Source organism: Cloeon dipterum, chromosome 1 (assembly GCF_949628265.1).
Source record: "Cloeon dipterum chromosome 1, ieCloDipt1.1, whole genome shotgun sequence".
NCBI classification, from domain to species: Eukaryota; Metazoa; Arthropoda; class Insecta; order Ephemeroptera; family Baetidae; genus Cloeon; species Cloeon dipterum.
In genome coordinates this window covers 1,628,043-2,157,923 of record NC_088786.1, presented here as the reverse complement: position 1 = coordinate 2,157,923, position 529,881 = coordinate 1,628,043, and the positions used below count along the sequence as shown (strand labels likewise).

Genomic DNA, 529,881 nt, shown 5'->3' with positions numbered 1-529,881 from the left:
TTCCGTGAAGTTTTATAAAAGAACTATTTATGGTTCGTTTGTTGAATTAAGAACACTGGTGGGAAGTTAATCCAGCTAGTTTATTCAAATTTCATCCTGTGAAATGTACCCGTCGAGCGTTCGTTTTGTGTATCCATGGATGGAATTACGTCTGAGAATAATACTAATTGCCGCGCTTCGTGGAATCAGTCAATTGGAGAATATATTTATATTTTAAACGACTGCGTCGCGTGTATAGAAGCAAATAGCTTTTTCAGTCTTTCAAAAGATTCATTAACAAGCTATAAAGTCTGATACAAATAGTCGCATTTAGACATGAAATGAAGGAGAGTAGCATCAACTGGTCATTCAATGCAAAAGTCGAATGAATCGCTATAAAAACTGCTATGATTTTTTGCTTGTTAAATGTTCTTTAATCTGCACTTAACAATTAATAACGCAGTCTCAGGAAAAAAGATTTGCTTGCATAAACTCAATCGCGATTGAATTTACTTCATGGGCACTCAGAGAAGAGAGTTCTTCATTGAAACCACCGCTTTTCAATGACGCATGCATTTATAAAACACAGAAGTAGCGTGTGCTTGGCTCTGATTACTGCGAAAAGGCTGACTGCAGCATGCTGCAAAATCGAGCATCGTAGGCGCACTATGTAGGCCAGTCGCTTGGAAGATGCAAATGATTAATTATTGCAGGTGCGTTGCACGTCTGACGCAGCAAATGCCGAGAAGAAAAATAAATTGCGCTGTACGACTTATGCGATTTTAAGTTCAAATACAATTATTTGATTTTGTTTACCTTACAAAATGGCACTTTCAGTAGATCAGTGTTCAAAGGGCAATATGAGAAATATCGACCAGTCTGACGCCTTAAATCTAGACGAGAGCGCGTTTTTGACGCCGACACAATGGCTCGCTCTTCAAACTACACAGCGTGGGTATATATACTTTTATTGCGAGAAATAAAAGGGTGGCTCATAAATATACCTGATTGAAAAGCAGGTCGGTTTTCTCTTTTCTTTCAGGCAACAAAAGCTCGAATCCAATTAAAAGTAACAATGAATTTTCGCACCCATTGTGCCTCTTTCGCAGCGGCAGAAAGATCTATCAAAAAGCGGCACCTTTTCTGCCTCCGCGAAGGAGAGAGTCGCGATTATTAATCAATTCCGCCTTTTCGCGCCGTTTCCCGTCTTTCCCGCTTCTCGGTGTCAGTGTGTAACAAAAAGAGAGTAAGTACAATGCAATCGATTTTGTTTTCACCCGATTTCTTTGACGCCGCGTGTGGTAATTCAATATTCGTGTGTGCTGTGTGTACATAACCGAGCGAGTGTGCCACACACTGCAAATAATGGCCTCTCTATTGGGAGGCTCGGTTTGATTAATTCTGCGTACTCGAGCGAATTTTGCTGGCAGCGGCGGATTTTCGCGTGTTCTCTGCGTCCCCCGGGACAGTGCGGGCCAATATAAATTATCGCTTTCGACTAATCGTCCGCCGCCGCCGCGAGTTCAAAGGTGCAACGCAGCGTAGATGAGTGTTTAACTGTTTAAGCGCGGCACCCACCGGAAGAAGGCCAAACTTTTGAAACCTTTGCGTGCATTATCCGCTGTTCTGCGGCTATATCTGGAGGTGCGACGAGCCTGCTCATTTATTTATCATCACTTGGAGCTGCGAGAGAGCAGCTAATTAAGTGCTCTTTACACGAACAAAACGGCGCAGCTCCAAGAGCCGCTTTCGTCCCTTTCGCCTCACCTGACACGTACAAGAGCTGGTTATTGTGTACATAACGCCTGCCGTGATTCGCCCGCCGTTGTTTGCTTCCTCCGCAATTGCCAAACGAGGTTGCGCAAATAAATGTTTGAGATCTGTTCAAAGTAATCAGGTGGCAAGATGATAATTAGATTGTTTTTGCACGTTTTTTTGGTCAAATTGGTGGCTTGGTTCAAATTCAGTTTGTGAGAGATAGAGCCTCATTCACTATCAGTTTGAATGAAATTTTTGGAAAGAGCCAATCGATTCCTAAGGGTCGAATTAGCCAAATTAATATCTCGATCGACAATTCAACACAATCGTACCGAAAATAGGTTGAAACAAAAAAAACCGTTACCTTGGCGGGTTTTGGTCTGAAAAAGAACGATAATCAGAGGAAGGAAGTGGTTCTCTCTGATTTGTCAGATCGAGACAGCAGCGACACAGCGACAGGCAAGCCTTGTCGCACTTGACTCACTTCCGCTGGCTGCCGCTGTAGCTCTGCCGTCGTTACATCAAAACGCCAATCAGAGAACTGCTGCCTTCTCTGACGGTGTGATTTTATGCCTAACATAATTAAAACCCCCACTATCAAAAATAAAATTCTAGTGCTGCTTTAAGCTCGGAGATCAAAACTGTCTGGAAATATTAACTGCTGGAGAAAATATTTTAGCCTGAAAAATATTGATGGTGTGGTCAGACTCAGCCGAATAATAATTAAAAAAATAGATATATATGATAGATTTTAGCTTTTATTCAAACCAGTTTTGATCGACTAAAACCCCCAAGCCTTCCAATTAAGCGATTCACCCTTACAAAGAGGCTCCGAATCATTGCCTCTGGAGTCGATTGTGGGGATGCCGGCTCGTTTGTTACTTTTCACGGTAGCCATTCGTCCATAATAAACCAACTCAACTTCATTCAGTCAGCATTCGAATGATGAGCCGGCCAGCTGCTTCGTTTTCCTACCTTCTGCGAGCGATGAAATGCTAAAAACGTACAATGCCCAGCGCAGCCTCCTTTTCATACCTTTTTTATGCTCACTCTTTTCGCCGGCAAGGATATATTAGGCCTTTTTTGCGCCAGCCTAGTTGAAGAGCTGCCTGAGCTCTAAATAATTTATGTACAAAAATTACGTTGAGCAGAGGTAGGATCAGGTTTGCGCGCAAGCAAGACGCGCGGCTAATTAGAGTGAAGCTATAAAAGTAGCCTTTTTATAAAATTTTTATTTGTGTCGGCCAAATATAACGGGCTGTTTTCCCATGCAAACGTTGGTTGGTAAAATTTATACCCAATCCACAAAAAGTTTATTTTATTAAATCCGTCGGGACTTTGTAGCAAATTTAATGAGATCATGCTCGTTTTTAGCGGATACCTTGTCTGACTTTGTAAGTAATAAAAAAATTAATCCGATCTGATTGCGCCAACAATCCAGGTAAATGCTCGTTAAATGTCAACAAAAATAAAACGTGACTTGAAAATTCGCTTTCCTTCGTATTTAAACTAACTTGCCTCGTAATTTTGAAACATTTTATATTTTAACTAGAGAAGAAAATTATCAGATGATTAAATAAAAAAGCTGTCTTACAATATCGACAGAGTCGATTAAAATTTGGCCTGATTGTGGTGTGCTCCCACTCCTGGCGTGCGGAGATTTAAGTGCACGCGGGGTTAAATGGGGTGATGCTGAGTGGATTTGGGGGGCGATTAATCGGAAGAGCCGGCCCTAATTCTGCGAGACGAAGCGGCACACACCTCTTTAACTCTGCTAATATAATCCTCTCGCGCTCATCAGACGCGTCGACTGCTGATGCACGTTGCGCCGTGAAATTGATTTGCTCACCCAGGCCCAACTTTACGGCCGCGAAAATGGAATAATTTATTCCACCCACCAGCTTAAAACACGAGACGCTCTTCAAGATGATCCCGGGCCTGTTTATTCGTGTCTGTGCTGTGTGCTTAATAACCAGACGCAGGATTTTGGGGTTGTCCGCTTCTGCTGCAACCCCCTCTTGGTATAGACACTAAGTAATTCGATCAATGCACGCGCGTATTACGCAAATTTCACATAACTTGGGGGTGAAGGCTCGCTTTGTATGCTGATTAAATTATTCCACCGTGTACATGATTGGAGATGTTGCGAATCGCACGCGAGTCGGAAGCGACTCAATCTCGTCGATATCCGCAGTGCATGCATCCACCCCTTCCAAGCGAACGCGGATTTATCATGCTGAAGAATTTGTTGGATTTTCAAATTATTGTAAATATTTATGACACGCTAATAATGGAGTTTTTATGTTACCATCAGAAATCTAATACAGTATAAGAGCTATAAGGGATTTACAGCAGGAAAATAAACAGCTCACCTTACGCTGATGTAGTTGTGTTAAATTTCAAATGGAAGCATCTCCTCGTGTGCATCAACCTATTTACACAACTTACATTTTTTTTTAAAAAAATCCTTTACAAGAGAATTATTAAACATATTTTTCCCATAAATGTTAAAAGTAGAACTTATTTTATTTCAATGCAGGCTGAGATTGTAGATATGAAACACCACAAAGTTAAAGGATTTTTTGAATTTGATTTAGGGCACTTGCAAAGCAATCTTATAGAAGGGGTTGGCACCATTTGACTGATTCAAAACCCATCGGCTATCATGATTTGTCGAACAATTTGCCGTTTTTGCAAATCAAAATTATTTGGTGAAAACGTGTTTGCTTTTGGAAACCGGGATATAATAAAAAAAGAGTGAGTATAATCAATCTCGAGTTCCTAGACGGGCATACAAAAACTGCTTACTGCTCGACTAGCGTATTCATGATTATTTCATGTTTTGTTTGAAAAATTATGAAGTTGAAGAGTTGGCACCTTTAGACTACTTCGGCTATTTGAGACGAGTCTAGTGGTGTGCGGTTTATGAAAATATGACATTTTTTGAAAACCTGAAAAAGCACCAATCTTTTTAGTTTCCATTTTTTTAAATTAAAAATCAGCGGGGGCCAGATTCGTGCGACGCGCAGATATGGTGTCCAGTGGAGTATGGCGCGAAAAAAACGGTAACGTGAAAATGCGCGAGAAGAACCAAGTTTTCGTCAATATTGTGACATAATTTGCATTACTTGTACTAATTGTGTCTCTTGGATCGTAAAAACAAACTCTTGACACTGGTACGGGAATCCAAGGAGAGCTTTTTGCTTTCTACATTCAGACGCCATCTTGGATCTGCGCATTGGGAACCAATTTTATCGCACATCTCGACCCCGCTGTTAAAAATGAGATACACTAGAGTCCAGATTTTAACTTACCTGATCTATTTTTTATGCTCTACAAGACGGCAATATCAAAATTAAAGAATTAAACCACGTTTCATTTTCAAATTTGAGTTCTTTTTCGAAAATTCAATTTTAGTGACCTACCACTTTATGATCGACAGGAAATTGATGAGACATGTTCAACGGCAACCAAATTTTTGCTCTACGATACGACGAATTGCAGGAAACCCAAAAGTCCAAAATTCTGTATTCAAGTGCCGTAAACCTGCAAATGTGGCAAAGTCGAGGTTTTCTCAATGTCATTTTCGAAAAAAAGAGGCATTTTTTAAAAATTAAACCAAGATCCACATCAGACTACGTTGTATGATGTACCTTTCCTGGATCATTTCCAGCGTTGTTCTTTAGAGTTTCAAAAGAGAAGCAAATTAAACATCGGCAACTCCGAAGACAATATAAAACGCAAGTCCCAGTTTATTGTATCCTGAGGCGGGCGAAGAGAGAAACAAGAACCTGCTATTGTCTATTTAAATAGGCTGATGGTACAAATGCACTCTCGTTATTTTAGATCTACGCACTTGCCCAGAATACGCCTGAGGAGCATAACACCCGATCCGCGGCGCCTACACAGCACTGTTCATTTCCTGCGCGCTGGATATCAATTGTGTTTGCCTCCTATATAATATACACCGCTTGTTACATATTACACACACACACACGCGTGTAAATATATGCATAAATACCATGCATAGCCATGAAACGCGAGTGCATATTGAATTTATCCAAACACGACTTGCTGCTGAACACATCGGATTAAGCCGCGGCCGCCAGCACTGCCATTGCGTCGAGTCCCTGGAGGCGTTCGCGGCTCCTCGTCGTACTCGCGGCTTGCTGCAACGGCCGGTGAAATCGCAAAACACACAGATCAGGGTATTATTCTGGTAGCCATGCAGTTAGGATTATTCCTGCAATCATTTTGAATGAAGATCATATCTATGCCATCCAATGGGAGGGAACAATTCAATTAATCACAAACGATGAGCAAAAGAAACTGATTGAATCAATGTTCGTAATGGAGTTCAAAAAGGGGCAAAAAAGAACGCGATGCAATTCAAACAACGAGTGGCGTTCGCAGATGTCACAACTGCACAAACGGGCTACATTGACAAACGTACTGCGGTGCCGCTGCTGGAAAACCGTATACGTATGTACGGACGTTCAGAAACCGACGCCCAGCAGAGCGTTTCCATTCGGTCGTGGTTTTGTTGATATTTGCTTGCGGTTACGTTTGCTATCGGTGAGTCCGTGCCTAGTGCATGTGCATAAAATTAATTGAGCTGCTGAGTCGCAAGCGGATCATGAACGGTCAAATCGATTTGTGTCAGCGTCTGTGTGACGCTGGCTTTGTATATAGAATCAAAGACTCCCTCAAATTTCATGAGCTGATCGCAACAAAATTTTAGGTGCACATCCTCAATTATTCCAATTCCATCATGCAGTTTGAGAATAGAAAACCAGCTCAAATCTTTGCTGGGAAAAAAACCCGATACCAGGGTCAATATAGCTTCAACGCAATCCCAGAAATTTCTTTCTGAAATAAGTTTTTTTTAGGATTTGTTTATTGTTAACTGTTGTTTGCATTCATTTAATAATCAAATACAAACTCCTGCGAGTCAAAGAACTGGTCGCGCTCATGTTTTAGTTAAAGAGGAATAGTTTTTTACTGCATTAATTTTCTTTTTAATATTTTAAGACATCATGGTAATCTGTCTAAACGTGATTTATTCGCGTAAAAGTTTTAATTTTCCTTATATAGGGCTTTGGGCAGGAGAAAAACGTTAAAAGTTGGCGTTTGGTTGCTTCCGGAAATTCGATCCTGAAAAAGCCTACTTGACCAAGCGTTTAAAAAGCCCAAATTTAAAATAACTGATGTAAAACACATGACTTCCGGTTACGTGTGAAACACATGTAGTTAATCCCACTCAGATTTGCCCCACTTATTGTCGGTCGTTGAGCACTTTGCAACTCATTATTTCCACGGTGTCTTGGCACAAACTTTGATGGAGTAAGTTGCAAATTGCATTGTGCGATTCGGTTTGCTGCTGCGAAATGCATTGTTCGCAGTCTGTGGGTGGGCATTATTATTAAGGTCACACGCTGCTCTCGCTGTAGCTGGCTGGCCAGTCTAGACGTCGGCTGCATAGCGTAGCATCGGGCATGAAGACTAGCTCAGCAGCCAATTCGAGCCAAAGATATTATGTGCGGGAAATATCGCACAGCACAGCGCTTTGCCAAGTCGCAGTGTGCTCCACTTATGCTCAAGCCAATATTGTGCCCAACTGCCGCGAGATAACAAACACCTTTTGTTTTTAAATAAGCAAGAATCGAGTCTCTCGCACATAGCGTTTTCTTCCCTTCGCATATATATACACAAACACGTTTAAAACGTGCGCGGATTTGACTTCTGGGAAATTTCCTAGAGAAGAGAGAGTGAGAGTAATTCGAGTAATTCTACAAATGTGCCGCTTAGCATATTCCGTGACGATAAAATATTGTGCCATGCAAATTGCAGCGCCGATTAATTGGCTCGATAAGACGCGTCTGTGTGCGCGAGTTTGGGCGGTGCGAAGATGTCTTGACGAGAAATGTTATTTCACACTTTCGCAGTTGCTCTCGCACGAACGGATGAAACTTTTCGTGCTGCTGCCGCCGACGCGATAAATTGTGTTTGCTCAACTTCGGCTCTGCGCGCACAACTCGAATTATTTTGATATGTTGTGCAGCCAAAATTATCTCCCATTCGCTCATCGCACTGGGCCAATTTCAGTCAAGTTCTTCCACGAGTTGCAATATTCTCAGAATGATATTAAACCTACGAAAATTGAATTTCAGATTTTCGCTAAGACAGAGAGAAATGACAAATGCTGTTTATCCATCGAAGAGGATTGACTTGTGGGTGGAGAAATAAATCCATTCTATTTAGAAGCAAGGAATCATAGGACCGGGATACTCAGTTCGAGAAAACGTGGTTAGTTGGGAAGGTCTAATTTCTTCAATTCTTTTTTATATACATGATTTTTGTTCACAAGCATAACCTTTTTTGTAAGAAATCCATCCGCAACATAATTAACCTTTTTGATTAATCAAGTTTCACAAGAAAAAAATAACATTCGATACAGTATTTTAATCTGGGGTAAAAAAATAAGTGTCCACTTCTACTTTGACAAGTTTCCCGGTTGTTTTTATCTCGGTTAATTGAAGCAGAAACTGGATTTGATTTGTATTGCAAATAAATATGAGCCTTCGTCACAAAGTTTCACAAAGCAAACTGGTTTCAATAACGATATTTCTCGTAATTGATGTTTTTAGGCTGAAAAAATGGGAAGCTTTTCTTACGCAAGCAAAATATTTGTCCTTGTTACGCTTGTTACGGATTTTTATCTGTATTAAAACGGGTTTGGCAGTTTAGGACTCCTATAATTCAACAAATTTCAGAAAAACTCACAAAAATTATGCTTGGGTAAAAAGAGTACTTGTAGCATAACCAAAAAATAGTTCGTATTTTATTTTTCGCGAGTAGATGAGAGCGCTATATTCCATTAAAAGCTTTTATTGAATTGTTCTGTCGTCAGGCATGTGGGTCAGATTGTCGTTATTGCGCAGATATTCGCTTTGGCGACAGCGAAATTAAGTTAATAACGGGACGTTCCGCGACGAGATGAAGGAGAAAAATGGTAAAAATTGCTTTGGTAAGGGGGATTCCTCTGGTTGCTGGCTGACGCTCATTTGTTCTCTTTTCTTGTTTTTGTTCTGCAAGCTGGATTTCGGACACAATGTATGACAGCTGGCTGCAGTGCCGTCGAGAGGACGAACACTTGCTGACATCGACTTTCACAATCTGAAAAGCCGTCGACCCGCCCGCTCTTTGCCACTTTTCCGTGCCAGTTTTTCTATCAAGAGCATGCAAAAAAGCGAGCGTGGAAGAGACGCGGGCCAAAATTTGGGCCAAACTTTAAATTATTGCCTCCTTTTGTGCGTTGCCAGCTTGCTCCTTTTCCAGATTTATATATACACCAGCCAAATTTGTTACACCATAAGCACTTGGCCATTAATTTCACCACAGCCACGAACGATACAGCTAGCTACTTAATCCACGCGAGTATCTATTATTTTAAAAAGCGTTTTATTCAAAATATTGATTCTCGATTTAGTGGGATTAAACGAGAGATGATGAGATTTGTTTAGCTGACCTACATACGTATAAATTCGATTACTTATTTCTGTAAATCCCATCTCGGAATTAGATTACAGTTGACTGATTTTTTGCCGTCGTTTTCCATCAAATTTTATAGAGGTCACAGTTACTTCAATTCATTCTTGCAATGCATATTGAACACCCGTATTACTCCGAGTGGCAACTTAAAATATTATTATCAAAGGATATTCCAGATCAAAATTGTAATAGAAAAATTAAAATAAAAAAATCACCAGGACTTATTTTATAATCTGCAGGGTTTGAAACGGGAATATGAGGCTCTAGCAGCAGGTGAGGATCCAATCAAAATCATAATTATTTCCATCAGTGCATTTATAAATACGCACCCATCCTGTGGGTGCTGCGCCGGCAAAGCTGCTTAGAAGGAATTATGTAATCAGAAGTAATCTCCTATCAAAGTGGCGGCCTGGCGCGCTGATTAATTTTCTCTACACACACAACGCATCGGCAGCATGAAAATAACAGCGTTTCCTTTTAAAGAGGTCATTTGCATTTGAACGCAGCGGCCGTTTTATGCATTTGTTGACGCCGTCGCATGCAACTAGAGGGGTGTTAAACTCGTTTTTATGCACCGTAAAAATGCCGTAAAAGCGTGCGAATTTTTCAAAGCCATCAAAATGATGACTAGAGATTGAATTTAAGTGTGTGTGCGATATATCCCACGCAAGGCTGGCTCTCGATGCGGCGTGCCAAAAGCGTCCGCTTGAGTGGCACCGACGACTTCTTGCAAGCCCCTGCACAAGTTGGCAATATGTTGCACCTCAATTAGAAAGCACACTCATCTGGTGGAGTCCGGTGTGTCTCGAAACGCCCACGTGTCCGCAATTACACGGCGCATGGTATAATAATATATATGGTATGATCCGTCGGCAATAATTATCGAGTGCGCGGCCAGCGCGACACGCGCGCCTTCGTCCTCTCCACCCTTACCGCGCGCGGTCGCTCATTAGCCGGAGAGCTGGGACGTCGCTAAAAATATGGTTCAGCAGCTGAATATTATTCCAGATAATTATCACGCACTCGACAGAGTGGGCACATTCAGCGAAAGGATACCGGGGTGAGCGCAGGCAAGCCAGCGTCTTTTTTCAGACTCACTCGCAGCCGCAGCGGTCGCCATGGCGGACGCGGAACAGGAGCAGCAGCCACCGCAGCCCAAGGAGAAGGAAAAGGTCAGCAAATCTGGCACGAATCTAAACTTTATACATAATTTTACACCCCATCAAACTAGTGATTTACTTAGAAGTACGTCGCGTTTATTTATAGGCAAAATTATTCATCAGATGCAAAGTAGAAAAAGTCTGGAATAGACAGAGGAAGCTGCATTTCATTTTAACTGAAAGTATGTTGAATGTTCTGAACAGTCTGCTGCCAATGTAACCTTTAGTGAAATTAATATTAAGGAGAATTTCATATCAGAACAGAAACAATTTGCACCACACAAAATCCAAATAACACTTAAATTTGAATTTAGGACTTGTTCACGGTATATTTTTTTGTGTAAGACCGTGATTTTTTAACCAGATAAGCATTTTTAGCGCAACGTCAGCCTCCACATTTCTCGTTTCTTTTACAAAGAAAAATGTTACGATTGATTTGTAACAGTAGAAGTCCGCTCAATTTACAATCCTCGCATAGGATATACAATTAGGATGCGAAGTTACACTATAAATTCGAGCTGCAACTCCCTTGAAGGTAGCAGGCAGCTCAAATGACTTGAATTATTAAGGAAACGAGTTCAATATGCATATCATGGTGGCTAGTGTTGCAAAGTTGTAACGTTTTTCTCATTCGAGTTGAGCATATAAATAAATAATTTTATAGAAATTGCATTTTCATTTTGAGGACTAATAATGCCGGCATTGTTCAGAAAAAGAGGAAGAGCAGCAGCGTTAAGAGCAACAAGTCTGCGAGTGAAGAGGCTCCTCAATTAAACGGCGAAGCAGCCCCCGACGTTGCTGTGACTACGAGCGAGGCACCCCAAGAACCTCAGGAAGAGCCAGCGACGGTGGGCGAGGAGAAAATCGCTGCCCCGCCGGAGAAGCCCGCCGAGCCCACCAGCGGCGAGGAAATCGCGCCTCAGGTTGGTCCATCACATGCTTTTGAAAAATGCAAATCGCTCTTACTCACAAAGAAGTAATTCCCGATTTGGTAAAAGTACAGTCGAAAGCGGCAGTTAATCACCGCCTCAGCGCCGGAGGCAAACTTGGCTATGGTTATTACTCAAAACTTTTGCTCCTGAAGGAAAACGGAGTCGCGCAGGATGGGGAGGCGGACGTGGCCGTGCAGGAGGAAGCAGAGAGCGCCGCGGCCGTTGCCGAGAGGAAAAAGTCGTTGAAGAAGAAGGAGAAATCCGCGGCGAAACAAAAGGCCGAGGAAGAGGCCGCGCTCGCTCAGGAGAACAAGATGCGGGAGTTTGCCGAGGTGCGTTGCGTATAGCTATTACACGCGTCGTGTACGCGCTTTCTTTGAATCGGAACCGAGAGAGATGCGGGAGTGGCTAAATTTAGCACGACTCATAATCCAATTGGCCTGCAGGGCTTCTTTCTGCTGGACTGGAATAAAGATGGGCAGATCGACAAGACCGATTTGCAGATGACATTCGCCTCGCTCGGCTTTCCAAACGTCAGCGACGAGGAGATACAAGGAATGCTCAGCGAGGTGAGCTGCCAGCCGTGTACTAATCAAAACCGCTTAACTCATCACCATGCGCTGACGACCGAGCGTTAATTAAAAGCAGCTTTACAAAAATTTGCCGCGGTTTAAATTTGGAGCACGGTGAAATAATAACAAGCGAGAATTCACTTTTGCAGGCGTCCTCTCCGCTCGACATCGACTCGTTTATCGAACTGATGGGCAAAAAAGTGGAGACGATGGATGCAGAAGAGTTGCTGGTTAAGGCCCTGTCGTGCTGGGATGAAGACTCTTCAGGTTTCATTTCGGAAGAGCGGTGAGTATACGACACGCGATTGTCCGGCTTCCTAACAAACCTCATTAACGCCGTCTTCTCCAGTATCAGACACGATCTCATGAAATGGGGCGACACGTTCACCGAGCAGGAGGTAAGCTCACCCGCCCGCCCCCGTTTGCGCACCCCCTTCGTCACTCACTGGCGCCCACGCCGCAATTTGATCAGCTGTGTATGTCTATATTAACGCTCTGATTCAAAGGTGAACTACGCACTTGAGGACGCGCCTCTCTACGAGGAGCCTGAGGGCTTGATGATCAACTACATCGAATTTTGCAAAATATTGTGTGGATCCGCAGCCAAGAACTAATTGTCGAACCAGTTGATTTATTGTGAATAAAAGCATCATATTCGGATAAAGGTTGTTTGCGTTTATTTTAATCATTTCACCAGTTTAGTGTTTGAATCCGCCAATAGAGGGCACCAGCAGTTACCTTCGATTTGAATGCACTCCCGCCGCGATTGAGAAACGTCGAGAAAGATTTTTTTTCCTTAAAAAATTGTGTTTCACGTTTCTGTGGTGATTGACTGAATTGATTTTTATTTTAAACACGCCAAATAAAATAATTTTAACGGTTAAGTGCCTCAAAACCGGCAGAATCCGGTGGTGCCATCTGTTGGCGGCTTCAAACACTCCGGGCTTTCGTAATGAATTTCAAACTATCCGATTTTCTGGCGTCAGAAGTCATCAGTCGCTTTGTACGGTGCTCATTGGTTGTTTAATTACGTTAATCTGAAGCAAAACGCTGGTCACTTCAAAGGAAAACGCATTCAGAGTGTTAAATCATGAAAAACCATGCGGCAAACCTTATTTTTTTCCGGTGGTTGGCTAAATCGGCGTCCAGATAAAATTCCGCAAATATACGCACATTTGGAAAGCACTTGTGGTGCAAAAAGCAGTCACAGCAGCAGCTTCCGAGCCACCGCGAATTATGGTGCGTGAATGAAAATCGTTTAAAAAATAATTATCCGCTGGCTTGTCGTGCGCCGGGCTTTTCGAGTCGTTAAACACGCTTTTGGCTCATCATAATACCATTTCGGCCGTGCTCGCTCGCTTGCCAATTTATTTGCACAGCCGTTCGCAAAAATGAGAAATGCGGACGAGCCAACAAGCACTCAAAGTGGCTGCCGCTGTGGCTACTCAGCGGAGGGCGGGCGGGGGTGTTTTTGCTGGAAATCGAGCCTGATCATCTGCGCGTTTAATTAACGACTGCTAACAATTGATGCCGTTTGACGGCTGGAAAAAACTATTTGCATGATGGTGTCGGATCTCTAATTGATTGTGTTTAGTGATAAATGCCTTTCGTCAATCGGTTCATTTCCGATTGAATGGAACCGGCAACCATTGTAATTTATTCATTCTGCTGGAAGTGTAAGTGCGTCCACGTTTTGTGTATATGTGCTATTATTCCGCTCTGCGATATATTAAACGGTATATGTGGTGTTGCTTTCAACTGTTTCGACATGATAAGGCATCGAGTAAAAATTTCAACCAACGCAATTGAGGGGCAAGGAGAGTGGAATTAATTCGATCAATTTTGTTCAAATCCGACAAAATTCACTCGAGATTTTTCTATCGCAGGGAGATTCGAGTTGCGGGGTTGTCAATTTCGTTTCTTTTCGTTCGCACTCAGTGTAGGTGGACTGATTATAAATTCTCCGTAGCTAACATTGGGGCTATGATTTTATGTTTGAAATATACATATGTATTCGATTGGTAATTTACTGAGCCCAGTTTCTTGCACTGATATCATGCCATGTTGTGACAGCTGTTTTATTTTATTCAACAGGCGTGATAGAAAAAGTATTAGGCGCCTTTTTGACAGGGAAGCCACACACGGTATTAGCTGCTCATGGTGATTTATCTCCTGCTGTGAAACGTACTGCGCTAAAACAGACAATTCTATCATTTCACAATAATTGTGTCAAAGAGGATTGAAGCAACAAATTATAATCTAGATTTTCTAATTTAATACATATTCATTTAGAGCAATTTTTCCTGTTACTGCATACTGTACTCTAAATAGATCGTTAATATTTATAGCTCTATTCAAGCACAAACAATAATCCTTTGATGCGTGTCTCTGCTACCTTGTCGCAGGGATTTGCATATATAAATATCATCCCGAGTGACATTTGACATGCTGTCTACGCGCGAGTGGGCGATGGAGTGGATAGAAAGCACGACACAGAAAACGCACACATTTTGCTCTCTGCGCCGATTGATTGTTGAGTGTCAAGCAGGAAAAAGCTGTGCGGCGGAAAAGCTGCTCCTCCACGTCGACAGGAGCAGAAAGAGAGGGATATACAAAATATCATTATAAAACCCCTCTGCAATATTTATACGAATCAATTTTCCTTTTGGAAAATATACACGCGTCTGCAGCGTGGGCCAGCCAGAGGGAATTTATCATTGTCGGTCGCACTAGAGTGAATATCTGATGGCAACAACAATTCGGTGCTGCCTTTTCTGCTCAATGGAAACAAAGTCGATGGAAAAGCGCGTATGTGAAAATAAGCCATTGTTGAAAACATAACATGCAGGAGAGCGGTGCGCTTGCTTGATTACTTCTCGCAGTCAGTGCTTTTTCTGTTGGAGAATCATGTCATGCAGTTTTTGTAGCAGCTTTTTTTCCATTCGGAGAGCGGTTAGAAAACAAAAGAATTCGCAATGAATCTGAATTCATATCAGTAGCAGTCGATCAAACGGAAAATTCCAGACAAATGCGCCTTTTTGGAATGCGTACGGGGCGAAGGGTTGCTAATTTGGCATTCCCGGAACAAGTTATCGAAATGCGAGCGAGTGAGCGTGGAAATGTCGGCTGGACGCGGCGGCGGCGGCGCAGCGCAAAAGTTTTCCAATCAAACGAGCGCCGTGCCGCACGCACCTGCTTGACGCGTCGCAATTTTACGAGGGGGGCACTTGTAAATGTGCCAATTGGCGGTGTCATAATTCCGCCCCAACATATTGGCCACCGGAATTTTTTCACTTCAACTTGTTTTGCCTGGCACCGCGTGAGGGCTGGCAAACCTGCGGAATAAATTCGCCCGCAGCAAATCTTAAATATTAAATCCGCAGCCGCAAACTTGGGCAAGTTATTACCTGCCCTCGGCTGGCCCGCTCCATTTGCCTGCCTGCCTGCACCTGAGATGTTTTACGTCGCTCGCTGGCACGGGCCCGCGCCAAAATTTTATCATCAGCACCCTTTCGCTTGGGGCCTGGCGAATTATTATTTGCCAGGCCCTGGCAAAAAGCATGGGGTCCGATTCGGAAATACATATTTTCTACTCGATTGCCGCAGATCAAAGGGTTGTTTCCGTCCTTTCGCCACACCGAAACCGAATGTTTGATAATTGTTATTTGCACAACTTGCTGAAGCAAACAGGAGGTATGAATTCATTGAAGCGGGGCATCTGACGTTATGAAAATTCTAGGTTCGCAGCATAAGTGTGGTGAACGCGGCTTAAAAGTTAATCCGGCCCGGCCGTGAAAGTAGTGCTATATGAGCATAAAATACATAAACCCAGAGCGCGTAGGCTCGTGTGCGCAGTAAAATACACTCTCTCCTCTCGACAAATCCGGGCAGGAGTCGTAAAAGAAGAGCGGAAAGCGGCACCTAAATCCCAATAAATAAGCAGAGGCGCGTTTTGAAAATTCCTGCACACAAGAAATTCAAAATTACCACGCTGGCCCATTTTGCGCGCGTTTAAGATTTTTACGGCTTTTTGGTCCAGCAACGCGGTGTGTATCTAACATAACATTCATCTCTATAAACCTGCTGAGTTATGAGTGTGCGCGAGTTTTTTCTGAACTCAAAATGCACGTTCGCCGACGTGCAAAGATAAATATTGGTTATTTTGCGCAGGAAAGTAGACCAAAAAAGACAATCGGTAAGAAATAAAAATTTATCGTGCTCGCATCCTCTGCAAATCAGTTCTCTTTATTTTTGTCTGACGAAAAAGTTTGGCAAGCCATGCTGCTGTACAATTTACGTGAATATGTTTCTTGCTGGTCGGCACATTAATTTTCGCGCACTGAGTGTATACTACCTCGTTACTATGACTTGCAGCAATTCATGTGCCATGTAAAAACTTGCAAACAACATTAACCCTGTCCTGCAATACTAAACAAAAGAGCGCGTGGAAAGATAAAAAATAGCACTGACCACGATGCGATGACTGCGTTGGTCAGTTTTTTCAAACCATGGAGCTCTGTAAACGACACAACATTTTTTTGCGTTGGGGCTTGAATCTAAATTATATAAGAAAAATGTCTAGATTTTGAATATTTTTGTGCAGTACGAATTCATTTATTTATTGAATCCTGCCAGGATCCACTGCACTGTTGTTATGGCTTTATCATTTTTGTCAGACGTGATCAGACCAAGACTGACAATGAATCTGGTCTCTGACCTGTGCCCTTAAAATCAGGGTTTGCTGATTTTACAATGCACCGGTGGTTTATTTCGTAAAAAACAGATTAAAAATACACCAGTTCTGGGGTTTTTGGCATTTTTCCGAATTAAACACCGAAAGGGTCACATTTCGCGCCAAAAAATCAAAAGTTTTTGGACAATTACGAAGAGTTTTAAAATTGTCAGTCTTTTGGTGGGTTTCATTATACTCATTTAAAAAAATCCCTATTTTTGGTCATCCATTACGAGTATTTTTTTATCTTCAATTAAAATACATGTGTTTGAAAATGCGCAAAAGTGCAGAAAACCGCGCAAATAAACAGTTTTTTGCAATGTAGTGAGTTTCCCGGTTAAATGCGGCTTTTTGCGAACCCTGCTTAAAATAAGAGTTGCCCCGATGCGCTTTTGACATGAAAAGTTTGAAAGAGAAAAGATCCTTGGGGAGGTAAAACGGGCAAAACCAACACTTCTCTTCTTTTCGAGTAAAAGAAATTCATCGCCTTTTGGTTTCCCCGCCTCTTGACAGCGGAGGGGTGAGAATTTGATTGTGATGCGGCGTTCTTGGCCCTACAGAATTATCGGCATCTGGTGCGTTTTCCCACAGCAATAATGCCGACGCAGCAGGTAAATTTTCTCAATTTAGGCAGCGAGTTTTCCGGCGGCAGCAGCACGAAGAGGCTCATGCAGCGGAGGACGCTTTTGAAACATTAATTGCGTCCATCTGAAAGCGACGCCGCCGGTCTATTAAAATGAAACACGCACTGCCTGCCTTTTGATGCGTCCAAATTTATAATAAGACCTCGTACGGGGCTGCTCTTTCGGGTATTAAAAATTTGCAGCAGACGTCAGCGCTTTATAATTAAGTCATGCCGTGCGCCCACCCGCACCCCCACCCGCACAGGCGAAGATTCCAAACTAACGAGGCTTTCCAAAGCGAATGCAAAACGCCACACGATTTGTAATCCAGCGAGTCGAGTGAGTCAGCCGCAGCACTTGGCGAGAGCGAGAGTGTTTTGCGATTTTCTCCCAGCACTTATTGGCCAACTCGGTGCAAGCATTTCGGTGTCGCAGCTTTCGGTCGGTCGGGGGTGGCTTTTTTGCCTTTCACCGCGTGATATATCGTCGGCAGCTCGAACGTGATTTCTGCCTGCCTGCCTGCATGCGTGCGTGTACATTCTCATTCACGGCCTGCGAAGGACGCCAGCCGCTTTTTGACGCAAAATTGACGAGAAGTTTGTCTCGGCCTTTTTCTCTTCGGATGCGGATACATTTTTTCGCGCGCCCGCAGACGCCTCGCGATGAATTTTGATGTGGCGCACTATCCCAAAAACGATCCGCCGCTGCCTAATGGCTTTTTCCACCCAAATCTAGTTAAAAATAAAACGGCCCGCAAGAAAAATATGTGCGATTTGGCTGGCTGTGGCGTGTTTACTCCATTCTGTTGCTTTTCTTGTTGTGAGTGCGGAGCATTATTACGTCTCGCTGGCTGGCTGGTGCGCGCAGCTCTCTTCGTCTACGCTCTTGTCAGCCCGTCGGCACGTTCTATTATCATTTTTCTCTCTCGCCATCCCATCAGAGAGTGCAGCAATTTCGTATTATACCGCCGGAATACCAAAATGTTTTATAATTGACTCCGGCTCGAAATAGGGTTTCCAGCTGCTGCAGAAAATTAGCAGTTTCGAAGCGACGCTTCTAAAACAATCAGCGCCTAAAGTGGATGTCGTTGCAAGCCGATCGGTTTAACAAATAAAAACAGAATTTGTAATGAATGAGGACATGAGCGGCTGAATCCTGTCAGTGGCACAAATGTTCCCCGAGGTCGTGGTGCTAAAAGCAAAAAAGTCCCGATGCTACTGCACTAAATTGGAATGTAAATGAAGGCATCACATATTTTCCGGGTGAGCGGTAAACAAAGCATTAGTCGGGAGGCAGGTTAAAAATGCAAATGCGCCGCGCTTGCATTTTGCTGATGGAAAGAGCGTGGCTGGGCTGTTTGCACACACGGAGCGAGAGTGGAGCGCGCAAAAACAAATGCGCCGGCATTTTTCACCGCCTGTATTAACCCATTACTCGAGAGCGGTCTAGTGTTTTTATTCATTCCGGGGCGCAATAAATTATTTTTGGAAATTACGCCGTCGCCTGCGCGCACGTCCGTCGGGAAAGAAAGCCGGATTCGCGAGTGTGTGTGTGTGAATAAGCTTGCCCGCTCGCTGCATTTCAGGAGAAGAAGAGCGTCTTTTCTTCCGCCGCGCAGCACTGCATTTGGAGCAAAGTGATGGTGGCCATTTTTTCTGCTCCCTCGCAGACGACAGCCCGGCATACTTTGGGGGGTGCAATCCGGCCGCCCTTGAGGGGCTGCCCGCGCTTTTTGCGAGACGAGAAAACAGCCCTTCTTGTTTGCTTGCTAGCTTCTCGCTCTCTTCTTTAAATATGAGACGCAATTTGTAACATTCTCATCGAGCTCGATCAATCTCGCCAATCACGCTGCTATCCCTTTCCAGGAATCCTCCTCTCCTTTCCTTCCTCGCAAACGTCGGTGGAATGAAACGCGACTGAACATTGTCACACACAAAAGGCACCGCTCATTAAATTAATAATTTCTCCAAGAACAAGGAATCTCGCAGTCTTGCAAATAGAGAGACATTCAAGACCATAAATTAATGAGAAAAGCTTCCATGGAAGCTCCAGTTTTTTGTTGTCCGGTACGTAAACAGATTTGTTAAGCACAAAGAAAAAAATAGGAAGGAAAAGTTCTTCCTTTGTTGGGCACTGAAGCAAAAATCGAGGCTCTTGATTATCTCGTTTCCCAGAAAGTTGTCACGATTTGATTGCAGTTGTTGTTGTGTTGTTGTTCGCAAGCGCCTCTCGGTTTGATTTGCCCCTTTTCTCGGTGTCGCTGATTGATCTGAGCAGAGCAGCCAGCGCATCGGATAATTCCTACGAGATGACATCAGCGACTTTTTGCCCTGGTCGTTTGCCGCGAGTTATTTTTCCGCTCGGCCTTCCCCTCTGCCCTCTCGGCTGGCTGCAGTCATAAATTCACAGAATTTGTAGGCAAAGTTATCGCGACGCGAAAGATGTGCTCACTTGCTCTCGCACTTGCATTATTTTGCGGCGATATATTTCAATTCTGTCGAGGGGGATTCTTCCTCCTTTCTCCCGCGCGCTCACTCAAATTCCGTCCCTTTGACCGAAACTTTGCCGCTGGAATTGGGGGATCTCCCGTCTTTTAAGTTTTGCTATTGTTCTCTCCGTTATTTTGATATTTATTCGAGATATGGAAGTTCCTCCATTTTACAGCAAACAAGCCGGCTGTGCTTCGGCGAAAGTACTCTCAGTGTTTTCTTGAAAACCAGGAACAAAAACAATCGGGCATAAAACGCATAAATTGCAGCGACTGAATTAGTATGCGTGGGAAATGCAGCAGCAGCAGCAGCAGTAGCGTGGGCTTTTTGCAAAGCGGAGTGGTTTCCTGCTAGTCAGCCGAAGCAGCAAAAACGGCCTTCCTCGCTGCACACGGCTGCCAAATGCGAACAATATGCACAAAATAATTGTCGGTTAATCCCGAAATGTGGCGAGTCATTCGGAAAGAGCTCTCATTCCGTTCAATAAACAAATAGAAACAAGGGTATTCGCGGCGGGGCTTAAAATTAATTACGGGCTATGATGAATGAGCACAAGCGGCGCCCCCCATTGTTCGCCCGCTCGCACGCATATTAAAACAAGGCGCATTTTTCGGCCGGACAAAGGACGCCGGCTCGTTATATTCGCAAACAAATTATTACATAACTGTGAATTATATGTGTCGTGTGGTTTGCTAAATGAACAAAATTTTTCCTGCGTGTGCGGTTTTACATTAAAAAGTATAAGCGGATTATCAATCGGCACGACAAAAGCTTTGGACTCTCCGCACCATACACTGCGGGAAATGTTCGCGTTTGATGTCGAATAATTGTGCCACCACAAAAACAGGAAAGTACGTAAAATCATGTCGGACCCAACTTGTGGCCACTTTTTGTTGGCGGAGTCAAAAATTTGTGTGAAAAACACAGTTTGCATACTCGAATAACAAGATTGCAAAAAAGATAGCTCGCTGTAAATTGATATTTCATGTACGCATGAACGATCTTATTAATGTCAACAGAAAATCTTTCTAAAGAAAATAAATCCTGTGCAGTCACGACAAATTAACGTGGTACTAATATGAAACGATTAAAAATTCCGGACCATGAAATAACATCCTTAAAGGAAATCGTGATGTATTTCCCAATTAAGGGATTTTTTCCTCAAATTTCACACGCCATTGGATCAATTGCACCAAGAGGGATCGAAATCAAGCTAAAAATCATAATTATTTTCGAGAAAATTGGTAATATCTGAAATTTAACTGTTCCTCGGTCCTGATTTTAGAGATAATCTATTGCTTAATTTCACTTGTTATAGTCAGCAATGCAATTTTTTTTAATTGTTGGCCTGTAGTGCTCAATTCTTGAAAATTAGGTTTTTATTAAAAGCAATTATGTAATGAATCCACATTTTTTGTATTGTATACATATATAATGAATGAAAAATTGGGTCTCGACTGATTACCTTATAACTGATCTGAAAATTAATCAATTCTCAACCAGAAACCCTTTTATATTTATTTAAAAATACGCTGAGTAAAAAACAAAATGTAAATGTTGAATTTTTTAATGTTTTAAAAAATTTAAAATGTTTTCCATCCAGCAAAGCACAAACTCATTCGTGATGGGGTCAAATAAAAATTTTACCGCTGTAATATTTTTCTAAAAAGAAAAATCCTTCCCCGGCATTTGAGAAGTTGTGATACAGACTGAAAATTTCCCAGCCAGCGCACACTCATTTCCCCGTAATATATTAATACGAGTCTGGAGAAGTTTGCGTATTATTCCGCCGCGATTGGAAGAAGCCGGTCATCAATCGGAATTATGGCCGTCACAATAAAAGGGAGGAAAACACGAAAGGGAGCGAGTACAAGTTGGTTCGGCGCGGGAGCACCAAAGTGAGCATTGCCAGGGATGCAGCGCCGGGGCGGGGGATGCAAAGGGGTGCCACTGACGCCACCAAGTCGCGCTCCAGCCATCGTCTGGCGTCAGCCCCTGTGTGTTATGCTTCCACCCCTGAGAGAAAGAGAGAGAGAGAGCCGAGGATCTATGTGCAAACACGCACCTACCGACCGCCAGTGACGTCACCTCATCCGCCTTTTTTATCTCTCGTCGCCGCTCACTGAGATATAAAATAAGCGGCGCGCTTGTGCTGATGCCGCGGGAATCCCTTCCTTACCGGAGCACTGCAGCCGGCCTGAATCCATTATATATAAGTAAATTGGATTTCGACTCACTCGTCGGTTAGTCGGTGTGTTTCGGACCGGCTTTTTCACAAAATTTCAAGACGATCGCTGTCCCCCATCCCCCTAGGACCAAATTTGGATATTCGCGAGGAGATCCGAGAGTCGGAAAAATGAAATCCGCGTGCGGTTTGATTTATGACTCTTTTTAGTAATCTCGGTGGTCGGTCTTTGAAGATGGATGTAGTAGATGGGAAGAACTTTATCAATTTTTCTATCCGACGAGACACCTCAAGCCCGGCGAAAGATTTATGTGTCCAAGTCATGTCCTCTTTGTTGGGGATTTGTGCGAGTTGAACAAGAGATTCCGTCGTCGAGCACGAAAGCGAGCGAGCAGAATTTGCGGTGCAAGAAAGAAAAGAGGCTTCACTGCCAAGAGTGGACCGTCCGACGCAAATTGTTTATCGGAAAAGCGGAGAGAAAAGTGACAAGATGTGCTGATTTCTATTCTTCGCCAGCACCTACTGACGCTTATCTTTCTCCTTTTTTTTTCTTTTGCTGGAAAACCACGACGTAAGCTCGAGCGAAGAAAACAATCGACTTTTATCTGTATCAGAAATACACGACTGTAGGTAAAGTGAAAAAATAGGCTTCCTGCTCGATATGAAAGACGGGCAGGTTGCATACATTCGTTTTACTTGCGAGAAATTTTTTATATAATATTATGTTGGTTGCAACTCTGAGAGAAACAGGAACGGTCCAAGACTGACGGAGAAAGCCATCTGTGGACCGAACTGGAAATTTCAACCCCATTTCCCTCTGCGACCGGGGTGGTGGAGCCACCGCGAGGGACATCAAGTTTGAACTTGCACCAACTCGAACCAGAGGGTGTTTCGGTCTACAATTGGAGCATTATTTCGCTCCTGCCGTTTCTTGTTCATGCCAATAGGTGTGCAAACCCATCCAGCATTTATTTTAGTTACAAAATGTATTTATTAAAAAAAGTTTTTATTCATCCTGCATGTGTTCAAAGCAGAGAAAGTCAAATTTTCGACTTGGGGGATGGTATTATTGCCAGTAGAGGTTGGGGTGAGGGTTGAGCACAATAAAAACACTATTCAGCTCATCAGGGGAAGTCAAGCCAAGTCGAATGATGTGCTGTTTTTGCATTCCTGACCATTAGAACCCCAGATTTGGCGATCAAAACATTTGCAAAAATTGAAAAATGTGTTTTTTTAGAGATTCAAAATTTAATTTCTTGAAAAATAAGCCGAAAGCCACCTTGAAACTTTCACATTGGTTCACACGTAACCTGAGATCAGTTTTGAGGGAAGTTTCAGAATTTTAAAGAATAGAGCTGGTTTTAAAAATCCTAAAAATATCTGTAAATTTACGAAAATGGGCATTGGTGACCTTTGACCTTGACCTATGACCTCAAATTTGGTTTTCAATCGCACACTCAAACTTCAAAATTACACAAAATCAAAGTGTAGCGGTGCAGGAGCGCGGTCCTCCTTTTTGTTGGAAGCCAACAACTGCCGGCGGTTTGAATTATTGTAATTTTGCATTATTGTTTAAAGTGGAATGATACTGGGCAACAATTGAAAATTATTTAAATTGTTGGATGCCTTAAACAATGACCGATAAACAATTTGTTCAACGATTTGCAAAAAAATGACCTTCCTACAATAAAAATTCAAATTTTGCCAATTTTCTCCAAAATTTACAGTGCTTGAACATATTTTCTTGGAATATTTTGATTCCTCTCGTCGAGATCTGTCCAACGGTGTATGCCAATTATTGGGGAAACTCTTGGTTTTGAAATTAAATCGGATTTCAAGTAAGGAGACATCCCTTACCATTTGAAAATCACGGTAACTTTCCAGCCAATTTTCTCAAAAAATTACAGCGCTCCTTAGGTCAATTTAGGCTTTATCTGAATCCTAAGGGACGAGTTTATGCATTGGAAACAAGCATTTTCCAGGCTTTTCCAGTATAATTCCTCTTTAACAGCGGAAAGATGATTTTAAAATAAGACCTAATACACCAACAAAATTCGTCAATCTGAATTCATCGGTCTTCATCATTTCAACCCTCTTCATTCCCCAAAAAAGTAATTGTTTTTAGTTCTAAACAAAAATACGATATTTAAATCTGATAGCTACAGTACGTGGAAACAATATACCTAAATAGATTTTTGAATTTATTATTGGGGCTGTTCCCAGAATATATTTTTTGGTATGCGCCCTATTTGGCTATAATATTATGGTTAAAATTGTTTTCATATATATTTTTTTTATTTTTTCTGTACGCGAATTCACATCAACGCACATGTTGTAAAATTGATATAACAACTTACCGGAGGTATTTTATAGATGTTTATAGCATTGTTGAAATTGGGAACTCAGACCAAACGGAGAGAAATTCATTTGGGAGGTTTCCCCCTTACGTTTTCACGCATCCTGACTATTCACAAATCCTTGATCAGAATGAGGCAGCCACTTTGATCGAGCAGTTGGTAGAGCCCGGCCGCTCTTGCTCTGTCAGGCATAATAGGTTGCCGCACAAAGTGGCCGCGCGGCACCAGATAGCGTCCTCGCTTTGTTGATTCGCTGCGGCGACTTTTGCAGGGGCGCATATAGGCCGACCGGCTGCGGACTGACCGGCAGCATCCTTTCTTCGGAATGAAATTAGTATGGCAGCGGGTCGTAATATCATTGCTATTTCTCCACTACGTGGTCCAATTTACAAGGCAGCCCGAGCTACATTAGCTGCCGGCTCACAAGATTACTTTTGTCACAAAAGTTTCCTCCCACTTTGTCTCTTCCTTTCCTGTCTCATTTTTTTCTTGCTCTGCGCGTGTGTATCTATATGTGGCCGGCCGCTCTCTCTGCTCGGAGAGACATCAAATCAAGAAAATGGAAGCAGCAGGTAAAAAGGCAGCTCGCAATTTAATTACATTTTTCCAGCAAAGATGATGAAACATGAGACCACAGGCTAACTCACCGCAAACACAACACGGCATTAATTTAATCAAGAGATGCAGCTCGCTGCCCTCATCTGGCCAGGCAACGCTTTCATTACTTGATCAGCTAGAAAATTGTTTTTCAAAGGGCTTCACGGCAAGGCGAAAGAGAAAATTCTTTTGTCTTTCAACACCTCTAAGGGAACATTAGAATTAGGAATGAAATTCTGCTGCGTCAGTGAAGACATCTGAACACGTTGTAAATGAATTACAGAATATCTGTGCAAAATTATGATTACCTTTACCTAAAGCACTATCTAAAAATTAGGGAAGAGCTAAAATTTTCCTAAAAAATCCTTTAAATTTACATACAATCTGTCTGAAAGCTTGCACGATTTATTTCACAATTTAGGGAGTTTTTTTCCTAAAATTCGTACACCATTGGATAGATTGCGACGAGAGAGATCGAAATCAAGCGAAAATATCATTTTAATTTTTGGCAAAATCTGAATTTTATCTGTTCTTTGGTCCTGATTTTAGAGATAAACTTTTGCTAAATATTTCAAAAACAATAAACTAATTTTTAATATAGTCAGCAATGCAAGAAGCTCTTAATCCTTGGCCTATAAAGCTCCACTTTTGCAGAAGAAACTGTTACTCCAGTGAAATAACATGAAAAGCAGTATAGCAGCTAAGAAATTCGCCGCAGCTGCACATTTTTCACGAGCAGAGTTGCAAGACAAATTAACGTCTCAAATTTCGGCATTTAGACTGCGATTCGTGAAGGAGGGAAGGAGGGAAAGAAAGGGGCTTAAGTGGCGGCGGAAAGGCGTTTGCCAGCAGAGATTTATGAACGTTGCGCCCCGGCGAGACAGTTTCAGAGGTGCATCCCGCTCTGGCCGGGCTTACGACACGGCAGTCCAGGCCTTAATGTTAAGTAATTACGTGCCTGATTAAATGCGGTTTGTATCGACTGAGACAGCAAAGCGTCTCGCGCTGTTTGCCCGATTAAATATTCCTCGCTTGCTCGCTCACTCGCTGGCTCGCTTCTTTCCCACTCGCGAGCGCGCGTTTAATCGCTCGGCCTGAAATTAATCTCACCGCCGCCGGCGTTATTTGCATTCACATGTTCTCTTTGCTCTGCTGATGAAAAATTGCTTGCACTGACCCAAATTGAGCACTCCTCCCGCTGTGAGCAGTTAGTCGACGGCTGCGGTTGTATCATAGCGCGCACAGATGCAAAAATACACGCCAGCCAGACGCTTTTCAGGTTTCATTCAATCCGGCGCCAGCTGTGCATTTCGCGGTCAGAAATCATCAGCGCCGTACAACGTGCACATTAACCGAGCAACTCGCTGAAATCACAACTATTTTATGCCGTGCTCTCTCCGAATACGTCTGTCATTAAAGTCTGAACAACACGACTCGGTGCATTTCAGCACCGCCAACGGAAACTTTTCCCCAGAAAGAATTCTGCGCGATCATTTCCGCCTGGCTGAACCGTCCAGTCGCAGAGAGAGAGAGAGAGAGTTTTGACATTATGCATGCCTCCTTGTGAGACGGTACCATCTGCTGATATCACGAAAAATTCTCTTTCGCTTTCGCAGCCCCACTGTCTCTGTCGTATATTGCGGCCCCTTCGTGTGTGTATCAAAAGATGAGAAATCTGCACTTTTTCCGCCTCGTTATCCGACAGTATGAGCATTTTTGGGGCCCTTCTCACCTTCCATTGTCGACCGACACAACCATGCCTTCACTTTTTATATTATTCTATAGCTAATATTAGCCAGACGCCGCCTTGGAAAATTCCAATCAACAATAATTAATTTTTCGTCAAATAGACTGGATTTTTTTCAATAAACAGAAATATGAAACATATGGCTGAGATTGTTACGATTACTCCCATTAGCGATATGACTTTTCCCTTTTATTTTGAAAGACATTTTCATCCTGTGGGAACAGCCATTGTTGACACAGCACTTTGCGCGACCGGACATGACGGAATGACGCTATCGCTTTCTCGTTTTTTTTTACATATATGTACCGTACATTTTTGTTCAGTGACACGTTTGAGGTGGGTGCACGTATACGTTAGGCAACATGTCAATCATATTGATTGGTGCTGATGCGACACACACATATTTAAAATCGGTGTCAAGTGATTGTGACTGAATTGAGCTATGTTGGCATGTTTCGAGCTTAACAACGAGTGCACTTCTCAGGCATTCGACTTTCCTGCTGACTTCTCCACGAGAAAATCTCAAGAGACGGATTTTCATTGTTTACCAACGTAACAAAAGAAAAAATGTGTTGGATATGGATTTAATTTTTTCCAACAACTTTTATTGAGAAATGAATTTTTTCGTTTAGACTAGGAATGAGCTCTAATAAGATGCGGATTATTATTCTCTTGAAATGGAGTGACGAGAAATTCGAATATTTAAAAATCTGTTTGAAAAAACATACAATAAATGTCATTCTCATTATTTTTCTAAAACGAATTTATTAAACCTTGTAAATAGAGATTAAATGTTTTTCGCAACAGTCATATGAAAGCACGTTAATTCCAACAAAAATGCGGCGAGTGCTCAAATGGACATGATTTTCAGTCCATTCTTGTGTAAAATATGGAAAATAGAATGGAGAGAAAAATGCGGGCATGACACTACCGCACGAAAAAAACACAATGTGTTTTAATATAAAAATGCGCGGCCGAGTGACGGCGCGAGTGCTTTCAAACAAATCCAATTGTGTTCAGCGCCAAGGGGCCGAGCCCTGTGTTAATATAATTACTTTTTGCAGAGGCGAAAAGCAGACATGAAAAAATCATGTTCTCTCCCGCTTGCACCCGCAGCACCAACACGAACCTCTCCACTCGGCTTTAATTTGCTTATTTATATTAAAATGAGAGTTATGGTTCGGCGTCGAAGATGTGGGAAAATTGGCGCCGCGCGATGGGACGCACCCGGGAAGGGTTGCGTGCGTTTGAGCGAAATTGCGGAAAGATGGGCATGGGGAGCACAGGAGTTGTAAATCAAATCGAAGCTCGAAATTTCTCTGAACAGCTGCATCGAATTTTCTTACAATTACATTCGACCCCGCAAAATAAATTTAAAAAAGCAATAAGAATATTATCAATTAGTAAGAAGAGTGTGTCTTCACGGTTCGAAGTGGACTCAGCGCTGGAAAAAGCCGATTTAATCCAACTTTGGCAGACACACACACATATGCACCGAGCAACACACAAATGCCTATATACATAGGCACTATGCGCCGCAGCTGTTGCTGTAATTACACTTCACATATACCAATGGCAACGCCACTTAGACAGTCCAGCAGCAGCAGCGAGAGAGAGAGAGAGAGAGAGAGAGAGAGAGAGAGAGAGAGAGAGAGAGAGAGAGAGAGAGAGAGAGAGAGAGTCTGCTCCCCGCGCATTCCTGGTGCCAGAGGTCAGAGATGTTTTTCGTGCAGCCGCCGCTCGCAGTTCTCGAGATCAATATGGTGTGAAAATGCGCGTTCCTGAAATAAAAATGCATTATGTATGTAACTCCCTCGAACGGAAAGAAAAGTGCCATTTCTTGAGTCTGAGGCTGTTTCTTGTATTTTACGACTAGTTCTCCTTCCCCGAAAGGCTTCAAAAATTACAATATTCACAATCTTGGCTTGAAACTGCTTTTTAGACTTAAAAATGAGACAGTTTGCCCAACTAACCGATCGATTGCAATAATTTCCTTGTCTGCCACCACCATATTCCGATCAAGATTATTGGCAAGTAGGTGGCAAATTGTGATCTGCCGGCTGCATACTTGCTGCAAGAGAGCAAGATGATGCGGCCCGTTATTCGCTGCTTGCCAGACAAAAGCATTGAGAGCGCTCTTTAATATTCGCCACTAGCTCGCAGGCAAACTTTCTTTATGGCGCAATTTTTAAAGGGGCGCTGGGCAATTTCTCGCTCGCAATAAATCAAAGCCGGCAATGAGGAAGAAAAAGACTCTCCAGCATATTATATTAAATTTCTGCACCCAAGGATTTAGATTGAATGATTTATGGCCGCAAACATGAGTTATTATTTCAATTTGAGAAGTTTCTCCCGTGCTTTTTCCCGCTGCTTGTCCTTGCAACTCGAGTTTCGCTCTGTGCGCGATTAATCCATCTTGCATGCCAAAAGTCTTTTGCTAAAGCTAAACAAGTATCGATTCAAAAGGGAAATGCGCTCGAGGGGCAGTGCGTTACAAATTGCGCCCCTGATTTGGGCCACCCTGCATGCGGACGAGAGCGAGAGAGCGTGTCACAAAAACAATTTTCCCCAGGCGCATTCATTGGGCCGACCCGACGCACACGCTCTCTGGCCAAATATTTTTCGCAGGCGCAAACACAAAACACCGCCGTCGAGCCGGATAATTGAATTAATAATTAAATTGGGTGCTTTGCTGCAAAATATAATAAGCGGTGCGCAAAGGCTACACACACACACAGCAGGGCGAAATCACGGCCGCTTGTATTTCAGTCACGTCAGCCGAAACGGCGTTCCGCCAGAAATGAGCGAGAGGCATGCTTTTCGGTGTTAAAGAGCCTCTTTGCCTTAATACTCGGCTGGGGAGCACTATTTGTCTGCGAATGCGTGTTTCAACTTATTGCCACGCAAAGCCAATAACATCCGGTGGCTCTCCACCGCAGAAGAACTCTTGAGTGTTTTGCCGAAAGGATGTTTCTTGCGGAACGAGCTTTTTTTTAATTAAACCCGGAGGGTCACAAATTAAATAGAATGTACGTATATCGTTGGTTTTATTGGGTGAACGTAAATCAAAGTAACAGAAATAAACGTGAGTTTATACTTTCAAACTTTTGTTGTGTCGGTTGCACGAATATTAAAAAATGTAGGATCATAATTAGCAAAATGGCTGGCAATGTAATATATATGTTTCATAGAACCTGCGCCAAAATTGTTTCCTTTGATCGTGCTACACATGAAACAAAATGGGAAAAAACATTATTTTTTCTACTCCTCTTCCGTTCATTTTACGTATAGCGTGATATGCAAAATTTAAATTCTAGTTTTGCAATGAGGAAAATCCAGACTATCTTTAAATTGTATTCAAATATGGCAGGACAAAACATAAAGAAAAATACAGTTGAAAAAATGCTAAAAGCACGTTCTGGCAGTACAAGCTTAATCTATAAAACATTTTCCGATAGGCCAGCCTCGCGGCAAGCATTTCCATTTTGCTCTGCAGACTCTCACGTTTTGGCGAAAAATTCAATAGCTGCATAGCGGCAGTTTTCCTCGGCACACACTGAGACGTTTGAGCACAAACAAGAGCTATATCAAAGCACGCAGTTTTAGTATTTGCATAGATAAATTTCATCCGCTTTTGTAACTTTTTCAGCAAAGCATAGCGTCACAAATTGATATTTTGCGTCTGCACTGCAGCAAAACAAAATCTAAAAGCTGCTTCTTTTGTAGCAAAAACGTTAACCCTTCAAAGCAAAACTTTGCGCTTAGAAAATCAAAGAGTCAAGTTAATGTATGTGTTTGCTTTGAATTGTTAAGAGGCATGTGTGGTCTCTAGAAAGCTTGGAAAGCTAACAAAATTAAGCACGATACACAAGGCTGTCGTCTGATTAAACCGAAATTTAATGAGAAATGTCAAGCAGAGCCAAACAAGCTTCACATGCCGTAAAAACAATTTGTGTTTGATAAGATGATGACATAGAACCGTAATAATTTTATTTCAGCGCGCCTATCTTGACGTGTCGCCGCAGTTGAAAAATGAAAATTAATCACGCAATGAGCGTTGGCCGCGGCCGACGAGCAAATTGCCCGAGTGAATTGAGAAAGATTGTCGTGCCAAGAAATTCCGCAGCTTTCCACGGAAACCTGGATTTTCCCTAAGGAAAAAGTTACTCGCAATCAGTTTTAAAAGTCTAGAGAGTGATTTCTAGTTTGCCACTTTGCTCGTCAGCCCAACAAATGAACAAATTTTTACTCTGCTTGATTTTGCTCACGAGAGGGTAGAAACGTCGCGTTTATATAATTGGAAAGGTGATAGGGCAGTAAAAAGTTTTCACAGGGCACAAATAACGGCGAATTAAGTTGTAATAAAAGTCGTCGGTGGGAGTTCGCCCCAGATTGCCCGCAACCACGGGTCGAATGGCCTTATTGTATGTGTTTCCCACTTTTTAATTTCTTTACCTGCTCCGACGAGTGTACATAAAAGTTTTCACCTGTGATGCAGAGTTACTTAGCGTTGCAGCAGCCGAGTAGTGCAGTTGTCCTACAAGAGGCGAATTTCAAGCACATGGTACGGAACACACACGACATTATGCAGTCGGCAAACTGGCGCAAACTTTCCGTACCTGAGAGCTCATAACGCCGAGAGACACGCTGCGCTGCGGAGACTTTTCCTTTTTGCATCAGAGTCGAAAGTTAGTCTTCTCGGGCCGTTTATCTTTGCTGCAAGCGCTATGCGTCCATTTAATTAACTCGAGCGGCCGATTTGAGCCGAACTTTTTTGCACAATGCGTTTCATTTTTTTTGCAAAAGCCATCAGGGGATTGCTCGGTGCACGTTAAGATTGTTAAGCCAGCGTGAGGAGAGAAGCGAGAGAGTCTGCTCTTTCTGTCACCCTTGTAATGTTGGCTGACGAGGCGTCAGGGGTGGCAGAAGGGTTGTTGGTCCGCCCGCCCGTCCGTCTGCCTGTCCATCTCGACGCAACTTTCTGCCTCCGCGCGCTGACCCTCTTGGCCTTTTTGAGTGCCGTCATTTTGCGGCCGCACAATATTGATTTTCACCCCGGCCGCACGGAAACTGTAAAAAAGAAAACATGCAACTGGTTCGTTAGCCACGTCGTCGTGCAATAAGACGACGGGTCCAGCGCTGTAAATTCGCGGGAAATTCACCTCTGACCCGTCTCTTCCGGAATCGACGCCAATTTGAACGGCCGCAAAGGGGAAACACACACACGTCAAAAGTGAACGGCAGTGGCAGGCAGGTAAATGAGCCGTCTTGGGAGAGAGACGCACTTGCATTGAAATGTCCCAAAGGGTTTTTGCCGGCCCGAGTCCATTCAGCGCGCGATCATTGCCGAGGTTAAGCCAGATGGAGCAGACGAGAGAGTCAACTTTTTGCGCCACGAATCACGGGCAAAAGCGGCCCTCGGCGGAGCCACGCCACTCGCTCGGCGGGTGACAGCTGCCAGCGAAAAATGCTTGGCCAAATGGGCTGCGCACACAACTTAATGGTTGGTCACAGGAAAAGGGCTAATTAGAGCACTCGTTTTGTGTCAAAGCATCACTCGGCCAATCGGCTGGCAAATGAAACGCTCTCTGATGACTGCAACTTTCATTTCACTGTTTTCTAGTTGTTGCAGGTTAATTACCAATCGGTCACAAGCCATCGCACATCGAATTCCCTCACGTGTTGAATGGTAAAGTACCAACTCAATTTGGTTTTAATGAGTTTAAGCAATAAAATCAATCAAAGAGGGAAATGTGTTTAAAATTTATTTTCTTCCTAAAACATTCTAAATTTGAATTGAGCACAGTAACACAGTAACGATTCGATCCAACTTCATCACACCCGCTTGGAATTTAATTTTTTTGTTGAAAAAAGATTTTCTGGCCCTCGCAATCCCCTTTGGAACCATTGTTATCCGGCTGATGTAAATGAACAAGAACTTATTACTTTCTTACATTCTATAAAAGAAGATTTCTAGCAAATTTCAAAATACCTTTATCATGAATTTATTCAATTCAATTCAATTCTGTTTATTTCTCCATAACAAGTCAAACATTTAAAATATTAATTAATTAATGGTTTATTAAACGCAAAATATGCGTGCAACACTCTACATCTAAAGGTTAATCAATTTTTACACATTTTCGCTGCTTCTCTCAAAGTAAGATTTAAAATATGATATCACCAAAAATCACATTATTGGAGAAATTTATGCATTATTTGTAGTATTAGCGATCAACTCGCTGAACCTCATGATTAAAATAAAAGCAAAAGTTACTTTTACCTCAATCACTTGCCATACTAATTTATTTATTTATTACATGCTGACATCTGCTTGAGTCCAGCAAACATGAAGGCTTGAGAAGTGCATTGAAAGTCTTTGCCGATTCAGCGTTAGAAAAAGATTAATATAGTGATTTGAATTGAGTTGGAATTGCATCCCTTTTTCAGCTAGTGCTCCCAACTGAAGCAAACCGGTGCAGTGAGGAGTAAGTTGGGATTACACACGACCCCTTGTGTAATCCCTGCAATGTGGTACCAAGTTGGGAGGGTTGTGCATGCGCCCTTACTCTCGCAACAGCAAATACGTCGCTCTCAAAAATAGAATTTGAAGCTAAAAGAGGCCGCAAGACTATTGGAGTAATAAATCAAAAGTACAGTAGCAGCTCAAGTGCAGCGATAATGTGCACAAAAGGAAAGGGTGGCACGTGCGCTAGATGGCGCGCCGGGGGCAGATTTAATTTTGACGTGTGTCCGCACAGGTTGATTGATGACAACAAATTAGAGCTTGCAGTACTATAAATCCTCTCAGCAGTCCGATTTTTATTGTAATTTGAGCTGAGAATGAATCACGTTTGCAATATTGGTTTTCAAGAATCGTATCCAGACAGATAATTTTTACGAAATAAGCTCAACAACTTCTCAGAATTCTTATAACAACGAGGATCAAAAGAATCGAGACATATATGGTATTTCTTTTCCGTGAATCATGCGCTGAGAGCAATGGCTCGACACTTTCCATCAATTCACGTTATTGCCTTTATAGCAAGAAAAGTTGACGGATTTTCTGCGTCTGATCACATGTTGTTTTGCACGCACGGTCGTTTATTTCCACCTCTAAAGAGAAGTAGTAGTTGTTACCTTTTATAACATTGCATGCACCGTGAACATTATCAAACGACCCAACGTTGCTTTGAGTTGTTAATTAGTTATTACTCCAAAAATGGATTATTCACTGTGTGGTTAGATTAAGTAATTGAACCACAATTGTGACTGATATTCACCGCCCCAATTCATCTGTTGTTGCCACAAAACATCTGCCTATAGAAATTCACATCAAAAAATCCAATTTGCAAGGAGGCCTGTTCCGTTATCAGTGCGTTATCGCACGAGAAGTAATAAAACACGCGTCTCCATTTAATAAGGCGAGCGAGTTAATAGTCCTACTGCCGCCGCTGACTATTAGCGATAAAGGGATGACTCAGAGACGGTCGGGGTGTGAGCGAGGGGGTGGCCGCCCCCCAGTGACCACTGCACTCTGACTGACTGCTCAATCACTGACTCAGCCAACACGCGGATAAAAGAGACACGAAGCCGTGGCAGTGTCGATGAATGAATGGATTTGTTCGAGAGCCGATGTCTGCTCGCGTTTATCGCGCCTGTTTTGCGCCGGCTTTATCCTGATAAGAGCTGTCCGCCCGCGCCACGCACAGAATTTGTGGGATTTCCCAGCAAGCCAGATTATTTTCATGGGCCATCTGTCTCCATTTTTTTAGTTTTATTCTTTGTCATTGGTTCGCCGGTCGATCATCGCTGCAAATCTTGTGAATATTGCGGAGAAGCAACTCTGATTTAATGAAAAATTGAATACAGATTTCGTTTCTAAAATAACCTGAATTATGCTTATAATATGATTTAATTTAATCATTTAAAATAATTATGGTTTTCCGACTTATGAGGGAAATAAGGGCCACCAAGGTGCAGCAGTGGTTCTCGCCCCCCCCCCCTCCACCCTTTTAAAATATCTGCTGAGTGCCGAGTCATCTATCTCCCACTTCCGTATTTGACGGGTCAGTGGGTGAACTGTCAGGTAAGATTCAAAGCCAGGTTTGCTGATGAGGTCTGGGATTAGCCGAAATAGTATTACATCTTGAGATTTATCTTTTCCTACCGACGTACTCTTAAAAATGGTTAAAGATCGTCTTTGACGAAGTTTCTGAGCTCACCAATCGATTCTTGAGAGTCAGATTAGGTAAAGTTGATATTTTTTCCGACCAAAAAGTAGAGCGAGACGTGCGAAGCACAAGTAGAACTTTTTTCCCGCCAAAACAAGATGAATGCGAGAAGTGCGCATGCGTCAGAGCTGGTTTGAGCACTTGCAGAGAGACCACCTGTACGAATGACTTCTTTGTCAGAACCAGCCAGCTCTGACGCATGCGCAGTTCTCGCATTCATATTGTTTTGGCGGGAAATAAGCTTTACATGTGCTACGCACGTTGCGCTTCACTTTTTGTTCGGAAAAAATATCCACTTTACCTAATTCGTCCCTTAAAAATCGATTGGTGTGCTCAGAAACTTTGTCAAAGACGGTCTTTAAATCTTTCTGAAGAATTATTCTTCTTTCGAGATTGCATGTGTTGAATACAAAAATCAGACTTGTCATCATGTTTTCAAAGAGACTCGACCATGTTTTGGTCAAAAAACGAGGACAAGTCTGATTTTTCAGGCTAAATCTTGATGGAAGGAATGAAATATGAATGCTAGCTTGTTCATTAAATATTTATTCCTGTCCTGCGTCAATGCGAAGACGGTTTCAAGGGTTTCTCGTTCTTGACTGATTTTAAGGAGCTGTCATAGTGCATTTTTCTGTTACTATGACAATGAATACGGTGGGTGACCGTCGGATGAGAAGGAGGTTGAAGCGGTGACGAAGGAAAAGAGCGCGGAGGATTTCGTCAAATTGATTTTACTGCAAAAAACAGCAGACGCGGCAACAGCGATGGAGCGAATCGAGTGATATATGATGTCGAACGTGGATCACAGAAAAGAACATCACACGGAATTTTGAATGGCACGCACCGAGCAGGTGCGATTCAAAATTTGCCGCCTTTCATCTGCAGACGCCTTTCAACCGCCAAACAAAGGCCGACCGGCAATTTTTTACCCCTTTAAACAGCAGCTGTCAGCTCGCGAGTGATCGATTTCAGGGAAAGCGAGCTGTGGATATTATAAAAATACTGGGATTATATAAAACTCATCAAATGAGAGCGAAGGAAGCCAATTTTTAATCAAGCAGCAACATGAATTTTTCGGCCAACATCCGCAATGGGTGTCTGGCAAAAATTGAGAGCGGCAGCAGCAACGAGAGGGTGTCGCGCACCAGCAAATGCAATAAATTGCCTTGTTTTGTTATTTTTGGCTGCACCAACTAATGTGGCGTGCGCGTATGGCTTTGGCTGGCTGCGCCGCACGCTCCTGTAATAAATGTTTTTGCGGATCTCATAAATGTCATGGGGAAACAGCCAACAGTGCATCATTTATTTAATTTTTTGCCCGCGCGCGCCACCCCAAACGTGATGTATGTTCTGCAAATGAAAAAGGTGCGCGGCGCTAATTTTGCCGCCCACGCGCGTAGCCCGCTCGCGTCCCGAAAAAAGGCGCGCGAACTATACTGCAGAGCTGGTTCTATATCGGATTTGACGGGCAATTCTCTTTTAGTGTAACTCCGCAGTGCTCAAAGCCACCAGCGGATGGCTCTACTGACTTTCCTCTATGGCAAGAGTTTGTGTTCTAGTCGTAAAACCTTTTTTGTTTTATGCCCTGAATCTAAAAAAACGGATTCAAAGTACATAGGAAATCCTCAAAATCCACAGATCTATTTTGAATCGAGGAGATTCATTTGCGTGTGCAAACGAAGTGGAATTCCCTGCGACAAACGCAGCCACATTCAAATTCACCAATTTCAGGGAATTTCTAAAATGACAATTTTTAAGAGAGTCAGCCCGTTTAGGAATTCCCAGGATTGTCATAACAATTGGAGATAATCGAGCATTTCTGGGATCTAATCCAATGTCAGTGACTAGAAAAGCTCACATCGCTCAACGGGCTGGTAGGAGGCGCCACTGACTGGTTTTGCATTTTTTCAGTGGCTTTCTGGCGTTTTAATGAAAGATCTCAGTGCGCGGGGTGGCGAAAACGATGGCCACGATTGGGCCCAAGCTCCTCTGCGACCACTCGGACCCCACGGGACCCGGTGAGCTCATAGCAGAGGTTCAAAAAATGTAAGCTTCACCCAACACCAACTTCACGATGTGGATCCCTAAGTTTGAACAGTACTGTAGGTTAATTACCTACGTATAATTTGTTAGAATTTGTGCTGTTCAAAGTACGCAACAACAGCTCTCAAAGCTACACGCGATTTGACTGAAATGTCAAGCAATTTGATAAAATAATCTTTGTTCTTGTTAAACACGGAAGCAAAAACCTACGAAAATGCATTTCACCCCCATTAAATCAGACGCGCGAGTCGAGAATGTTTCACAACGTATATTATAAGACGATTGTGGCCGTACTGTTTGTCTCCAAGTCTGTCGCTTATTTGAAATCCATTCGCACTCTCTGCACCTGTTCCGTCAGTGTATTTTTAATACCATTTTCTGCTGCACGTGTACGTGGAATAAAGCTTTCGCCGCCGGTGAAATGTTGGAATTGCATGATATCTGCGGTAAAGCAGCACCATCCCGGGCTGACTGTTGCAGAACAAGGTCTAGCCGAGCTATGCAACCCTCACCACACTGTCAACACAGCTTTGCAAACTGCCAACAGGGCAAACTGGCCTACTTTAGTCCAGGTGTTAACTTAATAAGCACAATTGCATTAGACGCAAATAATTTCTTTGAACAGTATCGATCCAAAAATGAACACAACACAAGTCGAACTAACAGTTCAAACGGAGGATTCGCCAAAGTAAACGAGCGGCAAGAGGAGAATCAAATAAACTCTTGACACTCGAACGCACACGTCAAAAACATGCAGCCCTGGGGTTTCGAACCCTATCTGTGCTAATTGCGGGGAAATTAGTTGGAAAATTCATCATTTCAAAAGCAAGAGGGGGTGGATCTGCTTCTCCGTCCAGGAAGAGCAATCATGATAATTAGACCTCGACGCTTGCGGCTCCTTGCTCCGCAGCGAACCAAGCAGCCGCAGAATGGGACACACAGCGAGTGCATTATTCATCGTGAAATCTCTACCGGGCCGCCACCGCAGCGCACGATCCTCTGCTCTGCTCTGCTCTGCCAATTGCTCTTTTAATTAAATTGAATTCTGTGTTGTTCCGACTTGAAAGCCGCTCCTCGCTTTCTGTACTCTATTTATAGCATATCGCAGTTGCTACTCCTGCTGATTTGAAAAAAAGTTTTCGTCTTACTTTTTATAGGAGAAAATCCGAGCACAAATCTCGGTTCGTGGCTGGAAATAATTTTGAGCTAAAATCCTATCGCACCCCTCGCCTGCAGCATGCACCGCAGTCCGTAAGCTCAGAGGGAGCGTTCGCTGTGTGTACATACACTCACGGCCGAGCTGAGTTACTTTTCGCGTGTGCAAAAGAAAAAGGTTATCTCGAGCTAACACACCGCAAAGAAAATATTATGGCGCAAAGCGTTCGCTGCGAGACACCCATCTTTCGGTTGATTCAACCGCTCTCGAGGTGAACAAACAACTTTGCATCTCATATATGGCCCGTGTGTGTGCACATAACGCCCAAGGTGCAAGGCAAGAAACGCCGCCGCCGCCACAGCAGCAGCAGCCCACCCGCCCATCGTGAAATACAACTCTAGAAACCGAGAGAGCTCGTTCGAACACTTCAAAATTATGTGCGTGGCACAGTTTGTTCTCTTACGTTAGACGATTGCACATTTTATTGGCCTGTAAAGCTGAATGCATAATCGTATTGGCTGTATGAACATATACTAATTGTAAGAAATTCCACGAGGCACAATATAAACTAAAATACATATATATGTTACGATTCTATGTTTATGGTATTTTTCTTCTTCACTGTTTAGATTTTAATAATAAATTTTACAAGAACTGCTACCAAAAACACTCTGACTACCAATTTTCATGTTAATTAATTAAAATCGTTAATTTTTTTAACGTTACGACCAAATTAAAGTTAAGCATTACAGACAATTTGTGATAAATCCTTTTTGATGAAATTCTATCTCTTAAAATTAGGAAAAAAGCTAAAAATTCCCAGCTTTACTATTATTAAATAAATTTTGGAGAAAATCGGCTAATCAAGCGGCGAAGCACTGTCTCCCTACTGTAAAAACACGATTTTATTCACAATTTAGGGAGTTTTCCCTCAAAATTCACAAACTGTCATATTCAAAATCAAGCGAAAAACCATTTAATTTTTCGAGAAATTTGGCAAAACCTGAAATTTAACTGTTAACAAACAAATAATTCAGTGATGAACCACTTGCTAACAATGCAAAATGTTCTTAAATTGTTGGCCTGCAAAGCTATTCTTTAAGCCGAAATTTTCTCATCCAAAAAAGGAAGAAAAATGCTTCTCTTGATCAGACAGGTCTGAAAAATAAACCGAGCTATTCATAAACATAGCGCGGTGGCGGAGTTAAGCCGTTCGCGAGTGTTTCACCTGGAGGTGTTGTGCGCGGTGAATATTAATTATTCTAACACGCGGTTTTAAGTCGCGGGCGGACTCAATTTGTATAAGTGCTTGAAATGAATTGTCGCTACTGCGGATTTCGTCGTCTCGGCCGTAATAATTCCACGCGCGCGCGGCAGCAATTTATTATTTTATTACAGCAAAGTGCTCTGGCGGAGAGCGCAAAATAAATTTCCACTGGCGGGCATAGACACACTCCCTGCGCTCACCTGAAAATAATGTTTCGCGCGGCAAGGCTCACAAAGTCACCTCCGGTGCTTTTAATTAAAATCAACGTGTTTCCTCGCTGCACGCACTTGCAGCGATTATTTTTCATTTCAATCTAGTTCTCGCAGTTAGAACCGAAGAGAAACAGCGGCGAGCTGCTATAGCAGAGCGGATTGCATACGCTGTCGTTTCCGCAGGCTGAATCTCTCATCTCTGCTTGTTTCTCGGCTTTTATTAACGCATCGACTGCTTCCCTCTTTGAGCGAACGCGAGCGAATGCAACGTCTTGAGTAATATGTAAAAATCGATCCGTTCTCTTCGCAGCAGGACACGAAATTACAAAAGAACAGTGGCGGGCCGGATTTTTGTTTCAGCCCCTTTTTGCCGAGATCCTTCTCTTAACATTGAAGTGCCTCGATTCTTTGCTTGGATTGCAGAATGCGTTATGAACACGAAATTGGAGGAGTTATTAGTTGAAAGTAATATTGCTGCTGGGCTGGGAGCGTCACTCGAGTTATCCAAAACGCCACTGGCTTGCTTGCGACCTCGAGTATCGCGAAGTGCATCAAAGAGGTGATTGAGTAATACTTGGCCGAGTCGGAGGTTAATGATTACTCGGAGTAGAAAGATGGCCGCTGGGCTGACAGTGTGCGGTCACGAGGCAGCGCCGTGCTAATCCCTCGATCTGCTGCCAAGATTAACTCGCGCACGCGTCACCACACGGCTGCTGGTAATAACTTATTCTCTCTTTCTCCTAACCGACTTAGTCCTCTTTATTAAAATTTCCGCCTCGCGCCTTAATAATTCAGCGTTAAACAAAAGCCCAATGAAAGAGAATTTGTTAAATAAAAGCGGTGCCAGTGACACGTCCAGGAACGGACTGCGACAAAAAAGAGAATCGGCGCTTTTGCACCTGAAAAAAGGACTGTGAATTTGGAAGATTTTGGTGATAAATTGATTCCAGAAAAATGGATTTGTTTGCAAAGGTTTGCATCCAGACTTATCCAAGTGCCAATCCGTGCCTAGCGAAATAATAGGATTATCGTAGCAGCACCCAATTTAATTTTGGTTGAATTAAAAAGACAGCGCCAAGGCACCCTGCTGTAGGCAGCGGGCTCGTGGGGTGCCGGCTAGCTATCCGGGCAAGGGTCCTCTTTCCTTATATTCCGTGTGACACAACACCCAAGTGACCCGCCAGCGTAGCCCCGTGAAATTAAAAAGCCTCGTCACAAAAGAGAACCAACAGCAGCAGCAGCAGCAGGAGTGAACACGCGCACACATACATTTATTTTTTCCTAAGGACGCACTCGGCGTTCTCGCAATTTTGCTCACAAAGTGCTCCGTCCAAGCGCAGAGAGAGAGAGAGAGAGAGAGAGCTTGCTAGCTGCAAAATGTATTTTTCCTTTGAAATCGCGCAGCTTTTTTACTATTTCAACGTGATCTGTATATGCCGGCGAGAGAGGCAATTCCACCTTGTTTGATGCCTGACAAATAGAAAAGAGTGATTGTGTGGGTGCATCAGTCCATATGTGACGCATCAACTTGATTCACTATGTACACACGTGCATATATAGCTTCAAATTTGGCTTCAATACAGATTAAAATTGCGTTCAGATTTTCCTGAATGTCTTGATCTTTTTTATATGAGCAGTATTTTATTTTCTTGACTGCCTTTAAAATGCTGCTAAAATTGAATTTGCTTCTTTTCAATGGATCGCACATTTAAATGAACGTGGATGTGCCTTGATCGTCCTTCATACCTCGATTTTTTGCATATTTAAATCAAAACTTGTGCGTAGCACTTGTATTGTAGCGATTGTCTTCACGGGTGCTAATAATGTAATTGGTTCCTTTTTTATAGATCACCGAGAAAATGAATTATTCAGTGCTGTTCGTGATTCAAAAAAACATTCTTCGCAATAAAATTCCAATCTTTCGTATCGTTTTTGGTGATTAATTAAAAAATTGAAAGAAATACATGGCATGTGAATGGGCAACCAGAATCTGCAAAACGACCAATATTAACAGTGCAAAGAAAATATTTCATTTCAATAGATTACTAAAATTACATTTAGTTCCTGACTAAATATTTTTGTAGAAACAAAACGGCCTTTGAATGTTGCTGAAATGCAAATTACTTTTTTCTAATAGATCTCACTGTGGATATGTGAATTGAAATGGCAGTTCTTGGCTCCAAACATTTTTATAAACGCTGGAAAATCAATCTGCGTGTGATTCTGAAAGAGCGATTTAAATTGGAAATGGTGGCTGCAAATGACTGGACAGCATTTAAAAAGAGTGTAAAATAAACACGCTGAAAGAGGTCGAGCTGGTTGTCACTAGTTGGGACACATGTGCATAATAAATGGAGAAATAGAGTGTATTTGAGCTCATCAGCGCGCAGCAAAAAGGACTTTTACACTTTGCGGCGGCGCATGCACGGGCGGGCGGGCGGACGACGGCGTCGTGTAATGTTATTTCTGGCCAACTTCATTTGTTATTCATTGAATGCAAGCAGCTTTATAAGGGTCTTAATCCTATCAAAACCGCTAGCTTCTCACCCAGGCAAGATAGATACACACGTACCCTTTTGCAGCGCACGCTCGCCGTGCTGAATACAACCGCATTCGCAGAACGCAGATCGGGATTGATTCAAACAGTCGGGCGGCGCAATCTTGGTGCAAATTCGGCTTGACACACGGCTCGCTCAGCAGGCTTAGCTCAAATTAGATTCTAGACTTGATTAAGCACACTGTGAGTGAGCCAGTAAACACTGCGCATAAGAACATTTGCGATGATTTAGCACAAAATTGTGAGCAAGATTTTTATTTTTTATCTGTTCCCTTTTTTCGAGTTAGGAAACTCGTCATTAAAATACCACGGGCCTCATTGGATGAAAACCAGTCCAGAAAAGGACTTTACTTGAAACGCCAGACATTTGTCTCGTGAAATTAAATCACGCGTGCTTGAAAGGTGCAAACTAGCAAATAGAAAGTTGAGCTTCTTTCGCAATTCTCCCAAATCCGAATAGAATCGTCTTTGAAATGCAAGAGAGTGGACCCCAAACGCTTAGATTACCACAATTACTTGTATGTTTCAAATTTGTATAATCTCACCTATCTTTTTTAATTTTGTTTTTGCAATTGGATGTATGTGACTCAGTGTATTCATTATATTGATGTATGTGCATGCCAAAAACGCATTTAATGAGAAATTAAATTGCTTTTCTCGAATTATAAATCCAAAGTTCAGTTTCCCGTTGGCAAAAAGAATTGGTTCGGTATGTATCTAAATTTCTTTTTTGTTAGAAGAAGCATCGCAACAAAAGCGTTGCACAACATGCAAAACACATACTCGAGCCATCCGTAATATATGAACTCTCTCTCTCTCTCTCTCTCTCTCACGTGAACCGGCTTTGTTCAAAAAGCAGCAGCGCAACAAGGAAAAAGCTTTTGTGTGTGATATATCGCCAGCCAGCAGAGGTTGGAATGACTAACTTGCCATTGTTAATACCCGCCGGAGTTTTCTATGTTGCGCTCTGCTTTCGGATTGATTTATTTGCCGCTATGCACATTTCTCGCGGTAATATATTCTCTCTTCTCGAGCTTTTCATTAATCTTTACATCATTTTGAAAATAGAACAACTCATGCCCTTTCCGCATCCTCGTGCGCGCGACCGAGTTTATTGTGATGGGCGTGCGCACCGAAGGATAAATCCAGCTTCCAGCTGGGGAACGCGCTCCACAACAGGTACGCGCCGCATGATATAATATATGTATATAATATTGCTCGAAAAAAGCCCGCTTTTGGAGTATCAAGTGCTCTTCCTCTGCACCGCACGAGCTGACTCCTGAATAATGTCTATTCATATCTCGCACCCGTGTTTTGCCCTTTTGTGTTCGCTAGAGCGAATTCCCTTTGAGACAGACGAGCTCTGCCAAATTACTTGCGCGCACAAACACTTGCCGCCGGATGAAGTGCTCGCGCAAAATGCCCGATTTGAATCTGTCAGGAGGAAACGATCAATGAGTAAAATGGCCAAAAAGGGAATGATATCAAAAAATGGTATATTTAAGGTCCCGTGACACATTTCTCAGTTTCGAGTTAATTACGCGAGTCTGCTCGCTGATAATGGTGGCGACGAAGCGCCCCTTTGAAACCTAAAACGGCTCTTTTCGGATCGAGAGCATCCAATTGTTGATCATTCGCAACCAGAAAATTTGTAGCGAAATCCCGAATTTACACTCACATGCAATGCGAACTGAGAAATGAACAATTTGTGTAAGAATTAATTAACGCCCGAGCCAGGTTAATATTTTACGGTAAAGGAGTTTTGTGGAAAATTATCAAAGGCCCCTCTAATCCCTTTGGCAACGTGAACCGTCAATGCGGGCGCTTAATCATGGCTGAAATTTGAATTTTTGCATTTTAATTTACCGCGCGTTCTTCAAGCAGACTCGTTATCTCAAATTGGGCCGTCAAAGCAATCATCCCGAAAAATAATTTGAATTTCAAGGAGCTATTAACTCGATGACGGAAAAAATTATTGCAGAGCAGCGAGTTGAGTTAAGAGAACAATTTATTTTTAGCGATAAAAATCGACGAGGGAAATTTCGCAGCTTTATTAAAAGCGTTGGTGGCGTGTGCGCCTTATTAATGACGCTTAGGCATTATCATTATTTTTAATAACTCCTTGAGCCCCGCCGCCTTTTAATAAGTCGAGCTTGATATTGTTATTTCACCGCGCGGTGAGCGGTTTAGCAGCCAAGGAAACAACCCGTGGAACCCCCATATCAGGGAACGGGGTCGTTATGGAAACTCAATGGTTCTCGTTGCTCTAAATGAGAGACTCACTTTTCGCAAGAGTGCATAAACAAAAGTGAACTTAGAAATCACAGGGAAACGTTTGCGAAATTTTCCCTAATTATAAAGCGAACTCGGGACGACGCTCTTGATTTTCCAATTAATAATTGAAGCTAGAGGAGACGAGTCAGCGGATATAAGATGCAAAGTTCCTTACTTAGCCATCAAAGACGCCGACATTAACTCGGCTAATGTGATTACAAGAAAGTTGATAATGCAAAATGTGTCTTGATAAAAGTCCGCGGCGAAAACTTTTTGCACGGCTTAAGATATATTTTTCCGCTTCACTCGGTCCGATGTAAATAAATTCGATCAGAGCAAGCGCACTCTTGGCTCACATCTCAACTTTTTCCACTACATTTAAATTGTTCAACGACTGATTCTCCGCATTTATCAGATTGGGCGCGCCGCAGAAAAGTTAGCCGCGCTCGCAGCAATTTCTACCGGATAATTAATAGAGAGCGGAGAATTTTCGGTATCTTTTGTGACACGCCAGTGGAACGAAGCACGTCCTCTCGCCGCCTTTTGCCATTTTCATCATCGGCCACGTGGAAGAATCGCGGTTTCGCGGACCACAGTCTCCCGCTCGACGAGGAATCGGCGCAATTTTTCAGTCTGCCTGAGCGCCCCGACCTCTTCGCCCGAACAAAGGAAGTTAATTACACGCGTGATTACGGAGATTTCATCAATTGGACCTGCACCAAAAAGAAGCAGAGAGGAAATCACATTGCCCAGAACTCGGAGCTACTTCCAGCCTAATACATATAGAACTTTGAGAAGACCTTATGATCACTGCAAATTGATTATATTTATGTGTCAGGGTTTTACCTGACGATATTAAGAAATGTAATTGTTGCGCACCGATATGTATTGACGTGAACTTTTGGGCGCCCACAGGGGAGAGTGGAGGGAGAAACTCAGGTATTAATAAAGGCAACGCCAGAGCCTCCCTCTCGCGAGCACACGACCTGCTCGCACCCACACATTCGCTCTCCTGACGGCACGCGAGCAAGAGCACTCTCTCGCTCCCCCGCTCGTCCCTCTGGGTAGCCACGCTGTACTGTCGCCGCTATCAACAATAAACTGGTATCAACAATAAACTGGTATGGTATAGTAACTGGGCATTTTCCCTTCTTGTCCACCCTGCACCCTTTAAAGTCTACCATGGCCACAGAAGAACAGACTCCGACCTCGTGATAGGGAGAAGGCGCGCCGGCAGGGCCGACTGCACCTATTCGGCGGCCCTGCCCCGCGTCGCTGACATTATGTTATTGAATTTAATGAATTCCAGCTACATCATTATCGAGTACATGCATGCGCATGCTTCAATTCTTTATATTGCTCACACAACTTTCATAAGGCCAGCAAAATCAAATTCCAAAATTCGAAACGGGCAACATCCACGAAAAAAGACGTGATTTACATCAAAATAACTTGAACCAGCCGGTTGACTCGCATTGTTGAGTCATTTCATAGCAATCAATGAGCTATTCCGTGATCTGAAATGGCTTCCCAATGTCAGAGGTGGCATGAAGTGGTTAGTAGAAATGCTCAAATAGCTCAACGGGCTGGTAGGAGGCGCCACTATCTAACTTTCGGACCTTTCCAGCAGCTTTAAGGACAAATTTCTGGCGTTTCAATAAAAGACCTCAGTACGAGAAGGCGAAAAGATGGCCACATTGGGTCCAAGCTCCTCTGCGGCCGCTCGGGCCAAGTGTTATCTGCTCAGCGATGCCATTGGGACCAAGAGATGTGCTTAGCAGAGGCTCTATACATTAAAATGCTACGATAAATTTATTTAAGTGTTTCCAAGGTAAAAGTCTGCTCCAGAAGATCAAATTTTGGTGGAATTTTGCTGCTGAAATTAGTCGAGGCATTACAATAATTAGGACTTCAGTCTTTTTTGCTTTTTCTTGCGAAATAATTCAATTCATCTTCATTTGACTTATGGCATTATGTCACTACAAAATAGATCAGGTGCAAATATGTACTTACGTCTTAAAATTTCTGTCAAACTCCAAAGAAAACGCATAATATTTTCCTCTGAAGGAAGCTAACGTTTCATACTTAACCCGGTGCATAGTCAGGTAGGTTAAAAAGGGCTTCAGAAGCGTGCCGACACAATTTCCACCAAGTGCACCGCGTATTCCCTGTTGGAATTCCACTTTCGAGCCTTAGTTGACTGCACCGCGCCGCATAATAGCTCTCCAAAGGCGCGTAGAAAGAGGCACAGAAAACATCTGTGCTGAGTACGGAAATTGCCTGCGTAATTTTTGAATCGGTTCGCTGGGGGAAAGGCTTATTTGCCGGGCTCCCAGGGAACGAGCAGCGTGACACTCGAGCTGGCTGCTTTGCTGCAATAATATTTCAGGCGCAACATTACCAGATGATTTATAATATCTCCTGTTGCCTGCGCGCGCGACCCATAAACTTTTTTAAAACTCGCTCTCACGCGCAATTCCGCGTTTTCGCAGTAAAAGATTCCATAAAGCAGGCGAGCAGCGAATCCTCCGAGGAGAAAAATAGCGGTAAAAATTTACAAGACTTATCTTTCGCGGCAAAATTATTGTTGCGCGCCTTGCCGCAGAAGCCTTTTGGCTTTTTAATTTTTAACAATTTGCACCGTACCCCGGCGGAACTTTTCTTTGTGGTGGAGTTTATTTATCTGGCGGTCGCGTGATTTAAGGCCGGCGCGAGGAAGTGGAAGCGATAAGTCAAGAGATTTAGCCAGACCTGCAATTTGGCCTCTTCATTCACTTCTCATTAAGCCGGTGAAAGAGATGCTTTGGTGAATCGCATGTGCACCGATCGTTACCAGCCGCCCATTAATCACCCGCCACCTCCCAACATTTTTTTAATATTTCCTGCGCGCCGCGTATTGATTCGATCCTTTTCTCCTCCTGATTTGCATTCCTCACGATTCGATATTTCCTCTCCAAATCCTGTTGGCCGGTATGAAGTTGAAGCCACTTATATTCCAAAATGTGTGTCAAATAATCTGATTTTGGCAACTGTCTGACAAAAAGTCTAGTCCTTTACTTCAAAAATACAAGTCTGTTAAAACGACCGATTTACTCAAAGATTTATTTTATTTGCAATCTCGCAACAGGAATTTAAAGAATTTATATACAGCCCTTTTGTTTTGAAAACTCCATCAAAACTTGTTCAAGTTTTATTTTTAATCCGTGGTGTCAATTTATTGCTTGCGTACATATTTTAACTCTTTCTGGGTTTTTTTAAACTGTTCGTTAGCTTTGCAGAGGCGCAGTAAAAAAAAAGAAGTAGAACAAGTTGTGAAATTTTCGGAATAGTGTTTTTTTCCGGGAAACTTGTCTTTTAATGTTTGATATCTTAAGAGAAAAAATACAAGTGGCTGACTTATCTTCTCTGCACGTAATTAAGGATGGGTGGTAATGAGAGGGACTGTATTTGTCTTTACCAAATAAATTTCTGATCATTGCAAAAAAATGTTGACTATTTTATAATAATTGATTACGTATTCGTTGTTTTGGCAAAAACAAATAATTTCCAATTTAAATCATAAAATAATAATCCATTGTTGTTTATATCATCCCCTTTCAACTCTACATATTACGTCGCTTTCCCGTTGCTAAATGTACATTTGGTAGATTGCTGTTTGTTTAAACAGAATTGGAAATTGCATTTGACGAGCGCTAAATTCGTGTTCAAAACGCCATTTAACGATTGTATATATATGCATGCATGTATTTTGTTAGAGACTCGCGCGGGAGAAAGAGCCCCGAAGGACAGTTAAAACATTTCCAGCGCTCGGTGTACAATAACACTCGCAAAGTCAGCAGAGATGACACTTCACCTGTCCAGCTGACTCTTTCGCGTACCTGTTGGAAGCTAATTAAATTCTTGCCGAGTGAAACGTGTGGGCGGCGAGGCTGGAAAATGCTGTTTGCTCAACTTGCTAAGCGAAAATATCTTTGATGGCTCTCGAAATAGGAGGCCTCGCCCTCGGCTGGCTTCTGTCCGCGGCACACACATATTCCGAAACAATGGGCTCAAATTCGGTGGGTGCTGCGCCTCGAAAATTTGGCGTGCCCTGCACCAGGCCTCAGGGTGCTTTTCAGATAAAGCCGAATTATTAAGCCGGCGTGTTGTGTACTCGGCAAAAGGGACGCACATGCGACAACCTCGCTCGCACGCTCTCTCTCTCTCTCTCTCTCTCTCTCTCGTGCGCAAAATGATCGAATTATCAAGCGATAAGTCCACAGAGGCCGAAAGACAATGAGCCCCTGGACGGATCAGTGTTGTTGGCTTGGAATCGACGTGTAAAGCGGAGCTGCATTTTACTGAAATCAAGTTTAGGCAATTCCTCGACGCAGATGCTACGCAGGTTGCATAGCCACACGACGCCTCCGGTGCAGCCTTGGTGCGATGAAAATAATTCGAATTTCACTGAGAGAGAGCCGGAAAAGCGCCTGATTTGGTGCGCTGCTTGCGGCGGCAGTTAAATATGCGTGGGCCGGCCGAATATCGAACGCGTAGTCCGCGGTGAAAGTGCACAGAGGGCTCCGTTTTGAGGCTTTATTGCTCTTTGGGGGTCAGTCAGCATGCATTAAAAATCAGCAGCAGCGCTTTGTAATCAGTTGGCCATAACAGGCTCGGCAAACAATGCAGACGGCGATGATACGGCAGGTTAATCATCATTAAGCGCCGCTGACTTCATTATTCATGGCGACTGCAAGGGTCGGCCTGCTCTCGGACACGCCGTGTTCCGTGTGTGTGACATGCTAAGGCCATTACCTGGATTACCTGTAGGCTGGCCTGATTATCAGCCCGTAACCAAGGAACCGGCGCGCGAGTCGAGATGCATAGTAATTTCGGATTGCAACCCTCTATCAGCTCTATCTCTCTCTCTCTCTCTCTCTCTCTCTCTCTCTCTCTCTCTCTCTCTCTCTCTCTCTCTCTCTCTCTCTCTCTCTCTCTCTCTCTCTCTCTCTCTCTCTCTCTCTCTCTCTCTCTCTCTCTCTCTCTCTCTCGGCCTGCTGTCACGCTCTGCGTATTGCCTCTTGATTGCCAAAATGACACATGGCTAACCGAGTGTCAATAATTTACCTTTTATGCTAGAGGCTTACAAGCTTCGCTAAAACAACGGATTCAAAATGATTTTGACTGTGAATCCATGCCAACAACAAGAAAGAGAAAGCTTAAATTATCTTCTGATCGCTTCTGATCCTGAAATTCTTGGTTTATAGGCTTGATTTATAGTTAAAAAGTAGTTTTTCAGGTTCGAGGAAGAGTTAAATTTCAGATTTTACCGAATTTCTCGATATTTTTTGCTTGATTTCGATCCCTTTCGTCGCGATCTATCCAATGGTGTGCGAATTATGATCTAAATTTCCCTTCTGACGAAATCATCATGAGATGATTTCAATTTTACAGCTCACAATATTTTTCCAAAACGAAGGAAGCATGCACACGTAAATTACAGAAAAGTACTAATTGCAGCACCTATCTCACTTAACCTAGTTCGAGTTTTTCAGTAGAGAAGTCTGGATGAGCCTCAACTCCTCATTTTAAAGAAATTGTATGCTTTTACGTTATGCTATATTTTGCAATCGCACTCTGGAAATGCACAATCCTTTTATTTTTAGCTTTCTTATGCAAATAAAAAGGCGCGCGTCTTGTTTCTTTGTTTCTGGACCTGAGCAATCTACTCTCGCACATGCAATGCACGACGACGACGACGCTCATTTACTGGCACTGCGCTTTCGACGGGAGAGCTGCACTTGTCATGCACATATTTTAATTTGCACGGTCTGCAGCTGAAGAGACGGTGGAGTGCATTTTATTCACTCGGCCGAGTTCGCCGAAGAGTTGCTGGCGCATTTCCAGCACATTAGCTTTGGTGTGTATATATGCACACTACATATCCGGGTGTGTTTCTGCATGCAGAAATGCGAATAAAGGTCCAGCGTGCAGGCAAGAGAGAATTTATTTTCTTCTTAGCAGAGGTGCTTCAAAATGCTCGCCATCAATTTAGTTGGTTTCGTCTAGAAATGCCGATGTTCCACGAACGCATACGTCTGTGCCTGCTTGCGTTGTGACCATTGTGACACATTTGCGAAATAGGATTGGAGCGCGCACGCTGTCACACACAGGATTGCCGCGCAACAAGAAAAATCATGGTAAAATTGCTCGACATGATAATATGCTCGCGTGACAGATACACAGATAACAATTTTGCCGTCACGCATGTATAAAAGTATGCATGCATGTGTGCGAGAGCAAGTTTGATTCGTCTCGATTCTGCTGCGCCTTGTCAATCCCTTGCAAAATGCCAGGGGAGCCGCTTCTTGACAACTTTTGCTCCAACACTCGCAGCTAGCCTACTGCTGCAGATGAGATTCCTTTTGTGACGCTGCCTGTGACCTTTCAAAGTGGCTTATTGTGTCGCGCACAGGGAAATGCATAGCCGACGATCATCCACCTGGGAGGGCCGCTGTCAAAGCGAGAGGCGGTGTTGCATTTTCAGCAGAATTGATTAAAATTACACCGCACTTGATGGTGTTCAATATATGATGCTATGATTTATCCTCGTTAAATATTTTTTATTCGACTTGTGGTTTTGTTTGTTAACGTTCTGGATAGGAAAAATCAGCCACGCGCGTTGAAAAAAGGCCGAGCGGAAAAAAGTGGCTCCGACCGCACGTCAATATCCGTTAATGGGTTCGATCAGTGCGGCTCGCTTTTGCCAAACGGTGCTGCAAATAGAGCGCGAGAGAGGAAAGGCATTAAATAAAACCTAATTGGATGCGATCATTATTTAATTTATCGCTATATTTTCGCCGAGCGCCATGGTTAATTTTCTGCGAGTTCTTTTTGAAAGCTGGATGGAAATTCTCGGATCAATTCCTCCACTGGTGCGGAATTAAGGACCCCAATCATTTTGCTGATTAGCAATTTTGCCGCCTCGCCCTCTGCCCTCCTATCTCTTTAAAAACCGGCAAAAACCGAGAGAGGTCTCTGCTTTTGTCTTTCAATCACCGTCTGTGTGGAAATCCATCAATTATAGACACAGGCTATATTCACGAATTGATTGATTCGTTTTTTTTTTGCTAGTTGAGGAAAGCTGGGTGCCATGAAAATATGGCGGTTGCAGCCATTAGAGGGGAGCACATTAGAGTGTGTTTGCTCTCTCGATATCAGAAAAAGGCTATCGAAATAACAAGGCGCGGCATTTTATATTTGTACTTGTTGGGGAGAGCATTTCGGCAACATTATTGCAGCGTTGGGGTCTGTCTCTTACTCGGATTTTCCCCGCCAGCTTATTATAATATCACCCACAAAGTGATTTCTATCTTCTGGCTGACAATATTACTTTCGCTCCCCTAAGAAGCAGTCGGACGCACCCTGACAGAATGCCAAACAACCCCTAATAAACATGTTGTATATGCGAGCGCGTCCCTGCTTTCTTTATTTATGTTTGGTATCATTGCTCATGTGTGTTCGTGCGAGAGTGAAAGAGAAATGAGTTTCTGAATCGGCTGAAATTGCATAATATAATATACTCTAAATTAGAGAGCGCGCGTCATTAAAAGAAACGTCAAAGAGTTTCAAAGATGGAATCTTCGAGGCATGCTGCTCATCATATTATGCAAATTTGCTAAAATCAGCCCAGGCAGGCAGCTCGCATGCAATCCACGAGTGCGGGAGAGAGCAGGGACTTGTTTCGCTTTGCACCGCAGCCGAGCTAGTGTGTGACAGCAGAGCGGATAAAATTTATTAAGACGCGTAGATCCCCAGCGACACATTGGAAAGCGACGCTGATTCACGCTTGAATTGTCCCCGATTTGCATGCAGATGTGATAACTTAAAAGCTAGCAAACCACTCAGGGGATCGACCAGTAAAGTTAGCGGAAGCCGGAAAACCGCGGAATTTTGTCACTTTGATTAATTCTGACAACTATTTTGATCGCAAATCCTCTTACAGCAAAGGCTGCCCACGAATAGAACACACACTTTAATTGCATTTGCCCTTTCGCTTCTCTCGTATGACACTCGCTAATTTTATTTTTGAGCCTCGCTGCAGGGGTGGTTCGCGCACTCGAGGGGGTTGCGGGGTGGCGAGAGGATCAGCTGGCGGCCATCTCGAGGAATCAGAGATTATTTTTCGGCTCGCTGCCTCCCTTCAACGTCAGCGCAGGGGTTGCGATTTTTGATACACCCGAGGGGGTGCGAATGCAGCTCAAGATGCTGCTGTTTTGGTATTAAAAACCAGCGCTGATTTATATCGCACGCCGGACAAATTGTGCCCGCCCGCCCGCCCCCCGTGACAAGTGAGTCATGTACTCCTTCCAGGGAAAAAATCACATGTGAAAACAATTGCACTGCGGAGGGGGCCAATTTTCGGTGCCGATATGGCTTATGAGAGGGTCGTGAAATATAATTGGTACACGATTTGGCAGCCTTTCGAGCCGTTATGAAATTGTCAGCTTTACGGCCCATTATCACAAAAAGCGTGTTTCGATCAGCAGCGCTCATTATTGACAATCGTTTCGTATGCTAATTTCCTGGCAGTGTTTTTAGACAGAATCAGCGATAGAAATGAATTGATTCTCTTGCAGCATTTCAAGTTTAACTAACTGTAGTGACAAGTTAAATCAATTCGCTTTTAAACATATTGCTGAGGATTTAAGTTCAACTTTAAAAATACGTCTACAGCCTTCTTACACAATACAAACAACCATATCAACATCCAACTAAATTGTAAATGTAAACTTGGACCGAGCTGCAACTTTTGTCTTCTCAAATTAAGTCAATTAAAAGAAAACCAGTTCCAATATCATTGCTCTGCATGCGCCTTTCAAATTTGAATGAATAAAACTATTACATATTCCTATTATTCATTCAATTTTTTATTTTAATTATTCAGGCCAGCCAGTAAATATCTGCTGGTCGCTGAAACTGATATTCACGTCACTCTTTAAACGTCGGAGCATTTTTTATGCGTTTGCAGGCGGGCGGATACCCGAGCGCGAGAGTTGGGAATAAAAAGATGATTTACCGGTGCGATGACACATCCCTCCCATCCTGTCGTATAACAAGGTGTGTCCGAACGGCTGACCAAACGAGTAATGATGCGTGCCATAAATAAACAAATTAACGCGTTGCGCGCTAGTAAAAATAATAAAAAAGCAGCGGTGGTGCTTCTACTCCACACGCATTAAAAGCCGTTTTACGCGTTTGATTAAAATTCAGCAGCCCGTTCGCATTTATTCAAATTTCGTTCTCCTTGGTCGTGTTTATTTAATAAATTATTTTGCGCGGCGCTCTCTTCTTAATATTCAGCAGCCGAGCCTTGCAGCATATCATTAGAAGCACAACGAGTGCATGGTAATGAGAGTTTGCTGCTGGAGCCGCGCCGCGCCGCGCGCCTGGCCACATATGCAGCACGCCACATCCGCGCCACCTTAACAAGCACACATCATTTTCCCCTTTTGTTCCCTGGCGCGCAATTGTGCTAAAAATAAATTAATGAAAAGGCTCTTCACCTCTCTGCAAGCGTAAATACACCAACAACACCACTCCGCAGCAGCCGCGCCAATTACTCGCCACGCAATGAATGTATAGGAGAAAATAGAGCAGTCAAGCCGATAATATTGAATGACTCTTCGTGTTCAAACATGATGTAGTCATAGGCAGTATTTCCAACTGACATTATACTAATTCAATGAGGATCAACGTTATTATTCAGACTCGCCAATTTTATGAATTAGAAAAAATATCGGAGCCAAAGTCTCCCAAAGCAGGAGAAAGTTAGTTGTCCTAGGATCCGCCGATTTTGATGATTTCTTCCCCGTAAATTTCGTTGGGAAACCCCCAGAGCTACCTATTTTGGTGGATTTTACACGTATTCAAAGATCAAAATTACCCGAAATTCAGTTATTGTTTTCGACGAAAAAATCTACGATTTAAATAAAATCTTGGTTTCTAAACATAAGATTTACGAAACCTGCAAACCGTTCCATTCATCATGACCACCCCTAGATAGAGGGTGGTGTAAAACCCCTTCAACCCTATCTAAAATGATAAATGATGCATGTTTCGCAGGTTGGAAGTAAGAAACGCTACTAATAATTGTAAACAAGTCAAATCGCTGAAATTAATTTATATTTTTATTAATCTGATTCACGTGAATTAATTTCCAAGTGGCTCCCCTTTTAGGAGAAGCAATACGAGCTGAATGTCGTGCAAGAAACAGTGCCATTAAGCAAACGAAGCCTCGACTCGGCCAAGTCGACAGCATGAGGACAACTTTGCGGATTGCAGCGGCCGGCACTTCTTCTGTGCGATGCAAATGGCTCCATTATGCACTGGCAACCCTCAGCCAGGCAGCCAGGCAACCAGGGTGGCCTCAATCCCCTAATTGTGTATCAAATGCAATGGTATTAGTTGCAGTTAGCATATTCAAAAAGGTGAAATTTCGCTGCGATGAATATAACAGCTGTTAAGGATGTTACTTGTTGAGCCAGGTTGGCGCTGCGTCAAGGCACTCTCATTGTCTGCATGGTGGGCGGGTGAGAGGGTGGGCGCCGAGCGCACAGCCAGACCGAGCAGCGCTGAATTACAAAGTTTGCATAAAACGCGCATTGACAGCGGCTCGGCGAGCAGGTGAGCCAGGTGCTCCGCCTGGGCTTTGCTTCATCACTTTTGTGCCGCACTTATCCCGAGAAGATGATACTTTCCGTGTTTAGTTTCTCGTGAGCTCGTGCGCGTGCCAGCTTAATAATCAGAGGCTCAACAATTATTAAAACCCATTAAGCCTTGCCGCAGCAGATAAAAGTTTGTGCGCTCCGCCCGAATACAAGGCAACCGACTCTCTTTCCGCCCTGTGTGTGCGGCCTCTCACCTGCAAAGCCTCTCGCAATTGAGTTATTTTCACCTTTGCTGCCGGCTTTGTCATCCCGGAGAAGTGAACCGTGTATAAATATCACATAATCTTCGGGTTTAGACAATTGAGGTTATCCCTCAAACTCTGAACCAATCACAGCACGTCTCTCTTACAGTTGATTTTATCTCGTGGAATGCATTATATAATTTTTGCCGCAATAAATCTATTTACTGGGGTTTATTTCTAAATTATTATTTTATTCAGCACTAAAATTGCACAAAAATAAAACACTGAAAGTATCGATAAACAATATGGCATAATCAAAAAAGGACCTTGCTACAGTAATATTCAAATTTTTCAAATTTTCACCAATATTTCCAGCGCTTGACCACATTTTCTTGGCAGATTTCGATTCCTCTCGTCGAGATCTGTCCTACAGCGCATGAAACCTTTTGGGGAAACTCTTTCTTGAGAAATAAAATCAGATTTCAAATAAGGAGACAGTTCTCACCATTTAGCAGCCACTATTTAAAAAAATTTACATTGCTGCTTGGTCAAATTTTACTTAAACTGAATCCTAAGAGATGAGTTCATGTATTGGCAACAAGAATTTTCCAGGGCTTTGCAGTATCAATCCTCTTTAAGATTGTATATGATAGATCATCTGAGGGAGAGAATCGAGTTTGGAGACGGAAAGTATATATATAGCTGCTCAGGAAAAGAGAAGCCTGATCATTCGAATGAGACGCCTGAGTAGGTTCTGTAATGAAATCAATTACCTCGTATTCTCACTACTAATTCCCTTTTCCCTTGTTCCTTTCCCTAAAATTGCTATGCCGATCGAATGCGAATTGCATGGATCATTCTTCAGTTTATAACACGTGCAAATTAAATCGTTGACACTCTGATTAAAGCTGAAAGCAGAGTGATTTGCCTGAGAGCTAGCGGTCGATCATTTCGCAGTGCAGCAGACACGGTTGTACAGCGGGTATTGATTATGGAAGGTGAGGAAAACGCGACAAGCACTAATGCCCGCGTAATGGCACTCGTGCTGAGAGTAATGTCTATTGGCATTAGCGCTTCACCATCACGTTGACATTCCAAATGTACCTGGACGGATAAATCTGCGCCAGCTAACACTTACCTGCACTGCTATCATTCCAGCACACTCGTAACCCTGATTGAAGCTTGCAAAGGATTCCATTTTTTCTTTCATTGGAAAAGCACGTCACTCGTTTAAAGCTCCTTTGTGCTCTTTGAGCAACGAGGAATTAGCGAATATATATGCGCGCACAAAGGCTGCAATTTCCGATGCATTGCAGATGCGTCGAGTACGTCAATATTAAGATCAGTCTTCTCCATATATATGTGTATCCAGCTTCGCCTGTCAGGTGCACACGCAAGCAAGATTACTGTAAAAAGCAGTTTGAATTACGTCAGATGGTTGTGTAATGTGTGCAGACTGTACGTATTTCCCAGTGCTCGCCCGCCCGTGGCCCATTTCAGGTGCAGCAAGCACAAAGTTGGGAATGCAAGGAGTTCGGACACGGCGGAATGAGAGCTAGTTCCCGTGTAATTTTCCACTCACGTGCTGTTTAGCCGCGGAATTAATTTCGCTTGAGCGGGCTCTCAGGTGTGCAAAGGAAAAAGTTTGATTAACTCGCGCTGGCTGCTCCGCCGACGAGCATGAACAACCCTTTGAGTTGCCCGCCAGGCACTTTTGCCAAGAGAAAGAATTCTCTTTCCTCGGCGTACACACAAAACGGGAGACGGAATAGTGTTGTCTGGCCGTCGCCATTGATTAATTCCAGCGCCGCCGACGCCACCGCCGCCGCTATCATCCAATTTGCATTTTAATTGTGCTTAATTATACACATAACAATTAGTTCTTGAATTCGTCTCTCGCGTCGTGTGCGTCTTTCACTTTTAATTAAGGGGGGTGCCTGCCAAGCTGAAATTCGGTTTTGACAAAGTGTGCTCGTGCTGCGGGGGTGATATTTATTTTTCGGCCACCTTTCTTCTTAGGGTCACCGGCAGTAGATAAGAATTATTGTTATGTGCAGGAGGAGGTAGGCGCCTTTTTTTGGTTTTTGCACAGTAAAGCGTGCAATTAGAGATTCCGTTGTCTCCTTCGGAGAAAATTTTGTCAGCTGCTTCCTGTAGGGAGAAAGAGCGAATGTGCCGCACGCAACACCACTTACTGCCGTCGAATTGACTCGTTTTATGGGCTCTTTCACCTTACAGAGGCGCCGGACAAACGCCATAGCCTCGAAATTGACCCTTAACTGCTGCAAGCACTTTTCCTCCTCATGCAAAACTCAATCAAAGTTGGGCCAAATTGCGTCAATGAATCCCTTTAATGCCAAAGGGCCAAGACTCTACCTGCGGACGTCCTGAACCAAAGCGATTGGTTTGCCAGCCTCGATAACGCGCAATCAAGATTTTCCCGCTTTTGGCGAGCCGGGTACGATCGTGTCGCGGCAGATTGCTCGTGCAATTTATCAGCCGACTGCGTCTGGCAATGAATAAAAGCAATACATGGCGCGAGGTGAAATTCGCCGATGGCCCAAAAGGAAGCACACACACACACACAGAAGAAACAAAAAAAGCACGCGGCGGCAGCGGCCATAAAACACTCAACAAATTGCTCTCGCTCCTCCGACGCGCAGCCAGCAGCTATTTACGGTCTGACCGAAAATTTCGCACCCATGCTAAAAGTTTTGGACAACAAGTTGTGCGCACAGTCTGGCACCGATATTTTACCGAAAAAGCTGAGGTGGACACAATAAATTTTTCTGCTTTATTATAGAGAAGGAAAATTTGAGCCTCGACTAGCAGAAAACTCCTTCGTCCCAATGCAGACGAAAATTTCAATCGATTCTCTTTCAATTACGATCATTAATTAACTGTGGCAACTCCAAGTAATAAAAGTGCATACCATCAGCACAATTTTTCCAATATCAAAATAAAGAACAATGGATATCATGACGTCGAGGAGGTGGAACACTATATTCTACAATAGGAAGTTCAAGCGAGTAAAACGACAGCAACAAATAATAGCAAAATAGGCATGGCTTTCTGGTGTGGCTCGCATTGTTAAGTACTGGCAGCCCAATGTCAGAGATGGCAAAAAGTGGTTAATTAAATAACTTCTCAAATAGCCCAAAGGGCTGGTAGGAGGCGCCACTGGCTGGTTTTCGAAACTTTCCAGTGGCCTTAGGGACGAATTTCTGGCGTTTAATTCAATAGAAAGATTTCGGTGCGGATTAGGTCCAAGCTCCTCTGCGGCCACTCGGGCCCCAAGCGGGACCCGTTGAGCTCATAGCCTACAGGTTGAGCTGAGCAGAGGCTCTTAAAAAAATTCATTTTAATGGAAATGAAATAAAAAATTTAAAAAATATCTGGTCATCAAACTTCCGAGTTGGGCTGGAAAAGTTACTGATAAAACCATTTGCATACAGACGTGGCATTTAGCCCATATTCATCATATTTGTCGCAGCTCGAGGCACGTTTCAAAAGGTAGCTTATTTTATTAGTTTAAATGGAATTGCTGCTCTGGATTAATATGCACTAACGCAAAGCTCATTTAATTAAAATGCTGCATTGAAATGCAGCATGCATTATACTTATCCAATTCAACTTATTCAACGCAAGTCTCATGTTCGTCTAATAAGCTAAATAAAAACGGCAAGATGCAGAAGGAGCTTTGCGAGCAGAAGGGAAAACTTTAGCGAATCCACTCTCAACGGCAGTGCATCCAACATGCATGGCAAAGCTCGCTCAGAGAAAGTTGTTGTGTTTATACCAACCACTGAGTGAGTTTGCTTATGTTAGTTACTCAATAAGTAAATATAACATCCGACCGCGTAATAAATGCTGGCTTCTATCCTGCTGCCCAATAACGCAGAGCAGTCGTAAAAGCAACAGCAGTCGAAAATCGAAAATTGCGAACACACATCTGTTGAGCGGGGAGAATATTTTGCTGCACGCACCACGTGAAGCAACGTATACTTTGCCCATAGAGAGTGCGGTAGGTACACACATGGTGTACATACACGAGAAGAGCTTTTCATATAGGTCTGCTGCGGCCGCCGTGGATTTTATCTCAATTGTCATCATGCGACAGTTCTGGCGCACGGCACAGCTAGTGGTCATATTTTCACCTCTCTTCTTTTACAAGTAATGATAATTGTACAACTCGTTATTTCGCAGCTAATTGCACCTGACAAAAGCGGGAAAAATTGCTTTTCAAGCAGGCTGACGGCTGCATGCTCGTGTAATGAAAAGCTAGAGGCCTTTTGGGTTGATGCATGTCGCTTTTTGTTCGCTAATAATCATAACGGTTTCTGCGCTCTGCACAGCTCTTCGCCCATTTTCCACGAATATTAATAAAACGAAAAACACGACCAACAGTGTCAACATATTTTTAATAACTCCATCGTGTTTTGAATTTATCTCGTCCATTTATAAGAGCTCTTGAAAAAATAATTTGCTTTTAAATTAAGCACTTCTAGAGGGTCGGCGAAGGAGGCAATTATTGTTGCTCTCAATCAGACCTTTCAATGAAATTACCAAGTTTCATAGTGTCTAAAGACAACATGTTCATTATTGAATATAACAAGAGTTTGGGAGAGACAGGTAAATTGAAGCAACCGTAGCGCATTCTATGAAACTATTTAATTGGTTGCCATAAAAACATGCTGGTATTTAAATTCTCGACTCTCTGGGTAAACTCGTCTTTAAACTCTCTGGTTTTCACACGCATTTGCAACGCAAAGTGAAATTCATACCCGTAATTAGCCTGACTGAAACCTCAGTGCCTTTAACGGTACCGTTTTTCTGGTAGCTTACCGCAGCAGTCAATAAATAGCGATCGGATCGAAACCAGTCTGTTAACTGACCGCCGTCAAAACAGCTTCGCAGACTGAAGCTTGTTCATTATTGATTTTAAGTAGAGGAGACGAGACTCGACGGAATGTGCAATTATTCATTCCCCCATAGTTCCAAACTTTGCACATTCGTTTTCTCTTTGTTTGCGCCGCGGCAGAAAGGCAAATTTATTCTGAGGTCCAACGCAATAATGAGAGAATTCGGAGGCAGTCACGAAACGAGAGCGTGTTTACCCTGCTCCCCCGAGAGACAAGTCTAAACACTTCACGAACGCACTTTTTGTCAAGTGCTGTGCGTATTATTTTTGTTACTGCTGATCGCATCTCGTGCGCACACTTCTCTCTATTTGTTTATGAATAGCGTGCTGAGTGCAAGTGCATGTGTGCACCGAAAAAGCGCTTTTCCTACTGCAACCCTACACGCCCCAGCATTCTCTCAAAACGCGCCGCCACCGCATTTGTTTTGAGAAGATCGCGTTGCACACTGTGAGAGAGAAATGTGGGGTTTGTATTAGAATACACACGTGGTGCCCTTCGCTCTAAATCTGTGGAGTTCCGAAATAACGATCAATCCCGATGAATTTCATGTGCAAAGCCAGTATCCATAAATCAAGTCTAGTTCAGAGGGGAGCGACATGTACACTCTTCCAAACACTAAATCATCCGCCAAGAAAGTAAAATTTCACCCTTAATTGCTTTTCTCGTTAAAAAAGCACGTGGAAGCAGTATCTGTACATGCGAATAAGAAAACATTGACAAATTCCCCGGCGCACTAAAGCCGCCTTGAATAATTTTAAGCCGATCTTGAGGGTGAAATTTAGAGCCTGCTCGTCGGTGGTTAATTGCGCGAGGGCGGCACGGCGTATGTTTTATTTGGCTCAAATTCCCAGGCACATTACACGCCTCTCTATAATTAACATAAATATTTCACGCCGCACAACATTCCATTAGGGCGGCCGGTTGCGGCGCAGCGCCGGCGACTGTGTGAGCCGGGCCTAAAATGTAAGCAGGCGGCCAACCCTTCTTTTCATACGCTCATTACACACCCCTACGGCCTAAGTGGTGCAATAATAAATCAATTAGTGCCTGACACGCGTGCTAGATTTCTCCTACCTGAACCTCACTCCCACGCAGACGCATTGAATTGCAATAAAACAGCAATAATACTCACGACCGCAGCTCTAAAAATCAGTAAGTGAGATAAATGTGACGATATAAAATTCCAATTATTTCGAGCCTGCTGCTTGCATTGCTCTGCACCGAGAATAAACTCAAGGAGTGCACCCTGTGCAAAAAAGCACTAAACTTGCGGCAAGTTTACAGTGACCATATACTGATTAAATTGTTTGTATTCTTTGCGGTGGGAGGGTTTCCGTGATTTATCGTTTTTGTAGCTTTTCTGCTTGTTCTCCTGGCTTTGTTCTTCCATTTTTGCTTTGCATTTCATTACTATTTTTTTTAAATTTAGGTGGCTTCTTTTGATTATGTAGTTTTGTTAATGTTCAGATAACCTCTCCGAAATCTATTACAAACTGAAAAATCAGCTTTAAATGCACGTGAGCTTATTTGGCTCTATTTTAATTTTTCTGCCCTGGCTGGTATTCTCCCCTTGTAAGCCGCGTTCACAGAGAGCGCGCGCAAACACGTAAAAAAGCGTCGATTTTTGCGCCAGACTGTATTCTCCGGACCGAACCATAAAAAGTCCATTTACGTATTTATTTGGGTGTGCGCGCCGCGTCGAGGGGGATTTTTTGGATTTGAACCGCTGGGGTGAATTAAAGAGAACATTTGTCGACGTGGGGCTCGGGTCTGCTGCTCGCGTTCACTTGCCACCCCCGCGCCACTCGCTGGCTAGAGTTGCTGCCGATGCTGTTTAAACGCTCCTTTTGTTTCGACGGGCCGCCAGCGCCGCCGATTACAAAAACAGAACGCTGCTTGCCCTTTGCGATAATAGCTGGCGGCTTCAAACTTTAGTATATGGATCTACAAAGCGTCGAGTATGTAATTGATTACGCACAATGTTGATGACGGCACAACTACTGATTTTGAGCAAATGTTTGACTAGTTCTGCATGTGTACAACATTTCTCGGAATTCCAATTGAAATTAATTATTCAAACGGTGGCATATGTAATTGAGAACAACCAAAACTCGATCTAAAATCATTGAACAATTTGATGCATAATATTATTTGATGTTGATACACTCTCAAGTCTGTAAACAATTTATTAGTATAAAGTTTAAAATTTGTGAAAATTCCTTTTTACTTGAATTACTAGCTAAAAATGAAGAAAAAGGAAAAAATTCAAAGGTTGCTGTTTATTGGGAGAAAATCGGATGACTAATTCTGTAAAATCATGATTTATTTCGCAATTTCGATGATTTTCCCTCATAATTCGCACACCATTGGATAGATCGTGACGAGAGGGACCAAAATCAAGCATAAAATCATAAAATCTAGAAATTGGCAAAATCATAAACTTAACTGTTCCTTGGTATGTACTGATTTTTTAGAGATACACTGTCGCTAAATTTCACAAGCAATGAACTTTTCCATAGTCAACGATGTAAAATATTCTCAATTAATGGCCTGAAAAGTTCTACTTAAAAGAAAACCTGGTTATAATCTTTCTGCCTAATGACTCCATCAGTTGTCATCGAATTCTTCTATCTCAAGTTTGTTGTTGTCATTACTCTTCCACGAATCGAATAAAACAAACAATTCTTTTTCTTGCATTGGTATACATACAACATATCTTTAGATTGAATAGTCTGCACTAAGAGGATGGAGAGGGCATTATAACAAAAGGCCTCTTATCGATTTTTTGCTCTTTCAGTACTTTGCTCTTTAAACTTCTGGTGGAGTTGAGCAGTAAGCGCATTTGTCGTCAGCATTTTTGCCGGGTAAAAGTCTTGAATTTATCCCTTCGCGCAACGCCTCTCCCTTTTTAAGTTATGCAAAACGCGTAATAGTTTCTCAGAGTTGCGCACATTAAAGGGCGGAAAGCGGCGGCAAAGGGTTGTCAATCCCACCGTGGCGGCAATTATTGTTGTTTGCTCCCCGCTGCGAATGCAAATTTCCGAAAAGCAGCAGCAGCAGCGCAATTGTGCATTTGCCGCACGCGCTGAGCTTTGATAATCTTTGCATACATAATTACCCAATTCCTGGAAAGAAACCCGCCGAGCCTTTTAATACGAACACCATGCACTCAGGCAAAATTTTTAATAGGGTTTCGCCCCCATTCCCTTGCGAGATGTAATCTGAGAGGGCCGCTCTGCCCTCAGGAAGCTGTGATACATATTTTAAAATTCGGGTTAATTTAATTTCCGCTTCTCCGACGACCGCTTCTTTTTCACCAAAAGGGCGCGTTTGCAGAAGGCGGATTGAAAAGTAAGAAGGCGAGAACGTGCGTTCCGCAGACGCCTAATGAGTTCGAGCAAATCCATCGCAAACTCATTAGCAAAGCGGCACTTGCAACTTTACGAGTCGTGAAACAGCAAAGCTCTTTCGGCAAAGCGTGCATTTCCACTGACTTTTTAAAAAAGAGAGCTCTCGCACGCGCGCAGGTAAAAACGCTTCTGCTGAGAGATAAATGTTTGAAACACACAGAGCAGCAGGGGGAAGTGTTTTTATTAAAAATAAAAAGGGCCCGCCGCCACTGAAAGACATTGAGTGAGCACTTTTTTGACTTCGCTCTCTGTTAGTCTGAGTAATAAAAGGTGAAATGTTAAACCCCCGCTGCACACGTAAAATAATCAAAGAGGGGGGTTTGCTTTCCACCCCGGCTTGCCATAGTGACAGCGAAATTTTGGACATTTAGTTAACGCGTGAGCAGAGAGAGCCGCTTTTTTAACTTGAACGCGCAAAGAGAAAAGAAGCAGCCGAAAAACACTTTGAGCGCCGCAAGATTGGTTTCCTTTTCGGCACAAATTGCGCGCGCAGAGCGGAATTTAATTAAGTGTAGCCAAACTAGAAATTACGCTCCCCGGACTTCTTCGTAGAGAGGTAATAAATTAAGCCAATTAGAGGGCGCAAAATTTTGCCGGGAATTAATTTTCATTACATTCTCTCCGGAGCAGCAGACAACCACGGGTGAATACCTAAAGTACTCTCAGGTTCAGATACACGCCAAGTTTTTGTGCGAAGCCGCCAGGGCAGAGGGGAAATGCGCTAATTTTGACTAATTGGCATAGCAGAAAATTGTGCTACCAAAGCAATCAGACATACGCGCGACAAAACACTCTCAGTCGGGGCATTGTATCTCAGTCGGGGTGGAAAAGGAAATTCGTTTTTCAGAAAAGCTAATGATATTCATTAGCAAGCACCCTACTTGCAATAACTCGGAGAATGGGAGCAAAGGGAGTTAAGAATCAGAATTTTAATCAAGATCTATCTCAGGGGTAATATATTGCTTTGATAGTACATCCCTCTACCTGAAAATTCTGTTTTTATGCGTATTCTTCAGATAGAAATAAAAATATCCTAATTCTAATTAATTTTATATTGTGCCGTTCATAGAGGTCATATAATTCAATTCAATTCCTTACACTGTCAAATCGATGCTTAAAATTAATTTTGTTTGTAAGCCAAGGACACTTAGTACATATTAAGGGAAAGTAAACTCTCTGAGAATGGACAGTAGAGTTGCGTATAAGTCTTACAAGATCGTATTCCAGTGCCTTAAATCCCTGAATGGAGATAGCCAAAAACCGAACAACGTGGTCTCATAATTTCTTGGTAGTCCTTGTAGCAACCTCTGAAAAATTTTAATGAGCTGCAATGCAAGGCTATCAAAAGCTTGCTCCAAGCAAAATAAATAAATATAAACTTTTTTTAAATGCATAGTGATTTGTCTTAACTATTGTCATTCCACTCGATTCCAAACTATGTTTAAAAATTATTTTCTATTGAAAGAAACAACAAAATCCTTGGATGGATTAAAAATTTTGTCTATATGGCTACCAATAATTAATCTATGGAAATTCACTAATACAAACATTCAACACAATTTCTTCACCCTTTTTACTGTCAAGTCTTCCTCTATGTTGTATGTATTCCCTTTAATTCATTTGACAATATTATTCTTAGTGTCATATCTTAATTTAGCTTCAAACACCTCAGTTTTTTCTATTATATATTTGTTACAATTAACTGCAAATTGGTTTAAATTTTTTGTTTGAAATTTTGCATTTCATTATTTTGTTGCTCGTCGTGTTCTCTTTTAGTTTGCACTCTGAAATGAGTGTAGGCGGATGTTTTCAACGATCGCTGATGCAAAATTCTCTGCAACTAAAACTCATGTGGCTACGCAATTTGTTTTGGAGGTAAATTACTTCTGACCTGAGGCCTGTGGAGCCAAAACAACTGCTGTTCAGTACACAACAATTCAATATATGTTCAAGTCTCGCATGCCTGATTGTGCCATGTTTTTTTATATTATTTTAATTTTAAATAATTCAATTTTGCTGAAACAGCAAGCTGATCATTTCTAACTGCCATCTGAGAGTGACAGCACGGCAAGGCTCGATGACCGAGTCGAATGCACGCGGAGGTCTCATTAATTAATTTTACGGTGCTGCGTTCCGTGTGCGCGCACCTCGGCGAGCAGTTGGTGCGGGCGGCGCGGGGGGCGCTGCCGGGCGAGTCGGCGCCGCGCACGTCCCCTCGCTCTCTCGCACGGCCGGCTGGCTCTGGCTGCCTGCTGACTTGCACTCGGCTCCGTTTGTTATTGTGGGCGGCAGAGACTGCAGGCGCTGCTCCCGCGACGGACACGGCTTGTCCTGCGCTCCGCTCGTCTCCTGTGCCCGCGTATACAAGCGTTGACGCTCTTAGTGATTGTTGCCTGTGCGGCGATTGTTGCGGTTTGTGGCGTGCGATGCGGAACATCAAGAGTGTCGTCGGCATGCAGTTCTTTGGATACTTCCTCGCCCTGCTTTGCCTATGCGAAATTCAAGGTGAGACTTTTACACTGGACAACTCGAGTGAAAATTTTTTTTCTTGTAATGGTAACAGTAGGTTGAAATATGAACAAATAGCATTTAATCTTTTTAACACGTTATTGCTGTTCAATTCAAGTAATTTAATTTATATTTAAAAAATCTCACGATCTAAATTTTATTATCTTGACATTTGAATAGTTTATTTCAACATTAGATAAATGGTCTGAAATTTTAAAAGCTTATAATCAATTGCGGTATTACTCTCGAATTCAAACTACTCATATTTTTTCTTTAAATAAACGTTTTAATGACTTAATTTTATCAAAAGCTAATCAACACTTGGAATTAACTCCAACTTGGAGTCAGTTCTCAGAATATGTTTTTCAATTCAACATGAATAAAAGCTTTTGAGTGCTTTTTTCTCCTCAATGGGAGGGATTTCAAAATCCATAAAATATTTTTTCCTTTCAAATCTCTGGCGGCCTAAAACCTGTCTCTTCACATGAGATGAGAAACACGTTGAAACTATAACGAAACGGCTTTTATAACATTTTATATGTGTTTCGTTTCAGCTTGAAATAGTGATCATATATAAAAATATTAAAGTTCAGCTCTGTAAAGACAACAAATATGTTAACTGTCAGTTATATGTGCCAATGAAGTATAATCTTACTTAAGCTATTTTAAGTATAATATGTTATATCGTTTACTGTTTACTTGCCTTACAAATGTGAATCTGGACATATTTATCGAAACTCAAATGATTTAATGTGAACCTAATAAAGCAGAAAACCAAACATATATTTAATAAGTTTATAATCCTATGCCGCAGTATCAGTTTTTAATACCAGTTCCCACTTTTAAAAGTATTTACCCTGCAAAATCTTAATTTTTAGCAGCGTAAACTGGAGAAACTCTTCCTATGTAGTAAAAGACATTGAATTTGGAAAAATCTTGCAAACGAATCAAACAACATCAAGTAGGTCTTCAATTTTTTACCCCCTTTGAATTTAGCAGTTAGAGTTGAAGAAAAAATCGGCTAAAATCTCCCTACAGTAAAACCACAATTTATTTCACAATTTAGGGATTTTTTCTCAAAATTTGCACACCGTTGGATAGATCGCGACAAGAGGAATGGAAATCGATAAATTTGGCAAAATCTGCGATCTGTTCTATGGTCCTCATTTTAGAGATTAACTTTTGCCAAATATCACAAGCAATAAACTACTAATTATTATGTGTGTAAGTCAACAAATAATGCTATATGCTCTTAATTGTTAGCCTATAAAGCTCTACCTTAAAAAAATTAGTTCATTAAAATTTGATAATAACATTCAAGAGCATTTCCGTCACTCGTTAAAAAAAGAGAAATATATTTTTGGGGCCGTGGTGGAGGTACACGCGAGCGTTAGCTTGTTCTGCTGGCTGCTGCGGTAATAGGGGCTGAGGTGTAAGCCGGGCGGGTTGCCTAACGTCGCCCTCGACGGGATGCAGACTGCATTAATCCCTATCCCGTATTAATTAGGCTCTCCTGGCGTCGCCGTGTAGCATTATAAAGTATCGGGAGGCAGAAATTTGTCCGCGCGGCGCTCTGCGCGAAAGGGACAATTCGCCCCGAGAGGCATTAGTGCGGATTCGTGGCCTCTGCCGTAACAAATTACCCTGATGTGTGACTCATGCCCTAACGCAAACCGATATTGCAGCATGCAACCCGCACTTTCTATTCTATTTCCCGTCCGACCGCCCTTTCCCGCCCCCGCTGCTTTTTTCGATAGATACTCTTCACGTCGCTCCGATCTCTTTGCCCTAATGATATATACTTTTGGCGGAAAAGAAAAAGAGAGCAGCGCGAGCTCAAAGAATGCGTGCGTGATTACCTTTTCGGGGGAAAAGGATTCGCTAGTCTTTTTGCCGTTTCGCTGCACGCTCCCGGGCTTTAAAGACGCGCAGCTTGCAGTGCATCATTTGAACCAAATATCTTAAAACAGATTGGCTTAATAAAAAGAGCTGCAAACAACAACGCTCACAAAGTTATATAACTCATGCAAAAATAATAAATCTGATTTTTTTTTCTAAGAAACAAAATATTAGTCTCCACACAGTCATCATTTTGAACTGATTTTTTATTTGATTTGTGCTTTTTATGCCTTGATTTAATGCCTAATTGTTAATACTTGGTTTGCTTGGGACATTTATTCAGCTTTGTTTGCATTGGCATTATTTAATTTAGATCTGTAGGAAACGACACCACTTTTATTTCCAAAAGATATTTCACGAACTTTTCCAATACTGGTGCGAAAACTCTGAAAGAGGTCTTACAATAAATTCCAATTATTGCTCTTAAAAACGATGAATTCCAAGAAGCCTCTTTTCATCCTTCTTGAAAAATGAGTGAGAAAAGAATCGAGTCATATTTAAAAAGTCCAGCTCTGCATTATATCTACACTCTCTTTGAATTCCATGCAAGGCTGTCGTTATTTTGTTTATTGCCTGAGCTAAAAATATCAATAGAGCGATCTGCAACAGCTCCAAGAGGGAATTAATTTTTTATTTATATTTTCAGCGTAGTGAAAAATTGAAAACCATATCCGAACTGTTGTCTTTGCCTAGGAAGTCGTGTTGTGTGTGTCATTAATTGATTTTATCGCGGCTCAGCCGCAGTAGCGCGCACATTCACAAAAAGAGGTAATAATTATCCCCCAGCGCACAGCACAGCACACTCATTTTCCAGTGAGATATAACGAAACGCGCGCGTGATATACGTGTCGGCCCTTTTACACACACACACACACACACACACATGCTGGAGTCGAGTTGTTGTTTTATAAACCCAAATTGCCCTGCGAGGCTGACCGGGCCTTATTATAGACTGCCAAGGCGTAAAATATGCCGCACACTGCCATAACTAACCGAGAAAGTATCGACTTTCTCATCTGTACACGGAAATTTTGTGCCCGCAGAGATAGCACGTAGAGCAACAAATTGGATGGAATTTCCAAAATCAATCTCGGCGGTAAATATTTTTTTATTCCCAGTAAGAATCCACGCAATTAGAAGCAACTTGTCTGCTGTATTTAACTTTGTCACGTGGTGCGTAGATGCTGAGACCGAGTTAGTTGGAAACTCTACGCGTGGAAAATCGGCCTTGGGCGTGCGTGAAACGAGATGTGAATTTTGAAAACGGAGCTTTATTTGAAACAGTACTCCGCGGATCAGGTGTCGTTTATAAAGATGCTGTAATCGCCTGCAAAAATCACTGAAAACAAAATTTCCTTTGAAACTCCTTTTTGTTTGTTTATAGTTAATGTGAAAACCGCAGAGTGATGACAGATGTTCAATATTTGTCGCCGGCTGGCTGAATCACAGCCCTAAAACCAAACACGGCTGTATATCAGATAAATTTCTAGCTTCGCCGCGAAGCAAAAGAGCAGACGAGAAACGCTCCAGATAGTTTGTTTGTTTGTGGATCAGCGCTTGTAAAAGGCTTCGAATTGCTTCGGTGTCACTGTCAACTTCGCGAGAAGATGAAAATCCTCTTGAAAACATAATTTATCCTCCGATTATGAAAATGTGTTGACATAAATGATTTACTGTGCTATGATTGCTTAATTATTAATGTGCTTCCCAAATTGCACGATGCTATCATTTCATCGTGTGAAAAAGTCCCGAATATTTTGGATGGAAGCGTTTGTCTCTGGCGCATCGACTGCGGCGAAAAGCGCTTCCGCTCCTAATTTTGAATGTTGACTTATTGTTTTGTCAGAGCCATCGCACCGTTACACGCACGCTCTCACCCGGCCAAAGAGCATCCATCTCTCGAGCGTCGAGTGCGTTAACCCTTTTGCCACACACATGCACTCGCGTTGCTGAATAATTCAGAGTATACCGAGACCAGCTGCCAGGCTGATCATTTCTCTGACTGACCCCTCGTTGATTCGAGAAAACAAAGATTTGCAGCCCTACTCATGGTATGTTTCGTGGCTTGTCTTTTAAATGTTAAACATAGACCTTTTACAGCTCAGCCAAGGAGGATAAATAAAATTTGTAAAAGGTCAACAATTTAATTTTAAGAGCATTTTGATAGTGAATATATTACCTAGATTTCTTTTCTTAATTATTTAAGAAGACATACTATTTTCTGTTCTGCCAAAAATAGAATAATATTTTGAGCATAATGTAACTATTAAAACCAATTTGAATACATATTACATTTTTATTATTATGAAAACCAGCCCGTTGGCTCGCATTGTTAAAGCACTCTCAGGAGTGTCAAAGCAATGGGAGGTATTTGAGCAGTTAGGAGATCTAATACTGGCTACCCAATGTCAGAGATGGCAAAAAGTGGTTAGTTTAGAGACTCGAAATGCTGAAATTGCTCGACGGGCTGGGTGGCGCACCGGCGCCGACTCGCTACTTGCTGGTTTGCACCTTTCCAGCATGCGTGATTTGGCTTCACGGGACGAATGTCTAGCGTTTCAAAAAAAGTCCTCGGTGCGGAGGCAAGTGGCCCTTGAGTGGGCTGGGTCCCTGTGCGGCCTGGTGCGCCCATGTTATCCGTTCGCGGTGTTATTGGGACCCGGGTTTCAGCATTCGTGCTAGTGCAGTGCGCGCCCTTCCCGGTCCGAGAGGACAGGGATAAAAAGAGCAAAAAATATTTAAGGGATGTGAATTAAATCATGAAGAAAATAGCTATCAAGCATTACTTCTTCTTTGCAGATTTTTCAACAGTACCATAATGAATATATCTTACATTATCCACATTTCTGCAGCGAAAATTTTATTTTTCTCAGTATCAATTTGCAGTTATTTTACTACATCTTCAACATTTATTTTTTTATGTCCGTCCTGAGATATAACTTTTACTATATATGCGCGAATCATTGCAGTTTTTGGTCTGACAATGAGGAGACCAATTTTAAATCTTCAACCCTTATTTAAAATCTATTTCCAGCACAACTTAACGAAATCTAGGAATTCCAAATCCATATTCATTCTTTTTTAACGAGCCGCCGAACTAAAATAAAATTGGGTGTTTAACAATGGAACGACCCAGACAATCAGGGATTATTTTTTCTGCTGTGTGCAAGGGTTGTGCGAGTACTATTTCGAGCTCGGAAAAAGCACGCGTCCACCGCTGAAAAGATCAAGTAGCGCGGGCGTGGACAAAAAAGCAAGCAGCTCAAGAAAGTGGCGGGCGGAGAGCCTAATGGCATGAGAAATTATCGCGTTGTTGACATTTGGACGGGCTGTGCATCAATTTCAGCGCGCCAACAAGAGACATTGAAATATCGATTTTTGTTAAAAGCACGCGCTGCCTACCAAGGGGAAAAACACAATACGTACACGCACCTTGGCAAGCGCCTATAATTAAACTGGCGGTTCGGATTTCAGTAGACAAGAGAGCGAGCTGCCATTCTCATATAATTATGACGGTGGCGCGCACACACACTGCTGCACCGCTTTTTTGCCTGTGCGCGGACGGCAGTGATACAATGTCTCGAGGGCTGGCAGGCCCGAGTGCTCTCTCGCTGTCTTTCTTTCCCGATCGCGCTTTGTCTCAGCGCAGCCTCTATTATGCCGTCGCCATTCTTCTTCCGATTTCGAATATGCAATTTCGATGACGCTCGAGCGAACGCCCACTATCAGTCCGATCTGCGTCACGGGGGTCGAGGGAGCCAGCAGCCAACAACCCCCCGCGTGTGTTTTCGTTTTTGCTTTGTTTCCCGTTCAGGCCGCGTTTGCTTAATTTTTACCTGCTCAGCAATTAATCAAATTTGCCGCTGGTTTGTTTGCTTTGCAAAATCGGCAGATCGAAATTGCAGAGTGAGCTGGCAAATAAATCGTCCGCAGCAAATAGCCGAAATCTAGGATCCGCTGAGGCACTTTATCCATATATATACATACCAACTGGTTTGCCCTCCATTTCCTGGGCACGCACTTTCAGGTTGCAGCGGCCAACCCTTCCGCTCTCGCTTTTCTTTGACTGCTCATCCCGAACAAAAGCGGAAAGAGAAAGTTAAGGAGCGGTGGGGCCGCGCTGATTGGCCTGGACATGCTCACTTTGCTCATAATGCTTCGGCCCTTGGCTTACACACACACACACGCGGACAATTAGTCAGAGGGAGCAGAACAAGGGCCTAACGATTCATTAAAAGTTGGCTCTTTCCACCCAGAGAGCAAAGCCTATTAATTAAACGCGCGCGCACAAGAGTATACACAGCCTTTTGGTCGTGTTGCGTAACAACCAAAAAAGTGGCGGCCGAGCGTCCCTTTGTTTGCCGATCCATACGTCGTCGTCGTCGTCGTCGTCGTCGGCAGCGCGGTGGCGGTGGCGGAACATCTTCATTCGTGAAAACACACGTGCACGTCAGCGCGCTTTATCACCGCGCGCGAGCGCAAAAAGCGGGCAGACGTGAGGGCGTCATGCGACGTCAATCATGCCACTTTTCAACTCTTCTGCTCTCTTGACAGCCGCCCGGCCGACCGGCGATCAGATGCGCCGCGTTGCATATGTAAATAAGCACGCGGAAAAATTGCTGCAGGGGCGGAAGGGGCGTCGGCCAGGGGACGCCTGTGGTTGCATAAATTGCGACCTTGCTGGACAAAAATGGGGGACGACCCGAGCATTCTGAACGGTTAACAGCTGCACAAATGTGATTCTGGCTGCCGAGAGAGGTTGACGGGTCTCGGCGCAGTGCGGTTCAAGCCTTTTCATTTGCAAAATGCGGCAGGAATGTTCGTCACACTGTGGATGATCTGGCTGATATTAAAATCTAAAAAAATGATTAGAATTCTGAATCGCTTAATTTAAATTAAATAGAGGTTAATGCTATGATTTTTAGGCTTCTCCCACATTTCATAAAGTAGAGAAGTAAGTTGAGTAAACATGCAATCAAGCCAGTCAAAGAAATGACACAGCAGGCAATGCGCAATGTGATAGCGTGTGGAAAAATACAGCTGGAGAATCCGGAAAATTTTGTTAATAAATGGTGCAAGTTAGTGTTTGGAGTTCACTAATGAACAATGATATTGTTGAAGGGATTACTTGAGACTTGGATATTGGCAGTACTCCTGTGTTCACCCCTTTTAATTAACATAGTTTCACAATATGCAAAAATGCTGAGTGAAAAACGATTAAAATGCAAATTTAATTCAATAACAGACTCGTCGGTTAATTAGGTGCGAGGCTGCGAACAATGCACGCGTCGCTGCCTTTCATTTCAGAGATAGCCGAGTTCACGTCGTCGTCATCATCGCCATTTTAATTAAAAATCACAGCTGAGCTGCCGTGCGAAAGCAGCCCTCTTCATTTTTCGAAGGGAGGCGCGAGTCTCTCGTCTCGTGAGCGCTGCTGAAAGCGGTGCAGTGATGCAGCAGCTGTAATTGAAGTTTAATTGCGCTACACGCGTCAACATTTGTGCATCGCCGCCCTAATTGTTATCGAATTATGGCTCCTTGGTGCGGCCACGTCATTAATTAATTGATTGATGACGCAGGGATAGAGCGTTCGGAAAGGGGTGCCGGGCTAAAGATAACAAATGCTTGCACCTGCCTCAAAAATCACACGACGACGATGGCGGCGGCAGTGGTGGCGCGGCTGCGGAGGTGCCAGCCTTGGCGAAAAGCGATTGCCACCCTTCTTATATATAGATTTGGGAGGGTGAAACCATTAAAAGTTGCTCCTTGAAGAAATCGGCCGCTCGATAAGCCCCGGAGATATTTCCTAACTCTCGAGCCGCATGTAAAAATTAATTAAAATGCACGCTCCATTTAGCATCCAAGCATCAACCGATCGATAATTTTGGTTTATTATGCTTCAGTGCGGCCGATAGATAGATAGATAGATAGACAGAGGGGGCTTCTCCGGGGGATGACTAGTGTGGAGGCGGACGGGGCAGTGAAAAATATATGGCCCATTTCGGCCCGCTGGAATAGACTCGGTGTGACCACACAAACTTTATTGCCATCTCAGCTTTATCAAGAGAGCGCGTTTCTGCTTGCGTTTTCCCTAAAAAAACTTGAGTCATTAAAACGTGATCCTGCAAATTTAAGTCATCATATAGGAACAAGATTAATAATAATGGGAACAGTGCTAGCGTATTTTTTATTTTCTGTCTAGGACTTCGTGTTCACAAGTTGGAATTTTCATTAACAGCTTCACGATAAAAACACGTTGTGACTGTACACACAGTCCAGACCACTCAAAGGGCATACTAATTGTTTCCACACGACTCAACGGTGTGTTCTATAGTAATGCGGTGTACTTCTTTCCTTCTAAAATACACGTTCTTTGAAAGTATTGAAAGCCGGCACCGCTTGAATAGAATGAGTCAGAGTGAGTTGCACCCACCAGAAAAAATGTTCTTATTTAAAAAGGCTTTTTCAAAAAAGATTATTTTTTACTGTGTGTGTTTTTTTTCCAACTCCTCTGAGAGGAAAATATTGATTTATTTAAGTGTCCAGATGAGGGTTCTGATAAATTTCTAAAAAATGAGCTTTGCTTCAAAGTTGTTCATAATCGGCTTTTGAGAGTTTTTCTCAGAGGAAAAGTTGCAACAAGAAAAAGAACAATTAATTAGGCGATTTTCTCCAGCACTTGCAAGGTTTCGCAGGCTGGCTCGCATTACACGATTTCCCCCTTTCTGCGAGAGATATATCCTCCTCTGACGCAGTATAATTCCAGAAGAGCGAATCTGAATAAATATCGCCGGTTCCATCTCATCCGGTGGCGGCAAGTTGTAAAACTTTTTTAACATTTACAATCAGCGCAGAGTCATTGGCCGTCGCAACGGGCGGCGCGGAGAGTGGCTTTTAAAAGTGGCTCGTCGTTTTTCATTTCCCGGCAGCAGCAAAACGGCCGAGAGATCAAATCCCATGCAGACTTGGTCTTTTGAGCGTGTCGCACGCCCGCCATGCGATTTTCCAAACTCGCTCCGGCTCTTTTGGAAGTCTAATGTAGCAGGGATTTTGACTCGATGGTGCAAGTAAAAGTTTTTGACTCAATTTGCATTCTTGTGTGTCTCTTAAAAGGGAAAAAGCAGCACCAGGCTGCTCCAGAGCCGCTCTCTTTTCCTCCTTTTTGTTGATCTCCGTATAAATAGTACAAGAGAGAGTGAGAGCGGAGAGAACGTCGTCATCCCCCTTCTTCTTCCTCCTCGCTCTCGGGCTCATGCTAAGTGAAATAGCAAACTACTTGTGATGCGCCCTTTTATCAATTGTCAATTTGGTCCGAATCAGTGTCACTTTGGGCGGCAATCAATAAAAGCCGCCTCCTGTTTGCATGCATGATTTGGCACAATTTGTACGTCTCCAGAGGATACGTAAAACGTAATATCTATTCATGGCTGCTGCGAATTTCGACCGGATTTTTTCCCCATAGAAGCTAAAACTGCGAATGGTGTCCTATTGAGCTTTAAAGTGACGCAAATCAGTATCAATCCTAATTAATTAAAGCCATTAACTAATGAATTTGAAATTAGCTTTTCGAGTGTTTTTATTGCATTATTTTTTAATATCTCTGTTCAGCTGATCCCACCAGGTTCCTGTAAAACATAAAACAGCGCCAAGCGGATATATTATGGGCCCGAGTGGCCGCAGAGGGGCTTGGGCCCAATCGTGACCTCCCCCGCACCGAAATTTTTTTATCGAAACGCCAGACATTCGTCCCTAGAGACGCTAAAAAGGTGCGAAAACCAGCAAGTGGCTCCCCTACCAGCCAGTTGAGCTATTAGAGCATTTCGAGGTGAAATTGTTTTGATTTTTTGCATATTTTGTTTGTGCATTGCAATTGGGGGGCATTTATTTAGAAATTTAACCATATATCTGATGTATGGCCTCGCCAAAAGAAAATAAAGATAATGTTATGATTGCTACAGAGAAAATGTCAAAACAGAAAGCCATGCCTATTTTTCTATTATTTGTTACTGTCGTTTTGCTCGCTTGAGCCTCCTAGAAAGGAAATAGTGTCGAATATAGTGTTCCACCTTGTCGACGTCATGATCTCCATTGTGATGTGTAGTTCAAACAAAAGTGGAGCACTTGTTTGGCTTTGATAAAAGGTTTATTTGGAAGTAAAAGAAAACACCTGCTCAGGTCGCAACGCCCTGAAGCAAGACATCCTCCAGTTTCGCGCGCGCGAGCACTATTTTCGGCACTTGATCAAATTTCTCTCGGCGGAGAATATCGCACCTTCAGCCGGAGGGTGGGACCACTTTAGCATTCAACAGCAGAAAGATATCCTGGCGCCGGTCGGTGCGTCCCACCCTCATCGACCTCTCTGGCCAAAAATATAAATTCGCATGGTGTCGAGTGACTGACTGACTGATAGAATCGACGAAAAAAGCATTCGATGCGATACCTTACATCCTCCTGAATTCAAATGAGACGCGCGGCTGTTCCTCCGCGACGCACGAGCCGTGACCGACCGCGGCCGACTTCCGGCCCCCCGAAATTACAATGTTAATAATGCGCAGCGCCAGCCGGCACGGCCACGGCACCCCTGTCCACAATGTATCATTTCGCAGCAGCCGGTTGTAAAGAGCCGATTACAAATTTACGACCTGAGAAAACACAAATTCCGGCTCGTAAATCTCTGGTGCTTATCTGCGCATGTTGGCTAATCGTTTTTTATGTGTTCGCAGGTACGTGGTTTCTGCGGAAACTGGCTGTGGTTGCTATTTTAGAGGAGAGGTGAGTTTTTAATTTTGGAAAAGCGTGCGACATAAAATCTCTCGGCGTACCAAAAGAGAAACCATGAAAATAAATAAAGAGAGTAAATTTAAATTGTTAGAATAAGATTTAATTTAGATTCCGCGCTAGTTGCTCCACAAATAAATTACGATTTCCGCAGAACAATTATGTCCCATCATGCGGTCGAATCTGCCCGCAGGCAATTTTGCAGCGCGATTGTTTCACTTATCGGTAATGACATTGAGTCGCCGTTTGATTATATTCGCTATTGTGAATACAAAGAAGGTGTTAACGTGTGCGGATTGCTATTATGAATGCGCGGCAATTGCGCATATTATGTGTGTCTTGGCACGGAAACTACTAGATCTCGTTTGCGATAAAAAAATGAATAAGCTGGTCAAGCGGTAGTTTTTGGCGTGGCCGGCGCCGCCGCCGCCAAGCGAGACCACGCAAATGGCGAGAAAGGCGAAACCACGCCGAGGCGAATTCCAATTTCATGCCACTTCTTTTTTGACAATGGACTTGCCTGCCGCGCGTTCAAATGCCATATCAATGGAAAAAGATCGTGTTGTTATAATAACACGGCCACCTTCTCTGGGCGTATGCCTCCTCTGCTCTCTGTCTATAAAATGATTTTTTCAATTAGACAGTGCAGTGAAAATAAAAGACAATTCTCTGAAAAAATACAAACAATAAGTGGATGAAAAAATGAAAGGGGACCAGCTTTAAAATTAAAGTTTTAAGTAACTCCAAAGATATAAAATTAAATCCCACAGCCAAGTGCAGAAAAAAACTTATATTAATAGCATCCCTTAGCAGCCCCAGATCATACAATAAGGGATGAAAGAAAAAGGGATCCCGCTCGAAAATGCAGCAAGGAGGAGGCGTGTCTAACGCGAATATGAATTTAAAAGCACGTCGTGTAACAGCAATTAGTTTTAAATCCCATTAAAACTTGAGAAAGAAATTTGCTTAAGCCGAAAGTTGGCTGCAGCCGCGAGAAACGTGTCCCGCGAGGATTCCGGCATGTACTATACTTTTTTCCATTTCCAGCACATTTAATTTAATTTGGTACTGGAGCTAAGGAAGTTTCTGCCTCGTAGTTTGCAAGGCCGACAAATTAATTAATTGGGCGCTCGCGCGCGCGTGTTTGTAATAATGAAAAATAATGCGCGTAGGCGAAAAGGGTCCCGGGGAAGAGCAATCAACTTATTGTAGCCAATGTCAAATATGTCATATGAATTTATATAGGGGCTCTGCTGCGGCGGTCGCCGCTGATCATATTTCAAATGGAGGAGACGAAAAAAATAAGAGCAGCAGCTGCTGATGTGTCTTTCTGCCAAACCGCAAAACACAAAAGGCCGCTCGCTCGCTCTCTGTTGAATTATGGCGAACGCGCGCGCCAGAAGAAACGCAGAAAACAAATCTCCGCTGTTAGGTGTTTTCCCTTTGCAGACCGCAGAGTGTGAAGGATGCAAAATAGATCGGGTGACTTCTGCTTTTCCATTCAGATTGCGGCGATTTTTATAATGGATTAGCTCTTGGCAGGTGAAACGGAGAACCTGCGAAGTCATTAGCCTTTGCTTATAAATTGCCGAATCTTCTCATCTATGCGCAAGCACAGGGACTACTTTGACCAAACTCATCAGCTTATACACTTATTTGTTAAGTAACGATCGTTGCTGAAAGCATTTTGATCGGCCCATTACAATGTAGCATTATTGCCAAAAATTACAGCGCGGCAATAAAGGAAATACTCTCTGCCCGATCAATGTCCATTAAACTCTCGAGGGAAGGGTATCACTTAAGCCACCGCCGGCAACAAATAAATGACTCCGATTTGTGAAAAGTCGTCTCATCCGTTCGAACGCGGAAATATGGCAAGCTGGAAGATTTTGCTCATTACTAACAACCCTTGACGCTCTGAAACTTTGCTCTTTATTTCAAAATTACTCCACGGAGAGCGATCGGCACGTGTTGAGTTCGCTTCTTGCCAGTTAGATCCTCTTTTGATCAGAATCTCTTCATGAATTTGTGTTAAACTTCGAGTTTATGGTATGAGTAATTTGACAGATGGGTGATATCACTAAAAAAGGGAACACGCCACTTTAAAAGGCACGTCAGTGAAAAATTATGACACCCCCTTTTTCTATCAATTATTGCCGCAATTAAAGCGTGGAAACGCAATTCATATAGTCCCACGCGATCCGTCCAAATTGATATTTCGAGTTCATACGGATATTTTCTCACGACCAAGCAAGCACGTGGCCATATTAGAAAATCGTAATAATAGCTTTCGAATCGGAACTCTATTTGGAGTTGAAATTGTGCAATTTCGACCTCCACATCCACAGAGACTTAATCAATAAAGCGGAGAGACTTTTGCATAAAAACCAAAGTGGGTAAGCAGAATTAGCCTTCGAACGTGGCACGCCTTATCTGGTCAATTTATCAAAGATTTGCTCACTTTTCACACACACGCAGGGGGCAGACAGACCAACTGCTCCGTTCCATATCATTCTATTCCGACGAGATACGAAAGAGCATCCGGCGGCGGCGGCACGCGTCAGCTGTCTACACAAATGCATTTAATGCCAGCCACCCCCACGGCTGTGGAATAATACTGCCTCTTAAATATCCACCTTTGCCGATGCACGGCTAGATATCATTAGTCTATACAGAACACACACACACGCCTTGCCACGGACACCTTGCCTCCACGCGCTTTTATTTATAATTCTCCAGAGTAGCGGTACAATAGGGGAGGCGAAATAATGAGCGCGCGTGCATGGCTCTCTGTTTTCCGTTGGAGAAAGAGAGAGAGAGAAAGGTTCAGACAAAGTTTGTCTTCTTCACAAAAGTTTGACGAACTCGCTAAAATAATAAATCCATCTGATAACAACATAAAACAAACGAGACGCTTCCTGCTCGAGATTTGGAATGGATTAAAATTCCTGCATTTTTCGCAGTAGGCTCGGACGCGTCTGCGAAACAATTCCCAGCAATAAGTAAAATAATCCTTTGGAAACAATGCAGCTCTTTTTGCTCAGCGCCGCGTGGAAAAGCAAAGTGTGGCGCGCATTAATTTCGTCCGTGCGGCGCGTCTATGTACGCAGCAAACCCATTCATTTCTGTGGCTGCGAGACTCGAGCTGCCTGGGAAACGAGACGGCGTTATTTACAATTCAGCAGCCGCGTGCGAATTAACGCTAATGAATTTAAAGTCGTCGCCGCCGCGGCGAAACAGAAAAAGGGGCCAAATATCGCGCGCTCGCGCGGCAGTTGCCGGAATTCGCGTGTTGGCACGCCAGCTTTGCGCCGCATATGTGCAGCTTTTGAATAGGTGTACGTACATACAAATGCACGAGTTTGCGGTCAGCACACCAACCAGACACACAAAAAAGCACATTGAGAGTGAGGCAGGTGAGGAGGCTCAAAAATTCGAGTGGACGGACAGCTAAAATGAGCCAAACGTACAGCAGTTTAGGGACGTGAAAAACAACAGAGTATTTTACAAAAGCCATTAGAGGTAACGTGGTTAATTCTGTTGCTATTTAAGGAATGCATTTTTATTCTTTTTACCAGTTTACTGATAAAAATAATACGACCCCCTGGTGAATTAATAAGTAAATTGATTTGCGGGGGATTCCATACGTAAAGATTTGTGATAAAAATACAGTAACAGGTTTGCCAGTGATTTGAGAAATTTTAGGAGGTGATGTGAGATTGAAATAAAATGAAATCAACTGTCCATGTCATTATTAAATTTAAACTGCGCCCTGACCATTTTTCACTTCCCCGCGAATCGTGCCAACTGACGTATCCTCTTGGTGGTAATAATAAAAATTCAAGAGGGAGTGAGTAATTAAATCGAGAGCGCGTGTGTCACAGAAAAAAAACAAATTCCGGCGGCGATGTATAATATTTCAGACAGGCTGCGAGGCATGAATTTAAAATGGAAAATATTGTGTTTCCCCTGTGTCAGTGGTTCGAGCAGAGCATATTTACATTCTCGGAGCAAGCACCACCTGGCGTGCCTCACGGCGCTCCCTGTGTCCTTAATTAATTATAATTGACCACCCCGCGGAGGGCATGTGCGATACACGGCCGCCGCACGTCCTGCATTATGCATCGAGCTGATATCCAGGGTTTACCGTTGTTGTTGCCGCCTTCTGTATTAACTTTTTGCAATATGTACGCTGGAATTATGCATAGCCACTGAACTATTCAGATCCAGTGTGCTGGAAATTTAGCCAGTTTTTAGCTTTATGAGAGAAATTTACATCTAAAATTATATCAAATTTCATTCATTATAATATCGTAGGCACGTTTGTGTCGTTAGACACGTTTCCGATCGAAGCTGCTCACAAATCACTGATTTATGCTTAATGCGGCTTCTCTGTTGAAATATTAGTTGCAAATAATATTCCACTGTGTTCTATTCTATTTCACATAATTATCCCGGATTTGAACCATTATGCGCTCGCCCAGATCGTTTGGCTGCGAGCCCGGGTCTCGCCTAGTTCGCGCACAGGACAATATTATCATTATTGCAGCGCGTAGATCAATGCTGCTAATTAATTCAATCGGGCCCCTTTGTGCCAAGTGGCGGTAGAGGAGTTGATTTAATTACCCGTCGATCGGCAGCCACGACAATAACACACACACACACACACACACAGGGCCCGATTGAAATAAGCACGCACTCGACGCTGAATAAAAGCGGTATTACACGGTTTGCTAGTCCGAATATAATACATAAATGATGCCTTAATACTGCGCGCGCGAATGTACAATTTCGCCGGTTTGTATTAATTCACCATCTAGAGTCTTCATTAATATGCGCAGCGGTGAATTCACTCCGCTGACACGAAACACAACGCCGACTTTAATGCTCTCAATTATACAGATGACTATTCGCCACTCGTGCTTGATCTTTGCTTTTTATAACACTATTTGCATCGCAAAATAAGAAAAACTTATAAAAGAATGAAGCTTGATCGAATTGATGGGCAGCATTAATTAAAAATCACTAAAATTCTCTGTCGCAATAAAGAAAATTACACTATAATTTTAACCAAATACGTTTCGTCAGTATTCTCCCGCAAACACAACCAAACATTTAGAAATCATAAAATCTGGAAGTCCGTTAATCCAGATGGAAAGAAAGACATCGTAATTTTTTTCTTAGTAATTTCCGCTCTCGCGGGAAATTTTGAGTTAATTGTCAGTATTTTTGTGCCATTAATTCTCAGTCAGAACGGGTTGTATCTTGTAAAGTAGCGCTTTACAGGACAATAATTAAGAATAATTCACATTGTGGTAGTTCATTGTGAAATTTAGCAAGAATAATGAAATCAGGACCAAGGATTAGTTAAATATTAGATTTTGCTTTATCAAAAAATTAATTCAGAATTTTTCGTTGATTTCGATTACTCTTGACGCGATGATCTATATCCAACGGTGCGCGAATTTTGAGGATAAATATTCCCTAATTTTTTAAATAAATCGTGGTTTTACAGTAGGGAGACAAAGCTTGGTTAGCATGCACACGTTTGAGCCAATTTTCCCGCAAATTTAAACAGCAATCTGGGAAATTTTAAGCTTTTTCCCATTTTTTTAGAAGGTAAATAGGATTTTTCACTCTTTTCTCTTATTGAAAATGATTTTCCTAGCATGTGCCAGTGTGTAAAATTACAAATAATAGCCTTAATGCAATTTATCCAGAAACTTTCGCAATATATTGTGTCCAATTTGGAATAATAAATTGTGTTTCAAAAGTTGGTAGATGTGTTCTGCGCTTAAAATAAAATTCTGAAACATTTAAGGAAAAGTCTCTTGGCTATAGACCAGTTTTGCGACTCTATTTCGCTTCATAATCCTCGGTTATGAGAGTCGACTCGCGCCTCTGATAAAGTTGTGAAATTTCTGCTGAAGCAGCGTCAAAGGCGTTATTGGACGCGGATTCTGCCTCGCCAGCATTTTCCAGTTTTTAATTCGCTCAACACGAGGATCGCGGATTGAAAATAATCGTGTGTGGATGGGCGTGAAGAGGGAAAGATAGCACGTTGCGGCTGGCACTCGTGAATGCGGCGCGTTATTTAAACAAAATGTATGGAGTGCTTTTGGTGCGAGCCATTAACACTTATGAGAAATTAAACCAGAACGTTTTATGATAATCACCGCTCTCGCGCGCGCCAGAGAGCACTCGTAGTGTTATTTTTCACAGCCGCGAGCAGAGCTATGGGAACCATAAATATAATATTCAAGGCATGGAAAACTTTTTACGATTTTATTGTTATTATTTAGCTGTGCGCAACGACGTCGTTTACTAGCGAGCAAAAACTCCCAAGTCTTTCAACCCTTCACGGGGCCCTTCGAGCAAGTTTATCATGTAGACCATCGAGCTGCCTCTGTTGCTGCTATTTGCATAACTGTAATGTACTTTTCTGAAAGGGGTCTAAATTTTTATTCGCCGCGTATTTGCAACAGTCCACAGGTATAAAGAGAGGCATGCCTGGGATTAAATAAAATTTAAGAGCATAATAACCTTAGCGAATCAGATTTTTAACGAAAAACTTAGTGGAAAAAATAAGTTAAATTCACTAGAAGAAGTAGATGTCTGTGGTAATTCAATTTTCTTATTCATCCACTGCGTATTTGTGTCTGGAAATGAAATGCAACGAAGGGCCAGCGACTCTAGATTTGGCACACGATAAGCGATTTGCATGCAGCGTTGCGAGTGCCGGCCACCTCTATGGGACTGGCTGTAAAAGGATGTTTCACGCCAATTTGCCGAGTTTGGCGTCGGCCTGCTCTAAACGTGTTGGATTCGGCAAGTGTGAGGTCTGGCGCGCAAGTCTTTAAAAGGCGAGGAAACGCGCGTGTCGCCGGAGCTGGCTTATTAATGAGGAGGATGCGTGTGAAAAGAAGAGCTTGGCCAACCACGAATTTCGTGTAGTGCCGCGTGTCACCGACGCAACCCACACACCACGCGCATTCTAATCGAAACGTGTCCGAAATTGATAATTAATTACGGTATGCACTCACTTCCTTTCCCAGGAGTTCTTCGCCTTCTGTTTTCGTTTCGTTCCCAGAAAAAAATAATTAATTTGGCACCTTGCCGCTTTAATTGGTCATCAATCCAAGGCAACTCTCTTCTCCGAAACTGATTATGAAATATTCATGTCAAGCAGAGCAAACTTCAACTTGGAGTGTCCCTTCATTGCCACACTAGTATACTGCTCGAGGATTTAAATGGAAATCGCTCGATGTTTTCAACTCACGCCGTCTTGCACAGCCAGCATCTCTTGATAAATAAATTACGAGTTTCTCTAGGAATTCTAAAATAGAAAAATATGTATGCACCAAGCTGAACTGAACTTCTACGTTGAAAGCAAATGGCCAATTAGACTCTTGAAACTAGAGTACAAGACTTTAGCTGGCTGCACGGGCGTCTTTGAGTGCCAGTTGCATGTTGTACAAGAGCTTTTCCTGTAAAACTGCACTTGCACAAAAGACTACTCCTATTTCTAATTAGGGCTTCTCGAGTGGCCCGGCTTAGAGACTATGAGTAATCCGCAAAAACGAACATGAGTGCAGCCAGCATTCTCATACTTATCCCCGCGGGCATTGGTCTAGCCTAGAAAGGAAAATAATAGCGTTCGGGCTGGGCCGGAAAATTCTTGCTTTCTCAGGCGTCTTGCCGTGTTTGCGCTCTGCAAAAGTAACGCTTTCGATATCTACGTAACAATAATAATAATAAAAGGGGCCGGCGTGTTGGGAAAGGAGTGTACTTTTTGTGCTGACTGTTATATAGGCAATCAATGAAAACGCAACTCCAGCAAAAAGTGGCCGAGCGGGCTGAGTGAGCGTGGCAAATTTCTTCTCGCCGCCCCTATCTGCTCCGTCGCCCACACGTCGATTGATAAAGAGGCGCACTCACACATACACACACACACACAGACAGCCAGCCGCGCGCGTTGTTGCGCTCTCTATCGAGCTGATAATCCACTCGGAGCCTGCGGGTTGCATACGTTGGCAGACACACACACACGTTGATTATATCGCGTCAAAGTTCCAAAGAGGCGCGCGTTTACTTTGCTGAAATAAAGCATTCGGTCCAGCGACGGATGGAAACTACCTTTTCCTCATTTCAGTGAGTTTGCCTCACGTTTTATTCGAGCGGAAGAGATATTCCCGAAAGCCGAATTTCGTCCTTTATCCATTGCAATACAGTGCTTATGTCTGCATACGTGGACGGCTTGGTCTCGTCGCAGTTGTTCTTTTTGTTCAACAGCGTTTGGCTCACCACTCCTCGGAGGTACCAAAGCCCGCCGTTGGCTTTGATGTAGAGGCCGCCTCCACTGTCTCCATAGCACGGGCTCCCACCGGTTCGACCTGACATCACATTTTTTTTAAAGATAATATCGTGCAACACGAAAGCTCTCATACTTTGAACTGAAATTGCACACAATGTGTGGTTTGACAGTATAGTTTCAACACCTTCGTATTTTTCACATGCATTGCTGTCAATCACATTCACTTCTGCTTCTTTAGGCCGTTTGGAAACTGGTCCATAATCGTGAGATCCCCAGCCGACGATCTATAAATTTCAATAATCGATTTTATTATGTTATTTTGCATGAAAATACATACATTCGTACCTTTCCTGTGCTTGGGAATGACTTTTGCGGATTCCACAAGCAGATCGGCTTAACAAACGGCCCAAAAGTCACCTTGTGCTTGAATCTAATTATTGCTAAATCAGCGACTGGGGCTTGAGCTTGCATATCGTAATATGGGTGAGTCGTTATTTTCGAAATCTGTTGATATTAAACAGAACAATTATTGATGTTTCACGACGTCAAATAATATATGTACCTCTGGAGCTATTGCTTCGTCGTGGAAGTCAAATAATTGGTACCTATTAAGGAAAACGAATACATCCTGAGCGCCTTTGACGCCATCCTTGTATTCGTTGATAACGCAATGTCCCGCTGAAGGGAGAATATACTTTTCTTAACCAACAGTTAATCAATTCTTACCTGTCACAACATGAATTTCTGAAATTAGAGTTCCTGAACATTTGAACTCTATTCCCATCTGGCTCGTATGGAAAATTGCAGCTACCCACGGATACTGGCCTTTTGCTACTTCTTTGCCGCCGTGTATCAAGTTCGTAACTAGCCTTGAGGGAGAAACACCGCATCTTTTAAATTTATCTGGAAATTAAAATATTGTAAGTGAAAATATGGATTTTAGAATGAATAATGCTAATTCAAATTAATAATAATACTCTTGTGTAAATAATACAAAAACCACGCACCGTCATTTTCGATTTTAGTGAGAGTTGTTCCACTGGCTTGGCACTTTTGCGGTTGAGGGCAGCTGGTAGGGGCGGGACAGCTACATCTTGGAGGAGGTGCTGGTGCTGGACAAAGACGAGCTGGAGGACATTGTACTTCGGGACACTTTTGTGGTCGTGGACACACGATTGGAGCAGGGCAGCTGCATCTCGGAGGCGGAGGACATGCTGCTTCTGTTCGAACTGGCTGCACTGCTGGAGGAGTGTAGGGATTTTGGTACTGTTGAGGCCCGTTTTCATACAGATTGTCCAATACTAGCTGCAAAGAAGTAAACCACTCGTGACGCAGATTAAAACGCGAGTAAGGTCGGAGTGCTGAAAAAGAGAAATTTTTGTTTTATTTTTTCATTGATGTCAACACCGTTCTTACCTTGTTGCCGCACTTCGCACAGGGTTTTGTCGTTCACAATCAACTTGTTGAGGTACGGAGCCTTTGATATTTCCGGGAATTCAACTTGGTATACGATGTCCCTGAAATCGTTGCTTCGCAATCTACTTGCAAGTCCGTTGTCATTCTCCGCCAATTTCATGAGCCCGTAATAATTCTAAATTGAAGCGGTAATTAATTCTGAAACTATTGGTAAATATTGGATTGCAATTACCGTTTGAATCACTTCATTGACGATGAATTCCGCATCAACATTAATTACGGTGCTGTTGTAAGGTGGTCTGATCTTAATCAGTCCTGTCAATCTGCCGGTCTGGGTGAAGAAACTATTGCACTGGAGGAGAGCTTGTGCGCTCGTCAAGAAGTTGATTAAACAAATGAGCAGAATCCATCCTCCTTTCCGCGCCTGCATCCTGGGGCCAGCCATTTTTTGACTTGACCGCATAGACGCGCAACACATGGCAGCCTCGACCTTACTGAAAAAAAATAATATTTGGTATCCCAAACCAAGCACACCTCGCGGAGCAAAGGTTAACCACTGTTTTTTGTTGTCATTATTCTTTCGTCCGCAGCCGAGAGGAGCCATAATTGCTGAATCGTGAAACCGGTTTTCTGGAAATCCCAACACATTTTGTCAGGTTGTTCAATATCGCACTGCGGTCTAGCAAGCATTTTCACAAGGTCATGGGAATCATTTAGCGTTGAATGCTAAATCTCGCTTCCTAGATTGGCCTGGCCCCTAGCCAGGTGTGAAATGCCTTGCTCCAGGTTGTGGCTCTGACGTTCGAAAGCATGCTGAATAATCCTGGTGGGTGGAATTGATATTGCTGTATTTTTAGCTGATCAAAGTTCAAGAAAAAATAATAAATTTATTTGTTGCTAAAGCTAGAAAACAATTAAATTTGTGCTTTTCATTTGCAAAAATTTGTAAATGTTCAAACCTCGTGTTCCGTGTACATCAATAAAAGCTTACGATGTTTTAAATTTTTAATTTTTTCATCACAACATACTCTCATATTTAACTCAAAACACGAAGCTGAGTAGTTTGGAATTTTATCGTGCGCAATCACAATATATGTTCCCTGAAAAAGGTGTGTTCGCTGGGTGCGCACGCACTAGCCGCGTGGTTAGCGTAACACGGGACAAGGAGGATAGTTTCGTTGGCGACGAACGTGACAGATAGGTGAGCTCACATTCGCTGCGAGAGCTCCTCAAGCATGAATATCATCATCGTCATCAGGCAATAACAAGCAACACGCTAATAACGTGTACGCCTCGTCGTCTGTGTGTGTGTTTGTGTGAGTCATATTATATAACTATATACATGGGCTCCACCCGAGCCGAGCGGCCAACTGCAACGCGGCGTCTAATGCACATCTCTGTGTGTCCGTAAATTTATATTTGCCCCTGACGCCGTGTGCTTTACTGGGTCATTAGGCTGAGAGTAATTTCTGAGCGCACGCTGTCTCTCTACAATGCGCTTGATTCAAAACTTTATACTAGCAGTGAAATGATGCCCTGCTTTGTTAAGTTCTGAAATTAAGTCGAGTCTCGATTGTTTAGCGAGCCTTGCAAACAGAATCAAATTTGCGTGCAAGTTTAACACGATAAATATTTCAATGCGCTCGAGAGGCAGCACGACGCTCTTTGACAAACAAGATAAATTGTACAACCAACTGGGGCAAATGTTTGACTTTGATAGTTTAATGTTCAAACAAGCGCACAAAGCAATCTCACATTTTCATTATAAAAGTCGTATCTTGCTTGCATCCGAAAAAAAACGAGCCGGCAGTTCAGACACACATACTCGTCGGTTGCAGAGCTTTTTTAACCGCTGGACAGTGAAGTATCGATTAATACAGCGAGAGATGTTAACGATATGAAAATTACACTGACCTCGTTTCGTAGCCAAGAGGCTTAGATGAAAATTCTCTTCATTAACATTTCTCCTGATGTTGTGCAACATTTCTTACATTTTCCATTCAGTCAGAAACTTTTCAAAAAATAAATTAAACTTGTGGTGCTACCGGTGCCGTGGTAATGTAAACAAATTCTAGAATTATAATTAATTTAGATTTGAAAAAAAGCAAGCGCAGACGGGAAGAAAACGAGGCGGTGATTAAAAATTCTGCCAGCGCGTCGTGCGGATAACAAAGCTTGGCGGTGGCGCGTTATTATTATTATTATTTTAAGCCTGCGAGATGAATGCGCGGCCATAAATTAGTGTCTAATAACGCGTGTACGCTCACTCCCTCCCGCCAAGTATCTCTCGGCGTCGGCAGTTATGAATTCATAACTCCTAATTAAGACGATAATGTTTTAATCAAACGACAAGGAAGAGATAGGGTTGCAGGAATGCAATTGTTAAGCGTCGCTCGAGCTAATAACGCGTACGAATAAAAGATGCCGGCAACTACACCACCAACCCTCTCCTGCGCCCCTCTGTTTCTTGCACTCCAAAAGCCAGACATTCCAGCGAGGGTGCTCAGCTTCAGCGATATTACAATAAGCAGACAAGAATTGTTCTTCATAATTCACTGAAAAATTAATTAAACTCTTTTCTCCAGCTCTGTCAGCGGCCGTTGAACCTGAAAAGTGGGGGAAAAAATCCTCGATCGATGTAGTTTGCTCATCCCCCAGTGTTTTTATAATCAATGACAAAGTGCCAATCGCAACTCTTTCATTTCCCCAGGATATTAATAAAGTTGTAGGTCTTTTAAACATTAGATTAAATTGCGGCCTCGTTCACTCCGACAATTATGTGCTCTTGGGTGTACACAGAGTTTCTCTCAAAAATGCAGCAGCCGACGTGATTGTAATAAGAAAAGCGCCGGCCGCGTGCTCAGACTGCATAATCGGCCAGTCTTAAAACTACGCCCCACCATCGCGTACTGTGTGTGTGTGTTGGGAAGAAAGATGAGCCGCATGGTTAATCAATTTCGGCTTCCGATTTTCCATCGACGGGCGAGATTGAAAAAACGATCAGCACGAGGGCGGAAGTTAGACTTTTTACTGCCACCAGACGACAGATGAGAATTTCAAATGAGATTTGCTAAAGGCGCGGTGGCGGCAACCGTCTCAGTTCAAATATACATCGATCGAATATAAATTAAAAATAGTCTGTCATTCACCTTCGATCAGTTGAAACCTTTTGTCTGCTAAAACTGGAAAATATCAAACCGAAAAGTGCTCTTTACTTGGAAAAAAGGCATTTATCTGGGCCATTGTTTGCAACCCTCGAAGCACGCATCGTCGCAACTGGGAGAAGAGTAAATTCCGCTGGTAATCCCATTCTTCTTCCTGCGCCGAGAGCACCTCTCTGTTTTATTCGAGCAATGTCTGGGTCTGAAAAACGCTGCTACAAAGAGATGAATATTTTATGGCACAAAAGTGCTCATTTGTCTAGATTATTACATGGAAATCCTATTATACACGTGCCGGGCGGATCGTATCAAAAGCGCGCTCTGCAATATTGGCAATCGAACTGCTGCCGCCGTGCAAAGAGAGAAGTAATGCTCTTAAAGAGGATGCTCCTTTCATTTCAGCACCAATATTTACCTCTTTTCGCTTTGCAAACACAGAATTTCCCATTGATTGCTACTTTGATGTGCAGGAAAACTGTCAAGTGGGAGCGAAATGGTGATATTTTAGTGTTTTGCTTCCTGTAAGCCGAATATTTCACAAAACACGAGAATTGCTTGATGGGCCTGAATTTTACAGATTCTTAGTATTTTGCGTATTTCGATATGATCCAAAAGATCATGTTTCGACGCTTAAAATGGCGGAGGGAACATTTTCAAATGAAATAATCCCCATCAAATAGCCTGTAAAGAGTCCACAGTTGCGAGCTCGTAAAATCAAAATAGTCTTTTTCAATATTATTTCCTATTTAAAAATAAAATATTAACCTCGTTCCTTTGAAATATAAATTTTGTCAAGACCAAATTTTGGATCAATTGAACAGCCAGAACCATATTTTTTGTCATCCTTTTTTTAAATTCATACGAATCCCAATAATTTATCATTGGCTTAAATACTCCAAAAAACAGTATACAATATTTGACTCTTTTGGTGAATAAAACTGTAAAAAATTAACAGCCCTACTCAAAATTCACAGACATGTATGTTTATCTCAAATTGATTAATGCACACGTGATAGAGGCATTAAAAACGTAGAATTGTGATTAAATTTTTCAGAGAGCAGAATAGTTGTTGGATATTATTGTTTCCCTATTGAGGGCTTTGCTGCACCTGTCATTGCAATTTTGCGCCCTCTGTTCTGTAATGACCCGTGCGATCACGTGCACGTCGAAAAACTTCATCTACACGTGCGTTTTGCAACCGGCGACGCGGGTCCACTCTGCGTGCTTGTCTGCACTCGTATGTAGGCGTGCATTTGTACAACCTGTGACTGCGATCGCGGCCACAACAGAAAAAAGCCGAAAGCCGCATATTCGCACGTTCTCGAGGTGGAGCACGTGCTGCTGGTTGCTGCTAATCCTAGGCGAGTATAAATAAAGCCGTAAACATCGGCCGGCCAGCCGGCTGGCATCGTTCTTGTGCATTCTACTGTAGTGGGTCCCATGATTCATGGTTCAGCAGTTTGCTGCTGCGAAGGGCGTGCGTGTGAGCAAATCCTAAACACAAATATCTCATTTGCCGCGGCGTAGGTGCACTTGCGAGCCGAGGACGGAGGATCGGCCCGCCGCCGCCGCAATTTTCGCACGCCTCCGACTGTTACAAATTACGGCTAGGATAATCGTCTGTGCGTGTAATCTTGATGGAGGACCGCGCAGATCATATGCCAGCGGTGCTAAATTACCTCTTTCCTCGTGAATAATGCTGTGCAAACTGCCGCCGAATACGCACCTTTGCCGCTACCGCCGCCGCCGCCGACGGCAACTACCCCCATCATTCCGTCGCCGTTTATTTTTCATAAGCTCTGCAGCACAATTTCGCGTACGGCTTGACCTCGCGCGTATTTCCAAAATTTATTATTCACGTGCGCAACGCCGACTCCCTTTTTAAATCTCGCATTTGAATTGTGCCACGCACTCTAGCCGCTTGCTTTTCGTTCGCATTGTTGTGCATACAGTAAATGCTGCTCTCCACATTCTCTTATTATTCTCTGTCGTGCATTTTATGCAGCGCCGCGCTGCTTAAATAATATAATTTCTCCTTGTACTCTAGCGCGAAAATCGATTTAACGTTTCATAGAACTCCTGCAAATATGATATACAATAGAACGTCCCAACAGTTGTTTAAATTCAAGTTTTCCGTTCAATTCAATTCATTTATTTGACTTTTAGCATCGTAATACATTCAGGTGAAGATCTTCTCACAACATATTCCATCTAATTGCAAATTACAAACACAATACACAATAGAAAAAGAATAACCCGACAACAACATCATAAGTTTTTGACAAAAGAGAAATACTCTTGGGAAGTGTAAAATTTGTGTTTACAAAGGATATCTTTCAAAGCCGTAGTAAATTCTTTGACTCGGGGCTCAATAATGCCATGTTAAACAAAATTAAATCGAAGCAATATGAGTTAGATTAATGTTTGTTATTAATTATGGTATTATTGTTTTAAATTACGGAAAAGCTATTCCACAGGACATGAACTTACAGAAAAATATAAGTGTATGGGCTGTACCAAACAAAATCGATCGCAAATATCTGGTGAGTCACATTTATAAAATGAATTTGACTCTCACTGACGCCTACGTGACACACATCAGGCCTCCGAGCACGCAAACTCTTTTGTTAACTCATTCACTTTTGGCTGAACCCACCTCTTCCGCACATGCTCTAATTAAAAATCGCTTCGGACGAGGAAGATCAATTCCACAAGCACCCTATTCATTCCTTATATACCCACTAATTCTTGAAAAGACTGATATTTCCGTCTCCGAGTTTAAACAGCTCGGAGCAGATTGGTGCAGTTCCTTTTTTGTCCCAAACATTTCTTACAATTAGCCCGACACTCTTGTAACGCTCACGCTGTACATCCACATGTAAATATTTGAAATCAGCCTTGAGCACCGGAGTGCGGCACGGTCAAAAAGAAGTGTGTAATTAAGTTGCTATGTTCTCTAGCAGAGCGGGCAGCCGATTTGCATGCCAGTGCAGACCCAACTTGGTCGTACTAAATTCAAAATGATGCAGAAATCCAGTCAAGTGTGCAGCACGAATTGCATAGCTCAGTGGCAAACAAACAAACAAACAGAGCGCGAGAGCTGCAGAATCCGCAATATCACCGTCTATTTGCAGATTTTCCACACGTATCCGACATTCCTCGAGCTGAACGGCGGCGAGCCTTGATTAAACCATCGCAATTAGTAAGCAAATATCTGCGCGCGCCCATTTAGCAGTGCAGCCGCAAAACGCAACTTCAGAGCTGCACTCTCGGCGCGGCGGAAGGTGCTCACTGCAGAAGCAGAATGCGCGATTCGATAATAAATGCCGAGAACATGCAGAGTGGCTCTTTGAAGTGCGCGATCGGGAAATTAATTACTCTTTGCGGCTGGCCATAGCGCATTAATTATTTCGTCGCACTTGAAATGTTGATTTGCATGCGCGCAAACTCTTTCTGCGAATAATTGCGTCGGTTGTGCAGGATCATTAATAACTGACTGCTTTTTGCCAAAGTGGTGCTGACCGCGAAAAGCTGCCAACCAGCAAGCATGCTCTTGTTGTTATCAGTTCAGTCCAATATCTACTACTAGGCACGTTCGTTCAGGACAGAGCAAGGTGTAAAAACGTTGAGCCAAAGATAAAAAATCATTAATTAATATTATAGTCAACTTAATTACTGTTTATTCTCACATTTTGTCAAATACTATAGCAATTCATTAAAAAATCACGTGAGAAAAGGCTGCGCTCTCCTGGCAAACATCCTAAGAAAACTGAGCATAGACTAGAACCGTTTTTCTAGCAATTTTGGTCGAAAACTTAGACTTGTTTCTCCATATTAATGTCATGAGACTGTTGTTCTGCGTGGGAATGGTATTTCGAGTTGTATAATCCGAATTTCACAGCTTTTATTCATGCGGTGAGAGTTAGCAAGAATTTGCAGAAGTGAATTTAGAAAGCACTACAAAAACAAATGGAGATGATACACTGGCACCGAGTTTAGTATTGGATGCCTAAAAGTTTTACGAGCGGCTGGTAGATAGATAGCCAGACAAAGGAAAAGGGCCGGTCGCCAGCCACACACAGTGCGCACGGCTCGCATGACTTTTGCAATGAAATTCCTCCAAATAAACACAAAGCGACCAACCGAGCGAGCGAGCGAGCGACCAACAACTTATTCAGCGCAGTACGAGAGCTTGTTTCAGAATTATCTGGCTCGCGCGCGATTTTGTATGTACGTACTCGGGGCATCTTGCGGCGGCTCCAGAGTTAATGTTTGTTTGGCCAGTATCTATGGGCCGTAATTCAGTCCGTGAGCGGGCTTAATTTCTTACGGCACTCTATTTACCTCGTTAGCAGCATGCAATTTGCATATTTCGGGTCTAGCTTCCGACCGCTTAGCCTTCGTTTCGCACCAGACCGACTCTTTGCATATCTGCACCCTCCAAACGGTTGCAAAACGCTCTCGTTCCTCGCAGCCAACACAACTAATTGGTGCCGTTAAAATATTAAACAGTTTGATTTCAATTAGTTTCAGTTCCTTTTAAAATCTGCACAAATTTTCAAGTGGTGCGTTCAGTTAGGATGCACTGGAATGACCTGGGTAACAATTTACCGTCAAAAACTTAAGTTGCTCTGGTTCCAAGCAAAATTTTATTCCTCCTCTGTTATCATTTGACTGATTCGGAATGGTGTATGAAATGAATCCATCTGCTATATAGCATCTAAATTAATCAATTTGATTGCCAAATTCAATTACTTCAATTTGTTTAAATGAACAACCTACCAATTAGTAGAAACATTTGCAGCGAAAAAAATACCCTCTCTCTGGTTCGTCCGTGTCCGCTGAAGTAAAAATTGTTAATTAACTGTTGTTTGGATAATTTGAACACTGCTCACATCATTATTTGCAAACATCGGTCAGGCAGAATTAGGAAATTGAAACAAAAGCAAAATTGGAGAGTGACGCCCTTTGGCGCGCGCTTACATATTATTGACCGCAAAATAACGAGCTGCAAGTGCCATTTGGTGTTGGTGGGTGATGATCGGGCTCGATTTATTAAACGAGTGTTGTCTGATTATTAAATTTGGTAGAGGGCTTTCAACGGCCCAGCCGCACCACGCTGCTCTAATTAAAACCCGCGCCGAATTGTTAATTATTAACAAATTCGCCGCCACCGCCGGGACGAGCAGCAAATAAATTCAAGCGCGCCATTGCGCTAATGGGGGCATTTCGCCTTCATTCCGCAAATGGTCTCTCTCTCTCTCTCTCTCTCGCAGCTTCGCGCTGAGTGCAAAATTAAAATCCAGCCGCTGCTGCTCTCCCTCGATTCCGCAGCACACGGATTATGCTAAACAGGTTTGATTTGCAGCATGTCACTTTGCCCTGTCGCCACCACAAATTCCAAATTCTAAATTAGGACCCGTAGTGGGGATGGAAATGAAATTCGCACATTTTAGTTTAAAGAAATGGATCAAATAAATTTTACCTTTAAATTAACTCGCATCCCTTTCAGTGCCGCTACGTTATTATGTCAATTCTCGTTGATGGCAAGCGTCTTCTCCCTGCTGTCAGACTCTCTCTAGTATTATTTTAACTTTATTAAATGGATCTGCCATTCGCTTTTCCGCTCCCTTTTCCTCTTTCATTCGTCGAGCTGTCGCTCCCTTCACCTGCTCTGCTCTTCCCGCGCCACGTTTTAATTGATTTTCTCATGAGATTCATCGTGTGTTCCAGGTACGTTGAGCAAAGAAATTTGCGCTTCAGAGCTCCTGAAGCGACGTGTGGATGATTCAGGTGAGGAGTGACTGCAAATAAACACAGCGGTGTCTGGGGCACTCGCACCAGCCAGTTGCGCCTCCTTTCGAATCATAATTTTGAACAATGCGTTTGGAAAATTCCACAATCTGCGCGACCAAAATGTTGTTGTTGGAATCGGCTTAAGCCCGGAGAGAATGTAGATTTACACGCACACATAAATTTGTGTAATACACGCGCGCAGCATCGAAAAAATATCCGCATTCGGTGTGCATATTCATTCGCTCCTATGCCATCCGGTGGCACAAAAGCCAGCGACAAAATATGCGCATATTTTTTGCTCACCCGCATATTTTCTGGCATGCAAAGAGAGAAAAAAAATTAAAAACACAACGAGAGTAGTAGCAGCAGCAGCAATAATATTCGAGCGAGATGAAAAGTCGCGTGCGAGCGCGACGCGAACCTTTGCAGCGTGCGGATTTTAATCCGCGCTGCCAGATTAAAAAGCTCTATGTGTGTCTCTCTCGCTGCTTTTGTGCCGCGCCCGTTCGTTTAATCACATCAAAAGTGCATCAATAACCTGGCTGATTATCACACGTCCACTTTGTGCGATTTATGCAATCAAAGTGCAGCGGCCTTATCGCTGGCCCGCCGCTCACTCGCTCGCGTGGATTTTCCGCTTTTACGACGCCCGCAGTTTAAAAATCCTGGCAGCGCGTGCATATTAAAAAAGTTGAAAGCTTGTATACCTACACCAAAGCTGGCATGCATTCCACCTCACTCACCCCGCGCATATGATTTATATGACGCATGTTTAGTCCCTTGCGAAACTCGCAGAATCGAATTCGGTCCAGCAGGTTCAAAAAACGCATAAGCTTAAAGGATGCTAATTTAAATAAACCTTTGCCTAGCGTAATGAGAATTTTCTACGCAAGTGATTTTTATTTCCAACCTTGTGAACTCGCTCGGCGTGTTTTTGCGTCCAGGGAACTCGTGTGTGGGCACCGCATTTTTACGTAATGCAACAATGAAGCTCGAGGCCGTGCTTACAAGCTCTTAACTTGCTTGGAAATCACAGGAAAATGCTGTTGTTTTGAGTTGAATTAACTGCAGCTACCTCCGTGTAAGTAAACCCGTTTATTTTTCGGTGAAATTGCAATGGTCTCTAAAAAAAGAGATTATTATTATTACTCAAAGTAAATCAGCCTTCATTTCACAATGAAAAACAGAGGATTTGTTTTAAGCCTAAATACAAAATATCAAAGCAGACTTTGACTAACCTGAATTGTCACTCAATGCTCAATTGAAATACAAAATGACGTACTTTTCATGCAAAACGAACAATTGGTAAGATTTTTCCCTCAATGACGTTTTTCAAACGTGGAAAAGTTCCAAACTATATCATGCTATATTTCTATAAACATGCAAATCTCGGATCGGCATCACCGAAACTCAATTTTCTTGGGCGGGATTTTGGAGGAAAATGTAGCACGCACGTCACTCATCGCCAGATGTGGTGTTGAATATAATAAAGCATAAAAAATGGCGTCGTTAAATTGTGTTTGTGTGCACCTTTTTATTTATGTGCATACGTAGTGCGCTTTGCTTGGTGTGTTTTGGTCGTAAAAATTATAGTTCTCCGACGCTGTTTATATTTTACGAGGCCTTTCTGTGTGTTGCGGCCGCCATTACCGTCGTTATGAGCTGGAAAATGTGCTTAAGCCTATTTTGCCGGCTGCACACATGAGTCTTAGCCGTTTCAAATGCGAAACACCCCGCCAGTGTGTGCATGCATAGTGTGTCAATCAGCTGTGTTGGTCCGAATCGATTTCGTCTGCCGCTCTCGCAAATGTTTAGTGCACTCGTTGGAATTAATGTGCTCGATGAATCGGATTTGGTTTGTGTACACATGCTGGTTAATGCTTCCGTTGCTCAAACCGAGGGTGCGATTCTAATGCCTTTTCAATCCGTTCAATGTGTCCATTTTAATTAGGCTAATTAGCATTTCACCGATATTTTTGGATCCAGTGAGAAGTGGAGCTAAAAAATAGCTATATTCTTGCATGGCCATGAAACATCCTCAAAGAGAATTTCAGAATCCTTTGTTGAACAACTTCTTTGTCTCATGTTAGTCCATCTGTTTTTAACTGGTGAATAAACACTTTGTTTTAATGCACGTAATGCACGTATTTTTCATACGATTCGTTCACGTTGAAATTGACAGCCAGCTTTTTTTAATTTAATTTGGACTCGATCATGATGTTTGCGGAACGGATGGACACCGCATTTTCAATTTAGGTTTCGACTCGAAATTGAGTCACGCAAAATTTATCTGTCGATTGGATACAAACCGTGTTTGCGTTTGAGCGGGGATCCGAACCTCACGCCACTGGCAATTACGTTTTTAATTAAACCGTGCGTCGCAGTACTGTGTGAAAATTTTTGAATCTCTCCATTGCGTGCGCCTGCCAACGATAACCATTTTCACAAACGCAAATGCATTGGTTCTCGGGTTTCGCGGAGTCCTATTGGGCGCGCGAGCGTTTGTTATTTGCGTCGTTTAGCAGCAGTGACCATAAATATTCATGGGCCAAGTGCTCACCCTCGATCATTATTGCCTCGTTGGACTCGCTAATGTCGCAGACAAACAATTCACTTGGACGGCCCCGTTTGCTTTTTCCTGCGCTGATTGTTTCATTGTTAATGTGAGCGCGAAAAAGCATTATGGCGGTGGCAAAGCATAGAGAATTTATTTCACGCTGCCAAAGCTAACGATACGAGACTTGTTGCATTTTTTTCATTAAATTTGCCATGCAGCTCTAATTTGCTTAATTATGCAGTTTTTTAATTCTTCAGGTAAACAGTTTTTTAACCTTTTCAGTTTAAATAAAGTTCATGCTCCGAATAGGGAACAGCTAAGAATGTAAAATATACTTGTCTTGGGTTGCATCTTTTTAAATAATTAACTTCCTTCTTAAACATCTCGAGGAACCCTTTTTCTGCAGAGCAGTTTTTCTCTCCAGCCGACAAGACACAAAATTTCTAATTTCCTCCGGCTGCACTCTAGAGCGCTTCGCATTTTAATTAATTATAACTGCATCTACAGAGCGGCGCGGAAGGGGCTGCACGAGAGAAATTAATGTGCGCCCGCCCGCTCCTAATTTCTCAACTCTTTCTTTTTTGCATGTCAAAGTGCACGCGGGGTGTAATTTTGTTTCCGCCGACTAAATGCTTAAAAGGGGCCGACTAAATTAGCCTTTTTCGCGCACACAGACAAACTTGCACGATATGCCAGCCGACTGCTCTCGTTTATCAAAACCTCCACCGCAAACTACCGCAAGACCGTTTTGTCCCTTTTGTCATATCTATGCAAGAAGGAAAACAATTAGTTTCGTTTCCTTTCTTTTTTAAAGAACCACTGCTCAGCACATCCCGTTGGATATGAGCTCACAAGGTCCCAAGTGGCCCTGTTAGGGGCTCAATGTGTGCTTCTTTTCGCCTCCCCGCACCGAAGTCTTTCATTGAAACGCCAGAAAACCGCTAAAAAGGTGCGAAAACCAGCTGGTGGCGCCTCCTACCTGCCCGCTGAGCTTTTTGAGCATTACAAATCTCCAAATCAAACACCTTTTGTCATCTCTGACATTGGGCAGCCAGTTTAGATGCCCGAAATGCTCAAACATCTCCTGGTTTCGCAACCAGCTGAAGCAGGACTCCTTTTTTATGTTTGCCCACAACTCCGAAGCTGTCAAGACCTCTTAAGCTATTCCGCATTTTCACCGCTATTTCGCACAAACACCCAGTCTCATTTCTGTTCTCTGGAAATTCGTGCGTGCGGCTACATACTGTAGTAGATTTTTTACGCAGAACCGGTGGGCCCGGTGGAATTTGTGTTGGCGCTGTTTAAAAAGTGTCCTCCGAGGGCAAATTAGTTCCACGGAAGAAAGGGTGTCGTGCAGGGGGTGCCGCACGGAAACGGCAGAGGGCACTTTGCGTTTTCTTGCCCGACGGCAGGCAGCCCTGCTCGTTCGTGTGTATGTGTGTGTGTGTGCACGCGCGGCACTATCGCAAACTCAAATCTCGTGTTTTATAAAGCGTGCACTTACGGGAGAAACTTTGAGGAAAAAGACTCTGCGAGAAGAGTTTGAAATCATTATTATTTGTGTGTCGCTTTTGAAACCACAGAAGAATGAAAAATGACACTTTTCCAGTACAAACAAACAGCTCTTGTGTGTCGCGTGTTATATTTTCAATAAAAACATATCAAGTATGATTTCGGTCGCGCATATAGAATGAAAGTTGTGATAAAACCGCTACGGGATATTTTTATATCCACCACGAAATATTCAAAGCCGGGATTTGATGATTTTTCAGATGCAATCAGCGCTAAATTGCTCTTTGTTTTGTTGGCCGGGCGCATAATTTAGTGTCAAGAGTGACCTGAATTTACGGTGGCAGCTCGGTAATTACAGATTTTCCCGTTTTCACTCGCGCTTTCCTCCTTTTATAAACTGTCGTAATCACGCCATCGAATTATTTTTCATGGCAAGTGGCTCAATTACGATACAGTGCATCAACGGAAATATAGACATTATCTTGCGCTCACCGAAAAGGACGAATGAACATGAGCCTTATCTGATATTCAAATTTTATTACCTTTTTAAATTGCTTGATTTATATTTTCAATAAAGCTGGCCCAAACTGGAAACACTGCCGCACCGAGGAAATGGGCTTTTGTGTGCCAAGACAAAATTTCCCTGTACCTGCCTCTTGACACTTTAATTTGGATATTTATCTTTCTTTCTCTCTCCCCGCTTGTTCGCCAGTTGTAAAATGAATAAGAGGGCGGCGGCCGTTTCTCCCTCGACGTCTCCATCGCGCCTGTATTTCATACTTTTCAACGTACACTACACCAAAGAGGCTTATTTGCAGTCACAAGTGGGCAACAACTGTTATCAATAATTGTTTTTCGGAGATGATAAGATGCACTAAAACAAGAAAGTGCCAAATTTTCATGTGGTAACATGCTGCTTTGGCTTTTTCGTCGAGAATTAGCATTTCCTCCAAACGAGAAGTGCAATTCACCCCATGTGGAATTTTCCTTTTTAAATAAGTTTGAGCATTATTACTGTTAGCTAACACTCCACTTGTAATTATTTCATATCAATACATACGTACCTAGGGGCAATCATAGAGGCCGTCAAGATTAATCCAAAGTGAATGTCAACTTCAAATCCCTAGTTATATTCAAACTAGAGAATTAATTATTCCATTCGAAGCCATTCGGCATGACAGGAATGATAAAATGGAGAATTCAGAACAGGCAAACACGGCACGGAAAGCAAGCAAAGTAAAGGCCGAGCGCAGAAAAGCGATAAAAATGCGCGCGGCTGGCGCAACCAGCGGCGGTCTTTAATATTACATCATTGCTCGTGGCGTGGCGAAAAGTTTGCCAGGGCCGGAAAACGCATGTGCGGTTGGAAATATGTAGCACGCGAACTGTTTTCGCCGAGACGAATTAATATATTGCCCCTTAAATAGAGCGGTTAAATAATATTAGGCACATTCTTCACCCCGCTTGCAGCGAGAAGCGGCACCATACTTTATTTTTATTAAAAATTTGACATGGAAATATGAGTAGGTTCATGTTTGCGGGTGCGTGCTTCTTCTTTTTCCTCTCTGCTCTTTCCGGCGAGAAGATGAATAAAGGAGTGAGTGCAAGAAAGAGGTAATTTATATTTTTGTTTTTTCCTTTGACGGACTGCCGGGTTATTCATAATTTCTCATGGGAGATGGCTGCCGCCGTGTGGCGGAAGAAGAAACGCGCGCGCGGCACAAGTTTAAAACACACGCGCGCACAAAAGATATACATTTCCCATTTGCAAGTGGAGAAATATATGGCGCGCATGTGTTCGTTCTCGTGCATAAATTATATCTGTCAAAATTTGTTTATTTTATGCGCAGTGTCATGAAATTTTTCACTCGCTCTCGCAACATCAAAGCGAGAGAAATGAAGCAATCAAGAATGCGCGGCGCAGTTTGTTTCCTCCAGCAGCTCAACTTTCTTGATTTCTTCCTCGCCGCCGACGGATTGCTAGCCTTTTCTTCAGTTTAATACGTTAAAAGTTGTTGTGCGAGAAATCAATACCTTCTGAATAATGTGCATGAAAAAGGACTGCTCGTGACAGTTGTTTTTGCGACCCTGTAATGAAAACGAGAGGCTGAATCAAATCTGAATTCAACACAATCAGTATGCAGACTTGTTTCTATTATATTCTTTTGAGTCGCTCCGATGAATAAATGAATCACTCTGCAACACAACCAGCGGGCGCATCTTGAGTTAACAGAAAGAAAAGGGAGGAAATGCTCTCGACGGCTGCACTAGCTAATCATCAAAAATATCTACTACTGCGCTAGCATTGTAATTGGATTTCCTCGTTTCTATCTTGCCGTCTGGTCGATAATGAAACTCGATTTGTGTCACGTGACCAGTCAGAGATCAATCACTCTGCGCGGCCCGAGGAATTATTACTCGTACTCACACAGTGCTCCTGTTTCAACGATCAGTTTCACTTGGATGCACACAGACACGCTATGCATAGAATTATTCTGCTGTCGCTTACAACTGCAATTTTTCCTCTCAATCGCAGCTATGCGTTCTTGAAAGTTTTATTCCTGTGCTTAATAATCATTTTGTTGGGGAGCGAGATGCGTTCAGAGCCTTGTAAGCATGTGCTTTTGCTGTAATGAACAGTTTTTCTTCTTTGCGTCTCTTTTTACTAATTTCTAAAATACATCCGCTCCCTGTACATTTCTCGAAAGAGTGATAAAATATTATCTACAGCAAATTCACATCTACGCCGAAGTATTAGAGAAATTAGCAAGGCTTTTTTAGGACTTAGAGAAGGACGTGATTTAATTTCGGATGCAAGAAGATGAAATTTAAGCCGCAATAATTTTCCACGAGGAATTCGCATATGAAGCGAAGTTGTGTGCTCATTTGGCACTCTCCCGTTTTTGCGGAGCGGAACCGAGATTCCTGGGCTAGCTGGAAAGGCCACAGGACGAGCGGGCGTGCAGCTCTCATGTGTTATTCTATAAATATTGGATGCGGAGAGCAAAGAGTTGCCGCCTCGGCGCTGACTGAGGCGCGCGCGATGGCTCACTGAATTTCAGACTCGGCGCGTGCAGATTAATGTAAATAAAATATCGCTTGTTTGCCTTTTTCCAGCACCCACTCCCTCGCTCGCCAAAAGACATTCTGTGCCGGTGAAACTTTCATCCGCACCTTCACGTTCTCGTTCGCCCTCGAGCTGGGCAGAAAATTTCGCACTGTTTTTAGTTGCGAAACAGACCCAGTTCTCTTTCTCTCTGTCCGAAATCACGTTCCCATTCATGTACTGCGTATAATTGTTTCCGTGTAATGGCGGTGTCACATTCAAATCGATTTTCCGCAGGTTTGGCGCTCAGCCAGGCGGAAATAAAGTTTGCTCTCTGCAGAAAATGCACACACAAAACGCACTCGATCAAGAATGGAGGCCAGAGGGTGTTGGAATAAGTGGCGAATTGCTTATTTGATCAAACTGAATGCAGCAAACAGCATGTTTTATGCAACACGTCGCTCGGTGAGAAAAAGTAAAATATGGCACCGGTCGCTCTTCACCTCGCGCGCAGCATTTCCATACTCACACACGCGCGCGCTCGCTCCAGCAGAGTGCAAATAAATAAATAAATAAATAAAAAATTCGCAGCAGCCGATCGGCTCTACTGAATTGAATGACTCGGTCTTCCCGAAGGTGCACCGGCAGCGCGCTAGAGCGAGTTTATTGTGTAAAATATGGGATGGCGCCGGCTTTTGAATATGAGATGGCTTGCCTGCAACGAGATATCGGCGAAAGCCGTACACACGCGCGTATGCGGGGAAAATGTAAACGAATTTAGCAGGTGTTGTGCATGTTATTATTGAAAACCCATATTTCACTGTCAGCCTGAGATAATATTGAATGCGGCTGCTGCCTGCCTGCCTTTGGGCTTTCCGACCGACGAAACGAAAGAGCTGGCTTCAGGATGTGAAAAATTGAGACTCGCGCGGACGTCTAATTTCAAGAAAAATGAACGGAAAACAGCAAAGAATCCTGAATTTGCTTTCAATGGAGCCTGCAGGATGACTTGCAATAACGAATGAAGTTCAGGATATGAACACTCGATAGAATGGAATTTGCTATGAGTGTAGGAAAATATGGACGTTATTGGATTGCGGCTGCAACTGGTGTCACACAAAAATTAGACATTTTAACTTTTTAGTAGAGCTATACAGCCCAACTATCAAGAACATTTTGACCACAGCAAGAAGTTCATTGAGTTTATTGTTTGTGAAATTTAGCAACAGGATCGAGGAACAGATAAATTTCAAAATTTTCGCTTGATTTCCATTCCTCTCGGCGCGATCTATCAAAATTTGTTCGAATTTCGTTGAAAAATTCCTCTAAATTCCAGCTAAATTCTGAAACAAATCATGGAAGCATAAAAAATATGTAAAAATTGACGGATTGTGTAAATTTAAAAGTGTTGCACGCATATCTGCGTTTAATAAAATCATTAATTAATTAAATCAAGGTTTCACAGAAGGGTAACAATTCTTGATTAGTATGCAAAATGTTGAGCCGATTTTCTCAAAAATTCAATTGCTCCCTTGGGAAATTTATAGTTTTTTCCGCTTTCTCCTAATTTTTTGGATACTGCAGTTCAGGTTAATGTAAAAAGGCTTTTCGCAAATTTTCTGTAAAGCTTTTCTAAGACTCTTGAAAAATCTAACCTAATCATTCAGATGTTGCGGTATACTTTCAACTGGTTTACATTTGAACATACTTACTGGCAACAGTTTTTTTTGGTTTTGACCATTTGCATGTGGATCGTTCTTTGAACAAGACCCAGATTGAAGCAAATTATTTTACACATCTAGTGCCTTCCTGGCGGTAATGCCTTTCCCGCGTGACCCTTTCATTTTGAGCTTCTGTAAACGGGCTAAGCCAATATCCACGGAGCACCAGCAATTTCAGTTTATTTCCGTGGCAACAAGCGTAGCGAAATAATCAAGACACATTGCACAAACTTTGGCCGAAACCACTGTGCGTGCTCCCTGTGCTCGTTTAACTGCTTCATTAAGCCAAATTTTCCAATAAAAGAGCGCGCGCTCTCGACCCACCAGGGGGTAAGGGCTGTGAATGTTAATTTAATTTTTACGCATGCAGTTTTTTGCGGTGCTATTTATCGTGGAGAAGACAGCGAGGAAAGTTTCGGAGGAGGGTGGTTGCCGTCGGCCGCAGCAACCGGGGGCTGACGTAGCCTCGATCTCCTCGCCAAGTTTATTGCCACTCGCAAAGCAAGGTTAGTTTTTAGCGGCGAGCTCCGCCATAAAGCAAGTACCTGCAAAGGTGAATGTAGTGCCGTTCGAGAGGCTGAAACTTTTACTCGCAAATCTTCGCAAATTCAGTGCTAAGTTGACTACGCAAGCTCAAATTTTTACCCGGAGAGGGACCGTTTCAAGCGTAAATACGTAATTTTACACTCTGTGTCGTGTGTGTTCCCCCCTATGGAAAGAGCCGGGTCGGCGAAAAAATTGAGGAAGAATATTGCGAGAGTGGTGTGGAGCAGGCTGCACACATAATTCATCGATCGCGAGCGCGAGCCTTGATTTACGGTGCTGAAATATTCATCTTGCGCCGAGCTGATTTGTCTCCGGTGCGCCACGCTGCCTCTTTTTCTGCATTGCAAATGAATTATTAATAATTTTAATGCTACGGCAGCAGAAAGAAGCGAGTCTTTGGCGGAGAGAAAGAAGAAAAGCTGAGCGAGATCAAAAGGAAAGCAGGCGACCAATTTTCACTTTTTCTGTTGCCGCGGCAGACATCCTTCGCAAAAAGCAGCTCATCCTGCTGGCTACTCTTTCTCGGATATTTTTACCTTTTTCTAATAACGCAATTTTATACACCTTTTTCAAAAGACGCACTTCCACTCTCATGATCAAAATTTGCACGGCGAAAAGAGGAAATATTTTCTTGCAGCATTCATTTCAAGCAATTTCAGAAAATTCATACAGCACAGTATCATTTTCATAAAAATTCTTCTCTTCAACTCCATCCTAGCATAAACCTTGCAACAATTTTAAGCGCCATCAGGCTAATTGCAGCTCAGGGTGCAAGGGGAACGGATGATGCCTGTCCGTTGCGGCATTCATCCTCGTTAACGTACTCTAACAAGAGCAAATTGCCGTGCACAGCACAGCCTGGAGAAATAATTTGGCCGAGTGGCATCTTGTGCACAATTTTGTGTGCCTTTTGTTTTTATTGTAAAGCTGTCGCAGTGGCGGCGGTGGCGGCGCAGCCGAGATTTTGCCGCCGCCGCCGTCTGTTTTGTTTGTCTTTTAATAATGGCACGCATAATTCAGAGACTGCTCGCGCTGTCTGTGTTTTGAGTGAATGGCCACCAATTGTTCGCCGCGCGCTCGCCTTTGTGCCCTTGCTGACAATGGGGCCCTCTGAAACTCGCTCGACTGCTGCTCATTTGCCCGCTAAGTTAATTGAGGACAGCGGCCAAAAGAGCACTTTTCGCGCTGTGTCCTAATTCGTAATTTGCCAGTCCGCGTCCAGAAAAGTTTCACAACAACGGCAAGAGTGTGCGACCTTTTAAATCTTCACTGTCCAGCTGTCACAAAGTCAAATGTCGTCAGTTGAACGTCACCTTTTGTTTAATTTTTTTTTAAATGCCATTAAGGCAGTCTTTTTTAGCATGATTTTTTCATCGCTATACGCTGAAAAGCAGCTTAGCTCGCCAGTTTTTTTTTATTTCCCAAAATTTCCAACCTCATTATTTGGATGAGTGCGAATCAGCTAATTAAAAGCGGCGCACGATAAATACAATTGCAAAACTCTGCAGAAACGAGTCATACAACCGTTGTTAATTACAAAGAACAACACATGCAACGGCGAAATTAACGCTCGGGCGAAAGTAACTGGCCGTGCGCACGGAAAACAGCCAAATTATTTTCATTTTAACGCAACGTGTTTGGACACGCACTGAGCGTAATTAATGCGCCGTCAAAAGTGCGGTTTGGCCAATTTAAAAGCACGCGAAAAAGAAGGGTGCTGATGGAAAAATTGGCTTAACCCGAAATTGATGAAAAGGCACTTGAGTGACAAGTTAATGATTGGGTGAGCGCAACCGACGGCGGGACGAGCGGACGGACACACAATCATCGCCGCGATTAGCGCACACCCTGATTGGCGTCGGATAAGTGAACAAGAGCCGAAGCAGCACTCTTCACTACTGCTGCTGCTGCTGCTGCTGCAAATATACACGGATAGCGGCCGCGGGCTGTGTGCAGGCCGAGTGAGAGCCCCGTCGGCCACATGCCCATGCACTCTCTGCTCACTTATTCACTCTATATTACATTCCCTGATGGCAAGCACTGCGCATACATCGCACGGAAAATTTGCATGATCAGCTATCGGGACAGTACAACACGGACAAACTGCCTGAATGTAAAGCTTACAAAAAAATTGTGAAAAATCCTAATTACCTTTACTTGCAATACTATCTATTAATTACAAAGAACCTAAAAAGTTTCTAAAATGTAGTTTAAATTTGGGAGAAAATCGGCTCAAAAGTTTGAATGTTAATCAAGCATTGTCTCCCTACTCTAAAATCACGATTTATTTCAAAATTTAGGGAATTTTTCCTCGACATTCGCACACCATTAGATAGATCGCGACGAGAGGGATCCAAATGAAGCGAAAAATCAATAAATTTAACCAAATCTGGAATATTACTGTTCCTCAGTCCTGATTTTAGAGATAAACTGTTGCTAAATTTCACAAATAAATAATCCAATCAATATATTATTCTACTTTTAATAAAATTAAATTATTTGAAAAATGCGGAAACACGCTTATTACGAAAAACAAGTTTGCAAACAGAAAAAGAGGTATATTTTTGGAGCATTTCACAAGAAGCCGGCCATCTTTAGTCAGTTCTCTTGATTGCATGAGTTTCTCATCCAATGTACATTCATGATAAATTGTTTGAGTTAAACTTTTGCAAGATTCCACGAACAATCATTTGCTAGAGCAAATGATGTTAAATGGAGTCGATTAATATTTGTTGCCTGTTTGCGAAGCCTTGAACACTACCCCTTTTGCGGCCTGTCGCTTCGACGCCGCGCTAGGCTTTGATTTGACTTAATAATCCACATCGCCTGACCAGGCTGAATAATAAAGAGTACAACTCAATTAACGCCCTACCTGCATCCTCCGAGAGGAAAGCAGTGCGCGCCGCGCTAGCTAGCCGCGCGCTAATTACGATTTGTTGTCCGCTCTATCTCGTCGGCCTTGCGCAATGTGGACGCACTCTCGGTGTTTATGCAACACTCGCAGTGCTCTGTTCGCGGAATGTGTTTGCACAGCCCCTAATGGAGCTCTCAGTTTATTCGCCGAACACAATTTTCTGTTCGCGATGCATTAGCTTTGTATGCAGCTTGCTCCATAAATTGAATCGCGAATGTCTCCGCAAACAATCAAGTTATTTGAATTTCATTCGATCCGCTGCAATCTCAAGGAGCTTGCTTGCGACACACAGGCTAACTCATCTCTCGACGGCATCTTGACACCATTTTTGCAGTTTTCTACGTCTCTGACGTGCCGTGCAATTACTACACTCTGCAGCTCGGGCACGTCAGAGTAATCCGCCGCCGCCACCGCGGCTGCAGCCAGCGAGCCAGCAGGGGGCTGTTGAATCTGCGCCCTCGGAGAAACAAACCGACTGACCACTTTAATTAAGGACACGGTGTCAACGGCAGCGAAGGGGCTCTCACGCCGAGATGCTTGTTTACAAAATATCTTGATTTCATTTCGGCTAAGCCGCGCTGTCCGCCGGGGAGTGCGGTGAGTCGGTTTTGGCGCAATCTTGCGAGATGAGTTTCACACCCCTTGCCAGGCGCGCGCGCCGGCAAGTGTGAAGTTGCCTCCGGCCAAACTTTGCCCGGATTATTCATTGCGCCCCGAGACAGCGCGCTTTTGCCCAGCAAGCCGTGACAGTTATTAGACATTAATTGTTACTTTATCATCTGCGCTGCGGCGGTGGCGGCGGCGGCGGCGGGAACTGCTTGTTTGCTGATGATGCGCCTTCGTTGCTCCTTTTGTTAATGAGAATTCAATTGGATAATTGCTCGGTGCGAATTCGGGCCGCCCGTTGCCACTGCTGCCTAATGAGCTGTGCCAAATTGCTTCACGAGATGCATCTTGCCCGACAAAATTGCTTCGTAGTTTTTTCCCAATAGGATTAGAACAAAATCAACTTGAAGAGCACACAAAATCATTTTATATTTTCATGCCCAAATTTCAGCTTTTAGTGGTCTGATTTGCAAAAATCGCACACCACTTGACTATATTCTAAACTTTCCCTAGGCAGCAGTCTAAGGGTGCCATCCCTCGAACCTTCTTTTTACAGCCTTGCTATTTTTTATGGTTTGCACCTCACTGCACACGGGAGTTGAGTGTTTAACGCCCTGAAACCATTTTAGCGCATCATAAGATGTAATTACGAGTCGAACGGTATGCATTTTTTTCTATTTGTGTCTTTTAAATTTAGTCAAAACATTGTTTTTATTTCGTCAGCCTCCAAATCTCGGCTTGTAAGCAGTAGATTGGCAAAAACTGCCCACCATTTGACTTTTCACACCCTCTCCTAGATAGCCGAAGGAGTCAAAGGGTGTCCACCCCTTTTCAACTCCATCAAAAATGTAAAAATTCATTTTTTTCAAAGGTTGAAAGCAAACAATATCACAATATTTGAGCATGCAAAGAGAAAAAATGGCTGAAATAGAATCTAAATCATGCCTCTTTCTCACCCGTAGAACAATTTTCTCAACCATCTTAAATTAATTTTATTCCCTTCTACTTCATTATGCATTATTTTACAATAGTAGCAAATCTCGGTTGACTGTGCTTTTGCTTTACCGTCCTATCCTTTCTGTTTTTCCATTCTTCAGTTACTGAGAACAAGCCTTCTATATTTCAGCCCTCAATCACGATTCATTAGAGCACAACTATCTGAGCCGAATCAATAAGATATGCGCGCACCATATTTCAGCGCAGTGACATCCATTTTTCTCGCGCGCATTCATATTAAAACACACACAAAGGCAATCTCAATATCCGCGCGGCAGCGTTATTTGACGCGGCGCGCGGGGGCAATTTGACGTTTCCCATTATAAATGATGCCTGCCGACTAACTGCATTATTATTTAGGTCAGAGGTGTACGGGCAGACGATAATTTATCAAAAGTCGCGTAGCACACAGGCGGCGAATGCCACCACCGCTGTGTTGGCCACTTTTTTGCCGGCAAATAACGGCGGCGGCGCGCACCAAACAGCTCCCCGGAGCTATTTTTCTTGCTAAACCGTTTGAGTGACTATAAAATTTTATTTGTTCCTCCGCCTCCGCCGCCACCGCCGCGGCGGCAGCTTGCTTTGAGGGTTGCCCGCCGTTTGGACGCAAGCAGCAGGCCGGCGGAGCAACAAACGCCGCCGAGGAGATTTTCTCACCTGTGCTTTATGTTGTTGTTTGCTGCCGCTCTCCGACCGGGGGTGAGAAAATGGCAAACTGCACACAAGTGATTTGGCCACCTAGGGGGCAGAATAATTTACCGGCAGAATCAACGATTGATCTTTTGGCGCCTATCGCACGAATGGTTCATTAGAAATTTGTCAACGCCGCGTTAGCGAGTATGGAAAAAATGCGATCGGCCGCGGTTTGAATGAGCTTTGTTCTCGCGTCGTGTCACGCACAGGCCGAAGGGCGTGACGGATCGCGAGCGAGCCACGGCAACCCTTCCCGCGTTCGCTCAAAATTGAATTCCTTCCTTCTCGCTTTCCTCGTTTCCGAGCGCAACGCGTTTAGCCTTCGTTTTCCTTATCTCGCGAGGCTGCTCATTTCATCTGCGCAAATACACGCTGCCCTAATATTAAAGCTCAAGTAGTGCTTCTGTTGTACTCATAAAATTTGTTACAGAGTACTCTAAAATGCACGGTCCAACGCTATAATTGCTCATTTCATTCTTTTTGCGTGTTTGCTGCTTTCAATTTGAAATGGCAGTTTTCCCAGTATTCAGAATTGTTTTATTTTTTATTTTTGTCTGTAGGGGAAGCCAATTACTTCACTTTTTCTTCCACTCTCGTCAGAATTTCAAAGTCGGCCTTTGCTAATGGGATGTACGAAGATAATCCGCTTATTAGCAATGTTGGCCATTAATCCAGCGGAAACCGTTGCTGCCGGGACTCGGCGTTTCGTCCTGTTTTTGCCCCCGTCGTCACTTATCTCGCGTCTCGACAAAAAGACACTTGACGTATTACCAGCACACAGGACTTATGCAACAAAGCTCTCTTCTAGGGATTTTCGCCTTGAGACGTGTGTTTGTGTTCATTTGTCTATTCTCCCTCTCTGTGAATTATTTATAAGCTCTCGCATGCCGTAATTTATGTGTTGTGTGCGCACATTCCGCATTTCGCGTCTAGTGTTACTCCCACCGGACTCAACAAGGGCAACACTTCATTATGCAATGCGTCGTGCACTAGTTAAAAATTATAATCAGCTTCCAGCATCGTAATCTGCATCGCTGAATGGAAATTAGTTTCAATTTATTCATTTTACTTTCCATGATGAGATTTTTAATTCGCTGGCTGCAATTACTTTGCAAAAAATAACAGAGATGTAAATGAGTTGGTATATCAGATGTCGACTGGTAAAAAAGTAACGGTGATATGTTGAGATTATTGTTCCATATCTTTTATACAAAATGCCATTATTTCAATTTGATCCTTAAAAATATTGGAAAACAGAAAAATCCTCGATCTATGTGAAGTTAATTATCCTCTATCGGATGTTTTGTCATAAAAAATAGTTATTTGACTCTTTTACTCTTTTACATTTCGTGTTTGTACTGATAAAATTTATTATTTGAGGTGTGCGAGACGCAAAAATTAACCAGCCCCGCCTCGGTAAATTCCGACAGTATAATTGTAATTGCAGCAGCCACAGATAAAAGACATTAAGATGTTGCTTTGAGATTGGCGAGTCCATTGCTGACGCGAAGGCGGATTCTTTGATTACATCAAGTGTACACACATTTTTACAGAGTGTAATTCTACACATGGCGAGAACAATGGTGCTGGCGCGATAGGATCTGAGAGTGAAACGGTGGAAAACTCCGGCGCCGCCGGCTGAAGGGGTTGTTGGAAAAAGTTGCGCACCGAGATTGAGATACGACACACGGGAGGTGCTCGTGATATTATTTTGTCTCTTGCTGGCACATCAAAGGGCTGTGCATGCCGAGTGTCTCGTCGCCTCCTTTGCTTCTGCTGCACTCTGTCGCGCTCTTCAAAGCGAGGCAAAATAGATAATTGACTAAACAACCAAGTAAAATGCCCGGAAAAACACACAGAGCGCCCTGCAGTCGAGGCTGCGTGTGTCTCCAACGGCGTTTTAATAAAGTAGAGTGTCGCTCTATGCAACAATTGAATTTTTAAGCAACACAGCTAGTTTGCATTTTTCTAATTAACTACGAGCAATAGAGAGTACCATAATTAGCATTTCACAGTTTGCATGACGGCTATTTGTAGGAAGAGTGTTGCAAAAAGGCGTCACAGTGTCGATCCCATAGTGTGTGGGCAGCTGCGCGTTGCTTTTTAATGAAGAGCCGAGTCAATAGGAGTTAATTGGCTCGGATGCAGAGCAAGTGCAGCACAAACACAAACACACACACACACACACACACACACACACACACACACACACTTTTCTTGCCGCTCGCCGCAACTCTTCAGCACGCCACTCGACGACACAGTTTGATTGAACCAGGTCAAAAGATCAATGTAACACGAGCGGGACGCCGAGAGCGGAGAAAGATGAATGAATGAAGCAAAAAAAGAGAGTGCGGCAGAATAGCCACTCGACCCCGGCACCGCAAACGCTCTATGTTTATCCTTTCGGAATTGGCCAACAGCAGCTCGGGCAGGACCTCCGATAACACAACCGCGCTTGTTCGATGGACGGCAATTATTTTTGGAAATACAGTTTGTTCTCCAATGTTTATTGAGAAAGGTTCTACAATTTCACGGAATATTGCTCTAAAGAGTAGGAACGGTAAGTGCAAAATTATAACAAACTGTTTCACGGTCATTAGGGATTAAAATGTAATTTTCACCTTTGCATGCACGGTTTCTTTCTGCTTTCCTTCCCCACGAAGGAAATTAAAAGCGCAGAAAAGTTAAGCTCACGACATGCAGGTCAGAAAAGAAACCTAATTTACACGGAAGGTATATTATTTATAGGAGTCGTCGTAAAACATACACAAATGAAATGAAGCGAAATTTGTTTAATTCCGTGCCAGGAGCGTGCTGGAGCCATAAAATTCCTAGTTAGTTTTTGATTAATTACAGCGCGCGGGAATGCAAATTAGTCGCTTTCCAGCACCTTTTATTTTCCGTCTTTGAGCGTGCGCGCGCGTGTAATGCGGGTTGCGTACTCTCCCGCCCGCCCGCACACACACGTGAGAGTGGTGGAATTGCAAGTCCTGATTCAGCACGGACCCACCCGTATTTGGAATTGTTGCCGAGTCGCAATTTGCTGATTGGGATCACGCACCGGATTCTGGCAGAAGTTATCGCACCGCTTCTGCCTATTGGGGCGAACACGTGAAAATATGCGCCGCGCTGACCCAAATTACTAAACAACCAGCTCGATAAAAGCGTCACATATATATACAAACAGAGAACAAGGGGCGGCGCATACAAAGTGTGCGGCAGAAAACTCAATCAGAAAGAGCGAAAGGACCCTCGCCCGCACACGGCGAATTCTGGGAAGCGGTGAACACATAGCTCCACTTTTCTCTCGCATATATAATAAAACAATAAAGCGCCGCGAACAATAGGGTCACGCATCCCTGCTGCCTCTGTTCTGTGCGCGGCAGATGCGCCAAAAAATAATCCACCTTGGTCGATTTGATTTCTCGTGTGTCAGCCAGCAGCCAGAAATAATAGCCGGGTGGGCGTTTGCTCCTCCAATGCTCCGTTTAAGCCGCGAGAATCGACGTGCATCCATATCCGCCGGAAGCAGAGTGATTAGTGGGTCACTCGAGCTTGACACTACACCAGAGCGACGCAGTCGATTTTTGTTTCTCGCGGTGTAATTACTCATGAACGATTCTCGCAAAGAAGACAGACTGAGTCACGTAGGGCAATGCCTCACGATTTCAATTAATTAGACCGACATGCGTGGTGCTCTTCGAAATATAGCACAGGCTTCGTTTTTTATAATATTCAAAAGGCCGAGCTGGCGTGGTTTTATCAAAACGCAGTCGGAACAAGTTTAATCAAGAGCCGGGGCAAATTATCACTTTGCCAGGCACATCAAAATCCAAATTCCGACCCGCTAAAAGGTTCATATGCGCGCAGCAAAAAAATATGAAATAATCGTAAAAGCAGGGAGGAAAATGAAGCGGCGACCACTTTTTGCGTTCTGGTCACGTTGGCCGGCATCATCCCCTGGCTGCCCTCATTCGCACCCCACAAGCCGACCAGCCAGACCATTTTTCCCGCAAGAGCTAGCGACGGCTGCCGCGCTCAATTTTATCATCGGGGCGGAAAAAGGAATTTTTGCACACACAACTCCTGGCCTTCGATATAAGACATCTCCATCACCCGCCGAATAGCGCTCGACCCGATGTGTGTTCTTTATTCATGCATGGAATGTCTGGAAATTGGTGCACGCGTGAAATTGCTAACGGCCCCTTTATCCGCTGGCTATTGATTTTCCAGCCCGAAATATGTATTTCTTACACGGACTCATTTTTGTTGCAGGTAAACGGAATTGCGGAAACGGCTCGAAGCTGCCAGCCTCTCCTCAATAAGTACTTGGGAATGGGAAGCTTATCCGGATTTCTAAGATCTTGATTTTTTTTGTTATTTAAAAAAATGACACATTATTATTGGCAGATAGGACACCAGAACTTGGATAAAAATAACCTATCACCTATAGCCAATTCAGTTTTATTTTCCTTCTTGAAATACGTCAAACAAGGACGGTTAATATCAGGTGAAAGATGAACTTACTTAGAAACCGAGACTTACTAATGCGAAGTTCATCACGCGGATGAGTTCTTCGCGCGCTGTGAATAGTTTCAAGGGCCAGTTGGAACGCGCGGAGGGCCTAATTAAAAGCTGATAATCCCTCACAGATTAGGGCAATTAGTTTAACGAGAGTCGAGTGAGTAATTACCACCGAATTGTGCTGCTGCCAGCCGATGCTCACTTCCATTGATCAGCTGGCTCGAATTAATTGAGGCATTCCATGTTTCTATGTGTTCAGTTGGTAATTAACAATTAACAGCGGCCGCAGGGAGCTTAAACGCTCGATTCTAGTGGCTCAGAAGATTCTGTATCTGCACAATTACGGACCTAAAGTTTTTCCCAACAGCACGGACGAAGTAAACGCAACCTGCTTGACACCAGTGAGAGCCACGTTGCATACCGAACTCAAAGTTTCGAGCCTGCCAACCCTGGCTCGTCTTGAAATTAACAATTTGCCGCAGCAGGGAAGCCGTGAAGCGACTAGCTGTGTTACCTCTTAACAAATGCCTTCTGCTTTTGACACATTTTACGTTCGCAGAGCGACTAGCTATCGCAACAAATCCGTGCTGCTGCGTTGAGCAGAACCGCGGAATTAGAACTCGAAGATTTCGTCTCGAAAAGGAAAAGGGCTTTCTTTTTCTGACGTTGATGACCACCTTAACGGGTTATTTGGCGACGGCCGGGAGGAGTGAGAGAGTGCACCATTAGGGGCGGAAAATAATCACAAGGCCGTCGTCTGCATCTGCATGTCGCGAAATGACAAAATAACTATCGCCGCACCGAGAGAACGAGACACAAAGCCTAGAGGCTGACGAGCCAGAAATAATGTGGCGTATGCAAAATGCTTTTTAGTGCTCGTTATTCTCCGCGACTCCCTCTCCTCTTCCTTTCTTGCCCGCCCACCCGCCCGCCTGCATGTGTGTGCGTGTTGGGACTTCTTGGAAAGCAACACGGCCGTAAACGACACGACGGCGAAAGTCTTTTTCAAATCTAGGAAACGCCGTCATTTTTAATGAGCGACGCAGATTAAAAAAGTGCTGATCCAGGCTGCGAATGACATCGCGTCGCCTTTCAACAAGTATTTTGCACCCGCCTTGCAGAAAAGTCGCTTTCACGGGCCTCGTTAATTGCGCCCCAGGCTTACAGATTTAAAGTTCTGGCAGCCGAAAAGCGCCTTTCACTTGTGAAGTTGCGGCTCACAGCATAATTATGTCCGTCTTCAGCGCAGCAATAATGAGGTAGAGATTTCTGTTTATTTGAAGCAAGTTTTTTTTCGTGTGGCTACACGAAGCAATTATTTCGCACAGAGAACGGCGTTTAAGTGCAGAGCGTCAAATTTGTGTGTGTGTGTGTGTGTGTGTGTGTGTGTGTGTGTGTGTGTGTGTGTGTGTGTGTGTGTGTGTGTGTGTGTGTGTGTGTGTGTGTGTGTGTGTGTGAGAGAGAGAGAGAGAGAGGGAGAGAGAGAGAGAGAAAAAAAGTAATTAAATAGCTCCGGTCGGCTTTGAAAGAAGAAGTTGGCGAGGGAAATAAGAAATGAGTGCCGCACTATTCTCGCCAAGTTTCATGAGGTCGGGAGAGATTCTTTCTACGACTCTTACTACGGCTCAGAGGAAAGGAAAACGATGAGTCGAGACGGTGCAGCTCAAATCATATTGAAACACTTATCATTTCCAGCTCCGCTGGCTGCCTGGCTTCTGCGGCGGAAAAGGAGAAAAAGCAGCTCATCGCCTCGCTCCGCTCGTTCGTTCATTCGTTCGGTTCGTTCGTTCGTTCGTTCGTTCGCTCGCTCGCTCGCGAGGAAATTTAGTTTGACGTAATCCCGGAGAGCAACAAAACCGCCGATAATTTTAACCCCGCCACTTCATTCCCCCTGCGCTGCAACCACTGAGCACGCGGGCACCATAAATGGTTTCTTTTTAGAGTGCTGGTTGATGGCAGTTTTGCTCATTTTACGACGCACTTTAAAAGCAGCCTCGGTTTCCAGTTCGGGCAGCAGTACGTTTTAAGGACAGTGCTAAATCTTGTCACTAATGAGATGATACACTTCCGACTAGCCGGGACAAACAAGTCTTTTTACCCGCAGGCAGGCTGGCCGATTGCAAAGGCTTCAATCGCATCAACTTTCATCCTTTCTCCGGTCAAATCTCATTTCCATCGATCGGCGCTGAACGTTGCCTCACTGCCCCAGTTAATGGCGATCATTTGCCGTTGGTCGGCGAATTAATGTCCCCTGAAAAAGTTGGCGGCTGGGCGAATTTATGCTGGATCCGTGCCGATGCGACAGGTTCATTATCGCTATGCATGATTGCATGCAAATAAACACAATTATTATCAAAGCAAACACAAATTCGTGCTCCGTCGTTTCGTTATCCGCGCCGTGTGCGCAGATACGCATCGTCGAATCGCAATGGTCGTCTACCTCGCTTGATCCCGCACTGCTAATTCGGGGTTGCTCATTGCAGTCGCTTATCACAAAGAAAGCCCCAGCTCGCCGATGGCAAAAGACCCGAAAGAAAAGTATCCAAGCGTGCAAGAGACTTTCTTTTGATTACTTCCCTGAATGAAACCCTGCCGTAGCCTAAAAAGCGGACGCCCGACTAAAATCCGCGGCCCGAAACTAATAAAGTGTGTAGCTCGGCCGGTGCTTTTGCTCGCAGCTGTGTGCTGCACACCGCGCCTAGGTTCCTGTTACTACTTTTGTTGCGCCCCGCCATCACTGCACGTGTGGCTAGGCACACTCGGCTGTCCGCAGTGTAATTAATAGCTGCAATAATTAGCATTCAATAAATAAATAAATGTGTGCAGGTGATCGATTCCGCACTGGTTAGTTTGCAGCCAATCGAGCGGAATGATCTGCTCATATTTCACCATATTTTGTTTATCACTGTGCGTGTGATGCGAGCACGCAGTAGCGGTGAAATTCAATAATCAGCGCTGTCCCATGCTATATCAAAACCGGCAACAAAAGCGAGATAACAGTGATGAACTGATGAGGCAAACATTTCAATTGAGTAATTCACAAAGTTGAAATCACGAATGTTTTCCAGCCGTAACAACAAGTCAACGAGACAACTGGGTGTGAAAAGAAACGCACCATATATATATAACATCTAAAAGCGTTTATAACTAGAAGTCACCTGTGCCTCAGCAGCTGTCGCAATTGCTCGTCCTTGAGAAATAAAAAAGGCAGGAATAGCTCGTGTGTGACGTGCGATTTCCCAACAGAGTGCAAATATTGCAGCAGCCCCGACTTGAGTGGTTGAATGTCTGACACACAATGACACAATAAACGTCACCGTACAAAGGGTTGCACTTTGATTGTCTCGAAATTGAATTGTGCAAAACACATCTTGCGGGGGCCGAAAGAGAACGAGTAAACAACCTGTTTTCCAGACTAGCAGAAAAGATATGTGAAGGAAAATGGCCGTTTTTCAATTGCCGCAAGCATGACTTGTCTCTATTTATTCTTGGACACGGAGGTAGGAAAAAAGGGCATTGAAAGTCGCCATGTGTCGTGACCGGTTGTAATTTGCTCTTGAATTATTGCACCGTGGAAAAATACAGCATTTTAAGCTTCATTTCGTAATAAAGCTGATAAAAGATCGGCTGCTCTTCTCCTTTTTCTCTCTCTCTCTTCCTCTCACACACTTATTCTAGCAGTCGTTAAATTTAACGAGGCCCCTCTGTAATTAAACTGTAATTACACCCACATAATGCTCTCGCTTTCACGAACAAATTGCTGGAGATTTACTGCGCGGATAAATGAATTGTGAGATAGCTATTAAAACGGTCTTCTCCGTTTATGCATCAAAGGCAACTCTGGCATCGGTTTTTAGGCGAAATCGATTTTAAAGTGGATCGCCAAACATTTACTCGAGCCGACGTGGAAATAAATTGATTTCTAAATAACCGGGCACTGAAGATAAAATCAACTATGAATATTTCTCCGGGACGGTTCTTTTAGTATTCCATTTTTTATTGACTCAAGTAAAAATGAATATTTTTAACGCTTATTCTCTTAAATTCTCCTAACTTGCTTGTCATCCGTTGGTAGATTCGGTTCAAAATGAATCCCCCAACAATTGGGGTTTTCACGGACATTCGTAATATTGAAATGACAAGCTGGTAATTGAACAAAAGTGCGGAGCACACGCGCGCTGTTGAAAAATCAGTGCGAGGGCAAATTTGGGCAAGTGCAAAAAATTAGCAGGTCGGCGCGGAGCGAGCAGCTGCTGAAGCTAAATGAGATGGATGGTGCGGCGTGGCGAAAGGGCAGTCTGCTGCTGGTAATTCTCTAATATGATTCACTGCATGAACAACACGCTGTTGAGCCGGCGTAATGCGGCGCCCGCCTGTTCACTTGGCAAAGCCCGGGCTTATATGGGGCCGTTTGCGCAGAAAAAGTTGCCATTCATTCATACGAGAGAGAGCGTGTCGCCGCGCCGCGCTGTGCCGCGCCGCGAGCTGCTGGAAAAAATAGAGATGTGTGTACTGCGTTTCAGCCATCTGGCGACTTTTCATGAGCTGAAGAGTAATTTTTCACTTTTCACCGAGCCGACAGAGGCCGCTTTGCTTGGGGTGATTAATTATTGCGTCGCCCGAAACAATAACACACTTGTGTCAGCGATAGTTTATTTTGGCGATTCGATCATTTCTCATCGTGCGCGAAAAAGGACCGAGTGACTTGGCTGGAAAACCGCTGGAGGCGCGACCGCACTGTTTTCGCGGCCGAGAGCGAAATGAAAATGGAAATTGCGCTGGCGTCTCACATCACATATATATAAATGTTTGCTGCCGCGAGAGCTCTCTCTTGTCATTTCGGTGATTGCTCTCCTGTTTTGCATTAGGTAGAGCAACAGCCCTCAGCCCCGAGCCACACGTACTGGAATAATGGGTTTTGTTTTTGGCCATCGATTTTGCAATCATTCGACTGATGAGACGCGCGCGTATGTGGCGGTCGCTTTTATGAAATGAATACATTATTTTTATTGGGCTTTCGTGCCGTGTGTTTTGTGTGGCAGTGCACATTCCGAAAAAGGAGGCATTAAGACGGCAGAAAAAGGATCGCCAAGGCAACGGTGCGCGCCACGGTAAACACGGAATAAAATGTTTTATTTATATTAATAATTTAGCATGTCTTGTCAGCTTCTTGTCACACACACACACACACACACACACACACACACACACACACACACACACACACACACACACACACACACACACACACACACAAAATAAATCGCTTGAAGGCGCACAAATTGCATTGGCCGCCGGAAAATCCATGCGCGCGCGGACACAATGGCGACTTTTGTGAGCTTGTCGTCCGCAAAGCCTTTGACGAAACTTAATACTGCCACACGCGCGCACGCTGGGTCAAGAAATCAATTTTAATCAGCCAAATCCGCAGGTTTACAAGATTATTTGCTTTGCGCCGATTGAAGCCGGCTTCCGCACGGATCGGGACACTGACACACGCAACCGACAAGTTTTTTTACAACTTTAAGCCGCAATTTTCGCTTAATCTCTCCCTCGGCACAATTCGCTGCATCTCGCTACCACTCCCGCAATCTTGCTAATCGCTTTTGACGGGGTCCCCTGGATGAATCGGGAAACTGGATTTGCCTGCTTCTATTTTCCGGCTTGCTCGGATTTAACCTGTAACAAAATTGGCTTTGCTCTTGCGACTGAGTGAGGGTTCTTTACGTCCTTTCACCCTTTGCTTTCGAGTCCAACTTACTTATGACGAATCTACCGTAAGCACCGTCAAGTTGAAATGAGTTTTTGACTTTTTTAGGGACAGAACAAGTTAATCGGATGTTTGATAAATATTTGAAGCATAGAAATACAGGCCAAAAATAAAGAGCATTTTGCTTTTTAGTTCATTGATTTTATTGTTAGTGAAATTTAGCAGCAACTTTCAATCTAAAATCAGGTATAGGGAACAGTTAAATTTCAACTTTTGTCAAATTTATTGATTTTTGCGCTTGACGTCGATTTCTCTTGTCGTGATTTATCCAATGGTGTGCGAATTTTTGAGGAAAGATTCTCTAACTCGTAAAATTCATCGTCATTTTACAATAGGAAGACAATGCATATGTATACTTATAAGCCGATATTATCAAAATTTTAAACAATTCAGGACAATTTTAGCATTTTCCTCACTTTTAAGTAAATAATAAGGTAAATATGATTTTTCACCAACTTTTTGTAAAGCTGTACTTTCAATGAATAAAGGAGCTAATTGTACACAGCAATGAGGCGACCGTGAAAATCAATGGGGCCGATAGAAGCTTGTTTACAAAGAAATTGGGGCTCGATGCATATTTCAGCACGTGCCTCGGGGCCTCGCCGCTTTTCAGGGTTCGGCATCTCCACCTTATCTGCGAGGACAAGCTTGTTTCCGCGGAGGGCGAACAAACAGCGACCGCAAACATCATAGGGTGTGCGGTTGCTAAGAATCACCATCTCTCTCACACACACACACACACACACACACATACACATCGGAATCCAATAGAATGCGTCCTGAGGCAAAAACAAGCAGAGCCCCGTCCCGTCCGCCTGCCCCCGTAGTGGCAAAGCGGCATCCAATTTTATGGCTTACAAAATTCATCGAGTGCGTGGCGCATTGTGTGCCGTCGAATTTGACGACCGCCTCATTGAATGTGCTCGCTGCATTGTGCCATGCCCAAACGCCTGCCTGTTTGCATATTAAACGGCTGGTTAGCTGCCACGCGACACTGTATTTCGCCTTTAATTGCCCTTGCTAATTGGCGTACACAGCGCCGTAATGGATCGTTTCGAATTTCGTGCGCGTAGAGCTGCGATTTTTTTTGCAAGCCGAATTTATCGTGAGCATCGCAGTCCGATCGAGGGCCAAAGTTTTGATGCTTAATATTTGATGCGTGTGTCTCTCGGCCGAGATGGCAAAGTTTGAGACGACGTTTATTAACGTCCTCGACGGTCGATAATCGACGTCGCTATGAATGGCCCACTACGAAAGCATCGCAGATTAGAGCGAATCTCGTGCACACGCCGCATTGATTTTTCATTAATCAAAAGCGGCACGTTATTGTGGGCCGGAATCAAATTTGCAGAGAGCACCCCTGAGCAAACACACAGTTTGGCAAAGCACTTTGGGTGAGAAAACACATCGTCACCATTTAAAAAGCGCACAAACCAGGGGAGCGAGACAACGCGCGCGCGTGCGGTCCGATTATTTGCTCAAGCGCTCGTCAAGGGCTGTAACAACATTCAACTCTGCAAATTGAAAATTACAACCGGTTTCCCATTATCTTGATTAAATTGCCGCGTGGCGTGCGACCGACGGCTTTCCACTCTGCCAGCCAAATTCAGCTTGGCAAGATGCAAATTGTTTCGGAGAGGGCGGCGCACTCCCACACTCGGGTCAGGTGAAAGATGAAAATACAAATGATCGCGCGGAACTATTTTTGGACCGCGTAGGCAAATTGCCGGTCGGAAGAGTGGAGCGGGTTGCATAAACTCGACTCGGCCTAGAGCGACGGGCGGCGGCGGCGGCGGCGGCATGGAAACTTACGCTGACAAATTGGCAACTGCCTCTGACTGAGAGTAAGCCTGCGAATTGCTTTTGCCAGCAGCTAATGTCAATTACCTGAGAAACTTTTGCGAACGAACGAACCAAAATGCTTTCACATTGGGAGTGGCTGTGTTTTCCCAGTGCAGCGTGACCAGCAGCAAGAAGTGTTTGCACTTTTTGACGGATAAACAACGTTGTCCCTGTTTTTGCTGTTTTTGCGTTGAAACGCGCGCGTTGGCAAAGCCTGAGTTGGATCTTTGCTTATCCGCCTTGCCGGCGACGTTCAATATTTCAAGCTGGCGCGCGTGTGACACTGAATCAACAGTAAGAGCAGACGCGCCCGGCCTGAGCAAATATAGCATACCTTCTGTGTCTGTCAAGAGGTCTCAAACAAATGCGACAGACCCGCTTTAATAAATATTGATCACGCTCAGGCGGACGCGTTTGTCTTTTGCCGAGTGGCGGGCCGCGGATTGCGGATCGTAGGCGTGTTTACGTAAAACTAGCGCATAAACAAGTCCGGTTCACGGCAAAAAGCAGCGTCAGCTTTTTTGCCACGCTTTTGGCACCGCCCCGGTGCGTGCAACCGGCTTAATTTTACAGGATCCACAAATTCCTAAGATATCTCTCAAATTTCACCTCGGCAGCCTCGCAATCCCTCGCGTGCTCAAAGTTGCGTGACGATACACAACTGTAAATTGTCAAACTCTGTCACGAACTGGACGCAGTTCTCCGCTTGATTAAAATCCACCAGCCAGCAGAAGGTTAGCAAGGGCGATTTACAAGCTCTCTCTCCCATCTTTGTCCTTTCGCCTTTCTGTGTAATTAATCAGAGACTGTGCAAGCGAGATTCACATGCCCATATTTGCTCTCTGGCCAAACGGTATTTATTTTCCAACTCGGGAGCAAGTCAAATGAGGGAGCGCGGTGCTCCATAAAATTTCCGCAATAAATCAGCTTTATTGTTTTCTTCGCGGTAGCCCCAGCGCGTTCTTTCTCAAAAAATAATAAATAAAGTAACGAATCGATTTTCACCAGGGAGTTTACTCTCTCGAGTGCGCTCGTTTCTCGCGCTGATTCCGAATGATTTACGACTTTTTATTTATTGTTGGCGCGAATGAATCAGGTCGGGCAACCTGACGCCGCTCGTGGATCGATCCAGGGCCGGCACATTTTCACCCCCTGTGCTGCCCAAATTTATTCGCCCATGAATATAATCGTTATAAAACCGACCGTGCTCGGAATACGAGAGAGCGCCCTTCAAGCAGCATCTGAAATAGGAGCCAAACAAAGCATAATTTCTGACCCGAGGAGCATCTCTGGTGGAAAATTGAGTGCGGTCGAACGTTGAAATCGGACACGCCTCTCACACTTTCTCAGGGAGCCTGTGTATAGCTCACTAAAACTGCATCTTGCTCTGTAGGATGATGCGGCAAATAATTAATTAGGAAATTAATGTTGTGCGCTCACCTTTAGTGCAGTAGAGAGTTGGTGAGTTTTATTAAACGCGAAAGAGAGCTGTAAAAACATTACGCGAGCGGCGAGCTTGTAAAAGTGCAATAAAAATATCTAGAGCTATAAAGCCATGCAAGGCAGCGACGGATAATTTCCGCTCGCCGCCGCCGCCGGTGAGCTGCAACATTAACTTTTTTTAATGCTGTGCGTCCTAAAATGCAAATTTATTCTGTCACTCATTAAAAACGGGGGCGAGAACGAGCCATCAAGAGTCGGATTTCAATCTGCCGTTGGAAATCAAATCACTCTCGAGATCGTTCACTCTCTGCGGGGGTGAGTGAAGTTGTAACTCTAGTGTAGCGAGTGTCAAGGCGAGAGAGAGAGAGACAGAGACAGAGAAAGCGCGCGCGCGAGTCGTTTAATTAATTCGAGTTAAGATGTGCCTGCTTCGGGCCGACCATTTCTCAAACCATTTCCCCAGCAATTACGACTGCCACATTGTGCCTCCGGCGAGAAAGACCTTTTGTGTTGGAAGCAATTGGAATTGCGTGACCTGAATAATCTGTCAGCCCGGCGCTTTCGCGATTTTCCTATTATTCGTGTGAGCGGCTGTTTAATATGGACAGCGGTGCTGGAAAAGCGTCAAAAATTATTCCACTCTTATCGCCTAATGAAATAAATCTCGAGCTTTTCCAGCTCTGCCGCTGCTGTGGCCACCCTTTTCCCACCGACTCGCTGCTGTCTAGACCATTGCAAATCGATGGAAAAAAAGCACCGCTCTTCAATCAACGCCGCTCTGACAAGGTGCAATATATTCGATTTGTTGATAAAAACTGGACGTGTTCAAAGGCCATTGAAACATATCGATTCAATCCTTTGCGCACTAAAATGTGCCATATTTGTTTGTCTCGTTTTAGGCCAATGACGAACCGAGCTGAAAATTTATGTTTTGATTCGTCCAACATCAAAGCCCAGCATTCCAGCTTTTAAAATTGCATCCTTTCGATCGCAATAGCAATTAAAGGGCAATGACAAATTCCAAATTGAATTGTTTTTTTTATAAAGGCGCAGTACAGAATGACTTATCATACAGACGCTTCTTTCAACAATCTTAACTCACAAAAGAATACTTTTATGAGCTCTTGCCTCTTGAAATGCCGAGTGATTAACCCTCTGGCTTGCATGGGAAATAATGAAATGCGAAATTTATTCGAGTCACGGCGGCGGTCGGACTGGTTTATAATTGCTTGGAGACGAGTTGCTGGCTTTTGTTAAGTATTCCTTTTGCATAGCACACGAGTTGCAGCGGCCCCAGGAGCTAGCTGCCCTGCTCTGCCCCGCCTCGCTCATCCCTGCTGCCCATTTTGCTACTCAGCCCCCTCACGGCCAACACACACACATAAGAAAATGAGATAAGGAAGATCACACGTGCGTGCGGAGAAGAAACAGGCCCGAGAGATAAGAACGGACAGCCATCTTGCCTGCCGCTCTCTGCTCATTGGGATAATTCGTGCGTGTGGATTAATTGGCCAATAAATTCGGGCCATGTGCTCCTTCCTGAGTGTTTGCCAACGTGGAAACCCTAATTAGACCGAATCGTCCTGCGACGGTTGCAATTCGCTCGGCACGCACGGTTTGCGCAACAAGCTATGGCCTCAACTTCATTTTTTGAAAATAACTGCGGTTTCAAATAAATCAAACGAGTCATGATGAAATTCTTTGTAACTCAATTCACACAATGATGTTTTGCTTTTCCTTTCTCGTAGTGTCATTAATCTTTAAGATTTTTCACCGACTTGGTGGTAGATTTTCTTTTTAAAAAAATAAACAGTAAATATATCCCCCATTTTAAAGAAAAACTGCTGTTGGGTGAGTTTTGAAAAAACCCTTACTGTCTAAGGAATTAAATGCAGTTCCCGGCGACTAGTGGAAGACGCCCAATCAGAGAGTGGAATACTTTTATACAAGAACTTTTTATTTCTTACCAAACCATAGTACATGTCAGAAAAGTTGGTTTTGCTGGCAGAAAAGCCGCTGCTTGTCGTGCGCCGCAAAAATGTTTGCCTAGCAGCTTTAAAGGAGAGCGAGGAAAAATCCGGCCTTGAGGTGGTTGTGTCTCGTGTTGCGCGCGCGGTAAAGAATTTTCACTCCATTTCTTCGTTGCGTGGGGCGAACTTATCCTCTTGTGTTGTGCTACATTTTTCACGCAAACACCCTGAGGCGGGCTTTTTGATGAAAATCCCTACGCTGCTTCCTTGTGAATAATTTTTACCGCTAAAATGAAGTGCGTCCGTGCCTGTGCGGCTGGATTGCGGCGGCGGATTCATTAGGGAGAAGCTCGCGCTCCATCTGCCAAATGAGTTGGCATCGTGTTGCACGCCCTCAAACCACTCATTTTCGACCTAGTTTTCCTCTGTAAAACCAGTTTTTCGACGCTAAAATGGTGGACAAAAAATACAAGAGAGCTCAGATGAAAGATTGTGCCTGGTTCGCGCACTTTCCTTAATATGAAACACGAGAGCCTATATTTAATTACATTATTCCACACTGACTTATTTCATTAATTTAAGAAAATTTTATCTTGTGATTTTTTTCTCTTTGTTTCCTATTTTCTAAATTTTTTGCTTGGAAAATTAGAGTGCTCTTTTAAAATGTTTTAAAAGATTTTGTGTGTGCATAGACATGGAAAATTTGAGCCAACTTAACAAAATCCAATTTGCGCACGGCTCTTATCTCCAGTTTGGCTGAGTAGTAGGGCGCAAAGCTTGCAAGTGAAGAGCCACGGGACGCTCTTGAGAATATCGCGGCCGGGCATTTGGAGTGCGAGCGCTGGCTGGACTCGAAAGACTGCTAAATGAATTTGGCCTCCGCCTGCAATTTCATGAGACCAACTGCGGGCAGCCTTCTCTCTCGCTCTCTCTCTCTCTTTCATCAGGATTTATTTGTCGGTCGGTTTGTGGATACCCTGTTAGTTCTGGGCACGCAAAAAGCGAGAGGCAAAATATTTACCTGGCTGGGTCGGTCTTTGGGGCGACCCTCTCAGGCCAATCTGGCCGCTCTCGTCGTCGTTCGTTGTCGTCGTCGTCGCACACACACACACACACGCACACGCCACTTTTTGCAAATAAGGCAGCGGAGGCGAATTGCGGGACCAGATTTGAATACCAATTGGCGATCGTCTCAAAAGGCCGCCGACAAAGCCGCAGTCCAGACGCAATTTGTGCGCTGATATTTCGGCCGCCGCTGCAACAATGCTGTTTGCGCTTGGTATTCAGTGCGCATTGATTGAGCAGACGGACCGGAGCGGCGGCTCTGCGAAATGCATGCTGATTTTCATCCTCTGTCTCCAGCCTCGGCATATACGCCTGTTCCCGCGTTTGACACGCCTAATGCGAAATTAACCTTCGTCACTCACAGGGCTTTTAACGTGATTTCCGCATTATGTGACACGAGTATTTTTCTTCGCAACCATTAGTGCATTAGATTACAGAGACCGCAGCAGTGTAAATTTTGTAAAAACACGAAAAATAAACGCAAAATCACAGCTGACTTTTTTACATTAAATTTTGTTTGATTTCTGGGCTGAATTTATTCGAGAATTATCCTGTCTACCTCTTCACAGTCAGGTGCGTTGGCTGTCAGAACGTCTAATGTATTTTAAACTTTCTAAAATGTGTTAAATCATCAACCCTCCAGTTTCAAATTTTCAAATTCCAGTCTTAAAGAACAATAAATCACGATCGTTTAAAATATATTCACTTTTCTACTCAGGGGATGAATAAATAATGGCCAATAAAGGTTGAGGGGTGAGCACCCCAAGAACAATTCAGCAGCTCACCAGGGGAAGTCAAGCCAAGTAGAACGGTGTGCAGTTTTTGCATTTCTGACTCTTGGAACTTTGCGATCACAACATTTGAAAAATTTGATTTTTTTTCGAAAATCAAACAATTTTCACACAAGCTCACTCTTACCCTGAGACCACTATTGAGGGGCGTTTCAGACTTTTCGGGCTTTGAAATTCCCAAAAAAATGCCGAGAAAGTTCCAAAAATGAACCTTGGTGCCCTTTGACCCCTTACCGATGACCTCAAATTTGGTGTTCATTCGAGAGGAGTTAAACTCACACCTTAACCAACTCTAAATTTGCTTAAAATATCCTGCAACGCTCGCAAAATTGGACATTTTGGTTACTCTTTGAGTTAAGACTGGTTGAAGGCGTTGATTTCGTCAGAATATCTTTACACCGCCAAAACCTTCCTGTTTACTCAATGATATTTAGTAATTCTGAAGCTTTAACGTTTTTGAAATTTTTTCGTACGTTCCATTCCATGATTTTGCGTGAAATATCGGCTGGAAACCGTGTACTAATCGAAATTGGTTGGTTATTATTATTATCAAAAACATGTTTGTTTTCACCTATATTCTCCAAACAGAGGCAGAGGCAGCAACTTAATTAGAGGCGACGCCAAGCAAATATTTCGCAAGTTTCGATGAGCGTCAACTGTAGCAGCGGACGTATTTTTACGATATCGCCGGCGTGTTTATGCAAACACGAGCATTTTAATTACGCGCGCGCGCGCGCGCGTCACGCCTGGTAATATTGTTATCATAATAGGCTGCTTGCGCGTAATAAATTGGCGAGGGCATAAAACACGCCGCACCGACGCGCGCCTTTTTATTTTCTATGGCGTCTATTTTTTATTTTACGACTCGACCCCTGGGTTATTTGATTATTCGACCAAATTATGGATGCGTTGAATTGTTATTTACCGTCCTGCGGGAAGCTTTAACTTCCATAAAAATTCAAACTTTTTACGACCTCTACCCAGTGAATATGCTATTCTCTGGTGTGATTTTGTGTGGTTCTCTTTTATAGCCGCCGCGAGAACTTTATAATTTCAGAATTTGAACAACAAAGTTGAGTTTATGAAAACATTATGCGATAAATAGTTGAGATTTAACGCAAGTCTAAGCAATTTTCGTTTGGTAAGAAGTTTGTACAAAGTTTTGGGTTCGAAATTGAGATGCTATAGATCGGCTCGCGTGCTCTTGTCTGCCGGGGAAAACGGAAGGAAAGAGTGCAATTTTAATTAAAAATTCTCGTCGCGTCGTGTGCAAGTCCAAAAGAGCGATGTTGCGAATGCGAGCGTGTGGCGTCATTACGCGCGCGTGACTTGACGAGGCGAAGAATGCAGGAAAGGTAGACGTCTGGCCGTCGGGCAGGTATGCGTGCATTTGCGGCCGTTTGTCGGCAGCCGTCGGTCCAGCAGGCAGCGCGCGCACAACACAACCCCCGGCGTTGTTAATGTCTTTTTTATTATTCAAAATAAAATATGGCCCGCGCGGCACGGCGCATTTTCTAAAGAGAGAAACACGGTAATAGAGGCGGTATGCAAATTCCAGCGCTTGTGCATTACACGCGGGCGCCGCAGGTCGGAATTAGAAAATGCGGGAGCAACGCAGCGCCAGCGACAACAGCTACCAGAGAGAATAATAACGCCCTCTAACTGAGCCTATTTGAGACACATACACACGCTCTCGCCCTCGTAGCGCACAGGGATATTTATATTTAATTTGGCCCAGAAGTACAGTGTGCGCCGTCATATCCAACGCAACCCTCCTTCGTTCGCCCGCCCGCCCGCCCGCTCTCTCGGCTCGGGCTCATCACTTAATTTGCACCGCGCTGGGCCACTCGAGTTGAACACACACTGCACCTTCTCAATTGAATTAGGTAAATGTACTCGGAGCTACATTACAATTCAACGAGAACATTTGTGCAAATTCATCGTTCGTTCGAGAGAGGGATTGAAAGCATAAACTAGTCGAAATTAGTGCTGCTTTAGGTGCACGTTCTAAATTACGGGCACGCAACCTCGAAAAGCTGAATCGAGGCTCATGTAAAGCGCATTCCTGTGCACAGATATACTTAAAATTTTAGAAGAAAACTGAAATGGCTTTACTCTGTGTGGAAAATTAACTAATGGGAAGATATTGCTGCCACTTATAATTGCCTGAAATCCTTTTTTAAAATGTTCACAGTTGCAGTAAGTTCTCGATGTTAGAAAAAGTAGAATTTCTCTTTCTTTGAAATTAACTTTGCATTACAATGAATGGTGTTTTTGAGCTGATGAATTTTTGTGAGGGAGGGCGAGTGGCGGGGCTAAAGCTGATTTGGAAAGATTTTAATTTTATTGGGGGTCTATTTAGTATTAAAACTGTGTGATGTGTGCGGTCATCTTGTACCAAAAAATAAATCAAATATATGTATTTACACATTCATTGACATAGTAAAAAATAGATTGCCTTAATCTTATAGATTAATATAAGAGGGAAGGCGAGTCGCATAAATTGCTAAATTTATCAAATTAAAAGAATTACATATATGACTGCTCCATTAGGCAAACCACACGCTCGCCGCCCCCATGTATGGTACCTTTCCTTCTTTCATTTCAGTAAAAGATTTTACCAAATCTCCCAATTGTTGTGGTGCTAAAAATACATATTATTTTTGGCATGCCGCAGTCACTTGATCCCTTACTAATGAGCTCTAATCCCGGTATTAAGTCTGTTTAAACACCATTACAAAAGCTATTTTCCCGTTACACGATTTTTTATATTTTAGATGATGTGTTTTTCAACGAATTTTCTTCAAAATAAAATGGCGTATGTACCCTTTACCGATAAAAGCGTTCTATTTGCAAAAATGCAAATATACACAGTGTGGCACAAAGGCGTTTCTTTTCACGAAGATTCCATCTCGATCCGCATGTATTATGTAGCGTGTTCGCCGCAACAAGCAGCGGCGGCGGCAGCGGGTATATCGCAAATTCCGTTTCACCTGTTCGCGGCTAGGGAAAGGAGGAAGAAATGATCAGTGTTACGCTGATATTGCGAATTTCGCCAGAGCGAGACGAAGGAAGCCGTTCTTCCTCTCGCTTTGGCGCCGCGAGAATGGGGCCTTGAGCATTTTTTTAATACCACTGAGAGGCAAATATTTTCTGCACCTGGATGACATAAAATATACAAGACCAATATCAGGCAAATGGCAAAAACATATAGGCCGGCCTGGCACTCGGAATATTAAAGCTGTATATCACAGGGGCGAACGGCGTCGGGGGTGCCAACCGAGCCCTTTACTTTTTCGCTAAAGACGCCCACAATTTTCGTCGGCGGGCGTCGGCACGACAAAAACAGGCATCGCTTTTCCGGGCCAGTAAGAGCTGCGACGCAATTAAATTGGAAATTACGCGCCACAGCTGCTAGTAGTGCTTGAATTTCAGCTTTTATTGCGCAGTGCTGAGAGCTCCAGAATTTGATATCCCGTGACGCACACGAATTCCATTTCCGATTGAGATTCGCGTACCTGTTTGTCTTCTTCATAGGCACACAAAGACAAATTCATGGATTGAAGCTAGAACTGACAAGATTTTTTTTATTTTATAACCTCTGCACAGCATACCCCGTGGGTTATGAGCTCACCGCAGGTCCCGAGTGGCCGCAGAGGAGCTTGGGCCCAATCGTGACCATCGTTTTTGCCTCCCTGCGCTGAGGTCTTTCATTGAAACGACAGAAAGCCGCTGGAAAAGGTGCGAAAATCAGCAAGTGGCGCCTCCTACCAGCCCATTGAGCAAATTGAGCATATCGGCTTATGATGGGATAATTAAAATGTATGTCGAAATCACCTAGCTTAGTTCGTGCGAGAGTCAGAACCGGCATCATGCAGATATCCCAATAATATAACAGATCAATCTGCATGGAAGCCGAGCTGCCACAACATTTCAACCTTGGGCTAGGGGGAAAGAGGATCGTTCGGCTCGGATATTTCCAACTGTCAATGTCGACTCTTTCCCGCAGCCACAAAAAGACACAAAGCTGACTTTCAGCGAAATCAATTTGGTCATTTTGCATGCAGTCTTTGTGCGCGTTTCTGAGGTCGAGAGCTACAGCAGCAGCAGCAGGGTTCACTTGAAAATCAGATTTCCTCGCCAGTGTGGGGTTCAAAAGCGTGCCCGGCCTACGAAATATGAAACACACACACCACGAGAAAGCTGCTTTATTTGCGTGCCATTCTCGTCGACAGTTGACAGCCAAACGAACATTTAGATTTCTCACGAGCCTTTCTTATTCATAACACCGACCCCTGACCCTTTCCTGCGCTGCCAGAGTGTTTTTTGCGGTCGTGTGATATATTGAAAATTCTTAATCAGCCCCTTCAATGCACACAGCCCACTTTCCAGAGGGCCGGCGAATGAAACGTGTCCAGAGAGCACAAATAGAATTTCGCTTGCGAGCTGCCGAACAAACGGCCCGACCGCGGCTCGCCTCCATTGAACTGGACCGGCCTTTTTTGCTGCTCGTCCTTGTTCGCATAAATATCTTGCGGCCGGCCAAGAGACTATTTGGGAGGGATATCTCAATTGAAAGTGCATCTGCAAAGGGGAAAAGAAAACCGCACCGAATGGTCAAGTTCCAAAAAGCGACTCTCCTATACCCACCTACTCCATTTTTTCTTCAGAGCTATATGTACAATATGTGCATTCTATGAAATCAATCGAGTTCGTCTGAATCTACCTGGTGATGTAAAATTCTATTAAAATGAGACTAGTTTTTAGATTATCTTTTTGCCACTTTAGCTTACTGTTCGCGGTATTTTAATGAAACTCCCGCTGTTCGATATATTTCTATCCATCGACATGAATTTTTGCAGTCGCCACTATAGAAAATCGTTCAATATATAAACTAGGATTTTATTTTATGAAGCAGTATTCTTTTAGCTGCAACCCGCCACTCAATATTTCATCACGTGTAAATGAAGTGCCCGACTGAACACTGCACGCCATGCAAGCAGAATTATTTACAAGCTTTATAAATAAGTTCACGCATGATCGAACTCACTAATCCTAAAAAAGCACAAATTCAGCATTGATAAAGTTTCAGAGCATTTGAATTAAAAAAACTGGCACACAAAAATGGACTTGCCATCAGGTCGCTCAGATTTATACAATCTGTTTGATTTAGAGTTTAGTTTTTCAGCCGCAGAAGAGCATTCTAATCAGCTTAGTCGCGCCGTGGAGAAAATCCGCCGGGCGCATCCTCCCATGCAGTATTTCCGCGAGCGATTCTCCTCGTTTTGCGTGTGCGGTGAGCACGCCCAGTAATTTGAAACCAATTACCCGCATGCGGAGGCAACCAGCCTTTTTATACTCTTCGACAAGATCTGCGCGCGCGGTCCCATTATTTCCCGACTTCTCTCTTCTGCCGTTTTCCATTACTTTTGCCGTTGAGAGAGAGAGAGAGGAGAGACGGGATGAATTTTGTTTACACAAACATACACACGCGAATTCCGAAATGGGCGTGCCACCGCTCGCGGCTGTCGGCTTTCGCCGACTCGCCCGAAACCATTATATTGCGTGTTCCCGAACATATGCCAACGCGCCTTGTGATCTGGAAAGCGACGCCAATTTTTCGTACAAATGTCAGATTTATCATGCTCTTTTGTTTTAATGCTGCGTGCTATTTTAACAATCGATTTGCTTTGTTTGTTTTAGGTAAGGTGCTGGCGTGACGTCAAACGCGGGTGGGTTCATGTGACCAAATTTTGTGTGCCAAAAACAATGCCTGTGAGTAGTTGTCTCGCCCAAAAGAGTTAAATTTTTTACCATTCCGTGTAAAAATTGAAGGAGCTGAATCCAAGCCTCGAGGAAAGAACTGTTCGCATGAGAGCAGCGGCATAAATTCAAGCCCAAGCTCGCAGACCTTGTGATCAGCACATGGTGCAGGATATTTCGCAAATATCGTGCTGAGAGCCGAGCGATAAGGGCAGCTTTTCCTTTTGGAAATTTATGAGGCGGAGTGAGTGTTTGTTGCCGGGGCGCGCGCAGTTGTTTTATAATGCGAGAAGAATCACCAGGCTCCACTACATTGAGCCGACGCGCACCCGGTGTGTATGTGTGTGTGGGTGCAATTCCTCCGGCAAACGGCCAAAGAAAAGAAAATATATATAAAGACGACGTATGCGGGGTGATTTCTGACCTAGAGGGGCGCCTTTCGCCACCCCCAGAAACAACAACACGAGCGCGCACGAAGGTCGATCTCAATGATCCTGCTGCTCCTCCAGACGCGAAATTGATTATCAGTGTCATAAAATTTACAAGGGTTGCTCCCAGGGAACGGAAAAAGGTTTCTACAGAGTGCTTTCGTGAAAAATTAAAGGGCCGAAATAGATAAAGAGAAATGGGAAGAAGTGAACGTTTGGCAGCAAAATCAACTAGTGTAAAAAGTTGTGGCTAATATTTTTTCTCGCTGGTCGATAAACAATTTGTTCTACAATTTGCAATGACCAAAAGAGGATTTTTTTAATTTTCTCCAAAATTTCCAGCGTTTGACCTCATTTTCCTGTCAGATTTCGATTCCTCTCGTCGAGATCTGTCCAACAGCGTTAGGGAAACTGTTTCTTTTGAAATAAAATAGGATTTCTAGTGAGAAGACAGTCCTCACCATTTGAGAATCATGCTAACTTTGCAGCTATTTTTCTCAAAAAATTATGTCAATTTTGGCTTCAACAGAATCCTTAGGGATGATTTTATGCATTGGTAACAAGCATTTTCAACGATTTTGCTGTGTTAATCCTCTTAAAATATTGTTGATTTTCAGAATGTTCCTAAACAGCAGCGATCAGTAAAAACACAAAATTGAAAAGAGAAAGAAATACACACGCAGGTAATTTTACCAATCATAAAATTATCGAATGGCCCAGCTCTGGAATGATTTAACTTTTCCCTCTAAAATAAAATTATTTTCACGAATCCCTCTCTATCCTGAACAAATTCCACAAAGTTGAGCCATTCGAAAATTTCAAATTTCAAAATAAATATAATATTTCCCTTTTCAAAAGACACATTCTTGTTGAGTTTGTAAAATATCCAGCATGAAAGAGTTCATTTTTCCTGCACCAAACCAGATATTCGAGCAAACATTTTTTTGCTCTATAATACTTTCCTCTCCCCGGCTGCGGCCTAAAAGCGAACGGTTTGCCGCGGTCTCCGTGACCAGATTACCTGCTCTTGCGACGATGACCTCTCTCTCTCTCTCTCTCTCTCTCTCTCTCTCTCTCTCTCTCTCTCTCTCTCTCTCTCTCTCTCTCTCTCCTTTGGTCCACCCTCCCGGCTTTTCTCCGAGAGTGAGCGAGCGAGTGAGTGACCCACCTGAGCGCGGTGGATTCCCTTTCGTCCCACTTGAGCTCCTCTTTTGCCTCTTAAATGAATTGATTGCAAACCTGCTGCTCTGCTGCTTGAAAGCTGGGCTCAAAATAAACCCGGCACTGGAGCGGAGTACTTGATTTCGCAAACGTATCCCGCTGACATTTCCTGAGACGCGAAGAAACTTTATTGCATCAGATTTTCCACATATCCAGGAAAAGGTCAACTTTTTTGAAACTCCACTCAAAAAATCCGTTTTAATTGCATCTCAACCAGTCTGTTTTGTTCGTAATTGGAAGGAGGCAAAGATCACAAAGAGTAAAAACTGGCGGTGGGAATATCGTAGATAGGCTTAGAGTAGAGCATTTAGAACATATTGATAAATTAAATGGTTTTTCGCTTGAATTTGATCCCTCTCGTCACGATCTATCCAATGATGTGCAAATTTCCCTTCTAACGAAATAAATAATGATTTCCACTGATTATTTTTGTTCACCGGGAACTTTTAAGCCGATTTTCTGAAAAATTTAAACTGCAACCTGGCAGAATTTTAGCACGTTTCCATTTTAAATTAAAGGTAAAACGGATTAGTCTCAAATTTTCTGTAAAGCTTGATTTCAAAAATTCGAGCAGTTCATTTAATTAATGTGCTTCGATTAGTTGTTAAATTATACAATTCTAGCTTGTTTTTTCTCCATGATCGCATAGTTTTTTTTATGAAACATCAATACAAATAGCATAGCTGCTATGAATGAATTTTTTCCAAGATGAGAAGATCAGATCGCTCCATATTTTGAGTGGGAATTGCTTGGCTGCTATTATGCTCTTGTATTTTGCACGCAGGATGTTAAATACTGATTGAGTTTGAACGAGCAGGTCGATACAGCGCCTCGCAGGAATAAATCAAAGAGCCGGCTCGGTGGCAGGTGGCAAACACACCTTCGGCCCCGTGCACGTATGTTTTGGGGTGTGTTTCCAGATACATATTACACATGGAGCAAATAGCTTTCTGCGGCGACGCTGGGCCATAACTCAGGCCTCGAATAATATCGCCAGCTTTCGCCGATAAATAAAACATTCGTTGCCGCGTCTTTATACCGCCTTATTTCTCCTCTATAATAATTTCGCCGCCTGTTTACGGCGTCGATCGTAAATTATCTCGAAAACACACACACCATTTCACGCGCGCGCGGCGGAAATTTATGCTCGGGCGCAATTAATAAAGACGAGAGAGCCAGCGTGCCAGCCAAGAGCAGATAATAAAGCGTGAAAACAAGTGGTTTCCGGCTTCTTTGTTGTTGTGTGCGAATCGGAACAATCGGCACAGCCGCGAACGTCCCTTCAGTCTGTCTTTTTGGCACGAGCCACGCTGCGCCCGCCCGGCCAATAAAGCAAACACGAGCCCTCATCTAATGTGCACGCCGGATCCACGCCTTTTCGCTGCTCCGCGCTGCCCGATTTTCCCACTTTGCGATCTCGGGCATTAAAGAAGAGCGCATTTTCCTAACCGGTATGCGCCAATTGGTCCAAATCATTCCTGGCCAGATCTTGATAAAGCGGCCAGCGATCAAGAATAAAAGGAACGTGCGCGTTTGGCGTTTCATCATTTCGAACTGCGTGTGCCTCATTTCGGGCGGCCAAAATTCACTTAGGAACGATAAGAAGAGAAAGAGAGAGAGATTCCGAGCGCACTTTTGCTTTCTTGCTTCCCCATTTATCCAGAGAGCGAGAGAGAAAACGTGTAGCCATCTGCAATGCGGCCTCTCTCGCGTCCTCTCTCTCTCTCTCTCTCTCTCTCTCTCTATCGAGCCGCACAGCAGCCAGGACTACACCTTATTTCTTTCCGGCCACTTGATGATACTTCTATAATTGCAATTTCAGCAGTTTATTTTTTACTGGCAACTGTTTCCTTTCCGCCAGCAAATTAAATTTTCACTCTGACCGCGGAAACAAATTAAGCTTTTGTTCGTTTTCAACAGAAAATTTACTTCCAGGATATTGCAGCAATGTTGCTATTTTGAAACACCTTGTTACCAGAGCATTCAAATTAGATCCACTCGGCCTTTGTGCGTCTGTATAATTATCCAGTAATGAGATGCGCTTGTTAATTTTTGTTGCTTGGTCGTCACATTTCGCAGAAATATGGGTCGAGCACTATTTCTCATTTATGATGGAAAACAATGGGAAACGGGACTACACTATTGCAAAATATTTTAGTGTAACTCCCAGCGACGAAAAACATTCATTTTTGCCCTTTACCAGCTCTACGAGCACCATTACAGATTTCGTTTCGAGATTCCAAATTACTGTATAATATTGTTAGTCACCAAGATAAGCAGTCCTAATTCAATTCTCTGCTAGTTTTTCAATCAACATAAAATCAAAATGATCCGTTCATTCCCACTTGCAAATCGATATAACCATAAAAGCTAGGAGGAGAGAGACGAGGATTGTTGCAAAAGCCATTTGAAAGAGTTTGCTGCAAAAATGGCGTGAATTGGACTAAGGCTTAAGCTTGCTAGTGCAAAACGTATCGCGTTCGATAACCTAACGCCATTAAAATACGTATTCTTTTGAACGAGCGCGTTCATTTCAAGTAATACATCGATGCTGTGGATAATACCCGTGCGGCATCCGTCATCGTGTCCTTTTCCGCTCCGGTTGGATTTTGCGAGTTTGAAAAATGTTGCCTATTATCAGCTTTTTGCACGTTGAACCAGAGCTTTGAAGGCACAATCCTTTTTCCTGTAATCGTTTTTCTACTTTATTTTTACAATCGATGCGATTTTGTTCCACGGTTGAAAGAATTTTTGTCAAACCCGCCACCGCGTGTGAATGAATGTGAAAGTTATATATTTTTGAAAATAAAAGCGTTCCGGTCTAATGAGTCGGTATTATTTTGACCATCAGTGTACACGTTTAAATTGGATTCGCCACTGCAGTCGGTATTTAAAAAGCAGCTATAACGCGCCCGTGTTTTTTGTTTGCTTGTTATTAAAGCGGCCGGGCGTCCTTTTAATAACCCCCGGCGCATTCATTCCAGCAGGCGGCGGTTATTCCGATCTCCTCCATGCGCAAAGAGTCAGCTAGCTAATTCGGCGAAATTGCCCGAGAGTAAGAAAAGCCCAGCTCCGCGTTAAGCCAACTCGACCGTGTAGTCGGGAATTGAAACTTAAAAGAAAGTCAGAAGTTTAGAAAGTGAAAGAGATTCGCTGTTGCTCTTGTTGAATCTCCTCTGCCAAGGTCAAAATGCGGAGAGATCAACGCCGAAGAGTGTGTTAAGCATCGGAATCGGAGGATGTCTTGAATTTAGAAAAGAAACTCAATCCTGTTTGCCGCAAAAATCGCGTCCAATAATCCTATGGAATGCGGCAAATTAGGAGGCAGAGCCCTTCGCTCTCTCGCTCTCGATTTCTGCCCTGGCGAAAATTCCTCCGGCGGCAGAAGAGAAAGATATTGTTTGGGAAAGTGGAAGCTAATCGAGCCATAGTTTCCAAAGTTTAATGCGCCGGCAAGGGAGGAAAGAAGAGGAGGATGAGCTGCTGTATTATTCCGGCGGAGCTCGCAAAAGGGAGCCAGGCAACAATTAAATGACGCGGAAATACGTGAGAGCTGATAACAAGAGCACCAAAAAGAATACCAACCAACCGAGCGAGCAGAAGCGAACCGAAATCGGCTCTTCGCTTTTAGATGGTTTTTAACGTTTTGTTTTTGTTCGTTCGTTCGTTCGTTCGTTCAGCCTCAGAAGGAGAGAAAATGAGATTTTTCACCGTCGCCAAGGTTGCGAGAGGAGAAAATCAGCTGAGGGGGACGAATCATTCGCCCTCTTATTTATGATTTCCGAAACGGGTTTAATGAGTCGAGATAAATTTAATTGACTATTAAATGCGTTCATCGGGGGTGGAATGGCTGGAGATGACTTTTAATGAATGCACCAAATTCAAGAGGCAAAAATATTCGGCCATTTGATTAACGCATTATTGAATCTCTCGCGAACATAAATAATAATATGGCTTTGAACTTGACCATGTCGAGCGTCTCTTTTGAGGCTTCGTTTGTGATGGGATGGAAATTCAAGCCATGCAGATAGTCGTTTAATAATCCGCTTTCGAGCGCTCGAATTACTTTCATCTCGCCAGGGCTTCAAAAAGAAAAAGACAAATTCCTCTCTCTCCCTCGGCAGTCTCAGCACGCCAGCGAGTGTGTGCAGTTTTGTTAAAATTTTCACCCTGTCGGGGGCGGCGAAATCGCTTAGCCGCCTTGGGGGGTCGGCGCTGAATTTGCTCCACCGAGCGATATCCGATCCATCACATTTCCCCGCCGCCCTTTCTCTCAATAATGCAAGCTGAAACTTCTATCACGGAGCGACGGCAAGCGGATTCTAGTTTCTCGTCAAACTTTGCCGCAGTTTGCTTTTCAGTTGCGTGTAGATTGTAGAGTGTCCGTTGAATACCTCGGGAGGAAATTGACCCGATTTCTCGTTAAGTTAATCTTATTCGTGAACCGATTGCACGAGTAAAACTAGGACTAAATTCCACCAACCGAATAGAGAACATAGATCTCCCCACTGTCCAGGAGTTATCGAAATATTTCCTTACTCTTCGATTCATTCAAGTTCTGGGGAATGCAGAGCCGAATTCCGGATCGATTTTCCGCAAGGGAGAATAATTTTTAGCTCCAGATTTCCCTCTTCAGACCTCGTTTTAATGACATGCGCCCGCTTTTCCTCCAAATAGAAGCTTCTTTTTAATCACTCGCTGCGAAGGTCGGGAGGTCGTTCTTTAAAAAAAAAAAAACTCAAACGCTTGCAAAGCATCTTATATGCTTTTACCAACAAAAAGAAAGGTTAAAAGTTCTCAGCAATGATCTCGTTGGCAGCCGGTGCAATTCCATCGCTCACTCAGTTAAGGTCGGAAATTTAAATTCCTCTTCTGACTGAGGGGGAGGGGAAAGTGCGCGTGGCCTATCTCTTTGACAAGTAACCCGATCCGGCCGATTGGAGTGGCTCTTGAAAGAAGCCCTTTGCCTTGTTAACCATAATTTCCTGCCGTGTCCGAATATTTCTCGCTCGTTTACCGAGCTTGTCGGGCTGGCCGCAAAAGTCGCTAGTTACCTTTGCAGCCACGCTGCGGTCTCTCGCAGCCAGTTCAAACAAAGTCGCTTAAGAGGGGACCGTAATGGCACCCGCGCGCGCGGATCTCCTTTTTATTGCTGCGCCTAATCTAAACCGTATTACGCGCGCGCTCCGAATCTATCCGCTTTAACGAGCCAATTACAATTATTGCACTTGCATGCAGAGGCTTAAGTTTTATTAATTTGCTCTACGTTATTGAATTCTGGCGCTAAGCTTTGTCACATAAATTCGCAATTTACTGCTGCGTGTGCATGCCTATTCCGGTCGACTTTGCCTACTTTTCCAGGACTAAATGTTTTGAAGGCCGCTGCTTGTTTATCCAGATAGGTCTCTCTTCGTGGATAGCGTGTGTTTAAGCAAATACGTCGGCGGGCTGGATTAAATTTATACAAAGACGAGGCAAATGCAAACACGGAGATAAAGTTTCATTTTGAAAGGCAACAAGCCACTAGGTGCTTCCATAATAGGGAGACGAGAAAGGCGCTCCGACATTTCCATGTAAATCAGCGTTATTATATTAAAAGTTGGTCGCCGAGCGCGCGCGTTTAATCCCTCATAATCCATCTGATAAATACCGCTCGGCGACGTCGGCGACGCTGATTTCGGCCCTCTCTGGTGCGCCGCGCTTTGCTGGAATTTCACTCTGGTGCTGATTAATGAAAAGTAAACGCCCATTTTGCTTCTTTCTCGGGGGCCCTCCAACTTTCTTTTCACGCACGTAAACTCCATTAAAGCAACCACCCCGAGCCTCATTCGCCGTCTTCTATTCATCGTCTGATGAAAACTTTCAGCACCTTTAAAAACACGTCCTGTTAGGTAAATAAACCTTACGTAATACGAGTGGATCGGCATTTTTTCTAAACAGATCAAATGGCGATTCAATTCACGCAAAAGCGGCTCATATGATTGATTTAAAGTTTGGTAAGGCATTTTGGACTGCGAAGCAAAATAATTAAAAAATCAGAATTCACAACCAACACGTCATGCAACTTTTAACTTTTTTAACTACACGGTTCTCAATATGATTCTTTTTCACCGTTTTTCACAGTTCTCATTTAACTTTAAGTTTATAAATTGAGAACATATAGTACTTGCTTTGCTGAGCAAGCAAAAAGTAAACAGTCTTGAGTCGTGCGCTTCGCAAGGCGTTTCATTTCCGCTTCAGTTCCGAGTAGCGAATTTTCTTCCCTTCGCACGTGCTTTAGTACGGTAATATAAAATTGAAATAACAACAAGAAGTCGGCTGCTGCCAGGCAGTAAGTTAAAACGAAGTTGTCTCGAAATAAGCAGCGCAGAGAGAGAGAGAGAGAGAGAGAGAGAGAGAGAGAGAGAGAGAGAGAGAGAGAGAGAGAGAGAGAGAGAGAGAGAGAGAGAGAGAGAGAGAGAGAGAGAGAGAGAGAGAGAGAGTGTGTGAATGTGAATGGCTTGACGTTGGGACAAAAGCTCACACCTCCGTCAAGTGCCTTTTGTGTCCCTCCTTCCTCAGTCAAACTTGCGCGATTAAATAAAACTCGCATTTTTTATTTTCTTTTGAAATAATTATAGAATGCCGCTAACACCCAATTTCTATGGTATAATCGGCCGTTGAAAGTGCTAATTTTCCATGGCATGCTCTAGAAAATTTTCCGCGGCTAATCAAGCTTGAAGATCAACACTGAACCAACAAAGCACGCGTTGATGCTTGTTCAGGGGCACAAAAGCTGTATAATTAGACATAAACGCTGAGATTGAACAATCTACGATTATGTGCATGCAAACCGTAACGTACAATTTGCGTAAAACATTGAGTTTTCAACATTATTTATTTTTTTCAAAATGGGAGCGGTTAGAGCAGCGTTATTGAAACGCTCGAGAATTTGATTAACCAGCGTGTCCCATTTGACGCCCGTCTGTCGAGGAAATTGCAAAACAAACAGGCGGAAAGTGGCCTCTCGCCTGCGTGAATTAGTAATTATGCATCAGTGTCAGCACGGCCGTCGGGCAGGTTGCATAAATTCTCGCTGCTGCCTTTCACGGCGGGCGAAAAATGAATGAGCGGGGGCTGCCGCTCCTCTCGCGGCGGCTCGTCTGCCATTGTTGAGCTTGGCACAAAAAGATGCATGATTAAAAATTTAAATTGCAAATTCTGCAGAGCAAATAGACCGCGAGAGGCAGCTAGTGTGAGCGCAGTGACCTGTCGACCCTGGTAATTACAATTTGCCATTTGCAGGCGCCCGATGGAAATGATCCACGTTGATAATTTAGAGCATCGGTCCGGTCCGTCCGACGAAGAATCCCTCGTGAACGCCACTTTTCTGCTGCTGGATGGAATTTTCGCGAAGGCGGGCCGCGTGAAAAGGGTCTAACTCATCAGGCCTGGCTTACAGTAGATTCGCAACAGTGCGCGCGTGTTGTAATTAATTCATGCCCGCTGACTTGGCGGTTTCGTGTGCCAAATTACGCTCACCCGAAATCCCCTAGCCTCTGACACAATTCCGCTGCAGTCGAAATGCTTTATACATAAACATTCATTCTGAGGATTACGAATTTCCATCAGGCATTCATACGAAATTGAATAATGACTCAATGTATTTCTTCAGATTCACGGTAATGCTATTCAGTCTGGCAGCGATACATTCGAAATGTGAAACCGTGTGCGTTGCCGATGAAGAAATTATTAAATCAATAATCCTGTGGAGCGAACAGCCTATACATAGTAATTTGTTTCACGCAGTAGCATGGCCAACGACCTCTGCACTTTGCGGAATGGCACTTTTTACTCTGGAAGCGGACTAAAAAAAAGCAGGAAACGACGCCGACCTGCGGCACAAAACACCGAGATACTGCAGCACCCACTGTAATAATAACGCGCGCGCGCGCGTGTGTGTGTGTGTGTGGAGCAAAATATCGCGTCATTTCCCTTTAAGCGCCGTCAAGCATAATGCCCGTGCAGCTCAGCTACGCACAAAACGTGTGCAGATCTATTTTTGTTTTTTCACCTTGCTGGGCCTCCTCGCATAACGGTCAGTATATCCACCAAATTTGTTTTTCGCTGGGTGCATTACAACCAATGTGTTTACATTCTTATTTTCAAACTAACCTATTCAAGCGAGAAATGAAAAAATGAGCTACAAAAATGCTCTCTACTCTTGTCTTTTGATTATTGTAACCTCTGCTCAGCACTTCCCGTATGGGCTCTGAACTCACTCAATAACACAGCTTGGGCCCAATCGTGGCCATCCCGCACCGAGGTCCTTTATTGAAACTCCAGACATTTTGCCCATAAAGCCGCTGGAAAGGCGAACAAACCAGCTAGTGGCGCCTCCTACCAGTCCGTTGAGCTAATTGACTAAAACAGTCTCTTATTTGCAATCTCTGACATTGGGCAGCCAGTATTTGATCCTAGAAATGCTCAAAATTTTCTCACTGCTTTGACAAGCCTGAGAATGCCTTAACAATGAGTGAATTTAACATTTTATTTTGACCGATAAAAAAACTATCCAACCTGCATTGCCAAAAATTTGAATTTATATTACAGGCTCCTGGAGACCCCCTACACGTTTCAAAAGTAAATGTGTCAAAGGAAAATAAACATGAAATAAATTGGTATTGGGTAACATTAAGAGGAAGATAAAAATCCAATTCCATACGATACCATAGCCAAGGTCACGTCCCGTTTCGATAGGGAATCTTCTCAGCTTTCACCATCAAGTTGGTCTCTGGCCTTTATTTCGGAAAACGAGCGAGGCAGCCCTTTTTGAGTTATTATCGAGTCGTGGCGGTCGGGAAGTCAAATATTTGCGTCTCGAAATAAGGAAGAATGGCAGAAAATGCAATCTAGCCGAGGAGCCGCTCTATTACGGCTCCTTGATGCTATTACCCGGGAAGAAAGAAGAGGGGATGTTCAACTACAAAAGCCGACTGCAATCTCGTGTGTGTATGTGGCTTGATTAAGCTCTGTTTGTTTACCTTGCTTGCTGTGAGCAAGAATTGACTTTTCCTACCGAAAACATCAAGGTGATTAGTTTGCAGAGCCCAGTTCGCTGTGAGCCTCATGAAAAATTCAACAGGCGGCAAACGAGACTCGCTCCGCAAATCGCTGCGCGGCTCATAATTAATTGCAAAGTCATAAAATGAAATTTAAGCGGCGTAGGAGCTCAACAAGCACCTGCAGTCGTCAGTCGTTCATCTAGCTTCCTTGGAATTCACCCAGTTTTTGCCTTGTTTGTTCCAGGTATGCAAAGCACAGACCGAGACGGACCTTTTCCTCTTGATATTTCCGGGTCTGTAGTAAGTAGAACGAACCGCGTTTCTCGTCGGAACAACGGCTGGCGCTCTGCGTAATGGCAAATTACATTTTCATTCACGTGCACGGCGCACATCCCGCGGCGGCAGGCAAAACCTGTAGACGCCTCTCTCGCAGTCAGTTAATCAACAATGGCGCTGCTGGGGTGTGTATGTGCAAAACAAGAGCCAGAGGGCCGCCAGCAGGTTTTTTCCAATACAGGGTTTGCGGAGACAAATTGCCTTTGGTGGGCAGCGATTCACAACATGCATGAGTAATGAACGCAGCAACAATGCGCACGCCTCCTTTTGTCTACCATCATATGGTTTTGCTGCGGTAATTAAACAAAGGCAGCAACCGTGCGGTTTGATTGCAAATTTGAATTAGTACCGCCGCTCATGCTTGCATAATTTTACACATTCTCTTCATAAATTTGCATTTTTTTGCACCACGGGATAAACTTATTTGGGCCAGTCATAATTTTATGCATGTGCCGGAAAGAACTGTAAGCTGTGTGAAAATCGAGTGCTTTATTTCTTCATTTTTGCCTCTCCATGAAGGCTGGGTAAAATCGATTTAATAGATCAGTAGAGTTTTTAGACACACATCTGAAATGCAAATATATTAGTATGAAAAAGAAGACGCCACTTCACCATATGCGGAAACCGCCAACAGATGGCGCCACTGTATAATTCCAATTTCAAGTCATTTCTGCTTTTATTTAAGACTCAATCCTGCTGCAGAGCATTCTGCTATTAAAACTATTTCTTTCGTTGTACTGGAAGCCAAAATCAGTTCAGCCAATCGCCTTAGAATCGTGAAAAACAATTTATTGCAATAAAAAAGATTTGCTGACGTTTGGTAGGACTGATTTTTGCTTCAGCTGAACCAAAGAATTAATTTTAAGGGTTGAATGCACAGCAGCAGAAATTAGTCTGGAATTGTAGCGGGAGTGCATTCATGTCAAAGGTAACCGCTGGTACCATCTGTTTGTGGCTTTGGCAACTGGTGAATTTAACGTTTGTAATACACATTTTAATACATATATATCAGCTTTGTATTTTCTTTTGTAACAGTAGGCTCTCACAGTGGAGGAAAAAAAATCGTCGGTCCCATACCAGCCACAATATTTTCCGATCTGTTGCATTACAGCCTGTTTACGTTGGAGCCCCGCGGGAGGCACGAGTTTTAATTTCTTGCTGGACAAATTGCTTTTCCAAATCAAAGCAAGTATTGCGGGAAAAATACTGTTTTTTTTGGTCCCACGCCGCCAGCGGCCACCATTTCACAATTAAGCGCGCGATGCAGTTGGTGCAAAACAAACAAACAAGCCCATCAGTCTAGTCCCAACAGACAATTTCGTTAAATTAGCCGCAATCAGGCTGACGCGCCCGTATTGTATGTACGAACACACAACGTGTGCTATTGTTGCGCATCAGGCCAAAAGATAGATGCCTTTATCCCAACGTCGGTCGGTCGGACCTTCTTTACATTATCTTCTCGTGATAAATGATTCAATTGAGTTAAATGCACGACTCTATCTCGTAATTGGTGCTGTTCAGCCTGTGATTTAGACATTTGACGACTTGATTTATTTGATTCAAGAAACACATGCTGCAAATCCAGCGCTCATTGTGAATTCTGAGCTTGTGTCGAAATCAGTTTGCATATTTCATTGTAATCATAGAGCGCTTGCAGCGCAATATTGACTGGATTAATTATTTAGTTGCAAGCAATGCCTGTTGTAATCAACATTCAAAACCAAATGTACACTCCATGTGTAATTATACATATATAAATGACCCCTTGGCTGTGAAACGCGCTGACAAGAAGGTGAAAAATGTTGCTGCCCTAGGCGAAGGGAAGTTTTGTCGTGGCTTGTAAAAGATTTGTGACACGTGTCACTGATAACACACACACACGTGTTGTGACTCGGTAAACATCAATAATCGATGAAATGTGTCAGCACTTCTCGGGGCATGTATTTTTTCCGAGGAGAAAGGAGCAGAGCAGAAGCGTCCCCGGGCCAGCAAAGTGTACAAAAATGTCACGGGTGGTGCATTCAGCTAGCAGAGAAAATCCTTTTTCTGTTGTGCTTGGTCATCAGGCACATTTGCGTTCACTTGAGCGGACACATTGCGAAGCAGCAAAATGTGCATCGGGAGAAGAATAAAAGAGTGCCGTACAATTTGCTTTTGGTCGTTTGTGCCTTCTGGCAGTGAAAAGGAAAAATTCTCTCGATTCATTTCTATCGCTCCACTCCGGTGCATTGAAGCGTTGCATAATTGTGTAAGGGCCAAAATCCAAGCGTTCTCGTGCGTATTTTGAAAAGTGAAAAAATTATGGCATTCACAAAGAATAAAGAGTATCGTCTTCATTCAAAGAAAAAATTCGTCGATAGAGCCACCAAGGCCGCGCGTGTGTGGTTCAAAAGGAAAAAAACGAATCCCTGGTGACATTGTCTCCCACGATGTGACAAGTAATTTCGCCGCGTGTATGTTTGGGTGGAAATGTATCAGCGGCAGGCTACGGCCCTCTTGTTTGTGTGCGTTTTGAATGTCTTTTTGAAAATGAAATGCGACACGTCGCCTGTGGCTGCAAAAACAAACTGGCTTAACTCATTAGACGCAAAGGAAAACAAACCGCCGTGCGCGGCACAAAATAAAGAAGCGCCCGTGGGATCAAGTTGTGGAGAAGCAAAACGCGAAACAAAAGTACAAAAAAAGAAAAGCGACTTGAATTGCACGCGCTATGCTAGTCGCGTCTTTTTTGATTCCATTTTCTTGCTAAAAAGACACAAGGGCATCAGGGTAAACCCACGCTCAGTACTCGTTTGGAAATATTATACATACTTTATGTTTTGACAGTTGGCCGTTTCTGTTATAAAAGCTACGAAAAAATTTCAAGCAGGATTCTTGGAAGCAGATACCAGAATAATCCTTTTAACCTTTAAATGAAAAACTGTCTAAAAATTAGGAAAAAGCTTAAAATTTCCCAGGTTGCCATTTAAATTTTTGAGAAAATGGGATGAGATGTTTGCAGCACTCTGTCTCCTTACTGTAAAATCACGATTTTTCCCCCTATCAATTCGTACACCATTGGAAAGATCAAGACGAGAGGAATCGAAATCAAGGAAAAATTCACTTAATTTTTAAAAACATTTGGCAAAATCTGGGATTTAGGTGTTCCTTGGTCATGATTTAATTATTGCCCATTGTAGAGATAAACGGTTACTAAATTTCACAAAAAAATAACTCAATAAAATTAATAATTAAATCATTGTTGGCCTGTAGCTTGTAAAGCTCTTCATTAAAATGGTTGAACAAATTTGATTGGGATGAGCATTCGATCGTCTTACAGTTTTTTTTGCAATAATTAGAAAGTTACAATATTTTTGAAATGATTTTATTGTCAATAGCACGTTTGCCCCTGGAGGGGTTCCCTCTATGTAGGCGTGCAGCTCTCTTGGCCCCAATGCACACATTTCACATTGCGAAAGCTGCTTTCCGTTCCTTTGCGGCGCGCGCGGTAATTAGAGCGCTTTGTGGAAACTTTTGCACCCAGAATAATCGCACACTCGGCCTCACTCGCTTCTCCCCTTCTCTCTTTGCACTTTTCGATTTTGCGCTCGTAATTTGCATATCAAAATATGTGGCGCGCTTGTTAAAAAGCCCTCGCCAGAAACCGCCTGTTGGTTCTTGTCATTATTATTTTGCAATTAAAGCGTTCCACGGCCGAATTATTCGCGTGGAAATACGTTGATGAATTTCATATTCAACACGTCAGCCCGTTTAATTTTTTTTTACCTTCTGGCCATTCCGTCGAAATGCAAATTAGTTTCGTTACCTTGTGGAAAAATTCGGCCATTTGCTTTTGTTCTTGAAATCCTCCACCGCTAGAAGAAACATGGACCCTTTGTTTTGTTAATTACGACTTTCCTCAAAGTTAAACGGAGGAATAAGCCACTTGTTAAGTGCCTCGCGGCATCGGAAAAAAGTCCTCTGGCGCTCGTCTCGACCTTCTTTTTCCTTCCATCTCGACTCGCTTATTCAAATCTCGAGTGTCTAAAGCTGCTAGGAAAGAAAGTCTGTCCGAAATTACCATTTGAATGGTGAAAAATCCGGCAAAAGGTTTCATTTCTTATCATATCCCGTTGACATCAAAGCGGCACGTGGAAGAATCTTTTTCTTTCCTTTTTACGCGCAAAACGAGTCAGCGCTGCGTAACAGAATCGCTCATCATTTCCGCAGACCATCCGTCCCTTGAAGTGATGGAACGTCTCTCTCGCTCTCTCCTCTCGTTGGTGCAGAGCGGAGACCTCCTCGAGAGAACAGTTATTGAGAGTACATGGTGCATGAAAAGTAGCGGCAGTTAACTTTGCTTTCAAATCGTCGCAATCTAACCGCTGGCAGTTGTCTCTGTCCGCATATATGTGCTCGTGCGTATGAGTGAACCCAAATACACAACTTCGAGGGGTCACATGTCGAATGTGACGGTGTGGGCCGGCAAGGGGCAAGGTCGGTTTGCTTTTGTGTCAAAGCTGGCTGTATTCAAAATGTTTGCGGAGCGCGCAGTAAAAATAATTCATGGGTGCTCCTGCCAGATGATTTTGACGTTAGTTCTGCGGGGATAATTTGTGTCAAAGCAAGAAAGGTAGTATCGAAATTTCGAGTTTCGAATTTTAAAATTTAGCATTAAAATAATTTGAAAAAAATAAACTAAAAGAGATTATGAAACTGAGGACCTGGGATTGGCTAACATATAGCAATCGCATTAAAGGAGAGAGTTTTACAGACCAACAATTGGCGTTGTTATCCATGGAAAGTAGTTCATTGAGCTAATTGTTTGTGAAGTTTAAGAAGGAACAGTGTGAAATAAGCAAATCAGGACCAAGGAACAGTTAAATTTCAGATTTGACCAAATTTAATTTTTTCGCGATCTATCCAATGGTTTGTGAATTCCCTAAACTGTGAAATAAATCGTGATTTTATTGTAGGGAAACTGTGCCTGCCGCTTGATTACCCGATTTTCTCACAAATTTAAACGGCAACCTGGGACGTATTTAGCTGTTTCCAAATTTAAGATAGTATTTCAAGCGAAACTACTCTAAAATTGGCTACAACATCTAATTCTCATTTGAACAACCGATTTTAAATTTTAAAACTAACATATCTATGCTTAGCCTATTTCTGAGACGTCGAGCAAATTTATTGCCAAGGCTAGTCAGGCGCAGAGGCTGCCGAGTTTAATAATTCAACGCGTGACACCTTAAATCATATTCCACTTGAACATTTGCACCTGATACCGAGACATAAATTACGTTTGATGCGTCTACCTGCTCTCGTACAACACATATCCGAGAAAGGGATAAAATTCCAGCGGGTTCTCTGACTTTTCCCACCGAATTCCGCTCTCTCGCGCTTCTCTCGAAATACGCAAAATATGCGCCGAAGGCATTACTCACAAAAATCCGCTTCTTCTCTCCCTCCCCCTCGGGCAATCAATCAATTCCAAATCTAGATTTATCGTCTTGCATCGCACAAAAATAGTCTGCTTGCGGAAATCTCGGGCCTGCCGGCTGGATTATGTCTACTCGATTAGACTGCCTGAATGAGACTGACGGCGTGTGAGAGAGTACACAAAATTGGGAATATGTGTTCGCCAGAATCGAATCAGTCGCAAGATCTCCCGAGTCGGCATTGTGCGCGGTACTCTCCGAGAAACGCGGTGACACTTTTTGGGCAAGATATAATTGAACTTGTCGATAGGACGACATCTCGAAAAAGTTGGGACAGTTATTCATTATTGTGATTTGCTCAAGCTTCGATGAAAAGGGAACATTGTTCCGTCCAAACCAATTTCCTCTCCTTGCGATGTGACAATGGACATGGCTTGAAGAGGGTCTAGTTAAAAATTTTGCCAAGGGCTCGCCAATACACATCACGGAGCGTTAACGGTAGAGCAAATCATCAGCCAGCTCAAATGAGACGTGCAACTTCAGTCCAATTAAATGTGTGTTCTAGTTTTGCGCTCATTTTCCGCGCAATTTGCATGACAAGAGCGGCAGAAAAATAAACACCATTACTCGGTCGGGCATTTGCACACAGCGGCGGCAAAGAGATTTTTTATTCCGCTCTGTGCATCGAGAATTACGACACACACGCCAGAGAGTGAAGAGAGAGAAAAGCGCACAGGCATTTCATTCAATGTGCAAACTAACAAAGTTATACGAGCGGAATATTAAATTTTTGCAGCACAATAACTGCCGCTAAACAAATTTCAGTACAAGTTGTCTGGCTGGTTGGGAACGTGTCAAACAAAGAGCGGTCCCAGCCAGCGCCAACCAGCTCCAATACGCCAATATGCATCTCTGAATGTTGGGGGACGACTTTTCTCCCCGCGAAAGGAAGCTACGTACGTGCCATCCCGGGGTTCGTTCGGATTATTATTACGAGCAGAGTGTATTTGCCTTGCTCTGCGGTGCCATTGTTCTCGATTGCCGCCGCCCGCCAGCTGAATCAATCAATTATGCAGCAAAAAGCGCCCCATTGAGGGTGGCACAACGATTTGAAAAACAAATACAAAAGCAAAGCAAAAGTCTCCCTCTTTGCTTTGCAAATTTTTCGGAAACATTCATTCCGATAAATTTGAGAGCATGTTTTATGAGTTAATTTTGGAAAGATCTGAGACTTCAGTATCTCATCTCCCCGTGAAGCAATTCAAAATATAAGGTGTGCTTTGGATTTCTCTCGCCGAGCCCAATCGAATTGACACCAAATTGGATGTCCTAGGTCAAGATCAAAGGTCACTACTGTTAATTTGAGTTTTTAATTATAATTTCGGAAATGAGCTCAGGGTTTATCAGTGGGTACTTTTTGCACTTCTGATGGTTAGAACGCGAGATTTGGAGTTCAGAATATTTGCAAAACACGATATAAGACGAAACCCCCTTTTTTTCGTCGTTTTGAGATGGATTTTCTGGCAAAATAAATTTACGGCTTTGAAATTTTCACACACATGTCGTAGGACAAGTTTAAGCACATTTTGAAAATTCCAAACTTATAAGCATACTTTTACTTATGAGCAAAATTTTAATTCTACGGGATTAAATTCAAAAACAGCAGGATACTGACCAACTCATGGATTCAACCACACGTTTCTCATATATGTATACTTGCATGTAAGAATGCAAAAAAGTGATATTGTATGTCTTTTGCATGCAGGGCAGGGGCTGAAGGCTGAAAGCAGCTCGGTTCAGCGCCTTCTAATTCATACACGGTCACAAAAGTCGAGTCTTGCCAAACGCCCTTTGCGATACGTGCCTTTAGTGGCACACACTCACACTAGCTGCCCCCACGATTTTTCACACCCTTGTTACTCTAGCCGGCGCGCTGAAGAAGCAGAAGTTGCTCGCTCGCCTTTGTAATCATGTGTGGATTGGCGCGGAGGGAGATTGCCGGCTGCTGGTTGCAATTCACGGTGCATTCGTCGGGAATTGGAGGCGGGAGCGCGTGTTTCCCTCCGCCTCTCATCACAAATAGCAAACGGTCAGAGAAATAAAGGGTGCATTTTGTAAGTCCGTCCGGCTGAAATAATGGAACGAACGGCTCTGCGAGAAATGAGGTTCTCCTGGACGTATGCACTCACCGATAATTGTAAAAGCGGTTCAAAGGCAGCACAAGTGGGGCGAAATTTATGTGCAATCTTGAGGAAATGAATTCGGAGTCGGTAACAAAGGAGGAAATCACTCACAACGTGTATTCAATTGAAAATCAATCACAGAAACGGAGCTGGATTTTTTCTTTTTATGCTCTGACCGTCTGTAATTAAAGTAGGACTTCCGCGGTACAACAGCGCGACCGACGACACAAATAAGTGAACCTGAAAGAAAATCAATATTCTTAGAAATTATTTCGCAATTCGCCGTGGTTCTCAAACTATCCCAACGCAGAGGTAATCGAGGGCTGAAGTGCTTCAATGAGAAAATCACGCACACCGCATGCTCGTCTAGGAATTCAATAGGAGGGTTGCGAGAGAACATTCTGGTGCTGGCTATATAGTGGCGCGACTGTTGGGACTGAAATCGACCTGCTCCGATAGGCCTGAATATCTAATCACCCCTTCGACTGCATTCCCTTTCTAGGCACCTGTGTGTTAATCGGCATAGTTTCCCGTAGGAATATTCGCAAATGCCGCCCGAGCCGAGGGAGCAACACAATCAGCGCCGGTAGCCAAATGGGGATACCCCAAATTGCATTTTCTTATTTTGTTGCAAGCGAGATCAAAACTTGCGTGTTTCCTAATTTAAAAGGTAATCTGCGAACCCAGTTGCTTTTTGCGCAGCGCGCGTCCGAATCAATTACGCGCTTGATGAATTCAGACTGAAAACTCTCTCTCTCTCTCTCTCTCATTCCTTTCCGCCGACTCTAATTGTGCTCCGCCCATTAGTACGCGCGCGGCGCTGTGTTTGTTGCTTTTGTCTGTCTTAGCAGAGTTTTGCGAATGTGAATCTCACCGGATTAGGTTTCGCTTGCGAATCACCTTGCTTACAATGAGCGAACTCGGAGTTGAATGATTCTTCCTCCTCTCCCTCCCAATTGGGGGAAACGAGCTTCATTCAGATGACAGCTTGAAACCCTATCTCGGCAACAACTAGATCTATTTGAAATAATTTTATTTTTCGTCATTGGCGTTGAAGAAAACAATGTAACCTGCAGTAAGGATGATTGGAAATTGAACAAAAAGGCTCTACTCTATGTATGGTGATAAAGCCTTCCCTAAAAAGATTCACAAGCTTTGTGATGGAAACCTTAATAACACAGAGAAAACTTAATACCTTTCCGACGGTTGCGAACTGCAGCCCTAATCAAAAAGGATTCATGGCAAAGTGACTGAGACATCTTCTTATTCGAGTTATTTATTTTAAGATTATCAAATTTAATAATTTATTTATTTTAAAAATTGGCTGATAAGTCTGTTCCGTATTGATCCACCCACTCATTTCTTAATCTCCTTAGCCTTGAGGATTGGAATAAACAAATATTATTCAAAGAACATATTTAACTTTTCTCTGAAAATTAGAAAAACAATTTGCTGGCTTCTCATCAACACTCCAAACCAGAAGTCTTTTCCTTATTCTATAAATGAACGTGTAAATGTATTCCATGCATCGGCTGCAAATGCTTCAAAACTCTTTCACCACTTGCAGAGTCAATAGAAGGGCAAATTGTAGGGCTGTCGCAAATCCCGGCGCGCCCAAAATCAACCAACTTTTGTGACGCGCTAGTATATTATACACGTTTGGTGTGCGTGCTGCTGTATCGGTCCCAGGGTTGAAAGAGCACTCGGGGGCGGATCAAAAGCACACACACACTTGTTTTGCGCAGTATTCTTGGTGGCGAGCGACCGAGAAGCAAAGGCAAAAGTTTCGCTTTGCAGTTTAGTCGGCAGTAAAAAAGACAATCACGCCCGCAAACACCGCTCGCTGCACAAACTTGTTCGACTTTTCTTCTTGCTGTGTGTTGGCGTGAGAAACAGCAAAGAGCGGACTGGGGTGCGAGACACGTTTTTGTTCCGCCGTGTTTCCTGTCCGGTTCGCAGCAACCAAGTCAGAGGCCGCTTAATCTGGGCTAAGCTTTATTGATGGTCGTCCGTCTCGACATCCACACACACCGGCAAACACCTCATCCACCCCCGCAGCATTTCACCCTCCGGAAATACAGCGGGCACCTGGACTGGCACCGGCGTTCAAGATCAAAGGCGCTGAAATTATGTTTGTTTTGGCGCGTGCTAAACAGCGTTGTGGCTTCCTGGAAAATTGGATGCCTAGGGAAAAAACTTGAATCCCTGATGATGAGAGTTCAATCGCTGCTTTTTGCGCTGAACACACGTCATGCGGCCTCCAAATTGACATCCCAGCACCGAAACAAACACAATATTTTTTGGATGAATGGAATTTTTCATGAAAAAGCTTTTTGTTTGCCAAAAAAGAATAGAATAAAAACTCGCTTTTAAATAGCTGATTTGAATTTTCGTGATTTTTCTGCGAGAGATATGCGAAACGTTTCAAACATATATTCACGGGATTAAAATAACACTCACGAAGAAGTCGAAGTGGGACTATGAGTGATGGCGCTGACTTTTTGAGAGGCAGCCACCACTCGAAATTGCAAAAAAGCCAGTGTTGTACGAGCAAACGCTGCTTCCTTTGAATATAAAATGGAAATGAAGCGTCATAAATATAAAAATGCCGCCATTCACACCAGGGTAGGCTGAAAAAACTCGCTTGCGGAGGCACACAAATCAAATTCTTCTTTTTTTCGCGGCAGAAATGTCCATTCATTACTGTCCCGACTGACAATAATAAATAATATGTATATATAAAAATCGTGCGTATTTGAAGAGCTTGAAATTAATGGAGTGTCAACGAGTGTGGCGAAAAATTGCGGAAGAGTCGAGCAAATAAATCTAGCGCGATGGGAACAAGGAGGAATTTTAATGATTCTCTCATAAAATGTGCCTGATATTAATTCGACTGGCGGCGCTGCCGAGTTGCATGTGATTAATTTCCCAGGCGGCGAGAGCGAAAAAGCTCGAAATATATAATGGAATTCTTCTACAAAAACGTGCGCCGTAAATCTCCATTGCCGAGACCAGACATAATGCAGAAATACATAAAAGTTAATTGCATTAGCATACTCTAGCAGTGCGCTACACTCACACACACACACACACACACACCTATCTATGTTCGGACGTCTGCATTCGGTTCAAAAACAGAGCAATTTATCTACCGAAACAAAGTCCCAGCTCAGCAAAAATACGGCCGAGAGCGGCTCGCAGCCGGCGCTGCCGTGTTGTAATTTTTGATCACGCCGCACTGATTCTGTTTTGCGCTCACTCGTTCGTTCGATTGCCCTCTCGCTGATGCTTTTATTTATAATGCCCGCAGCAGCCGGCGCGCGAAATTAAGTGTTTCAGCTTGGGATTCAAAATATATATGGCCGGCAAATTCCAAAGGATAACAAACATACCGAAGGGCAGCTTTCAAATGTGGGTCACAATGAACTGCACGGCGTGTTTCCCCGGCTTCCGTGATTTATCTAAATTATTACCTTCCCCAATCAACCTCACTTGTTGGGAGAATCTTTTATCTCATTTTACTTAAAAGTTTTGTCACAAAACTAACCTGAAACCCTGCGCTGATATCATATAAGTTTGATACGAAGCGCAATCTTTTGAAATCTCCTGTATTTTTTAAAAATATTTTAACCATATATATGGTTCTGGGAGGACAACAACAAGACGCAAGTTTTTCTGCGAAACACCAAAGCAGTATGTATGAAATGCTTAAATTTCATAGAGAAATATTTAAAAAGTATATGATCTCGAGATATTGGAATTTTGTGTAAAAGCGGAGCGCACTTAACGCTTCTTGGCATCGACATGGAAAATGTATAGGAGAATTTTGGATTTCAACAGGATCAATGCGGAGAGGGATGAACTAGGAGGCTTCTCCCTCGGCGTTTCTCTTACAAGCAACCGTGATCTGCTTAAGTGCCATTTCCAAGCCCGCGGCAACCAATATTGATCTTCCGCTCGCGCGTACACGACGCCGGCTATAAAGGAACTCAAATCTTTATCTTTGTGTCATTTTTTTATACGGCTTTCTTTCGCACTCCCCCGCCAACTCTAATAATGATGATAATGGAGCACCCCGCCTCCCTTTTCATATACCCGCGATGCAAAGACATTTGGCTGCTGCTGCTGAGAAACCAATATAGACTCTCGAATCACAGCCGCTCGCTTTTATAGGAAATCCAACGATTCTCCGACCGATAAATTATTTCTCAGCCGGTCTGAATTTTTATTTGCAAACTCGTAAATTAAGATTATCTCGCACGCAGGAGAGGGCCAAGCCCCCTTCGCGATGGCAATATATTTTATTGTGAATCAATTATGCTGCATTAAATGAAACCAAAGGGTGAAGCAAATAAATCTGAATGAATGGATTAGAAAAAAAGTAAAAAGAGGGCTTTAGGATATTCTTTGCCAAACTGCTGCAAAAGCAGATCGAACCTACAATGTTGTAATGATTTTTTTTCGAAATGAAGTGGAATACAAATTTGATTGATTCAGGCAAGAGCGTTTTTTTAAATATACTTTTCAATCGATAGATTGCGGTTAGCACTTTTATTGAACATGCCAGAAACACTCGTCCTCGCAGATGGAGTTGTAAGTGCGCTGCAAGGAGAGTAATTCGCGGCGCAGCGTTATAAATTAATCGCGTGGCAATTGACTTTTATTGCGATAGCCTCTTTTGCAATGGAGCACGAGCAATTTTTCTCATCCCTTAGCCGTTTTTGTCATCAGCCGGCGACCGCTTGCTTTTACGACACGTTCCAATACATTAATCTGACCGACACAATTTATTACATGCCTATCTTGCGATAAGTCATCCCTCAAAATGACCAAGTTTCCCCACGCAAAGACCGATTTCAAGTATAGAATTTCATGCCTTGGCTGGTGTGCATTCGTCGGATGGGTTGCTGGCTGCGCTCGTTTCATTAATTCTAATCTCGTTTTAATATAATCACTCTCTCAGGCCGCAGCAGCCCGGCATGGGCGAAAATTTGAGCACTGCCAGCAGAGAAATCCAACCGCCGCGGCGTCTGCTTCGAGGCGATTAAGTTTAATAATCATCACACTCCATGGCAGCGTTTTGTCTTCGTATCGTTCCGAGGTCTCTTACGATGATTGTTATCAAGACTGATTAATGGCTTTATTAGAGCAGATTATTGTGCTTGAATCCATTGAAACGCGAACCCTGGCTCTTGATGAAGCAATCGTATAAACATATTTTTCAAGTAGAACTGGATTTTCATTTTTGACAGTGCCAAAGGATTCGAATTAGGTTAAACAGCCAAATCGCTCAGTCGACAATTCGACACAACATGTCGGGAAACAGTTAGCTTGGGAGTTGGTGGTATGTACCTAGCAAAAGTGCCTGAAAAACGCCGGCGACCAATCAGAGCAGGGAGTGGTTTGGCTTTTTAACGAAGCTAAGATTGAGACAGAAGCGCCACGGTGACAGCCAGCAACAAGAAGTTTTACAATTAGCTGCTCGCTAACCTGCCTTTTTACTTGCACTGGCTGCCGCTTTGTCTCGGTCTTAGACCAATCAGAGAACCGGTAACTTCGCTGTCTCTGGCGTTCTTGTGGCTCAGACCAAAAACATTTTTTTACGTTCTCGCTGATTTTCGCCACTTTGTGAATTAGTTGCCCTCCAGAATCAATTGGCATAGTCAAAACTTGAAAATCACATACGGACCAAAGCAAAAAATGACAAGCAGAAGCTGCATGGATGGGTGAAACGAAAAAATTGAATCGTTGTCAAGTGCTGCACTTAGAAAATGAAACATTAGCGTCATCAAATTAATTTTTAAGCACTGAAATTAGATAACAAGCTTAAAATGTTTTAAATACTTGATGAAACGAGCAAATTGCGTGGAAATCAGATAAAACGAGGGTATATATAATGGGAACCAACAAAAGCAGTGCAAACGTGAGAACAGCTGGAAAAGCGGAAAATGAGAAACATGCAGCATATCAAAAATGCTGCGAACGTAAATGGAAATCATAACAATGCTGATTAAACAGCGGGTCTGGCTCTTTTGGTTTTATTCGCTCGTCGTTCTCTTTGTGTGCGCGCGCGCACCAAATGAAATACGCAAACACGGGTTCGCTAATCAAACACGCGCCGTGATGTGCGTCACAATCAAAAATGTGCCTCATTGTGCTTCTTCCCTGTCTGTCTGGAAATATTATCATGCACGTTGGTCGCACAAAACACGACGAGCCGCCCGGAGAGTTTAATCGATTCCGCTTGGCTGCGTCTCATGCCCTTTTCAATGCTGCGAACCCGAAAATGCAGTTCTCCGGGGAGTGCTTCCATTGATTGGCGTGTCCGCCATCGATTCGAGAGGAACAGTCCTCCAGGCCCAATATTTTTCGCATATTTATTATTTTTTGTGGATCCCAGCAGATTTGAGAGCTTGAGATCAAGTCCGTCCCTGTTTCTTGAACGTCAAGCTTAAATTTTTTAAAAAAGAGTTTTGCTTTTTTGTGTCTGATATATTTTCCCGGGCATTAGCAATTCGTCAGACAGCCAAAAACAACCAAGGCATTTCAGATAGCTGTGTTGATACGTGCCTTTGGTAGAAAGGAACTTGTTGTGTGTAGGCGTCTCACTATGGAAATTCAACTAGAGTCAAAGCGACAAAGGCATGTCAATTGGCCTATGAGCTGGTGCTGGTGGTCTTCCTCTCAAACAGAAATACGCCTGCTGCACGGCAGAGGTTCACTCTCAATAAAGGTACTTTCGAGTGTGGGGCGCGCGCTTGTGTAAGATAAGTGTCGTTTCCTGACCACAAACAAAAGTTGGCCGCAGAGGACAAAGTTTGAGCGCATTTCTCTGCTGCTCAAAATATTGATTATGTGCACACGCCGCAAAGAGAGACATGACGCGAGCATTTGCACACTAATGGATTAAATTTCCCTTTGTGCTGCCGAATGAAAATAAGAGAGGGAGAGAGAGAGATTTGCCTTAAAACTTTTGAGGGCTTGTTTAGAATTTCGGCCGGCTTGTTTAGAATTTGGGCTTCATCGTCGCGTCTGCCGCATACTTGTGGTGTCGTGCGAAACAACAAACAAACACGTCCCTGCGGTGACCAGCCGTTGGAATTAGGGCAAATATGATTTTCATTCATGGCTGTCTGATTTTATTTCATAGTGAGCAAAGCAGAAGTGAAATAAATTGCTTTGTGAATTATTCTGACGAACTGTAGGAAGTTGGCAATAAACCATTCCCCTGCTTGGATATTAAAATATGGCACCGCACGTATCCGTTCCCAAGACCAGAAATTCCTGCTCGATCGGGAGGAAAATAATTAGCGAACTGCATTAATGATTAGTCTGTTTAATCACTCTGTGGGGCCGTCGCAGCACGTATCTACATTTTCCTAGGACGTATAATTAATGAAGCCGCTCCACTGGTGCAATTAATATCTCAAGATTTATGACGCATACACGGCCCGTGATCAATAGCCGCACATACGGTTGCCCGCACACGCGGTGCGTGTCGTGTTCGCTCTCGTGTTTTGCCTCGTGTGTAATAAACTAAACGCCGCTCATCAGCGCAGGGGAGGAAATTAAACGGCCTATTCATAAAAGAAACAATAAAAGCGCAGTTCAAAATTGTCGACGCGCCGACGGCAGCTGATGACACGGCAATGATCGCGTCAATTTGACTCAAATCGCTGAGCGTAAAGCTGTCCGGCGTGTCTGTCGGAAATTTCACTGGCTTTTGTTCAGAGAAAAATGGTGTTGGGTTTTTGTTCGTCGCTCACAGCTCTACATGGACATCGGCATTTTTTGTTTGTTTAAAATCCTTTGTTTTCAGAAATTTCTAAGCTAAAAATATTACAACAAAACCAACACAGCTCGCTATATTTTACTTTTCCCTTGTTGCAGGTTTGTGTGCTTCCCAATATATGCACATCGGGTCGATTGATTTTTAAAACTTTTGACCATGTCAGAGGAGGGGTATGTATGGTTCCAGCCCATTGTTTCTGAACGCACTTGAATTAAAATAACATCAACGCCCACGTCTGAAAAATCCCTACCTGTTGAGATAGAGTGCACAAAAATTTCAGTGGCGTTGTTTGCTGCTTTCTGTGATTCACCACACTCGCATCATTATTTTCCTACGCGGTGTGCGCACCACAAAGCCTGTTTATAAAGTGGGCCAAAAATTTTGCCAGCATTTCACTCTACACAAGTGTGCGTTTGCCTCCACCCGCTAGCAAACAAAACGAACGGTATGCAGAGGTGCAAACGCAAAGAGTCGGTCGAAATTCCGCTCTGTAACCATATGTGTACGCATCCAAAATGGTGTTTGCCCTGGCGCTTGTTCTCCGCGCAATGTACAGCTCGACGCTACCTATTTTCCAGCATCTGGCGCAAAGTGAAACAATAGGGACGTGAAGAACAGTTGAACACGTCAGCGTTACAGAAAAATAGAGGAAAACCGTTTTACCGTAACTTTAATATATTCTCTGGAAATTGGGAAAAGATTACATTTTTCAAGTTGTGTTGGTTAAATTTGCGAAAAATTTGCTCCGAAGCACAGTCTCCCTTTTGAAAATCAGAATTAATTTCCCCTGATGCAAAATTTGGCTCATAATTAACACGATTTTTGATGGAGTGGTGGAAATCAAGCCTAAAAGTATTGAAAAACCGGGGAATTTGGCGAAATCTGAAATATTACTTTGTTTCTTGATCCTGATTTTAGTGATAATCTGTTGAAAAGTTTCACAAACAATGAACTCAATGAACCACTTGTAAAAGCCAACAATATGTACTAATTGTTCTTAATTGTTGGACTGTAAAAAATTCTAATTTAAAATTCCAGTAATTAATTCATTTTCGATATGTAATTATTTGATGTGTTTTTTTTGTAGAAATACAAATATTGTATTTTAAAATTGGTTTTAGAATTTTTTGAAACTTAATGGAATAAAACAATAAACTATAATCAATTAACGCAATTGAAATCGTTCCGTTTACGGGATGAGAAATTCCAACCCATTATGGAAAAAAATCCAATCGATTTTTCACTTCCCTAGGTGGAGCAGCATGAGCAAGCATATAAATTGACGAACACACAGGGAAGGCCCCCCCGCCCGCTTTTCCGCCCGCTCGGCAGTCGGCCGACCCACCCACCTGGCGTGCAAAAGGGGCTTCAATTTTCATTGTGCAGTATAGAGAGATAATATGACAACAATAAAAGGCTGCATTATTCGCCGGCGGGCTAACTACCCCTGCGCGCTGCAGAAGCATTAAAACAGGCACGCCTCGCACGCAGTAATTCTTGCCATAAAACTGCTCTCGCTGCTGCCGCTGATAAATGATGTAACTGAATCACTCGGAATAATACAACACGACGCGAGTAATTATCTTATGTCAGCACATGATGTTCCCATAAAACTCGGGTATACGTACGTATGCATGCATGCGCACACACACACACTAATTGAATCCGACCGGCATCGAGTGAGCGAGTAAAATATTCCGCCGCCGTCGCTGCCGCCGCCGCGGATGATTCCTGGCGCCTGAATTTTGAGCCGTGCTTTCGGCCAGAAAGGTAATTAAACGCGCCGGGAGCGCACTTGTGAAAATAGAATTAAGCGCGGGGGCAGTAAAACTTCAATTAAGTGAGATTCGCTGCTGTGCGCGCGAGCCAGTTTATCGCCACACACGTGTTCCACGAGGCCTAGTCAATTTGTCTGTCCGCTTTTTGCCAAGCAGCCTTTGCTCAAAATATAAAAAGTGGCGGAGGTGCGCTCAAGGCCGCTTTACGAGCTTTAGTTATTATCTGGCGAATTAAAATTTTGATTAAAATTTTCTGCCGCGTGGCATGCAAACAATCCTTTCAGAAAATTGAACGCACAAAACACATTCTTGGGTTTGCAACCATCTCAAATGTAATTATATTTTGTTTTTTACTATAAATAAACAATATTAATTAAAAGTGAAGGTTCTGAACTGAAGTAGGGAAAAGTAAATATTCGTGAAATCCGCACACTTTATGCTTATTATAATTGCTAGAAGTTATGAAATGAGGAATTGATCAGATCATTCAACATTTCCGTGCGAACGAATAAATGTGCCTTGTTAAAAATTCACGGTGACATCTCCCATTGAACCAGTGAACATTTTCTAAGAAAGTTATTATTCGAAAAAAAAAACGAGTTCACGTATAGTCTCCCCTCGAATTCTACCTCACAGTAAACCCTTTGATACGAAAATCAAATTGGAATGGCTCACAAGTGATTTCATTGGCGATAAAAATAATTATAGATTCCTGGTCCTTGGCACAACCACGATTTCTCCGGTTAAAATTTCATTGCTCTCTTCTCTGAAAAGCTGCTTTCATCAATGGCGTGGAGCAGTACAAGTGGAAATCGGTTTTCCTTTCCAACGCGGACAACGAGGGGTCGAAAGGAGCGGAATAAAACACGTGCGCGCACTTTTTGATAGATGTGAATAAGCATGCATTTGCACAAGGCTGAGTTGTCGGGGCGTGCGCGCGATAACGTGAGCCAGTCAGTCGATGCTTGACATATGACGATGATGGACGACGTGCCCAAAAGCCAAGAAAGAGTGACACACACGCCGGCGTCGCTCGTTCCTTTCCTTGCTGCCGCACCTGTGAAAAGCCGCAGGGACAATCGAGGCCACGCGCCGCTCCAAATCAAATTTGAATATTTCCCTTTTTCCCTTTTCGCAAAGTCAGTTGCTTCCTCCCTATCAAAGCTTCTCGAGAACTATTAATTTTAGTTTCAATGTGGTCGCTGACAGAAAGAGGAAATCCTGGAAGCTTACTGTGCGGAAGGCTGGAAATTGGTGAAATAATTTAAACCAAATACTGTGTTTCTTTTAATATTATGAATTTTAAGTCTCGTTTATTTGATAAACTCCTTCACTGATGATTCAATTATGTGGGGTTTATTTATAGATCGATAAATATTTAATAAATTCAATTTTATAAAATAATGTGTTTTAGTGAAAATCTGTTCGAGACCTTGTAACTCTGGCGCCTCGTTGGCTAATTTGATGATATTTTAATATGAAAGCAAGATGTCACGCACTCTGGCTTCTGGCCTTGTTTCCTAATCTGGGGTCGGGTGACTTTCCTTTCTTCCCTATGCTTGGTCACGACAAAAAATAATTAATTGGCCACGCTGCGTAACGGCCTCTTGTTTTTATTTTCGCCGAGGACGTGATGCCGGCTCGAAATGACGGAGTGAGTGGCGTAAAGCTTCTCTTTCATACTCACGTCAGCCCTCTTACCACATCACGTTATGGTTCCCGCGTTCCGTTTTAACACGTCGACCACCTCGCAGTAATTGGTGCCCAAAAGCAATAGTCTCATTTTGGTGGTTTCCTGAGCTGAACTTGACTTTCACTGATTGAAAAAATGTCGCAATTCCAACTCCATTTTTATGGATCCCTTTCAACATGGCTTCAATTTTTTTAACCTGCTCAGCAGTTCCCGTGGGTCCCAAAAACACAGCTTGGACCCAATCGTGGCCATCATTTCGCCTCCCCGCACCGAGGTCTTTTCTTGAAATTGACATTTGTCCCTAAAGCCGCGGGAAAGGTGCAAAAACCAGCTGGTGGCGCCTCCTACCCGCCTGTTGAGCTTTTTGAGCAATTTGCCATCTCCGTAATCTCAAATGTCTCCAATTGCCTTGTAACTTCAGTTAAGGAATACTTTAACAATGCGAGCCAACGGGCTGGTCCATTTCCGAATGAAATAAATGTTCCAAAAAGATGAGAAACAATGAAATAACCATTTTTGTATTTGAACAGGAAAACACCGATCAATTTTACATCCGAGTCAAATTCAAATTACTAATGCTTTTTTACCATTTTTAAAACAGACATGAGCCGTGTTATGATGTGCGTGTCGATCAACAGACGAAATCTCGGTAACCGTGGTGCCAGATGCGCGGGATGCGCAAATAAAACGGTCGTTATCTAGCCGCGGTGCAAATAGCAAAGAGTGCAATAGATAGATCGTCTCGGTGTGTCGCTCGGAAGAGAGCAACTAAACGTAAAACACGCGATAAAACTAAATTACCGCTGGCTGCACTCTATGCTGCATCATATCGTGCGGCACACATATGCGCGAGTGCGCCTAGGTGTGTGTGTGTGTGTGTGTATGCATGTACAGCGAGGCAGAGAGGGCGTGTATGCCAGTGGGAGAGTGCATTCGTCATTGCATCTCGATATCAGCTGCAATAAAAGCGGCTTGATATCTCTATATAACACACGAACGGGGAGGAGACGAGGGTGAATGGATCTAATACAGTTCTTGTACGGCTTGGCATCTGCCTTTTTTACTGCATATTGCCTGTCAATAGTGTAAATATATAATGGCCTCGAGGTGAGTAAGTGTGTCTACTCGTTGCCAGCAAGCCAACCACACCTGAATAAACATGAGCAAAATGCATTTTTGCCGTTCTCGCAGTACGGGCCGTTTCGCAGCGGGAAAAAAAGGAATGAATTCTCTCCTTTCAGATGCAAATGTGCCTGAGAATGATAAATTCGGACATTGACACTCGCGCGCAGGCAAATGTGGGGCGAAAATCGATCAGAAATTCAAATTTGCATGCGCGCCCAGGAGATTGGCCGGTGTTTTTGTCTCGGCGCCGAAATGCAGCGTCGGCAGCGTGACGGCGGGCGTAAGTGTTCTCCACGCGGGCTAGTTTGCATTGAAAGGGGTCGTCGGTTGGTCGCCGCACGCCCGCCCGCCCGGCCGGGACTCAAGGTAAAGGGTAGACTTTATGGATGCGAAAGGACACGTAGGGCGGCAGCCATAACGTAAGAGCTCTCTAAGAAGGCCCACGGGGCAGACCATCACTGCACAATAATAGTAAAACCTGCCCTGCGCCTTGCTGACGACAATATGCTGACGAGATGGAATAAATTATAAAGTGCTCACTCTGTCGACGCGTTGCCGACGATACGAGAGGAGCAACTTGTGTGGACAATCTCGGCTCGCCGAGCAAGTGAAAAAGATTGATTCCACTAGACCGCGCTCATTTCCCGCCCGCGAGAAGATTTTTTTGCTCTTCTCTGCCTTCGACCCTACCCCACACACGCGCTGTAATTGCATCAATAATAGCGGTGCCCTGAAAACGAACCAAAAATTTAACGTTCAAATAAATCCGGTGGTGGGCAGAAAATATGACTAATTTAAATCCTCTCTGTGTGTGTGCTGCACAAGAGAAGAGCCACTTTGAGCGCATTAATTGGATCTGCCGGCATATTAATTAATCATTTCGCAGAGCGAGAGAGAGAGAGAGAGAAAGCGGAATTTATTTGGAGAGCGGCCGTTTTATCCGGAGAAAGAGAGTCGCAAAAATTATGAGCTCGCCCGGGAGTGTAATTGGCTAATCCTGGATGCTTTGCGGCGTCTTTGGCCGAGCTATGTGCGACATTCGGAATGCTTTATGGCTTCGCGGCGAGCATCCCGGCTAAATACGCACAACTTGTTGGATGCTGGGCTAAAATGACATTGTGTTCGGGTCGAATGCATTATTAAGCAACACCTGCCGTCAAGGGTTGCTCGGCGAGGGTGTAAAAAGTTGCTGCTTGGCCAGCGAAACCCTAAATTTTAATGATGTGCCTGGTCGCAACGGCCTGCCGACAAAACTCACCTAAATTGGGCGGGCGGGCGCAAAGCCGTCCCAGTGACGAACGGGCACGTTACAATGTGTAATTCGTTGCGGGCACACGCTTTTCGCCGGCCGACAAGTTGCTGCGATGTGAATATAATTGGCTAAAAGTACTTTGCTCGCATTAATTACACAACTGGAGTGCGCAATAATGAATTTCATTTCACTTCCGAATGTCACGACTTTAGCGATCAACTCAGTGACAGTAATTGAAATAATAATTTTTGCTAATTTAACAACCAATCAAAATGCGAGCAATATATTTATATGAATCTAATTACTCTCTCTGGAGTGTCAAAGCAATATAGGAGATTTATGGGCATTTTATTAATTTTCCCAAGAGAGGAGGAAAAATGTAGAAAGATATGATTGCTTGCTCACCTGAGACGATGATATAGCCTGAGGGTAATGTGTTTTTAATGAAAAACTTTAAATTAAGATGAAGTCTCGTGACTTGATATAAAATACAAACAAAATGGCAATAAAATTAAACGAAAGTTGACTCTAGGAAGTCAAAGAGCACACTTCCCTTTCGTCGGATGTATTTTACGCTGGTGTGGATTTAACACGAGCATTTTGCCAAAAGCAAAGGACGTTTATTTTTGCGCGCACACACACTTCGCTGTCGATACAGCATCCCTTTTGCCGCTCTCTCGGTCTCGTGCCACTTTTTGCGTGCTATGTATGTACATGCATTTTGGCCTGGCGGCGCGTGTGTTTCTTTTTGCAAGTGGCAGTTTCTATATTAATAAAAAGGGCCAGCCAGCGTGCCGGGCGCCGGGAGAGCGGCAGGCGTCGAGTGGAAAAACTTGGCGCGTGGTATGGAACAAATTGATTGATTGGTTATTGCCTGCTTGATGGATGGCGCAAAAGATACCCCTTAGCAACTTTATCTCATTTAAAAGGTTGCTCGGCCTGATTGCTTTTTTGCCTCTCGCTCAGTCTGGCTTTATTTTTCCGCCGGCTGATATGCAATTTCGCCACGTACCGCGCGCCGCTGCCACCGCCGATATAACGCAGCCAGTCAGTATGCTAATCAAAATCAATCCACTTTCTATTAAGCCAAAATTCAGCAGCACGAGAGGAAAACCAAAGAGAGCTAGCTGCTGAGCAAGCTTTCCTGCTGTGCGACCATCAATTCCCAATGGCGGGCGCGCCATTCAAAACCTGTTCCTGCCAGCTCTCCGTCTCTGCCAGATTAAAAATTTATCAAGGTGCATACGAATTTTTGACAGCTTCTGTTTTCTCCGCAATTTCCTCGCTGCGCGGATGTTTTTCTCGTTGCCCTGCACCAATCCCCTTCAAGATCCCGCTCGTCTGTGGATGTAAATTAAACAGACCGCGCGGTTAAATTAAATAAGAGGAGACGAGGCTGAGTGAGTGAGTGAGTGATGCGAGCGAATCGCACACAACACGCGCCGCTCGAGAGGAATTTGCAGCGAGGCGTCAAAAGGGAAGATATTTGTCTTTTTCTCCTGCCGAGCTGCCGCAGACACTGCAGCGAAAGCACCTGAGCCGTAATTTCGCGAGACACGACGGGACTAGGCGCAAACCACGTTTCGCAATTGCGATTCAGCTTCGGTTGGCACAGAGCGAAGGCAAATAATTATTACCACTCTCGCACTCCTGGGAATTGTTTGTTGACCGCCACGCGCTATACGTTCTGCACAATTCAATGACGCGCTCTCCGAGTGCATTTGTGCTAAGGCACGAAGGGATGTTTGCTGCCAACGTTGGTAAACCCCAAGAACCACGACATTCTATTCTCCCACGCGTTCCTAATTTCCAAGAATCTGTCTCCGTTTCCAATCTATTTTTGTCATATCATTTGCTCTCGCAAGGAACTTTCTAACGTGAAATTCCCTCCTGAAATTAATACAAATTACAAACAAGTAAACGCCAAACTGCAAAAACAACCAAACCCGCAAATTCGCAGAATATCCGTGGATTAGCCTGTCGAGTGTTTGCGGATCCTTCAGAAATAGGCAAACACTCAAAAGCGCGCCTCCCTCGCACGCACCTCGCACTTTGACGTGCAGCAGGTTAATTTATTACACATCGGGACGCGCGCACCCGCCTAGCCCGGCCAGGCCACCCAACCATGCAAACCGACTGCAGAGTTGCCCGCAGCTGGATGCCGGGGGGGGGGGGGGTGCCCGAGTATTATTTACAATTGCGCGGTTGCTGCACACATACACGCGCGCGCTTATTTAATTATGCATCACTCGGCGCGCGGGTGATATATGACAGTCACATCGGCGAGCCGGGCGAGACTGCAAACACGCGCGCGTACACCTTGAACAGAAACGCATTTACGTCAAAGGCTTCGCCCGGGGGCTTGTTTTCGGCAGAACAATTAAACGACGCACCTGTTTCGCCATTAACGCCGAGCAGTGGCGCGTAAATCAAGATTTGTCCGCCGTCTGCAGCTGGCCCGCCATTAGTACTGCGGCGGAAAGGAGCCGTATATCAACCCGACACATTCATAAGAAGGCGATAAAAATAATTTATTATTGATGTAGGCCTAATGTGTCAGTGCAATTTGCCTGCCGGCCCGGCTGTCTCGTAAAAGCGACTCGCTTTTCTTCCGCCACTCGCGTGTTAGCGAGTGAGCGAGTGAGAATTTTCAATTACGCGTTATTCAGCCAACGCGTAAGCTATCTTGATTTAAGACACACTTATTCGCCACTGCCGTGAAAATTAGCTCTTCTCAGAAACTCACCGACGCGGTGGGAATTGAATGCGTGTCTAATTAAAGGCATGACCAGGGCCGGACTGGGGTCAAAAGGCCGTACCTCTGCGGTTTCGCTTGTTCATTTTGGTGGAGGGTAAATTTAAATGTTTTTTAAATGAAAATATAAGCTTATTTTCACATTTAAGTTCAAGTTAACTTGTTTAACGGTTTGAGCGGGTACGAACAGAGTTGTGTTTTGGCCAGTCCGGCCCTGGGCATGACCCCTGAGGTCTTTTTCCGTTCAGCGACCAGCGCACGGTCGAGAGCTGCGCTGGGATCGAATCAAGCAAATTAGCTGTTCTTCTCAAGAGCAGCCAATTCCGAATTGATCCGAGATGCTCTTCAAATTAAGAGGTAAAAAGGCAAGGATGAGCAGTCAATTTAGCCGCTGATAATTTTCAATTCGCTCTAATGACCGCAGTTTTTGCTTCCTACTATATATAGCTAGCGTGAGTGTGTGCACTTGGAGGAGATGAGCAGGCCTCTCGCCGCCAGCGCCGTGCCGCAGCAGACGCTATTTTGCCTCGAGATTGCTCAGACCGCCATCACCGAGGGCCGTTTTCGTGAAGTTTTATGCCGAAAATCGGCTCCGACGCAACGTCTTCACCGCCTGGAATCTATATTAATGAGCTCGAGCGCAGCGGGTTGGCATTAAATGTGCCCGTGTGCGCGCTTTCAATTTCTGAAAATTTTACAATTCGCGTTGGCATTCAGAGCAGAGGCGCAATCCGTCAAGAGCGGAGACGTGCCGGTGCCACCGCCGCTCCTCGCATTCAGCACGGCGGAATACAAAAATTCTTTTTGAGCCCGGCAGTCGGGTGAAAAGTAAATGCCGCAGCTAGCTGAACATGGCCCGCAGTGTTAAAAGTTAATGATTTTTAACCTTATTCTTAATACTCTGCCGCTTTTCCGTTGTAACTGACAGGCTAAAACCCAAAAAGCGGCAGCCGCGGCTCACAGAAACTTGTGAGCGAAAGAAACTTGGCTCGTCTTCTTTTTCACCTCTGGCGTTCTCGAAAGAAAAAATATCGAGCCAGTTGCCAGTCAGCGGAGTAAGACCAAAAACCAACAAAAAATATTGACTTATTGGCTGGCGAACTTTTAAACAATGTTGACTCGGCTGCTGCTGCGCCCGCTGATAACTTGTGGATCTACTTAACCTGCCTCTTTCCCGCTCGGCAAACATGGTAATCACATCAAATTATCCATTTTCGCTTGACGCATATTGGAAATAGATTTGCCAAGTTTCCTGTGCTCGCTCGCTCGCTCACACGCTCGGTAGTTTCTGTTTTACTTTTCCGCTCCAACTCGACGAAATTGCGTCTCCAAACTCGGCCGCAAGTGTGTCAAAGAAACAGGGAAGAGGTTTTTAATGAGCAGCACACTAAGTGCTAGGTCGAATGTATTTTTCAAACGGTGTGTGGTGCGAGAGCGAAATAGATTTTCCTTCCGCTCGTCGCGGCAGGGGTGCGGGGACACGAACACGCACTTTCCATCAAGGTCTGTGCCGCTGCTGAGTATAAGTGTACTTTTTGTGAAAATAATTCACAGCTGGAGGTAAATTTTTATGTAAAAATAATGCGTCTTGCAGCTTTTTAATGCTATTCTACACGGAGAAGGAAAATGGAGTCGCAGCGTGTGGCTTTTCGAGAGGAAACTCTTTGCAAAAGTTCGCCAGCTATCTGTCTCAGGCAGACACTCACACTTCCTCTCTTAATTTTTATGCACCCAAGTCGGAAAGAAAGAGGAAAAAACCTTTCTCTACTTGCGGGCCACTTCTTTTGCTCGCTCTGTGTATCTGAAACTTCTGCAGCTGGATTATTTGATAGCCGGTGAATTATCGGCGCGACGGAATCCTTCTTGCTTAAATTCGCAACTTCTATAGTATCTTCTTTTCCGAGAACGGTCCCATTCATGGCAAGTTTGAAGAATAAATTTTGCACTTGAAAGTTAAACCGAACAAAATTTGACACGTCAGAGCGAACAACGCTTCCTCCGGCGAAAGTTTACTTTGCATTGTTTCTGAGAAAGATTTATTTACTTGAAATTTAAATATCAGGGTCGTCCCGTTAAAACACGCGTAAACACCAGATTCAGTGAGCTCGTCAATAAACGCGCAGCAGCATCAATCAAAGTGTGCCGTCGAAAATAAGCCATAACAACGCTCATGCCTGGGACACACGGACAAACAAAATAATAATAATGGCTGCAATCACGTTGTTGAGCGTGATAGCAAACAGCAGAATCCAAACACCGAATTTCAGCAGCCAAATAACAACCTGCAGCTTTTATATTTGATTATTTGCCGTTGCCGTGGAGAGGGAGCGCAGCACCACCAGTTATGGCTTCCATTATGGCAAATTATATTAGGCCGTCGGACAAAAAAAGGACTAGTAGACGGAGAAATATTGTGAGTGTGTTGTGTGTGTGTCGCTGAAAAAGCGTGGCTTTTGCCGAGCAAAGTCAGTCACTCAGTCAGTCGGACCTTTTGGGCAATGAGCCGAGCCGGAAAAAAGCAGAAAAGCAGGCCAACCGGTGCCCACCTGCGCCCTGTCAGAGAGAAAATTGCATTTGCCTTTGCAAATTGCCTTCCGATCGAACGGTGCTCGATTGTTATGAATGGCTTTCCGCGAATATTGCACGTGCATCAGACAAAATTAAAAATGTCCCTTGAGAAATGGAAATATACATCACACAGCAAGAAATTCAATCAGGCTGCTTACAGGGAGATGTAATCTAAGAATGATTACGAGGCAAAAACTGTATGATTTTATTTATTGGACTCTAAGGATCAAATTGTGCCCTAACTGTTAGAATAATTACTAATTACCAGTTAGATCTACTTTTATTGGGAAAGAAAAAACAAATAATACACCCCAGGCCGAGCTGCCATTATGACGTAAATCAAAACAATGCTTCAATAAACTAATATCAAAAATTAATTTTCATTTTCCTAGTAAAACATCACAGGCCTTCCAGGCAGTGGATTTAATTAAAATAATTCACTCTGAATATGATTGAAATTTTCGTTAGCAGATCTCATCGAAACTGGGGAGAAATAGAAGAAACTTTTTGTTCGACTGCAAACTTTCCACTCCGGACAGGCATTGTAGTACGAATGAAAAATGCGAACCATCATTTTTCGCTTTGCGTTTCACAAAATTCTGATACACACATTTTAGGTGGCACGCGGCAAATAAAATCTGACAGCAGCTGCACAACACGCTGACAGGATTTTGGCTGGCGCGCGTGGCAATGTCATACACGCGTTCATTCACGCCGGGCGAAAATGTTTGTTCACATACACCCTCTTGTAAATATTTCACGGCGAGAGTGGAAATTCGCTCGAGCGCGCCAAATAACGCGAAAAAGGCGTTGAAATTTTTATGAAAGGTAAGAAGGTGCCGCTCGGCGCATATAATAAGGCGTCAAAATTTTCACACACGCGTTCACCTTTTGCGCGGGAAGCGGAGTCAAGCTGTGCTTCGAATAGCTCACCTGGTGATTTTCCCCCCAATCCCGCGGTTTATTCGAGGCAGGAAATTTGACGAGTTCGACCGCGATGGCGAGGTTTCGGGTTGTTTGGCCTCCCGCTGCTATAATCGCGGTGAAAATATAAACGGTTGCGAAATACATATTCAGCGCGGCTCGATCGGGCTCACGAGCAGAGGTTCAGCGCTCCTATTTCCTCTGTTTTTGTTCAGAATGTTAATTAGCAATTGGCAATTTGGTCAGGTACCCAACCAAGTCCTCTTCTTCTTTTTACTATAGTTTCCGCCTCCGCCGCCGCCGCCGCAGCTGCATTATCGGCATGTTATTGGAAGAAAACTTTTCAGTACATTGAAAAGCGGAACGGAAACTTTGCAGCGGAAAATATTGTTGTTGGTTGTTAGGGATAAAAATAAAGAAAAGTTGTGGGTGCAGCAAAGGAAATGTGGGAAAGGAAGCGAGCGCATCTTGTTTATGCTCGAACGCTACAAAAACACTATTAGGTAAAAAGGAAGCGCAATCTTACTCTCGGCTGTCGATTTGGCAGTGTTTTTAACTACCTCATTTACAGTCGGCGGCGGCTTTTTCACTGCAAACTTTCAACAAAGCCGAAGAATGTGCGCAACAAAAATATAGTAGAGAGAGAGAGAGAGAGAGAGAGAGAGAGAGAGAGAGAGAGAGAGAGAGAGAGAGAGAGAGAGAGAGAGAGAGAGAGAGAGAGAGAGAGCGCTTGCTGCTTTTTGCAAATTGATTGACGCACGCCCGCTACTTCTTTTCTTCTCGTCGTCTTCTTTTTCGGCGTCAAATTGAAGGGCGGAATTTCTTTAGAGCTTTGGGAGTTCTGCTTTTTCAAAGGCCCTTGTGTCACGCTGCTTTGCAACACCTAGTTGTCGCGTGCTCTGCCTCGTCTCTTCCTCGGCTTGCTTTTATTTTCGCAAAGCGGTCGCGGAATAATGACATGTGTTGCCAGACAAAGCGCCACTCCACTTCCACTGCTCCCTCGCTGAAACACACTCTTTGATTTTCTCCTGCTCAAAATCGTCATTTGTGTTGCAAAGTGAGCTTTGCCACACAGCACGTCTTGGCTTACGGAGAAGCATGTTTGTAAAACCTTTCATTTCAGACTAAAAAATGAAACGTTTTTTCCTTAAAAATTAGGCTAAACAACAAATGATGATGATGAATTGAGCTTTTCCTTTCATTATGGCTATTCAAACTATTTCCGCACTGCATCGAACCTCCAGGAGTCGACCAGCATTTGACTGGTTTGCAGTTTTTGTTTTTGTTTTTTTACTTCTGTCCAGCATTTCCCGTGGACTATGAGCTCACTAGATCCCAATAGCACCACCTAGAGCGGATAAAATGGAGCCATTGGTGCTCAATGCGGCCATCTTTGCGCCTCTCCATACTTTGCTTTGATTGAAACGCCAGACATTCGTCCAGAATTTCGCTGGAAGGAGCGAAAACCAGCTAGTGGTGCCTCTTGCCAGCTATTTGAGCATTTCGAGACACTCACTTGACCATCTCTAAAATTGGATTAAATCCCAGAAAAGCTCAAATATCTCCCATTGCATAGAAACTGTGAAGAATGCCTTAACAATGCGAATCTCTCGAATAGAATTAAATTCCTCATCTTCCGTAATTTCAGTTTTACACCTACAGTTTCCCTTAGTTTCTGCTAAAAGCATGCCGCGTTCAAAGTTACAAGTGAGAACAATGAATAAAAAGAATAGCAAGCAAGTGGGTCCTCGGCCATATTTCCGAGAAACAGAGGCAGGGTAGAGAAGAGAGGTGCGTCGTCGCAGCTAGGCGTCACAAGTTCTTTTCCTGTCTCTGATCCGCGGGGACCCTGGAAGAGGCCGTACAATAGACAACAATATTACAACGCTTTTTCATCGCCGCCCGCGTGCGACAGATGCTGCCCGGAAAAAAAGTAGCAGTAGTGCGGTGCTGCACCTTGGGAGTATTGCGAGAGCTGCGCGGCGACAAAGACAGCGAGAGAGCGCCAGGGAGAGCACAACTTTCCGACACACGCTCTTCCGTTTTATTTGAGTTGTGTGAAAAAAGAGCAAAGTTTGTGCAAAGTACCCCGACGAGCCAATTATACCTAATAAAGTAGTTTGCTCTCTGCGGCCGGGTTTGCAGCGAAGATTCTCTCGTTCCGTCGCCGGAAACGAGAGTAATGTGCTCACTTTACTTTTCCGCAAGTTGACAAGGCGTCTGAGCATTCACCCACCGCACTTCTTAATTGACTCGGGATCGGCCGAATTGCCATTGCACAAAGTTTTATCGCAAGTTTCGCTGGAAGCAATCAGAAACCGGAGGTTTTATCCTTCGGGCAATATTTACTTCTTCCCAAGACAAATGAAACAGTTGCGGCGGTGCTCGTACAGCAGCTCCAGAACTAAATGTTATTTTTAACGATGGAACTTTGCTACGACGCTCTAATTCATTGGCTTTGCATTCGACTGTGTGTCCCCAAAAAGTCTGGCAGAGCGTGCCGGAAACTCTCCACCGGCTGTTTCTGCGCGAGCGGGACAAAATTTTTCAGCGCACACTTCCAGGTGAATAATTGACGCCGCTGTTAATTTCGCTTGCACACCGTAGTGCGGTGAAACACAAGCGAGAGGGAAAAGCCCGTGTGTTTCGGCAGGATTTTTGCTCTCTCTCTCTCGCTCTCTCTTGCGCGCAATTTTTGCAAGCGACCCGTATAATTAAGCAGTAAAAACAGACATAAAAAGATTTTGCCTCGCCGCCACTGCCACCGTGCTGCTGTTTGTAGAGGTCGAAAAAGAATAGCAAACACAATGCATTTCAGCGGCGGAGAAATTCTTTTGACTCGGTTTTATTTTATTTTCCTTTCTCCACCCTTTCCGTGTTTATTTTCAAAAATGCGAGCTGCAGAAGAGTCGTTGTCGTGCGTTGAATTCTTGGATGTGCCCGTTATTCGCGTTTTTATTACAAGCCGGAACATCTCTCCGCCGTGCGAGATTCTCGAGAAATTGTTTTTTCCTGCGGGACTCGTAACGAGCTTCTTGTTTGCCAAAAATTAAACAAATATAACCCGACTGCAAACAGAGGCTCGCGCTGTGTCATTAAAAGTGAAACAATATTTTTACAGCAGCACATAACGCGCGGCCCCGAGGCTCACGGCGCGACTTCTGCTAATGAGAGACTTTGGTAACACCAAACAAGTTATTTCGGTACATAATCAGTAACATACCCCTTATTGATTAAAATCCATTTTTTGAATGAATTCGCATTTTTGCGTGTGTTAAAAAACATTTCCATTACGTAACTCAGCATACTACTTTTATTTACAAACTTAATCCTTTGAAAAAAGCTCTTAAAAAGCCATACGAGGGGCGTTCACTGCAATATGAGCCACGAGTATGTGTAGTGCCATGAATCAACTGTCGAGTAAAACTCTATTTGCAAGCAGACGCACACGTTCGCATTTTGCTGCAAAATGCGTGTCAATATTTAATGGCCAATGGGTGAGTCTTCTAGCGGCAAAACTGCAAAGCCATTTACGCGTCGTGAGCAATCTTTTTCCGCTCTTGCCATTATATATTCATAATCACATACGGCGTACATCTTGCTACTCGCCAAACTCAGTATATAACTACGCGGACTGCCGATTTATGTCGGAGAGCGCATAAAGTCACTGTCGGAATCAATACTAGCAGCGCACCCGGCCGAAAAACTTTTTATGGCGCATAAATTTGCAATATATAACAGCGTAAAAGTGATGGACCACCCGTATCACGAGGGATGCATCTACTCTAGAGCACTGGCTGAGTGAATTCTCTCTATTTTCGAGATAAATCGCAAAGGGGCGGATATGAGATATCTTTATCTCGCAGCCGCTGCAAAAGCTGTCCTCATTTTTTACTCGCATTTCACTTTTTGCCTCGAAATCAGGGCTAATACACCTACTGCTGTTCGTGATTTGCTAGAGAGGATTGAGTCCCATCGAGAGGGAAGTGAAATGAAGTGCGGTGCTCGAGGCGAGCGAGCAGGCCGTGCAGTGACACATTCTCACTCGAGGCAGCACTTGGTGAAAGAGCCTCTCGCCGCCGCCGCCGACTAATCCCATGAATGAAATCATCATCGACGCGTGTCGCTCTTTCCGCTGTTGGTCCTTGACACGCGAATAACAGTTTTGCCTGCTCTTCGTAGAGTTGATTTTTGCTTCTTGTGATTTCAGGTGCAATAAGTATTCAGCTGATGGAGGTGCGCATCCCGAAGCACATAGCCCGAGACGAGAGCGCACGGTTAGAATGCAAATACGACCTAGGACAGGAGCCGCTCTACTCGGTCAAGTGGTACAAAGACGGCAACGAGTTCTACCGATATGTACCGCAAGAAAGGCCGCAGGTGCAGATCTTCACGCTGCCTGGAGTGATAGTCGATGTAAGTCTGACATTTCGCTTCATTTTCCTTTCGCGATTGTTGCTGCGCAGCCTCACTCGAACAGATTTTAACATTTCACTTGAGATTCCATTTACGTGCGGACTCTAGCAACTTTTCCCAATTTAGAAAGGACATGAAGGGTTTAAAAGGTTTCATATTTTAATTAAAACGCACTTAATCTTCGTTACTATGAAACTGTTCAGTCCGAATTCTTAAAATCAGACCGTCGTTGGCTAATTATTGGACGAATACTGCACGAGGACAAAAAAAGCGGCCAATCGCAGTGTAAAGGTCTTTTCTGTTGCCCTGATGGCTGGTCCATGTAAAATTTAACTTAATTATTTTTTGCGGAACAAATTGCATTATTATTTTAATTGCACGCAAATTTGTCAAAAATTTTCAGTCTGTTTTTCCGTATTTCTGACCCACTCAATTAGTTGCATCCCTCATTCAAAGGATAATCGGTGTTTTCCATGCCTTCAAAATAGCAAAGATTTCAATATTAATCATTAATCCTCTTCCACAAATGAGTTTGAGCCCTCAATTTGAGTGAAAGTGAATTTGAAACTGAACCTCCCTCCGTTCACTCTCAGCGGGTAGTTTTTTATTTACCTGTTGCTGTGCTGAGCGAAGAGCACAAACATACATACATGGCTCCAAAATTAAAGGCAATAGTGGAGGCACATGCAAAGCAGCCCGATCGATACATTCATAGCCTCGGAGCAGGCGGAGAAACACACACACACACACACACACACACACACACACACACACACACACACACACACACACACACACACACACACACACATACACATCAATAAAACGCGCTGCTCGAGACAGCCGGGGCAAAGCGTACATATTTGATAAGGGAAAGAAAAGCCTCTCTGCTATCGGATGTTCTCTGGAGGATCACGGAATTTGACATTTTTCCCATGCCTGCTGATGCTGCGCTCTAATTCGCCCGCGGGTGTTTTTCCGTCTTTCCGAAGCAGCCGCCAGTTAATTAATCCACAGAGGGCTTTTGTTTTCTTTTTTGCTCCTTCCTCTTGTGTAAGGATGTTTTGCTCGTTTCAGCTGCACAATTCATCGGAGAGCACAGTAGTTTTGTCGCGCGTGGACCTCATTTCATCTGGGATTTACAAGTGCGAAGTCTCCGCGGAGGCGCCCTCTTTCCAGACTGTTTCCGAGAGAGGCCACATGATCGTCGTCGGTGAGTACAATCGCATTTTATTCTAAATTTGGCAGTTCAGTCATTTAGTATGCATTCACGTTATAAACAGACATTCCAAGCCCTTTCAGAATTCATGATGGACGACACATTTGCGTTTTAATGGGGTGAATTATGAAGATGAGGCTGGAGGTTGCGTGATTTTTTTTTGTTTGAAAACGGATGACTTTGTTTGGCCATTAGGAAATCTTGTAGATGATAAGCCCCTCAAAAGGAAAAGCTCGTGAATGTAAAAGTGGATTTCTTATTTCTCGAAATTTACATCTAAAGAGGGATCAATGCCCATTGATGCAGACAGAACGTTATAATGGATATCCACTTTAACACAAAATGAGATGTCTTTATTTATTTGTTCTATACTATTCCCAAAAATACGGATTCTACAAACCCACACGTCTTCTTGACAGACAGTTTTCTTTCAGAAATTTAATTTATATCCAAACCAAGAAAATAATTAAGTTATAAGTTGAAATGAATGGAATGGTAGTAAATGTAATAATTCAACTTTTTTGTGCCATTATATGTATGGTGACTTTTAAATTATTTGGGTGATCAAATGTATTTTCATTCACTGGCTTTTACAAGGTTTTTGGCACCCTCATCAAATTCCCTAAATTACGCAATGCCTGTTCAAAGTATGTATTACTAAATTGCCTCAAATAGTAAACTGGCTACCGAATGTCAGAGATGGCAAAATGCGGTCAATTTTAGTAGCTAAAAGGGCTGGTGGGAGGCGCCACTTGCTGGTTTCCACACCTTTCCAATGGCTTTAAGGACAAATGTCTGGCGTTTAAATAGAAGACCTCGTCGCGGGGAGGCGAAAAGATTGGGCCCAAGCTCCTCTTGAGCCCCATGTTTTCCGCTCGGTGGTGTTATTGGGACCCGGGTTGAGCTCATAGCCCACAGGATATGCTGAGCAGAGGTTTAAAAACAAATATTGATCGGAAATATTGAAACGTTGGTTCTGGCCAAACAAAATCTACAATCAGTACCAGAATAAACAAACAGGTATTCTTTTGTGCCTTTCCTTGTGGACACATCGTGATTCAAGCTCCGTGGAAACGGAGGTCTGAGCAAATAATTATTATTTCTCGCCCCCTGACTGGTCGATAGTCATCAGTGAAGCGCACAACAACGGATTGCCGAGTGTAAATACAAGAAATCGGAAGCGAACCTGGTGAGTCGGAACACGGAGATAAAAATGACATTAATAAGACGCACACCATATCACGCTCGGCTGCTCGAGCGGCAAAGAAACGTGTCTCTCTCGCGCACACAGAATCAATCATTCTCACCACATCAAAAGCGGTATTATGTAATGGAAATCACTCAACTGCGTTTTTATTTAACGCGATCCAGTGCTCACGAACGGATTTTAAATTCCAGCCCGCAGCGCACGCCACGATTTCTTCCGCTCCACCCGGCGAAAATGGTGCGGCGAAACATTTTTTAATGTCCACGTCAGCTATTTCTCTCTTTGCCTCTCTCTCTCTTTCTCTCTCGTTCGCTGGGCGTAATTAATTAGTGGTGAAAATAAGACAGTCTTTCTTTCTACTCCATAGCTGGGCCGCTTTTCTGATTAACTCAAATCACAAAAGAAAGAAGGATGCCACTTGAAAGGAATAACTTTGGAAATAACCCTCTCTGCCCGCGACTTGCGGCTTAATTAAATAATTACTCTGTCGTCTACTCTGCGCGCGTGCAATTAGCGGCATTTTCAAAGGCAGCAAAGGGTGCTCGAGACACTTGAATGGCAGCTCCATCGGTCAGCAAAATCAACGCTCCAATTGTTCCGTGGAAATTTGATTAACAAATCATGTTCTTACGAGCTGCAAAACTTTTGCAAGAAAATAAAAGTTTAAACTTTTTTGGCTTAACTGTTTCAGAGCATGCCAAAGTTTTGTAGCGGCGTCTATTTTCCTACGAAGAGTTTGTTTTTTCCTTCCGCATTGATTGAAATTGTACATTGAAGTTAAAAAAATGATAAAAAAATCTGATTTTTATAACACCACTTATTCAAAGTGACTACTGAGAGGACGGAGAAGACTGAATTACCTGTCTTTGCATAAACTTAAAAAGAAGAAGTGGGTTAGACAAAATTTAATAAATTATTCGTCGTTTCAAGCAGCCGGGGTCGGGGAAGCACACAAGTGGCGTGCTTTTATCTTTTATGTGATTTTTACAGCTCAATTTTAAATGCATTAAATTTTTATCAAGCCCTATAAATTAGGCTGCTGCGAGTGGTCCCGATAAGGAGGACAAAACGCCGGCTGTTGGTAAAAGAAAGTTGGTCCTTTTTAGAGGTGCTCTTGAATAAAAAGGAGAGGCAACCGGCACTCTACCTACTACTTGCAGATTCATCACAGGGCATACGACTCCTCCTTTTTATTTAGTCTATACACGCAGAATTATAAATACGAGTCGGGCGATAACCTTTTTCTTTATTTCTCTCCGCCTGCCCGCGCAACCAACTTGTGCGTTTCCTTACGGACGGCACGACACCATCTTAATTTAAATCTCTCATTTCGCGTAATTTAAACGAGGAAAACATTTCCACGCAATGGAAAAGTTTGCGGCTTTACAACGACTGCATTTTTACTATACGCATAGAAAAGTGCTGTCATTTGACGGTACAACTCAGGCTGCGTGCGCAGGAAACGCTCAATTTGGCTTAATGACAGCGTGTCTGAAAATAGCCGCCACTAGATTAAATTAGGTAGGTATCGAAAAGGCGCGCGTGCAAATTTCAGGCGCTCCCAGGAACACGGATTTCGGCTGCAGCTCGACGTTGAGCGCTAATTAATCAAGCAACCGCCGCCTACACCGAGTTCACATTAAAGGTCTTTAATTACAGTCGCCGCAACACGTCCGCTAATTAACGGCGTCTTAAATTATGACCGATCCCTCTCTCGTGCTGCAGCCCTTATGAGAAAATGTTTGCGAGCAAGAAGCGAGCGAGAGCGGCATCCAGGTCAGCACGAACAGGTCTTTTGTCAGCCTAATGATGGTGTGTATGCAGCTGAGCCGCCGTCCGATAATGATCCTGCTGCGCGCATTAATTTATCAAACACGCGCTCGCACGTCCACTCGGTGCACCCCTTTGATGATTGCCTCACGTTGCCTGTGAGGGAATGATCTTGAGTAAATATATCGAATTGCTTTTCACTTTGAATAGCCCACAACCGCATGCGGGGAAATTTATTTAATTTCCTTTCAAGTCCATTAACGCAAGGCTTTTTCAAGTGAGCGAAAATCACGGTGTTAGGGAATTCTGATAAAATTGATCAGTCTTAACTCAAAAAGTAAAACAAAATTTTACGGAGCGATTTTGGCGAGTTTTGAGATTTTGAAAGCTACGGTGTGCGTTGAACTCCTCTCGTCAAGCCCGATCGAATGAAAACCAAATTTGAGGCCATCTCCGTCAAAGTAAAAGGCCACCTAAACTTTTTCCGGGTGATTTTTTATTTTTAAAACCAGCACCATATTTTAAAATTCCGAACAAACCCTGAAAATTGGTCTCAGGGTGATTGTGAACTTGCGTAAAAAATACAAGGCTTCGTTTTTAAAAAATTAAATTTTGAATTTCGAAAAACACGAAATGTTCAATTTTTGCAAATATTGTGAGCCCCAAATCTCGGGTTCTAACTATCAGAAATGCAAAAACTGCGCACCGTTCGACTTGGCTTGACTTCCCCTGGAGAGCTGAGTCGTTTTCGGGATGCTCAACCCTCAACCCCTCTTGGCCCCCGAGTTTAAAAATAAATATTTTAAACAGTCACGATTTAAACAACTAGAATTCGCAATTTTGACTCTCGTGTTTTGAATGCAGGAACCTTTTTGAATGGGTAAGACACAACCTTCAAGTTTGATAGAATTTTGTTCACAGTTCATTGCACGGATAGAATAAATCTTTCCTCCTATATTTTCGTATTACAAATAAATTTTATGCATTGATTTCAAAGAAAATCATTGGAAATTCTTGTGAAATGTTATGTATTCGGGCTGATTTTTATTGCCGCGATGGAGAGGGTCCTTCTTCGCCAGGAAAGAGATAATTTTATCTCAAAGTTATTTTACCACACTCGAAAAAGAATAATCGGCCCATATTATCGACGCGCTGGCGCGACGACATTTAACCTTATTTCAATTCAGCCGATGACATGAAAGACGTTTCCGATTTTTATATCGTATTTCTTATTTTACGGGGCCCATTTGCAATTCTAATTTTATGGGCCTGCTGCCAGCTTATCTGGAAGCATCATAAATGATTTCACCTGCTCCGCTTCCCTCGGTTCTCGCAACGTGGAAAATAAAAGACCGGGCTCCGCGCATCATCCGGCGCGCGGCTTGAAAATCCTGCTGCGGCCCGTAAAAAGCCAGTACTTTTGGTTCGGAATTGAATTTTATTGCGGCCACTTAATTTCAATTATGAATTTTATGAAAGGCCCGTTTTATTGCCACATCGCCTGACTAGGCTTTCAACACTTTTGCCCCTTCTCTGCTTATAGTCAAAATTCTACAACATTAATTTTATCATTTTCTTAATGGCCGGCGTCCGATTAGACCCGAATATTGTTAATTGAATGGAAAGAAGTCCTGGAAAGGCTGTCATCATTCCTTCGTGCTCCACAAGTATAAGAAAGCAATCTCGGTCTCGGTGCTGCTCATCTTGCCGCTTTGCAAGAGGCAGAGAAATGGGCGGTTTCGGAGCAATCGAGTAATTGAGCCATTCATCATCGTCGTCTCCAAAGCCGCCGCAATAAGACTAAAAGGCTTCCGATTCAGACAAAAACGCTGTCCAGCTGAGCGCTCTTTCTGCTCGCAGCCGCGCGCGCTTATCCCTCTCATTTGGCCGTAGATCAAAAATTTCGGAATGCTTATGAATTGTTCATGCTGCAAAACTTTCGCCCGGCGGGAACTTTTCCAGCGGGCAGCATTATTGTTATTATGATAATTTATCGCGCGCTTTGCATTTCTCCCCTCGACGCTTTTTCCATTTCCGCGTGCCCAGAAAGCTTCTGGCACAGAGATAAAAACAATTCAATATTTCAGAGGAAAGGAGAATCCCGAAAATACGACGCGATTAAGCAAAGCCGCAATAATTGGCGTATTAATTTTTCCACTCTCCGCCACTAAAATTTGACGGCGTTTGTTTATTTCCGGTTTAGCGTCATAATACTTTAGGTTTAACGGTGACACTTGTGCCCGGTCGCTCCTTTCCGGTCAGACCTGTTTGCGCATTCAGCCGGCGTGCCGCCCACGAAATATTGCACAATTCGACGCGAAATTGGTTTCCAGCCAATAAAATAAAGCGCCACCGCCCGCAAAATAAACGACAAAATGCATCCTGACGTGTTTGCCGAGCGACCCACCTGCGGCGAGAGAAGTGGAGAGAGAGAGAGAGAGAGAGAGAGAGAGAGAGAGAGACTGCCTGATCGCTATCGAATGGAAATCAACCCTCGGCGCTGAATTAAGGCCTCTCTCTCGCTCTCTCTCCTGGAGCAAATTGCGTAAATAGCGCAAAGCAAATTGGCTTTTGTGGCCCGAAATTGAGCTTTCCTCCACGCTCAAGTATTGATTGACTTGTGAATATTGGCTCACATAGTCAACAATTAATGCAAACACTTGCTTAACGTACATAGGTCAATTTTGCATTATTGACTACAGCTATTTCTCGTTAAATTAGAAGATTTTTCTCATGATTTTAATTCCTCTCGTTGCGATATATCCGATAGTGGTCTAATTTTGACGAAACATTCCTTAAACTTTGAAATAAATCGTGATTTTACTGCAAGGAGCTTTTGAGCCAATTTTCTCATAAATTTAACCGGCAACCAGGAAATTTTTGGACGGTATATCCAGGGCTTTTCACAAATTTTGCCATTTTTCCGGCACAAAATTCATAGAAAAGTTGTGGATTTCACATCCTTCCGTGAGCACGCAGGAAACTAGCTTAATGTTGTTTCTAAATATTAATTCGCCTCCGTGCTGGTAAGAAAGACGCGGAAGTGTTTCTTGACGTGCAATATATTTGGTATAAAAAAGGACCGGCGGCATGCAACTTGTACGGTGCACGGTAATAAATATGGCCATTGTGTGAGGCCTTTTTAATTTGCAATATTTCATCGCGGCGGCCGGAGAGCAGAAAGGAAATTTCAACCCTTTTCTGTTGCGAGAGGAAAACGGTAAATTCCAAGCACGGGAAGTAAAAAGCGCGTGTCTAAACAAGTCAGGTGCGAACTATTTTTATTTCAATGGAAAAAATGGTATGTTTCGCCGTGAAATATTTGCCCGCGAGAGAAAGATAGAAACACACAATCTGGAGATAGATTCATGGCCGACGTAGTCGCACACCTGAGCACATTCAAGGGAAAAAGTGCGCGAGATAAAACTGGGAGCAAACATTTCACTTATGCGCATCTATTCGCGTAGTCTTGTTTGTTGTCGGCTCCATTCGCATTGGTAGTGTGCCATTTGAATTTCAAACGCGAGCGAACCTCGCTGCCTCGTCCTCCCTTGTGTGGAGCGAGCGTCGGAATGAATAATTCTCGCTGCAAATAAACTGCTGGCTGGCTGCTCTGTTGTTATATAGTTTTGTTTGTTGACAGAGCTTTTAGCGCGCAGTTTTCGTGTTGAGCGATGATGATCCCCGAAATCCACATCTTGCATTCCTCAGCACGCCGTCGCAAACCGCACGAACCATTATTATTATTCCTGCGTACGCTCCCTGCATTATCATCGGCCGGGTCCAATATAAATTTCCCCCCCTGCGCTCCCGCTCCAGCACCACCCGAATGCTTATTGTCTTTCTCTCTTTCTTTCCTCTCTCTTTCCGCTGCTGGTGAGAAGTAAAATGCACACCCACACCCACACACGCGCGCGGCGCCAGGCGTCGTCGTTTGCGACCAAATTTATTGGACGGCGCCACCGTGCTGCAGTGCTTTTTGTCTTTTAAATTGTGCGCGCGCTCCCCGACCCGCCTATAATTTATATGGTAATGCAGCCTCAAATTGAATCAATCTTCGCAAGGGCTGTCTTGAAGAGAGCCGATTTATTTTTGGGGCACTTGCGGATTAACTCCTGCCTCCTGGTACGAAACCAAACTTTTGTTCGTAGCTACACGTATATGTTCGAATTCAACTCATGATCAGAGCAGACCGCAGAGTATTAAATTTATTTTTACTGCCCTCCGTGTATCTGAAATTATTCAGGTTTTCATTCAGTTCATTTCATATTACACCACTTCGCGAGGCCACAATCAAAATGAATATTTTAGTGCACTCTTCTCACTTAAAACTTTCTGAAGAAACCTTTTAGCAGCACAAATTTGCGGAAAGTTTTTCAAAAGTCCTGATTTGAATCTAAACTCTTAGCTTGAATGAATTATTTTGTGACCCCGTTCGAACAGAAAGCTAGAATTTCCATTAACACGATAAAATTTAATGAACTTTTAGTGAATTTTGTCATTCCGTTTCATGGTCGGAACAGTCTGTAAAGTCATGTCGGACTGCTCATTACTAAATCATGACGAAAAGGAAGAAGTCCGAGCTACTGAAAAGCTACTCAAATATTTATTCAATATTGCTGCACTGCAGATTAAAGTTTCAGCAAAATATGTTGTGAAAACTTTCCCTTTCAGTGCGGTCAAGTCGGGACAGGTCCCCGAGCTGCTGTTAAAAGTGCTCAAAGTGTTTCCGACTATGAATTATAAATTTATAGGTCAGCGGTAATGGCACTGGGAAAGGCTCGATTAGCAACACTGTGTGGGAATCTGGCTGCTTGGCGCGGCGAGAAGAGTGGAATACATTAGGAAATCAAAACACACGATATGCATAATGCTCTCGCGCGCGCGTCTGCATTAACTCTCGAGACTGACGGAAAAAGAGGTGCATAATGAGGTGCTCCTTTGTGGGCGGAAAGGCGCAGAAAAAGGAAGCCAGGGTGTTAACTGATGATGTTCATGATATAAAGCCTGCTTTTCCCATCGGATCCGCGTGCAGCAGCAGCAACAACAACACACATAGCCATTCATCACACGAGCCAGCAAAACTTTTCCTGTTTTCTAGCTGAGATGCATTCAATACAATGCCGCAATCTTCAACTTCCTCTCAGCTGCGGCGCGAACGGGAGAGAGTGTCTCTGAGTGTTTGTATGTATGAGTGTGTGCAGGCAAGCGTGCTGCTGGCAGCGGCAGGAGAGTCATTTGTTGGGCAAATCTGACACACTTCTGTCGCCTGCGGCCAAACTAATAGTCGTACTCGCGTCCATTTCAGACAACTGCAAAAGTGGTAAATCATGCTTGGCAACTTTTTTACTTTGCTCAGTTTACTTCTGCCTCGCCCCAGGATGCCGACAAAAGCCACTGCGGCTTAATCAAAATTCGAAATTGCTCCCGGTTTTCCGTGACGTGGAGACGAATCCAATTTTCCGCAGATGCCAAATCAGGCAATCATCCGCGTTCCTTCTTACTTATCTTTCGTGTTCTTTTTGAGAATGGAAACCTGCAAAACAAGAGAGTTCTCCGCCGCCGCCGCCGCCGCCGAGTGGATCAAATTTGTGGAGTTATACGACCCGCTGGGCAGAAAAAATGCGCGGGTTGCATACTCAGCGCTCGGCCTGCTGCCAAACGCTTTATTTTCCAGCATGCCCGCAGCTCGTGACCCGGTTGCTCTCGCATTACGCGCAACTGAGAAGAACTCACTCGCGAATCAAGCAAGCCACGCAAATCATGTGTTTGTCTGGGCTGATCCGATCGCAATTATGGCGAATTGCTTGTCGAGCGGGATAACTCGGAGCGCGTTTCTCGAGCATAACACACACACCGAGCAGAGCAACTACTGAGCTAGCTAATCAGCAGTGCGAGGCATTTTCGAAGGCGCTCTGCGAGTGTGTGGTGAGTGCGTTTGCATACAGGCAGGTACGGACTGCACCAGTTTCAGAATAGGTTATAAAGTGAAAGTTCAGAGATAGCAAAAATGGGCGTGGCACTTTCGTCCCCCTTCCTCGCGTGTCGCCTGTGACGTCACCGATGAGCCAAAATTTGTCATATTCTTTGTTATTGTGCGGCTGGGTATCGGAACTTGAATTAATTTGGTATCAATCAACAGCTACACTCTTCCTAAACCAAATGCAACAAAAACGAAATCAGTGCGGCATTCCGTTCTCATTTGGAAGCCGTGCACAAACGACGCTTCACGCGCGCTCTTGTTGTTTTTCATGATTTACGACGGGATTTGATCTGTAACCCCACGTGTCATATGTTTTTTTGGCGGAATTAACAAACTTAAACGAATAATCAAACTTCCTAAATAATAGAGGCCGCGCGCGCGTAAAATATAGAAAATAGGAATTTTTACAAATTTAATTATTTTTGAAACTTTGAACCTCTGGTTCAAAACATCAGAATTGCAAAAATAATTCCCACAGTTGGACTCATTTTAACCTGCCCCGATGATCTGAAGGGTTCAGGAGTGCTTACCCTCCACCCCTAAATCCTCTCAAAAAAGTAAATGAAATTAAATAAATTAAATTCCTCTTTTTTCTCGATTGTTTGGTGTCTACTTGCAGCTAAAGAGTGGTTCTATCGATTTATCACATTAAAAGTTGATTTTCACCGATTTCCTGGTCGTTTTGACTGGAAAAGAGGGAGCAGTCCGGGCCTGTCATGAAATCCTCACGTGGATCGCGTTTCGCTTACAAAAACAGAGAGTTTGGAGATTAGGCATCAGGCAAACACGCGAGTAAGTAGTTTCCAAAGAGGCTGCCGACTTTGATCCACACTGCATTTCGGCTCGCAGCCACTGGAAATCCCAAAACCACACGCATAAACATGGCAGTGCAAACACGAGCAACTATTCCGCCTCCGCATTGTGCGCGCGCGATGATAAAAGCGGATTTTTGGCCGGCGTTCTGCGGTGCCAAACTCGCAACAAGAGCGCACAAACGCATTCACACACACACGCGCGCGCGCGCGCGTCAAATGCACAAACAAAACTACTTGATTATTAACACAAATATTAACATCGCGAGCCCGTTTGCTCTGCAGCAAGAAGCACGCGGCGAGAAAGCATCATCCCCGCAGGCCGTGTAATTTCGGCAAGCTGATTATACTGGCGCGAGGAACAATCGTCCTGACTTGATTAGAACCGCCGCTGAGCGCAGGCTCAAAATTGAAATTGCCTCGGCTCTCGCAAGTGTTTTGCCCCGAAATTAGTTACCTCGGCAGAATGTAACTGCCTTGGGGTGAATTTATTCTTAGATGTTTTGTGCGCCTCTCTAATGACTCCATCCTAGGCCCTGCCGACGAAACGAGAGCGCTAATAATGAGTTCCGCCTACTATTAATTCCATTATCCTCTGCTTTAATTAATTTTAGCACTGTTTACTGCCGGGAAATCTAGTGCAAAGACGCAATTTTATGCGCGGTTGTGCAGAAAGGAAATCCAATCAAAGCAACTTCAAGGAATTTTTTCTGGGCTTCCTTGCAATTTTAAGCTATTGGAACTGTACAAAAACCGTCTAAATGTGTCTTTATTTGTTTAAAACCAAGCTTCTTAAGCTTGAAATTTTTTCTAAGCGAATTTTTTCACCAAGTAAAGTATTATCACATGCGGAAGAGAGTTTTGTTACTGATTGGTTCTTAATTTTTTTACATTTTTCAGCAGGAAATTTTGTTTGTTCCTTTTTCAAATCATATAAACAATCGTTCGTTTGGGTTGGAGTCTAAAAACAGTCGAATATTTCCCAATAAAGTCCGTCTGATATTTTAAACCTTAATAATATACTTATTTTTTGAAAAGTGCGTGCATATTCTGAGGCTGGAACTCGTTTTGGTTGTTGGCACAGACTCATAAATATGACGGAACAATGAGACGCGACAGCACAATTGGGCTGCGAGGGCAATAAAGCAGGCCGAGTCGCGAGATTAGCCCGCGCGCTGCAGCCTAATCTGGCGTCTGACAAGGCGCCAATGCTTTTCGGGCGCTCAACGCCTCCTTGGAGATAATTTGAATATTTTTACGAGCACGCACATGAACACTAGACGCTGCGTTGTACTTTCGTGCTTATCTTGCGCTGCTTACAAAGTGAAAATCGTCTCTTGGCTGGAGAAGATTACGCGCAGAGGCAGCGTGGCGAAAAGAATGGTCGCTGTAAATGTGCGAGCGGTGGCGTTTTAATTGCGTCGCTTTGCTACATGCTCTCGAGTGCAGTGCGAAAAGATAATTAAAACGTTAAGCTCAACGGAACTCTTCATTTTTCCATAGCAATGCAGGAGAATTTCCATTTTCCCTTTCATCAGAGATAAAAAGGTACTGACTTTCACATAATTTGTTCTTCATTTGCTACGCTAAATATCTTTTTCTATTGCCAATTGCCAAGCATGATGAAATGCTCATTCTCAGGTCTGCAAGTGGCATGCTTCCGTTTGGAATAGACGCTAGACTAGCGGTGTTATTTCGTTTTGTTTTCAAATCGGCTCGGCGAGTGCAAATGATGCGAATACATCATTCGGCGGCAGCGGCGGAGACGTCCCATTCAATATGCTGGATTTGCCGGCGAGCCGAGGAAGTGAGGAGGCAATAAATTTGACAGCCCCTATTGACTCTGGTTCAAGCCGAGGAGGAAATTCGTTCTGCATCCACTAACTCAATCATCAATCCAACTTTGATGACTTAGATTTGTAATCGGCAACTTGCTGCTCACTCGCCCGGCCGTTTCCTTCGTTTCCGCTCTCGCAATAAAAAGCCGACATTATTTATTTGCTGTGCCAACTCTTTAATTTTATTACTTCTCGCCCAAGCAGCAGCAGCAGCAGTAGCAGCTTTGGCCTAGTTTCCTTCTTGTGCATATCCGCAGCCTCTTTTATTGCTTCAACACTCTTTAATGTATCAAATTTGCTCAGGACGAGGAAACTTTTCCAATTACACCATATATACATATTTTCTCCGAATCGTCATTGCGGACCTCATATTTGATACTTACATCCGTCATGTAGCAATCCAGCAATCGTGTGTATGGAATTCAATTTGGGCAAATGCAGCGTGCCACTTGATGCTTGACGGTGGTGGCGGCGAACGGCGGCAAATTGTTTTTGCTTTTATAACGAGAGAGAGAGAGAGAGAGAGAGAGAGAGAGAGAGAGAGAGAGAGAGAGAGAGAGAGAGAGAGAGAGAGAGAGAGAGAGAGAGAGAGAGAGAGAGAGAGAGAGAGAGAAGCGGGCGGCGGCAGCGACAGAGGGTGGCCTAACAAGCGCAAAAAGACGCCGCCGCGCGTTTGCCATGCGAAGAGAGACAAAGCGAGAAAAGAGCTCGAGGTAAACTGGGTGTGCGAATAACACGGGGGGATAGGGAGGGAGGGAGGGCGAGAGACGTGGGATGGGGGTCTGACGGACGTCAAATGTGATAAAGAGCGTTGCTCGTCCTGCCTCGTTCTCTCTTTTATTCAGAAGAAGATCGGTGACAAAGGCTGTGAAACACGAGATTCACGCTGCTAAAGACTCTTCTTTCTCGCGCACAGCCTCTGTGATGTGATAAAATAAAACACGCGCGTGTGTCCTCTGTGCCTCGCTTTATTTACCTACTACCTTCGCTTTGTTATAGCAGACACGTTATCCGCCCGGAAATTTTCAGCCCAAAAAGAAAATGCAAGTAGCCCTGGCCCGGGATATCACTTTAACAGGAAAAATTACAGCTGCCACAGTTTAATGCTTCAATTTTTCACGTAACATTAATTTGATAAATTTTTGGCGGAGCTTCGGCTTGCACGAGGAGCTGCTGTCTGTTTTGAAATAATAATTTAGCTGCGGATAATATATCTTTGTTTAGTTAGCAGGCTAATGCTCTGTAGTGGGGAAGGGCGGGCGGGCGGGCGGACGAGCTGGAAATATAATCCATCACACTGCTGGGTATTCACAATGAAGACATATAGCTCGGCGAGGACAGAGCTTCTTTCTTTCTTACTCTAATCACAAAGTGTTTCAATTCAAGAAGAAGAAATTATCTTTCCGTGTAGTCGCTCGCTCCGGCCCTGCGAGAAAGAGAGAGAGAGCGTGTTATCGCACCTTGCGTCAAAAAAGGCAGCGAACGCGGCTCCAAAAAGACCTACTTTCCGCCTCGACGCCTTATCTCTACGAGAAACCATTCATCCTAGCTTCTTCTTTGCTCGCAAAAATAAAACCGACACGTCCCTTAATTTCGTTTTATTCCTCGCTCGCTCGCGTGAGAGCTCCTCAGGAATGCACTTCAGCAGAAAGTTCTTGCGAGAAAATTTGTAACGGAATGAGCTCCAGCAGATTTCGATAAAACTCCGTGACTGCTAGAGAGGTTTAGGAATTCCACATTCAAAATTCCAATCATTGAAAGACAGCCTTTATATTAAAATAAAATAAAAAAAAATCCTGCCAAAAGTAGACGAACGAATCAATTAAAGAGCAGTGGCGAGGCTTGGTTTTTGTCCGTGGCGAGAGTGCAAACTGGCACGCGGTAATTGACGTTTCGCCGCTTTGTTTGACGGGCATTGTAAGCGGTGCACTCGTCTCGCGCGCGCCGTGTTTGCACATAAATTATGGGCACACGGGCAAACATCATCAGAGTATGATGACGACGATCCGCTAGTGGCCAAACATATGCAAATGCATCGGTAATCGCGTTGCATCACAGCACTCGCACGCCCCGTGATGATGATGATGTCAGTTGGAACGTGTTTCGCACACCATGCCCGTTCGTGTGCAAATTGAAGCTGCGATTGGATATGAATGTGGAGATTTATCTATAATCGGTCATGCTCAAAAGCAGAAACACCCATTTTAGTTTATAGGAATCACTCTAATTTCATTTAATTACGTTTTATTTAAACTAAACATGATTTTGTTTTACTTGTCGCATAACTGTCGACCTTTTCAACTTCTCAGCAATAATCAATTGCCGGAAGGGTGCAGCAATTATGCTTAATCTTACGGAAGATCTTCTAAAAATTAAATTCAGATATTTATTTTGAGTTAAAAGCGCACTGCAAGGGGTCATTATTTAAATTCCTTCGACATTAGTAATAAGAAACTGGATGTTACTGGTTTTGAATATACAAAATTGTCGATTCTTCAGATTGGTCAGCAAACTGCAACCTTTTACAGTAAATTTGAAATGCAATTAAATTTTCTACCTCGTCGCAACACCAGCAATTTCAAGATTTGTATCTCTATGTTTAGCTGATTAGTTTGTGTACATGCTTTTCCTGCTCCCACTCATTTTTGCCCCTCCATGACTGAACTGCCAAAGCCAAATTTGAAATTCACGACGCAGCATGCAAATAGGCGGACCGGCCAAGTATTCTGCAGGCGTATTGCGGCCGCCTTGGCAACAAGTCAGCAGAGATTTGGCCGTTCGTGCCGTGAATGCGTGCAACTTTGTGTCTAATCTCGTGTAATTTGTCTGTTCGCAGCGATGCCGAAAGACGGGCCGCGCATCACCGGCGGCCGGCCACGCTACCAAATTGGCGATACAGTGCGCGTTAATTGCACGTCGGCCCGCTCCAAGCCGGCGGCCACGCTGCAGTGGTTCATCAACAGCGAGCTGGTACGTGCCCGAGAGGCCAGCCCGACGGCCCTTAATTAATTATAACACGCGCCCCTTGATAGCACAAAAGGCGCCACTCGTGCCGCCTTGTTTTGCCTTTATTTCTGGTAAATTAGCAAAATCGCTTTTCGCTGATGCGCGTGCTTTTTCGATGGCAACGCCGCCTTTTGTCTCCGCCTAACGGTTGACACCGCATTTTTTATTTAATTAGATTCGCTGCATATACTTTGACTAAAACTCGAAGAGAGACAAAGTTGGACCAGTTTGATAAGCAATTTTTGCACCAGAATTTTCTTAATGTTATATTTAAAATAGAAAACGCGACTAGGGGGATAATTTTATGGCCATTAGGGGTAAAGGGGTGAGGGGTGAACACCCTAAAAACTATTCAGCTCATCAGGGGAAGTCAAGTCAAGTTGAACGGTGTGCAGTTTTGGCATTTCTGACGCTTACAACCCGAGGTTTGGCGCTCCCAACATTTGCAAAAAATAAAAAAAATTCATGTTTTTCGGAATTGAACATTAAATTTCTCGAAAATGAAACCGAACACCACCTTGAAATTTTCACACAAGTTCACACGTACCCTAAAAAACTTTTAAGGGGAGTTTCGGATTTTCAAAAAAGGTGCTCGTACTAAAAATAACGGGAAATGACCGCTTTGGGTTGGGAGGGTGAATCGAGAAAACACTATATATGCATCCCCTGGGGACAACTCGAAAATTTCCGTATTAATTTTTTTCATGCATTTCAGGCTGATCCAAACTTCCTGCTGGGGCCGTGGTACCACGCGGAGAGGGACGACCTGGAGACGTCGACTCTGGGCCTGCAGTTCAAAGTGAAACCGCGACACTTCCGCAAGAGCGACATGAAGCTCAAGTGCCTGGCCACGATCGCCTCGGTGTACTGGCGCAGCAACGAGGAGAGCGTCGAAAACGAGAAGCCCCGCGAGGCCGTGATGGAGAGCAGAGGCACCGCCCCGCCAAGTAAGTCGCGGGCCGAGAGAGTCGAAGGTCAGATTCAAACCTAAACACCTCTTTTGTTTCCCCGCAGAGATGCAATCAATTTTCCTGGAATTTTTCAACCACCCTCCCTCTTTAGTTGTGCAAACCACCCCTGCTGTGTAACAAAAAAATAAAATCTGGCCTTAGCGGTGAACATTGACTCTGCATCTCTGCCCACTACTCTTAGTTTGGTTGGGACAGTGTGTTGTTTCGGTGCGTTTAGGCAAACATTTGAAACGTACTTTCTTTTTTCCTCTAAAATAATAATCAAGTGGATGGACATGTGAATAAATATTGTCCAGAAAATTCCCGTTGGATATTAACTGATATTTTAAGCCGTATTTCTTCAGTTCAAATAGAGGAATGCAAGCAAGTTGTTAAAAACGTTAAGATAAATTTCGTATATTATGGTTATTTCTTTGCTCTCGGTAAAATTAAGTTTTGCTTCAGCATGCAATGTAATGTAGTTAATAATGATTCTTTAAATTGGATCACAAACAATTTTAATAAATTTGCATGGTTGACTGTAGGCTTGTTTATTTTGGCAAAATTATTAATAATTAAATTACTACTTATTGTTAATAGAAAGACGTTGATCATAATTTTGAATGTACAAAAGCTGTATAATTTATATTTTAACATTTAAAATCAATCCAAAATTCAACGTACATTTGTTTTTATTGGAAAGCATCACTGTATCACGCCTTCTGATTTATTTCCATATAATTTAAACTCTCGAACTCAAATTAATATTCATTCGATTGACCCGTGTTTGCCTAAATGTTATTCCAAGGAAGAAAAACACATTGTTTGTTATTTGTTTTAGTTATTGTAGTTCTGGCTTGGGTGGGTGATCGTTCTAACTGACCACCACGCAAGCACATGGTGGCAACCGCGAAAGGTGCTCCTGCCCCTCGAGTATGATTATGCGCTCTCATCACAAATGCAAACCACCACTCGAGAGCTTTTATCGCGCGCGCCCAGCATTGCGTTTAATCATCGCGATCCACAATCTGCGGAATTAAATAGATTTTATGCACCAGATCGCTGCTGATGGCTGCAATTCCGCAGCAGTGCATCTGACAGGGCTGATTGAAAGCGTATTATTGACAGCAGCGCCACTTGATTGAATGATGATGGGTGCGAAAATCACATCAATTTCCGCGAAGACGAGATCGATTCAACGGTGTTAAGAAAATCTGATGTAAAAGCGCCAGATAATTTTAATTCCCGTTACGAGGAATCAGCCTCGGCACTGGACACGTATTTCCAAACCCCCTAAGAATAACGCATTATTAAATTTTTAACTATAGGAAAATATGTGAAAAATTTTTTTTACTCGAAATACTGTCTTAAAATTAGGAAAAAGCTATAGAAGATTCACAGATTGCCGTTAAAATTTTTAGATAAAATCGGCTCAAATGATTACATGTAAAACCACAATTTATTTCAAAATTTAGGGAATTTTTCTCAAAATTGGCACACCCTTGAATACAAGGTGACGAGAGGGATCGAAATAAAGCGAAACAACCACTTAATATTTTGATAAATTTGGCAAAATTTGAAATTTGGAGATATATTGTTGCGAAATTTCACAAACAATAAACTTGCTTCAATCAACAATGCAAAATGTTCTTCATTGTTGGCCTGTAAAGCCCTAATTAAAAACATGATTAATGATTGACTTAAAAAATCATTCACAATAATTTGTATTTTGATCGTGAAACCACTAAATGTATTTGCTAGCACAACCTTTAAATTGTAAATTAAACAAGGTTGTTGAAATTACCTAGGAAATTTACTAAAATTTTTAAAACTAAAGGCTAGTAGTACGAAAAATACGTTAGAAAACACCTACCTAAATTTGATTAGTATTAGATGTCTTTGAAAAATCATAACAAAATTTTCGCAGTCCTTCTTAAATGGTACTGCTAACATTAAAATTTTGCCAAGATTACGAGGGGTTTGGAATAACGCGCTTAGGACCCACTGCTCAAAGCCAGTCTATGCAGGCAAACGTGTCGCGCCGGTTGCATAGCCGCTCGAACTAATGCGCGGCGGCGGGCGCATTAGAATTAACGGGCGAAATGACGATAATCAAATCGCAAGCGGGGCTAGCTGCAAATGGCTGCAACGATGCTTTCGGCGAATCAAATGGCTTGTCCACTCGCGGGCGGATATTATTTATTTGCCAGGGCCTAATGGCGCGTGCTGCTGCTGCTGCGGCCGACTCTACATCAAATCTGCATTAGCGCGCCGATTCTCGCAGATAAATTATTGCCGCCGCTGCCTCAATTACCACGCCCGAAGACAATTTTGCGCCAACGCAAACACGCAGCCACACGCCCGGCCTGTATGTCACGCTCTTTCATTTTACATGAGCTTGATGTTGTGCGTCACCGCGTGGTTTATGGCCCCAATTCGCCACGCACTAATGTCCGGCCTGCAACTAGAAATACTAAATTGAATTTGCCTTATTTCTGTTCACGTCAGGCAATCTGGAATGCATTCGTGACCCACATCGCCGCTCTATACAAAGGCTTCGATATGCAATTGAATCTATTTTTCCCGCCCAAGTGGTTCATAGCGGCATGCATATTTTCGTAATAAAGTTGTGTAGCAGAGCGATATTGCAAAATCGAGGGCCGCAAGCGACACAAAGAGGGCGGCACGGTTTGTTTGCAATGCACCAAATAATGCGGCATTATCAGACAGACAGCGCGAGCGAGAGCGGCATTTAAATAAAATAAAAATGGTGTGTACTCTGTCAATGTTGGAGCTGAGAGCAATAAAAGGCCTACTACACAGCGAGAGGCACGGGGTAAAATATTCAGCCAATCAAGCGACGGGCGCAATCAATGCTTTTTACGTTTGATTCATGACTGTGACACACAATCGATACACTCCATTTTTTACGCCGCGCGCGCCGTACTTTGTTTGAAGCGGCCCGCCTAGCCCTTTTTACTGCCTGGTTTTGCAGCAATTTATCAACCTCTTCCTGCCGCTTTTTCAGCCCCCGCCGGCGACCGTGATTGGTGCGCGAGCGCGTGTGTCGTTGCGAAAAATATACGCGGCACGCACACAAATTCGGCCTCTCGTGTAAAACAATTCCACGGCCGCTTTGTAATTAATTGATAATGCTGTTTGCGTTTTAACCCCCACCCCCAACTTCCTATAAATGTCATAAACGCCGTTACTTTTGATCTCGTTTCGGTTCGGTTAGATATGCTTTTGATAATTTTTAATACCTTATTAATCCAAGTAAAAGCGGACACATTTGCCCCCCCCCCTGTGAGGTTTTTCCTTTTTGCGCGATAATGATACTGACTTAGAGACCTTAAACAGAGATAAGTGACCTTAGAAAAGTTGCCGAACGGACTTTTCCTCATGTTAAATACCTTCCCTTGTTCTTCGACAGATTATTTGGTGTCTATTTGCAGATTTTTTTATATGTGATGTTTTTATCATTTCCACGAAATGGCCAGACAAAACTAACTGAAAAAGGCGAATGAAATAATATTTTCAACAAGGACTCTCCGGTATTTTTCTCCCTCTCTCTGGCCTTTTTCCCGATTAATCATGTTCACTTAGAGAAAAAATCTTGTTCAAACAAAAATTCTCCAGCGCGAGCAATCTATGCAATAGAACTTCAAAGTGTTTTCATTTTGTGTATGAACATCTCTACAGCAACAATAACAAGCAGGCTGTCGGCAAGTAAATTAAAAGCACGGGACACGTAACTTTTATCTGTGCAAAAACCAGTAGTTGCCTGGTTGTTTAAAAGCAAAAACCTGCTCTCGACTGTACAGATTGGCGTTTAAATTTGGCAAGAAACTTCAAAGTTAAACCATAAACGTAATTACAAAACTGCTTCCTAAATTTGGTGTTTGAATTTGGCAATATTGAAAGTTAGTTTGCGCACAAATAACAATCACTCAAACAAGGCAGTTCATGCCAAACCCAATCCAAGCTGAGGCTACGCTGACGGACATTTTTTAAAAGTTTTCCGGACAGAGGAGTATCGATATAATTTCTCAAAGCCGGCGCCGTCTTAGTTAAAAGCCATTAGCGTAAAAAGAGCGAGCGACAAGTCCAATCAGCGTTCGAGCGGAAAACCTTTTAGAGAGATGAGGTTTGGTTCTTTTTCTTGGCGAAAAAACAGGTGAGTGCAACCGGCCGGGAAAAGCGCGCTGCATAAATTATCGATTCTTTTCCGCGGCAGCGGTGGCGGCGGGTTGTAAATATTGCAAGACGCGCGGCATTCAGCAAAGGTTATTCATCAGCCGCGCCGACGAGCGCAGAGATAATATTTTATCGTGCATCGGGCACGTAAACACAGCTGCCTCGGCGTGCTTCTCTCTTTTTTTTAATATTCAAAATGGAAAAGTGAGGTAATTAGCAGACGAAGCGGTGCGCCACTCACCCTCCCTTCGCTCTTAAGCAGACGTGACGTGCGATAAATAAATCAACATTGCTGAAAATCGGCTCAAAGAAGTTCCCCTGCGTTTTTACCTTAATGAACTGCTTTTCCACTGCCGAAAAGAGACGAGATAACACGCGACTTTTTATTAAGGTTAATGTTGGTTGTGGTTCAGAGAGAACAGTTTTTTTGAATGCAATAGTAGGCCAGTTTCTCTGTAAAATATTAATTCTAATTTAAAATAAAAAGCTTAAATACCGTCTTTGACGCAGTTTCTGAGCACATACCAATCAATTTTTGAGGGTCGAATTAATTAAAAAGGATTTTTTTTCCGACCAAAGAGCGCAGCGCGACGTGCGAACTGTTTTCCCGCCAAAAAATATGAATGCGAAATCTGCGAGTGCTCAAACCAGCTCTGACGCATGCGCACCTCTCGCATTCATATTGTTTTGGCGGGAAAAGGTTCACACGTCGCGCTCAACTTTTTGGTCGGAAAAAATATCCACTTTACTACCCCCTCAAAAAATGATTGGTGTGCTCAGAAACTTCGTCAAAGAAGATCTTTAAATTTAAATTTCCGATTTGGTGTCTAGAGAGAAACTAGAGAACGAGTTTTTATACAAAACCACCTTTTTTCTTCGAGTGAACGCCCTCGATTTTTGTTAAGCGCTTAGTCTGAAAATTGCCAGCGGCCGCGAGCATTACAAAAGAACATCCGGCCGTGAGTGAAAACGACTGTGCGGTGCGGATTTGCCGGCGAATGTACTTAGCGGCGGAAGGAGGAATACTTAAGTATCGCACGTGCATTAGGCGGTGAAGCTTACTCGGCTCCAACTTGCAGCCGTCTAAAATTTGCCTTTCAAGTTTCGCAGCAGGCGGTCGAGGCGTTTCAGGCAGTAATATTAATCTGCCTGAGAAACACGTCGGACTTGATTCCGCAGTCAAACAAAGCCGCAGGAAGCAGAGAGAGCGAGAGAGAGAGAGAGAGAGAGAGAGAGAGAGAGAGAGAGAGAGACCCGTTTGGATTATCATTCAGTGCCTGTAGGCGGATATTCTCGGTCCGATCTGATAAAATGCAGAATTCGCGAAAATTTATTACGCGACTACGCCGTCAGCATTTGCGCGCCGCCGAGCGTCCTTTTCTGCCGCTGCTATATTGTTTAGATCCATTATTGGTAAATACTGCTGCCTTGGCTCGAGCGCCGCGTGCAAGAGGCAAAATGGGGATCCGCGAGTGCTCGTCGTCGTCATTTCGCCAAGTCGCGTATTATCTTTGCAGCGCGAGAGAGTCGCACAAAAGGCGGAACCGCGACAAAAAGCGGAGCAAGTCGAACGGAAAATTCTCTTCCCAACCGTAGTGGAGCAGATTTTTCACGCGTTGTCCTCGGAAATTGTTGTTGTGGCATTTCACGGAATCGGTGATTTTGTTTGTTTGTTTGAGTATTTGACAACGTCATTAATGAAAATTTAAAATTGGATGCTAGTTTAACATATATACGTCTAACAAGTGTTTTTCGAAATTAATATCTCAGAATTTAACATGCAGAGTTTTATATTCATTTTTTTAATTCCATTTATAGAGCTATTAATTTAAGACGATCGACTATTTTTTTAAACTTCAAATCGTTATGAACTTATCAACGAATCACAAATTTAAGCCTGTTAAATCACTCTTGAAACCGTCTAAATCTACCAAAACCATCTAATTTATTCATTTAATTTATTCACGCGACGGATGACACAAAATTGTCCATTTTTGCCAATATTGCCACCACCAAATCTCTGGTTCTAACGGTCAGATTTACAATAACTGCACATCATTCGACACGTCTGAACCTCCTCTAGATAGCCAATGGGGTTTGATGGGGATAATCCCTCATCCCCCCTCCACCTTATGCATTGCAAAATAAAAAAAGTCCCATCAGAGTAAAAAAAGAAAATACTAGCACGACCCTCGCTCGTACAATGAGTTGTGGAGTACCGAAAAGGGCGATGAGGAAGTACCATTTTAAAAACCAACACTGTTAGGGTAAACTGAGAAAGGGCATCATGCTTTTTTAATTAAGGCTGCCGAGTGTGAGCAAATAGTGGTGGGTTGAGGCGGCCTTTCTCGAGATTGATTTTAAAGAGTTGTGCTGGGTAGCCGTTCCCCGAGGATCGGCCGTCGCGACTTATTCGTGCACACGAACGCGTTGATGGACCACGGGACTAATATTGCGACGGCGAATATGCCCCTTGCTGTTGGTCAATGTTTGCTCAGCTCTCGTCGATGGTGTAAAAGAGTTTCGAGCAGTGGAACGTGTTTCCCGCTCTGTCCACTCGGATCGCAATTCCAGCCGACACGGCTCCTCCAAAATAGAGAGGGCTTGCTCCCAGATTGATCCCTCGCAGATGGAGACGAGCGGTTTTCTTTCTATTTATTCGGGGATTTCTCCGCTCTCCGCGCTCTCTCCGGCAGCGCCGGAATTCGAAAATATTTGCATTATTTCAAGGAGGCCGGGGTACACAACATTTTTGGAGATGCGCTCGTGCGTTTTCACCGGCAGAAGTCTGCCTATGAATAAATTTTTCGCCTCGGCATTATCATTTTAATGGACGGTGAAACGCCGTTTGGCCATTTTTACCAGTGCAGAAATTTTGCGCAAACCGTTTTCCTCAGCTAAACATCAATCTAAATTCTGCATGCGGGACACAAAAGTTTTTTTACGAGAGCCTGCGTTTTTCCTTCCAAAATGGCCTGAGAGGAGATTCAAAGTCATATTTCCGCTTGCAGTTTGGTTTCATTTCTTTGGGATATGAGATATAAAAACTTCTCGCGGTTAAGCTTCTCTGCATGACGGCAGAAATAATACGTTTCCTTTTCCGTTTTTTTGTTTACGCAATGCTGATTGTGGCTCATTCGCATTTCAAAATATATAGCACGAGTTTCAGGGAAAAAGAGCTATTGCCCGCGGATAAGCAATTAACGCCGAGCACGTCTTGAATTAAAGACTGAATGTTTTATGGGCTCATTTGCAAACGTGGAGGCGCATGAATGCAACTGGGTGCAAATAAATATAACATACGGCCGGCAGAGCGCGAAACGTATGGTCAAATAAATTAGAATCTCGTGCACACAAAGGCCGAGTGCACACAAGAAAACGGGAATAGTATTTCAGAGCGATATCTCTCGTGTTTTGTTGGAGCGCGCCGCGCGAATGCAGGCAAGAAATTCAGATTTATTTATCGCCCTCCGCAGGCACTGATAACCCTATCTGATGAATGAATGCAGCGGCGCCGCGGTAATAATAATATTCGCCGTTCGGCGAATTTGCCTTTAGAACACCCGGGAGTCGAGTTAGAATTTGAGATAACGCGCGCGCTCTACGCTGTTTATAAGACAGCCATGCAGCCCATTTTGTAACTAGATGAAAGATATGCACACTCTGCCTCTCTCTTTCCAGCTCAAAGGATGAGATTATAACGTTTAGTAGCTTTGAGAGATTAAAATCGAAATTGCCAACTTTCTTTGTCAGCGATGAAAACTACATCGGTACAATTTTCTGCAATATTCGTAGAAAAAAATTAATTTCGCTTTCTTAATATAAAATTTTTTATTTGATATTTAAAAAAATGCCTGTTGTGTTTTCAAATAAATCCGTTCCTCACGAACCTGCTAAAATCTCATCAAATCAAAGATACTCCTGCGTCCAATATTTAATTTCTGAATAGAATTTGCCCTAATTTAAATTAAAAATCAATTCCTTGAAATAAATTCCAGATATTGTATTTCCTCGTTGCCAAGAGCGTCAATTTATTTTCCGATTATTCTATTTTACTCCCAGGAGAAAAACAGCTCGCATGAAATAGAGTTTCTGATTGCGAGAGTAAACATCCTATTAGATGTGAACCTGAAACTAAACGGGAAAATAAATGGCAACGAGGAAATACAACGTCCGGATCTTATTTCATTATTTCTCGAGTATCTTCCTTGAAACCTTGGAGTCTATTTTCTCGCAAATTTATAAGGAAACCTAGGGAATTTTCCGATTTTCCCTAAATTTAAATGTATTTTTCACTAATTTTTGAATTTATTCACGCATGATCAATTTTTGAGTATCGGGATGGCAGTGTCAAATTGGCGGCCGGCGAGATTTTGGCCGGCAGCTGTGCGTGTCCGTCAGATCCGCCTCCTGCAGCTTTTTCTCAAGACCGTGGTCGTCGTTTTTCAAGGGTGGAAGCACCCCTGTCAAACGCAGCGGCAGACGCCTAGACGCCGGCAATTATTAATATCGGTGCGAGGAGGCGCGCATCATCTCTCGCTTTTTGCCACCGCCGCCGCCTCCCGGCCATTTATATTATTCGCCGCATGATTGATGCCATGCAAATACTTTTTATACGCAATCTATTAGAGAGCGACCAGCCACCCCGTTTATTATATTAAAATGTCAGCGGCGGCACGCCGCAGAAAGGGATGGATCCCTTCTTATTGTCAGCCGCCGAGGAAAAAAACGACGCGACACGCAACCAAAATAGCTTTTTCGCCCCACTTTTTGTTCAGGCCTCGTGTTGTGAGTTTCCCCTGTCACGGATGACGACCTCTGAATCAATCAACCTGTTCTCGGGCGCATTTGTCCTGGCAGGCGGCCGCGACAGATTCCCGACACTCGAAACAAAAGCCACGAGTTTAATTATTGTGCTTGCGCGCGAGAACGAGAAAGAGAAAGAGAGCGTGTGTTGAGAATGAAATTCCATTGTCCGCAGTGCGCCAGTCGTAAACAGGCGAGAAAAGTAGCGCGCCGGATATATATCTAGTGCAAAATCAAAATTCGGCGAGCCGGGGAGTGGCAAAGTGGTGCAATTAGCAAACTCTCAGCGCCAAATACACTGCAGGCCGAACCGAACCGGCCGCTTGCTCGGCCGCGCCGGCCCGTTTTCATTAACAAGCAAGCAACCGCATTTCGGAGTGCGGTTTCGTGTGATGCCGAAAAGGAGCCAGAAAGGCAGCGTGCAGCCGGAATTGCCTGCCCGAGATATCTTCTCGCATGGTAATGAATCTTTTGCCAGCCAAAACGCAACAATAATAATGAAGCAGCTTACGTAAATGCGTACAGTGTATACCTCCGAGTGTGCATGCGTGCGGCTGGATGTTTGTTTCCGCGGATATCTGTGCAGAGCAAGCCAGCCTACGTCGATCTGCTTGTTGTTGCTTCCGAGCCAAAGTCAACAAACACGCCGTAATCTGCAATTTGAGGAATTCAGCTTGTTTCTTGCTTCTCATGGGGCTTCAAACTTGCCTCCAGTGGCAGTAGAAGGAAGGGGGGTTGCAATTCCAGCTCAGATTGCGAAAAAACTGTTGGAACATGGTGATTGAGATATTTAATTATAGTAAAATCTTCGTATTTTTACCAGCAAGAAAATAGTTAGGTACAGCGGGGTCCAGATCCGTGTGACGCGCAGATATGGCGTCCAGTGGAGTATGGCGCGAAGGAACGGTCACGTGATAATGCGCGAAAAGAAGCAAGTTTTGGTCAATATTGTGGCATAATTTGCATTACTTGTACCGATTTTGTCTTTTGGATCGTCAAAACAAACTCTTGACACTCGTACGGGAATCCAAAGTGAGCTTTCCGTTTCCCACATTCAGACGCCATCTTGGATCTGCGCAGTGGAAACCAATTTTATCGCACATCTGGCTCCCGCTGGTTAGGTATTTCAGACGACTTTTTATGTTCTTTTGATTTTATTCCCTTTAAGACACGCAAATTTTAAGATTAAGTCGCCTAAACTGTCTTCACAGCTCAAAACTAGCCAAAAATACCAAGAGCTGTTTAAATTGTATTTCAAATTTGTGAAAAATCATTTTTACCTTTACTTAAAAACTAGGAAAAAGTTAAAAATGTCCTTGCTGTCTAAATTTTTGAGAAAATCAGTTCAAAATTTTGCAAGGTAATCGATCATTGTCTCCCTACCATAAATTCACGATTTATTTCAAAATTGAGGGAATTTTTCCTCAAAATTCGCACACCATTGGATATATCGCAACGAGAGGAACTGAAATCAGGCGAGAAATATCGAGAAAATGAGCAAAATGTGAAATTTAACTGTTCCTTGGTACTCATTTTAGAGATAAAACTGTTGCTAACTTCCATAAACATTAAAAACCAATGAACTACTTTCTATGTTCAACAATGCAAAATGTTCTTAATTGCTCTAAACAACCCCTTGCACATTTATCTGATTCCCAGTCAAGTCCCTTCCAAAATCTTAACACATGCATGCAATTTGAAACCATTACGAGATGCCCTATCCCCTTGAATTCCGTAATACGTGCGACATGGGACATCGAGATCAATATACATATATATTAAAGGCTTTGTCTCTTCCCTCGTACGCGTGCACTCAGCGTGAATGATTTGCTTTTTGGCAGGAATTATCTAAATGGCTAACACGGTGTCGGATCTTAACGATTGCCAGGACAATAAGAGATCGCCTGTCGATTGGAGCAACTTCCTCTGAGAGCCGACGTCGAATTTATTTGACAGCGGCTCCCGGAACGATCGCTCATATCCATATTATCGTCGTGGAAGCGCCTTAACGTGTTTCCTTTACATGATAATGACTATTGATTTTGCGCTGCGTCGGCGGGCTTGTTATTATCGGCGCCGAGCACTTTTCCAGACGGGAATATCACGTTAGCACGCTTATTATTGAAATTATATGCATCTCGAACGTGCTCGTGGAGCGTAATTGCGCATTTGTGGCCTCTGCTCTCTGCCCTGCCTGCTCCCGTACGCAAAACAGGCGGTTGCTTCTTCTTTGACTCACCCTTTTATTTGGCTGATTCTAATTTTAAGGTCGTTTGTGCAATTCTGAGATGAAATCGCCCAATTGATTATTCACGATAGATCTGATGGCATCACCGTAATCTTCAGATTTTAATGCACTTTCGTTGTGATTTCAGAATCAGTCCTGCTATTAAAATGATTTCTTTTGATTTTCTTAAAACCAAAATCGGTTCAGCAACCGTAAAACATGAAGAACATTTTTTTTAAATAAAAATAAGTCTTTCCCGATGATTCTACGGCGAATGGCTGGACTGATTTTCGTTTTCAGCAATAAAAAAATTAGAGTGGAATACACGATAGTAGGATTGCGTCTTAAAACTTAGATTTTAAATTGATTTTAAAATCCGTAAGTGTTGGAGCTACAATAAGGCGCCGTCCATTTTAAAGCCTAATGCCAAACTTCTACTCTACATTTTAGACGAGAAAAATCATTCCATTTACTAAAGACAAAAATTGACTAAGCCAAGCGCTTCATAAATGCCAAAAATTCTTTGCAATAATTTAAATCGACTTTTGTTTCCACAGTGAATTATTTCCAGGCCAAATTATGAAATAATTAGAGAAAAAAACATTTACAATTATGGGGGTGTCATCTTTTGACTTTTTGACGCTTTTTCATCTGCGCAGCTGCTGAAAATTTGAATTTTCGGAGCCCCTGAAAACCGCGTGGGCGTAGATAGCGAAAGAAATTGCTTTTCAATGTTTGTGCAAATTGAAATAACGTGTTGTTCTCTCTCTGTTTCAGCGTCGAACACGGCCAGTTCGGCGTCGCTGGTGATCTCGTTGATGGTGATTTCGGCGGCGACGATTGTGTCATCGTACGTGGCCGTTCCGCGGTAACACGCCGCCGTGGAGCGCAGACAAAAGACTTAAAGTGGGTGTGCTGGTGTGGAAGGGTTGAGTGTGCCGAAAAGCAGCTGAGTCTGGCGAAAACTAACGAGCGAGCGCAAAAATTTAATGTGTCGTGAAAGCAAATTCTGTGTCTGCTGATTGCGCGAGTGCGAGACAGATTTTTTATTATTTCCCTTTCCGCTCTGTCTGTAAAATATACATATTTATGAATGGTTTTATTTCGGGGCGTGTACATACATGTGATTTTCATATTAAAGGCGCCGTCGGTCGATGTGTGTGCTGCAGTTTTTGTTTCTATATGCGATAGTGAACGCGATGTTGGGTGAATGAGCAAAAGAAAATTAATGCAGCGCGCGACTAATTAACGTTAGTGTTTCTATACCACTTTTATCAAAAATCATCAATTATGATTATTCATGAACTTTCTCCTAGTCTCGCCAAGTGTATTAAAATAAGAGTGTAAAAATGGATATTTTACATAAATTTAAGTGAGTCCGCCGTATTCGACTTTAAATTGTGAAAAGGTGCTGTTTCATCGAAAGAGTACCACGCGAGCGTCTATCTGGATTTCGCGACCAAGATGGAGCAAACGAAACGAACGGAATCAGGAGTCATCATTTCAATCAACTGCATTATGTATGCTTGCACACAGTACCAAAAACTGGAATTCTAGTATTTTTTGTTTTTATTATCCTTTTTAATACGCGAGAGATTTATGAGATTTATATTATTGGTTCGTTTGTAACACTTTTAAGTCAGTCAATTATGCAGATTAGTTATTCCTAATTTTATCCCGAAGCATTCCTTTTATGTTGATATGCGCATTTAACCCTCAAAAGTCAAAGAAAAGACCGATCAGGAAATGTTGACGGCGATGGAAGAACCATGAAAATGTCAAAATGAAAAGTATAAAATAAAATAATGTTTCTATCAATTGTTAAATGTGCTTAAGAAAAAATAACAAACTTCGATTGGGAAAATTCTGAAAAGGGGAGCCATCCATATCTTTTTCACGGTAGGATCCGAACCTCTATCCACTTTAAAACATTTTCTTGGTGTATTAACGCAGAAATATCCCCGGATTCGGCATAATCATGCGTGTAAAATTATCCACGAACCCATTGAGCAAAACAAAAGCAGGCCTAAACAGTGACTGTACGTTAGCGAGAACTGTATCGAAAACTCCAAAGCATCATTCACCATGTAGATGTACTATTTCATAATTATACTTTTTAAAGTGGATAATTACATCGTTGAATGGAAGAAAAACCCCTGTTTTGACTCACCAAAATCTTTCCCAAACAGAAAATGTCAACAAATCCGAATCATGAACTTTCTTTTTCAATAAAGATCTTGTAAAATGAACTCATTTTCCAATTTTATTCTCCTCAAACTCTCTCTGTCTGTTCCGACCTTTGAAAGCATCAGCGTGCGGTGACGATAAATAATTCATCCCCTTTGCGGCTTTTGTGATCGCGCTAGAGATTGGAATGTCTAGCCTTCAAAGTGTATGATCAAGTTTCCCCGGACTAAAAGTTAAGGCAATTATTCAAAGATCAGAAGATGCAACTACATACAACGGCGAGTTGGATGACTGCGCCGTTTCAAGGTCCTAACGTAATTTCTGCAGGCACAAAAACCTATTTCATCCTTTGCACCCTTTCTTTGCACGCCCGCGACTTCAAAAGAACCTGCTCTTTTCAATTTCAGTCTCGTTCGAGAATATTTCTGCAGGGGGAAATGCTATGCTGGCGTGGTGAAACACCCAATTTCCGACCTGTTTTCGGAGTGCTGGTAGTGGCTTTCATTTCACTTTTTAAAGTTGATCACTCAAGATTTTATAATGAAAGGCAGGCGAATTTCTCTTGGATGAAGCTACATTCAACATAGAAGATTTCTGAACGAAAAAGAAGGATCAAAAAAGCTAAAATCAATCATTTTTATTAACCACCAGTTAGTGTTCGAAGGCGCCAGTGGTTAATGAACTTGTGCTACGATTTTAGACTCAATCAAAATCATTTTTTTTGGTGTGCTGAAAACATAAATCAGTCCAGCCATTTGCCGTGAAAACGGCAGCAAAGATGTTTTATTTCAAAATATTCTACGGCGATTGGCAAAACCGATTTTGGTTTTCAGCCAGTCAAAGGTCGCCTTAAAATTAAAAGTAGCTGCTGGTGCCATCCTATCGGCGGCTTTGAACACTATAGATTAATGTTGAAAGAAAAATGTATTTTTTGTCAGTTTGGTATTTTTTTGCACCGTGCAACTTGTTCAAACTAAAGCGGTGTCAGCTTGAATTTAAAACAAAGCCTATTTTGCTCCAAACTTGTCATGAAGACGGTTCGAGAAAACAGGTGCTTCGTTTATAATTAGCGCTGTGTGTTCCTTTGCTACGCTTAATTAATGCAATATGCGCGTGTTTGAAATAATACACTTTTGATACGCGCAAGGAGCAAAAGCAAACGAAACGCGTTTAAATGGGCTTGTGCAAATAGTTAATGAAGCCACTTGTTCAAAGAGAAACGTACACAGCCTGGACCAAAGTAGCGCGCGTATATTCGCACACACTCTCACGTAGCGCGCGCGTGTATGGAGGGTCTGTGTTTCGTCGTCGCTGGCAACGGATACGCATTTGCAGAATTTCGACAGTTGCTGTGCTTCGAGTTGGACGGCAAAAGTGCTTTGTCGGCGCAATTCCTGCTATATCCCGCTGAACTTTGACTCGTTTCAGCACTTCTCCCTTGTAAACGGATTATCTGAGTCTTCCCGGTCCTGGATATTCGCTTTAATTCGTGCACAGCTTCAATAAATTACCTCTGGAAACTTCTTAAATATAACGTCTTGTAACGCAAATTGCACAGAAAAATTTTCAATTTCGCGAGTCAAACTCGCAGAGCTGTGATCGAATTACGCCGCTGAGCTATTTTTTTCTACGAATAAAACGCCGGAGCCTTTCAAATATATCCGTGCTGGCTGTTAGTCGTAAGGTGATCCACAGAGGCGGAAAGTGAGCGTCTCTCCGAGGAAATAATGCTGCTAGTCTCTTTTAGCGACGACGAGTGTGACTGAGATTCCGTCAGTTGTTTATGTAATACTCCCGGGACCAATACAAAAAAGGGATCAAGAGTTTATTGCGCGCTGCCGCCAAACAAACGCAATTTCGCAGCAGCGCAGCAGCAGCAGGCAGGCGTGCGTGCTATGCAATAATTTGCTCAGACAAAGGCCAAGTGCAAAGGGCCTTTGTTTTTTATCGTTTGAGTCTCGTCCCTTTTCCCGGCCGGCTTTGACGCCGTGCAGACGTGACAGAAATAACATTTAGTGTCCGTCACAAATTAAATTCGGTGAATGAGGACCGTGCCCGCCGGCCTGTTGTTTTGACACACTCGCAAGCACTTCGCAAATTCGCCAGCAAAAGCGATTTTTTGACCGCTGCTCTCTGGAGAACGGGAAAACAGCCATCAAATGAAACTGCCTACCAAAATACGCAAAAACAGAGCGGATACCATGAACGGCTCACCCTCCTGTTTTGCAACCGTTCGATTTCTTGACAATGATGATACCCCGCGGTGTTCCTCTTGCTCAGGATAGATGCATCGGGTGGAAGGGGGTTGAGGGTGGATCGCCCCCAAAATACTTTAGATACCTAGGGGAGGTCGAGATGATTCGAACGGTGTGCAGTTTTTGCAATTCTGATGGTTAAAACCCATGGCAATTTTACCAAAAATGAAAACTTTCGATTTTTTCCAATTTTTTCATCGCTAAATCTCGGGTTCTATAACTGTCAGAATAATAAAACTTGCATACTCAACTCGTCTCAACCTCCCCTAGATAGCCAATGGAAATTTTGGTAGATTTTCATAAATTTAAGCAGAGGGTTCGTGAACAGTGAATGAGCTTGGGAAAGTGCAAAGCGACGCGATTTTTATCGTTACTGCAATGTATGGCGTTTGGCGTGGAAGGGAAATGAGGGTTGATCATTCTAAAATCCCTTTGGCTAACTAAGGGAGGTCGAGACGAGCCGAACGGTTTGCAGTTTTTGCAATTCTGACTGTTAGAACCCGAAATTTAATAATGGCAATTTTGGCAAAAATTGAGAAATTCGTGTCTCCCGTCGCGTGAATAAATTAAATGAACAAATAAGATGGCTTTGGCAGATTTAGACGGCTTAGACGTTTCAATAAGTGTGTCAGATTAGTATGATTTGTGCTAATGAAGATTTGACGATTATAAAAAAATAGCCAACCACTGTATAAAATTAACAGCCCTAATTAAAGATCTAAAATCTTTAACCTGTCAGAAGTGTCACACCCCAAAGCAGGGCAGCAGATTGGGAGAATTGACGCTAGACATCTTTTCTAACGAACAAAACCACTTGTCCAATTAATTTTCATTTTTAACGCAACAAAATTGTCCGATCACTTCGATTTTCCTCGTGGAATTCCAAAGTTAAACGCCAATTCAAAGATAGTGAACGATCTGACATTGTGGCAAATTTTACAAGCCGATGTTTGAGCGCATCATGCCTATTAGGCCAGGTAAGTGGATTAACCCTAGTACGAAATAATGTTTTTGATAGCGCAAAATTTCACACCACGATTGTTAAACCCCTACTAACCTCTTCCTTTTTTTTATACTTGCCAAGACAAAAGATGACACATCACAATACAATATTTAGTCTTTTGTAATAAACTGGCAGCAGTATATTTTTCATTTTCTTGAAGTGTCGCTAGTCTCATTTTCTTTGTTTCACCCGGAAATTTGAATTTCGTGTCAATTAGATTTACGAATCGGATGGCCGCAGCGAACCCTTGAACTTGATTTGATTTAAATCCTGGATAAGAATTCAGTTGCGTACCTTTTGCTTATTTAAGGTTAGAATTTAAATAAATAAGCTGGCATTCCTTACTTTTCAACTAAAATTTTGATTAATGGCATTTGGCCATTCTCACCAATCAAAGTGAACATGTGTTGAGATTTTTGATTTACGATTTCGAATGGACCGACAAATGTGGGCAACAATTTAGCTGACATTCCCTCTCCTTTTTTAGAAAGCACAAAATTCCTTTTCATGACAAGATCTCCAACTTGAAAATTGCATGGCCGGCGTCTCAAATTGTAATGGTGCGCATTTTTCCTGTTTGCTGCTTGCATATATTCTTGAACTATTTTATATATTTTGTTCAATTTGGGAAAACGCTTGGCATATTTCTCAACAGGGTCTGCTACATTTTTGTCATTACTATTATCACGCGGTGCGTCAAAATTGTATAAATTCGGTTGTCTTCCAAATGCTAAGAAAAAAGGCGAATATTTTGTCGTTTCATGTACACTAGAGTTAATGGCAAAAGCTATTTCTTGCAAGTATTTATCCCAGTCTTTCTGATTGTCGGACACAAAACTTCGCATTATTGTCTCAAATACTCGGTTAACTCGCTCAGCAGGATTAGCTTGTGGGTGATATCGCGGTGTGTACTGCAAGGAAATGTTAAATTTCTTGGCTAACTCTTTAAAATCTTTACTCTGGTAAATCTTTGCGTTATCTTGGATCATTAACTCTGGCACGCCGTAGAGTAAGAATGATTTTTCCAACGCGGCGCAAACGCTTTTTGCCGTCGCGTCTCGCAATGGTGTTAAAATAACCATTTTGGAGAAAAAATCTTGCTGTGTGAGGACGTATTTATGCCCATTCGAACTCCGCGGCAACTCCCCCACTATATCTGAAGAAAAAACCTGCCAGGGTTTCTCGACCTGATGAGAACTCATATATCCCGCCTGTGCGGACTGACTGGCTTTCTGCTCCAAACAAGTGTGGCAGTTTGTCACGAACTTCGCAATGTCACCACGCATTTTGGGCCAATAAAAATTTTCAGCAATTTTGTGAAACGTCTTAGTGAAGCCAAAATGACCTGCTTCAGGGCGTGCATGAAATCAGTTTAATATTTCGGCTCTTTGTTCTTTGGGAATGACTTGTTTATAACACGACTCTTCCCAAGGGTTCCATGATTTTACTATTTTGAACAATTTACCATTCACTACTTTAAATAATGGGAATTTTTGGGGATTGGTTTGCACTTTTTGCAACAAGTGCAAATACCAATTATCCTTTACGCGCGCGTCGGATGCAATGAGGCACATTTTTACTGGCGCGGAAAATGAACGTGAAAGCAAATCTGGCACCACATTTAATTTGCCCGGTTTGTGGTAAACATCAAAATTGTATTTCTGCAATTTATAGACCCAGTTAGCTAATCTCCCTTTCGGATTTTTGAGGTCCTTAAGGAATTTCAGCGGCCTGTTGTCTGTAAAGAGCAAAAATTTATTATACGCCAGATAACCCTCCAACCGCTCGATCGCCCAAACTATCGCTAGCGCTTCTTTGTGTATTGTTGGATACTTCTGCTCGGCTTCAGTCAAAACACGACTAACATAAAACACTGGGTGTTCGCCATCCTCAAACAATTGTGTAAGAACGCCGCTAATGCCCACATCAGACGCGTCAGTTGACAGAATAAATTGTCTCGTAAAATCTGGTAAACGCACAAACGGATCTTTAATCAGTGCCTGTCTAATTGATGTAAATGCGGCCTCTTGCTCGCATTTCCATTCAAAAGCATTTTTCTTGCGCGTAAGTCTTGTCAAAGGTTCAACAACGGTACTAAAATTATCGATCAAACGTCTATAATAGGAAATGGCACCAAGCAACATTTTAACCTCTTTAATATTTGCCGGCCTTTTAAGCTGCAAAATCGATTGAATTTTGTCCGGATCTGGATGTAACCCGTTTTCATCCAATAAATAACCTAACATCTTCATTGAACTACGTAGGAATTTACTCTTTCCCCAATTTGGAGTCATATTCGCTTCTCTAATCAAGCGGAAGAATTCCCGAAGCACCTCAAAATGTAACTCAAGCGTCGGCGTACCGAGAAACACATCGTCTATATATACCTTAAGATACTTTTTGATCCAAGAGTTCCCAATAATCTTGTCAAACACCCTCATGAAAGCTGGACCACTGTTGATAGCCCCAAATGGCACTACTTTAAACTGAAATTGGCCCTTCTGAGGAATGAAAAAGGCTGTTTTAGGTTTACTTTCATTATCAAGTGGTATTTGCCAATAGCTTTTCCGGAAATCAACCGAGCTAATGTATTTAAACTCGCCCAAGTGATCAAGAATTGTGGCCAAAATCGGTACTGCATACGCGTCAGGTGTTGTAACTTTATTCAGCTCCCGTAAATCTAATACAAATCTTGGTTCTGTTCCTTTCGCTTCATTCCGCACAAAAAATCCTGGAGCGTTCCAAGGGCTTTTAGCTTCCTCAATCACGTCCATTTCAAGCAACTCATCAACGGTTTTGTGCATTACCACGAGCTCTGGTGGAGCAATATAATATTGCTTGCATTTCACCGGTTTTGCGTCCCCCGTGTCAATGTGATGTTCGAATTGAACGCGTCCTAACTTAGTTGGAAAACTATCTCGCATTTCGGCAATAAATGTTTCTAATTTAGCTTTGTCGCGCTCACCTAACTTGTTACCATCCGCTAATACTGCTGCTGCTTTTGGCTGGTTACCTTTTTCACCCGCGCACGAAATGTGCCAAGTGCCTTTCTTCACGTCAGGAATAAATCCGGTTTTTAGCCAAAAATCTAAGCCTAGAATTAAGGATTGTTCAATTTTAGGGACCACCAACGCCGAAATCAAAAAAGATTTATTGTCCAAAATGATGGGTAAATCTACGCTCCCTATCACTTCATTATACGAATTGTCGGCTAATTCAACTCGCCTAACACTCGTCTTGTCTATATGTAATCCTAACTGGTCGATGACCGGCATGCCCGGACCTCCGACAATGCACACAGATGCACCACAATCCAACAATGCAGTCAGTTGTTTATTTACTACACATACGTCTAAAAATAATCTGTCATCGTCCAAAAGTGACTGAAACTTTCGTTCATTCTCACTCGCGCGCAGTGAATTCTGTCGCAATTTATTCTTTATTGCCGCAATTTTCACGCGTATTGTCTCTGTCCGAAATCGATCTACATGGCACTTCCATTCCCGTCTTGTTTGACAGCGGGCCGCGGCGACGAAGTGCTCGTATCGGTCGGGCCCCTTGGCACGTTTTTTGCCATTTGACTGCATCTCTCATTCGTACACTTTGACTTAACCACACCTGACTTCCCACAAGAGTAACAAAATTTATTTGCTACGTTAGAAGGACAATAAACAAATCTATGTCCCGGTTTACGGCAATTCCAGCACACTCTGTCTGCACTCTCTGCAGTCGCATTTCGCACAAACAATGGATTTGGTTTTGCTAAACCCGGCACATAATTCAATTTCTTGTCTTTCCCTTCAGTTTGTCGCGCCGCGCCTTCACTCGCAGAAGCCGCCTGCTGCTGCTTCTTTTCGCTCGCAATCGCGCACGCTTTCTTCTCGTTTGTCTTTTTCTCGTTCGCTCGCTTTTTCTCCTCGTATCTATACACCAATTTTGGCTCGACGGGATTTTCTGGAGTTTGCGGCTCCTTATATGTTGATATGTCTCTAATTGATGAACACTTTGTTGTTCGCGCGCTGGCGCCACTTTCGTTTGTTGGGAGACACCCCTGAATAAAGTGAGTTATGGCTGACTAGGAATGGAGCGTGTTTGTGTTCTACGAGGCTCCCTAGTTAAGAGGAATTGGGCGAAAATAGAGACCTTTTATTCACTGGCAATTGGCCTAGGAAGAGCCGAAGGCATAGCAAAGCAAGAAGTTAACAATTGGCGACGAGGAAGTGTGAAGCGGACCGCAAATCTCTGAAGAAGTACACCGCGTGCGTATGGGTTTGCCGTCAAAACGTGTGAGTGATTCTCAATATCGCTGAAAATCAAGAGGATCAGATGGCGGATGACGAGCAAGAACGACCTGTGCCTCGCGAGGGAGCAAGAAGAGGGAGACGGCCTGATCCGTTTAATCCGAACGGACCGTTATCATTCGATGAGTATCTCCAAAGGTGGGCTTTCCATTTTCGGGTGCAGAAGATTACGGATGCGGAAGAAAAACGAGACTATTTTGTAGATAGCCAAGATGACAAGACTTTCAGCATCATCAGTAAAATCTGTACGCCGACCATGCCGGAAGAAACATCGTTTGAGGTAATCACGGCAAGGTTGTCGCAATACTTTATGCGAAACGAGCCGCAGAAGATCGTTTATCAAGATCAATTCAACCAGCGTGTGCAAGGACCACAGGAGCCGGCTGCTGAGTATATCGCAGAATTGTCAAGTTTGGCTACGAAGTGTGGTTTAAAGGCAAGGGAGGAGTTGCTGGTGCCAAAGATTATCAGTGGTTTAAAAAACATAAAACTGAAAGAAGAATTCTTGGCGGAAGACTCAGACAAGCTGACCTGGGATTTTGTGACGGCAAAGATCTATGCGCATGAGCGTGCTGCGATGAGTGCCCAGACGTTATCCGGTGCAGCAACATTGAATCAGATGGGGGAGTCGGCAGCCAGGAGATTTGGCAAAAAGGGCCAGTTCCAGAAGCAGCAACGGCGACAGGGAAGTGGGCAGGAGGACGAAAAGAAACTGTCTTGTTCTGGTTGTGGCCGCCGGCATGAGCGAGCAGACTGCACGTTTAAGGATGCGGAGTGTTTCGTTTGCCAGAAGAAGGGACACATCGCTCGTGTGTGTAAAGCTAAAGGGAAAAAGGGTAGTGCTCACCTTGTACAGGAGGAAGAGGATTTGGAGGAAGGACAGGCGGAAGCTGTTACCAACTACCTGTTACAGATCGAAGCAATGCCGACAGCCAAGCAGGGAAAAATCGAGTTGGAAATTCCACTGGCTGGTCGTAAGCTGTTAATGGAAGTGGATACGGGAGCAACATACTCACTCATTGGCTGGCCAACGTTTGTAGACTTTTTCCCTGATGCTAATTGTCTCCAGCCGAGTGATGTGAAGATGAAGACTTGGGGCCAAAGTGGAGATATTAGAGCTGCTGGGAAAATTATGGTAGAAGTGAAGCCAAAGGGTGCGCCGCAAGTGAAGTTGGAACTCCTTGTCATGGAAAAGGAAGGCCCTGCTCTGATTGGAAGAAATTGGTTCAAGCCACTGGGGATTTCAGTGCAAGTTCCGGAGTTGGGGGTTACAAGAATACCTCCTAGGGCCCCAAAGAAAGTATGTTTGCCTGAAGTACTCCAGTTGTCACAGCTGCCACCTGAGCTGAGTGAGTTTGCAGAAGTATTTGAACCAGTGTTGGGCCGGTACAAGGGAGAACCTGTCCATATTCCTTTGAAGCCTGCCGCTAAGCCAAGACAGTTTCCAGCACGAAATGTCCCTTTCGGTCTGCGAGAGAAAGCAGGCAAAGCGATCGATGAGCTGGAGAAGAAAAAGGTGATTGAGAGAGTAATGTTCAGTGAGTGGGCGACGCCCGTCGTGTACGTGGAAAAGGGCGAGTCAGTGCGGTTGTGCGCCGATTTTTCAGCGACCGTCAACCCTGCGTGCGCTTCGGCGGATTTCCCGTTGCCGTCAATCGACCAGCTGATCTCCGGTGTGAAACCTGGCAGTCATTTTACTAAAATTGACTTGGCAGATGCCTATCTGCAGTTCGAGGTGGACGAAGAGTCGTCCAGGATGCTGACCATCAGTACACACAAAGGTAGATACCGCTTTTTGAGATTGCCCCCAGGATTGTCAATCTGCCCTGCTATTTTTCAAGAAAAGAACCAAACTTTGATTGGGCACATTCCTGGGGTCAAGGTATATTTTGACGATGTGCTGATCGTGGCAGACTCAAGGAAAGAGTTATACGACAGAACTCGAGCAGTTCTCCAAATTTACAAAGACAATGGCCTGAAAGTGAAGCTCACCAAATGCGTTTTCGATGTTGCAGCGTTGGAGTTCCTCGGGTACAGCTTTACGCCAGAGGGGGTGCGAGCTACACCAGAGAAACTCAAAGCCTTGGACGATATGCGAATGCCGGAAAACGTGGATGAGTTGCGTGCCTGGCTCGGGTACGTGAATTACTATGACCGGTTCATTCCGAACAAAGCAGCTATCCTGACCCCTGTCTACAGATTATTGAAGAAGGGTGTCCGGTTTAACTGGTCTACTGAGTGCCAAGAGGCTTGGGACAGAGTCAAGGAGGTTCTTCGGAGACGGTTTGCACTGGCGTACTTCGACCCCGCAAAGCCGCTCCGCCTGGCCTGTGATGGAAGCAAACGCGGAGTAGGAGCTGTGTTGAGTCAGCTGGATCAAGATGGCCAGGAGGTACCTGTCATGTGTGTGTCGCGAACCCTGAAGAAAAGCGAATTAAACTATTCACAGATTGAGGTGGAGGCATTGTCTGTCGTATGGGCCGTCAAGAAACTGAAGAAATTCCTGTGGGGACTGCCATTCGAGCTGGTGACTGATCATAAGCCACTGCTTGGAATCTTCGCCAAGGGCAAGCCTATGGCTGATGACTTGCCTTCAAAATTGAAGAGGTATTGCGTCTTCCTGAGGGATTTTGATTTTGTGCTGGTCCACAAACCTGGAAAATTGCATGCTAATGCCGATGTCCTGTCCAGATTGTCACTGCCGTGCGAAGAGGACGAGGACGAGGACGAAGAAGGCCGAATAGCATTTCTGCAAGTGGTGGAAACCAAAGACCGACTGTCGCTGACGCAGTTCCAGGACGAGACAAGGAAAGACGAGCAGCTTCAAGTCGTCTATAAATGCATTCTGCTAGGTAAACACCCTGAGAGCCTGCCGATAGGCTACGAAGAATTCAAGAAAAGGTGGCCGCAATTGAGAGTGACTAATGGAGTGCTGTCATTTGGAGAGCGAGCAGTGGTTCCTACGAGTCTGCGTGCCGGAGTACTGAAATTGCTGCATAGTAATCATTTTGGACAGACCAGAATGAAAGCACTGGCACGGCAGTTCTTCTGGTGGCCAAACATGGATGACGAGATCGCCCGAGTGAGCGCTTGCTGCCAGCCGTGCGCATTATTCAATAAGGCTCCAGCAAAGGCGCCCATCACTCCTTGGTCTGTGCCCCACCGCCCGTGGGGACGAGTTCATCTGGATTTCTTTGAAGTGTCCAGAGGAAAATCCTTCATCGTAGCCGCCGATGGATTGTCCGGATGGATTGACGCCGAAGCCACCAAAAATATGGACGCAGAGACTGTGATTAGGTATTGCAGGAAATTATTTAGGATTCAAGGGTTGTGCGACATGTTGGTGTGCGATAATGGTCCCGCTTTCAGGGCCCAAGAGTTTCAGCATTTTTGTGAGAAGCAATCTATTGAACTGATATTCGCGCCCCCTTACAGTCCACAGACCAACGGCCTTGCCGAAAGAGCGGTGCAGACTGTGAAAACGTTCCTTAAAAAGGTCCCGGAGAGAGAATGGCCTGAGAGACTGGATAGTTATCTACTAGGACACAATTCAACACCGCTGGCAGCAACTGGGGTTGCCCCGGCTGAATTCAACTTGGGCCGAAGGCCACAGACTGTGCTCGATAGACTGCGCCCGGAGATGGCTTTAGTACAACGCCAGAGCATCAGAGATAAGAAAGCAATGTTGGCAGTGGAACAGTTGCCAAAAATACCCCGGCCCGAGCAAGCAGCAGTTTGTCGTAGCTACAGGGACCCAAAAGTTAGATGGGAGCCAGCTCAGGTCGTACGTGCCTTGGGTCCTCGGCGAGTGCTATTGCAGACGAGCCATGGTACGGTCGAGAGGCATGCGGACCAAGTAAAACTACAGCCAACAGGACAGGTGCCAGGTACCGGGACCGTGCGTATGGACGAGGAACTGCCTCAGGGTTATCCTGAGCCCCCTCAGGTACCGCTGGAACTGCCTGAACCAAGGCTGGAGGAGGAACACGCACTTTCGGAGCCTGGTCCGGTCTCTCCGGTAAAGCCGACAACGCCGGTACGAGAGCTTCGAGTTCGTCCAAATAGAGACGTGAGGTTGCCCGCAAGGTTCAAAGACTATGTGATGAAATAACGGCATGGATATGAGGCTGCGATAAAAGAAGAGGCTGATAATTCAAGTTGTCACGCAAAATGAGTGAGGTACAATCAAGTGCAAGTCAATGTCGGCGTGAAATTTTGGTGGGGCAAAAGTTGGGTTATTTGTTTTTCCATTTGTTTGATTTTGCCAAATTATGTTCTGTTCAAACTAAGGCAGGAGGAATTGATATGTCTCTAATTGATGAACACTTTGTTGTTCGCGCGCTGGCGCCACTTTCGTTTGTTGGGAGACACCCCTGAATAAAGTGAGTTATGGCTGACTAGGAATGGAGCGTGTTTGTGTTCTACGAGGCTCCCTAGTTAAGAGGAATTGGGCGAAAATAGAGACCTTTTATTCACTGGCAATTGGCCTAGGAAGAGCCGAAGGCATAGCAAAGCAAGAAGTTAACATATGTCTGAATTCTACACTGGACCTTCTCCAGTTTCAGTCCCTCCCTGACTAAATCGTGCAATGAATGAATATCCTCGAGTGGCAATTTATCCAATGAAACTGGATTCAAACGCGCAATAATGAACTCGAGCTTCTCCGCGTCACTCGGCGGTTTCGCTAGCAGTGAAAAACTCTGCTTCATCTCAGCCACATAAATATTCAAACGTTCATCTACTCCCTGCGTTCGCAATCTAAGTTGATGCCACAATCGCTCGTCATAATTCGGAGGTTTAAAATTCTGCAAGAAATCCGGTACAAAATCAGCCCACGAACTCCAACACTCGCGGTTCGCCATGAACCAAGTTCTCGCTTGTCCCACGAACAAGTTGTGCACGGCCAACCAAATCTCGCGATCAGTCAAATTACTCTCGCTCTTCTTCAACTCGAATTCGCGCAGAAACTCGGCGAAACTTAACTCAGATTTAGAATCTCCGTCAAATTTCAATTTCCAGTCCCGGACCGAAATAACTTTCCCTCTTTTCCGCGATTCTGTCAACGACTCCGTGATAGGCCACACCTTGGCCTGTCCATCGCTTGCCAAAATCGGAATTGGTTGTTTCGACTCTTCATCTACAATCATCGGCATGTACAAAAGTGACCCTGCGGTTAACTTTGCCCTGCCTAGAGGCGTCGAGTGCGCCGCAACCGCGTTCTCTTCACGCGCGTTGTTTGCATTGCCCTCGCTCTCTTCATCATCATCCGAGTCCCCGGCTCCCAAAATCTGAATCGACAAATTTAGTTGCTGTTCTTGGCGGTCGACAGGTCCAGCTGTCACACCCGACCCACCCTGTTGCTTTTGCTCATCCACGTTACCTTTGCACACGCGCGCGTAAGCTCTCTCTAAATGCTGCCTCAAAAACTGGATATTTTGAGTTGTTTTAACCGCTTCTTCAGGGGGAAATAGCCTGCTAAGACGATCGCGAAAAAATGCAATATGCGTTTTCACCTTCCGCATCTCCGTTTGATTTTGCCCTGAAGCAGCTGATTTCGCCCACGTTTTCACATTCTCTACACTAGTCGTCAGCCTCGCAAGTTCGTCGGTAATCTCGGTTAAATCTGTAACTTTGATCTCCTCGATTTCACCCACAAGAACTGCAGCGCGCGCGGTTTTCAATTCGTCTCTCAAGGTTTTCAGAGTTTTGTCTCCGATCTCAATACCACGGGACTCACATTCTAGCTTAACATAATCATCTGTCAAACGGTCAAACTCAATGTTTAGCCGTTCCATCTTGAACTCAAACTAAATCTTTAAATCAACAATCAAAATTAAATGAATGCACACACAAAATCTAAAAATCAATTCAAACTCTGCCTCAGAATTAAATTGAACAAACGACAACGAAATCGAAAATTACGATCTAGAGAGGAATTTACAATGGAAGTTCGCCCCTAATCTCGCATTCCACGACTCAACAAAATTCAACAAATTTCTTAACGCACTCGCAATTAATGTAATGCTACTAACGCAAGAAATTTACACAAAACTGCAACAGGATCGCAACGCAACAATTTGTAGTCAGCCAAAAATTTCAATAATGGGAATTGAAATGTCCAAGAAAATGCACTTTATAAATAGAAGAATTCAAATTACTTTAGGGAACCGAATGTCGCATTTGACAAATTCAAGGGATGCCATCTAATGGCCAAATGCCATTAATCAAAATTTTAGTTGAAAAGTAAGGAATGCCAGCTTATTTATTTAAATTCTAACCTTAAATAAGCAAAAGGTACGCAACTGAATTCTTATCCAGGATTTAAATCAAATCAAGTTCAAGGGTTCGCTGCGGCCATCCGATTCGTAAATCTAATTGACACGAAATTCAAATTTCCGGGTGAAACAAAGAAAATGAGACTAGCGACACTTCAAGAAAATGAAAAATATACTGCTGCCAGTTTATTACAAAAGACTAAATATTGTATTGTGATGTGTCATCTTTTGTCTTGGCAAGTATAAAAAAAAGGAAGAGGTTAGTAGGGGTTTAACAATCGTGGTGTGAAATTTTGCGCTATCAAAAACATTATTTCGTACTCATCACTGTAAGAAAGGTCGAGTTCCAATCACAAAAGAATTGTAGTCGAAGTTCTCCTGTTGCTCACAAGGTATAGTGGTCGCTGTGGCTGCACGGCGAGGACCGGGTAGATGGTCTTGGGTGGACTCAGGGTGTCGAGGGTCCAAACCCGCCGCCCGTACGACGCCCGGGAAGGCTTCGCAGGCCGTCGATTCAAACAGTACAGAACGGCCCCGCAGGGCACCTGAGGTTACAAGAAATTTGTCAGAAAGCGGCCAAAAATAAATCAAGTGCCCAGAAGTCACTTGGGAAAATAGGAAGCCCAAAAATTAAAACTGTAACTTACGTAGTAGTACAGCTTAACAGTTAAATCGGATCCGACTCAGAATAGAAGTCGCAAGTTGGCTGAATGCACACCATCTACACGATGTGTGCTTCGCCAGTCAAGGGGTTTGGGCTTCTGACAAATTTACTTGCAGGCAAATACATATGCACTCGCCCCCACTTAGTGCCTGCTCAGGGTATAGGTTCGTCTATTTTAAATATAGGCGAAGGTGCACTCTTACAGCGAAAATTCACAATACATTGGTTCGCGCGAAACTTATACAATTCAAATTTTGATAGCGCTTGTGTGTAGGGGACATAGTGGAAGGAATAGAGTAATAAAAAAATTAAAATAAATTATTCTCTTTTCGAATAATTACGTGTCTGATTTAATCTTAAGCCAATGAACTAAACAACGTTATAATGGCTCCGAGAGCAGCAGCTGGCAGACCAATCAAGTTAATTTTGCGCTCTCAAGAATCTCGAGTCAGCTGCTGGAAGACGTTGTTTTGATTGTGAGAGCGCTCGTGGCGCGTGCTTAAAAATTGATCAAAGTCTGTTCAACAGCAATTAAGGGCAAAGCTTCTTGGGCTCGGTCGTCGGTAGTGTTGGCTGGCAAGAAGGGAAACGCCGCGAGAGCTGCTTTGCTGTACAACATACACGGCAACTGCAAAGTACCGCGCGAGTCGAGCAATTTGCGACGGCAGGCATCTTGCGCGATGAGCGCATATTATCCACTTTTACAGCCGCCGGTGGCTTTTGTAGTACTTATTTACGTCGAACTTTAAGTGGGAGCGAGCGCACGCCTGGGTAATAGAATTTAACTTAATTATTTAAGATCCATCATGCACGAGGAGTTTACTGAACGGCTGCATGACTCTCGGGACGCTGCTGCCGCCGCCGCCGCCACTACTGCGGGGCATGCACGCCGATTGCGCTCTCAAGCACAATTATTACCACGCCTCGGGCCACGGGCCCAAGTTTGCCGAAAAGGGTTTGGCCAAAATTGAGTCAGCAACCGCCAGCATCGCAAGAAGTGTTTAGCTTTTCAGTATGCATGCACCGAAACGGGCATCCCTTCCCCGGTCAATTTTGATGTGTTTGCACAAAATGCTCCTCACATTTGTAGTAATTCAAGCAAAAGATTTTTAGAAGATTTGTGAAAAATCATTTTCACGTTTACGTCAAATGCTATATCTAAAAGTGAGGAAAAAGCTAAATATTTGTCAGACTACAAAGTTTGCATGCTAATCAAGCATTGTTTCCCTCCTCTAAAATCACAATTTATTTCACAATTTATGGAATTTTGCCTGATGATTCTCTAGTTGGGTAAGCCCTTAGTGTTCGAAGCCACCAAACACTGTGCATTCTTCACTTATGACGTGCTGAAAACCAAAATCGGTCAAGCCAACCGCCGTAGAATCGTGAAAAACTATTTAAAAAAATCTTTTCTGACGTTGCTACGGCGAATGGCAGGACTGGTTATTGTTTTCAGCACGTATAAAGAATTAATTCTAGAATCAGAATGCACATCAGCAGGATTGAGTCTTAAACCACAGCGCAAGTTGATTAAAATCGAAAGAAACCACTTGCGCCAACTATTGGTCGATTCGAACACAAGGGCTTACGCAACTGGTTTATTAGCTAGCCAAATAAATATCAATGACAGTAGTCAGAAACTGTTTTTGATTATTTGAGGTATTAAAAAATAGCAGATGACTAAAATCTCAAACGATAAGTTCATTAATTCATGTGATGAGTTTTTGGCCAGACTGGGAGAGGATGTTTCGCTCATAAACAAAATTCACTCGACGTAGCAGGGGTGGAAAATTTGCACTAACTGTCAGACCGGGCGATCCACACAAAAAGCAACGGGGCAGGAGACTTTTGGGGTTGCCGCACTTGGCGGCCAATTAATTAGCACGCTGGTAATGCAGCTCGTGGCGTGGAGGTAATTTGCACTCGGACTCTGTAATTTTCGAATCGTTTCGAATTTTTCTGCCTCGGTTAAGACGGTGGTGGGGGTGGGGGGAGCGGAAGAGTTAATTAAAAGGCAGGCAGCCGCGATGCAATTAAAATTGCGTTTCGCCGAAATTTGACAGCGGCTTTCGCTGGCGAGCTGGATTGCAAAAGGAAATTAGGCCCAAAATAATTAAGCCGGGCTAATTCAATTAAGACATGCAAAGCAAGTGGCGCTTTGGGGATGCAGGTCACACGCGCGCGCGCTCGCGTCGAATTCTGCAAATTGGTCCAAGTTGCAACGTGGCGCCGACTCGAGAAAAATGTCATCCGGTGCGACCTTAGTAAAAAAGTTAAAATTTAATTTCGGCGCCCTGCTCGCAAGAAATGTACGACTATGGCTGTGGAGAAATGAATTTTGCCAGCGTTGTTGCCGTGCGGCTACTTTTCCCCAAAGACCGCACTCGGCAGCAAAAAAGCGTCTTCTTCCTGCTCCTTTTCTGCTGCTGCTGCTGCTGCGAGACAATAAAATTTCTTTTGGCCCCTCAGCACAAAACAGGCACCGAGAAAAATGCGCGGTGGCGGGCGAGCTCAAAATTGGCTGTTAAGATTTTAAGCAAGAGGAGCACGGCGCCGCGAGTAATATAATTTTTATTGGAGCTGCCGGGGAAATGCCCGGGCTGGCGAGATTGCATATTAAAATTCGGCTGCTGCTGATACACCTAAAATGGAGGCTTTATCAACGACCGTGCGGACGCGGACACAACTGAATACAACTGCTCCACGTTCGTGCCATTGAACCAATAATAAAACTGTAATTTGATGAGCCTCCACTCGCAGACAGAATAGTGTTTTATTTACCTCCCAGCTAAGGCACGCGTCCGGCTCCTTTCTTATACGTACCTTGTTCACTTGCTCGATATTTTATGGCCGGATGCAGGGAAAAATAAAAATTGTACGTGGCGGGTGTAAAACTCGCAGAGTACTTTTATACTGTCGAAGAGGAAGCTATTTAATTATCAGTTTATTACTAGCAGAGATGCTGTTTGCAGTGCCGAGTGGAGTGATTTCATTTGAGGTTAATAAATAATACTGATCGTGAGAGAATGAGAGCATAGCAATGCAAATGCATATTTTGCAAATGCATATTTTGCAAATGCTCTGTTCTCATGCAAAAAACATTTCAAAACATTAGATTAGATTATTAATCTGCATTTATACATTTGTACAGCAATTAAAGTTACTTTAAATGTTTCACTAAATTGTCGGCCTGAAATCGAGAAATTCATCTAAATTAAAGAAATTGTTCGGAATAAACAAATGATTTCAGCAACATCTCGACCGAGTTAGTAGCTTCATTTCGCACCTGTTCTGGAAGGCTGTAAATCTGGGGACTTCGATTTGCTGCCGAAGACACACCTGAGCAGGTACGAAATAATCATTCCTCGCACGAGTATTGTGACCATGAGCTTCCTTTAACCAACTGAAAATAGCAATAATGGCGGCGAACGAACTTGCAGCATTCCGTCAAATAAATTGAAAAAACGGGCAGCAAATTAAACTTTTGGAAATAGGGCTGCGCTGACTCAAGAGGTTCTGGAGACAACCAATATCGGACACGAATTAATATTTTCTGGGCAACAAACACCTCTTCTCGCACTCTATGACATGCTTGAAATTCACAACCTTCGAAAGAAACGTCAACGTGAACTAATGCAATTTTCCTATAGCAAATTCGCCGTGGCACTGCCAGGAAAAAATCTTCAGTAAACCGGAGTCCGAGTATTTTCACTTCTGCGTGGTTCCAACGAAACTTCTTAAATATTTCCAACAATTTTTTCCCGCCAGTAACCGGGTTTTCGAAACTTGAAAATGTTTAACCGGAGAAAATCAAAATCCTCACGCACTGACCAATTCTGCGCAGATGAAATTCCAAAAGGTAAAAAGTATTTTCTGTTTTATCGCATTTCTATATTGAACGACAGCACTCAAATATCTCTCAATTAATAAAAGCGAACGTGAAATCGAATGCACTTATACGCGCGGGGTGATTCAATATTCCCTGTTGCTGCGTTTTTATGCTAGATTAATACAGAGAGTAGCGACATTATTAAAAAATAAATTGCAATGGAAACGCGAGTGCTGGATTTTATGTCGGCCATAAAGTCCCCAGAGGGAGAGAGGGTAAATCGCGAGCACGGAAAAGAGGTTTGCATTATCCGCGGCAATAATAAAGGCATGACGACAGAAATGATATTATGCAGCCGGCAATAAAAAGCTGCTCCGTCCGACGCATTATTCAAGCCCTGCAGCCGGTTGCAAATGCATATCTGCACACACCGGAATGCTCTCGTCGGAATGAAAGGGCTAACGGGTCGCAAGGCGATTGTCAATTGCTCCGCTGACGACCCACTTATCTCGTCTGCTGCTTTTCAGCGTCCCCTTTGTTATTTCAATGCGGATAATTCGACTCGTCTTGATCTCGAGAGCAGATAGTACTTGGATTCAAACGATTAGATCAAGTCAAGTGAAGGTATTGCCAGATAATCGTGGAATGAGATTTTTCTAGATGCATAAACTTCTTTTTATTGACTCAGCAAGAAAAATTCCCCATTCAAGCCAATTTCTGGCGGGGATTCCAGCCAAATACAAAATATTGCGGGATTTTTTTCAAAGTAAAGGATTTGATAAACCGTTGAGTGCTGTTCAGGGCCGGAAACGCGGTTTTGATTTGTACAGCGAGATTAATAAAAGATAATAAAAATCTGATTGCCATTATTTCCTGTTTCTGCATGTTTGCAGGATTAGTAGGATCAATTTTAAGGTTTGATTGTGATCTAGTAGCTGAAAACTTTAACCTTTAATTTTTTGGTTGAAATGGCTCTTTCTAATGCCTTCGTAGGAGTTTGTTTTTTAAGTTGGTAAAATTTCCAGTTGATTTTTACCAAAACCAACTGGAAAGACTATCCGGATTGAAAATTACACTGTCTGTATCAACGCAAATTGTACTCGGCACAGGAATATTTCTACTTTTTTAGTGACTTTTAATATAAAGTAAATAATTGTTTAATTTTTTGCGTTCGTTGTTTGCAATCAGTTGGGGAGCATGTGAGAAGATCCCCTGTGTGTGCTACCATGTTGATAATGAAATAAAATAAAATTAAAATCTTGATATTTGCTACTGCAATCGATTATTGAAATGGAAACCAAGGCAAATTTGATATTAGAAGGCAGGGAAAGGCGTCTCAGCGTCTGGTGTGTGTGTCACCGCACGCAAGCGAGCGAGCGAATTCGCCAAGCCCAAGCAGCGCTTCCTTTTCCCGAGCTTCCCTTGGGGCGTGGGGCGCGCGTTCCGTGCTAATTAGCCAGCCAGCTAGCGAGTATATGTACCATCTCCACTCAATCGTCTCGTGCCACTGCAGCGGGCAAATAACTCGGCGGCTGCTGGTTGCAGCACGCAACGGCGGCGGCGGCGGCGTCTCCCACGGCAAACACGCAGGCAAATACAGCCAGTGCGTTTTCACTTTGAGTGAGCAAATTTACCACCGGCCGCGCGCCCCATCACTACACGCCAACGCGCAACACAAATTGGTGATGCAACCCGCGCCGCTCACGCGTCCATCAGGTTGCATAATTTGTTCATTTCGGTCGGGACGCCAATCAGTCGCGGCTGCAATTTCATTTCTGATTGCGGCTGAAGCTGAAGCTGCTACTTTGCTCAAATGGAACAACCTGGATCACGCAATGCAATGAATATTTCATTCGTTTCTAGACCGCATCATTCAAAAAGCACTCTGATTGATTTTAGTTTTGTTGACCTTCCAATTGTATGAGATGTATTTTATTAGAGTTAATTAAATTAATTGATTTTCATTTCATGAGTTTTCATTTAAGTTTTTTAGGGTGTTTGAGAGGTTTTTCAAGAGCCCAGCAGTTTGACGGGAAATGTGAGGCCAACTTTTTCAGAAATCAGGTTTATAATTATTATATGAAATTGCAAAATTGTGAATATTTTGAGTTCTAATGAAGACAGAGCGTTAAACTTTGTGCCGAAAGATGTTTATTTACTGATATTTTCAAAGAATTACTTTGATTAATTTTGAGTTTATTATATCAGTTTGGTTTTAAACATTGAATAAAATGTCCGAAGTGTATGCCTAGAAATTATCAGGATTGTGTAACCTTCAGTTTTGAGATACATAGTGTCAAAGGTGGAAAACGTGTGTTTTTAGTTCAGGTGAATTTTGAGAAAATCAAAATTGCACAATCAGTTGATTTTTCCTCGGAACATTTCTTGTGGTCAGATAAAACCATCGGAACAGGTAAGAAATCGAACCCTGGCGTCAGGGTAGCCCTCAAGCAATCGATATCGTTCAATTTGCATGTGCAGCTACTTAAACGACGCCTGATGGGCTCTGTATTGGTTTAAATTGCAAGATATTTACACCGTTAGAACGGCCAAGTCAAGAGCTTTAAGAATTTGTTCAATTCAGCCCTTTGGAACTCATCAGGGCAATCAGGAACGAGATTTTTTAGGTCCAAATGGCAAAAAATAATTTAATTTGACTGAAATCCATCGTTAAATACGATAAAAAAAATCAAATTGCTACATCTCACTGTCAGTCCTTTAATATATTTGAGTAAAACTAACAATAAAAGTTATTTATCATATTGTAATGCTCTCATTATCAAGAATTTCCACTTCTGTTTACTGCGCCGGAGAGTAGTCATTAAATCAAATGAAATCTTATAGAAAAGGCACTGCAACAGTAATCGTGCTGCAATTGTGAAAACATTATTAAAAATGTGTATATATAATAAATACTGGAAATGAGGACATGAAGCTGAAAGCAACATTTTATTCTCGTGGTAAAATATGACGCACATTAAATCGCATCTTTTGCGTCTGAAAGCGGCTAGGAAAATACGGCCTTGGTATATTCCGTATTTTCTCTAGCGATTAAGCTAATTTTTAGGTTGTTTCGGGAAATACGCGCAGCCATTAATGCATAAGCCTGGTTATGGCCGGCGCAATATGCAAGCGCGCGCGCGGGTGTTTACAGGCGGTAAGAGGCTTATCGCGGGGCGGCGAAAGTGTGTCGCCGCTGCACATCTGACTGGCCTCTCTCTCTCTCTCACTGCCGGCACATGCAACAATATAATAAATCGGGCATTAAGACGGCGAAATAGTTTAACCGCGTTGTAAATTATTTCTGGCTGGCTGGCTGGCTGGCTGGCGAAGCCCAGCGGCGAACATGTAAACGAGCCGCCAGCCTATTTTAAATTCCAAATCTGCAAGTTTTACACGCCAGAGAGATGAGGGGTTCGAGGCAGAATTTTTATTACACATCATGGCGGCATGGTGGAAAAGCCTGCTCCGAACTTAATGGTGAAATGAGAGAAGATAAATTTATGTAATATTCATGCAAATTGAAGCGCGCAGAGTTAAAATTGCCAGTGGGCTGTTTATATAGCGGCGGCGGCGTCGGCGGCGGCGGCGCGGCAGCTCGAGTTTGAGTCGGGAAAGAGCGGGCTGACACTTCAGAATTGAGGTAATTTCTCGGCGTGCGAGCAGGCTCTGACTGCCACCCACTCACAACCCGTTGCCGCCGAGACAAGATGAGCAGCCCGGCCCCGGCGCGTGTGTCACTGCAGCCAGCAATCATAATCATAATATGCGCGCACGCATCATCAGCCCGGTGAAATGAAAACGTCAGAAAAATAATAACAGCCCCTCCAGCGGTGGCAGTTTTCCCATTTCATTTGCTTGCTGCTTATTTTCGCATGTGCCACTCGCACCCGGCAGAGCTGATGCTCAACAACTTACTTCTTTTGTCGGCTCAAATGCCTCCTGAAAACTCTTGCGAACGCGACAGCGAGCTAGGCTGGATTAAATTGGCTTCCGGATACAATGGTTGCGATGGAGGAGTGGCATTCTCTGAAACGTTTAAAGTGCGCCACGATAGAAAACCGTTTAGCCATGTCAAGAGCTGCAACAGCTTTATTTTAATTTAGGTTTTGTTGATACAAGGCCAATTTTCAAAGTTAACAGGCGAAATTCCCGTCACACAGCCCTTAGGTTAAGCTTTATTTCACAAATGACAAGTAAAAATTGGAGTAAAACTTTGCAGAAAATTTGATCGCGACAAGAGGGATCGTAATCAAGCGAACAAATCATTGAACTAACATTTATTATTTATCTGAAATTCAACTGTTCCTCGGTCCTGATTATTTTTTTCTTAATTTCGCAAAGAATAAACTCAATGAACTATTCTTACTATTGTCAACAATGCAAAATCTTATTTTTTGGCCTGTAAAGCTCTAGTTTAATTTATTTTCACGTTTTATGAAACACAAATTAAAAACGACTTCAGTCCTTAGATTTATATTTCTAGCTTATTATAGTGGAAGTACTCTACTTGCAAAGCAAAACCAACACTGCTGTCAATCCGCAGAGGATTCTTGCGGAAAACGATTGAGTGTACTTACTGTTAGTACCTGTAGAGAAGTGGAGCATTCCATCAACATTGCCATCCTTCCTGGTTTAAAAATAACGCTTGGACATTTTGCCTAGCTTGATGCGAATTATGGGACCCTGCTCGTCCTAAATCTTCAATTAAGTCTCTTCTCATTTATTCTCAAAAAGCGCAGATTTAATATTTTGTCTTTCTTGCTAATGAATGGTCTGGCTTCCCCACTTTGCTGGTAACGCCTCTCCACCCTCTCACAACCAGTCCAGGTAGCCCGGCGGAACCGCACGTCAACCAGCAACAATTTGAGAAAGGGCCCAATGCTGATGCTAACTGAGGGATCATGACATCGTGCCAGCTAATAGCAGCGATGGGATGCCAGCAAGCTCATTCAACGTAATCAGCTAATCAACAAGAGCTGTTGGTTCGGCTTTACAATGATCGACTTCAGCTGAATAACATGAACACTTTCCAACTGATGAAATGCAGAGAATTGTATTAATTTAAAAATAAAAACAAGTTGCACTGTCCACTTTTCTTCTGCTAGAAAATTGCTGTCTGAGTGGCTGTTCCATTGATTTTAGGGCCCATAGCCCTTTTGCAAGAAAAGCTTTTTTCACGAGCCCTCCAGTTCTTATTTGCAATTCTCGCGAGCAAATTCGAGAGGCACGCTTGCAAAAGTTTGTCTACTGGAGAAGCAATCTGCTCTCGAGAGTGGACTCGCTCGCTCGTCACGTCATGTAATTTCGCAGCTAGCTCGCGAGAGAGAGAGAGAGAGAGAGAGAGCCTTTGCAGCTGGATTTCCATGGCTGGGATCTGCTCTCATCAGGCGCGTTGGTAGTGTGTACTCGGGGAGAGAGTGCGCGCGTCGCAAACAAGTGCACAACAGACAAAAACAACATGCAGAGAGCGAGCGACTGTGTGAGGGAAATAGAGAGCAGGCAGCAAGCGGCGGCTCGGCCATTATGCAGTAAACTTTTGGGAACAAGAAGTCCCTAATGCAATTGCCTGATGTCTACCTGGCATACTTTTATTTGTTATTCGATGCGGCTGGCGCGCTCGTTGCCTGTCCGCCGGCCGTGCCTGCCGTCCCGCCGTCGATTCAACTTACTTTACTTTTGTCGTCGCGCACCGACAACTTCTCCGCCCGTGCATATTTATCTGCAATCCTCGACAGGGAGGGAAAATAAATAAGTAAATGAACTCCGCGGGTCAGTGCATCCCTGCAATCCCAATTAATTTTGTTTGCCGTTAGTAAACACGGCTGGCAAAAAAAATGCTCCTACCTCCTGTTGGGAAGTTTCCTTGCAAATTCTACAATTTCAACGTAACTATGGGCTGAAAAATTAGATTGGATTTCCAATAGTCTATCAGAGCCTGGGAAATTTTAAGCTTTCATCTCATTTTTAGATTGTGTTTCAAGTGAAGGCAAATTTCACAAAGCTTTACTTTAAAAAAGAGAGAAAAGAAAAAAGTAAACTTTCGTTCAAGATGGGGAATTTTCATCTTTTCGTTTAGAGTTTTAACGAAATTCATAAAAAAATGCTCGTTGAAATCTTAGTGTATCGGTTAGATTTTATACATTTTTTTAAATAATAAGACAGCACAATTTACGTGGTGAGTGGAAATAGAAACAATTGTGCCAGCAAAGTGGTGCATCGATAAAATTTTAATCACGCGCAGTTTTCTTGCAAATTGTCGAGTTTCAATTCAGTTCCCGATCCGCCACTTTCTGCCAGGGGAGGAATATGTGTGGAAAACTGGAACGAACAGTGGATAAGAAGCTGCTTTTCTCGTCGCACTCGCCATGCACCGAGCCATCCGACAAAGATGTGAATAATGGCATGCATAATAGGGCGCGCGCTGCACAAATGTGAATGTTTATTTTCCACTCGGATTACCCGGCAGCGTCATTGCGCGCACACTTCCTACAATAATTTATCTATTCTGCTGCTGTGCTCTCGGATAATTCCGCTCTGCTCCAGAGAAACAGCAGCTTCGACCTGAAAACCAACACCACTGATTCCGTGCATCCAGCTGCTGCGGAGCTTACTTTGAAAATCCCCGTTATAAACTTCCGCATCAAAAGAATCTCGATTTGCTTTTGTAAATTATTGGTGCATCTGCACTCAAAGCTAATAAATGAAAGATGGCACAGAAAATATGCAAAACGGATTATATTTTCATTTCTTGATAGTTGCAGATTTGTTAGACCCGCAAACTGATTCCGTGTATCCAGTTGCTCTCTGGAGCTTACTTTGAACAGCCTCTTGGAAATTCCCAATATAAATTTACACGCATGAAAATACCCCGGTGCGATAAAAAATTGTTAAAATCACATTTTTTGTCAAATAAAAGGGGGTTGAAGAAATAACGCCCTAATACTACTTCGGCTGTCTTGGGGAGATCAAGACTAGCCTATTGGCATTTGGTTTTTGAAAATCTGACTATTATAAGTTGAGATTTGGGCATGTAAATATTTTTGACAGTCCGGAAAAGCACCAATTTTTAAAGTTTTTTGTTTTAATTTTGCAAATAAAGAGAATTAACTAACAGTGCTAACTAAGATTTAGCAAAATAAAAATAATTCAGCAAAATTGCTCGACTCCAGGACTTTTCAGAGATTCTATCTCATTAAAAATTAAATCATCAAAATAGCCTGAATTAAAATTTCAAATAAAAAATCTATTACCTGAGTTTGCTTCGAACTTTGGTCTAGCATTCACACCACTTGTTTGCCATTTCGCCTCAAACAGTCGAGAAAGTGCAATCGAACGCTTTGAAATTTATGCCGGCACGCGCATCACACACTGAGGAAGGCAGACCTGCTATTAATAACAGGCAAGGGTGCATTTGGGCTGATGGTTATGTTGATGCGTTGTGTCGTTTGACAAATTGGCTTTGCCGGCGGCATGGCCGACGCGCAGGATGGCTTTCTGGGGTGCGATTCGAGAGCAGGTCGGGGCGCCATCAGGTGAGATATGAAAGCCACAAAAGCCACCTGTGCACTCGGCTGCTGAGCTACGAGTTTTCATATCTGCGGCACCGCGCGCCCGCCGTTGTCGTAATATTACATATTCGTTCGGAGCAGCGAGCGCTAGGTGCCAAACCCATCGGTCGCGACTCACGCTTTCTTCTCTCATTCTGATGCAGTATCAACAAGCACAGCCACCAAAGTGCTCCCGACTTTTCAAATTCATGGCTTTCCCGCTGCCATCTGATGAATTGAATGTGCCGCACAAGCTTTGTTTATTTTGCGCCAAACGGGCGACTTCTTACGTGTGGCCATAATAGCAAAGAGTCCTTATAAATACCTTATTTTATAGGCCGTTTCGAAAGCGGGGCCGCATTTCCATGAATTGAGTCGGAAAAAGAGCGTTTTTGTATGTGTGTGTGTCACCCTGTGCATTTTACGAGCGCGAAGAGCACCAGCAGAGCGTTTCATATTGAGTAATTTGGAGTTGATCGGGCGGCAGTCCAGCCGCGTTTTATGCACTGCCCGCCAATAAATGCCGACTGTGCGCGCGCGAGGGTGTCGGCCGCACTTTGGTCTGCAGGAGACACATTATTGAGAGTGAGTCGGTCTTATTAAAGTGACGACTGGCCGGCGAATCGCACACGACGGCCCCCAAACTCGATTACCGACCCGACGCAGCGTACCCGACTCAATTAGCACACTGGCACACAATGTAATCGCACTCGAACGCTTAAACGAATCGACTTTCCGCGCCTTTCCTTTTCTTCCTTTCGTTCTCTCGGCCGGAGAAAGTGCTCCGGCCGTTTTTAGCGCAGATACGGCTTTTGCGGTTCATTCTGAGAAAATGGAATGGGAGATTTTTGAGTAAAGCGTTTTAGTTTTGCGGGGAATAACTTTCGTTGGTTAAAATTTTGCATCTGCAAAGCGGTTTTGAGGTTTAATTGAAAGTTTGCACGAAATATTCCGCGCTTGAAAGCTTTTCTAGCCCCCCTGAAAATATTTTATTTTATATTTTAGCTCACGTTATTTATGGTCACTAAATCCACGCCTAAGTCAAAATCCAAGTTGCCATAATTTCTCGAACAGTTTGGGATTGTCCTATAATTTCTAGCAGAAACGTTCTCTGAAAAAATCAAATACAAAAATGTAACGGCTTGTGCTAGGATTTTTTATTTTTTTTTAGTTATCATAACATGAAGCTTTATTTTGGCAATTTCAAATTTTTTGCGTCCTGGTAAGTTTGAATCAACTTTTCCGGGAAACTCAGCAAGGTAAAAATATTTTTCAGCATATGCAAAATATTCCGAATTTAAGCCGCTTTCCGAAAATGAAAAAATTTGATCCAGTTCTCATAGCAGCATTTTTAAGGATTAGTTTTTGTATTATATAGACATTAAGTTGATGGATTTAGATTCCCTAGCACCAATTTATATTGCAAAATGATTTAACAAAGAATTTAATCCAAATAGAGAAAGAAATCAAGCGCAAAAAATATGAACTTTATCTCGTAAAAATTTCCCAAAAAATGACTAAGCTAATAACCCTGACTTATCCAAAAGTGTCAGCCATTCCTTAAATTTTAAAAGAAACGACTCTAATTTTTAACCATAATTACAGAATAAAATTTAATCTACTTAGAAATTGTATGTAAATTCTATAGTTAAGTCAATATATAAAATACAAAGCATTTCGAGAGAATTTTTAAACCACCATTAATTCAATCAAGTAAAAAATTTCCTTTTAAACCGGCTTTATTTCTCAATAGCGGACCCCTTCACTCAATTTTTGTTCAAGTGAAGTCTGAAGGAGTTTTTCTCCAACAAGCGGTGGAATTTGTTGATCAAGGGGGCAGCGGCTGGCGCTCAAGTGGCACTAATCAATAAAACTGTGTCAAGTTTGGCCCATGAATAATTAATTGGGGCCGCAATTGCGTTACATTATCGCGAGCGCGAGTGTGAATAATTCATCAGTGCGCAACGCTGCCACAATAAAAAGGCCAATTATCATTCTCAGCAGACAACAGCAGTGTCGATGGTACAAATTAATGCGACACGCTTAATGTTGGCAATCACAGGCCAATCACGCCTCGTTCGCGAATTATTCAAAAACATATTACTGGACGGGCGCATGCTGACCACAACTAAAATTATGCATATGATCCCGTAAGTGCATCCTCATTCCAGCGTATTATGAAATTATTTTATTTTTAATTAAAAGGCAAAAGCAGCTAAATAAATTATATTTTCATCCATTTAATTTGAGTATACCTGCGTTTTTCTACGATTTTGGGCGCGAAAAATTATGTTGGGAATTTTCTAAAAATTACTATCAGCTCTCTTGTTGATAAAAGTGTTTTTTGAGCGAATCGTTGATTAGGTTTTCTCTAGCTTGGTAGTAAAAACGTTTCATTAATACGGTTTTGGAGCCAATTTATAAATGGTTTTCATGTCGACGAAATTTAAACATAAGTGCTTGTGAGGTTTAGAGTAGTTTGTTTGGTCCAATTCGGATAGTTTCTGCAAGAAATTAGATTAAGTTTTAGACAATCGAGACTTGGAAATCTAATTATAAGTTCTGATTCAGTTGAAATCTGGCTTCAACATACCTCTAACAAGTGAGTTTTAATTAACCGTCATAAATCTGCTTTAACACTGAAATGAGAACTTACGATTGATCAATGAAGCTGTTCATTGATCAAACTGATTGAACTAAACTCTTTGTTTAAGATAAGAAACTTGATAAAAATACAAGAGTTGTTTGATAAAGTTTAACAGGGAGGATTATCATTGTTCGCCAAATTTGTCTGAACTTTTAATTGAAAGGGTTATAATATCGCCTAAAATTGTTTTAACACATCGTGTTGTACTAACTTTTTTCATTTTCTTGGACCAGCTGAGGTTAATTGAGGATTTTTTGCATTCAAATACCTCCGCGAACTAATTCAACAGTTAATATAGTTTTGAGCACTACCAGTCTTAAAATCAATTGACTCATGCCCATTTTCTTCTTAACCTTACATAAAATCCCACTGGAGGTAATTTCCACGTTTTAAATGTTTTCTCGGAATACTTTTCAACATAGAGGTAAAAATGCAATGGCCGCTGATTGTGAGTCATTCATCGGTTTTTCCCTTTAAGTTTTTGTTAATGAATGCGAATTAATGAATTAATCAAAATTGGCGCTGCTCGCATAATTAATAATTAATGCGGGTGAGAGGGACGAGTGACACGTGTCGAAGCGAGCGACAGGGCTTGTGTATATGCGCGCTCAGTTGTTGATTAATGAACCTTATCTCGTCGTTTACATACATATGTCGGCAGTCAGTCACTCATAGAGTCGGCAGTGAGTCGGCAGGCGCTTCAACTCGCCTTATTGTGCCAGTTTGTGTGCAAGCATTATCATGATAATTGGCTGTTTTGCATATCAAAAGCGTGTGCAGCCGAGAACTTGTTTGTACATACGCGTTTACGCACCCGTGCACAAGACCAGGAGTTATCTCGCTGAAAGCATGCGTGTTTTACAGGCGCAAATTTAATCTCAATTCATCCAATCCTCATTGTAAGTGTTAAAGATGAAAAATTGATAAATGATTTACAATATTCTATAAAACTGGTGATTATCATTTTTTAAATTGATTAGGAACAAGTACCAGCCGTTAATTCTTCGGAATTGGCTGGACTTCCAAAGATTACAAATAAATACTCTTCTTTAAAAAAAGTTGATTTGCTGCTACAAGGTTTTCTTTACTTAAAATAAATGCTATAGATCTTGGTAATAAGTTTCCAAACTTAGATTTTATCCCGTGCTAGACGGTAGTTTTTTTTTATTATATTTCATGCTGTCACGAACAATTAGGAGCGAAGAAGGAATGATTGGTTCGCGCCATGCAAGGGTGAGATGGGGGTTTGGATGCCATCTGTCGCACCCCCGACCAACTCTACGGCGCCGGTTTGTTTGCAGGCGCTGCTGCTCTCTGCCACGAACCCCACGAAACGAATCAAACGCAACCCGCGTAGCAGTGATGTCGAGCCGGTTGCAGCCATGAAAATTAGTTTTACTAGTTAAGGGGTTGCTATTTTTCGATTTATAGAAGACTTTTTCATAATGAAATGAAAAAAGCAATTAATGAAATTGAAGTAATGATAGGATTTGTCGATTTTGCATATAAGTAAACGAAATAATTTTGATTGCTGTAGAAGCGCACCATTTTACCAAAAGAAATAAAAACTAGAGATCGATGAAAATTTAAAAATACTTTTATTGAAATGCTGTATTAAATAAATGAAATAAATAAATTTTTTACAAAGCCATTTTCAATTTAGATCTATGAAGAGATAAATCTCATTGTGCAAAACACCATTCAATCAAAAGACCTCTTTGGTCGTGCCGAAATCCTAGTTACATAAATTGATTCTTCATTTTCCTTTCTTCTGATTGCAAATGCGACAACAATCGCAAATACAATGCCAATAATCTGCAAGCAGTAATGATTATTAATGTCTGTTAACACTATATTGCAAACTACTCTTTCACCTCTGCGACAGCAAAACAGATTCCAACTGCGCCCAGTGCGATTTGTAAAGATATGAAGAAACCTTTCAAGTCATCGATGCATCCGTCTTTGTAATATCCCAAAGGGTTGCAGATGCTATTGTCGTTTGGGTTGCAATTGCAAGATTCGGGCGGGGTTACTAAGACTGTGTAAAACGTCCAATCGCTATAGGTCTCGATGCCACAGCACTGGAACTGTAAATATATATATATATATATATATATATATATATATATATATATATATATATATATATATATATATATATATATATATATATATATATATATTACTGAGTTAAGTGTTTTACTTGTGGACATTTTAAAGGGCTTACGTTACTCTGCATAGTGTCCCAAGTGATTTTGGGCCCATCTCCAGCTTCAGGGTTACCATAAAGCTTCATCTGCTCTAGCAGATTTTCCTCCAGAAACGAGTCCAATTTTTCTTGAAAAGTGAACGCCAAAATTCCACCGACCAGTTGAAGCACGAAAATTAGGGTCATGCAACCGGCGAACTGAATTCAACATTTTAGTATAGTCTTCAAGGTCTTCAAGCCCAAATGTTTTAATCATTTACCCCGAGAAGCATCCGAAAAGACTGTTTGATTGCGCCGAAACATCCCAAGAATCCTGTTATCACGATAAGCGCACCACTTGACACCAGGATTATCCCTGGAGTGGCAAACTGTAATTGTAGAATTAATATTTGTAGCTTAAACAATCATGACACACATACCGGATCGTCAAAGAATGAGTCATATGTCGCTATCTGAGCTAGAATTATCCCTCCTAAAGTCAAAAGAGCGATTCCGCCAATCTGTTGAATGAGAAGATTAAGTAAATATACAAAATATTAGTGTTAATAAGAGAGAGATAGTAAGGGTCTTACCAGAAATATCACATTAAATACGAACAAGATGTACTTTATGGTGGATTCGGCGCAATTCAGCTCTTTTGCCATCTTTACAGCTTAACGCGCTTGTCAGCAATGTGATACTGAAAATCGCAACAAGTTGTGACGCGGCTATTGACGTGCTTATCTTATCTTCACACCATGCAAAAAAACAACATTTGTTAATGATTCTAAAATTTAGATATATGTACTTTGGATGACATAAGTTTTATGATTTTAGAAAGATTAACAATTTTAGAAAGATTAACAAAATTTTTCTTTTATTTCAAAGCGATTACAATGAGAGGAGTGTACAGGAAAAATATCAGATTACAACTTATTTCGAATCCAAATTTTGAGAGGTTTAAGGAATGAAATACAAAATTTTAAAAAATTAAATGTTGTTTTGTATTTTATTCAAGAAGAATAGGTTTAATATAACTATTCGAATGTAATTAAATGTTGCCATTCAATGCGTTTAGAATTACAAATGAAATTTGACAGCCAAGAGATCAAACAATCAGTGTAGTAATGTGCATTGTAATATTATGGTACCAAAATATAATTTATTAATTAATCAATCAGAGTGTAGGTGACAGAATCTTGCCTTCGGAGCGCCTTGACTAGTTTAATTGACAAAACTGCTGAAGCAACCTGAGAAATTATATAACTGCAATGAGCTGAAAATACTGAGTAATAATTTTCACCTGGAATATGACAGCGATGATCGCCATTGCTCCCATTGCCTCATTCATTTTAATCATAAAAGGTTCCAAGGTGGCGTAGCAGCCGAATTGGTAGATATCGTTATCGCCACAGTGTTTGTCGATATCCGAGCACACGCAAGACGTGGGAAGTCCTTGCATTTCCGGTCTGTACGTGCTCCAGTCACTTGGTTCGCGGATTCCACAACAATAGTGCTGTATTACCTCATGAAATAATAATTAAATATTTAAACAAGAAGCTTTACGTTTATTTGGAGTTTGTCCCAAGCAAACTTCGCATTGGAATCCCCGCCGTAATTTGGTAAAAAGTATCTAGAAGCTAGGCTTTCCATGTCAAACAGAAGTCCTCCTCGAAAAAGGTTTTTACGCACAAACGTGCCGACAATCCCAACAACTTGCAGCACCGAGAGCAGGAAATGAAAAAACGCGGTCTGCAAAAAATAACTGTTTTATCAAGAGGGCATCAGTTAAACCCGCAACAAACTTGCCGTATAAAGGGAGCAAGCAGATTGCTTACAAACTCCCAGAAGAGCCCAAGCTCCAAAAAGAAACGTCAGGCATTGTGTGCTTAAAACAAACGTCGCTGGATAGGCATCCTGAAATTTATTTAATTAATCAGTAACTTATCTGTGAAATTGCACTTAACTTAATTATCTGGTAACAATCGAAGGAATGTGTATATAAACAGCCCACACGTACCTCGCTGTTGAAAAATTCACTCATTGAAGACACATTTTGAATGATCACCGCTGCGAAAACGATGGCTGCCAAACTGAAAATCTGTGTTTTTGGAGTGAATCATTACTTATTTACGGTATTTAATTTTTGAATATTAACCGAGGTGATGCCAAGAGTAACGTAGAAACTCCATTCCAGTAACCTAGGCGTCGCAAATTGACAATCGCAGGCCATGGCGACAGGGACAGCCTAACTGTGTGCCTTCTTGCTGCTTCAATGATTATCTTTATCGGGGAAACACGAGTGCTGATAACGCAACAGGTGAAATATGACGCCTCTCTCATTGAACAAATAGCGCGCAAATTCAATTACTTCAAATTTGTATTGAAATTAAAAGCTCGTTACTTTGTGAATTATGAAATGGATCTCTTTCATTGACGCTATCGTCATGACTTAATAAAGCAGCTACTCCAGTTATCGCTCAGAATGGAAAATTTGGTCCATTCTTGTCGCAATATTTTCCTTATACAGTCAAAGGAGAAAGGAGACGAGAAATATTTCCATAAAGAATAATTTTTATTGCTGACACTTCCAAAATTACAAATTTCACACACACTTGAACATTGAATTAGATTCAAATTTAAATATTTAAACTGTTTGATGCTTGCGCTGTCTGCTGCTGTTCGCATAAATAAGCGTGAGTGTACCGATGACAAGCTCAAACAGCACAATGCCGAGGGCAATCCAGGCCATAACATTCTGTAGTACGAAAATGCTATCCCTTATAATTGTGTAGCATCCATTATCGTAGAAGCCATCGCTGCAAGGAAAGTTCAAATCTTCGCATATGCAAGAATCAGGCACATTCTCCCTAACGTCTTTCCAGTCGTTGCTCTCGTTAATGCCGCAACAATGATACTGTCAATTTAAGAGATTAATATTTTTACAGCTTAATATGCAAAGTTGACAATTACTGTGCTCTGCAGGGTGTCCCAGAATGTTCGCGAAACATTGCCAGTTTCTCCAGCAGAATCGTAGTTCACCATTAAATTTTTCATCTCATTCTCGAGATCCTCTGACAGATTTGGATTCCAAACGATCACTAATGCAAATCCGGCCACTTGCAAGCAAAGAGCCACCAGCAACAGCGATGCATACTAAAGAGAAAAAAAGATTATAGATTATCGACACACTGCACAATTCGCGCACTTACAAGGTTTAGGAAACACCTGTTGTTTGAAATCGCTCCACAGCATCCAAGAAAAGCAACCAAGATGACAATTCCACCAGCGACCATTAATATAATGGCGGACGTGTGAATCTGCGTTTACATTTTAATATATTTTTAAATATTATTATTAAACTCTCACGTTTATTTCAACGTACTGGCTGAGGTCTAAAACTTGAACTTCCAGCAACACTCCAAGGACCAAAATCGTGATTCCGGCAAGCTTATAGAGAAAATTAATTTTTTTCGCAAATTTTTGAAATGTGTTGTTTTACCACAAAGATCAGGTTGAACAGGAAGATGATATACTTGAAAAATCCATTGAGGATGTCGCAAAAACAGCTGCACAAGCCCATGTTGTTTTGCTGACTTCCTTCCTGATCGTCGGACAAAACTCTGTACGCAATTGTAGTCGCCAGCTTGTTATGGGAGAATATCGAGAGGCCTACCTGCTTTCGCAATATATAGACATACCATTTATTGCTATCAAAATGTCAAACAAAATCTTATCTATCGATCCTAAAAGCAAAGCACTCCGCTGTTCCAATCGCCAATGAAAAGTCATGAGTTTGTGATTCACATCTCGCTTGACAATAGAGCTATTTTTCTCGACGGAAATTCTTTTTTTTAATCATATGACTCACTCTTTTGGAACCCTTGATGGCCTGTTAACTAATTTTAATTCAACCTCTGCGCTGAGGACACTTTCATTAACAAATGAAGGGTCACTTTTAGTCAAATCAGTAATTATTGTGCTGGAAAGTGCGTTTATTTGAAAATCCGTGTCATCTGAACCCTAAATAGCTATTGATTTTCGACAAACGATTATAAAAATAATGAAATCTATCTTGTGTTTAATCAATAAAGATATTTTCAAATCTGCCAGCGTTTTATTTTGCAATTTCTACTAATTGTTCGTAAATCATCTAAATTTATTTCCACAGAAGGGAAATGAAAAGGACTTTGCGTATTTTGACGTAGCTAAATTTTTAGTTTTCCCGTCAAGTGCTGCACATGCATTAAAAATTTAAATTAAAGGGGACAAACAAAAAAAAAGCAAAAACCAAACTTTGTGTTAACTCTATGAAGTGGAATTTATGTTAAACAATTGTAATATCGCTTGATTTCCTGTTGAAGTTGAATTTTGATAAATGTTTGCAATTTGTATTGTAAGTGTGTGTATTTATAAATGGAAAGCTGGAATATCATCATGCCATAATATAAAAAAAAGTTAAACTAAATAAGATTGTAATTTACAATAACATCTAAATTGCAAAGTTTCAAATCAAAATGCTAAATTCAATTATTAATTATTTTTAGTGTCGCATTTGACTAATCTAAGGGGAAGCTTCATTTCATGAAATTACTTAGCTGTGGAATTCTGAGTTTGTGAACTTCAAAGAAAGAGTTTTGCTCAGAGACAGTGTATCGAGTAATTGTAATCACTCGTTGAATTTATTTAAAACCCTGCCCGTTCTCAATCTGATTCATGAGCGATTTCAACGGGACAGGCGTTCTCAGGGAACCATCCAACACAGTCATACAATAAATTCAACGAGTGGTTACAATTACTCGTTACAGCGGTGATAAGAGCCCGCATTCAAATATTTTGCCCCACTTTTTTCGATTTATTGATAATGAGTGCAATGAATCGCTTTCTACGCCATTCATCTCAATTAATGAATTACAATTCTTGAGCATTCTTAATGTAAAAACTAATCAAAGCAGTGGTTTAGTAAGAAATGTTTTTATTGGTTGAATTTTTGTACTCTACAGTCGTATAACAACTCGTACAAAACAATAACAGGCATCAGATCAATAGTCAATTAAGGCCAAAAATATATAATTATTTACGGCCCTTTTTCGAATTGCGGTGACTATTGGCGTAAATCAAAGTCAAGATGCCAACAACCACCTCGAAAGAGGCAAGTCCGATGGCAGTCCAGCCCATCGCTTCTTGAATGTCGAAGGTCAGGTCCTTGAGCTCAGGGTAGCAGCCGCGTTCGTAGTACCCTTCGGTAGTGCAGAAGACCTCGTAGTCGGAGTTGCACTTGCAGGAATCAGGCACGCGGGGAAGAGCAGGGTTGTAGACGGCCCAATCTAGTCGCGAGTGCACTCCACAGCACTCCCACTAAAATGCGCAGTTTTTACTTTGTAAGTGCTTCGGGTGACTTTAACTAGAGATATTCACCTCTTTCTGCACCGTGTCCCAGAATTTCTGAACGTTCGAACCGGTGTTTTCGACAGGGTATTTTGACAGGCTCTGCATCATTTCCTTCTCGAGGCCGGCGCTGACGTCAGGGTTCCAAACGAGCACCAAGACGAAGCCGGAAACTTGCAGACAAAACGCGAGCAGCAACAGGGAGGCGTACTGTTAAAGCGGAATTAGATGCGAAGTTGATTTAAAATTTTTGTAAACTTACGATGTTTAGCATGCACCTGTTGTTCGAGACGGCGCCGCAACAGCCAAAGAATGCTACCAAAATGATCACGCCACCGCTCACCATCAAGACAATCGCTGAAACGTGGATCTAAAATAAAAAATATTTGATTAGCCCCTCAATTATACGAAAAATCCGAGATACTTGCATTGACATCGATGTAATTGCTAATGTCCAGGACGCTCGTCTCCATCAGTGCACCGAGGATCAAAATTGTGACGCCTCCAAGCTAAAAGAAAAATGGCGCTCTTATTAATATGAAAAACCTTTCCTCTTGACGAAAGAGCTCACCACAAAAATGAGGTTGAAAATGAAGACGGCATATTTGAAAATGCCGTTCAGCACGTTGCAAAAGCAGCTGCAGACACCCATGTTTCCTGTGGTAGGCGTTAAATCTGTTTGGCCAACACTTTTGACTAATTATTGATCTGCTGAGCTTATATAGGCGATTTTTATCTGAAGGTGGGCATTTTCAATGTGCGTCCTATCTCTACCTGGTGACGTCAATCTCGTTTAATCTCAAATAAACCCGTGCTTTGCATGACTCATGCAATTCACAGACTCAAAATAGCCGATTCACTGATTTCTTTTTTTCAGTGAATGATGAATAGTTTTATTTTTAGTTTTCTCGGGCTATCTCGAACAAAATCAAAACAGATTGTGGCATTTGATGCAATAAACACATAATTTCATTACACTATAGAATATTTACGCGATCAGATGCAAAATTTTTGGTCTCACGATTATTTTAAAAATATAACAGTTGAGTTTTATTAAAGTAAAAAGCGATGGTTGAGAGTTTCAATAAAATTTTTATTAGAAATTTCGCACGCACAATTTAAAAAAAACGTTAGGGTCTCCTATTTAAAAAAAATAATTAAACTAATTGGATGTTTATTCTCACGCTTAGGCATAAATACATTAATTTGACACAAGTCAATTACAAATAGAAATCATGTGAGAAAGGGCAACTCTTCAATTACTAACAATAAGACCCCGCCCCGGAGGACAAAGTCGAAGTGAGCCCAGACTAGTACTAATAAAATATAACAAACTCAAACCGTGAAAATCAGGCCCAAAGCACTTGTTTTTCGACAGTAATTCCGTTTAAGAGAGGTTATCATAATCTGCAAAGCATAATTCAAGTAGTTGAAGAAAATTTCATTAAAAAACAGTATACCCTTTTGCTTTCTGGCGACTCCGCAAGAAATACAACCGATGATGAGCTGCGAAAACGTGTGAATTAGATAAAATACTTTAGCGAAATCAAATTGGTACCAAAATAAAGCCACAAGCCATTGCCATCGCTCCCAAATTGACAATTACTGCGGTCATGTCGTTTTTAAAGTTAGCAGAGCATAGTTTAATGAAGTACTGTTGTTTGCAATTTTTGGTCGGGCCCAAACATGCGCAGCTCTCTGGGTGTTTAACGGCTGTAAATTTCTGAGATTTGTCAATCCATCCACAGCATTCGAACTGAAAAAAAATTGAAATTATTTACTTAATACAAAGAAGAAATTACTCACATGCTTCTGGACCAGGTCGACAAACTCAAGAGCGTCTTTGCTTATGTTATCTTTATTACCATATGGATAGTTATCCATAAAATTTATGTCTCGCTGATATTCATCAAAATATTTGAAGGCGTTCTTTTCAAATTTATCGGTCCACGTGTTTTTCCTGACAAAAATGACAATGCCCAGCACAGCAAGTATGGCACAGGCAACCATCGAGAGACAGACAAACTGAAATTTATATGTATATTAAAAAACTTAAGAGTATTTTAATTTAAATGTACAATGTTGAGTATAGCATAGTTGTCAGCGAAAATGCCGCAGCACCCGAAGATGGAGCCGACGGCAATGAAAGATCCGGTCACGATCAGTACAACCATGATGGCTTTCATGCCCTAATAATGATCGTCATTAAAAATTGTTTGCAATTAAGAAACTGAATTCACATTTAGCTCCTTGATATTGGGGTCCTTCAAGGCGTTTGCAGAGACGCCTATTAACATCACACCCAGCATCTGAAAATTCGACAGGATTTCTTAATTCTCTTTTGTGGGGTAGCATGAAATATTGCAATTTGATTTGGTACAAAAGTTGAACACCAAATGAACTGATTTACTTTTTGATTGTCTTATTATTTAAATTTATTAAATAATTCACTGCTTTGAAAAGTTATTATAAAATGTATTTTATAGCTAATAGTTTGTGACAAAATTTAACTTACTAGAGTACTGATGCAAAATAAAAGAGTGAGGATTTTCAACACGGGCAGGTTTTTGGAGCTCATGGTGGTCTCTCTTCTTAGAACCAGAAAGGAAATATGCGAATAATGTCCACTATATATGAATTTATATTATCTATAGATACCAGTGTTTCCTGTTTTGAAAATATCCGATTTAGATTTATCACTATCCTGATAGATTATCAGTAACACACCACTTCCGCTGAAGGTAAATTTGATTTATTTTATTTTCAAGAGTTTGACACGCGTACAATTATTTCAGTTGTACAAATATTCTCGCTATTTGTCCCTTCAATCAACCATTTTCTCCCGTTGGTGCACAGCATTGCTTTTTTGCAACATTGCGTTTAAATTTAAACTTATTTTCCTTTAGACAATTTCTCGTAAGCTGACAGTAAGCGTCTCACTCAGTAATTAGAGCGCCGATCTGCATTTATTGTTTTAGTCCTCGTTTCCATTGGCATACACGCACATACACAGGGTTTTTTATTCCTCTCTCGTGAAGTAAATGTAAAATATTTACTCACTTGTTATTTTCGCTTGAGAAAGCGAAACAATTAGGGTTTAGAATTTTACAGTAATTATTTTGAATTATATTTTCTGTATCTAGTTGTCGATTTTCCAAAGATTGGGAAGCAGGAGATGGCATGACATTTTTCAACTGTATATCGAGTGTATTACTGCTTGCTGTGTCTTTTTTCTAAATTATATACACGACATTTTATATAGATTGATGGAATGTACACAATTTTGCTTAAGTAGGCCTGATGAAAAACACAAAGTAAAAATATGCACGCATAACAAGACTGCTTTGAACGAAACGAATTTTCAGTCGAGTTAATTTTTCAGACATTTTTTTAGTAAAATTAATAAAAACCATTCAACACGGCACGAATATTACAAGCAATGTTCATGAAATCAACCTTTTTAAATAATAATACCAACGCAGTGAACATTTGCGAATTTATCTCTTTAAAACGTCCTCATATTTCCCAACCGGCTGCATGAGAATTTCCATTGTTAATATTTACACAAACAATAAGGTACGCTCAGTGGGACGATAACAACAAAGACAGTGAGCAGCCAGTTTGAAAAAAAACAGGTATCAAAGGAATAAAAAAACTAATAATAATTAGGATGTTTGCACGTCCATTAACATTGACTGAGGAGGAAGGCGCCGATTAAAAGGCAGATCGAGGAGACCGATGAGAAAGGGGCCGCCGACGTTTCCTCGTTCATGCTGGCCGCTACTGCCAAAGATTTGGTCCTGTAGTTCTGCTCCTTGACGTAGTTGCTGATGCCAGCCGCGTTGATGGCCGCTGCTCTGATCGTGTAGACCGAGTCTGGCTGCAGGCCTTGGATCGTGTACATTGGTCCCGTCTCTGAAACACAAACCTCGTGTTTATCATTCAATGATTTGAAAAGAAGTTCACGCAATTAATTAATTAAATGTAATCAGAGCATGAATGGAATTCCCAGATTAAATAAAAATTTAATTACCCGCGTCAAAGTCAAAGGTGTTGGCGTGGAGCCAGTCCTTGTCCTCCTTCCTCTTGACCTGCACCCTGAAGGAGGTGACATCGAGCGGAGGCGGGCTTTTCCGGAAGATATTCTCCTCGACCGTTTCCTTCAGTTCGATCACCAACGCGTCGTGCATAGCGGCGCGCACGTGCATCTGCGGTGCGACCGGCTGAGCACCCTCGTGCAGCACCACAATCCTCTCCAAATAGCCCAGGGGGTTGCTGGCTCTGCAGACGTACTCGCCAAACACGGTTTGGTTCGTGATAAGCAGCTGGAATAGAAATTAATTTTTTAATTTGGAGAAATTCAAGTTTGATTTATATTGACATGTATAAATTTTATCGGGACACAAGAAAACTAATTATCATGATGACTAATTTGCCCCAGGCCAAAACAAAACAATTCGTAGGGATAAGATAAGAGCTCAGTCCGATGGACCATTTAATCAAGGTACACTGCAGTGGAATTTTCTGAGTCATCTAATGTTAGAACCTTGTCGACTCTTAGTTTCAAAGTTTTCGCATCTTCTACTGCAAAACAACAGCGCACTCGAAGAAAGAAACTTTTCTTTTTCAATTAACAGGGAGGAACGAGGAACAAAGAGATGGACTCACTTGAAGCACGCTGCGATTGGGTTCTCGAAACAACTTGGCGTGCTTAGTGTGGGGTCCAATTCTGTGGCTGTCCTTAATCCACTCGAACTCGGGCCCTGGGTCGGCCATGGCCTCGCAACTCAGGTTGACGGTGCCGGACACGTAGCCGTACGCGCGGTCACGCACCGACTGCTCGCTCGGCCAGTGGGGCTTGTCTGAAAATCAAATAACGCAAAGTTATAAATCCAGCGGCATAAATAGAAATTCAACTTACGTTGAACTTTGAGGGTGATTATTTGCTCGGCGATGTTGCTGGCGATGGAGGAGGCTTGGAAGGCTCTGCAGAGATATTCTCCTCGATCAGACCGACTCACGTTCTTGATCAACAAACCGTCGGCGATCACTTTGTGCCTCGGTCCTGTTAACACGGAAAATGTTTGCTTTGTAAGCTGAGAGAGAGTTCTCGTGCAGGATAATACGAGCAAACGAGACGAAACGATCATTCACCCACCTTGCGGATGCTTCCCATTCACCTGCCAGGTAACTTTTGGCTCGGGATCGCCTTCCACCTCGCAGCGGATCGTCATGTCTTGGTGTTCGGTAGCGTTTTGCAGCGTCGGAGTATCCATGAATGAGATTGGAGCTTAAAGGGGAGCAATAAAAATAAATAATTGAGCTCGTTGCGTTATCTGAAATCATGTAATGCGAACTAAAATCTTTACGTTTGCTAAATCCCTAAAAGGTGCATACTTTTGGCTTCACGAGGTGGGAAAATAATTTTAAAAAATTCGATGCGAATATAATAATATAAAATACTATTTTTTAACTCAAAATCCTGCTGGCAAGCTGCGTATCAGTTGCATTTGATTTGCAACTTCTTATTATTATATAAATTTGGAAGCAAGAATTTGCCGAAATGTTTCCCATTTATTTAGGAGACACGAATCATCAAAAAAACACTGATTTAATTTTAAAAGAGAGCTGCCCTTGCATTTGCTCCTCTTTGAAGTTTCTTTCGCGATGTTTACGGTTCAATTCAACAAAAAATGATGCGATATTAAAGTCATCTGCTCTTTTTTAATTAAAGGAATTTTTACTCTTGTCGTCAGTGACATTAACAGAATCTTCTGCCTCTTTGCAAAGGTGAGAAATTAAAACCGGTACACATATTAAAATAATTGATGTCAAATTTTTATTCCCCATCCAGCCATATACTATTATAGAGGATACTTTGAGTGACGAGGGGCGACTTTTGCTCTTTATCCTACATCCAGGTCAAACAAAGCTAATCCACTAGCTGCGTCGTCAAAATGAAATGGACAGCGAGAGCGAGTTAGGCTCGCTGCGTTTAATCCCTCGCAGCCTGCAGGTCGGCGATCAAATTCGCTGGAGCGAATGCCACTTCTGTTTCGTTTGAGGTAGTCAATAATAGGAGGCAGCCCCATTGTTTCGTGGGCAGATCACAAAGTGAGCGAATTTCACTTACTGATAACCACCAGTTTGAAGTGCTGGGTCAGCTCTCGCCCGTCCACCTCGGCGCTGCATGTGTAATTTCCGCGGTCCTTCTTCTCGATGCTCTCAAATATCAAATTGACACCGCCCTTAACGTTCCACCTTTCCTCGATGTGGATTCTGCGAATGGGTTTAATTAAATTTGGGTGAATAAAAGGATGAAAATGGTATGGCAAGCAATATTGAGAGCAAGACAAAGGCATGCAAACAGAATTTAATTAAAATAACAGCGCATTCTCGAGGCGAGCAGAGGCGGAGGAAATTCCTCGTCATCTGCCGCGCGGAAGAAACGCGACGACGAGTGACTCACCTGCCCCTGCTTTGGCTGACCCGTTCTCCGGAGGGCTTGGTCCACGCTATGTTGGCGCCCTTGTCGCTTTGGCAAGCGACAATGTATGTTTCGTTGACGTACTTGACCACCTCGGTCTTCGCGGGCGACAGATGCAGCGGCCGAGCACAAAGGCCGGTGGGAAGCACACCTAAAACATAAATCACCACCGACCCTAATTAGTAATTACTCGACCTCTTTCCATTCCGGTGGGTAGGCGCTCAAAAGGGATGAGCCATGAGCCGCCGCGTGCGCTCGCTCAGATTACATCATCAGGCCTTTTACGCGCGCACTTGCCGTCTCTTTTTAGAAATTCCCTGAATTAATTAATCTGATGAAGTGCTGAATGAGCTACGCGCGGCATTCACCCGTGTGTGTAGTCGTGGCTGGTTATTTTGATCGAGATTAATTTGCACAGCATTGATGCAACTTTTAGACCATTTACTAAGGTCTAATCGAATCCAAGATTTACCAATTGTTCGAATTTCATTTAAACTGTCACGGGGTGGAAGACAAAGGCGTGAGGTCAAGCGAATTCTACGAAATTAACACCGGAGATCAATCTTAAATAGCATCTTGTATCATACAAATGTTTTGGTGAAATATCAATTTTTATAAATTTTGGGAAACATTGAGACATCAATATCTCATATCCCCGTAGTGCAATTTAAAAACTAAAGTGTGATTTAGAATCGAAATAATACCAAGTTCGATATACTCTTGGTTTAAATATTTTATCTGCGGTTACGATGGATCAATAAGAGTCTAACGGTGGGCAATTTTTGCAATTCTGATGGTTGGAACCCGAGATTTAGTGTTGCAAATAAATGCTAAATATGAAATCGTAAGAAAATCGTGTTTTTTAATTGTGAAGTGGAATTACTAGAAAACTAAAGAGAACAACACTCTGAAATTTACTGAGCAGTAAAATTTCTCCACTATTGTCCCAAAAATTTGGAATATGTTTGTTGAAAAGTTTTCTTTCAATTACAATTGCTAAATTCAATGGCATTATTTGCGCTTTGTTTGCTTTCCAATGATGACGTTCACAACAGTAAAAAAACAATTCTAGAGGGTCCTTATATTCCAAAATACGATAGAATGGAAATTAATTAAATGGTCTCTCAATATTCAAAATTTCAATTCACCAGAATCAATAAACAAATAAAGGAAAGAACAACGTCCGTTTTATTCTTTTGTATGCGGCACCATAAAGACAATAAAGAGAAACACATAATCAAATAATCATAACCGTGAAGAGCCCTTGGCAGTTGCAGAGTGGAAGAAAAAGTACGGTCGAGAGTATAAGAGAGCAGCAAAGCCGCTTTGCTGGCAGACAAGCAAATTTATGTTGGTCACCGCTGGGGCAAAAACGCAGAGACGGCGCCACGCCGTCCGCGTGTCTCCTTCCTCTCCCCGACAACCCCTCTCCGGAGAGTGGCATTCGAAATATAAACCAAAAACCGATTTCTGCTGAAATTTGAAACAACACGCCGCCTAATAAGCCTTTAAATGCTGGAGGCGGCGACGCCAGAATATAACGGCCGGCCAGTTCTGTGGTGCGTAATCAGGGTCGAGGGACACGCATCGGCCAATAAAAGGCACGCGGCGCCAGAGAACCGGGGTGGCGTCTGCCAGCCAGTCCACCAGTCCGCCCCCACACCCTCCCAATCGATTGCGGCGCCAACAAAGGAGCAGCAAGCTCTCTTTTATGCACGTGGTCGTGCTGGCCGCAGAGACAATAAAGCGCTAATTTGCTTAACTGCCCGGCAATCGAGGCCTAATGCACCTTAATGTGGCCGTGTGTGACTCGAATTCGGGATGTTGTGCTGCTGCGCTGCGAAGAGAAAGAGTGCCGCCGCCGCCGCATAAATTATTCATGAGTTTCCGGTTTCTATTTTTCCGGCGGCGGGATTTCTCTCGATCGGCAACATGAATTCCAAACATGCGGAGCAAGATCTCCACTGTCGCATAAAATGCAGGCTTTATTCCGAATTCTGTTGGCATGCTGACTTGAACGAAATTTGCTACGGTTTGTTTCGAATTGCCTCTATACTCGGCAATACTCTGGCCAGAAATGTATTTTTTACTCACATTGTTTCAAAAACTGATCCAGACATTTCCAGAATAACCTCTTTTAATATTAAGTTTTCTTTGTTTTCGAGCGAAAATCATCGTGGTTTTGGCGAAATTCACACTTTTGATCAGTCTGAACTCAAAGAGTTCATTTTTGGTGAATTTTGAGAATGCGTTAAACTCATTTTGTCTTGGGGCAATTAAAAATTTCAAGTGTGCGTTGAACTCGTCAAGCCCGATGGAATGAGCACTAAATTCGAGGTCTTCAAGGTCAAAAGTAAATTGCCTGATGTTTTTCTATTATTATTTTTAAAACTAGCACCATACTTAAAATATCGGAAACGCCTCTCAAAAGTGGTCTCAGGGAAGATGTGAACTTGTGTGAAAATGTCAACGTGGCGTTCGGCTTCATTTTCGAGAAATTTAATTTTACATTTTTCAATTTTTTCGCAAATGTTGTGACAGCCAAATCCCGGGTTCAGAAATGCAAAAACTGCACACCGTTCGACTTGGCTTGATTTCCCCTGGCGAACTTTATAGTATTTGGAGCGCTCATCCCTCACCCCTCAACCCCTATTGGCCATAATTTCATCCCTTGAGTAAAAAAGTGAATATTTAAAATCATCGCAATTTTTTGTTCTTTTATATCTGACACCTTGACACGCCTGTTTTGAACACAGGTAGAGGGTATTAATGCAGAATGATTGAACCCATTTTTTATGAATAATATGCGTTGATAGGCTTGAAAGAAAATATGCGTGAAAAGCAGAAATGGAAATGTTTTTAATGTATTATCTCTTATTAATTTTACAAGTTCACAAGAACAAGTTACCAACTCCACCGCAGACCACCTCCGCTGAAATACCTACATAAAAATAGCATGTTGTGAATGTTTTTTAGTATATAGGCCTTCTCCGACTCGCCTATCTTTTGATTTGCCGACGTTTCGACCACTTGTTCGCTATTTACAGGTGTTTCACTTTTTTGTACTATTGGTGACCAGTGAAATAAATAAACAAACGTTAATTCTATTCATTTCAAAGTCCTAAATTCTTGCTCATCCCAAAATAGCCGTTAAAACGATTCGTTTCTGGTCGTCGTCCCCGAAAATGAAAATCTTAATTTCTTGTCACCTATTTTATAGCTTGCTACGTCCTGATTGTTTGCGTAAAACGACTAATAATGTCCAGAATGATTTAATCAGAGAATAATGCAAGCTCAACAGATCAAAATCAATCTCAACTATGTCGTTATGCAACCTGCGCGACACTGAAGCAGTGCGTAACGCAATTTTAAAGCGATCTAACACGCTTCTCGTTTGACATGCTTCTAATTGTGAAGATACACACACATACTGTTGGATAAACACAAATAACTTGAGCAAACGGTGGAGCCGCCGCCGCCGCGTGCGTTGCAAAATCAATCAAGGCGAAGGCGAGCGTGAAATCAATCTCAAATAATCCTGAGCGCACTCCAGCCGACAGCGAAGGAATTCTTTGATGAAACTGCTCCGTGGGCTCCATTAATCAACAGCATTTTATTTGTATCTCGAGATTCCTTTGGCAAATATATCGATTTTTGGCCCGATGCGATGGTCGCACGCTTTTTACCAAAAAAGACGATTGACGATATGTATATACAAAATCGACAAGGGTGCTGCGGAGGAGCGCTGGAACATGAGTCTGACGTTAATGATGCTGATTCTCGAATTCAGCCAGTCATTTCACACTCGGCAGCACTCGCTCGCTCGCAGCTCAGGAAAAACCAACAAAAACCGCTGTGCAAATAATTTGCAAAACTAAACATTCCACTTCGTCTAAATGACATTTCCATCGAAAAATCCGGCCGTGGCGACGACAGCATTCCTATTGTGCTGCTGAATTCGTGCTCCCCATTATTACTGCGGTTATTTCGCACCACCATGGCGGAAAGGGGTGTCGTGTCTTGCATGAATATTCAAGAAAACGACACTCGCTGCGACCTTGGTGTGCGGCAACCGCTGCAGCCATAAGCAAGCGGGGATCGAAATGCTTGCGCATTTGTGCATCGGCTTGTGAAAATAAAAAAAAAAATAACACGGGGGGACCGAAGGGAAAAGCAGCCACGCAAAACGTGTGATTAGCAGTAAAAATAAAACGAAAGAGGCCGCATCGATGGAAAATTTATGCAAAACGGGAGCAAATTCTCTGCTCAGTGCCGGCGTTTTCAGGGCTAATATTGCCGTTGTGTCATAAAAAGCGGGATTTGCGCGCCCTTTTTTTACTAAGCGGGAGCAAGGGTTCGATTCGTTCGAGATGAGCAGCAGCAGCAGCAGCAGCAGTTTTATCCATTCACGTCGGCATCAGGGCGTGATTAAAAATACATGCTTATATATCAGCTGGCAGCGCGAGAAGCCCGCAGCGATGAATTTTGCAGTGTTCTCTCACTCGCAATTTGGGCCAAATTTGCCCGAGCGCACAAAAGAGCGATAGCGCGCGAGAATCAATGCGGGAAATCTCAGGTGGGGCGCGGTTTTGCATTTTAAATGCGATTTAAAAGAGCTGGCTCGTTTAAACGCGTCGAGCGCACAGGAAACGTGTGTAATAGGCCAAATAAAAAGCAGCAGCACGCAAATATCAACGCATCCACTCGAGGGAAATCATCGAGCTCTTTTCGCCGCGCAAATCGCGCGCTCGGGGCGTCGAAAATCGCCTTTTTAATGTTCTGTTGAAGAAGCCGAGAGAGCAAGATTTCCGAGCAGTGGCACGCCATAGACGGAGGCAAAAACGGCACTCAACACAATAATAAATCAATTTAAAATCTAACATGCTTTATTAATTTCATTATAAAAGAAAGGAGATCGATACAGGGGGACAAATGAAAATTGTTTAGATTGTTGGATGAAATAAGCAGGTGTTGATCGATAAGCAATTTGTTATAATCAAAAACGAACCTTGGTACAGTAAAAAAATCAAATTTTCTCCAAAATTTACAGCACTTAGCCACATTTTTATGGCAGATTTTGACTCCACTCGTCGAGATCTGTACAACAGCGTATGAAGCCTTTTTCGTTGAGAAATAAAATAGGATTTCAAGTAAGGAAACAGTCCTCACCATTTAAAAAGCATGCTAACTTTACAACCACTTTTGTTAAAAATTTAGGTCCATTTTGGCTTCAACTAAATCCTAAGGGATCAGTTCTTGCAATGGCAACAAGCATTTTCCAAAATTTTTAGCATCAATCCAATTAGATCTTGTAAAATGAATAAATACTTGCACATTTGATTCACTTGCATCACATTTTACCTAGCTATATTTTCTGATGTGCACATGAGCATTTGTTTGAGTAGAAAAAACAAAAACATTCAGTCTGTGAATGCTTCCGCGTGCGCCACTGTTTTCCATTTCGTTGGGTGCGAAGCGCGTTCGAGCAGCAGATAAAATAAAACAACACAAAAGCGGCGTTTGAGTTTTGAATCATGGCGGAGAATCAAGTGACGGTTGCGTTTGTTTTGTTAGCCTTTTTCTCTTTGGCCGACTTTGATTACGCGCTGTGCCAGTGTGCCGTTACCGCTCTCCAGTCGTTATTTTGATAAAGCGCACGCGCTTTATTAAAGTCCTCTTGTTGTTGTTCACTGTAAAAAAGCACTTATTGCAGCAACTTTGATGCGTGCCCTCCGTTTTCAGCGGAAGCGCGATCATTTGTTATTTCCACACACGCGCACGTGAGAGCGAGAGCGAAACTGAGAGAAAGAGCTTTGTCCTCTCCACCAGGGCTGTTCTTTTCAGACCATAAAGGGGCTATTCTGCTTTTTGGAGAAAGCCAAATTGTTTCTCCGCCGTAACTGAGAGCTTTGCGAACGTTCGTTTCTCGCCTTCCCAGCCGATTACCATTTCAAAGAAAGCCTACCTGTTCTCTTTGGTGAATTTAGAGCCTCCTCGTTGTGTTTGGTAACGTTTTGGTACATGGTGTACAACAATTATTACATTTTTGGAACCACGCGTTTCTTCTCGTTTATCGGATTTCCACGCGCGCCTCGAGTGGAACGCCGAGCCAGAAGATATTTAATAACATGCATTCCTAGAAGCTCATGTCGATAGCTCGTGTCGCAACAAAGGCGAAACACGTATACTTGATCTCACCAAAGGCCATCAGCGTCATAAATAAAAAGAAGCGAGCCTGCTTCCTTCCTCGTGGTTGCAACATTTCCTTTTTCCTCGAAAGGTTCGCAGCGACGCACTAAATGGAAAAAATTTTAAATATTAAATTTGCTTTGACTTGGATGAATACGTTTCCGTGGAAACGTGTCCTCTCACTAATTGTACGAACGTTTTCGATGCCTTTTCATATTTCCAGCATTGCAAACTGCCTGACATGCAAGGTGGGTTGAAAGAGAAATTGCCAGTCTCTCTTTGTGTCTCTGTTGCATGACTCTGGCTCATCAGATAGCACGAGAGTGTCTCTCTCATCAACTATGAATAGCATGTTTATTTTGGTCAAAGCCGGAGGCATTTGAAATGCACTCACTCACTCGGTCTTGTGCACGTGTGCAACGATGCTGTTTCGAAATGCAATTCAAAAGGTTAATTGGCTTTTCCATTTCTTCTGCACTCATTCTGAGTAGCAAAATGAATTGGAATATAAACGGCGAGTGCATGAGAGGTGAGAGATGCAGAGCGGCAATAAAGTCTCTGCGTTGTCGCCCGCAGCAGATCGTATGCGCGATTTACGGACCAGATTTCTCGAGCTAGCTAACTACAAACTGTAACTCATTCGAGTTATAACTAAGTTTGAGTGGCAGTGAGACATCACGCGAAACATAATTACAGATACCACAAACTTGGGTACTCCAAATTCAAAACCGCTTGAAGAACTCCAATTTTAAAACTGATAGTTCAAAATTGCCCAGTGCAATTAAAATTGAGGCAGGTATTAAAATGTTTATTCCTTCTTAGTTCTGTCAGTAAAATAAAGCCCATTTTCATGATGTCTCTCTTTCATTAAAAGAGACGCTTCTCTCTTATTGATTACTTTAATTTCCAGGAAGTGCTTCAAAAGATCGAATTATTATATCAGCTAATTAATTAGAAATCAGAAAGTTGTACTCAAGTATTAAATGCCTGGTGAACGTCAAACGAACTTTGCAGGAACGTCTTTCGTCAGATCCAATTAATGATATAATTGATTTTAAAATAAAACTATTTTTATTCATTTTCTAAAGAGGATTTTTTCATACAAGAACATTGATATGAGAGCGATGCCTCTGCCACAATTAAAAGTTGCGGTTTTGGCCGATATCCAAGGCCCAAAATCGATTCGCCATTGTAGAACAAGCCGCAAAAAGGCTTCGTCCTCCACTTGTTAATGCTGTAGAGGTAAGCTAGGCTCGCGCCTTTGCAGATAGGAACATAAACTGGAGAGAATCAAGCCGGCAGCATGAATGGGGAAATACCTGTGGGCACCGAGAGCGGGCATGCAGCTCGTAATAATTTCGGCGGAGCGGGCTGAAATAATAAAAGGAGCGAGAGAGAGAGAGGAGACCGCGCGGCGGTTGCGGTGCAGTCTGCTTTTCATGTTCTCTCGTGTGCTCAGCGGCCGTAAAGCGGCGACGAGCATACTCCCGGGGAGATCTTTTATAACCATTAGACAAGTCATACAGCAAACAATGAATAAATAATGCGCCCAGCCACCGCACATTTATGTATGCACCGCGCTTTTTGTGTACTGTACACCTGCAAATATCAGCAGCTTGTTTGCGCTGCTGCAACACGCGGTCGGTCACTTGCAGACTTAAAAGACCGCATTCCGTGTGTCTGCCTGATGACTCGAGTGTTTGTTCAGCACTCTTTCCCGACGAGAGGTCTTTCCTCTCAAAAGTCGTCTCGGCTTGACAGTAATTTTCACTTTCTATCTCTTAAAATGTGGTTTACACGTGTCTTTAGACATATACCCAGGTGATATTCATAAATTGAGGGATTTTTGCTCCTGGAAAAGAGGTTTTGGAGCGAAAATATTATTTAGATAGCAAAAGATGAGATGAAATTTTGTATAGCTATGGAGAAAGTTGCTCAAAACTTAATTTAATTCAATATCCTTGACTATGATTTGCTCTAACGCTCATTTTCTTGCCCAATAAATGATAATCTAATCAAAGTCTGTAAGAAAATTGGATACGAAGATGTAATGAGATCAAATTTTAAAGAGTGGAAGGAAAGGGAGATTTTCAAAATTGGCTTCGATGGAAAATTATTCAACAAAATGAATAGATATTTTTTTATAAATAATTACTTGTTGAATTTATACCATGTAGACTGTTTTCTAAGAAAGACGTCAGATCATTAGTCATTTTGCCTTGGGCAAAACCAGTGCGTAAATCAGAGAGTGTCTCATTCCGGATTTACGTGCGTCACATTTCATCGGGGCAAACAATAGAACCCGTGAGTCTGACGTTGGCATTTATCTGCGGTAGCAGTCTCCACTTGCTACCCTTCCTTTGAGCGGAAACACACAAATGTGGTGTAGTGCACGAGAGAACTTGTTTGCCGCAACACGCTGTTGTTCGCTTGTTGAGAAATTTGTCGCACGCGCGCCACATCAGCCATAGTAAATATGCAATGCTGCGCGGGCTGCATAAATTTCACTCTCGCAGGCGCTCCGACCCAGATGGATATTTGATTTGGCATTCTGTGCTGTATTAATATGGGACATGCTGCTCATTTCATTATTTGAACGCAACCTCTGGACGAAAAAAGGGAGTTTCACTTAGATTAACGTAGAGCTTCACAAACATTTTGAGGAAAATCCTTCTAAAAATTAGGAAAAAGGTTTAAATTTTTGTGAAAATTGTCTCCCTACTGTAAAACCACGATTTATTTTGCATTTTAGGGCAAATTTCCACGAAATTCGCAACGAGAGGGATCGAAATTAAGCGAAAAATCTAGAATCTGGCAAAATGTAAATTTTAACTGTTCCTCATCAGTCCTGATTTTAAAAATTCCGCTAACAATAAACTAACTTGCTATAGTCAATAAAGAAAATGTTCGTAAATTTTGGCCTGCGAAGCTCTACTTTAAGTACGATAAATTTCAGTCCTGTAAATTTCAAGTAACAAAAACTCTTTGTACCTCGTGCCGAATAAAAAAAGTAATTCATTAAAGTTCACTACCAAAACTTAACAAATAAACCGTCGGCTACGGTGAATGCAGCTTAAACTGTTGACAATTTGCGCTGACTGAAGTAACTTAAGTCTCACCTGTCCGTCGTTGCTCCGGCACTCGCCTCTTAAGGTAATTAAAACTCGCTTGTATAGCAGCAAACTTTTGTTCCCAAACAATAGTTTGCGGGACGTTAATAGAGTAAGTGTAACAAAGTTTGTGCGTACACACACCGCGTGTAACTAAATTAGCTCGCGAATTTCGGGACGGCAAAAATTAGCAGGCACTACGGCGTTGGTACATTTTTCTCGGGGCAATATTACAACAATGCTGCCGCAGCCGACAGAGAGTGGCAGAAGTTGGTTTCGATCGTCGGCGACGAGAGCGGGCGGAGTTTACAATGTCGCAGCGCCGAGATGCCTTAGCATATGGCCCCATTTTTCTCGGTCCAAGCAGAGACGAGAGGAGAGGGAGATAATGTACGGCCAGTCGAAAACACTAGAGCTTGCAAAGTAAATTATGGTTGCGGTGCGCTGAAGGATGCGATGCAAATTCCTTCGCATTTTTCAGCCCGCAGATTCGCAAGACTCGAGTTAGAAAACCCGGCTTCGTGCAAGTGACGTTGAAAAATATTAACAAATCGCTGTTTGCGAGAACATGAAGATATTGTGAGGCGGTGTGCGCTGGAGCTGACGCGAGAGAAATTGGGTGCGGAATGCAATTGCTTGTTTATACGAGTTGCTGTTAAAATACAGTGTTGAATCAGGCTATATGTATTTGTGTGCATAGCAGTTTTTGTTGTGTTCAACAGTCAATCTTTCTCAACAGCTCGTAATTCAAAATCCAAATGTGAGAATCCGAGCCATGTTTGGGGGCCAAATTCCGCCTACATTTGACTCTCTCGCGAGTCCATTCGGATTTGGGAGGCTTCCGAAAGCTTTGCGACTAGCTTCTTGCTGCTTTGCACCTTTCCATCATGCGTGATTCTATGTCACGGGATGAATGTCTAGTGTTTCAATTAAAGAGCCCGGTGCGGGTCAGGAACACGAGCTGGTCCTTTTCTCAACAGAGCTTCCTCCAATGAGATGCGGAGTTTGGCCTCATTTACGAGACTGGAGAACCATTGAAACTTGGATTTTGAGAAGGCTTTATAAAATGTTAATAGTGAAAAAATGCCATCAAGCAAGTGTGGAAGAGTCTCTATGGTGAATATTTTTTTAAATATCACACACAGACAATTTTTTCGATTTAAAAGTCAGAAATTTAATACGTCGCTGTTAGTAATCAAAATGCCGCATTGTTTGCTGTCTTCTGCAGACCTAAAAAAATATCACCACGTCTCCTACGCAATGCGATGTGGATTTCTATTTGTGGAGAACGAATCTGAGCTGATGAGAGAGTCGTAAGCAAACAGCGCGCTGGGGGCGAGTTACACCCACTCAAAGTGCGAGTTTTTTTCCGAGAGCATTAAGTGTAACAGAACTAACTCTCGGCTGCCGTCCTCTGCAAACTGTCTTGCGGAGTAACCATGGTTACTGCGTGAATAGGATCATGTGCCGGCTTTCTATGATGAGCACGTCCACTATTAATTAAGGCGACGCCGGCACATGGCGGCTAAAAATTACGCCCGTCACTCCTCAGCCGGCTGGAAGTAGAGGAACGCGCGCACTTCCCAGCATTCAGAGGTGAGCGTCTTTAAGGGCAGAATTTTCCGCCAGTCACGACTGTTTTTTATTTTCAACTGTCCACGCTAATCCCTGGCGGGCCCTAGAGCGTAGGCAGACATTTTTCAATAGCCGAAAGCGGAAACATCTTGCGTGCATATATGCGTACGTTTTCGGGTGTCGTCGGGACGTTCTATATCTATATATATTCCTCAGGGGTGCGAACAGTATGAAAGGCCAGCGTCCCCGCGCATCAATAATGCATGCAAACGTGGAATTCTGCTCGAAATATATGTTTGACCGGACTCCGAGCAGGTATGCTTCGACTCAAGGACAAATTCAATTAAATGACGACCGACGCGAGTGGCTCGGTGGATGGAGTCGGAAAAAGCTGGAACGGTTGACCGTCCTTTTCAAAATGCAGTCAGTCGGGAAAGGTAAAGGAAAGTATGAATTTTTCATGCGAATCGGCGCGTCATCGGCAGGAAATCTATTTGAATTTAAACGCAAAAAAAGAAAATTGAATTAATCATCATCTCCCGAGCAGCGAAAGAGAGACTGGTATTAATTAATTCAGTTTTTTTTTTCATTCCAGGCGACGAGTCGGTGTATAATAAATTGCTTTCATTTCTTTGCAGCAGCAACTAGTTCAGCGACTGCGAGAGCAAACAAAAGGAGGAAAGCGCAAAAAATCACGTACTCCCCTGCGGATATCGGAAACTAGCGCCACTGCAAGAATCACGGGAAAAAATTTCAATTTGCTACCGATGGCGCAGAGATATGCAAGCAGGGAAGCACGTTTTTGTGCACTAAGGGAGGCACTTGGCCAGCGTTTTTTTTCTCAGCGCATATGAGACGCACTTTGATTTTTTGCTCGATTTCATTGAAACGCTGCGGATGCCAACCGCTCACCGCCTTTCGGCTCTCTGAGCGCGTCGAGGAATTTGATATTCACGAGACGACGACAAGCAAGAAAGTTTCGGTGTTCGTAAAAAGTGTAGAGTCTAACTTTGGCTTTTTCCGGCAGAGATTTGCGCTGAAAAGAGGAGCGAGCGGCGTAATCCCATAAAATCGTGATTGATTGGCCCCATTAGATTTGCCTAACTTGGCTCCTTTCATGACGCTCTAAACTGTCTTTTCATGAATTAAGAAAGCTGCCGATCCATGTGAAGTTTCTTCAGAAAACACGATGAAAAATTCAGACAAGCTTGCCAAATAAACCGTGACGGAAAGAGCCGCAATCATTTTTTCATTCAGCTCGCCCCTTGCGCTCATTTTTCTCTCCGCAAACCTGCGGTGTGTATTTTATCAATAAAGCGTATTGAGAATCAATAAGGTGCGAACAGAGGCCATGCGGAAAACGCGATGTGATGTGGGTCGTGAAAAATAGACAACGATCCCAGCCAACAATACTCCAATTCAGACCGTTTAAGGCAACAGAGAAATGAAAGGCATATTTTTATTATGGAACTAAAACAATTGATCAAATTACAAAAAATTGATTCAGTTTGCGAGAAATTTCCTCAGGCTACTTTAATAAAATCATGCTCACCATCGTAAAATAGCAGGTTTATTTCATCGGCAACTTGGGAAAATCAATCTTTTCATCAAGACCTTTCTCATTAAACCGCACAGAGTTCACACAATAAATTTAGAATTGATTGAGGTCTTTATTCTTATGAAGAATCAAAATAACAGACATGTCCCTCAAATCTTTATTGCTCTTCTTTAACGAATCAATAAGATTCAAGCCAAATTAAATCAGCACAAAAATATTTCATAGATTTAGAGTTATTGTGTGTCTATTTTTCACTTCCCTTGAGTTGTCTGAAAGGACGGAAGCTCTCTGCGAATGAAAATAAAATAGAAGCAGAGGAGCGTGTTTATATGTGTCTGCGGCTGCTTGCTGGAAAAATTTTATTGCGAAGGGTGCATTTTTTTATTAGGTCGCCCACCTTTTCGTATTTACTCGCGGCAGCCGCGAGACGACAAACAGATATGTATTTCCCGCGCTGCCTTTTCTATTTTGCAGCGGCAACACGATAAAAGTTGCGCCACGAATGATTTATTCTGCCACTATGTTTATGGCTTTCCACATAAATCACATGAATATTTTTGACGTCGACAAGAAAAACGGACGGTGCGAGTGGATTGAAGCGGATGACGCAGTGCGTGCTTCAATCTGGGACGCACTCGCGCAAAATTTAATGCCAACGTACACCACTCATTTGTACTCAGGCAAATTGGCAGCGAAAAAATTTGAATATGTACAAACGGAATAATTGATTGCGTAGGCGAACCTGATTCTCCGAATGCTTTCATTGAAATTTAATTCTTCAAATCGAATACATCGCACCGTCAGTTTTTCCTGGAAAAATTCAGCTTTTAAATGCGCAATTCAAACAAAATTCTGAAGCTCCATCGTTATGATTGATCAGCCCCTTTTTTTAATCTGCTCTCTGCTCAGGAAGAAATGTTGGTTTGATTTGGCTTCGCAGACTGAGTCAGGTCAATATTCGATTACATGTTTCATTTCCAAATAGCTCAATACTCTCGTGCATACACAAGGATAATAGCATTTCCATCCGTCAAAAGGGTTTTAGCTTGCACGTTTCATTGATGCCGTCAAACAAAATTCATCTTCAAAGCTCTCACGTTGCTCACATACAACCTGCGCCGCCCGTGCACCGCTTTGGAGCGCGAGTCCGCTGATTTCCCGCATTTCCACTTGACTAGCAACAAACAATATTGCTGTCAAGACGTCGGTTTGCTCGGCTCCTCTTTCCGCACGGAAATCGATGCGCCGGCGGCCAACTTTTCCCACGAGTTTTGATTAAATATGCACCCGGCCCCGTTCCTTCTCACCTTCCAATCCGAATTCGGCCCTTTTATTCGCGCGCAGCCGTGCGCACACATTTCGCCCAAATTTTCTTGTTCGCCTTTGTGCGGGGCTGGCGCGTGACAGCGTCATGATGTGGGACAAGCAAATACACTGTTTATTTTACCCTTCTGGGCGCGTCTGTTGACAGCCTCGTTGCGCTTTGTGAAAGAAACACAGCTATACCCTAAATACACAGCACAACACACTTCATTTTAATTTTTTATTTCATTCAAACTCAACTCGCTCGAAAGGTGCAGCCGGCAGCCTCAGTTGGCTATAAAAATATGAACATTAAAGTTTGTTTTCATTGTTACGATATAAAATGGGAACGAGAGAGTTTCTATAGTTCACGCAGAACACCGAAATAAGAAGAAGCTGACACGGATGGGCGTTCAAAACGACCAACTGCACTCATTACTTAGCACAAACGAAATGAGGAGCGAGGGCAAAAATCATCATGATGGAGTGGTTCAATTCAAACAGGGCCATTTATTTTTTAAATCGGCTTCTCCAGCTTTTTAGAACAATCAATTGTATTCAACGTTCGAAATAGGTGAATTGTTAAAATATTGCCTCGTTTAATTAGATTTATTTCCTGTATACCTATTAATTCTGATTGAATGTAGCAAAATGCGAGGCAAACATAATGTTGCAAAATTGCTGTTTAAATGATGCAATGCAAACAAGTCATTCAATCATGTCGGTATAATTACTTGTCGACGCACGAGGGAATAATTCATTTTATCATATCTGCATGAAAATTAGTTTCGTCCCACCATTACATTTCAGTGAGAACAAAAGTTCATAATTATTCTCATTTTCATCCTTGGACAACCCACTGCTATACACTACCATTTGAATTATGACAAAAGTTTTACAATCTTTGCTGACATTTTTCATTCAAAAGCGTGACACACAGTGCGTCCATCGACGCGTAATAATTTATTCATTGGCTAATGCCGCTCGTGGCACGGTGCTTTTGTTTTGCATATTCATCGCAATCTGCGCCACGCTGCCGGGCATTAAGAGGCGCGAAACTCTTCCCGAACAAAAGGGTGAATCGATACCGTGTCCGCTTTGCTTTTCCCCCGGCCGTGTCCGAATAAAAAATCGGCCGCCCTTCACGCAAACGGTCGTTTCTTGCTGTGTCATTTGCCCGGCGCGCGGCCTGAATGCAAAATCAGCCGCGCGCAGCACCCAATGAATCAGAGTGGCGCGCGTGTGTTCTCTGATTTTCACCCTTTATATCGAAGCTGACAGGCGCAAAATTATCCTCGCGGTTTGCGGCGAAACGAGACACATCCAATTCAATACCAACAGCCGAGACATTTTGCAGATTGGGCAAAATTGCAAATGATAGGCAGTGCCGGACTGGGCCAAAATGTTAACCGGGTTTTAGGCAGAGGGCGAGTCTTTAGGATATAACGTTTTTTTAAATAGTTTTAATTTCACTTTTAACGTGCAAGAACGTCTATTTAGCTTGCAAGAAAGTCTATTCAACGTGCAGGAAGTTCTATTTAACGTTCAATAAGTTCTATTTAACGTGCAAGAACGTCTATTTAGCTTGCAAGAAGTACTATTTAATTTGCAAGAATGACTATTCAATGTGCAAGAAGTTCTATCCATCGTTCAAGAATGACCATTCAACGTGCAAGAAGTTATATTTAACTTGCAAGAACGTCTATTTAGCTTTCAAGAAGTTTCATTTAACCTGTTTAACGGTTTGGGGGGTAATTTTGGCAGTATTGCCAATGCCAAGGCAGGGAGCGCCCTAGACCCGATACGCTGAGTAGATCAGACTCCGCTCAAGTTTGATTTTATTTTGAATCAAAAAGTGGCGGCAAATTAATGTGAGTGACGGAGGAAAGGAATTGGAATGGGCCTCCTGCCTCCTCTCCAACACAGGCAATTATTGGGTCTTTCTATTACAAAGGGCTCGTGAAACAATTCAATCGGAACAAAATAATCCGCCTTTTTAAAAACCCTTTCCGACATAGAGGGAGAGAGAGAACAAACGAGTGGCCATCGGCCCTGCAAGAATTAATGCCCGTGGGAAGTGCCACTAATAAGCCCCATTTCCCTAAAATCCGAGGTATTTCTGTCCTTTGCCGCTTTTATACTGCTCCAGCTGCGGGCCAGCACGTGTTTTATTGGGAAGGCGCGCTTCTTTCGTCGTCCCCAGGGCGGCAAGACACAAAACACACATAAGTGCGCGCCGCGGCGAGCTCGCAGAGGGAAATAAACGTGCGTGTGTTTGTATAGTGCTGCACAGAGCGAGAGAGGGACAAGCGAGAGAGCAAGTGTCGCAGTGCGCCGCTCGCCAGCCATATTTACCCTTTCGCACGGCCTGCCCCGAATAAAGCGATTTTATCTCTTCGAGAGTGAAATGAAAAGATGAATGGCCGCGGAGAGGAATTTCCATGTAACGGATGCATTGTGCGAGTGTCCTGCCTCTGACGGCGGCGGCCTTTATCTCTTGGAGACTTTGCCCAGCAGTGCTGAGTGAATCAAACTTTCAATCTGAGTCCGAAAATCAATCAGAGCTATTAAGCCAGCAGCAATCTGTGCGGCTAATAAGCATATAATCCTCTGGCAAAGTTTCGGGCACCAATTCAATGCCAGCGCAACAACAACAAACTGGGCTCAAAGTCCTCTCGGGACGGACCCTGCGCGCACTAATGAACTTGTGCGCGAAAATGAGATCCGCAGCGAGGCGCTCGGCTATCAGGCCAAGATTTATGACCCTTGGGACTGAGTGACTGGCTGTCTCACAATTCTTTTTTTCCTTTTTGATCTAATCAAATGAGCATTCCAGATGAAGAGGAGGGAAATTCGCTGGGCAAGGAAAACAAACGGCGAAAGGGGCGCTTTCGCATTTAAGGGGTTTAGCCTCGCTTCGTTTCTTGCGATTTTTTTCGACGAGAAGAGGTTCTCTCGCGAGCCAAAAGAGCGCTTTCCCTTTGAAGATTTTCGATTAGCTCCTTTTTGGTTGCGGGCGGAATTCAGAGTGTGGAAAATTGAGAGAGAGAAATTGATTAAAATGTGGGAATCTCATAAAGTTTCTGCAAGTGCTTTCATCTGCCTAAAAAGTTTGGCGTATTTCACAAGCTCTACAATTTCGCAATACCGGAGCAACACAATAGTCAAATATACATACATGAAACGCCCAACAAGCTTCACGCTTCAAGGAAAAAGAGCTATATCCTATTTCGCATCTTCTCGTGAAGTTTGTAAGCAAATGCTTGATTTTATACGTGAGCAGAAGAAACACGCGTGCCGCTTTTATTTTTGACAAAGTTGGCCTTTGAGTAGCGCAGCTTGCTCTGAAATTCAAATCATAAGACAACGACTAGAAACTTGGGTAGGAATTTGCATAATTTATCCAGCTGGCTCGTGTTGAAACGTGACTTTCCGCCCAATGAAATCTCGGCAACGAGAAATTAGCTCCAACTCGCGGAGAGCTAAATCCTCTCGGAGCTCTGCGGCATATTTATTTGCGTGAGGGAAACAAAGACATTCTGGATATTAAATTTCGGCGCACAGGGCGGCTCAAACGCACGGGAATGGGGAGAAAATCCTCGGTCAAAAACACGAAAGAAAATAAAGGCAGCAGCAGCACACGCAGCAGTGTGGCGACATAATAATAAGATCCATCCTCGGAGCAATAAAGCAGAAGATGGTTGCGAGAGCGAGACACTTCTTCTCGTTATATCCGTCGAGAGCGAGGTCACACAAAAGAGAGCGCCAGACTAGTTACAAATCGAATTTCCTCTTATTTTTTCTCTCTTATTTGGCGCAACCTCTTGTGACTCTGTGTCGTTTTAAATGGAGAGGACTGAAGCCACACCCAGTCGCAAAATAGAGCTTTTTATATATCTATCTCTCTCTCTCTGCACCGGCTACTTGCGAATAAAAGAGCGACAGAGAGGTAAAAGGGAAAACGCAACAAAGAGCTCAATTATCCCCCGGCTGCTGACGATTTTCTTCAGTGAAATGCGCCCCGCCGACTCTTTCTCGTTATTTCAGTTGAGAACTAACTTGCTGATTCGTGCAGTAAGCACCTAATGGACGGAAATTACCTTCACTAATTGCACATTTCTCGTTATCTTTTGTTGGCTCACACTGCAATGGAATATTTAAATTTCTCCAGTCAAGACATGCAATAAGGAATTGCCATATTGCGCCATTTTCTAGCAAGAGCAAAGTAGGAAAGACATATTTTCATTACCCTTAGCTGGGCTTTACCTTTCCTGATGAATTGAATTTAATTCAGTGGCTCCTTCTGCAGTTATTTTATTACTGCCACAACTTTGTGCTGGGAGGCGCAGATTTATTTCCCTTGGCACTGCCTTGCAACCAATCCGTGCACTACTTTTAATTAAATTTCGTGGTTTTGGACGCAAAAAAGCATTCGACGTCTCGTCGTTATTGGGAGAACTGATCACAGAGCAGAGTTCGGGAGTTTCCACTGAATTTACGCCAATACATCACGGCTGATTGGATTGATAGGATTTCGCAGCAAATAACGGTAGCGGAAAAAAGGACGATGACAAAAATAATAAAGCACCTGCGATCCATGAAAATTGAAACAACACAACACGATGGCAGCAGAGTTGTGCAAGCAGGCGGGTGATAAAAATATACTTTGCACGCTACGGCTGTCGTTAGTGAAGCATTAAAAAGGCCGGAGAGCGGCAAATAATGACTCTCGTTGCCATTTAATGTGCTGCACTTCAAAGTGACACTAATTGAATCGACAACGGCTTCGCGGCGATGCAATTGCGAATTCAATTAATTTGCGTTCTGTAATCCTGCGCTCTTTCGCTATTTGCGCTTGCAACGCGAGTAGTGGTTTTGCGAAGCTTCCTAACTTCCGTCTGCCGGCATTTAATCAAAGTTTCGTAACCCAACCGGAAGTTTCGTGGAAACGAATTAATTCGACTGAGAGTAAATCATGGCCTATTAGCTGCAGCGGAGACTCCTAGCTCTCTGCTTGGCGTTGATTTCCTCGTCGTTTAACACACAGATAGAGAATTGTATTAAAAAAGCGTTTGGCCCGGGGCCAGCACGAGACAATGTTGCGTAAACCGTATTTTCCTTGAGGGAGCAATTGACAAGTTTCAGCACAGGGAAAACTTAACTGCCCCGGCAAGATGGCCGACGTAAAAACTTAACGATTTACGTCGACGAGCCTGGCGTTTTTAGGCGCTTCTCTTCAAACAGCCCGCCTACAAAACCATTATCACCGCGCGCTTTTTGTTATCGCTTTGCAATTTGAACAGGCGTGCGCCACTTTTCCACCTCTTCGCACAGGAGCATTTTTTATCGGCCTGAAAGAAAGATAAATTTCCATAAACAGCGCTAAATTTCCACTCGGTGGTCGGGGGAGTTTATCTGACGCGTATTATCTGGCTGCTTTGTGCACGCGCGGCCCTAATTCCCTAATGTGTTTGGTCAGGGAGTTCACACTCGGCGGTTTAAACAGCAATTTAGATCCGAATCTATCTCGCTGCTGCCGCTCCATGCCCCAAAGAGAGAGAGAGAGAGAGAGAGAGAGAGAGACGCTGTGTGCACTTTACTCTAGTCGAGCGAAAATAACATTTTCCAGCAGATCGATTTTTCGCAAATAGATAAGGGCGCGGATGAGAGAGCCAAGTGTAATTGAGCCGGGGGCAATTCCTCGTGAGATATTGCTCGCGCAGCACAACATAAATTGCGCGGCCACTGATTGCGCTGCGCCCAAGTTTGAATCCCTCGTTGCTTGCAATTCTTGTCCTTCGCAATTGCATACAGACCGCACGTCGATTCTTCTAGTCGCGCCAAACACTTGTTTTTCTTTACGGGACTTTTGGAGGGTTTAATGTTTATTTTTTTTTATTTATCACACATTATAAACTTTGGTACTTGCTAAATTTGCATTATTGCTTCATGTTTCAAAGTAAAGCTTTACAGGCAATTTGTGAAAAATCCATTTTGCCTTAGCTTGAAACAATCTCTACAAAAATTAGGAAAAAGCTAAACATTTCCCAGGTTGTCGTTTCAATATTTGAGAAAATCGGCCCAAAAGTTTGCATGCTAACTGTGAAATTACGATTTATTTATCAATTTAGGGAATCTTTCTCAAAATTCGCACACCATTGGATAGATTGCGGTGAGAGTCATCAAATTCAAGCACAAGATCATCCTAATTTCCTTATTGCATATTGCAGAGATTAACTGTTGCACTATTTTACAAAAAATAAATCCAATGAACTACTTTCAAAATGACCTTAATTGTTAATTGGACGGCAAAGCTCAACTTTAAGTTTCATTTCGGTTTTGCTCTATAGATTGAAGTTTTACCACCTTTTTTCTTGCCAAAAAGGGTGCCCTATATATATTTTACTATTTTGAAGATTTCAAAGTGAGAAAAAAAATCGTTTTATGACAGTTTGTACGCTCAATGGATATTGGTTTAATTGTGTTTTCTTTAGCTCATACTTAATTAATCAGGAGACTAATTTGGAAGCTATTGATTTCGCAGGGGCTCTCCTTATCCCTACAGACCAGAACGATAAAATAACAGCGCGCGTGATCGAATATAATTTGCGTCGCTGTGGTTTGCCAGGATTGCTTGTCAAACACCAAAAATTGGCATAGTCGTTCTGGCGGGCCAGCCCGATCAACAAATTGCGCAAATACTCTGTCGCTTTCCTCTTCCAATCAAGCGCAGTAAGTAAACATAAGCAACCAACACGGTGCGACATAATAAGGGGCGAAATTGAGATCTTGGCGTGACAAATTCGTTTCACGCAGCGTCGCAATCAATGGCCATTCATTCATTCATTTTGGATGAGAGCGAAAATAACTCGGGAGTAACAAACTCTCGTCGCACAATCAGGACAAAGAAATGCAATTCCGAGGCGGTGAGGGTCTTCTCAGGTTAGAAGAACTCATTAATCAAAAGGCTGGCTTGTCAGCCTCGCATTTGCACCTAAATCAAGCCGGAAATATTAGCTAGAGGGGTTGAAACTGAAGACGCTGCTTTTTCGCCGCCTTGTTAACGGCTTAAAGTGGCTCTTTCAATGTGTCTCGAGCTCGAGGACAGGAGGTGCTGAGAGCACGAATTAATTAAACTCCTCTTTCTTACCCAAACTTGTAATTTCAAATCGAGAAATTTATTTCCCTGCAGAAAATCAAAACAACGGTGCTTTTAGAGAAACATTTCACCGAATTAAGCCTTCCGAAAGCATCTTTAGCTCGTCGTTTTTGCACGCTGGCCGGCTCTTTTACTCTGCACGTGCCGCACAGCGGCGGGTAATGGAGGAATATTTTGCCAGCGCGCACTAGGACAAGATGTGTGGTGCACTCACCCTCGCGCTCGACCCATAAACACACGCCAGAGGACAAAATGATATTTTCATCCAGCAAATGCGTCTGGCGGCGCAATAACACGGCCATAAAGCGTAATGAACTGGCTCCGCAGAGAAAATAAAAGAGACACAAACGAGCGATAGGTGCGGGCATAAAAAGTGATTAATAATTTGGCAGCGCCGGCGTCCTTTCTTTACGACCGCGGTGTTCCACGATCCTTGCTTCGACTAACGAGCCGTCGTGATGGCGTTTCATTGCACTTTCAATATACCTTATAGTGTGCACCTCGAGCGAGAGAGACATGTCGGAGGAAGTAGCTCCAATTTGATCGATAGCTTTCTCCAACCAGAGTCGTCGGCTCCTCTGTCTTTCTCTTGCTCTCTAGCTGTCAAAAGGGATTTGCCTTGAGGTGCTAGACGGTCTGACTGCACTACTCCTTCTTTGTGAACAGCATTCCGCTAATCTCTGCTGCGCTTCAAGGTTTCAGCCAAATTTTGTTGCTTTTATAACACTTTTTTCTGCTCAAACCGCCATCTTCAAAGCCTTTTACTTCGTGTCAACCCTATCATTTCAAAAATAATGTGGGGGGATTTAGAATCACATTTCAGGCTGGAAAAGAAATATGATAATTTAAAACTGTGGTATACGTGAAACCCGTGAAAGATAAATTTTGTTGTTAGACTCTCTCGTTTCCAATGAATTATTTGAATTTAATATTTCAATTTCCTTTTCCTGAGATCTTGGGGAAAATAACCCGCTAGATTTTTTTACCACTATGACGGTTTTTGGATGGTTTTTAATTATCTAGATGATATAAAAAGAAAAGCATATTTACAGGAAATTAGTGAAAAATGCTATCCAAAAATGAAGAAAAAAATTGCTGTTTAAATATTTGAGAAAGTCGGCTTAAAAGTTTGCATTCTAATAAATCACTGTCTCCCTACTGTAAAACGACCATTTAGTTCACAATTTAGGGAATTTTTCCTCAACTAATAGATTGATCGAAATCAAGTGAATCTTTTTTTTTAAAATTGAATGTTTCGTGCACATTTATTTAACATGTTCCATGACGATTAGATGATCAGAAAAAATATAACTTTAGTCCCAACTCAATTAGTTCGAATTACTACTACTACTACATTCATTTTTAAAAGTTGACGTGGTAAATTGAATATATTGTCATTTGGAGTCACTAGTCTTCGAAAATTCGCCCATAAATCCTCAAGTGCTTCTCAAAGGGATATTAGTAATCGCGAGCGAGACGTGCCTTTATTGGAATTAAACTGCGCTCGCTATTGCTGTTCTACTTCTCTCGCCATGTACAGATATAGTTTGAATTTCCTGCCTGAAGTGTATATGCTGTATATACATATAATAAAATGCAGTAAATGCAATCTGTGCAGCACTCGATTTGTTTCCTGACAATTTTGCAAATTATCGAGAACACTGCAGTCTCGATTATTATCTGCATCAAACATTACATCATGGAAAATTGCCGTTTAAATCATTTTTATGTTTGTACAAACTAAAGAGGCGAGAGTTTAGAACTGTAAACAACGAGATATACGTACGTGACCCAGCTTTGAGGATTAGATCGTGCAAAACTTTTTTGCCTTGGTGAACCATTTTTATTGTCTTCGAGTTAAGCCAAATTTAGAGGAAAAAAACGCGTGCCTCGCGAGAGAGACATCCGAAAATTTTGACTTTCCATAATGTCAACGTCGAGCAGGTCTAATAAACGTTAAGTGCAGGCCGGGACGCTGTATACGCTGTGCTCTGGCTGCCGCACAAAAGCAAACTCGCGAGGCTTAATCCACGCGCGCGAAACTTTTCTTATTACACACCGTAAACTTTTGCATCCAGAGAGGATAAAAGATTGCGAAAGAGAGCGGAAGAAAACAAAAATAAAGAGCGGCAATATTTTAGCGTGTTCGCCCCATTTCCTGCGTTTTCGCCGCGTAATGAAATCAAAACTGGGAAACTTCTGGCGCCACTGCAGCTGAGGCTTTGTCGGCTAATTAGACAGCACTTACGGCGTAATTAAAAGGGCCAACTCGCGCGCGCGCGCTCACGCTCGCACGCGGCGAATTAGAAATTTAAATTCGCGCCCTCATCTCATTAGCATAAATAAGAAGAAAGCAGAAGTGTCAGCATGTAAATCAGGCCGTCGGCAAACACGCACGTCACCCCCCGAGACCCTTAAGCTGCTAAACAAACTCGAGTTTGGCGGCGGTGAGCAAACATATTGTATGTACGTTCGTCATGATCATCATCGCCGGCGTCGACATGTCCCGGGCGGCGGCGACTCCTGCCACAGGGAGCGGTGCGAGGCCGACCGATGGAATTTGAAAATTCTGTCACGTCCCCGAGGAGCCAATAACCGGAGGGAAGGCAAAGTGAGCCAGCCACCGGCTTGAGGAAGAGTTTGAATTTCTGTCTGCGCCAAGAATGCAATATTTAGGCAGCATGGTGAATATTTTAACACCTCGACAGACCGTTCCGGCCCGGCCCGGCGCAGCAAAGATGGATTTCGGCGCCACTCGCTCGGAAGGGTCTCTCTCGCGCGCACGCGGAAAATAAATTCTGCAATTTATACGCGAAAGAGGCGCCGGGAGAGAGTAAGCGTCTATTTTTCGGGCCGCCTGCATAAATGGAGCCCTCTTCATGTCGCCGGTAATAATTTAACGCTAGCAGTGTACGTATACACACCCGCGTGAAATGGCGCCGAAATTTTGATACGCACAAAGCCCTCGGCGCACGATCTTGTTACAGATTTTGTTCAGAATTGGGTCAAAAAAGGACAATAGACCGCTCGCTTTCACGAGCAAACAATGAGGATATTGTTGCGATCTTTTGATTGTCTGGTCGAGTACCTGCGAAATTTCAAAAGCTTGATGTTAATTTGGCTAATTAAGTTAAAAGGCATGGGGAAAATTTGGCTTGGAAGGCATTAAGCACTCACATGCGTAAATTAATCTACATAATGGCTTACTTTATAATTAAATATATTGTCTCGTAGGTTGATAAATTAAAGCAAGCACTTATGTGACTGGGCATCCATTCTTGAGGATGATTTATTGCTCAAAAGTTTGAACCAAGTTCTACTATGAAGATAAATTTGAGTATAACGACGAAAGGTGTCATTGAAGAGTGGAAGTTCATTCATAAGGTTGGAATATTTTCGTGCACACTTTTAGGCTCCCAATTGAAAACGAGGCAAATGGTTGTAACTTTTGAATAAAATGAGCAATGTTCAATTTTGGATTTATTTATTGATTTGAATTAGAGATCTCTTGTTTCTAGAAATAGAATAATAAAAATTCAAATAGCTCAACGGACTGGTAGGAGGCGCCAATAGCTGGTTTTCGCATCTTTCCAGCGGATTTAAGGATGAATGTCTATCGTTTCAATCGAAGAATTCATAATTGGCCCCCTCACGAGCAAGGATCGATCCTTACGCAAATACCTTTTCAAAAATATAGTCCAGTTGCTCTGGTTGAGGTACAAAATCAATGCAGAAGCCATCCAAACCAACAACGCAGTTGTATGTACGTCGAAACCATTAGAAGGGCGCGCGCCGGTCGGATTCCAGGCTGCATTGTTGAGCGCATACGTGGTTCATTAGGTGACGATCTGGCGGTTAACTATGCGTCGTAGCAATGTGGGCGGCCGCAGGGGGTGGCTATCTGACTGGCTGTCGGGGGCGCGATTCGTTCTTGCGTCAAAAATTGGTCCGTGGCCGTCTCTTTTCTTCACGGCAGAGCGAGCGTGACATTTCCCTGCCGTCGCACGGAGACAAAAGATTCGACGAGTGGAGAAGAGAGCAGCAGGCAAATGTGACATTCGCGGCGATAATAAAACCCCGTAAGCGGCCTCATCCAGCAGGAGAGCCGTCTCCGGTGCACACGGAGGAATTTGCATGTTAATCTGCGCGACTTGCACCGCGAAGAGCACCCGCACACTCTTGTTTATTGCGTGTAAACTGGTGTAATGCAAATTGCTCGGCAAACACACTCGAGGATTAAATTTTCACAGTACATGTTCAGCGGCGAAATTTACGGCTTGAGCCACGCAATCCTATTAAAAACGATAAAGCACGCAATTTATTATTTCCAGCAGCGTTGTTTGCTCGCTCGTTTCCGCCGCCGGCGACGGCGAACTAAACTTGCTGCCTGAATTAGTGATGATTTCGCGTTAATCACTCTTGGTTCTTGGTGTGTTTGTGTGTGCGCGCGGGACAATTCCCAACAGCGGAAGACAGTGCGGAACGTCTTAAGCTCTCTGGCACTTTCTACAAAATTCATCTTGTTTGGCCAACTCTGCGGACAGGCAGGCAAAACAAGGATGACTTACTATACAACTCAAGTGCAGACAAGACGGAGAAGGCGCCTTGACCGTAATCTGATTAGCGAGTCTACGGGCTTCTCTTGTACTTAGCTGCGGCGCGCGCGGTCATTTCCTTTAAGAGATCAAAACAGGTCAAATCTCCGCCTACAACCAAAGACCAAATTGGATTGATTTTGCTTTCGGGGCTCGCTGCACGCGTGCCGAGAAATAAAGTACATTTCACTGACAGTTTAACCCTTTAAAATAACGCGGCTTATGAGATCAAGGAAGGGGTCGAGCCGGTTGAGGAATGATTTTTAAGGCCTCGTTAAAATTCCTCGACCAAAAATTTCACGGGAGCCGGCGGAATGTTAATCCGGCTCGTTGATGTAACTGCTGTTTACACCGTTGGACGCTTGCTTTATGTGCGCGCGCGGCCACATTTTTTCCCATCAAATGCGAAATTTCGCAACCTTTTAAGCTCTTTGTTTATTCAAACAGCACGCAAACATTGATGGCGTTCAGCGCGATCGATGCTTTCCGAATGCAGAATTTTATATCCTCTGGGCGGGCTACGGGCAAAATAATAGGCAAAAGGTTTCAACATTTTGACCGCACTCGTCGTTTCACGTGCTGTAATTACAATCACCATGGTGACCGCATGTAAAAATCCGAAAAGGGGATATTTTTCAGTCGACGTGCGCTCCCCTGGGAAGAGAAACAACTTGAAAAGTTCAGTATCTCGACACGCACAAGGTACAATATCAATAAACGTCAGAGGAGCAATTTAATTCCCGGACAGCGTATTTACAACTGGCCGAAAAATGCCAACGAATCAACCCCTGGCAGCAGTGAGGCAATTTGGCCGGCCCGGGTCACGTCGCTAAACAGCCCACGAGACCATTACGTCGGCCAACTTCCTAAGTGCGCAATTTATCGCCGCTCATTTGCCATGGCAAAAAGCGGGCCGCGCAAGAAAGACACCAAACTTTCCTTCTCCGATATAATTTTTATACCCTTGTCTCGCACAGGGGATTTTTTTTCACCCTCCGTGGCGGCGGAGGGTTTGGCGGGCGGGCGGGCGGGTGGGCTGCTCGAGTTGCATAAACAAGCAAATGTAGGCGCCAGCTGGCGAGCCTTTTGCTTCGGCGGTGTTGTGGCGGCGGGCGGCTCGTCCGAGAGGCGCGTGCGGGGTGTGGGGCGCCCAGATAAATGGAGCACTCGACGACACAATCGCGTCGCTATCAATCTTCGCTTCGGAATTTTTGCTCCGCCGACGCGACAAGAGCGCGTCCTCTTCCGTTCCTCCTCAAGTGCGCAACGTCTAAACTCTACGAGTCAGCAACTTTGCAAAATAAACGGCCGATCTGCATACCCACTTTGTTAGATTAAAGCAGGCGCGCAGGGGACGACGGCACGACTCCCCTAATGAGGTGCATGTCAGCCAAACTATGATCTGTGTGAGGCTGGCTGCTGCATGGAAATTTATTGAAATCGCTGCTCTCCTACTTGCAAACTGTCTGCAACCGCTTCCGTCGGAGAGAGAGCACTGCACTCTTGAAACAGTGAAGAGCACGTGGAGTGGAATCCTCTCACCGTTATTTAATTTTTAATGTGATTTCCAGCCGAATGCAAACATATGTGTACGGCTCTAAAATTGAGACGGATTTTTTAGACTGTTTTTGCGAGCAAATTAGTCGGTTTTTTGAGACGTCGTATAGCATTTTAACACTTACATTTGTACTTACAAATTGTATTTAAAAGAAAATTTTAGTACGATTTTCCTTCCCTTTTTATTCAAAATCAAATCGTAATTATGTTTTTACTGCTTCTTGCTTTGCCAACAAAATGGACATGGCCTGAATATGGCCATGTTGGGAAGATGGGTGATTTATTTCAAATGTACAACCGTAACAGCAATTTCTTCGTTGGAATTATAATCAAACTATCTGTAGTGGTTGCGGAGCCGAGCTCCCATTCCTTTTTCATTTTTAGCCTAGGGTATTGTTATTCATGATTGTTAGAAATTCGTTAATGCAACAGAGAGAGAGATTTTTAATTTAAATTAGTTTTCGCCGGACACACGAGCCAACAAGTCGCATCTTAAGAGTTCCGAGCGTTTAATTGTGAAGGACCCGGCTCAATCGGGTAAATTCTTTTCTAATTTTAAATTGTTCTTCAAGACAAATCTCTTTAAATTGTCAATTCTAAGTCGTGTATCAATTTTGTTTAAAGGTCCTTGTATTCTGTTAGACTAAGTCGCCAAGTGACTGACGTTTATAAAGAGAAGATTTGTTGAAAATCCCGCAAGGTTTAATTTCCACCTCCTACCCCCCAAAGTGGTGACCCCGACGTGACACGAACACGCAGCCTTCGGACCCCCAAATATCCATTTTTTAAACTAAAACAATAACTGTTTTGGGTGTCTGTAACAAAAATAGCATACAACCTTCTATCTCATTTAGAAAAATCTGATTATGCTTGAAACAAAAACAAGAGCAAGACAATTTTTTATGCTTCAAGTGTGATTTAAATGGCTTTTTATAGCATGAGTCGGGTTCTGCAACGATTGGAGGCTCAGAAAACAAATTGTTGACCGTAATATGACATTGAAACGATATTTTTGTTGATCGAGGTGCAGCGTCAGTATCAAAATCGACTCCAATTACTACCAGAAAAAGAAATTCAGACTGTACATTTCTATGGTCGACTGCTCATCCTTTTTGTTTTCCGCCTGAGCAAATTGTTCCACGCGTGACGCATGAGGATCAGCAAACAAGACTTTCTTTTCTGCGAAAATATTTTCCAACTCCTTGCCAGTACGAGCGCATAATGAGATGCGAAAACCCGCCGGTTGGAATTAAAATAATCGCCTGTGTCCCTCAAACGGAGGAATAACACCTGCTGCCCTTTAGCATAGTTTTTAATTCTGCTCTGCCAAGCGTATATTTCGCGTTATTTTTCATCCGGCGCCTGACAAACAACATTTTGCCAGCCGTCAGAAAACAAATGGCACTGTGCGTTGGCGTGCATAAAACTTGCTTGTCAGTAATGCCGTCTTTCTCCTTTCATTCTCTTTGCCTTTGGCGGACGGAAAAAAAGGGCGGGCGAAGATTTAGATCCTGCACAAACATCACAATAAAGGCGAGGAATCTCGCTCAACAAAGGCCGCACAACTTTCGCTCCCCCTTTTTGCCGCACAAATAAATCAATTCTGATGAGCTACAAATTTTTCAAATCGGCTGCACACGCCATCTAAATTGGAGCCAATATAACAGTCAAAGTCTAACTCAAACAGCCGCAGAGTGAATTTCACAGAAAGTCATTTTCGCTCTCCTCTCGCCGGTCCAAAGTCCAAAGTTGGTGCTTCGCCACGAGTGACAACTTTCTTTCTCTCTTGCCGACCTATCATTAGGAAGGAATTGCGCTTGTCTCGAGCACGCCGCCTTTTTTATCCCTTAGCTTCGCAGCAATTGTCGTTAATGGCGCTGCTGAAACTAGACCGTGTGTGTTTAATGCTCTCTGAGACACTCGTCAAAAGCAATTTCTGCAACAATTTCATTCTCTTAATTCGGTTTTCGCCGAAACTGCTCGATGCCGATTTATACAACCGGCTGCGTAGCGGCGTCGAGCCGGTTGCCTAGATCTCCAAAATCGGCCATCGCCGCCCGCGGCTAGAATTCGCTGAGCTTCTTTTTTCGGGTCTGGAAACAAGGGCAAACTCTCCTCTCTGCTAATAAGGGCGATGTTTGCAAGAAATTTTGCATGTTCGGCAGAACTATATCATTATCAAATTTCGCAAGGGGTGCAAGACAAGCAATTTCTGTTCAATTTTGCAGCGGAGAGAGGGCTAGAGATGCTGTCATTCCAGTCGGATCTTGAGCTCTTGTTTGTTTTGTCGGGCAAAGTTTGCCCGGCTCCGTGTGTATCTGAGGACGAAGGGGCAATATATATGCGCTCGGCTTGCTTGCATGCATGTAAGCAGGAGAATCCCCATTATGAAGTTGTCACGTTGCGTTATTCTTTAACGGGTAGGCCTCCCGCAAGACAAGCACTCGGGATTATCGTGTCCAAACACGGGGACGAGAAGTGACGATGAGTGGAGATAATTGAATTTCGTCCGCCTCTCGCTTGTTTAAGAACGAGAGGCAGGAAAAGACGGAATTAATCGAAACTGCGCGGCGACGCAAAAACCTCCCTCCATAAAGTCTATTTTAATAAGTTTGCGGTTTTTTGTTGGCCGACCGGTTTATATTTAGGACACCCTCGTGCCAAATGCTTTTATCGCGGCGAGAAACGCGAGGAATTCCGAGGCGGCAAACTTTTCGTCCAAAAAGTTGTGATATGCGATATAAAAAAGTTTTCAGCCGCCGAAAGGCAGCAAATTTGATTTAGTATGCGCCCTTGAAAAAGGCAAAAATGAAATTCTGGCGTTGATCAACACCCCACGTTACGTTGCAACAAATCGAGATTAAATTTGGGAGCAAGCCACCAGCGTGTTTGCTCGCCAATTAGAATTCACATATGCGCGAGTGATGTATAACCAGTCAGAGAGTTATTAGCGCCGGATTACGCGTTCCCTCGGATAAATTTAATTTTTGCTCCACCACGTGGGAATGCACCTTGTATTGGATTACAAAAAGGCATAGAGCGCTAATTAAATCATTTTTGTTTGATCAATTTGTGGAGCGGAAACCCGAAGTGTAACCTAACCAGCAGAAGCATTTCATTAAATCAACTAGTCGGCAAAAAAAACGGTGTCTCTAGTGTCTCACTGTTGGTGTTTCAAAAGGGAAGTGAATCACAGTAGGTAATTTTGGGATTTAATTTATTTAATCGAATGCATGATTCTTCAAATATTGAAGATATAGGGCACTTGTTTGTTCCCTATAAATTTTGAAGATGTTTATCCCAGCAATTCAAAATCTGGCCTAACAAAAATGAAATACTTTTTTAGCTCCTGGAACGTAGGGTTGAAAATTGCAAGTATCACTGGGATCTCGACTTTCAGAGCGAGACGTAGTTTTTTTTTACATAAATTCTTTTAGGCGCAGTTGATATTAAATATGATCTTCTTTTATCTTTGACTAATCCTTTAATAAAAAGAGAGAGTTGCAATTGTACCGAGAGATTTAATACTGCGCGCCAAAGTTTTTAATTAAAAAGCCAAACCTTTCCGGCTGCACAAGTCTTGCTTTCCACGATATTTGCTCAATTTGTCTCTCACTACCCCCGGACGCGCACAAAAAGCAGTCGGCTTAATGATGGCGTGGCCCGGCTCATTAAAGTGAGCAGCGCCTTTTCGCATTGTTGCCCGGCAGAGCCAGGGTCTGTGTCGGTCGGACGGTCGATGCCGCAGCCGTGTCGGTGTCAGCACATAATTACGCGCCAGAATTCTGTCATTACCGTGCCGCCATCCCGCGATTGCAAAACTCACGTGTGCAAATGTTATTATTGCAGCCGTTAGGTGCATTTAACATACGGTCTCATTAGCATGTGAGAGCCGAGCACAGGGAGAGAGAGAGAGGCCTTGTTGACCCGAAATCCGCCGTGCCCATTGTCGCAGTACGGAGCCGCATTGGAAGCGCCCCTCTACTCTATTTGTTCTTATTTTACGGCACTTTTTATGTCCGCTGTAAATTTTATTCCACACACGACTGGTGCGCTGCAAAAGCCATGCATCATCATGGCTCATCACTTTTGCGAAATGGAACCACCAGAGGGGATTTGGTTTATTGGTTCTCCTCCAAATCTAATATGGCTTTTAGCACTCTTAATTGATCCATTTCATCTCGTTATAATTAGCAGTTGGAAAAGAAGTAGTTGAAGAGGATATTGACGATCCTGCAAATCCTGAAAAATGCTTGATGCCAATGCACGACTCACCTCTTTTTGAATTCAGTTGAAGCCAAAATTGAGCTAAGTAGCAGTGTACATTTTTTGAGAAAAGTAGCTGCGAATTTGGCATGTTTTTCAAATAGTGAGGACCTTATTTTAATTCCTATTTTATTTCACAACAAAGAGTTTCCCTAAACACGCTGTTGGACAGATCTCAACGAAGGGAATCAAAATCTGCCAAGAAAATGTGGTCAAGTGCTGGGAATTTTGGAGAAAATTTGACTTTCAACCGTAGCAAAGTCCTTTTTTGATTATTTATTCCAAACTGTAGAACAAATTGTTTGTCGATCAACTGCTCATTACATCCACTTTAACTCGATAAACTACATATGTACTTTCGTGCTATAGCCAACAATGCAAACTATTCCAAATTATTGGCCTGTAAAGCTTTACTTGAATTATGTAAAAGGCCAAAAATAGCAAACGACAATCACATTTCCCCAATGATTGTTAGCGTCTGTTGTAGCCTTTCTGTTTCCCACATTCCTGCAGGTAATTTATAGAGGTAGAAAACAAATTTACAGCGCCATTTGAATCGGTTCAGCATGAATCCTGGGGCTGAAATTCCGTTCACCCCTTTGCACTCATTCGCTTGCAACGGTCTGATGCTCGACGTCAGGATGATGGAGGAAAAGCTCAAGCGCGACCCTAAACTGATCAATGCGAGGTAATCCCAAAAATGTGATGCTTATCAATTTCTAAACAAGTTTCGCACATTGACAGGTGTCTAGTGAAAGAGAGGCACGGCGGGCACTACGACTACACTCCGCTACACTCGGCGACCAAAGCGGGACATTTGCGCTGCTTGGTCTTCTTGCTGCAAAGAGACCCGTCGCGCAAAGAGACCGCCGACGTGAACGCAACTTACGGTCCTAGTGCTTTGAACGCGCTTTCCCTCACCAAAGATCCGTCGTGCATTAACGTTAGAATCTAAAATTACTCTAGCAAATTATTTTCAAGCACACTGCAAATTTTATTATCTTTTAAATGTGCAACTCGGCGAGTTGCGGTTTTGGCAGTTTGTACATACTATCTTGCTCGTTAGATGCTATTGTTGAACGGAATCAAGCCGGACTACGACGCACCCTCGTACCTGGGGTTGATCGAGTTTCCCAGCACCCTCTACGTGAACAGCGCGTGCCAGTGTAACAACCCTTTGGCAGTAGCCGCCCTCCTCGAGCACGGAGCAGCCACGTTGGACGAGCAGTTCGTCGACTGGCAGCTCGCCAACGACAACACCGATGCTATCTTTGAGGTGAACCTCCGCACGGGAAAGAACTCTTTTTTATTGCAGCGCACCAAACCTTAGTTAACTGCGTGTTCCGCCAGACGGAAATTGAAACTCGAAAAGTTGTGCCAAATGGCTCTTCCCTTTGTGAATTGGGCGGGCGACTTGAAATTGTCTCGCAGTGCTTTAAATTTTATTTTTTATCCCCAAAGTGAAGCAACAAAAACGCAATTCTAAGGATGAGTCGTAATTAGATTGAAATCGATCGAATGTAAAGGATGCTTTTCAATTCAACTTTAGGTGTATCAGTCGGAAGCCATTGTGTGACTCAGCTTTCATTTGATACTCTTACCATTTTCATTGCCGCTCTTTGCTCTTTTCAGACATTCAAACCAAGGAAAGACTTTTATTCTTATTGCTATAGGAGTATTCTTTTTTCTTGGAGGGATTCTAACAAAAATTTGTATCACGTTGTCGACCGCCATCCGTTGTAGATCTTTACAGGTCAATATTCTAAAATCAGGACTAATAAACAGTTAAATTTCAGATTTTGCCAAATTTATCGATTTTTTCGCTTGATTTTGATTACTCTCGTCGCGATCTATCCAATGGTGGGCGAATTAAGAGGAAATTCTCTAAGATGTTAAAGAAATCGTGAAATTACAGCGGGGAGACACTGATTTGCCGATTTTCTTAAAAATTTAAACGACAACCTGGAAATTTTGCAGATTTTTTCCCATTATTTTAGAAATGATTGTTCAAACATTTTCTGTGAAGCTTTAATTGAATTAATTTCGAACTAATTCACGTATTTGAACAGGAGGTTCCGCTTTGCATCGCATGCGAGGTCGGAGCTGTCGAGTGCGTGCGCTTGCTACTCTTGCACAAGGCAACCACGAGCCTGGTGTTCAGGCTGGATGCTACAAAGACTCCCTTGGCGGATCACTGCCTGGATAGGGTCATCAACTGCTGCAACCTCAACAACGGACTTGAGATCATGCAGACCCTCCACGCCTTTGGAGTCAATTTCGACGAAAGCTCGGCCATGATCAGGCGCAACTCGCAGCAGAGCGAGCTGAGCAGCGACTTCACAAGACGCGCCCTCATCGTGGAATACCTGCGGCTGGCTAAAGAACGGCTCAGCGAAAACGCGCTGCGGCGGTTGAAAATGCTTCGGAAGCACGACAGCCTTGCCTCATACAAGAAGTTTGTCTCTGATGTGCTCCTCAAAGCGACCGAGACTAAGGAGCCAATGGACGTGAAAGAGATCGGCCAGAAAAGGGAAAAGGTGCAGCACTTTTTGCTTTTCCAAGATTTGGCCACGAAATGAGATACAGCAAGTCCACACCGCGTGTATTCCTGGCAAATGAAAACAGTTTGAAAGCTTTCCGTGTGTAATTGTTTTATCATGTTGGCCTATTTTAGTCCGCCGCGTAGAGCAGCTAAAGGGTTAATCACATTCAAGCCAGTATTAGCATAGTGCTGTTTAAATTTGGCGCTGCCCATGCCCACTGTTGTTTATAATGGCCGGGAATGCATTTGACGCGAAAATGTGCTCACAAAGGCATACTCACGCTGGCGCTTTCTGTTTTTGTGTGTCACTGAATGGCGCGCTTTCAAAAAGCGCATTAATCCGCAATTCGGTCGGGCAGACAAAAAATCAGTCGCGCTGCTAGTAAAAGCTTTTTACCACTTCGTTCCCATTTTGTAAATTAACGTCAGCGTTGCGAAGGACACGATGATATACTACACTGTGTTTCGGAGTTGGACAAATTCGTTCTTTACGAGCACGCTGTTACGTGCGTCGCGAGCACGCTTTTTCTGGCCCCTCGGATCACTGCCAACGGCAATCATCGATATTGAGTGTGAAATGCCTGTTTAAATTTACACGCGTCATCCTGTCACGCGTCATGCACGGTTCATTCAAAGCTTTCAAAAATACAATTGAGAATTGTATGCTTGCAATCATTAAATTAAATATTCAAATTCGTAAATGCGAATCCCTTTTTTCTTTTACCTTTGTCTAAATTTTCGTGGTTGCTCCGACACTTCCATAAAAAATCTCCTTTGAACTTGAAAATTTAACTCATAATACGAAGCAAATTGTGCCATTTTTAATCTCCATGCCAGCGTATAGCAGTTGACAAAAGACTCTCAAGATGATTAAAAATATTAAAGGATAAAGTTCACAAAATTTCACGCCTCAAGATTCTCGCAAAGCTGGCGACGTTGTTAACGAGGCCGGAATTCATAGAACGCGCGCTATACAGTGCGTGCGTCTCTGCTCAAACAAAGAGCGTTCTCCGCCTTTTCACTCAGCAGCGCTGCTGGGAAAAACGCGTGTGGCACTCATTTGTATCCGTTCGAGGCCTTTTTATGACAAGCTCTCTTTAATTACACAGAAATCTCACTCGCGACACTCTTTCGGCGTCGGAAAGCAAACAAAACAAAAACTCTTCACCCCTTCAGAGACACTTCCTGCTCTCGCTCGCAGCAAAAAATGATAAATTATATTGTGTGCGCGTAGGATGCAACTCGAGACGCGGATGCAGACTCGCACGAAGTCGTACTAATTCACGTTGATGAATTTTGCAACGTCAATTTCAATTAGCCTGCCGATGCCCCAGAAACGCTGCCTCGATCGGCGGAAACTCGGCTGCTGCGGCCAGATGCCGAAACAGCAGAGCAGGCAAACTCAATTTTCTCGCCTGGGTTTAAATGGCGAGGCGAAGGCGCTTAAATATGTATGATTTACACAGCTAAATTTCGTTTGGAGCGGCATATTTCGCCTGCGGGCCACTGTCCGTTAAAATGATTCACGCCGTGGCAAAATGAGGATGAGCGAGTTCCCTTTTCCCTTTGCCAGAATTTTGGGCGAAAAACAAATATTGCAAACACGAGGGAAGTATTAAGATTCACGAGCATGTTTTTTTAAAAAAAGCCTCAATTGGCTTCCTCTTAGATTAGATTAGATTTTTTTATTTGCACGAGTATTGTGACTATGAACTTCCCTAACCAACAGAAAATAGCGAGAATGGCGGCGCACGAACTTGCAGCATTCCATCAAATAAATTGGAAAAACGGTCAGCAAATTAAACTTCTGGAAATGACTCAAGCGATTCTGGAGATAACCAATAAACGGACACAAATTAATATTTTCTGGGCAACAAACACCTCTTCTTGCACTCTAAGGCACGAACCCAAAAAAAATTGCTGCATACTGAAGATGGGAATAAACAAAAGCATAATAAACATTTAACATTTTAATCCGCGGCCTTCTTATACCGGTATAAAAATTGAAAGACTGAAATCTGACTGTTCATTGCCATCAGGTTTTTTATTTAATCTCGAAACATCAAAAAGTGACATCAAGAAATCAATTAAGATTTTTAAATTGCTGATTTTCGCCTTTCAAAAGTTCCCATTTTTTCTCAATTTTGCAGAACGCAGAGCAGAAACTTGTCATGACAGCAATTTTCAAAAACATACATAAGCATAAAAACGTGATTATGCTTGACCGGCTTTGTATGTAGAAACGCACTCGCAGACGTGGGTTGTTTGCTGGGCGGTTGTTTGAATAAGGGTGCACACAGATGTGAGTCAGCCGTGCACAAAAATTGCAAAGATTTATGGCGCAGCACAGAAATAAGGGGCTATTGACTGTGATGGTATTGATTTTTGCAACGTCTTGCGGGAAATATTGCGAGACGCTGGTAATTTATTGCCCAAGAGGCACCAATTTATCTCATAATCTGGGACAATCTGGCCGCGCAGCATTTGTCAATGCTATCACCCCTCTTTTTCTTTTTCTTACCGCAACATTGAGTGATTTATCTTGGCCTCAAATTTTTAATCCAACTGCTTCATAATTGCTCGAATTTCCCGCCTCGAGGAAACGATTACTCAAATTCAACAGCCGATAGAGTCTGCAGATGACGGACAGATAAAAAGCTAAATCGCTCGCGTCTACAATTTTTTCAAATCTTTTAAGAAACGCACTGCAGTAAAATGAGATGAGGCGTGCCAGTCGGTGCGGTGTAATTTGAAATTTGACCTTTAGCGAAGGAGTAGGTTTCAAATAACGGTGACTCCAGTGTGCGATAATTATGATACGCTTCGTATATTTTTTGCAATAATGTGGTTGGAGTGTATATGGTAAAGCCCTCTCCCTTTCCTCACCACAAAAGAGGGATTTATTTTGGCCCCTTTTGGATGACTTAATAGCTCCAATTTCGCCTCGAGGAGGCAATTACTCACACAGCCTGCATACGACGGTCAGATAAGCCAAATTGCTCGCGAAGAATGGCCAAGAATTTAAAATTTTAGGCCTTAACTAACGCTGCGCAGTGTAATGGGGCAGGACCAGTGAGTCGGTATGCGGCGCAATTCGACCTTTTGCGGAGGAGTAGGTTTCACAGCAGCGTGTGTAATATGTTACGCTCCGGATATTTTTTGCCTTGATGTGCAAACACATTTCGGTGTGCGGAATTGACCTAGACCCCATCGCTCATTGTCAAATCAACGCCAAGCCGGCTCACCAGCGGCAACCATCTCGTGTCTGGGTCACTGGATGAATGTCAAGGGACCTCATCATGCACCGCGAGCGCTGCACACTCCCACTCGGCCAGGATCCGCGCAATATTGACGCTAATAACTTCATGCCGACCCACGCAGACGGCATGTCAAACATCAAATTCGCATCTAAGTCGAGAAACTTTGACATAGACGAGGGAATTTGCTGGCATGTTGACTAGTATTTTTCCATTAGCCACGATGGACTTCAGCTTTCAAACGATTTTTCTCTGAAAGAAGAGTATTATGATACTGCCCTATTTAGATTTTTTACCTTAAACTATATCTTTGCAAATTACTGTTTTCGTTTACTTAAAATTAAGAAAAAATTCTAGTTAAAAGTTTGTATGCTAATCGAGCATTGTCTACCTACTATACAACCACGATTTATTTTACAATTTAGGGAATTTTTCCTCAAAATTCGCACACCATTGGATAGATTGCGACGAGAGGAATCGAAATCAAGCCAAACAAATCATTTAATATTTCGCGAAATTTGGCAAAATAAAAAATTTAACGGTTCCGTGATCATATGTTTTAATAAAAATATATGCAAAAATTTTAGCAACGCAGTTGGCCGAGGAGTTGTAGCAGCGCATAAATTATTCAGTTCGCAGCGTGTTAAAAATTGCATGCAGCAAGTTTCAACTGGAAAAGCAAGCAGTCGAGACGAAATTGGAGTGTTGGCTTTTCAGCGCACCCGCTCGTTCCTTTGTATACAGCGGTGGCGGGCAGGCTAGAGGCACACAACACTGCTGCTCTCGTGTGGATAATGTACATTCGGGCATTTGTTGGATCGTGCCAGCAAAAATGATGCGAGAGTAACGCGGCGTGAAATTTTATCCAGTGCAGCCACATCATTTATCCTCGGACGGCGCTGAATTATTCAAATTGGCCACTGCTTCCACCAATCGACGCGTTTTGCGCGCTCCATTTGCGAGAAAAAACGACGGCAACCTCGATTGGCCGAATTGAACCAAAGGTCCGCTCGAGTGTGTGTACTCACGTCTTTAGCAAAGACGCATGGGACCTTTTCTTTCTTTGATTTCACCGCTGTCGTCTGTGGTTTGGGCCAAGATCGATTGCCTCCGCTTTTGACGAAAAAAAAAATCCACACACAGCCTTTATCATTTTCCACAGGCTTGCATGTGCCGTGATCTGTATCGCCTTCGCCAGACGATAAAAAGTCTACAGGAGTATTAATTCCGAGAAGTAGTGCTCGACTAGAAAATCATGTGTTCCGGCAGTTTTCTGCTCGCTTGATGCACTCTATAATTTTCATTTCTCATAGATTTATTTATTGTTGAGCTAAAAGAGCAGAGTTTAGTCTGCGCCGAACGCAACGCAACACACGCTTTTCTATTTGACTGTTCGGAGCGACGGCCGTTATTAAGCTAAGCGATGGGCGGGTGGAGGTTATTGTTGCATGCAATCTGATGGCCCAGGGCGGAAACGCAAGCTTGCCTTTTATTACATAATTGATGGCGGGTGATTCAGTCGCAGGCAAAGGGGCGACTCACTGATAATGCAATCAACCCGCAGGAGACTAATTGGAGAAATTGATTTCCAGACTCGCCGCCGACGAATCTGAGGAGCCGAAATTTAGCACAACCATCTTGAGCCTGACGAGAACGTTCCATCTTAATTTAATACTCTGTCATTCTAATTAAATTCAAAGAGAAATAAATTTTCCCGGCGTTGCCATTTTTTGTCGAACATTTCTTCGATCGTGGCACCGTTGACTCGCATTGTAAAAAGTGTCAAAGCAATGGAACATATTTCGGAGATCTTACACTGACTGCTATGGCGAATTAAGTGAAGGGCTGGTAAGAGGCGCCACTGGCTGGTTTTCGCACTTTTCCAACAAATGTGAAGCGTTTCAATGAAAAGATGGCCACGATTGGGCCCAAGCTCCTCTGATCTGTGGCCACTCGGACCCATATTATTGCATGGGACCCAGATGTGCTGAGCAGAGGTTCTAAAAAAATCATGGAGGAATGAGGACAAATTCATCTCTTTCGATTGTGCTGAATAAATTTGATTCCCAATTAAATTTGCTGCAGTGAACATCAAAGGCATTTATGTACAAAACCGCACACGCGGCCGTGGCAAAAATCGAAAAACCGCTAACACGCATTGAAAAGTGGGAAAAGGTGTCTCCAAATATCGAGCGGGCCCACATCAATCACCGGCGCGGCGAGCGATATCAAACGGAGAGCGCGAGTGATGTGTCCACAAAAAGCAGCAAAGGCTGCGATGATGGTCGACCGTCGCGCGCTGCACATCAGCAAAAAAGCTCGCTCCATCATTATTCTTCACTTTGATATGAATATGAATGTATGCTCTCATTCTTTTGAATGGAATACTTGTGCACGCCGTCGGAAAAAAGCGGGGCGATATCAGGTGTCCGCTGGAAGACGCCGGCAGCAGCCGAGCAGACAATGTGCTGCTTCAATCTTTGTGTTCACATACTAATTCGATCCAAGGGGTCAGCACGTTTTATTCAAAATTTAATACACTTGAGAGATGCGTGCATGATGTCACAATCATCTATTCCTTCCTCCAACGCTGCGGTGAAATTTGAGCGCCTTTTGCCCGGCTAGGGGGTGCCGAGTGGAAGCCCTGCTTGAGCAATTATAGGCCCCTAAAGAGCTCCATCAGACGAAGGGGATTCGAAAAATTATGTGCGCCTTTTATGCGTGAGACGCGATGGAGCGGCCAAACGTGCTTTGCTGATGGCTTTTTCGAGTAAGATGAAACTTCCGTGAAAAATTCAACGACCTTTGCAAATGGAGAGTTGCCAAAGCGTGAAACTTTGTTTTAAATCGGAACGTATCGTGCCTGGTTTTTGCAAAGCTTAACTTTTTGCGAGTTGCTATGCACGGCCTGCGGGTAGAATTTTCCACGGAGTTTCAGCAGAGCTTTGCTGATTTGTCCAATACATTTTGAGGTTTTCAGCTCGGGAAATTAAACTGCGAATTGGCGGTGTACTTAAAAAGTTTGCATTCAGCCAGTTTGACCCCTTTAAGCGAAAGAGAAGGGCGCACACGCTAGAAATAATGACTCTCCGCAACGGAGAACGGACGTTTGCAAATTGTAATTTTACCCCTGTACACAGAGCGGCGGGCCTCGCCACAAAAATCCCATCTGGCCCGAGGCGGCTAGAGGAAAAGAACCTCTTTTGCTTATCCATACAAAATAAAAAGCCGGCCGGGTCTCAGCTGGCTGAGCGTGGAGATTTGTGCCCAAGAAAGGGTTAAGCGAGTGTATTATATAGCACTACAGAGAGGGTACATACATGGGCAGGTAGGTATAGGTGTGGTCGGCGAGTCTGTCGAACCGCGTTAAGCCCGCGCCGGTAAACAGGTGCACATTACGCATTATGAGCAGGGGTAGGAGACGAGATAATTCTTGAAAGGAGGAACCGCCGCCGCCGCCGCCAAAACCACAAAGCCGCATTATCTACCCTAGAGCAGAGTTTCTCAAATGCAGGACTACGACCCCTGCATGCGCTCTCCGCGCTTCTTTAACCTTTGCAAACAAGATTTCGTTCTATTAACTTGATGGCTGTGCCGAAATTTCAGCCCTTCGGAAGGAATAAAAATGTTTTCAGCGTCATTTTATGACACTGTGCGACGTGATACGCGCAGTTAGTGTTATTTCAGTTTTTTTTATGTATCACCACTCTCGCTTTTCGACGGGCAGAATTAAGATTGAGATAGCACATCAATCACCCATGAACTTTAAAGCTAATTAGGAAGACAAAAGCATTCTTGTTTTGGAACTAATTGGCAATTAGCTGATTGTGGCTCTCCCTAACAGTTCTACGTCTGTACTCAATACTCCCAATGGCATCAAGAGGATAGTAATTAATCCAACTGCATGGCCAATTATTTGATGTAATTAAATATTACTCTGCTGCTTCAACAAGGGAATATGTAATTTACTAAATTGCGATGATTTTGTTAGAACATCTCATTAAATAATATTTTATTACAGCTTTAAAATAAATTTAATCTCCCTGAGACTGATACCTAAATAAAATTTTGAAATTATTCTGCTATATTGAATTTGTACTGAGTTTTATGAGACTGAAACTTAGTCTTCGTTTGAATTTCCTGTTATCTCTGCATTGTTTAGTAGATAAAATGTTTTATTATGAACCAAAAGATGATTGTAGATGTAAACTTTAATTTTGTCTCCCTGGCGCATTTTGTAAAATTTAGTATTAAAATATTTATACCTGTTGGCATTTGCATGTATTCACTTGAACTTGCTTTTTAAATTTTTAAAATGAAACAGGCCAGCGGCTGAATCCACTCTGCTCAAATTTGCAAAACAAATTCCGTGGAGGCGCGGAGAAGAGCGAGACGTTGCAATTGCGCTGTAATGAGCTGTGCCTGCTGTTGCCAGGCTAAATAAGCCAGGGGTCAAGTGGGAATGCGTTCTCGTCGCTAATGAGATTTCTTTCGCGTGGAAATCACGTCGTGCGTCGCGTCGTGCGCCGTTGGAAGCACCGGTGCGAACAAATCGTTTTACCTTTGGCCAGGTTAAACGCAGAAAATGTCCGTCTCGCGTGCCAGATTTAAGAAGAAATCCTACCAATGCTAGGCTTCTTTTCTTAATTGTCTTTTGCCTCCCCTGGCAATTAAAAGAAAGCAAGCGACTCCTCCTTTGCTCAGCGCAGTCGGCCTTCGAGCAACGTGAAATACATGTAAACAAGCGCGCGCGCGCACCTGCTACACCCCCTTAAATTATTTACAATTTGCCGGCTGCACGTTTCATGTTGCGGATAATGTGACACGCGCGCGCCTCCCTTTCCCTTCTCTCGAGTCAAGGGCAGCGTGCTGGCTTCAAAATGCATAATTATTAAACCAAGAAAATTAAATGTCGTAAAAAAATGTAGCCAGATGCGCACTCTTAATTGCAATCTTTATTCTGGTTCAGTTCAAGAATAGAAACGCGCCGGTTACTCAACTTGAAGATATCTGCTATATTCAGATAGTATTTTGAGGTAGAATTTCAAAGGGTGGATGGAATTTCGGAGAATCTTCTCGAGAAAATTCAGAGGATCACGTTGGAATTCTGTTAGCGCAACCGTCTGAAAATCCACTTTATCCGGTATGAATTCTGTGCGCCTGCCGCCCACACAGCGATTCATTTCCATGCGAGTTCAGCAAAACGGTTATTTGCTCCCGCATAACAAGATCAATCTTATCCGTTCCTTTTCATTTTAATCCACGAAATGAGCACCAAATTCGATTTCCCCGAAAACCGTCGGAGAGTGAATTTCACCCTTTTTTCGCAAGCTCATCTCGTCGACGCAAAAAGAAAACACGCGTTTTGTTTTCACGTGAGCGATTTTTCCTTCTCTCGGAGAGCACGTCCCGCTTTGGATGTGACACTAATTTAAATTCAAAACCCGGACGTGGAGATCCGTCGACATGCGGTGTGTCTTTATTTTGATTGCGCGGTATTTTTACTCGGCATTGTTTTTCTCTCCCCTGCTGGAATAACTGCATGCGCTACTTGAAAATAAGAGACAGGACGCGTGTTTTTTTTTATAAAAAGCACACGGCAGCAGCCACTTACGCGCTCTCCGTGTTTCTCTCTCGATTACCTCAAAGAGATGAAACGCGCGCACCCGCGAGTAGCGAGCGCCGCACGCTTTCTCGTGAAACCTCTGATGGATGCGACACATGCGTTTTGGGTTTTGGGGGCTGTTTTCATTTCGCTGTAAACATCTGATGCCAATAAATTCCTTGGACAAGTTGTTGCCCGGCCAACTGCCACGACTTTTAATAAAAACGACACAAAAAACTATAGGGTCCATGTGTGTGATGCGCGAGACTGGTTTTTTGCCCATGGCGCTAATTAAAATACATATGGTATTTATATCGCTGTCTTTATTGCTGAAGACGTTATGTTTACCCTTCTTTTTGTTATAGTGTTCCCTTTCGCTACTTCAGTTTTTCGTAGTAAACAAAAAGGAAATTCGGGGAATTTTGACACTTTTTGTTTCGTGAAATTGATGTAAAGTAGTTGAGCATTTCAGGCTGACAATTAAGAACATTTTTTATCGTTGTATATAACTAGTAGTTTATTGTTTGTTAATTTAGCAACAGCTAAATTAAAGTCAGGACCGAGATGAACAGTTAAATATGAGATTTTTTCCAAATTCCTCGATTTTTTCCACCTGATTTCGATCCCTGGTCTCGTCGCGGTCTATCCAATAGTGTGCAAAGTTTATGGAAAAATTCCCAAAGCTGTGAAATAAATTGTAGTAGGGAGCCGCCTGATTAGTATGTAACCTTTTGAGCCGACTTTCTCCCAAATTTAAATGGCAACCTGAAAGATTTTTAGCTTTTTCCTAATTTTAGACAGTGTTTCAAGAAAAAATAGAAGGAAAGGTAAAACAAAAAAACTCTTTAGAGCTTTACATTATTCGAAACGGAGAACATTTTAGAACCTAAAAAATTTTGAACCAAATTTTTGACATTATTTGCACAAAGGAAATGAAAACAGTAGCAGCAGGACTTGCATTTGTTGAGGTTCGTGCAGTGGAGAGAGGCTCGAATGTCACAATAAACTTTCATTTGCAAGGTTTCAAAGCGCTTTAAAATAAAATTAAGCAGTCTGCATATATCAAATAAAGCTCAACTTGGAGCGAGTCACCGCGACGTTCTCCGCGACGTCAAAGGACTCATTCCATATACGAAACTCTTTAATCCATTTGAATGTAATTAAAAGTGGGGCCGCGCTCGTTCGCTTCTTGTGTATGCGCAGGAAGACGTGGTAATATTTTAAATCTAATATTCCATAGAGAGTGCGTTTGTCAGGTTTGTCATTAAGAAAAAACGTGCTCCGGCACTGTCACAGGAACTTGCAACCATTACAGCTTCCTTCATAGCAGCTACCTGACTATTTCAACTTAAAAAAAGATTTTAAATTGTGGGAGTTGATGAGGACAGATATTTTGAAAGTTGATTTTCATAATTTTGACGAAGGTTGATCAATTTCAAAGCCTGAACCATTTTTAATTTGAAAGAAAACATAACAATATAGGAAACGTCTTCGTTGTTGTGAAATATTTAAATTAAATTAAATTGTCATTTGGAGAGAATCAAATTAAATTTCAAAGTAAATTCAGCTGAAATAAGCAATTAATGCATTAAACTAACCTGTTAAAGAGACAAAGGCAAGCAGCCTGAAGAGCGTTGGTAGCATTTTTCCGGGAGGTAAATGCAATCTATTGTCTAATCCGAGAAGAGACACAGCACACAAAAGAATGTATGTTGCATACGCAGAACGAGCGAGTGAGCGTATTCTCTTTGGCAACGCGATCCGAGAGCACAGATGCACCGCTGGAGCGAGAGTGAGCCGGCCTGGCCGCGTGCACCCCGCGAGTGTGGCGCGGCGCGCCTCCGGGCGCCGTCGCCGTCGCACCGAACGTTGTGGAGAACGCTCCGAGAGGGAAGCACGGCGCGCAACTTCTGCGCTGCCAGACCAAGCGTGCCTACTCAAATTGTGCCCGATCGCAATTTAACTTTATTGAATGTCGTTGGCAAACACCACATTCGCCGATTTTATTACTTATAAACCTATCAATTATTCAACAGAGACTATACACTGCGCACTGATATTAAAATGAAGACCAATATCTTTTTACATATTCGTGCTTTGGAAAGAACTGTAGAATGTTTTAATACGGCAAAAGCCTTGTTGGAGGAAAGACGAGCAATTCGTGGGCGAGTCCCATTGGTAGAAATCCTCTCTCTCCGAGTTTCTTAATGTACACTGGCAACGACAGTGATTTTGTGACCCTGGATGCTGCTATAGCCATTCTTGAAGCCCAAATGCTCATTACTTTCAAAGACGCGGGGGACTCTGAACACACAGAAGTTGATTAAATTCCAGCAGAAGCTGGTGTTTAAGTGACACTCACTGTTGTCCAATTTACTCGAGAAGTAAGGTCCTTCACTTCCACTTGTGTTCGCAACGCCGCCTACTTTCGTTCCACATGCCTTGACGATATACTCAATTACACGATCAACTGCAGTTAAAGTAAAGCAACAAGTTTATATAAATTTTAAAACGTTAACAGACCTGTGGCTGAATTTTTATTGCAAGCATTTCGTAAACTTGCATTTGCTGATTTTGATGTTAGCGTCTTGTCAATCCAGTGAAGAGCAAAAGGATGCACCGGACAATACGCCAGCAAAGATTTGTAAAGCTCAACGCACTCTGACCGAGTCTCCACGTAAATTAGAAAATGTGTCAGTGCGAGCTCAATTGGCACATTTCGCAAAAAATCGGCTGGTCCACTGAACTGATGCGTGGGATACGTTGGAAATCCCCGACCTATAATTGAAGATGGATCGATAATTAACATTAATAAACATATCGATGGTAAAATGGATACCTTTTAGAAGAGTGAAATAGTTTAGTAAATCATAAATATTGATAGAGAGCTCATCTCTCTGGGTGATCTTTTTCTGGAAGTACAAGTAGAGCATGAGCAATGCTGGAGGAACGACAATCCCTTCCTCCTCGACTAGTAACAACGTCTTGTTTACATCTTGCAGCAAAATCGAGAGATTTGTATTTTGTGTTGGGTTGTTTTTGAAATATGTGTTTAAGAAGTATCCAAGTGCGTTGACAAAGAAGTAGTCCTTGTCGAGCAGCCCCATGATAGATATTCCGCACAAGTGTAGGTATGATGCCAGCGAATCCTGTTCGGGTACTTTTTCAATCGGTAAGGCGTACAGCTTTGCAGGGTTGAAGAACGGGGACATCATCACACTGATACAAGTGCTCACAAAGACGTCAATGGTCGTCCAGTTGTATTCCATAAGCGACGCGAAGATGTCTTTGTAAAAATCAGGTAGTTGCACGCTCCTAGCCTTGTTTGCCATGCTAAATAGAAATTCGAGGGCTGGCACAATCTCGGGCATCCGGCTGCTCTGCTCTAATGGCGGGGGAAATCGAGTCAAGGCGAACGAGAACACATCTTTACTCGGCTCTGGCAATTTAAGCGAAGCGCCGGCCCTGATAAGCATGTCCAAAACCTCCCAATGAAAGTAATAAGTATAAATGGATGCGAAATATGTAAATAAATACCTCCGCTGATGGTTTCTGGCAAGAGATTGCATGCATCACAACAGAAAAGCCTTTCGCGTCTACCGCATTTGGATCTGAGCCGTTTTCCAAAAGGTACTCAACTGCCTCAGGAGAGTCGCAAAAGACCATCAATAGGGTTGACCCATCTATAAAACGATCATGTATAATGCTTTACTAGTTTCGCTGCTTGAGCCGCGATATGAGAAATTTGTTGGAATTTCTGTACCATAGGAAATTGTATGATTCTTTGCTTTTGTAATATAGTTTTGATTTTTGTCTGTGCAATGCAATTGGGGGGCATATCATATATCTGATGTATATGACCTCGCCAAAAGTCAATAAAGATGTAATTAATTAATAAATAATGATCACATACAGCAAGCCATTTTACAGCAATTTTAATTGCATTCAACATTTATTCCGTGCGTTCTCCTGCAACAGTAGTGAATACTGTTCCGTCACATGGATCTTCACAGCGGGTTGCATACATTTTTGTTCCACACTTACCTTGAAATTTGGCTAAATTTCCTGCTGAATCGATTTCCAGCAGTTTCTTGACATTTTTCCACGCAATGCCATCAACTAAATCTTTCTCGCATGCTGCCTGGAAAAAGGTGTTCATGTCAACCTCAATTTTCACGCAGGCTGGAGGTTCGTTTTGGATGAATTTTGTATCGTCTTCAAAGGAGAAAGCGCCTCTTTTCTCGTCAAATCTTGTGTGTTCACTCATAACTTGCTCTTCTTCATCTTGGAGTGATGATTTCAGTTGGATTTTTGCGTACTTGAGATTCATTTCTCTCTGAATAAAACAAGAAAATTAAATATCTCAATACAGTAGGAAATGAAACGAAAAAACCATAATCAAAATATCCCCAGCCTTTAATGCCTGAGAATTTTTAAAATCGACTGCCGCGTCGGCGAACAAGAGCTTGACCAGTATAATAAATATTATGTGACGTCATTACTCAATAGCGGTGGTAAATAATTTTTAATTTTTGCCTTTTATATTTTATTAAAACATTTAACCAAGAAAATATTGGCACGGAACCAATGCCAGCAATAGTAACAACAACACAAAATCTCTATCAGCTTTATGGCCAACTCCAAATCTTGTTAACTGCAAAAAAATCTCGTATCGTATTTATCTCTATTGATAAAAATAGTGAATCTATAGAGATTATCCCTTATGATTATTTTTCTCATTTTAAAATTTATTCATTAAATTCAACCCGCAAACACTTCAAAATCAAAATGAGTATATCAAAAAGGATTAACTTACTGTTCTACGGTATGCAGTGTTATATAATTATTGTCTCCTCTTGGTGGAGCAGATCTGATAGTGAAATGATTTTGCCGCCGCTCTCGCTTGTAAAGCTGTGCTACTACCAAGATTAAAAATAGGAGCAGAAGATGTAGCCAGAATCAACAAAAGAGGAGAAATTGGGAGAGGGGTGTGCATGTTTTCAACGATCTCCCCCCACAAATTTCTCCTCTCTCAGCGACCCTAGCCGGGTTGAACGTCCAGCATCTCCTTTTAAGCTGTACCAAACAATATATGTGGTGGGGGCTGCCTCAAAATGCTCTTGCGCTGCGTGATAATATGTATATTTAAAACGAATTTCTTCACGAACGAGACAATTAAATTGAATTTATGTTGGTGCAGTAATAGCATGTTGCACCACTTAAGCAATAAACAAATATAGAACAATAGGTTTTGAGTATAGCAACTACAATTGCTGACGTTATCAATCAAGCTACTGAATAAAATATCCTTTCTTTTTCTCTCTTAACAGAATAAGAATAAGCTGGATATTTTAAAAATTCAAGATTCAAGACGCATTGTAAAGTCTGTCAATTATATAGTTAAAAAGTAAATTTTTAAGCATAATTTGTTCTCCAGTATTTTATTCTAACAGTCTAGGTCACAATTTTATAATTATTGAAACAATTTAAATAAAAAGAAAACCATTTTCGCCTTTGAATACACGCGTCCTGCGAAGAGAAAAGAAACGGGAGCAAAAAATAATATCATTTGATGTGCAAAATAGAAGAATCTTTCATAAATTTAAGATTTCAAAATTTTGACCATTTCTCACATCACGTCAGGATTAATTGCTACCACAATTATTTCAAGAACCGGTTTCAGGATTGTCATTCGGCAGTTTTGGCTGTATATTTGAGCTGTACATCGGTGAAAACCTATGAAAAGACACCAAGTTTGATGAAATTGGAAATTTTCGATTTTTTTATCTCAGGGTCACGTCAGGGACAGACCCTGAAGGTCGATTTGAAACTTCCTTGGTCTACCCTAAGCCCTCCTGGTGTTTCTAAGCAAGTGAAATGCGAAAAACATCAACTTTACGAACGAGAGGCGAACTCACCGCTCAAAGTGCATGCGCGGTCAAGCGGCCTCGAGCAGGTTTTCAAACTTCAAATTCGAATTGCAGCAAAACTATCGCGATTGCACCTATGAAACTTGGTGTGCTTGTGCAGAATTTCACGGGCTACATTTCAGCCCTGAACCCCAAAAAATCGTAGGGGGCTATCATCCCTTAATTTTGAATTTTCAAAAAAAGGTCGCAAAAGGTGACCTTGACCTTTGACCTGGGATTTTTTTGTAAACGCAAAAGTTGTTCAGAATTGAAAACTAGGTTGGGCAGTGAAAATTTCAAGGTGATACCTCAACGCTGTCAAGAGTTGCAGTTTAGAATTCATTAACTGAATTCGTTTTTCGGGTATTTTTGAGATACCGAAAAAATAGGGAACGCCCCCATTCCCGAGCTTCAAATTTGGAATTTCACCATCTATTAACAAGCACTTTAAGCAAATATGACTGCCATCTAAAAATTTCAACGCTGAAAAATCGCGTCCAATCGACCTCCAATCTGGCAAATAACACTGCTCCAAAATATTTCTATGGACGAAAATTCGCAAATTCGGTACATAATTAAAGTTAAAAAGTAAACTTTCAGGCATAATTTGCTTTCCAGTATTATTTTTATTCTATCAGGTCACAATTTTCTAAGTGAAATGAGTTGAAGGTGCCATGAGCGCCACCATTGAGTGCGAGGGCGTTAGCAGTTTGTTTAAAACTACCTGACATCATCTCTTCCCTTCCGCGCCTCTGACAATGAGGTTTAGCGCGGCCACAGAAGAGGTTGGGTTGGTGCTGCCACCGAGAGAGTGCGGCCAGTTGGCGAAACTACACGCGGTCCGACACAGTTATGGTGGTCTTGTGTCAAAACAGCAGTGCTTTTTGACTCGATTTCCCGTTCCCAGAGACACTTTCGCCGGTCTGAATTGTTGCAGCTACCGATCAGACAGTCGGCCTTCGTCGGCACAGTGCATTCGGCCCGAATCCACGCAGCTTTCGGTGAGTCGACGAATACAAGGCCGCTTGTTTTGGTCCTCTCGAGATCAATGCAGCTATGTATGTATGTATTATCTCTGCTCTCGTTATCTATCTTGTCCCAGGAATTCCGCAGTCATTCCTTCGCTCATATTTTCATCTGGATTATCTTGACTAGTCGTTTGCTATTGCTGAATATTTTTAATTTAATTTTTCGTTCGATAATTTAAAAAATTTAAAATAATTAATCATTTTATTTTTATTTTTCAGTGTGATTGGAGCATCTGCTGGTGTGGAAATTTCTTGCTGAATTCTGTGAGTACATGGATGGGCGATGGTGATTCATTTTTTTACTCACAACCTGTGAGAAAAAGGAAAAAATACGCCTGAGAGCCTATTTGACCGAATAATTATTGCGTGTTGCGTGCGTGAGACCGGAGTTGACCCCCGGCCACGACCTCCCACAATGACGAAACGAAACACGCTGATTATGGAGATTCGAGTTGGTTTTGCTTCTGCCTCTATATGTGCTCGGTTTATTTTGGTCACGTGACGACACTTTTATCAACCAGCATTCGCCTTTCAAGGTCCATTTCGCCGATTTTTCACGGTCCAATTGTTTACATTTGATTACTTTTTTGTCGAATCATTCAGTTCATGGTAATGGGCAACAAAAAGGTATTGTAAAACTGACTCTAAATTAGTAAATTGTCACGCTGTAACTATAACATTCCAAGCTTCGTAAAAATGGAAAAAAATAAATAGTTCAATTTTTCATTTAGTTGATTTCGATTTATATTTATTTAAATTTCAAACACCAAGGAAATTGGATTTATAAGATCACTCCGTTCATCGCTCTTTCTTCATTAAAGAGAATTGATACTGCAAAATCCTGGAAAATGCTTGTTGTCCATTCATTAACTCGTCCCTTACGATTCAGTTGAAGCCAAAATTGACTGTAAATTTTTTAGAAAAGTGGCTGTAAAGTTAGCATGCTTTTCAAATAGTGAAGACTATCTCCCTACTTGAAATCTAATTTTATTTTACAACAAAGAGTTTCCCTAACGTTGTTGGACAGATATCATCGAGAGGAATCGAAAGCTGCCAAGAAAATGTGGCCAAGCGCTGCAAATTTTGGAGAAAATTTGAATTCTTACTGTTGCAAGGTCCTTTTTTTATTAATGTAAATTGTAGAACAATCCAGCAATTCAAATAATTTTTAATCGTCGCCATGCACTGATCCACTTTAAAATGCTTTTTTTAAGTTACGTTATATTTATATACAACGGTACAAAAGTGAAGCTCCTTCAATCCTGCCCGCATATTTACAAATTTAGTCACACAAAAAATAATTAAAAAAAACATCAATGAAAAGAAACAGTGTATACATTTCTAAGTGTCTTTAAAGGTCATGAACATTTTCTCCGACCATTTTTCCATACTAGGCAATACCACGTCTACATACGTCTTTATAGTTTTCCGACAAGTTCCGAAATATTCTTTAATGTACGGTGTGAAATAAACATTGTCGACGTCCAGAAATTTGCTGGAGGGGCTGCCATAATAATAATAGTAGATGATTAGGTCTAAAAATATTATATACAGATCAGGCTCAAAGTTTGCTCTTTTTAGAACTGGCAATATTTCCCAGAGGTCGTTTTTTTAAATAGGGCATATATTTCGAGGGGATTTGACCCTAATTTGATTGAAAAATTTTAATTTTTACTTTGAAGGGTCTGAAACCCACCTCCTGCTTACCGGGGTTGGAATTTTTGTGTTAACTTGGTCAGTACTGAGCGTTCTTGGTGTCTTTACAAATGCTTTTCGCCACGAGAAACTCAATTCTGGACTTGATTTTATCGTATCTCACTCTCTTTTATCGTAATATTAAAGGTTAACACCGTCTTCGTGCACCGATTGATCCTTAAAAATAGGGAGGTGTATTTTCACTGTAAAAACTATTATGAATTTTAATTAAATAAATTTAATCCTTTTTATTCCGTAGTTAAGTACTTGCCACCGGCTGATAATCTAGTCGGTAAATTAGTAACTTATAAATTGAGTATCACTTTCATTCCGTTAAATATGCGGAAGCAATGAAAGTCACGGTTGAATGCTAATTTTGCTCATGTCTTCATTATGAATCGAGTAACCAGGAATCGTATCAATATATTGTGGTGCTCGATTATTCTGTCTTTTCTAAACTTGATGTCAGAATTTTGCTTAAAGTATAGCTTTGCAGGACATAATTGTAAAAATATTTTAAACCTTTACTTAAAATACTATAAAAAAATCTTGAAAAGCTTAAAATTTCCCAGGATGCCGTTTAAATATTAGAGAAAACCGGCTCCAAAGTTTGCATGCCAATCGAACTCTCTCTCTTTTCTGTAAAACGACGGTTTTTACACAAATTAGGGTTTTTCCTCAAAATTTTCACACCCATTTTTTGAGAGGATTGACAAGAGAGATCAAAATCAACCGAAAATATAATTTAATTTATCGAGAAATTTGACAAATTATGAAATTTACAATTTATAAGTAATTTCATACTGGAAAATGCTTGTTGCCAATTTATGCTCAAGATTCAGTTGAAGCCATAATTGACCTATCAAATGATGAGGACTGTCTCCTTACTTCAAACCCTATTTTATATTTCACAACAAAGGGTTTCATACAATGTTGAACAGATCTCGACGAGAGGAATCGAAATCGTACAAGAAAATGTGGTCAAGCGAGCGCTCTAAATTTTAGAGACAATTTGAATTTATACTGTAGCAAGATCCCTTTTTGACTATTCCAAATTTTAGAACAAAATGGTTATCGATCAACTACTGCTTATTGCATTCAATATATCAAATACTTTTGAAAAAAAATTGCCTGATGACTATTAAAGAAACGGTGTTGATGTGTGAGCGTTTGTCCTGAAATTGCAGTTTGCAGAACCATATCGCTCATCTCAAAATTAGGTGACACTCATTATTTTTCAATGCGACGGCGCAGGCATTGAACACAGAGCAAATGTTGCGCTTGACCGAATGAGGCTGTACTTTTGTGATGTAACTGTTCGTGTTTTTCAAACGCGATGACATTGTTTGACTTTAGTACAAGTGCAGTGGAAACAAGGCGTCTGCCGCGCGGAGCAGAGTGGTTTGTTTGTCGCGCTGATAAAATAAGCAGCATCTTCTCACAGGAAGGAGTCTTTACTCTCGACTGCGCCGGTTTCCGGCGAAATCGGTTTATTTCTGGCCGAACGGGGCTGCACTGCCTCCAAACGAGAGGCTGGCTATATGCACTTTGCTCTGCACCATTGTCCGTGTCCGTCGAGAGGGGCGCCGCCCGCCCGCCCGCTTTTTAATTGGAGAGCACTTCTCTCCGTTCCCATTGATTTCTAATATCCGCGTGAGTGGTGCTCTGAAGCGCGAATTTTCGGTTGAAAAGAAGGGGAGAAAAGTGCGTCGCCAGAGGCAATATTGATTGCTCAACCGCACTCGTTTATTGGTTTCACTGGAAAATCATGGGTTGCAGGAGACGAAATTCACACCATCGATCATTCTTAACCAACAAAATTTTAATTTCTGCGGGTTTACGGGATATTTTTGCAATGAGATAAAAAAATTCAAAGTTGAGGTTTCTATTTTTTTTTTTTTTTTAAAAAACCAGCACCATAATTTAAAAGTCCGAAATGCCCCTCAAAAGGGGTCTCAGGGTAGGTGTGAACATTTTTGAAAAATTTAAGGTGGTGTTCGGCTTCCTTTTCGAGAAAATCAATTTTGAAATTTCAAAAAACACAATATTTTTCAATTTTTCCAAATGTTGTGAGCGCCAAATTTCGGGTTCTAAGCGTCAGAAATGCAAAAACTTCACACCGTTCGATTTGGCTTGACTTCCCCTGGTGAGCTGAATGGTTTTTGGGGTGCTCACCCTTCATACCTCAACCCTTATTGTCCTTAATTTCATCCCCTGAGTCGAAAATTGAGTATTTTAAATCTTTTCTTCTTATGTTGAAAATTTGACACTCTAGTTTTGAACACAGGTAGAGGGTTGTAATTTGTAATGCAGGATGATTTAAAATTTGAACAGTCTGGAAGAGACATAACATGATCAAAAATTAATTTTATTTAAACAAAAGCTGGGTCGGTCGTCTTCATGCCTTTATGAGCACCGCAGTCACATCTAATCCAATATCCGACGCCATCTTTTTTTCTGGACACCTCAAAAGGACGCAGCAATCACGCATTGTACGCGTTGCTACGTGCGAAGTCTCCAGCACGCACACAAAAAAAATAACGCATCCCCAAAGCCCAACGGTTGGGACAAATTGGGAGAGCGGCGAGAGCGAGTGGGTCAAAAGCCCGGGGGTGTTTATCCTCGGCACGAGGGTGTGTTGTGTCTGGGGTTGGTGGCCGCGCGCAGGGGTGCGGCGGGCGGCGAGCAGTCTGGCCGGAGGCACGCCCCATCCTCTCGGCCGCTCGACCGAGCTGCAGTCGACGTTGGTTTGCTGCCGCTGGAGCACGGACCGCGCGAGTGCCGCTGACGACGGACGAGCGCTCGCTCGCTCGCTCGCGCCAACACACAGGCATGGAAAGGGTGGACGGCAACTTGTTCGTCTACAGGCGGCCAGTCTACCGGGTCTTCCAGTATCTGGAGGCGTGAGTATCTCCTCTCTTTATCTCGCCATCCGACTTGTTGCTGGAGCCGCGCCAGCCAGTGTGGACACTTGGACGCCAGCCAGCAAACTGAATTCGGAGCCCGCGTGCAATATACAAGGGCTATTTTCGATTGTTTTGCGAGCAGGCCGGTTTGAAAACCCTTCCGGCACGTTGACACCTGCATGCTTTTTTTTAATTTGAAAATTTTCATGAATACAAAATGTCTGACCAACATCACGGCTGCAATTTCAATCTCTTTTTATGGGGGGCATGAAAACTTGACTCAATGTTCACCACAATGGTCGTTAACGTTGCCATGTTAAAATAATAAATGACGAGATTCGTCAATTCTTTTAACTATACGAGTTCCTTCAGTGCAAATTCATTAAAACCTTATCATCTCAATCTTTTGCTTGCTGTTTGAACTGGTGGGAAAATTTGTTTTTAAAGCAGAGGCGCATTTAAACGGTGAATCAAAGCTGGGAAGTTTTGGTAAAGTAAGTTTTGGTAATTATTTTATGATTCGACACGGAGCACGCCGAGTTTGGGTTCGTGCACGCAACCACGATCTCTCCTACGGCAGTTCAAGATGAAAATGTCTACGTCAGACGGGTTAGACGCATTGTTTCGCACTGCTCACCTGCCGTCTTTTCCGTTCTTGAGATTTTTTATGCTCTCGTTCCATCTGCAGAGCCATTAAAACTGCGTGGCAGTGTGTGGGACGAACGGGTTATGTGGCTCGTCCCATTATTTACGCCATAATTTATTTATTTTATCGTCCGTCGAGGCCGCAATCAACAATCTCACTCGCTCTGACGAGACGGGCTCATTACCACGTTTTGGTCCAATTTCTGACCTGAGAATGGCGCAGTTTTTTACTCGTGTATCGATTCCGCGTACATGACGTCAGCGGGTGAGATTTTCGGCCGATCACACGCTCAGGATGCAATTGGAAACAAAGGTACGAAGCCCTTTCAGCGGAGAATATCAAGAGATGTAATTCAATCAGGATGCGTGTTGGCGTGATACATATCCATGTCCATCTTGAGCGTGTGTTTGCCACCCGATATCGATTTCTGACGCTTTCTTCCTCTCTCGACTGCAGAGTTGCGAACACGCTCACGTCCGACCTTTGCTCCAATCCCGCAATCGCAAATTACCCTGCTGATTGTTTACACTTCTGCAGCAATGCAGAGTTTCTAAATACTGTGAAAGAATGCCCAATCTTATTCCAATTTAGACACTGCAGAAATCGATGCAAGCATACATCAAATAAACTCTAAAAGCGGGCCATAAAATGCAGGGAGAAAACAACATCCTGCCATTTATCAGTTTTCGCTTGTGAGGCAGAGGAAGCGCGCGAGATAAAAATGTCGCCATGAGAATTTGAATTCAATTGGCTCACCTCTTTCGAGCCGGCCGCAGTTGAGGTTTACCTGGTTACACGTCAAATTATTAGTGGCCATGCATGCGAGTCAATATGCGTCATCCGAATTTTGGCGGCAAGCCAACCGAGGATGCGAAACTTGCAGGTTAATCAATTTGGTCGTTGGGCCGATTCAAACTTTGCATGCACTGCTGAATTGCGCCGGAAAGGAAAGGGAAGCTGTGGAACGAATGCTTAATACCCTGCAGCCATGGTTTATGATCCATGAACAATATGGAACTGAGCCATTTTGCTCCATCATCGACCACCGAGTGAAAATCAGGATTCCACAAGATATTCTTATAAATCCTCAGTGGAAGATAACACAGCAACTTTTTATTTATTTATTTATTTCACTGTTTGTCGACAATTTTCGGATATCTCAGACCAGACATTCCTAGTTTGCATCGCAAACTTTTCGCCAGTCTCGCTCAGTTGAGAACTTTCGAGACGCAGACAGATATCACTGAGCTCGTCGGGATTTTCGCCAATTTCGCCGTCACAGGAATTCACATTTCACCCGACTGGTTTCTTCCTCTCAAAGGGAGGAGGGTGGTCCATAGCGGCGCTCGAGGGGCGAGTGACCGCACCCTGGCGGCGTGTTCCGACAGACATTGTGTCAGTGAGCGCGCTGTACGCGGATCAATACGCCGTCTGCGAATATCATCACGCAAGCCTTCCATTCGCACTCGACGTACGCACATTGGCGCGAAACTCAATCCCAATGCGAGCGAGCGGAGAGAGGCTCATTAAAAAGGGATCGAGTCGGTTCGTCTTTCATTTGCCATTGCGCACACGGCACACGGTTCTCCATTACCGAGAGGATTTAAAAAATGACCGGTGCCGAAAATAGACCATTTTCTGAAAATTGAGTAACCAATACACTCGCCAAATTGCCAATTATTCAGACTATTCAGCTGGTTGATGACAGGAATACAAATTGCCTCAGACGGAAATTTTTAAATATTGAAAAATATATTTTTATCTGAATTCAACACAAATAAATACTATTCATCATGAATTACACAATTTAATTGCTAGCTTAAATTCTGACAGTGATTTTCATAATCGCGAAAGTAAAATATTATGATTTTTTTTCGGAGAACAGAATTAGGCTTTGAAAATGGGTCTGTGTATCATTGTGTCTGTGCGGGTGTAGTGCACTCTTTTGTGCAATATGCAGCGCATGAAAGATCAAAGCATCTAGTTCCCCTGCGAGTCAGCCGTTGGCCCCAACATCGACCGTGCATTTTGCATGTTAAATAATGCAGTCGTTGCGGAAGGCCACACCCTGGCGATTCGCAAAATCGATCATTCCGGCTGCAATTTTTGAATCGTTTCCTGTTAATTGAATCCGCTCAGCGGTGAGAGAAGGAGAGCTGCGTTTTGACATAATAATGGATAAAAGGCCAGGAAGTGCGAGGACAAGGATAAAACGGTGTGAGCCGACACCAATTACTTAGCAGCTTGTGGGGAAATTAATTCGCGTCCAATTAATTAGGGTGATATGCGAGCAGAATGTGTGCCATTCGACTGGTGTTGACAAACGAGACGAGATCGCAAACAAACAACAGAGCCAAATTGGCGGCGGAGGAGACTTGTTCAAAGTTATGTCGGGCTGAGCGTCGGCATTCGGCCGATCAATAAATTCATCCACCACTGCTCGAGTAATGAGGGCAACTACCCCTTTAGTCTGCGTGCCCGCTCAAGCCGCAGCACACGCGTGCCGGCAATGAGCCTTTTGGCGCCGCCAACCAATAATGTCTTCATATTTTGTTTTTGGTCCGTTGACGACCTTTCTAAAATGCTGTCCGCTTCAAGCATTTGTACAACAGGTTGACGCTCTTCTTTTAAGGGAGAAAACGAATTTGCTCATAAAAGTCGGTGCTGTGAAACGTATACAGCGGCCATTAGCGCGAGGTGAAATTTGTTTTCTTTGGAGCACCGCCGTATTTGGTCTGCTCTCGTGTGGAAGAAAGATGCGACTTCATTCTCGGCTCACACGCGCATACATAGAATCAACAATGAGCTCTCTTACTTCTTGCCAACGCGCTCTCTCCACCCGGTGCATTCATTAACGAATACTAATTAGCACCGAGACGTCCACTCCATCCTAGAGGACGAGCCTTCAATTTGAATTGCAGACAAATAATGCTGTTTTGAAATTAAAAATCGGTTCCCATTCACTTCTGGACCCAGAGGAAAAGCTGAGTCAACACAATTAAAAATAAACTAGGATATGGTTTCTTTCAAGTATAAAAACTCGTTTTTCTTGTTGCGATATATTTGGATAGTTAAGGAGTTTATATTATGTAGGTTTTCGTCGGCTGTACAGCGTTAATAGGAGAAATAGTGGCACTGTTAGGTTTATGTGGCGAATTTTTATTGCTTGGCGAAATAAATGTCATCTTCCAAAGTTCACTCTCGTTTGTCTCGTGATGGGCGCGATATGAAAAAACTTTGGGTGTGTTTTAGTGGGTTCCATTGGGTAGTGAAGACACTCAAACATGCTAAGTTGACGTTACAGCTATCTCTTTTTTGGCGGTTAATTGAATCAAGCCGCACGAAATAGAATGGAGCTGAGTCGGATGTTTTTCACTTAAGCCGCCCGCCCGACCTGATCTCGAACGAGTCAGTTGTGTGTTTGTCGGCGGTGAATGTTCTGGGCACATGCGTTCCGATCGATACTCGTACCTACCCCACGCTCCGCAGCCGTCTGCTGCCGGCCAAATCCGTCTACGACGCAATTCCCTGAAAAAAGGCTCCAGACTCAATCTAATAATTTAGAGTTTAGCAACATTCCCGATATTGGCGGGATCAATTTCTATTTTAAGCACATTATTGCAAGCAAAAAATATTGATTTCTGTTGAAAAGAAGCTAGAACGAGTGTATGTAACAAAATAAAAGTCGGTTATTCAGTTTCACCTGCGTGCCACAACAATGGAGTTAAGTGTCCGCGTTCATTCCTCGCAATGGATGGTTTTATTGCTCAGAAAGCAGTAGCAGAACAAAGAGCCATATACAGCTGCTGCGTTATCTTTATTCATAACTTTGCTTCGCGTTGGTCAGGTATGGATGTGCTGGCTTACGAATTATTAATTTGGCACGTGCACGAAGAAGAGAAAGTGCCTTTCAAATGATTGATTTCACCCAAATCTGTCATTGAAGAATAAATTAACCTTGAACTGGACCGGCCCGCGAATGCTCAATGCTGACTGTGTGGGCCTAAATTCCATAATTTCACTTCCACAACATTTTGATAATGTGTCTGCCTAAAAAGGTTTTTGGTGCTCAAGAATCTCAGTGGTTGGGATTCAGTTCTAAAGTGTCACCTTACAAACCCTTTCGTGCAGTAGCAATTGATTTTGTCGAGATAAATCAGTTGCTTAGCATACCCTCGACCAATTTAACCCCCTCCCTCCCTTCCTTGCATGGGCTTTATGCATTTATACAGTTGTAAAAGTGTTGCGTGCTGTTTCAAGTCTCGAAATTTAATCTTAACCGCCATCATTAAGACGCTCGTAATTCAATTTCCATCAAGTCGTGAGCAACGAGGGACGCAGTCGTAAAACACACTGCATAAATTTAAATTAACGAACCACTAGCGATGAGCAGCGAGAAGAATGGACCCGCCGCATGGGAATCAATGAACGAAGTATAAGTCGCTTGCTTGATTTATCCGTCGCGCTAAGGTCGAGAAAGGAAAGACGTCATCGCTCGTTACGTAAAAACTCGAGAGTCGCCCACGCATAAAAAGCAGAACGCCGCGCGCGGTCATATTTTTGCGCGTATTCCCAGCTGGGCAAAGAGGCACATCCGCGTTGATGAGATAGACGGCGCGGGCGCCTCGTTCCCGTCACCATCCGCATAATTATAACTTTTCATTATTTAGAAAGAAAAAAACAACGCTAAGCCAAATTAAAATGGAAAGTTTCGCCAGCCTCTTGATTTGAGCAGAGATCGAGAATTCTTTCGTGTGCGTCGAGCTGGATTTAATCAGCGAGACGAAATTTATCGAAGCGGAGAATCAATTACAAACCCAATAAAGTCGCTTTACGGCCGCGCCATTAACTTTAATTCGTAAGCGTGTAAATCGCCGCTCGCCGACTGGGAATCTGCGATGACGGCAAAAAACCTGGTCCATCAGCGCGCCCACTCCTTTTCAAACGAGCTCGATTATGGTCGTGTCGCTACAACCTAATTAATAAATCTGCTTCCGCTCGTCAGGCGCCCTTTGTCCAAATTTAACACGTGTTTTGGCGCCGCTATATTCGGGTCTGCCTCTTGCACACGCCCTTTTCCTATGCATTCAAATTCGCTTCCTCGAAAGGGCCGCGCTATGAATACTAACCAACCGCTTGGAAAGACAGACCCATTTGCATTTTTGATTAATTTGTTCACCTGTCGCTCGATTGGCCGACTAATCGTCTGGCTGCGGATTAATTGCGGCGTTTAAAGTCAGTGAGTATGCAGATGATTCCTTTTATTGAATCTCACATACAGCAAGTTAGTTTTAAATAATTACATCAAATCGCTTCATTAAAATTTAATTCACTTACTAAAACGACATATATTATTCCTGCCTTCTATTCACCAATGAAACCAAGCTTCCAGATTTGCACACAAATTCTCTAGAAACGCCGAGGTGTGCAGTGCGCAGTATGCACATGGCAACATTGGCTCTATTTCTCTCAGCACTCAACTGCAATTGTTTAATCGATAGCAAGTCGAGTGAGCTCTGCAACATTACTGCGCAGACTGAAATTGTCCTCTTCGAATCGAAGCAGACATCAAAAAGGGTTTTACTTCTCTGCAGTTCAGTATAGATAATGCATTTTTATCGCGTCTGAGCTCGACACATGAAAGAAAATGCAAGAATTTTTCCATTCCAATGAACCTGCCTTTTTTGTTTCAAAGTTTCATCTATGTAATGCTCTTCGAAAGCAGTGTTTCGGCCCACTGGACACGGCCGGGGTTGCTCCGGCGTGATTTTTTGCTTTCAAACCGCACTGCTCGCGCAGGTGTGTATAATTTTCCTGCTGCACACATATTCAGTGAATTGGTGTAACCAAGAAGGGCCTTTCATATAATGAAAGCGACAGAGGAAGGGATGCAGCCAGCCAGGGAGTCGATTGTAATTTATCCGTCGGAGCACACACACCGGATGCAGCGAACCTCTATCCACTATTCTAGTCACATGCAATATTGAGCGACAATTTGTGAGAACGGCTGCCTCACTGCATAATGTATGCAGCCGCTTAGCTGCACCCGACAAATTGCATTTTTCTTTTCGAAATTTTCACATTTTTATATGATGGGAATTAAATTTTTTCAAATTTTCTCCAAAATTTACATCGCTTGACCACGTTTTCTTGGCAGATTTCGATTCCTTTTCTTCAACATCTGTCCAACAGCGTTTAAAATCTTTTAGGGAAACTCTTTGTTGTGAAATAAAATAGGATTTCAAGTAGGGAGACAGTTCTCACCGTCTGAAAAGCATCCTAACTTTGCAGCCACTTTTCTAAAAGATGTACAGTCAATTTTGGCTTCAACTGATTTCTAAGGGATCAGTTCATGCATTGGCAACAAGCAATTTCCAGGATATCGCAGTATCCCATATAAAATTAGAAATAAATCAGTCTGCACGCTATATTCTGAAAAAGCTTTCATAATAAAAACAACAACATGATATCGTTAATATGCATCTCAGCAAATAATGACTTCTCCAGCTTTTTCAGATTAAATTTCTCATTAGGCATTGACGAGAACGTAAAACATAACCGCAGACAATGGTGAATAAATCACCTGAATGAATTTCTCCATTGTTAATGAGCACTGCTTGACTAAATTAATTTCATTTGTCGTCGTCTGAAAGGCTAATTGTTGGCCGAAATGGATGACTCACGTGTGGGATCCCGAGGGCGTTAAGCTCGACATGAATTAGAATAGGTTTCAAGTGAATTGACCACACACGATACACAACGATCGCGAGTAAATAAGTGTTCAAACAAACATATCTAGCGAAATGCAACACCAACCTATGTATGTTGAACAACAAACCGCATCCAGCATCACTCTCCTGAGGTCTGCTGTTTACGCCTGTTGGTTGGAACGAGCATAAAAGAAAAAACCGGTGTTTGTTTGAAAAGAAAATTAGTTTTTAGGTGCTTTTATTTGAACTAAATTTATTTTATATTTCAATTGTTAGCGTCACAGCGGCGCGCCTCACGGGGAAACGCGGAACCGAGGGAAGCAGCGTCGTGATTTACTGCAATTTCAGAAGACAATGAGGTGATAAAAAGGCTGTTGTTTGCCGACTTGTTTCGCTGATATCCTGCTCATATCATTATCCTCCTTTGTCGCTGCTGCAGCCGAGAAGATAAAACTTTGTCGCCGCGCCGTTGCCTTATCCCCTCATTTTGCCTTCCAGACAAAAACAATAGTCCGTGTGATAACGTGCCAAATTCAATTTTCTCTGTTGAACGAGTGCAGCAAATATCTAGAGCACAGACCTAATTTATTTTAGAATTCCAAGGGCAATGCCACAACTTATCTAGAATTTTTTTTAGGAAAGTTTAAAAGAATTTAATGACTGGACAAAATGTCCAAGATTTCTTTTTGGTTAATTGGAAAATAAGCTCGTTAAAATTCAGCGCGATAAAAACGAGTACAAAGCTTTTTACTTGTCGTATGCAAATATTCAGAGCAGAAAGATGTGCTGCTGGTCGACCGAGAGGTGAGTCACAAACTTTCTGGGTGGAGTCTCTCGGCTGCGGTCACTTTTTATCGCCAAAGTCGGCCAAACAATCTTTGAAAAGGTCGGGCCAATTAGGACGGAAGTACGAAACTTGGCCCGCTTATTCTATTGTTCTACGGAATCTTAATTTCTGTTTCGCAGCCAAACAATCATATCGTGTTTGTCTGATTTCTAGCTAATATCCTATTTTTGAAGTCGCCTTGTTAAGTGTGGAGGCATTTGTTCAGATTATAACGTTTTGACGGGAGGGACAGTAAAAACTGGCAAACGCGCGGGCGGATTTTATCAGCAGGATTCTTCTGAAAATAGCGCAAATCCGTGTGAGATGCTCGGCTCTAATAAAGGAGTGAAGCGGCACTCAACTTTTTACTTCCATCCCCCACGAAGTGCTGCCATGCCATTTCAAAGGGAACGAATTTAACTCTCGAGGACGGCTCCATTTTCTGCTCTTGCGGGGGAATCGTCAATTATCGGTCCTTTGAGGCATCCCAAACACGATAATTACCTTTCAGAAGCGGCTTTTCTAACTCGAGTGCCGCTACATAAAAAGATACAATCGACTTTCAGGCGCACCCAACTTTTTGCCACAATCGAGAAAATTGTTGATTGGCTCTCTTAATTATAATGGTCCGATTTGCGCAGGCAATAAACACACTTATATTGCGGTGAAAATGCCCTGTAATTGACCCAATTTGTATACTAAAAACGGTGGGAGTCTGTCGGAGCGAGCAGTTTGTCAAAATTAGAAAGAGAATTACTCTGCGCAGCCTGCATGGTGTTTATCTCGAATCGTCAGCTTTTTGAAAAGCACCAACACTTCTTTTAACGCCTCTAAAGTAGCTTAATACGCATCGAAATCAAGATGCAAGCTCTTTACATTTTCACCGTTTTAGTTTTAAATTTAACTCGATCCGTTAATTTGGAGCTTCGGCGTGCACGGGAGCGCCCAGGTGCTTCCCATCGAAACATTTTTTCGAACATTTCTGGTTCCTTTAAACAATAAAAGTGGGTACAAGCCTCTTTAGCATCGAGCAGTTGAAGCATGACTGCTTTTTGTACACACGGCAGAGCCGATTATGTCTGTTGTTTAATAAAGCGAGCTGCTTTTAATATACACAAATAAATTAGCCGCTTTTCCTGCCGCCCATGCAAGCCACGCCTGCGCTCACTCTTTGCAATGCATCAGATTTTCCAGCAATTCCTCATTTACAATGAGCTCGTAAATTAGCTTTTACCCCCGGTTTTATGTAAAAATCGAGAGCAGGAATGTAAGGTGGCCATGCAACCAAGATTTATATTTTTATTGCTTTTACGCTCGGTGCCAATATTATATTGGACGTGAGCACGCGCATTCTTGCATTATTTGTCGGGCAGCCGCTGGCTCATAAAAAGGCGAGCGACACGCAGTACATTTTAACAAGCTTCCCTGCCATGCAAATAACTTTACTACACAGGACCCCAGGAGGACGGAATGTCGTGAGGATAATTTTCCAAGCTGCCGCAAGATGACGCAGAGCTAGGATATATCTTCAAAAGTTTATTGATTTAAATGCTACAGACAAAAAGAAATGTTATTATGGCACATTGAATAGAAACAGGAACGTGCGATAGAATATATTGAGATGATGCAATATTATGCCCTGGGAAAAAACCTTCTTCCACGAAAGTTATATTTGAAGTGGGTCGATTGTTTGCGCGGTAAAAATGTTGTCCTTTTTGTCTCAGCTTCGCCCACCAAAATAGAGCACTTTTATTTTTACAACCACGCCAAAGGGAAAATTTTTTCATAGCAAAATCAATTTTCTGGGTCGCGTTGCACCTTTTTGCCCCAAGTGAAACAAAAACCGATGTTCACAGAAGTGCATAGTGGAGGCAATACGTTTTGGCGGCACCACGACAGCCAAAATAAAGAGGCTGTTGTCGCACCCGCCTGCTGCCATCCGTCAGAAAAAAGATGAAATTTCGGTGCCTGGCATGTGTTTGCTTTGAAGATGCATTCTGTGTTTGACGAGCGATGTTGGCCGTTGGCTTTGAAAAAGACAGCTCTTTTATTCTATCCAAACGTGTGAATCTAATAATTCCTTTTTCCAAATGCGTCTAATTTTTTCTTATCTCAAGAGGGAAAGTTAAAAAAGAGAAGACCTTTTAAAACATCATGTTGACAAGAGAGACCCAGATAATGGACGCCCTAGTGAGGTGAGAAATCGGAATTTTCTAGATAATTTTTTGCACGTTTTTCTTCAAGGTGCAACGACGTCAATGGTTTTCCAGCTATTTGAATTTGTGCCTAACAGGAAATTAGATGATAATTATTTTAGTCTCTGAACATAATGACTTTAATTATACACAACCTGAAGTCGGTTTGGTGTGTAAAAGTCTTTTGCTACGTCCATCTGTCCACCTTGGACGAAAAAGTAGAAATTAGTCATCAACTCGTTTGTCGGCGCAAGTGAAAAATCTGCGCCGCCTTGAAGGCATGTAGTTTGGGCATTGTTGCAGACGGAGGTATGCAAATGACGACATTGAAAGCAATTTCTGCGCCCACTCTTATCTAGCAGACCCACGTGCGTTTCATACCTGAGGGGACAGGTGGAGTAAGCAGAGAAATTTCAGGCGTTGAGGTCATTTTTGGGCAGCAGACTGCTTGGCGCGGCATCGTTTGCCCTTTGATTGATGATGATGCGCGTCATCAATTAAAACATCAAGCTTCCGCTTTGAAGATTGATTGATTGATCGGGCTATCGGCGAAATTGGCCTCTTTTTCTGAGTGTTTGACAACTGCCGAGGTCGAAAGAGCTCAAAGACTCTGCCAAGATAAAAACGGCGCATGGAGGAACATGTGTGTGCTGGCGGTCGAGCGTGAAAAGCGTTGAGAAAAAACACAATTAATGTTTTATAGAGCCAACTAAAAAATATACATTTCATTATAAATGATCTTCTTTAGACACTGATTTTAATTAAGGGATTTCGAACCATATGCGTTCACATGGAAAATAAACAACGCAATGCGGTCAGCGCATATAATAATACTGTTAGTTCAGATTTGAAAGCATGAGAAGCAGTGTGAGCAGTAATGCCGGCAATTTGAATTGATATACTATATTTTTACCATTTGTAACGTGCGCGTCGTTATGAAAATGACTTGTGGAGAGGCTGAAATCATCACACGAGACGCATTGCACTGCATTTTCCGTTGGTTTTACGAGCGAGTGTCAGTGGCAGATAGTACAAGAGAGGCATGCTAATGAAATATGGATTGTGTCTGCATAAAACCACGCGATAATCTGCTCGTTTTTACGACGCTATCGAGAACAGCAAGCAGTGGAAACTGGAAACGTGAGAGTTTCCTGATGCACACACGTGCAATTAAAGTCGCAATCGCGATAATTCCCAGTATTGTGTATTGTACAAAAAAAGCGCAATAATATAAATAATTGAAACTTAATTACATTTTCGCTCGATCACTGTCAACGGAGGAAAGGATAATTGCGACGCGTCGGTTCGTGTTAAGAAAAAAGCTTCCTTCATGCAAAAGCGACAAATTCCACTGCAATAAAATAAAAAGTCAGTGTTCTCAACTGCTGCTGCTTTTGATTAAAAAAATTGGACCAACAAAGCAAATAACTAGCGTGTGTGTATGCGCTCGCGGAAACAATAGCGATGTTTTCCATTTTGAAAATTGGCTGCCTGCACACAAGGGGATTCGAAAGAGAGCAGTGACATCAGCCGTTTTTGCCGCACTAAATGCTTATTGGCAGACCACCCAAATGTAACATTCAACGCTCGCAATTAACTCTGTGTATATAGTGTAGGCAGCCAAATTACTCATCGAGCTCATTGGGCAAAATAATATTAAATTACGACATTGATTGCAATCTGGTGAGGACTCCGATGTTGCATTTTGATTCAAGTGGTTTCATGCAGTTACGACGAAACAAAACAATTTCAATTTTAAATTATAGTTTGTTTTATAGATGAAACTTTAATTTTTAAAATTGGTTTATCGTTTCAAAAATAAAGTCAATCAAGGAAGAGTTGGCAAATCTATTTTAAATTTATTAAAGTAGAGCTTCACAGAGCAACAAATTAGAATATTTTGCTTTGTTGAGTGTAGCATAAGTAGTTCATTCAGTTTAATGTTTGTGAACTTTAGCCACAGTTCAAGCAATGTTGATATCAGACCGTTGGAACAGTTAAATTTTAGATTTTGCCAAATTTATCGGGAAATTAAATGTTTTTTCACTTGATTTTGATCCCTCTCGTCACGATTTATCCAATAGTTCGCGAATTTTTAGGAAAATTCCCTGAATTGTGAAAAAATCGTAGTCTTACAGTAGGGAGACAGTGCTTAAGTAGGCGATTTACTCAAAAATTGAGGAAAATTTAAGCTTTTTCCTAATTTTTAGTTAGAGTGTTTCAAGTAGAGGTAAAAAGGATTTTTCACAAATGTCCTGTAAAGCTTTACTTTAAAGCTAGACTTAAGGCATACTAAATCTCTGTTGGTAGAAACAAAACGAAATGAACCAAAAAGTAATAAATTTTGGCTGTTACAAAACGAAATAGCGTGCTTAAAGAAAGCGTTTCAATCCGTGCGCACAACACAGCAGGCTCTGTTCCGAAATAGCCGGTCGGGGGGCAGAGGGTGCTCGCGCGAATATTTCGCCCGCGTGTTGTTGCCGACGGTGGTTTTTTTCTCTTCTCGTTTCATTTTGCGCGTCTTTAATCGGCGGCTCGGCCTTGTGTTGTGTGTGTACGAGCGGCGCGGCAACGGCAACCCACCAGCCGAGCCGACACAGACACTCGGCTCGCCTGCTCGCTCGCCTCTTCAGTCAGTCGAACGCGGCTCTCGGGTGCGCTCACGCCTCTCAACCGAGTTTCTCGTTCCTGAAATGAGCCAGCAGTGAAATCCGCGATGCTCGAACTGCTGCGCGCCTCGGCGCCGACGCCGCCCGGCTCTCGGCGCGAACGCCAGCGTCGGCGCCACTCGGTGGCCGGCGCCGTGCCCAACGGCAAGCCCAAGTCGCGGGAATCGTCGCCGCCGAGCGTCGAAGCGGGTGACACGCAGCACCTGGCGCGCCTCCTCTGCGCCTTCGAGTGCGTCAACATCTCGCAGCAGCAGGCGCCGCGGCGCCGAAATGCGCCGAGAGCGGTCCCACCCGAGTTGCCAACAGGCGCGACGGACACGCGGCGCCGATCGATCGTTTTCAACCCTCCTAATGCAATCGATATTGGAGCATTTATCGGGCAGTCCATCAGGTTAGTTACAAAATATAGACAAAGATTTTCAACAATTTTTAAATGATATAATTTGAATATCAACTGTTTGTCGTAATATTTTGTTTTTATTTTATGTAGTTGGGCTGAAAACTTGTCAATAAATATTTAGGAAAACGGAAATTACTTAAAATATTTGGTTTGTTTATTACAACTTATATTTTGAAAAATCATTCAGCTTTATTAAGAATGCATTTATTTAAAAATTGTTTGTCCTGGGAGCCTGACTAATATTGGGGAATATCCATGACAAAACCGTGCGTTATAAAATTAATTTAAAATTTGCAACTTTATTATGAGAATTCCGCAGGGTTGCATTTGCTTACCACCAGTTTTTAACGGTTTTTGCCAATTTCTTGCGCAAGAAATTAATTTATTCCATATTTCCCCAGTGTAAATCCAAAATTTGCGTTCGGAGTGGTCAAAATTTCCTCTAATGTGCGTATTTTTTCTTTTAAATTCCTATTTGCTGCCTCAATTTCATTTTTTTCAAGCTAATAATTAGAAAACGCTTTTTACCACTGCACTAAAATTTTTTAATTGTTTTTTTGCAACCCTGGAATTCTCCCATTAGTTTTCGCCCTCCTTAAATAAATAAACAAAGAAAACTAACTTTACTATAGTTTGACAACGCATCCAGACTGAATTTATTGCAATGCAAGTGATTCCACAAAAGCCAGGCAAATTCCTGTTTTCTTTGGCTTTTCTCGTATGAACGGTATGAACAGAGCCTCTCTTATCCTGTGAGCAGATAACAGTGTTGTCTAATGCAGTCATAAAAGGCAGAAGAATGCAAATTCCTCTGCTGGAGACATTAACGCGATCAAATTTATGCTTATGTTCGGTGCGTATACTCGGCCCATAAAATATATTTTTCCGAAACAATTGACATTGAAATGTATTTTGGCGCCACACCCTCGGGAATAAAGCACAATGAATAAAAACGATCGCCCGCCCGCCCGGAATCGAAAGTTTGGGCCCAACCCATTTGTCATGTGCTCGGCAGCGAACACGCACTCTGAACCAACAGGTAAATCTGCTGCTCCAGCCGAGAGTAAAAATAGGGATGACGTCACGCGGTCGTGATGCGCCCTCGCCCCGTTTCTGTGTCAATCACCTCGTCCTCTCATTACCAGTCGATTGTTCCTCGTGTTTACATTCTAATCAAAGCCGAGCAGACGCACCATTTCGGGAAACAATAATATTTTCATTCGACGCCAACGGCTTCCGGGCGTACGCATTTTCTGGCCTTTTCACTACTATCTTGTGCGCGAGTGACAAACCAAAGGGATACACATGTTGTGATATTTCGGGACGCTTCCTCAATTACCAGCCCATATATTTATTTCAACCGACGTACGGTTTCGAAAATGTGTTATTGTCTCGAGTTGCCACGATCGTTTGTGCTGCAATAAAAAGACAATGCGCAATCGTTTCGTAAAAAAAAATGTTTGTTATAACCATGAAATTGGAGTGCAGATTGTGTTTCCTCTGCCAGTTACGACACAAGTGATATTGAAATTTCAGACCATTTTCGCTTCAAGCTTTACGCAAATATTTCTACCTTACAGAAAATAGGTAATATAATTTTCGGAGCTGGGAGAAATCATTCTAAATAAAACATTGGTTTCGATTTAAGGAGAAGTTGAAAGGGCATATTTATGATAATTATATCCCAAATTAATTTAGATAAACTATTTAATGAATTCTATTGAAACAAATGTTGTATAGCAAAGGTTATTTTCGAGGCGAGCGTCTATTCCTGCCCAATTAAAAGTTCACAAATTTCACACATCCTTTTGGGCAGAAAATCTCTGGTCTCTCGTTATTCCTGACGAGCCTTTCGACGCACCTGGGCCGATAAAATCGACCATTTGAATAATAACAAGCCGCCAGGGATGGCTTGCACGGAAATTTATTCAAGCGCCGTCATAAAACGCGCGCCGAGCGGCGATTAAAATGCGAAAAGCAAAGGTCCCCCGGAAGTTTGTTCGCCCGACGTAATGCGAAAATGTGTTTAGCCAGCATCCACTGCCATATTTGGTGCGATCATGACACTACATAATAAATCGCCGCTCTCAGCCGCTTTTTCACGCGTTACCGACTCGCATATAAAATAAAATGTACATATGTATCGCAGCAGCAGCTGCACCTCTGCCGTTTGCCCTTTTGCTCGCCAGTGCGAATAAAAACGGCCGGAAATTCGCTACAACGAAAATCAATTACCGCCGCTGCTTCGTCTTCGCAACCTGCAAGAATGCGAACAAATGCTGGCTTTGAAATAATGGAAGAAGAAAAAACTAAGAGGCGCAGTTGTAGCAGAATAGTTCAATTAGCCACAAGTTTGACTGGTTCCTTGTAAAGGTCAAGATAAAAATCAACTGCTATTTTTACTTGACGATAGTGGCATTCCATTTAGGTAGGAGAAAATCCAATTCCGTCTCTCAATTTGATGCTAGATTCACAAGCAAATAATATGTGCAGGGTTAGTAATCCAAAGAAATGTTAAGAAAAAAAATTCAAAACTATTTAGAGTCAAGGTTATTTGACCCTCGCATGTCCCAAGGCAAAACATTGAAATTTGTCACCACAATCTGCCCCGAAAAGCTCGTTTCCAATCATTCAGCCAATCAGATGGATTAATTTGCTCGCCACCCGGAGGAATTTATTTATTAGAAGTTTGGCCAGCCAGAAGGTCAGCCGGCTGTAAAGTGTTGCCTGTAACGAGTATTTTCGCTCCATGCAAATGAGTTTGAGTGTAACTCAAAATGCAAATATCCTACTCGAGAGAGTGAGGAAAAATAAAGCGGACACTTCTCTCGCTCCTCGGGCGCAATTAATTACAGCGCAAATAAAGGCCGCGAAGGAGGAGTCGCCTGACATCGCATCAATTGATTTATTTATCTGATTGTGTGCCGGACAGTGAGGAAAATATTAATTGACCGCCGCATGCTTTAAAGAAATAGTGTCGCTTGGAATTTTCATTCGCTTGTTGCAGCACTGCGTCAGCTGTTCAAACTGAATTTCTCAATTGGATTATTTTTGGAAATTATTGCAACCCCTAGAATTGAGGATTAAAGGCTTAAGTTGAACTGCTCCACGAAAAAGGCCGTTTTTTACGGCATAGTTCCCCTTAAAAAGCAGCAACAACTTCATTAAAGGACGAAAAAGAACTTGTTCAATTTTTCACGAGCAGTTGGAATTTCAAGCGGCAATTAAAGGATCAGGTTTGATCTTGATCAGGAAACAAACATGTAAATTCCAGCCCTCATGGCCAATTAAATAAATTCGCAAACCAAAAAAAAATCGCTTATCAAATTATGCTTATTTATATTCGCCCGGCTTGGCTCATTGTAGCTAAATTAATTAGCTGTTTATTCTGAGCATGCTCGAGCAGCAATTAAAATATTAATTATAATCTGAATCGCTCATGGAATGTCGACGAGCGCAAGTTTATAATTGCTTATAAACAAGCAGTATGCTTTTGTTAATAACCCGCGACCGGTGCATGCATGGCCTTGTATGATAATTTTGCTTGTTGTTTTAATTTAAATATTCAGCACGATCAGCCAATAACGTGCAATTAATTGACAACGGCCTTTCCGCACTTATGCTGCCAAGTGCGATCAGCATAATTTAATCACAATTATGCGCACAAACAACCCATATAAATTGTTTAACTTTTTTATTACTAAAATGTGCCACCGGATTGTTTTTATTTTATTAAAAAGCCTTGCAAATTACTTGAAAATGCCAAAATGCTAATCTTATCAGGCAGCTCTAAAAATAAATCACTTTTCTGCCACAAAGTGAGCTATAATTGAGTTCGTCTGGCGCTTCCATGATACAAAGCTGCGTTTTCCACACGAGCAGAGAGCGTCAAGTGAGTCACTCAAGAGGCGGCTAATGCGCCGAACGGTCGTTTATTCTTCACGTGCTCTTCCATATAATTTCCGCTGCTCGGCTGCAGCAGACGGCGATTATCACTTCGAAAAGGGGGGCTCTAATAACATGTATTCGTAGATGCATTGTTTGTGGGTGTACGCGAGAAACGATCATTGTGTTTAGCTATTAGCCAAAGGGGCTCCGCGTTAGATTGGGTGTCGGACACTCAATACTTTCAAGGGCTAATCTTATCACCTAAATCATATTTCCTCTGCGGCCGATCATTTCATACCATGAATATATTACCTCGGCGTCGAGATATAGCCATGAAGTTCGACTTTTATCTCCCGTCCCGCCGACTTGATAAAGAAAAATGTATTCTTTTGTTTCACTTCCTTTCAAAAGGGAAGAACGCACGCTTTTCTTTCCTTACCGCGAAGAATCGTGAAAGTCTTCAAAATCGATTCCCCTAAAACCGTTTTGTCGTTTCCAATTTTGGCCACGCCGGAAATTCCTTCCAAACACAAGCAGAGTCCATTGATGCTGCTGCTAATAACATCATAAAAAATATTTAGTGAGCAGTAATGCGAGCGGGCTGCACCCATACCACTTTTGCCTTCCAGCTGACTTCCAACCGCGCTGATACATCATAACTGGAACACAATTAGAACGTGGGCGCGCATTCGTGGGAGCTCCAGACACTAACTAACTTCCTTCGGGCCCTGACTAAACTTTTCTTTCCTCCTCGAAATGTGGAAATCATCTGCATAATTGCCTCTCGTGACTGACAAATTCTGGAAATTAGGAAGCAAGATTAGAAATGCGTGTGTTTGTTCAGGACGAATGGCTGTGATGACAATTTTTCATCATGCCAAAGAAAGTGACGATGCAATAAAACGACAATAATTGTCCCGTGCACTTGTTATGCAAATGAAATAGGCCATTCGGACAATAATCCCATGGGATAATAAAAATTTAATGCAAATTCGTGGTCGGGGGCAGGCTGAAAAAACGGTAATGGCCGGCGGCGGCTGCGAAAAGCAGGGAAGGCCAGCTAACACAAACAGACACCTCTGCGGCGGCCGAAGAGCGTGTCCACCCACGGCGGCCGGCGCGGCGAGCACTGCGATTCGGATATTGAACTGATGTCATCCATTTTTGTGCCACAATGCTCTCGGCCCACGAGCGCCTCGGTTTGCGATTACAGCCGCCGATAAACGCGGCCGGTTTGTTTATTGTTGTCTTGTTCGAAAAGACCCGAACGCGCTACCGACTTGCACTTGTAATAAAATCCGATCTACAATGGAATATGATGAATGCTTACAATGGATTGTAAAGTCGTAGCTATAAAACTGATTTGAAATTGTGTTCGCATCGCCCTCTGAGATTAACTCCGAGCCCAGAAAATAAAGTCGATATCCGGCAGGGTGTGACAGGGATTCGGAAAAATAGGAAACGGCTATTGATGTCCATTTTCTCGTGGCACAAACCAGGGCCGGACTGGCCTATCGGCAAGGGACTCAAAAAAATTACCCCGCACTCGCACAAACTCAACCCCTCGAGAAATTCCGTCAAGCCTCTTGGAACGAGTGCATAAATTTCGTCTCTTTATGTGTTCATTCATACGGGCTGATTCAATGAATCAAAAGTCAAGTGGGTTGTTTTGCGTGCAGACGAGTCTGCAGGCATGAATCGATTTCGCAACTCGCCGAGAGACGCACGGCCAATAAATTCACTGGGCACTGAATCCGTGCAGCCGTTCGCCAGGAATATTAAAATAGTGAGGCAGATGCGAAGATTATTTTGAGCGCACAACACAATGGGCCATTAATTTGCATATTCAGCTTTGGAAACAATTCCAAATTGAAATCGCACGCAGCCAGAGTTCGTTTGAGATTGAAGCCGAGACTTCGTGTTTCTATATAGCGTCACATTGAATTTCCTGATGTAAAAAAATAGCACGGCGCTTCGGGATATTTTACAAATCTCTCGACGTTTGACGTGCGGGTACCATTTTTAAGGAAAAACACACGACTGGCCCACCCACGTGTGTGTATCTCTTTTCTCACACTGACAAACAAACAAACAAACAAACAAACAGACAAGTGTCTAGAGATTTATCTCACGGCACCACTAAAGTGCAACTAGGCAAATTTCACGTCTTATCCTCTTTTAAAATCTAATATTGAGAAGTGAAACCCTGGCGCCTGCGAGTAAGAGTATCCCTCGGCGTCGAGGGAGAAGAGGAAATTTGGCCTTGGCAAGTGTTGCTCGCTCTCAAGCGAGAGAAGTGCTGAATGAATGCAAAAAAGTGCGTGCGTGCCGCGTTGGCCGACACCGAGTGAGTCAGGTTACGTACTTTATTCTTGTGGTGCAAACAGAGCATCTTCTCTTTTCGCCCGCACGCAGCCAAAATGCGAGGCTGGAAACCGCACTATGCCCTGTAAAAAATGTGACTCGTGATTTACGACGCGAATCCAATTTTTTATAGCTTCCGACAACTCCTGAAACGACTAATTCGGTCTGATGCATGTTTTAAACGTTTTTGTTCAGTCGAGATTTAATATTTTTAAGTTAAATTATCTCTCCTTCACAGAGCAGGACGATTTATAATGCTGATTGTGACTCGCACTCGAATATTACGTCTGTCCAGGTTGTAAATTCGTGTGGTCTGCTGCCGTTGGTCGTTTGCGCTCCAAGACTCGCTCTATTTATGGGGTGTTTAATTTCACGTGCATGTAGCAATCAATTTATTCGGCATTAACGCCCGTTGTAATTTATTTTAATACGTTTTCAAACACGTCGCATCGCGCGAGTGGCTTAAAACGCCGCTAATATGGCAACTGGCTGGAAAGGAACTGAAGCCGCGCGCGGCTTCGCGACAATAAAATCCAACGATTCGGCGCCGCCCAAATCCACTCTTATTCGCGCTGAATGCTAACAAGGGAGAAGTGTAAACAAACGCAGCGAGCCAAAAATAAAATAAAAAAAGAATACAATATAATCAGAAGTAGAGAAAAGCGAGATGCTGGAGAGCAGATATCGCGCGACGAAAAAGTGACTCATGCATATTAAACGACTTGTTTTCGATTTTGGCATTGAACTTGGCGGCCGCGCACTCACCGTCACCGACAGCTGGGCTCGTGGTGGGCTTATTTATTGGGTTTCGCTGTTTATTTGGCCCTAGATGAAAGCGATTTTTGTTTGCGTGGTGCCAAAAGCACAATATTTAACTCGGTTGTTTATTTGTTTGGCATTGTTTGTCTGCGCAGAAATCCAAATGGCCGAAATTAATTAGAGAAAACGCTTTTTTACGCTTAAACGCCTCTCATGCCAAAAAATCATTTTTTCGCCAAAGTAAAAAGATTTATGGTAAAATAGAAGTCGTTTTTTTATTTTCTCGCTAGATCCGAGCGTTCTTCTCCCTCTTGATGATGAGCATAATCCAACTTGATCCGTTGGGATCAACCTAGGGGTATAAACTCAATTTTAATCATCTCTTCGTGCCGAATGCAGTGTAAGCCGGTTTAATTGCATTGCGGCAAATCCGCCCAGATGAGGCTTTTCCCTTTGGGCCAGCTTGATTTGCATAAGAAATTCGGAGTACAAGCCGCTGCGCTCAGACGAGAACGAAACAGACACGGTTCCGCGGCGCTCGCTTAATTCAAATATATTTATAGCCACTCGCGACTCCACGAGGCGGACATTAACCGTAAACACTTCTTTTCGGGGAGCCCAGACTTTTTCTCACAAACCAGCCCTTTCACGCCTCGTTTGTTTAGCCAGCGGCTGCCTGCATCAATTTCACCATTGCCACCTTTCCAAACAGAAAAAGCAGAGCACTGTTTAATTTTGAAATATTAGTTTTTTTTTACTAACTCTTAAAAGCTCGAGTTTGTAGACAGCAAATCCAAATTGCCCACAATATTTCAAGAGCACTTGTCTTGATGAAATTCCTTCAGTGAGCGTGGAGTTTCCAGGAATTTGTGCAACCCCTTCTAATTTCAATTTTATATTGCCACCGCCGGGGTTATTTGTTGGAAGACGTCGTCTGCGTGGCGGCTCAAAATAAAAGCACGAGAGAGCTATCTAATGGGAAATTCCCTGTTCTGTTCTCTTCGCGCAGCATTTTTGCCCCTTTGTTCGACGCCATCTCTCTTTCTCTCCTGCCGATTGCAGCTTTTTCTTTTATATTGTTAAAACAATTAAACCGTCCATACGGACGGACGTCTGTGGGAAGGGACGCAGGTGTGAGTGGCGAAAGCAATTGTTGAGTGCTCGACCGTGTCTCAGTACTTGCAGCTGAAGGCGTGCTGCTCTATATTTTCACACGAGAAAATGCTGAAAACAACATCCAGCAAAGGCGGAAATTTCAAAATTACAAAGCGACTTTACTGAAATATGAAAGAAACGTGTTTTTCCTCAAGTCAACGGGCAATTTGAATCAAATGCGAGCATAAAGCTCAAATCGTCACGATTAATAATTATTGAAATCGGAGCAGTGTTTTAAAAAAATAATAAATTTAAAATCTTAAGATCTCTCATTCCACTCGTTTGCGTTTTTTTAAAGCTCTCTCGACGATGACTCTTATTCCCCCGTTTCCTGTTTTCGCACGGATATTTTATTAAATCGCATTACAGCTGTAATTAGCGCGGCGGTCAAGCACGTGGAGTGCGTGTTTGGGGGCGAGACTGAAAAGAGCACGCGTCACTTTATATTACGCGAAGGGGTGCGCTGCTCTCTCTGTCTACTAGGGGTGGCTGCGCGGAGGGGATGCGGGGTGGAGACACCCTCTTGCAAGCAGCCGCACAATCGATTTTATTCGGCGCACGGAGCGTGCTTTCGCTTTTCACTCGCGCGCCCATCTGTTTTCGCGACATCAGGGCTTCCCACCTTCTCGAGACGTTCAACCTGCATTTGCGATTCGAACCGTGGTATTCCCCTTTATTGCGACTTTTGTTTCGGGTTCTGGCCGAATGGCTAAAGCATGATCGATCAAACCTTTAGTGATAATTGCCGATTTGACCAAATTATTTGGCGCGCAGAAGGTCGAGCTCGCCCGGGGCCCCGCCGCACTCAAGGTCTGATTCGCGAATCTCTCGTGTTGCAGAAATGAAGGGTCAACGAGGATGAGTTCTCCGGAAGGAGCGCGGCCGGGCACCCCGCCCGTGGCGCCGCCGTCCCCCGCCGCCCCCTCGTCGCCCAGCCTGTCCGCGAGGGTGGCCAGCCCGGACAGGGACAAGGGCACCCTCAAGGTGCACCTGCCCAACGGCGGCTTCAACGTCGTCAAGTTCGACGAGAATATCGACGTCAAGGTGAGTTCTGTCTCTAGCTGTCGATGGACATCGCCAAATGGGTGTTTGCAGGGCATCATTTCGCTCGTGACCAACAGACTGGCAAACGGGAGGCGCGCTTTCGAGCATCTGTACGCGATGAGGCTCAAGCATGCCCCCACGGGAAAGATTTACTGGCTGCACCAAGACACAACAATGCACCAGGTGAGAGACCTCCGTAGGTCAACCTGCCAGTTCTCATGCTCTTTTCCCAGGTGCAAGAAAAGTACGAACGGAGGCATCCGACCTCGGAGTGGAGGTACGAACTGCGAGTTAGGTACCTGCCCAAGAAAATGTCCGACCTGTGGGAGCAAGACAAAGTCACCTTCAACTACTACTACGATCAAGTAAATTTCGTACATTTTGAGCCAAACGGACTTCATTCACAAGCGCCAAATCTCGACAGGTTCGCAACGATTACTTGTCAGCAGACCTTCCAACTACCCTGGATCACGAGGTGGCTGTTCAACTGGGCTGCTTGCACATGAGGTACTACTTCAGCAACATGACAAACATGTCGTTGGAAAAGAAAGTCAATCTGGAGTATTTAGAAAGAGAGGTTTGTTATTAATTTGAAAGAGGAAACTGGAAATTAAAAATAATTCAATTTTTAGGTTGGGTTCAGCAAATTCATCCCACGGTCAGTGCTGAAAACTGCCAAGCCAAAGGCTCTACGTAAATCCATCCAGCATTACTTCAAAAAGTATGCCAGCTTGAGCGAAGAAAGTCTCCTCTTCCAGTTCTTCGACCTGCTCAGGGGAATATACCGATTTGACGAAGAAAAATTTAGCTGTGATCTTGGGGTCAGAGAAAGCTCCAGTTTTTTTTAGAAATTCAATTAATGATTTGAATTTTAGACTGGGTGGTCCATTCCCGTTGAATTGGTGATCGGGCCTGATCTGGGAATCAGCTACATGTCGCACAGAAACGCAGATGTAAGTTTTTATCTCGTATTTTTGGCCATTTTTTTATTACCTTCCCCTTTGAAAGCAGCACGTCGGAGGACTTCAACCAGTTCGAATGGCTGATTTTGAGAAAGTGCTCAACATTCAGACTCTAGTCTCGGACTGCAGCACCCACTGCAAGGGAGTCGTGCAGCTCAGGGTGGCCGGAGCAACTGAATTTCTCACCATGACTTTGGCAAGCTTAAACGAGGCTGAGAGTCTGGCCGATCTAATCGACGGCTACTGCCGGCTGCACAATCCGTCTGGGCCGTCTCTGTGGACTAGAAAAGGTCAGTGTTTCCCTTCTACTCTCTCTTTAAACTCAATAATAACGCTTCTACACGCATTTTGCTAACAAAAGATGCCAAATGGGAAAATTATCCATGCCCATGCGCGAAAGGTAAATTTTTTGCCACGCCTCTGAATGAATTTTATTTGAATGGTTTATTTGAAAACTTTTTGAATTTCCAGAGCGTGAAAGACTAAAGTCGAAAGAAAGTGAGAGCAAGGCTGGCAGCAACAGCACCAGCAGTAGTGGGTCAGACCTGAAGAACAAAACCGGCACAATTCTCTCTGAAGATTACGCTGAGGTTGTGGACGAAGAAGGAGACTACTCCACCCCTTCGAGTAGGAGTCCATTCCTTCAAAAAATTAACAAACTAAACCTGCTGGTAATCTTTCAGCTCGAAACTACGAACTGCAGAGGGACATGATCGACCTGGGAGAAATCATCGGGGAGGGCCAATTCGGGGACGTCCACAAGGGCATCTACAGGGGCAGGGACGGGAAAGCTCAAGTGGCTGTGGCAGTCAAGACTTGCAAGGCTGACGCTGATTTGGCGACCGCTGAAAAGTTTCTTGAAGAAGCTTGTAAGTAGAGCCCCCTCGTGATTGCAGCTGAGTTTTTTGCTGAACGATTTCCCCCCTTAGATATCATGCAGCAGTTTGATCACCCTCACATAATCAAGTTGATTGGAGTGTGCTCTGAGAGTCCAATATGGATCGTAATGGAGTTGGCCAAGTTTGGCGAGATGAGAGCGTACCTGCTGAGCAACAAGAGCCGCCTGGACCTGGCCACCCTGCTGCGCTACTCGTTTCAGCTTAGCACAGCTCTTTCGTACCTCGAGTCAAAGAAATTCGTGCACAGGGACATTGCCGCTCGCAACGTGCTCGTGTCCAGCCACAGCTGCGTAAAACTGGCCGATTTCGGCCTCAGCAGGTGGGTGGAAGACCAAAGCTACTACAAGGCATCGAAGGGCAAGCTGCCCATCAAGTGGATGGCGCCCGAGTCGATCAATTTTAGGAGATTTACCACCGCTAGTGACGTGTGGATGTTTGGTTTGTTGCGCACCCTGATTGATTGTATTTTCGCTTAATGAAACCCTTTAACAGGTGTGTGCATGTGGGAGATTCTGATGCTCGGCGTGAAGCCCTTCCAGGGCGTCAAGAACAACGACGTGATTGGCAAAATCGAAAATGGTGAGAGACTCGCCCTGCCTGCTGATTGCCCTCCGAGACTGTACAGCCTGATGTCCCAGTGCTGGTCTTACGAGCCCAGCAAGAGACCCACCTTCAAAGAAATCAGAGAAGTGTTGAAGTAGGCATCTGTCAATTTATTATCCAATTATTCTCAGTAAAGAAACGGTTGAACACCTTTTGCGAGTTTTGGCACGCCCTTTGCAGGCCAGGGGCGGGGTTATCCTCTGAGCCAAAATTTGTGGCACTTGCAAACTGTAGTTTTTAAGGCCTTGTGGGTCGAACGGCGCCGTTTCTGTCACCAATCGACGCCTCACAATGGGGCGCGGTTCGTCCGCCCGTGTGCGGTTTTCCAAAAAGTTAAAATTTTCAAAAATTTGATCCATTTCAAGTAAAGGTAAAAAGGATATTATTGCTTAAATAGTCAATGCTTGTTAAGTCACTAGCAAGAAAATCGCCGGTATTGAAAATATAATATGTTGACTTTGCCCCACAGTGAAATACTGCTTGACGAACAACACCAAAAAGAGGAAACGATGCGGCGGGAGAACCGCCGGGTGCAGGCCATGTCGTGGGGCTCGTCCGGCTCGGACGACCCCGCGCCGCCCAAGCCGTCGCGCTTCCCGAACGAGCCCGGCTACAACACGCCTCCGCAGCTGCCTCCGGTCGTGTCCTCGTACATAGTGGCGCAGAACCCGGACGTGCTGATGCAGCTGATGAGGGAGAACGAGGGTCGGGTGCTCAACCCGGCCGCCTACACCACGCCCGCCTCGGCCTTCAACACTTTAGCGGTAGATTTCGTGGGCGGCGCCGCCTCCCCTTCCACCACATCCACTTTGTCCTCGACCTCAGAGGACATTCCCCCTCCCCCGTCAGAAAGCGCTGGCTACGAGTCACAGCCCTACGGCGGGCCAATTTACGGTGACCCCATTTCCGAGCAGGTTGGCCACAAACTCGCGTCTTTTGTGTGGTGCACGAAGCCTGCGATTCATGTAACGCATGATTTTGATGAAATTATCATCATTTTATTTTCTTCCGTGTTGCAGATATCCGTGTTTTGCACTTTTGCATGGAGTAAACCGTTTCTTTTGCAATCAAATTCGGCGTTAAACTGTTGTCAATGAAAAATGACTGAACGCAGTTGTAAATTAATCTCTTTTGCACATGCATGAATTTTGTAAACTAGTGTTTTTAAAAAGTACAGTTTCTAGTTAATTTGTTTTGCTAGTTCAATTTTCATCCTCGCTCTAATTCAATTAATGAATGTCGAATTAATTTGTATTCTGAAAAGATTGAGTGTGAATTGAGGCCCTTTGAACTTTTTTCCTAGGATTCCAGCTCGTATCTTAAATAATGTTGATAGTGACGCACGTTTTTATTTAAATGCAGCGACATATTATTTATCTCTTCCTACCTTTCAGGGTACCATCGCAGACGTGCCTCCACCAGAAGAAGACCTGCAACTGTTAGAGCTGGAAGCTCGCTTGCGAAGGCAGCAGAAGGAATCTGAGGAAGACAGCAAGTGGCTGCAGGAGGAGGAACATAACATGGTTCGTGTAGCCAAAGCATTTTTACCACTTTAATGACGAATAACTGTGATTCAGAAGAAAAGACTGTCGATCGCGACGAGTTTGAGTGATCGGTCGGACACGGACTCTGCAGCCGAGGCGTCGTGTTCGCCTCTCAACTCGCTGGGGCACAGCAAGTCTCCGCAGAGTGGAACGCACAGCAGGTCCCTGGACCGGTCATCGACTCCACTGAGCAACGGATCAACTGACGACAGGATGATGGGGGTCAAAAAAGTCGAGTCAAACCCCACTGCAGACCTCGACCGGTCGTCGGACAAGGTTTACGAATGCACAACTCAAGTCGTCCGAGCAGTCATGGCGCTTTCGCAAGGTGAAATTATTTTTTGCTTTCATTCAAACTTGACTTGACTGGATGTGATCTGTAGGAGTGCAATCCGGTTTGGTGTCTCAATACTTGGAATTGGTGCGCACGGTTGGAATCGATCTGCGCTCACTGTTGTCCAGTGTCGACATATTGGTGGCTGTCTTTCCCACCGCCGCTCACAAAGAGGTAAATGAGTTCGAAGCAATTGAACCAAGTCTTTAATCGGTTCTCTTTCCAGGTTGAAATGGCGCACAAAGTGCTCAGCAAAGACATGGCAGAGTTGGTGAACACCATGAAACTGGCGCAGAATTATAGCACAACGACCATGGATGCAGAATACAGAAAGTAAGCAATTTTAGAAACCAATTGTGTTCTCATTCAGCAGCCAGTGGTTTATTTCGATTTTAATGATTTTAGACTCAATCCTTTCAACTTATCATGTAATATCATTTTTTAAATAAAAAATCTCTATTATTCCAATTTAAAAATCAAAAGTATACGGTGGCGCCACCTGTTGGCGGCTTTGAACGCTGAGGACTTCCGCAACCAATGAATTGGAGAGTCCTGAATAATCAATTATTTGCCTAAAAATAAGCCTCGGCGTCTGTAGGTACCCCCGCACTAATAAATTTTTCCTGATTTGCAGAGGAATGCTGTCTGCAGCTCATGTTTTGGCCATGGACGCGAAAAACCTGCTGGACGTGATCGACTCGATTCGGCTGCGGTTTCCCGAAGTGAACGCCTTCATTTGCTCGAACGGCATCTGCGGTGGCGAGAGCTCGGATGCGGCCGCGTGTGGATTGGTACAGCAGTTACCGCAACCGCAGGCCGCTCCGCCGAGTTAACCCTCTGGCCCGTAGGGTGCTAGCTAGCCTTTTGTTCCTCTTGAGCAGATTTTTTGCACGGTGCAGCAAAAGTCGACCGACCGACCATAAATCAACCAATAGGCTAGTCATTGTTCTCTTGCAAACCACTGATTTAGAAGTTTTTAAGACTGCGAGACGCTAGCAGAAAACCCAAATCACACACTGTATAACAATGGAGCTTTTTGCAAAATCTACTTTCGGAAGATTAACATTCCCATTGATTGCTTCTTGAATGTATTTTAAAATAGAGGGCCTTTGTTGTTGGTCACTATTTGGTTCAATCTCCAGACCGCGTTTCCCTCGAGTTAAAATGTATTCATTCCGTCGGTACCGGCATCACAATCAATCTCGCCCTCGCAACAACTCAAAAAGGTGTTGATTTATAGAGGTGGAACCTAGTCATGCATTTATTGCACTTCTCACTGCACACTTTTTACCATAATCCATTTTGCTATTTTTTTGTAATAATTTTCCACGATCAGACAGTCAGTACTATGGAAGCTCTTAACTTCAGTTGTTAACCAGAGGGAAATAATTAGGCGTATATTTACCACTTGCACGACTTTTAATTCTACCTTCGTTTTTAAATCTTCGATATTGATCACGATAGTGGTGCAGCCAAACAACTTGAAATTGTATTATATGTAAAATTGAACATTGTGGATAAATAAAATATCATTGCGACAAACTTTGTAGTTTCAATGTGAATGCGAGGCTTTCATGGTGCCTTCCTGGGATGACTTCGCCAGGCTTGCGACACAGAGGCCCAGAGTCACCCTCCTTTTGCAGCACCCACTCTACACTCACAGCAGCCTCCTTGGCTTTTGTGGCTTCGTCAGCCTCTTCTGGCTCACCTGCCAATTTTCTTTTCTTCACTTTAAATTGTTTCCTTTTTTCACTTCTTGGAGAAACTGCTAGTTCTGTATATTCATTTTGGTCTGGCGAGAGAAAAACGAGACTCGAAGAAAGCAGTCTCACGCCAAAATCATTACTCTCCTCTTTCCTTGCCACTCTTTTGATTACATCGCCTTCTTTGATTTGCCTGCAAATGAAATGGTGAGTGAAAAAACTCCTTTGAATAAAATTCCCTCCATGTACTTTTCTAAAAATGCACTAAGCTGCTTAGCAAGGTATTTTTGGTTGTCTTCCGACACCACAGGTGCCTGGTATTGAGCTTTTGTCCGAACGGAAACACTTTTCTGAACACGGTTTGAGGGAGGAAGATTTTCTTCTACTCCGGACAGATGATTTTTCACTGAAAAACAAATCAATTACCAATTACTCTCATTACACATCTATAATATGTATGATCAAAACTAACCTGATTCAATTGTAAACCCAGGTGCAAGTGCATCACGTAAATTTAAATTTTCTTCTTCATCGCTACTGCTGTCAGACATTGCGAAAACGAAATTTTTAATCTGGATTAAAGAAATTATTACCGCTTCAGCTGTTTATTGATGGTAAACAAGGCATAGGCAGCACCAGGCAGCACCACGCCCACTTATCCAGTGCAAGTAGTGCCACCTATTTTCTTCCGTAGCAAGGCCAACAATGTTTTAGTACCCGATTCTGACACTTGTGGCGTACGGTAACATTTCATTGTGGGATGTCGTTCTGAGCCTTTTACACGCGGGGAGCAAGGTGTGTATTTTTCTTGTGTCGCGCACTCGGAATTTCGCAGATATTTCTGATACTATTCCCTAAATTCAGCTAATATACTCGTAAGTGTCTCTCGCAGTTCTTTCATCGTGGATTCGGACCATATTTGGGTCTGATGGTTGGGCCGGACGGGAGATGATTGGGGATAAAACTTCGGGCACGATATGGAGCATGTTAGCTACGTGTGATCAGTTATAAAATTTGTTCACATTTTGTTCCGAAAAGTGGCTGAAGCTCGATGTAACCTGCATCGCACTTACCCACCCATATATTTAATTGCCCTTTATATTCAAATTTGTGATATTTCGGCGTCTTGCAGTCAAAATTTTGTTGTAAACAATCGAGAGCGGGACATGTTGACAACCCACTAGCCGCCGTTCGGCACCCAAGCACAATATCGTTTTGAGTCAATGTTCATTAATGTTTCGCAGATGTTGACCTCCGGCGCTAAAATCGTGAAAACTGGCGGCTCCGAGCCCGATGCCTTCGAGGGCCAGATCTCGCAAGCCCTGCTTGAACTGGAAATGAACTCTGACCTGAAGGCTCAGCTGAAGGAGCTGCACATTACCAAGGCTAAGGAGATCGAGCTCAGTGGCAAGAAATCCATCATCATCTATGTGCCGGTGCCGCAGCTGAAGCAATTCCAGAAAATCCAAACCCGGCTTGTTAGGGAGTTGGAAAAGAAGTTCTCTGGCAATCATGTGGTGTTCGTCGCAGAGAGGAAAATTCTGCCAAAGCCCACAAGAAAGACCAGAACGAAGAACAAGCAGAAGAGGCCCCGCAGGTCTGTTTCTAACCTGACTGATAGACATTCACTTTCTACTTTTGTTATTATTTCCAAATTAAAAGCGTTGAACTTGATTGTTTTGCTTTGATTATTGTTATTGAAACTGACGTTTGATTTCAGCCGTACTTTGACTGCCGTGTACGACGCCATTCTGGAAGACCTTGTTTTCCCTGCTGAAATTGTTGGCAAGAGGATCCGAGTGAGGCTGGATGGCTCTCAGTTAACTAAGGTCCACCTTGACAAGACCCAACAGACGAATATCGAACACAAGGTAAATTTTGAGCTGGAGTTAATTTTTTTTGCACGCCCAAGTATTGTGAGAGTCGTTTTGCTAGCTCGACACAATTCCACAGCTGTGCTAAACTAACAGGTTGACATCCCCAAGTTTTGCAACCCTAGCAATGCTTGTGCGTACTTACAACCGATACTAATTATTATCAGTTTGCTATTTAATGCAGTGTGGAGTGAGGCGTTTTACTGATTTACTGACTGAAAATTTGAATTTGTTTCAGGTGGAAACGTTCTCAGGGGTTTACAAGAAGTTGACCGGCAGAGAAGTCAGCTTCGAATTCCCCGAACCCTATCTGTAAACTTTGGTTGGAATAAACTTCATTAATAAAACACTCCAACGCTGTCTGATTTAAAATAATTTCATGTTTATTTTTACGCTCTTCAATTCTCATTGATAAAAAGGTCTCGAAACAGACATAACATGACTAAAAGTAAAAGCTTGAAAAATAAAGGCAAAAAAGCTTCAAAAAATTGTTAAGTATAAACAAGTGTTGAGCAAATCACAGAATTATATTATTTCACTCGGTGCCTGGCACTTTCCATTGCATTCGCTTGCCTGTAGCGTAGAGTTCCTTCAGCGCTGCAGCCACCCCTCCAGAAGCCTCCAGTTTCTTGTAGTGGTGGTAAAGCTGCAAAGCGGTTTTGGCGTCCTCGGTTGAGTCGTGCGTCACCGACTGAATCTTCGTGTCTGCCGGAAATAAAAATAAATTAGTAAAACGATATTATAACTATGCAGAGGTCTTGGCCAGCCTCTGGGGAAAAAGGGTCAAAAATTAAAATGCGCAGAACAAAAAATGTCTTCCCATTAAGCATTTTCAAATTTCTCGTTTAAATAATGTCAGCTGCTACCTTAAATCTCGCGGCTGAGACCTCTATTTACGTATAATGTACAGAGCGAATCTTACTCAAAAAATGCCAAGCCAGAAACTTGAGTGAAACCATTCGGTGATGAGGCAAGTGAAAAAGGTGTACAGTGTCTATCACCTGCTCCGAGGGAACCACCAGGTTGATCACCCTGAAAGTGTGTTTGTCAGGAATCACCTTGAGAAGATTATTGAGCCGAGACGAACCTGAAATCATTTTTCAAGCCGTGTCCGACGAATTTGACTCCAATGTCAACCAGAAAGCGAAGCTTCTGGTAGGTCGACTTGAGGGTGGTGAGATGCTTCGAGCTGAAGTTGGCGTCCAGGTCGCCAGGCTTGATTCCAGAAAACTTGGTCAGGTAGTCGACTACTTGTTCCGAGGTGGATATGTAGTCATCAATGAAGGGCTCTCCCACCTGAGGACCCTGGCCCCTGATGCAGGTTATGCGGGCGACCGACATGTGCGAAGGTTTGATCGTGTTGGTCTTTCCATCACTGCGCAGTTCAGATTCTTCCTGGTTCAGGGTCACGAATTCGGCGTCCATCGCAACAAGATCACCTGAGGACCAAGAATGCTATTTAAGCAGCTCGCAAAAAAAAATAAAATGGCCAGGAATCAGCAAACAGGAGAAATTTTACCTTGAGATGGCATCTCTTCTGCAGAGAGTGGAGTGAAGGTGATCATTTTGCGGCCGCTCTGTGCCAGGTTGTTATCTTCGCGGAAAACGTCGAGGGTGATCGGATTCTGGATTACCGGTTCCGGCTGACTTTTCAGTTCTTTGCTGATCCAGTAGAGGACGCAGGGTATCTTCCAGTCCAAGCTAAACCAAACGGCCTCTTGTGCCTGCACGGGAGTGATGCTGTGGAGATGAAAAATTGAGATGAGGTAACTCGGCAGCAGTGGCAGGGTTACCTGAAGTCGTTGAATATGTACCACTGACTCACTGGGGAGCCCAACGACCTCTCGTGGTATCTGGGCCCAACGTTGATCAACGAGACCAGGTTCTTCTTGTCCGGATTCGCAGGGTCATTTACGTAGCAGACGACTGCGTGCAAATCGTACTCGATGTGCTGGCTGCTGGGGAAGGGCACGTTGTCCGCCTCCTCACCGCTTTCGCTTTTCTTTCTGATGAACAGTTGACCATTGTCGCCAACGTCAGCCTGAATGTGCAGTGGCAACCAGGCGTTGTTGTAGTACAGGTGACTGTTACTCACTGGCGTCGCAGATTCTGCAAAAACGGAAATAGATTTTCAGCAGAGTTGCAAAAATCCCGCATTTTTTTAAAAAAAATGCAGTAGTGGTAAAAAGCTTCAATTGTAACCAATTTGTTGCAGGCAATGTTTTCACCTCAGTTTTCAATAATTTTCTCTACTTGAAAAATTGCCAGATATTTTTTTAAAAATTTAGGCAACAAATAGCAATTTAAATGAACCACTCAGCACAGTAGTGGAAATTTTGACCACTCCGACCGGAAATTTAAGATTTAGAATTTTCACAGGGGATATATGGAATACATTAATTTCTTGCATTTCTTGCACAAGAAAATGGTAAAAAGTAAATATTGAGTGTTAAAAAACTGGATGGTACGAAAATGCAACCCTGATTTTCAGGGCATTCCCACAGACACGCAGGCCAGTAACTGAAAATTGGAAAACGTGAATTTAAGTTACAACAGACACCAAGTAGCTTCGCACAAATTAATTCACTCGTTTCTTTCTTTAAAAATTAGGGACAGCTCTGTTGATGCCTAACCAACTGACTCGTTTATAAAACCAGGCTTGTTTAGATTTAAAATTTTAATCACCACCAGCTCGTCCAGCGTGTTTGAACCTGCAGCCAGCACGCATGCACTTGTCTCCGTATCTGCAAGGTTTTCCTGACGATGGAGGGCCCGCGACCGGTGCTGGCGAATCGTCTTTTAAGCTCTGTGCACCTTCCTGAGCCTTTTGAACCAGATAGTCCATTTGAATTTGCCAGAATTCCTTGTCCTGGACCGACAACCGATTAAATCGAGCAGCTGCACTGAATATCAGCTTACGTTCGGACTGTCGATGCCACAATTCAGGGCCAGGATTGGTGGCAGCTTGGAAATTTTTCGTGAATGTTTAGTGGGCATGAAATTGTTGCAGACTTCACACCAAGTTTTGATGACCTGCACTCGACCAAGACTTTTGGTCAGCACATCGCAGAAGCTCATCTGAGCTTTGACTGCAAAAAATCCAACTTAAAATTGGATTAAATGAGCACGCCAGCAAAGAAACCTTCACTCATGTCTGGATACGTGAGGTTCCACAACAGCTGAGTCGTCTCCTTGGACCCTTCCCTGCCGCACTTGATGCACTTGTGCTGGCTCGTCTGTCGAGTGCTAAAAATGTTTGACAACTCGTTCTCTGCGACAGGAGACACTGGTCTGCTTTCTTGACTCTCTTGTGGAATTTCAGCAGCTGGAATTTGGAAAGTAATTAATTCAGCTTTTTGATTTGTTGGTCTGCAAAACCTTCGATGGTTTCCTCCTTGTAGTTTCTGCTGTTGCGCACCCCAGATCCCATGATGCTTGGAAAATCCTTTTCCTGGTACACAAAAGGGGCCGTTATCGGGCCTTGAAATTCAGCTCTGGCCGACTCCAAGTAGTTTTCACACTTTTTAGCGTCTAAAATCTCAAAATGGATTTGATGCAGGATGAATCGATTGAAATTCTGAAATAAAATTAATTGTACCAGTGAGCCACTGCCTTAGAACGAAATTACTTGGATCAGAAGCGGAAGATTAGCATTCATTTTGGAATTATTTTCATCGGAGAGAATAAGACCGAGCGCAGACGCCTCAGGAATGGTTCTGAAAGCCCTCAGAAAGTTGCTGGCTTGGCACGGGAATCCTTGTGAGCGATCCACCATGAAGTAGAGGAAACCGAGTTCGCAGGCCAAACAGAACTCACGCTGGCACAGATGAGATTCAAGTGCGGCACGCACTGTGTCTGTGTAGTACAGCAGCTGCAAAAGAGATTGAAATTGTAAAACATCGAAATACCGCAAGGTAAAAAGGGTAAAAAATTAAAACACGCAGGAGAAAAAATGTCATCAGCAGGCACTATCAAACTTGACGCTTAAAATATGGCAGCCGCCGTTGCCAGGCACAAAATTCGGCCAGCTGCCTAAAATCTCGCGGCTGGGATTGATAGTTTTTGAGTAATTGACGTGTTTACCTGAAGCATTGCGTTGCAGTAAGAATTTGGGAGCATCGCTTCAAGACCCGAAAATCCAGTCTTGTTGTAGTAATCAAAATCAAAGTCGTCCACGCCCATTTTGGAGTATTTCACCTCGATTTTCCTGTACTTTTTGGGTATGGCAACAAACGAGCCATCATCCTTGCTATTCGACGCATCTGACCCGTACATTTTCTTCATGCCCTTGGGACCGCTCTTCCAAGGCTTGTACGCTACCTAAAATCACAAAAATGCTGATTAAAACGCTACTTGACGATAAAAAAAAACATTGAAAGACCTCTTTCTTTAGCTAGAACTGAAAATGACACGTTGGAGAATTTTAATCTCTTATTTAATATTAGAGACGAACCTGATTTCTTCTAAAGACGCCAGGATTTGGTGCGTAGCCAATATTTCCAACCATTTTTAGGTTCTTTAGCGTGAATGGATCGATTGGAGGGGTGGGCCTTCAAAGAAAAAATCAGAGAGTAACAGAACAAGGATCAAAGCCCGTCAAAAAGCACCTGTACACCTTCCTTAGGAGTTTTTCTGGCCAGTCTGAGGCGAGGCGACCCTGACAATACGGCATTGGAATGGAAGACAGAGGCGTAATCGCGTCATTGATGCCAAAGGCAGGCAGAGTTTCCACGGCGTCAGCAAATGTGGTGTTGCTCGAGAAGTTGTTAAAAATGGCCTCTGGCTGAGACGAAAAAACGTGAATAGTGCCATCATTGTCGCCAAAAGCCATGCATTGGCAGTTGGACGAGACGTCGAAGGTCAAACACATGGCGCCGACAGAATTGGTGTGGTACAGACAGATATCTGGCTCATCAAGGGCCACAGTGTCTATCAGCTGGAATTGCCCCACTGCAGACACGACCGCAAGTCTGGATGAAAAGGTCGGCAGAAATCGGAGCAGCAAAGGGTCGACTAAAACTTGCATTGGCGAGATGGCTCTCATCATGCGCAGGTCGTAGACCATCAACAAGCGATCGACCGCCATTCCATCAGACCTCGCTGAGAAGCCGCAGGTGACGAGCAGGTTTTCGTGCACGTCAAAATCAGACAGGCTTCCAGTGTGGGCCTCGAGGCTGTGCTCGAGGTGCAACGACCTGGGGTCTCTCAGTTCCACGACGCCCAAAGGGTTTCCTGTGCATAAGTAGCGTCCGTGCCTCCGGATAATTGCGCAGCCATTCTCACCAACACCCACCTAGAAGAGCAGATCTGGTGTTGCTCCAGAAGGTTTTTTGTGAGAGATTTCATACCACTCCGGTCTCGGCAGCTCGAGTTATGTCAAACAGGATCAACTTGCTTTGATGGCCTCCCATGACCATCGTGGATGGTGCCATTTGAAGCATGCACTGCATTTCCATCATGTTGTCGGAGCTAGCAAGAGATTTTTAATTCGAGACCTAGCTCTCATTCCTAATGCCATCAACTTGCCTGTGAGTAAATACTGGAATCCCTCTTCTTTGCTGGCACCGCAGCGTGCTTTGAGTGAGGGCTAGAACACCCTCTTCAAATGTTGATATTTGTCGGACGTCCTGGTTCGAGTGCACTTGAAATGACGTGTACTTCTGCATTCCAGGGCCGTAGTAAGAAGTAACATGTCCCTGTTGAACAAATTTTCAGGAATAAGAGAAGAGATCATAAAAAATATTGCAAACCCCTTGATTTCCCATCCACAAGAGTTGTTCTTGAAGATCAAAGGCGACGGCTGATACACCAAATCTGTCACCTCCATCGGCCAAAAATGTGTGAATTTCTTGGAACTCGGCATCGTTGTAAGCTTCTTCATAATTTTCAGCTGTCAGAGGATATTCGCCTTCTTCAAAATTCCCAGCGTCATCCCCATACACTGCGAAAATGTTGAAATAATTACATAAACCATCCAGGGGAGATCCAGCTATATCATAGTCTACATACTTAAGAGTTCAGACTGGCCTGGTACAGTCGCTTTAAACGGCGGCACAGTAAAGTCCATTATCAATAAAGAATCTCAAACCCTCAAACCAAACCATTAATTAAAAATAGCTAAGATCAACAAAGGGATAAAATCTTGAAGACGAAAAATAAATTATGCTAGTTTGCGAAAGACGCCAGTTGTGTTAAATTCTTAAATGTTTGTTTTCGAGATTGTGATTGTTTTCATGCTAAAATCAGCAGGAGGTATCAGCACGGCACGTAAAGGGGCGTGGTATGATCATTGAGTAGTATGCTTACGCTACTACGCGATCATTGGTTGTGCCGTTGTGGTTGGTACGTGTGTGTGTGTGTGTGTGTGTGTGTTCTTTGCGAGAAGTGCATCCCAAACAAAGATGGCTTCGCCTCAGCTTTATAGGAAAGTCTGTTTTCTGTTTGGCTAGAGTTAAATCTGTTTTTGTAAAACATACACTGCATGAGTGAGCCCGAAACGGTGCCACTCGTAGCACACCATCAATTGTTGAGTAATTTTATTGACGATCGACGATCAAATCAGCAAAATGTTCAAGAAGCCCCAAAAGAAAAATCTCCGCCAGAGAGTTGAAGTAAGTAAAAGATTTGAGAATGTTTATCTCGCTTTAAAAAATATCACAACAAAAAACGAGGAGTATTTACATTAAATTGCTCAGTGCGCATCACAGACTGAAATGCATCTTAATTTTGCAGGATGATAGAGAAATAGATGAGCCTATGGAGGTCGACGTGGTTGACGTATCAATTGTGAAAAAAGAAAAGAAAAAGAAGAAAGACGACGAAGACAAATCGAAAACACAGAAAACCACCACCCTACTTAGTTTTGATGAGGATTTGCATGATGGTAAAAGGCTTCTCAGTCTAGTTCCTGAAAAATTATCAACTACATCATTGACGTTTTTGCTTTCAGATGAAGGAGAAGTTTTTCAAGTTCGTAAGTCATCTCAAAGTCGAAAGTTGCAAAGGCAAATGGACAAAGAGAGAAAGAAGAGAAAAGAGAAAGAAAAGCTCAATTCTAACGGCACTAGCTCTGTGAAAGTAAAAGAAGAACCTAAAACCCCAGATGAAGATCTTCCTGTCATTAAGCAAATTCCTCTCAAGAAAGAAAAGCCTATTATCCTAAGCGGACGGGAAGCCGAGTTTGCCGTGGAAAGGTCTGAAAGTGAAGAGGAGGAAGCGGAGGACTCGAGCTGCATTAAATTCAGCAAACCAAAGCAGTTGCATGACGCGCTTCAAAGTATAGTTTACTAGCGTTGCATATGTTTAAGTTGTCTATGAAATTTGTGTGTTTAGGAGGCTGTATTCCTGACGCAGCCATGATCCATGCTGCCCGAAAGTCAAGACAGAAAGCAAGAGAGCTAGGAGATATTATCCCGTTGGACGAGAAAAAATCGTCAGTAACTTATGAAAGTGCATCAACGCGAATTAAATTTCTTTTCGAATGTCTAGCGATGGTGCAAACTCCAGACTGATCAGGGAGGATGAGGAGGATCACGATGCCAGTGACGATGAACACGGCGAAGTTTCCAGAGGGGAGAGCAAAAGGATTGATTTCACAGTGGACACAACTGCCAGGGACCAAGAGCGAAGGCGAGAAGTTTTCTTGGCAGCACAAGAGCAAGGTAGTCTCGAAAAATCGTTACATTTCGTATCATTCACCATTATTTGATCATGTTCAGAGCCTAGCGAGCAACACAGTGACTTGGATGACGACGAAGTTGAAAACTGGGAAGCTCAGCAAATCCGAAAAGCAGTTTCAGGAGCTCAGGTAAGAACTCGAGACTGATTTTTATTTTCACTGATGGCATTGTTCACAGTTGGCAGCTGCTCATCAAGAGGCAATCCACCAACAAGGCATTTTCCAGCAGCAGATTCAGCAGCAGCAGCAGCAACACACGCCAACGCTGTCCCTGAACGAAACGCCAGCTGCCGAACAAGTTTTGGCGCAAATGCAAGCCAAAGCTGAAGCTCACACACCGGAAGAATTGTGTCGTCTTCTCCGCGACAGGTCTGATAAAGAAGCGCTTTTGACTATGGCCCAGGCTGCAGCGTTAATTACTTCCGACAACTCCACAATGCAGTTGTTGTCTCAACAATTTATCTCACTGAGTCGCGTTTCGGCTCAATCCATCAGTGATCATTCCCAAATATAAATGTTTGGATGTCGAGCACATACATTTTAAAAAATTGCATGAGTGTGTTACGCTTAGTGACATCGGTTAAAGCAGGAATTGGTCCACTAAAATCTCCACCAACTTGACCCTTTGTTGACATTAAGCATTGAATTCTTCCCGTTAACAGGTTGTCCTCGCTGAAAGAAACGCAGCGACGGCACAATGCTGAGCGAGGAAACCTGTTGCTCGAGATGGACGACATGGTCAGAAACACGGAGCAAATGCACCTCGGCGGGCCTGAGCGCTCACACCGCTATCAGTTCTACCAAAATTTGCGTGGGTATGTCACAGACTTGGTAGAATGCTTTGACGAGAAGGTGGGTCTCATTTTACACTTGTTGTTAATTAGCTGGGGGTCCTCGCAAAGTGCCTTGTTTTCGGAATGCACAGTATTGACGCAATTGTCTCAAAACGATTCACTCAATATTGTGGAACGCACTGTGAAATTGGCACGGGGCCGGTGCTCTTTTCGCTATCGTTGCAATTATTATCTATTTAATTCTATTTCAGCTGCTTCCCTTTTTTCTCTCTCTCTCTCTCTTTCTCTCTCGCCATAAAACCTGTTTCGCAGGACGCAGCATCAATGATGTATCCATTTTCAGATGCCAATCGTAGACCAGCTGGAGCAGAGGTTTGCCAATGTGCTCAAGAGGAAGTCGAGCTTCCTTGTCCAGCGCAGGAGACAAGATGTAATGGACCAAGCGACAGAAGAAGCCGCCAAGACCAGTGAGTGGCCGTCTGAATTTGTCTAATTAATAGATGAAAATTTACGAGTTTTGTAGGGTCGGTGATCATTGAGCAAGACGAGAATCGTGTTACGAGGGCCGCTGAAAGAGAAGGTCGCAGACTTCGAAGGCGCAAAGTGCGAGAAGCAGCGAAACCTGCCACAGACACGATCAACTCTATTAATTTGGTGCGCCACTATGAAGGATTGTCGTCTGACGATGAGCAGCCGTCTGATGATTTACTTGCTTACAAAAAGGAAATCGGTGAGATGCCTATTTTTATAAATTAATAACAAACTAATAAATTGTGTGTGACCAGAACAAGTGAAAAATGAGGCCGAAAATGTGTTTGAGGATGTTGAGGAAGAGTTCCATCACCTTGACTTAATCATGAAGCATTTTGAGGAGTGGAAAACCTACGATTTTGACTCGTACAAAGAGGCATATGTAAATTTGAGTCTGCCTAAAATATTTTCTCCGCTGGTTCGGCTAACAATGCTTACGTGGAATCCTTTAGAGGTAAAAATTCGAATTTTTGCTTAATAATTTCTCTAAATGTCTGCCTTTTTTCAGGAAAACACTGTCGACTTTGAAAGAACGTCCTGGTTTCAAGCAATGGTTGCTTACAGCGTCAGAGCTTTCACAGAAAACTTGGAAAGCTTAAAAAGTGATCCTGATTTCAACTTAATTCCGCTCGTGATAGAAACAGCAGTCTTGCCGCGTCTAGCAAGTATGGAAGGATACTTTTACAATTTTCAACATCATACAACACGTTTGGCACGATTTCAGGAATCATAAAAGACGCATGGGATCCATGCTCCTCGTCTCAAACCCAAAGGCTGACCTTGACTCTGAGAAAAATCCTGACAGAATATCCAAAACTGGCAACAAGAGGTCGGATTTCCAAATCAGTTCTGCCAGAGGTTGTCAAGAAGATGAAAGAGGCCATCGACAATGACGTCTTCATTCCAATTAACCCGTCAAAGACCACTCCAGGCAATGGACACTTCCCCCAGAGACAGTTTTGGGCGGCATACAAGCTGCTCAAGAATGTGCTTGCGTGGCGAGGCGTCATAGGAGATTCAAACCTGCAGGATATTTGCATGGGCGCCTTGCTCGGAAGATACCTTCTAGCCGCCCTCAGGACGTGCGAACCCATGGACGCTCTTGAGAAGAGTAGACACGTACGCTTTTTTCCTATTATTTCTAGTCTTTAATTGGTGACTGATTATTTGTTTAGTTGCTGGCTGCGATGCCCAGGTCGTGGTTGACCAGAGAACCACAGTTTGTTCAGCTGCAGATGTTTTCTACTCAAGTCACAAACATTGTGAAGGCAATTGACGTGACAACGCCTGGTGGAAGGTGAATTTAAAGATTTACTTTGCACATTTAAGTCTAAATTTCATGTCACTAGGGATGCCATGATGGAGGCGCTGGTCATACTTAAATCTCTAGGAGCCAAGAGCACTGCAGATGAACTTGGCAAAATTTACTTGGAATAAATTTTTTTACATAAAAACTAAAACCTCTATTTTCTATTCAAATCAATTATTTAGGAAGTATTGCATCTGCTTGCCACATTTTTGTTAGATTTTACTCTAGCAATTTTATTCAAGCATTAATTTCGTTAAACCCTTAACCGGACTGCAACTATCTAAAAATAAAACAAATGATTTGATTGGATGCGCTGTAAATTTACTATTGCTCATAAGCTGATGGCACTTTTTTCTACAAGGCTAGACAGTTGCTGACGCTTGGCTTGTCGAGGAAACACTTATATCAGTTGGATGGCGGTGTCTTGTCATCATTGTTGTGGACCTGAATATATTCAAATTAATTTCTGCCAATTAAGTACAACTGGATAACGTACCAGCTCCTCAAGTTCACTGTTCCTTCTTTGCAGTCTCTCAATCTCAGTCTTCAGTCTTGATATCTCCTCAGCTCCTGTACTTTCATCTAAAATTGGAATTTAATTATATTTAAACTTGCGATTGTTATTTGGAAATGTACCAATTTGCAAGGTGCAGCAGAAAGAAAATAGTTGCTGAGGTTGAGGTTGATTGGCACTTTGTACTCTTCGGGATCCTACATTTACCCTGGGCAGATCTTTCTCGTGATTTGGTGTCGGTGTTTTCCGATTCCATTGGGTGATGAGACTGGTAACCTTACTGTTGAGTAGTCTTGCCGTTGGCCTATTCTTTGGATTCGAATTTGTGGTCCACTCAATTAATTGCCCCTGAAAGAGAACACCAAATTATTTCAATCGTCCACAACTGATAGGCGGTTGCTTACCCATTCCGGATTGCGCTTCACAATGAGTTCAGGAGCACGGTTTTTGTCGCGCAACGCTAAAATGATATCCATTCTTTCATGACGAGTGCTAATTTTAGGCAGCAGAAGCTCCGCAAGCACAATACCAGAACTGTATATATCGCTCTGTAAATAAAGAATTAAGACGTTTTACAAAAATTCAGCCAAATTTGGGGCACTGGCTGATATTACAATTCACCAGTTGCGTAAGCCCTTAGTGTTTGAAGCCGCCAACAGATGGCGCCAACGTATACTTTCTATTTTTAAGGCTTTTTCCTGCCACATCACTTAATATGTTTTCTTTGGACGTGCTGAAAACCAAAATCGGTTAAGCCAATCACCGTAGAATCGTGAAAAGCACTATTTTTTAATTCTTTTCCAACGATTCTTAGTAAAATAGCTGGACTGATTTTCATTTCCAGCACTTCTAAATAAATAGTTCTAGAAGCAGAATGCACGTCAGCAGGATATTGAGTCTTAAATCATTTAAATCGAACGAAAACGAAGGGCTCAATTTTTACAGACGCAAAACTATTCATACCTTGAAATTGCACAGGCCGCCTGAAAGTTGCTCAGGTGCTGCATATGAATGAGTGCCAAAGCAAGTGTGGTTGTTCACCTTGCTCGATTCGTACTGGCACGCGAGACCAAAATCAGCCAGTTTGATGCCTTGGTCACTGATGAAAATGTTGCTCGGCTGGACAAGATTATATCAATTTCATTTCAATGGAATTCAGTTGTGCTCAAACCTTGATATCGTGGTGAACAATTTTCTTTTCATGAAGGTATTCAAGGGCGCCAATCAATTGCGAATAGAAGTTGAGCGATTCTCTGAACAAAAGGTGACTAACGGCAGAACCGTCGTAGATGTCCACATGGCGAGTGTCTATCCACTTTCTTAGAGTCATTTTGCAAAGTTCCATTTGGATGAATAAGAAAAAGTGTTTGCCATTATTTGCTTGAGATTTCGCGGGCTGCAAATTTTAAAAAAATGTAAACAAATTTGAAACAATGCAACCAATTTCATATTTTATAATAAACAAATTTAATCATACCACAACAGCAGTATTGTTGCTGCCAGTTTTACCACCCTCCTCTTCAGTTTCCTTTTCCGCTGGCGCGAAAATAACAGATTCAGATCTGCTGTCCTCTCTGCTGGATTCAGTCAATTCATTAAAGACGGACTTTAAAAGATAAGCATACTAATAATTACCTGGCGTTACAGTGTGGACCCTTATACGTGTCCTCTTCATCGTCCGTATTCATCAGAGAAACGGGAGATGATGCTCCAGAACATCTCATTTCCTCGCTTTTGGATGCAGAGAGTTCATTGAAAGATTACCATAAAAGTCTTGTTGATCTTTACCTGAAAACTATTTCCATGCTTGCGTCCTCTTCTTCTGTCTCTCTTTTCACAGTTTCAGTCTCATCGGTCTCTGTGGTTGAGCTTTCTGTCTCTGTGCCTTCTTTCGCTGATTCGATCGTTCCCTTCAATGTGTCATCATTAGAGGTCGCTTCTATGCACTCCCGTTTTCTTTTTTCTGCCGCATGCAGCTCATCAATCACGATATCAGATTTTGGTTCTGTCCACGCGCAGTAATACTTGACAATGTTGGGGTTGTTCAATTTGGCGAGCACCTTCACTTCCTGCAGCATCTTATCTACATTGTGGTTCCTGAAACACAAAAGCAAGTCATTAAATCTTATCTACAATTTAACTGAGGGGTGTCGTACTTGAAGACGCTCTTCTTAACAGCATATTTTTGGCCATCGAGTTCATTTTTCACTGCATAAACCTTAGCGAATCCTCCAGAACCCAAGAATTCAAAGTCTGTGAACTCATTGAGCAATCTAGACTGAATTGGGGAATCATCCTCCTGTTCGTAGATTTGGTTAACCCTGTGACATAATAGTTTTAGGTTAACAAAAGGATGCAAAATATTAATTATTCATCTTCTTATGGTTTTCGAACCAACTCGATAGATTTGCAAAAAACTAAGATTTTCCATTTAATATTTTTTTTGGATCAGTTCAAATGATATTCTACTTTACATACTACTAACTACTTACTTTTGCTTGACCAAAGCAATTGATGTGTCTGAATTATTGGTTTTATTCTCAATTTGCTTTATCGCAGCATCGACAAGCTTTCTGAGACGGTGTTTGTAATCTTGTGTATAGTCCTTGGTTACATGGGAGGTAATAGAGTCATCAGTCAGTTTTGATGCTTTCAACAGTTTGATTATAGCTGAAAATAATGAAATTAATTCATGGTTTCTAAAAATTAAGATTGACAACCAAACATACCATCATTCAACATCTTTGCTCTCACACTGTCTTTCTCTAAAAAGGAGCAAAGTGTTTCCAGGAGGCAGGAAATGAGCACATTCGGAATAATGTGCGATCGGCCGAGACTGAAAATTAAATTAAAATGTCAAAGAAATTATTATTTAAGATTAAAATAGTTCATTCTGGTTCTGCATAATTTTTCAGCCCTCTGGTTGTACTTTTGCGATAAGTTTGAGTATATGTATTGTCAGCTCTTTTTGTAGCAACATAACAGTTCTTGAATCAAGGTAAACTTAAAACATTGTTGAATTGAACATTATTATAATAACCTTCCACCACAGATTCGGGCTGAGCCGCAGTTAGAAGAGTTTGAAAAGAAGCTCAAAATTTTTGTTTATGCTAACAAATTTTATTCTAATGATGAGTTTCTTGAGTACAGGTCTACTATGTAGCGAAACATACATACTTTGCTAGCGACACAGACAATTAAAAATGTATATACTATGGTCATTTTCATTGTTGTTTTTTCAATTATTTTTGTGTGTGACTAAATTTGTAAATATGCGGGCAGGATTGAAGGAGCTTCAATTTTGTACCGTTGTATGTATGGGTGACTCACACTTCTCGCTCACTCACACTTCTCGCTACCATAGGGAATTTAACATGGGGGGACTTTTCAGCTGGTTAATTTCGTTCGGAAAATGACCGCACACGCCACCTGTTGGTTGTATGAGATGGTATTATCTATGAAGATAATTTTAATATCTTTTCGAAGATATTTCGCACCTAGGAAGTCTGCTAATCCGCTGATCAAAAATTCCCATGTATTTTGCGGGGTGCATCGACCTCTCACCAAATCTGTGTTTGAAGGTAATTATCACATTTATAATAACTTAAAAGGTTAGCAGACTGATGATAGACCATGAACTAAATGCGCGAGTCTAAGTTTCACTCTAAATGATCGCTTAATATGATAATAATAGCTAAAAAACGAAGTGAGCGAGATGTGAAAGTTGCCACACACATCTCGCCCACCTGTAATTTTGGCTATTTCCTCTCTTTTTTACGGTTAAATTATTTGTTGCTAATGATTTTTGTATTGAAAAAGATGCACCCAACTCCTTCCTAGTCGATACATAGTTACGATGTCAGAAAATCATCACTGAAGGGCTCGAACAGTCAGATAGAAAATAACACTCGTGAGACGCCTGAAAAAATGGTTAGCAGATATTTTCAATGTGCAAAGAAAATTAAATGAGCATTATCTACTGCTGTTTTTTAATGATAGATTTACGTCATTTCTTAAAAATGGAATGTTGTTGTTAAATTAAATTTGTTAAAATTACATTTTAGTTGGCCCAGCTGACAAGTGCATTAATTTTGCAAACAAAGGGATCAACGCACGGTACAAATTTTCTCAGAAATATTATTTGCACTTTTGGTAGTGCAGCTTGAATAGTTTTTCTGTTATGTTAGCCACACAAAATTGTGTTTAGTTTTAATAGAGATAATAAAGTATATTTGAGAAAACTAAATAAGCCGATCAATAAATTTCAATTAATTAAATTATAATAACAGCGAAATCGAAGAGTGGTTTTCATTTAATTTTGAGAATGATTTCAAACTTTTTTCATCGTACTTAAAAATGAGCCAAAATCTGTGAAAGCAGCAAATTGTTGTCCAGAGGGGTTGATGGATTTTGAACATTTTTTTGCGTTAACTTTACCCTAATTAACCGAAAAAACAGTTGAGAAAACTCCGACTTTCCGATTTTTGCGGATGTTCAAAGGTCAAAATCAGGGAATTTTGAGTACTTTATAATTTTGCTCAGGAGGTCCTAGAACAAAACTTAAGAAACTATTTAACTCGTCTCAAAGGTCAAGGGCATAAAAATTGATTTTTTTTATTTTAAACTCAAATTTGAAAATGAATGTATCAAAATATTTTTTTGTCAGCCACTTTGTAGAGCACAAAAAATTAAGTTAAAACGTTAAAATTTTTAATGGCATCTTGACTCATTTTTTTTAAATAAAATTTGAAAACTTCGAAAACCGATGTTTTCCGAGGTTGGTAAAAAACGATTGTCGACTAAATCTCGACTTCTAATCATCTGATTTTGAAAATCCGCATACCGTTAGACTCGTCATGACGTCCCCAAGTGCACTAAAGGGGTATGAGACCAACCAACCCCCAAACCCCTTTTAACCCCCTCAATAACGTGAAATTCAGCATTTATTCGTCCGTTTCAACCCCTTGGCACAACGTTGACGAGTAATTGTCTTCTTCAAACTGATTCAACTACTTAGTTCACCTCCAGACGAGTCAAATGGCACTTATTTTTTGTAAATAGGACCACTACAATCCGAGATTCGGGTGCACAAAGATTTTTGTCGAGACAGACGCAATAAAATACTCATTGAGCACCAAATCTCGAATTCTGCATTAAAATCACGTCACAATTATAAAATAAAAAGTACACCGCTTATCTTGCCTTGACACTTTTTTCGGGAATTAAGGTTGCCATCCCATTCAACCCCTATTACACACCCCCATCCCATGTGCGTTTTTTTATCTAATTTTGTGCGGAAATAACGCGTAATTGAACCACTCCCGAGACATAGACAGCAGAAATGGAGGCCATAATTTTATAATTGCGACTAGATTTTAATGCAGAATTCGAGATTTGGTGCTCACCGAGCATTTTATTGCGTCCGTCTCGATAAAAAGACTTTGTGCACCCGAATCTCGGGTCATATGGGTCCTATTTACAAAAGTTACGTGCCGTTTGACTTGTCTTGAAATGAACTAAGTAACTGAATTAGTTTGAAGAAGACAATTACTCGTCAACGTAGTGCCACGGTGTTGAAACGGACGAAAAAATGCTAAATTTCCCGTTATTGAGGGGGTTAAAAGGGGTTTGGGGGTTGGTTGATCTCATACCCCTTTAGTGCACTTGGGGACGTCATGACGAGTCTAACGGTATGCGGATTTTCAAAATCAGATGATTAGAAGTCGAGATTTGGACGATCATCGTTTTTTAACAACCTCGAAAACAAGGGTTTTCGAATTTTCCATTTTTTTTATTAAAATGAGGAAAAGTTCCATTCCAAATTTTAACGTTTTAACTTAATTTTTGGTGCTCTATAAAATGGCTATGAAAAAAATAAAATATTTCGATATATTCATTTTCAGATTTGAGTTTCAAATCCAAAAATTAATTTTTATGACCTTGACCTTTGAGACGGGTTAAATGTTTTTTAATTTTTGTTCTAGGACCCCCTGAGCAAAGTTATGAAGTACTCAAAATTCCCTTTGACCTTTAAACGTCAGCAAACCCCGCAAAAATTGGAGAGTCGGAGTTTCCTCAACTGTTTTTTTCCGTTTTTTCGGTCAATTAGGGTAAAGTTACCGCGAAAAATTTCCTTCAAAATCCATCGACACCAGGACATTAATTTGCTACTTTCACAAATTTAGGCTATTATTTATAGCCTTAATTGGCCTTTTTTTAAACTTAGGGGTTTCATTTTTATCCCTAATGCCGCGATGCGAAAACCAGCAACAAGAAAAGTGGCAAGTCGGCGCCGTTGCGCCTCACAGCTACTTGAGCATTTCAAGCCAATAAGTTATACACCTTTTGCAATTGGTATCTACTTGCAATAAATTTTTCAGGGGAGAAAAATTTGGAAAATAAGGTCAGCCAAAATTACGGTTTTTACAAATTTTCTCAGAAAATGTGACACAAAATAATGGGTTCTGGGTGATATTTTCAACCCTATCGGTCGAGCTGTTTCGTCACTGCACCCCTATATCTAACCTTGAAAAAAGTTTAGAAAATTCATCGTGCAAATAATATGTTTCCTATACACCAACATTTTTCGCTGAATCCGAATCTGAGGTCTGTTTTTTGTACCGGCGGTGGGTAGGGTTGCTTGGCTAACAGGGGATGACGGCAGTCAATATCAAATTTTGCAAAAAGTGTCGTGCCGCACATGTTTCCGGGGTGAAGTTTTCCGCAAAGACCAAATTTGAGGTTAATGACTCAACATTTTTCCGGAATTTTTAAGATTTAAAAGAAAATTTGGCCAAAATCGGAACATTTTGTTGCCTTCCGAGGACCACATTTCGAAGGCGGTCGAATGTCATAAATCTCGACGCAAAAACATGAAATTCGGTTTGTGGGCATAAAATGTCGTGCTGAGCAGGATAAAATTTGGTTTTTGAAAATCCGACCGAAATTGTCAATTTTCATAAGGGGTCCGAGTTTGGCCTTTTAGCTCAACACCTTTGGGTCCAAGAGCAAAAATAAGCACAGATTCTTAAAGCTGATGAAATTTGCAATATTATTCATGTCGGAAAATTTTTTCCATCACCTTCGAATTTTCCGGAAAATTCCTGTAAAATTTTGTTCAACTCTATCCAAAAAGAAAAATATCGGGAAAATATTTTCAACATAGTCAAACTTTAGCTTTTGTCTTAGTTAACATCCCATGAAAAAATAAAAACATTCGTGCAAGCCGTTATCATTTTGCGCGCGATTTTCCAAGTGTCCATCTGGAAAATCAGAAAAAAATCTGAAGTGTCCGAAAATTGTCAAATTGAACATATATGGACTCGTCATAGAGTGCTGATTCTAAAAATTTTTGGTTTCTTAAAATCCGAGCATTTTTCAAGAAGAAACACCATTTTAAAAATGTTGAAATTTTACAAAGTTTCAAAATTCTATAACTTTTTGAAAATAGCTCAGATTTTAAGACACCAAACATTTTTGGAATCAGCAATTCATGAGGAGTTCAAAAATGTTCAATTTGACAATTTTCGGACACATTTGATTTTATCGGTTTTTCCAGGTGGACACTTGGAAAATCGCGCGCAAAATGATAACGGCTTGCACGAATGTTTTTATTTTTTCATGGGATGTTAACTAAGACAAAAGCTAAAGTTTGACTATGTTGAAAATATTTTCCCGATATTTTTCTTTTTGGATAGAGTTGAACAAAATTTTACAGGAATTTTCCGGAAAATTCGAAGGTGATGGAAAAAATTTTCCGACATGAATAATATTGCAAATTTCATCAGCTTTAAGAATCTGTGCTTATTTTTGCTCTTGGACCCAAAGGTGTTGAGCTAAAAGGCCAAACTCGGACCCCTTATGAAAATTGACAATTTCGGTCGGATTTTCAAAAACCAAATTTTATCCTGCTCAGCACGACATTTTATGCCCACAAACCGAATTTCATGTTTTTGCGTCGAGATTTATGACATTCGACCGCCTTCGAAATGTGGTCCTCGGAAGGCAACAAAATGTTCCGATTTTGGCCAAATTTTCTTTTAAATCTTAAAAATTCCGGAAAAATGTTGAGTCATTAACCTCAAATTTGGTCTTTGCGGAAAACTTCACCCCGGAAACATGTGCGGCACGACACCTTTTGCAAACTTTTATATTGACCGCCGACATCCCCTGTCAGCCAAGCAACAACCCACCAAAACACCCTTCCGGCTGCCGAAAACAAAAAACAGGCCTCAGATTCGGAATCAGCGCAAAATGTTGATCTAAAGGAACACTTTTGCAAGATGAATTTTTGAAACTTTTTTCAAAGTGGTTTCCCACAAGGAACCTTTTTTCAAAGTTGGATTTTGGGGTGCAGTGACGAAACAACTTGTCCAAAAGGGTTAAATTTTTCATAAAAAAAATTCCAATTTCTGAACGACGCGCCATTAGAATTTCGATCCCACCCCAAACCCCAACCACTCTTTTAGGGTGTTCAGTTCTTTTTGAGCGTTGTATTTTTCCTCCCCCTGTATTTTTTCTATTATTTAAATTTTTAACAAGCGCTTTTCGTGCTTGAAGTTTAGTGCCGGGGAATTTTTGATGAATAAAAGTTGGCCGAAAGTAGCGGTTGGCGTCAGAAAAACCGCGAAATTTGGCTCCAGGACCGATCTCAGGGTGAGGTACCCTGAAAAAGGTCGTCAGGGTGGGTCAGGTGGTAGGTCTCGGCGAGACGACTCGTTTGAGACTTCGTGGCTTAAAATCAACCAACCCATCGAATTTTAACAAAAAGAGAACCATTATCGCTTGCTCACTTTCCGAGTCAGCTAACCTTATAATGTACCCTTTTTTACCAAAAAATATTTGAAAATCTCATCAATTTTTAATATCAGCCTAATTTTATCTTTTAACGATAAATATTGTCCGTAAAATACAATATTTCCCCCAACTAAACACTTTTTAAATCATTACCTTAACTCCATTATTTATTTTCTTAATTTTTCCTGTCAGCCTGACCACAAATCTAACCTCAGATTTGGAATCTCCATTAAATTTTGGATAAGAAAAGTTCTATTTCGCGACGAATATGATCAAATTTTGCATCAATCTTAAGTTTTAAAAGAACTGAGCGAGAAGTGTAAGTCAGGTGGGCGAGATGTGTGAGTGCTGAGCGAGAAGTGTGAGTTTCAACAAAGTGAAAAAAAATCTCTTACAAATTAATCTCTCACTTCAATGGTCCAAAACTCAATTGGGAAATATGCAATAGATGGCATTGCATGCCTCCATTGCCGGGAAACGTGGTTTGGGAGGGGCGTAACAGTGCTAAATAGGTAAATATGAGTAAGTGGGCGAGAAGTGTGAGTCCCCCATAAGAATTCCAAAATCAGACGCCAGAATATTTAATTTATAATATTAAAATAGTAAATTGCTAATTTAACCCTAATCATAATTTCGCATTTTCCAAATAATACACACAGATTTCTTGCAAATGTATAATAATTATTATACCTTGCAGCCGCATCGACATCACTTCCTAGTTTCACGATGATGTTATCTATATTATCGTCCTCTCGTTGTCCATCATCGAAGGTGTTGATGGTATCCATGGTATCGAGGTGAACTTCTTCGGTAGTTCCACTGTCCATGCTGTCCATCATAAAATGCAAGACTTTTTCAAATGGTCATAAAAACACTAGAATTTTCTCACCTGGTCGGTGGAGCTGACAATCAATAAAAAGTGTAAAAAGCCAATTGACAGTGCGAACTGATCAGTTGCAATAAACAAATTTGCTAAATTTGTTCTAGACACGTTCATTAAAGTACAAGATGTATAATCTAAAATTGTCTATTATTAAAATTTTGCTCTGATCAGACTTTCGAACATCCACCGACGAGAAACACGACCACGACCAAAGTGATAAGAGTTAAGAGTAGCGTGTAGCAAAGCCTGCTTTTTTTTTAGAGAGTGATGAGTGGGAAAAGCAGGTCCATAGGTACAAAGCAAAATTTTCAGAACTACTTGAACTTTGAAAAGTAAATTGTATGAAAAATTAATTGCTTGTCAGAAATTTAAGTTTTACAGCAAATTAAATTCATTAACGATGATATATCTGTTAGAATTCTAGAAAAACTAGGAAATTATGATGATTTTCTAGTACATAGTTCCTATCTCCTTTCTCAACACCTTTAGTTAGTAGTAAATTGGTAGCTGTAAGCTAGAGCCGTCTGTCGTCAAATAAATAAAACAAAATTCTCACAGGCGCGAAACCAGAGCAGGAAACATTCTTGTTCTTTTATGAATACATAGGATGTTTCAGCTTTATGTTCTTAAAAATATTTTTTCAGGACATAATATATTTTATTTAGCATGAGTGAATCTCGTCCGCTCTCCGCAGACACTGGAAAGCGGCTGTTTTAGCCCTTCAGCTTCACTGAAAATTTGGACAATTTTTGAAAAATTTTCTAGCATCGCTTACCAAAAAATGAGGAAAATCTATTATTTTCTAAACTGTTGTTTAAATTTTTGCGAAAGTCAGCTGAAAAGTCTGCATACTCCTTGCTATGTAAAATCACGATTTTTTTTCAAAATTTAAGGAATTTTCCTTAAAATTCGCGACGAGAGGAATCGCAACCAAGCGAACAACCCATTGACAAAGCGAGGAAATTTGGAAAAATCTTATAAATTTAACTGTTCCTCGGTCCTGATTTCATTATAGCACATTTTACAGCTAAACTATTGCTCAATTTCAGCTTTTCTAGCTTAACTTAAAGTCTTCCTTTCTTCACATAATGCAAAATCTCTTTGGGCGGTCGATCGCCTTCTTAATTTATTTTTTGTCTATCTAAGAACGGACATCATCCCCTTCTCTCGCAGGGGTAATTTATCATTCAGCAATATTTGTTTTCACCATGATTGAATTTTCAATTTGAAACGCGGTCAGCGACTTTTAAGTGAGGCTGCGGGGCCACGCCTTAGCGCTAGCCCAATGAATGGTGAGAAGTTATTTTCCAACTCTCACGCGCGCGTACCTTATTCTCTCTCGGCGTCAGTGGATTTCTCACTGCGCTTCGTTAGTCAGTGTAAAGCGGCTCGTCGTCTTGAAAGGTCAAACAGCGTCTTCTTGGCTGCTGCTCACGTATTGCGTGGCCTAAGCACACAGCTCCATTGAACAAGCGCGGCTGCCCTGAATTCGGCCGATCCACATAACACCTAGCTTCATTCCTCTCGTCTCTGTCGCAGGTCAGCTATTTAATAATTCTTAAATTTGCTCCTTATTTTTGCGTGAGACGTTTCAAACGTGCTTGGCGTTATGGGAGAGTCGTGTGAGAGTGTTTGTGAGTAAAAATAGCAATTGCCTCACCCACAACCACAGCTCTCTCGTCTCTCATATAGACACGCTTCTCACAACTCCCGCATATTATTTTTCCACGCCCTGGAAAATTTATATAATTTCATTATAAACTAGAAATTTAAATAGTTTTAATGAAATAATATTTAATACGTGTCTGCTCCTTCCTTTTTCAAAAAATTACTATCTTTTCCTTATCATACGCAATAAAATTTGGACTGGTGTCATAAAAACTATTATCAAATTTTTCTTGGATTTGGTGTAATCGAAAGGATAGCGCTGATGTGAGACCTAAGGTTGCATTTCATTCTCATGAGATCACTATTTACTGTCAAGACTCGCGGATGATGTCGTTGGTATTGTGACGACATCTTTAATTCGCTCAAATTGCTTGTATGGAGCAATTTAACTTCAAATTAAAATCGCAAAACCGAATTTCAAACGCAGCATTATCTCGTCTGCGCCTGTTTACACTCAGTTTTATAGCTTCGTGTGTCACTTCCCGTCCTCTAATGAAAATAAACCAAACGGGACCAAGCCTTATATTCTAAAAATTCTCTCCCCCTTTTCAGTTTGAATGTCTCTAGCGCTTGCTGAGGCGCGGTGTTATTTATTTCTCACCAAGCGGTGCCGAGCAATCCTTTTTGGAGAGGAGAGGGATGAGCAGAGAGAGAGAGAGAGAGAGAGAGAGAGAGAGAGAGTGCGAGAGAAAGAAAAAATAAAACATCGCGATGGGCCACTTGAGCCTTTTTATTATGCAGCTCTTAACGCACGCACGTGCGTTCGCCTCCTCCGCATTTTATTTCCAAGCTTCACTTTTGGTCTCGCCGCCGCATTTGGAGATAATTCAACACGCAGCCAATCACCGTTGCCTCGCGAAGGCAAAGACCCCAGCCAAATTTTGTTTCCAGTTAAATTGCTACCGATTGAAAGATAAGAATTTGAGCATTTTTAATTTGTTAATTTCTTGATAATTCAAGATGAACCTGAACCAAATTTAATATTTCTGCTTTTTGAATGATAAACGATGAATCTTCTCTTTGCGCTTCAAACACTTGCGGCTTAAGTTAAAATTAAAAAAACATCCTAAAATACCAAATTTACCCACAAAAGGAGATTTTCGACATGCTCCATTAGTTTCTTTTAATTTAATTTATTGTTTGCTCATGTTGAAATGTTTGACAACCTACCAATTATCTGAAAATTAGAAAGGAAATGACGAGTCGATTAGGAACCAATTATATACTTCCTGTTGATATTATTGACACTGAATATTATTTCAGTTTTTCCTCGTCAACGTCCAAAACTATCTTCTCGTATTTCTGTTTTTGATTTAAACGACGTTTTTCCAGCTTGGTGAAAAATGGGAGCCGGTCGTGGAGGAAACCCCGTTTGGTTCGTTGTTTGGCTGCTTGTTCTCCTCTTCATCGGCCTGTGGGTCGGCTTCTTCTGCGCTGGATGGTACGTCATCCTGGCACCCCTTGCAGTCTGCATCCCAGTACTCAAGGTAAGGAAAAGTCCATTAATTTGTTTGGATCGATTTTTAATATTGTCTATTTTCATTTCAGGGCTTGACTGACTTATTGATGAAAGGAGTGCAGTTCCCAGTATTCTGCGCAGAGTCCATGATGGCCATGAAATCTCCTTTTTAATTTGAGGGTCATTTCATTTCACAAAAATCAAATTTACTCTCACTTTTGAGATGTTATGAAATATTGTGCCTTTTTAACAACTAAAATTATATTAATACAAACTATAGCCCCTGCAAAATAATCCACAAGAGATATTTTTTTATGACAAATAGCTCTAGCAGAAGTACAACATAAAAAATGTCTAAATAGTATTGATGATTATCCTTTCTTCCAAATCACACGCTTGCAAATGCAGCAAGCCGTTTTATTACTTTTGAAAAAGTCCAAAATTTCATGCATAATTATCCTTTATAATATGTTTAACAAAAGTCTGATAATGTGAAGTGAGCGTGTTTATGATATGGCAAGAGCCAGAGATCATACGAATTAATCAAATAATTATTTTGTGCCTGTAATAAATAGACTTCTAAATAAATTTATAACACAGTGTTTCATTCGTATGGAAGTAAAAAGGAATTCATTTACTGTATGTATATTTCGGTTTATTGACAAGAATAATATTCAAATGTACAATTCTCGCTGCTCCAATTTCTATACACAAATACATCATCTCTATTGGTCAAATCGACACAATTTACATAGCACAGAGCAGACAAATCTACGCGATATGTGGCACATTTAGTAAATATTACAAATCCTAAGCAATACGAATTAGGCGTTCATGGCCACCATTTGCAGGCACTTGGCAGCAATTTGTCTTTTAAAGGCCAAATAATCGCCAAGAGCCTCAAAGCACACGATGCAACTACGATGAGTCGGAGCGAAGCACTTTTTAGCGAGAAAAAGTGCCCCCTCCGAGGCAGAGGACGGTCCAGAGACCCCAGAAGTCGGCGGCTCCTGCGCTGCCTGTTGACCATCCCCTTTGCGAAAATACATAAATGTTGTGAAGGAATTTTTAATTTAATTTAACAGAGATTTATATATATAAAATCAAGGACAGGTAACTGCATGGCGACGATACAAAATCCGATGCAAGGATATCCCACCAAAGACAAAAAGAAAAACCGTACAAAGTGTGTACTGACTGACTGACAATGAGCATTGATATTATTTATTGTTATCGCAGAATCACGTTGCCTTCGTAGCCGTTGGGCTCGTCGCCTTTGGCTTTGTTTCTGAACGGATTCCACGTCAGTTTCTTCTGGTGGCTCGTCTGCTTGGCCAACCTGCTGCTGGTCACGCTGCCCTGCGGACTGTGACTGCCAGAGGAGACGCCGCTGGAGCTGCTGGACGTCGTCGAGGTCGGCGAAAATGATCCCTTGTTGCTCGTTACGCTCGTTCGCGGCTGAAATGAGCACGAGCAAATTTAGTTTCATTCCACAACCAGCACATTTTCTATTACTTTGAGGTAATTTCTGTCCATCGGTGTGACAAGTTTCAGGCACAGCGAGCTGCCGTTCTTCTTGGCCTCTTTGATTTTCTGCACGACGTGCTCGTGCACCGCCCATTTCACGTCTTCGTCGCCGATGGCAGCAATAAAGTCCCCTTGCTTCATTCCGGCGGCCTGCAATTATTAAATTGTATTAAATCATATAACTTGCATTTATTCGGAATTTACCTCCGCCAGGCTGCCTCCATCAACCCCGGCAACGACCACGGGCGCGTCTCCGCGCACCATGAAGCCGAATCCGTCGCCCTTCTCGCCAGGTTGCAGCACCAGCTGGATGGTCCTCGGAGCTGTCCAATGGTGTTTGGCTGAGAAGATCGCCACGGGTCCCAGCGACTTGAACAAGTCCTGCACTCGGAACTGCGCAAAGTCGGGCGGGGTCAGACTTAACTGGAATTTCGTTGAGGCTGGAAAAAGGGAATTTAATTGCGGTGCTCCATTGGTGCACATATCATTCGAAACCTTACCGACAATCAAGGGAGGGTCGAGCATGTCTCTGAAGTCGTCGTCTTCCTCGAGGCTCTTGTACAACTCACTGGCACGTCGGTGGGCTCTCCTGAGCTCGGAAATCAACGAGTCTTTGCCTCGCAATTCGCGACACATGCGAAACAGGCGCTGGCTCTCGTCATGCCTCAACACAGCCTCTCTCAAGTGAGCACGTCCTGTGTGGAGACAAAAATAAATTTAAAGAAAAAGCTGCAAATAATTTTTCTCACCTAATAATCTACATTCAGCCTCATCCTTGGGTACCCTAATTTCAATCTGCAGTTTGGCGTCGTCCTCTACATTCGGTGCGTGGATATACTGCAGAGTGTCCCTGGTCCTGTTGGGCAGGCTGAGGGAGCCGTTGTTGTTGTCGTTGGCGTCCACCGAGATTTTCTTCGGGGTCGGAGGCTTCGGCGCTGGATGCTTCTTCGGACTGCTCTGTTTCTTGAGTAGACTGAGCAAACCGCACGCCACGTGGTAGTGCGAGAGGGCCCTGTAGTGCTCTTGCTTGACCATGGCCAGGGACACCCAAGACTGCGCCACGTAGTCTTTGACACTTGGAACCGAAATCAGGGCGAAAACCTTGCTGTAAGCGTCTGCCACCTAAAAAGCAGGTTGCTTTGAGCACACGCATATTATTTGTAATTAGAATGGAGTTTACCTGAGCAGCTTCTTGGCCCAAATCGAGACAAACGTCCACGTCTCGAAGGTCCTGGCTTTGCAGCTCCAGCTTTTCGAACAGGCATTCTCTGGCTTGAGCCTGAAAATTTAAAATAAATTTAGTTCTTTCATGCAAACAACATGTATTCGCTTTACAAAAAAAAAAAAAAAATAAATAAATAAACAGCTAGCTTTGCGGCTTTTAATTTAAACTAGAGGTCTCAGCCAGCCGCCGGCTTAAATCTCACAGCTGAGACCTCTAATTTAAACAGTTGAGCCTCGAAAATGGACGTATGCAACCTGCTAGAGCCTGGTGCCGTGCGAGTTGCATAGCTCGCGACTTCTCCCTGCCGTCTAACTGTTAAAACAATTCTCACCAGCATCAACTGCACAAGCATGTCGAGCATATCCGGGCTGAGGTCCATGCTCGGCGCGTTGGTGAAGCTTTCGTGAATGTACTGGAAAGTGCCGGCAGCCCTGAGGAAGGCGTCAACGGCGCTGTCGAGACCCCTGCTGCTCTTTCTGTCCTGCCGCGTGCCGATTTGCGTGTACACCGCACCGATGTTGAACAGCACGCAGGCCTTCTCAAAAGCAACCGTCCTTTGGCAGCTTGGAACTCCGGTTAGTGAGTCGTACCTGCGGATTCGAGTAAAAATTGATTGTTTTCTTTTGTTCTTCGCTTCCCACGAAGGTATAATTACCATTCGAAGTAGATGCCAAGACTGCGATCTGGTGGGAAAAATCTCCTTTCCACAAAATAAAGCTGGTTGTAGTAGTCGAAAAGCAGGGACACTCCCGAATTGTCTCGCAGTGGCGTTCTCATGGCCTTCATTAAGCAAAATTAGTGAGATAATTAGCACTATAGACGCGGTTCGACCTCACCTGTCTGATGTCCATGAACTCGGTGATCGCGTCGTCGTATAATGAGCTGTCTTCGCTGTAGTGCTCCAGTATAAAATCCTGCACACACAAAAACAAGTTGCATTACTCATTTTCTACGCCGTGGACAAAAGGTGCGGAGCTAATTTTCAAAGTAAGCATACGCGCGGCGCTGCTTTTTTGACTTGACGCGCGGGGCGAGGAGCCATTGAATTGGCGCGTTTTATCGGCTGAAAATCATCTCGGCCGGCATCACCTTTCACAATGTCGACACTTTTTTGGCCGCGGCTCGAAACAATGACGCGCGAGAAGCATTTATCCGCCGACAGCGCAACACACTTTGTGCCGATATGCAAACAAAAAAGCGACACACGGCGAGATGAAATTTGCGCCGCGTCACGCCGCAATCATTAATAAGGTATCGATAGAAAAACTAATTGCCCCGGGAAGCCCCTCTTCGAGAACACGATGCGTACCTTGAAGGGGTCCCTGAAGTCAATCTCCTTCGTCTCCTTCAGACCGAGCGGAATCATCGGCATCGCAGGCTCCGTGCTGAGGACAATGAGCGGTCATTAGACACGTGTTATGCAAAGCAAATATTCGTTGCGTATCGAAACTCGAGCAAAATACAAAACACCGTCATCATCATTTATTTATTTATAACACACCGATATTTTCAGGAAAACGTGGCACAGATTTTGAAACGTTTAGAAAGCAACTAAACAGTTTTTTCTGCAAAGTCACACCATATTCATTTATTCTCAAAATATTTGCTTGCCTTGAGCGTGAGGTTAAGATTAAAAAGGTGGAAATATCTTCCAAGTTTGTGTGTCGCGCGCGGCTCGGAATCGGAATGTGGGCCACTCGGGTCAGACCAGACCTCACCTGCCGCTGGTGCTGGTGCTGCTGCACCAACACACACTGTCGGCTCGAGTGGGTCACCCATTATCGAGTATAATGCGAGAGTTGCGTCACTTTCAACGCACTGCTCATTTCGGTATGCCGCAGCCGGAGAAAATCTCTCCATAAGATTTCAGTCGGCGGCGGCGGCGACCAAAGTGGGCGTTGGTTGAAAAGCGAATCAATTCTTGCGAAAACACTTTGTGACACATTCCATTGTTCAAATTTGGAAAAAGACTCACCTGTCCTTTTGATACACCTCGACGGAACTGTTTAATTCGGCCAATTGTTCTTTCAACAGTTGCAGGTTCGAGTTGACAAAGCTGAGCTCCAGCGCCACGGTTTCCCTCAGCTTCTTGTTCGTCGTCGCTCTGGAAGCAAAATTAGATAAGTTGCGAGCAGGAAGAGCTAGGCATTAATTCGATTAAAAGCGAGAGTGAAAATGCGTGGAGGCTGTGAAAAAATTAAGAAACAGATCCCAGCATTACGCAAGCTTTTCGGCGTCGCGCGTCCATTGTGCCGCGCGGATCTTTATCTGACTCGGGGAATTTTTATTATAAATTGTGAGCGTTTTATCCTGTCTGCCGCAAAGTGGTCTTGAATCGTATTTTTATTCGTCGCGGCTAAGAGGTGGGAATTTTAACAAGAGTGGGTGGAGCAGCCGCTGTGTCTGCGGCCTCTCGCACTCGCAGCACATCATGCTCCAATAAACAGACAAAATTTGTCACGACAGAGAATCTTGCTCATTATTCTGGCCTATTTATTAAACCAACAGTTGAGAAATTTTTCTCAGCACATGCAGCTTGTTTTTTTGCTTCAGGGAAGAGATAAGATGGAAACTGTGTCTCTTTTTTGGACTTTTTGGAGAATGATTACGTCCGGCTGAAGATACTGAGATGAGTGCTCTTAAACACTCTATTTTTGAAGATAACGTACCGGTGAAAATCCACATAAAAACAATAGAATTAATCAAATTGCACTTTATTGAGATAAAATTTTAATCAATGAAATGGCGCCGCCTGTCTAAATTTCATAACAAATGTTTTCAAAATATCTCTGACAAAGGTTTCAAGTGAAAGGCCTCAATATTTCTGATAATCGATTGATATTTTATCTTTTCACATTATATTTGATTATCTAATATGAGCTTGTTAGCTCAACTCATTTAGATTTACGAGAGCCAATCGGTTGTTCCTGACAAACAACCAACATTCAAGATCTATTATTACGTATTTTAAAAAACAAGCGAGACATCTCTAATTTAAGTCAAATTCCTTTCTCACACTTTGTGAGAAAGCCACTCTGAAATTTGCTTAAACGGCAATTCAGGCGATAAAAATCGACCAAAAGCCGTAAAAGTGTTCGGGAATTGGCCAACAGGTTTATATTTTTGAACCGAATTTTGTTAGCAACGGGAGCCGCGGCGCGCATTGCAAACTACTGCCGATTGAACTATTTTATTGCGAGCGACGAGTTGTTTAACATAACGGGTCGGAATATAATTTTCCTGTTTGTTAAAACGCGCGCTGCTGAGTTGCTTCTGCTCGGCGGCAGATTTTGATGATCTGCTTTTAAATGGCAATTCAATTTCAGCGCAACATTCTGCTTACGTAATTGTGTTCTTGTAGAACAAGTTTTTTATGGGACCCGCAAATGAACAGACGCAGAATATCGCTTTCCCATTTTATAGGCCGAGAAAAAGAACTCTGCACGTGTGTGTGTGTGTGTTGTCACTGCAAACAAAACGGAACTCCGAATCTCGTCTTATCCGTTATACATCCAGCATCCTGAGTCTCGACCACGGCATCGTGCGCTCACGAAATCATTCGCAGCGTCGAGTGAGTGAGTGATTCGAGCCGTGTGTGTTTGTTTTTAGTTTGATAACACCACGCCGGGTTGATTTACATTGTTTCTCTGAACACCATTCCTTTGTCCGTATGCAAACGGGCTTTTTATTCAATACAAGGCGAGAAAAACGGCACTAGTTGCGTAAGTTTAATTGCCACCAGAAATAATGTTCCTAGAAGTGCGGTTTCGCCTCAATCGAAACTTTCTTTTTTACACAAGTATATTTTCATAGACCAATCATATTAATTAGACCATGGCCCATTTCTGTTCGAGCTCGTTCACCTCAAACATGAACAGTTTATTTTCTGATCATTATCTTCTGTCAGAATCTAAATCACTAGTTCATTGACTCCAAGAAAAAAAAAACAATTTGATCAAATTCCGGCTCAGTGCAGCAAGATTTTCGTTTTTGCAATATTTTTCTAGCTCTGTGTTTGCCATTTTTTTTTTGAATTATTTCCTTTTTAAATTAAGTATTGACTGCAAAATTGAGTATCTGGGAAACTTGAAGTAGAAATTTTGACCTTCTGAAGTGCATCTGCCTTTCTAACATCTGACTGATATTTTGGGTTGTTCCTAGATTTTCATTTTAAAAACAAGAGAAGATTAACTTCCCAAGCACCTGCCATTATAAAACTCCTGCACTTTCTTGATTAACTTTGTCAACCTTTGTACATCTAAATGAATACCTTTGACTCACAAAAATAAATTACTTGCAAAGGTGCGCATGTTTCTAAATCTCTTTTCGTGGGATAGCTCTAATCCTTTCATTCTTCTCAGCCTGCGATATCACACGTTGAAAAACAAAGCCATTATTGCGTCGTCCCGGGGAAAATGCTCTTATCTGTCTTTGGTCTAACCTTCAGCTAAATAACTTTTTCCTGGAGATGCCATTATTTCCCACACGTAAAACGCCACATCCTCTCACAATCAGACGTTTGCATTAAAGGAAAAATAGTGTGTGTTGCATAAAGTCAGAATGCGAGGGTCAGGCAGGATGCGAGAGAATAAATTCTGATGCAAATGAGGCTGCCGTTCTTATCACTGCATCCTCCAGTTGGCCAAGCGCACACGGCCTGTTTGTGTTTTACGACCTTTGCACCGCGATACCTTCAAACGAGTCCAGCCTTGCTTGCGAAGGAGAATGCACTTGACTCCCCTGTTTTCCTGCTGATAACGCACCCTTTTACTCTCAACTGAATTAAAATAATAAAAAAACCATCAACCGCGGCGAGAGAAAGTGCGCACGTGTGTGTGTGTGTGCATGTGTGAGGCCAAATAGGGCGCTTTGGAATTCGATTCGTCCTGCTTGGCCAAAGTCCAAGCGTGGAAAATCACGTGGCAAAAACGGGAGCACCACAAAGGATTCCGCGACGTGTGCCGAAAGCACGTGGACAAAAAGCGTAAATCTTAATTCCATCGTTCGACTCGAAAGTCATTACTGCCAGAGAGTGCGGTGTGTGATTTGAGCTTGTGAGAAAATAAGAAGCCTCCGATTGTGACGAGAAAGCTGCTTGCTTGCTTGGAGACATGCACCGACCGGCCATTTCGATTGTCGCGCACTCGTAATATTAATTGAAAGCGTCAATAATTCTTACTTGTAGAGGTTCTCGGCACCAGCCCGAAGTCGAAGCTCCTTGTTGATCTCCTGGTTCAGCTTGGAGCGCTTGTTCTGGAGCTTTCCTCTGCATGTTGCGATGCGAGGATCAGAGCCCTGGAACAAAAGAAAAAAATATGAATATATACGAGTGAGAGAGAGATGATGTTGACTGTCAGATAGCTGTAAGACAGCCTTTATTGTCTGTTTTTAATGATACCCCGGAAAATCCTTGTTGCCAATGCATAAAATAATTCCTAGAAGGATTTGGTTAAAGCCTAAATTAACTGTAAATCTTGTTTCATTTCCCAATAAAGAGTTTCCCCAAATATTGGATGGATCTCGACAAGAATCTATCAAGATTATAAATTTAGCAGAATTTTTTCAGCCCCCACCAGGTCCCAATAACACCGCCGAGTGGATGACATGGGCCATCTTTTCGCCTCCCCGCAATCAGGTATTTTATTTGTCCCTATAAAGCCACTGGAAAGGTGCGAAAACCAGCAAGTGGCGCCTCCTACCAGCCCGTTGAGCTATTTTGAGTCAATAAATGCCATCTCTGACATTTGGTAGACAATATATTATAAAAGATCTCCGAAATGCTCAAATACCTCACATTGCCTTGACAATTTGAATTATAATTGAAGCATTTTATTTTTGCACAGTGCAGAACAAACTTCTGTAGCCGGAAATTCTATTAATTCAATAAATGTCCTTTATCAATCCACTGAAATAATTTTATTGGTTGGGCAACATGATGCACGCAAATTTCAACCGTCGAACTCAATGTTGGCATTGGGCAATTGATTAGCAGGTTGCATCGACCGAGGCGTGAGTCATATATTCCAAAAGTGGCGAATGCTCGACAAATCTATCGGTTTGACAACCTTTTGCACATCACGCGGTGCCAGCATGATTTCAGAATGCCGGCTCGTGACCTTTTTGTGATGTTAATGAACACTGCGCTTTGTTGCACGAAAGGCAATGAAACAGGCACCGCGTCAAGAGTGCGGAGGATGAGATATTGGTGTTGTTGTTGTCGCCTTGTGCCCTGAGAGATGATCCGAGCGTGAATGTGAACGCTTTAGTACAACCGAGACGGATTATTGCGCCGTTTCCCATAGGTTTTTACGATTTTTTAAGTGTTATCAGCAAACAACTTCCGGTGCCGCTTCCAATTTTTTGAAGGGCGCCGCAGATAATTTTATTTGAACGTCAGGATCAGAGGGGGCAATTTATGCAGATGGATTATTTTTATTCCCAAGCTGGGAACTGTAACAATTGTAACAAATGGATCGGGTTTTTAATAAGTCTAAAAACTGACTCAGCACATCTACCTTGACACGCCAAACAATTGCTTGTTTTGAAATGGAACAAAAAGCAAAGAAAGATAATTGAATTGCAGATCAAGGTAGTGCGCGCATGTACACACACAACGAAGCACTGATTTGAAGGGGCGGCCGCGTCTCGCCGGAGCAGAGAAAGCGAGAGGTGAAAGTCCTGCTTCCGATTTTGTACCAATTGAGAGAGGAATGTATTGAAATGTACACTGGTGAAATCAAACTGGCCGTTTAAAAATAAGCCGTTCGCCCGAAAATAAAAAAGCGGCGCGATTCGGCCAATTACGGATTCCGGTAAAGAAGCTCTATGCCCAGCGGCTGAAAAATTACCTCAGCCCGCTCATTAATCCTAATGAGTTTCGCTTTACGGTACATTTTGTGATTCATTCGTGAACGTTGCCCATCATCATGAGCTTAATTACTCGGTTCCAGCGCACTTGGTTGAAATAATCCATTTTTCAAATTAATGGAATACATCACAATGTTTTCCGCACACGAGACACCCTGCTCGGTGATTAATTAAACAGGCAACTGTCTCAAATATTATAAGCATCCGCCTCGCTTGACGAGATGCAATAAAGCAGATTAATTAACCGGATAAGAAACAAATTTGGAACAAAGAAAATTTTTCTATTTACTATAACGGTTGAAACTGAAAGATGAAGTTTAGTTATTGCGATTTCAGCATTTTCAGACATGTTTTTAACATTCAAGAAAATTAAAAAGAATATTAATATTTCAATTTACGGCCGCAAGTTAAGTCAGGGTAATCAAAGAGTCATTTTTCTCAAGCCTATGGGTAAAAATAAAAAGTTAGTGCTGTCGCGTTTCGCGTCGAGAAAGGAACTCGTTTTTCACGTTCTGACCATATGTGAAATTTCCGTATTCGTATTTTAAGCAGGAATTTATTGGACGGTTTGGAAGAGGAGCACGGCGGCCGATAAGTAACGGTCCGCGCCGATTTCTCAGCGCCGCGGAGCATCTATTTGCGTGAGAAACGAGCGTAATCCACACAAAAAAAGCGAAAAGACTGCGATTCATACGGCCAGCTCGCTATTCAGGCCAGCAAAATCAAAGGGCGTTGAGCGCACTTTTTGTCGCCGTCGCCACGAAGCGACCAGGAAAAGCACCATTCATACCGACAGTTCCAACGTGCAGCCGATGAGAAAGAACAACAGGAAGTTTTATTGCTCACAGAATCACGCCGTGCAACTTTTATTGCCGCAAACAGAAAATAATAATAGCAACAACACAAACCAGACATTTTTATAGGCGTTTTTGCATCGAAATTGCTTCTCACCTGGCTTTCCATCTCATTTCCTCCTTTGCTGCAATTGCTTTTTCGAGGCTGATGCCATCTCTCGATCTACATTACTTTTTATATGTGCTAAATCGACCGGTTTGAATCCATCGAAAAGCTTCTAATAGAACGATAGCGTTCCGTGCACCAATCAGCATTACTCACCAAAACGTACATCAATTTAAATAAGCAGTTAATCGGGAATATGTATTCTTGAGATAAAAGTCCAGTAGCTAGTTTGGCTGGCGGCAGCAGAATTAGCGAAAAGGCTGATCGCACGCAGACGCTTTGAAATTCATTAATTTATCCCAGCGGGACACGCAAGCAATAAAATGTCTGGCTGAAAATTCATAGGAGGCCGCGGCGTGCATGTTTTCGATATATATATAATTGTACTGCTGCTGCTGCTGCTTCAGCCGCAATTACGCCACTCGAAATCTGCGCCGCGCAGAATAAACAGTTATGCAACACCATTCTGCAGCAACATAATTCGCTTCATCGTTATTAAATGATCGGCTCCTTTCCATGCGTCAGCGGCATGGGGCTGGGAACCCGATAGGATTGAAATGTTTCTTTTCTGACTTTGAATTAGCCGTGATGCAAACTTCTATTTGCCAACGGCGCGTGCGAGGAATGGAACAATGCACAAAACGCTATGTTTCTAAACTCGATTTGGATTTCGCAGCTGTTACTTGCCAGTCATTGACCTTAAAAATTACGATTTCAATCTGGAAGTTGTTTCCATCTAATCAGACAATTTAAATCTAAATTATTTTTAATCCTGATCATTTGCATTTTGTCACACTTTTGAGCCGACTAAGGAGCGTCTGAGAACGGATTTCCATTATTTGCATGTACATGTTGCTGCGTGTCCCGGTATTCGAAGCATCCGCGATTTCACGTGCTGTGCCGCACTGAATAAGACGCGCATAGCAAGGCAAAAGTGGCGCGCATATTGTCCGGATGGGAGAGTCGTGCCGCCGCGGAAAATACACCTTTCTCGTCGCTCGCATGCAAATTTACGGTTCTTCTCGATGAATAGGTGCTTTTTCACAAAGATTCCAGCAGTTGCGCACTGTGAATGAAACATTATTCAGCGCTTCAAGAATCCGCTTCGAGCAACAATAATTTTCAAAATATGTGATTACGGTGATTGCTCCGTTAATGGCCCTTTAATGCTCCAGGAAAATCCGAGATTTTAAAAATTTTTGCTTCGGTTAATGGCTCGAAGGAGTGTTTGAAAACATTCTAGTTTTGTCGAGGCAAAGAAAATATTCAGGATTGTCATTCCATTTAGTGCCATCATTAGCATAAAACTGGGAAGATATTCTTTTCATCTCCTCCCCGCCAGCCAGACATTTTTCGATCTGAATGGAGACGAAATTTCAAAGGAAAAGGTAATAAATATTTATAACCATATCAACCGAACACCTCCTAGTCCGGAATATAATGCAAGGCAAGGCGCTCGACGAGACGAAAAATTATTATTTTCCTTGGGAGATTTTAACGAGAGAGAAAGAGAGAGAGAGAGAGAGGAGCAGACTCACGTGCTCGATTACAATCTTGAAAAATCAGAGTAGCCTGCTGCTCCACATGCTGTAGAGGGCATTTTCTCGGAAGATATGCGCGGCAAACAATAAATCAAGCGTCCGTCTCTGGTGCCCACGGGACGGACGGACGGACAGGCGGGACAGTGATGCGAGCTGATTATTTCTTGGTGCATTATTATCATTACACGCAACCAGTTTCCAGCCTCTGTGTCGTTTATAACGCTCGGCTGGCTTTCATTAGGCGGCTATTATTAATCGAGGTGGCATTCCCTCTCTCGCTCCCTCGAGACCAGAAGAAGGAAGATATTTCTTTCTCTCTCTCTCACTCATAGTGACCTACTACGCAGGGTGACCTTGGCTGGACCGGCCAGACGTGCTCTCATCATTAGAGTCTATCTATATAGCTTTTGTTATTTTCCGACCCGTCAGCAATATTTGTTTCAATATTTATGGTCCAACAGATTCTTGTCTCGCAATAAAAAAAATCGGCTGGTCACTCGAGGTTTAATTGGTTTTTTGTCACGCGTAATTTTTATGAAACCATTAAATTGGTCAGTTCGGCCCACCCGACCTGTTTAAACCTTTCAAACTTGGACTGCTGCTGTAGCCGAGCCAAACTCACAAGGAAAGAGTTTCAAATCGATGATTCCATCTCTGAATAAGTAAGTGTTCCGAGAAGAGGCTGACAGCAATTTTCAATTTGTTAATTTCTCTTGGTGGGCGTGCTGGGTCGTAATGAAAAATGAGCCGAGCTAGGTTAGCATAGACAAATAATCAAGTTTGTCGGTGGGCTGCTTGAATAATGGACGGCAAAGTTCAACAACACTTGCCAGCAGATTATTTACCTCGCGAGCATAAATGTATACAATTTGGTCGGTGCTAATTGAACGCATTCTTCTCCCTGCTCTTGCTGCGGATTGGAGCGTTTTCCTCGAAAGCTGCAATAAACGGACGGGGGCTGCGCGACTGCCAGAGAGGGTGATTAGCATAATCAGAATGAAGACTCATCTCTCGGGAATTACATAACGGAGGATTGCTCTTTTTACAATCGCGCCTCGGAGAAAATGAATTCCTGCTGCCGTGCTCCTTTTATTGGTGCTGCGCGTCGGAAGGCCCGCGGCTCGGCGTTCGGCTCCATTTGATTTATCGAGAGTGCGCCGCATTATTTATTAAGCAGGCAGAGGCTGACGAGCAAGGCAAATTTCGTAATTAGCCCGGTCGCGGGACGTGACCGAGATGCAAAACGTAATTGGCTGGCAAAACACACAGCGCACACAGTCCGTGGAACTGATTAGCCAAACGATAATGATCGCACGGTGCGAATTCGACAACCACGACCGACGCTAAATCGCAGAGAGTGCGGAGGCGCGATATGTGCGCAGAGACCTCGACAAAAGTCGTTTTGTTATTTTCTACCTCTGCGCCGCGCGCATTTGCATTCGCAGGCTGCAATTGACGCGCCTAATAAAACGCTTCTCGGAATCGTGTGCATACATTTGAATTTGATTTTCTGCATCCGATTCAGATGAGAAAGTTTCGCTCTCCGAGTTTCGTTTCATTTGCAAGTGATATGAAGTGTTGCATGCGAAAACGCGCGCGGCTACCCGAGATATATTCTTCATGCTTTAACCGAATCGTGATCACAGATTTGTGAGCATAAACGTTTATTGAGAAATTCTCGACCGTTTTCTAATATTTAACTGCAATCTCGACAAGTTCAAACCACGTGTGGCAAAAACGAATCAGGGATCCGCCAAAAATTCCCTTCACACCTGCCGAGTTGCAACCGCCTTCACCGCACTAGTTCTCGGTGCTTTTACTTTTGCTAAATTGCCGACAGCAGCGGCAAATTTGCGGGCGGTGCCTGGCAAAAAAGAGAAAGAAGCGCGTGTAAATTTTCAGCCTAACTGCACTTGAATGTGCGGCACTCTCGTAATCCCGGCGCTAATCTGGCGTAATATTTATTTACGCGCGCCGCCAGCAGCAGCTACTTAATCAAAACCTGTTTTGAATATTCCTGCTGCGACATTTCTCCTGTAACTGTAGTTTCTCGGCCCATTTATTCCTAACAGAATCTAACGTGGGCATTTCTGCTGCTAGAGCACCGGGTGCCGCACTCTCGGTATATTTTCGAATCCTTCGGAAGCATCCGGAATGTCACCGGCGTGGATTTTCTTTTTTTGTCACGCGTGGACCACATAATTCATTTATTGCATTATAATTTCAGGAAGAAAGCTAGATTTGAAATTCAGCTTTCCATCGAGACCTTTCCTCGGTATCTGGCCATCTTAAACGCATCTGGTCGACATCGTTATGACCGATTTCTGGACCAATCAAAAAGGGCGTGACGCTGTCTGTTGCTTGACGGGCTGAAATTATGCTACATGATTTTTTCGCACTTCCATTAAGCACTTTGAAATCGTCCTTGAGCGTTGTTTTTTTTCCTCCAAATTCAATCACTTGTTTGATGTTTATCGACCAATCCCGGAGTATGAATCACACGTCACTTTTCGGCCCGAGAAGTGAAAAGTGCGTCACAGATAGCCAATTTTGCGTGATTACCGCCTAAATACCTTTTGCCACACACTCTGACAGGCGCGATTTCTCTCTACAGCGAGCCGGACATCCAAAACAAGGCAAATTTGTTGCACGCCCGCAAAACAATGGGCCCCGGCTCGGTCCTAATCTGCGCCGAAATTGGATGAGGAATTGCCTCTCGACGCCGAAGGTCAAATCAAACAATAATCTCGGCTTGCCGAGCGTTCAACCCGCGCGCCACCATAAATCACTCTCTCATTACAGAATTGCGCAAGTGAAAACAGAGAGTTTTCGAGACGTCTCGACCAAAATCGCCGTCATGCGCATCTCATTGAGCAGCAGAGATGATTTAGAAAGTAATTCAGCTGCGCGGCTCCGATTTTTTACACTTTCTCATCTCGTCAATCCGCAGTCTCAGGTTCAACGACTGATTTGCAAAAACAAATGGTCGATATTTTCGGCTAAAAAACGAACTGCTGTTATTTGATTTTTAGCGCCAAGTGGATTTTCATCATGACCATGCGGTTGGGAATCCGTTAGCCAATTTTTTGCCTCGCCAGGTTGCTATACGTACAGCGATGAGCGGTGCGAAATGAGCTCCGAGAGAGTGTGTGTGTGTGTGCTCTTGATTCAGGGTCGAGCAACCAAGATTGTCTCTGTCCATTCCGAATGAGCGAAAAACCTTAAATTACGTACACTTGCATAAGTTATTTGAGCTGCTGCGGCTGAAATTACACGCCTGCGTGTGTGTTATTACCTTTTATTGCCCAAGCACAATTTCTATCAACATTTTCACCTGCCAGGTATGTATTCAAAACACTCATGCGGGACGTACGTGTGTATAATTTAATCCATTTTGACCAAAAGTGGAAAGCACTCTGACGATGTGGGCTTTGGAAATGCGTACTATTTGGATGTCTCACGTCGACCTCCAAAAATTGAGACACTTGAATTAAAAAGAGACGGAGATGATTTGATTTTTGAAGATTTAAACAGTTAGTTTCACGCTTGTAAAATTGGTTTTAGGATATATCCCGATTTAATCCGGTGGCAATTTGTTTTTATTACCTGCCTAAACTTCTTCGTGGAGCCAAGCCAGCAAATTTTGGGTCACAGTCATAAAGTCGATAATTTTCGGTAAGAAATGGGTCTCTAGCCCATTGAGCCACAAAAATATTGTCAGTCGTTTCAATTTTAGAGGTCTAGCCGCCCGTGAAAAAGGGTTAAATTTTTAAAAAAGACTCGCAGGAGGAAAAATGTATTGTTAATAAGCGCTATCTAACTTCAAGTTTAAAATATTGTCAGCCACGCCAGCCGCCGGTCCCGCCAGCCGCTGCCTTTCAAATCTCGCGGCTGAGACCTCTACTCAAAATCTCTTGCAGCTGAGTCCTTCACTTGTGCGGAAGTTTTCCGTAGCGATTCTCGGTAAAACTTGAAATATACCAATCTTTTACGTAACCCTGCACGCAACTCGCAAAACGCAATAAATAGTTTTATTGTGCTGCAAATAATGCTGGTCCTTGGAAAAAATTCCCTTTCAATAATATCCCAGTGTTTCGCAGGGTCACTCGGTGTCACCGACTTTTCACGTTTACTCGCAGCGATTGTAATTGCAGCAGCGTGCATGTTTTTTCGAGAAGACGAGCGGCAGTTCGACAATCGAGAGCACGCACCGGTGCCCACCCATGCGTCAAATTTTGCTGTTATCGCGATGCTGCTGCTTCTTTTAATTCACGTATATACACGTTGGTTGCATTTTTTTCGCTCAAGGCTGCATATCGTTTTCTCTCGGTGAATTTTATTTTTGTATGAATTAAAAAGGGGTTGAGCTTGTTGGACTGTTTTTAATTTTGGTTTCGCGTCAAGTCACCGTGACGCCAAGGTCTTTGTCGTAAATAAATTGACTTTTGCGAAACAATCGGTTGGCTTTATCTAATAGTTCGACCGAGAAATTGCCTAATGCAATATCGCCGACAGAGTTGTTATGAAAATTTAATAACCACTGCCGCCAGGAGACTTCACTTTTTGCTCAAAGGAAAGTGCGGACAACATAAATTGCACTCGATCAATTATTTGCTGTTTTTACAGCATAAATATATCATCTGCGTTACGCGATCGCAATTATTTAGCAATTTCCATTTATTAGCCGCGCGCATGCATGGCGAAAAGTGTTGATTTTGTAATAAAAATAATAAACGCGATGCAATAATTTTTGCTCTGCATCGCCGCCATGCAGAGGAAGTAAAGAAAGAAAGCAAGCTGGTCGCGGAGTAAAACAAAAATTCAGCGGCACTCGAAGAATTTCCCCTTCAAAAAGACAATGCCCGCGTATTACTCAACTTTTATATTCGCTTACAACTTTGAGAATAGAATATAAAAGTTGAGAAGCGGCGGCGGCTGCGGCGGCGGCGTGAGAAAACTCCCATTGTTTGCAGTGCGGCTTTTTGCAGCCGGGGTCATTAATCCTAGTGCACCGGCGGGCCAATTTCAATTTTAATCATTGCGTCACACATCTCATATTTGCAAAAATGCGCCGTCTGCTGCTGCTTCAGCGCGTTATTAATAATTGCGCCAATCAAGTCATAATTGAAACCGTAATTGCACGCCTCGAGATGAAAAGAGCACGCCGAGTTACTTAATTTAACTGTAAAATTAGCACGCGAGATGACCGACCGCGTGCGTGTGTATAGAAAGTGCATCGATCCACCCAACTCGCGCGCATATTGTTAATTATGCATGATGGCGGCTGCGCTGGAAATTTCTTTCTCGATCTGTCGCCGAATTCAAAAGTAGCAGAGAAACCGCGCGCGTTTTCTATCCCGACATTACCGCGGCAGCATAGGCAAATGAGGAAATTGTTACCTGCTGCGACGATTACAAATAAATAACGAGCTTGCCTCAGTCAGCAGATGCGTGCTCCGAGAGAGACACACCTGCACTCTCTTATCAGCTGCATTTCCTATTTCCTCCGACATTAGATTTCTCTTTTTCTTACTCAGCCAAGGACACTACTCACGAAATGAACATTTGTTCCACCTCATTTCTGTCTCGACATTTGTTAAGTACAGTATTTCTAGCTTCTTGGTTTAGAAATAGAAAATATGAATTATTTAAATCACAACTTAATATCTAAAAATAAAAATTACATCGATTACCGTTTAAATATCAAATAGCAACTTAAAAGATGCTGTGTACGTGCGTTGCCTAGCGCATAATAAAAGGCGGCCCTCTGAGTGTGAGCCAAATTGAAGCCGCTTTATAATTTTACCGTGGCTGAAAATGTGGTTTTTAAGAGGTCAATTGCTGAGTCTTTAGAAACCGCGCTAGTACGTGATGACATTATTTTTTACGGGCCGTCGCACCTCCTCCCCGAAAACGGCTCTCATCCGAAAAGTGCTGGTCAAGGTTTTTTAATTGCTTTTTGTAATGCTCGCCACGACAAGCGAGTTTCTCCTTCTGTTTGTTTTCCAAAAGAAGTACAGTTTCAGATCATATCGATACATGGGAACAATGTCGCCGTAATTGGACTTTCAAGTGTGTGTGTGTGTGTGTGTGTCTCTGCGACGCGATTTAATGCACATTTAATTGACTTTTTCAGTCGCAATTAACCAAATTACTTTCCGGCCTCAATTGAGCCATTTATATGCAAAAGTCGGGGCATAGAAATTTAAGACGCTTTGTTCATCTCAAACGCTTGAATGCAAATTTCGTAACGCGCGCGCCTCATTGTGTACGACGGTGACGGATTTATTCCGAAGGAGAGCTGCTGAAAGTGTGGAGAGCCAAACAATCGAATCGTGTGTCTGCGGCGGGCGCAACAATCTCGGAAAGATCGGCCGAACCGTCCGTCTTTTCTTGCTTTGTCGCCGCGTGCACGGCAAACAAGCAGCAGCAGCAGCACTTTGTGACTCACACCCCAGGCAGACAGAGCGTTTTATTAATCGGCCGCAGACTCGAGCCTCCCCGTGGTCGGATCTTTCTTTGCTTTGCTTGACTCGACGACTGTCGCCGATAAATTTCGAAAACAATGCTGGAAAAGCGAGCGAAAAGCGATTCGACCACACCTCGAACCACTTTTATTGCTGCACTTTTCGCACCAGTAACGCTTCTCTTCCGCACGACTGTGGTCACTTTTTGGCACCGTCGAGCTTTAAATGGAGCACGAGTTTCTTAAGAATATCGATTGCGCACACACACACACACACACACACTCACTTCTCCGTCCAAACCAATCCGAGCCGAACAATTTTATTTAAATCTCGAAGATTTCGTAAAAGGAAAATATTCGAGCGTGAGTAACTGTTCCATGTCTTGTTAGATGTGGCACGACAATTTAGAAACTGCTGTTTGCACAGACACACACTCAAGTGACACCTTTTCTCCGACAGCTGCACGAATATTGGGAATTTTAGCTGAAAATTACCTTGTGATTTGCTCGGTTCTGGGCGCGCAACACAGCGGCCTGCGCCATCGCGAGATGCACTTGTTCTCTGTTGTCCGCGGACAATCACGCGCAGCACATAACAACAGCAAAAGGGGCACCCGACCAACTTTCTCACAGTGCGAACCGCTCAGGTTGCATCCACAAACTGAGCGACCTGAGCGCGCCGCGGCTCTACACTCGGATGACTCTCTCTCGCTCGCTATCGGTGGAGGGGCGCGCGCGAGTCTCAAGGGAAGAGTCCAAGTCTCCGCTCGGCTAATTAAACTAGCAAACGAGCCTTCTTGTGATCGACATCTCCGTGTCATTACGCAGGACAGGAAAAAGTCGCAGACAATGCCTCATCTGTGCGATTGTGGCGTGCGGACACGGAGACAGAGGTGCTTGACTCTGCAATCACTCGACTGTGAGCGAAAGACTCTAAGCTTGATCCGTTTCCGCCATCCAGCTGATTCACCTCTTTTTTGTCGGTTTCAGGAAACTTTAATCGACTAGCTCTGCCAAGAGAAATCTAGATAAAGCTATTTAAAAGTCTACACATCTTCAAATTGATTGAAATGATGTTTTATATAAATATATATTATTAATTATTATTTTATTATTAGGATGATATTGAGTGATAATTTTACTTCAATCTACAAGTAACTAAATGGATAATCACGCTAGTTGCTTAATTTACATTTTTTGTTAAGTTTATTTTTTAGAATCCCGTTTATGAGCCCATGTTAAGGAGTGGTACATAGTTGAGCAAGGGACTTAGGATGCTTTTACTGAAATTAGACCCTATTTTACCGGAAACGACACTGACTTTCCCACATTTCTGGAATTTCTTCAAATCGTAGATGTTCCAAATAAAACTCAAATTTGAGAATTAAAATATTTTTTGAGACTGCCAAATCTTGTAGAGCACAAAAAATAGGTTATACACACGACTTTAAATTTGGAATGCATTCCATTTTTTTATTAAAAAATAATAACTACAAATTTGGTGATTTTTTTGGTTTCTAAAAAATATTTTCGCGCCCAAATCTCAGCTTCTAACGGTTCGATTTTCAAAAACCGCACACCGCTAGACTCGAATCAACCTCCCCTAGATAGCCAAAATAGTCTAAGGGTGTCATCCCTTCAACCCCCTTTTTGCACCTTGAAAAACAAATTTTTTACCATTTTTAAGCTGTCTGCGCAACGGAATGTATGGTGTTAATCACCCTGAAACTACTTTAGTACATCCTGGGGTATGAATACAAGTCGAGCGATATACAATTTTTGTAAATGCATATCTTGGACCCAGAAGATTTAGTTGAAACACTGTTTTTATATTGTCCTGGTCTCCGAAAGCAAACACGTTTGTCACCAAATCTTAGCTTTAATCATCAGATTTACAAAAACTGCACGCTATATTCGACTTTTCATGATCTCCTCTAGATAGCTGAAGAATTCAAAGAGTGCTTAAAAGCAATATTGCAACGAATTGATGTTTATCATTGGATGTAATATAAACCCAAACAACTGGAAATCCTATCGCAAATAAACTTCACCACAGAGAACAAACACAGCAACACCAATTTAATCTCTAGCAAGGTCTGATCGATTTCAGACGCCATGAAATTCAATTCCTTCCATCCTTCTAATCGCACTATTTAAGCTTCCATAGCCTGAGAACAGTAGCTTTGTTTATGGTTGCCTGTTCGCTAATTTACGAGAAGGCCCGGCGTGTCGCCTTTCAAATCAATTAAACCCACATGCACGAGCAAATTAAAGCGTTTTGCTATGCAAATTCGCACAAGGCCGTCGCCGACCCAAAGTATAAGAGTTGAAACAGCATTTGATTGATCGCGGTGATCACGATTAGCCCATAAGTTGTTGGAAGTGTAACACGTTCTAAAAGATAAATCACCCGCTGTTATTCCACAATATTTACCTCGGCGTGGCAAATCGGACAACGAGAAAACTGGCATGGATGCGAGTATATTAAATCACAGCGAAAATTACGCTCCGTTTGCGAGCGGAAAATATGTGTGCTGCAGCCACGAGCGAGAACTGATTTGAATATAATTTTAAATTTGTTACACCGGTAACAAGATACGGCATTTGCATACAATTGAAGTGCCGTTTTATTTACTCCTGACATTTATTTCCCTGCGGCGCCCTCGTTTTTATTTCTTTATTCTGAGATCGTTTAAATGTTTTGGTTCAATGGCTTTTTCGAGTTTACCAAAAACAACAGGGATTTTCTCACCAATTACGATATCAAGCCGGCCGGCAGCAAAGTCCGACCATTAAATTTATTATCAACTCTGATAAACACAAACTCGGAGAGGATCATAAACCCTTTTTCGGAGCTGTGGCTACAATATTCAAAGTAGGAAGTAGGCTAATTGTGCCCCCGTCGGATTCCTCTGCACGGAATTTGACCTCAAATTTCTAGCGCCCCGAGCGAAAGGTTTCTTGCGGCAGGTTGCGCCTTCCTGCGAAAGGTGGCGCACCAAGACGGTCGACAGCGAATAGATTTTTTATTGTTTCTTATCGTGCGGCGCCTCTAAATATTTGCTTTGTTGCAGGAGAGTGAGCAATCCCCCTGGAGCCGTTAAGTCGGTGGGAACAAACAATTAGACAACACACCAACTGCCAAAATGCCTTTTCCTAATAAACGTCCTAATTGTGTGTAATTATAATCCTATATTGACTCTCTTGCGCAATTTTCCGATTATTGATGTTGCTCAAGGCCGGGAATTCCTCGATAAGATAGCAAAAGATGCACACAATAGCTTTTCGCGCAGCGTAATAAATCCACGCAAGACAAATAAACAATTTTTTCCGTTTTTATCACGAACGGATTATTTTCATTCACGAAGAGCTACATTAGTTGGACTTTTTTAAGAAGTATTTGAACATACTTCCAGCTGGTATAACATGGGACCCTCATTTTTGTTCCACCAAATGAAACGCCAGACATTTGTCAGTTTGCTGGAAAAGGGACAAACCAAAAACCGAGTTTCATCTTCATTCAATTTAAAAAAAAAATACATTTTACATTGCTTTTTTAAGATTATGGTGCCTAAACTGATTGTCAAATAAGGTTATTTAGAAGAAGCTGAACTGCTATTTTGCTTTACATGAGGTGCTTATTACAGTGCTAGCTCAAAATATTGATGAAAGATGCGAGGATTTATTTCCCGGAAAATCAGGGGGAAATCTGAAGAAATAATAGCAAAAGGAGCTTAGAACATCAACCTTTGTGACAAAAAATGCTGCCCTAAACGTATGAAACGTGCCTAGAACATTTTCATGACGGTTAAACCTCCAGTTTTTGAGACAGGTCAATGGTTGAAAAAAGGGTATTTTTATGTTCAGGTGCGAATTTTGAGAAAATCAAAACTGCACGATTTGTTGATCTTCACCCTCGGAACATACTGGAGGTCAGATAAAACAATCAGAATAGGTAAGAAATCAGGGTAGCTCTCGAGCGATCGGTAGCCACTTCAACGACACCTGACGGGCTCTGTATTGATTCGATTAGCAAGATCTGCACAACGTTGGAACGGCCAAGTTGAGAGTTTTAAAATTTATCCAAATCGATCCTTTGGAAGCCATCAGGATCCTGAGCACACTGAAGCATGCAAAATTACACGAAAATTCTAAAATGAGCAAATAACCCTTTCAATTAGCCAGGCTGGGGTTGTGGGCTCGGAATTCCAGCACTGGATAACCTTTCTCGGGCCTAACAATAAGCTAGAAGTATAAATAATGCAAAAACTCCAGTGCAACAACACTTTGGAAAGAATGTCAATGACAATGTGAGCAACATACCTTCTAAAACGCTGCGAGCACTTGTACAAATCCGAGCCATTTGTAAACGATATTATTTTCCATAACTGCGCAGTTGGTGCAACAAAAATGCTGCATTGTTTGCAAGGAAATTGCTGCGCACGAACATATCTTCATCATCGTCATCATAACATAATAATAGTGCTAATGGTTAGCAAACAGCAGCAATCGCACGCGGTGGGTATAATTGCAGCGCAAAAAATATTTGAATGACACGCTCGGACGTGATAATTAATACATCTTGAGGATTTGCACAAAAAGCGCTGGCGCTGCCTTGGTTTTCCTCTTTAATTACGAGACGAAACTTGTTTTCAAATAAGAATGATATTTTCGAAAGGCCGGTTTCACCGCGAGTGACCTACTCGCCGCGCGGCAGCCAGTAAAGTTCCTTTTGCTGACCGCCTTTGCTCGTAAATGAAATTTGCACGGTGTGGGAGATCGATTTTTATTATTACAGCACAGTTTCTCCTGCTTTTAAAGTGGTGCAATTTATAAATGTGGGCTGGTGTCTTGATTCGCACAAAAGGTGCGTAATTGAGTCACCTCTCTTAAATGAATTGCTCGCGCGCGCGCTCTCTCCCTTATCTGCTGTTTGCCTTTTGCTGGTGCAAATCTAGTGACGAAAGTGAGCTGATTCACCGCCATATCAAACATAACACTGAGCTGAGTGTGGAACCAGCTACTGCGGAGAGCTGAAGAAGAATACACTTTTGTTTGTGCTGTCACGCTTCAATCATCATGCTGGTTTATATAGCTTTTTGGCATAAGCGTTTGAAATGCACGATGCTGTGAGGCTTCCAAAGCAATGAGAACGAAAAGGAATTCCGTCTTTCCTAAACCTTTAATACCGACTTACAGAAATTTGCAGGGGCTTAGGGCTGATATTTTTATTCTCAGAAACATGCATCGCGCATGTTATTTATTAGGCGCAAAGTTGTAGCAATAAACTATTTCGACGCATTTCCAGAAATTCCAAATAATAGCATACGAAGAAAGTCTAGTATTTATATTTGGATGACGAGTTGCAGCCAATTTTTGTAAACAGAGTCGATCGTGTTCCAAAATTATTTAATTTTACAGCTTAAAACGGTTAAATGTAAGCAGCTTTGTGCTTTTCCTTGAAGATGTCATTAGAGGAGGGCTTGGCAAGTATCATGAATTATACTTTGTTGCTGTCGTTTTAAAATAAAGCACAGAGTTTTTCAATTCTTCATTAAATGTGGAACTGCATAAATTAAATAAAAATATAAATCTGTTCTCAGGCTCGACCACTATTTTTGGTTCAGATCCTTGGCTTTCTTTCTGGTGAAAGACAGAATTAAAATGACATATAAATTAACTTTTAATATAATAAAGTAGAAACACTGATAAAATATAGAATGAATGCTATTCGGTGAAGGTTTTATTAAAAAAATCAAGTCACGATAATTTAATATTCTTGTGTGTAATAGAAGAATCCGTGCCCCTTGTCCTCGTTTATTCTTCAACCAGGAAGGGCAGGCCTTAGTTGGCAAATATTCTGAAACGCTGATTCCCAACAACAATGAATGAGCGAGAGTACGCTATTCAGGCCAGCAAAGAAAACTTCATGCGTCAAATGAATTTAAATGTGTTTGTCTTGCTTATTCCTCTTTACGCTGAAATTTAAGTCAAATGTTCGAAATTTCCTGGTTAAATAACTGTTTCATCGATTTCAAAGAGTTTAATCAAGCGGGATGCGTGCTGAAGACCAAGCAGTAATAATCAATCTATTCAAATTGAGAACAAAAGAGACGAAAATAATTCCAATCAGAACCTCCGCGTGGTTTTTCTCTGCTTCAGTTCCACCAGTGAGCAATGAGAAAAAAACACGTAACCGTATTAAAGGTTTTTGTTCTAAGCCATCCGATCATATTACATCATTTCAAAGGCGCCGTGTGATGCGCTTTTCCCCGTCAGTAGCTAGAGACAATGAGTGCGCGACGAAAAGTAAGAGCAAATGAACTCTTGAAGATTGTCATTATCTCGTCAGACACATCATACGCGCGAGCGGAGTGATGCACTCGTCATTTAGAGCAGCGCGTCGCCGCGGTTATGTACACTTCCTCGCTCTCTTCAATAATGGACAATGACTTGCACGACGGGTAAAATATTAGCGGAGCAGTACGTTAGAGAAAAAGAAAGACTGCGTATATATATATATATATAGCTATTTAATATACGTGGTCTCCAGTTACAAATGTTACGGTACGTCTGGCTGCCTTTTCTCTCTCTCTTCTCCAACAAATTGCCGTTTTTGTCGTTGACTTATAGCGCAATATGATTAAAAATCACATTTTCAGCCGGAACATCAACTAAAAATGTGCTGCTTCGCTGACTCTATAATTCTTGTACTGTCTTACAAAAAATCCAACAAATGCAGTGGTGCCCTGGGAAAAAAAGTTCGCTGTCACATTTTTCTCCCCAAATATGTTTATCAACGAAATTTATTCATGAGCGGAATTGATGAGATGCAAACAAACATGAGGTGGAATTTACAGGAAAAATAGAGTAGAAAAATAAATAGATAAATAGAGAGAGTGGTTAGACAGAGCGAATTAATATTGAGTAAAATAAAATATTTCGATACCCCCTAACAGCAGCCACTCTTTGTACATGCCTTGCCCATATCGCTCCGTCTAGAGCCCCGATTCGATGAGTTTTCGAGTGCTTTGCATCTCTTTGTACACGCTCAAAAGTTTTATGATGCCGATGAGTTACGTTAAAACTTTATAAGTCAGAGATACTAATGAAAATATGTCGTTATTTTCAATTTTCTTAAGTGTATGACTGTATTTACAAATGGATGCCTGAATTGTAATGATGACTTCAACCTGATCTATTTTGTAGTGACATGCCATTAGTTTAAAAAAGATGAATTGGATTGAATTAATTAATGATTTTTTTCATATCAGTTAATTTGATTTTTTTAGGGATTTAGATTTGATTCGTTTTTTTTTAAATTAATTGAAAAATACATAAGTTTGAACCTAATTGAACTAAATAAATTTCAAATCTCCCGACATGGAATTTTCGGTAGGTATTTAAATAATTATAAAAATTAATGCAATGATTTTTTATTAATCTCTCTACACAATTTTTTAAACATTTTAACACTCGACTGATTAAAAAATCAACCAACAAACTTAGCTTACGTTAAGAAAAAATGAATTAAATTAAAAAAAAATGAATGCATCATTACGATCATAAATCAATAATTGATTGATTTCGCAAAGCTGGCCTTGGTGTTTATGAAACGTAAGTTGAGAAGACACTTGTCCTTCTAAAAGGTGGCATCTCAGGTAGCCTTTTGTCAAGCAAAACCGCCAATTTCTCACATGCTCGCGTAAGCAAAAAACCGACGACGACGTTTCCATTGCAACGAGAGCAAAGCGATGCCTCCCGCAGGCCGGTCTTGCACACATCATCAGTAGGCTGCTCGCATGCACATACTCGCGTCGAAATTGCATTTCCCTGTAACAGTACTGCCAGCGGCCGTTTACACGCACAAACCACACAAACTCGGCGCGAAACACACTCGTTATGCAATTTTTCTCGCTTCACTTGCCACGATTACAGTCTTCTTTTATTGCAAAATGCTAATATTTATCTGGAGCAATTAGTTCGGAGGCAGAGAGATATTACACGCAATTAACTGTATTCCTCTCGCTGCGGACTGAACGGACCGGTGAAGTTATTTGAATCTTTCGCGTGATTCCCACGCTAAAGTCAACACCACACGTCAATATTTGAACTTTGATTCGTCTGCACTGCTTTTCGCACTGTGGCTGTGCAAACAGAAACCGGAAAGAGAGCGTGCTGCAAGAAGAAGCTTCTTGAATTCGAAATTTAATCAAGAAAACACGAGAGAATGAGAAGGGCCACGGAGAGCGAGTGAGTCATTTTTAATTTTACTCGTTTTCTCTTGGTTGACGTCCAGCATTTGGCCAAGGAGTAAATAACACGACTTATCCGGTGTTTCGAACAGGCGTGTAAAAAGTGTTTCGTTATTCAGTTGACAGTTCGCTTCGCACCTTATTCGAAATTGAATTAGTGCCCTGTGCGTTGCTCAATATTGGTCGAAAGTTATGCTCAAGGCCCACAAATTGACACCAAGGAAAAACAGTCAATTTTATTTTGAGTGACGGCTGCAGTGGCCTTGCTGAAGAACTGTTTTTGATTTTCTGAAGTTTTAATGAATCCAAATCACTTTGCCTCGCAGAGAACACAGAATATTATTTAAAAATTGATTTTTAAGTGGATCGCAATCGAAAGGAATCAAGTGAATTTAATTTTTCGAGAAATTAGGTTAAATCTGAAATTTAATTGTTCCTCATTCCTGATTTTAGAGATAAACTGTTGCTGAATTTCACTAACAATAAACTCAATGAAGTAAAAAATGCAAATTCTCGTAAAGCTCTACTTAAAGATTAAAACACGAGTGAATTAAAGCTGCCGTTGGAGAAAATGAGATGAAATTTTGAGATGGAATTTGATTTGAAGAAATTCGCTCTCATATGTTTCGTGTTTATTTTTATCGACAAGAACCAGGTTGCCGTGCACTTTTGAAAGTATAGTCTGTTGCGCAATCGAAAATATTGTAGAGATCAAGTTTTGGCATTGCTTACCGAGATCTTGGCCTGCTTGGCATTGTCCGGCTGCTGCGGCTGCGGCTGTTGCTGCTGCTGGTGCTGATTCAGCAATTGCACCCACTTGAGCATATCGCTCCACCGAAATCACAGCAAAAAGCACTGGGAACGCCGTTTCATCCGTGATCTCGCGGGCGCGCGGTGCACGCCGATCGGCCGTTGCTTTCTAACTGCTCCAATAAAACAAACTCTAATCACGCCGAATGGCACTGCACAGCGAGCGAGTTTTCTAGGGCACGGCGTGTGCTGAGCAAAGATCCCTCTCGCATCGTGTCGCCCCGCGGAAGAGAGCCGAAATTACCCCAGCGGGGGTGGGTCCGCGTGCGTCCGGTCGTGCGTCCGAAATGCAAATGAGCGGTCGCGTGCGTTTGCGAGTTTGCCAAACGATTGTTCCCACGCGCGGTGGGTGAGGTCGCGGCGAGTGAAAGTGCAGACTCGTGTGTGTGTGTGTGTGTATGTGCGCAATGGGCACAGCACTCAGGGCGCGGACGAACGCAGACTGCCGACTTCCTGATGGACCACGCGAGAGAGCACAATGGTCCTCCTCCTACTCCGGCCAGACGTCTCGCACACGTGAATCGCAGTTATGTTACACTCGGCCGGTCGAGTGCGAGCATCTCGAGCAGGCAGGCAGGCAGGAGGAGTTAGTTGCTCGCCAATGTACTCCTCCTCGCCGCCCGCTTTATGACACTCTGCCGATTTTGTGACTCGTTTTAACTCGGCGGGTCATGCTGCAGCCGCTCGATACTGACGTAATCCACGGCCCAACACACACCTGGCCGCTTTGCTAAATTGAGCAATTCGGCAAACCCGCGAAAAATATTAACAGTTTGCCTTTTGTCGTATTTCGCAATAATGGCAGACGAAGCGGGATCTAAATGACCAGCGGATATTGTACTACCTAGTGATGCTCGTAATCGCCGCAAATGAGTTCAGTTAATTTTTGTTTTTTAAATATTTTGTAAAAATTGCTAACCCTGATTGATCTAGGAAAAATCAGATTTTCAAGTTTGTCAAAAGGAGATTTTCCTCGAAAGGGACGAGAAAATTTGAAATTACCTACGAAAAATAAGTTTGATTAAGATAGAGAAAATGTTACATGCTTCCAACTACTTAATAAGTCAAGACGTCACTAATGAAAGCAAAAATGAGGAACCGAATCTTGGGGCTCTTTTTTTTAACGTTATATATATATATATATATATATATATATATATATATATATTCACTATGGGAATATCTCTCTTGGATAAAAAAATCCTTTATTTTTATCTACCACTCAAATATTGATTGATGACTCAGGGGAAAAACAAATTATATTAATAATGAAACCGTTACCTCAAATATTCGTCTTTTTGCGCAACCCTATTCAAACATGGTCGCTCTCAGAGTCTTGAGGTAGGTTAGGAGTCAGAATCACCACTTGAAGAGGACTGATACTGGGAAATCGTGGAAAATGCTTGTTACCAATGCATGAAATCATCCCTAAGGATTCTGTTAAAGCCAAAATTGACATAAATTATAGAGAAAAGTGGCTGCAAAGATAGCATGTTTTTCAAACGGTGAGGACTGTCTCCTTACTTGAAATCCTATTTTATTTTCCCACAAAGAGTTTCCCTAAAAGGTTTCATACGCTGTCGGACAGATCTCGACGAGAGGAATCGAAATCTGCCAAGAAAATGTGGTAAAAGTGCGGAAAATTTTGGAGAAAATTTGAAAAATTTGAATTCTTACTGTAGCAAGGTCCTTATTTTTTATTCATTATCAATCAACTGCTTATTGCATCAAACAATTCAAATAATTTTCAAATGTCACCCTGTATCAATCCACTGTAACAAACTCGGATTTCTGTCCTTGTTGCAAAAATGGGCAACGATCAAATCGATAGAGAAAATTTTGGTGTTTGCTCAGCGATGCTCAATTTCTCGACCCGTGCAAGTGGCAAATCCACGAATACCAGATATATTTTTATAAACTTGGAATTTAATATTTCAAGTCGGACTCACACTTTCGCGCTGAAACTCTGTGCGGCTCGGTCTTAAAACTAACTGTCATTCTTATGGCGAAAGTTCAGAACTTAAAATAGCTTAGAAAACTTGTCGTGAAGATAAAAAAGGCTTTTAAACTGTCTTGTTTCAGTGGTGAAATTTTCGGTTAGAATCTACAGTGATGATGCGGTTTGGCGAGTGCTGATTGTGTCTCATTTGCACGTCGCTGGCGTCAACAAGACAAATAGCAAATAGATATCGTGGCCACAAGCGAGTTTCCACGCAGATTCGATGCGCGTTTGAAAGTGTGATATAGCAGCAGCAGCTGCGGCTAGGCTTGCTCAAGAAGAAGGTGAGGATTTGCGGTTTGGCAAATGAAACGCTTCTGCGACTTGATGCTCGCTTGCTCACTCCATTTCAGCTTTTGGAAAAGTTAAATGCCCATTAAACGCATCAGCTGAAAAGCGAGTGAATTGCATGTGTGCGGTTTCAGGCCTGGTGATCCGTTAAACGTCGGTTTTCGCCACCCAACGAGATTTGCTCCAGATGTCTTGGAAACGGCGCTGAAACCATGACTAATCATAAAAACTGTGAATTCGTTGCATGTCGCGCGTAAATAGCCGACTTTACGCGCCGAGTGTCTTTTTGGAGTGGGCTGCAAATGCGATTAAAGCCAAGTGATGGAATAATCTTTTCATCTGACAACCGAGTGCCGCGGGAATTAGACGGCCAATCCGCTGATTTGCAAGTGTGTTGCCCCCTGCCTGCCGGACGAGGTGCAATATTATATTAATAAATTTCTAAGCGGAGGTTGACACTCCTTTGCGCGCCGAGGTTGCAAATTAGATGCGTATCGGGAGGGGGATAATTCAGTCTCCAGGTGCGAGCTCTACACTTTATTTTATTACAATTTCAGCCAATTAAATGGCTGCAACTCCAATAAGCAACGTCCTTCGCGGAGTTCATCCCCCGCCTCTCCGACTTGCATTAGATGAGCAGATAAACAACTATATTTACATATTAATTAGTTGATTTCTGCCTCCATCCTTCCTTTTGAGATTTCTGGTCCATTTTTTTAATTTATTGAGAAAATGAAAGTTTATTTTGTGAGTTGAACTGGATATAATAAATTAGGAATAGGTTAAAATGATTTCTAAATTAATTAAAATGCACCAGAGATTTGAAACAAAAACTTCTAGTTAAGATTATCATGTGCGGAATAAAGACTTTCAAGGCCAAACAAAACAAGGAGGATCAAAAGTTGATTGTTTTTCGTCGTTTGTTTGCATCGTCAATCGCAAAGGAATTAAAACGGACTGATAATTGTATAGTGCTAACCCATCCGCTGACACTGACACTGACTCCAATTAAATAAGCAGTTGCATTAATCCTCAATGTTCACAGATTAGAGCTAATTAGATTATAAAACGCGTCGATTTTCTGCAAATTGCCTCTAGCCACCGTTAGCCGGCAGTTCCGCTCCAACAACTTAATCTCCGGCGTAATTAAAGATATACACGCGTGTGCAGAGCGAGCGAGAGGAAGCGCGTGAAAGAGAGAAAGAAACGCAGTCATAACAACAAAAGTGATGGGAGGCACACGCACTCTGCGGAATCAGCTGCTGGCCGGCGCGCAGACTAGCGTAACGGGACTCGTCCACTCGGCCGTAATTAGCATCTCGCCGAGCAATCTGATTTAAAAGGCACTATTTTAATTAGCCGGCCACACGAATTAATGGTCCAGCAGTGTTCGGATTTGGAGAGAAAGAGTGGAGCTCCTTTTTGGGAATGGGAAGCATCCGGTTCGACTTGAAAATTTGCAGCAGTTTATTTTCTCTGCGGAGAAAAAAATAATAAACACGGACGCGGATGCTCCTCTGGTTATATAGCCAGCGAGAATGAAAAGAAATAAAGTAAAAAACTGCATTCCTCCATGCTTGGATAATAATATTTATGATTTCCATTAAATCGGGCTTACTTAATAGCGTCTTGTCCAGCGTCGAACGCGAGCACTTTATACGCAGCTGAAAAGTTATGCGCGCAGCGCTTTTGATAAATAATTAAAGCGGATGCATGTTGCTGTCTTCTTACTGCTTTCTGCAGCTCGCCATTTGATTTTATAGGCCCGGCTGTTGGCGCTAGAGAGGCTGCTCTATTGACAAAAGCGCCGTAAACGCTATTGACGAGCACGAAAATTCAAATTATCGTTTATGGCCCGTCGATTATAACACCTCTCGCAACTTTTGCGCGCGGACGCCGTCAACATTTCGCTGCCAGCCAGCCCAACTTCATTACGAAAGCAGCCGTGCGCAGAATTTCAATTATCTTTCCCAGCGTGACGTATTAGGAATCAATATAACAAATTTCTTCATCTGCCGAGTACTCTGGAAAGGAAACTTTAATTATAAAAAAATCTCCAATAATTAGAAAGGAACATTTTGAAGGTTTCAATGTTTCAAGCAGGATAAAATATAAATTTTACTGCTTTTGAATATTGATTGAATCAACAAAAACAAATATAGCCTCGCGGAGAAAGAGGTTTTGCTTCAAAAGATCAGATATTTTAAACAATTTTTTAATTTATGCTGTCACACGAGGAGAGCAAGTCACGTCCAATTTTAAAAAGCGGTTTGTCCTTGAAAGCGCTCCATTTTCATATTCAGTTCCATCTAAAGCAATTTTAATTTGTGGCCCCACTAAATTAGGCAAGTAGCTCTAATGTTCATGCTCGTAATTGCAGCTTTTTGCGTATTTAAAAAGCAAAATAACAAACATTTAGCGAGAAAAGGCCGGCTCTCTCTTAATCTTTTTTGTACATTTTGATGCTGGAGACTCGGAGGGAGATTCGTTTCGAGAAGTGCGTTGTTATTTCGGTTGTCTATTTTGGGCGAATAATTGGCTGGCTGTCACGTCGTCGCGCGGGGAGTGTGCCGTAATTGAAGTGTGCGCGACGCTGCAGCAGTAATTGCCGCGCGCGGATTGTGCGATGATCGTGACGTAATTCACCGCACATACCAGTTTCCCCCTGCATGAGCCGAAATATGAATTTGTTTGAGTCACGACTTGCAAGATTACCACGAGCTGCTGGATACCCTTCTGTCCGTCATCCGAGCGAGAGGATCCGAGAGATGCTAAATTACATCCTGGACAGCGAGCACCGCACTACTGTTAATAATTTGCATTTTGTTATTCCAAGCCGCTTCGACGTGTGTGTGCCCGCGCGCGTTTTTAATATTCCCCGTGCATATGGCCACCAATCAATGGTGCCAAAACACGTGTCCTGCGTCCTGGAAATTCTAGGAAAATAACTAGGGCTGTCAGTTGACTATTTTTACGGTATTATATCTATAAATAAATTCGAACAATTCGAACAAAAAAGGACGATTTTTTTCAATTTTGCACCAGCTATTAAAATTAAAATTTAATTTTACGAAACTATCGTATCATTTTAAACAAAACACTCTGATTAGTGAGAAGTGGTGGTGGCTCTTTACTTCAGCAAATGCAGACGGAAAAGAGATTCCTATTTTTGTAAACGAGTTTGAATGTGGGCAGGCAAACGGCAAACACTTGGCGGTGTTCTTTAACACAATTGCTCGCACATTGCTAAGAATTCAATTAATTGCGGCAGACAAGGTTATGCAGCAGGTCAAAACGCAGCCCTTTTCCTCTCGACAGAAATTAATTGAAAACTCTTCTTTATAAACACAACCGTGCTATTATTTATTCGCTTTTAATTAAGAATGATACACAGTACCTACGAATTTTGTTTTCACGCTGCGGCGAGATAAATATCTTTAATTATTCGCTAATTGTTTTTAATGAGCGCTCACCATATGAAGTGGATAAAGCGTCATTGGTTAGAGTGGAGACGAGATCAGCTTGGAAGCCAGGGGTAATCTGCGGTTTCCACTTCCTGCTGAATTTCATTTCAAGGGGAACGCTGCCACGAGATTTTGTTTCAGAGAAGCAGAATGTGTTCGGAAGCCTTCAACGTTTTTAGAGCTCTAAGTCGCGAGATTTAAGTTGGCGGCTGGCCATTTTCACCGGCTTACAACATTTTAAACGTGAAGTTTGATAGTGTGTTTAATAGAAAAATGTTGTCTCCTGCACTTCTTAATTTTTGACACTTTTTCACTGGCGGCTGGCGTGGCTGGCGCAGCTTAGCCAGATTCACGGCGACTGGCGGCTGCCCACGTGATCCAAAATTTGCCGGCTGGCGCGGCGCAGCGCGGCTGGCTGAAACCTAAAATTTTAGTTAAAGCTGTTTATTGAATTAAGAAGATGAAGATCCGTTTCAGCACGAATTTCAAGAGTGTTTTTTTATAATTATACTTCTTAAAAGCCCACCGTAATTTTAAGGGAAGGACTTCCCGGCAGTTGCTATAAAATTCGTTCCTCTTTACGCACCAGAAGCTTTGAATTCATATCATTTTTTGAATCGTGGGGGCGAGTGCGTCTGTTTCCGCCGTTGGATTATGTGCATTTGGCTGGCAGACTGCAATCACACGCAGAGTCGCGCACCAAGGTTCAAAGGAGCGTGCAGTGCAAGAAGCGTGCGACGACACAGGCCGGCGCGTCTTCTTCCTACGTGCGCTTTTCTTCTCTGCTGCTCTCCGCACCGACGACCGCGAAAGCAAAATCAACAAAACGCTGTTGTTAAACTCTGTAACACTCGCCACCTCAAAGAAAATTGAAACAGCAGAGCGGACAACTACTGCTTCTTGTGAGGTTTTTTTTAGGTTTTTTCATTAATCCAGTCGCGCGTCGCTTCAGCGCGGTTTATCAAGCATCTTTCACGTTCTTAGTTTGCTTATCGGAAAAGTGACAAAAGGCCTCAACGTCGTCTGAAGATTAAAACAGCTTTTTATCATTCTCTAAGGCTTCTTTTTGCTGAACAAAGAACACTTACTTGGCAGGAATGAGTTCGAACATCTATTTGATAAAACTTTGCACCTTTTTCCTATGCTGCTTGTTTTTTTCTGGTGATTTCATCGGTGATTTCATAGTGACGAGAGGTATTGGTGTCGCCGCAGGTAATTCGATAATGCCGACATGAATGGTCAGCTATGCGCCGACCACAGTGCTTATTTTTTCTTGCCTTTCCCACACACAAAACTGACCCTTTGCTGCATGGGAAGACCTTCAAGTGCGTAATAGCCCCCTATATGTGCATCCGTAAATTGGATTTAGCTCGCAAAACAATACACCAACTGCTGACGCGAGCGCTTTATTTCTTTCGCCTGGAGATAAGCGTTTGGATTCAAATTCTGTTTTTCACAGTGCATTAATTAAGACTGAATAGCTTGATTAAATTCATGCGTACTTGCTTATATAAGTGGGGCAATTTCTTATCACTCCTGAAGACGAAAGAAAGTGAAATTTCAAGGGTTTTATGATAGTGACAAAGGTCGCGTGATATTATTTAGTATTAAGGGCACGGACGTTACGAAAGAATGCAAAATGATACGAAAATTGTTAGACCTTTGTTTGTTAGACTTGCAGCAGCTACGCTTAAAATGCGTTTGATAAGATATAAAAAGACAGCTTCAATCGCGCTGTTTGATGTACCCCATCGTTTAGTAATTTAAAGTAGATCTTTACAGGCCAACAATTAAGAACAATTTGTCTTTTTGACTATAGCATTGAATTTGATGTTTGTAAAATTTAGCAAAAAAAAAAATAATTAAATCAGGACTGAGAACCAAAGCCTTGCCCACATCGCTCCGTCTAGAGCCCCGATTCAATGGGGTTTCAAATGCTTTGCATAACTTTGCTTACAGTAAAAAGTTTTGTAAAGCTGATGAGTGTTTAAATTAAGTTAAAGATTTATAAGTGTAGAGATACTTGTATTATATTTTGTTATCTCTTATTGTACAAATGGATGTCTGCATTGTAGTGATGAATTCCCCTGATCTATTTTGTAGTGACATGCCATAAGTTAAATGAAGGAATTTCAGATTTTGCCAAATTTCGCTTGATTTCGATCCCTATCGTCGCAATTTATCCAACGCTGTAAGAATTTGAGAATTTTGAGGAAAAATTCCCTTAATTGGGAAATCAATTGAGGTTTACTGTAAAGGGAAACAGTGCTTAATTAGCACGCAAACTTTGAGCCAAGTTAAAAGACAATTTAGAAATATTCTAACGTATTTAGATAGTGATTAGGATTTTTCACAATTTTTTTTTTCAAAAAGCTCTTCCTTATTATGAGTAGTTTCCATTAGTATACCGCTGGATTCCAAGTATCCGCTTTCAATCGACCTCAAATATCAAACTATTGAAATAAAGACGTAGCTGATAAATAATTAAGTGCAACGACTAATAAAGTAGAGAGTTAACGAAACACATTGAACACTTAATATTTTTGGTGTCAAAATAACAGTTGGTACATATTTATGACACTTAATTATTTCGTCAATCAGCTCGTATAGCCTATTCCTAAATAAACCCTAATCATTTACACATTTCAAGGCTACTTTGAGTAAAAATGTTTCTTGAGGTTCGAAAAGAGAAACAATCACCTTTGGAATATTGTGGGTGCGAATTTGCAGCTGTAAAATATTTAGCAGATCCTTTGGTTCGTCGAAGAAAGACTATAATCATGCAGTCGGTAATAATTGTTTTTCGCGAAGAGGTGAATACACTAATTGAAAGCCTTGAGAGGCCGAAATCCCATTAGCTTTTGCCTCGTCACATGGCATGCCGCACATTTGTGACGGATCAATAAATTCCTCGGTCAAAACCAAATAGCATTTGCGCTCACGGGGGTTCGCAGAGGGAAATAAAATAAAAATTTCGCAAAAAACTGAGCGCATAAAGCAATTGTATCGTTTCTAGAAAGAGAAATATTGCCGATAATTGTGACTGTAATTGGTCGAATTCAATGAATGCGCACGGAATGACACATTGAGCAATAAAGCAATAAACTATTATACACGGCCGAGAGTAAAACAGGATCGGAGATTTGCGTCACACCGCGCAGAAGGTGGTGAATCACGCAAAAACATCAATATTGCAGTGTGCTGAATATGCAGTCCGTAGGATAGTAACCACTTCCTCCATATGGCAGGATGGAAAGGTGCATTTTTCGGAAAGACAGGTGCGACGCCCGCACCGAGGGGTGCGCGAGAGTAGACCAACAGACACCACGATAAACGTTGGTTCATCACATGGGGGAATAACTCTCTGGCAACACGCTTTGTTGTCGTTTGCGTTCTAGTCTAACTAGTCATGCTAGTCTAATGATAAAACGAGAACACGAGAAATTGCTAGAATCTAGTGGAGCAAAAAATGATTTACTGCCTAGAAATGACAATTTGTTTAAACGAAAACACCAAGAATGTTAAAGAAAATTTGTGAGAAATCCCTTTTACCTTTACTTAAAAATGAGGAAAAATTCCTAGAATTGTCCTAAATCGCGTGTCGTTTAAATTTTTGAGAAAAACGGCTCAAAAATTTGTTTTTCCTCAAAATTGGCGCAAAATGAAAAAAATAAGTGGTACTCACCCTGACTCTTTGGAAGTAATTACTATTGGGCAGGTCGTTGAGGTCGTCCTCGTCGAAAAAGGAGGAAGACTCTCGGCTGGGGGTGGACAGGACGGAGTTGTCGTCCCGCTGCGAATTGTCCTCACTCATGGTGCCGGCCAAATTCGCTGCGGTCCATCGGCGACCTGCCGCTGAGCGAAACTAACCAAAACGCGTGCGTGCGTGCGTATGTGTGTTTTCCTTTTCTCCTCTCCGGCTCTCTGCTATAGGACCAGGACACGCACTCGCGCCGAGATGTTCGTTCACTCAGTCAGTCCGCCGCATCGATTATGTAGGACATGTGCGAGCCACACTTTGTGTCCCTGCCTTATTATTCAGAGATAACAAGCCTCCAAGGCAAATAAAAATTATCTCGCATATTCGTCTCAAACCACAGTAAAATCGCGCGCCTCCAGCTCCTAGCGGGCAGGTGAAGAACTGCCCCCGAAGCACGCTTTTCGCCGCCCGTGAAGCGGACTAACGCAACCTGTGCGGGTCAAAGAGAACTACAACAATCGACAAAGCAATAGGCTTTAAGTGTGCAAGCACGAGGCCCATATTTTACGGTACATTCTCGATGTTGTAACGCAGTTTTTTTGTGTATTCACGCCTGGTGTTGATTTCATTGTTTTATATTGGTTAAGAACAAGAAAAAAAACTCATCTCCAATATGGTGCTTTATTAAGAAATTGAAGTTTTGAAAGGGGAAGTATACATATTACGGCACATTAAACGTTGGGAAATCATTCAAAATCGAGTTTTTAACTTTCCGGGAAATAACCTAAAATTTTTTAGACTTGCCGTGAAATTAGTAACGCATTTTCGGTATCAGATAATGTTTTGAAAATTTATGATCTGATTGCCAGGTCATGTGGCTGCACTTTTGTCATGAAGACAAAAAATTTAAATGTTTCCATTTTATTTGTTTTAATTTTTTGAGAAGTAGTCGAGAAATTGATCAATTTTACCGGAACGTTTCGAAAAAGTGGCTGCTCAGTCGACTTGAAATTAATCTAGGCTCATTTTATGACCAAATACGAGCCGATCCGATTAAAATTCTAGGAGGAGATAGATTTTCAATTTAAAAAAATTTGATTTTGCACTTTCCCCATAAGGATAACATAAGAAATCAAAATTCGCGATTTTTCCAAACGGAGGAAACTTAATAGAGTTTGCGTGCTCCATCGCACGCAAAAGACCGCCGATTTTTCGCGCCCATAAAAAGATTAAAATTAATTTTTTTTCCGTTTTTACTCTTCGCGTAATGCGCAAAGGCGAATTTTTTTTATTTTTATTTAAGGAGGCAAAAGTGGCCCTTGAGTGGGCTGGGTCCCTGTGCGGCCTGGTGCGCCCATGTTATCCGTTCGCGGTGTTATTGGGACCCAGGTTTCTGCGTTCGTGCTAGTGCAGTGCGCGCCCTTCCCGGTCCGAGAGGACGGATAAAAAGAGCAAAAAAAAAAAAATTGGCCGCTCGTCGCATCGTCAACCACAACCCCTCATCAGACAGGTCTTTGATTGGACTTTAACTTGGGATACCTTAACGCTGGTTTTTAATGCTTTTTATTTTCAATAATTTCGAGTACTTCATCGACGATTTTTAATCCTTGCCTGTTACCGACCTTCCTCAGGTCTAAAAACATTAATTAGCTCTGGCCACTTTCAGACAAGAGCATCTATTCAAAGTTATGTAGTTTAAATATTAAAAAATATGGTTACAAATTCATTATATTTTTATTTCTCCGCTCACACATAAGAATTTCGCATTTACACAGAATACACGGATATCTTACACAGTTTTGCACATATTACAAAAATAAGTAATATTTTTGGTTAATAGCGGCGTTCAATTTCAACATAAAGAGTGGAAATTATGATATGGATTTTGACAAAGAATGTTCTGCATGGAAATTATATCAGTGTAAAATGTCAGTATGTGTGGATTATTTGAGATACAAAAAAACTGAAGTGTATATCACAAAATGCTGAAGAGAACCTGTTAAAAAGTCACTGCAATATAAAGAGAGGTGGGTTTGGCGTATTAAAAATATAACCAAAAACAATACAAAAGAGAGAAATTACTTATGCAGTCTTTTAACATGGCACAGGAGCTTATTGAATGCCATCTTTTCCTCACAAAGTTGAATCACAAACAGCGAGAACTCTTAATTTTCATTCCATTAACTATCAACTCACAGGATGATTCGCACGTCCCTGTCGATGAAACACTGGAAGAACTCACGGCGAGGTCTCTTTACGTGTCAGCGTCATTTTTTGCACGTTTGTTTGTAAATCAGACACCCCGCAGAAGGCACGACTCGAAATGCAATCTACGGCTCAATATGAGCACGTCTTCAATTTGAACACATATAATTGTTGCGAGATTCCACACTCAGAAGAAGTGGTCATCGTGGTCCTCCCGCAGTTTGTGGTTGTTGGCCAGACTGTGCGAGTTCCTCTTGATGGTCGCCGTCTCGTACTCGACCGGCTTGGCTGGACTGAAGATTTTGGGCGTCGTGTTGTCCTCGTTGTCCAGCAATGCGTTCTTGCCATCGGCCACGCCTCTCTGCATCGGCACCGACACGTACGGATTCTGCCTGGCCGGGATGTAGTGCGGGCTGCCCGGCACCCTGCCAGGTCCCCGCTTCATCCTCTGCCGCCGCTTGACTATCACAATGGTGGCCACGGCGGCTGTGGCCGCGATCAGGCCGGCCAGGAAGGCGGCCGTGCTGGCTCCCAAGACTATGCCCACCGAGTCGTTCTCCCTGGGACGGGAGGCGATGTGGGCCGCACTCGAGTCGGGGATGATGTTCAGTTCGTTCTCCAATGGCACGGTAAAACACATCCTGGTCTGCTTGTTGGGGCCGACGCACAGTTGCGGGCCAGGCTTGGACGCCAGGCACGACCTCTTCCTGTACTGCTCGCCTTCTTCGTTGCACACGGACCACTCTGTCCACGCTTGCCATCCAGCCAGAGCTGAAATTGTTTAAAATAAATTGGCAATTTTCTTAATGATCATATCATATTAAAATTTATAATTAATCCGGATTTTTCAGCCCAATTATTTAGCCGAACAAGCATCAGCCGATAATTCTCCAAAATTGGCTGGACTTGTGTAGTGTCCATAAATAAATCTTTTCTTTAAATAGATAAATATAAATCATGCAAACAAAAAATTATTTAGCACTCACAGTGACAACTGACGGAAGCCTCGCAGCTTTCGTCCATGGTTGTGGGCCCATCACAAGACGAGCCCAAGCAGGGTCTGCTTCTGATCCTAACTCCGAGACCGCAACTCACTGAGCATGGTGACCAGTCACTCCAGCAGCCCCACTGACCCTGCGACACGACGGACGGGGAGCCGGGCTTGGAGCACGTGTTTCCGATGCACGTCCTCTCCTCCTCCTTGAACTGCGTTAATTTGACCTGGTTAGGGTCCGTGGCAGGCGCTCGACATTGGAATCTGTAGCGGCGTTCCTTCATTGGGCCGCCTGCAAGAAAACGTTTAGCTCGAACCTAAAAAGTAAGAGGTACAATATATATAGCTTACTTGAAGAATTTGCGGATATGGCCAGCCAGGGCGTCCAAGTCGAAAACTTGCGGACCTCCGCGCAACTTGCGGAGCACAATTCACTTTGCTCAGCACACCCAGGGCACTCTTGCCCTCCATTCTGCGGACTTGGTGAGTCGCATTTTCTCCTGCGCGTCCTCAGACCTGTGCCGCAATCGGCGGCGCTGCACCCGGACCAAGAACCCCACTCAGACCAATGTCCATCTCTGCAAAATTATAAGAATTGATAACGGTGCTACATAATAAGTAACAGCCTAGATAGCTCAGTTGGGAGAGCGTTAGACTGAAGATCTAAAGGTCCCCGGTTCAATCCCGGGTCTGGGCAAATTTTTGTCTTTACTTCGAGTTAGATCGATTAATATTTTGCTTATCAACCATTTTTCTAGAGGTCTCGACCGCGGCGGCCGGCGGGACCGGCATAGCCGAATTTTTTGCTAACGCGGCTGACAATATTTGATAGTGCTTCATCGGTGGACATTTTCCCACTGCACTTTTTAATTTTTGACCTTTTTCCCCGCCGCGGCTGAGACCTCTACATTTTTCCGATGTTCAATTGAATTTTACCTTGGTGGTGGACCCTGTTTGGCAGGGCAAGGTGGATTTGCCGAGCAGTACATTTCGTTGTGGTCTTGTCCGACACAAACTCTGCCTCCAAAGGCTGGGGCAGGGTTTCCGCATGTGCGTCTCCTCGATTTGACGGCGACTCCGCAGGTCTGCGAGCACGCAGACCACTGCGACCAAGCCGTCCAGCCTCCATGCTGCGTGCAGTTGGTCACTTCAATATTGGGACCGGCGCCTGTTGAAGATCGAGTTCAGTAAAAAGGTCAATCACTCCACACTGTTCGTTAAATTACCGCAATCCTTTCCACCGTGCTGGGGAGCAGGGTTGTTGCACTGGCGTATTCTGCACTGGCACTGGTCCCCGCTGCCCTGTTTGTAGGCACAGCTGGACCACGCAGACCAACTGCCCCAGGAGCCGTCCACGGGGTCGGTGAGCACTGGGCACCGGGGCGCACTCTGCTCCCAGTGCAGGGCCAGGGGATCCTTGTTCGGCGCGGTCGTGCACGAGAGTTTCAACTCGTTCCATCCGCAGTGCGGGTCGTGAGCGTTCAGACAGGCTTGTCTCGAGGGGAACCTGGCGCAGCGCTGCGCCGGCACCCTGAGCACTCCTTCCGACGAGGCAACGTACAGAGAGTCCTGCGAAAAATAAATTTAATTTTTATTTGCTACAGGGGAATTGCAATTTACCGTTTCCTTCAGGTATTTGAGGTCCATGATTTTGGCCGAGCCTCTGACCTTTGGCGAGAAAGGTTCCCAGACCTCCAGCAGACAGGTGTTCATTGTCCTGGGGAGAACGCCAAGTTTCTTGATCTTTCCTTCAGAGGTGGCGACGAACATGACGATGACAGATTTGTGCAGTTTCGTGTCGACCAAAGTGATGGCGATCTTCGTGAGCCGCTCCAAAGGTTGGGATACGTGCAGAGGGTGCAGCGTGAAGGGCTTCACCGCTTCGTCCATCAATTGGTACTTGCTGGAGTCGACAAGACCTGAAAAATCGATTTGCGGTGAAGAAAATTGCGTCAAAAGCGAGCACGTGTCGGATTTACCTCTGGGCAGTCCGCCGCCCGGGGTGGGACACTTGCCGTGGGAGCTGTGCGTCGAGCTGTGTCTTTCCCAAGAAGCACCTGGGTGGGCCTGATGCTTGTAAGCCCCGCTGAAGGCCGTGCTGATGGCGCTCATGTTGAACGCACAGATGGCCGAGCCGGCAATGCTGTTCCTAAAATATCATTTTAATTAGCATTCGCGGAGCAATAGACGACTTAGATTCCACGAAGAAAAAACTGTTTAGAATAGTCATCTGAGCAAACTTTCAAAACTTTTGGTCCCCGCGATTATGAATGCAAATCGAGGTGAAAATTAACACAGGTGTTTATTCAAACAGTTGCATCAAACGCCATTACAGTGTACATTTTCATAAAAGGCTAATGCTCACAAAGAGCCGCGCGCGCACATTTGTGTGTAATTGGACTGCCGAAAAAGGAATGAGACGGCCCGCCGACAGTGGTCCGCGTCCGCGGCCACCTGTTTGCATTAGAGCACTCACTCTGGCGTTGTGAAAGTGGCGTAGACAAGCCCTTGCGGCTCATCGTAACTGAAGCCCTGGATCTCGTTGTAGTAGAAGGGGTATTGGCCGGGCACGGAGCAATTGAGGCGTGCCTTCAGGAAGGTTGTCCAGTTGTCCTTCAGCATCAGTTGGCCGCTGGTGTCGTTTTTGCACACGCGGGCGATGCGCGAGTAGATGATCTAGGCGGAAAAAATGTTTTGAGTAAATTCTCGACATTGTTACTAGAGCTTTATGAAAGATTGAACTTGACATTTTTTTGGCAAAAAAAAATCCTGTGACAGCATGTGAAAATATCATTAGGGCGAATTAATCATTGACGTTGACGGTTTCGGAGAAAAATGTGGCTTGTCTCGCGAGTAAAATAAAAAAAAACACACACATACCTTGCCGCAGTTAATGTACTCGACGGCGCTCTCCCTGAAGAGGAAGTAGACGAACTCGTCGTTCTCAAACGCTCCCACGAAGTCGGGCTCGCTGAGCCACTTGCTGTTGTACTGGCTGGTGCGCAGAGTTTCGAGTCCGCCCATGCTCCTCGAGATGACCGGGTCGGCGCCAGAGAAGTCTGTCGTGGTGGCGGCGAAAAAGCGGCCGTCCCTGGTCATCAGGGCCGTGCTGTTGGCTTGCGGCGAGTACGGGCATCGCGCCGTTCCGGACACAGTTTCCAGCACCTTGTTCAGGTTGTCGGCCTGAATGTGAGCAAAAACGCTTTTTAGCAAACGACATGGGGCCATTCAAACTGAATAATTCACGACGCTCGTGTTTGGAATTGAAATTTATCTCTCCGACGCGCAATTCACGAGCTCAAATGCGAAATTGCCGCGCACATTTTAACCTACTTTGCCAATAAAAGCGCCGTAAATCAGTCGGCAAATGAGCCAACACGCTTATTATTGCGCAAGAGATCATAAAGCCAATTGGATTCAAATATATGCGCGCGATGATTTCGGCGCACGCCGAATAAATCAGGAGTAAATACCTCTCTCCACGAGCAGAGCGGCGAGTAAGCGTGGGTGCCGCAGGTGAAGACCTTTTTGCCGTTGATCTGCAGCACCTTGACGAAATTGTGGCAGTCCTGCTCCCGCTGACCCTTGTCCTGGCACAGGATCGTCTTGTTGACGGGCGCCTCCCACCTGGCGCGCTCCAGCGCCGACAGGCCGCGCAGCGACAGCCGAAACAGAGAGTCCCTGCGAAGCAGAAAAGGCCACTTCATTAGCATTTCATTCACAAGCACACAGAGAGTGAAAGCAATTGTTGTCGAGTGTATCACAATTTTCAAAACAGATGGTCACTTTTCAGGGCAAGGTGACCTGACGCTCGAGAATAAAAAAAACACCGACGACTGCGTTCTGCTGAATTTGCGTTCGCAATTACTTCTGCCGATCGGGCAGGCCGAGCGAAAATTTAATCCCCGCGCACTCGGCGAGTAGAGTAGTAATCCGTAGAAGCTCGAGTGACGCTGCGACTTTTTAATTTATTTATCTGTAAACAAGCGTGCAAGACTCTTTGCACTGCCACATTCAAATATTTAACCTGCTCGCTCATGCCATTATTAATATAATAATGTTTGTGTGAAATGTCACCGGCGTTATTATTTATTGTTCGCAGCTCCGTATCGCTGATAACGTGTGTCGCATTACGAGCAATAATGTAAAATGCACTCGCAGGGGCGGGCGCGTTAAAACGCCATTATTGCCACGTGCAGGCGTGCGTTAGTTTGAAACGTTTACACATATAAAAAACGGCCGTCAGCTTATTAAAACGCAGCGCGAGGCAATTTTCCTCCGTCCTACGCAGCGAATAAAGGACTGCAGCTCACCCACGTGTCGCCGGCCGACTGAGTTATTGCCCAGTAATTACTTGCGGGATTGCACAAGTGCCATCTTTCGGTGAATTGGGCGCGAGGGGCCGCGAGAGGAAGAAGGAAAGAAAGCGGCCGGCTGCGTTTTTTCTTTATCCTCACGCACCGATCTTGATGCCATTAATAAATTTATTGAAATGCCATTCACGTTGTCTCGCTGCCAGTCTCGCCAATATCGGCCGTTGAAATCTCGGCTGCAACAGCAGCAGCTCTCTTTTGTCTGCCGAGTTTTTTGTTCGCACATTTCAAGCATCTGGTCAATGCACCTCCCGTTCTGCACCGCAGATATTTGTCGTAAATCTGCTCCGAAGCAACAGGGGGACGTGTAACACGGCCGTTAAAAATTTCGCAACAAGCAAAAAATATTTATGTGAACTAATTTGTCAACGTAATTGAAATATATTAAGTTAAGTTCACCTGGATAAATTTATGCTGTTTACACTTTTTATAGAATAATTTAGATGCAAGCCAATCAACGTTCTGATTGATTAATTGGAAAGAAATATATAAAGAATTTTTAATTGATCTTTCCAACGGTACAGCCTTGCTCTGGAAAGAGACTTTTTGCCACCGCCCTAAGCGCCGGCTCCTGGCTTTATTTCATAAGCAGATGTTGAGTGCATTTTAAATTAACAGTTTTTTTTCGCGAAGGCGTATATTTATCCAGCGCGCAGAGAAAGCTTTCAGCATAATTTTCAAAGCCAATTCATTTTAATGCACAGGTTGACGGGATGAAAATAAATTTGCTGAAACGAAACGGCGTAAAATAAATCGGTTCTGAAGCACACTGACACTTTTATGACGTTTCGCAGCTTCACCCTGCGTGCGGCGGACCTCATCTTTCGGCCAAACGATCGCTTCGCGGTTCATCGGCTGCTGCTGAATATTGTAAAATACAACGCCGACTCGATCCGCACAGAGAAAAACAACCTGCGTGTTTAAACCTGCGACTGAGTTATGGCCAGAAACAAGAAAATTTTTCACGTGGGCAATGAGAAGTAATTGCGCATTATAATTTTATGGCTTCACACTATGCTGCAAACACTGGCAATCCGAGACCAATAATACTTCAAGTGCAGCCGAAGAAGAGTAAAAATAGTGAGGATTCAAACCGGGTTTTGATTGAGCCGAAAGAATCTCATGCATCCTGCTCGCCGCTAACCGTTTTGACCTCTTGCACGGGCATCCAAACAAAATAGTACGGTGCAGAAACGAGGAAACGCGCGCGCAGAGCAGCCGATTTATTGAGTCGTCTGGCTCATTTCCATATTTGATAAATTATCAATTACGGAGCCGAAATTTCGAAACGTAATGAGAAAGGTTGCTGACAAGAATGGCGGCAAAAGCAAATGGAGATTTATGGTGCGGCGAATAAAGCGGCGGATTGACACAACGCTCTCTTGACCAGCTCGTATGTTAATGAGGGTCCGATCTGCTCTCGACCCATATTACACTGGCCGCAAATAAAATTATCAAGCAGCTTTTTTCTCTGGTGAGCGCGCCAGTGGTCATATCTGCGCTGCAGCCGACTGCGTTATTTATTTATTTGGCCGCCGACCAAAGACGGCTTTCTCCTTTCAGATATACTAGTTTACCCGAGCTGGAGCGCGCGCGAAATTAATTTTGCGACATCGTAAACAAATAATATGCCTCAATTAGGCCTCTTTTCGACGTTAATGTGCCGACAGAGAGGATTTTTTTCACCATCGACAACCTTTTGCTCGTGCCGCAATTTGGGGCGCCGCTGAAGTTTCTCCGGTTTCGGGGTTTCCGCAAATTTCGCCATCCAAATAAAAATGTTCTGCTGTCAGATCGAAAGAAAATCCAAGGCGTATATGACACGGACACGTAATATTTTGTATGAAATTAATGCTATTGTTCGTCCGAAGAAAAAAGCAGGACCATCCTCATCTTTCCATGCAGCATCGGAGCTCTTTATTCTCACAGATTTCCCGACAAAGAAAGCTTAACCAGTTTTCACGGCTGTTGAAAAGAATAAGAATAAAAGGCGCTGCTTTTCATTCCGAGAAGCCCTTTTCCCGTTTAACTGCGCGGCCGATTTGTTGTCATTAAAATAATAATTTTCGGCTCGGCGGCGGCAAGTGAGTCCTGCAAGAGTTTCGTTTCACAGCGGCGCTATTATTACGCCCATATCAACACCCTCGTGCCCATTGTTGTGAGGCGAGTGCCGAGAAGTGTCAGTCCGCGTTTGCACTTTGGGCCACTGCCCTCGAAATTGATTTGGCACAAAAGGCAACGTGTCCTTCTGGGGCTGGCCGAGTTTTCTCTTAAAAACCACCCAGATGGAGCATCTCGTGGGAAAGCTTTAGAATCTGGGAGAAAAATGTTACAACGGCAGCGGATTTGTAAAGGTAATTCGCTTCCCTCGGCGTCGTTGGTCCTTCAAGTGCGCGGTTAGTTGATTTAAGGATTCCACAAGAGAGGCCTAAGCAAATAACACGGCTCGAGAGGCTGCTGTTGCTGCTGCTGCTGCTGCTGCTGCTGGACGACGAGGATAAATAGTGTGCATTCAAGAGAGGACATACACAAAGGCGAGGACTGGACATGTAAATTAAGTTGGGTGCCAGAGGAGAAAGCTCCACGCATGCATCTCCCAACAAAAAGATGTAACACGTTATTTACGGCGTGTTATTGCTTTCTAATGAAACATTGTCTCTCCGCGCCGACCGACCGGCCAAAATCAACATGTTCGGACGTAGTGACTCGAGATTTTGATCACAGATGCTCGAATTTAACGGCTCTCTTGTTCTTGGATTAGCTAACATCACTTTTTTAATGATCGCCGTTGCCAATAGAAAAAAAAACAACATAAATCGAAGCATTTTACGAGCAAACGTGCGGTGATTTTTGCATCACCTTCCGCGGCTAGAGATTTATGCTGTTATCAGTAGCTGGAAATTGCTTCATTGGTTTCAGTAACTTAGATCTGATAGACTCGCGCGGCACGAGCAGTTTCGAAATTCCATTAGCGCGAAATCTGTAGAGCTTGGTTATTTTTTTATTGTTCGGCTTGCTCTCACGTGCAAGCAACCCGATCTTTTCCGTTGCGGTTTCAAAGTGTAACAATGTTGAGGCGTTAAAAAAAAATCGCAAATTCGAAATCCGCGTGTGCATATGCGCGAGCACGACGCGTCGGTTAATGAAATTTGAGATAATCACGAGTGAAAAATGACGGACGAAATAAATTAACATCACACCGGCGCGCTCAACCTTTCGCATCATTCATTATTTTTTTGCTTATCGGCCAATCTTATAATTAATGTTTTGCAATCGCACAGAGTAAACACACACACGAGCTTGCATTTTAAAATGCTAATTTGATCAAACACCAATTTCACGTTGCACAAGCCGCGAGCGAGAGAAGGCGATAAACCGTACACACTCTTGATAAAGCGATATTTAATTAACTTTCCACAGAATATGTGTTTTAGAGCCGCGCTCGGCCATTTGTTAGCTGCAACATGATTTCTTGACAGAAACGAATATAGCATTTTTCCGAGGCTGTGTAGCGACGTGCGCATATTTATCATTTTCAGGCTAATAACCGAAAAGGTCACGAGTCAGGTGAGACGCAGAACTATAATTGAATAAGTGAAGCTGCTAATTAAAAATGTTTTTGAAGTATTGGTTAAAATATATGCCCTTTCCAAACTATCAGATATCTTTGTCGAAATTATAGCCATTGTAGGGGCTTTTTCACTTTCTTAAAGTAATAATCTTTACAGAACATTTGTGAATATTAATTTTTACCTTTACTTAAAATGTTTTAGAAAATCGGCTCAAAGGTTTGCATGTGTCACGAGTAATTTCACAATTTAGGGAATTTTTCTTAAAAATTCGCAAACTACTGGATAATTTGTGACAAAGAGAAATCAATCATTTTATTTTTTTTCGAGATATATGGTAAAATCTGAAATAAATGGCTGTTCTCCTCATAATTTTCTCTTCTTATTTTTCTTCAGGTGCGGTGAGAAAACCTTGCACTCATTGGAATATGTATATTTATCAAAAGCTCAAAGGGAACAATGTTTCTGGTGTGGATTGCTGGAAAGGAATCACACATCTGTTTTCATTCTCTTGCAGTGTGCTCAGCGAAAATGTCAGCACGAGCAGTGTAATGCAGCATTATATTCGGCTCAGCATGCGAACAAGGTCTGAGTGTGGTGTTCATGTAACTTGGAGCCGAGAGAGAGATCGTGCAGCTTATCTGCTAGAGTGCACATGTGGGAAGAGTGCGCGCAGTGTGTCAATAATGCCAAGTGACCCCGATGATTGGGCTTTCGTTGTTTTATCCGCACGGCTTCGATTGTTAATTGCCCGCTGCGGTTGCCTCACCGCGTTGCTAATTAAGCTATTGGCTAAAATTGCAAGCTCGAAAAAGAAAAGGAGAAGCGGACCAGGGCTATAAAAATAATTAAGTAATCGAATTCGTAAAATACAAATCCGTTTGATTTATGCGACAGAGAAGAAAATTACGAACGCGGGAATAAATTTAGAAAATTGCTATACCACATTTTAACACGGAGACGACCCCAACGGTGCGAAAATTCTGCCTATTTTCCGCACTCTCGATTCAGTAATTAATAATTTTAGTAACATTTGGCACGCGCGTTGCGTACGACCAAGTCTGCCTTTGCGGCGTTACATTACATATATCTGGCTCGGCGGCGGCGGCGGCGAGAGCATGTGCACGTCTCAGAGTATATAGCGCTGCGAGAAAAGGTACGCGCCCTTTTTATTTGCCTGGCTGCTTTAAAAACTCGATTTCCTCGCAGCAGGATAAGGTGAATTACACAGGTAACGCTGGCCGAGAGAGCAGCTCCAAAGGCGCCCGCTAATCATCACAATAAATAATTTCACCAAGCGCACGTCCAGCCTCTAATTAGTTTGCGAATTATTGTGTTTTGTGAGCGAAAGGCGGCGTGCTACCAAAGCTGCTGCCCGCCGATTTATTTCTAATTGAACGCTAATAACATTTTGACACCGGACACTGATTGAAATAAAAGTTATTGGCAGTTGAGCGGTGGGAGATGATGTTGAAATCCGCGCACGCCTCTTAAATTGATACACAACGCAGCCCCTGGAGAGGTCATTTCGTTTAAAGAGGATTGATACTGCAATATCCTGGAAAATGCTTGTTGCCAATGCATGAAATCATCCCTTGGGATTCATTTGAAGCCAAATTTGAGAAATAAGTAGCAGTGTAAATTTTTGAGAAAAGTGGCTACATAAAGTTAGCATGCTTTTCAAATGGTGAGGGCTGTCTCCTTACTTGAAATCCTATTTTATTTCAAGAAATAGTTTCCCTAAAAGGTTTCATAAGCTGTTGGACAGATCTCGACGAGAGGAGTCGAAATCTGTCAAGAAAATGTGGTCAAGCGCTGGAAATTTCGGAGAAAATTTGAAATTTTACTAGAGCAAAGTCCTTTTTTGATTAGAACAAATTTTCTATCGATCAGCAACTGCTACTTTCATTCAACAATTTAAATAATTTTCTATTGTCATCCTGCATCGATCCACTTTAAAGAGGTGAGCGCGTCGAAATTTATTTGCACGTTGATAGGATTTTCGGACCCTGTGTTGAAACTGACAGCTCACTCAGATTTTGCAAGGCAAAGGAATTTTCTTGTCTGATGCACGATTCTGCTTAATTCAGCATTTAATCAGAGTAATTGCAGCTGCATTATGCGCTCACGTGCAAAGCGAGAGTTATGATGGCGCCGCCGCTTTACTCCTAATTACACTCGCTTTATTAATTGCACAATTGGATCACGCGCCGCACGGCTCAATTTATTTAATTTGCGCAATGCAAACGGACCAAATCGCGCGCACATCGGGATAAATAATGCAAATTCAGCGTGCTCTTTCGCGCAGCGATTGCCGCCGCTGCACTTTTCTCTCCATTCAATTAGTTTCTATTGAATGAAGTCGTGCCTTATCTGATGCATGCGTCCGCTATACTTGGTAAATTAATGTGCCGGACAGCAGAGAGAGACACTTTGTAGCTCAAAAGTTCTTCGTCACGTCGGCCAGCCGGTGGAAATAAATTCTCAGCAGCCATCAATTAGAGGAGCACGAATTCCTACATAATTAATTTGTAAAGCGAGTGTGTTTATTCGAATGTTTCGCTGCGAACGGGCAGAATTTATCGTTTCGCTTCTCAGAAAGCGAGAAATCTGGTCGACACCCCCTCGCACTGGTTAATTATTCAAAAGCCGTCTCTCATCGTCAGCCGCAGACACTTATTTCGCTTCCTGCCCTTTTCGAGATGAGAATAATATTGTGATTTCGTGCGCGCTCCGTTGTTTCGTCGCGTCTGATTTATTTGTTTACCAGCGCCTAATGGACCCACCGCGCCACAATATGCGACACGATATTTTGAAATCAATTTTTCTATGGCCTGCCCACACAATCGCACGCACGGCATGCTAATCAAAAACTGTTTATTTAGTGCGCTCGCGTCCCGCTGCGTCCTTTTTCATTAGACAAGATGATTAACATGCAGTAATTGTCGCCGTCAACTTTAACGGCTGCGATATTTCCACGGGGCTGGTCGTGTTCGCTGTGTGGCGTGCCGAAAAATCGAAAATATCGGACACGGCGGAATATGTATATACGATGCGGGTTTCCGCCATAAATCCACTCGCTCCTCGGTCAGATCGCCAGACCTGATAACTTTCTCCCTTTGTATCGGCCGTCCGAAACGAGAAATTCGAGAAGTGAAACCTGCTGCGTGCGTATTTTAACCCTTCGTGGTCGCCAGACTGAGCGAGCATTATTTGCGTATGTATATACAATTATTTTTTGCACGCATTCCGCTCATTCAGCCTCCGACGAATTCTGATTAATGGAAAAAATGGGCAGGCATCCTTGACGTCGATCAGAAGCGAAGGAATCGAACAAGTGTGAAAGACTTTTCACGCAGGCAGACGAAAAATGGGCAAAGGCGAACCCTGCGGTTTGCTGCCGAGGAGGCTACCTGCGTCCCTAGACGCGCCGTGCCGCAGCAGCAGTAGGCTGGCGAGCAAAGGGCGTTGGGCGCCGATCCAGCCAGACTTAATATAACAACGCGCATCCAAGGTTACTATACACACACTAACGACAATAACCTGTTGGGGCGAAAAGAAGATCTGCCCATTCGGACGCCGATTTTTTTTATATTAAATCCCGTGCGTATAAAATAACTGGCGAGCATTATCTTATGTTCAGGTCCTCCTACGTTGAAGACGACCTTTAAATAAAGCGAATGCGCCATTTTTTGCAAAATCGCCAGCTTTTCCGTCGCCGCTGCCTCGAAAGGAAAGAACCACTAAAAGCGTGTTTTAGCGCCGTAAATTTTTGGCAGACGTTTTTATATGCGCCGAAAACGCGAGTTTCGATGAAAGGTATCGGTTTCCTGACAAGTATGCCACAAGGCGAAGGTTGTCCTGTGGTCTTCCTTCAGATGCACTGCTTTGTGACATCGCAGGTGCGGTTTTTCGCGGTTGCAACGACTTTTCGTCTCAAGGAAAACGTCGTATTGAAATATCACACTAAACGTCGCTGGAAATTGAATAATTGGATACGGTTTTTATGATTAGCAGAGTGCAACCGCAAGAAAACCAGTTGCTCGCGAGTATATTTATCAGCGTAAATGAAAATACGACCAAAATTCGCAAACCAGGACAACACTCGACACAAATAGCAACAACTAGAACAATGCTCGACGGGGCTCTCGACCGAGGAGGCGTTTTGATTGACGCACGCGGTGAGAGTGATTAAATCGTCTACCCGATTTCTGCTTATCACCTAGCGCTAATTAAGGAGGCGTTGTAAACTTACTTTGCGCCGACGAGTAGTTGATTTCTGGCCAAATCGAACTGGATCACCGAATACGCCGAGACGCCAGGCTCGTCGAAGCTGTCAGAAGACGCCAATAAGTCTGGAACAATGCAAAAGAATTCGTTAGCACCGTCAATCGAGGCACCGCGGCTTCTCAGAAATTCAACACATTTAATCTTCCTTTTGAAAGGGGCATTTATTAATATTCACGTCCACTTTTTGATTTCCACTCGACGCGGAGAGAAATTGCTTTTTAATTGGCTGAATTTTCGTTCGGGACACAATCGTTGAAAAGTTCTGCTGCGCGCGGCAGGAAAATATAATGTGTATTTTGTACGTGGCAGCGCAGAAAGCGTCTCTTTATTCCGCAGGCCCAGGCAGACTCCTTTATTATTATTGTGGACCTGTTTCACGGTATGAAAAGCCTACATATCGTGACCTCGCCACCACTCTCAATGTGTTCCCGAGCCCACACATCGTGGGTCACACATGGCGCGTTGCGACGCGTTTTGCGCCCCCGGCGACGCACGCACCGCGCCGCGAGAGGGCTCTTCCGCTTCCGCTCGACGAGACAGACACCCTGGTGCCGGCCAAGCGGCCCTTCGTCCTGAGCGCGTCCTCAGGACGCAGATGATGCAGATTGGCGCTGCGGTCCGCGTCGGGTGGAGCTTGCAGGCTGCCGCTGCTTCTCGTCGCTCGCTCGCTCTCTCACGCCTGCCTGCCTGCCTGCCTTTTAATATGTATATGTATGTGCGAAAGGATGGGTTTTTAAACTTATGTAACACGTGGAGCTATTTAAATTGGCGACCGAGGGACAGGGCCACGCGCGCCGCCGCCACAGATCAAGTTGGCTATCTCCTTTAAATGCTTCATTCCTGCGAGATGTTACGGATAAAATTGTGGCACGAGGCGCTGTTCGCTCGCGAGATGGATAGCATTTTGCATAAATTTAGCCAGCTGCTTTTTGTCGATTTTAAATTTTTGAATATGAGATGTCACGGAGATTGTCGAGAAATCGCAATCCGAAGGCTTTGCCGTATTAAGACATTGAAACTGTCGTGAATTGCCGAAGTAATTCAGCAAAAATTTGCATGGAACGTGAAACCGTCGGGGTTTTCATAACACAAACAGCTCGAGGCCCGATTTGACGGAGCACGCAGATTTGATTAAAAAATCAGTCCACACAAGACGAGCGGTGCTTGTTAATTCGGCTACAGCGCGCAGAAGGACACGCCGTGCTGACAACCTCTGATTTATATTTATTACGATGTGTACATTGGAATCACGGTGAAATGCTCCTGCGGCACCTGTATGACGGCCGCACATTCGGCGTGAATTGTGAATTCGCTGGCCAACGCGCGCACCGTCGGCGATTCTGCTGGTCTCGCGCGCGTGCTAATTACGTCAAGACGAATGAGCGTGTTTACTCAGCGCCGCTCGTTGCGACTTATCAATTAAAATGCGTCTAGATCCATTAGCATAATGACCCACATTTTCGAGCTGGTCACTTTTCTCACCTTGCGCTGAAGTTTATTTGCTCGTAGGAGAGAAAAATGGCCGCAATTATCGCCATTATTAGATTATTGATTGGTGCGAAATTGGCAGCCGAGAGGTGCGGTGATATTTTAATAAATGGCCAATTACGTCGGTGGCACTCGGGGGCAAATGACCACGCAGACACTTTACGACCTGCTGCGTGAAAGTGTGCAGTGCATGCAAGAGACCATCAATCTGGATTCGGTGCCGTGCAGTCCGGCGCAGACGTGGAAAGTTTCAGCTAATCTGTTATTGTTGCTCAAACCTAACATTAACTCGCTCGCGACGGCTATTAGCATATAAAAAATGCATATGAATAATATCTCATCTCTTGCGAGAAGCTCTCCGACTTCTTATTTGGAAAATACGAATGGCCTTTTAATTTCTCAGCCGTTTATGCAATTCGCTTGCTTTTTAATAATTCTCACGACGGAATTTATGCGTTTGCCAACTAGCAAGCGATCCACCCAAATTTACAGCATCGACAAACGAGGCTGAAATATATTAGGAACCTTACTGACACTCGTAAAATTCGGTCCGCTGAGTGTATCTACAAAGTATGAGAAGAAGAATAAACGAGATCGCCTAGGCACGACATTAATTCTGATTGTAAACACCCATAAATTATCATTAACGCCGCGTGAACCCACTCTCACCGCACGAATATATATTAAAACCTGCCAAACCTCCATTAGGCGGAATTTGAATATTTTAGTTCCCTTCGAAACTTTTACGACTTCATCTAGAGGAATATTAAAAAAAACTATAACCTGCATTATAAAACAAAAATCGATTGGAAAGTTTGGCTCTTGTCTAGCTCACGTACCACTAATTTCCCTCCAATTGCCTTAATCACATACAGAGTTACATGAAGTTTTCTGACAAATTTGCAGGTCGTTGGTTAATATGATTACTGGTTGTCTCGGGGATTTCGCAAAGAGTTTGTGTCCGCAGAGCATTGCGCAATCTCTCTGCATAAGGCAAAACTGGGAGTTCCCTCTCTCACCGGGGCAACATAAATTTCCCTGGAAACAGAGAGGAATGCGCTGGGGAAATGAATAAATTTGCAAGCAAATCGGCGCATAAAGAGTGCCATTCATGGCAAGTTGGCATCAATTTAACTAGGACTAGCGGACCGGGGGATCCAATTAAGACGCCAGAGGACGATTACGAGCAGCTCATCTATGCGTCTGCGAAATATGTTGGTCGTTAATTTCTGTTTTCGTCTATGAAAGGCGAAGGGTGCAGAAATCGGAGAGAAGAATAGCGGGTATTGTCTGCGCGGCAAATGAAGAAATGCGACGTGTGATTTGCATATCTGCCGGCGATGCCAGGCAGCAGTTGTGACTTCGAAATAAACTCGTTTTTCAGCTAATTAAATCCGCGCTGTGCGGCCGACTTCTGCCCATTTACGAGCTCGTATTTTCCTCGGCGGCTGCACAGCTACACGCGAAATATTTTCATCTCACGTCTCAGCGGCCGCGCATCATAAAGTCTCTGCCTTTTCAAATCACTCGAGAGTACGTCCGACTGTCTGTGCCGTCGTGATTCTCCGCTTCGGCGGCGGAATAAAGAGAGAAAAGAAGTAATTCCCGCAGTGGCCCCAGCGTGCACGGGAAAATTCCTGAATAATCAGGCAGCTCATCTCTCGTTTTCGTTGACTCCGAAAAATGCGTCAAGTCCACTCGACTAATGAGTAAATTTTTCAGAAAAAAAGTAGTTTGTATGGAGTATTCTCGAACTAAACCACATAATATGTTAAATTTCAACCATAAAAAACTTAGGTTTTAAACAAAACTTAAAAATGTCTGAAAATTAGGACACGAACCTGTCAGCGAAACAAATAATAAAAATAGTCTTTTAAATCGAATTTTTTGTAGGCGTTTTTAGAATAAAAACACGTTTTGCTTGAGCGAGTACGGTTTGGGGAGAAATTCTCTGGCAGGCGCATTATACTATAATTGGTCAAAATTGATAACACGCATTCACAGAGGCTGCGGTAGCATGTCAGGTGCGTGATTCCGCAAATCCCCTTCAACACTGGAGGCTCTCAAAAATAGTAGTACGCGTCTGCTGGTTAGTGGCGTGCGATGTAATTGATTCTAGGAACGCGATCAACTAACCAAAGCGGTTTTCAGATTTTTGAAACGCCCAGCCATCGAGAATTTACCGCCGTCTGACAATTTAATCGCGCAGCAATTGCGCAGATTATGCCAAAGTGTCGTTAGCACGTGTTTTCCTCAATTAATGAGCACGCTGGCCCTCTTTTGAGTGAGTTAAGGCAGCGCGACAAGCAGCAAATTTCATGCGTGATGTGGGTTCCGATTATCGATTACGGTCGTTTGCTTTTGAAGCGAGAGGGCCGCGGCCATCAGCAGACGACGCGCACCAAACTAGTTTCGGCAAAAAGCGCTTGATGCGCGGATCCTCTCGAAATTGGCAAAATCTGCGACACCTGCAAAATGCAGCCAGCACCACTGCCAATTCCGAGAAAGCGAATCCATCTGAGCAGAGAATTAATTTTTCACTCCAAGGGGGGAGGCAGAGCGCAGAGCAGCGAGGAGGCTGCAGGTTTTTAACGAGAAATCGGCAGTTAAGCCGCGGCAATAAAATAAAAGCAGCAATACGAGCGGGGTAGTGTAGCTGTCGCCGTCGTGCTGCGGAGAACAATGGCCAGCCAGTCTACATGCGCGCCACTTGTTGACTGCCGCGCGCTGCTTTTTTCTGCATCTTCGGCGGCGACCTCACGTGATGGCATCTTGTTCCGAAAAGTCGTTAGCCCGGCTTCTTCCAAAGCAGCCCCATGTTTGGAAGGTGGTGCCCGCGGTCGGACCACTGACCTCTGCGTCCTTCATTATCACCGCGCGGCGGATGAGAGCCGCATCACAATTAGCGAACGCGCTCCCGAGAAAAGCGCAGTGATGTGATTTTCCCCGAGAAAATCGGGCCACGCACACGCAGATTGACACTTTGCTCGCGTTTTTGTCCCCGATTCGGCAGGTGTGCGCCCAGGGTGTGCCCTCGATTTCAGTCAGGTGCCAAAAGTGAGAATTTTGCGCAAAAAGCTGACTTGCTGCTCACACGGACAGTTTTGAAATCCGAAATATTTAGAAAATGATAATACGCAGACCTTAGAGTACAGTAACCTTCCTGGAATATTTGCTATGCCATCCAAGTGTAGTTTAAAATAATTAAAAAATACTTTCAGAGGCAGCGTTCGTTTAGTATTTTAAAGTGCACAGCACAACACAAATTGAATTAGGATATTCTTTTGAGGGAACCCCTAGAGTGCAGCTGCTGAAAAAAATTATTGGTTAGTGCGCGCGCGGTTAATTTAATTTTCACCTGCTTCGCTTGGCTATAAAATGTATATAATTTTACTGACCGTAAAAAAGGTGCAGCGTTTGTGTGATTTAATTTGTTATTGTTTCGAGTGAGAAAAGTGGTCAGAAAACGGGGGATTCCGCGCCGCCTCGTTAAATTTTGAAATCACCGCGAACCCATCTCATATTTCAACATGCTCGCACCGTGCTCGGCTTAATAAATCTGCGTTTTATATTTATAATGAGGTGTGGCCATTGTGTCCCGATATGGCTATCCCATTATTGGTTTCTCTCTCTTTCTCGCTCGCTCGTTCGCTCCCTGCTTCTCGCGTGCCTCGGCAGGGCGGTTAATAAGTCGTCGCTAAACGCGAATATCTTCATCGATTCGTACTAAAGATTCGCAATGAACTCGCTCTGCCGGCGGATTAGTGCGTGGTAAATGAGCTGCGGCCTAACTGACTGGAACAAATCGAGAGGCCGCGCTCGAAATAATATTGAATATCAATGACATCTCTCGCGTCGTTAAAGTGGCCATTTGTTCAGGAAGCTGCCGCGCTTTTTATCTGCCCGGGATGTTTATTTATGTATGAACGATTCCACCAGCAGGCTTTGTTAAACTCGTATTGACAGCTGAACGTCGCAGAGTAAGAAATAATAGTGCGGAATATTGAATAGTAGACTTGGATTGGCTTTTGTGTCACTTGCTAAACGGCAACCTTCGGAGCAATTGTTACGGCAATGCCGGCTGTATTTTGTTTTTTTAGATGGTTTCTTGGAAGAAGACAGGCCAAAAATTATGCATTTATTTAGGAGCAAAAAGCCCAATGATGTCTCTCTCTGTGTGACGATTTATAACCAATTCGTCGGCTTATAGTTCTTTGATGAACGGAAATCTCGGATTGCAGGATGGTTTTGGCGGTGTCAAGATAATCTGACAAAATTCACACCATCGATCAATCATTCAAATAGTAATCATTAAATTTTACGTCAGAATTTTCATATCTGCGGGTTTTACGGAACATTTTTGGCGAGTTTTGAAAATGCAATGACTCAGTTTTTGAGTTGAGGTATGCGTTGAACTCCTTTCGTGAAGCCCAATTGATTGCGAACACCAAATTTGAGGTAATTATTTTCGAAAATTTAATGTTTTTTTTAATTTTACCAGACTTTAAAAATCCGAAATGCCACTCAAAAGTGGTCTCAGGGTACGTTTTAACTTGTGTGAAAATTTCAAGGTGATGTTTTCGAGAAATTTAAAAAAACCCAAAATTTTCTAGTATTTGCAAATCTTCTGAGCGCCAAATCTCGGGTTCTAAGAGTCAGAATGCAAAAACTGCACATAATTCGACTTGGCTTGACTTCCCCTGGCGAGCTGAATAGTTTTTGGGGTGCTCACCCCTCCCCTGATCCCTTTAAAAGTGAACAATTGAAGAGAAAAAAATGCACCGAAATTAATTATTTGAAATAGATTCAAATAAAAAGAGACAGACAGGCAGATTTTTTGGCTAAAATATTTTTAAGCGGGAATTTTGTCGAAAGAAATTTCTGCAGTTAAGGATTTATGCTTCAGTTAAAAATCCCTGATGGCAAAACAGCTGCTGTCCAGCCATTAGGTTATTGGCTTTTAAAATTGACAGCTAAAAAGGGAATTTCCATTTTAAGGATTATCCGTCACCAACATTATAAAAAAGCTGCTCTCTACTATATTTAATCAATTTCCTGTTATCTAGAGATAAAGAAACAAGGTGCGTCTGCATCACTTTGCAAAAAAGCTCGCATCGCGAAAATTATCAGCTCAATCGTGTCAACTTTCACGTAGTGCCGCCGCTCACGAGCAGGTTCTTTCTTTAATCCTCGAAAAGCGACCATAACTCCGAATTAGCCGATTTTCAACGGGCAATTAGAAGTGCGTGTGTGTGTCGCAGCACTGCTATGGGTTCGGGGCTTGGGCTGGTCGCTTCAATTTTCTGACTCTGCGGGCAACGCGCAGAAAAAGCACTGGTTGCGTGGCCATTGTTCGCGCCGCCGGAGTGCACTTGTCACGAGTGATTACTGCACGCACGGCACATCATAAAACAAGCCATTTGTCCTCTATTTAACCCTTCAGTCACCACGCAGCGGGCGAAAAAACAGCGGCTGTGCTGCGCGATACAAAGTATTCTAATGCTTCTGAAGGAGCCGAGCGTTGTTCTACCTGATTTTGTCAGCAGCCTGAATTATTCGCGGCAAACCAGTCTGGCCGCCGATGTCCATGTTTGTGTGCGCGCGCGGCACAAAAAATAAATAAAATCACTCGGATTCGTCCTGCACCGCGCGTCCGTGCAGTGCACCGATGGATGCGGCGCGGCTGCAGATAATCCGGTGTGACGTTAAAACAATGCACCGGCTGCATACGAAAGAGCTGCCAATGAATGCAGCTTGAAATTCAGTTTCAGGTGGTCCCGAGAAACAGATCAAACACTCGCGGGAAGGAAATCGAGCTTTTTATGAGAGAGAGAGAGAGAGAGAGAGAGAGAGAGAGAGAGAGAGAGAGAGAGAGAGACGCGGGAAAAGTGTGGTCGGGAATGGAATTAGAGTGCGTAACCTGAGATGCTTTCATTCCTGGGAAAGTTCATTAACGAATTTATTATTCAAGCCACGGCAATGGTTCAAATAATGGGTGTTGTCTCTCAAACTCGGCCATGAGGCTGGACAGCTATAATAAAAAAAGAAAATAAAGGACAAACTAAAGATTTAAATGCGGCTCATCACTCGATATTTCACTTCCAGCAACCTTCGATTCTATGAATCAATTTCAAACAGGACGAGTTTTGTGAATTTAAAAAATGCAATGTCTTAGTGTGAAGCATGCAACAAAAAGTTCATAAATCATCAAAAAATGAGCTTCAAGTAGCAATTACCCGCCATGAAATTGCGCTTAAATGTTCATAATTTTAACGAGCTCGTCCGACATTAACCTTTGCAACGTGTCCGCCGACCTCGGCGTCTGCCGCGCAGCGGCGATTTGTGCCAATCGCCTCAATTCATCAAGACTCGCATGCCAGATTTGAATTGGCGTGCTGACGAGTATGTACTGCGCGTACTAGAAAGCAGGATGTCTGAAATTCCGATTTCCAAAACGGGAGCTCCAATCGAAATGTGTACCTGCGGCCTGCTCGCGCAGCATCTCTGCGTTTTCTTGTGCGCCAAGTACAGTTAAACAAAGCTCGTATTTTAAGTGTGGTGTTGCTGACACGCCGGCCGGCCGGGCGGGCGGGCGGGCGGAGGCACACAGTGCAAACAAAAAACAGAAAGGATTCTTTTAAAAAGGGCCAGAAAGAAATTCCTGCGAATTGCGCAAGTCACACGCGGGGCAAAGGGCCGCGGGCTACTCGCTGCAGAGTAATAACAATAATCACACCCGGGCAATAATGGCATGACTGCCGAATTTCTCAACGAGCATCATCATCATCATCCAGCATCCTTGCGGATATACCGCTACACGTGCGTCTACTGGATTTGCATTAGCGAAACGCGGAATAGATCATTCTCCTCTATCTAGCCAGGCCGAGTTAATGGACCGCGGTGTATTTGAAAAAAAAAACACACATACAATAACGGCGACCCAACCCACATTGACTCTTCGGCCTTTACGCTTGAATCGGCGCATTCAAATAATTCGATTGTGCCTCTGTGCGAACTGCGAGTTGTGAGAGCCAAAGAGTCAGTCGATTTCAGTTATTTTTGGCACCTTTGTATTCTCAATGAAAATGCATTTTGCTGAATGTACAGAATCCTTTAAAATCGTCGAAATATGTTATGTTTAATTCACCAGTTGGGTGAGCCCTTAAGAGCTCGAAAGGCGCCAGAGGTTTAATTTCGATTTTAATCAACTTGCGCTGTGATTTAAGACTCAATCCTGCTGCTGTGCATTTTTCTTTCAATGTGCTGAAAACAAAAATCAGTCCAGCCATTCACCGTAGAAACGTCGTAAAGATTTATTTTATTTTAAAAATAGAGGTTTTCACAATTATACGGCGGTTGGCTTAACAGATTTTGGTTTCCAGCATACGTCGAAACAAAAAATATTAAGTGAAGAATGCAATGAGTCTGAAATACTTAAAGTATACGGTGGCGCCATCTTCGCAACTAGTGAATTGTTTGTACACCTATATAAAATAATTCTTCATTAATCCAAGCAAAAAATCAGCAGTTTCTTAGAGTAATACACTTTCAAGCTGCATTGCCAAGAGAGCAAAGAAGTGTTTAACCGTACATTACAGTCTGGAGAAAATTATCACCTCATTCCGCGATTGCTCTCTCTCTCTCCACGCCACTACGGACGTTATTTTGATTATCTCTCACTCAGCGGTTGGACGTGCCGTGCGCGCGACATGCCTTTTTTCTCAGTCGTTATTTCCCAGTGCATATGAGAGAGGTGTCAAAGCAAACGAGCCGTGTCTTCGTCCTCGCACACAAACCGACAGCCTATTGTTACACTCAAAGGAATTATTATTGTTGTATCATTACCACTGCGGCCAGCAACAAGAAGTAACACATGTGTGTGTATTTTGTGCAAGTGCTGCGCGGAATATACTGCTGACACTTGGCACAATACTAATTTTCGTTCTTGCCCTTCTCTCTCTCTCGACGCTGTATCTTTCGGAATCGAGCAGATTTATTCGTTATTGTTTTTCCTCCCTGTATTATTAATTGAACTCGACGCATTTTTCATTCCTTATATGGAGAGGAGGAAATTTTTCTGTTCAACAGCTCAATTCAAGCGGCAATCAGCGTTTTTTCCTCTGCGCACGCTGGACATGCAAATGAGAGCCGTGTGTGCACTTCACTCAAGATTGATTCGCACTCGAGCGCTCCTTGATGTCCAGCAGAAAAGAGAAAACGGTAAAGTGCGCTCGACAACAAAAGTCAATTACTGCGCAATTAATGCGACGAGAAGGCGACCTTTCCAATAATAACAGAGATACAAAAATAAAACTTTATCGTTTTTGCTCCCGTTGGCTTCTGATAAGAATCATCGTCTTTAGAAATGGATAAATTACAGCGCTCGCCGACAGCGCGGCGTCCGTTTATTTATGATATGTGCATGATAATAAATTGTTCTCGTCACGTTGATTGACACTATTCACTCGCGCGGAGTTTTGCAGAAACAAAGGTCCGCTTTTGTGCGGATTTGAGGACGAAGGGCAGGGAAGCTCATTCACCACACTGCCTGGCGAGCTGGGCTTTCTGCCTTTCCTACTGTGTGCCGAACAGCAGACCCCTTGTTGTGCTCCAACATCAACAGACACAGCACACACAGCCTCCTTTTATTTTGCAGCGCGCGGATTTTTATGGCAGCCTCATAAAAAATAAGTCTATTTGATACCCTGAAGAGCGCTAGCAGAGGAAATGCCAAAGCGCAGGTCTCTCGTTACCCAGGGATATTGTATTTTATCTTGCTCCCGCCGCTTAACTTTAAGTGCAAACACAAGCTCTGATTTTTTAAGAGCCAAAATGACTTTTCAAGCTAAGAAGAGAAAATTTCAATTACAACTCTGGTTTAAAAAGCAGTTTTTGTTTTGTTAATCGGAGCGATTAATTTTTGAACTGGAAATGAAAAAATAAAGTCAATTTAAGGCTAGAAATCTAGTTTGTCATCTTTTGGCTTTCTAGAAATGCTATAATTTCCGCACTCCGGTGATTTCAGATAAAATTTAGTCCGTATTCAGAATTTTAGGTCACACCTCGCCAAAAGCCAACAAAGATATTATTATTATTATTATTCGAAGTCCAATACACTTGTTATTGGGCCCTTATTTATGGCCGAGTTTTTAAGGAGGGTATTTACGGTACATAAATGAATCACACGCCTTGGCTCAAATAAAAAGGAATTACATACCCGAATTATTCAGTGTCAATCTACTTGAATCACGATCATGTCGAAAGTACTCTCATCAGAAATGAAATTTTAGACGATACTCGAACCCATAGAAAATGTCCAAAGATACCCACAGCCTGCGGTACTGATTTTCGTAAAAACAACATCCAGGCTTCATTGTTTACCCTGCAGTAGCGAAACGGCTTCCTGCGTCTTACTTGTCGTCGTCAGGATCGAGCGTGAAAATAATCTTGAAGAAGACCGGAAGTGTGAGATTACAAAAGCGGGAACGGATTTATGTACACCATGCAACACGGCTTCCGATTTGGCGCGCTTTCGGGAGCAGCAGCCGCAGCAGCCGCCGCGTCGAAGGGAGCTGCAAAGGAGACTCACCCTCATGAGGGATGTAGCGGAAATCGGAGTCAGCGTCGGCCGCGTGCAGGCCTCGAGCACTCAGCAGCAGCAGCAGCAGCCACGCCGAGCAGAGGAAGGCCGCCATCTCCGCACCCTCTCTGAAAAGCAGAATAAGAATGGTTTGAGATCCAGATGTGCAGGCCGAGGGGTGTGTGGGGGTGGCTCCTCCGAGCAGGTGCGACCGGTGGAACGCACACACGCGCGCCTCTTGCCTGCGGTTTTTGGACTGGCGCGATTTGGGTCGCCGCGATGCAAATTGTTTTCGGCTCACAGCTGATATGCCGTTCAAGTCGGAGAATAAAAGCTATATTTTATTGTTATTATGCTATCGAATTGCGCAATCGCGGACTTTCGCTGCGTGTACACGACAATTAATGAACATTTTTACGGCGCCATATAAGTCAATAAAGTTTTATTTTCGCACAGAGATATGTATTCCGAGGCGCGTTAGGCAAACACCGCTCGCAGGCGGTATTCTACGCATATGTATAAATATATAGTATTGCAAACGTGACTTTTCAATGACCTGCTTCGATGATCCACCAGCTATAGCTCGGTACTGCACTGCGAGCACTCGCGCATTCCTCCGTTTGCATCGAAAGCAAATTAGCTATACTTTGCGTTCACCGATGCTGCAAAAATTGTGGCAACCGACGCATCTTTGCTCGAGAGGCAAATTCTTGGCTTTACGGTTTTTCACTTTCGAGAGTTAACCTGCGGTCTCATTGTTGTTATAAATGATGGGCATCAATTATTATTCTTCTAGAGCATAAGCAATTCAAATCCTTAGAGGGAAATTGCGCAGAATACCAGAGTCATACACGGTTACTTTGGCCTGCATAGCTAGCCTGCGTTTATCCTTGAGTAGTTGGAGATTCAGTAGAAATATAAACTTTTCAATCATGAGCCAATGTTCGCTCTGGCAGGCGTTCGCTCTGGAAGACCTTTTTACTGAAACTTGGAACAATAACTGACCGAAAACGTCACCAAGAAAACCCTGTTACTTTCCCAAAAAAGAGCACAAAAATTAGGTTAGATAAGTCTAAATCTGGGATGGGTGTTCTTTTTATTAAAAAATAATTTTCAAAAATTGTTTGCACGCCCAAATCTTAGCTTCTAATTCTAATATTATAAAAAAAACACCGCTAGACTCGTCTCAATCTCCCCTAGATAGCTGAAGTGGTCTAAGCGTGCGTCAACCCTTCAACCCCCTTTTTCACCCAAATAAACGTACAATTTTAACACTTTTTAGTTCTTTGCACTTTACTACGAAACGGAATTAAACGTTTGCCATCCTAAAACTACTTCCGTACGTCACGGGACATGAATAAGAGCAGAGCAATATGCATTTTCAATAAATGCGTCTCTTGGAAACCGATATTTAGTTGACCCACTATTTTCTTATAACAAAAACATAATTTTCACTCTTAGCTTCTAGAACCATCTAATTTACTCGTTTGAACAATCCAAGATGATATGTTAAATTCATGTTTTTAAATAATAAAAAATTATGGAGTGGGAAATTTAAGCTTGAGAATGCCTTCGCCGCATAATTTTTACCTTATTATAATACACACACTTAAACTTGAGGCATCCATTTTTTAAATATAGAAATACAGGTTGAGGATTCTGACAATGAGATGTTTAGAAAATGGGCCATCTTGATTTTATAATTTACTGCAAAAGATAAAAATATTTGTGTCCACATTCCATAATTCAAATTTAAGAAGTAAAAAGTTTATCCAGTCATTAGACTTTAAATTAGCTCTAAGCTCTGCTGCTTTTTGTCATAGAGGCTGTTTGTCGGCGCTCATTACTATTGGTGTGCGGACTCTGCTGCTTTCAGCGTGTTCCTAGAAGTCAAATGCGTTTGTATTTTACATCCGTAAGGCACCATTGCTGCGATTTAAAGCGCTCGTTAAGGTTTGAAAAGGCAAGGACGCGACGCGAGTTGCGCAAGCCGAGGGTCGTCTTCATTCAGAGTCAACTCGTTTATTGCACTGCTTAAAATTCAGCCGAAATTGTGATGCGCGGCCACGTCGCAGCCATAAAACGAGCGAATTAGCATATTTGCACAATTAAATTGTCAGACGGAGCGATTAATTAACCCCGCGCCTAATCAGTCTTATCAGGGCTAATTGAAATTCAAATTGCTCGTGTCGAGAACCAGTCTAATACGTATATATATTTCGCAGCGGGACGCAATAAAAAAGTGTAACACCGCTCTCGGCTGCGCAGATAATGTGAATAAAACGCGAACACTTGTTAATGCTGTTTGCTCGCCCCATGCCGCGTTTTTTGTTCCGAGATGATCTCTGCGGCGGCAGCTAGCGGCGGCGGCGAGCGGGTCGCGCGGCCCAATCCCCCATACGGAGCACATTTTAAATATCGCGACTATTTTTAAAAGTTCGCCTGCTTTGTTGCTGCCTTTTAAATTTAAATTAAGTAGCTGCCACCGTCGCAGCCGGCGCGACCCCGCTTTTTGCCGCTCGCGCGGCCAAAGGGTTCTTGAAGAGGAATAAAAAAAATTCCGAGAGAAAGGTTCAATGAGTTGCCACTTTTTTCTCTCTGCGCGCCGTCGAGTGGTAGCATGCATCTCAAATGAGTGGGCATTAATTTTTCAACCGCTTGTCAAATTCATCACTTGGAAGCGTCAATTTTAGCTGGAAATAAATTGCCCGCGTGCTTTCAAACTCTGCTGGATTGATCATTCCAGTTTGATGGAATTGAAAATCAAGAAAGCGCCGCGCCGACTTAGTGCACACGGATCTTTTACCTGGTGGGAGGAAAGTTTGTAAAAAGGGTTTCACAAGAAGAGATGAGGAAATCGAATCATTTAAACCGTTAAATCAACAAAAATTTAAAATACACCCTTCCTTGGATTTCTAAAACAAAAATTCGGAATGTGGAAACAATTGATTGTTTTAAATGTGAAAAAAATATTTCTTTCAACCACTTATGTTAACCAAAGCAAAACCAAATTTTCACGCTCTTTTAAGTATTTCATTCATTCCAAAGCTTAGCGGGAATGTATTTGAAAATAACGCATAGAATTTATAGGTTTCAAAAGAACGCAGTTTTCCAATATTTTCTGTCAATTTCTCTTTTTTTATAAAAAAAAAGATAAATGTAACAGCGCCCGAAGGTTGAAAGAACGTTTAGTCACGTCATAAATTTGCAAGACCAGGTAAAAGGATCGGACGATCCCCCTGAATTGTTTTTTTTTCTTAAGAAAAAGGTAAAAGGTCTTTGTCAAAAAGGCACTTCAGAAACAGCACGCCACATATTGTCTGGGTTTTATAGAGTCTTCCATTGTGAAGCCGAAACCACAGCAGTAAAATAATTTAGCAGGCAAGCAACGCGGAGACAAATTTTGCGCAAGGCCTCAGGCAATAAAGCAATTGGGCACAGTGTCCATAATGGAAAAAAAATGGGAGAGAGAGGATGAGCTTGCTTGCTTGCTGTGTTTCACAAAAGGCAAAGAAGGGGTGGGTGGATAGGGTCCTTCTCTGCTCCAAGATAACACAAAGTAGGGCGTACTTTATGACTAGCTTTTTGTGCCCCTTAGAAGTATCAGACTGGCGCCACAGCAACAAGTGCAGTGAATCCTTTTACACTCGAATAACTCAACAATTCCTAAAAAAATATTACCAAAGGATTCTTTTCGAATTTGTCTGGGCATCTCTCGACAGTTTAAAATTTATGAATATTTAACAAGGCAACAAAAAATCCGAAACCAATTTAGAATTTCCTAACTTTTTTTTAAATTTGAAAGATGGCGTATTATCAGCAATCACACGCGCACGCAATGTGTTTGATGAGCATAAAAAATCGGGCGGCTAGCTGAGAGCTATCAAAAGTTCATCTCCGTGCCTGTGGCCACGCATCATAAAGCAGTATTTCACACTTTTAAAAGCCAATTTACACATTCCTCCCGCAGCAGAATCCTTACGAAACTTCGATTTGGGTTTGTTGCCGTAATTAGCGTTAGAATTACAACCCGAATTACCTGAGCAGGCATGCTCGGCGGCCAAATTTATGCAAAAACTGACCCACATTTTATGCTGACAAGCGCGAGGAGGAAATCCTTCAGCAATTGCGACGTGGTCGCTCTCGGTAAATAAATTTGGTGTTTGTTCTCGGTGCGTTTTGTTTGTTTTTCTGAGAATCGGCAAAGAATGTTGAAGCAAACGCATAAATAAATAAACCACTCATTATTCAGCAGCCGTTTCCTTGGAAAGCTGATCAGAAAGGCTGCTGGAACTTTTATGCTAATTTTTGTGTGTCTTGCTCAAGTGTTTGCATTTAATTGCCTCATTGTTTGACAATTCACGGAAAGAGAATGATGATTTTGTGAAATTTCACAAATCAACGCAGGATTAATTGAATTATTAGTTCGTTAATCTCGCCTCGGATCTCGCTCAATTTGCTTTAATTGCGATGAATAATTCATCCGCTTTCGAAAATGACTTTTCTGGAGAGAGAGAGAGCAGGCCGATACACCCTCACGCATTTTTACTGAGGACGCATCCCGCGGATGAAAGAGGACGCATCCCGCCCAAACGACCTTGCTACCACCCTCCCTCGCTGTAGGGCATCGGAATATGTATAGATGTATAGTATAGAATTCCAGCCACAGAGTGGAACGCAAAGCCGCGTCGTTTCCAGCACACTCTTCGCCCCAGGGTGTTTTTTGTCTAGAATGGGAGGAGTAGGAGAGCTAATCCCGGATTGGAGCCTATTTCCGACGAAAAAAAGCATTGCAGATGCAATTCAAAGAAACTCACCAGCACCTGACATTTTTTATTTTCCCCGAATAAATTTCACAGTTCTCCATTTTAGCCGTCATATTTCCACACATATAAAAAATTTATGTTTTTAGGAAAGATGATGATTGTTTTTAATTTGAAATCTGTCAGGAAGATGTTAGAAAAATAAAAACAAATATAATCTAAAGTTAATTGCAAGCCTCGTGTTGAATCCGCTGATCTAGGGCTTGATAAAAAGTTGATAACCAAGTTGATCATCTCGAAATGAGTGTTTCTCAACAGCCTAACTGTGTTTGGCATCCCGTCGAAAAGCAATTGGACTGCTCCTCGGGCAAAGTGCATCAAAAGAGAGAGCTCGGTCTCCCAGGAGAGTAGAAATTCATCTAATTGGTAACTAGTTTTAAATTAAAACCCAAGGCGGAATCCTGAATGACGCCGAGTCAAAGGTGAAATGTTTCGCGACAAATGACGCGAGCGAGTAATTAATATCGCCGGCGGTAATAAGGAAATTTTCGCGTCGGAAATGCATTGCCTGTCAAAATAAATAATATAAATTTCGTGATTCCAAAGACCTTGCCGCGTTTTGTGCGCGCGCGAGTAAAAAGTTCAAGGTTACCCGGCGTATACTGTATTATTAAAAGCGTATTGTGTTTGAGGTGCTTTACTCCAGGAAACAGAGATCGTATCGGCCGAGCCGGACAATTAAAGTGAAGTAAGGCTGGACAATTAATGTCTCGAGATTGAAAACTGGAACTCGGATTAAATGATAAGCATCTGTTGGGCGCTCTAAATCGACGAGGAAGAACTATAACTCACTTCTACGAGGAGTCGTTTTAAGCCGGCTTGAGTTACTAGAATGCAGCAAAGTCGAAAAGTCTTCCTATTTATTCGAAAGCAATGCGCTTCTTGGTACGGAGCATTGACATCTGCGGAGCTTCCAGGCGCATATCGACTCGAGGGGGGTGGCATTGTAATTGACACCAGATGTTTTTTCCTTGCTCCACAAAAGAGCCACGCGAGGAAATTTTGGCATAGGTCAAGAGACTTCAATGTGCGTGATTTCGCTTATCTCAATTTCCGCGAAAGAGGAGAGAGCGGATGATGGTTAAGTAAACTCACCTGTTCGTTCACCAAGCAGCAACGAAGCAAAAACACAGCATGGCCAGCAGAGTGCGTCGCAAAGGGTAAACACGCTGAAATCGCGAGCCAGCAACAGAACACGCACTGCAGCAAACGAACAAACACTGCTCGTCTGTTTGTTTGTGTGAGTGTGTGCTTTAAATGTAGAGAGCGAGCGAGCGAGAGCCGGAGAGAACGGACAGACGAAGCTTGCGCCGTGGACCACAGAGAGAGACTGCCGGCAACCGCTTGAAGGAGTCTCCTACTCCACTACGCCAGAGACGCGTTCGCAATTGCCGCCGTCGCCCGTAATGCCAGCACACCTGCGAACGTGAGCTCTGCTGCGTTGACAATTTACAAGTGATTAAGCCGTGATTAAGCCGTTTTGTCAAATTAAACCTTTGGGGGTTAGGAGGTGGAATTTAAAACCTTGCGGGATCTTCATGAAGCAGCAATTCTTCTCTTTATGAGACAGTCACTTGGCGACTAATTCTAACAGAATACAAGGACCTTTAAACAGAATTGATATTCGACTTTAGGATTAACAATTTAAGAGAATTGACTTGAAGAAAAAATTCAATTAGAAAAGAATTAACCCGATTGAGCCGGGTCCTTCACAATTAAACGCTCGGAACTCTTAAGATGCGACTTGTTGGCTCGTGTGTCCGGCGAAAACTAATTTAAATTCAAAATCTCTCTCTGTTGCATTAACGAATTTCTAACAAATATTGTCTAACAATAATTAATAACAATACCCTAGACCAAAAATGAAAAAGTAGTGGGAGCCTGGCTCCGCAACCACTACAAACCAATCAAAATTAAAATATCTGGATCAGTTTTTTAATTTATTTGTGAAAAATCATTAAATTAACTTTTAAATTTCCAGGTTGCCGTTGAAATTTTATAGAAAATCGGCTGCACGCTATAATCAAGCACTGGCTCCCTACTGTACAACTACGATTTATTTCACAATTTAGGAAATTTTTCCCCCAGAATTCGCCCACCATTGTGTAACAAGTTATAGTCGATTTGAGTAATAGATGTTAGCTCACACGTAATTTCAGAAATGATTACTCAAATCGGCTACAACTTGTTACAATTGGATAGATTACGACGTAAGGGATCGAAATCAAGCAAAAAACGTCAATTTTTTTGTCAAATTGTGAAATTTAACTGTTCCTTGGTCCGAATTTTAGAGATAAACTGTAGCTAAATTCCACTCCACAAACTCATTGAACAACATGCTTCGAAAACAGATAAAATGTTATGTTGTTTTCGTGCACTGGAATGTGAAAGATGCACTTCTTGTACATGAGTTTGTTTTTCGCTCACGACAAAGACCTCCGTGAGCAAAAGTACGAATTTAAATGATAAAACTATTTTACCAGCATCAAGGCGGTGGACAGGGAAATATAAAATCTATCAGATAGGAGCATCTCACGGTGTGGGGTCGGCGATCGTTGCGAACGCTAAGGCAAACAAGCGTGCGTCTGGAGAATACAACTCTTGGCAGCGCTGTAATTTACTCTGGACGCACACACATACGGTGAGGCGGGCCGGGCCCCAGCCAAGCTAGCAAGCGACTCTAAACTTATACCGTGAGCACAACACAACCTCAGCTAAGGTCGCCAACGAACGGCTGTTACCCTTTCGGGCCTGAATAAATTTGCCCGCGAATCCAACACACCCACTGTGCTGCACGCGTTTTCGCCTCTTTTCAATTCTCGCGGCATTGACGAGCTTGAGGAAGGTTTGAAACCTTCGGCAGGTGAAGTGTAGGAGATCCTGCTTGCCTTAAAACATCCGATTTTGTGCTGAACGCGTGATTTGTGGCACTGTCAAAACTGAGACCGCGGAAGTCTCTATGTTTTTGGCCGCTCACAATTTTTTTTCGCAACTCCCGTCCGCTGCCAATCGGCATGGTAATTTTCAAGCTCCGCATAAACGAAAAGATTTATTGCGTCGTGTGTGTCTTTCCCTTCGCTTTTAATGTTCGCAAGGCTTCCTGATTACAGCGCTAAATTTAGCCGGCTGATTTAACCAAGTTGGCAAACAATATATTTTTATGAGACAACATGATTAAAGCTTGAATTTCCTTTTTGCGGATGTGAGCAGGTTGTAAGATAATTTTTAAACGGTGGATTACTCTCAAGGTCAAGTTAACCGATTTTAATATTAAGCTGGTATTCAAATGAAACAGTTCTTTGAGAAAACTATCTGTGGAAAAGAGAAAAATGAATTTCCTACAGTTCAGGCCGCTGCTTTTATTTTGGTTATTTTTTAGAATCTAGAGGCTTTCTCAAATTTAATAGACAGGATAAAAACATTTTATCTATTTCCTTATTAGTTTAATTTGAACTACCGTAAATTTGGAAATTTAAAACCGTTAAAAATTAAATTATTTGAAACTTGTTTAGTGCATTTTAATTTTTAAAAATTTAATTAAATATCTTATAAAAATGTTTTAAGCAATACCGTAATCTAAACAACTCAACTTTTTTTTTTTTTTTAGAATTTTATTTATTTGAAAAAACATTACAAGTCCAGCCAATTCAAGACGAATTGACGGCTGGTGCTCGTTCAGCTGCTGCATCGCAGCAGCTATTTAACAAAAATAAGACTTACACTCTTGCATGACAATTTGTCGAACCCATTCTTTAGTAATACAACTGAACAGCTCTATTGAATAAAATTTTCATAATGTCTTGTGCACGTTCAGTTTCACGATACTTTCAAGTGAAAAGTTCAAAGTGTTGCAGACAAGTCAAGGATGCATTATTCTCCTTGCACTTTTGATTAATGCCACCACGAGCCGAGGTTGAAAGCAATTTTAATAACTGGCTTTCATGCTCTGAATAAAAAGCGCCGGCCAGCAGAGGTGTTAGAAACGATTGCTACTTTATCATGCAGCGAAACGCACGTGGGCCCCAACTGCGATTGCACGCCGAGAAATGAACGCGAGCCAACTTTTGCTTCTTTCTAACGAACAACAAGTGGTCGCGCGGTCGCATTTCGCCGAGACGCCGCCGCCACCGAGAAAATAATAATGCATCAGGCGCCAGAGCAGGAGCCGGCGACGCGCTTCTGTGTCTTTTCAGGAGAGACGCTCGAGAAACAGCAGGAACACCAAACAAAATAAATAAAGTGTTGGTGGTGGGTGATGTTATTCCCCAAACTCTCCCTCATGACATTCGAACGTGGACAAAGCAAACAAACGATGATGGACCTTCAGTCTGACAGTTTCTCTTTGTATCTCCAAGCAGGTACGTCGATATGGGGATACAATATGGGGGACGTGCTTGTGGACGATAATTGCACCTGGCACAGATTAGACCACTTGAAAGACGGAAATGACGCCCTAAGTAGCCCTTGAAAAGGTCTTTTAAGGCCAATAACCAGAAAGGGACAAATTTTCAGGGAATAAGAGGCTATTTGTCGAACTGAGCGTTCTTTGCATCGTTTCATAATATGTTTTTGGCCTCGAGAAACTCAATTCCAGACTTAATTTCATCGCGGTACCATCAGTTAATATCGAATAAGTTAATTAATCTCAAATATTCCACCCCTAAGCGCAGAGGGTGGGTCCTGGCCCCGACTAGAACTATGTAAAACAAAATAAATTATTTAAGTCGATCGAATTTAGGTCAAATCCTTTCGAAATCTGCACAAAAAGCCCAATTTAAAGAATTATCGATTCATCAGGGCGCAAAAAATGCAAACTTTCAATTAAAAAAGTCATTGTGTTCTAAACTCGTCAAACAATTTTGCACTTCAAGTGATTGTGATTATACTGACAAACAAATATCTCGATTTCTCGTGAAAAATGAAGGAAATTTAGTTTAAATAAAGAAACAACGCACGACCTACCAAAGTACCTTTTTTTTTATTTATTTCTCTTCTCGAGCGAATTTCTGTTGGTCCAACTTTTAATGGCGATAATCAATAACTCCCTTCGGAGAGATCGATCGGCGCGATAAATTCGCTTTCAAGAGAAGCATCAGCGCAGAATTTTAATATAAAACCACGCTGGCGTCTGCGAGAATTTAAATTTTAAAGAGCTCCGCACACACATGTTTCGGTCAATCGATGTAAATAATAATGATATATATTTATAATAAGTTTTGCTGGCGACGAAAACGGCAGACGGCGGCGACGCTGGATTCTGGAAAGTCTGCTGATTATATTCTTTTTCACGCGCAGATATTTTAATTTATCGCTTTTAATATACGTTTTCTCTGTGAAATAATGTTAATGAACAAGTGTATTATATATTTATACATTCTCGCACAATTTCTGCGGCTGCCGCGACGAACGAGACTCGTCGCGCGCGCGCTCGCTAGCGCGGTGTATACTCCCGTCGACTTTTTTCCACACTTAATATAAAGCAAAGACGTGTTCCTTTCATTTGTGTAGGCAGGTAATGCGGCGCCAATCTGGCGACCGCATTGCATTATTTCTCTCTGTTTTAAACACATTTCGAAAAGGAGGAAAACACCTGCTCGTAAAACGCAGCGTATTAGCACACGTTTCTAGGAATTCCCAATTGACGGCTCAAATTACTCTTCCTGCAGGCGCATTAAGTTTCATTATGTAATTAGAACAGCATCAGAAACTAAATTAATAGCAAAAAAACAACATTGATTAGTGAGATTGCTCAGTAGTTATAAGACGATTTATAAGAAATATTTTTTGATCAATTTCGCTTCACTTCCAGGGATTTTTGTCGTGAATTGAAGGTTTTTAAAAAATTTAAATGCCAGAGTTGTAAAAATTTGGTTTCAAACTCAGCTCCAATTCTTTTATGTTTTGCCATTTAATTCCTTTCACTTGAAAGAAAGAAGAAAGGGCATTTTACGAATTTCACATTGAATGTGTAGCTAAATTTAAAAAGAGCCACAATCGAATTCCACAGTGACCATCGCCTCGGCAAATTTGAGTGCGCCCAATTAGGCAAAAAATTCAAATTTTGCCTCCGCACACAGCGAGTTATTAAGGCACACAAAGGGCTCTTTTTCTCGCATCCAAATTATAGTAATTTCTGTCGGACATGCTCGTGCAATCCCCAACTGGATTCCAGCAGCCAGGCTGGACTTTTAGCCGAAAAAAGCAGGAGCTGCTTTTTCGAGCCGCGTCCCCGGCTCATCATCATTTTGTCTGCGCATCAATCACGCGGCGCGCGTTTCGTACCCTGGCGAATACATTGGCAGACGCGGGGCATCGGACGATGCGAGCGACGGATGCATCTCTATTCCTATTGGTCCACAGCAAGGTCATCGCAGGTATTGTGTTACGTTTGGCAACCTAGCGTGGCCGGCACTCGGCAGGTACAAAAAGCGCGTAAAGCTCATCTCGCCGATCTGCACCAATCCGACAAAACCAGCGGCATCATGATTCTCTTTCTGGCTCGTTTCAAACGCATTTGCGCCTAATCAAGCCGGCATTAGCATTTTCCCGTCTCTTGTCTCGGAAATTCCGCCTTGTCCAAAAGGGGGTTGAAAAATTACGAAATTGGGCCAATTTGCACCTGTTTTCCGCCTCTCCTCGAGTTGCCCTCCCATTATTCCGATTTGAATTCGTGTGGGAACTGGGATCCTCGAGTCAGCTATTACAAATTAACCAAATTGTTGCCTTTTCTAAAGAGCAGTGGAGGGCCCTCCACAATTTCCCTCCTCGCCGCGGCTGCCGTGTCTATTTTCAGGTGTTGTTATCACGGTCGTGAGCACCGAGAAGAATTATTATCGCGCACACAATGCCTGCTCTCTCCCCTTTTTCATCTCTGTCTTCCAAGCGGATTGTAGGAGGAAACTGTTTGAAAGAATTTTTTTCTTTCCTTGCAGCGCCAGCGCTTTTGGAACCCTCGTCATCTACATATATATCTAAAATTATAGTCGCACTTTCGAGCCCGGCCGATTAATTAGCGAAGGGAAACAAATAAAAGCTTTTATTTATTACAGCGCGGAATAATTATAATCGAGCGCGGCCCAGATATTAATTTATGGCAGCAATGAGCCCTCGGGACTCGATACTTCTTCTCCCCGTTAATTCCTGAATGGCCTCCCATGAAGCTTTTGCGTCTTTGTCCGCGCGCTCGCTCTTTTCTCCTTTTCTCCTCGGAGGCCCTTTTTAAGCCCGTCTGGATCGCTTTTCAAGATATGCCTATTCTAGCACTATTTCCTGTCACCTGAGAAGAAATGCACACTTTTATTATTTTGCCAGACAAGGCCTCAGTGTAATGTGAAGAACCTTTATTTGCGCACAATTGCCGACGGAGGCGCACGCAGAATATATTATTTCGAGTGCTGTGGGTTAAAGAACCTTTGAAGAAAGCGCGAATATATTTGTATGCACACACGCCTCATGGTCGCTCACTTTTACTGTGCGTGGAAGAGAAAAACTTTAAAGAATATTATAACCAAAGGATTGAATTGAACTGAGGCAATTTCATTTACTAAGCTTTTATTTTCAAATACATACGTCCATGAATAATTACAATAATTAATCCTCTTCATAGCCTGCATAGTTATTGGTAAATTACCAATAAAAATTTAAAAATTCATAATTGTATTTACTAAAATTTAAAATAAACTATACTGAAAGTAAAATAAATAAATTAAATAGGTAAAAATTCAAGGTCAAGGTTTATCAATTTACCCTAAAATAATTGCCATGGTTCGTTTCTGAGATATTTCAGGTTGAAATATTTAGTGAACGCGAGATCTCGGCTTCTGCTGGTAAAAACTTTAAAAACTGCATACCGTGGTATACCCACCCCTTGTCATCCATCACCCACTTCTCCCCTTACAAGAATTCATTCTTCCAGCGCTTTTTACGCAGTGACTGGCCCTTTATCTTTTGAAATCACCTTACAAATGGTTTGAAACACTCTCCCTCATGAACTCCTGATTCAACCCTTCAAAAATGTAATAATTTCCTAAAAATATTTCCAAACCAACTCCAACACAATGATTCTAACAACTTAGTTTATTGACTCAAATGGTTAAAAGTGAAAGAAACTTCGTTAGAAGTATTGTTTGTAGGATTTTAGGAAATTTTCCTTCCGTGGAATTTCAAAATAGAAACACCAATCGTCTTATTTCATGCATGGACAAAAATGATTTCTTGTTCATTTTTCCCCAAACTAATCCGATTCCGCTGCTACTCATATGCTCATCTTTTTATGTTGTAAACTCTCATTCGGACACTGGCCTTAGCCCATTACCTTTTGACTGGATGTGTCGTTATATTGGTTCGAGCCATGTTAATGATGGATGGCGTGTTTCAGTGTGTTTAATAGTTTACTCGTCTCACACGATGTCAGAGGTGAGCCTTATCTAGCGCACTGGTGGGCCGCCTCAAAAGTGTTTCCTTAATGACCACAACAAAGACTGGCATCCTTCAAGCATACAATATAAAGCATAACGACAGCTCCAAACTCATCACGCACGTCTTGTATTTCAAAACATGCTTTCTGTGCACACTTACATACAAGCATCTAATTATCTCAAAAATGTTCTCTATAACGCCGGGGGTAATAAATTTTAAGAGCACTATATATGCGACATACCGCTCCAAAAAGTTCTCAAATTAAACAGGAACTACTTATTTTTGGACCTTCACAACTTCAAAATAAAATATTAATTCGGCAAACTTTTTAAAATAATGAAAAGGATTTCTGCTCTATACAGAGGAGTGAAGGAGTGAGTCTCGAGAGCAATAAAAACCAAGTTTAATCGCAACACGCAGTCTAGCAGCTTTTGCGAGAGCAGGGGATTCTACTTTCAGAAGATAAGATGGTTTTATTTTTACTTTATGGAGCCTTATCGTGGCAGGTTAGGTTGCAGGCTGGCTGATAACGTTTCCCTTCAGTCTCTGCTTGCAGTCATATAGCTCAAGAGAATGCCTCTCCCGCCGCGGCACAGCCACACACATATCATAGCATAAAATGATATTATGAGATACGCACAGGCAGTTATAAATTCCGTGTCCTCGTCTAGCAGCAGGACGCAAGACAAATTTGCGAGCCACTAAATAATATGAAGAACGTTATCTAATAATTCGTTTTGCGGTTCATTAAGTTTTTTTTCGCTTGAAGTGTTTATTGTTTCTATTTCGAAGCTCGCACGTGTGTCGTGGGGAAAATACACACAACACATACATAATATAGATTAGGTGCACGTGCGCTCGGTGTTTATTTCTATAATTCCTCGCTCACGCACAGAACAGGCTGTCCAGCGTCTTATCGCAAAACAAACACAACGTGATGGTTGATAGTTTAAATCAATATTATCGACACAGCAAAACTCTGTCGACTTAAGGTGACTTTGATTTTATTCGAACATAAATTTTGCAAACCCCAGCAGTGAAATCTCCGAATGTGCTCGCCGGCACGTAGCGTCCTCACTGCCCGCGCCCGCAAACTCGGCGCGAGCCACTTGCCAGACAGTGACGCTAACTCGCGGCGAGGGGCAGCATCCGATTACAACCCTTTTACAAATCGGATCGATGTTCTCATTGTTAGTTCATGCAGCCGAGAGGAAAACGGGCTTCCCTCTATATGTTTTACATATAAAAAAGCTACATCATTTGATTGAAACTTGATATTTTATTTTGCCGCATCATTAATCTGCTGGATATGAAATGCATTATAAAAATAGACACCATCAATTGATTGAAAACACGTATACTTGCGGTTAAATAATTGTTTGGTTAAGTTAATATGTCTCCCAAGACGCCAGAGTCGGTACATATATATTTTGATTTGTTCGTTCAAATTAATTGATCTGCATTAGCTTTTTGTTTTCAAATTGTAAAGGAAGCATGTCGCAATCGCAAGCGATGCCACCGTCGCCTTCCTCGCACTGGATGATGCACCAAAGATTCCAGTCGACCATGGTCTGCAGGAATTGGAACGAGAATGGCCCGTCGACAAGATCGATTTCCCCGATCTCATTAGGAATTGTCTTCTTTTGCGGCCCCGGCTTGCTGCATTGATTGCTGTCACATTTCAATTTGGAGTAAATTTCATCTCCATTCGTAGCCAGCTCGCACAAGTTGCATACTTCCCTTTGCCTCTCGGCTGCTTCGAGCGAAGAATTTCTGATTTCACAACTGCAAGACAGAAATTAAAAATGAGCGTTAAAATTTATGCAGACCAAAATTACAGCCATTCCTCAATAAGCCCCGCCCACTGAACAATATTGCTATCCTTCCTCAAACAACGCGTAAAAGGTAACAGGTTTTGAGCCCATTTTCGGATTGTCTTGTTCCTTTCAAGTCTCCTTTCAACGTCCGCAGCCCGCGCAACCGAGCTGCCGAGCGGAAAGTCTACTTCACAGGAACCCTCGACTGCAAAAAAGAACTTTTCTCACCCGCAGAGTGGTTGTCCGAGTCCCAGGTGGCACAGGACCATGCACACGCCCCACCTCGGACCTTTGATGACGTGTTCTTCAGGGTGGGAGGTTCGCCAGATGTACATGTCCTGCGACATTTCCTTGCCGATGGCCTTTGGGTCGCAGCCGCACAGTTTTCCGCCAAGCCCGTCGCGGCACAGACGCTTGCACAGTTTGCTGCTGTCCAGCACGTTTTCAGAGGCGGCCGCAGGCACGGCCACTGCGACGGCCACCAGGGTGGCCGTCAAGAACACTACAGGTCGTTGCATCACGGCAACCTGACAATCAAAATGCACTGATTTTTTGTGATTTTTTAAAAGAAAGAGAGAAGTCAATGATTAAATGTAATTTTATAATTTATTGATGGCTTAGTAAGAAAAAGATTATTAATTAAACTGACCAATCCAGCACCATGATCAGGACTTGGCAATATTAGCACAAATTTAAACTTTCAATTTTTCAAATCAGTATTATTGTCGTCGCCAAAAATCGGGTTTGAGGAATCAGAATTACATAAATTTCACACCGTTTGACTCGTCTTAAACTCTCCCCGATAGCCAATGGAATTTTTTATTAATTCAAGAGATTTGTGATCAGGGAATAAGCTTATGAAAGAGGCAAGCGACGCGATTTTTATCGTAAGGGGTGAAAGGGAGAAAAGGGTTGACCCTTTTGCTATCTTAGGGAGGTTGAGACGAGTCGAACGTTGTGCAGTTTTTGTAATTCATTCAAACAGTTAGAACCCGAGATTAGACGGTTAGCAGATAGCAAAATTTGAACTTTGATGATTTTACTAGCATTACCATCACTAAATCTCGAGTTCTAAGTGTCAGAATTGCTAAAACTGCACATCGTTCGACTCGTCTCAACCTCCCCTAGATATCAGACGGAATTAGGGGTAGATTTTTTTAATTTAAGAGAGTTGTAATCAGTGAATAAGTTTCTGAAAATGCTGAGGTCCATGATTTTTATTTTTACTGCAATGCATGGGGTGGAAGGGATTGAGGCTATCTATAGGGGAGGTCAAGACGAATCAGTGTGCGGTTTTTGTTATTCTGATGGCTCAAACCTGAGATTTGGCGATGACAAATTTGGTTAATATCAAAAGTTTTATTCTTAGTATTCTTGTCAAGGCCTAATCTCCGGTTTTAAAAGTCAGAATTGCAAAAACCTGCACACCGTTTGACTCGTCTCAACCTCCCATAGCAATTTGGGGTAGAATTTTTTTTAATTTAAGAGGGTTTTAATCTGTGAAAAAGTTTCTATATTAAGCGACGTGATTTTTATCGTTGCTGCAATGCTTGGGGTGGATGGGGAATGAAGGTTTATCACTCTTAAAATCCTCTTTTAATTTTTTTGAGAGGTTGGGAACGAGTCAAACGGTTTGCAGTTTTTGCAATTCTGACTGTTAGAACCCGAGATTAGGCAGAGACATTATTGAACAAAAAATGGAACAATTTGTGTCTCTCATCGCATGAATAAATATTTAAAAAGCCAATAATACGGTTCAATTAGTCTACAATTTTGTCCAGATCTATGTCCTGGTTCGAAAGAAAGTATTCCGCGCAAAAAGTAAATGATAAATGAACCGCAGTTGCTGGAATTTGTTTCCCAGGGTTGTTAGACGGTTTTAGACGATTTCAAAAGTGGTTAAAAAAGTTTAAAATTGCAGTATTCACGCTCCTTTGATAACCTCATGAAGATTAAGCTTCAGAAAAAATGGCGGACAATCTAAAATTAACAGTCTCTTGTACAATAATCTTGATTCTAAATTACACGCATATTTTTCCTGTTTATTTAACAATATGTCAAGTTACTATACCCATTTCTTTATCTTTTAAAGTTAAAAAAAGATCTAGAAGCTGCTCCCTAGCATATAGAAAGGCGGTGACAGTTTTGACAGATGTGATTTCGACTTCATCAAACAGACGACTGCATATGAAAATGTGATGCCTTATATATTCATCGGATATTACGTAACAAGTTGGAGGAGCATTTGAGCAGCCATTGAGCGCAATAGCACGAATAGTATTGATTTCAAATAGTCTAGATGCGCGGGCGAGAGAGCAGAGAGCTAGGACTGAGAGCAACCTCCTTCAACAAATTCCTCTGGCGGACCAGCTGCTAATTTTCCATGTCAAAATGAAAATGATTTATTCACTTTATGTTTAGGTTGCATGCCACGAAATGCTTGGTGCAAACAAACTTTCTGTGCTTGTAATTAATGAGCTGCAAAGTTGAGATACGACTTGTACTTTAAGGAAATAAAATAATTTTGTTCTTCGGAGTTTAGGCAACTCAAAACTGGCGTGCGCAGATAGTAGATTTCCTATTATGAAGCCAAATCTGGCCCAAAACACAAGCAAGGAAGAAATTAAAAAGCTCACCTGAAATCGATCGCCCGTCGACTCTACTTGAGGGTGATTTGCGAATGCAGTTTCAGTGAAGTCAGACCTGCTTGTTATACACCCTTTCCGCGATAAGATAAACCTGCTCATAATTGCTTTCGCCCTCAGTGGTGCTCGCTTAAGAGGTTTATCGGCTCTCCATTAGTCAGTCAACCCTTGAGACCTGTGTCAACGAAAACCACTTTGAGCGCGGTTGGGTTAATGATTTTCTTCACCAACCAAGTGCGTCATTAACCTCGTTATGTCACTGACAAGGCATTTCGCTCATTTCCCTCAGGCTGCTTAAAGTGGATCGATGCAGAGTGACAATTAAAAATTATTTGAATTGTTGGATGCAAAAGCAGTTGATCGATAATCAATTTGATATAATAAAAAAAGTACCTTGCTACAATAAGTTCAATTTTTTTCCAATTTCCTCCAAAATTTGCTGCGCTTGACCTCTAGGCAGATTTCGATTCCTCTCGTCGAGATCTGTCCAACAGCGTATGAAACCTTTTAGAGAGAGAGAGACTCTTTGCTTTGAAATAAAATAGGATTTCAAGTAAGAAGACAGTCCTCGCCATTTGCAAAGCATGCAAACTTTGCAGCCACTTTCTCAAAAATTTACACTGCTTCTTAGGTCAATTTTGGCTTCAACTGAATCCTAAGTTCATTCATTCGCAACAAGCATATTTCAGGATTTTGCAATGTCAATCTCATTTAACTAACTTTTCTGCTCTACAAAATTTCAAAGCAAGTTAACATAATGCAAAACAAATTAAATTTGAATTTATCTTTATTTAAATGCACGACATTAAAGTATTTCTATTTTTTTATGAAAACACCATTTCAGCTACATGCATTTTTACTACATCCATTCGCTCCATTAGATAAATGCTCAAAAGCTCTTAGTTGCAATGCAGGTGATCTTGAATGCACTAAATTTGAAGTCAAAGCAATATATAAAAAATATTTAGTAAATTGAGTTACATAATAGAACTGAAATTAAATCGTTGAAATTGGAAGCAGTTTCACCGTGGAGCTTTTTATTTTCCCCATATTTCTGCAGATGAAAATTAAAAAAAAAAAACTTGAATGAATCATCATTGAAAAACTGATTTGAATATTTTGTCAGACAAATATCGGTTGTCAGTCTGTGCCCATTTGTCAGTGTGGAAAAATTTAAATTATCTGGAAATATCCTAAAATTTAAAAGAGCTGGATGACGAATGACGATGCACGAATTGCAGTCGATCAATAGTGAGCTGGTTTGCACCCAGCTGCAAAACTAGGTTGACCCTTTTTTATTTGTTCATTTCCAACTTTTCACTCGCAGCACAAGAATGCAATCAATTATTCACTCAGACGAGTGCAATGAAAATGGGAAAAACGAGCAAAGCGTCGGTTCGTGTGAAATTAATTTGCTGGCGAGCTTGGCGCCAAGCGGAATCACGTCCATTGGAAGCGCCGAGGCCGGCCGAGATCAATACACAACGCAATCTGCTGCAAAAGGTGCTAAAAAGCATGAAATGCAATTACGACGAGCGCCGGCCTGGGGCTGCGGGCCGCTGATTGGCGCGAGGGCGGCGCCACCCCCGCGCCGGCGCCGCGCCCCCGGCCGCATTGGTGCTCGCCCAGTTGCACACTGGCCAAATGCCACGGGGTCGGCCGCATCCGCTTTTTCCTCCGCGCGTGAATGTATTATATAATATATAGTCCGTGCACAAAAGCAAAACAGAGATTTTTTATCGTTGCTGCGTGCGTCACACGCTCGGCGGCCTGAATTATTGCATGCGGCACACGCCTCGTTGAGCCCCTCGATGCGGTGTTTTCCACCCACTCGCACTCCACTGGCTGACCTCTTCGCCCTGACGAGCGAGCGTCTGGAAAATTGCAACCCGCCAGCGCTTGGTTTTAATTGCGAAAGCTGCTGCTGATGGTTTCTTGATGATTTCCAGGGGCGATTTAAATGAAAAACGGCTGTTGATTGTCTCACGTGTGCTACTTTCTCATTTATGGTTTGCTTGTAAATTTCAAAATGCTCATTGCCATAAATGTCTAAAGAAGATTTGCATCCATTGCGTTAATAAATCTTGGAGTCACTCGCAAAGTTTGAGCTTGAAATAAATAACATATTAAATAATCTTGTGCAATGAATAATATTTGATTTTAATAGAAATTTATCTGGCCTATACTTTTCGGTATTGAATTTTTATCAAAAAGATAGTAAAACATCTATTGGCTTTCTTAAATATTGTAATTTATAGGAAAATATAAAATTAAACAATTTCCCTTATTTAGTAAAGTGGAAAGAGTTTATTGATGCCTGATCAAGGGTTGTGTAAAACCATTTTCAAGACGAGGAACGGTAAAAATGAATTAATTCCTTTAATATCAGGGTTGGATGAGGGATGAAAAGGGGTGGGGGTTCCACCTTTCGTCTTTTATAGCTCGTCAGGGGGCTTCAAGACGAACGGTATGCAGTAAAAATAATTTAATGCATAAAAATAATGAATTTTGGTTCAACTTGATATCTTCTTTTTTCTAAAACCTCTTTAACCCGGGAAAACACTTTTTTACTGAGTGAATATTCTTACCAAGTCAACATTTTGTGAATATGACAGAACTATTTAGGCTAATTTATTTTAAATATTGCTGGTTGCACCCCTCTTTCTTTCAAATAACTTTATATAGTAACTCACTTATTAGAAATTGGTCGGAGCAACACATATTGTTTTTTAGCAAATTAAAAACAAAAACTTGGATTTTGGGAACATTAAGTAATTTCTCAAAAACTGTTCTAAGTTTCAATTATGTGCGTGTAATTTCAAAATTAACTCATACTGATGATAAATGAAATGAAATGTGGTTTAATAAGAAACGGAAAATGTCTCAAAACATATTTTTCTTTCAGCCTAAATTCTGACGCAGAAGGCATGTGAGTTCTTTATAAAAAAATAAACGTCAAATAAATTATATGAACTTCGGAGCTACGCATAAACCATTTCATTGCTATATAAGCTCGTAAATCAAGACGAGAGATACTACGCACTACGCACTTTGCCTCTATGATAAAGAAAAAAAGTGGAACTGGAAGATGGAGCAAGTCATTAGGCGAACGCTGGAAGGGCCTTGCGAAAGTGGAGCAGACCATGACCAAAATGGCCATATCGCGTGGCTCGCATAAAACGCGGAGCACCATTTTGCCCAAATCTAGCACCCACGCAAATTGGGTTTGACGTCACTGTGGGGGTCGCAATGACGTCAGTGGTGCGCGACTCCGCCCCCGACTCGGATGCTGGTGCACCAATTCCGCCCAGCTAGGTGCCACCAGAACCTGACTCGCACCCGCCGGGCCAACACTCGTCTCTCCACTCGCTCAACCCCAACTTAGACAAAATGAGCGACTACAAACTGCCAGCCAACGTCGGAAAACTACATTTCAAAGGTAACAACAAACATCACTGATCATTTTCAGACAATTTTGGCATTTCCTAACAAAAGTTTGGGGGGTTTCATAATTGGTAAAAAAAAACGAAGCTTGAAAATGTTTCTTAATCGCAACTCAATTGTGCTGAACAAGTTTTGTTCAGAAGACAATTGAATTATTGATTGTGATGGGGGTAAGGTCGTTTCGAGGTCACGTTGTGGGAACAACGCCGCCCTCTCGAGCGCGCCTGCAGAATATTTGGTTAGGCAGACCGCTCCACTCCGCTCTCCCACACGTTGCATACTACATGGTTTAAAAATTGGTCAAATTTCAATTTAAATTACAAATAAGAAAATATCTAGAGTTTGAACTCTAACGTTTATAATTAGAAAAAAAGCACGAGTCTATATTCATAAGTTTATATTATTTTAGAGTCAATTGGTTTTATAAGGCGTAATTCCGCTTTTGGGTCACCACCAGGGCGGCGCCACCGCCTGAATGAGGGTCTCGCCAAAAAGGGGTCGCTCGATCAATTGGGTGACGCAAACAGCAGCCATTTTGGTGTTCGCAGGAAGCGACGGGTTGATCTTTCACATTTGCGCTCTTGTCGTTTACCTCTTATTGCGCCGCATCCGCCTTCTTAGCCGAGCCAAACTTCCGATTAAAATTTTCCAATGAGAAAAAAAGAGTCGGACGCGTTCGAATACCAGAGAAAAACGGAGGACTCGGAAATTGATTTTGCTGCGACAAAAGCGGCCGAGATTAAAATGCAAAACACAATCAATCACGAGGAGAAAGCGAGAGCGGAAGGCGAATTAATCTGAGAGTGGCGCTATTAGCAGGCCGATGCGATGGGAAGCGGCTCGATCCCTCGGCAAGGATTAGAATGCAATCAGGCCAGCGGACCGCGAGTAATCGTGAGTGGCACGCGCGGGGGTTGCGAAAGGTGTTCGCCCCGCCGGGGGTGCCCTCATCTCTGTCACAATGCATCCCCGCGCACTGAACCGTGTGATGTGCAGCAAACATTAAAATCATCTTATCTCCACCCCTCCAACCCCATCAGACAACCCCGCGGCTATTAAAAAAGCGTCCCATTGCTGCACTTCGCCAGCAGAACAATCGAACGCGTCTTTTTCCTTCTTTTAATTTTTCACCCTCAAAGGCGGTCGAGTCGGAAACAATGGCGAGAAGAAAGAGCAAAAATGAGAAAAAAGTCTCGCTATTACTTTTGCATGGCTAAACTCTTTATATTTTTGTCGAGCTCCCGCCGCACGCTCCGTTTCCGCCGTGCAATTTCGCAGATTGTCCCGACTCACGTCTCTCTTTCTCGCTCTGAGCGAATATTTTTTCGAAAATCACGTGGAACATTTTCTCCCTATCTCTCATTCCCGGCGTTCTCTTTATAAAATAAAGCCCCGAAATGCAGTGGATAGAGATGAGACGCAGATGGATTTGGCCGGCGGGTAAAAAAAGATAGATGATCAGGATTAGTGTGCGAATCCGACGCTGCAAGCAAAACTCCCCACAGACGCCCGCCCGCCCGCCCGCTTTTCTCTCCTACAAACTTTTATCTCGGCGCGCAGAAATGAAAACGTCCGCCTACTTGTTCCTTCTATATGAATTCTCGGTGCAAAAGAATTTCATATTCTCTTTGGTCTTCAGAGAAAAGCAAAATTGTATGCTAGAAGTTGTGTGCGCTTATCCATAAAACTATTTTAATTTTTAAGGAATTTTTCCTGCAAAGAAAAAAATTAGCTTTATTCTTTTTTACCGTTTTCAGTGGGTTGGGTGGGTCCCAGTTCAGAAGTCCCTTAAAACGTCTCCCTAACCACCCCTTCAACACTAATCCCAACTTTAACGGAAAAGGTTAAATATTGCATTTTTAAAATTTTTGGCAATATCTTCAATTTTTGTTATTTTTTTTTGCAATCTTCTGCACTTTTATTTTTTCACTTTTTATTCACAATAACGGTTGATTGAGGGAACAGTTAAAATAACTTTTGGCTTGAGTGCCTCCCAGTAAAGGATATTGTATAATTTAGCTCTACAATGTCTATTTCAAATCGTGAGTTTTTATTTTTGCTTGCTTTTGGAGCATCCCTGCTCGTCAAGAAAAAGACATGTATGCAAAATTGAGCCGAAAACGTGTTAATGGGGCTAAAATTATGTCTATTTCGCATCAAACTATCAAACAACAGTCTAAAAATAGTCGACTATTTCCCGAAAAAACAGATGATCTTATTTTCATATTCTAATTCATGTTTGTTTTATATGAGCCTTTTGGTTTTGAAATCTCTGGAGAGCAATAAGGAAGCTCTATTCTTGCACCTTGTTCATTCTCCCCCAGCGCAGTTTGTATTTTTCAAATCAGAGTGGCAGCTCGCGCCAGTGTCAATAATTCACAGCTGTGTCCCGGGACAAAACGAGATCCCAGAGCCCTCCGCTCCCCCATCATCAGAATAATGAATTGCAGCGCACTAAAGCCACTTGGCGGATAAACCTTATTTACACAACACTCGCAGCGGTGGGTCTGTGCACTTGCAGCCAGAGGTGTATCCTTTTCCACTTTGCTGCCAATCGATAATTGAATCAATTTGCTTTGTTTCCTCTCAAATGCAAATGAGCCTTTCTTAAAGCTGCACAAGAGTTTAACACGTTCATTCTTCAATTTGACATTTCTCTGGTTGCAAATTTTCTGCAGAAACACGAAAAATTATTAAAAAAATTCTAGTTTCATCTGCCTTCGAAAATTGATCCAAACATGTAGTTGGAACAAATTCAAGTCTAAAAATGAGAGAGTGAGAGACGTGTCTGCTCGGCCAACAATGCGCGTTTGGCGCTTATTGTTATGAAAAGCAGTAATCAAAACTCTCCCCTCTCATGACAAAACACATCTGTGCCAAAAGACGCTGAGGGGCCAATTCCAACTCATTTATGCCCGTTTAGCCGCCCCCAGCGCCGAGGAAATGCAATATTACATCGCTCCCCTTGCCATGCTGCATACTCGGTGGCTTTTTAATTAAAGAACACAGTCGAGGAATGGCAGGAATGCGGATATGTTGTTCCATGGCATACCCCATCGACTTTCGCCCGCTGTTCGGATGCTAAAAAGCGCTACGCCTGCGGCGAAATTCTCTTTTGCAGTCAGAAAACATGGTATTTGAAAAACTATTTATTTGAATTTATTTTACAATGGGAATTGGAGACTAAGAAATCTATAAATTTTAAAAATTAAGATTAAATGACACGCTCTTGTACTGTACAGCAGCAATTTCGGTCCATTATAGTTTCCTCTTACAAAAATTTCCATTCCTTCTCATGTGAGAAAATTGATTCTAAAAGGGAAAACAAAATTTAGTAATTTAATTTCTCTCTTCTTCTATTTAACGAAATTCCTGAGCACCCCAATTGATTCTTGAGGTTCAAATTAGGTAAAATGGATATTTTTCGACCAAAAAGTGAAGCATGACGTGCGTAACACCAGCAGAACTTTTTTTCCCGCCAAAACAATATGAATGCGAGAACTGCGCATGCGTCAGAGCTGGTTTGAGCACTTGCAGAGAGACCAGCCAGCGCTGACGCATGAGCACTTCTCGCATTCAGTTTTGGTGGTAAAAAAGTTATGCTTGTGCTACGCACGTCAAGCTCAACTTTTTGGTGGGAAAAAATATCCACTTTACCTAATTCGACCCTCAAGAATCGATTGGGGTGCTCGGGAATTTCGTCAAATACGGTCTTTAAGATTTTTTACCTCTATGAAATTTTTCCGTTATTTGTTTAGGAATTCTCTATTTTACTTACATTTTATCAGGTTTGAAAAAAAAGTAAAAATGTTTGCAACTGACGCTTGGCAGACGGCAAAGAAAAAATGAATGGCAGGGTTATCTGGTGCGGCACTTTTTCGCACTCACTCAGTGTTTCGGCCGCTGATGCAAAGTAACGCCAGGAGCAGGCTGCGCAAACAGCCCTTATCTGGAGCACTCGCAACATCCCTCGAGAGCGTAATGTGTTTTACGCTCGAGGAGAGGGTGTCAACGCCAGCTAGCTCATAGATAAACACGCTGCGTGTTTCCCTCGGAAATATAATACGTGACGTCGGATTTTTGCTTGCAGACTTGCTCCCGGTGAACCCGAACGGAGAGGAAAACACGCGCATTTTCCTTTCCAAACTGAATGAGATCCTGACCGATTTCGTGCGGGACACGAGCGATCGCAACGAGAAGGTGCTCCACTTCAAGTTTCCTGAGGACATGAGGGCTTCGCTGGACCTGGATTTGGCCGACGGCCCGGTCGATCTGCAGCAGCTGCTCGACGACTGCCACGTCACCTTGAAGAACCAAGTGAAAACAGGTACGAGATTGATTGTTTCTGTTTCCCTTGCGCTTCGGTTTGACCAGTGAATCGTGCCTTCTTCCGCAATCAAAGACACTTCAAAGGCAGCAGGAAATTGCGCGGCTGCTGTAACAAGGTTTGCCAGCACTGCACGTATCTCGCAATCGGGTTTCAAAAGGCGCGTGGCTTCCTTTTTGCGGGGCTCGGGGGTGAAGAGTGGCTATTATCGCGGCTCATAACTCAATCTCGCCCGCCGCACGTCAACGCCACAACAATGCAGCGCTGATGCAGCCGAGAGGACGCTATTCATATTTCCCCTGACGCGCGCGCGATACAGTTGCCCACGGCACACACTGTCTCGTGTGGCTGGCAAAGTACAAAATCCTTTCTGTCTACAAAAATATTGTGCCAAAAAATGATAATCCTGATTTCTAGCGCTGATGCCATTTCAAAATAATTTTTGCCTTTACTATAAATGAGAATTATGCTAAATAATTTTGAGAACATCGACTTATCAAGTCTCCCTACTGTAAAACAACGATTTATTCACAATTTAGGAAATTTTCCCCTCAAAAATCGCACACCGAGAGAGGGATCCAAATTCAGCGATTTTTTTTATAAAAATGAGCAAGATCTGAAATTTAATTTTTCCTTGGTCCTGATTTTAGAGCTAAATGTCACAAACCATAAATAAATGAGCTACTTGCCATTGTCAAAAATGCAAAATGTTCTTAGCTGTTGGCCTGTAAAGCTCTATACTTTTAATAGGAGATTAAATAAAGGTTTTTGCCACGAAACTCTATATATGAAATTAGAAAAAAGAACTGTCTTATTACCGAAATTTCCTTGTTTGCTCAGCCTCTCAAACGTCTAATTAAGAACAAGGGGCGCAATTATCGTGTTTGACGATGATTCAGTTGTTGGCCTGTGTTGTAATCCGCTTGCGTTCCATGGGAATTACAATCTGACTGCGTGCATCCATCTCCACATGCTTCCCTTCAGCTAAGCCCGGATTTGCTCTCGCAACACGCCACTTTTGCTCTATCTGCTGTGCATTAAAAGCTTGCCCATGTCACATTCGGCTGACATTCGGAAAATGCGCTTTTATTCCGGCACGATGGGCCTCAACCGCGTGCTGAAAGGCTTTTTAAATGCGGCCCCACGAAATCGGAATAAATCGCAACAACATTCTGAAGTGTCATGGTTTTTGTTTATGAAGCGTTTTAAAATTTTATAGTAACCGAAAGTTGCGGAGGGAGATTGAGAAGGTAGTTGTAGTTTTGATTAATTGAACAAAAAAATCAGTATGGAAAAGAAATATGTGAAAGACAGGAAGAGAAAACAATATTTAGCAATTTAAAATTGTTAAAATTGATTTTATTATTTCAAATTTAGTCAGAAACTCATGTCTCTTTTCAAATATGCAAAGGTTTGCAGAAGGAACATGGCAATTTTAATTTGAATTCCTCTCTCTATTTCGGGGGCTCTTCTAGCTCTTGGTTCGAGCATCAAATATCGCTCGGCCCCGATTGTAATCTGCAATATCGGACAATTTTCTGCTACACTTGCGGCGCCAGCAGTTACCCAGGGCAGCCAAGCGGCAGAGCCAGTCTGCCGTGCTGGGGGAGAACAGCTGCTTTTGACGGCGCTCGCATTCACCCGCATTTTCCAACTCTGCACCACTCTTCCTCGCATTGCTCTGTACTTGCTCGGGACAGAAAAATCAACCCTCCTTGCGAACAGTGTCCACAGAAAACGAGAAACCGATTGTTTTACTACTCATTTTTAGCTCCTGTTTAAACTAATTTAACAGTATTGTTACTTTGAAATTTAAAAACATGCATAATTTTTAAATATTTGTTGTAGAGATAAAAAAGTTTAACATTTTTAAATTATTTGCAATAATTCAAATAAAATATTATAATTTGTTCTTTATTAAATTATTTTCACGAATAAACACAGTACTTTATAAATCTTTATATTTTATTGCAAATTTTTTTTTGCTCTTTTTTATCCCTGTCCGAGGACCGGAGGACCGGGAAGGGCGCGCACTGCACTAGCACGAATGCTGAAACCCGGGTCCCAATAACACCGCGAACGGATAACATGGGCGCACCAGGCCGCACAGGGACCCAGCCCACTCAAGGGCCACTTGCCTCCGCACCGAGGACTGCATTGAAACGCTAGACATTCGTCCCGTGAAGCCAAATCACGCATGCTGGAAAGGTGCAAACCAGCAAGTAGCGAGTCCCAGCCCGTTGAGCAATTTGAGCATTTCGAGTCACTAAACTAACCACTTTTTGCCATTTCTGACATTGGGTAGCCAGTATTAGATCTCCGAACTGCTCAAATACCTCTCATTGCTTTGACACTCCTGAGAGTGCCTTAACAATGCGAGCCAAATAATTTAAAAATTAATACATATAGTCCATCCATAATTGCAAATATGTTTAACAGTTCCTCTGTCTAGTCTACTGTTAGGTTTTGCAATTGTAGCATTGAAAGATATTTTGTCCAATTGTACTCTTTACACAAAATTGTGAAATACATTCTATAAAAAAATGAGTATAAAGCTAAAAATTTCCCAGGCTTCCGTTTAATTTTTTTTAAAATCGGCTAATCAAGCGTTAAGCACTTGTTTCTCTACTGTAAAACGACGATCTAATTCACAATAAAGGGAATTTTTCCGCATAATTCGCACACCGTTGGATAAATCGCAACGAGAGGGATAAAAATGAAGCGAAAAACATTTAATTTTCAAAAAATGTAAAATCTAACTGGATTTTATTATTGCACATTGTAGAGCTAAACTGTTAACAATGCAAAATGTTCATACTTGTTGGCCAGCAAACAAAAATACAAGGGGAATAAAAAATGCAGCAAGTTCTCGTTGGTGGCGTGAATAATTGGCAACAAAGATGCGGCTCATTTTGTGCGATTAGCCGCGCCAGTGACGTGTAAATAACCTCTCGCGTCCCCTGCGTCTCTGAAGAGTCTCCAACGGCGGATTACGCACAATTTAATACTGTAATTGAATGTCAGCAGCGAAAAACAATAACATATTTCAAGTCAGCCCTCGGCCGCAGCCATCCGAGTTGCATTTCCGGCGCGCGCGCGCCGAGAGGGGTGCACTGATCCCTTTGCCCGCCCGCTATAAAGAGCGGCTTTTCTTTTTACTCACTCTCGGTGCCACACTAAACTTGCCAAGTCCTTTTATTCCTTCTTTTCGATTAAGGGGAGAATAACGCACGCGGGGAGAAAGAAACGACGAGCACTGATTATTTGTTCATCAAAACTAGAACAAAATAGAATATCATTGCACCGCAGGGGGAATTGCGTGTGCGCTTTCGCGGCAGAGGGAAATATATAGTTTTCTGTTTTTACACATAAATTCAAAAACAGAATAGGCTCTCATCAGTGCGAGCGCGGGGCTGTGTGACACGTGCAGGGGAAATTGGGTGCATACGCGTCTGCGAAAATTCAATTACAAGTGTGAATAGGCGCTAAAGAGCAGGAAATAAAATATTCGTTGCCGCAGGCCTGAGTTGTGGCCTGTAACTCGGACGATAAGAAGAGTGAATATTAATTGAATTTGCTATCTCAGATTAGCCAGCGGATGGGCAGGGGGAGGCGGCGGCCCAAATTGAATGCACCCCTTGCTTGCCTTTGTCACTTGCGGATAAAATCGAATCGCGACGCGTGCAATATGCAAATCTCGCGGTCTATCTCTGTTTGTTTAGCTGCGGGTGCTGTTTTTGCTTCAAATCCTTTTCTTTTTCTCTCGGTCTGAGTTTAGTTGTATATTACAACAGTGCTAACTTGGCGGAACGGAATCCGCAGATGCTGCATGGGCATTCGCCGGGGGAGCGCCCCGCAATTCGTCGGACCCTCGCGGCAAACACACATATTTTCCCTTCCGATACAGCCGACAGATTGATCACGCGATAGCAGCTGTGTGCATTTAATTAAATTCCAAAACATGTGGCTCCAAATGAAAACTATTTTCAATCACTGTCACGCAAATTAAAACATTTTTGTGAATCCAAAATTTCGACGATTCATGTGGGATAGTTCTGACACAAATCCCCCTGAGCAAAATTCCCCTTTTGTGAGCTGCAAATTCCATTTCATCATTCATAAAAAGTACGCAAGAAAAATGATCTAAATTCTTCTCTTTGTGTGTAATTCTCCAAGTGGAACGGCATTTGCTCAAATTTTGCACGAGCGAATAGCTTTCACAGAAACGTTTTTATATGAATAATGGTCTTACGTTTATACCAAAATATATATTATTCAATTCATAAAATTCTCCTCGTTTCATTTTCAAGGATAACCTTTTAGTTTAGTTTTGACCTATTCAAAATTGATTAACGAATTGAATTGAATTTTTTTTAACTGGCGCCATGCAACATAATATGCAAAAGATATACGCTCGATATTTTGATTTTATTTTTAACTCACGTTCAGTTTCTCACTTATTTTGCAGAAATTTTGTTTTCTTTTTTAATTGAACCTTTTTAAATATACTTGAAATTGTTATCTAAAAATTAGGAAAAACCAAATAATTTCCAAAACTGTCGTTTTCAGTTTGATGAAAATCGTCTCAAAAGTTTTCATGCTTATTAAGCGTTGTCTTTATCCTGTAAGACCAAGATTTGTTTCGCAATTTAGGGAAATTGTACTAAAAAAATTTAAAATATTAAAATAGTTGGCAGTATTTCAAATAAAATATTACATTTAGTTCTTAATTAAAATATTTTTATGAGTAAACATGTTATTTTATATTTTATATTATATTGCAAATTATTAAAAAATTAGTAGTCCTGTCAAAATTACAGCATTCAAGCTAAGCTTACCTAACTAAAATATTGGCAATGTGGAAGTCAAATTGGTCTCTTAAGAGTACAAATAGCTTTAAAAAAATTTGTGAAATTCGATCCGAAAATGAGGAAAAACTCAACATTTCCCAGGTTTATGTTTAAATTTTCGAGAAAATGGTCCCATCAAGCGGCGAGCACTATTTTACTATACATAACCACGATCTATTTCAAAAATTAGGAAATAATTTCTCATTTTTGCACAAAAATTCGCACACCATTGGATAGATTGCGACAAGGGGGATCAAAATCAAGCAAAATATCTGACAAAATCTTAAATTTACCAGTTCCTTGGTCCTAATTTTTGAGATAAACTGTTGCTAAATTTCCGAAACAAGAAACTCAATGACCTATTATTTTCTGCATAGTCAACAATGCAAAATGTTCTTAATTTTTTGCCTGTTAAAGTGTAAAGCTCTACTTTAAAGTACTAGTCAACGCTCCTAGAGTAAATAAAGAAATAGAAAAAACTAAAATAACTTAATTTTCTCCGTTTTCTATCGGGAATCAAATTATAATTAATTGCAGCCATTCGGGACAGATAATTTACGGAAAAATCTCTGCTCTAGGTCACCCTCGCTTCTTCAACCAGTTGTCCTGCGGGCTGGACCTGATCTCGATGGCTGGCGAGTGGTTGACGGCGACGGCCAACACCAACATGTTCACCTACGAGATTGCGCCCGTGTTCATCCTGATGGAGTACGTGGTGCTGGAACGCATGCGTCAAATCATCGGGTGGAAAGGAGGAGACAGCATCCTCGCTCCCGGCGGCTCCATCTCCAATCTGTACGCGTTCCTCGCGGCCCGGCACAAGATGTTCCCGCAGTACAAGGAGAAGGGACTCACCAGCGTGCCGGGCCAACTGGTCATGTTCACCTCTGACCAGGTCTGAAAAGCACCTTCTAATCGCTACTTTCCGGTTCCAATTAGTTTTTGTTTCTGCAGTGCCACTACTCCGTCAAGAGCTGCGCGTCCGTCTGCGGCCTCGGAACCGACAACTGCGTCGAAGTGCCGTCCGATGAACGGTGAGTAATATCTAATATCAAACGAGAAAATTGGAAAAGGAGTTTTTAAATTAGAAGAATTTTTTGCTGAAAAATTAAGGGGGCTCATTCAGATATTATACAATTTTTTAACTCGGGGAGACAATTTAATAATTAACCGGAACTCATCCATTGTGGTGAGGGAGGATTTCAACCCCCTAAACAACTCATGATTCGTCAGTTACAAAATGTGACTGAAAATGAGTGAAACTAGTGTACTCGCAATCAAAGTTTAATTTTAGGGTAAGAAAACACGTTTTTCAAAATTCTAAGTCAAATTTCTTAAAAATACGGATGTGTCACAAATTTTTCCAATATTTTTCTTATTAAATTAGGCACATTTTAGCTATCTCAAAAATATTAATTTTTGTTCTCTTCGACATGCAGGATTTTTTTTTTTTAAATCTTAGGTCAAATTTTAGTGACCTTTGCCTTTGACCTACTACGTTTGTCAACGTTGCAAAGTTGTTGGACATTTAATTTATATCATTTAAGACACTCTATTTATCAAATTATCTTTACTCTAGCTATAGTTGAAATTCCCTGAAAAATCACATTTTTAAAAATTAGTAAACTTTGAGCCCCTGTAAAGTAGGCAATTTTAGAGCTGACCTTAGATCCACAAACAAATCTCATCAAAATCAGAGACAATGCACCTATCAAAATAATATCTCGTGTTTTTCTCTGTTCAAGATCTGCACTAAAAAATACATTTACAGTTCAAAATAGCTCGTTTGATAAACTTAGCAATTTTCATAGTTGTGTGGCCTTAATTTGATAACTCCGGTGCATATCTTTTGTTATTTATTTTTGGACATGGGAATTCATCCTGCTCAAAATCAAATTTAACATCCTGAATTTAGAGTAAACCGAAAAGGAACTCGGTGACGACTCTTTTCCATCCTGTGCCAAGTTTGTTATTTGAGTTCGATGAATTCTCCTTTGCAGAGGCCGCATGATTCCATCAGAACTGGAGCGGCTGATTGTGGAACGCAAGTCCAAGGGTCACATTCCTTTCTTCGTGAACGCAACTTCAGGAACGACAGTGCTCGGAGCTTTCGATCCGATTAATGACATCGCCGACATTTGCGAAAAATACAACTGCTGGCTGCACATTGACGTAGGCGTGCCGACCCTTTTCTAAATAAAAATTGCAATAAAAGCGGCGCCTCATTTTATGTTTCAGGCTGCCTGGGGTGGAGGTCTGCTGCTGTCCAAAAAATACCGTCACCCTCGATTCACCGGCGTAGAAAGGTAGGCCGTAAACTCATAAAGTGCGCGCTTTCTCTCCCCCGCCTGGCATTCCGCGGCAATTGAATTTTGCACCCCGCCACAAATTCCATCCCTTGACGACCACCGCGGTGGCTCCTCCTATTAGCGATGGCGCCAGCGCAGGCGCCTCTTTTCTTCTACCCTGCTTTCTGACAAAATGGAGAATTTAATCATGACAATGATGGAATACGTAAATTCTGGAATAGGAAAATTTGTTTGTGCCCGGTGAAAGATGTTCAAAATTCCCTTTTTAATATTAAAATATGTGTTACTCTAAACTAAAAATAACCAGATCTTTGTAAATTGGATATTCTGAAATCTCACAACTCGGTCGACACATATCAAATCAACACAGAAACCCTCACAATCAGTGCAAATTGAATGATTTTGATTGTTCGAGGGCTACTCTGACGCCAGGATTTGATTTCTTACCTGTTCTAATGGTCATTTCTGGCCTCATTGTTAGGGGTACCCACCGGCCACAATCAAACTGTCGTGCAATTTTTTTTCTCCAGAACTTTGTATACCTTCATCCTTCCAAAACTCGAAAATTAAAATAAATTTCATTTTGAAATTTTCTAGGCATGTTTGAGCTACATTTTGTTCCACCTTGAACGTTTTAAGCTTTCTTAAAAGTCATCTCTTGGCACAAAATTCAATGTTCTAGCATAATTAAATTCGAGATATTCTCTGAGAGTCCCGTCTCTCCAGATTGCACCCCGATTTCCGGAAAAACTGCAATTAATTTTGCGGCAAACTTTATAAATTCTACACCTTTATACCAGCCTAACAACATACCAAAAAATCAGAATAGTACTGGGATAAAAATAAATATTTTCAGCTATACTTAAGCTTTTCATCGTTTTTCTCGAAAAAGGCAGCAATTAAATTTATTTATTTTAATTTTCCGAAAAATTACACACCATGGAAGGGGCATTTAATTTCAATTGAAAAATCTTGACAAGTTCGTGTGCTTCATCAAGGCCCTAAATTAATATAAACCCGTTTTTTTCCAAAACGAAACACACAAAAAGCGAATTTTGGTATGTTAACGTGGCAGTGACTGAAGTTTGAACCGCTCCTCCTCGAAGGGTGAAAGTGGCCTCGTGCCGCAGAATAATCCATTAGCGGTGAGGACTGACTTACTTATTCTAATCCGCTTTCTCTCCATTATCGATTCGCAGGCAAGGCTAATCCTGCGGACCATATTGATTCCCTGTGCAAGGCAGACGAAATTCAAAGTGTTAAAATGCACGCGCTTGCCTCCCCCGAATCAATAAAGGGCGCGCATAATGCAGCTTTAAAAAGAAAAACACCCCTGACGGCTGGCTGCATTTTATTACACGCGCGCTCGCGACGATAAATCACCGGCGAATGCACTTGATGGCTTTGCAGAGGGAGAATAATTATTATCCGAGAGGCGCACGTGGCCCGACACTGTAGTTTAATTAATTACGCCGCAATATTTGCAGCTTGCATCTGAGCCCTGCGCTGCATACAAAAGCAGCGCGGTCGCTAATTGTCGGATCAGTCTAGATTTACTGTCGCTTTGGTTGTTCAGAGAGTGAATTTGTGCTTGCAGGGCCGACTCTGTCACTTGGAATCCGCATAAACTGATGGGAGCCTTGTTGCAGTGCTCGACTATTCACTTCAAAGACGAGGTTTAACCATTTGCATGCAACCTGCGCCTGTGAATAAATTCCAACTTGTGTATAGGGACTGCTGCTGAGCTGTAACCAAATGAGTGCCGACTACCTGTTCATGCCGGACAAGTTGTACGACGTGAGCTACGATACCGGAGACAAGGTGATCCAGTGCGGCCGACACAACGACATTTTCAAGTTGTGGCTGCAGTGGCGTTCAAAGGCACGTCTATTCCCCGACAAAAAATCCCAATCATCTGCTCAGGGCTAATTCAAATTTCAGGGAAACGATGGCTTCGAGACGTTGATGGACCATCTGATGGGTTTGTCCGAGTACATGGTGGAAAGGATGAAGCAGATGCCGGACAAGTTCTACCTATGCCTGCCGGAACCAGAGTGTGTCAACGTCAGCTTTTGGTACATTCCAACCCGTCTGCGCAACATGCCTCACGGTCCAGAGCGGGAACAGATTCTTGGAAAGGTGATTTTTCTTATACTAGTTTATAAATATGAAAACGTTTAATGCGTCCTATTCCACCACCTTCTCGCTTTTTTGCTCTTGACTTCGTTAGTTCGAGGCAATTCCGGTGTCTTGAAAGCTGTTTTTTAACCTCTCTGCTGCTCAGCACATTCCGTGGGCCATGAGCTCACCAGGTCCCGAGCGGCCCAATCGTGGCCATCGTTTCGTCTTTTATTGAAACGCCCCTAAAACCGCTAGAAAGGTGCGAAAACCAGCAGGTGGCGCCTCCTACCAGCCCGTTGAGCTATTTGAGAGTAAATTAACCACCTTTTGCTAAATATCTCCCATTTTTTTTTTGACACTCCTAAGAATGTTTTGGCAAATTGGTGTTACTCTACTACATTTTGCACATTTTTATCCTCCACCCATATTCCAAACTAATTTCGTTTAATTAGGTTGAGAAATTGGACCAAACGATCTCATCTGAGCCATGCTTAATAAAATTTGTTTGGTTGCAGATCTGCCCCATCCTGAAGGGGCGCATGATGCAGGAGGGCACCATCATGGTGGGCTATCAGCCAGACGACCGCCGCCCCAACTTCTTCCGCAACATCATCTCGAACGGCGCCTGCAGAAAGGAGGACGTCGACTTCCTGTTGGCCGAGTTCGACCGGCTAGGGCACGATTTGTAAGCTGCATCAATCGCTACCCTTAATTTGCAACAAATTCTCAGTTCGCGAACGAAAATGTTGATGACGTTAGGTTGCCTTAAAATGAAATCACGAAATATTAGAGCGAGGAAATACATGATAAGTATATAACTGATTTCGTCCTGAGTTGGAAATGTAACGTGAAAATATAATAACGTGTTATTTTTTGAGTCGTAAGATGTCACCCTCCGGTTAGGGGTATGATATTTGAGAGAAACACATATATATGAAACATAGAGACGTGTTATGCAAAGTTGAAGAAGTAGCATTCTATATATACATACACACAAAACGCAAGAGATGTTGATTATTCTAGAGATGATATCATTGAAGTCGAGAGATTAAAATAGCGTGTTGATTGCTGAGGCGCGTCAGCAAATTAATTGCGTGTATTCTGAAATCTACTTTAAAACACACACTGCACAGAAAAATATAAGATTATACTCTATGTCAGGTGTAAGCAGAAATTAGCTGTTTCGATATAGGTGTTATAATATTTAAACAGTTTTCCAGAGAGGTTAAATTTTGTTTTTATCATGAGGCATCTTTAAAAAAAGAGTCGAATGAGATTTAAATCAACTAGTATGCCCGCGTGAGAGATTACTTTTCGATTTTGATTATTTTTAAATTTGAACCCAAAATGAACAACCTTCAGGACGGAATGATTTCGCGCCATTCCCAGAGTGGCGTCACTTAACTCGTAATAGAAATAATATATTATAACTTCCGGAAGTTTCTAAACAAGCCTAATGTTAAGGCTCGACTATATTCAGTTGTACTCATATTTTGAAGCATTCATTCATATGATGAAATAGTGTAGAATTGCAATAAAAGTCGCTCGCAACGGGGCGGCCATAGACAGGGGATAAGGTTGTGAAGTGAAAAATCACTTTTTGTTCCGATTCAGATCCGTTTTAAATTCGGTTTTCCTGCATTACCAAAATTTGTTGAAAGAAAGCTGCGAGAAAGCCTTTGGCGATTAGGTAGACGTCCCCAAGTAAGGTATGAGGTAGCTTTCTTTTTAAACGCGAGAGTATCTTTCACATCGATCCAGTGTGTATCATTTGAATAATTTAAAATCACACTATATTGTTATCCCACGTCCAGGCGATTTGGGACTTGATAATTTTAAAAAAGCGCCAAATATAAAGCAAACATTCTTGTGAACCTTCCGAAGACGCAAGAAAATTATTTTCTCGTTAGCATGTATTCGCGAATTTTGACCTAAAGTCAAAAAATGCACCCACACTGCTGTACTGACAATATCTTGGATATGTAAAACAAACTTACCTAGGAAAAGCCAAGCTGTATATGAGAAAGGCAACGGACAAACACAGTTCGATTGATAGATTGGTTGATTGCCGTCGCGACTCCCAAATAAATAATCCGCTACCGCACATCGACCGGCCGTTTTTGTTTGAAAAAAAAGCAACTCTTGGTAGTCCCATGGAATCAAGTGCGAGTGTTTACTTTGATTGCTCTCTCATACCACGGCTTGTGTTTCCGTCATGTCGAGTGAATGCGAGTGAGTGCTTCGGCCGCGACTTTTCAAGACCGACACCGTTCAATAATTCAGCCGGGTGAAATCCTGCTAGTCGTCTTGATTCGTTTGCGGCTCGAAATTCTTCGGGTTAAGTGCGTAAATGAACTTTAAAGATAACACTGCCTCTTAGATGAATTACATAAATGTATTTGCTGTGATAACGCAAGAGATATAAGTAATTAAGAAAAATCATTATTTTATAGATATAAACACGCGAATCGGCCAAAATTCTATTAAAATACCAGCATATCCATATCTTCTTAACATTTTTTCTTTTCCGAGTATTAAGGTAGAGCCGCTCGGCTCTACACTAATGACACGATAGTGATTGAAAAACGGTCTTGGCTTCAAACGCCGCGACTTCGGAACTCTGCACAGCCAGCACAATCGTGTCTGAATTGGGCGCAGTGTCAGTGTTCCGCGCAGTTAGTAGAATTTTAGCAAAAGTTCTAGTCGAGAAGGGGTTTCGTTTATTTTTTTCTGATTTCCTTCGATCTCTGGTTTAAAGAACTGAATCTTGCAAGCAATGAAAAAACAACAAAACACAAATGTCTTCCATGAAATTCAATTAAAAAAATGAGTAAGCGTGGTCTGAAATTCACTTTAGCGTGTTCATCTTTTGGAAAATATTGTGTTTTCGAAACACAACGTTTACTGAAAAGTGGAAACAGCTGAGGGAATTTCACGCGGCTTACAATGTGTGAAAATTGCTGTTTGTAAATATACTAGTTAATAAAGTTATGTGTTATTAGTGTACCGCATGCGCATAGAAAAATGCCGAACAAAAATTGCTGTAACAGGTCGGCGCCAATTAAGAAGCAAGATGAGGCGATCGAAACACAAACTGAATCGATGTCGAGAATCACACCTTGTTAACGAAAACAATAGTTGTTGAAAGTGTTGCAAAAAATATAAAACAAAAATCGGTGTAAAAAATACTCATAAAAGCGAAAAGTGGCTGTAGATCCTTAGGAAAAATCGCAGTCGACTACAAAAATGTATAAAGACTTTGTAAAAAGCGGACAAGTTGGAAACAAGTACGACGAAGGCCAAATGTCAAAAGTTAGGTAGCAATTTCACCCTCTGATTTATTCTAGTCATACACACTCACACACGATCATCCTATCTCAGGCGGTTTTAAAAATAATTCTGACAGATTGCTCATTGTTATGTGTTTACTGTGTGAAATATTGGCATGCAAACTTCCAGCACAACGCTCAAAAGTCAAAATTAAACAAGCAACAACAATATTCACGACCTGCACTTTCAAATTTCCTTTCAAACGCACCGCACTCGCAATTTTAACACCCCTGCACTGAGCACAAAACCGCACGTTTTAAATTGCACTGTTCATTTAAAAACTGCACCTTTTATTTAATGCACTCTGCACAAACTAAACACATGCATGCGCACATTTCCATCACAAATGCACCAATTTAGTTGATCTTAACGTGTCTTGACCACAAATATTGCACTCTCCAGCAACCCAAACGCACCAATTTTGCACGTGTATTAGCACAGTCTTTTCAACTTTACCATTTTTTTGTTGAACAACTCACAGGGAGATGAGAAGGAAATTATTTAATACTCACCAGAGTTGGTTGAATATACTGTAAGGATGTTAAAGCTTAGACCTAACCGTGTAGGCAAACAATAAACCACACTGTACCACTTGTTAGAAAGTCTGACATCATGTGTAAACTATATTGCTGCTGACGTGAATAAAACAAAATTAAAATTCAGTTTCACTGCTTTTTATTGATAGCAAAAATAATTTGAGTTTGTAAAAATGCAAAAATATTCAGATCTGAAAATATATGTATATCTCATTTTGATTGAAGCACCACCATTGCGCACCACACACCGACTATCACCAAAGAACAATGGAATTCCTTTTTAAACTCCAGGGAGTGCAGGGAGAACCTTTCCAGCGCACGATCCAAATCCTATCTTGAAGCCATCGCCTTGGCAAAAACCTAAAATTCAGAAAACAAAATGTAAAATGGGTTTTAATGCATATATTTAACGCAGAGCCTTACAGGCCAACAATTAAGAACATTCTGCATTGTTGACTATTATTATTAGTTCATTTTTGTGAAATTTAGCAACAAATATGATATCAGGACCAAGGAACAGTTCGATTTCAGATTTTGCCACATTTCTCGAAAAAATCAATCAAAGTTTTGCTTAATATCAATTCCTCTCATCGCGATCTATCCAATGGTGTGCGAATTTTGAGAAAAATATCCCTAAATTGTAAAATAAATCGTGATTTTACCGTAGAATTGATTAGCATTCCTCAAAAATTTAAACTGGGAAATTTTCAGCTTTTCCTAATTTTAAGATAGTACTTCAGACGTTTCGGAAATTTAAAATGTAAATAATTTCGACTTTACAAAATAAAATATTTCTGAATCTGAATCTTTCTGTAAAATGAATTGACGCACCTCTTAAAATGACTTCATCTCCATCCTGGATGAATTTCCTAGTGCTGCCTCCAATTAGCTGCACCTGTTTGGTGCCCTTCCAGCTCAGTTCCAGCATTGATCCAAACGAGTCTGGCTCCTGAAGGACGAGATAGTGAGTTTTCATTTTTGAGCGGAAGACATTCGGTCAGTTTTACCTCTCCGCTGATGGTGCCTGATGCCAACATGTCTCCCGGCCGTAAATTGCAGCCTGTGACCGTGTGATGGGCCAGCTGCTGCTTTGCTGTCCAGTACAAGTACTTGTAGTTTGAGCGCACAATTGTGCTAGGAAGAGCAGCGTCAGGGGCTGCGTTAGAAAAGTTGCGGCATAAAATGGGTTGCGAAACAAGCAAAATGGTTTTGCTTACGTTTGATATCTACTTCGAGTTTAATGTCAAAATTGAAAGGGTCACTATGCTTCAGGTAACTCAGAGGCTCAGGGTCCTGTGGAAAGTTTGGAACGGTGAACTGGGAGAGAGCCAGGGTGGTAACAACCCAAGGCGAAATCGTGGTGGCGAAATTCTTGGCCAGGAACGGACCCAGAGGAACATATTCCCACTTTTGAATGTCACGAGCTGCAAGTTTGAATTTAATTACAATGAAATTTAACTGACTAGCTAAATGTGTTTTTTCATGATTAAAAAAATACGATCATTAATCATAATAACGTAACTTAAAATTAAATCTGGCCAAATGTAAAATTTAAAAATTCAGGAACAAGGGCAAAGGCAGACTAAAGAAGAGTGACACTTTTTCTATAAATGATGAAAAAATTGATTTTGTTACAGAGTTTACATATTTGGGTGTCACATTTCAATCCTCAGGTCTCTCTTTCTCTAAACATGTGGATAGGAAAGTAAGAGCCGCTATTTTCGCTACATCAAAATTAAAATCTCTCTCCAAATCATCTGTCAGTACAGCATTAAAGCTTTTTAATTTAGCCATAGCACCAATCGCTAGTTACGGCATACAGGCAATCTGGCCATATCTTACCTTAACAGACTTAAATAAGTTAGAATCTGCAAAATCTCGTTTTCTCAAAAAAGCCTTAGCACTGTCAAAATTTATGAAATCTAGACTAGCATATGAGCTTGCTGACACTGACTTTTTTGTTGATGATCTTCTTAAGAAATTCTCACTCTCAGAAACTGCTGCTTACAATAACTTTATTATTAATAGACTTTTCAAGCTCTCCCAGATCGATGGGGATTTCTATGGCACCCCTGCAATGGGCGATCCGGGCTGGAAAAATGCCTGTTTTCTAAATAGACATGTTTTCACCAGGCACGCCTGTCACGATTATCATTATGTTTACTGTACTAACAAGAAATATCATTGTAAGGCCGGTTTCGATTGCAAATGTGTATACTGTGATGAATATGTGAAGTTCTACCACTTTTTGGAATGCAAGAAGATCCCATTGACTCTCATGCGTGCTAGTGTACTGTAATATTTATGCATGTCTATATCTGTTGTACACCATTGGTGTTTCTTTAAATAAATATATATATATATATATATATATATATATATATATATATATATATATATATATATATATATTAATCATAATTACCGCTCCAATCATTGACAAGGACGAAGCCAAAGATGTGTTCGTGAGCTTTTTCAGCCGGGATGGGTTGTCCCAATTCGTTTCCTGGCCCGACAAAGAAACCCACTTCCAGCTCAAAGTCGAGCAAACGGCAGGGGCCAAACACTGGAGGCTGTCCCTCGACAGGTACAGTCTGGCCGAGTGGTCGGCGAACTGGGGTTCCTGATATCACGATGGAAGAGGCGCGGCCGTGGTAGCCAACGGGCAGGTGCTTCCTGAAACCAATTGATTAGTTGGCTTTTTTTCTAAACCGGGAGCACTACTACTTGCCAATTGGGCATGAGAGCATTTTCCTTCCCTCTGAACATTATGCCCACGTTAGTCGCGTGGTGGATGGAAGAGTAGAAATCTGTGTAGTCTCCGATGTTTGAAGGAAGGTGCATTTTCACCGAGGACAGAGGCACAAACGCCCTAGAAACCGCGGTTTCGATAAAATTTGGTTTTTTATTAGAAATAATGTACAATACCTATCCTGTAGCGATGCATCCCCTTGCAAAGTCTGGTCGTCAGCTGATAAAATTCTTTGCAAAACAGCTCTTGCCTCTGCCCAAGCAAGATGACCCAGAGCCATAAAATCATTCAGGGTTGGCTGGAATAAAAATGTGTGGGTTTTAATGCGTCTTATTAAAAAACCAAGCGGTATTGGAAATTAAATGAATTCTTTCGCTCACATAAGGAATACTAAATTGTGCTAATTATAATTTACGGCTTTAAGCACCTATGCTAATATATTCTCTTTCGCCTTTTATTTGTCTCCGCAACACTGAAAGGCATAAAAAGTGTCGTATGTATGTAATCCCTTCTGACTTTTCTACCTGCCCCAAGGTGCCCTTGACACTCCTATTGGTTCAGGAGCTGCGACTCGAGAGCTACACACATATGTAGTAGTACATATTACCTGGTCGAAAACTGCCTGCCGGTCACTGAGTAGAGGCCCATTAAATAAATGCTTCACGACAGTCAAGTCCAAAACCTGGTCGCCGATGGCAACACCGATTCGGGGAGTTGGCTGGAAATGAGAGGCACGTTTAATTACACCTTGCTGACCTTGAAACGCCGGCGTCAATTTGAGGATTTTTAAACAAAAAGTGACAAAAGGTGCACCAAAGCGTCGAACTTACGTTCGTGTCGGTGGAAAACACTCCGTAAGGCAGGTTCTCGATGGGAAATTCGCAGTCGGAGCGGTAGGAAATGAAAGACTTCATTTTATCCGGAAGATTGGTCAGATCTTCTTCAGGTAGTTGTGCAGGTGAAGAGATAAAAACGAGAAAGAACAGCAGCAGTAACAACAACAATCCCATGCACTTGCCGCTGGACTATTCGATTGGAAGGGGGACTGGCAAAACCGGTATAAAAGAAACACCGGTTATGGAGAGTACTTTATCAGGAATTCCAGCAGAACATTAATATTTTACCAGAAAACTCTCATTTCAGTAATTTAATTCTAATTTTGGCCTGAAAAAACGTAGCGAATGCTTAGAAAATATCCATTTTAAGTTCAAAATAACCGGTTATCTGGACCTCAGGCGGTATTTTTGGTATTTTTGCTAGATTTAGTTGAAGATTCAAACGTGTGTGGCGGGCTGTTCTGCTGTATTGCGTTGGCACTGCAGAGATGGCGTTACAATTAATATTTAATCCGAGCCAAAGGCAGAGAGGATAGTGTACGATGTGTGTTATTTTATCGTCATTAGCCGAACACATGATTCCAGCGGGCTAATTAATCTGAATACTGAAAACTGCTTTGGGCAGCGGCCGAACGAGGAAACTCCGCAGCCAACGTAAGTGTACCCAACGAGCCTCTTACCCTGATAATGTTATTTCCCGTGACACGTCATGCCAGTTTTGAAATTTGAAATTTAAATCAGCCCACTTGTTCACCTTTGCAGTGATGTTTTGCCCTTTACTAATGCCAGCGATTTTATTGCCGCACTGCACTTTCGCTCTTGCTCACCGGCTATTTTAAAGCAACCGCACTGCTTCTTAACGATATTCTTGTCCCGACTTAAGAAAAATGCGTTTCAAATTTAACGGCGGCTCATCTTGTTTTATTATCTAAAGGCCGCGGACTTGAAAAACTCGTGAGTCATCATTTTTTTATTAATTGGCGCCATATACACGTAAGTCGAGGGAGAGCTCGTGTCAAAAAATTTGGTCGATTTTTACTCTTAAATATATGCTGTTTGGGCGATAAATACGCCCCTAGTCGCCGGCGCTGATTATAATGAGTTTAGGATGTGTCCACGTCTGCAGCACAAGAGTGGCCAGCATGTGTGTGCAATGATATTGATAGCCAGCCGCCGCGCTGGTGACGCAATGCATACACTACACACTCGCTCCAGAGCGGCGTTTTCATATGTGTACGATATGTGTACCATCCAGACACAGAGACCGTGCGCACAAAAAGATATAATTCCATTGCACGACACGGCTTTTATCTCTGCCTTGCTCTCGTTTGTCCTCTCTGTGTTTGTATTATTATTTCGTATAATGTGTCGCGGACGCCGACTGCTTTTCAATTCGCATTTAAATTTAATTCATGCTAATCCCAGTCGACCGCCGTGCAGCCTACAAAGTCGTGCACCATCGTATTTATTTAAGCCTTTGCGGTAATACCAAAATGATCTATCTGGTATTACTAAATAAATCTTTTTGCGATGATGTGAATATTCATTAAAAAAAACGTGCAGCTTTGTCCCAATCAAAACAAAAATGGCTAATACTGGTCGATACCATGGGTTTTGAATAAAACAAATTATAATTCCCATTTTTTAGGAAAGTAAAAACTAAATTTATCTGGTTTTAAATTTTTGTATTGACTGATTTTTAGTTTGGGCCCATTGTTACGTCGTTCTCCAGAAATGGTGCTTTTTCTTACCCTTTCTATTCCCAACTAGTCATTGCTGTGATATATTTAGTTGTTTTGTATTATTTAAGAGTAAAAGCAACACAAAAAAATCATTTTGGTGATGAAATCTCAAGATAACTGAATCATCTAGCGTCGCTCCCGGTCCCTGCTCGTTTTTAATTTATTTCTGCTATCATTAAAAAGGAATAAAACAACATTTTATATTAATTTTATGATTTTACATTTTTGGTTTTTTAGGGTAGAAAAAGGGGGTTGAGGGTTGATACCGTTAGACTACTTCAGCCATCTAGGGGAGATTGAGATGAGTCTAGCGGTGTACGGTTGTTGAAAATCTGATTTTCGGGGGCGTGTTAACCTTAAAAGATTAAAAACCCGAAATAGCACCAATTTTGTAGTTTCTATTTCTCCTATTAAAAAATAAGGCAAAAACATTCCAGATTTTGAATCATCATACCTAATTTCTTTGCGCAATATGACACGACGACACTACCAAAATTATACAAATTTTCAAATTAGAATTGTATTTCCAAAACTATATTTTAGTGAACCACCACTTTGAGATCAACAGAAAATTTGTTCCTTATGACAAGACAAGTTCAACGGTTTCCAAATTTCTGAACCGATTAGGAGAAAACTCAAAAATTCAAGTGACCGTAAAATCCGCAAATGTGGGAAATTCAGGGTTGTCTGAATGTTTTTTTCGGTCAAATCGGGGCCCAATTTAAGCAATAAACATCATTATGATCCTCATGCCACTGCCAGAATTATATTACGTAACCTTACCTGGACGCTCTAAAATCGAACTACATTATTTTAAAATTGTTAGTATTGCCAAAAACAACTACCAAAAAGTCAGAAAATTGGACTTTGTCTTGCCCATCGAAAGAAACTATCAAACTGCCCACCAACAGGTCTGAACGAAGATAAAAAGTTAATTACTTCCGCGCTACACGTTTTTTTATTCTTTATCTATTATGCGTTTTTGCCAAAGTTTCCTTCCCACTTGCAGCTCAACTTGTTTGATAACAACAAAAGCGACCAGCATTTCGTTAACATTTTTTTTTATTTCGACAAAGCATCAGTTGTTGAAATACCAATTCATTTCGTTCGAAGCCAGCTCACTTCCGCCTCTATGATTTTATCACTAAACTGCTCACATAGTTGGTGGACGAGCTCTCGTCTCTCGTGTTCAGTGAATTCGAGCACGCGTTGCTCTCGACACACGTGCACTCCCGCTTTTTGCTGCCGAGTTTTTTTCCTCTTGAAAGCGAAGCAAGCCGAGCAACAGTTAGCACATAAATATTGTAAGTAGACACCTCTCTAGAAGAATTACTCCCACTCATCAGTGGTAAAATGACACGCACCAGCATTCATCATTTTCCGAAATTTTTAGCGCTGAGGATTTCAGTTTAGTGTGAATTATGAATAATGATTAGGCAGAAAAAACCCAGCTGGGTTTGCGTCGAGTTCCATTTTACAATCACGTGCTCTGGTCATTACAGACTAATTTATTCATTTCATTTCCTGCAGGTACCATTAAAGCGAAGGAAAGTTTCAAGCCAAGCGCACGTTCGAATTCGTTATCGCAGGCAACCCTCGAGAGAAGAAGGACGGCGATAATGAAACCGACGAGTCTAGAGGAAAAAAAACTCCCTCCGCCCTCATTAAAAAGCATCAATCACGGAGGCTGCAAAAAAGGCCGAGATGTGAGTTGTGAAATCAGTTTGTGTCTGCTGGCAGGCATCGGGTCACCGTGAAGATGTGGCCCCGGCCTCTGGCCGCGCCAGTTCACTCTTTATCGCAGGTCCAGGGTTCGCGGGGGGCCCTTTGACCCGCACCCCTCCCCGGGCGGCCCCGAGACGGCCCTGCTGCGTCCGCGGTCGCCGCATTCAGTGCCGGACGCCCGTCTGCTTCGGAGGCAGGCAATCGACGGTCGGAGTGTGCATCCATCTTACCGGGCAGCATTAGACTTTTGCTTTTCTCTCTCTAATACTGTCAGGTAAAGGTGTCTGCTACCTCTGCAAAACTCAACACGCACACAAGGATTGCCTCGCAGGATTTGTACAATCCATTTTTCTCCAATGTTGGAAATTGTTTAAAGGCCCCCTGAATTGAACGATAATTGACACCATTTTATTTTTACAATATTTTCAAACAAAATTAGTCTAAAATAATTTTATTAAATTAAAATGGCGTCAATCTTTCACTTCAGGGGGTCTTTAATTTTTTGTTTGTGTAAGGCGGCCTGAATTAATCGCCATTTTGAATAATTTGTTGTAAGAGTGCAACAATTCTATTAGAACAGACAGAGTTTCTTCCACACCGATTATTTTCGTATTAATATTGGTGAAAATGGGGGTCCTTTAAACAAGTAATTGCCGTACTTCTCTGTGGGGAATTTTAAATATCTGAGTGGGCTCGCAACCTCAGAAGGCTCAGCGAAAACGTTTGATTCAGTTTTTTCTAACAAAATTTACACTCTGTTTGCTTTGCACAAATGGAGGTCATTAAATCTTTTCCAATTTTTTTACTCTACAAAAAATAATGTAATCCCTTACTGACTTTGATGCCGGTGCCTCCAGAACACTATTGATTATACTAAAACCCTGGTTGCTTTAGATGAGGTCATTTAGAGGGTACATAAAGATTTCCTCTTTTAGAAATGATACCATTTAATTTGTCGTCCAAGTCCAACTTTCAGATTAGACGAGTGAGTGGGCGAAGCATCCGTCTTGGTCCACATCTCGGCGGAGAGTCCCAACTCTGCTCTCGATCGCCTAACCATTTACAGGTCTAAAAATACTTCAATACTCCGCAAGACACAATTCTAAAATTGACGTATTTTAATAAGTCACCCCTGTAAATATTGACTTAATCAAAATAAAAAGCTAAAACTAAACTAAACAAATTCTCAATACTCATTGACGCATAAGGCGTGGTTCGAACGGGGTGATTTTATTATTGTTAACAATTTTCAGTGATGCGTTAACTGACATTTGATTTTATCACAAAACTAATTTAAATTTTCATGTGATTTGGCAAATATTTAAAAAAAATCCGATTTTGATTATGTTAGTTTTTGGCAACAGCGCCCATCCACTGTCAAAATTTGAAATCATGCAGCTATAAAAGAGCTAAATAAATCAACCGCCATGCAGCATTTTTATTTAAAATTTCATTACAACCAGACTCTTGTTCAGGAACTCAAGGGTCCACAAACAATACCCGCATATTGACCCCTATTCATTATAATCTGCTGCCTCCTGCATTTCATCACATCATGCTGTTTACAGTAGCTGCGATTTTGCAGCACCTAAATTTATGAAAACCCTTCATGGAATGGATGTATCCAAGTATGGTGTAAAAGGATTAATCATGCTTTTAGCTTACACGGAGAATACAAATAAAAATTAATTTTTCTGTTACCTTATTCATACAGAGTTTTAATAAAATAAGATTAAAATTTGCCAAAGGAAAACTTGACCGTTATTAGCGGTTTTCGAGTTACTGACGTTAAAATCTCGAATTTGGAAATTTTCTATGTCTGTAAAAGTAAAGTGAAATTTTTGTCGAGATTGACAAAAAATTTTATTTAAACAAAAAATTAAAATATAACGACGAATTACATAAGGGTTCAAAGCATTTTGCTTTATAATTCTGCTATAAAGAGTGCTAGATCATACAATTCTTTTCAAATTCAGAAAGCTGTTACAATCTGGATTTTTGCATATTTTCCTCTGCCCGTTTTCCCGGAAAATCCGATTTAAAAGATTATTCAAACTTACCAGGACGCAAAAAAATTAAAATGGCTCAAATGAAGCTTAATTCTATAGCAGCTAGCTTAGAAAAAATGAAATCTTTAGCACTATATAAGCCGTTACATTTCTGCATCCGATTTCCCCAGAGAACTTTTCTGTCAGAAATATTAGGAAAATCACCAGTACATAAATTATCGAAATGTAGCGAAAACAAACAGTATTGTTTTCGTGGAAAATATCTAAATTCCTGAGAAATTATGTTCTTGAAGCAAGCTATCTCCATTACTATCGGCTTTTTGTGGGTCATTTTATCTAGTGATATTACAAAAAACTGCCCCTCAAGTGGAAAAGCCCGTGATAGCTTCTTTCAAATTATTTTTTAACCTGCTAAAATTTTTTTTGTGGATCAGCAGGGCAATTCCACCCCATAGGACACATCAAGACAAATAATTACATAAATTCACACATAAACATTGTAAAGATGGGGAGAAATCGGTTCAATAACTCGTAAATAACTGTTTCTTTAAACGGAAACTGTTTCGATAGGCGGCAACACTGAACTTGAAAGCAGTTTTCAGGCTTTTATATTTAATAAATCAAAGAAGCTCGTAGCTGTAAAGAAATTCTTTCCATACAAGGAGATTAAAAAAATTATCTACAACTTCTGTGTAATCTCGTTTAATGTTGAAACTCCCCACTTTAGATTGTAGCATGAATGGTTAATGTGCTGGAAAGTCTTGATTGAACTTTTATGAAACAAACCGAAATTCGAGAGTGCTTTGGCACCAACTTCAGAGAATATAGCCAGTAAAAATTTAACGTGCTATAAAACTAGGGAAGGAACCGCACACCGTTTGGCGCTTCCTATGCTAATGGAAACGCGCGTCGGCACGTTTAATGGCGCTCGTTGTTTGGGAAATTTAATGGAGTCTTGCTCAGATACGTAAATACTGTAAATTACAAAATACACGAAGCTCTGTTGGCAAAGGGTTGCGTCAATCAGCGAATGGAAGCCCGCCAGCCAATGTTTGTATTGTGTTTCAGCAGCGCCTGCGAATAAGTGAAACAGTGATTGAACCAGGTTTTTATGAACTAAATGCGAAACAAACATGTACATACGTCACTTGCTCATACATCACGATAATTGCTGTCGTGCTTGTCGATTCATACAATGTAGAGTAAAAATATCAACCTATTAATCACTTTGCTGTTCACCTCCCACGCATTTGTTGTGAAAACGTTGAGTCCGCCTCGCTGCATCGTAAATCAAGTATGCAAATAAAAAATAAAGGTCGGATTTAAAAATATTACTTTATTTCTCTTTACCTTATTTATTGCTCAAATAACTCCAACATTGATGAAATTCGCGAGCGCAGCAAAAACAAACTAGGGGACTGAGCCGTCTTTAGTGGAATTCCGGCATCACGAGAAGAGCTTTTGTCGGCTGGCAAAACAAATAGCGGAGACCTCTATGGTTGCCTGGCTGCATAGCATAGCGGAGAGCAAACAAAAGCTGAAATGCCACACAGGCAGCTCCCCAGTGCTGACCCTAGCAAAACAAGAATAGCTTTTTTTCCGCGCGGCGGCAAAACGGGCAATCTAATTAAGCGGACGGGATTCGCCTCATTTGTCTCAGGGGGCTCTCATCGCACACGCCATTCCGTCGTTTCTGCCTGTGCCCTTTGGCCGAGTGCGAAATGCGTCGGCTGCCTTGTCACCTGGATGGATGCGATTGCGTGGGTGGCTATATGAAATATGACCGGAGATTTTTCCAGCTTATTGCAGCAGCGAGACAGGCGTCGCAGGGAACCAGATTTTCGCGCACAAAGGCCAGAGGTTATCTCGTGTCCTCGAGGATTAGCCCCGACGGACACATTTTCATCTCAACTGAACCGCAAAGCCAATGAACTCGACCGCGTACATCAGATTTCACTCGGCTGACAAAATGATTGCAAAAAATGTGAAATCCACGGGGAACACAGACATACAATTCTTGCAATCTTGTTTTCTGAAACTCTGATTCATTGTGACGGTTGAGTTATTTTCCCAATGATGTGAACATTTAGCATTTTTTTCGCTAGTACTGTTTGCCCTTTCCCGCGTTGAAATTTTTATACTTTTTATTGTATTTGACCTGAGCAAGAAAAAACATTACAAAACATGAAACATGAGCATGAACAAACCTCTCAAACAATAAAGGACTGTCTGCAGTAAAATTTATAAATTGACAGAGACTAATCGTATTTTTGTTTAAATTGTATTATTCGCTCTGCAGGAGAAAAAAACTTTTGTAATTAGATATCGCTCACAATCAGGATGTGTAGAAAATGTTTTTGACAATACCTAATGGGGAACGTTGAAATAAAAATGCTCTTTTAGAAGAGCTTTATTGAAGCTAAAATAGCAGCTGAACATTCATTTCACAACTGCTTCTCTATACATAAACTGTTTTTACGTTACATTTTATGAAAAGTGACTCTTTCACAAAGGGTTAAAAGAGTTTGAACACTATTTGATATAAAAATCAGCTGCTAAAATCGTGAATTTAGAATGCTGATCAGACAACGTAACAACCAACTATCCAATTAAAAAGCTGAAATTATTCCCGATGTTATTCTGTGCTAAAGTGCAATTTTTTAATATTTTATATAAATAGATTTTTTTATTTGTTCCAGAGAAGCGACAAATTGTAATATTATATACTTCGTTGTACACATGATAGTGTTTAATAAATAAATGGTGATAAATATATTTTTACACCTGTTCATTGCTTAAAGATTTTTCTGAACCTCGTTTTAATACAGTCTCTGCAAATCATTTCTCCAGTCCATGTGTGCTGTGCGTTGCCATGGTTGCGACTAAAATTAAGTAAATTATAAGCCCCTTGAGCAAAAATCAAGCACCAACTCAACAGCCCCAAATACTTGATATACTTTTATGTTTTACGTTTTTCAGCCTTTGAATTGAAAGACTCTCTCTTCACTCGGTCCTCGGTCAGTAATATATTTAAAACGCTAAAAGAAACTAATCCTTAGCAATGCAAAGAGAATTTGCATGCCCACAGAAACCCCCATTAGGAAATTATTCCATTTACCCCTTTGCCACGCCACCCACAGATATATTGCTTGCGGCTGATTGTGAGATGTACAAGAAGTCGAGCGATCGGTGTTAAATGCACGTTGTGCGGTGCAATTGATAGATTTCCCCGGGGCTTTCTTGCACAATTGAAACGCAGATCGGCAGCGGCAATAGTTGCTGAACGCGATATTTCGCCCGTAAGAAAAGGTTAAGGGGCGGTGTCAAGGTCAAACGAAAATGACCTTTCACTCGTTGAAATCGGTCGCTTGTTATCGCACCGAGGCTGCCGACTCGTTACACACACACACACACACACAAAATAATCTGCATAATATTCGAGCCAACAAGTTGTCGGAATTTCAGCGCATGGAGCACTGATTAATTGCGCGCGGCAGCGGGCTCGCGTGCTGCGCCGCCTTTATTTTCGGCCGATCCGGAAGGCCGCCGGCCCGGGACTTTGCAGCACAATGCGAGAATTAAGAGGCCCGAGATAATGATAGCATCACTTTATCGATCGCAGCATGGTGCAGCCGAGGCCAGGCGAACAATTGGTTTAGCATAGCCACGAGTGACTTTGTTAGGCAACCAGCTCGAACGATTCGCCAGGCTGCTTGCATACAGTCCACTTTGCAGGCGCTTCGGACCGCACGCTTCGCTTCGCTGTTTCAGCCGAGGCAGCTCTCAAAACCGCCGCAACCGGCTGACCTTTACAAAATGTGCTACCACTTTTCAGTTTGAAAATTTGATAAACTGATCTTGTAAAAGCAAGTTTGTTCTACCTTTCCTGTTTTACAAGGGAAATGTCTAAAAAGTAGATTTTTCTTATTAACTTCGTACATAGTTGAAAATGCCAGATTTAATCTCGAATTTTGAAACATTTCTACGGCTGCAAGAAATAAGCTTGAAGATCGTTTTTGACGAAGTTTCTGAGCACACCAATCGATTCTTGAGGGTCGAATTAGGTAAAGTGGATATTTTTTCGAAAAATCTTTAAAATTTGTTAAATATGTTAACGAATTAGATAATTTTTTTACATATTTCTCTGCCCGAATTTCTGCGAAACCCGCTTGAAAAGTTGATATAAACTCTGCAGAACGCAAACAGAAAATGAAATGGCCATAATGAAGCTGGATTTGATGAAAACTAACTTACATGCAGAAAGTAATTTATTCATCTAACTATATCTAAACATGTTTGAAATTCCAAATGCAACTACCAGCTCCATCCGACAGAACATCATCAGCAAAGTTTATCTTTCAGAAATGTAGAGAGACGGAGAAACTCAGCTACACTCAAACATCTCACACTCTTGTCAAAGACTTCTGTTTTAATAACGTTTGCAATTGACGCATAATTCATTAGCATACGGAATGTTTTGTTCTCGACACTAACACACATATTTAATTGCAATTGTGACCTTACAATACGCTCTCTTCAATCGTATATTGCAGATTACTCTCGGGAAAGTAAAATGTTCTAGGAAAAATAGATGAAAGAGATGAAGAGTTGAGTATCGACAAATTTCGGATGGAAGTTTGCTCAGCTATCAGAATTTTTATAGAGACATCAATAATTTTGGCAATATGTACGCGTCTGTCGCAGCAACTTTTCCAATTACAAATTGCTCGATCGTTGGGCAATGCATGGAAATTTTATTCAGCGCCACCGATTGGGCTGCATTTATATGAGGGGTGATTGCGAAATACATTTTTCGTCCAAAAGCTCACTGCGTGCGGAATTATTTAAATTCTATTTGACGCAGAAGCTTCGGTTGTTTGCTCATTTTTATCTGCGAACGAGTCGATTAACAGCGCGGCACTTGTCAGTGTGGAAATGCTCTTCATCATGCTTTCATTGAAATTCACGGTGAAAGCGGCGGATGATAAATTCGGATTGTTACTTTGAGGCACAATTTTCCGTCCGACGGCGCAGCCCAGGTATGAGGTGGAATAATATCAAGCCGAGCACGGCCACGGAGATAATGACGTCATTGCTCAGCTAGAGAGCAGGCAATAATTTCTCAGGCAAAACACGCCCCGCCAGCGCAAAGAACACAAAATCTCTTCGTGCGGTCTACTTCCTTTTATTTATCTTTCCGTGAGTGGGTGTATCGTCAAAGATCCCTTCTGTTCTCGTCGAAAACTTCATGCAATCTGTCTTGAATAGCAACAAGCTTGATATAAAGTTTCATAACTAATTGAGTTTGTCGTATCGATCAGTCGGCGGCGCGTATTGCGTCTTTTTTCGCTCTCCACCCGTCAGCAGGAAAAACGCATCGCGCACGTCTGTCTGAAGCATTTGTTCGTCTCGTTTAGCTTTGTGACACGCCGCCATATATCAAAAGCAACACGCAACTTTCTCACTGTCTTATTTGCGCTATGCTCCAGAGACGACACAGCACTAATGAAACGAGCTAGAAATTTTTCTATCGCGTGCAAACTTCTCTCGTATGCATATTCTTCTGCCAGTTCACGATGCTGAAGTAATGAAAGTTGCCTGGAATAACCAGAATGCATTAGCCCAAGGGACGTGAAAAACTGGAAATTTTGATTAACTCAAACTAGAGCGTATCCCAAGACAGGAAACCGAAAGTGGAAGACGGGAATATTTTAACCGGACAGGATTTTCAATGTACCAAAATGTTTTTTCTCGCTTTTACTCTTTCAAATAATAATACAATTTATGCCCCACAGCAAAACAGCAGGCTGAAAATTTCAGAGTGTTGTTTTTTGTTTTTGTTTTTGAGATTTTCCACATAGGTTTAAAAAAACATGACATTTTTAGAGTGTTTAGATTCTTTGCACCACCAAATCTCGGGTTCTAACCATCAGAATTGCAAAAACTACCATGGTTAGACTCGTCTTGGTCTCCACTAACCAGCTAAATTGTTAAGGGTGTGCTTTACCCCCTTTCAACCCCATTGCTATAAGATTGATAGTTAAAATATGCTTTCTCTGCTGTGCTTCAAAAAATATAAAATTACCACCCCGTACCATTTAAAATAAGTTAGTTAGTTGCCTAACTATAATAGGCTAAAATTTATAAACAAAATGCAAATTAACACAAAAATTCAGAGCTATAAAATCAATCAAGTTTTACTAAACACAAATCGTGTACCACTAATTGTTAACTATAATATCATTTGTTTACATAAATAGATTTAGCAGTCTTAGCCGTTTCTGTCAAACTAGTTTGGTTACTAGTTTGGTAGAGCTATAAAATGTGTTACTTTTTTAGGGGACCGAAGTATATAGCAACTTAGGGGTGGAGGGTAAGCATTCCTAAACATTTCAGATGGTCAGGAGAGGTCGACAATAATGGTCTGTTTTTTCAATTCTGATGGTTTGGAGTTGCAAAAATTACGAAATAAGAAAATAATTGTGTCATGTATTTTCAAGTTTTAAAGTGAAGTTTCTTGAAAACAAAAATCCATATCTACATGAAACTTTCTGCAAAGATCACACATTTCATGGGACCACTTTTAAACAAATTTTCAAAATCACACACTCTCTAACTCACAATCAGACTGTTTGCAGTGTTCAGTTAAAACTAAACCGAAAATCTGGCTGCTACTTCGTTCACGTCCCATTTTAGCGAAAAGAAGTTTTCTCGCACCTTACCTTCGCGCCACCGTCGCGTGCATGACCTATATACATTTTTACGCAAATCCATTTTCCGGCGCCAACGTTGAATATTTTAAATCACTTGAACACACTTTGTGTGTATAAAATGATCAGCGCCAGCGCCGAGTGCAACGGACAGCAAATCCCGCGTCGAGAATAATGTGGCATGCTGCGCGCTCTGGAAAATCGTCTGCTTTTACGAGCAGCTGCGGTGCTGGAGGAAAATAGGAGATTTGCAGGCGGCTCGTGGCAGTCCAACCTGTGAGCGTTTGCACGCGTGTTTGCTCACGACGATAAAGTAGAATTACCCAGGGCACGACCGGCTTATTTGTGTTTCCTGGGCCCGAATGACCGACCGACGCTTTGGCTCGGGCGAAATATGATTCGCAGCGACTGCCTGCTGTCGGGCGCCAAATTAAATTTTTCCCTCGAGGATCACCGCTGAGCCGCGTTTGTGGGCGAGGAATTAAGAGGAGATTGCTTTAAATTTATTTACTTACCCTGAGCGTGAAACCCCACAAATACTTGTAAAATTCATTTCAGATGTATTCAAAAGAAATTAAATTTTAAAACTCATTTCCAACAGCCTTTATGTTCGGGTTCGCTAGCAACCACTAGATTTATTTTCGTTGGTTCGAAAAATAACTTACGCCCTTAAATTAAAAGGTCGGCTTGTTAACTCATTAAAAAAACACGGGTTTGCTCCTATTAATTAGGGTGACAAAGAAGCGAGTTGAGCTCTGGGAAGGAAGGGACCGGCCGGAAACGAGTGCCCTCGCGGCAGCGTCACGCTGAGGGGGTGGAGGGAGGGCGAAACGCGGCGAGAATGTTTTTATCCATGCCAGTGTGTCTGGTGGTGAATGAGCGCGAGCGAGCGAGCGGGGCGCAGATCGATAGGGGCGGCGAATCGGGGTCTGGCGCTGGCGTCGGCGCCTCACGCAGCCCACGAGCCCACGCCGTGCCCAGCGCTTATTTGACCTTTGACCTGTCCCCGAGGCAGACAGACCCAGCTGCAGCGCCGACCGAGCAGGATGACCACCGCAGCTGCAGCCGCCACTCTGCTCGTCCTGTCCGCCCTTGTGGCGCAGGGCTTTGCATGGGGCGGCCTCTTCAACCGCTTCAGCCCTGAGATGCTCTCCAACCTGGGCTACGGAGGCCGCGCCGGACCCTACAGGGCGCAACCCTTCCTCCAGGTGAGTTTCACAAACCCTGCCCGCTCGGATCGATTTTTTCTGGTTTGTTTTCGTTTCGCAATTTCGGTTTGTTGAATGTAGGTCGCCCGCCGACTTGAGGGACTCGCTGTTCGTGTTTGCAATTATACACGGGTGTATTCATATGTTACATTAAATAATTCATTTTGCAGATGGAAGAGTGCGATCGCCACTCGTGCGGAGTAAATTTGCATAAACGTAGCGTATTACACGAGTGTCGCGCGCGTCTCCATTTGCCGCTCCAGCGAGCGCATAAATATGCAATTCGCTGATCCAATTTAGACCGAAATTTCGCTTTCAACGCTGCTCTTACTCTCGGCAAGTTACGCAATAAAAATAACACGACGGATATAGATCGAACACCCTGGAGTTTGATCGCCTCCAGCTTAAGCTCCGTTCTCAGTTCTTTCTTTCTCTCTTTCTTTTTGCAAATCTGACGTTCAACTTCTTTAGCCCTCGCAGGCATCGGTGCGCGGAATACCAATGCTTTGGGAAGCGTGTCAATCACACACCTCTTATCGCGCGCAGCACTTTTACGAGGGGCTGTCCATTCAATCGCATCTATTTTTCACAATATCACTCAGAGAAAATAACATCAGTTCGAGCGAAATGTGTGACATGCGATCGCTATATTGCTCAATTTATTGCGGTGAACGTGCAACGCCAGTGCCAATGTATCGGTTGACACACAGCTAATCAATCGAACGGCAAGTGGCAAGGACGACTCGTTGCGCGTTAATTATAGCACGACGTGAATAATCAAGCGGTGTGCAATTGGAACTGTTAAGTCTAGATAATGATCAAAGCAATTGCGACGCAGGAATAGATGGATGAAGTGCGCAATAATGATTGCTAAATCTATGAGCTTTTCCTGATTCTAATTATCTAAATTAGTAAACAGAATATATTTACATTAGCAATATACCAGTGCTTTCATGTAGCCGCGGACAATATTTTCCAACTATAATCTCATTAGCTTTTATTAAAAACATAGTTTCTACGAACTAATCCTGTTTCAACTGGAGATAACCCACATTGCACAACATGATGAGCTGATGTAATCTAAGGAGTTAGGTAGCAAAGAAGTTTGTACGAGCAATCTGCGAGGCCGAGAGTCGCTCATTTCCTTTTTAATGAAGACGAAGGAGCAGTATCCGCTGACACCTCTTTGAAATTGCCTCCTTGGCTCTTAACTCTTTCTCGTGTTCACCTGCGACCCCTATTAATTGTAAATCAGCAACACCAACGCTGCTGCGCCAATGGCCATGGAAAAATCGAGCTCATTGTGTATTCTCGCCTGCAGCAACACTGGCTCCCGATTTTCCTTTATACTCGTTCCGACGGCGACGGCGGCAGCGAAAGCGCTCAGATAATGTAATAAAAAGAGGTTGTAATCTGCGACAAGGGCCCAATGGCAGTTTGATAAATTCTAGAGGAGCCGGTTCTTTCTAGTCGTGCAATCTGCGAGCACCGCACTCACGGTGCTTCTCACAAAGTACACAATAGCAGGCGCCATCAGTCACGAGGGCGGAGGCGGCCAATTCAGCCGAGCGGTAATTGTTAGATGCATGTCTCCCGTCCCGTCCCGTCCCGTCGCGCATCATACATTATCGATTCTGCCGGACGGGCCCAGAGTGGGTAGAGGCTGCTTTTGCCCTTCCCAAGAAGCAAACCTGCCGGTGCCCCGAAATTGCCATCATTGTCGTTGCGCTCTTTTATGAGAAAAATCTCATACGTCTTCCGACGGAAAAGGCTTCCCGCAGGTCCGAGCAGAAAAAAATAGAGAATGGAGTTGCGTTTCACTTTGCGCTGATGTACTCCCTCTTTGCTCTTTCAAACTTTTGTCCGATGAGATTACAGTTTCATTAATCGAATATATGATAGCGACAGTGGTAAAGTTGCAAAAGGTGGGTGGCTGCAGAGTAGAGCAGAAGCAGACGTCGCTAAAGCGACCCTATTCTTCGTCTGGGAATTTGATTACTAGTTCTCCTCGAACAACTCCCACGAGACGAGCGTGCCTAAAAGCAGCAACTGTTTGCTTAGTCCTGTGGCGCCGATTCTGCAAATTTTGACGTCACTGCACTCTACAGCCTCAAATTGGCTTCTTGCATCGGCGGTCCACGCCCTTTTAATGCAACTCCTCCTTCCGCAGGGCATACTAATAATTGCGGTTCCGCCAGGGGGAAGTTGTGCAATTTATTCCCAGTTGATACTTTAGCAACACACATACATGGCATGCCAGCCGTTTTTCCTGCCGTTTGATAAGCGTAATTTATCGATTGCGACGATACAGATATTGCGAAACTCCATCTGGCACGAAGCTTTTTGTGTCTCGTCCGTCTGCGTTTCACAGAGATGCTTGTTTATGTTTCTGCGGTTATAACCGCAGCGTGGATGTCGCGGCGGCTTTGCCGGCGCCTCGCAATTTACGGGCCGAAAATAATGAGCCCTTAAAGCCGCTTGTTACACGCCACGCAATTCCTCCCTCTAAGTAATTTTCATCAGGATATAGTCTTCATTTTTCATTTCTGTTGGCTATTTTTCATGCAAGGAGTGTTAGCGCAAATTAATTTATGCGCCCTTTTCTCCTGAGCCTTTCGTGCGAATTTCGGAAGGGCGTTTCCCCCGTTTAATCTGATGCTGAGGAACTATCTGGTCGGACCGTATTATTTAATTGGCTCCGTCTCGAAAGTGGAGGTGGAGGCACCTGTGTGTAAATTCCACCTGCCAACCGAGCATTATAAAAGAAAAAGAGCCTCTCACTTACGTCACTGCCGCCCTTTATATAATAAACTTGCGCTGTCGCTTGTAAAGTGCTGGCGCGAGTAGCTTAATTTTTGTAATGGCACCCTATGCCCTGATGAACTAATGCACTCCTTTCGTCGGGCGAGCGCCAAATTTGCATTATTATCTCGGCCTCACATCTAAATAGAGGAAAAATATGTAAAGTGGAGCAAAGGTCGGCTTGATTCTGTCAAAAGAATTCAAAGCATCTGAATTTCAGGAAGGTGACTCACTCAGGCAATGGTGTGGTGTCGCGGCAGACCGAAATTCCGCGATTCCCACGCTAATATCAAGAAGAGCTCAGGTGTCTGCCTGCTTCTCGGAGGACGATAAGGACATTGCAACGCATTGATAAGCACAATTTGATGGCATGTGTGTATCTAGGTAGGGAGGATCCGGGGGACGCGCATTAGCAGTCAGGCCGAGTTTTATCCCGGAGCCAATTCGTGGCAATCGACGTGAGTATGCAACGCGCGCGTGGGCATAAGGCAGACCCGGCCAATTTTGCAGAGCGAACCCAAATTGTGCGGAATACTGCCGGCTGCGCGAACAGCGTAAGCGTCTGTTGTTTCTGCCGACAGAACGCTAAACAACTTTGGTGGTGTTAAAAGGGCTGCGAAATAATTTGCCGGTCTAGTTCAACAGCGACGGGCAGCCTTTAATTGGATGTAAGAGAAATAAGCGCAGTCCAAAAAGTCGCTGCTCACTTACAAACTCCGTGCTAAATGTTTCTGTTAATCGTTTACCGATTGTTTGGCGTCTACTTGCTACTAAAGAGTTGGTACATCGATTTATAATTGCAGAAACCCATTAAATAGCGAATCAAAATACGCAAATCGGAGAAAGCAGCAAAGCAAAAGTCTTCGGACGCTGATTGGCTGATTCACCGCGCATGTCAGCAGCTTCCGACGCTTGACGTGAGCTGCTGACATGCGCTTTGCGTCAGCCAATCAGCGTCGAGGACTTTTATTTCTCCGATTCGTGTGTTTTCTTTCGCAATTAAATGAGTTTTAATGAGTTCTGCTATTATAAATCGACCGAGCCGCAAGTAGACACCAAATAATCGGTTGCAGATAACAAGGAGAGAGGATCTCATGGGAGCAAACATGCGTTCGGCAACTTTTTAGACTCTGCGTATTTCTCTTTAGTTTCAAATTGATCTTTATTATGGTTCAGTGAGGCAACTCTTCCCCATACATTGCCGTATCCAGACAAATAAGCACAAATTTAAAAAAGAGGGTTGAGGAATTGGTTCGAGAGAACTTTTTGGTCTCTAATTGGATGTCAATAGTTGTGGGTGTTCTCGCAGAGCTGCAATCTTCCCGATTCCTTTTAGCACAGTGACAATAATTCTTATCAGCCATTCGGCACGCAGCACGGATAAGCCGTTTTCCAGGCGAAAGCTGCAGTGCAGGATTAAATATGTTTTCGGGGAAATGTGACTTGGGCTGAAGTAGGGATTACACGTCAAGCTTTGGCAACGCGTTGAAAGGTGTTAAGTTTATGCTCTGAGGGATAATAAAATGAAACTTCTTGAGCTCGCGGATCAAGTTCGCAGCTCTCGTTGACACAGAGCGCGTTTTTGCTCAACTAATTTCTACCTTCATCGTTACATCAAGAAAAACTCTTAGCATTAAAAAAGATAGTCTTTATTTTACATCCGCTAATCAAACAATCCCATTTGCTTTCCGCCTGGCGAGTAAACCTACTCGCAATTCGCTGGAAGACCGAGCACAGCGTCCTCGGCTCGAATTAATTTCCAAACACGGTCAACACGTAGGTGCAGATTTAATCCAAAAATAGACTTTAGACGAGCGTAATTGCGGTGGTGAAACAAACACAAAGAGGATAAGGAGAGACCATATTTGTCGGCTATTTGCGTCTGCCAAAGCAATATTGGCGCGGAAAAGCGGAACGAGCGCGCACTTGACGTCATTGGGCGTTATTAAAATTTCATCGGCACGCGCGCCTCGCAAATTGCTGCCACGCTGCATGACTATGTGTATGCATATATATGCTAATCAAAAATAGGAGGAAGTGCGGACACGGGGCGATCAAGTGAAATTAATTTGGATTTGCGCCGGGAGGAAACGGCAGGTGAATCGATTTGATGCCTTATTGAAATTTTGCTGCAGGAGTAAGTGCATGAAATTGAATTGCGCTCGCTTGCCGTCTCAATTGATTTAGCTAGACGCTCGAAATAGCGAGGCACGCACACACACAAATGTCTGATAATCTCATAATCGTGTTCGCTCCATTTCTCTGCGGGTTCAAAAACGCTTGGGTGGCTCAAAGGAAAAGAAAATGGTGTGTAACTATACCTATATTGCATAAATTTGATTGGAAAACTTTTTAGAGCGATGCACGAGAGTTTCAGCCGTTTCAGCGTTGCGTCATGCATAATTGCTCAACCTATATGGCTTGATGAATGGTTAAGCATATCCAACAAAAAAGGTACATCAACTTCTGCTCGAGGTATTTTGTACATGTCGAGCTCTCTCGAGTGGAAACTGTTAATAATGTTTTCCGTTGGCCTTGTTGAACACGATGAAAAGAGCAATTTTACCTTTTTCTTTTACATTCTGTCAACAACAAAACAGCAAAAAGGTTTACACATGGGCTTTTGGCTGCTTTCACCGGCGAAATTATAAAAGAGGCGTATGAATAATGCGCTGTCGTTATTTCATTTGCAAATAATGCTCACTCCAAACACAACACATCAGCTCTCGGCGTTTAATTAGGCCCGCGGGCGCAACAGAATTTCGTGAACATCATTCACGGATTATTGTACCGCGCCTTTTATCAAAGGCCTGCAGTTGTGTGATGCTCGTCGGCTGGGTTTTGCATAAAGCGGAACCGGGCGAGAACGCCGTCAGCTGTGAATGGTGGAAATGAAATTAGCTCTCTTCTCATTGACAATGGAGCTTTCTTCCGCCGAGCCAGAGGAACCTTTCCTGTTTAGCCTAAGCCGAGCCAATTCGTCCTGCTGAATAATTCATAATTTAGAAAGGTTTCGAGCAAAGCAATCTAGTAAAATGCTACTTGTTCTACAAACCAGGAAAAGCTCTTTGGTGATTTCCCGGGGCACAATTACCCAGCAGCGAAATCAGGGTCACCAGTTAGTGTTCGCAGTCGCCAATAGATGGCACCAGCGGTTACTTTAAATTGTAATGCGCTTCCACCGCGATTTAAGACTCAAAACGATTTCTTTTGATAGGCTGAAAACAACAATCAGTAAAGCTTAGCAGCAGGATGGAGGCTTAAAGACCGTCTTTGACGAAGCTTCTGAGCACACTATTCGATTCTTGAAGGTAAAATAAGGTAAAGTGGAATTTTTCCAGCCAAAAAGTCTAACGCGACGTGCGAACTTTTTTCCCGCCAAAACAATATGAATGCGAGAGGTACGCATGCGTCAGAGCTGGCTGGATCCGTCAAAGAAGTCATTCGTACAGGCGATCTCTCTGCAAGTGCTCAAACCAGCTCTGACGCATGCGCAGTTCTCGCATTCATATTGTTTTGGCGGGAAAAAAGTTCAACTTGAGCTACGCACTGGACTCTTTGGTCGGAAAAAATATCCACTCTACCTAATTCGACCCTCAAGATACGATTGGTGTGCTCTGAAACTTCGTCAAAGACGGTCTTTAAATCGCAACGGAATTGCTTTAAAATCTGAAGTATACGGTGGCGCCATCTGTCGTTGGCGGCTTCATGCAATGATTCACTGCCGCTCTTCCAATCGAGTTACGCCGTCGTTGTTTGCAATTTCAATACTCGCGCCTGCCTGCTTTTGCAGCCAAACGTGAATGGAATTCTACAGCACAGATTCGTTGGAAGAGAGTTGGCGCTTTGTCCTCTCTTCTAAATGAGCGCTTGTTCTCTCTCGGCACTCGTGATGGGAAAAGAGCATGTTGTGGTGGCGGCCACGGCCACACAGCCCCGTACCTGCATTGCGGGCAGCGGTCGATACGGTCGCTCGCACAGCCAACTTGCACTTCGTGGTGTAGTCTCCGAAAAAACGTGCCCAGAGGCTCAGTCGGCCTGACAGATTCGGCTTGATTTGCGATCAGGGTGACAGTCGCATGATTAAATTGGGATCGGGGCTCTGGCGGCAGGCGGCGAGAGGAAACACGAAACTATTTTTTGCTCGTCAGCCAGAGCCTCGACGCCCACGCAGGATTTGTCAATGATCATGCGCTCTGTTTCAATACCGTACATCCAACAGGCAATTTTCGCGTCAATATTCGAGAGGAAACACGAGCGGCAGTTCAATTTTAATCTGAAATTCTTCTCATGATTGAAGAATTCCATTTTGCCTTTTTGACTTACACCAACTCGGCATTCGCTGCACGTGTCGCAAACTAAATAATATATTTCACTCTTTGAAAACTGACACAACTAGAGCGTGCTCCGTATTTCTGCAATGTGCATGCAAAAATCGGCGTGACTTATGACATTACACATACAAATCTTCTCTGCTGAAGTGGCATCACGTGCTCTGGAGATGCATACATTTGTTCGATCGTGCAAATGCAAATCGTGCGCTGCTTGCACAAGCACGTGTCGAGTGTGCGTAATTTTACACCTCTCTCTCTCTCTGTCTCTCCATTAGCATTAAGCCGCTTTCGGTTGGGTGCACCTGACACGTTTCCAGATAACACGCTTGGGAGAGCAACAAGTAATTTTGGAAAGTCAAAAGTGCGACGCGATCAATTTGGCTGGCTGCGAAATTTACTTGTGCGGGCTGCAATAAAACTTTCCGCTTGTAGGCGTCGCGCGGTTTTATTTCCACAAACTTGATATATGGTGATGATATCTGGTTTGGAGGGCGCACAGGAAATTGCCTTAGGGTTTGATACGGAGCAGACCTCCGCCTTTTGCGCAGAAAGAGCACAGCTTGCCTCTGACAACTAGAGTTTTTGCAGCAACTTCACCGTGAAAAAAACGACATACAACAAAGGATGAATTGCGGTGCAAACCTTTTTTGCTCTCTTTGAGCTCATGTCTTCCTTTATGGCGGGTGAAGATACTAGAATTAACCCTTTTATACAGTGTCAGCAGCACTTTGTGTTTCTTTACTATTTGAAATTTTAAGCCTACTTTGTTACAGGCGGAAGAATTTGCTTTGAAACTAAAATTGAAACGTTTGAAGTGGATGTATAGTCTTATTGGCCAATTATTCACACAAAGGACTCTGTTGAACTCGTCTTGTCATTACAAACAACTTGTCTGTTGACCTTAAAATTATATTCAAAGGTCAAGGTCGCTATAGACGGTTTTCGAGTTGGTGAAAGTCAAATTTTTGTATTAAATAGTTAAAAAACGAAAATTGCGATTTTCGGGTGTTCTAACGCCCAAATCTCAACTTCTAGAGGTCAGATTTTCAAACTTCGCACACCGTTAGACTAGTCTCAACCTCCCCTAGATAGTCGAAGCCCCTTTTTACACCCTGAAAAACACGACATTTTCCTTTTTTTGGTTGTTTGCACCTCACTGCACAACGGATTTGTCTGTTTAACGCCCTAAAAACACTCCAGGGAATTATTGGTTAACAAGACGATTCAATTCAATTCAATTCAATTCAAATTTTGCTTTATTCATTAAGTCGGAATATTTACAACGACTTTTGAATAGTTGTCAAGATCAAATTAAAATACATCATCACATATACTATGTACACATTTATATTTATTCCAGTCACACGTCAAATACTCATTAAAGTCATAAAAATTGTAGTTGCACGAGTAGAACGGTTTGCAAATTTTTTATTTGTGACTGTTAGAACCCGAAATTTAATTTTTATTTTGTCGGCCTCCAAGTGAAAAAGGTTTTTTCACCAAATCTCGGTTACTGAGCATTAAATTTACAAAAACTGTACACCATTTGACTCGTCATGACCTCTCATAGAGAGCTGAAGCAGTCAAAGGGTGTCCATAACTCCTTTCCAACCCCATCAAAAAATGGCAAAAATGAAATTTTCTCAGGTTAATTAAACAACACGACTAATTGAGCGAGTAAACAATTAAAAATGGCTAAATACCTAGAATACAAATTATGCCTGACTAAGGTTATCAGAAAATTACAGTTTTAAAGTGTTAACAATGTTCCGAATTTTCAACTCGATCATCTGAATTTCTTTTCACACCCTCTAAAACCATCCCCAATAGATTGATTTTCAACAGTATCTCGATGGGATAACATTGGAGGAGTGTATACATGAAGTGATGAAGACTTGAGCTAATAGATAAAGTTCGGAGAGCCCACTCATGAAATGAAGGAAAAAACTTGATTGAAATTGCTGAGCACTCGTTCATTCAAGTCAAATAAAGTCAGCCAGCAAGAGAAAACTTGGACGTATCTCAGTAATTTTAAATTGAAATTCACAATGAACAGAATCCCCACTTAGTGAGTGTCTCGCATTTCCACTCGGCTCGGATGAATTAACGCCAACGCAATGATGAGTGATGCGAAATTTTACCACGGTCGTTACAGCTGGGATGCGCTAAGCGACCTCATGAATAATTGCACGCCATTCGCTGTTGCTAAATTAAGCCGCCGGATGTCGGGCAGCACACTCAAATTTAATTTATGTACTTCGCCTCGCATTTCACGTGATTGAATGCAAATGCACTCGAGCAGACTAATGACGGCCAGAGACACAAAAACTTTTTTTCGCAGGAAAATCTAGAGATGCAGGCACCGCGGATTTTCGCTTTGTGTACGGGAAAATTTGCATGTGAATGAGGAGCTAACAAGCAAGCGCTTTGTAGAACATGGGCGGAGAAAGCGTGACGCAAGTGCCTGAAATGAATATGTATTGCCAAAGGGAGAAGCTTTTTCCGTCGAGACCAAATATTGCGGTGCCGAATTTCCGAGAGTGTGACCACGCAATTTGTCGCCGGCTTTTCGCCTCTCTCGTGCGCGCGTGTCACGGCTCTAATTTTGTAATAACAACTGTTCAACGCAGCACAATGGCCTGTTGAAATTTAATAAGCGGGTGCGTGGGCTAACTGTGAATTACCTCTGTGCTGAATGCGCGTTGATGGAGGGCAGTCAGTCTGTCATGGAGCGAACGCGCCGCCCACGTGCTACCGCAAGTCCATTTTGATGCGGCCTAATGCCGAGCAAACTTGCCTCTTTAATTAAGCAATTTTACCTGCTGACCGCAAAAAAATGAAAAACCAATATTCCGCAGTAATTGCTTCTGCGTAATGAAACTTTGGAGAGGCAAAAACCGCCAACTTTAATTTGCCAGGTTTCCATTTTTAGAACAGTGTAGAGGGAAAATACAATCCACTGCTCAGTCAAAAGAAAACCAATCAAAAATATGTTGAGTTTATCAAAACCTTTGTTCAGCAATACGAAAATCCACCTCTGAGTGAGCATAAAGTTTGTTGAGTCTGAGCAGTGGGTTAAAATGTTACAAAACAAGTTGGTAATCTCGCGATCCACAATCAAAATTGATGCGGCCTGCTCAAAGGAACCGCCGGCAGCAGCAGACTTTTGCAAAACCCCTTTAGAGAAAGGAAGAGGAGGTTTTTGCACAAAGGAACGCGCGTTATTTTCGGCTTATGCGGCGGCTTTTAGTCTCTTTGTCGGGCGGATTGGCCCAGCTGCCCGCGGCGACCCGACAATAGCAAGTGCGGTTTTACAGCAATGCCTTTCTTTTTTTATTGTTCCAGAGTCCTGTGGAGGTGTTGGAGGAGCTGCAAGAGAACGACGTCGAGCCTTGCTACGGTCGTAAGTGCACCTCCAACGAGAACTGCTGCCCGGGCTCCGTGTGCGTGGATGTTGATGGAAGTGAGTGTGCCGAGAGGCCCTTCACCTTGCTCCAAATTGCTTTTAATGCCTTTTTCCTGTCTCATAATATGCGCCACTCGGCTCGCGGCGACACAAATCCCAAGTTATGGAGAATGAATCAGCTCGGAGCACAAGCACTTTGCGTAATTAGTCGCGTTCTCGCGCACGTCACATCATAGAAAAAAATTAATATTTTTGCTGTATTTTCAAATGATTCCGCGCCGGCTGGAATGAGAGTTGTTTGTTCTCCGCCCTCCTTAACATCACAATTCGTGTTATTCCAGCATGTCCACAAAAAAACTCTCTCGCTGAAAAAACAAAATTGAATTTTTCCTTTTAAACTCGCTGAAACAAAGGCATTCCAAGCGACCCGATTCTCTTGAATTATTTAATTCCTGTTAGCATCTCGAGTTTCCCTCACTCACTCACTCTCTGACAGCCGAGAAATTTGCATTTCATCTCAAAGGGCCACCAAACACATCCTCCCACGCACGGCTGCGTTTCCATTGAAAAGCAAGCCTCAAAGCCGATACGTCGTTTGCCTAACGTGCCCCCGCGATGATGCCGCTCTGAATTCATGAATAAAACGCCTGCAAGGCGGCGCAGTAGGCAGCCTGCGAGACGGAGTTGTTGCGCTGGCTGCCTACACACCTAAACCGCTCGACGCACGTAAATCGCAGCCATTTTTCCGGGCGGCACCGCATGATTTATCGAGGCAAACATTTCTACCCTTTACTGTGGCTGGCAGGCGGGTGAAATGCGTTGCCTCATGCGGGAGCAAACTTTTTCAATAAAGAACAACGACAATAGGCGGGCGCTGGTGCCGCAAGCTGCAAATAAACAAAAGATGGCGAGAGACGAGTAAAAGTTCTTGCATCCAAAAACTTTCGTCTTTTATGGGAGGGCTTATTTTTAATGACCACTCTTCTCTAAAGGAGGTAATAAACGAATTTTCATTATTTTAACCGCTGTTTGCGGTACCTACTTGCAGCTGCTATCGATTTATATTCGCAGACACAATTTAAAAGTTGATTTAAATCGTTTTTATTGCGAATGAGTTGCAGAAATTCTTTGTTCTAAAAATTGTCGAAGCTGATTTGCTGCTTACTCCGATTTGCGTCTTTTTGGTAGCAATTGAAGAATGGGTTTAAATCAACTTTTTAAGTGTTTATGTGATTTTAAATCGATGGACCAACTCTTTAAATGGAAGAAGGGACACCAAACAATCGGTAATACACACAAAAAACGCCTTATCCATGTTAGATTTGAAAATACACCTAGAAAACAAGATTTATAAAATTATTAAAGCTGATTTGATTCACATCTCCATCGGCTTCGGTTATGGCGGAAAGCGAGATTGCCTTTTGCTTATTTTAATTATGCATTGATTTCAGTCGTCGGCTCGTGTCTATTTGCTTACGGACTGAAGCAGGGAGAGCTGTGCCGACGAGACAACGACTGCGAGACAGGTCTGCTTTGTTCCGACTCGGGCGGAGAGCCACGCACTTGCCAGCCTCCCAACCGGACCAACAAGCAGTACAGTAAGTGAACACTTCAAAAATTCAATAACCTACGGGAGAAGATAAAAAAGTCTTCCTCCACGGTTTCTCGGTGCTGTAAACGCGTGCAACACATCCAACCAGTTTTTATGGGAAAGAGGAAATTTCGCAGATGAAATTCCCTGCGGAGAGCCACTTTCTGCTCACGCTTCGCTCTCCAATTACCAGTAATTGCTGCTGGGTTGCTTCTATTTTCGTCTAGAATCAATTTCAACGGGTCATGAGGGCCGGAGAGGCCGCTGAAAGGCGCGATTTATGTAATGTACCAGCTGCCTTGATAAATTACCATCGCCGGGGTTCTGGGCAGCGCGCAAAAGATGAAAGCGTATAAAGGAATAAACGATTTGCTCTCGTCGGACGAGAGGTCTTTACCTCTCGCCCACCTCCAAGTACAAAATGAGCCGTTAAACGAGCCCCTTGGTGATTGCAGATGAGGATTGTACCATGAGCGGCGAATGCGACGTGACTCGTGGACTCTGCTGTCAGCTGCAGCGCAGACATCGCCAGGCACCGCGAAAGGTATTCCATCTCCCGGGAGGCGTCTCTTTGTTTCAAACTTTTTTCCATTCATTTCTCATCGTCACAAGAAGGCAACTCTCAAGGAGAGCAAAATTAATTGCTTTCGTCTCCGTAATGAGATTTTCAGCCCAAAGCTCTATCCTTTCAAGGAAATAGAAGAGCGAGGCTTCTTTGTAGTCAAACGCTAGTAGCCTTTAATTTGATTTTCTCTCCATCCTTGAAGCTCGTGACATTTGATTCATTGAAAGGTCATGAAATGAATTTCAATTTAAAATAGATGTTGATTTGATTTTGATAATGATGAAATGTCACGGATCGCAGGACAAATTGGTTTTAAGTCAAGCAAACTCACTATTAAATGGTTACTTTGTACTGGACGACTTTATCAAACTTTGAAACCTTATATTATAGTATCTCATCTACCCGTGGTGCAATTTAAAAAATTAGGTGTCCCAATTGAAGTAAAACCAAATTTGACGATCTCGGTCAAGGTCAAAGGTCACCATTGTTAATTTTGGTTTTTAATTTAAATTTTGGAAATGAGCTCAGGATTTTGGAATTTTGAAAATGCGCTTAAAGGTTTTCCATGACATGTGTGAACTTTTGCGAAAATATCACTATTTTGAAATTAGCAAATTGACTCATCTTCTTACGGGCAAAAATAGTTTTTTCGTTCGATTAGGACCTCCAGCATTTTTAAGGATGCTCTTTCGTTCGACAGGTTTGTTCGTACTTCAAGGATCCGTTGACCTGCATTGGCACCGTGGCCGCCGACCAGGTGAAGGTGGCCGTGGAACACACGGCCGGCGAGAAGCGCATCACCTCCAAGGTAGGTGCTTTCAACCACCTGCGCAAGTGAACTGGACCCAGGTCGACGGCGTAAAACTATACCATGGAATCCGCTTCATTTCAACACAGCCTACTCAATTACATAAAAAAGATACAGGATGTTTTTGACTCCATCTTACTAAGTAAACTCTATCTTTCTCCATCCGTCAGTGATTATTGCCAATGATTGATGTCGTTTTTCAAATTAGCGATTTCGATGTACTCCTCTAAATCCCGCGTGAGAACAAAAGTGCTCGTGGTTTTAGGTTTTCCACCCATCGGCGCTTTTTGATTCTTAACGTGAGACGAAAAATAAGAAAGAAAGACACACACTTACGCATTTAAATAGTCTGACGAATTCGGTCTGCTGCTGATCCCCGATTTTGAAAATTGAATGAGAGGCATTTCGAACAAAACCGAGTGCTCGTCTGCAGATGGAAATAAAAGTAATAACACACATACACACACACACACACAAACACTCACAAAATGTATAACACAAAGACTCGTGTCAAACGCTGCAATTAAATAACGGAACGTAGATTGACCGACCTTCGCAAACAAACTGCCCAGATTGTAATACCATGTTCTGATTTTGACGCGTCTTGGATTGTATTGTACTCCATGTAGTGGTTAGTGTCGAATTTATTCCAATTATGCATTACGTATTATTATGAGATATTACCGCATTAATGTAGCGTATAAGTAGCAATTAGTCCCTTTACTGGCTGAGGCATTATTAAATAAACGTAGGTGTTTCTAACTCTGATCAATGTCAACTCTCTCTCGCTCGGAAAAAGTGCTTGCGCACTCAATTCAATTTGCTGTGCGTCACCTTATTACCAATTATTGCAAATCCTGCACCTGATTGTGAGAGATAAGCATGTGTGGTTGGTCGCTCCGGCGAAACGGACTCGCGCGGCACGAGCCAGGGCCGCGCGCCCTTCTCACCCTCTCCCCTCTCGTCGTTCTATGCTCTCTCCGCCCTTCGGACGCTCTGCCGCGCGACTCGGCCTTTCGCCCGGACAAATAAAATGCATATTTATAATCCAGTTTATTTAGTTTCCAAGAGCAAACAACACGCTTAATGAGAGGCACTAAAATGCAATAATCGGCAATAATTTAAAGCATAGTAAAGAAATCGTGTAGATGTTTTTAATTATAGCGTGTGCGCAAACTCTCCCTCGCGCGCGCAACAACACTTAACCGACAACACACACACTGGTGGGCGCGTTGCAATACGAGTTTTGGGTTTTGTTGGTCCCGAGAAACGCTTTTTCTCCCGTAGACGCGCAATTCCTGCAACTTTTATTCCACAAAAACACCCACCGAGTAAATGTTTGATGTGTGACCCTAGGAATACTATTATAAAATACAACTAAAATACATATCCGTAATGGTTATAAAAAGCAGAAAGACATGCACACGTGTGTAATAAGATATCATATCATCTAGTAGATCGTAGGTTCTAAATCAGGCATGGTAATGCTACACGAGATCGGGTGACGGACAAAATCAAATAATGTATTTATTCTGCGCGGCAATTTTGCTTTCAGGACCTTCCATAGCATTTGCGAAATTGGGCCTTGTTGCCTCTCTTCCTCACCCGCTCATCCCGTCACGTATTAGTTCGATCCAGCCAGCTCCGAGAAAACGCAATTCGATCAATTACTATTCTGTTCGGTATATTTGAGAGGAAAAACAAAACAAAACAAAAAAACAGAAAAATCTGCAGACCGAGGGCGAGCACAGCAAGGAGATGGAAAATTCAATGTAGGAAAAGGTGCTCTCTCAAACAGAGGGGATTAGACCGTTAGAAAAATGCTATGGAGTCGCCACACAGACACACAATTGAGAAATGAACTAATATATACTACTGAAAATTGAAGCCTGTTCAACACACATATCATTATTACTTAAGAGGCAAATTTTAAAAAAGAAGACGATGAATAAAACATATCAGCAGAGTATAAGCTGCACCAGTTTCTTAAGGAAATCTATTTTGTTATTGAATAAAGTGAATATAATATTTTCAACTGCTATCACATATCACTCTTGTTTAAAAATGGTAGTGTGTGCTTTGTTTATTGAGCCCACTACAAATTGATTTCCGAATGGAGGGCTGGAGACATTCGTTCCCCTCACTGACAAAGTTTATGGCGTTATTCACAGTTAAAGAAGACTCTATGTACATTGTATTTTGTTGAAAGTTATAACTAAATATTGGACATTTCATTTATCGCTAGTGTTTCAGCGTCTGTGTTTCTGACGAATTTGTACTGCTAGGTTACTCTACAAATTAAAAACACTCGTGCATTAAATTTTCATTAATGGCATCCCAAATCACCCGCCTTTTATTTCTACACTAAACCTTTCTCTGTGCATGCAAACAGGTTATCAAAATTACTCAAAGAGGATTGATGTAGCAAAATCCTGGAAAATGCTTGTACTGATCCCTTTTAGGATTCAGTCGAAGCCTAAATTGGCCTAAGTAGCAGCGTAAATTTGTAAGAAAAGTGGCTGCAAAGTTAGCACTGTCTCCTTACTTGAAATCCCATTTTATTTCACAACAAAGAGTTTCCCTAAAAGGTTTCATACGCTGGACAGGAATCAAAATCTGCCAAGAAAATGTGGGCAAGAAAATTAGAAAAATTGGAATTTTTAATGAATAGCAAGGTTCTTTTTTGATTAGAACAAATTGAATTCGATCAACCGCTTTCAAATCCAACAATTCAAATAATTTTGAATTAGTTTTAGATTTGATTATTCAGTAGGGGTAAAATTTACTTATTTCGTCATTATTTTAGTTTCAAACTAACTCAATTAGAACTAGAACTAATGTGATACAAAATTTCAACTCAAAATGATTGAAACAATATGAAACGACCCTTCTAGTTTGTTTTATTGGTACAATTTTAATATTTTCATCCTCAGGTTCAGGCCCTGAAGGTGTTAATTAAGTTCAGTCAGAGAGCCACGGTAAATCAAACACAAATAAATTAAAATTATCGACGCTGGGCGTATTATCAGGAAGAATTTTAGTCCAGAAACTGTTACAAACCACCCTAAAATTCAGGGTTGCAAAAAACGCATTTTTTTAAAGTCTGCAAGAAACTGGTAAAAAGCGTTTTTTTTCAATTTTATTTTTCAGTTTATTTGCACCTCAGTTTTAAATAATTTTATAATTATTAGCTCATGGCCTCGATTTGAAAAATGGTGAGAATTTTTTTAAAAAATTGAGGCAGAAAATTTTAAAGATAAAATCTGCATCATAGAGGAAATTTTGACCACTCCGTCCCCAAGTTTTAGATTGTTGCAGGGAAAATATGGAATAAATACATTTCGTGTATTTCTTGCGCAAAAAATTGGTAAAAGTTAAGCGTTAACAAACTATTGCTGAAAAAACCGGGTGGTAAGCAAATGCAACCCTGCCTAAAATTGGATTTTTGAAAAAGATGACTTTGGCCTGTTCACAATCAAAAGTTATGGAGGGTTGCTTTACAGTGATATCTTAACTTTTATAATTAATACTCAAAAACCTTGAACCTCAACTCCCATCACTTCTCACTCAGCGCTTTCAGGTAAATTTGGTTTAAACGTCTCAAAATCTTTTCCAATTGCTGCCCAATCTGCCGTGGTGGAATTGCATGCTTACACAGGTCTGAAGTTGAACAAAAACCATTCTTTTGAACGTGAAATAGTAGATTTTAATTAAGTTCAATTTTGTGTGCTGTATCAAAAACAAAGATAATTAAAATACAAAACATGTAGTTTGTTTGAATCATTTAATGGAATGAAGCAAATTGGTCAGTTAAAGCTTTACAAAGTACGCAACTAGCACTAGATTTGGGAAGGAGTTAAAAAATAATTAATTTACCATTATTGTTACTCGCAATTTCCAAAACTTGATATATAAATACTGAATGCTTTGACGATATATTTAGTCAACAAACAATCTGGTTTGCTGGAAAATCACCTAAGTACAGCTTCAGCCCTGCATGACCATGTTGACAAACTCCTCGTAGTTGATGTTTCCTTGAGAGTCTTCTTGGCCTGCCAAGAGCTGCTCCACCTCATCGTCAGTCAGCTTTTCTCCTGAAATTGTTTAAAAATTTGTAAATAGGACTTCTTTGAGCAGAACTTGGCCAGGTTTTTGAATGCTTCAAGAAAACGGTTCAAAATTGGTGAATTTTTTAACAATGAGAGATCAATAGCTTGGTTTTGACAGTCCAGGAAAAATTACAAATTTCCCACCAGGTTATTTCCAAGCTTTGATGTTAAATAAAATGCTAAATCCCAAACATATTCTGAAAGCTGATCAAATTCCCTAAATATTGCTTGGGACCACTTTCTTTAGTGCATCATTTTCTATTTGCGAAAATATATGTTTACTGAAAAAGTAAATATTAAGTATTTATCTTAATGACAAAAAAGCTTACTTAACCTGGCTAACACGTTAAACTGTTTCTTAATTCGATTTTAATTGATTTCCCATAAGAAATTATTTTAAGCCTTCCGAGCCTCGTAACTCAGAAACTCAGTCAAATCAAGAATTTCCCCTTAACTCGTTAAATGCCAAGTTTCCTAGTTCGTTCAGGGTGCAGGCACAAATTAAAATAACTTGAAGTGTGTGAATCGTTTTACCAAGGGCAGTGAGGAGGTGGCGCAGTTCTGCAGATGAAATAAAGCCATTTCCGTCCTTATCAAAGTGACGGAGACCCTCCAGGAAGTCATCCGCTGTGTCTGTGTTTTTGTTCTTGACGATGGCTTGGTAGATGGGTAGGAAGACTTCAAACGTGATTCTGTCCTCTGCACAAGAAGTATTAATAAATTGGACGAAACATTAACCGAGGGTCACCAACCTGGTTTGTGCTGAGCAGTGAATTTCCTCACGTCTGACTCGGTGGGGTTTTGACCCAGGGCGCGCAGGGCGTCTCCAATTTGTGTCACCTGGATCTTTCCATCCCCTCGGTTGTCAAACAACTGGAATGTCTCCTGGAATTCTGGAAGAAAAATTTCTCATTAACGTAAATAATTAAAGTATCAAGATTTTCATGAATGCAGCAATTCTAGGAATTTTATTGCTCATTGTACTCTTGTGAAAATTGGACTCTGGACGCAAGGTAATCGCTCAAATGCGTCATTCGACGAGAAAGATGCTTCTGAAGCACCTGACGTCACTGACAAAAAATGTGCAGATCTGACATCTATCTGAATATTTATCAATATATGTATGGTGTGCCATATTCTTTAGTTCGTGTTATAGCACAAAAAAAACAGAATATAAAATATTCTTGTGTTTATAGCCATGCAGGGAGGAAGTAAAATTTTTATCATCTTTGTGCAGATAAGAAAACCCCAAATCGAACTGTACCACGCTGATTAATTGAAAATCTGCGTCACTAATTTAAGAATTAACTCATAATTACCTTCAACGGAATTCATGACAACTTTGCTATGCATATGATACATCTTTGGTTTGAAAAAATTGTAGCACCTGCACTGACAACACTAAAAACTGGCGCGGTGTGAAGACACTAACTGGTCAAGAGCCGAAAGCTCGAATGAACGCCAGATGTTGTTTTCCAGATTTAGCTAAGGCAAAAGGGGGGATTTAAATTCGAATGCTTTATAAAGAAATAGTTAAAAGCTTTCATTCTGGCACCAAATATGGAAAGATCGCTTAAGGCGTGTCAAGTTGCGGTGAGTCATAAGGCGCCGAGGTTGTTTTGTGACCTAGTTCGGCAACTTACCGACCATCTGATCCTCTGACAGCGTCGCCTGCAACAAATTACATGTCAATCATTCTGATGACAACGGATTTGCCGAATTTCCGGCTCCAGTTTTTCCGGAAAACCGAAATTCCGACCACACCACTAGCACTTACCATTGTGTTCGATTGTGTTTACCGACCGCAGTGATAACTAACGGTACGGCAACGTTGTCATGGAAGTTTTCATTCGTTCCTGGAGAATCGACATTAAACACAACCACGCCCCCTTCTCCAAGGCGCGAATGCCATTGGGAAAATCTTAAAAATCAATTTAAACTAACAATTTTTGTCCAATCGTGTTGGTTTTTGGTATTAGACGAGTTGATTGATAGCTCATTATTGACTTCCGGAAATAAATTTTTCAATAGAGGCGCCTAAAACATATTTTTAAATTGAAAAATAATCATCACATTTTTAATCTCATATATGAATTATGGGGGACTCACTTTTTCTGCTCACTCACACTTCTCGCTCTGATGGGAAGATTCAATGTTAATCCCTATCCTAGCGAGAAGTGTGAGTTGGGCGAAAATGGTGAGTCTGCCATATGTATTACTAGATTTTTCAGTAATTTTCAGTTAATACCCATATTCTTAAGTACTAACTTATATTACAATAATTAATTAATATGAGGGTGTTAAGAAGGATTCTAGTTTTCTTTTCAAATTTAAATCCTGGTATTTTAACAAAACTTATTTTTAATTTTAGTACTATATTGGGAGGAAATAATGGACTGAATTTTAAAATGTTTTAAAATGAAACTACAAGCATAGTTATAACTTTGTAGATTTTGTAGGATTTATTTTAGTTTTAATGGTGACAACAAATCAAACACCAGCAGGTTGGCTGCGAATGATGAGTATGATCAACACGCTTTCATTCTTTTCTCAAGAAAGTAAAATTTGCCGCACTCTTTGCATTCAGTCATTTGCCATGCTCTACATTTTGCAATCAAACAAAGCGAACTCTAGTCTAATCGGACCGATCTGTTAAACTGCACTTGAAATATATTATGGGCAAGAGCTTCTCACCGTCAAAAGCTCCTCTATCATCAGACTTCTAGATCTGCAGTCGCAAGCTCTTTCCATGGCAAATATAATACGGTTGGGAGGTTGGAGCGGGAAATCATTTTTGAAAAACTGGAAAGGCACATCTGCCGCATACAAAAATCAAGCACCATTCAACGCAAGCTGGCGTGAGTGTTACCTGCACTATTATTTATAATTATACTATACATTACATTGTATTTTAAAGCACGGTGATGATGAGAGTCTTACATGAGTGAGGAAACAATGGGGTTCAAGCTACATCAGTTTTATCGTCTAAGCCGAATACATTTCCTTGAAAATATCACACAGTACAAATCATGCTTAATGGTGGCAATATTTTAATTTGAGTTTCGTCGGTTTCGCTAGCATACAACCTGCTCAAATGCAAACTTGTCCGTTGGGTAACTTGGTAGTTTTTAAAATTTGAGCACAATATAAGACGTCAATGTTTTGATCATGGAAAATGCTGCGTTTCATTAACTCTTGCTTAGGGAGAGTCTTGAATTAAAATTAAAATGGAACATATGTTAAAAACAGGCCAACAATCCTGGGGGACAGATTAAAATTCCACTTAAAACTAAAGAGATTGTTCATCAACGAGGGTTTCTTGTTACTTGGCATCGTAGTCATCTCTCTCATTCACATGAGGAAAATTATCCAGCTGGATAAGCATCATCAGAAGGAAAAACCAAACGAGGAATGAGGCGTGAAGTAAAATATCCGGCGCTGATATACTTTACACAGCCTTCTTTTTGCTACTCTTACTACGGCTGCGTGGTAATGTGGCGTGAGTAGCGTGAATAACATTCACCTGAAAAGATTCAACACATTAGACAAGTGTTTCTGCGCTCGCAAATTCGCGACAAGTCATGCAACGCTAAAGAAAAGATTTTATTTATTTAGAGATCTCAGCCAGCCAGAAAATTTTTGGTCACGTGGGCAGCCGCCAGCCGTCGGTGAAAAAGGGTCAAAAATTAAAAAGTTCTGGAGAACAATATATCTTAAAGCACTATCAAACTTCACGATTAAAATACTGTCAGCCCCGCCAGCCGCCAGGCAAAAAATTCGGCTAAGCCGGTCCAGCCTTCCGCTGCTGTAAATCTCGCGGCTGAGACCTCTAACTCGGTTTATTTTTTAGTCAAAATGCACAAAATGCCAGGGTTAGTGTTCAGAGCTGGTTGGAAGCTTCCATGGGAGGGCAGTTAGTTTCTGTGGACGAGTTATATATTTATGCAACCAAAGAGGCACACACAACTTGCTTACATAGTTGTATATCAGCGCCTTTTTCAACTTGAGGCCCACCCTATTTAGGATTATTTACAAATCAGTCATTTTCTTGCTGCTCGAATTAGAGCTTTTTTCCGGCTTAGTGTGCCAGAAACTGAGCAGCGAAGATTTGCTCTCGCGTTTCTTCTCTTTCGAGTCAGTATTGAGGAAAACGGTCTCTTCCGACTTTGATGCGTTGTCTGCTTCCGGCAAGTGCCTCACAACGCCCGGTTTTAGAACCAATCTGGCTTTCAAAGGGCCATCGTCGTCTGGCGCCACTTCCGTTGGTCTCGGGGGTGCAGGTCTTTTGTTGTACCTTCCCGCTCTGGCCCCAGACGTTTTTGTAGAACTTGGAGTGCTGCACCGACTCTCTTGCTCATTGTCTGGCGAAATCAATGAACTCACTGACGCACACGGACTGCAGGATTGCATTGCTCTGTCCATTTCTTCGGCAGCTTGCAAGGTGGTCGGCAGAGACTCCAGCGACATTCTGATCAACGAGGTGTGGCCCAGATTGTGGTCTTCAGATACAGACACTTCCACTTTCATCACTACATCTGGCGAGTCCTCTTTCTTCACTTCTTCCGTTTCAAGTTCTTTCACGAGCGGAACTGCTTCATCACTCTTTTCCATTTCAATGTTTTCAATGATTTCAGGAATTTCTCCCATGCCAACAGGAGTTTCAACTGTTTCGATTACTGCTGGATCTTCTGCCACAAGTACAGGATCCTCCTCTTGGCTTGATACTTCCTGAGGTACGGGAGCTGGATCTTCTACTGTCACAGGTACAGGATCCTCCTCTTTACTTAATACTTCTGGAGGTACGGGAGCTGGTTCTTCTGCAACTTGCTCAACACTATCAGGCTCTTTGCCCAACTCTTCATTGGAGGAGGCTTCAAAGAAGTCTTCGTCTGCCGCAGCGTCTGATTCCTCAACGTCACTCTTGGAATGGACCGTTTCCAATTCTTCGTTCAGAGCAATAAAATCCTCCTCACTCTCTAACTCCTCAATAATTACAGTGCTTTTTCGAGCAGGCATCTCTGACTGATTGTAAATATCCGAAAAAGGGTCTAGGAGGGAATTAAACGATGACAATTCTAACTCTGCTTCCAACACCTAAGTCCCAGAAAATGGAGAATTAATTGCCATTCTCTGGAGAGATTCGACAGCTTATATTGAAAAAATGGCGATAGCAAAAGCAACTTACATCAGTAACCGACGATGCCAAAACCGTGCTCTTTGGGCGGCCACTCTGAGACTTGGCTCCTGTGCTGGATATGCTTCTGCGCGTTCTTGGTCTCGAATTAACTGAGCTGGTTCTGGTCAAACCATCAATGTCCATTTCCTCGACATCAACATCAGCACTGCTTTGATCATGTGTGGCAATTAGTACAAAGTGCGTTTCTAGACTAGAGATGATGAAATAATGCGATACCAAGAGTAATAAGCAAGCGAGACCCAGCAGAAAGAAAGAAAAGTGATATGGTGCCAAAATAAACAAAAGAGGCTAAGACATCATACCAAAAATTTATTACAAAGCGTTTCCAATTAACCACACAAAGTTTGTTAGTATTGATTGCACGTAATCTTCAGTCAAACTCATTCATTTTGGTGCATTACAAATGCAATTATAAAATATACACATATATAAACATACAAAATCAGTAAAAAAATCAGGCACGTTCAATTAAATGTACCCTCAGGTCACAAATTTAATGTGCAGAGTGCAGAGTTAAAAGCTTACAGCGAATAATAGGATATCATAGACATAATCAAACAGTTGGCAACCAATCAGAAATTCAGAAGTTAAAATAATTATAATTATTATCATAAGAGTTCAGCACACATTTATAAAAGCATAGAACAAACTGTCACATATTGGACAACTTAAAAACAGTGCTTGTTGTCGTGAGTGGCCTAGAGACCACTTTTTACCTTAAGGTGGATGCAGCTTTGCTAGCAGCTAGGTTATTGTTAGTGGCGTCACCAGTATGAGATCCTCTTTGGCGCACGTTTACATCAACAGCTGAGAAATACATATCGACTCGGCTCGAGCCAGACTGAGTTCTGCGGGGGGCGTAGCCTCGGTGAGCAACCCTTCTCTCGTCTAGAGAACAAGAAACAAAGAAAGTAAATAAATGAAGCAGAATTATTAGAGGTCTCAGCCAGCTGCCGGTGAAAAAGGGTCAAAAAAGAAAAAATGTCACCGCCGCCGGGCCGGTCCTGCCTTAATCTTGCGGCTGAGACCTCTAAGAACTATCAATTTTCTACAATACCTTGGACATCTTCTTCGTCATCAGTCAATTCAATCTCGTTTCTGATTGCTCTCCTCCTGGGTGCGTCGACCTGCTCTTCATTGAGGTCACCAAGACTATAGGACTTCTTCAATTGGCTGACCAAGCCGCCGCCACCCTGTGCGATAACACAAATTGGAGCTCACTTTTATTTTGAATATTTTGAGCAACAGAAATTCAGGATGAAACAAACTAAATCAAAACATGGTCTGACAAGTAATACCTTGTACACCAGAAGAGCACTCTTGTCAATGCAGCATTAATTAGAATAACAGTTTGAGGTAGAGGATGAAGAGGTGAATGAGGCAAAAATGCAAGCTCACCTTAATAGCAGTCTGAAGTGCATAGTTGATGCCTTTTGATCCCAGCTCCACCATTGTGCTGTAGCTCCTTTCCTTCATTTTGGCTAGGTACTCGTCGATCTCCTGAATATTTTAATGATAGTTTGTCAGAATCAGCGTTGCATTTGCTTACCACCCAGTTTTTCCCCCACTAGATTTTACCAATTTTTAGCGCAAGAAATGCAACAATTAAGTTTTCCCCAGTGAAAATCTAATATTTGCGGTGGGAGTGGTCAGATTTTCCTCTACTGTTCATATTTTTTTGCCTTAATTGCTCAAAAAAAAATATTCCTGACAATTTTTCAAGTTGAGGTCATAAGCAAATAATTAAAAAAATATTAAAAGTTAAGGTGTAAAAACATTCCCAGCAAAGAAACTGTTAAAAATTGAAAAAAACCTGTTTGTACCCGAGCTGCACTTAAAAAAATGTTTTTTTAATCCTGGTCAGAATTAAATTTTATTGTTACCTTCTCACGCTCCGTGAGTGCCGGATGGACAAATTTTCTGTACAAGAAGCTGGAACCTTTGGTCGCAGGGGAAAGGAGCCAAAGCACCAGGATGACCTTCATCTCGTAGTAAAACGGCACCCTGCGGATGAATTAGCAAAATGAACAACATTTCTTCCACTTAATGTTGATACAAACCAGAAGCTGAGGAAGACATCGCTGAGCGTTTCGACGCACGTGAAGAGAGCGAAAACAATCCAGTACATCATCCATGTCACCTAAACGACAGAGAAAATCAGCACACATGAGCAATGAAGAGTACAAGTAACCGATTCTATTCTAATAAGGCAGCTTGCCAGACAAGCGAGGGGTCACCGAACTGCAAAGGAAATCGTATCTCTAATTTTGGAGCTGCAAGCTGCGGGGAGGAATTTTTAACCGTTTCTCATCGTCATCGCGGCCGAGCTGACAGACTTTGACTTGTGCACTCTTGTTATTAACACTGCGAATCTAACCACGCTGCGGTCTGCAGTATGTGGGATGACGAATTAGCAACTCAAGAAGCCACTCTCACGATTACAAAATCAGACGCGGATGAAAAAGTAAAGTGTTCTCTGTGTTGTGGTCTCGTTACTTTGACGGATGCGTCTAGCGCAGGAAGTTAAGGTTGCAAGCAGCAACAGGGACCAATTTACGCACTCATTTATCAATCAAACAAGATGAATCACTTCCTTTGAACAACTTAAAAGGCGTTCGCAGCCAACGGAAATTTCGATAAGCTCAAATCAAAGGTGCACAGGAATTTGAAATTTCTTTTCGCGGCCCACAATACCAGAAAACACCATTTGAAGTACAGAAAATAATTACTCACGTATGCTTTGACGTCCTTGTTGCGGACCGCCTTGTAGCTGGCGTAGGCAGGGTAGAGGGTGCCGAACAGCAGTCTGAAGCAAGGGTAGAGAAAATAATGAGCACAGAAAGTAGGGACGAGCAGAAGGGTGGCAAGGGTGTAGAGGGCGACGCGCAGCGGCAGCGCGGGCTCGTCCGCGACCATGGCGAGGCTGGCGACAAGACTGCAGCCGGGCGACAAGTGGAAAGGAACCCTCCAGAGTCTCACGGGGCTCCTGTTCACCTGATCGCCTTCAAGCTAACAACTAGCCAAGCAAGCAATGCAATTTGCAAACTACGCACCACTCGATTTTGAGACAAACTTAAAAAATACTCTGTTGTGTAACGCGAGCTGCTACAGTGAATTTGACACTGCGACGTGCGTTGATAATTATTCGGTTTTGTATTATGATACTTGTTTATAGGGATTTTTATTTTCATGTGACATAACATGACTTGATAAGTCACTTAACGTTTCTTGTAGATTAAGCAATGTATTGCATGGATTTCATTAAGACTACTTTTTAGCTGTGCAAACGTTTCAAGGCAAAGCTTTGCATAAAATTTGTGAATGCTTGAAAATTAAAAAAAAAAAATTGGAAAATGCTTAGAATTTCTTAAGTTAAGTTTCATTTTTTGAGAAAATCGGCTCAAAAGTTTGCATGCGAGCACTGGCTTGCTCCTTACTGTAAACCCACGATTTATTTCACAATTTAGCAAATTTTGATAGATCGCGACGAGATGGATCGAGAAAGTTGGCAAAATCTGGAATTTAACTGTTCTTTGGTTCTGATTTCATAAATATTGTTAAATTTCACAGCCAAATAACTCAATGAACAACAACTTCTTGTAACTTTAGTCAAAAATGCAAACTGTTTTCAGCTGTCGGCATGGGCCTGTAAAGCTTTACTTAAAGCGTTTTAAATCTACAAATTTTCACGCCACTCAACTCCTTATCAAAAATATATTATGTTTAAAGCTTATCATAGTTGTTACTTCATAATGTTATTTTTACTCATTAAATTTCATCCGTCACACGCATTTTTAATTGCGTCAAAAGGGTTATAGGGTTTAATTCCGCACCAAATATTGAATTGAGGCAAAACATTATATTATGAAATTGAAATAAATGCGAACCCACAGATTTACGCCCAATTTTCATTAAGTGGTTTTGCTACCATTAGAGATTACAGTGGACCCCTTTGAAAAAGCTTGTTGAATTTTAATAAGAACAAGCGACAACGTGAATAGAATGCTCATCCCTCGGTTCAGGCCTTTTTCAATCCCTACAGCTCTTGTGGCACACAACAGAAAAGAGCATGCGATGAAATGTCGTGGGCTCATTGTCACCTAGTGTCACGGCCGCATTAAAATGTGGGTTTCGTCCGCTCGTCCGCCCGTTCGCCCGACGTGCAAAACAGTGATCGGAAAAGTGATCGCAATAGAATCGAGCAGGGAAAACCTGATCGACCGGTTAGCTGCTCTAGTGTTTTCCACAAAAGTAGGCGAAAGAGTTGAATAATACGAAGGATAGTCAAGCCCGCCGCAATTCCCCTGGCACTAAATTAATATAAATAGCCACGGGGCAAAAAATGCTGCGGCAACGGCAAGCAAGTGCGAGAACGCGCCTTCTGGCATACAGAAAACAGACTTGAGATAATTTTAGACGTCGAGAGGAAAGAATACGGTCATTCGCTAGGCTGCTAGCTTCCTCTGTTCGCAACTCAAGTGAAGTAAGTCACTGCGAGCAGCTGCGTCGGCCAGCGAATGGACAATTGGTTATCGCATAAATAAAAGAAGTCGCAATCATGCAAATTGATCCACCCTGCTGCTTTTGTCACCGACTTATTGTAATTCAAGCGCGCAAAAATATCGGATTCACGCTGTCTATATAGTGGTGAAATCACTCTCCATTGTGACTCAAGAAGTCGTGTTTCGCGGCATTGAAAGCGAAACATACAGGAAGGAGCAAACCATGTCCATGTGGAACGGAACACGTTCAATATTTCACTGAAGGATAAACAGAAAAGCTGACGAAAACTTGCTTGTAACAACCAATAAAAAATTATCATCCAGCAAAAACTTGTCCGTTGGGTTGAGTTGCTGGCTGCGTTCAATTGTTCCTATCAACTATTTCTTTCAAGCGACGCAGATGTGTGATTAGAGCAATATAGCAATTGTTTCAACAAGGGGATCGCACTCATTAATCCGAAAAATATCAGGGTTTTTCGCTACGCTTCGATAGTGTTTCATAAATGGTGACAATTTTCTAAAAGAATAGTTGCTCTCATTCGCAAAATCCACGCCTAAAATCAAAATTTTAAGAAATTTCAAACTGCCATAATTTCTTGAAACGTAATCCGATTAAATTCTGACAATTTTGGAATATATTCAGCCAGACAAATTTAATGATGTACAATTTTTATACTTTTGGCATAGTTTTGCTAGAGTTTGAATTATTTCGAAGTTAGTTGTCATAAACTCAACCTCCATTTAAGCCATATTTTGCTTCCTAGTAAGTTTGAATCAACTTTCAAAAGGCTTTTCCGGGAAATTGCGAAGAGCAAAAAAATTTTCAGCATAAAACTCCCCCTACGCAACTAATAAGCTCATTCGCTTTGTTTGCACTCTCACGCGCGATTATTAGGCCCTAAAATACGCACTGGATGCAAAATAAACAACATGCAAGCCTCATAGAACCAATCGATTCGCGCCGCTTCACTTCCCAACACAACTTGAATTATCATTTAAACACTCCTCTAAAAGATTGTTGCCTGCCAGATTCTAATTTTAGACTATACTCGCAATGTAAAGATGACTTGGGAAGTCCCTCAAGTTGAAGATCGTGAATTGCCTGGGAATAAGCGCACAAGCATGCCACTTTCAAAGTCGCGTGCCGGCAAGTTTAAAACGATGCTTTTACGTCGTAACATCGGCTAGAGCGATTTTCTAACGAATGTTGGCTGCGTCCAGCTGAGTCCAGCTGCTCGTCAAGATCAGATAAAAAACTTAAAATAAGCAAAGTCAGATTCAAAGTATTTTTATCTGTTTTGGCATGGGCGCAAGAGGGACCAAATGGAAACCATCAGCACCTGAATCCACTTAAAACAAGCATCGACGCGTTGGACAGATTCGATTTCGCATCCGAGTTTGTCACGTTAGTTGCTGCACGTCGTGATTTGCATCGCATACACACGGTTGAATGAACATTGAGGAAAAAATTGCGCAGTCACGTTCCGCAGACTTTATATCTGATACGCCGACTCTTAATTGGGTAATTAAAATTGAGTGATAAATAAATTTCAGTTGAAACCGGAAAGGAAGGAAAATAACTTGAATGGAATTCAACAAAGGGAGTCTTCTCAAGCGTATCAAAGGGCACCACTTTCTTTCCGCAATAAACCAACTAATTCATTTGTGGCAGCAGCGTTGAAATTATCAATTTCCTAACGTTGACACCGAATGATAAAATAAAACGTCGCTATATGGACACTATAATTGCTTGAAAGTAAAGCTTTAAAGAAATTTATGGAAAATCCTTCTAAAAATTAGGAAAAAGCTTCAAATTTCTAGGTTGCCGTTTAAATTTGTGAAAAAATTACTCAAATTGTTGGATGCTTAGTAAGCGGCAAGCACTGTCTCCCCACTGTAAAACTACGATTTTATTTTTACAAATTAGGGAATTTTTCCTACATAAGGGATCGTTATCAAGCGAGGAAATCGAGAAATTTGGCCCTCGTTTCATTATTGAAGATATAATCAGTCACTAAATTTCACAAAAAAATGAACTCATTGAACTACTTTCCATGGTAAAAAATGCAAAATGTTCTTAATTGTCGGCCTGCAAAGCTCTGCTTCGAAAAATCATGCTGAAAATTATTCGGATTAATGATTGCTGCAGCTCAACCACGCTTGAGATAAGTATAAAATGTAGAAATTCTGCTCTCGCACAGGGTGCTTGTTTGAATTCAACAGATTCCTGCGCAGCAACACTGATGGGACAGATGTCCGTGCCAAGTGGTAACATGCACGCACACATTTGATCGCATCCCCTCACGCACCGCCGCGAATTTCAGGAATTTCAAATTACGTGAAATAATGTTCGCTGATTGCGAGCGAGCAGCTCGGCAAAACGAGTTTCAAATGCGCTATTTCCATAAAAGGAATAATGAAGCGAGGCCGTCAAATGAGAAAAATCTGCCGACTGTTCCAGAGGGCCGCTTTGTGAATCCACGGGTGGATCTATGTACAAACGCCATTATTATGCACGATTTTAAACAACCCACTGACTTCTCTTGCAGACTTTGGTGTGGGCGCTCTCAACAATATTGACTGTACTTGCATAAGCAGCACAGAGCATCCTTGACCTTTCCGCTCTTTTATGAAACACATGCCGCAGTTAAATTCTGCAGAAAGGCTTGGATATTTTCGTGTCTATCGAAAGATAATGTAAAAATGTAGGTGAACAAAACTAGCTCTGCGCACTAAAATGAGTAATGTCCGCTTTCTTCGAGTGTTTATATGTATTGAACCACTCGGCGAAATCAATCACGGCGACGCGTCCCCGATTCGAATTTGGCGTAACACACACACACATTAAAAAAATTCTGAGCCACCTTGAGCCCGCAAGCCGGCTAACGAACGTATGACTGTATCTACGAAAGGAAAGCGATTGTTGTGCCCGACCTTGCCCATGTTGGCCGCGTATTTCCACCGTTGGGAAACAGCTACGAGCGAGGCATTTTGCGCAAAAGGAAAGAGAATTTTTCTCACATGGCAATCCTTGATCCGATGGCGGCGATCATCGTGGACAGCGGATGGGGTCAAGCTGCCAAAGCATCAACTCCGGGGCCTCAAGCCATGCACCGCGAGCAGCCGAAATACGTTAGAAATCCTCGTTCGTTCTGTATTGTTGTCTGGCCGTATATTTAGCCAAACGGCTGCTGCAGCAGCAAGGAGAGAGAAAACCAGCTGGTCGTCAACGCCACCACTGGCAGGCGGAGGGGAGGGAAACTAACAGCTGCCAATGAATGGCCGGCAGCACGGTAGGGGGCAGATCAATCAATTAATTTCGCGAGTGAACCGGTTTTTAGTTATATATTTACTTACCGGTTAAATTGAACTGAAAATTGACTTTTAAAGCAAAATTTCAAAAAAATTTAATGGTTCATAAACATGTCCGTTAATCGTGGGAGGATTTTGCATTGCGTGTCTCAAACAAATAATATCACCACCGTTGACTCTAATTGGTGGAGCGGTAGGCAGGTGAAGCTGGCGCGCTTCTTGCGAATGCGAATGTCAACAAATACGAACACGTTCGAAATAGGTAACGTGCGTGTATCTGTGGAAACTCTCGTTGCGACAGCGGCGCGCGCGGGGAGGGGAGGCGCGCGGCCGCGCGGCTTTGCTGCGAGGGGAATCGAGGCGGACCCAGGCGAGGCAAGTCGTACAGGCACCAGGCGTTGCACCAGGTTGTATATATACGGAGGCCAACATTTGGTATTATTTATGGCAAAGAAGAATCGGAAAATCGACGACCGTCCATGACGAACGTGGTGTTCGCGAGTGCAGCCGATTAGCCTTGAAGACAAGTGACATGATCAGACCGAGTGCACCTGACACGGTGATGTTCAAATTCCGCGAGGAGCTGGTGGGCAAGCGGTTTTTGTCTGTGAGTGCTAGTGGTGGCTCGGCCAGGTTGAAATTGAACAAGATCGCCGAATGGGGTTGGCGGGCTGGCGTGATCAGGGCAGCCACACACCACGACTGCACCAACCCTGAGCTGCAGGTATGTAAAAAAATATATGTGTACAATTCTTAAGACGACTTGACTGACATCGCAGCGCAGGTTGATAACGGTACTTTCAAGTGCCTGCAGCTGTGAGATAAATAAGGAGGCTGCACAGGAGCCGTTCTGATTTGCCTCTAAATTAATTGCGAGGCTCATTTGAATGGGTTGCACTGCCCTCCGACTACTTTTCCATTCATGAATCGGACCGAAAGGACAATTTGGCGGTGGGAGCGAGCGCCGACCCCGAATCGAATTTGGGGCCTCGTTCGAGTCGAGAGACGAGTTGCTGCCGACCAGCTGGTTGTGGTTGCTGCTGGCTGATATATCCAAATAAATCCTCTCGGAGGGGGCTGCTAAAAATAACCCGCCCGTAATTACATTCACGCACTCTGCGAAATACCTCGGCGGTGGAATGAAAACTCGTGCATATTTTCACCTCTTTATTTTTCCTACAGTCGAATTTAAAGGGCTGCTCGCGAGTGCGCGTATTATTTTGGTCATGCCACCGGAGCCGCGGGGGAGCGAGGTCATGAACCCCTTGCCTGCCTGCCTGCCTGCCTGCTGCTTCGTGTAGTCAATTGGAGGGTGTGGCGGGAGGGCGAGCCGAGTGAGTGACATTGATAACGTGCACTCCTCGCGCTACTCGCTCCTCGCCGGGATAATAATGCACAATGCCGTCGCATCTCCCTGCCTGCTTCCCATTTTATTGTCCAGTCCACCCCCTTTTGTAGTAATTAAACACATTCGTAGTGCGTTACGCTCCATGCCATGCGGGGTTCCGCTTATCGTTCGCGCTCGATAAACGTGCCAGCCTCTCGTGTTTGGGCCGATTAGATAGCAGCTTAAGATTTGTGTCAAACTGACCGAGATTCAAGAACGCTTAGTGGCAATAATGGGCTCGGCATAATTTTATAATAGCTGGATCTACTAAAATCGATTAAATTACTTTTCTTGAACTGGCCTGAATCAAAATAATTTTTGACTGATCCGATCGTTTACAGATGGTTTGCTAACGTAAAAGGAACGTTTTCTTGCTCTCTAAGATGCTATTCTCAGCCTTTAATGTTTATTTACGTTGCCACAAAGGAATTTCTCTCTTTATTGATTCCAAACTTTTGATTCTTGCATCCCAACTACTTGGTAGAATTATTCGCTAAATATCCTGCACAAATGCCGTTTCCTTGAAGCCGTCTTTGGCGCCAAAACCTTTTTTTCCTGTTGCTTTTTCTAGGAAGGTGCGGGATAGTCGACTAATCGCGGGTTTCCCTGCACCTGCAATATTTATCGGAAATAATTATAGTCTCTCGGGGGCAAATAAGCCAGTCTTCTCGACCGAGAAGTGCAAATAATAAAGTAATTGGGGAGAAGCTCGAATGTGCGGCTTTGGAAGACTCTCAAGGACCGACGCGAGAAACGAAACGCGAATCCCATTCTGGCCGGCCGATTCGATTATGTAACTCGCAATTTGATGCAACGCGCCGAGTTCCCGCGCGTAGCAGTGCCGTAATGAATGGCAACACTACATATAGCTCTACACTCATTGGCATTCACGGCAGATTAGCATAGGCACGCGCTGGCGCCACTCTCTGCGAAATGCAAATATAAACACGGACCTAAGAAATGATTAAATACATGTACTTTGTTTCATTCGGATATTTTTAGACGTATAGCGCTCAAGTTTGGGCCATTAAGGTTTCAGGGTGGGAAATGTTTTAAAGGTAGAGTCAAGGGATGATAAGGGAGAGTTTGTGAAACAAAATTGTGTTAAAATTTAATTGTTTTAAAATGTGTTAAAAAGTGATTTGAGGCAACGGGGGAGATTAAATAATCTTCTAGACGAAGGGTGGATGAGGGATGAAAAGGGGTGGCTCGTCAGGGGGCATCACGACGAGTTAAACGGTATGCAGTTTTTGCATTTCTGACCAGCGCAGAAGCCGAGATCTCGTTTAATTTGACCTTTGACACAAAATTGAGCAGTATTTATGTGAGTAATTGGATGCAGGTTAATAAATCGATTTCAGAGGACAGAAAACGATAAAAATATATCATTTTGCAAAGGCAGCGTAAGCGGAAAAATGTGCTGTGGTGTGCAAGGGGAATCGTGCAGCGTGTTTGTGTAAATCACTAGAGACGCACGCCGGGCTAAAAATGTAGCGCCAAAAAGTGTTTATGGGCAAGAAGCCAACAAGGTCGAAGCGATGAATATTCTACGCCGCAATTACTGTTAATGAGAAATCAAAAGCAGGCAAAGGGGGAATTCCGAACGGGACTGGCAAGAACAAAAGTCTGGAAAGCATGTGACCGCTTGGCTTGCATATTAATTTCACGACGGCAGCAAAAAAGAGCACAATCGATAGCGAATTCCACCAAAAGCGGTCCATGCGAGGCACGAAAGGCGTCTTTAACTGTACGCGCGAACCGCAACAGGAGAGAGGGCAGAATGCGAGCCGTGTTTTTTGCTCCTTTGAGGCTGACCACGGACGAGACGGCACACGGAACACACACACAAACAAAATACGAGCCAACACACGCACAGAAAGGGTTGTCTTACAATTAGTTGCTGCTCCAAAAGTATTTGAGGCGTTCATTTTTCGGATCGGACGACGAAAATGAAAGTGGCGATCAATTAGGCCAACATTTTAAATTGCAGACTGTAATTAGTAGTTCATTTAAGTTTATTGTGTGTGAAATTTAGAAAAATCAGGACTAAAACGAACAGTTGTTTTTCATATTTGGCCAAAAATCGAAAAATTGAACGAATTTATAGCTTCTTTTCGATCCCTCTTTTTGCGATGTGCCCAATGGTGTGCGGATTTGGAGGAAAAATCGCTAAATTGTGATTTTTTTAAAGAAAAATATATATATTTATGCTTTTACTTAACTTTTTGAGGCGATTAAAAATTAAACATTTGCATTTTTCCAATTATATCCCCCACAAATTTTCTTTAAGAAAAAAAATACTTGGCATGACCACCTTAAAAATCTAGCACTGCAAAGAATAATAAAATCACGTCAACCCAATGCTACAGTTTAAGAGGTGATGCATGGCCGCCACGTGACTCTAATTTGTATTGATCTAACCCTTTTGGTTGTCAGTGGGTCGCATTATCTCCTTATTACGATAAGAACAATCGGAGGGGTGTGCTTCATGCAGTCGCGTGGCAACCTTAGCTCGGATTTTGCAGTAAAGGAGGGAAATCGGACACCGGGGCGGGCAGGGCAGGAGCGCGCGCGCAAGGAAAGCGCGGAGGCTGCCTGCCGGCACGCGGGATCATCGCTCTCTCTTGGCGGCCGGCGTGCCAAAACGAAAACACGCCGGGATAATCGATGCCCCGGCCGGTCGTCATGGCAACCGGGGAGCTAAGCACCGACACCGATGTGCTCCATTGGCCTGACCGCGGCGTAGGAGGAGCCGAAGCGCAGCAGCCATGCTGGATCGGGCTGCCGTGCACTAGCGCGCTCTGCGAGCCGCACTCGCAAGCTCGCGATGGCACTCGGGCAGGCAGGCAGGTGCATCTCTCGATCGCTTTGCGCTTTGCGACGGCGGCTACCGGCTCAAACTGACTCTGACTCACACTGATCGGGAAATGGACCGATGCCGGCCGACCTCCCTTCACTCGCACCTTCACCTTTGACCCGCGACGCAACCATGCCAGTGCGGATTTGTCACACACGCATGCAATTTGTTAAATCCTTTTTCGATTAGGGAATTATATAATGTGAAAGGCGAGAAGGGACTGAAATTCAATGAGCTATGAAAAACAACTCAATAGAGCGGTGTCGCACTGGCTCGCTCCGCTTGTTTTTTTTCTGACAATAAATTATGACAATTGTCGCCATTGTCTTGTTTGCGTTCGTGTCCAACTGCCAAGTCGTGAGATATTTATTGCACCGAACGACGAACGACGTGCCAGGTTAATAGGCTTACCGTTGGAAAATTTAAATTGGAATTTACCGAGGACATTAAAACTTTTTGCTTAGTGACTGAATCTCTTATGGAGCACTTGTCTTGGGAGTTGCACTGATTTCCAATTTTTGCTTCTTGTTGCAGGTACTAGTCGAGTTTGACGACGTCGAGTGGCAGCGACGCGAGTGGCTCAGCCCGCACAAAGGCCACATATTCCACGTCTTTTTGATTGAGAGCTGTCTCGTCTGGGCGGCCCGCGGCGACAGCTCGCTTCACCCAGCGCTCGTAAGTTGTTTCACTACTACTTTCTTGTTTCGTTTTGCTCACCCACTTTCCTATGAATGCCTTCTCTCGGCCATGTGCAGTGCCGTAATAACGAACGAGCCACCGCTCCGCAATTGAAATTAATTTATGCGCCTTGCTGTGTTGTGTATATACTCCGGAGGCCGGTTTATCACACAGTTTTATGTTTATTGAAGAGAGATAACCGGCGCACGTGGAATAAATTACTAATCTCCATCTTGATTGCACCTTTATCGCGATTGTATTACCTCTTGATGACATTTTTCGGTCGTCCTACATCATTCAGATTTTAATTGCTTTTCCACCGCGCGAGAGCAGTGGAGTATATATATGGACCAATTTATTACCCTGTCGTATTAAATCGAGCTTGCCAACATCATCTCTTGTGCTTCCTTTTGCAGACTTTCAAGATATTGGTGGATCACGCCCAAGTTGCTGAATCGCCGGTCCAGCCCATTGAATTCCTCACCGATCGTGCTGTCAGCTTTCGAGACGCGGGCGTCAAAGATTACCAGCCTTTTCAGGTACAAAATAAACCCCTTCTGTGGTGTGTCTGTGTCGTATTGGAGGGAGGCGAAGCCGGAAGCTTATATAGGATGCGTGGTTATTAAAATAAACACGCGGCTCGATCCAGTTGGAAAGGATCTGCGTGAGGCAGCTGGGCGAGAAAGAAGTTCTGCAATGCAATAATAATATATTGTAGCGTTTCAACTGCAGCGACCGTCGACAATAAAGTTAAAAAGTTTTTGGTTGACTTTCTGCGCGCTAACTTCTTTCTTCGAGACGGGTGAGAGAAGTTTTATTCAGTCGGGAAGCTACTGCTGCCGTCGGAATGAGAAAGTTTACAAAGAAATGAAAGAAGACTTTGCTCGCAGGCACCTTTGGTTTTCCGATCTGATTATCTGCGGAAACTTTGTAGCGCCGGCAACCCCTCCCTCTCCCCGGGCGCCCCTTTCGCTCAAACTACTTGATAAGTTTTAATTTGCAATAGTTTTGCCGAGTCGAAGAGGAATGCCCGCACGTATTACATGCGCGCGCAAATGGAATATAAAACTTTTTCGCAGACGAGCAAGAGTTGTTGGAGAGTTTGCGAGCGAGATTAGTAAAGTGGCGTTCGCCTGCCTGGCGCATCGAGCCAGCGAGCGAACGAGCTCACTCTATATGTGTAATACTTTACATAGTTAGTTTGGCAAACAACAACCAACAAAGTTAAACTGCCAGACGGCCTTATATTAGGAAGGAGGAAAGAAAAAGCGGCAGGCAGGGAGTGGTGACGGCGGGCGAAACTTTTGTCAAAAGTTTCGCCTCGCCGCCCTCTCCCTGCGCCACCGCCAGCTCGTGCAACTTTTGGTCCAGTCCATTTCACTTAATTCATCCCTCGAGGGGCATATTTCACTCGCATGTACAAATGTAATATCCGTGCATTATTATTAGTTTCTCTGCTGGCTCGTGACTTCCTCTGCATACATTGCGGGTGCTCATCCAGCGGCGCCAAAGTTGATACAGGCGCAGTATATACGCCGAGATAGTTTAATTTGCGCTCACAGAACTAATCAGCCAAGTGTGTCGGCTTCAGCTCTTGATTCCATGTTTATTAATGTCTACAGCATCATCATCTTTGACTTTCTTAACTTGCAAACTCGGATCCGCCAATAAAAGTTTGAACTCGAGCCGCTCAATAATTCAGATGCGCTGTTTATTTCATGCCATCACCACTTTGCGCTAGTTTATGAAAAAGTGTAAATCACTGCCGATTAAAGTTCAACTTCTTGTTTTTTTTCACAGGGCTGGGAGAAAGCACCGAAAGTAGCACCAAGAGATGCCACCAATGTGATTTCCTCAATTAAGCAATGGACTGATTTTCACAACGGACAGAGTATCCTTCTGTCCACGCCTAGTGTTCTCGTTGGATACAGGGTAGAAGTTTACAGGGCGGAGGGCACCACTCAGTGGTACACTGCTGTGATCGTAGCTTTCAACGATGCCTCAAGTGTGAGTCAAGTGGGCTGGCTATGCTTGATGTTTCGCGCCAAGCGAGTTTAAACGATTCGATTGCTCTTTCAGGACCTGACAGTGACTGATGACACGGTATTAGAAGAACACAACGAAGACCCGCGCCTTGTACAAATGAGATTAATTGGAGATGGAGGTAATTATTTATCACTTCATTGACTTTTGGCGAGGTCATACCCATCAGATAGGGTTACATTCCAATAATATGCCCACACAAAATACATAATTGAGAACGGATTCTGCTGTGAAATCATTAATTTCTGGTGCGCAATGTACAAATCAGGCATGAAAAATTAAAAAAAAAATGAAAACGTACCGCAACGGCGCCAACCCCCTCCAGTACCTCTCGCCCGCCAGGGCATGAATCAAACGCTTCTGGTCCAGGAACACGGACCGCAGCGCCCCAAATCGCAATGCCATAGGATCTAATAGAATAAGCATGATCATATAATAAACATTTAACACGCGTTTCTCATCAAATGTCGATATTTGCCCAAAAATTTAAAAATTGTCTGCTTCAGTGGTCGAGTCCATCATGCGAGGTGACAATGTCGGCATCACGGCTAGACGGTCGCGATCTGCAACTGCCGCTGCCAGCTTGTCTCTTCAGTCACCTGTGAGTTCATGCTTGCTTAATACAAGAGTGGCCCCCATTGTTTTTATCGAGACCAACGCTGTCGTCGTCGTCGCTGGCACTCCCCCGCAGAGAGAGCACGCTTTTTTTCGCTCTTCCTCTCTCTTTGATTTAACAGCATGCTGCTCAAGAGAGAGAGAGAGAGAGAGAGAGCAGTGCTGTTATATTTCTGCGGGGGTGACCTTGGTGAGCGCGCATTGCAACATGTTGTGGATGTGTCATGTGAAGCCTTAAGATGACAAATAGGAGCCACATGAAACCAAAGCATACACATAACCTGTCAACCCGGGATGCCGAGCATCTGCTCCCAAGATGCGAGACCCAAGCTCTTAAATTCCTCAAATCCGCGTTTTTAAATATTTCGAGGAGTCGCTTTTGTGATTTGCTCTCTGCCGACAGATGCGTGCTCATCGAGTGACCTCCACGCCGTCATCAAGCCCTGGAGGCCGCAGTAATCACACACCCCCGTCGTTTATGTCATCAGCCGCAACCAATTCAAATGCCATCGTTACACGCAAGGCATCCAGAGTAACTGACACCGCGACATCAGATAAAGGTAAGGGCGTTTACCTATTAATTTGGTGTATTTATGAGACAGAAAGTCAGCTGGAATACGAAATTATTGTAAAAAAATTTGCAAGCATGACTTCCTCTTAACCGCTTGAGAAAATGCGAAACAGGAGGGAATTCGTTGAATCAGCGTATGGTTCAGCTTTCACGCGTCTCAAGTTGATTACTCGACACTTTATTTTCTGCTAGGTCAGCACTCAGAGGCGTGCTTGCTTGCTTGCACCAGCTAATATATCAAATTCTTATTTGCTCGCGGATTCTGCATTAATTTATCACGACGCATGCATTCTCACCAGCTCAGCGAGCACTCGAGTTTCAACATTGCTGGTTTCTTTCTGTGACGCGCAGCTTCCCTGCTATTTCTTTCAATCACTGCCGGGTGTCAATCCCGAACTTTAGTTCGGGACCCAAACGCCTGCTGACATTTTGTGAAGACAGTTAACGCGCGTGCCAGCGAGTTGCGGCGGGCGTCGATTTGCCAAATAAAAATTAGAAGCAGTTCTGGCAGCTGTCACCATCGAAATTGAGCTCAACATTTGTTGTTCATTTGTGATATTTAGCAACAGTTGTTTATCTCTAATAAGAACCGAGGAACAGTTAAATTGTTGAGGTCTCAGCCGCGAGATTTATAAGGCGGCGGCTGGCGGGACCAATTTTTTGTCCGGCGGCGGTTTGACGGAAGACATTTTTTCCCTTGCACTTTGTAATTTTTGACCCTTTTCACCCAACGTGACCCAAAATTTGCATTTTTCGCAATATTTGCCGGGGCGGTTAAAACCGGACGAAACCAAGCATTTTTTGCCAGGCTAAAATTGGCATTTTTTAAATTAGTTTAATTTTTAGGCATAACGAGCTCAAATAAATAAGTGCGTGGAAAAATTTTGATGCGGCTTAAATATCACGATATTTTCATGAATATTTTTGAATAAAAAAAATTCAAAATCATGATATTTCAGATGAAACCACTTTTTCTTCTTACTTTACATATTTCAGTTCAAGGAAACCTAATTTCAGCCAATTTAGCCGGCTAAAAACCGGTTATAACCGGCTTGGTCGAAATTGTATTAAAAATGCCGGCTTTTTCCGAAAACTAAATTTGCTGGATGTCTTTTTTCTTGCGCTTAAAATGGTATTGATTCGCTAAATTGTGGTTCATTATTAAGTAAAGATTAAGAGGATGTTTCCTCAAATATTATGTAATAAGCTTTTTAAGAGTTCACGCACGTCAATAACCTTTTCACATCACGCAGATAACTCAGCCAGATTGGACTAGATTAAGTTTTCTTATCACCTCATTGACTTCTTTTCGCAATTTGTGTGTTTTCTAAACACGGTTTATGATGGCGGAATGAGGCGTTTCCGTTGATTGCCGCTTTGAAAGCGTTTAATTAAATTTTATTTAATGGGACCCGTGTTGCTTTTTAAGATGCAACGCTGCCACCGAGTGCGATTACCAAAGAGGGAACTTTTCTGGCGAGTCGCAGATAAAGAAGATTTGCGTCTTTTTATGGTCATGCAGCTTTTGCTTTGCCGCGAGATAAAATGCAAATCACACGCGTTTAACTTTCTTTGCTTTCCTTGCCAGGCGACAATGACTTTTCCGATGGCACTTTTTTAACTCGTTAGCGGAGGCGATTAATCCGCGTGGCCCCGAATCGAGGCAGCTGAATGGCACATTTTATTACGCCCATGCCAGAGTGCAGGCAGGCAGATTCACTTGCCGTGAGAGAGACAATGCCGTGCCAGGCCACGGCGCAGGTTCCGACCGAGGCACGGCAGCCAGATTGCCCCTCGAATCGCGGCTGTGCACAGCGCACACATACAAAATAATATTTCCTGGGTGTAGGGAGGTCAGAAAGTAGGGGAACCGTCTGCTCGGAGCACTCTGCGAGTACTGCCCTCTGCAGAGTTGCTGCCAGAATGCAGACAAGAGATTGCCATTGACTCTAGCAGTCAGCATAGCAACACTCGCGTCATCAATTTTATATATAATATACCACACAGGCACCACTTTCTTCGCCTCGTGTTTTCACCTGGAGTGCAGCTGCCGTGCGAATACTAAAAGTTGTGAATAGACTTTCCCAATTAATTGTGTATCACTGGACAGGATTTTCCTCGGCCTGCGACTCAAGGTAAAGTTGTTTTAACTTTTTTCCTCTTCGAGTGCGGAAGATAACAAACGCGTCCAATAATTATTAGTGCAGGTGTGATAAAATTTGTTTTCCAGCGCACTTATCTGTATGCTGTCGCGCTCGGCAAATAATACGAGCATCAGATAGAGCAAAAATGAAAAAGAGAGCACACCTGCGCCAATTATTATTCGTTTTACAGTTAGCGAGCGCCGGATTTCGAGAGTGAAACACGAGTGCTGCGGCATTTCAATATCATGCTGATGCTGACTGAGTAACAATGAAATTTTAGTTTAACACGCTTCTGCTTACTCATGCCCATAAAAGTATGCAACATTAGTATGTGATGCAGCATCTCGCCGCCACAACTAGATGCGCAATATCGCCAGCAATCATAACGTAAAATTGCTGTGCATGCAGCTAAATTGACACCATTTTGCCAAAGCGATTCTAAGGAGCGACACTACTTGTGAATTAATTATTGTTATGATCGAGATAGTCCATTGCTAAAAGGACAATTTGTCGCATCACGCGATCATCACGACCGATTTGTCTTCTACTCCGACGAGGAGAGAGAGTTTCCACTCAATAACCTGGAAAATCCGATTGAAAAGTTGATTCAAAGTTGCCAAGGAAAAAAATTTGAAATAACTACTAACTTAAAAAAAAATTGAAGCATCCGATTTTCCCAGAGCAAAAAATATGGAAATTTGAAATTGATTAAATTCAGTGAGTCTTAAATAACGGGAGCCACTCTTTTGGAAAAGCGTCTCATTAGCAAATTGTAGCGAGAAAACACGTTATTCCCGGCTCAAGTTATCACGAAGGCAGCTGAGAATTTGATAAACAGCGCGGTCAGCTAATGCGAAGCGATGCGATGACAATAATTAACAGTAGCAGTATATAGCAGCAGCATCAACTCGCAGCGAAACAATCGGATCAAGTGGAAGAGGAAAATTGGCTGAGTCACGCCGCGCAACTGATAATCGATACGCCCCGGCTGAACACAATTAGCTCTTGAGCAAACGGCGAACGCTGCCTGCGTGCACCTTGTATAATATACGTATATAAAACAGACACACACGTATTTATAATGGCCGTTGCGACAGGAAAACAAGGTGTGTGTATACCTATCAAACTGGAATAGCGCGCGGTGTCGGATTAGTCCCGCGCGCACTCATCCCGCCATCGAGAGGAGGCCATATTGCCGGCTCGGTTCCCATCCGAGAATAAATTAATTAGGCACCTGTGTGATGCGGCCGGCGTGCACGCCACCAGCGTTTTCGGTGTTTTTACTTGCCGAACCAACCAACAAACCCACGCTTCCACCCCCAAAGAAGTCGAATTCACCATCGGCGCCGGCGGATTAGTTGTCTTATTTTCACGGTTAGAGCTTTGCAGGTACACAATAAGAACATAATAGCTTAGTTGACAATAGTAGTCAATCGATTGTTTTGTTAGTGGGATTTAGCTCCAGTTTAACACTAAAATCAGGCCCGAGGATCAGTTCAATTTCGGATTTGTCATAATAACAATAAGGCCAATTTAAAAAAAAATTAAACGGCAACCTTGGAAGTTGTAAGCTTTATCCTAATTCTTATAAAGTACTCCAAACACATTATTTTTGAAATTTTCTCAGTAATGGAAACAGAATAAAGAGAAGTGAAAAAAATACGACCCCAGCGGTTTCCAGTGAGGCGATTTCAAAAGATTATTTACGCTTTTGATAGGAAAAGAATCCATCATACCCGAATCTCTTTTGTACGGAAAATCATCTGAACAGGTGAAATGCCGATGGGGCGGTTGCGTTTGTTCCCACTCCCGCTCCTATCGCAACCATTCGTGAAAAATAAGATGATCTTGGGAGCGTTTTGTTATTATTTTTCATGCTGTTCTACCTTTTTCCCCCGAGTACACGATGCAGTCGCCGGTTGGCCGCCGCTTATGTGCAAGAAGGAGCAGCCCATCAAGGCCATGCACCTTGAATGTGTATTCTCTCACTCACATAATCATCATAATGCAGCAGCTGCCGCGCGCTCTTTTCGCACAGGTTATCATTGTCGCCGGCTCTCTCGTATTTGAAACACATCCATTCACTATTCAAGGCTATCCCGCTGAAAATTAATTGTGGAACCGGTTCCCGTGGGCAGTGAACAGCCATTACATGATCTCTCTCTCTCAGTCATACGTTTACTTGGCCGTGCACGCTCCCTCCAACTATATATAAATAATTATGTTGAATTGGCCGGCCGGCCACCTTAATGAGCTCGTCTGTCGCTCTGTGCACCTTTGCAGGTGTCATTGGCCCTGCGCCTTGCTGCAGCCCAACTTCCGATGCGTGCTGCATGAAGTCGCCGATAGTGAATTTGAAATTCATGAGTGCTCAGCGGGTCAAAAGGCAACTTGCTGACGCGCCCGGAATTGTGCACGCCAAGCTGGAATTAATGCGATCGATACTACACACAAACGACTCGGAGCCTGCCGCGATAAACATCCTATTTGCATGCTGAATTGATGTCAATATTCCGATTTTGCCCTGGCTCTATAAGAATGAAACAGATTTTCAATTTGGAAATTTCCACATTTGCTTGAAGTGCGGTCAGGGCCAGAAACTGCAAAATCCTGCTAAATGCTAGTTGCGAATTCATTAATGTAAAGCCAAAATTTATCGAAGTAGCAGTGTAAATTTTTTAGAATGCAAATGGTTAGGACTGTCTCCTTACTTGAAATCTTATTTAATTTCACATCAAAGAGTTTCCCTAAAAGGTTTCGACAGACCTCGAGCCAAGAAATGTGGTCAAGTGCTGTAAATTGTCGCCCTGTATTGATCCACTTAAAAAAATCACAGAGCCAATTTGAGCACCGGTTTGTGTGAGCTACCAACAGTCGGCTGGCACATGTGCACACAGTGTGAATACTTTCTAAGGGGCGAGCGCGGCTCATTCACACACCCCTACCCCCTACCGATGGAATCTACTTTTGTCTCCTTTGAGCCAGCATGAAATTTCCTTTTTCGACATACTTATCAAACACAAACAAGAATTTCCAGGCCAAATTTTGGTGCTGATGGAAAATGGTCTCCTATTTCGCATTACCTCGCTAATCGAGCGAGCAGAGAAAGAGAAACACTCCGGCTCGCATCCTCCTGCCAGATTATTAGCTCTTTTTTGATGGCTCACGCGGCTGTTTTCCTCAAGGCCAAGAACCCATACAAAAGCGTTAGTGACGCTCCATTTAAAAAAAGCCTGTGAGTTGTATGCTGGAAAAAAGGGTATTCTTTATCATAATCCTCCCGCGATAAACGCTTCGTTGTGTAAGGAAAAAATATTTTCTGTTTACTCTCAAGATAAGTGATTAAATTTTGCGAGTTTTTGTTTCTTGAACGAAGCGATAAGATAAATGGGTGCACGGTTACTCATGCTTTTGAAATGGTTGTTTTCGATTGACGATTTCACGCTCTAATTAATAACGGACTGAAATTTCCAGCTGCACGTCCGCTGAAATTTTTTAATGGATGCTTTTCCGGTCAAAACAGCGCCGGAGATTTTGCAATTGAAAAGGTATTCGAGTGGTCGCGCTGATTGGGCGGCTATTTTTGCGTCCAGTCGAGGATGCTGCAAGAAGCTGCTGCTTTTTTCGAGAAAATCTATTTCTGTGTGTGTGTGAAATGAATTGCTATATTGCCTCTGCGACAGTGTATGTAACCGCTAGCAGCAGCAGTAGCAGTGAACTCTGTTAATTGATGGGGCAAATGGAAGCTCGCTGTAGCTAGGTGATGAAAAGCGCAGAGCACTCTTTGAAATCTAACCTTGGGCCCGCTCCCATATTGAAACTCGAAATAGCCACTTATCAAAATACAGCGAGAGCAAATTGAGCAGCCGCGCTGCGCTGCGCCCCAGAGCAACGAGCGCGCGAATATTCCGCAAAAAGGCCTCATTTCACTTCTTGTGCCTGCCAACCTTTTCCCCGTTCCACTCGTCACAATGCATTTGTTGATTCACACTATACATACAGAGAAGAAAGCGAAATAAAGTGGGGGTCGCTTGAAAAGATTTGGAAGGCGATGATGCAGGCAGGTATCGAGTTTTTTGTGCCGCTCGTCTTCGTCTACACGTTTAATCAGGGTCACCCATACAGGCAGGCAGCGGATGGAGCATTTTACTTTTTACTGCTCTCCGACCAGAGACCAGACTGTTATCTACCCATCGGGCCGAGCAGAGCGCAGCCTGCGCACAAAAGTTCAAATATTTGAGTTTGCCTGCCCGAACCCGAACGAACAAGCGAGCTGTGGAATACATTAAAAGTGTTGGCTTTGCGCGGCATTAACAATGCATGCAAACTGCTCAACAACAACATTGTTTATTAATTGAGTAGCGAGTTTGTATTTTTCCGTCAAATCCCACCTTTACAAGAGGGCAAATTTTTTTGTACCCAGCCCATCAATGAATGGCGTTAAATGCCACCGTTGACTTACCTGGAGTGACATTCCACAAAAATATTCTATTGTAAATTGTAAATTCTTTGAAAGTAACTCAGCGGGGATTACTTTTTTTTTTGTTCACCCACTGTCAGTCAGCCCCCCCGTTGACTATTAACACCTGCCTGCCATTAGGCATCATAAAGCGCTATTTATCGGAAAAAAGGTCCCTCCACTACCTGTCGCAGATTGCTAGTTCGGTTATTCTCAATTTTTGTGCTTCGCAGGCAAAAAACTACTAACAATAAGGACCTTTCTTTAAAAGTCGCCACGGGGTAGTTGCACACCTCGAGCAGTATTAGTTTCTCCTTAAAATCAGTGGAATTCCGTGTCACTCTACGCAACAAAAATAATTGTTATTGTCAGGGTCAGAAGAGTAAACTTGGGTCGTCTCTTGTTCTCATGTTCGGTGTGTATTTAATAATAATCAAAGCGTCGAACAGATTAGATTAGCATCCCTGATTGTGACCTTGGACGAAGTTCGTGCTGTGTGTGAGAATGGGATTCGTTTGCGGGCCACGCAGTCACCACGATCAATTTCGAGGCACGTGCAGTAAATTCGGCGCAAAATGCGGCTTTAAAGCGCCGATTATCCAGGCGGTGGCGACAGCAACCGTCTCTTTAATCAATTTGCGCAAAAAGTTTGGTCGGCGCGGCCAGCGCACCGCACCGCGCGTTTCCAGCAACCCACCCTCGCTCCCCATTATTGAAGTTTAGGCCTCGCGCAGCCAGCCAGCCACCCTCCCAGAGAGCTCACATGGCGTATTGTATCCCCTCGCCGGGATTCTACCGCCCGCCGCCTGCCTGCTGCACTGTTTTCTCCTCTTTCAGCCTTTCATAATAAGCGCCGTGGCAGTAGCTTTGCCGTGTGTTCGCGGCGCGGGGCTCGGGAGCGCCGGCCAACTTCGACCTTGCCTCGGCGCAACGCCAGCCGCACTTTTTCTCCGCGCCTCCAAATAATTCGGATTCGCCCAGGGTGGCTATGATGAGCGCCCCACTCCGCTGACCCGCCGCCAGCCGCTTTGATCTTCTCCGTGTCTCCTTCATCCGCATGATGCTCTGAGATTTTACGCGCTGCATCCCTGCACGTCGGACGGGGGTGGGATTATTGCGGCTGGAACTGTTCCTCCGCATTTTTGTTGTTCAGTGCTTAACCACCCACCCACCCACCCTTTCCGGCATCTGCCCGCGGACCAGAGTCGTCCGATTCCAATTCAGTGGTTAGAATTGAATTCTCGGCGGAGAAGCAACAAATAAGGTGAGCCCGCAGAAGGCCACTTTTTTCGTGCATAATAAATTCATTCGAACCGGTCCATGAGCGAGTCGAGCGAGCGAGCTGTGGCGAACGAACGAACGCTATCTCCGCCTCGCGCCGAGAGTCACCTTGTTAAAACAGCTAGCCGAGCGAGCATCAGATAAAATATTATAGAGGCTTGAAGTCGCACGCGCGCATTAAATCGTCCCGAGCCCCAAACGAGCCAGTCATGACATGGCAAAGAGAGGGGGAGTCTGCAGCATATATCTATCACTTGTTGCTGGCAGGCGCACGGCACGGTGAAGCTTCTTTTAGACCTACCACCCCTCTTGTATTATTCTCCTCTTTTACTGGTTAAGCGCCAAGTCGCACGGCGGCTCGAATTGTGAAGAGAAGTGAAGGGGCCTGGGGGAGGTATTAAAAGAGCTCTTGCATCGCCAGCAAGGGGAATGGAGATGGAGCAATCTGCCAACCTGCACGAGTTGGCGCCGAATAAAGGACGCCAAATTCGCGCTATGATAATTTCATCTGAAAATTCGTACGAATTTTCCAAATTGTGTACAATTTATTTCAAAATTATGCCAAGAGGAATCTAAATCGAGAATTTGTGGAAAATTTGGTTGTTTTCTTAATTCAGCGAACAACTACGAATTCCTTGCTCTACTTTAAATTATAAAAACTTGGGTAAACATTGCGCCCTGCGTCATTGGATTTTAATTGGTGCCGCACAAACACTTTTTTAACGACGTCAATAGTGATTTTATTATGATTTTATCTCGCATCCCAGTGCCAGCCCCCAGCGCCTTGCAATTAATTGAAATTTCACCCGAATCCCGGTCAATACAGCTCAACAGGAAAAAGAGGAAAATCGAGAGCGCAGCATCCCGTTTGGATGCGTGTTTTTAAAGCGCCTCGTGCTCGTGCGACTCGCGCAATGCCGAGGAGCATGCGTATTAATTCTAGGGAACGCCAGCGCGGCGCGGTTGGCAGCCGTAGCCGCGCTGTGCGAAGTGACAAGCTCTGGTTGCTTGAAAACAGTTTGGCTAGCGCTGTGTGTGAATACGGCCGTGTGTTTAATTGCGTATTGATCATTGAGATCCGGGTTCAAACAGACCCGCAACCCTTGCACGAGGGGCTGGCGAATGCGCCAACTGATTCGACGCAGCCGGCAGGAAACTGGGATTCAATAGGATTCGTCCTCAGGGACGCTTTCGCTCCTCCGCTAATTGCCCGCAGGTACGTGTGTGTCCGTCTTGTCAATCGCCACGATCACCGAATCCCCGTATCCTTTTACTACCCCCACTACTACCCCGCAAAACGAACGTCAAGCAACGAGGTATTGGAGGAACGATGTTCCCCCGTGTGTGCGTGTGCTGTGTTTATTTAATACATATATTACCGAATCGATTCAAATTGTGTACCAAAGTGCAGAGGTAGTCCCGAGATAAACGACGTCGCCTATATATATTAATATTTAAATATTGATCATCTGCGCGCTTCTCTCGAATCTTGCTTGAATGCGAGTGTTAGTGTGTGTGTGTATATATTTTTTTTATCTCGGGACTCGTGATTGTGCTGCGGCAGCAAACACTCACACACACACACACACACACACACACATTAATTCATTTCTCCTCCACCTCCTGCCGCCGCCGCCGCCGTTGCCACTGCTGCTGGCGGACGGCGACTTTTGTAATTTTATGGTTGACCTCAATCGCCTCGCTTGCTCTTTTATTCGCTCGTTTTTTCACTTTTCGATTTAATAACGGTTCTGAAGAAGTTGTTTACTAGGCCGACGACTAATAGAGAGACAGAGAGAGAGACTATTTTTATACTTACACCACTTGCTATTCCAGCTCTCGGCAAAATGGCCGAGTCGGAGAGTCATGCTCGTCAGCGACTATACATACACGCTCGTGCACTCTTTCGCTGCTTTTTGTTCATGCCGAAAGTGTAAATACCGACCGAGCTGAATGACACCAGGCCGCCGGAAAAGTTTGCTGACGAAAGTTGAAAGTTCATTAATTATTCAACTTTTCCCATTACTAATGAAGAAAAGTTTGGAGTGGCTGCGCGCTCGGCAAAAAAAGTAGAAATTTTCGTGCATTTAAATTGATTATAAAGTTAACGTTCTCCGTCTCTTCTTTAATACATGTTCCCGAGATAAAATATTGGCTTTAAAAACTTTTGATCAAAAGTTTTCCTATTAAAGATTTTCAAACTAAGTTGAAGAAACTCCCCTCGGCTTGCCACCCACCCTCTCTTTCTCTCTCTCTCTCTCGCGCACCCCTCCCTGTGGCAGGCTGCTTTCAAAGTGTGTAACACAAGACCTTGCTCTTCACTGCAAACTGCTTCCTGTGCTGCTCGCCTCACTCTACGTGTGTATTAAAAACATTTCTCCGCGCGTAAAGTTGAGAAAGAACTAAACTTGCGGCGCCAGTAGTCGCAACAATTCACTCTATTCAATTTTCATTCATCGTGAACTTCCTTACAAAAGTTTGTTTATTTTTTTTTAAATCCCCGGGGACTTTTTAAAATCGGTTGACAACCCTTTTAACCTTTTAACCCGGAATTCTTTAGAAATTCTTTCGTTTAAACGGTACACATTTACACATTCTTAGCGTGGAATATTATTTTCCTTTGTGAGTGACGGATAAGGAATAAAGAGACGCAGCAGGGAGAACCTTCTTTTCAGGTACCCGCGCACAATCCTGAGAACCCCATTGTCAGTTCTATTCAATCCCCAAAAGTGGGGGTGAGTTGCTCCAGGGTTGCTATTGATTTTTTTATACTGTCAACAAGCAACAAGGAGCAAGCAGCTGCGTTTCTCTCCCTTTTTCGTTGTGATTTGCGATTGTTTGCGGCTGCACTGACCGCAGCAACTTGCGAGTGCCATGAGACTGCGTTTGGTTTGCTCGCAATGAGGAAGTTGATAAGAAAGAAGTGGATGACATACAACTCGCTCTCGTATTTTCATCCAAGGCATAAATGAATGAGACTACGCTTTTATTTGGAAGCCGATTCATTTTCGCAGACCTTGACAAAATATGTTTAAGTTAAATTATTTTAATTGTTTGTTCTAAAATCTCGATTTCAGTCGAGATCCGACCAACTTTGTTGTGAAATAATAGGATTTTCAAGTGAGGAGACAGTGCTAACATTGCTGCCACAATTTTGGTTTTAACTGAATCCTAAGGGATGAGTTCTTGCAATGGCAACAAGCATTTTCTGGCTTTTGCAGTATCAATCCTCTTACAAATCAAACAATCTGACTGATGCCTCTCGGCCACTCGCAACAAAAACACCAGCTGAACGTTTTCGTGGCTGACCAGCTCGCTCGGGGCTCGATATTGATTTTGAAATGCGGTCTAATTTTAAATTGAGCAACTTGTGATTCGAATTATTTTGCGAAATCAATTCATAAAGGGAATATATACGTATATCTCCCTCCGCTCGAGTGGCTTAATGGGAATTGCGCGCGCGGTTGGCTCATCAATTAGCCCCGTTTCATCTCCATGATGATAATTTCGAATCCACTTGGAGCAGCAGCGCGTTTATCGCGGCGTGCAATTTCTCTCTCTCGGATTTTACGGCACCTTGTTACTTTAATGGCTGGCGTAGGAGAGTGAGAGAGGAAACAATGAGACGAGCTGCTTTTTTTTGCCCGTTGGTCATTGATATTCCGCGCGCACCGCACACCAGTCATGACACCGGGGATTTTGAACTCAGGCACTTCTCGTTTTAAATTCAGGTTTTGTGTATGTGCTCGTTTTTTTTTCTTTCTTCGTCCAATCGGGGCAGCTTTTCGCGGGCAGACCGGTCTCTCTGCTGGATGCACGGCCAAAATTTCACCGTGATCGCACTTATTTATATATTGAGCTAATCCATATCTGTTTACCCTGTCCGTAAACAGGAGGAGGAGGAGGAGGAGTAATTGTTTGCTCTAGACTCGGTATCTCACTCCCACTCGCTTTCTCTTTGCAGCCGGCGATAATTTACGAATCAGTGGAGCGCGTTCGCGGCGTGAGTCACTTTTGTCGCGATTGTGTCGAATTCGAACGTTTTTCAAGCAGCGCCAAACGATTTCTTTTCTGTTATAAGTAAGGATGGGGCATGCGCTGGTATATTCTCTTTTTTGTTGTTTTATCTCCACTGCGATAAGAGAGACCGCCAACTCACGAACATGTGGCAATTTCCTCACTGCCCACTTCCGATACCTGCTGCCGCGGCACGCAGTTTCGTGTTTCAGCTGCGAAACGCGGCCAACCGGACGGAAAATCATCCGAAATAAAAAAAATAACAATAATAATTGCGTCGTTAGCAGTTATTATTCATTTGTTGATGTTTAAGAAGTTGCCACGATGTGTCAACCGATCGTTTGGCACAAATCGTCGTCGCCACCTTTGTTTATATTCTGGCGCTGAACGAAGCCGTCGATTGTCTATTTATTGAGCAGCAGCGTGCTGACCCAAATAAAACTATTTGGCAAGCGAGCAAGCATGCATGCGGTTTTCGGCAGATGCTGATAATTGTCGCGAAAAGCTATTTTATCAGCTGCGAGCTGCGAGGCGTGAGTCAGACGGAAGAAGAGGATTTGGTCGTCGATAAGGCTTGACCTTTCAACCTGACTAATGCGCGTCGTCGCTAATAATAATGCTCCGCGAGACAGAAGGTCTTTGTTATGCGCGAGAGGAGTTGTGTGCTGCGATGCTGAAAACGCCAGCCAGCCAGCGACATTGTTATCGATTGAAATGAAGCACACACACACACTCGCACGAGGACGGCCGCCACGGGAAATAATAACACAAATGGGCGTGTCTCTCCTTCTAGCGCACGCATACACACAAAGCGACGGCAATTACGTTTAGACGCCGCTTTGTGCTGCGCGAAACTGTTCAACTTTGCGCGTCACACGCAGTTTGCAAAATTTACGACTTTGATAAGCAGAGTTGACGTCTGAGAGTAATCAAACTCTCCTTTATGCGTTTATAATCGATGTTTTGGTTAGATTTTTTTCTTTCTTTCTTTCAACTGGGAATTTCGGCATGAAATAAAGTTTAGTTGTCTCGTTTTAATTAAATTTCCAACTCGGTCCCTCGCCACTGCTGAAATAAACAAATTCGCCAACCGCTGTTGTTGCGAGCCGAGCAGCGGCCGCCTAAAATTTCGAAACTTTTTAATTACAAAAAACGACGTGGCTCGCTGCTGCTGCTGCTGGTGTGCGCGTGGCGCTTCTTTTTATTTCCGAGTTCGGAGGGTCGAAACGGCAAGTTATTTCGAAAAACGGCTGTGATAAGCGTAGTCGAGCGGCGCGGCAGCGGAAACGGCGTTGCAGCGATTAATATGCGTGGCAAGAAATGAGAGCTTTCTCGCCTTTGATTGGACAAATCATGGCATGTGCTCGCTCGCTCGTCCGCCCACGACTGCTTCTCTCACCGGCCGAATTTATTGAATTGTGCAGATTGATGAGTGTGACGTCACTCTCGGCGGGTAATAATAACGTGACTGGGCTGCGGCGTGCAATAGTAACCATGGCGATTGCTTCATTTCGCCGAAAGGTCGGCGACCCTCGCCCCTCTCCGTCCGCGCGCAGCTTCCAGTCGCCGCCGCCGCCGACGACTGACTGCTGATACGCAGATAAAAATGTCACCCACACCCGCTCTTTTCACCATTCCGGCCGTGCCAACCGAATAAATTAAGACGCCTGTTGATCGTTTACGTAATCACGCGAATCAGCGGCGAAACGGCAAATTTATGTGGCCGGCCGGCCGCGCACATCCGCCGGCGGCGCGCCCAACTCGCCGCCGATGGAAAACTGGTTATTGTCCTTTCCAACGCTGCACGGGCTCGCCGACAAAATTCCTCATTTTTATTCAATTGACGAGTGCCAATCCTGTTTTCACTGCCAAATCCACCACATCGTTTCGAGGCAGAAGAAAATATTTCGTAAGCTGAAGCCAGCAGATTTTGCTTTTCAATTGCAGCAGCCTGAAATCCCTCCACCTGCAAGCGAAAAACTCGATTCCTTGGAAAAGTGGACAGATATTTCGCCAAGATTTAAGCACAAATAATAGAGGCCGGCACCTCGATTTTCGCTTTTCCGCTTTACCGCTCTCTAGCGGCAGCACCGCTTTCCGTTTCCATTTTCTCTCTGGCGAGAGAAGCGGCTTATCAGGCACAAATCCCGCAGGGCACCTTGAAATTGGATGTTAATTTTGTTGCGTCGAGATTGTGGAGAAGGCTCGCCAGATGCAGCCGCGTAAACAATCATCTTTTGGCTCGGCGCTGATCCGCGTTTCCGCGCGAGTAATTATTTCAGCGACCGCTCGAATCGAGTCCAAAGCGGTATTTTTACAAAAAGGATAAGTAGTTCAGCAAGCAAGCCGACCGACACGTAATTTCACTTTCTCCATTCATTTTAACACTTTCCACTCGTAACTGGAATTCTGCCTGCGCACTCGAATGGCTGCCGAGTGTAATTTATCATTTGCCAGGTTTCTTTGGTACCGCCGCGACCTTCAAATTAGTGAGTGAATCGGAAAGCTGGCAGTTTCGTTACTCGTGCTCGACTGAT

The 529,881-nt window shown here is 42.8% G+C and overlaps 25 protein-coding genes, 1 long non-coding RNA gene and 1 other non-coding gene across 46 annotated transcripts in view; 11 read left to right on the top strand and 16 right to left on the bottom strand.

The window, feature by feature from the left end:
- Positions 1-10,301: 10,301 nt before the first annotated feature.
- LOC135939533 (myosin regulatory light polypeptide 9-like) lies at positions 10,302-12,619 on the top strand. Its single transcript, XM_065483997.1, has 7 exons — positions 10,302-10,460; positions 11,159-11,371; positions 11,533-11,712; positions 11,827-11,949; positions 12,102-12,238; positions 12,302-12,350; positions 12,459-12,619. The coding sequence occupies exons 1-7, from the start codon at positions 10,407-10,409 to the stop codon at positions 12,564-12,566; spliced, it is 864 nt and encodes a 287-aa protein (XP_065340069.1). The 5' UTR covers positions 10,302-10,406; the 3' UTR covers positions 12,567-12,619.
- Positions 12,620-65,893: 53,274 nt separating this feature from the next.
- Positions 65,894-206,475, top strand: LOC135941088 (cell adhesion molecule 2-like). Of its 3 annotated transcripts, none has more exons than XM_065486370.1 (7): positions 65,894-66,153; positions 95,458-95,517; positions 176,006-176,211; positions 177,289-177,424; positions 191,877-192,010; positions 192,762-192,993; positions 205,004-206,475. In XM_065486370.1, the coding sequence occupies exons 1-7, from the start codon at positions 66,075-66,077 to the stop codon at positions 205,096-205,098; spliced, it is 942 nt and encodes a 313-aa protein (XP_065342442.1). In that variant the 5' UTR covers positions 65,894-66,074; the 3' UTR covers positions 205,099-206,475. The 3 variants fall into 3 exon arrangements, with proteins under 3 accessions (XP_065342442.1, XP_065342434.1, XP_065342451.1); XM_065486362.1 differs by having other exon boundaries at positions 192,762-193,020; XM_065486379.1 differs by lacking the exon at positions 95,458-95,517 and having other exon boundaries at positions 65,896-66,153; positions 192,762-193,020.
- LOC135948458 (transmembrane protease serine 9-like) lies at positions 84,960-87,205 on the bottom strand. Its single transcript, XM_065497751.1, has 9 exons — positions 87,118-87,205; positions 86,796-87,057; positions 86,564-86,738; positions 86,155-86,508; positions 85,874-86,050; positions 85,710-85,825; positions 85,493-85,651; positions 85,281-85,431; positions 84,960-85,226 (listed from the first exon to the last, which is right to left on the bottom strand). Exons 1-9 carry the CDS (start codon positions 87,165-87,167, stop codon positions 85,003-85,005), a joined length of 1,668 nt encoding a protein of 555 aa, XP_065353823.1. The 5' UTR covers positions 87,168-87,205; the 3' UTR covers positions 84,960-85,002.
- Positions 206,476-236,516: 30,041 nt separating the features above from the next.
- Positions 236,517-237,845, bottom strand: LOC135946636 (leukocyte surface antigen CD53-like). Its single transcript, XM_065494940.1, has 6 exons — positions 237,719-237,845; positions 237,566-237,646; positions 237,407-237,514; positions 237,165-237,344; positions 236,812-237,024; positions 236,517-236,752 (listed from the first exon to the last, which is right to left on the bottom strand). Exons 1-6 carry the CDS (start codon positions 237,788-237,790, stop codon positions 236,639-236,641), a joined length of 768 nt encoding a protein of 255 aa, XP_065351012.1. The 5' UTR covers positions 237,791-237,845; the 3' UTR covers positions 236,517-236,638.
- Positions 237,846-238,105: 260 nt separating this feature from the next.
- LOC135934729 (uncharacterized) lies at positions 238,106-243,222 on the bottom strand. Its single transcript, XM_065476679.1, has 16 exons — positions 243,085-243,222; positions 242,942-243,022; positions 242,776-242,883; positions 242,544-242,723; positions 242,203-242,483; positions 240,628-240,835; positions 240,495-240,575; positions 240,338-240,445; positions 240,099-240,281; positions 239,779-240,042; positions 239,284-239,373; positions 239,146-239,226; positions 238,935-239,042; positions 238,692-238,877; positions 238,429-238,641; positions 238,106-238,375 (listed from the first exon to the last, which is right to left on the bottom strand). Exons 1-16 carry the CDS (start codon positions 243,163-243,165, stop codon positions 238,295-238,297), a joined length of 2,334 nt encoding a protein of 777 aa, XP_065332751.1. The 5' UTR covers positions 243,166-243,222; the 3' UTR covers positions 238,106-238,294.
- Positions 243,223-243,670: 448 nt separating this feature from the next.
- On the bottom strand, positions 243,671-245,138 carry LOC135947500 (uncharacterized). Its single transcript, XM_065496423.1, has 7 exons — positions 245,029-245,138; positions 244,754-244,822; positions 244,592-244,702; positions 244,320-244,538; positions 244,072-244,269; positions 243,974-244,019; positions 243,671-243,920 (listed from the first exon to the last, which is right to left on the bottom strand). Exons 1-7 carry the CDS (start codon positions 245,089-245,091, stop codon positions 243,901-243,903), a joined length of 726 nt encoding a protein of 241 aa, XP_065352495.1. The 5' UTR covers positions 245,092-245,138; the 3' UTR covers positions 243,671-243,900.
- Positions 245,139-245,249: 111 nt separating this feature from the next.
- Positions 245,250-293,608, bottom strand: fipi (factor of interpulse interval). The gene is made up of 8 exons (XM_065496411.1): positions 293,314-293,608; positions 248,983-249,151; positions 248,647-248,792; positions 247,672-247,803; positions 247,435-247,578; positions 247,182-247,375; positions 246,547-246,838; positions 245,250-246,428 (listed from the first exon to the last, which is right to left on the bottom strand). Exons 1-8 carry the CDS (start codon positions 293,357-293,359, stop codon positions 246,199-246,201), a joined length of 1,353 nt encoding a protein of 450 aa, XP_065352483.1. The 5' UTR covers positions 293,360-293,608; the 3' UTR covers positions 245,250-246,198.
- Positions 280,778-282,946, top strand: LOC135945592 (uncharacterized). Its single transcript, XM_065493388.1, has 4 exons — positions 280,778-280,999; positions 281,056-281,254; positions 281,378-281,587; positions 282,381-282,946. Exons 1-4 carry the CDS (start codon positions 280,878-280,880, stop codon positions 282,888-282,890), a joined length of 1,041 nt encoding a protein of 346 aa, XP_065349460.1. The 5' UTR covers positions 280,778-280,877; the 3' UTR covers positions 282,891-282,946.
- Positions 293,609-293,856: 248 nt separating the features above from the next.
- LOC135933982 (uncharacterized) lies at positions 293,857-294,423 on the bottom strand. Its single transcript, XR_010574046.1, has 3 exons — positions 294,239-294,423; positions 294,078-294,185; positions 293,857-294,019 (listed from the first exon to the last, which is right to left on the bottom strand). It is a non-coding gene; the product is annotated as an uncharacterized LOC135933982 (long non-coding RNA).
- Positions 294,421-295,824, bottom strand: LOC135934728 (uncharacterized). Its single transcript, XM_065476678.1, has 4 exons — positions 295,760-295,824; positions 295,253-295,398; positions 294,555-295,200; positions 294,421-294,461 (listed from the first exon to the last, which is right to left on the bottom strand). Exons 2-4 carry the CDS (start codon positions 295,379-295,381, stop codon positions 294,421-294,423), a joined length of 816 nt encoding a protein of 271 aa, XP_065332750.1. The 5' UTR covers positions 295,382-295,398; positions 295,760-295,824.
- Positions 295,825-298,450: 2,626 nt separating this feature from the next.
- Positions 298,451-331,793, top strand: Fak (protein tyrosine kinase 2 Fak). Of its 8 annotated transcripts, XM_065476884.1 has the most exons (20): positions 298,451-298,625; positions 298,872-298,916; positions 325,705-325,909; positions 325,961-326,092; positions 326,143-326,274; positions 326,334-326,486; positions 326,542-326,730; positions 326,785-326,862; positions 326,918-327,161; positions 327,233-327,271; positions 327,343-327,498; positions 327,555-327,740; positions 327,801-328,208; positions 328,263-328,467; positions 328,843-329,287; positions 329,768-329,896; positions 329,951-330,245; positions 330,301-330,425; positions 330,478-330,584; positions 330,886-331,793. In XM_065476884.1, the coding sequence occupies exons 3-20, from the start codon at positions 325,724-325,726 to the stop codon at positions 331,082-331,084; spliced, it is 3,408 nt and encodes a 1,135-aa protein (XP_065332956.1). In that variant the 5' UTR covers positions 298,451-298,625; positions 298,872-298,916; positions 325,705-325,723; the 3' UTR covers positions 331,085-331,793. The 8 variants fall into 8 exon arrangements, with proteins under 8 accessions (XP_065332956.1, XP_065332955.1, XP_065332958.1 ...); XM_065476883.1 differs by lacking the exons at positions 298,451-298,625; positions 298,872-298,916 and adding an exon at positions 303,089-303,250; XM_065476880.1 differs by lacking the exons at positions 298,451-298,625; positions 298,872-298,916 and adding an exon at positions 316,257-316,690 and having other exon boundaries at positions 329,954-330,245.
- On the bottom strand, positions 331,648-332,568 carry LOC135934871 (uncharacterized). Its single transcript, XM_065476887.1, has 3 exons — positions 332,427-332,568; positions 332,204-332,360; positions 331,648-332,147 (listed from the first exon to the last, which is right to left on the bottom strand). Exons 1-3 carry the CDS (start codon positions 332,503-332,505, stop codon positions 331,781-331,783), a joined length of 603 nt encoding a protein of 200 aa, XP_065332959.1. The 5' UTR covers positions 332,506-332,568; the 3' UTR covers positions 331,648-331,780.
- A 66-nt stretch (positions 332,569-332,634) lies between these two features.
- On the top strand, positions 332,635-334,177 carry RpS7 (ribosomal protein S7). 2 transcript variants are annotated; one of them, XM_065478930.1, is made up of 4 exons: positions 332,635-332,749; positions 333,199-333,551; positions 333,675-333,825; positions 334,067-334,177. In XM_065478930.1, the coding sequence occupies exons 2-4, from the start codon at positions 333,199-333,201 to the stop codon at positions 334,142-334,144; spliced, it is 582 nt and encodes a 193-aa protein (XP_065335002.1). In that variant the 5' UTR covers positions 332,635-332,749; the 3' UTR covers positions 334,145-334,177. The 2 variants fall into 2 exon arrangements, with proteins under 2 accessions (XP_065335002.1, XP_065334197.1); XM_065478125.1 differs by having other exon boundaries at positions 332,717-332,829.
- Positions 334,178-334,185: 8 nt separating this feature from the next.
- Positions 334,186-340,089, bottom strand: PAN2 (PAN2-PAN3 deadenylation complex catalytic subunit PAN2). The gene is made up of 17 exons (XM_065475673.1): positions 339,838-340,089; positions 339,579-339,769; positions 339,355-339,524; positions 339,177-339,297; positions 338,436-339,121; positions 338,282-338,378; positions 337,912-338,148; positions 337,457-337,699; positions 337,207-337,405; positions 336,971-337,153; positions 336,748-336,917; positions 336,514-336,697; positions 335,622-335,937; positions 335,348-335,568; positions 334,916-335,267; positions 334,751-334,860; positions 334,186-334,533 (listed from the first exon to the last, which is right to left on the bottom strand). Exons 1-17 carry the CDS (start codon positions 339,893-339,895, stop codon positions 334,364-334,366), a joined length of 3,708 nt encoding a protein of 1,235 aa, XP_065331745.1. The 5' UTR covers positions 339,896-340,089; the 3' UTR covers positions 334,186-334,363.
- Positions 340,090-340,196: 107 nt separating this feature from the next.
- Positions 340,197-344,291, top strand: LOC135934616 (PAX3- and PAX7-binding protein 1). The gene is made up of 15 exons (XM_065476911.1): positions 340,197-340,439; positions 340,561-340,711; positions 340,778-341,104; positions 341,161-341,260; positions 341,317-341,489; positions 341,547-341,635; positions 341,685-341,875; positions 342,169-342,358; positions 342,644-342,767; positions 342,824-343,030; positions 343,086-343,285; positions 343,340-343,496; positions 343,556-343,950; positions 344,007-344,128; positions 344,181-344,291. Exons 1-15 carry the CDS (start codon positions 340,395-340,397, stop codon positions 344,266-344,268), a joined length of 2,559 nt encoding a protein of 852 aa, XP_065332983.1. The 5' UTR covers positions 340,197-340,394; the 3' UTR covers positions 344,269-344,291.
- A 154-nt stretch (positions 344,292-344,445) lies between these two features.
- Positions 344,446-354,537, bottom strand: LOC135947954 (eukaryotic translation initiation factor 2-alpha kinase 1-like). 3 transcript variants are annotated; one of them, XM_065496962.1, is made up of 14 exons: positions 354,340-354,537; positions 354,141-354,300; positions 347,384-347,490; positions 347,147-347,324; positions 346,811-346,975; positions 346,443-346,751; positions 346,290-346,385; positions 346,132-346,231; positions 345,826-346,050; positions 345,618-345,773; positions 345,059-345,202; positions 344,777-345,002; positions 344,637-344,722; positions 344,446-344,584 (listed from the first exon to the last, which is right to left on the bottom strand). In XM_065496962.1, the coding sequence occupies exons 2-14, from the start codon at positions 354,287-354,289 to the stop codon at positions 344,546-344,548; spliced, it is 1,980 nt and encodes a 659-aa protein (XP_065353034.1). In that variant the 5' UTR covers positions 354,290-354,300; positions 354,340-354,537; the 3' UTR covers positions 344,446-344,545. The 3 variants fall into 3 exon arrangements, with proteins under 3 accessions (XP_065353034.1, XP_065353035.1, XP_065353037.1); XM_065496963.1 differs by having other exon boundaries at positions 346,132-346,228; XM_065496965.1 differs by having other exon boundaries at positions 354,141-354,278.
- Positions 354,538-355,686: 1,149 nt separating this feature from the next.
- LOC135948402 (uncharacterized) lies at positions 355,687-358,055 on the top strand. The gene is made up of 3 exons (XM_065497636.1): positions 355,687-355,872; positions 357,334-357,488; positions 357,550-358,055. Exons 2-3 carry the CDS (start codon positions 357,345-357,347, stop codon positions 357,631-357,633), a joined length of 228 nt encoding a protein of 75 aa, XP_065353708.1. The 5' UTR covers positions 355,687-355,872; positions 357,334-357,344; the 3' UTR covers positions 357,634-358,055.
- Positions 358,056-358,093: 38 nt separating this feature from the next.
- Positions 358,094-394,943, bottom strand: Rhp (rhophilin). 3 transcript variants are annotated; one of them, XM_065497611.1, is made up of 13 exons: positions 394,551-394,943; positions 365,392-365,507; positions 362,188-362,316; positions 361,522-361,597; positions 361,049-361,126; positions 360,868-360,992; positions 360,544-360,802; positions 360,168-360,266; positions 359,737-360,109; positions 359,488-359,682; positions 359,192-359,427; positions 358,976-359,137; positions 358,094-358,918 (listed from the first exon to the last, which is right to left on the bottom strand). In XM_065497611.1, the coding sequence occupies exons 1-13, from the start codon at positions 394,677-394,679 to the stop codon at positions 358,691-358,693; spliced, it is 2,205 nt and encodes a 734-aa protein (XP_065353683.1). In that variant the 5' UTR covers positions 394,680-394,943; the 3' UTR covers positions 358,094-358,690. The 3 variants fall into 3 exon arrangements, with proteins under 3 accessions (XP_065353683.1, XP_065353690.1, XP_065353696.1); XM_065497618.1 differs by lacking the exon at positions 394,551-394,943 and adding an exon at positions 385,034-385,559; XM_065497624.1 differs by lacking the exon at positions 394,551-394,943 and adding an exon at positions 376,542-376,723.
- A 1,337-nt stretch (positions 394,944-396,280) lies between these two features.
- On the bottom strand, positions 396,281-427,125 carry Sema5c (Semaphorin 5c). Its single transcript, XM_065479572.1, has 13 exons — positions 426,983-427,125; positions 421,074-421,192; positions 409,962-410,061; positions 401,238-401,445; positions 400,645-400,947; positions 400,241-400,440; positions 399,744-399,913; positions 399,385-399,683; positions 398,991-399,333; positions 398,701-398,932; positions 398,116-398,342; positions 397,757-398,056; positions 396,281-397,541 (listed from the first exon to the last, which is right to left on the bottom strand). The coding sequence occupies exons 2-13, from the start codon at positions 421,177-421,179 to the stop codon at positions 396,958-396,960; spliced, it is 3,072 nt and encodes a 1,023-aa protein (XP_065335644.1). The 5' UTR covers positions 421,180-421,192; positions 426,983-427,125; the 3' UTR covers positions 396,281-396,957.
- Positions 398,389-398,461, top strand: TRNAF-GAA (transfer RNA phenylalanine (anticodon GAA)). Its single transcript has one exon. It is a non-coding gene; the product is annotated as a tRNA-Phe (tRNA).
- An 8,498-nt stretch (positions 427,126-435,623) lies between the features above and the next one.
- LOC135947762 (uncharacterized) lies at positions 435,624-436,671 on the bottom strand. The gene is made up of 2 exons (XM_065496696.1): positions 436,351-436,671; positions 435,624-436,090 (listed from the first exon to the last, which is right to left on the bottom strand). The coding sequence occupies exons 1-2, from the start codon at positions 436,638-436,640 to the stop codon at positions 435,754-435,756; spliced, it is 627 nt and encodes a 208-aa protein (XP_065352768.1). The 5' UTR covers positions 436,641-436,671; the 3' UTR covers positions 435,624-435,753.
- A 5,398-nt stretch (positions 436,672-442,069) lies between these two features.
- Positions 442,070-459,810, top strand: Gad1 (glutamate decarboxylase). The gene is made up of 10 exons (XM_065480021.1): positions 442,070-442,206; positions 446,302-446,538; positions 451,967-452,283; positions 452,343-452,422; positions 453,389-453,560; positions 453,627-453,694; positions 455,295-455,373; positions 455,429-455,578; positions 455,639-455,836; positions 456,334-459,810. Exons 1-10 carry the CDS (start codon positions 442,158-442,160, stop codon positions 456,505-456,507), a joined length of 1,524 nt encoding a protein of 507 aa, XP_065336093.1. The 5' UTR covers positions 442,070-442,157; the 3' UTR covers positions 456,508-459,810.
- Positions 459,807-463,443, bottom strand: Faa (fumarylacetoacetase). Its single transcript, XM_065480034.1, has 9 exons — positions 463,267-463,443; positions 463,044-463,154; positions 462,613-462,734; positions 462,412-462,556; positions 462,110-462,356; positions 460,902-461,108; positions 460,692-460,840; positions 460,516-460,633; positions 459,807-460,044 (listed from the first exon to the last, which is right to left on the bottom strand). The coding sequence occupies exons 1-9, from the start codon at positions 463,348-463,350 to the stop codon at positions 459,965-459,967; spliced, it is 1,263 nt and encodes a 420-aa protein (XP_065336106.1). The 5' UTR covers positions 463,351-463,443; the 3' UTR covers positions 459,807-459,964.
- A 12,982-nt stretch (positions 463,444-476,425) lies between these two features.
- spab (space blanket) lies at positions 476,426-492,514 on the top strand. The gene is made up of 5 exons (XM_065483040.1): positions 476,426-476,666; positions 487,148-487,265; positions 488,660-488,806; positions 489,255-489,343; positions 490,065-492,514. The coding sequence occupies exons 1-5, from the start codon at positions 476,505-476,507 to the stop codon at positions 490,200-490,202; spliced, it is 654 nt and encodes a 217-aa protein (XP_065339112.1). The 5' UTR covers positions 476,426-476,504; the 3' UTR covers positions 490,203-492,514.
- Positions 492,515-493,852: 1,338 nt separating this feature from the next.
- Mlc-c (Myosin light chain cytoplasmic) lies at positions 493,853-496,184 on the bottom strand. 2 transcript variants are annotated; one of them, XM_065483059.1, is made up of 5 exons: positions 496,059-496,184; positions 495,925-495,952; positions 495,034-495,174; positions 494,816-494,980; positions 493,853-494,266 (listed from the first exon to the last, which is right to left on the bottom strand). In XM_065483059.1, exons 1-5 carry the CDS (start codon positions 496,059-496,061, stop codon positions 494,160-494,162), a joined length of 444 nt encoding a protein of 147 aa, XP_065339131.1. In that variant the 5' UTR covers positions 496,062-496,184; the 3' UTR covers positions 493,853-494,159. The 2 variants fall into 2 exon arrangements, with proteins under 2 accessions (XP_065339131.1, XP_065339123.1); XM_065483051.1 differs by lacking the exons at positions 495,925-495,952; positions 496,059-496,184 and adding an exon at positions 495,601-495,825.
- A 533-nt stretch (positions 496,185-496,717) lies between these two features.
- Positions 496,718-507,224, bottom strand: LOC135938940 (uncharacterized). 3 transcript variants are annotated; one of them, XM_065483009.1, is made up of 11 exons: positions 507,002-507,224; positions 502,212-502,284; positions 501,539-501,618; positions 501,362-501,482; positions 500,877-500,978; positions 500,777-500,797; positions 500,536-500,671; positions 500,195-500,366; positions 499,467-499,626; positions 498,257-499,375; positions 496,718-497,804 (listed from the first exon to the last, which is right to left on the bottom strand). In XM_065483009.1, the coding sequence occupies exons 1-10, from the start codon at positions 507,031-507,033 to the stop codon at positions 498,311-498,313; spliced, it is 1,962 nt and encodes a 653-aa protein (XP_065339081.1). In that variant the 5' UTR covers positions 507,034-507,224; the 3' UTR covers positions 496,718-497,804; positions 498,257-498,310. The 3 variants fall into 3 exon arrangements, with proteins under 3 accessions (XP_065339081.1, XP_065339089.1, XP_065339098.1); XM_065483017.1 differs by having other exon boundaries at positions 499,467-499,623; positions 507,002-507,215; XM_065483026.1 differs by lacking the exon at positions 500,777-500,797 and having other exon boundaries at positions 507,002-507,215.
- A 435-nt stretch (positions 507,225-507,659) lies between these two features.
- Kdm3 (Lysine demethylase 3) overlaps positions 507,660-529,881 on the top strand; it is a 46,964-nt gene continuing 24,742 nt past the window's right edge. For 2 of the 3 annotated variants that reach the window (XM_065482988.1, XM_065482979.1), the window contains exons 1-7: positions 507,660-508,016; positions 512,071-512,211; positions 512,631-512,753; positions 514,015-514,221; positions 514,294-514,378; positions 514,764-514,858; positions 515,276-515,432. In XM_065482988.1, the coding sequence (XP_065339060.1) occupies positions 507,825-508,016; positions 512,071-512,211; positions 512,631-512,753; positions 514,015-514,221; positions 514,294-514,378; positions 514,764-514,858; positions 515,276-515,432 (1,000 nt within the window). In that variant the 5' untranslated portion in view covers positions 507,660-507,824. Of the gene's footprint in view, positions 508,017-511,599; positions 511,675-512,070; positions 512,212-512,630; positions 512,754-514,014; positions 514,222-514,293; positions 514,379-514,763; positions 514,859-515,275; positions 515,433-529,881 lie in introns of those variants that run through there. The other variant, XM_065482996.1, reaches the window with a different exon arrangement.

Bases quoted from the DNA above. Each gene is read 5' to 3' on its own strand.
- LOC135939533 (XM_065483997.1), top strand. From the start codon at position 10,407: ATGGCGGACGCGGAACAGGAGCAGCAGCCACCGCAGCCCAAGGAGAAG. The intron at 11,713-11,826 runs GTGCGTTGCGTA...ATTGGCCTGCAG, and splicing joins AGATGCGGGAGTTTGCCGAG to GGCTTCTTTCTGCTGGACTG. The intron at 12,351-12,458 runs GTAAGCTCACCC...TCTGATTCAAAG, and splicing joins ACACGTTCACCGAGCAGGAG to GTGAACTACGCACTTGAGGA.
- LOC135941088 (XM_065486362.1), top strand. From the start codon at position 66,075: ATGCGGAACATCAAGAGTGTCGTCGGCATGCAGTTCTTTGGATACTTC. The intron at 66,154-95,457 runs GTGAGACTTTTA...CGTGTGTTCCAG, and splicing joins TTGCCTATGCGAAATTCAAG to GTACGTTGAGCAAAGAAATT. The intron at 95,518-176,005 runs GTGAGGAGTGAC...TTGTGATTTCAG, and splicing joins GCGACGTGTGGATGATTCAG to GTGCAATAAGTATTCAGCTG.
- LOC135948458 (XM_065497751.1), bottom strand. From the start codon at position 87,167: ATGGCTCCTCTCGGCTGCGGACGAAAGAATAATGACAACAAAAAACAG. The intron at 87,058-87,117 runs GTTAACCTTTGC...ATTTTTTTTCAG, and splicing joins AATGACAACAAAAAACAGTG to TAAGGTCGAGGCTGCCATGT. The intron at 86,051-86,154 runs GTGCGTGGTTTT...TTTAATTTCCAG, and splicing joins CACTAAAATCGAAAATGACG to ATAAATTTAAAAGATGCGGT.
- LOC135946636 (XM_065494940.1), bottom strand. From the start codon at position 237,790: ATGGCAAAAGAGCTGAATTGCGCCGAATCCACCATAAAGTACATCTTG. The intron at 237,647-237,718 runs GTAAGACCCTTA...CTCATTCAACAG, and splicing joins TATTTAATGTGATATTTCTG to ATTGGCGGAATCGCTCTTTT. The intron at 237,515-237,565 runs GTATGTGTGTCA...CTACAATTACAG, and splicing joins ACTCATTCTTTGACGATCCG to TTTGCCACTCCAGGGATAAT.
- LOC135934729 (XM_065476679.1), bottom strand. From the start codon at position 243,165: ATGGGTGTCTGCAGCTGCTTTTGCAACGTGCTGAACGGCATTTTCAAA. The intron at 243,023-243,084 runs GTGAGCTCTTTC...TTTTTCTTTTAG, and splicing joins TTTTCAACCTCATTTTTGTG to CTTGGAGGCGTCACAATTTT. The intron at 239,043-239,145 runs GTACGTGTGGGC...AATAAATTTCAG, and splicing joins GTGAATTTTTCAACAGCGAG to GATGCCTATCCAGCGACGTT.
- LOC135947500 (XM_065496423.1), bottom strand. From the start codon at position 245,091: ATGAGCTCCAAAAACCTGCCCGTGTTGAAAATCCTCACTCTTTTATTT. The intron at 244,703-244,753 runs GTGAATTCAGTT...GATCATTATTAG, and splicing joins CCAATATCAAGGAGCTAAAT to GGCATGAAAGCCATCATGGT. The intron at 244,270-244,319 runs GTGAGTAATTTC...ATTTTTTTTCAG, and splicing joins TCGACCTGGTCCAGAAGCAT to TTCGAATGCTGTGGATGGAT.
- LOC135945592 (XM_065493388.1), top strand. From the start codon at position 280,878: ATGAATCCTGGGGCTGAAATTCCGTTCACCCCTTTGCACTCATTCGCT. The intron at 281,000-281,055 runs GTAATCCCAAAA...GCACATTGACAG, and splicing joins CCTAAACTGATCAATGCGAG to GTGTCTAGTGAAAGAGAGGC. The intron at 281,255-281,377 runs GTTAGAATCTAA...CTTGCTCGTTAG, and splicing joins AAGATCCGTCGTGCATTAAC to ATGCTATTGTTGAACGGAAT.
- fipi (XM_065496411.1), bottom strand. From the start codon at position 293,359: ATGCTACCAACGCTCTTCAGGCTGCTTGCCTTTGTCTCTTTAACAG. The intron at 247,579-247,671 runs GTGGGTGAATGA...CCGTGTTAACAG, and splicing joins GAATGGGAAGCATCCGCAAG to GACCGAGGCACAAAGTGATC. The intron at 247,376-247,434 runs GTAAGTTGAATT...TTTGATTTTCAG, and splicing joins AATCACCCTCAAAGTTCAAC to ACAAGCCCCACTGGCCGAGC.
- LOC135934728 (XM_065476678.1), bottom strand. From the start codon at position 295,381: ATGGTCTTTTGCGACTCTCCTGAGGCAGTTGAGTACCTTTTGGAAAAC. The intron at 295,201-295,252 runs GTATTTATTTAC...TTTCATTGGGAG, and splicing joins GCCAGAAACCATCAGCGGAG to GTTTTGGACATGCTTATCAG. The intron at 294,462-294,554 runs GTATCCATTTTA...CCCACGCATCAG, and splicing joins CTATTTCACTCTTCTAAAAG to TTCAGTGGACCAGCCGATTT.
- Fak (XM_065476879.1), top strand. From the start codon at position 316,347: ATGCTCGAACTGCTGCGCGCCTCGGCGCCGACGCCGCCCGGCTCTCGG. The intron at 316,691-325,704 runs GTTAGTTACAAA...CTCGTGTTGCAG, and splicing joins TTTATCGGGCAGTCCATCAG to AAATGAAGGGTCAACGAGGA. The intron at 328,209-328,262 runs GTTTGTTGCGCA...ACCCTTTAACAG, and splicing joins TAGTGACGTGTGGATGTTTG to GTGTGTGCATGTGGGAGATT.
- LOC135934871 (XM_065476887.1), bottom strand. From the start codon at position 332,505: ATGTCTGACAGCAGTAGCGATGAAGAAGAAAATTTAAATTTACGTGAT. The intron at 332,361-332,426 runs GTTAGTTTTGAT...TTTGTTTTTCAG, and splicing joins TGGGTTTACAATTGAATCAG to TGAAAAATCATCTGTCCGGA. The intron at 332,148-332,203 runs GTACATGGAGGG...TTTCATTTGCAG, and splicing joins CTTAGTGCATTTTTAGAAAA to GCAAATCAAAGAAGGCGATG.
- RpS7 (XM_065478930.1), top strand. From the start codon at position 333,199: ATGTTGACCTCCGGCGCTAAAATCGTGAAAACTGGCGGCTCCGAGCCC. The intron at 333,552-333,674 runs GTCTGTTTCTAA...GTTTGATTTCAG, and splicing joins AAGCAGAAGAGGCCCCGCAG to CCGTACTTTGACTGCCGTGT. The intron at 333,826-334,066 runs GTAAATTTTGAG...AATTTGTTTCAG, and splicing joins AGACGAATATCGAACACAAG to GTGGAAACGTTCTCAGGGGT.
- PAN2 (XM_065475673.1), bottom strand. From the start codon at position 339,895: ATGGACTTTACTGTGCCGCCGTTTAAAGCGACTGTACCAGGCCAGTCT. The intron at 339,770-339,837 runs GTATGTAGACTA...ACATTTTCGCAG, and splicing joins AGGCCAGTCTGAACTCTTAA to TGTATGGGGATGACGCTGGG. The intron at 335,268-335,347 runs GTAAAATTTCTC...CTTGGTCCTCAG, and splicing joins AGAAGAGATGCCATCTCAAG to GTGATCTTGTTGCGATGGAC.
- LOC135934616 (XM_065476911.1), top strand. From the start codon at position 340,395: ATGTTCAAGAAGCCCCAAAAGAAAAATCTCCGCCAGAGAGTTGAA. The intron at 340,712-340,777 runs GTAAAAGGCTTC...TTTTGCTTTCAG, and splicing joins TGATGAGGATTTGCATGATG to ATGAAGGAGAAGTTTTTCAA. The intron at 343,951-344,006 runs GTACGCTTTTTT...TTATTTGTTTAG, and splicing joins CTCTTGAGAAGAGTAGACAC to TTGCTGGCTGCGATGCCCAG.
- LOC135947954 (XM_065496962.1), bottom strand. From the start codon at position 354,289: ATGATGGACAGCATGGACAGTGGAACTACCGAAGAAGTTCACCTCGAT. The intron at 346,976-347,146 runs GTAAGTAGTTAG...ATTATGTCACAG, and splicing joins ATTGCTTTGGTCAAGCAAAA to GGTTAACCAAATCTACGAAC. The intron at 346,752-346,810 runs GTACGACACCCC...TTTGTGTTTCAG, and splicing joins GTTAAGAAGAGCGTCTTCAA to GAACCACAATGTAGATAAGA.
- LOC135948402 (XM_065497636.1), top strand. From the start codon at position 357,345: ATGGGAGCCGGTCGTGGAGGAAACCCCGTTTGGTTCGTTGTTTGGCTG. The intron at 357,489-357,549 runs GTAAGGAAAAGT...TTTTCATTTCAG, and splicing joins TCTGCATCCCAGTACTCAAG to GGCTTGACTGACTTATTGAT.
- Rhp (XM_065497611.1), bottom strand. From the start codon at position 394,679: ATGAGTGAGGACAATTCGCAGCGGGACGACAACTCCGTCCTGTCCACC. The intron at 361,598-362,187 runs GTGAGTCTTTTT...CATTGTCCTCAG, and splicing joins GAGGTGTATCAAAAGGACAG to CACGGAGCCTGCGATGCCGA. The intron at 360,993-361,048 runs GTGAGGTCGAAC...TGCTTAATGAAG, and splicing joins AGTTCATGGACATCAGACAG to GCCATGAGAACGCCACTGCG.
- Sema5c (XM_065479572.1), bottom strand. From the start codon at position 421,179: ATGGCGGCCTTCCTCTGCTCGGCGTGGCTGCTGCTGCTGCTGCTGAGT. The intron at 410,062-421,073 runs GTGAGTCTCCTT...GCATTGTTCCAG, and splicing joins CCGCTACATCCCTCATGAGG to ACTTATTGGCGTCTTCTGAC. The intron at 398,933-398,990 runs GTAATTTAACGA...GATCTTCAACAG, and splicing joins GCACGGTGGAAAGGATTGCG to GCGCCGGTCCCAATATTGAA.
- LOC135947762 (XM_065496696.1), bottom strand. From the start codon at position 436,640: ATGCAACGACCTGTAGTGTTCTTGACGGCCACCCTGGTGGCCGTCGCA. The intron at 436,091-436,350 runs GTGAGAAAAGTT...TCTGTCTTGCAG, and splicing joins CTCGGACAACCACTCTGCGG to TTGTGAAATCAGAAATTCTT.
- Gad1 (XM_065480021.1), top strand. From the start codon at position 442,158: ATGAGCGACTACAAACTGCCAGCCAACGTCGGAAAACTACATTTCAAA. The intron at 453,695-455,294 runs GTAGGCCGTAAA...TTGTGCTTGCAG, and splicing joins CGATTCACCGGCGTAGAAAG to GGCCGACTCTGTCACTTGGA. The intron at 455,374-455,428 runs GTTTAACCATTT...ACTTGTGTATAG, and splicing joins CTATTCACTTCAAAGACGAG to GGACTGCTGCTGAGCTGTAA.
- Faa (XM_065480034.1), bottom strand. From the start codon at position 463,350: ATGAAGTCTTTCATTTCCTACCGCTCCGACTGCGAATTTCCCATCGAG. The intron at 462,735-463,043 runs GTAATATGTACT...TTTTTATTCCAG, and splicing joins GGCAGGCAGTTTTCGACCAG to CCAACCCTGAATGATTTTAT. The intron at 462,357-462,411 runs GTAGTAGTGCTC...GGTTTCAGGAAG, and splicing joins CTCTCATGCCCAATTGGCAA to CACCTGCCCGTTGGCTACCA.
- spab (XM_065483040.1), top strand. From the start codon at position 476,505: ATGACCACCGCAGCTGCAGCCGCCACTCTGCTCGTCCTGTCCGCCCTT. The intron at 487,266-488,659 runs GTGAGTGTGCCG...CATTGATTTCAG, and splicing joins GTGCGTGGATGTTGATGGAA to TCGTCGGCTCGTGTCTATTT. The intron at 488,807-489,254 runs GTAAGTGAACAC...TGGTGATTGCAG, and splicing joins CCGGACCAACAAGCAGTACA to ATGAGGATTGTACCATGAGC.
- Mlc-c (XM_065483051.1), bottom strand. From the start codon at position 495,643: ATGTATCATATGCATAGCAAAGTTGTCATGAATTCCGTTGAAG. The intron at 494,981-495,033 runs GTTGGTGACCCT...CTTCTTGTGCAG, and splicing joins CACTGCTCAGCACAAACCAG to AGGACAGAATCACGTTTGAA. The intron at 494,267-494,815 runs GTAAAACGATTC...AAACAATTTCAG, and splicing joins CCACCTCCTCACTGCCCTTG to GAGAAAAGCTGACTGACGAT.
- LOC135938940 (XM_065483009.1), bottom strand. From the start codon at position 507,033: ATGATCGCCGCCATCGGATCAAGGATTGCCAT. The intron at 502,285-507,001 runs GTGAGAAAAATT...CCCTTGCTTCAG, and splicing joins ATCGGATCAAGGATTGCCAT to ACTGCTGTTCGGCACCCTCT. The intron at 500,798-500,876 runs GTGAGCTTGCAT...TGCATTGACAAG, and splicing joins CACTTCAGACTGCTATTAAG to AGTGCTCTTCTGGTGTACAA.